The sequence below is a fragment of the Alligator mississippiensis genome, chromosome 9 (assembly GCF_030867095.1).
Source record: "Alligator mississippiensis isolate rAllMis1 chromosome 9, rAllMis1, whole genome shotgun sequence".
NCBI lineage: Eukaryota > Metazoa > Chordata > Crocodylia > Alligatoridae > Alligator > Alligator mississippiensis.
In genome coordinates, this window is record NC_081832.1 from 24,938,547 (window position 1) to 25,461,151 (window position 522,605).

Here is a 522,605-nt window from a genome sequence, read left to right on the forward strand (position 1 = left end):
GTACATAAAGACTACAACAAAGCAAGTTCAGTTTTTATGCAATCTGAGTGCCAGGAATGCCTGCTTGGGTGCTGCTGTGCACTCAAATCATTCAAACTTTTAAATTAAGCGTAACAAAATAAACAGATGTGAGGAATTCATGATTGAGCAGGAAAAATGAGTAAGAGGAGGATTCGGAAGGACTTCCTGCTAGACTCAGTTGTCACAGACCTTTGCTTAGTTGGCTTTAGAGTGTACACGGGCGTACACATTGTGAAATTCCCCTGGATAAGGGATAAACTTAGTATGAACATTCCTAGGGTAGTCAGGCTTCCCCTTTTACCCATTTACTTGTTTGAGTTTAGGATGCTTTAGAAGTTTAGCTTTAGCCTCCTTTCCTGCTGTACACCATTTTTGGGAGGGGATTGGAAGCTGCCATACTAACAGCTAGTGAAATTACTATGCAACATTGCAGTGGCAGAAGCATTCTTGCTAACAAGTGGTGTTTGGGAAGTGGCAGTTAGGCCTTACATGCGATACGGAGTAGGTCTGTGCAAAGCTTCGGATCGTGATTCTGATTCGGAGGTGATTTGGACGATTCGAAGGCGAAATCTATGAATCTGAATCGAATCACTAGACGTTTTAGGCTTTCTGAATAGAGTCGGAGCTCTCAAACCAATTCGGAAAAGATTTGGAGATTCGACCATGGGGTATAGTGGGGAATCAATGAAATATCTATAACTTTGTTGCTTTTTGGCTGATTCAGATGAAACTTGCAGGGAGGGTAGCCGCTGCTGAGGGCATGAAGCCTGCCAAGTTTCAAGGTGCAGGGGTTTCTGGGAAACTGCACCTCAAATCCTGAAAGCAAACCTCATGGGGGGGGGGTGTGAAGCCACTGGGGGATACAAACTACAGGGGCAGTAGCTCTTGCTGAGGCCACAAAGCCTGAGAAGGTTAAAGGAGATAAGTGGAGGGGGTTTTGGAAAACTGCACCTCAAAACTGACAAGCAAAACTCATGACATAGGTGACAGTGTGTGTGTGTGTGTGTGTGTGTGTGTGTGTTAAGGCACAGCAGGGTGAAAACTGCAGGGGTGGTAGCCCCTGCTGCGGCCACAAAGCCTGCTGGCTGTCAAGGAGATGGGTGCAGGGAGAGCCTGGGTTCTGGGGCCCTGCACCTCTGGCCACAGGCAGGCAAAACTCATGACATGGGTGCTTGTGGGACTGTATGTATTCAAGTGTGCCTTTCCTGGTGCTGGGGCCACTGCACAACATGGCAGTGTGCCCCTGTGAGGTCTCCTCCTCCCCAACAACTTCAGTCTGCTCCACCACTGTAAATGACGGCAGGTCAAAATAACTTAGCTGGCTCAACACCAATAGCACCAGCAGCATCAAAGGTAACCAGATGGAATAGTCACAGAGCCTTTCCTTTTAAAAAGGAATTGACAGCAAGGAGTAAAAATGTGTTGGATATATGTTACTTGTGGTGTGTGATGGCTTATCTTGTGTTTTTATGTTTATATGTTATGAAAAAACCCAAAATAGGAAAGTATATCTTAGAAAGCTTTTCAGTTGAAAAAACCCTTTGTCAGGCTGAGGAAGTACCTGCAGTTGGTGCATCTCCTGATCCTGGGTGGAAGGAATAGTAAAGAAGCCAGGGGCTGGCCTGGCACGCAATGCAGGCAAGAAAGCCAGTCAGTGAAAATGGAAATGGAGGCGTCATGTGGTGAGGGACAGGCTGGGAGGGCAGAGTAGGGGATGTAGCAGCGTAGGTAAAAGTGCAGAAGTACCTGGGGAGTCAGATGTCTGAGTCTTGCCTGCCTGTGGCCAGAGGTGCAGGGCCCCAGAACGCAGACTCCCCCTGCAGTTTTCACTCCCCTGTGCCTTAACACACACACAGTCACCTATGTCATGAGTTTTGCTTGTCAGCAGCTTGAGGTGCAGTTTCCCAGAAACCCCTGCACCTATCATCTTGAAACTTGGCAGGCTTCGTGCCCTCAGCAGTGGCTACCACCTCTGCAAGCGTCAACTGAATCAGCCAAAAAACAACAAAGTTATTGCTATTTCATTGATTTCCCCATTATACCCTATGGCTGAATCGCTGAATCTTTTCTGAATTGATTTGGCTGAATCAAATCGGAGATTCAAATCGCTTTTCCTATTTCGATTTGGCCAAATCTGAATCATCTGAATCCGAATCGAATAGTTGCCTATTCGCACAGGCCTAATACAGCGCAGTCTATTCCTGCACGGTATTTGTTGAATCCAATATGATAGTGGTGAGGCTGGGACCTAAAAAAAAAAAAAGGAAAAAAAAAGGATATATGAAGATCAAATTAATCCTTAAACTATTCTACATGTTCTGCTCCTTTGTAAAAGGAAATAGTTAACTCTGTTAAAGTGAAGTGGGCAGAAGGCAAGGCGGGATGGAACTCTTTTAGATTTGTTGAGAGGCTTGAGCTTTTGTGGGCTACATCCTACTCTGGGCCACTTACAGCTCTTTAAAGGTTATGTTCAGTTTGAATAACTGAAGCACCTCAGAGCAGTGAAGCAGTGGCTCAATGTCCTGAGGGGCTGGTAACTGCCTCAGGCCAAACCCTGCCAAGGTTAAACTAACAAGAGGCAGCTGTAAGCATATATTTTTATTGTGGGAGGATCTGTACAGAGTGACTCTTGGATCTAGGAGAGAGACATGTATCCAAGTGGGAACCTCAAAAGGTTGTGGCAGGTGTCCTTCAGTCCATGTATTCTTATTCCAATCTTGGGCCCTCAACTGTGTAAATTAAGGGCCTGATTGACAAGACCCACGCATACTTTGTGCTGTATTACAGAGGCAACAGATAAACAAATCCTTACATCTACTACTGCTGCTATTGGAGTCAGGAACACTAGAGCAATCTCATAGAGGGATTGCTGGGCTAAACTCTGCCTGTCAGCCAAAAATGCAATTGATACGGTTCCTTGTGACAACAGGAATGACAGGACATAGCAGCAGGAAGTTTTAAATGCGTCTTGTGGGTGGGTAGGAGGTTTCTTTTCCAGATGACTATTCCAAACTCTTCATGTTAAACGTTGTAATCCAGCAGAGAATGAAAAGCAAAACTCTGGGTAAATTCAAACCATATCCTGCTACTCATGTGTACTGCAGATTTTCTATGGGAAGACTCTTAATAGCCAAAGAAGCAGGCAAAAATTACTTCTGCATGCAGTGTGGCTCTGGCCTCATGTTTGAACAAAGAGAGCAGAGTTGAATTGATGTGTGTGCTGTCTGCAGGTCTGTTGAATATTTGCCTTCCAATTGATTCCCTCTGAAAGCCAGGTTCTTCTCTTCCCTCCCCACCCCCTTTGCATTCTGCTCTCTGAGGCTGTTCAGCTGGAGGAAGTCTCTTGAAGATGAATAACTTGGAGAATTATTCCAGCATGGCAGAGCAGAGCCTTGCCCTGTAGTACATGCGGGAAAAGTGTTCCATGAGCACTGGACTGTAATGTCCCATGGCAAATTATAGAGAGTGGACAGGTGCTTGTTTTGTTTTTTGTTTTTTTAACAGTAGCTCTAAAGAGAAAAGCAAGCTCTTTGACTTCTAAAGGTATCAGTGCAAAGGGAGTGAAGGGGAAAAAGTGAGTGTCATTGTTCTTAATGATGTATAAATTTTATGGACCTCCTCTTTTTTTTTTTTTAAATGGGGTAGGAGGTTTCTTTGTGTGAAAGGTCAGAAAACAGGAACCGTTAGTATATCAACTGTTACTCCCACATCTCTATAATGGGATTAAGATGGTTTCATGTTCCTCACCTGCCAGGCTTTAAGGATTTCACCAATCTTTTTCCTTCTCCTCATCTGAAAATATTCTGTCCCTTTTGCTCTGTAAAAGACTCATCCAAACAGAGGGGAGACGAGTTATGATGGGTACTCCAGTGAAACAGATTACATGGTAAGCTCAACCCTACCATGTGTCACTTGTAATGCTGCAGCCTGTGCAAGGTTCCTATAGCAGAGGGAGGGGCCTGGCTTTCCAGTACCTAGCCCAAGAATGGAGGTGTTTAGACATAGAGAGCGATGCATCTTCCAGCTGGGCTATGGTTGACCAGGAGCTGTTCCTTCTAAGGTTTAGTCAGAGCTGTCTGAAGCTGCTCAAATGAACCTATGACTAAATTGGCTGTTGATCAGCCATAGAATTATGTGGCATAGAAGGTGACATAATACCATTCATGTGCCTTCCCTGCAGGTGCATTGAGCTTAGCTTAGGAGTGAGTCCAATCTACTGTCAAAAGCAGAAAACCAATACAGAATAAATGCTTTGTTTTCTTTTATGGTCAGCTTAAAGTTGCTTGTAACATTGACAGGGAATACAAGATGCTCAAAAGGCATGCGACTGAAGTTGTCAGTGTCGTTTCACAGTAACGGATTCCCAGAGCTCCTGGTTACCTACAAAATACTTGAGCTTCTCCGCAAAAATCATTTTGCCTGTAGCTATCACCACGAACTTAAAGAAGCTATCACTCTGCCTTTTGCCGGGACAGGAATTGAAGCAGGCATCAACCTCTACACACTCATTTCTTGTCACTCTTGGACCACCATGTGGGTTTGGGGTAACTGTTCTCTTACTGAATCTCAACATTGCCAGCATTTTCCATCTTCTGTTGATGACAATGCCAAGCTCTTGGATGCGCCTGCACAAAGGCTCAAGTTGCTCTCTTTGGTGAATGCATGGTTAACTTGCCTACTAGCAGTAATTTGTGTTAATAAGTGGTGAAATAATCAACACAAAATTGTCCCAGCAGAAGCATGCAGGTGACTTGCTCATTCCAGGTGTTGTGGGGTTCCCCAATAGCATCCCTAATAGCTTTTTAAAGTGAGCCAATTAATTATTTTTATTTGCTTTTCTTGCATTTATTAGCATAAAAAGCAACATTGAAAGTTCTGTGCTGCTGAAAACTAAAGGAAAAGGCCATAAGGATTTTGAGTAAAACCATGGATGATTTGACTTGGTGTCTATGGTGTGAGAATATATATGACCCTCCTGTGCATCTGAGCTTGTATTCATGTGATGCCTGATACAGGGATCACACATTCTGTGCATTCATCTTTCCAGTGCAATTAGCATTTGGTAAGAAATTATTACACGTTAGAAGCACCTCTCAGCTTTTGCAGTGAGAACATAAAAGTATTAAAAGCCATACCGGGTCAGATAAGTGGTGCATCTAGCCCAGCATTCTGTCTTTGATGGTGGCAATAATAGATCTTTTAGAGCAGGATGTGGGCAAAATATGACCCATGGGTCACATCCGACCTGCCAACAGATTTGATCTGTCCTGTGGGTGAATGGCTACCAACCCACTGAATCTAGCCTGTGAGTGGCTGGCAGCTCTGGTCCCCATGTGGTACTAGGCAGGTAGAACTGCTTCTGCCCAGCAACATCAATCCTTGATGCAATGACAGTGCTGATTCAGTGGGGGGTGATGAGTGGCCAGACACTCTGGATTTGGCAGTAGCGGGGGGGGGGGTGCTGAGCAGCCAGATGTGAAGCCAGTGGCAGTGTGGAGTCACCATGCCACTCTGCCCAGCTCTGCAGGGCCCCCCAAAGTGTGGGGCCTGGTGCGGTCACCCCAATTTGCCCGCACCCCCACCCCCCGGGACTGCCATGGCTGTGACACTGCTAGCCGGTTCCACACTGGGGCTCTGGAGCCTTCTGGCTGTGCCCATAGCTGATACTGCCATCTGCCCACCTGCCACTTGGATCCATAGCTGAGTGTCAGGGCTTCTGGCAAACTACTGCTCCAGCCAGGTTCTGGAGGGAGAGGGGGAAAGGGAGAGAGATGAGATGGAGGAGAGAGACAGAGGAGAGACAAAGAGACAGAGATGGATGTGGCCCTTGGCAGGTCTCTAGAACTTAAGTGACCCTCCAGTTGAAATAATTGCCCACTCCTGCTTTAGAGGAGAGTATATGAATATGGTATATGTAGAGTGATCTTTCTTCCCAGTCATATCCATCCTGGCATCCACCATCATTGGTTTAGAAATGCCTTGATTGTTCTGTTTAATAGTTATTAATAAACCTATTGTCCATGAATTTGGATAGTTCCTTTTTGAACTTGGTTATACCATCTGCCTCTACAACTTCTGGTAACAATGAGTTCCACAAGTTAACTACACACGGTATAAAATGTACTTTCCCTTACTACTTTTAAATCTGTCTCTTGCTAATTTCACTGGGTGTCCTCTAGTTCTAGTTTCCTGGGACTTGGTGAATAATAGCTCCCTGTTCACTTTTTCCACACCTTCATGAAATTATAGACTTCTATCATATCCTCCTCCCCCCTCCTGCCTCTGCAGCTTTCTCTTTTCCAAACTGAGGAATCCTAGCCTTTTTAGTCTCTCCTGGTATGACAGCTGCTCCATTCCTCTGATCGTCTTGGTTGCCCATTTCTGTACCTTTTCTAATGCTACTACACCTGTTTTTTGAGAGATGGATACTAGAACTGCACACATTATTTGAGATGGGGGCGCACCATGGATTTTTGTATAGTGGCATAATGATGTTTTTGGTTTTGTTTTCAGTCCCTTTCTTAATGATGCCCAACATTTTATTGGCTTTTTTTGGTTGCTGCCATATGTTGAACTGCTGTTTTTAGAGAACAGTCTACAATGACTCCAAGATTTCTTTCCTGAGTTGCAATGGCTAGTTCAGAACTCAGCATTGTGTACATATAATTGAAGGTATGTTTCCCCACCCATATGCATTAACTTGTACTTGTCAACACTGGAGTTCATCTGCCACTTTTTTGCCTATTTATTTAGCTTGGTGAGATGTTTTGGAAGCTCTTCTCTGTCAGCTTGGGATTTGACTACCCAGAATACCATAGCATTATCTGTAAACTTGGAGAGGTCACTATTCATCTCTATTTCCAGGTCATCGATGAAAATGTTGAACAGAACTGGGTCTATCAGGGAGCACAGATCCCTACAAGACCCCAGTTTTGGCCTCCCTCCATCCTGAAAAGTGATCATTTAGCTATACTGTTGGCTTCCTATCTTTTAACCAGCTCCCAAGCCAACTTTCCCTACAGTGATTGTGGCGGGCCAATAGGGAGTGCTCCTGCGTTGAGCCACCTACCTCACTGCGCCCGACAACCTTGCAAGCTCCGAGTACCTCCCTGGGGGCACTTCACGTCTGGCCAATCCCCTTCCTGGAGCACAACCACTACCCTGGGGTAAAAACTACTACAACCCAGGGCTGGGCTTGATTCTGGCTCTGCATCTCCTAGGTAACACAGGCCTAGTAGCCCTCAAGGTTACTTGACTCACTTCAAGCATTTGAGGGTGCTTCCCTCAGTCAGAAGCACAAGTAGTGGTCTCCGTTAGTCAGCTGAACCAAGGGGACCCCAAGGCATAATCTAGACCCACTCCCAATAAGTCTCCCATGCTAGGTACAAAGGAGAACTTTATTGGTTACAAGGGGTAGGGTTGGAATAGGGTACAGGGTAAAGCAATATCAGAGAAATCCCATAGAGCAAACTGGCATGGCTGGGTAGCCTTTGATCATGCATCTGAGGTCCTGAAGCTATATATCTAGTTAGATCTCAGGTAGCTTACCCGCAAGTATCATCCAGAGGCAGGTGAAGATTCCCTCTGGAGGCAGGCAGTTCCTTGATCATGAGTTTTAAGAGAGAGAGAGAGAGAGCAGGTTTCAGATGGTCCAGCTCTTCTCTCTCTCTCTCTCTCTCTCATAGCCCTTATGACCTCATTTACCTGGCCCAATGGAGGCCAGCACCTGGTGGCTGTCAGCCAACCAATTTGAAATTCATCACTAGTTGCTAGGCAGACTGACAGTCTCTAGCTCCCCAGGGAGCCCAAGCCCCTCACCTAGGTATGTGATGCCAGTCACGTAGGCAGAGAGAGTGGAAACCCCCCCTCCCTCAGGAATGTATCCAGCTGAGGTTACCTAAAAAGATAGGGTAAGGTGTGTATCCTCTGCTGAGCCCATCCTAACCAAATTGTCACAGAGCAGAGTTTTTGGGGAGAAACAGAGTTGGCCTTCTGCCATAGTGATGCTGTGACAAAAAATAAAAAACAGCCTGCATTATTGTTTGAAGCACTGTGTTGGGAAATAGGCAATGCTATGACATCCTCGAAATTAGTCCATTCAGACAGTACTATAAAATTCATATATTACAATAGCTCCTAATCAAGCACCTGAAATTATGATAGTTAACAGCCACGCTCTCCTGGCTATTACATTAGCTTTCTATTTTGCTTGAGTGATACAGCAGTAAAATAGAGACCCGGACTCTGATTACTTGGGCACTGGTTTGGATCTCAAGTATGGAAAAGTTAAGGCTGCTAAGGGCAGTTTCATAATTTTTAAACAGCTATATAGGGGCCAAAGTTTCATCTAATGCTATATGTCACAAGTTTAGTTCCTCTGGGCAAATAGAACAAACCTTCCTCTTGTTTTACGTATATCTACCACCCTCGCACCATGCTGTCTTCTCCACCAGCTTTATCTTTCTGGATACTGCTGAATATGACTAATGTATGGTGAGGAAGTCAGCTACAACTGGAATTAGTGGGAGGACCTTGGAATATTTTCTTAGGTTGGTGGAGAAGATCAGCAACATAGCATAGGGAAGGGAAAGGGACAAACTGGGCTGAGCTGCTTGCTGCTGAGCTCCCATGCCAGATCCAGCCTGTAGGCTGTAGGTTGCCAACCTCTGCACTAAGGAGTTTAAAAATAAATATTTAAGATGTCAGTGGGCACCTCTACATGTACAATTAATTCAAAACTCCAGGGTTAATTGCTCCAAAGTTTATTGCTCCCAGGCATGCTGTTTGAACATGTGCCCAAGAGCAATAAGTTCTGGTGCAATAAACCTTGGAATTTATTGCCGTTTGAATGTGTGCCTGTGACTGCAGCACACTGAGCTGGGTGGGAGCAGCCCTGGCTGGCAGAGGCCCTGGGGCTGAGCCTGCCAGCCTGGGGCTGCTTCCCCCTGCTCAACATGCTATGGAGAGGTTGGCTGGGGCACAAGGGTATCTCAGTGCTGTTGTGGTTTTGAGCCATCGCATGTATGTTCCGTCTCCACTTTTCTGGTTGAGTGGGCTGCTGTTTTTGTTGGTGGTCATAGAGATCAGTGAATCCCTTAGGTAGCTTGGGAAGTAAGTAGAAGTTTCTGAGCTTGCTGTTTTCCCTCAATTAATGAACATGGTGCTTCAGTTCAAGCAGTAGAGTTACAGGACTTAGAGTACCTGTAGATGTTCAGGGAGGTTGCCCTGACATTGCTGGAGCATGCTAATTAACACACACTAGCCAACCTCCATGTCTGGTGTATCAGTATCCCCGCACTTCAAAATGGTGGTGGGAGCATTTTAACTAAAGCTTGTTCGACGAGCCTTAGTTAAAACACCCCCGCCACCATTTTGAAGTGCAGGGATGCAGATACATGAGACACTGAGGGCACTTTAATTAGAGTGGCTTTTGGAGCTACTTTAATTAAAGCACCCTTCCACCCTCTACCCCTGGAGCATATGTAAAAATGCCCTTAGGGTGTATCCACATATGCAATCACATGCACTTGCAGTAGCTCAAATTGAAGCAGCGCAAATTTGAGCCAGGGCTTTTCGCCTCAGTGCACGTGCCCGAACATGCACTTTGTGGGGCAAATTTTGCCACTTGGGGCAAAACAACCCTGCTCGGCTCCTCCCAGATCTGCAGCCTGGGGGAGCTAGAGGCTGGGGCCAGCACCTGGGGGAGGAGCCTCTGGGAGGAAGTTGGCCACACCCATTCCTGTCCCAGGCTGCTGCTGTTACTGTTGCTTGATCTCAGAACCTTCTAGGGGAAGTAGACCATGCACCTACCTACTGTAGGCTATTGCTGCTGCTAGCCTACTCTCAGGAGCTTCTGGGGGTTCTGGGACCTCCTGGTCAACCTCCTCCTGGCCCTGGCCAAGGGAACTCTGTACTTGAGTAGGAAGGAGGCTCTGGCCGGGAAGGTGCCTGGAGACTGCACGGCCGCTTTTCTCTCCCTTGTCTGTTCAACTTTATGAGTAGAGCACAGTGGGTGGCATCCACCAGCTCCTTTGATGCTGTGGGTCCAGCCTGGGGGGGGTCTGTTCAGTGTCCCCCTCAGGTGCACTTATTTTCATGTTTTGACCCTTTGACTCACACAACACTCCTATCCTGAGTTTTTTTTCCACTAGTTGTCCCACGAATTTAGTTGTTCCATTCATCCATTAGCCCCCATAAAAAGGGGCTACTAGTTAGCCAGGTGGGCCTTGCCCATGGTAATTGGATGGATATATAGGAGCTTCTGGGGAAAGCTGGCCATAACCCTTCCTGCTTCAGGCTGCTATTGCTGTTGCTAGCCCTCTCAGAAGCTTCTGGAAGGATGCTGGCCACTCCCCTTCCTGCATCAGGCGGCTGCTGCTGTTGCCACCCCCCCATGGGGGGCTCCTCTGTTGCACACCTCTGCCCCTGCTTTGGGGGGGCCCACCGCATTGCACCGCACACCAGCATTGCACCCCAGCTTCTACACATGTTCCAGCCTGCTGCCCAGCCCACTGCCAAGCTGTGGGTGGGAGACAGCCCGAGAAAGGAACCTGAGGTGTCTATGGGCCCCTCCCCCACCATCAATGCTGGAGCCTAAAGGTGCCTTGCCTGCCTCAGCTGCCTTGGCAGTCCACCCCCACCTTCACCTCCACTTTCACCTGAAGCACATGCTGAGTGGCTGAACTGGATAGCTGCTACCTGTTCTGCTGCTGTCCCCTCTCAGGAGATGGAGATGCCCTACTACATCACCTTGCACCACTCAACACCACACCAGCACTGGATTACTCCCTAATTGACTAATTACTTCTGCACTCCCCTACAGCTGGCCCACTGCATCTAATTCTGCTTTGTTTTCTTGCATATTGTCCTGCTGCTGAGTGCCTGGCTAGAGGCCAGAGGGGCTCCTGGACCAAGATCCAACAAACAAAGCCTGTCCACCCATCTTTTATATCTGCCTCAGCAGCCTTCCCTGTGTGTTGTTGCCCTTGTGTGGTAAGTCCTATGGTCCACTCCCCCTGCCCTGGTGTTTGTTGTGTGGCTTAGTAAGCCAGCTTGAGTCTCCCCAGCCCTTGTGTGTTCCCCCTGCCCCACCTTCCCCAGGCATAGCCCGCCTAATTTCCTGTAGGGCTCTAGCTCAGTAAGCTTCAGCCCCCTTTCCCCTTCCTCCACAGCCCCACCCTGTCCCAATTGGTTTCACTAGCCCCACTTTTTTTTTGTTTGTTTTGTTTTTCTCATTAGTTTCCTCTCCCTTATGTAAACCCATGGCAGGAAAGGAACCTTTTGGAGGGGCAGATGCCCCCACATAACTTCCTGCAGCCCCCACTATGGGGGCAGATCCCAGCTAAGACCCCCAAGAGGATGCATGCCCCTGCAGTACTCACCCTGGTGGCAGAGTCTAACTGACCTCCTCCAGGAGTAGTGAAGCCTGACACCTCTGTTGCAGGGCCAGGGCCCCACCCCCCATCATCAGGGGCCCATGGGAAGGGCTCCTTTTCAGCCTCCTCCACAGCTCGGGGTGGGAAGGGCAAGGGCCCTTCCCCCAAGGCTAAACCACCAGCACCTGAGGGGACCAGGTGTGCTGCACCAGCCAGCACACCCACTTAACCTGTCCCTGGCCCTAGCTCTGGCCCCACCAAGGTGACCCTCCAACAGGAGAACTGCAGTTACACACAAGCAGCTGTGGGGTGACCCTCCACCACTGGCCCTTTCAGCTTGGGCAGCGGGGCTCCCTTTCTGGTACTCACCTGCAGGCATGGGGTGAAGTGCCAACTGCCCAAGTAGGAGAACCTGAACTTTGAGACCTGGGTGCAGGCCTTAGTTCAGGTAGAGGGGGCCCCCAAGATCATGGCAGCCTTCCATTTTCATGGCAAGGGGGGGGTCTTTTTCCTTGCCTTGGAAGCTGCTGCACAGAAGGTGGTGGAAAGGAGGCTCATGTTGGAGGGTGAGTACATTCCCCTTGAGCCCCTAGAAGAGCTGGGGACCCACATGGTCCTCAGCTCCATCCCTCCCTATATCCCTAATTGGGCCCTGCTTCCCCAGCTCCAAACCCTGAGGAGGGTTATCTCCCTGGTAGTGGCCTTCTCGATGGGGTTATGATTCAGCTGGTGGCAGGACTGTGGCTGGAGGCTGAGGGGTGCCTTGTGATTCCTTTTCAGGGGGCCCTGGTGAGGGTTTTCTATATGCTGGGGGACCTGCGGTACTTCCAGTGCCACGCCCTGGGGCACTTGCATCACAAGTGCTTCATGGGCCAAGAGGAGAGGGTATCTGTGGGTCCCAATGGCAAGAGGGATGCTCCTGCCAGGGGTGCCCCTCCCGCCTCAGGCCCCCCTGGCACCCTAGCCACATCATCCAGCCCCCCTTTGAGCTCAGGCGACACCACTCCCAAACCAAGTTTGGCAGGGTCCCAGGGAGGGCAGCAGCAGCCAAGGGGAGAGAGGGAGCAGGGACCCCCTGCCCCTAGTCATGCCCGCACTGTAGCTGCCCATCCCCCAACCCTTACCCTCTCCTACTGAAGCCTGTTCAGCTGAAGACCACCCTATGGCTGAGTTGGTGCAGGTCCTCTCAGGGCAAAAAGCCAAGAGGAAGGCTCAGGCACAGCTGGAGCCCTCTGATGTGGAGGATTCCTCCCCCCACACCCAAGGCCATCACATGGGGAGAAGGAGCGGCCCAGATTCTGGGGGCCTCCCCAACTGTGCCCAACACCCCACCTCAGGGAAAGATAAAAATGGGTTATCCCAGTGGAGAAGGCTACAGGGCTGCTGAACAGTTCTGAACAGGAACCCATGGAGAAAACCCCACACTCCGCTGGCCAGGGCCTACCCCCTGCAACCACGGGCCCTGAGGCTGATGCCATCCCAAAGGAAAGTCTGGCATTGGAGCCCTCCCCTGTAACACCTGGATCTATAGGCAGCCTTGCAGTTTTGTAGATATCCTCTATACTTATGGGAGGGTGCTGCATGACCCGGCGGACCCTACACTGGGTGTCGAGATGCACAAGGCCCGTACTGAACTGTCTACACCCCCCAACCATGAGTTCGTTTAAGATCATGACCCTCGATGGGTTCTACTGGAGTGTGGGCTCGTTGCTGTACTTGGGTGTCTACCTGTCCCCCACAGACCCTCCCTGGAGGCAAGGGTAGTGGAGCAGCTACAGGCATAGGCAGGGCTCCTGAGGTGTCTCTCCCTGTGTGGGAGAGTGCTGGTGCTGGACCAGCTGGTCCTGTCCATGCACCACTTACATAACTTGTCTGTGCCCCCTGAGGTCCAGGCAGGGCTCCAGAGATGGGTGCTGGAGTTTTTCTGGCCAGGACAACACTGGGTTGCTGCGGAGGTTTTGAGCCTCCCCTTGCGGGAGGGCAGTCAGGGCCTGGTTTGCCTGTGCAGCCAGGTCCTGATGTTCTACCTTCAGGCCCTGCAGCAACTGCTATACAGTGTTGGTAGCCATGCGGCATGGGGCCACCTGGGGCACACCTTCCTTGACCACTTGTGGGGGCTCTGATATGACTGGCAGCTCCTTGGCCTGCAAGGCTTCTCCTTACAGGATCTGTAAGGACTGACAGAGTTCTACCAGGACCTCCTCTGGGGTTGGAGGCTGGTCTCTTCTTCCAGGTCCCCTGTGATAGTTGCCCAGGGCATTGACCTGCTTGTCAAGCCCCTTCTCCAGAACCCCCAGCTGGAGATGCTGACAGCAGAGGTGCCCCGGTTGTGACAGAGGTTGATCCTGGCTGGTGTCACCCATATTGGAGACCTCCTGGACTATGATAGGCATGAGTGGGTGAACCCTGCTGCGTTGGCCCAGTGCATGGGTCTACCCATAACACATGTCACCTGCCATCTGGTCCAGGAGGTGAAATCTGCCCTACCTCCCAATACCCTTGCTTTTGTTGACCAGGTCCTGCACAGTGGTGATCCCCACCTTCCCATCTCCTTCATCCCACTGGAGTTTGTCACCGGGCCAGTGCCTCGCCCAGCCTCACGGCACTCCTTGCTTCACCACCTGAACTGGCTGAAGGACACCAGACCCATCTGCTTTTCCACTGTCCATTGCTGCCACCTCTACATGTTCATGTGCCTCACAATCTATCATGCCGCCCTTGTGTCCCACCCAGATACAAACTAGCGGAACCTGCCCAGCAAGGGCGTGGCTGTGGCACCCCAGTGGCTGGGTCTGTACTATACCTTCATCCCATGAGCCTCAAGTTCTTGGACCTCCTGGTCAACTTCCTCCTGGCCCTGGCCAAGTGGGCCCTGTACTTGACCAGGAAGGAGGCTCTGGCCGGGAAGGTTCCCAGAAACTGTGAGGCTGCTTTCCTCTCACTTGTCCATTCATGTTTCTGGGCAGAGCACCAGTGAGTGGCATCACTGGCTCCTTGGATTCCTTTGAGGACCAGTGGGTGCGGCCCAGGGGGTTCTGCTCAGTGTTCCCCCTCTGGAGAACTTTTTACATTTTGAACCTTTGACCCTTTTCTTCCCTAGTTGTCCCACCAAAAAAAAAAAAAGTTATATCTTTCAACCTTTGGCCCCACACAGTGGGGCCATTAGTTAACTAGGTGGGCCTTAAGGCCCATGATCTCTGGACAATACAAATAGACAGGGGTTTCTGGGGCCTGGGCAATTAGTATCTGGGGACACTATCCCTTGTGTCAAATGGACTGCTAAAGCAGCATCCCAAATTCACTTTTTAAAATATCCCAAAATCCATGTTCTTCCTCAATTAGAACAAAAGAGGAGGGGTAGGGGGGGACTGATCATAGAATCATAGAAGTAGGGTCAGAAGGGACCTTGTAGATCTTCAGGTCCGACCTCCTGCCTGGGCAGGAAGAAAACTGGACTCAAATGACCCCAGCCAGGTAGGCATCAAGCTGCTTCTTAAAGACCCCCAGGGTAGGAGCCAGCACCACTTCCCTTGGAAGTTGATTCCAGATCCTAGCCACCCTAACTGTGAAGTAGTTCCTACGGATGTCTAATCTAAACCTACTCTCCAACAGCTTGTGGCTGTTATTCCTTGTTATCCCGGGGGGCGCTAGGGGAAACAAGGTCTCCCGCAAACCCTTCTGGTCCCCCCTGATCAGCTGGGCAATGTTTTATTGCTATATTTACAATGTTAAAGCAATTTGGAAGCCTACCAGTGTCTCTATCATCATAATGCAATAAATCCTAAATATCTATATGTTTTGATATTTGCTTTTGGTTTCCTTTTCACATGGTGGGTGCGTGATGGGGGGATGTGGGATTTGCAGGAGTGGGTGGGGGGATTTGGGTGAGTGTGTGGGTGGGTGAGGGGGGATGCGGGTCAGTGTGTGGGTCGGTGAGGGGGTACTGTGTGGGGGGGGGCTGCTTAGTAGGGGAACAAGCAGGGGGCTGGAGAAGAGCAAGGAAACGAGCAGGGGAATGGAGACGAGTTGGGGAATGAACAGGGGGCAGAAGCTGAACGGGGGGATGAGCAGTTGGCCCCCAGCCTCGCAATCACTCCCCTGCTCAGCTCCTGCCCTCCCCGATTGCTCCCCTGCTGGGCTTCAGCCTCCAGCACCATCCACAGCTTACTGGCAGCAGCAATTGGGGTGCCCAGGGCCTCGTGGCACACTTGCACCTGTGCGGCGCGGGGCAGCGGGACTTGGCCCCAGCTGCCTGGTACCCACGCTGCTGCTGCTGCATCGTGCGGGTGTGGCCCAGCTTGGCAGGCCACCACGCACTGTCGGGCAGCTTGGGGGTGCTGCAGCTGTCACCTGGGGCTTGGCACCACTCAGCCCAAGTGGCCCCAAGCGGCCCCAAGCTGCCAGACAGCACGCGCTGCCCTGCCGAGCCAGGCCCCACCTGCACAATGTGGCAGCGGTAGTGCGGGTGGCAGGTAGCCAGGGCCAAGCCTCACTGCCCCATGCTCCTTGCAGGGGCTGTGTCATGTGTCTCTGAGTGGCCCTCACGGCCGCTGCTCCGGCTGATGAGTGTGGGTCAGGTGGGGGAACGAGAAGGGGCTTTGGGCAGTGAGATGGACTAGATGATCTTCCGAGGTCCCTTCCAGCCCTGATGTCTATGAAATCTATAAGAATGAGCGGGAAGTGAGGGACTCCAGCTATCTGGCCTACGCCAGGGCTAACCTGAGTAGCCTTGAGCTGCTCCCAGGACTGGCTCTCCATGTGCTGGTCTCCACACTGCTCTGTCTGGCCCCTTGCTATGAATGCAAGCTCAAGCTGCCTTGATGCGGCTCCCAAAGCCTGAGCCCTGTGTGCCGATCTGCACACCACTAGGGCGAAGAAGGGATCTGGGTGGAGGCTGTCTTCGGGCTCTTCCCTCTTCACTGTTCCTTGCCACATATCCTTGTGCGGCTCACACTGCTCCTTTTATACCCTCAGGGGTCTCCATCCCCTGAAGTCCAGCTGCCTCAGCATGCTGGAGCAAATAGGAGAGGGGCAAGGCTGCAGCAGTGGATCAGACCCAGGCTCTGTCCCTGGTAAGTAGGGACGTGGGGGTGGGGGGAACTGTGTAGGGGTAAGGAAACTGTGGGAGTGGTGGGGGCCCTCTCCCTCCCCCCCTTGCCTCCCCTACATGGTGCACAGCCCCCCTGCAGCAGCAGTGGCTATCAGGGTGCTCATGGCCTCTCCTGGAAGGGACTCCCAGCTGTGTGGTGCTTCCTGAGACTGGGGCCTGCACGTGGCACAGGGCACTGGCCCAGCCCCCTGGCACGTGCTCTCAGGCAGGACCGGGCCACTCATGCTGTCATATGGGGCTCTTGGCACCACAGGCAGAAGTCACACACCCTTGGGCCAGGTTGGGTCCTGCCTTCATGTGCCTCGTGTGCTGCTGGGCCAGGTCAGCTTCATGCAGGCAGAACCAGGCCCAGCCCAATAGCGTGCAGCTTCTGCTTGTGGTCCCGGAAGCCCTCAGTGACAGCAAGAGGAGCCCAGATCAGTTCAAGGGCACATGCCAGTGGCTGGGCCAGTGCCATGTGCAGCCTCCAGTCTCAGGCAGTGCTGCACGCTGCCAGGGGGCTGTGCCTGCAGTGGGCCATGAGCTCCCCAATGGCTCAGCTGCTGCAGAATGGGGGCTGTGGACTGTGCAGGGAGGCAGGCAGGGTAGGCTTCCAAATTTTGTTAGAATTATAAATATATCAATGAAACATTGCCCAACTGATTTTTCTATATACAGTGCCATTTCATTTTAATTGCAGAAGAACATGGATTTTGGGTATTTTAATGAGAGAATTTGGGGGGTTTTTATCAGAGAATTTGCAATTTTTAAGCAGGGAACACCAGGATCTCTGCTAGTGAGGCAAGTGGCGGGACCTGGCCAAAGAAGCCTGCCCATGGCCAGCATTGGGGACCTCTGCTGGAGAGCAGATGGGATGGCTGACCTCCTGGGCATTTGGGGCCAAGAGGACACACTTTGACAGTTCAAAGTGGGCCACCAAAAGAAGAAGATCTTCAGGATGATAGCTGCCCAGAAGACAGAATGGGGACACCAGAAGACATGATAGCAGTGCCACCTGAAGGCCAACTGTGCAGCCACAGCCCACTGGCAGCTGGCCTAGAGGTGCAGGAGGCTCTGCTGCAGTGCCCGTGCCACAGCCCAGACACCTGTGCAGTCCCCATCTGGATGTGGCAGGCATGCAGCCATGGGGCCACACGTCCAAGGGGACAGATGCTGTCACAGGTAGCAGCAGGTCACAGCCAGGCAGCAGCCCCCACTGCCAGACTACTGCAGTGAGTAGAGGGTGTGGGGCCCACTCTAGGTTAGGGCTACTAAAGCAGTCCAGCTGGCTCAAGGGCTAGTGTCCCCAGATACCAGCTGGCTGGGCCTCAGAAGCTCCTGAGGGCAAGTAGCCCTGAGCTGCTTGCCAGGCTGAAGATCTGGGAGGAGATGGACAGGGTCAGTTTGCCCCAAGTGGCACAATTTGCCCCGCACCAAAGTGCATGTGCAGGCATGTATGCTGAGGCACAAATCTCCGGCACAAATTTATGCTGCTGCTATTTGAGCTGCTGCTAGCGTATATGCCTGCATGTGTGGACATACCCCATCCTGACTCCCAGATGAGTGCCCTATTCAGAAATCCAGTAGCTTGCCTAATGGGAAATCTTATTAGCATATTATCTTTCCAGGGCCATGCTTAGCTATTAGACGTGACTAATTCCATGAGTAGCTGGGGAAACGGGCTGTTGCAGCCACTTGCATAGTTGAGGAAGATGAATAATCATGTTCAAGCACTGTGTGACCAGTTTGTGTGGGCTAAAGTCATGTTATCCCCAAGCTTTAATGCCATGTTTGTGACTTAGTTTGGTTTTTTTTCAAACTGATTTTTGGTGCTACTGAAGTTGACCCATGTTTGAGACATGGGACTAGAGATTAGTCCATCTATCAGGTGCCTAAGTGGACTTTATCACTCAAGTGTGATCCTACTCCTGCTCAAGTACTGTGCCTACTTTTGTAACATATCAACACCTCAGCCTTGAGATTAAGTCAAAAAAGCCAATGAGTAGGAGTGTGCTGCATCCACTGAAGGCCCAATTCTGCTGGAGCTAAACAGCCTGTTGTCTCTTCTTGAGCCCTCTGCTGATTCAGTGGGTACCACTTGGCTTGAGAAAAAGGGCTGGGCTACATGGCTTCCCCATAATTGCATCCTCTGCTCTCTGCATTCCTTTGTTTAAGACACACATCCTAATTTCCAGTAGCCAAATATGGTATTATTCCTCCAGCTTTAGTTTTCTTTCTGAACAGAAGATTTGTTTTTAAGCTTTCAGGAGCTTGTTTGGACAGTTTCCAGCATAATAACTCCTAAACATAATCATCATTATTACAGCATGTAGTAAAATACCAAAAAAATGTGCTAATGTCTTTTGAGGGGCTAAAAATGCACCAACCTGTGGTTTCTTCTGTTTGGTAAATCCTTCTTCCAAAGACATTGAGAAGTCCTGTTCTTGGCATATCACAAACTGACTCCTTTTTAACAACATTTGATTACCAAGAGGCAAGTGAGTTTGAAGAGTCTCATAGGTATTATACAAGACAGATTAAGGACAGAAGCTATTTTCATCGATGTCTCAGTAATTCTTGCTACTCTTTGCCTGAAAAGATTACTCATTTCACCATGTAAGTCACACTTGTCAGAGCTCATCTTTTTGACTGGACTTACCTACGGGGCAAAGCAAGATTAATAGCAGTGTTCCACATTCCATTCTATTCTGTGTGATTGCTTCTCCTCCAAATTCAGGTCATGGGTACTGGACATCTGGGGCCTTTGTAAGCACCAGTAGACATATGATGGCTAGTTCAACAGGCCATGGGCCTGGTTCATCATTGTACAGTATTACTCTGTCAGGTTGCTCTAGTCTCTCTTAGGATGCAGCCAAGTGGAGAATCAGGGAATTCCATGGTGTTTTCCCACTTGTGCTGCTCTCAGTGGATGTGTTATGAAGTGTGTAGGGAACGTTGTACATTTTGCATTCACTTTGCATAGGTATAAATTATAGCAAAAGGTGTGAAAGAGGCCCTTTGACTTCTAATTCAACAAAGAGAATGTCATCCTCTTCAAATGCGATGGGAGACTACAGGGTATTGTTGCAGTACAAAAAGAAAATCCCCATGAATCACATACCGTTAGTTATGACACACCATCCTTCCCTGGAACCTAGACAGAAAATCCTCAAACAATTGCAACCCATACTAGAAGAAAACTCAATTCTAAAAAAGATCTTTCCAGAACCACTCATCCTAGCCCGTAAACAAGCACTGAACCTTGATAACTTCACCACCAGAAGCAAACTACCTATGACCCAAACCACACCAAATGGATCCAGAGCATGCCACGACAAGAAATGTAAAACTTGCCAACACATCTCCACCAATCGCACAGTAACTACACCCCACAGCAGAACCATCACCATTCCTAGATCTTACACCTGCACCTCCAGAAATGTAATATATCTCATCCAGTGTACCAAATGCCCTGATGGAAAATATGTAGGAGAAACCAAACAACAACTACCTACCAGAATGAACACACACCAAAAATCCAACAAAGACAAAAATACTGAATTACCTGTGGGTACCCACTTCTCACAAGACAATTACTCCCTTTCTGATCTCTCCATCCTAATCCTCAAAGAGAACTTACAAAATACCTTTTGTAGATGAGCCTATGAACTTCACTTCCTAAATCTTCTGGATACAAAAAATCATGGACTTAATATAGACATTGATTTATGACACATTACACTGTGCCTGACATCTAACACACCAGGTAACCTGCCACTGACCACTAGCATTCCTTCACATTTTTCCCTCCCTTCTTTCCCTCCCCCCATCTCTATCCCTTGTCTTCCAAATTTCCACGCATTTGCATTTTCACAGAGTACTTGTTTACTTTAGCTTCTTTTCTACCATGGAGAACTCATACAGCAGCAGAGTCTCCCAATGCCTGAAGAAAGGTGTTTGTGCCTAAAAGCTTGCAAAGAACTTTTTTCCAACTATTTAGTTGGTCTAATAAAAGATATCACATCTACACAAAGAACCTTGTGTGTGGGAGACTACAAATACTGCAGAGCAGTATGGATTAGCAGCTCTGTCTCATTCTGGAAACACTTTAATAAAATTCAATTTTTGTGGGCCTGAAGCAGAAAGTAGAATACTAAAATCAGGATCACAACCAAAGTAGTTTTCCAATTTCTGAGATGGACATTGGATGTATGTTCAATGTGAGCTGCTCAATTTACAGCAGTTGCTTTCCTGCTAATTTTTCACATACTGAATTAAATGTTCTCTCAGAGGAAATGCAGAGAGAACAGATGGACATAATAGCCACATGACAGGCTGTTAGTAAAGAGAGAGGGATAAATCACAGGAAAGTGAAAAGAAGACTGAGCATGCAGAAGGTAGTCAAAAAGAAGGTCAATACCCAAATGTATTTATCGAAAAGCTAATTATTAGGGATGCACTGATAAAGATTTTTGGGGCCAATGCCGATTTTTATGGAGGCATATCGGCTGACACCAATCCAATTTCCGATATGCAGCCCAGCAACTTGAAGAGCAGTGTCCAGCTGGTAAGTCTGTTGTGGTGGAAGGGGAGGGGGAAGGATAGGGGTGGTGAGGGAGTGGGACTGGGGCAGCGGCTGCCCAGCTGGCGCAGAGTGGGGCATGGGATGGAGCCAGGACTGGTTGGGGGGGGGGGCGGGGAGGGGGAGGTGGCTTCTGCTGCTGTGCACACCCTAGGAGGGTATGGGGGGCATATGCTCTCAGATCTGCATGGGGCGAGGCAGGCTGCCACTGCAGGCTGGGGCTGTGCCGGGCTCTTCCTAGTGGAGGCTGGCCTGGGTTGCGCTTGGGGCAGGCAGTGGCAGTGCTGGGAGTAGGGCTATGGGGTGGGGGGCCTGCAGCCACCCCAAAATTCACTGTGGTCCCCCCCAGCCCTCTCTCCCAGCGCTGCCACCACCCACCACGAGCACAGATGCCCCACTCCCTTCCGCACCGTGGGGACCTTGATCTGCCCCCCCACACCCCTTTCCTCCCCCAATCCCTTCTATCACGACAGACCTACCAGCTGCATGTAGCTCTCCATGCTGCCAGGCTGTGCTCCTCACTGCTTATGTGCTGCGTTGCAGCTGCACGCATGCACGGGGCACTTATCAACCACATTATCAGCCACATCAGGCCGATTTCTGATACAGTCAATTTTATTTATATCAGTGCCAATCCGATATTGGACCAATGTATTGGTGCACCTCTACTAATTATTGATTGTATTTTTGAGTCATGAGCATTGACAGGAGGTCAGGAATCTTAATATGGACTGAAACAAACTAAGTCAATGTATGCATTGCTGCTCTCTATAATCTATAGCCTGGTACAGAAAGAGGGCTTTAAAAAGTATTACAGCAGAGGGTTGTAGGTAGAGTTCTGCACTACCACCTCTATAGGAGAAATGGGTACAAACCTCTTTAAGCCCTGTTCTTTCAGTGCTGTAAGTACTGTGGCACCAGCAGGCTGATTCCTCACAGGGAAGGAACACTTGGCTCCATTCTTTGACTAACAAGGAGTAGTGTTCACCTAGCTTCTGTAAACTCTAAACTAAACCAACAAAAAAGATGAAGAAGGGTTGGTTGTGACCAACCAACACACTTTAAAACACTGTTGGCTTTGTCAACACTAGATACTAAGAAGGTTTCTAAAGCATGTTCATTAAACATATTAGCTGAGGCATTTGTCACATTCACCTCATTTTTCCAGCCTAGGTGAGTCAAAAGGACATTCTTTGTCTTCTCTCTCTCAACCACCAAAACTAATTGTGAAGGGGCGTTAAGGAGAAGGCAAGTCCATGGGGGAAATGTGCTCACATGCCTAGATAAAAAAAAGATGCTAGGAAATGTGTCTCCACTTTTTGAATTCAGTACCATGGAGTGCTTCCTCCTATCGTTTATTCCAGTTTTAAACTCCATACAGTAGTACTAACCCTAAATGTTCAAAAGCCTGAATGAGGCCCTGAAAATCAGGAAGTATCAGGCAGAACTGCTCACCATTGAGGCTTCCACCCAGGTCCAGGTTTGGTGATGTTGGGACTTCGGGTTGCAAATTCCTTTCAGTAATGGCTAGGTTGGGGGGTGCCTGCAGTGTGAGTGGTGCCTCCTGGTGGTGTCTTTCAGGGAAGAGGGAAGGAAGCTAAAGGAGGAGGCTGGTGAGGCTCTGAAGCATCCTCCACCATGTGGAGTTCATTGATTCAGTGCTGTAGGAGACCTCCAGGACTATGAAGGAAGAACTGGCAGATGCAGGCCTAGAGAAGGAAGAGGACATGGACTCCCAGGATGGTGGAAGCTGGAAGCTTGTGACCTCTGGCAGCAAGCAGAAATCTTCCCTTCCATCTGCAGAAATTAATCTGGAGAACAGATATGTAGCCTTGGCAACAGAGAGGGAGGGCACATTCCATTGGTGGAGGAAGACAAGCCAGGCCTCAACCAAGATGGGAAGGATCCACCACCAAGAAGAAGTGATGGGTGGTGGTGGTTGGAGATTCCCTTCTGCAGGGGACAGAGGAAGCCATCTGCTGACCTGACCTGTTGTCCCGGGAAGTCTGCTGCTTGCCCAGAGCCCAGATCTGAAATGTCACAGAGGGATTACCAAGTTTTGTCTGGCCCTCTGACTACTACTCTATGCTGCTTATCCATGTTGGCATCAATTATACTGTCAGGGGAGACCCTAAGCAGATCAAAAGTGACTATAGGGCTCTGGGTGTAAGGGTGAAGGGGTCTGGGGCTCAGGTCATGTTCTGTTTGATCTTTCCGGTCAAAGGAAAGGGCCTGGGCAGGAACAGGTGCATCCTGTGGATCACTACTTGGCTGTGCATGTTGTGTTGCCAGCAGGGATTAGACTTCTTTGACTATGGGATGTTGTTCCATGGAGAAGAATTGCTGGGAAGAGATGGGATCCACCTAACAAAGAGAGGGAAGAGCATCTTCATAGACAGGCTTGCTAATGTAGTGAGAAGGGCTTTAAACTAAGTTGGCTAGGGGATGGAGACCAAAGCCCTGAGATAAGTGAGGAAACAGGAGACCTGGAGGAAAAGCAAGCAGGAGGGGGCAACAGGGAAGTGTTCTCATACTTCCTGAGAAATCAGGGCAATTGACTAGTTACCTCAGGTGCCTGTACACAAATGCACAGACCCTGGGAAACAAGCAGGAAGAATTGGAAGTCCTTGTACATTCACGGAAGTATGATATGATTGGAATAACAGAGACTTGGTGGGAGCTCACATAACTGGAGCACTGTCATGGATGGGTACTAACTGTTCCAGAAGGACAGGCGGGGAAGAAGAGGAGGAGGAGTTGCACTTTATGTAAAAGAGCTGTATGATTGCTCAGAGCTGCAGTATGAAACTGTTGAAAGTCTCTGGGTTAAGGTTAGAAGGGAGAGCAACAAGGGTGATGTATTGGGTGTCTGCTATAGACTACCAGACTAGGAGGAAATAGTGAATGAGGCTTTCTTGAAACAGCTAGTGAAAGTTTCCCAATCACAGGCCCTGGTTCTCATGGTTCTTCAATCACCCTGACATCTGCTGGGACAGCAATGCAGGAGTGTGCAGGTAATCTAGGAAGTTTTTGGAGACTGCTGGGGACAGCTTGTTGGTGCAAGTGCTGGGGCAGCCAACTAGAAGCCATGCTTTTCTTGACCTGCTGCTCACAAACAGGGAAGAATTGGTGGGGATCATAGTGGTGAATCGCAACTTGGGCAGCAGTGACCACAAGATGATTGAGTTCAGGATCCTGAGGAGAGGAAAGGAAGGATGGAGAGCAGCAGAGTAAGGATCCTGGGCACTGGAAAAACAGACTTCAACTTGTTCAGGGAACTCATGGGCAGGATCCTCTGGGAAGCCAGTCTGAGGGGGAGAGGAGTCTAGGAGAGCTGGCTGTACTTTAAAGAAGTCTTACTGAGGGTGCAGGAACAAACCATCCCAATGCACAGAAAGACTAGCACATATGGTTGAAAACCAGCTTTGCTTAACAGGGAACTCTTCAGTAAACTAAGTCACAAAAAGGAAGCTTATAAGAAATGGAAACTTAAACAAATAAATAGGAAGGAATATAAGAGCATCGCTTGGGCGCTCAGGGATGAAGTCAGGAAGGCCAAAGTGCAATTGGAGTTGCAGCTAGCAAGGGATGTGAAAGGTAACAAAAAGGGTTTCTACAAGTATGTCAGTAACAAGAGGAAGATGAGGGAAAGTGTGGGTCCCTTACTGAATGGAGAGGCAACCTTGTGACAGAGGATGCAGAAAAGGCTGAAGTGCTCAATGCTTTTTTGCCTCAATCTTCACAGGCAAGGTCAGCTCCCAGACTACTGCACTAGACAGCACAGTTGGGGGAGGAGGTGTGCAGTCAACAGTGGCAAAAGAACAGGTTAGGGACTATATAGAAAAGCTGGATATATACAAGTCCATGGGGCCAGGTGGGATGCACCCAAGGGTGCTGAGGGAGTTGGCTGATAATATTGCAGAGCCACTGGCCATCATCTTTGAAAACTCATGGTGCTCAGGAGAGGTCCTGGATGATTGGAAAAGGACAAACACAGTGCCCATATTAAAGGGAAAAAGGAGGATCCAGGGATCTACAGACTAGTCAGCCTCACTTCAGTTCTTGGAAAAATCATGAAGCAGATCCCCAAGGAATCTATTCCTAAGCACTTGGAGGAGAAGAAGGTGATTAGGAGCTGTCAGCATGGATTCACCAAGCACAAGTTATGCCTGACCAACCTGATTGCCTTCTATGAGGAGGTGATTGGCTCTGTGGATGTTGGAAGACTAGTGGATGTGATGTACCTTAATTTTAGCAAAGCTTTTGATACAGCCTCCCACAACATTCTTGCAAGCAAGCTAAGGAAGTATGGGTTGGATGAATGGACTGTAAGATGGACAGAAAACTGGCTGGAGCATTGGGCTCAGACAGTAGTAATCAATGGCTTGATGTCTAGTTGGCAGCCAGTATTAAGCAGAGTGCCTCAGAGGTCAGTCCTGGAGCCGGTTTTGTTCAATGTCTTCATCAATGACCTGGAAGAAGGCATAGAGTGCATTTTCGGCAAGTTGGCAGATGACACCAAGCTGCGGGGAATAGTAGATATGCTGGAGGGCAGGGCTAGGATTGACAGTGACTTAGACAAATTGGAGGATTGGACCAAAAGAAATCGCATGAGGTTGAACAAGGACAAGTGCAAAGTCCTGCACTTAGGACAGAACAATCCCATGCACCAGTACAGATTGTGGGTTGACTGGCTGGGAAGCAGCTCTGCAGAAAAGGACCTGGGAGTTATAGTGGACAATAAGCTCAATGTGAGCCAACAGCATGCCTTTGTTGCAACTATAGGGCAATCAAAGCTTTGTTGCGTGCCTTTGGGCCCGACTACATAAAGGATGTGGACAAATTGGAGAGAGTCCAGTGGAGGGCAACAAAAATGGTGAGGGATCTGGGGGACATGACTTATGAGGAGAGGCTGAGGGAACTGGACTTGTTTAGTTTAGATAAGAGGATACTTAGGGGATTTGATAGCAGCTTTTGACTACCTGAAGTGGGGTTTGAAAGAGGATGGAGCTAGATCAGGGATGACAATTATTTTGGGCACAGGGCCGCTTATTGAGTTTTGGCAAGCCATTGAGGGCTGCATGACAGGCAGCCCAGAGCAGATTAATTTTAATTTTCAAATTGTTTAGGGGCCCCACAGGCCAGATAGAATGGCTTGGTGGGCCGCATCTGGCCTGTGGGCTGCATTTTGCCCACCCCTGAGCTAGACTGTTCTCAGTGGTAGCAGATAACAGAACAAGGAGCTATGGTCTCAAGTTGCAGAAAGGTAAGTTTAGGTTAGATATTAGGAAAAAAATTCTCACTAGGAGGATAGTAAAACACTGGAATGGGCTACCCAAAGAGGTGGTGGAATCTCTATCCTTGGAGGTTTTTAAGACCTGGCTAGACAAACCTTTGGCTGGTTCTGCTTGGAGCAGGAGGTTGGATTAGATGACTTCCTGAGGTCCTTTACAACCCTAATTTTCTATGATTCCATAATTCAAAGTATGTTATGGATCATGAGGGTTTTTGTTTTAAATATATAATAAATATTTGCCTATCTGCACTTACCTGCTGAGTTCTGAGGCTCTAGTTTGTACTTTAGTCATACCTTCAAGCATTTTTCTGGAAGCCGAAGGGCAGAAACTGACTTTGTAAAGAAATGAAAGTTGAGATTCTTACCTAATCACATGCTTGCTGCAGCTTTAAAAGAAACACCAACTATCAAAAGGCTCAGTACAGCACAATCCCGATACAATGGACTCTACCAAACCTGCTTGATTTATTCTGATATAAGTGACTGAAGAATCAGGCCCAAAATTTATGCGCATAAGTAGTCATTGTGCATTATTAAATGCCCCGTCTTGTTCTGTTCCATTGCATAGCTCTTATTAGGTTCCACTGTCCACCCAGTTGCCATAGCACTAGTTACAAAGGCATCCAGAGTGCAGGTACCTTGAAAGAAAAGAAACCTGGAGTGTGTATTTATTTAGGCCTTGTGAAGCTTTTCTTAATGAGATGGTGATTGTGATGGACTGTCTGGTAGGGGTGTGTGAAGTGGGCCCTATTTGATTCAGATTCGGCCCGAATCAGGGAGAGTGATTCGACTCGTTGATTCAGATCACTGTCCCTGATTTGATTCAGCTGAATCCGAATCTAAAAATTTGATGCTAATTTGGAGAATCAGTGATTCGGCCATAGACACAGCATTAAATGTTTTTCCTATATACCTCGAGGTACCAGGAGTAGCTTGTGAATGCTGTGATGCTAGGGTGCACGGAGCATCCCACAGGAGTGCCGGGGGCCCCCCGCTTGCTCAGTGGCAAATGCAGAAGTGGAACAGAAGTACTTCCAGTCCACTTCCAGGTTCAACAGGGAGCATGCTGGGGGTCCACACTTCCCTGTCTCAGCGATTGGCTGTGGGAGGACCCTGAGTCCCCCCCGCCCCCCCAAACCAGCAGGCACCAGTTGCCAAGCCAGGGACATGCAGGGGGCACCCCCCTGCATGCTCCCCGGTGGACCTGGAAGTGGACCAGAAGTGCTGCCAAGCATGCTGGGGAGCCCCCCATGCTTCTGTGGGACACTCCGTGCATCCCAGCATCGCAGCGTTCACAAACTGTGCCTGGTACCTAGAGGTAAGTAGAAAAAACAATTAAAGCTGTCTCTATGTCTCAATCTCTGAATCTTTCCGAATCTCTCCAAATTGATTTGGAGGGTTCCAATTCGATTCAAAGAGATTAAAGGGTCCTCTGATTCGATTCAGATTCGGAGATTTGGCCACTGAATTGGGCTGTATCTCCACTGAATTGAATCAGGGAACGAAGCTTCACACAGCCCTACTGTCTGGTCGGTCATCAAAGGGTAAAACATGTGGCTGAGACTCTTTCAAGCAAAGCAAAACATCAGCCTTTTTGCCACATTACATCCATCTCTACTGTGGCTTGCTGAACACTTGGGTCCCGCTTTGCTACTAAGATATCTCCAGTTTTAATCACTGCTTTTTTTCCAGGCTGTGTCCTGGTAATCTGCTTTGCCTATGTAGAAACAAAGTATATCTCCAGAAGTACATTCTACTTTGCCTTGCAGGGGCGCACAGGACCTCCATTCATTTCAATAGGCAGAGATGGATCCTCTGTTGCCCAGGAAGAATTAAGCTCTTAAAGACATCTGCTTAGTTTGAATTTCACTCCCTTCTGATCAGTTAAGACATCTTAGCAGAACTTATGACCAGAGCAGGGAGACATCTGCAGGAGTGATGAACACATCTATCTAAAAGCCAGCACTGACTTAAGTAACAAGGTCTTTCTCTATAAACAGTGTATTAGTTAGAGAATGTGTCCAGGTCATGCAAGACTTGAACCCACATCTCCTTTGTCCTAAGTACTATACTATGGGGCAATCAAAGCTGCAAGCTCTCTCCCTCCTTTTCCCTTGGAGCTGGACAAGACCCTTCCTTCATGCCAGAGGGTCTTTTTCACTCGCATGAACTTTCTGTCCATGATCCTCCATTTCCTTCCTCCCCCCATGCATAGCCAGGAACCGTTCCTTCCCTGACCCCATACTCTATGCTTTGCCCTTAACCCACCCCAGCATATCCCCCTAATCTGCTGTCAAAGACAGAATACTAGGATAGACAGACAAGGAGTACAAAATTTTGAGTAGTGATTTTGGTTGCTTCTGGAAGTTGGTCACTTAACTTCCTGACTAGATGTGTATCTTTGTAGTATTTCAATATCTAAACTCTTGTTCTCCTAAATGTTTAAACTCAGGAAACCATGAGCAAAATATAAAAATGATGCAATCCTTGCTTTTCTAATGATATTATCATCATTGAGGAACTGAAATGCACACAGAAAAGACAGGCTCTTGTGTTGCTTGGATTATAACCAGTAGCCTAGATATTGGGGCTGTGCAAGGCTTCAGACCATGCTTCAGATCTGGAGAAGCTTCAGACGCTGAAGTGTCTGAAGCAGCATGTCCAGATCAAAGCACTGGCTTCTTTAGGCTTTCCGAAGTGGTTCAGAACTTCCAAACTGTTTCGGAAAAGCTTCAGAGCAACCTTGGAGATCTGGCCATAGGGTATAGTTGGGGAATCAATGAAATATCTATAACTTTGTTGTTTTTTGTCTGATTTGGATGAAACCTGAAGGGGTGGTAGCCTCTGCTGAGAGCATAAAGCCTGCCAAGTTTCAAGAAGATCGGTGCAGGGGTTCAGGGGGAACTGCACCCTAAATTCTTGAAAGCGAAACTCATGTCATGTGTATGTTACACCACAGGGGGTGAAAACTGCAGGGGTGGTAGCAGTGACAAGTTAATTAGCAAGGATTAACACCTACAAAACCACAGACTAAGGAGAGGAAATAATCAATACAGACAATCAACTGCCCCAAGACAGACAGTCAGTTGCACAAGCACCCATGTCACGAGTTTTTCCTGTCAGCAGCTAGAGGTGCAGGGCCCCAGAACCCCCCTGCACCGATCTTCTTGAAAGCTGGCAGGCTTTGTGGCCGCAGCAGGGGCTAGCAGGGCTGCAGCTTTCACCCTGCTGCACCTTAACACACACAGTCACCCATGTCACGAGTTATGCTTGTCTGCAGCTTGAGGTGCAGTTCCCCCCAAATCCCTGCACCTATCTCCTTGAAAATTGGCAGGCTTCGTGGCCTCATCAGGGGCTACCACCCCTACAGTTTTCACCCCCCTGTGGTGTAACACATACACATGACATGAGTTTTACTTTCAAGAATTTGGGGTGCAGTTCCCCCTGAATCCCTGCACCGATCTTCTTGAAACATCATGCTCTCAGCAGAGGCTACCATCCCTGCAAGTTTCATCCCAATCAGACAAAAAAACAACAAAATTATAGATATTTAATTGATTCCCCAATATACCCTATGGCTGGATCTCCAAGCCAAATTGAAGCGGGAACCCAGTCCAGAGCTCCGGATTGGATCGCTGGCATCCGAAGTGGTCGGATCCAAAACTGGATGGAATAACTGCTGGGTTGCATGCCTAATAAATATACAGTTGCTGGATCCATTGGGCCCCCTAGTGTTGTATAGTGTAACTACAAAGACTTGTCTGACTAGGAAATTAAAAATTCAAAGGTCACTTGCCAGTCTTTACAGACTGGACTCTACTGCATTTTGTATGCTTTGTCCTGTTCTGTGAAGAGCCTGAAAATAATCAGTGTTGGCCATCTCAGAATTCCTTTGGGGAAAGCAAGTTGTCTGTTGGTGTGGAGTCAGCATGTTTTGCTCTGGTGAGGAGGGAATGGGGGATGTGGCCAGAGAGCACTGTGCTTAGGCTTTATTTGTGACCACTGTAGATTGGTGTATGTTGGAACAGCTGTTTGGCTCTTCCAATCTCTTGGGGCTGGGGCGGGTACATTTGTGCCTTGAGATTCAGGGAGGTCCAGATGGCTTGGGGATAGGACCTTTCAGCTCTGTTGCATCAATGGATCTTCACATAGAATAGAAAATAGGCTTATGGATGAAACATGCTTATATCCTGCTTAAATCCACAACGGTTTTATGCAACCCAATAGAATGCCTTGTTCCAACTAACATGCACCTTACTGGCAAAGATGAAACTGTGAAGGGAAAAAAATTGAGAAACACTGGTTGGTGATCCTGAAAGGGTGAGAGAAAACACCAGAGTCTGAGTAGATTTCCCTCTTTTATTTTACAGGATTTTTATGTACAAGGCTACCTTCCTCCAAAACCTCAGCATCATGATCAGTTCATAGCAAAAACTGCAGCTCATCTCTCAAAGCCTAGAAAAAAACTCTACAACAGCTCAGTACAACACAATGTACAAACTGTACAGGAACTAAAGAGGGGAAGGAAGGAAGAAAGGACAGAAGGATGGAAGGAAAGCTGAAAGGAAGACAAAAAAAGAAAATAAGAAAAAGAAAAGAACAGCTGCCCCCTTTATCTCTTCTGAATTATTTTCAACTAAGAAATGCAAGTCAAATGTTGTGCTTCAAGAGTCATGATCACTACAAAATGGGTTCTTTTGAAGGGGGAAACACTTGCCCTTGACTTGCTTTCCCTTTCCCCTTAACACCCCCATGTAAAAACTGTATAAGAAGTCAGGTTTTGAGTGTTGCAGTAGAAACCAGGAGGCCTGCCGGACACTGGTCTAGCAGATCTCTATGATTCTGTTGGTTTCATCCTTCTGTTTTGGAGCTTTATCAGGGAGAAGGCTTGGGCAGTTCTCTGGGGGCAAAGCACCAGATACATATGAAAGGGTGTCCAGTTTGAGTGGTTGAGATTCTTGGCTCCACCAGCCTCGGAAACTAGAAACTAGGAACAAGCCCATGAAAGAGGGAAGCTGTGAAATCACAATAGCTGGACATGCGAGAGGTCTGCTTAGACCTTGTATTACAGAATGTTTCCCTTGAGAAAACTGCACTATGTCTGCTGCTATCTTTTGTTCTTAGGGTTGTGAGTAGGTCAAGAGTAGTTTGAATGTGGAGATCGGGTAGGGACAGAATATTCCAGTTTCCTCATGCCCAGCACTCTTGGCACTAATCTTTACAAATCTTTTACATATAGGTGAGTTACAGCATCACTTGGACCCATCACAATACACTGCGATGTTGGATGCAGCCTTTGGTATAAGGAACAATTTCCTCCTTCCCCCACTCCCTGACATGACCAAGGAAAACCAGAGTGAGGCTGAAGCAAGGGGACATGTGTGAACATTTTTCTATAGAGTATGGAGTTGTCCACTGAACACGGTATAGGTGTTGTGGTAGAGAGTAAGAGTTTGATCACATCCCTGAACTGTTTGACTTGTTGGTCCAGTAAAGGCTTTCACATTACCCACCTCACAAAGACTGTTTGCTTGCCTCGTCTTTTTTAATCTATAGTCAGTCACATGTCTAGGAGACCAGATGTCTAGGATACCTGAAGATTGAAGGTGCTTTGTTTCTCTTGCTCAAAATCACTTGTTCTTCTGTACATGGCTTCCTTTCTGTCTCTTTTCATGCAGTTTCTAAGAGCCCAGCACACAGCAAGGGGCACGCTACACATTCCCTTACACATGGAAGTGACTGTGCACCCAAGGTGACTGTGACAGGATGAAAACCAAACAAGGAATGGGGAGCTCCTTGCATGCCCCATTCATGAACGTGACCATAAGTTTGAAACCATAGATTGTTCAGAGCAGGAGAGTCTTTTCCCACAGTTAATAAACATGCTGGTCCTGTGTATCACAGGAGCAAACATCTTTGCTCTCTTATTTTTCTTTCTCCCACCCCTAAGAAAAGCTCTAAAATGTCCCTGATTTGTTTGTCAATGCAGCCTCTGTCAGCATCTTGGCCAGTGAGGATCATGGTGTGTGTGGGGTTTGTCTGCTATCCGTGCTGGCAGTAGGGCTCTGAATCCATTGGCGAGGGGAGTGGGGATCCATTTGGATGACTGGTTTTCTTTGTCTTTGCTTTACAGGTGGGTTGAAGATGTCAGTCTGTTTCTCCTTTTGAATGTCAGGCAGAGATGACAGCAGCACTGCATTTTATGCTCATCTGGCTCAACATACCATTACAGGGTTTAGCCTCATCCTTCCCTCACACCACTGCTCACTCCTGTTCTGAATAGGCTACTAGGAGAGAGGAAGGAAAGAAAAAGTGTCACTTTCCTTGAACCTCAAGCAGGTGGCTTAGGAGATGGTACTAAGGGTAAACCCAAGGCCCAGCTGAAAAGTCAGGTGTAGTGTTGGGAAAATTCACAAGGCTTGTAGAAAAGAGCCTCTCCCAGAGCAGTTAAAAGCATGTAGAACCTGGGAACTTTTGCACAGAATCCATCAGGCAACTGTTTGGGACTTGAGTGGCATGTGAGCTGTGCTAGTTGTACCTGGTTACTGTAGGCTGGCATCCTCGACATCTGTGTAGTGACTGTTCTCCTGGAGGGGAAAAGAAACAAACAAGCAAAAAATCAATATTTCCTTCTCTTGAGCTGCTGCAACATGATGAGTTCAAAGATCTGCTTGAATACTGGTGTAGGGAAGAGCTGTTCTAGTGAGTTCAGTTACATTGATATCTAATGCCATGCTGTTCAGGATCAGCAAGAGTTAGGGTTCTTAGCATGGACAGTCATGAAAGAAAGCCAGAAGCAAACAGGGACAAACAAAGGCCAAATTTTATAAGGGCTTCCACAGCTAAAACTCCCATTGACTTTTCAGCTGGAGTTTGTCTGAGCAAAGGGCTATGAGAGAACCAAATAAAGACCTCAGAGTTGGTCTAAACATATTTGCATTTTAGAGACTTGGCCTGGGTTCCTCTTTCAACCTTTATGTCTCTCCATTGAAGTCAACAGAGATGCATTAGAAGTGGTCTTGGCTCATTCTGTACACTAATGATGCTGTATCAATAAATAACAGGATTCTTTATTCACGTGGATCACAGAGCTCTGCCTTAAAAGCAGACATGCTTTGAAGTATACATTATACACTCAACATTTTCCTGAAGAAAGAATTTGGAAGTGATGTCACTTCACTGAGACCAGACTGGCCAAGAAAACCTCCTACTTTTCCATAATATATAATGTAGCATTAAATCCATTCAGCTTCTCACCCCAACAACAGGGCAGCATTCCAGCAAAGCCCTAGTGCTCATTATCTGTGCATTTTCTCAGCTGCCTGGGAAAGGATGGGGCTTGCTAAATATCAGACCAAAAATGTTCTTGCAATATTGTTGTTTCCTTCAGCAATACACAGGCTATAGTTGTCCTGCTTGCTGAGGCCTAAAAGCTCATCAGTAACATGCATCATATTTGCCACAATGTTTGGGACCTATTGCCATGTCCAGAAGAGTGTGGACATTTAGTTTCCCGGGGACAACTAGTAGCAGCACACTTCGATTCGTTGATTCGGATCACTGTCCCAATTCAATTTGGCTGAATCCGAATCTGAAGATTTGATGTTGATTCAGAGAACCAGCAATTTGGCCATAGATACAGTGTTAAATGTTTTTTTCTACATACCTCAAGGTACCAGGTGCAGCTCATGAATGCTAAGATGGTAGGATGGATGGAGAGTCCCACAAGAGCGTGGTGGGGCCCCCTGCATGTTCGGCAGTGGCCCCAATAGTGGACCGGAGGTACTGGACGTGGGATGCTCCATCTACCCTGGCATCTCAGCATTCAGAAACTGCCTGGTACCTTGAGGCATGTAGAAAATACATATAAAGCTGTGTCTATGTCTGAATTGTTGAATCTCTCTGAATCTCTCCAAATCAATTCGGAGAGATGAAAGGGCCTCCTGATTCAATTTGTATTCAGAGAGTCAGTTGCCGAATCGAGCCAAATCTGCACTGAATCAAATCAGCGATTGAAGCTTCGCACAGCCCTTCAAATTAGATACTTTATCCCAGGAGGATGATTCAAATGAAGAGTCAGGCACCTACTGGCCCTCTATGTTCAGTGGACAAAACTAGACACCTAAGTGCTGAACAGAGAAGTTCCTAGACTAACTTAATTGGAAATGCCAGGCACAATGATGGTAGGGTATCTCCTGGGAGGGGAGGGGTTTAGAGTCACTTGTGATTTCCAGTCCCGGATGCCAAGATTGTTTATGCATTTTTCATTAGACAATTCTTGGTTAAAAGACAGCAATAACCCTGGCAGCAGTGAGCAGAATCCTAGTCCCCCCCCTCCCCTTCCCAGAGAGTGCAAGATTCATGGGGCTAGAAGGAAAGCAAGCAAGATGGCATCTGTTTCTGTAGTCCAACCTACAACATACAACAGCAAGATAGCATCTGTTTCTGTAGTCCAACCTATTTGGTGGCCCAGCTTCAGCAAAAGGGGCAAAGGTTATTCAATAGTCTGGTGATTATGGTACTCTCCTGGGATGTTGGAGATGTGTGTTTGAACCCTTCCCTAGCTGAAGAGGATGAAGAACCCAGGTGTCTCTCTTCCTGGGCTTGTGCTGAAACCCTGGGAATATTGTGTGAAAGATTAGCATTACTTTACTCTTAAATGAAAGTGGCTGTAGACCTGTTCTGTGGGTGCCTAGTGAAGTTTAGGGGCTTCCCAACTGGACCGCAATGGAGCTCAGTTGGGTGGCAAGTCCCTAGCTGCTTGAATTTTTGTGGCTTCTGAACTGCTATTTGTGACTTTGCTGCATAAATTCTGCCTAAGACCCATTTAGGTGCTTACAAGAATGATTTCAATATGGTCTTCAGTGTTTAACCCAGAATGTTCATGTTACAGACACGTATATTTACATGCAGGCTATTCCCTTCTTAACTCTTCAGCAATCCATACTTTAACTGGCACTTGGGAATATCAAACGTAAGTGGAATACAGAGCAGACTTAGAACTGTCCAGGCAGGAAAAGATGAAGCTGACCTAGAGGTGATGTTTGAACACTGAGCACCCACAGGCTGTACTCAGATAAGTACTCCAGTTTTATCAGCATGATTTCAGCCCCCTGAAGAAATACATTTAAGCATAGTTGGAACCATTTAGTATAGCTATGTGAGCAAGCAGGCAGATGTGAGCTAAGAATATGTATGTGTGCATGTGTGCACACAGAAGCATGCACAGCCAGAAGGCAGAATTCTACTTCTGGTGTTCAGAGAGCTTTGAGATAGTCATGGGACTGGCAAAGGGCTGTGTTTTACCAGGATGTGATTAGCTACAGATAGCTATAAGCAGCGAAGTCTTTGCAGTGAACACTGCTGTGCAGAAAAAAAGAAATGTAACTTCTTGCTTTTACCCAGCAGCTCCAGGCAGGCCCTGAAGCAAAGACTGTAATGGGATCATCTTTACCATGCCTTTTTTTCAGCAGGACATTTTGCTGTGTTCTACACAAACTCTGGTACCAGCTCTTGATCCCTTACAGCACTTGGTGTGCAATCACACCAAGAAAGTGAGAGCTTTGGCATTTACAACTCAAGGATCCAGAGAGAGGTATGACAATTCATGGATCCCATCTCCTATGGGGAGATCTAGTCTCCATGCACATCTCCTTGTCCCTCTGCTTTACCTGTGGCAGGTTAGGGCCAGAGCCAACCTGTCCATGCCTGTGAAACCTGCCCACAGCCAAGGGGCCCCGTGCAGCCAACTGCTTGCCTCCCCTCCCCACCCCGCCAGCTTTGTTGGCCCTGGCCCATATTAATGCATGGGCAAACATGCCCAGGGCCCCCTTCCAACTCAGGGTCCTGGGATCCTCACCAGCAGTAAAGTGAAAGCTGCAGTTTTAAACTTGGTGTCCATTTTTGGCGCCAAGTTTAAAACTGCAGCCCTCACATTTGCTTCCTTGGCAGCTGGAAGCAGGGCTCCTCCACCAATGGGGCTGAGGGAGTGGGGGCAGGGCTGGCATGTTGCCTGAAGAGCCACACCATGCTGTGCCTGTGGGCCGGGTGGTGCCACGCCTGTGGGGAAGGGGGCTAAGCCAGACTGGGAGAGCCCTGCCTTACCTGGAAGGCAGTAAGGGCTGGGCTAGCTGGGCCAGAAGCACTGCACCATGCTGCGCCTTTGTGGGCTGTGGCATTACAGCCCCCCAAAATTCATGTTAGCTCCCCCCTCCAGCTGAGCTACCCCTTCCAGGGCCTCCGCCTGCTCACAGAGACATGGTGTAGCGCTCCCTGTTGGACCCAGCCCAGCCCAGCCCTCTACATCTGCAGCATTGCTCAGGATGGCCAAGCAAAAGTTCCCTGCACATGACTGGCTGCAGGGGGGTGGGGAGGGAGAGGGCGGATGGCTGCTTGTGTGTGGGGGGGGGAGGGGTCTGTGTAATATCTTTTATTAGACCAACTAAATAGTTAGAAACATTTTTCTTAGCAAGCTTTCGGGTTTAAAAACCCTTGGACAAGCTGGGGAAGCATCTGCAGTTGGTGTGTGTGCTCTTCCTGGATGGAATGAAATAGTAAAGAAGTCAGAGGCTGGGCTGCAGGCAAGAAAGTCAGTCAGTGAAAATGTAAATTGAGGAGTCAATGGGTGAGAGACAGGCTGGGGGGGGTGAGGGGAAGGGGGATGTAGCAGGTAAAAGTGGAGAGGTACCTGGGGAGTCAGATGTCAGGCAGGTTATAGCGTGTCATAAATCCAATGTCTATGCTTAGTCCAGGGATGTACTTGGTAGCCATGTTGGTCTGAGACAAGAAGAAACATAAAAATCTAGAACTCTTGGTTCCAAAATAATACCTTTTATTAAACCAAAGGGGAAATCACAAGAACATTGTCCTTTTCTGCAAGCTTTTGTGCTCAAAAGCCCTTCTTCAGGCTCTGGGAAAAGTATAGCTGGTAAAAAGTCCCCATAGATAGGAAATAAACTTCATTTTTGCACAGAGGGAGCTGGAGATAAAAAGCTGTCCCTTTGGGTCCGTGGGAGTGTCTTTGAGAGTTGTGCTGAGTTGCTCTTTGGTATGTAAATTAGTTTAAATTCCTTCCCTGGAGGTGTCAGATGGCAGGCAGGGAGGTAAAAAATATTTCTTGTTTTTCTGAAATGAAGTTTAAAATCCAAAATCAGCTAAAATTTGGCTGCTTCTGTGTTTCAGGGACGCACTTGGTAGTTGTGTTGGTCTGAGACCAGAAGAAATACAAAAATCTAGAACTCTTCGTTCCAAAATGATACCTTTTATTAAACCAACTGGGAAATCACAAGAAAAAGCTGGACCCAGAGAGACAGCTTTCCATCTGCAGCTTCCTCTGTGCAAAAATGTTTATTTCCAACCTATGGGGACTTTTTACCATTGATACTTTTCCCAGAGCCTGATGAAGGGGGTTTGTGCCCAAAAGCTTGCAGAAAAGTGCAGTTTTCTTATGATTTCCCAGTTGGTCTAATAAAAGGTATCATTTTGGAACCAAGAGTTTTAGATTTTTGTATTTCTTCTATGTTTAGTCCATGATTTTTTTTTTATCCAGAAGGTTGATGAAGTGAAGTTCATAGGCTTATCTGTGAAAAGTAATTTGTGAATTCCCTTTGAGGATTAATACTGAGACACTGGAGAGAAAGTGGTTTTCTTGTGAGAAATATACCCGTACAGGTAGTTGGGTATTCTTGTCTTTGATAGATTTCTGGTGTGCGTTCATTCTGGTGAGCAATTGTTGTTTGGTGTCTCCTACATATTTTCCATCAAGTCATTTGGTGCATTGGATGAGATATATTACATTTCTGGAGGTGCAGCTGTAAGATCCAGGAATTCTGATGGTTCTGTTGTAGGGTGTAGTAATTGTGGGGGTGGTGGAGATATGTTGGCAGGTTTTGTACTTCTTTTCATGGCATGGCCTGGATCCATTTGGTGTGTTTTGGGCCGTAGGAAGTTTGCTTCTAGTGATTAGGTTAGCAAGGTTCAAGGCTTGCTTGAAGACTAGGATGGGTGGATCTGGGAAAATCTCTTTAAGAACTGGGTCTCCTTCTAGTATGGGTTGCAGTTGTTTGAGGATTTCCCATATAGGTTTGAAGGAGGAGTGATATGTCATAATCAGCAGTGCGCAATTCGTAGGGGTTTTCCTTCTGCACTGCAGCAATTCTTCACGTGGTATCCAGGTGGCTCTTTCAGATGTGTATCTATCTCTCTAGAGGACTGTGTGAAAGTCTTTTTAAGATTTGTGAAGTGGCAATTCCGGGTGTTCTCTTCAGTACAAATTTGGTGGCATCTGAGGGCTTGGCTGTATATCACAGGTTTCTTGGTGTGTTTAGGGTGATTGTTAGTTCTGTGCAGATATGTATGCTGGTCTGCAGGTTTCTTCTATAACATGGTCTATATTTTACCATTCGGGATGCTGAACATTGTGTCTAAATAGGAGATGTTGGTGCTGGAGTGTTCAAGAAATTGTCGGATGGAGGGGTGATGATTGCTGAATTTCTGATGGAACTCAATCAGAGATTGCAGGTTTTCAGTCCAAATGATGAAGATGTCATCGATATATCTTAAGTATAGCAATGGTTTGACAGTGCAGTCTTTGAGGAATTCTTCTTCCAGGTGGCTTATAAAAAGGTTGGCATCCTGTGGGGCCATTTTGGTGCCTGTAGCTGTGCCCATTGTCTGGAGGAAGTGTTGGTTATTAAAAGTGAAATTGTTGTGTGTGAGGATGAAGCGTATTGGGTCAGTAATATCTTTGGGTCTGTACTTGGAGTTGTCATCTTGCTCTTGTAGATATGTAAGGCAGGCTTGGATGCCGTCCTGGTGTGGGATGTTTGTACATAAGCTGGCATCCACGGTGGCTAGGAGGGTGTTGCTGGGAAGCTGGTCTATGTTTTTAAGTTTTCATAGAAAGTCTGTAGCGTCTTGGACAAAACTCGCTCTTTGGGTAAACAAGCACCTTAAGGATTGATTCCATGAAACCCACTGACTCTCACCCACTGATTCTCTCACCCACTCAATTTACATTTTCACTGACTGGCTTGCATGCAGACCAGCCTCTGGCTTCTTTACTATTCATTCTATCCAGGAAGAGCACACAGCAACTGCAGATGTTTCCTCAGCTTGACCAAGGGTTTTTAAACCAGAAAGTTTGCTAGAAAAATGTTTCTAACTATTTAGTTGGTCTAATAAAAGGTATCAGATTTACCCAAAGAACCTTGTCTGCTGTGTGTGTGTGTACATTTGCCTGTAGCAGGGGGCAGGGAGAAGAGGTGGGCATGTGCCCCCGAGCCCAGGAGGGTCCACCCAGTGTTCCCTGCCAGTACTAGGAAGGGGAGGGGAAGGGGCCTCTCCCCCATGAAGCCCAGCTCCCATGGGGGAAGAGAGCCTTCAATTTTGTGCTTGCCCAGGGCTCCAGTACACCTTAATCTGCCTCTGCGCTCACCCCCCCCCCCCCCACCACTGCCACCAATGCCTTCTTCTTGTCAGGGCCCCAAAGCAAGGGGCCTCAAAAAATTGTGGGCCGGCCTTGGTTAGGGGACTATGCTTTGTGCCTGTGTGGCAGGGTTGCCTGTGTAGTTTTAGTAATAGGTTAACAAGGATTTGTTTGGGATGATTTGCCTAGGTATGACCCTGCCACAGGGGATTGGACTAAATGATCACCAGAGGTCTCTTCCAGCCCTTAACTGTTCACCCCCAGAGCATGTATAAAGATGCCCAAGAAAACTGTGATCATGTACCAAGGGGTGGAAGAACCAATACCTAACATCAATCTGAGGGGTAGATTTCTTTGTGTCATCAGGGGCTTTTGTTACTTGTATTCTATGATCAGCAGGAATCTTGACCTTCAGACTGAACTGACTAACAGAATTGGAAAAGCAGCTAAGAATTTTGGGCTATTACAGAAATGTGCATGGAATAACAGCAAATTATCAATTAAGGTGAAGATGTGAATCTACAAGCTGTTATCTGGGGGCTGGTGATCTCGTGAGGTCTCGTGAGGTCCCTTCCAAAGCCCCAATGATCTTGTGAGGTTCCTTCCAGCCCATAACATCTATGAATCCCTGCTTTATGGTTCAGAAATGCAGACTACATATGCTAGGCACATCAAGAGAGTGAACAGCTTCCACATAAGATGCCTGCATAAGATCCTGAAAATCAAGTGGGAAGACAAAATACCAAACACAGAGGTGCTGGAGCATGCAGGACTGACACACTTAGAAACTACTTTCAAGAAGAGGCAGTTGTGATGGCTTGGCAATGCCATGAGAATGGGAAGAGACCATATCTCCAAAAATATTTTGTATAGTGAGATTCAAGATGGCTCAAAAATGGGGTCACCCTTTATGGAGTTACCATGATATATGTAAAAATGATATGAAGTCATTCAAAATCAATGTAGAAAGCTGGGAGGAGTACACAGCATCCTATCTGATCTGGAAGGAACATCTGGTACTGGGTGAACCCAACTTGAACCTGCTTTGATCCAGAGGATGGAAGCAAAGTGAGAAAGACGAAAGTGGCACGCTGTAAATTTGGACTCCAACTCAGACAACACATGGATCTGTAACAAGCTTGTGCTGCTCTCGAATTGGGCACCTGACTAGACCTCTTATGTGTACACCATGATCCAGAGGAACGACAGTTGCCTACTCTGAAGAAACAACAACTTAGTGTAACAAGAACTTTGGCAGCAGGATTTGAATTTGTTCTGTATCAAATCAGGTAACTGGAACTTAGACTAGACATTAGGAAGAACTTCTTCACAGTTAGAGTGGCCAAGGTCTGGAATGGGCTCCCAAGGGAGGTGGTGCTCTCCCCTACCCTGGGGGTCTTCAAGAGGAGGTTAGATAGGCAACTAGCTGGGGTCATCTAAACCCAGCACTCTTTCCTGCCTATGCAGGGGGTCGGACTCTATGATCTATTGAGGTCCCTTCCGACCCTAACATCTATGAATCTATGAAACTCTACTGAACTTGTGATGTTCTTTGGGGGAGGAGGTAAAGCTTTATATGGGAGATGCAGCTCTGAATTCCCTGATGTCTCTGTGATTAGAAATGTCAGCCATAGGACTGTGTTAGCAAAGAGACAAATCCTGAGCAGGCCTGTTTGTTAACTTGGGGGAGGCACTTTCCAATTATGGCCCAGTGTTTTCCTTTGGTTTTTCATTCATATAGGCCCAGCCCTTCAAAGTATGTATGTGCTGAACTGCCCCTGGAAAAGGTTTGTAAATGAAAGGAAATCAGGCTTGTGGCCTGCCAATAATGATGAGGTTTTCTCCAAACAAATTCGTCTCCCGGGTTCAGAGCCTGTATAGCATGTTTTGACCCCATGGATAATTGCTTCAGAAAATTAAAGGCCACTAAAAGCAAAGGCTGAGAATGAAGATGGTGGATCAGTTACAGCTATAGTCAAAATTTCAAACAGAAAAGTGCATTCTGGACAAAAAAATGCCAACTGCAAAGCCTAGTGTGCACAATACTAAAAAGGACCAGCTTTCCAAGAGAATAAACATCAAATGAAAGATCATTCTTATTTGTAATAAGTATTTTACAGAAAGAAATGGAACCAGTGGATCTCTGTAGGGACTAACAGCTAAGCTAAAGGGAAATGAGTGCTATTCTAGAGTCCAGTCTACACAGTGTAAACAACAGTTGGGTGCTCAAGGTACATAGGCCAGATTCTGATTTCACTTCTGGGGTCAGATCCTCCTGCCATGGAACTGCTGAAGAAACTGTCCCCTTAACTCCCTTTCACATCACTGGAGCTATACCTGTTTTACAGTGATGTAATGAGATCAGAATTAGGGCCCCACATGCTCAAGATGCCAGGCTGAGGATCAACCAAACCTAGCTCTGCTTTGTTTTTAAAAGGAAGGGAAATTAGGTATCATGAGCTCACCCAAAATCTTCTAAGGGTCCAGCAACTGCAGTAATGGGTTTTCCAGGACTTGAACAGGGTGGAATAGAATCATACTTATGTACCTTAGATCTACTCCAATGCCTAATAGGTTGAAATACGGTCTGGCATGAATAGGACACAAGCAAAGCACATCAGCTGAACTAAAGAGCCTCAGACAATATTATGTAATCGTTATTACCATAGTGAAGAAGGCCCTAATCAGGTCAGGCCTCCTATCTGTACTGGCATTTTACAAAGACATAGGAAGATCTCATCCCTATCTTGCCAGAGCTGGCAGATTGAGGTATCCTTGGGCATATTTACACATGCCCCTACAGTGCGGTTGTTACTGCGCCTTTTGGAAGTACTAAATGATGGTGCATTTACAGCCTGTACTGAGCCATGCCAGCGACACATGGTTATTTTTAGCCCTTACGTCACTGTAGTGGCATGCTATACTGAGACAGCATGTCACTACAGCGAAGGAGCTGCAGATCACAGTTTGTGCCTGCCAATGCTATGTTGCACTGGCACATTGCTGTGGCAATGTAGTGTCACATGTAGATGTGCCCCCTGATATGTGTCCCAGTTACCACCTGTTTTGCTTGTGCCCAGTCAGTAAAGATGCAAAGGGGTAGAGTAAAGGGAAGATGAATCAACACATGAGGTAAGAATCCTATGGAAAAAATATGAGATCAGGTCAGCAAAGACTATTTCAGACACACAAGGATAGGACTTGCCTAAGTATCTGCTTGACCTTAAGCATGTGTTTATATGCTACTGAAGTCAACGGGAGTTCAGCATATACGGAAAGTTCAGTGCAAGCTTTAGTGCCTTTCTGAATCAGGTTGTACATGCTTCAGTGTTTTGCTGGATCAAGGCCCAAGCACTACTCTATATTATCTGCTATAAAATGGTGTCATTATTCCCCCAGAGGTGACTGGTCACATCTCAGTTGTTGGTGAAGCAAATGCTAATATAGACTTTGCGATCTGCTTTGGAAACTTGGTGTTTATCCAGATGAAAGGCACTCTGCAAATACAAGTCATTATTAAAGTGGTGCTAACATAATATCTCTCTGCCACGTTTCAGCCCATCTGAGAAACATTTGTTTTGGAGCAAAGCAACTTGTATTAACCATTGAGTAATTATTCTGGAAGCATTTATAAATGAAATGTCAAGGACTAGATTTGTTTCTTCAGCATCTCTATACAGCAGTTACCAAAAAGTTTTTTTCATAATGGATGGTGGTCTGGAAGAAGGGAATATAGCTGTGAAAAATCATAATATTAAAACCAGTGGTTTATACTTAAGACAGAAAAATCACTTTTCCCCTGGGGTTTTACTGAATTCCAGCAAAGCTGTGGTTGGTTGATTGACTCCCTGAGGTGGGAGAAGGCATATTGCCTATTGCCTTTTACCAGTTCATCTTCACAGTCATCTCGCGTGAGTCCTTCCTCTTCTCCCTCTTCCCCATTCAGTGGCTCCTCTGTGTTGATTTCTGTCTCTGATGCTGTGTCTTCCTGGGAGATCTCACTTTTGTTTCCATCTGCTTTCTTTCGTACCTCTGCAAGATCAAGAGCCAGGTCACCAAGATCAGGGAGAGGCAAAGAAAATGGAGGGAAAGGGACACTGTGATTTTTATTTAAATAGTCCAACAGGCCTCACCTGTGTCATCCCCAAAAGGAATTAGTAATTGGTCTGATTCTTTCCCTGTTCTGGGGCAGCTCCATTACTGACTCTGATGGAGCCAACTGATGATAACATGAAGACCTGAGACCCAGGCCCATTGCTTCCAATAGAGCCACGCCTAGCCTTTTTTGGTTTGAAAGGAAGAGAGAGTCAGGACCAGTGACTCCAGTGGAACCACTCCTAACCCATTGAGGTGTGAAGGGAAGAAAACCAGAACCTAGACATTTGCATTTTGTTACAGTGAATGCAATGCTGGTGAATGCTGATAACTGGCCAGTTCTGCAGTCATGAGTCCTCTGCTCAGATAACCTGTACAGCACCAGTGAAACTTTCTTCCTATAGTACAATGCCAATGTGTCTCCTTCCTGAGCCTCAGCAACCTCTTACAGAAGCAAGGATGAAGTCCTTTTTAGACCTTGGTGGTGAAGTGGGAGGATGTTTTTTTGCTCACTATGACACACACTGAGGGCCTGTTGTTCAGCTATCTACCTAGAGGGAAGTGCAAGTGTAAAAGGTCCCAGAGTAAAACAACTGCCAGTCACTACACTATCAGCTGGGGCTAGATTTGAACCAGGAAAATTACAGATGGCAGGATCCCTCAGGTAGTCACCTTCTCTGCTGTGAGCATTTTAAAACATTCTTCCCAGTTTTCCACGCTCCAATATCCATTTCTATGGGAATCAGAGCAGGAGAGATTACTCTGTTGAACTTCAGTGGCTCAAGCCATATCACCTGAGTTGCAGCAATTTTTGCTACACTAATACACAGTATAGATTCTGTTCCCATCTGTAGCAGAACAGGATTTCCCTGCATATATGCCTGCCAGGAAGAGGGCCCATCTGCCTTTTAGCCCCAACCCTGTATGGTTACAGCACTGAGCCAGCAACAGGGAGAGCTATGTTTAGGTTTAAGAAAGTGAATTTTCCCAGCCAAAAGCTCTAACCACTAGGATATAGGCTAGGCATTGCCTGGTCATGAATCCTACTCACTGGGTTATTGGACCAAAAGGTGGGAAGAATCTTTCTCATGAGGTATAAATGAGCCTAACTTCTAAAGTAAAAGATCACTGCCCTGTGCTGGGACCATCATGTCCTCTGAACAAGGACCATGATTTTTGCAGTCTCATGTATATGCTTAGTGCAGCACCTATCATATTTTCAAAGTCAGCAGGGCTATCTGCAATATGTCAGACTGAAATTGTGCATTAGCTTTTGCAGGACTGGGTCTAAATTGTTAGGAAAAGCAAGTGAGGCCTGTGAGTGCTCTGAAGCATATTGGTTCTGCCTCAAAAATAAGCCAACTCAGTACAGCCATGTCTAACTTACCAAGGTGTGGATGCCCAAATCTTTGCTAAACAACCAGGAGGGTTCAGCAGGCACTATATGCAAAAAACCTTAGGCATATTTAGTATGGACGTTGGGAAAGGTAACTTAGTGTTGCCAACGCTCACAGTTTTATCATGAGTCTTCTGGTATTTGGCGTACTATTCCAAAGTCTAATTCCAGGAATCACTAGTTATGCAATTGGGAGCTAGGTGCATCCACCCAGTTGCCTGCTGGTATTATCAGGTTCTTAAATGCTTTGAAAACATCTGGCCTTGAAGCCAGAAAGCACATTAAAAAGTATGCGTGTGTGTGCATTTAACAAAAATGTCATAGTTTTAAAGGCAATCTCATTATTTCATGGACTTGCCATATACTTTTGAAAGCCTGAGGATCAGCAACACTGAAGATTTCAAAATCAAGATGTTTCATGTTTTGTCATTTTTTGAAGATGGTCCAGTTTCGTGTGTGAGAAAAGCCTGGTGGTTCATTTTTTTTTCTGTTTCATAGTTTCGTAGTTGTTAGGGGCTCTTAAAATAGAACAACTTTGAAATGAATATGGATTGAGTTGTAACACACACAGTCCAATTCTGAAGCACAAAACCCCTAATGAGCTTATCTTTATTTTTATACCCAGCAAGAACTAAGTGCTACATAGATGCATGGTAAAAGCAGCATGGAAGGTTGCTCCCCCATGTTGCTCAATGGGACTTTTGTCTGATACCTTAAAGTAACAGCCAGTTCTAGAATACAGTCCCCAGATGCTTAAAGTGAGCCCTACAAGGTCTGTGTGACTGTTTTTGAGATTGACTTTTCTGTACCTGAACTCCTTGCCCTCCCTCAGGGCCATCAGCAAGGCATTTGTATGTAGCCCACTGACCTGTGGATGCTTTCTGTTCTTCAGCAATCTGCTCCAATCTGCCCAGGAGAGCATCAATGTTGGATTTGATCTGTGTCAGCTCAGTTTTGATTGTCTGCAGTTCACTGCATTTCACTTGGATTTGTGTGCATCAGAGAGAGACAGAGAGAGAGGGAGGGAGGGATAAGCCTTAGTCCAAACAAACATCTTACATATTAGGGACTGATTATATTCAATAATCTAGGAGTAATTGTGCTCACCATAAAACCTTTGATTGGGGAAGTGCTGTAGAAATGCGGGATAGGGACTGAGGAAATGTGGATAATCTGGATTTTTAATATGGAGTCAGTTCTGAAGAGACAGGATTGAAGAGTCAAGCACTGCTCATATAAGATTTCCTGGGAGATAGCTCAACAGTTTCCTTGCCTACTGAGAGGGTCACAGACTGCAAGCCCCATGAGGTTTCTGGGCTACAACTGGGCTGGATTATTGAGACGAGCCCATTTCCCCTTCACACCCCTGGAAGAACCCTCCAACATCTGGCCTTCCTCCCTGACATGATTCAATTTCTGCTGCCGCTTACTGACCAATCCCATTGTCCACGCAGTACAGATAGGGGAACGCTCAGGGAGATGGTTAGTAGGGCTGTGCGAGGCTTTGGGCAGAGCTTCGGATCCGGAGAAGCTTCAGACACTTTGGAGTCCGAAGCAGCACATCCGAGGCGAAGCGCTGCCTCGTTCGGCTTCCCGAAGAGCTTTGGAGCCGCCTCGGAGCCACCTTGGAGATCCGGCCATGGGGAAACAATAAAATATCTATAACTTTTTTGTTTTTTGTCCGATTTGCATGAAATTTTCAGGAGTGATAGACTCTGCAGAGATAATGAAGTCTACCAATCTTAAAGAAGATCAGTGGAGGGGTGTGGGGGGAACTGCACCCCAAATTCGTGAAAGCAAAACTCATGTCACATCTAGGTATTACAACATAGCAGGGTGAAAACTGCAGGGTTGGTGGCTCTTACTGAGGCCACAAAGCCTGCCAAGTTTCGAGAAGATCAGTGCAGGGGTTTGGGGGCAACTGTACCCCAAATTATTGAAAGCAAAACTCCTGTCATGTCTACGTTACAACACAGAGGGATCAAAACTGCAAGGGTGGTGGCTCTTACTGAGGCCACAAAGCCTGCCAAGTTCCAAGGAGATCAGTGCAGGGGTTTGGGGGGGAACTGCCCCTCAAGCTGCGGACAAGCAAAACTCGTGCCATGGGTGCTTGTGGGACTGACTGTCTGTCTTCGGGGTGGGGGGGAGACTGCTGCAGGCCTGGCTGCTAAGCTGCCTGTTACCAGTTACCAATCAATCACTCATGATTCACTCAGGGACCAGGGAGGCAGGGACCAGCTCAATACATAGGACCTAGCTACTACATAACGACTTAACGAGCATCGATTAGCACCTACAAAACCAGGCTAAGGAGAGGAAAGACTCAATACAGACAATCAACTGCCCCAAGACAGACACAGTCTTGGCACCAGTTTTGTGTGTCAGCAGCTAGGGGTGCAGGGCCCCAGAACCCCCCTGTACCGGTCTCCTCCACAGCTGGCAGGCATCATGGCCTTAGCAGGGGCCACCACCCCTGCAGCTGTCACCCCACTGCGCCTTAACACACGCAGTGTCACCCATGGCATGAGTTTTGCTTGTCCGCAGTTTGAGGGGCAGTTCCCCCCAAACCCCTGCACCAGTCTCCTTGAAACTTGGCAGGCTTTGTGGCCTCACTAAGAGCTACCATCCCTGCAGTTTTAACCCCGCTGTGTTGTAACACAGCTGTGACAGGAGTTTGGCTGTCAAGAATTTGGGGTACAGTTCCCACAAAACCCCCCCATCGATCTTCTTGAAACTTGGCAGGTTTCATGCTCTCAACAGAGGCTACCATTCCTGTAAGTTTAATCCAAATTGGACAAAAAACAACAAAGTTATAGATATTTCATTGATTCCCCATTATACCCTATGGCCGGATCGCAGAGGCGGCTCTGAAGCTTCAGAACTGCTTCAGCCGGATGGAGTCGGAAACCCTTTCTGGAGCTCCGGATCAGATCGTGGCCATCTGAAGCGGCCAGATCTGAAGCTGGATCAGATCACTGCCGACTTGCACTGGCCTAATGGTTAGGAATAGCTGGAGTTGGCCTGAAGCTGACATGCTGAGAAACCCTGACAGAAGGCTCAACTACTTCCCCATTCCCAGCAAGTGAGGAGCAGCAGCACTGTCATGCCTCTAGGAACAAATTAACTCCTGTTCCTAAGTATTCTTGGGCTGCTTTGACTGCTTGGGCCAACTGGAGAGGGGAATGTAGCTGGTGTTGCCCATACCCAAGTTTTCAGGAACCTTCTAAAAGTCAAATCTTAGGCCTGCAGGTCTAGAGCCCTGGAAATTACCAGGGCTATAACTAAAATTGGATAGGATAGGCTGCTCATCAGACTGGAACCAGTCACAGACTCTGCACAGAGAACTGAGAGAGAAAACCAGGTACTGGTGACATCAGTGGGAAAAGGGAACAGCTACCTTGCCCATAATTTGACTGTTGCCAATTACTGCATTTTGTAAATTGGCAAATAAACAGAAATTATATAATTTAAAATAATGTCAGGTCAATGCACCCCCACATGGTGTGTCTGGAAGATTAGCTTAACTTTAAGACTGTAAAAGAACTTATGAGTCAATGTTGCCATGTATAGTGTATAAAGGTAACAAAGTCCTAGAAGAATGAGGTTTCATTCAGGAAGCTGGACTGGGAAGTGAGGAGAGACCAAACCTGAGCATGAATGATAGGAGCAGCCAAGGTTGAATTAGAATGGCTCCACTATCAACCCACTCTATTTCATCTAGAGTTCAGATGACACAGGTTTAGCTAGTGGCTTTATCGTCATTTGACAGATGGGGCAGCTGACACCCATAGTAGGTGATGACTTATATAAGCTCAGCAGGCCAAGGGTAGAATAAGGAACAGAACTTCTCTCTCTTGTATTCTAGTGCTGTTCTCTCTCAGCCCCTGGTAACCACTTCTTATTACTGCAGGTATTTATATAAGCAAGCAGTGGCAAGTTCATACTAGTGGTGAACCAACTAAAGACCCACCCTGTTACTCTGGCCAGGGAAGTTTAAATACAAGCAAATCTTTGGCATAGGTTTATTTGTTGTTGGTTTTAACTATTAAAAATGCTTTCCATTAAGTATTCAGAACCCCTGAGCACCTTAAAGGTTGCTGATATAGTCCTTGGTAGCCCAGCAGAGGAATATCTCTGCTCTATACTCTTTTGATATATTACCTTAAATTATATGTCAACTTCAGGTATAGTGTATTTAAGGGGGAAGCACGATCTCATGGATAGAATATGGGAGTAGGAAACCTCAGTCCTATTCCTAGTTCTAATAGTGACTTTTTCAATGGTCTTGGGCAATTACTTCTTTTTTTGCCCCTTGGTTTTCCCCTTCTCTAACATGGCAGTAAAGACCTTCATCTCCCACCTGATGGGGCTCTGAGACCTTTGGTCAATCTGAGACCACAGGACAATCAGTCAATGCTCAGCAAGCACTTTGAAATTCTTGGTGGATGGATGGTCTATCTCTCTCATCCTCATAGTGACTGGGGCATAACAGGAAAGTGATGGTGCTTTTGCAAGCTACACATTGCATGTGGCATTCCTGTGCATACAGATACTCACATTTTAATTTGGCAGAGCTGTTTGCAATGACGGCCGACCTGGCAAAAAGTTTGACAGGCAGTGTTGCTTTTACACGCCGCACTAAAGGAATGGTCACTCGTGGACGCTTCACAGGAACCACCCTGGGGACAGGAGAGACCCGGCCTCGATACTCGAAAAGCCTGTATGTCAAAACAGGTTACAGACTGCAAACAGTACAGTGAAGGATGCACTTTCAGTATGAAAGAAAATTTAGGCAACAAACACATTAGGAATAGCCATGAAGGGGAATGATTTACAGGTTATGCCACTAGAGGTTGCTGCTGCTACATAGAAACAGCTGCTGCTGCCACATAATGCCATTTGCAGTAGAAGAGAGGGAAGAGGCCTCTGAAATGAAGTTTGAGTGTAAAAGTTTCAGCTATTCTAGTAGGCAGTCCTTGTACAGGGCAACATTATGCAACAGTCTTTCATTCTCAATGATCCACAATGATCCCTTATTGAGCATGCTTTTTAAACATCCCCCCTAAGAGCTTGCTGTCAGAAGAGACTGAGGACCTTGGAATATGTTCCTAGAAGAAGAGGTTTGGTTTTCCCATCCTTTCCAACACCTCCTCTTGCATGTCCTCTCGCTGTTCCATTTTCCCACCTGCCCTATTTATACTCCAAGTCATACAGCTGATTTACTGGAGCTGGCAGCACAGAAAGGACATGTGTCCTGTGAGATCTTTTGTGGACTGGCCTGTCTGCTGCCATTATAAGATCTGATGTAAGCAGAGGGATGTAGCATGACATTTATCTAGGCTGCATCCAGCCATGGACCCCTTCACCCTTCTGTCTGCCTCCAAACCATTGCCCTTCAGCCAAATGGAACCTTTTCAACACTAATGGCCATTAGCTTCAGCAAAATTGAGCAAGCCAGGAATGACAAGTGTCCCCCCAGGGCTCTTGGGGAAATACAAGGTGAGAGGGAGTTTGAAGAGAAAGCAAGGGTGGAATAGAAGGCAGGTGGCAGAGCAAGGGGAGTGAGACCAGACTTTACAGCACAGACACAGCTAAGAAACCTGCTCTGTAAAAGCAGTGTACTCAACAGGTATATGTCTGTGAGGTCTTGCTGCTTGTCTTTGCTGGCAAAACAATTTTTTTTCCCTTGGTCCCCTGCAAAATAACCTCAGCTCCAGGAAAATGAGCTGGAGTCTGAGCTACTGTCTGCAGCTTTGGTCAAAAGAGGGCATGTCTACAGTAACAGCCCGTACGGTGCCATGCTCATAGCACATGGTTAGTTTTAGCTGCTACTTTGCTGTAGCAGTGTGCTAAAATGGGGAAGCACGCCACTACAGTGAGGTAGCTGCCAGTCACATGTAGACTCACATGATCACTACGTCACTGTTGTGCATTGTATGACGGCAATGTAGGGTGATATATAGATATGTCCAGAGACCACTAATGCCCAAACTCAGTATTATCCTCTCTGGGGGTGGTAAGTTTTTAGCTTAACAAGTGAGGGTGAAATTCCCACCTTCTGCTGGGAGGTAGGAGAAAGATGGGGTGGTAGTTACTTCCAACTGAAGCCCCATGAGTGAATATTACACACACTTTGGGGGAATCAGTGAGAGGGGGACAAACAGATTGAGAAAAAAGCTCCTATCCCAGATCTGCTGCTTTTAAAGAGCTACTTAAGGGTGCTTGTACATGTGACAATTTGCCATGTAAACGTGACCAAAAAATTGCCATTTGGCTAGCATAATGGCTTCATTATGTACACATGCATGAAGTTTTGTTGTGGCAAACTGTCCTGGAGCATGGCAACTTAGACTACCTCTGATGTATTTTAGTCTGATTGTGGCAATTTGTCTCATTGTGGACAAAAAATCTGTCACCTGTACATGTCACATACATATCAACTCACCAAATGACATGTCCTGAGCCCGCTTGCCCACCAGGTGTAGCTACAATTCACTGATACTTTCAGGTAATTTGCAGTGTCATTCACAGGTTTTTTTGGGTAATGAATGTTTTAGCACACCAGGTGTAGCTGCAGAGCCTGACATAGATCAATCTTCTGCTGACCTCCTTTTTAAAATTCATTAATTAAATTAAATAAATATTTAAAAGAAATCTTTTTGTGTTAGTCATCTCCAAATTCACTCTACTGACAACTAGAGTGTGTTGGTGTGTTGAAGACTGGCACCCAGGAGCACAGTTGCATTCCTGAAAAACAGTACTTTCATTATGACAGTAACGAAAGTACTGAAATTGCACTTAACTAAAATATGTCAATTAATAAAACTAAATAACTATCACTGATCTGCACATATCACATTGTAAGAGCTGTAGTTTAGTACCCTCTGCTGTAATTTAGTACTAAGAGGTCAGCAGGGTTGAATTGTTATGTGGGGCCCCCTACCATATTTAATTTTAAATAGAGCATGGAGAAATTTGGAGGTTTTTGACCTGTCATCTGTAACAGAGTGACGGTATTAATTGTGTCACTTTAAGGGAGACAGCTTGAGACAGTGTAGAAAGCCCTGTCACACATACAAGAATTCTAAGCTTCTAAGGGCTTGTATAAAACATAGTCAGTGCCTAGGCCTTGCCTTGGCTCTCTGTGCAGGAGAATGTCACCATGAGTTCACAGAACCGTCAGTTATAAAAAAAGGTGCCCTCAGAGTCATATGCTGAGCAGCTGTGCTCTGGAAGTCACAGAGGTCTGGACCCATAATTTGCTGAGGAAATGAAGTCAATGGAAGTTAAAGGCACTTGGTAGGGCTCTGGGAATAATCAGTCTTCCAGTTCAACAGCCAAATTGAAAAACAAAACAAAAATTTCTTGGATGATACAAAACCAATTTTTCTGCTGTTTTTTTCTTGCCAGAATGAAAGAATTGAAACATTTTGTTTCAGGTCCTGAATTCAATGCCTGATACTTTGAATAAAATCAAAGAAAGCAAAGGGTTAGAATGATGAAGGAAACTCAGAGAAGGAAAAGCTTCCTGTTCTGCTCAGCAGCTCAGTGACTCAGGTACTCATCCAGATTTCAAGACCTAAATTTAATTCCTTCTCCTTCCTAAGGGGATTTGAACTTCCACCAGGATATCTGATATCCTATTAATCATGCTACAGTATATTCTAGGGTACTGCCCCTAGTTTTTCTTTGTAAAGTTGTTGCACCTTGTATAAGGTGTTTAAAAATTCTTTGGGCTAAAGTGACTTTGTAGCTTGTGGGTTAGGATGCTAACACAGGAGGTGGGGCATCTGGGTTCAAGAATATTTAAACATTTTATTTAATCAGAATCACCATCAGGAGTGAGACCTATCCTTCCCAGAATACCCAATAGCATGATGATTTGACAATTTGAGAGGAGAGTGATATGGGTTCAAAGCCCCTCAGGCAGGAGGCAAAACTAAATTTAGGTGAGTATCCAAGGTGTGGGGCTGTTGTGAAATAGGGGATCCTTCCCCTCCTGTTCTTTGAATCCAGGCTTCCATAAACTTCACTTTTACTACAAGTGCCCCTAATTGAAATATTTAGAGAATATCAATGTAGTTTACTTCAATATTTCCAACGTATTATTTTTCACTGCTGCCCAAAACTATTCATGAATAATTTGTGAATAGTTTTAGTTACCCAGAGTTACATTTTTGGCAAATAAATACTTTGTTGGTCTGCTTGTTGTTCCCTAAGGCTCCCTCTACTAATTACAGGTATGCAATTAACTGGTTAATCGCACAATTAATTTAGATTGGCTACACATATCACACCATACAGAAGTCCATTCAACAATAAAGTTAGAGCTTAAAAATGTGTAACAGCTTTATAGCTGTTTTCTATCCAGCTTTCATTTAAGCATACAGCAAGGAATACATTGAATGATAGATATGCCCCCATGGCTGGGAGCCCCATCAGTTGACAGGAATCCTGCAGTTCATGGGGCTTGCAGCCATGGGAGCTTGCTAGTTGGTTCAGGGGGAGTCTGGGATCAGCATGATTAGATCTAATGCTGGATCCCACAATTATGCCTCCTGCCATGCATATGTGGCATGGCATAAGGGAGATCCTATCATGACTTTACCGAAACATCTAGAGAGGCTGTTAGAGAGGTAATACTCTATTTCTTCAGTCTTTCCATGCCAGTGTCCCTCTTGTGTGACATTCATATGGAGAGAGCTCCTTGTTTCACCCATTCCCTGCTTCTTTGCTTATCTATCATAGCTGCCTCTAGCTCATCTCAGTCTCTTCCCTCACTAATGCAAAGGCCTCCCCCATAACTCTCCATGTCTTCCTAGACCTCAGCTATACACCCCACTTCTCCCCCAGTGCCTTATTTTCATAGCGTCTCTTGTGGGGTTGTAATTCGTGTGAAGCAGCATGCACAGAATAAAGCTCTGTTAACCATTATCTCCTCTGCTTACCTGTCATAGAAGTCATCTCTGTAGTATTCATAGTCAAAGTCATAACCACTGTAGAGACAAAACAGGGGAAACTGATAAATTATCATTATTAGTTTATTGCTATCATTATTGCTATTCATCTTCTCTGGCTGTCCAGTGGTCATTCCTGAGACAATGATTAGCTAATACTGTATGTAGTTAAATAAACTAGTTCTTTATTGTTGCTAAAGCATTGTCTGACCAATGTGATTATAATCCATCACCTGTCAGATCAAGCCAGTTCTCAAGGACAGAAAGGCAGGAAACACTAGATCTGTTTAATTCGATGTCCTGTTTTCAACAGCATCTGACAGCAGCTGCTTGAGAGGAAGATTTAAGAACTTGTGGCAGGTAGATGTAGGAAAACCCACCCTGGCCACGTCTAAACGAGACTCTGACTGCACAGTAGCATGAGGCTATTGTGCAGTATTGTCACGTGGCAGAAAACGTGACGTGACGCTAGTGCACAGTAATCTCAGGATACTGTACAGGCAGTGATATGAAAAAGCTATTAATCAGCTCTACTGGCCACGTCTATACATTGTTGTTACTGCACAGTCATTTAGTCATTTAGTACTTGCTTATGCATAAGCTTGTGAGCTTATGCATAAGCAATGAACTACTGCACAGTAGTGCTTCGAGAAGCTTCGGGCGCTGATTTGATTCGGAGGAGATTCGGCCCAATTTGGTGGCTGAATCTCCAAATCCAAATTGAATCAGGAGACCAATTAAAATATCTAAATCAATTTGAAGCTCTCCGAATAGATTCGGAAAAGATTTGGAGAGCTTCGGCGATTCAGGCAGTCCCTGCTTGCTGCTGCAGGTAGCTGGACCTGGACTCCATGCTGGTAAGTAGGGGAGGGGAAAGGGGGGCTGGAGGAGGGGAGAGGGCACCATAAGGGGACCCCTGCCAGGCCCCATCCCCTGCCTGCTCCCCCAGCTTCCCTTAGTACCCTTTCCCCCCCCCCCTCCCCCCCCCCCCCCCCTGTGGCTGCCCTGCTTGGCCCCAGCTCCTGGCTCTTTAAAAAAAGCCCCTAGTCACCAGCTGCTGCCAGGCAGGGGGGTGATTCCCACTGTCCCTCACTGCCCCATGCCATGTTGGGGGCTCTGTGCAGTAACTTGTTGCTACTGCTCCATAGCATCTTGTGCAGATGCACCCACTGCACAGTAACTTGGGTAACTGCGTAGTCATTTAGTACTTCTTTATACAAGAGTAACAACTGCACAGTCAGCTTCTCATGTTCTGAATAGGTGTCATCTGGGCCTCTAACAGTGATTGGCTGATGCCTTGGCACATAAAGGCTAGGTACAAACATTCAGAAAGCCCGAGATGGAATTGATATGACTTATAAAGTTTTCTATAAGTAGTGTAGTTGTGATTGGTAGCAAATAGAACACACATTCACACTTTGTGGGGCAGGAGGGTGGAAGGGGGCAAATCTTAGACTGAGTTCTGTCATTTTTAAGCCAGTCTGTGTGTGTGTCTGTTCTGTTACGAGTATAGATTGGTTTTCTATCACTTATACCGGTAAAGTGTAATGTCTGTACATGGCCAACATGTTTATTCCTCCTAGTATCCTTTGATTGCAATTAACTATTATGGCTCTTCTTAAGATTCTTGTTATCTCTATGAATATCCAAAATCTTTTTGAAGCTTACTAAATTCTTGACCTGTGCAGCAGTGAGTTCCACAGACTATTTATTCACTGAGGGAAAAAAAAATCATCAGGTTTTAATTCTCTACCTTTTATTATCATCAAATGTCCTCTTGTTCTTGGAGAAAACGGAGACAGACACCTACCTGCCTTCTCTGAGCCATTCATCATTTCATGTAGTGTCATCATGGTGCCTTTAAATAATTTCTTGTCAGGCAAACAATCCAAATCTTTCCCATCACTCTTGGTATGAGCTATGAGAGGCAGCTGCTGCTCTCACTCTGGGATAGGCCAAGGCAACTCTTTGAAACTCAATGGAATTACATCCATGTAAAAATTGGTGCAAGTGTGATCTACTTCAAACTTCCATTCAGATTGGGTTGACTTTCCTCACACCAGGAGCTGGGTTAGCATAGCATGGTGCAAAGGAGAAACATAATAATTACCTTTCTTTGATATTCTGTGTGGCCACTGCCCTGCCTCCTTCTCTCAATCTCTCTCTGACAGTTTCAAGGGGCTCTTCCTTCTTTTAGGGCCAGCTCTGAGTAAACATCTCTAGATAGCTGAAGACAGTTTTCCAGTGCCCTTTAATCCATTCTCCTTTCACTGCCCTGTACAGGTTTTCATGTTCTTCTGTACATTCTCAAATCATTATTTTAAGGGAACTGGTAAATATCATCTCAACAAAGAGATGTGTAATAAGAGAAGAGGACTATAGGCCTGGCTTTCCCATCTAAGCAGATACACTCTGGCTCCTGGTTTATACTGCTGGTTTATTCCTTTAGTGAAACCCTTGAATTTCTAAATGCTTATCCAAACCAAACCTACTTTCTTCTGAAATTCACTGGTCCCTGAGGCAACAAGACAGTGTGGTTTAAACTCATTGGGCGCATCCACACATGCAAGCATGTGCGCTTGCAGCAGCTCAAGTAAAAGCGGTACAAATTTGAGCCAGGACTTTTTGCCTCAGCACACGTGCTTGGACATGCACTTTATTGAGAAGCAAATTGTGCCACTTGGGGCAAAATGCCCTGCCTGGCTCCTCCTGGATCTGCAGCCAAGGGGAGCTAGAGCCTGGGGCCTGCACCTGTGCTGTCCCCAGCAGTATGAAAAGCTGCCCTGTCCTGGCCCCATCAGTACAAAAATCTGCCCTGGCAAGTAGCTCAGGGCTACTCACTCTTAGGAGCTTCTAGGGCCTAGCCAATTGGTACCTGGGGACACTACCCCTTGTGCCAGCTGGACTGCTGAAGGAGCCCTGAGAGTTCCCTGCACCCTTTACAAGAAATAATGGCCACAAGCTAGCAGAGAGCAGATTTAGACTGGACATTAGGAAGAACTTCTTCACAGTTCGAGTGGCCAAGGTCTGGAATGGGCTCCAAAGGGAGGTGGTGCTCTCCCCTACCCTGGGGGTCTTCAAGAGGAGGTTGGATATGCATCTAGCTGGGGTCATCTAGACCCAGCACTCTTTCCTGCCTATGCAGGGGGTCGGACTCGATGATCTATTGAGGTCCCTTCTGACCCTAACATCTATGAATCTATGAATCTATGAATATGAATTTACCCACTGCAGCAGTCTGGCAGTGGGGGCTGGTGAGCACCTGCCAGACCTGGATGTGGACTGCACAGCCAGTAGAGGCATCTGCCCTTCTGGGTCAGCTGTCAGTGGGCTGTGGCTGCAGAGTTGGCCTCAGTGCGGCACTACTGCCATGTGTGCCCCCTGCCTGGGCATCTGGGCAGATATCGCTCAGAAGATGTTCCAGGTGTGGTGGCCTGCTTTGAACTGTCAAAGTATGTTCTCCTGGCCTCATTTGGCCAGGAGGTCAGCCACAGCCAGCTGAGTCCAAGGTGCCAGCTCTGAGCAGCCAGGGTCCTGCCACTGGCCTCCCTAGCAGGAATTCTGATGTTCTGTATTGGAAAACTGAAAAATCCCCAATAAAAAAATCCCAAAGTCATTCTGTAAAATACCCCAAAATTCATGTTCCTCCATAATTAAAACAAAAGACCACTATAAAGAAAGAGAGAGAGTGAGACAGAGAAAGTGATCAGTTGGGCACTATTTTATTGATATATCTACAGTGTTAAAGCAATGTGGAATCCTACCAGTGTCTCTATCATAATAATAAAGTGAAGCCTAAATACATGTTTCATGAATTCATGAAACATGAATATATATTTTGCTGCCCTCCCACAGGGGCTATGGCCCCCACACAGGGGCTATGGCCCCCCCAACAGAGGCTATGGCCCCACAAAGGGCTTACAGCCCCCACACAAGGGCTATGGCCCCCCAACAGAGGTTGTGGCCCCCCCAATAGGGGCTACGGCCCCCACACAAGGCTACAACCCCCCAACAGGGGTTATGGCCCTCACACAGGGGCTATGGCCCACTAACAGGGGTCAAATGGCCCCCGCAGGGGCCACCACCCCCCCTGCAAGGCCCACATGCCCCACCCCAGCCCCCCCATTGCTGCCCCACATAGCCCCATCCCCTGCCAGCTGCTGCAGGCCCCCCGATGGCTGCCCCACCTAGCCCCACTCCCTGCCCCTCCAGACCCCACTAATGGCTGCCCCACCCGGCCCCATCCCCCACTTACACCCCCAGACCCCCATGGCTGCTCCCCCAACCCCAGGCACCATCACTTTAAAAAGAAAAAAAAAAAGAAAAAATACCTGAAAAAAAAGCCTCTACTTACCCTAGAAGCAGGGGCTGGGGGGGCTCTGGGGCCTCCTGGCAGAGCCCCCCTGGGCAGCACAGGGTATCAGGGGGCAGCAGGGACTGGGCTGGGGCATCTGGGGCTGTCCCTCTGCCCCGTGCTGGGCAGGCGGGGCCCCAGTGATAGCTACAACTGCTGGTAAGTGCCAGGGTGTTCCCCCCCCCATGGTGATGCTGGGGTGAGGGGCAGGAATCGGGGGCCTCAGGGGGGCAGGTGGAGTGTGGGTGGGCAGACCAGGGATCAGCGGGGCTTGGGGGGAGGCAGGGGTAGGGACAGGCAGAGCAGGAATCAGGGGCCTCAGCGGGGCAGGCAGGGGGTGGGGCCAGGCAGGGCAAGGCTGGGGGGTGGGGGAGTGGGCAGGGCTGGTGGGGGGTGTCCCCCCATAGTCCTCTCCCCCCTCCTCCAGCCCCTCAACCCCTTACTTACTGGCACTGGAGCAGTGGTGCTGCAGCACACTGCCTGGCAGGTGTGTGATTCAGCACCAGGGCGAGGGGCCAACCATAAAAATGGTCTGGCAGCCAGAGCATCTCTGTGGAGGACCCAGTCTCCGGTTGCCTCAGAGCACGGTCCCAAACTGTGCCCTGCTCTGCTTTCTTAAATTCCGTTTTTTAAGACCCCTATCCAGGGGTCTAATTTTCTCCCTGCACTACAAGTTTGCAGTGCGGGGAACAGTTTTTCATTCCCACACATGCCTCTTGCCCCATCTCAAAGGGGTTTGAGATGGGGCAAGAGGCACGTGCACACTCGTCTGGATGCACCCACTGTTAGTCAGAATCTGGTTAAGCTTCTGCATACACATACTTTGGCATCTTTCCCTAGCAGCTATATCCCCTTTTTTTCCCCATGTTGTCTGATCCTTGTGCAGTTCTCAAGGAAGTAAATAACCTTCGGGTTCATGAAACAGGAAAATAACAGGATTCAACTGTTTTGCATGCTGGACCCATATGATATAGGACAGGATTTTTAAAATAGCCCAAGGGAATTAGGCTCCCAAATCCAACTTCTAATGGGATTTGGGCACCTCCCTGCCTATTTATATAAAGAGTATTTAGAAAAGAACAACCCAGATTCTAAGCTAGTATAAATTAGCCTGATTCCTTTAACCTCAACAGAGCTGCTGTGATTTATACCAGCTGGCTTTTTGTCAGAGAGGGTAAGCCTTGGGAGATGGGTAAGAATGAAGAGGACATTCATGAACATCTTGGTTAGAGCTGCCAAGATGTTTTAACACATTTTCTCTCTCACTAGGACACAGGCCATGTTTATGAGAACTAAGTTGGTTCTGTTTTTTTAGATTTGAATTGAATTTCAACCAGGATGTGGTGGTTTGCTTGTCTAGTGTGCTTAGCTAGCTGGACAGTGAGCAAGTGAGTATGTGCATACATGCATGCATGTACTACATTGTAAATAGCACATTTCTTTCCTGTGATACATCCTGGAAATTTGGTAATATTCTCTTCACACTGCAGGGGCTTTTCACAAGGCAGGGCAAGACACATATGGAAAGCAGAAGGTTTTCAAAGCACTGCTTGGTTAATGTCTGATGTCCTGGCACACAACCATCCATGGTACCACAAGGAAGAATGAGACTGCTGAATGTCTCAGGTACACCCTATTAAAGTGCAGCTATTGCACAGCTGATTGAGAGCATGCTCCCTGTAATAAGACAGGTAAACCAGCCTGGATAAAATAAGAAGAGATTCCAAGATTCACTTCTCTCCAAGTCCAACAAAGGATGGACAGGAAATGTTTTTTCTTTCTCATGAAAAACAGGAATATTTTTCTATTTTGCATCAGGCTGAAACTAAGACCCTTCAAAATAGTTAAAACAATAAGAAAGAAAGTAAGAGAATCAGTCTTTAGACCATTAGACCATCCAATACCCTCATGATTGGGACACTCACTGAGAAGGTGAGGTTCACATCTTTGATATGAATTAAGTAAAGGAATTGCATGAACCTGGGTTTCCTTTATCTTAGGCAAGTACCAGTATAGGCATTTCTGGGCTGCATGAGCATCTTGGGAGGACTAGAAATTCCATCTTTGGCCAAAGAAATCTGTCTACTGCCAAAACTGATGCTAAGTCCCAGGAAACTTTACAATTCATCGAGTCACCATTTTCTGATAAAAACTTTTTTCCATCAGGATTTCCCAACCAGCTCTCAGTCCTCTGTTCTCTGGGATTCTACAGCACTATGCTGTGCAGACAAGCAGGAAGCCTGACTTCTTCTCTGTGGTATCAGAAGCACTTACTGGTGTGTGGCTGGGGCACAATGGGTTTAGTTTAAAGGTTTGGGCAACAGGCAGCAGTTTATGGGGAAGCACATATTGGGGTTTCTGAGTAAATCCATTCTGCAAGTTGGAAAGTTTGGTGTAGCAGCCCATGATCATAATGGAAAGGGCAGAGGTAATTACAAACAAGGAAGTAACTTACAAAGCTAGGCTCTGTCCAGGTAGCAACTGCTCACCATGCCACTAACTCTTGCACAGCAAGGTAAAATCATATACTTTCCCTAGTCTGGAAAGAGATGGGTTAAAAGCAGAATGGTCACAACTTGACCACATCCTTTCTGGGGGGGGGGAGGGAGGGAGGCAAAACTGAACATAGTACTCCAGATGTGGTCTCACCAGTACAGAACAGAAAGGAATAATTACTTCCCTCAATCTGCTGGCAACACTCCTATTAATCCAGCCCAGTATACTGTTAGTCTTCTTTGCAACAATGGCACACTGTTGATTCATATCCTTCTTATTGTCCATGTAACCCCCAGGTCCTTTTCTGCAGAGCTGCTGCTTAGCCAGTAGCCATGCTCAGTAGCCATGCAGATGCTTGGGCATCTGCACTACACATAAGTAAGGAACTACCAAAACTGAGGTGTCAGGAGGCAAATTTCTTGGGCCAATTATGGGTTTATCACAGCAGGTTGCCAGGCCAGGCCACAGCAGCCATGAGGACTGCTTAATCCCACTGGGGAGCCAGCATTTTATTTTTAGTAATTTTTTTTGGGGGGGGGGGGGTTGGGGGGGGGTTGCAGATTTCATGACAATGCCCAATTTAATTGTTTCCACAAAATCTGCAAAATCACAAATTGAGTGGGTCCCTATGCATAGGTTAGAGTAATTGCCATTTGGGCAAATAATTGAAATTGGATTCTATCCCTAGTGTCCACGTTTTAAAAGACATTGAAAAACTGGAGGGGGTGCACAAAAGGGACAGAGAAACAATTCAGGGGCAGGTGAAAATGCCTTACAGTGAGAGTCCTATTAGAGAACTCCATCTGTTTAGATTATCATAAAGAAACTAGAGAGGGGACTTGATTATAGTGTCTAAGTACCTTCCTGGGGAGAATATATTGGATAGTAAAGGTCTCTAATCCAGTAGAGAAAAGCAGGACAAGAACTGATGGCTGGAGGCTGAAGCCAGACAAATTCAAATGAGAAATAAGGCACAAATTTCTGACAATGAAGGCTATTAACCATTTGAACAAATGACCTAGGGAAGCACTGGACTCTCCATCTTTTGAAGATATCACTTCAAATAATGACTGGATGCCAAGGCAAAATGATTAAATGGTTCCTTCTTGTCTTAACCCCTGTGACTCCATGAATACGTGCCAGTGAGAAGGCAGGCAAAAAGGAGCCCTCCCCTTGTTAAATGGCTATCATTCAATCTTAGTTTTTCACTCAGACTGCATAAAATACCTGTAATTCCTCTTTAGATAGGAAGTGCCCCACTCTTGATGGATCAGTGGGCCTGATTAATGGCTCATAATACTACACAATTTACTCTGTTAATGCATTGTATAAGGGAAGTAATCAGTGTAACATAGAGGGCCAGGATGGGGAGGCAGGATCTGACCAAACAACTCCATTCTCCTCCATAAGGAAGGGGAGGGCTTTCTCTTTGTTCACTGTTATTAGTGTTACATTAATCCACTACAGCAAAACTCTGTTTGCTCACCACCTAATGTGTTGTTTTGCCCCTGACAGTCAGGGAGCAGAATTAGAAACAAAACCAGGTTCTCAGATGTTCTCATGGTGAGATGATGGTATTTGCCAATTCAAGATCATACCTTCCATTTGTCAATCCATCCAGCAAACCAAATTCATCCCTGGGGCAGCTCAGCATCTGTGACTCATTCTGAGGAAGCTAGCTAGCTTTGTTAGGAATAAATTGAATAAATGTTGTGTATTTGTCAAATAACTCCTGTCTAAAGCGTTTACAGATCTGTTCTAGCATAGCAGTAACAATAAAGAAAATTGGTTAGTGATGTAAGAGGAGGTGTCTGTGCCCCCAGGGTCATCTGCCATCATATACGCTGCCAGTAGGTACTTCCCTGGTGCTCCTAAGTCCCTGCCTAATGGTGTACAGGCTTTATGATGGACCTAAGGACTGGGAACAATTCATCCTTAGTATGTCTGTGATATTAATGAGGAATTAGGTAGAACAGCCACTATTGTTACTTGCCTATCACCCTTCATTTTAATGAAGGGAAGTTGACTTGATCTGGAGGGAGGGAGCTTGGAGCTTGATTCTGTAAGGCATCTGGCATCGGACAGCAACAGGCCTTACGCAGTGATGTTAGATCAGTGGTTAAAGGGTTCCAAAATCTCCTCTACTGATGTACAGTGGTACCTGTGAGCCCTTTGGTAGCATATTAAGCAATGCTTGCAAGGGGCTGTTAAAGTGAGCCCTAACCAGCATTGCTGAAAACCAGGCTCAGTGCATTAAACACATTTTCAAATCTAACTGAAAACTGCTGATAAAAAAGAGTGTCTTAGACTCAGCCATAGACTCAGCTATTTATCTGTGCCTGATAATTTCACAGCAGGGACAATACATCTCTGTGAGACAGACATATCATTTTTCAGTGATCCAGCAGGGCTCCCTTTGTGTACGGGAAAAAATTCTGCAATTTTCCAATCAGCAGGCAACACTGAGGACTACATCTCCTTAAAAAATAAACACATGCAATTAGTGAGCAGGCTCTGTTCTGCAATGCTCTAAGGGTGTAGCCTGAGAGCCAGTTCCTTTTTTTTCATCTTATTTTTGATAAAAAACCTTATTTCTTTACGATCCCTGAGAGTTCAGGATGGTCAGACTGAAAGCCACTGAATGGCAATTTTCAAAGCTTTGTGGGGTCATGTTACACCTGGGAAACTTGCAATGCTGTTTTCTTGTGTGCGTACACTTGTAAATTTGTGTGGTTGCTAAGAGTTATGATAAGCTCTTTTAGTTTTGCACATATGACATAAGAGTTGCTTCTCCTGCATAAAATCTGAGTCTGTGGGAGATGCAAGGGAAGTAAAGTGAATCCTCTTCAATAGACAGAACTGTACTATGGTTGATACTCCAAAACATGGGCAGGCATAGTTGCCCCAGTCCCTACTTGCCACAAATGTACAGTGTTGGGCCCACTGAATTTGCATACGTGCAGATCTTTTCAGCCATCTCCTGTGCTTCCCAATAATCACCATGCATACCTGTCACAGGTAGCTTAATGATGGCATGTAGGGGGTACAGATGAACTGCAGCATGTCTACATGACCTGCAGAACAGCCCACATGGGAGGGAGGGTCTGGATGGCTTAGTACTGACCTTTTGCACCAATTTTTTGGGTCAATTTAATGATAGGACACAACAGAGGAGGAAATACCTATCTTTCCAGCCCACCTGAGAGGAAAGCCTTACTCAGCTGATAATAAAAATGAGCCTGGTCCCTGTTTGTGTGAATCACAATTTGTCATTACATTTTAAGACTTTTGCAATCTCTTAGGTCCTGTGCACTTGGGTAAACTCACTTGCCTATTCTGAGATAAACAAACACCCCATTAAATACATCCTTTTTAATAATTCAAGTTAGAATAATGCCACTGGGGACAGAAGTTTCCTGCTAAAAGGTCAGAGAAAGTGCTATCTGGCTTCATGTGGTTGCTGACTTTTCATTTACCTCTGGTCACTTGTACATTAGTCCTTGCCATGGGCAACTGGTGCTGCTTTAGTCGGGGGGGTACATGCCCCCCACCATGTGACCAGTCCTGCCGACTGGGAAGGGGGCCCCCCATGGGTGATCCTGTGGACTGGAAGGAGGGGGGCGCTGTGATCATTGTAGCCGCTTCTGGGAGCAAGTGCCGGTCCATCGATGCAGCTGCTCCCAGAAGCAGCGATTTGCAGGTGCTTGCGGGGGGGCACCAGCGCTCCCGCCTGCCCCCCGGCCCATCACCTAAGCAGTGAGCACAGCCATCAAAGGGTGCACCAGTGCTCTCAGGTGTGCATGTGAACCCCCGTGCACCCCCTACGTGTTTCCACTGGTCCTTGCCCATTTTGCAATACACAGTATCAAGCAGCATACTAGCAGAGACAGGTTAATCAGGAATGACAGGAATAGGTCCCAAACATAAACGATGCATGCCCCCGGCAGCTGGGCAGGCACAGTGGCGGTGGGAGCATGCTGGTGGTGGCAGGAGCACAGCACTGGTAAGCAGGGGAGTTCCCACAGACGCTGCTGGAACTGCTGGCAGTGGGGGGGTGGTGAGTGTCGACCAAGGGTTGGCGACCACCTGCAGATGCCACCGGCAGCGTTGGCAGCAGCCAGTGGGGATTGCAGACCGCCTGCAGATGCTGCTGCCAGTGTTGGCGGTGGGGTGGCTAGTGGAGACCACCTGCAGACACCACTGACAGTGTCAGCGGTGCCTTTTTGTAGGGGGTGCACCACCACGCCCAGCAGGTACACGTGCACTGGTGTGCACCCCCTACGTGTTGCCCCGGTCCCAAAAATGCCCAGGTAAATTTTGTTTAGATATTCATTGCTTATGCTAAACATTTTTACTGAGAGACAAAAGATTTGAGATCTAGTATGTGAAAAATAGAAGGTATGGTCAAGATATGGATCACATTTTAAATTAGAGTCATTGCCTGGGGCTTTCAAGAAATCATATTGCAGGATCAATCCTGTCCAAACTATCCCAGACAAATGTTTGTCTAAGCTGCGCTTAAAAACTTGTAGTGACAGAAGTTCCACAACCTCTTTCAGTGATTTGTTCCAGTGCTTAACCACCCTCAGAGTTTGAAAATTATCCAGAATAATCTAAAACTTCTTTGTTACAATTGAAGCCCATTACTTTTTGTCCTACCCTAGGGACACGAGAGACAATCCATCACCATCCTTTTTATAACAACCCTTTTTGTATTTGAAGACTGTTATCAACTCCTCCATCAGCCTTCTCTTCTCTAAACTAAATAATCCCAGTTCTTCCAACCTTTCCTCATACATCATGTTTTCTAGACCTCTAATCTTTTTGTTGCTCTTTCCTATTTGCTCCCATCTTTCTTGAAGTGCTGTGCCTCAAACCAGACACAGTACTTCAGCTGAAGCCATACTAGTGCTAAATACGGTGAACGGATCACTTCCCACTACTTGTACTAGTGGGGCTTTTTTGCCACTGTATAAAACTGTTATATCATATTCAGCTTGCAGACCACTATAATCCAATAGGTCCTTTTCTGCAGTAAGGAAGCCTAGCTAGTCATTCCCCATTTTGTGCACGTGATTGTTCTATCCTAAGTGTAGGACTTTGAACTTACTAAATTTCATTTATTTTCAGATCTTCATTCTGTTCTCCAAAGTGTTTGTTACCCCAGCCAGTTTGGTATTACCAACAGATTTATTAAGTGTACACTCAATACCATCCTTCAAATCCTTACTGAAAATATTGAAGAGCACTGCCTTTAATACTATTTATCCTGGACTTTAGATCAGTATACTTTTTAGACCTATCTTTTATCTGATCCATATTTGGGAAGAGGCAAACATTTTTATAGAAAGGTATTTCCCCTGCCCATTGGTGACGTGAAATTGGCCATGCAGCCCCTAGAAACCCAGCTGCAAAATGGGAAGTGCCAGCAGAAGTGCATTTCTGGGTTCACTGCTGGCTTGGCAATCAGCTGCAGGGTACCCCCTACCTCCCCATTGGCAATCTGGTGTCCCCCCAGACTTGGGAGAGACCAGTCACACCCCTGCCCCTTCTTTTTGTTTTTAAATGTTTAAAAGGTTCCATAAAAATCTGGTATGTTTCTAATTTGAGAGGAAACAGATTGGTAGTCAGAATGCAAGTGATAAGTAAAGGATGCAGAATAAATGCACTTAAATCCATATCTGTATGGAATGAATTTATATATGGATACCAGGGCCCCAAATATATTAAAAAAACCCATATAATCTCTGTCTCTTGTATATCAATATAAATATATACAGTTGGCCAAATTTGCCTCGATCTGCATTCCCTGCATTCCCAAGCCCTCTTAAATCTGGACTCAATCCTTTTCAGTAACTGCAATTTACACAAGCAAAAATGAGATCTGGCTCATAGAATTCAGTGGAATGTAAATCTGACCAGGCTTAGACTTAGAGTATGGACACCAATTTTCATATAGACCCTTCCATTTATTTATAGGTACAGTATATAAGCCTCTTGTGCACAGGTATATTACACATACTGTACTGATATATCCATTACTTTATACATATGTATGGAACCTATACAGAGATAAGGGCTGAGCTATAAATTGTTCCTTGGTAGTTAAGGAATGTTTCTCCATCACTCAGGGCCATAATCTTTCCTTTCAGGCTGAGTTTTATGGCTGTAAAATCAATGTGCTATAACTCCAAAATGCCAGCTGCCCTCATACCCACTCCTTTCCTCCCAGTCTGGCTTGCTGGATTTTCATTTCCTATCTGTTTGGGGGGACAAAGATTTAGAACAGACAGCAGACGTTAACAGCTTCCACCCCACAACTGTATGCAACAGTTTGTAAGCCTGTAGCAAACAATGTGATGCCATCATAAATCATATTTACAATGAATGCCCTGTGGGCAATGGAATGGTATGTTAAACACAGAACATTATTATAATGGGCTTGCTTTGCAGATATTAGATTTCAGATAGTGTTCTCTGAACTTGGAAAGGGCATGGAAGTCAATATTTTAAGTGAGAGGCATAAGACACATCTAATAGTTGGAATGGGTGTGTCTTTTTTTTAGGGTATATAGCCAGGGGTGGATCCAAGGTGGGTGCATTGGTGTAGTCACACCCACTTTGATTCATGGTCTACCCAGAGTTCAAAACTAATTTCCTGGTAGTAGCATCAGCATTTCCATTTTGGCAGCAGTGAAGGAGGCAATTGAGCTCACTGATCATTAAAATCTACCTGATTCCTGCTGAATTCTTCATTCCATAGGTGGTAACTATCTCCACTTTTTAAAATAGTTTTGATGTTCCACTAATCAAGCTAACTTTTCTTTTGCAATTCTGCTCTCTGTTAGCTACTTCTGATAATGTAGCCCCTATTTCATAGCTCTGCAGACTGTTTAACTCATTCCAATAAAGTTATATTAGTTTTGCTTTAATCTTATACTAAATACTAGCAAAATACTCACTATGAATGACTGGGGGAGGGGGAGGGGGCTGGGGACAGACACCAGCAGCTGGCCCTGAGCCCTCCCCCCACCGCTCTGGGTCCAGCCCCGCTTCTCCCGCTGCTGCTCCGTGTCCTGCCCCACTCTCCCAACCTCCTGCTGCTGCTCTGGGTCCAGCCCTGCTTCACCCCTCCCCACCCCAATGGGGAGTGCCCGGCAGCTGCAGGCCATGTGGGGGAGAGCATGGTTCACAGCCACAGGTTGCTGTATAGGAAGCAGGCATGGGGGCGTGCCCTGCCCCGTGGCCACCTGCTACAGGTGGTGGGCCCTGCCTGTGCCGTGAATGCCCCTACCCCTCGTGGCACCCTGGGGCTGTGCACCCTGTCCCCCTGCACACCCTGCACACCCCACCGCCCACAGCTGGCGGGTGACCCCGGCTTGGAGGAAGGCATGGGGCACGCGGACGGGGACATGTCCCACCCCGTGGCCACGTGCTGTAGCGGGCAGAACCTGCCCATGCCCCCCTGCCTGCTGCCTTTGCGGCACCCTCTGGCCATGCACCACGCCTCTCCCCGCCCACACGGGGCACACCCTCCTCCCCCATGCCGGCTTCTCGGGCAGCACCCTGTGGCTGCACATCCATGATCCACGCTCCACTGCGGCCACAGCCAGTGAGTGCTCCCCGCGCAGGGGGGGCATGGCTTGTGGCTATACTGGGGGTGGGGGTGGGCAGGGTACACAAGTTGGGTGTGGCTCATGGCCGCAGGGTGCTGCGAGGGTAGTGGGCAGGGGGGCATGCTGTGTGATGAAGCCAGAGGGTGCCGTCCACGCCCCCATGCTGGCTCTTCTCATACCACTCTGTGGCCAGGTGCCCTGCTCCACCCTGCACGGTCGTGCATCCCGCCCCACCCTGCACAGCCATGCACCATGTCCCCCTGCACAGCTGCAAGCCACGCCCCTGAACCGCCAGTCCCCTGCAGCAGGGAGTACACCTTGGCCCCGACCGCCTGCACCCCAACCTCTGCCTCCGCCTGTCTCTCTCTCTGTTGTAAGGCTTCGGGTGGCACATTCCCAGTGGGCCCAGAGCATTATGGACAGACAGACACACAGCTGGAAGTGGTAAGGCTTTTATTATATTAGAATTAGTATATTAGCATATTAGTAAAGCTTCTACTTAATTTTTAACAGGAGAAAAATACACGCTGTTTTATGTGCATCTCACCAGCGGCACTCCCACCTTTCAAAATTCTAGATCGGCCCATGTATATAGTACTCAGGAATCCTGAATAGACAGTCCTACAGCCTAAAGTCTTCCATCCAAAGTAACAAAGGAAAAGGCAGTCTGAACATCCTCCACCATGACCTTCTAGCCTGGTTCAGCTTTGACTTGGAAATACCACCCCCAGGCCATGACTTTCCTGTATCTTGGCTGGCTGAAACTTGCAGGGGTATAAAGGCAGCACCTATAGGAGCCTGATACAACTGTGGGTCAGTGCAAAATTGTCTGTTGGGGATAGAAGGGGCTGGAAGGGTTAGATCTAGGAGCTCATCAAGCAGAAGCAGGAAGAGGAAACCGAGTGGAAGATGGAAAAAGGGAGAAGGTATTCATTTGGTGGAAGTTGTGGAATGAAGAATCCAAGGACTAGAAGGGGAAAGATTTTTTTGATGCGCATGTACCTATGGAATGATAGGGATCCTGAGGTTTTGGTCAGTTTTGGCCACTGTGAGAGCAGATTAATACAAAAGAGTTTTCCTGTTTATGGACACAATGTTTTTAACTGCAAGGATGTGTGTCTAGCTACTGTGCCAGGTGGTGAGCTCAGATGTACTCATGGAGGTGCAAGAGCTTGGATGTGAATGTATACCTGAAATGTGGTTTTCTGAAAGTTTGATTCAAACCATCAATAGATATGTCAACATTTTCCTGAGGAGATGAACAACAGGTGAGGCTGACCTACCAGTCATATTCAGCATTTTTACACATGTAAGTGCTGCAGCACTGGGCGCTTTGAAAAGAGCCTGGCACTGCATTGCTTGCAGTTGTATAAGTGGCAAAATGCACGTCAGCACTCAGAAAATGGCAGCAGTGTGCTTTTGAACTACAACACTTAGAAGGTGTTTTAGTTCAAAAGCACACCATTGCCATTTTCTGTGTGCTGATGTGCATTTCACTGCTCAAACAACTGCACATGGTGCAGCGCAGTTCGCATCAGCTCGTGGGAGGTGCTCAACCGCAGTAGGATGCTCAACAGCAGTGGGGTGCTGGAGATCCATTGCTTTGGAACGGATTCGATTAATCAAGTCTGCTTCAAAGCAGTGGATCTCCAGTGGATCTCCAGTACCTGCAGAAATTGAGGAGCTGTAATCTCCCAGCCTCTTGCAGAAATTGAGGTGCTGAAGGGAATCCCAGTATGTTTCATGCCACCACTTTTGATATTTCTGTCTTCAGCCTCCCTGAGACTCAGGATATGAGACTTCCTTCCTGCAGTGGCTTTACAACCTCATTTCTGAGTTTGTTCTGTGTAAACAGGAGTGCATGGACAGGACATGCTTGAAAGTTATGATCCCCTTGGAGCACTGGAGATGAGGAATAGATATACCCTTAATCTCACTGGCCAGAACACACTGCTAGCAATATCCATACAACTTAGCGTATGTATAAATGCACATTTTAGTTTCTTTAAAATAGTGGTTGTCTTGGTGATTGCAGAAACCATCTATTCCTCTATGAGCTGTCATCTACTGGAAAACTGGCTTTAATCCTACCCACTTTTTTTCCCTCTTGGGAGAGCCTCTTAATTTTTTTCTCTTAATTATTTCAGAAAACTTTTTTCTGTCCTAAACTGGGGACTCTAAGCTCAGAGGAAATCTATCACCCAACACTGTAATTAAAAATAATAAATAAATGCCTGCTCTCCACTAATCGCTACCATGTAATAAAACTCCCATCCCCCAAGCCACATTTTTCTGCAACAACAAAGCAGTGGGTTGCCTGCCAAGGACATGCCAATGAAGTACAGGGAAAGGGAGAAAAGGAAGCTTGTTTCCTTGGGGTGACACATTCCCTCTGCAGAGTGCCAGCAAAGCTGATGAAGTTCCAGTGCCTGGCATTAGCTCCCCATTACAGCATCATGGTTTTGTTTTGTTTTGTTTTTTTGTTTCCCTTGTTCTTAGCTCTTTTTCTCTGCCCATCTCCCTCTTTTATCCTCCTCTGTCTTCATGTCCTTCCTTTTCCCCTTTTCCCTCTAGAAGTTGCTCTGTTCCTTTTAAGCATCTTCTTGTGTTCACCTTTTTCTTTCTTGCAAGGAAAAAACCCCACTGTAGATACAGGTAGTAGAAATCAGTGCATTAAACTAATGTGCTGAAGCACATGTGTAGATGCTGACTGGGAGCAAATTGTTCCCAGTCAGCCTAGGCAGCAGGGGACCACAGTGGGTAGGGAGAGTTGTCCCAGCTCAGGGGGATGCTGCCTGCCAGCCATGTGGAGATCAGGGCCCATCCGTTTTCCATTCTTGGAGAAGAAAAAGAAGTCTAGGGATATCTTGTCTGGATGGCCAAAGTCAAAACAAGAAATGGGTCAACCAAAATAAGAACATTTAGCTTGGGAAAAGAGGAACAAGCAGCAGCAAATCTGACCCCATCGAAGAACAAAATAAATATTGAAAATTGGGAAATTCTAGGATTAATTGTATATGAGAAGCAGAAATAGGTTTATAAGTATGCATTGTAGGGAATGGCTTAAGCTAATTATATAAGAAATGTGGTATACAAGTTAGAGACAAAGGTTCCTGAAGAGATCCTGACAGTGATCTGAAGAAAATCTGATCTTACACAGAGACCAAACATAGAAGCTGGGAGCCCCCAAATGAGACTTCATGGCCTGGTGTTGTCGAGGTTGTTGCACTTTGGGGTGGTGGACATGTATTGCTTTTAACTAACCATAGCACTAAAAACTGTAACTGCTAGAGCAATGGTCACCAACCAGTGGATCTCAATCCACCGGTAGATCTTGGAGCTTCTTGGAGTTGATCTGAGGCTGGGGTGGAGGGTTGAGTGCCTGCGTGAATGCATGCATGTGACCTAGCCCAGCAGGTCAGTCTGTGGGGGAGGGAAAGGGTGGAGGCTAGATCGAGGCCCCCATGGTGAGGGACAGTGCTGCAGAGGCAGGAGCAGGGCTAAATTGAGTGAGGCCCTGGCCAGGTGGGACTTACCTGCTGGTGAGGTGTGCCCCTAAATAATTTTTTATCCCTCTGCCTTGATCTGCCCTCTCCCCTTCTCTCCCCACAGACTTACCTGGTGGCTGGGGGCAGGGTGGGGGCGGTGGGTAGCAGCGGCGCATGGTAGATCTTGGGTTGCTTTTAAATGCCAAAGGTGATCTCCTACTTAGAAAGGTTGGAGACCAATATGTTAGAGGCTTAATAAATGTGTTATTGGTTAGAGGAACTGTGTTTTAGTTTTGGAATTAATACCTGGTACGAGGCCTGAATTGATGTTACTGGATTTAACAATAGGTACTAGAAAATGGCATATTAGATTAGTCTATTGCACAGGAGGGGCGTGCGAAATGGGCCGTATATGATTTGGATTTGGATTCAACCCAAATCAGGGACAGTGATTCAATTTGTTGATTTAGATCACTGTCCTGATTTGATTCAGCCAAATCTGAATCTGAAGATTTGATGCTGATTCAGAGAATCAGTGATTTGGCCATAGACACAGCTCTAAATACCACAGCTTCTACATACCTTGAGGTACCAGGCGCGGCTCATGAATGCTGCAATGCTGGGGCGGATGGAGCGTCCCACAGGAGCGTGGGGGGCCCTTTCTGGGTCCACTTCCAGTTCCACCACTGAGCATGCTGGGGGCCCCCCCGCACTCTCCTGGCTCAGAGATCAGCCACGGGGGGACCCCAGGTGCCCCCCAAGACCCAGAAGGCACCAGTCGCCAAGCCAGGGAGGCATGGGGGAGCTCCCCATATACTCCCCGGTGGACCTGGAATTGGACCGGAAGTGCTTCTGGTTCTCTTCCAGGTCTGCTGCCGAGCGCACTGGGGACCCCTCCACACTCCTGTGGGATGCTCCATCCACCCCACCATCTCAGCATTCATGAGCTGCCCGCTACCTTGAAGTATGTAGAAAAAACATTTAAAGCTGTATCTATGTCTGAATCATTGAATCTTCCCAAATCTCTCGGAATCGATTCAGAGGGTTCTGATTCAATTTGGAGAGATTAAAGGGTCTCCCGATTTGATTCAGATTGAGAGATTCAGCCACCAAATTGAGCAGAATCTCCACCGAATCGAATCAGCGACCAAAGCTTTGCACAGCCCTACTGCACAGTAATTGCTGCACACATGTAGACAGTGATGCTTGACTGTGCATTAGATGAGTTTAATGCAATATTTCCCAACCTTTTTCATCCCACAGCACACTTACACAGGCTTTTCCATCCCATGGCACACCAGCCAGATGTGGAGTTGGGGGCAATGTGGCATGTGGCCAGATGCAGAGTGGAGGGGGGTGGGTGGTGGCATGGGGCTGGCTGGGGCGCAGTGCCCCCCCACCCCCCACCCCCAAGGCTCTGCGGCACACCTGGTAATGTCTGAAAGCACACCAGTGTGCTGCGGCACACTGGTTGGGAAACACTGGTCTAATGTGCAGTACAGTAAAGCATCTTGTGCAGATGCACCCACGAAGAGGGACAGACAGGAGAGAACTAAGATGACTCCAGTTAGGACACCTCACTGTGTTCTCTTGCCTATCCAGCAGGAGCACAGAACAGTCTTTATGGGCAGGAAATTGCATGATGATTGCTTCCTTTTTGCTTCCATGTTTGGATTCACTTCGCTGAAATTACTCTGAAGTTGGAGGCTGAGATATTCAAGGTAGCCTAAAGAGATTTTGGCACATAAACACCATTCAAAGGCCTCAAAAGCTGGGATCCTAATTCCCTTGGTCTTCCTTTTTCTTTAATTTTACCTGCATGGCCACCTGAAGAACTTCTGACTGGTGGCAAGCACTCTCACAATGACAATACCAGGTGACTGATCTCGGCAACAACAAGAGGCCTTAGGGCATTTGTAGATGATACTTTAAAGTGGGTTTAAAGTGGGTTTAAAGCAGGTTAAATGCTTTTTGTATCGCTTTAATGGCACTGCTGTTTGCACATTTGGTGGCGTATTGCACATTAATTCCAGCCGCTGTAGCACATTCAGCGGCATAATGTGCCTTAAATGACTTTGGGACTCAGCAAATGACTTTGGGGCACTGCAAAGTAAAACACCTCCAGAGAGTTTTAGTTTCCTACCCTACAGCCACAGAGGGAAGCATTGGGTTCCATGCGGCTCAGGGGCTGTGCAGGCAGACCATGCAGGCAGCCTGGCAGCAGGCAGGGAAGGCAGACTCTACAGAAGAGGAAAAAAAAAAGTGGCAAGCCTGATCTCCTCCTCCCAGAGTCTGTCTACCTGCCTGAGCTGTGCAGGGGCCCGATGCTTCCCTCCATGGCTGCGGTGCTCCCTGGGACTGCCCGAGCCTGGTGCCTGCAGACGGGTACCACCTGGTGGGGGGAGATGGGGGAAGTGGCACTGCTGTGGAGGGAAGCACCAGCCCCTCCCCCACAGCTCAGGGACCACTCTGCTTGCCAGCAGCTTGCTCTCCCCTCCCTGCTCCTGGAGAGGCAGGTAAGGATCAGGCTCTGACATGGGTGTACATGACATGGGGGTTTACTTCACCCTAAATTGAAGCAATGTTTTTAAAAAAACACCATTTCAATTTAGAGAGAATTAAACCCCTGTGTTGTATACAAATGACCTAGGATAATAACTTAGGAGAACAATGGCTTGTTTCCCTCCAGATGGGGCTTTTCAGGGTGTGGGAACTGAGCTAAAGAGCAGCAAGTGAAAAGAACATTAAGATTTGCTTAAAGTAATTATGTGAATGAAAAGGGATATGAAGGGGGAGGCTGTGGAAAGGAAGGTTTCATCAGCAGCAGAGGCCTGGTGACGCTGCAGAAATCTTTCAATACACATGAAAATTTCTGAATTTGCCAACTCTTTTCTTTTGAGGTGCACCTTCTCCCAGCATCTATGTCCCATAGATCCCTTTGATGTGCATCTATGTCCTATAGACCATTCACTCCTCCTTTCTGATGGCCCAGTGTGGAATCCCACAACACCACAGCTTCCTCTCTGGTGTCATCTGGTCAAATCTTGCTCTGATAGCTAGTGTCATATCCTTTCAACCCAGTTGTACTCATTATAGCCTACAATAGAGACTGTGGGCAGCTTATGAAAACAGTTTGGGTAGCCCAACTCTAACACAGGTTACATCAGGAAGAAGTGAATACACAGTGGACAGCACTGGGTTTATGGCACAGAGGTTTCATGGAGCATACAGCATCAATCCCAGGAGTATGAATTATCAACCAAGGGAGAAAAATCTATGGTTCAGACCCACTGTTGAAAATATCCTGGTATTTTCCTCAGGGGAGATGAAGCATTGAAGACCTACCTGTACAAGGTGGAAGGTGCTCTCTTCAGTCCTTTGGGTCTGTTTGGTTTAGGTTCCCCAGCCATATTGATATCTAGGATGAATAAATATGCATAAATAAAGTTATTGTATTAAAACATATCACATGCCCACACAGAGCTGTCTTGGAGAGTATCTTGCCACACTCATTCAAACAGCAGTCCCACACAGCATATGGCTCAGCTACCTACACATAAGAACTCCCTGGCTGGCCTAGCAGGGAGTTGCATATTGTACTAATCAAACAGCTTTGCTGAACTTCCTTGTCTGTTAGCACCTTAGGAGTCCAGCTGGGACTCAGATGCATGTGGAATACAATCATGATCCCTGCAAGCCTCTGCTTCGTTATGTAGGCCAGTCAGCAAACCACTAGCTTCAAAGTTGAAAACCCACTGCACACACATTAACCTAGAGTCCTAAAAACAGCCCAACTCATCTCTTTCTAGGACTGGTTTCCAAAGAAAATTCAATGCTTTCATTATGAAGTCTGGATAATACATAACCTTCTGGATGTTGCTTCCTGGTAGTTAAAAATCTTTCTCTCTTCTTTCTAGTATAATATTAATTGAAAACATAGGAAACATCTGAAGTCTCCTTTGTAGTCTTCTCTGATTAGTCCACTGTATAAGCTGCATGGGGTGCAGAAGCATGCTTGCAGTCACCCCAATTAATCTTAGAGGCAGATTTCATTCCAGGGAGGGTAAGAATGAGAGTTTTTGATCTGCCAAGGAAATTTCTGTTCTGAACCACTGTGCTGAATGTATGCAGTCAATGTGACAAGTCCACACTATAGTAGATTTTATGATATCTCCACCGAACTCAGGCAATTGAAAGCTGGGCATAGACACACAACTGCAGAGAGGTGACATAAGAGAGGTGACATATTGTATGTATATTACTCATCGTCCCAATGTCTCTGCCTGGGAGTGAACAATTCTGTTCATTAGAACCTCTAAGAATCAGATGTCACAGTGACAGTCACTATATTAAAACCTATTTTACCCCAAGGTCAGTTTGGTATGGTCTGTGGGGCATTTTGTGTTACTCTGGAGCAGGGGGCATGGCCCTCTTCCTAGGATCTCTTAAGTATTTTAATAATACTTGCAGGGACAGGACAGGTCTGGTCCTCCTCCTTTTCCTGTAGCAGGATTGAGTGCTTTCAGTGTTTCTAACAGGGCTGATTGTATGATTTTAGGAATAGGTTACAGAAGTACTCGCATAGGATGACTTGGATATGGATGATCCTACATTAGACAGGGGCTCAGACTAGATGACCTCCCAAGGTCCCTTCTAGACCTACTTTTTATAGTGCCTCAGTTGCATTCTCAGGAGGGCTCTCTTTAGCCTGCTGGGCATGGTTCACATTGGATTTATATTAAAGACAGTTTGGGGGCACAAAGGAAAGTGTGGATCTGAACTTCCTATATGTTTGGGGTGGCAGCTAGCCCTGCTGTGTTGGTCTGTATGGATTTTACCACTGGTTTGGGTTTCTGTGCTTTCACCCTCCCCTCAAGTTTCATTTTCAGTTTCTGGTTCCTAAGAACTCAGCATGGTAGCAGTGAAGTTGGCAGGGTTACCAGTTCAGCTAAACCCCTTGGACTACCTTGAACACTGCCCCCTTTATCTCCTGGCTCTTTACACATTCTGTTATAATGCACATTTTTCATGTCACCTCTATGCCACATTTTTCTATACTGCCAGTGAAATTGCCATGTTTTGTTTTGCCCTCTGTGTTGCATATGGAAGTTGCTAGCATACTTAAAAGGCAACTATTGGCTTCTTGAAACTTCCTGTGAGTGGTTGTTGAGATTCATGGGCTACATGGGTTGGCGATTTGTGATGAGGAGGGCTGACACAGCTTCATTGTGCTGCTGTCTCCTCCTACCCACTCTTTCCTGCAGTCATTCAGCAGACGGAATAAGAGAGAAGAGTTGAGGAGCACATTTTCTGTTCAAGTGCTTTTCATGTGTATTGTCGTTTCATCAGATGGTGGGTGCTTTTTAAAGTTGCCAAGTGGCAATCTAATGACAGTGGCACACCTAACAGAGGTTCACTAAAAGTTCAGAGCTGGATAATTACAACAATTAACTCCAGTGCTGGTGGATACAAAGTCTTCATCATCATTCAATCCACATGGTCAAAGTACAGTTAGATCCCCTAGCACTGATCTACTACCATTAGGAGAAACTGGAGGCTCAGCAGGGAGGTAAAATTAACTTTATTGCCTCCCTACCCTGCTGCTGTGGAGATGCAGAGTATCTAAAGTAGAACTCTAGATGCAGGATTTCAAGACTTGCTGTAGATCTGTCTCCAAAACCTACTTTTCCCCTTGACCCACCTACAAAGGGCACTCTGAGAAGGCACCAGGTGCTAAAAGGACCATGGCAGTTGGCAAAAAGCACTAGAGGCAGCAGGAGCCTTATTCCATTGTAGTAATTTGCTGGCAGTGTGAAGGGTCCTGCCCCATCCTAACAAAAAGGTATAGATTAGGTCTCACTTTTTAGCAAAAACACTTCTCATCTTCTTTTTGTTACCTGGATTTTTGTTCACAAGTGGTCAGGACCTCTGTTTCACAGTTAATCCATGAGATGGCAGTTCCAAGTCATTGATTTGGTACTGAATGTGTTGACCAGTATGTATGCAGTCAGTCTTAATGATTCTTGCTAAATCAAGATTTTAGGAGAGTGGAAGCCAAGGTCAAAGCCAGGTATCTGTCCAAGCCAAGGGTCAAGACAGGGTCAAAGCAAGCAGTCAATCTAGGCCAGAAGATCCAAGGCAGATTTAACTGGAGTCAGGACAGGCAAGGTCGGAAGGCCTTGTTCCACATTAATTTTAGGTGGCTCCTGGAGCTCTTAACCCCTGGATTGTTCATACATTAACACCTGAAACTAGTTTTAAGCATACTTTAGGTAGCTTAAAGTTACACCACTCCAGGGCAGGATCCTCTCCCTCACCCTTCTGTTCTTTGTGGATTAACTTTCCACTCTGTGGGGGCAGGAGGGGAGGTTCTGGCACCAAGCTAATTCCCTTTTCCAGCCCTGGGGGTGTGACCTTCCTACCCCCAGGGGTGTAACCCATGCAAACAGCCTGCAGCCCTCATGCCAGATAGCCAGGTTTTAAGTCACAGATGAGTCTGGGAGTGGGGTCTAGAGGGGTTGGGTGGGGGGGGAACGACGAGGTAGGGGGCCAAATTGGCTCCCCATGAACTAGGGCTTCCTTTCCAGGGCAGGGGCAGTAGCTCCCTCAAAAGTGCCTTTCCTCACTGTTCCCAGCCACCCCAGGAAGCAGGACCAGCATTTCCCACACCCCAATCCCAATCCCAATGTATTAAAACATGAGACCTTTTTTAATTTACTTCCTCTTTATTTCTTTTTAAATGCCTTCCCCCCTCCCCTCCCCACTTTTTTTAAACTTCTTTTTATTTTATCCTTCAGTGGCTGACTTCCTTCATTTCACCAACCTTTCCCCATCCCCATTTGCCTTCTTCCTCCCGTTTCATTATCCACCCCATCCCATTAACTCTCTGCCTCCCAGCTTCATGTTCCTGCCCCCCACCCATCTTGCATACACCCCACCTACAGCAGAGATAGAAGTGTGTCCTGCATCAGCAGCTCTCAAATGGCAACTCATAGCCCTAGCTCCTAGTTCTGCCTCTGCTTGCCAGCCCTCTAATGATAAATCACAGCTGTGCAGGTCAGGGACAGTCAGAAAATGTTTTAGCCTTGAGGTGTGACTGCTCTAAATTCAAGCTGGCACTAAGTGTCTTGTTACATGGTAATTTTGGGCGGCTCCTGGGTCTTAACCCCTGGACTGTCTGCACATTAACACCTTAAGGTTGTTTAATCACTTGTTATGTGGTTTAAAGTTATGCCATTCCAGGGAAGGATTATCTCTGATCTGTACTACCCAGCTCCTGTTCCATTAAAGTGTGGCCACGCCCCACAGATGTGCCACCCAAGTTGAAATCCTCCTGTATCCCAGGATCTCTCACACCCCTGCTCATAGAGCAGGGAGAGAAGCCTGTCCTGGCTCACCAGCTCTCTAGTAGCAATTCACACAGCTACAGCTCGTAGTTCTGCCCCTGCTCACCAGGCCTCTAGTGGCATGTAATCACCGTGCAGGTGTGGGACAGTCAGAGAAGGTTTCTAGCCTAAGGGTGTGACTGCTCCAAACTAGCATTAACGTTGATCAACATTTGTGCAGCTCACAGCATAAAATGTAACAAGGTCCTAATGCTGAACAATGTTTGAGCAGTTCAAAGTGCATTGTATAAGAATGCCTGAAGCAGCTACAGTAGTGCTGCTGCTGGAACAAGGCCAGGCACTTGTGGTTCTCACTGGTCCTCCCACACTACCTGTTCCATCATAAGGGAACTTATGGGAGAGGCCAGGCTGAGCTGGGGCTGACATCTGGTGATGCTGCAGCCTGAGCTTCTACTTCCGAGTTAGAAAGTTACAGGTTCAAACCCCAGGAGTCCTACCTTCGAAAGTACACTACTGCCTATTGAATTACTAACACTACTTCGTGAAAACCTACCTAGTGTCCTGGAGGTCTTCAACCTAAACTGGGGGCATACAGAGCGTCACTGTGCTAGATGGTTTGACTATGGCTTATGGTGCCTCTTCTCCCTACACATTCTGAGCCTTACTAAACAGTTAAAATCAAGTTGAGTGCTTGCCCATTTGATAAAAAAGGAGCACCTAACTTAAGAGCTGATCTTGGTTGAAGATACTGTCTAGATATATGAGTCACTGCTTTGCTTATTTGTTCATATATGTATTACAAAATGCCTCCTGCAAATCGTCGTTTACTCTCAGAGACCAACAGAAGGCCAAATTATTTTGTCACAGTGATGTTGGCATAACCCTCTATCACTACAGCACAGCCAGTTGTATTGTGGTAGTGATCAAGTACCACTGAGATCTGGAATTATTTAGATAAGGGTTTCAAAAAGGCGTGGCTTCTCTGAAATATGCAAGGGGCTTGTGAGGGCCTTGAAGGATGCTGTGGGAGATAAGCACTTCTCAAATTATAGTAGAAGCTCACAAAAGAGTGGCAGACCCCAAACTACTGACATTCCACGTAGAACTTTGTGGCTTTTCAACAGCTTTTAATAAATACTTTGGAGTTCATTCCCATTCTTGTATGAACAATTGCAGCGCCAAAGAACCTGCTGCCCAGAGAGGGCATTTCATTCACAGAGGGCTTTTAGTGTCTGCTACAAAGCTACTATGGTTGGAACTGGAAACGGAGTAGACAGTTCAGAATCTGGTACATGGAGGAGCTACATCTGATCTAATGCAAGAACAGCTCTGAATCTTCACATTGGACATAAACCCCAACCTTGCAAATGTTTGTTCTAATGAAAGATTCCTGGTATCAGACCCTCAGCTGAAGCAATTGATATAGCTGGTGTAACTGGAGCTGGCTCAATGAAAACTGCTATTATTCCTGGACATTTTAGAGCAGGGAATATGAAAAACACAATTTTGCCAACTCCCATGAGTTGTAAATTTTGCAACACATACTGTTTTTCATAAAGTCCCAGAATTGAAATCATGTGATGAGATGAAATCTCAGATTTCACTGGGAAAAGAGGAAGTTTTTAGCACTCTTACTTGAAGAAAAGAGCTTAAAAACATGACCAACGCATTCTCTAAACACTCCAGCATGTGAAGGCTGATGAAAAGGATCTCAGAATTATTACTTCCTTTATAGTCTCTTGTTTTCTGAGCAAGTCTCATTATTCTGGAGGCTTTTCCAGATTTCTGAATGCCTGAGATTGGTTATAATAGAAAACACCTAAAAATGATGACTCTCACCTTGACCTCTGGACTTATTTCTGAATCACATAGGTTGGATGATGAAATCAGAGATCCTAATCTCTCATTTCTTTGAGATTCACTTTCACAGATGGTTCAGACAATTCCCTGTCACTGCTCAACATTCTACCCAGGGGTGACAGTGTCATGTGATACATGGAGGTGCATCTTCCTCTTCAAGGGGTCCTGTGCTGTGACAGGTGATTGGTGGATGGCAATCATCTTCCCATGGAACCATCTCCTGTACCTTGGTTGGATTTCCACTGCATCAAGCCTCCCTCTGCTCACAGGTCTGAGCTACAAATATCGAAGGACCTTATTTCAACTTTCTTTTGATCATTATTAATACCTTGTGCCCTCTGCCCCTTGCTGTCCACGTGGAAGTCCATATTGGAGAGAGAAAGGGTCTATTTATCTGAAAACAGACAGGAGGAATGAAGGGGCAATCCTTCAACATAGGAACCAAGGCATGCTAAGTTTGCTTGTGGTGTGCCCATCACAACTCTTCTTTATTTTGCCATATCTCTTTAGTTAGTTTCTTTCTGTGGTCATTTCGATAATAGAAGTGGGCACAGACACACAGGTAAGGGGCTGGATTTCACCAGCAAGTAGCCTGATGGCTGTACACAGTTAGGTCAAGGCAACCACTCACATCTGGGGTTAAGGCAGGTGGTGTTATCACTGTGGTGTCTGCTTAGGGAGATAAGTTTTACCCGCTAGCTGGTGCTCCAGGTGGAAAGACAGGCTCACGTGTAACACATCTACTACATGCCCTTGCCATCTGGGTCAGATCACTTTATGTAATGGCCAGGTGCGGGCCCTCTGTTATGCTTGGATATTGGGCCAGCTTGAGCAGCTGTAACTTTCCCTTTTAGGATTTTCTACCCCCATCTCCCTAACAGGATCTAGGGCCTCTTAAGGGCGAGTATATTTCCTGTGCATACTGAATAGCATTTTCATTTCTTCCTCTCTGCTGGATTCCCATACTTCACCTACAAGGAGAGTGAACTGGAGTCCTGCAGCAGTATCTGAGCTCTGCTTGCCAGTGGTGGGGAGGAAAGAGGAAGTCAGAGCTGAGCTGAATTCATGATCCTTAGATGGAGTCTGCAGTTCTGGCAGTTACAAAAATACTCCCTTGGTTTGTAGGCTAAATCTGGGGGAACTCACTGTCCAAGAAGGGTGGCTAGAGAACCCCAGAATGCCACACTCTGGGAGTTGCTTCTCTGCTCTAACCTCTCTGCAGTAAGCAGGGCTAGGCATGTTTTGCCTATTTTCAGTACATGTGATGGAACATTTTCTTCCATTGGCTTCATGACCTCTCTTCCTCAAAAAGGTCCTGTCCATTGTAACTTGGAGCTCCACTGAACACATAGGCAACATTAAATGACCCTACAAATTACATTTAACCTCTAGCTTTCAACTCTGCTTTTAGTTTGAAGGGGAGAGAAAGTAGAAGCAGTTTCTTTTAACTGGCCAAGGCTGCCAGTTTGAGTCAAGCAGGGATGAACTTTGACTGGGTAAATAACACAATTTCTTTAAAATATATCCAGCATTCACATTCTTAATGCAGACTGTTGCACCAGAATCAGGGTGCAAATGGGTTTTAGATCCCTTGAACTGGATGTCTAGCAACTACTGCTTACTGGGGGTCTCAAAATGCCAATTATTTTATTTAAAAAAACTGTCTCCAACTCCAATTCTCAGTTTATAGCTGGTGACAAGAGCTTCTCAGCATGTGATATTTCAGAGCAATCTGCAAAATAAGATTGCAGCTGGGAACTGTTTGTTTCAACAGGCAATTGGTAATGGGTTGGAGACTCACATTTTTCTGTTGCTAGTGGGAGTGCAGATGACTGGCTGCTAGTGATCAGAACAGGTTAGCATGATAGGGTGGTTAAAGCACCAATGGCTACCAGTATGCATAATATTTTAGAGCAGGGGTGGGCAAACTACAGCTTGCAGGCCATACCTGGCCCACCATGCACTTTCATCTGGCCAACAGCACCCTCCAACAAATTGTGCCCCGCCCAGCCTTTCTGTCCATGAGGGTGGGAGCAAGGCACCTACACCAGGCCCCAACATATCCTATTATGGTCACTGCCTGGCGCTGGTACTTGGCTCCTGGCTCTGAACAGCGCTGTGAAGAGCACAGCCCCCTGCAGGCCGTTTGTTTCCCCGGCCATCCCCACACTCGAGGGGCACAAGAGGGAAGCCCCAGGCACTGGAGCAGGTTGGGGTGTGGAAAGCAGCCGGCTCTAGTGCCTGGGGCTGCCTTCTTGTGCCCTGTGAGCGTGAGGAGCACCGGGGAGACAAACAGCTCAGCAGGGCTCCTTGCTGTGCCATGGAGCACTGGCCAGAGCCAGGAACCAGCACCCCTGCCTGCTGCTGTGCCATGGGGGGAGTGTGTGTGGGGGGTCCCCACACCTCTCCCACCCTCCCTAACACCCACAAACCACACACATGGACACACACACATAGACATAAACAGATACACCCTCCCTCCTCCCCAGAGTTGACTGCAAGAGAGGGCAGTGTGTTCCAGAAACCAATGTGCTCCAGAACCACACCCCCACACCCCACAAATGCCATACAACCCCCCAGCATCCCTATGTCCCCCCACACAGCCACACCCTCTCAGAAACTCCCTCCCACCCCCCACCCCCCCACCATACACTCCCCCGTACCACATACACACACAACCACACCCCCTCACACAATATAAAAGACTAAGAATTTATTTTTGAATTATGCAATCACCTGTATATACACTACACAAACACAGATAATGACAAAAATAGTTTTTGTAGTAAAATTAAAATATGTTATAGTAGGTGTTTGACTTTTAGGGTATGGGGTGTTTTTTTCTGGTTCTAAGGTGGCAATCCCCACTCCCAAAAGGAGTCTTTTTGGGGGGCAAGAGAAAGGACTTCTGGTGGCAAAGGCTAGGGGTTAGGGGTGGGACTTCTGGTCCCAAGCTGGTGACCAGGGAGTGGGGCACCTGTCAAGGGGTGGGGCTACCCATGCGGCCCTCAAAAGCTTACCAAACCTCATTAAATGGCCCTCTGCTTGAAATAATTGCCTACTCCTGTGCTAGAGCACACCTTGCTGCCACTGGAGCTCAACAGCAGGTAAGGCTCCAGGGAAAAAAATTAAGAAAATAACATCTCATCTCTACAAGAGGCAGCTCAGTCCAGCATTGGCCTGGCTCCATCAGTGATTTGCTGCAAGACCTTGGACAAGTCACTTTACCAACCTGTGCCTCTGTTTAGAGTCTTTGGGTGAATCTACATCTGAATTTGCCCTGTGGCTCCTCTCTGTGCACACTGCCACCAATATTGCCTCTGGGCCACCTGGTGGGGCGACAGCAGCAGCAGAGAGGATTTGCAGGGCAGTCGCAGCACGTGCTCTGGGCAGCTGCAGAAAGAAGGTCCTCACAGCAGCGAGGAGGAGGCAGCCTCTTTTCCCCCACACCTACAGAAGGTTCTCCCTGGCTGTTGCTGTCACTGCCACTCATCGTGGGCAGGTGGGTCCAGAGCAGGTCCTGCAGGGCCCCCGAGCCCTCATGCAGGGTGGGCTGGGGGCTGGAGTAGGAGCCAGGCAGAACCTGCTGCTGGGTGCTGGTGGCAGCAGCAGTGGTGGGGAGAACCCATAGGGCAGCCTCCACGTGGGCTCCAGGTTTGGTGAGCTGTTGCATGGGGCGAGGAAAAGAGGGGAGTGCTGACCGGCCTGTAACAGCTCCCCAAAACTGTTTTATGTGGCCTGTGGGCCCAAATAATTGCCCACCCCTGTCTTAGATCATGCTTAAAACATGAGCATCTGCATGTTAAAGCTCATTAACTAATACTAAGTGCCCTCTGAGTGTCTCAAAGTTATGCCACTTCAGCCAAGGTTTAGCTCTGGGTTGTGCTACCTAGCTTATGTTAAGATAGCTTAAGTCTGCTCCATGGAGATAAAACAAACAATTTGCAGTCCTCTAGCATCCCAGGATGCACTGTTCCCAGCCTTCCCTTCCCCAGAGTAGAGCGGGAACAGAGCCCAGGTGTCCTGGCTCCTAACCATGCCCCTGGCTCAACAGCCGTCTAGTTGCAACTCAGAGCTGTGCAAGCAAGAAGCAGTATTAACCCTTAATGTGCAACTGCTCATATCACATTTTAATTTTAACACCACTTATATTTATAAAGGCCTAGTTGTGACTGCTCAGTCATCTTTTTTACCTGATGGACTGTGTGTGAATTGCACATGCTGTGCAGAAGCTACAGTACAACAGCTGCAATATTAAAGTGAACTGTATGATACAGTTCAAATTCTATTGGACTGCCTTGCAAAGCAGAGCACGCTTCCCTCAGAAGCAAAGGAAGCAACTTCCAGCCACCAACAAGCATCCTTTGAATCTCATGGCCCCATCCCACTCCTGCCCAGCCACTGGACCAGACTGATGGCTTCTTTCACGTAGGATGGCAAGAGAGACCTCTGGGAACAATTAGAGCATGTGAATGTTTATAGGCCTCTGTTTTGGCCTTCCCTCCAACAGTATCTGCAGCTGTGACACATGGTATGGTTTGCCTGACTCTACAAAGACTAGAGAGGGGACATCAGAATTCCTTACCCAGAGTCTGCCCGGCGAGTACTCTCCCATTCTCCCCCAGGACAGCAGCCCTTGCATGCCTTTCATTTGAGTACTGAACAAATGCGTAGCCTTTGTGAACAGAGCAGCCAACCACTCTGCCGTACTTGGAGAAAATGGTCTCCACGTCTGACTTCTTGACCACCGCTGTGTTGAGATTGCCAATGAAGACTCTGGAGTTGATGGATTTGGGGTCGTTCTTGTTTGTGATGTTACTTGTCTGTACCTTCAATGACATCTTGAACACCTGAATAACCAAATCAGGACAGTCAGGAAGGGTGACACATGCCAAAGAAAATAGGCTGAACATGATAAAATAGGTAGAGAGAGAAAGCTTCTTGGGAATTTTCGGTTACAGGAAAATGACCCCTTAACTAACTGCAAACAAATTAATAACACTGTTGCTTACATGCAAGGACTACAGGTGTCCTCTGGGCTACAGACTAGAACAATAGCTGCACCCCAGCATTGAGTTTAGGACAGTTTCGTGTCACTGCTCACTCACCTGACCCCCACCCACATAAGTTTTGATTACTCAAGTTTCCTGCAGTTGAAGTGGATTTCCATACAACTCAGACAGCCCTGAAACATTCAATAGAATCTCCTGCCTTCTCTGCACTCCATATTTTGTTGAACTCCTGTAGGACTTTGCTATTCAGCCATATGCATTTGTCTGTCATTTTGATAGTACATGAACAGTCATAGATGTACCACGAGCTATTTTCAATATGCAGTGCAGTGCTAGCCTTGGAATACCACTGAACATGTGCAACCTACCTTTCCCACTCACTCTCATGGTTCATACATTATTCACCCCCTCAAACTAAATAGATTGGTACTTTGTATTAGAGAACCACACAGCCAGGTAGCTAGGCTATACCTTTCATTTCCTTTTCAACCACACAGTATTGGCATAGCCAGGATCAGCTCAGTGCCCAGTCAGTGTCCCTAAAATGCCAGGTTTTTGCTAAGTTTTCGTCCTATGTACTATGGTCTCCTGACTTCCCAAGGGTGAAGCCTGTGCCAGGCTAGTGCAGGGGATGCAGTAAACAATCTTACACCTGCTGTTGGTTATATTTCTGCAAGCTTTACACAAGCCTGAAGAATTCTGTGTGCGTCTAGAAAGGCACTGATGGCTTGATCCTGGGAGTGCCGAACTCCAACAGCTCGCATCGAAGTTGAAGGGCGTTATCGTGGCTAAACATTTCTCAGGATCAGGGAGTAAAAGTCAGCTGTCCAGGCCAGTGCCAGAAATATTTCAATTTGCTTCAAAGTGAGATTGCTTTGAGTGAAAGATCCCACAATCCTCTGTTCTGAGCCTCATGGTCTGTACCAGTTATCTAAACTTCCAGCTCTAATCTGGACATTTTAGATAAAATGTATCCATCTTCTCACTCTCTTTTTCCTGTAACAACTGTGCAGAATCATCAGGGGGTTCTCATGGCTTCTGGTAACCAAAGGAATGGGGGTCTGTGATGTTGTGAATACCTCAAGTGTATGTGTCCAGATTTATTTTCTGTTTTAGAGTGTTTTGCATTTCTGATAGTTTGGAAATTATTTTAATTCTTATTTTTAATTTACAACAATTGAGGATAACAGTGGCAGAGAAGACGATATTTTCCTGTTCTTTAAATTTTGATTTCAAGTTACCTTAGAGAAAAATCAACTTCAGTTTTTCCACAACATGCAATGAATCTCCAGGGATAAAGCACACAATGTTCTCCAGTGGCTGTCATGGAGTGGAGGTTGGAATGCCCTTATGTTGTTACCACAGCCACTTATTTAGGTCCCCACATGTACATTTTGCAGCCTGATTCAGGTTTTCATTTCACATGGCCTTATTTATTTGTGTTATGAGCCCCCTGCCTAGCCCGATGCCTTGTGTACTGACTAGAATGAAGTGCTCCATGCTTGTTGAAATCTTGTAGCTTGAAAGACTCCCTGCCCTGTCTTCAACAGAATGCCTGAGACTCCCTAACAGAGCTGGACTAGCTCACCAGTGCTAGTCATGAGACATGAGCCCTAGGGCTCTTTGAAGCTTCAGTCCTTGATTTGACTCGGTGGAGATTTGGCCTAATTTGGTGGTCAAATCTCTGAATCTGAATTGAATCAGAGGACCCTTTAATCTCTCCAAAATGAATCAGAACCCTCCAAATTGATTTGGAAAGATTCAGTGATTCTGACATAGACACAGCTTTAAATGTTTTTTCTACATACCCCTAGGTAGCAGGTGGCTCGTGAACGCTGCAATGCTAGGGCGCATGGAGTGTCCCACAAGAGTGTGGGGGGTTCCCCAGCGTGCTCAGCAGCAGACCCGGAAGTGGACCAGATGCACTTCCAGTCCACTTCCGGGTCTGCCGGAGAGCACGCAGGGGGCCCACCCCACACCCTCCCTGGCTCAGTGACTGGTGCCTCCCGGGTTTGGGGTGGCACCAGGGGTCCCCCTGGAGCTGATTGCCAAGCCACAGGGGTGCAGGTGGGGGCCCCCAGTGTGCTCGCTGGTGGACCCGGAAGTGGATCGGAAGTACTTCTGGTCCACTTCTGGGTTCACTGCTGAGCCTGTGTGGCCCTCCCCCCCGCAACCCCATCTCCTGTGGGATGCTCCATCCGCCCCAGCGTTGCAGCATTCATGAGCCGTGCTGGTACCTCAAGGTATATAGAAAAAACATTTAAAGCTGTGTCTGTGTCTGAATCGCTGATTCTCCAAATCAGCATTGAGTCTTCAGATTCGGATTTGGCCAAATTGAATCAGGGACAGTGATCCAAGTCAACAAATTGAATTTCTGTCCCCAAGTTAGGCTGAATCCAAATCGAATAGGGCCTGCTTTGCACACCCCTAATGACCACGCATGCTGAAATCTTGTCAGATACCCTTAATCAACGCAGCTAGTAGAAGGCCTGCCATAAAGTCTTGAATCCAATCTGGTCTCACATAAAATTCAGTCTAGATTGTACACGATATTTAAGTGTCTCCAGAACCATAATTAGGGCTTGACTAATCTTTTGTAGACAAGGGCTACAATGAGCACAGCTCCTCCTATATTGAATGTTGCAGCCTGCTCTCCAGGGTTTTCCCAGCCTGGTCTATAGGGTAACATGAAAGGATGGGGACAGAGCCAATGGCTCTCATGTGAAGGGTGTGCACACACTTCTCCTATAAAAAGACTAGGATTGTGAGAACCCTGTGAATGAGGCTGGCAACAGAGAGGAGATTCAGACCTGCCCAAGGGTCATAGTATGACCATTAGTAATCAGATCCTACTTAGAACTCAGTGAATTTAATGTCCATTGATGAGCTTAATTGCTTACCATAGTACAGCTCTTTGTTTAGCTATGAGTCTCAGGAACATAAAACTGTCTTGGACCTGAGTTCCAGTCATGTGACATGTTAGAAATACCTTGGATTCCTGTTGTCCATATATTAGTTAGGGTAGTCCACACATTACCATTATACCAAATGATGGTTTATTCACGGCTTGCTCATGCTGCTGTAAGGTGGTCACATATCAAAATGATGATCACAATATAAATACTGTATTCATTTCATACAGCATACCCTGGAATATAATACAAACTTTTTTTTTTGAAAGGCAAAATGAAAAAAAAAGATTTTTCCAGAGGTATGGCTGCATAAAAAAGGGACAGAGCCTAATCTTCAGATGCCTTAATTAACTTTTCTACTTAACTAAAGCTAACCCCCCTGCTGTTTTTTAACATTAGTTTCCATGAGTGGATATATGATTTTCAAAAGAGCTAAAGTGTTTCTAGAGCTGTGAAATAGGAGACTAGAGACCAGGAGCAGCTAGCAGACAGCAAAATTGCCCTTAGAAAGGTTAGCTTGAGTAGTGGACTATCAAGACCATTAAAAGAAAAGAAAATAGTTAACACCTGGGGAGTGAAGAACAATGAGACATTAAATTGACTCCCTTAGCTGCTTGAATAGTAATATCAAATCTCCTGCACCATGAACGACTGGTGCCTCCCATGACTGGGGGGCACCATGGCATTAGCCATGAGGTCATTGTGGGTCCCCTGGCACAGCTTTATGAGCACTCGTGGTGCTCTGGCGAGGTGCCAGAGGACTGGAAGGGGGCCAATGTGGTCCCTATTTTCAAAAAAGGGAGGAGGGAGGACCCAGGAAACTATAGGCCTGTTAGTCTTACCTTGGTCCTGGGGAAGCTCTTTGAGAAAATTATCCAGGAGCACATCTGCAAGGGACCAGCAGGGGAATGTATGCTTAGGGGCAACCAACATGGGTTCATCAGAGTCAGGTCCTGTCAGACCAATCTGGTGGCCTTCTATGATCAGGTCACTAAATTTTTGGACACAGGCATCACGGTGGATGTAGTCTTTCTGGACTTTAGAAAAGCCTTCAACACCGTCTCTCACCCTATTCTCATTAAAAAATTAGGCAACTGTGGTGTCGATCCCTACACGGTTAGATGGGTCGCCAATTGGCTGGAGGGCTGTACCCAGAGAGTGGTGGCGGATGGGTCTTTTTCAACCTGGAAGGATGTGGGCAGTGGGGTTCTGCAGGGCTCAGTCTTTGGGCCTGCACTGTTCAACATCTTCCTCAGCAACTTCAATGAGGGGGTGAATAGCACCTTGTTCAAATTCGCAGATGACACTAAGATGTGGGGGGAGGTGGGCACACTAGAGGGGAGGGACAAGTTGCAATCAGATCTGGACAGGTTACAGAGGTGGGTGGATGAGAACAGGATAGGTTTCAACACTGACAAATGCAACGTACTGCACCTGAGGAGGAAGAACCAGCAGCATACCCACAGGCTGGGGAACTCCCTTCTTGTCAGTGCAGAGGCAGAAAAGGATCTTGGAGTCATTATTGACTCAAAGATGAACATGGGCCGCCAATGTGGGGATGCAGTCAGAAAGGCTAACCGCATCTTGACATGCATCCACAGATGCATCACGAGCAGGTCCAAGGAGGTGATCCTCCCCTTCTATGTGACCTTGGTCAGGCCCCAGTTGGAGTACTGCGTCCAGTTCTGGGTGCCACACTTCAGGAGGGATGTGGACAACATTGAGAGGGTCCAGAGGAGGGCCACTCACATGATCAGGGGCAGCAGGGCAGGTCCTATGAGGATAGGCTATGGGATCTGAACCTGTTCAGCCTCCACAAGAGGAGGCTGAGGGGATCTGGTGGCCATCTATAAACTGGCCAAGGGAGACCAGCAGGCAATGGGAGAGTCCCTGTTCCCCTGAGCACTACTGGGAATAACAAGGAACAATGGCCATAAGCTGACTGAGAGTAGATTCAGGCTAGATATCAGGAGGCACTACTTCACAGTCAGGGCGGCTAGGATCTGGAACCAACTTCCAAGGGAAGTGGTGCTGGCTCCTACCTTGGGGGTCTTTAAAAGGAGGCTAGATAGACACCTCGCTGGGGTCATCTGACCCCAGCATTCTTTCCTGCCTGTGGCAGGGGGTCAGACTTGATGATCTGCTCAGGTCCCTTCCGACCCTACCAACTATGAAACTATGAAAATACCTATTTACATTCTCACTGACATCCTGACACACTTTTAGCTTCTCTCATTCCTTGGAGTCTCAGACCAGCAGAGACTCCCTCTATCTGAAGAAGAGTGACTGTGCCCAAAAGTTTGCTAAGAACTTTTTTCCAACTACTCAGCTGGTCTAATAAAAGATATCACATCCATGAATGACTGGTACCTCCTGAGACTGGGGGGGGGGGCACCATGGCGGTGAATGGCAAGCGGCGACTGCTTGCAGATGCCAGCAGTGGTGTTAGCGGTGGAGGACGAGGGGGTGTTGAGTGGCAAGCTGGGGACTGCTTACTGACGCTGGCAGCAGTGTTGGCGGTGGGGGGGAGGGTGGCAAGTAGTTACCGCTCGCAGAAGCCAGCAGCGGCCAATCCAGCTGGGGGGAAGAGGCATTTACCTGGCTAAAATAGGAATCATAACATAGTTTGCTGAATTTGCCGAGGATATTAGCAAATAGTACTGAAGTTTCTCTGAGTTTGTAACAAAAACAGATGTTTGCCTTGGGTTGGGAGGAACTGTCACACGTTTTTTTTCCAAAGATGGATTCTAAGCTTTCTGTAGGCTGGAATAAAAGCCCTTCTCATACATCCAGATAGCCAACTGTCCTCACATGCAGGCCAGGTGCAGAAGCTACAACTGTCTGTGATACTTCTTTATATTTTGGGTGGCCATTTCATTGATTCATCTGTGGCTTTCACAGCACGTCTGCATTGGGTGCAATGTTCTCATAATAATCTCTGTCCAGACTATGAGTTATGGCTGAGTTTCAACATCTGATATGATTTCATTCTGTCTTGTCATCCTTATTCCCATGACAATTTGAAATAGAGGACAGGAAGGAGCTGAGCCATTTCTCACTCCATGAGCTCTTGTTTTCATTAGGCTCTGACCTGATTGATTGCAAACCCCTTCTGGTCACTAGTAAAAAGCCTGGGTGAATTTGTCGTCTCCACTCAGTTCCCTGTGAATTATAGTTTGCACCACAAAACATCAGCTTGTTTCTTGTGTATCCAGACAAGTAGCAATCTCAGCTACATAAAGTCAGATGGAATAAAAACAATATACAACATTGCTTTGCTGGATAATGGCTTTGGTTCCCCAAGGGCGAAATTCACTGCTGTAAAAGACATAGGCACTATGTAAGCCCCAAAAATGTGGTGGTTTAGGGGGCTAAATTGCTCAAAGGCCTCATACAGACCATCTGCTCTGGGCTGACTTTCATCACAAAGAAGTACTCGGGGTTGTACTAGCAAAGAGCACTTCCCTTCCTTTGTGCTACCTGTCTGAAATTGCAAGCAGGGATTGAAAGAAAGTGGCTGTCACACTGTGCAGCTGTTCACTTCCCACCCAGAATGATTTCATAACCTAAGCCCATTTCCCAAGGGACAGGTGTTAACATCAATTATCACAACTTGATCTATATTGCCTGTCTCGGTCAGCAGAAAACTCAGGGGCTTAATGGTGGTAATCCTCTCCTGATCCTGGCAAGTCAGGGCTCAAGTACTTTGGTAGGATGGAGTGTGGGAAGTTACATACCAGCAGCCTGGGCTGTACTTGCCCTATACTTTGGGTGTTAGTCCTCAAATAGGTCAACTTTGCACCTGGCAAAGTTTTGCCAATGCTATGTTCACTTAGAAAAAAATGCTTAAAAAAGCAATGGTGCCAAGTTCCAACAAGCACAGATAACAGAAACCTTCTGCACGCTTTCATTGTCACTCAGGACCATGCTCCATCCATTGGCAGGGTGCAATTAGTTCTGCCTGTGGTGGAAGGGACTCTGCCTTTTCCAGGACTGACTAACTGCCGATATACTGTGCTTATCACGATTCTCTGGCACTCAGGGTTTAGGTGAGCTGCTCTTGAGGGGAATTTCTTTCAGTATTAAAATCCATTTTATTCATAAAGTGAAGCTTTAAAAATAATATAGAAAAGCTTTTATCAGCTGGTACTTCATTAAAGCTTTAAGGCTACATTTTTAAAGTAGTCTCGATCCAGTTCCTGCATTTATGCTCATTTTCAATGTATGGCAAAGACCTTTTAAAAATGTTTTTCTAGCTCTAAGTAAATAAAAATAATTGACACCACATATCTGCAGCCAAGGGCTGTTTTCCAGATGCAAATGAGGGCACATGAGTGGCAAACTCCTTGTTGTGCAGACAATCCTGTCTTTGCTCTGTGTACATTTTCAGTTCTGGAACTGAATGCAGTCTCCTAAATGCCCAGTGCTGCAGCCAGCCGAACTTCTTATGAACAGCAGGTGTCACTGTTACCCTGGGAACACACAGATTTCAGCCCCTGGGTGACTTGGCTTTTAAGCAACTCCAATCCATTTTCCATAACCCCAAGTCATAATGCTCTGCTTACCTTGCCCATGGTATTCCAGACAGCAGTTGAGAAAAGGATTCATTTTTCAAAACAAGGGGAGGATGCTGGACTAATAGCTCTGCAAAATTAAATCTCTAGCCTAGCTCTCTGTCAACCTTGCTATCTGACATCATGTCTGCTGCTGGGGTAGCTGTGCCCATTACAAAAATGTTAGCAATTCAGTGAGATAATCCTGCCTCTCCCTCTCTCCAGAAGCAAGTGGGAACCATGCAAATATGCTACTTACAAGTTGCAACTGTAGCACATGAAGCTTGTGTCAGGAAAACCAGTTCAGGGAAGTGGAATATGAAGCCTGCTTCTCAGCTCCATCTGGGGCAAGGTGCACAGAAAATGGATGCCTGGCTGCATATACCACCTGGATGAACTTCCAGACACATAGCACTTTTCCTTTCTTCCTCTCCAGGGTAAGCAAAATGACTGTAAGAAGCAGTAAGATTATGATCGCCTGAAGGGGGAGTGTCTCATGCGGAGTGCTGCAAAAGCGGGATGTTTGTCTCGGTGAAGGCACCATAGTATGGACGGAAGAAGCCTGCCTGGGGGGACCCATTCTGGGAGGAAAAAAAGGCACAGGGGGCCATTGTGGAAGCCTCCAGAAGAAATCCCTGTGGGGGATTGGCTAGGGGGGTCCTTCATAACAAGGTTCCCCTCCCCCCCAAGAGAGAGAAATGTCTCACCCCGCCACCTGAAGGCTGGAGGGAGCCTGGCTGCGGTGGTGCTCTTCTGGAACCTGCAGAGCCACAGAGAGAGTTGCTGCAGGCTCGGGGAGATGTCTGAGCCAAGAGTCCTTCTTGGGATGAGGAGGAGAGCTGTGCTGCGCCCTAACAGAAAAGGAGCCCACAAGCCCTGCACAGGAGGAGTGTGCACAGAGCAGGAGGGAGATGGACCCGGTCTGCCTGTGTGAGGGGTTGAAGGAGGTGGAACACAGGCTGCAGGGAGCCAGAGTGGCCACCTGGTCGGTGGTGGGGAAAGGCGGGGTTAAGGGGACGCTAGACCCTACTTACCTGGGAGGAGGCGTCCTGTAGAAAGCCAGGACAAGGAGGTGACAAAGCCCTCTCTCAAGTGCCTGGCAGGGTATGTGTACTGGCCAGGTTGACTGCCCAAGCCAGCAGCTGAGACCCTGTGGCCTGCTGTGTCAGGGGAGCAGATCAGTGGAGAGAAGTGTACTGCAGAGACGCCAGGAGGGAGCGACGGCCGGCACCATGTGATGCCTGATGCAATCACAGAAGGACCTAAGGCAAAGAGGACCTGCCCATGCTCAGTGAGAGGGGCAAAGATGTGGCTATCCCTCTTCAGGCATTGCCTCAGGTTGTTAAATGTGCAGAGAGCCATCATTCATCCTTGTGTATAAAACTTATTGATTGGATGCATACATAAGTAGGGGCAAGCCTATAAGTCTGTAACTCAATTGGTTCAGTATTGGTGCCTTAATATCTATCTGTGATTAGTATTCTCCTTTTAGGTTATGGGTACTCAAAGGAAAGGTTATATGTTGTGACTGTCATTACTGGGGTTGTGGGTGTGTATTGTATGTTCTCTTCAATAGCCTTTATGAGTTAAACCTGTTTGATTATTTGTAATTGATATTGTATATAATTAAATCCTGTATATAGTTAACCCCATTTGCAAGGCTCATCCTCTGTACAGGGAGACCCTTTTCTTGAGGAACCTGCTGCAGCCAGTAGAAGGGTTGGGCAAGGTCACTGGCTACCGGGCACCCTAGGATCCCACTATTCGGTGGTGGCCACAGGCAGCACTGTGCACCTGGGTTACACGATAGACACACAATGGCTTTAACAATCACATCTCAGCTAAAATGCAGTGCCTTTCTAACAGTGTACAACAACCCTACTCTATCACTGATGGTAGCTCTTCTGTTAAACATTCCTAACACAGTGTCACAGCACTAATAAACCTCCTCCTGCTGGATATTCAGCAAGCTGTTGTTCTGGCTCCAGAGGCTGGGCCTGTGTCCAGGGTTTCTGCAGAGCTGAGGGCCTGCCCTGATTCTGAGTCTCTAGACACACACCCAAGCTATAGATTCTTTCTCTAGCATCTTCTTCTGAGGATTGGCACCCATGGTCCAACTGCCTAGGCCAGTGATTATCAACTTTTTTAGACCGCAGGCTGAAATGACACAGTTTGGGTCAGCAGCAGGCGGGCAGGAGCCAGGGCCCAGCCTCTGCCATGGATTTGTCCCATGGGGGCCTGGGGAAAGTGACTGTTGCCACCACCTCTTCCTACAGTGGTGACCACAGCTGAAGCTCCAAGTCCATGGGCCATAGGCTGCTGGCCCCTGGCCTATGCCATTTGAGTACTGCCCCTAGTCTCCCTCATTGTCTGATCCTTTCCCAGAGCTTCAGCCTGGTGGGAGAGATGATCCCAGATAGGAGAATGGTGGCCTTTATCTCTAATAGAATATCAAGCATCCTTCATCCTTGCCACCAGTGGAGGAGATAGAAGCAGATACAAGCATCTGCGTAATGAGGTACTGCAAGGATCAGTTCTAGCACCAACCAATTTTAACATCTATGTATCTGACATCCTACCCACCACAGCTAAAAAGTATGCCTATGCAGATGACGTGGCCCTGTCCACCTTTGTTGTGTCCATCCTAAAAATAGAATCTGCCTTGTCTCAGGATATGAATATAGTAGCTTCTGACCTGCATCAGTGGAGACTCAAGCTCAGTCAAACAAAAACCACTGCATCTGTTCCACCTCTGTAACGCTATGGCACATAAGAGGATCAAGATTGACCTGAATGGTAATGAACTTCCCTTCACAGATAACCCAGTGTACCTGGGAGTAACTCTGGATCTACATCTACTGAAAACATCTAAGAAAGTCAACTCTCTCATTAGTGCTACAAGATGATTGGCAGGAACAACCTGAGGAGCGAATTTCACCATTCTAAGGACATCAACATTTACACTAGTATACAGACCTGCTGAATATTGCTGTCAAGTATGGGAGTGCAGTAGCCACACCAGCAAAGTTGATGTTGTTTTGAACTCAGCAATGAGAATAGAAATGAGGTGGGTAACATATACACCTGTCAATATGTTGCCAGTACTATCAGGGACACTACCTCCCCAACTAAGAAGACAGAAATCAACTCCTGGCCTTCCTCAGTGTGCCCAATAAAACCAGGAGCATGGGCTTCACAAGGTCTTAGAGTAACCAGTATCAGTACATAAGTGACTAAAGTTGAGAAAGGAATCAGACTCGTCAGCTGAGAAACTCATTCAGATGGGAGGTGCAGGTACTGTTGCAACACTGTGGAGGTGGGAGCAGTGCCCTGTGGGCATTTGAACAACACCGCAAAAAGTGGGATGAGACTGGTCTCATCTCATGTGCTTCATAAGCAACCCAACACCCTATCCACCCAGGTATGAGCTCCTCTGCAACTTATGGACTAAACTAAATAGGATTGGCTCTGGAGCTGGATGTTTCAATGTCACACACTATAATATTGGCTTAGAGGACAGTCCAATATGTGAATGTGGTGATACATCAATATGTGAATGTGGTGATGCATCACAGACTGCTGACCACATACTCATGTATTCAGTACACCCGTGTACCCAGGATGAGGACCCGGCAAGTGTCAGTGATAAAGCAGTTGTGTGGCTCTGCCACATTAATATTATGTAGAGGGGGAAGGAAAAGAAGTATATGAGAGAAGAAGAAGCTTGGTGGGCACTCTAATTTATCTCTCTGGAAACATGTGAGAGGCAAAACACATGGCATACTGGCTTTACAAAAGTTTGTAACACTATTAGTTTTTATATTAGCAAGTGCCTGTCTCCTCATCATTATGGAGTGTTTATTGGTCTTAGGTAAGAATCTTTAAGGTAGTCTGTAGTGATAGAAGTTGTAATTTGGAAAAGCTCCAATCAGAGGTGGGGAGTTGGGAGATGGTCCCTCATGTCACTGAGTCAGAGAGACTAAAGGACTGCAGAAGACTGTTTATTGCTTTACAATTAAAACTTCCTTTTATTTCTTCTCATTTGCTTATGCCTGAGTATACAGAACCCAGTGATCACTACAGAGTCCAGGTTCCTTCCTCTCCTCAAGCCTTCCTGCATATGGCTTTTCCTCTGCCACATAGCATCTCTCTTGCCAATTTGTTCCTCTCTGAAAAGGTCAGTAAGAGATGCATTCTTTAAAACTTCCAGCCACCAGGTGACCCCTTCATCAACCTCTTCAGGTTATGAAAGTCTCTCACCAGGAGATGTGTTGCTTAGTTACCCACCCACCTGGGAAGACCTGTTGTTCTGGAAGGTAGCCAAATCTTTCTCCAAAAAGTGCTTCCATACAAATAGAAGATCATCAAAGTTTAACAAACCTCCACCATTAGCCCCTAGTCAGTGCTTGGAATTTTGATCCAACATGGAAATAAACAGGCAAGAAAGAAGACAAGTCCAATACTCAAAATGGAGTTGGTAGTTTGACACAGACAAACATACATAGTCTCCAGGATCCAACTTAATTCATAATTGTATATAGACAAATTTCAGCCTGCCATTTTAATTTTGAAAGTACAAAGGACAGGGAGCTCTATTCTTTTCATAATTTAAAACCAGACTACACACAGCACTTGGGAATATGTAGTAGGGAACAAGTCTTCAAGGATGTGTGTGTGTGGAGGGGGAGGGGAGACATTCAATAGGCTAATAAATCTTTTCCATCTCCAACCTCTATGATTCTATTAACTTACCATTGAAACTGGAAATGATATTCCTTCTAAACTCAATTGCAAAGAAGTTAGACTTTGTCTGAGGACAGTATCATTACGTTTTTCTTTTCACTCCTACAGATTAAAATAGCCAGAGATATTTTTTAAAGTGGTTCTTGGCTGAGACATAATATCTGAAACCCCCTGGAAAAAAAATGGTGGGATTTTCACAGGAACCAAAGAGGGTCAGTCATCCACATCCTGGGGACCTGGGGACCAGACTTCCTTAAGTCCTTTGAAATCCCAGCCCCAAAGAATAACAACAATAAAAACTTACCACACTGACTCTTTCTGTGTTATATATTTGTACAGTGCTTAGCACAGTGGGGCCTGAGGTGGTACTGTAATACAAATAATAAATAATAAGTAGCTCCCAAAGTACTTTGTAAAGATAAGTACGATTATCATTGTTGCAGAGATGCAGACACTAAGGAACAGACACATGACAGCCAAACATTTTCAAGTGCTTTCTAAGTTTGGATGTCCAATGTGAGACATCTTGGGCATGTTTTACAGAAAGTGCTGAGCATCCATTTAGACCACTTTTGAAAATTTGGGCCTATTCATATTTCTGCTAATCTCAAAAGCAAGGACAAACCTGCCTGTAAGTTGATTAGGGAACAGAAATGTCTTCTAACAGACCCCAGTGGAGAAGAGCATGAGAAAGAAATCAGGAGACCAAGTCAATGGAGAACAAATGCTGATCTCCCCCAAAAGCTTCCTAAAGCACTTGTGAAAGAAACTTTCACAAGGGCTTTCTGAAGCTAATTTTTGATAGACAGGTATGCATGATAAAGCAAAACAAGAAGAAAGCCTGTCACTTATTAGGACCCATGCTGATAATGTCAGAAGATCCCAGAGCAGGGTGGGAGTACACTGGTAGCATGGTGCAAAGGAAGCTTACATGGCTGCTGCTCTGAGTATGCATGTCCTGATACTGAATAGCAACTCTCAGTCTCTGAGCTGCCAAAATCAGTTAAAAAATAAACTGACCTTGTTCCCACTAAAGCTAATAGCAGAACTCCTTGCTGACTTTAGTGAGTGCTGGCTTGGGCCAAATCTGAGCATACTACATCCGACAAACAAGAGTCCAGATTCTGACCTTGTTTAAACCAATAGCTCTGAACTAACTACATTGTCATCAGGGGAGCTATTCCAAATTCACACCACTGTTACTGAGATCAGAATCTCAGTGTTAGCACATCATGTTGCTATTGCAAATGCCACAACAGCTGTTTTGTCCAATAACCCTAGATCCTGGAGCCTGTGGGGTTTTAAATGCTTGGGATTAACATTCTTGGGAACTTTCCCATCTCATTTCTTACTTGCAGGCTTCTGATTTCCCTCAAACTAGCATACAAATGGTATAAGTCTACTGGACCCTCTAGTTACTTTTGATTTAACCCTGTATGTTAGAGGAGAATCAAGGTGTGGGCAAACAAATTATACTGAGTTAAAAGGCGGGGGGGCTCTATAGTGCCGGGTTACAGTTAGTGTGTCAGCTCTCATCCTACAGTAAGTGAAAGTTAAACTTCAATTAATTAATTCAGGAATACATTATTGAAATTTAGCTTTTCCTTATTGCAGAAGAGAGCAGACACATGACACAGTTAGTACAGATCACCTGATTTGTGGCAAATCTCCCCCACCCTTTTAACTTAGTAAATTTGTTTGTCTGTCCCCAGCTCCTAGGTCAGTTTACCAGAAAGCTATTACATTCATTTAGTTTTCAATTATTGGCTGACACCCTCACTGTAAATTGTACGTTGGGTTATTTTGCCAAAGGAAGTACTTGGCTATCAGCCATTCTCTAGGATCTCTGGAGAATTAAAAGGAAGATACTGGTATATTCTTAAATGATTTGAACCAGGCGATCGATCAACCTTTTGTCTCTGTCCCTGATGAAAAGTTATTGCTATAAGGGAAATGCCACTCACAGCAGCAAAGAGAGAAAGTATTTTCCTCACACGTGAGCAGTCCCAGGGATTGTTGATCAATAGGACTTCCTCAGCTATCAACTGGGGAGAATAATGGGTCGCTGGGAATAGTATATGAGGAACTGTGACCTTCACAGTGTCTCATGCATTGTAGCGTGACATGCTTAGGCACTCTCCAACATTGTATTAAAACAGCTATAGTGACAGTCTGAACTCCTTTTCTCCCTCTGTGGCAGTATTTTCAGGAAACTTTATTTGCCATAAAACCCTTCCTTATAGTTTGGCAGCTGCTCAGTGGCCTGGATGAACTGAAGGGGTGGTGAATGAACTTAATCTGATCCTTCTAGAACATGCATGCGTGAGTGCATGCTTGCATGTGTGTGTCACAGCATTTCCTCTGGCATTAATTAGAAACATAGGAGTTGCCAGACTAGATCAGATGATCCAATTAGTTTAGTATTTTGCCTATGACAGTGGATAACTCCAGATGCTTCAAAGGGAGGTGTGTGAATCCCTGTTCTACATGGTTGTTACAGTTAATTGATCCCAAGGGAAAGATTCTTCTTAAACCCCAATAATTAGAGGGGTTTTGTATTTATTATCCATGTACTTTTCTGACTACTTTTGAATCCTACTATTCTTTTGGTTTCAATGATAGCTGGTTGCAGTGAGTTCCATGATCTAACTGCACATTGTAAAGAGAAGTGTTTTCTTTTATCCACTTTCAATTGTTCCACTGAATGCTCTTTTGTCCTTGTGTTGCAAAGTAGGATGAACAGAAATGCCCCGCTGTACCTCCTCTAGGCAAGAAGGAAGCTCCCTCCAGACCTAACAGCCTGGCCAATGTGATTAAGATGCACCAGTTTCTGTAGGCCACAGCACAGAAGAGAGTGATGTAACTAGCATCATGTCTGGCTCACTTTGACTTCCCAGGCTGAATAACCAGGGATGATTTATAACTGGGTCAGTTGATGGATTAAGAGAAGCAGCCTTCAGCAGAAGTTCAAAACAGGACTGGAACTCAGACCACCAGAACACTCCACATCCCTCTTCTCTAGCCAGTTCATTATTAATTAATATTAACTTATATGCTATCCCCTCTTATCTATCACCTTCTTAGGATGAACAATGACATCTTTTCAATCTCTTACACATAAGCATTTATTGAGCCCCAATCATTTTTATTGTTCACCTTTGAATGTGCACCAATTCTGCGAGGATAGGGAAAGATGCTTCTGAGCACTTCATACCTAACGTGAATGGGAAGAGTGGAGAGCCCATTTCTATAAAGGGGTGTACCATCCTTCAGGAATGAGGGTGGTGGGACTCACCAAGGTTTTTATGAAACAGATCCTTTGGAGTTAATTTAAAAAAGCACAAATGCCCAACCTAGCCTCAGTGTGTCCATACACATTGTGCTCTGTACATACAAATAGCTAAGCACAATTAAAAACCCAAGCTGACCTGGTTGGCCTGGTGTTTGCTCCACTCCCTACCCCATTCCTCTTTGCATTGCAGCATCTCCTGATTCCAGCAGGTGAGTTGACATTTCTCCGGTCTTCCAGTTCTGCAGAGCAGTGAGGCCCTTAGCACCCAGATTGCTGGGAACCTGGGATCCCTGAGCACCCAGAGTGCTGGAAGCAGTGGTACAGGAGAGGGAACAGAGCAGCCTGGATGCTGGGAGACTGTGAGGGGTGGATAGCACTGCATTGTGGGTTGCTGGAGGACCAACTTGCCATACAGACGTAGGGTAGAACAAATTAATGCAAAATAATACCTGTTTTGTCCAGGTATGTTGTTGTCATTTTACCCCACCTGTATGTCAGCCTTAGGTCTTGGGTATGACTGTAAACTGCATCTTACTGGAGGGCCTGGTGGCAACATAGTGGGGCTAATCATGGCAAGGTAGCTCCTATGGAATACCACAATATTGCAATTCCTGAGTAAGGAGAGTATAGGTCATCTCAAAACCCTAGCCCCCACTGCCTTGTGGGTACTCCTTGGTTGGAGTAAGGCTAGGGGACATTACCCTGACAGAAACATGCCCTCACTGAGGCATTAGGCAGTCAGCAGCAGCTATAATCTGTTGCCCTCTTGGCAGAAGCTACAGCCTTTGAGGCGCTGCACATCTGGACTCAGTCTGGCATTTGGATTCTGTCTCAATAGTCTAAAGTGGGGATGGTAGGTTTAGGAAGCCTCCACTCCTCCATACTCCTGCATAGGCGTATGTGTCAAAGGCAGGGCCATCCCGGGGGGTGTGGGGTGTGAATCAAGGCGACTGCCCCAGACCCCACGCTTTGGGGGGGTCCCGCAGAGCTGGGTTGGAGCAGTGGCTCTGTGTCCAGCTGCTCACTACCCCCGCGCCCCCCCCGCTTCTTCAGGGCTGGGATCAGGGTGAGGCCGGGCCCCACATGGGCTGATTTGCCCTGGGCTCTGCACCCCGCTCAGGTCGCCTCTGGTCAGAAGTCTTGGGCTGATGGTCACACGACTCCACAAGGAACCTGAGGCAGCTACCAAGATGTCCAAGCAGCCCTATTCAGAGAAGACCTGGTTGCCTCTCTTGAGGAAGACCCTAGAAAAGGTGGGCCAAGAAAGTCATGCCCCAACCGAATCTATCCTGGCCAAATGAATAGGCATTTCAAAGGCATTTCGAAACATTTCAACATTGTGTCTGTCCGCACTCTCTTAGGCCTTATTTGCTTTGTACAAAAGGTACGGCAAGATCAGTGCCATTAGCCACCTCACATCAGCGAGGTGCATGCCAGGGCTGGCTGTGGGTTTTGCATGTAGGTAGGAATCTCATTGCGTTGTGCAGCCACTGGGTAGAATGGGCAGAAAATGACTAGCTCATTTGGTGACTGTTATTTGTACATGCTTCTGTCCTTATTCTCATACGTCAAAGTAACCCTCATGGGGCCTTTAGAATCAACTGTTTAACATGTGGTTAGTGCTGGATCCTGGTTAATTATCACTTCCATCCTGCTCAGATAATGCCTCTTCAGATTTCCTGGTCAAGGCTCATTTCTCTTAGGGAGCCTGGGATCCATGACCAGAGCCTCACTGCCAACCTGAAACTGAATAGCATGAAATAAAATAAAATCTTGCCTATAACCCCCAGCCCTGTCTCTGGAAAATGTGTAATGCCAGTATCTCAAGTGTCGGTTTAGGAAACTTGAGGTAACTATTAGTCTAAGTGCTTTCTAAATTCAAATGAGCCCAAAACATGATATTTACAAATGTATGAATCTCTGACCAGCTGTTTGCATGGTAAACACTAATAACATCAGCAAGCTGAGCTCTTCAAGATAGTGTGGGAGGAATGTGGGCTAAGCTGCCTCAGTACAAAGAATATCTGGCAAAAAGAGTACTATACTAATTATAGCAGGCCTACAGAAATAGTGCACCACAACTCCAGCCAGGGTAAACCAGTACACTTCCATTGAAATGGAATGGGTGCAACTCCACTTCAACCGATGGGCCAGGGTCTTTACTGGTGCAAATCAATGCCGCTTCATTGAAGGTAACGAGTCAGAACTGCAGATGGTACAAGCTAGTGCAGCTCCCCTGAAGTCGATGAATCTGGCCCAAAGTGCGTGTGTGTTTCAAAACAGGAGTCTATTGGAGACAAGATATCTTATTTCAGGAATGCTGCTACTGGATGAAGCCATTGCTCTCTTCAGGGAGTTCATATCAACCCCCTTACTCTTTGTCGATTAAATTACCTTATAATACATAAGGTAGTGATAAATTACTACTTATTTTGCATGTGACAGAGACAGAGCTGTGAAACGCTGGCCAAATCCTCCAAGGGTAGCATTCTATTTATTTGTCATCTACAAGCCACTTTGGGTACTTACACATTCAGAGCTGTTCTTGGAAAAGTAGCTTTTGTGTGTGAATTATTACATAACTGCACAGACTGGAGGCAACAAAAAGATGGAGAGAGAGCGTACTTTCATCTTTTCCCCCAACCAGCTCAGTGGTACTTACCTAGGAAGTCCCTAGTCCTAAGGGCCCCTCACCCAGAGAAGTTTTAAACCTGAATCTCAGATTTCACAGCATGGCTCACCACAAGTCAGCCATTATCCAGGCTGCTGCTCTTTAATCTAACCCCCTGGGCAGCTGCGATAGGGAAGACAGTAATCCAGTCAGTGTGTGGCTCAGTAATGTGGCTCTTGCCCTAGAAAGGAAGGGGCTCTATTTTAGCTGGAGCTCTTGCTCCTAGCAGGCATCTATCTGTCTTGCAAAACAAGAGAATTCTTCTTCTTCCTAGTGGGTGCATCTACACATGCACTTAACTGTACAGTAGACTAATTTGCTGGGGTGTAAAGCGTCACACTCTACACATGCAATGCTACAATGCTACTAGACCTCAGCAAACTATTTTTTGCCACTGTAGGATAGTATTGTCAGGGACAGTACTAAATTGCAGCAGCAAAAATAACAGCACCTAAACACATGCGTAAATGCTGTCTTGACCTGGGCATAAACTGCCTGGGCTGATCGGGCATAAATTACACCTGGTCAGCAATGGCAGCAGGACCCCAGACCCCTGGCTGCTGCCTAGTCACACAGCTCTGTTCCTTGAGCACTCTTCTGCCCCATCCAGTCCCTCTGCCACCTGATGCCATGACCTGGAGCCCAGGCCTGACCCTCCCCAAGCCTGTTGCCAGCCTGGGGTTGCTCTGCCCTGGCTCAAACTGCTGCACTCTTGGGTACACATGTAGATGCTGTACCCAGGAGTTAACTTTGGTGCGAACTATGCCAGAATTTGTTGCATCACAAGCCACTAATGGCACATGTAGACACACCCAGTGAGGCAGAAAATCCTCTCTGCCCTACCCTCCATCCATTTTTTTCCCAATGACATATTAGTGGCTCAGGCTCAAAAGAAGCACTGGAAAAAGCAGTGAGTAAGGCCTGACCTGTGGGTTGGTGGTTTGTGTGCTGTGCTAGGAAGCAAATAAAAGATTCCCTTGTTCAAACCCCCTCTGGTGAGGGGAGCTCAGCGTCTCCAGAATCTCAGGTGAGTGCCTTAGCCACTGAGCTATGCAGCAGAAGAGGAACACAGCCCTTTCTACTCCTGAGGATAAGTCTAAGTCTAGTGGTCATGGACTCTGGATGACTCCAGGAATCAAAGTCTACTACATGTCCACCAGGGGCCTGTATATGGGCTATGGCTGCTACTGCACATCTTCAGTCAGTGTGACCACATAGTTGTCCAGGTGTGACCATGCAGGGATATGAGTCCAGGAACAGAAGATGCCTGGACATGTATAGGCCAAAAATGCTCTGTAGATGTCCAAAAATGGCCACTTAGATGACCAGGAAAGAGTAGCATGCCACTCCAGATAGATGGATCCCTGGAGTTTGCTCCCTCTTCCCTGTCTGAGTCTTTATCTATCCATCCCCTCTCTCAGCAGCCTGACTGTTGTAACTCTTAGTGTGAAACTGCCAACCATAACAAAGCTGTGATTCACAGAGAATTCAGCAAGCCCATGTATTCAGGACCCATTGATTGCTCTTTTCATTGATCTACTGCCCCTTATTTCCAAATCCTTTCATTCTATTGGCCTGATTTTCCTGTAGGGCTTCATCATACTATCTCCCCTCTAGTCCCCATCTAGCTTCTTTGACCTCATGGCACATCATTCCCTCTGCCAGCTCACTCTTCAGGCAGTTGCCATTTCACCTTCTGCTCAGCAACCCACAGCAACTCTCACCGGTCCAGATGTCTGGGTTGTCTCCATCACCACTGTAGCAGGGAATCTGAAGTCTCCATTTCAAGTTGGCTCCATAACTAGTTGTTCTAATCCTTAGCACTTCAACGTGCTTCACAGAACTCAGAGATTCTCACTCCCTTGCAGCTCTCACCCCACTTAACTTCTGGGCCTTTATAACTGTTTCTCCCTTACCTGCCTGTATTGCTCCTCCACTTTTCACTGCACTCTGCTGAGTTCAGTCTCTCAGCTGGTCACACCTTGCTCCCACATCATTAACCCATTCTCATGAATTTACATGATACTTTACATACACTGATTGTGACACAGGTTCCTCCTCCCCCGCCCCCCACAAAAAACTATGTTCTAACCCAGGGGTGGGCAATTATTTCAGGCAGAGGGCTGCTAACCCAGTTTTGGCAGGCTGTTGAGGGCTGCATGGGTAGCCCTGCCCCTTGACAGGTGCCCCACCCCCTGGTCACCATCTTGGGACCAATGTCCCAGGGCCAGCACTGGTGGGGCCCAAAGCTGGGCACAGGCTGGCAGGGGTCATAGTTTCATAGTAGTTTGGGGTCAGAAGGGACCTGAACAGATCATCTAGTCTGACCCCCCGCCACTGGCAGGAGCACACGCTGGGATCACATGACCCCAGACAGGTGTTCGTCCGACTTCTTTTTGAATTTACCCAAGGTAGAAGCAAGGACCACTTCCCTAGGAAGTTGGTTCCAGATCCTAGCCACCCTAACAGTGAAATAGTGCCTCCTAATCTCTAACCTGAACCTATTCTCCGGCAGCTTCTGGCCATTGTTCCTCATCACCCCAGGTGCTGCTGGGGGAAATAGGGCTCTTCCTATTTGCTGCTGATCTTCCCTAACGAGTTTGTAGGCAGCCACCAAATTCCCCCTCAGTCTCCGCTTGCTGAGGCTGAACAGGTTCAGGTCCCTCAGCCTCTCCTCGTAAGGCCTCCCCTGGTGCCCTCCAACCAAGCGGGTGGCCCTCCTCTGAACCCTCTCAAAGCAGGCCATATCCTTCTTAAAGTGCGGTGCCCAGAACTGGACACAGTACTCCAATTGTGGCCTGACCAATGCCGCATAGAGGGGGAGTATCACCTCTCTGGACTGGCTTGAAATGCATCTTTGGATGCATGACAAGGTGCGGTTGGCTTTGCTGGCTGCGGTCTGGCATTGGCAGCTCATGTTCATCTTGGAGTCAATAATGACTCCAAGATCTCTTTCCGCCTCTTTGCTCGCAAGGGGGGAGCTCCCCAGCTTGTAAGTATGCTGTGGATTCCTTCTCCCCAGGTGCAGCACCCTGCATTTATCTATGCTGAACCCCATCCTATTGCCATCCGCCCACTTCTGTAGTCTGTCTAAATCTAATTGCAGCCTCTCTCCCTTCGAGCATGCCTACCTCTCCCCACATCTTGGTGTCGTCAGCAAACTTGGAAGTGTTTTCCACCCCCTCGTCCAAGTCGCTGATGAAGATGTTGAACAGTGTAGGCCCCAGGACCGAGCCCTGGGGGACCCCACTATTCACATCCCGCCAGGTCAAGTACAACCCGTCCACCACCACTCTCTGGGTGCACCCCATCAGCCAATTTTTGACCCATACAGCTGTGTAGGCATCAATGCCACAGTCGCTCAATTTATTAATGAGAATGGGGTGAGAGACAGTGTTAAAGGCCTTCTTAAAGTCCAGAAAGACTATGTCCACGGTGATACCATCATCCAGGGATTTAGTTACCTGGTCATAAAAGGCCATCAGGTTGGTCTGGCAGGACCTGCCTTTGATGAACCTATGTTGATTTCCCCTGGGCATGATCTCCCCTGCTGGACCCTCACAGATGTGATCCTTGATAATTATTTCCAGGATTTTCCCCAAGACCTATGTGAGGCTTATGGGCCTATAGTGTCCTGGGTCCTCCTTTCTCCCTTTCTTATAAATGAGGATCTGTGGAGCCAGGCTGGGCTGCACCACCAGGGAAAGGGGGGAGCTGGCCTGACTCCATAGAGCCCCTGCCAGCTGGGACCCCATGCTCCTGATGCCCTGCTCTGGGCCCCACCGGCACTGGCCCTGGTACACCGGTGTGGGCCCCGTGTTCCCGATGGTTCCTGCACCTGCTCATTCCCAGTGTCCTCCAGCCCCGTGGTACAGGTGGGGGGCAACACACAGCCCTGACCCCACATTTGCTGGCAGGGAAGGAGCTGGTGCTGAGCATGAGGAAAAGTGGCCCCTCACCTGCCCCATGGCCTGGCGCTCACAGCCCACATGGGGCTGTCTGGAGCAGGCACAGGCAGCCCCACATGGGCTGCAAGTGGCTACAATGCAGGGCGCTGGCTATGGGGCAAGAGAGGGGCCGCTTTTCCTGCGCTCAGCTCCAGCTTGTAACCCACACCGCTGCCAGCCTGGGCCCCACTTGCTGCACTGGGCAGCGTTGGCTGCTGCTGCCTGCCTGGCATGGCAAGTGGGGGGGCTGCAGCTGCTGTTGCCATGTGCAGTCCCTATGGGTGAGCCTGGAGCTGGCGTGGGGCCCAGGCTGGCAGTGGGGCCAGGTTACAAGGTGGTGCTGAGTGAGTGTGTGGAGGGAAAGCGGCCCCTCGCCCACACCGTAGCCAGCGCTCTGCACTGCAGCCACTCGCAGCCCGCCTGGGGCTGCCTGTGCCTGCTCCGGACAGCCCTGTGAGGGCTGTAAGTGGCTGCAGCAGGGAGTGTTGGCCACGGGGCAGGTGAGGGGATGCTTTCCTCTGCACTGGGAAGGAGCCTGGGGAAAAGCTGAACACAGGAGGGGAAAAGCAGCCCCTCGCCTGCCCAGTGGCCACCTCTCCTTGCTGCAGCCACTTGCAGCCCACACAGGGCTGTCTGGAACAGGCACATGGAGCCCCAGGCAGGCTGCGAGCGGCTGTAGTGTGGGGTGCTGGCCATGGGGTGAGCGAGGGGCCACTTTTCCCCCCCCATGCTCAGCTTTTCCCCGGGCTCCTTCCCTGCCTGGGATCCCCCCCTGCCCTTCCTCCCCCCACCTATCTGTGGTTCTGGTGCAGGGCAGCAGTGCTGCCAGGCCAGAAGCCCCTCCTGGGGCTTCCAGCTGGGGGGGCATGGCTGGGCGGCCCTGCTGTTGTGGGAGCCTGCCAGGCTTCCCCTGGGTCCTACTGTCCTTGGTTCCTGTCATTTTTGACAGGAACCAAGGGCAGATAAATATTAATTTTCTAAATTTTTTAGGGGCCTCATGGGCCAGATAGAATGGCCTTGTGGGCTGGATCTGGCCCGTGGGCCGTATTTTGCTAATCCTTGTTCTAACCCATGCCCTTGTGAACTTCGTAAGACTCTCTGTAGCTGAGGCGGGGTGTGCTATCCCACCTGTCTCCCTTCTTCCTTCAGTGACACCATCAGAACCATCCCTTAAATCCAGTAGTCAAAGTTAACTTGTCGAGGAAGCTCTCCCTAGTTAGAAACAGCCAGAGAGTGGGAGGGGAGGAGATGTGCTCACTCTGCTTATCCCTCAGGAACCCCGTTCTGTCTAAACTTTTCTTTCTACCTTGTGACTAGCTCTCTCTCCTAGGTTTTCTGGGCCCCAGGTATTAAGGTTGCTGCAATGTATCATAGCTTCTTGCAGCTGAAGAAGATACTGCCCCAGTCAGATTCCCCTGTGATTGCTCCTCTTTGCAGAGGCTGTTCAGGAGTTAAAATTTCACAGAAGAATAAGATATAGCTTGAGAAACATCTGGATGGCAAGCAAATGCTCTTGCTCAGGCACTAGATGGTGAATTCAAGGGCAGGCTGCAGCATGGTCAAGCCACTGATTAGGACTTGGGAGGGAGCCACCAAGGATCTCGAATCTCTATTGGTGTCTCAAGTGAGGTACTACATGAGTGTAATCTGCCTATCAATGCATTCCTGTCAAAGTAGATATGGAAGAATAGCCTCAGATCTTGGTTCAAACCTGTAAAAAGCAAGCATACTTCTGGGTTCTGTTCCTAGCTTAGGAAGCTGTGTCTAATGGTTAGAGCAGGTGGTGGCAGGGAGTCAGGACTCCTGGGTTCTAGCACTGACTTGCTGTGAGATTTAGGGTAAGTCTTTTTCTTCTGAGTTAATAATACCAGTCCGGATAGGTCTTAACTAACAATTTATAAGATGTTTTGGGATGATCCCTGCACAAAAAAAGCCTATGGAATACATTTGGCTGTTGTGAAGGTGGCCCATACTAGCTTGTCATAGTCAGAGACAACACATTCTTTTCCCCTTTTCAGACGTGTCACTGACAGCTTTTTTACACATAATATTCATTTCATACCACTCAGTGCCCCTTTACTGTAACAACTGGAAAAATAAATTTTAATCATCACATATTAATATTTCATGCATCACCTAATTGCATTCTAGCAATGTGAGCCTTATACACTGTATGCAGACTAAATTCAGCTCTGTGTCAACCATGTTGACTTACTGCTTCTTCCATTCAAAAAAATACAACTCTCCAGAAAGTCTGTCCATTGTGCAGCATCTTATCAAACTATTCACTCTTTGATATGCTGAGTAAAAAGCCAGTGGGAATCCTGGCTTGAAAAAGAACAGGGAATCTTTGTGATAGGTCTGATTAGAAAGGTGTATGCTGCAGACATGCTTACCAGTGGTTCTATATTAGTATTATAATGAATACAAGTGTATTCATGTGATGATGCATTTTCATAACCATTATGCCTTTCTGAACTAGACATTGGGCTGAAGCATATAAGACTTGATTTTTTTAGAAAGGAAAAAGAAACAGAAAGGCGGAATATACACATGATAATCCTACTTGGCACTTATACTGGCATTGTTCAACAACTTCTCAAAGAGCTGTATAAAGACAGACAAGTACTTCATACTGATTTTATGGACAGGAAATTGAAGCACAGAAGGAGAAGGAAGGACTTGCCTGGTGACAGATGGAAATCTGTGGCAGAACCAGGAATAGATGCTATGCCTCTTAGCATAAGTCTGGCTTGATTACTTCAGCATGCTTTGTCTTATTTGACTAGAGTTTATGAAACCAGCTCTGCTGATTTTACACATTGAACATAATGAGCCTCCCTAGCCCCATGAATTATGAAATTGGCTTATAAATCATGAGAACTTTTTCCCTAATAATAAATACCAGGTCTTTTTTCTTTGCTTTGGGGGTTCATATGATGAGGGTGGGGGGCAGCGGGGGCAGGTGGGACAGAAATAGGGGATATTTTCAGGCTTTTCCTTTCCATCTGTGAGATCTACAAACAGACTTCTTGGCCTTCTTCTGCACAGTCTACACATGACACAACGCTACTGCACAGTAGTCCCAAGCTACTGCGCAGTCAGCATCACAAAAAAAGCTGCTCATTGATGCAACTGTGTAGTAACTCAGATTACTGCACAGTAATGACTGCACAGTCAGCATTGTGTAGACATGGCCCTTGAGAATGAAAAAAGATTCATGTGATTCAAGGAACTGGGACTTTAAGAAAAGTATTAAGTATCATTAGACTTGGAATAAAACTGCAACAGTTGACAACAAGAAATTACACATTATATTTGGACCATACTAACAGTAATTAAACTCCGAATGTCCAAACTTTAAAGCTCATTAACTCATGCTAAGTACCTCTGAGCTACTCAAAGTTATGCCACTTCAGGCAAGGGTTAACATTGAGCCATGCTACCTAGTTCATATTTGGGTAACTTCAGTCTGCTTTTCTGAGATAAAATGAGCAATCTGCAGTCCTCCGGCATCCCAGGATGCTCTGCTCCAAGCATTCTGTCCTCCCCCCAACCAAAACAGGGATCAAGCCCAAGTGTCCTGACTCCTAGCTACACCCTTGCTTACCAGCCATCTAATAGCAAGTCAGAGCTGTGCAGGCAAAAAATGGTATTAACTGTTAACCTGGGGCTGCTTACAGCACGTTCTAACTTTAACATCACTTGCCTTTCCACAGATTTAGTCTGGTCTAAGTGTAATGTGTCTCTGAGAAACTGTTCATTATCTCAAGGTAGCTAATATGTCCAGACCAGTATACCATTAATTCCTGGTCAAGAAAAGTGTGTGTGTGTGTGTGTGTGTGTGTGCCTGCATGTGTGTATGTGTTCCTCCCTGAACTGTAAACACTGCAATCAGGTTAAAATAGATCTTGCCTGGTAGACAGTTAATAAAAGGTAATATTTACTTTTGTTGAGCAATTATCCTGAAGCTTCTGTTGGAAGCACCTGCAGAGTGTTTAGTCACTTGAGTGAAGATTTTTTAAAATTCCCAGCTGAAAAGCTAATTTAAAAAAAATCTTTAAAGCCTTTTTAAACACCTGTTTGCTAACATGCCAGTTGACATGTTGCTCAATGTGGATAACTGATGTAAAATATTTTCATAATGAGTTCAGGTTACAGTATGACTAAACTCAGTGCTCAGTTCTATTTGCACCAATAAAGGAAAGCTCAGCTGACATTGGGGGGCTAGTCTGGAATTACACTGGTGTACTGGACAACAGAGTCTGGTCCCATGTGAGGGATATTTCATTCCATTGTGAAGAACAGTTGTAGGAACAGCAATATCAAGAGGCAGAGAACCACACCGAGCTATTTTGCTTAGTGAAAAAAAAGGTTTATCAGCTCGCATGGCTGTATTATGACTCTCACCAGATTTGGTATTTCTCTTAAAGCACCAGCTCTGGGTGTCATGTGATTATGTGAGAATCCCAGTTTTCCCACTTAAAGAAAACCCTCAAAAGTAAATGTCTAGCTTTTGTGGTTGCAGAGGAAAGCTTGAGGATATAACCCACCAAAATGCTCCAAGGACATCAAATTAATAAAATTACATGCTCTCAATCCCATTCTCATGATCTGAGCTTGCTTGGGATTTGTAGGATTAAGTAAATGAGGAGTTGACAATACCTGGGCACTGGCTATGGCTTAACATGAGCATTGCCACAATAACAGAAAAAGTCTAAGGAATGGCTGTGTATAGCTGCTTCTGAGCTGTGGCTGCTAGCAACACGAGGACAAATAGACTGCTTACCAGCAAACCTATGGCAGCTGGTAGCAATGAGGAAATATACTGTGTTATTTTTACATATTTCCTAAAAGCTGTTGCCATTTTGTAATTGCCATGAATTAGTTTCCTGCAAAAGGCTGATTTAGTTTTACACTCCCTGTTCACTGATGTAAATGGTGAAGGTGCGGCACTGTGATCAACTGGGCCTCATTAGTTCTCACTTCAACTGTGGCTGACCTGCTTTGCTGGAAATCCTGTCCCAGAAAGTTAACCTCCTCCCTGTCAGCCATTGACCAGACTGCCTTTCCTCCTGATGCCTGAATTTATTTAATCTACATTAATGTTTACCTCCTGGATTCTAGAAAAGTCATGCTGTTCTTGTGGCAGACAGCACTGGAATAGCAGGGAAAGTGAGGGTGGGGGTAGTTAGGAGCCCACAACTTCATAAAATAAAAGCCTTCTCCTGCTTGTGCTGTAATCCTGGACCTGGGACTGAAACTCCCCATAGATTTCATGCCCAATTAAACATGTCAGGAAGAAGCTTGTTTGCCAAGGCAGGGACTGAAGAAATTAACATGAGATTAATTTAGCTTTGTATCCCCTAAAGGTCAAAGAGCCCTGGTATCAGTTCTTGCTTTCCAAGCTTGGGGAAGCCACCAAGGTGATTATTAGCAATGAGCAGTCACTCTGAGCTCTCTCATTAAGTTCTCTGCCAGGGGAAAAGCAGTGTTACCTGGCTGAACACACCTCTGGCTCAATGGGGCCATATACAGCTCTCAGAAGCATGCAGACTTCCCTTGACAGAGTCACTCCACCAGCAGCATTTTCCCTCTCCTCCAGATTAGAATATCACTGCATGAAACAATGTCATGGTCACTGCTGTCACTAATGTGCAAGAATCCCTTAAAAATATTGATATTCAATTCAGTAACAGCCTAAGGTTAGAGCTGGTTTACTTGATAAGCTATTTTTCCTTCCCTCTGTAAATGCTTTGCTTCACAGATTAGCTATTTAATTGAGAGCCAGGTGTCCAAAGCCCTCAGAGGCCTCAGTTTTAGTGATGAACTGTCAAGGAAGAAGGCAAAAAAATCCACCTCTCCCTCTTTGCAGAAGGTTCTTTTTATTTCAGTGCAAAGACAACACACAGCCTGACTGTTATTTCCTTCTTATCATGGTTGTTCACAAGTGGGAAACATGATTTTTCATCTTGTACCTGGCTTGGTTCAATAGCAAGTTTCTCACAACTTAGTTTTCCAGAGAATTTATACACAGAGATGAATTAAAAAATAAAAGCTCCTCACAGAGGACTCTGAGATTGATAGGTTCCATAGTCATCAAATTCTTTCACTGACTGTAGATAGCTCATGCTCTAGAAGGGAGACCTAATTCTGCTTCAGCGTGCTATTTCTGTAGACACCTCAGGCAGACTTTGGCCTGAAATGTGTTGTAGTTAGAATAAAAGCATCTGAATGCCTGGGGAAAGTCTGTTGCAGTGGTATCTCCAGTCTATCCTGAAGCAGCCATCTCTATGTGTCAATTTAGTGTAAGAGTCCAGGAAGTCAGGGTTCCTGAGTTCTACACTTGACATGGCCACTGACTCACTGTGTGACCTTACTCAAGTCACTTAATTTTTCCTTGTCTGGGTGAGCTGTCTGTAAGCTGGGAACACTGGAACATACCCACCACAAAGAGATATTGTGATATGGCTACTGTGCTTTGAGATCCATTAGTGAAAGGTCCTACTGGAGTTCAAGAAAGCCTGCTATGGTCAGAACTCTAATCCAGTTTCACAGATGTAGGAGATCTAGGCAGTTCTGATCAATATCTACATTTTTCCTACCAATCTAGACTGAGCTTCTATACCTTAACTCAGAGCTTTTCAGACCTTGACCCCTTTGAACTGCAACTTGACATAAAGGATCCTTAACAACATCCTCTTTTTCCTCACGAATAATCAACAAAAACCAACCCTGGCTTCTTTTTAATAGGTTATCCATCATTGCAGCATTGTCTATTTGATGAAGTATTTGTCCACTAAGATAAAGTCAGGTCTCAGGTACCTTTCAAAAGTTTACAAACATATGATTGGTAAAATTTTCTAATTGATCAGCATTGCAGAATGTGAGTTGCTACATGGTGATTTCCAACTGGCTTATCAGAGCTTTTTAAAGCTACAGTTCTTCACAGAGAGACGAGGAAGCTTTTTGAACTTCTGCCTCTGAGTGACACTTTTTGACCAACAATTTTGAAGATCTACAAGGACTTTGCCTTGACTGACCCACAATTTCTTTCTTCTGATACCACTTTCCCTTGCATTACACAGAAAATGGTACTTCCAGAGTGCCAGCACCTCAGAGGCCAGTCAGCATGGCCAAAGTATCAATGATAATATCAGTCCTGGAAGTTTGGTTTTCAGGATCAGTATTTATGAAAAATGACATTAGAGACCATTGCACCATTTGGGTTTGCTGCACAGTTGCTATGCCTTTGGCTTGAGGTATCATCCAAGTGCTTCAGTACTAGAACTACTCTTCATTATGCTGATTACATGATCTAAGGACCAAGATTAAACATGGATGACAAAGCCTGGCACTGTACTCTCATGCGTTCCATCATTTAGGATAAATTAAACCATGCAGCATAGTATATTTTTACTTTAACTGCCCTGTTTACTCTTGTATGAGATAAAACACACTTTCAGTGCTGCCCCATACATAAGCCATATCCCTTCTTGTCCCATTGCTCAGCTTTTGCAGATCTGGCTATTTTCTTGTGTCAGGTTAACACATCATGGCATTCTTTTCTACTGTGGTCTCTGTGTACAATTGCACCTTTAAGAGGTTCTGACATGAGCAAGTTGTAACTGGTTGTCACAAGAAGGGGTACGTTATGGGATCAGACACTGAATGAAGCAGACCACTCACAAATTCCTGCGCTCAATCATTAGTGAACAATACATGGGGTCAGGTATAAGGTGAACTAAGTGAACTCTTCCCTGAGTGGAAGAGTGGAGCAATAATAAATCTCATTAAAGCTGAAACTCTCCAGAAATATGGAGGACAATTGGAGAAGGTTTAAACAGTAATTCCCTGTATCTACAAGCAATGGGTGCCTGCAAAAGGGAAGGCAGTCAGAAGGGAGTCTTATGTCAGACAGTAGCTGTTTCTGAAGCACTTGATGCTTTTACTAGTTTCCAGTTAGCTCAGGCAGAGGAGGACGGCTATAAAACTGTAATACAGAAATATGAAGAGTGCTGCACTCATTGAAATCAAAGATGTGTTTTTATCAGAGAGTGCACCAACCAGAAAAGGGACACTACAGAATCTGAGGATCTAAAGTGGAGGAGCCACACTAGCAATTTGGGGTCGGGAGAGAGAGGCAACTTAGTTCCTGATAAAAGACCAGATGGTGATTAGATACAACAGAGAATCCAAAATTGTTCCAAAAAATCCTGAGGAAGAAACATACAAGGAGCTCCACCTTGGTGTCACTCAAACAAACAGTATACGCTATGGCAAACACCACAAGCCAAGAGAATGCTTGAAGTTTGGACAAAGATATAAGAAATGCAATCAATGATGTCACTTTGCAAGAGTTTCCAAATGCAAACTGAGCATGCCATGCCTGGATGAAGATGACAACAATAGCATAAGGAGAGAGGAATTTGTAAGAGCAATGCTTAAGCAATACACAACAAATGAATGCACTAAGCCATATGAAAGCAAAGGCAACATGTATTAATTGCAGTTTTTACATGGGTGTACAGGCCAAGATAATAACAGAAACAGTAACATTAGCAATGAAAGAAAAGACATAGGTAAATAAATAGGTGGATATTGCAGATAGGTGAAACTCAGTGTTGACCTAATCCTCACTAAGGGTGACTATACATGAGTGTAGAGGCTCCTCCAATGTCCTGGACTTCTAGCCCATTTGAGCAGATTCAATGAATCAAGTTTGCTGCAGCATAGCAATTACTGTGCTCCAGCAGCCTCCTGCATCTCATGTATCAGTCTCCCCATGCTTAAAAATGGTGGCGAGGGCATTTGAGCTAAAAATCATTGAACAAGCTTTAGTTCAAATGCCTCTACTGCCATTTTTAAGCTCAGGGACGTTGATACATGAGATGTGGTGGCACTCAGAGCCATTCTAACTAAAGCACTGCCCCCCGTCCCCACTCCCTCACCCCTGGAGCATGTGTAAAAGTGCCCTAAGGGAATATGTCAACAAGGGGCCGAATCCTATTTCACCTTCATCAGCCTTAAATGGCACCTAGCCATATAACTGCATATTTTGGCACTTATTTGAAGCCCACAGAGCCACACTCCCTCTGCATGTCCTTACTGAGCACATTCGCTGGACTATATTATGATTGCATAGACTTCTGGGTAGAATAGAAATACCCAGGTGTCCAGTTTCCTAAGTGAGTCACTTGGCCACTCAGCCCCTGGGCAAAATACTTCCAGGTCCACTGGGAAGCATTCTGGCCTCCCCCCCCCCCCGCACCCTCTGGCTCAGTGACTGGTGCCTCCTGGGTCTGGGGTGGGGGGGCATCTGGAGTCCCCCTGTGGCCAATCACCAAGTTGGGGGGTCAGGGGGCATGCGCTCCCTGGCGGACCCGGAAGTGGACCAGAAGTACTTTTGATTCACTTCCAGGTTCACTGCTGAGCACATGGAGGGCCACCTCGCACTCCTGTGGGATGCTCCATGTGCCCCAGCATTGCAGCGTTCACAAGCCACACCTGCTACCTCAAGATATGTAGAAAAAACATTTTGAGCTGTGTCTGTCCGAATCGCTGATTCTCTGAGTCAACATCAAATCTTCAGATTCGGATTCGGCTGAATCGAATCAGGGACAGTGATCCGAATCAACGAACTGAATCACTGTCCCTGATTTGGGCTGAATCCAAATCGAATAGGGCCCGCTTCGCGCACCCCTAATGGCCAGAGGTTCCAAGCAGTTTTAAACAAATTAAAATATAAATTATAGTCAACAAAAACAATCTATCTGGATAGAAGCCAATGCAGCAAGGGTATGGGTAGATCACAGTAACCCCAGGAAACATGCCTGGCCCAACAGAAAAGGAAGAGGTCCAAAGATTCCTTGGACTGGTGAACTATACACAGAAATTTCTGTCTAATCTTGATGCCTGAATAAGGAATCTGTGAGCACTCTTCGTACGAAGAGTCTAAGATGCCCAATGATGGATGTGGGAAGAATAGTGTAACTGAGGGGAGCACAAAAATAGTCACCATTGCAGTTGGTGGCTGCTGTTCCACCAGTGGGAGCCATATGACAGTTAGCACTGCCCCATGTGTTGCTGCTTCCCAGGGTATAGAATTGCCCTGTTATGCCTCTGTGTGGCATGCCAGTCTTTCTAAAATATCTGAGAAACTGAACAACACCAAAAAAAAATTAAAAAGTCCCAGTCCTGAGGAAGTATGACAACAAACTCAAAACTTCTTGGTCCAGTGATGCTTCCAGGGAGGTGTTGGTACAGTATTAACAGAATGACAAAAGCAGGACAGACACCTCAGAAGAGATTTACGGGTCCACATAATACAGGGCATAATAGAGAATATTTCAATGAATGGATTTAAAGCACCAGCTACTAGTACTTGTAATTCTGTACTATGTTAATGTTGTTTATCAGCTGTTATTATTGTTATGCTTCACTGGTAAGAGAAAATGAAGGGAATTGTACCTGTAAGGGGTTTTAGCATGATTCACTAGGAACTGGTTGTTATACTCAGCAGTCTTCATAGGTTAGAGCACAGACACTGAAAGGAGCACACATCTGTCAGACCACTTAGCTTTGAGTGATTACTGGACAATACAATCTTTGAGTAGAAAAGCAGTAGGTAGAGGTTTTAGAAAAAAAGAAACTACACAGCAGAGGGGCTTTCTGATTACACAGCCACAATATTCGTAGTAATAGAGAAATATACACAGCAAGCAGACAAACACATGTGCACTCAAACACACACTTCAAAAAAATCCAAAAAAATACCTCTGGTGCCAATCATACTTCCTGAAAGAGCTCAAAGCGATTTGCAGAGCAATTCCCCAAGTAACAGAGCCAAGTTCCAAAGCATTAGTTTAATAACTAAAACAAGCACTGCAATCTTTTTAATAACTTCTTAGTTTCCAACAATTCCTTCCCAGAAAGCTAGAGGGTCTCAGCTTCTCTCCCAGAGGATGAAAAGACCCTTCTCACTCTTGTGCAGTTCAATAACTAGAGCAAATCAGAAATACAGAAGAGCATAAAACAGTCCTTTGGTCTTTTGGGAAAGCAGATCTGATGCACTCAAGCTTCCTGGGGAGAGGTTGTCAGGGGACCAAGAAGTTATTAAAAAAAAGGAAGACAGGAAAACAAAGATATAAGAGTTATTAAACTGATTCTGTGAGACTGGCACTGCCTTTTGGGGAATTTCAAATACACCAAACAAGCTGGAAATAACAGAAACTAAAGTCTAAGTTAAAAGACCCCATTTGCTGTGTCCATTTCCTAGCTGGCTGCAAATTGGGCCTCTGAAAGGCATTAGAACAGAGGCAGGCAAAGTCCATCCCACAGTCCAGATTGGGCCCATGGCAGACTCCATTTCCCAGCAGCCCCTGCCCACATTGCTGTGGCGAGTTTCCATGGAGACCGCAGCAGTGGGACAGCAAGGGGTTTCCATTAAGACCAGCCCCAGCAGCACTGTCAGGGTGCATGACTGGACAGGGAGCTGCTCTGGGGCTGGGATCTTGCAGGGGTAGTCTGGAGCTGGGACAGAGCTGCAATCTGCTGCCCACACATGGAGGCAGGGGCATGCAGGCAGCGGATCGTGGCTCTGCCCTGGCTCTAGACCATGTTGTCACCATTGCAAGATTCCAGTCTCAGCCCTGGAGGAGCACTCCAGCCAGCCGTGTGCCCTGCCTGTGCTGCTGGGGCCGGTCTCCATGGAAACTCTGGCCCCTGCTGTCTGGCACCACCACTGCTGGGGTTTCCATGGAAACTGGCCACAATAACATGGGCACGGACTGCTGGGAAATGGAGTCCAGCCACCAGCATTAGAATGTTCCTATTGTAGGCCCCTGCAGAGCTTATGGTCTGGCCAGTTTGGAAGGCAAAGTTTAATATTGCAAAGAAAGGCACTAATGCGTTGCCTTCAGAATCCATGCAGTTCTACAATAAGTTTTGTGGTTGCCATCACTTTCAATGTAGAGTTGCAGCCGGCTGAGACAAGAGGCATCTTTAAAAGGGTGACAGATTCTACTGAATAATTATGATGGGCTCCCTCTATCATGGAAGTAAACAGTGCATTGGTAACTTACTCCTGCATATGGTGGCTCTTCATTGACCTGACCTGAAACCAGTCAATTTGAGTGGAGTGGGGTGCTGCATGGAACTCTAGCCAGGACTTACATTGTTACTGAAAGAAACTAGGAAGACAGGCAAATATCTACATTATGTGGTAGCGTGAGCAGTCACAGACTGCCTGTAGGTTGGAGACAGCACTGAGTGACTTGACTAGAGCTGCATGGCAGCTGCTGAAGAAAGGTTTCCTGTGTGAGGATTTCATTTCTCCTCCATACTGAGGTTCTGAGGACTTTGCTCCAGGATGAATGGAGAACACAGGTCAGGATTTGGCCCAGAATGTTCACTGTGAGTATTTGTTAGCCTGTCAGCAGGACTGTCTTCTATGACATGGCTAAGTGCATACCAGGTATTGTGTAGGATTGTGTCTCTGCTCTGTAGCTACATGATGATGTAATAACATAAGAACAGACACTAACTAGAGTGGAACTGTATTCACTGTAAAAGACCCTTCATGTAGAATGCCTTTCAGAGGCCCAATCCACTCTCCTTCTGGACATGTTGCAATACCCTTCTTTTCTTGGGAGTCTGGACAAGTGGAGGACTGAAAATTGTTGGATGGCTCAGGATTAGGAGGAGGCAAGGATTCCACATTCAGGGGGACTCTGGTGGTTGGTGGTAAGCAAGGTTCCCTCTAAGGTGCACATGTGCGCGGCCACGCACAACTAAAAGTGTGGCCGCGCACAGCCTTTTCAAGGCTGTGCACCAGGAGAGGTGGCGGTGGGAGCCTTGTGCGTGCTCTGCTGGCTCTGGGGAAGTGCTCCGCTCCCCTGCATCAGGGCTGGGGAGTGGAGCACTTCCCCGGAGCCAGCGGAGCATGCGCCAGCCCCCTGCTTCAGCCTCCATCCCTGCCTTGCCTCACCTCAGGGAGGAGCCGCTGCCTGCCCCAGTGAGGCTCTGCTGGCACTGGGACACTGCTTTGCTCCTCCCCATGGCCTTGGGGTGTGTGTCCTGCAGTGTCCTGGAGCCAGCGGAGCCTCACTCGGGGCAGGCAGCGGCTCCAGCCTCCAGCCCCAAGCCTGTAGCCCCTGGCTCCAGCCTCTGGCCCCTGGCCCCAGCCTGCAGCCCCCAGCTCCAGCCTGCAGCCCCCAGCTCCAGTCTCTGCCCTCAGCCTGCAGCCCCCAGCTCCAGCCTATGGCCCCCAGCCCCTGTCCCCCAGCCCCAGCCTTTGGCCCCCAGCCTCCGGCCCCCAGCTCCAGCCGCCGGCCTCTCAGCTCTAGCCCCTGGCCCCCAGTCCCTGGCCTTCAGGCCCCAGGCCCCAGCTCCTGGCCTCCAGCCCACAGCTCCCTTCAATAAGTGTCCCACGCCAGACAAAGGCGGTGTGCTCATGGACCACTACTCCTTAGAGGGAACATTGGTAGTAAGTGCTTGAGAACTGTGACCAGTCTACTTTACTGCTCTCTTTCTTCTGCTGTAGTGCGTGTTATATATATTGGAAAAGAAACCAGTGAATGTAAGTTTTTGTAACAGCCATGAACTGATATAAGTAAATGCCCTGTAGAAGACAGCATTACTGCTGCTGGGGGAGTACTCAAGGGTAAGCACAAATAACACAAGACTAATGCCCCACTTTCTTTTAGAGATTAAGGTACAGATGCAAACCCCAGCACCACTTGTTGCTTCTCTGGTTATGTAGGAAGCAGAGCAGCATCTCTGCCATGCTGAAACCATCATGTCTCTCCTTTTTTACAAAACAAAGACCTTTGCCAGTAGAGGGCTAGTATTCCTTCACCTCAGAATGCCATACCTCAGATTGGCAAAGACTGTGGGGTTTTTGCCTTCCTCTGTAGTATGGGGGTATGCCCTTCTTTTTAGGATCATCAGAGCATAGATTATTTTAATGAATTAAAATAATTAACTATTATTACTTATTATTATGTATTTGCCTGTGCAATGGCAGGGCAGTGGCAGTACCCTTACCTCCCCATGCTCTCTACTTGTTGCAAGTTATTTTTGTCAAAGGTTGGTTTGTGTTGTGCATGAGGGGTCAAAGTGCATGAACTTGAGGATCCTTTGGACAAGTGCTTGCCTGAGAATGCAAGGGAGGCACCACCTAGTCTTACATTTTTGTCACTGCCATGCCCAAAACATTGTGGCTAAGTACAGACATTCAAAAAGCCCAAGGCAGAATCAATACAATCTATGTGGGTTTTTCTAAGCTGCATAGATTGGATTGGGAGCAAATGGAACATACATTCACCCTTCAGTGGGAGGAGGCAGGCAGATGTCTGAACTGGTGGGGGCTAGAAGGTGGTGGGTGCTCCCACATGCCTCCCAGTGTGCTGGGCATTGCTGAGGGCAGCTGAACGCAGCCAAGCTGGGGCCATCCCTAATTCTGTGCCCAGCACATGATCCCAGTCCCCTGCTGTCAGCTTCAGGGAGGGGGGAGCCAGCACAGAATCTCTTCCCAGCCCCACTGCCATCAGGGGGGCAAGGGAGGGAGGAAGGGCAGGAGGAAACAAGAGGCCCTCACCATGTGGACCCATCCCCACAGACCCAGCAAGAACAGTGGGGGGGGGGCACACAGTGGGGGCTTCCCCCCTGCTGCCCAGGTACTGCGCTCGGCTGGCTAGCTGGGCTGTTTGCACAGCTCCCCCCGCCCCCCGCAAGCCACTGCCTCTCACCAGTGGGGAAAGTGGGGCAGGTGAGGACAGCTCCCCTTGCCCCAGTTCTGCCCCTCCACCCTGAGCTGAAGTCTGCACAGCTGGGGGAGGCCAGTGCAGCAGGGTATTCCCCTCACACCCCAGGCAGCAGGGGGGAAAGCCCCCACTGTGCAGGTACCCCCCCCAGCTATGCAGATCCCAGCTTGTGGGGGGCAGCCAGGGCCAGGGTGGGGAGCTCCATTCCACCCCTTACCCGCATCCCTCCCCTGCTGGTGAGATGCAGCAGCTCATGGTGGTGGGGGAGGCAGGGCTACAGAGCAGAGGCTTTGGTGTCTCAGCTCTGTGACAGCCAGATAGCGGTTTGCAGGGGAATTGCAAAGCAACCTGGGATGTCAGGGGACTGCAACCTAACGAGTCAGGAGGGGATTTGGTACAGAAGTTTGATAGACTGTTCTAACCCAAAAAGATTAAATCTGATATTGCATCCATCCAGGTCTATCTTAGACTAGGTTCTACCATTTTTAAACCAGTCTATGTATACTGAACTTCTGTTCTGTTACAGGCTTAGACGGGTTTCCAATTACTTGTACAATTATGTGTAATTTCTGTACCTAGCACATAAGATCATGTATATCCCTCCTCACAAACCAGAAACCTCTGCTGGTGTGACTACTAAGTATTTCTTTGCTTTCTTGTCTGAGTGAGGCCTTTTTTTTATAGGAGTTAGGACTCAGTTTGCCAGGTATAAAGATGCTTGAACTCAGGAGCTAGAGAGCAGAGGTGAAGAATGCAGTTAAATGTGCTGAAATCAGAGGATGAGAATCAGCTGTTAATAGGAGCCCTCCAGTTGGGATTTGAAGAAACCATGAGTGGCCCACGTGGGTCCAAGATGGTATGAATATCTCTGTGAAGTGGAACGCATTCCCTTTTCCTCTGGGCTGTGGAGGCATTAGACAAACAATGCATCACACTCATCCTAGCTCTTCAGCTGACGAGATGTGAATTAACCAGCCTGACTGATAAGTTCCCTGGAGGCACTTTTCACAATTTATGAGGTTTCTCCAACATGCATGATTTTCCAGCTCTGGTGGACAATAAACATTCCCTCAATTCTGTTTAACAAGTGCCTTTGCTTGTTCCCTGCTCTGTGAAGACAGTGACTGCATTTCTTAGGCTAAGTGCAGATGTTCAAAAAGCCCCTGGCAGGAGTGCTCTAACTATTGCACTTTACTGAAAGTGCTATAAATCGGAGCGTGAGTGAGCTGAACTGTTTGGTGGGGGTGGCTCAGGGCCTGCCCACATTGGCCACTGGGGGTGTTCCCACATGCCTCCCAGGACTGCTGGAGTGGACCATCTCCCAGTCCCACCCCCAGGGCAGCCAAGGGGGTGTGGCTGGCTTGGCATTCAGGCAAAGCAAATGAGCTCTGCCTGAGACTAGAGTACAGCCCTGCACAACACTGACTTGGATGGCAATGACAGCACTCTAATTTAACTCTCGATATCTGGCACAGATGTTCAATAAAGCACTCTAACAGAAATTCTAATACCTCATCCATCAAGGGATAACTTGGAGTCTGATCTGCTATTTTTAAAGCACTCTAAGAGCCATGAATGTCTGTTCAGTTATGGCTTTAGAACACTTTCTGTGGGCTTAAAGCACAATAGGTATAAGGTCTGTAGCTAGCCAGAGGGCGCCTATACATGCACAGTGAGGCTGCTCCAACCCCCTGTAATTATAGTGCGTTGAAGCAGACAAGATTAATCAAGTTTGCTGGAGTGTGGTAATTACCGTGCTCCAGCAGACTCCAACATCATGTGTATCAGCATCCCTACATTGAAAAATGGCAACGAGCTTTAGTTAATGTGCCCCCACTGCCATGTTTCAGTGTGGGGACACTGATACACATGACACTCTGGGTGCTTTAATTAGAGTGGCTCTTGGAGCCACTCTAATTAAAATGTCCATTCCCCCCCCAGCCTTCCCTCTGAGCATGTATATAAATATGCTTAGAGTCTATAAGCTGTCTTTACAATGCACATCACAGCAGAGGCTATGGATGTTTTCTTGGAGTGTTTACAAGGTGCTGAGTGGCTTCAAAATTATTCAAATAGCTGACATGTGACTGGAGAGGACAGCAACCCAGAGCAGATGACATGAATATTAAATCTGAATGACTTATCCTGGAAGCCAAGTCATTCCATCAATATGGTCTTGTAGCTAGACTAATTTGCTTGGGCTAATTGTTTCCGTCACCCATCAGAAGCAGAACATGCAGCGCCATGTGGGGGACATATTGACATGGGCAGGGTAATTGATACTGCCACTTAACAGTGCTAAATATTCCCGTGATGCCTTATATGAACATGATGATACTGCTTCCAAAAGACAAGTCAGTATATGGAACAATGTGAAATCTGGGACACCCTCTATCTCCCCCTTTTAAATCAGGGGTGCAGCTGCAGGCAGGGGCAGGGTAGTATGGTGCAGCTCTGGTATTACTATTCAGGCAGCTATTAAGGGAGTCAATGTCCTGTTAAAGGCCCATTGTTCTTTACTTCACCAGTGTTAACAATCATCTCCCCTTTTTAATGGTAATTCCACTAATCAAGCTAACCTCTTTTTGGGTAATTTTGCTGGCTGTTAGGGCTTCCTATTTCACAGCTCATGGGATCTCCTGCACCCGAGATGCTCGTTTTAATTTTCACCAGGATGTATGGTCACCCTACCCATATAGAGCAATGTGGCACACTGGAAGGCTCTGGTACTGGGAACTTTTACGTTTACCATTTAGACATTCCTCAGGTTCCAATCTGCAAAATAGGAAAACAAAACTGACCTCCTTTGTAAAGTGCTTTGAGATCTAGTGATGTGAGTCCTCATACTAAAGCAAGGTATTGTCATTACCTGCAAAACCCAGGGACTTGTATTTAAAAAAGCAGGCCAGATGTTCACAGTATTCGCATGGACCTCCAAAGACTCAGGTTTAACCCTCTGGTTTGTCCAACTGATGCTGGGCAAGTCACTTAGGACATGTTTATACTGCAATCCAGAGGTAGGATTTCAGCTCCTGTAGACAAGCCTATGCTAGCTTTACTCTAACCAGCTTGGGTACTGATAGCTGTGGAGACAGGACTGCCAGGGCTTCAGCCACCACATTTAATCACCCAGGACCTGGGTTGCCACAGCTGCATTTATATTAGAACCATGGTGATACAGTTTCACACTAACACAGGTGTGTTTACAGAAGTTGCAAAAACAGCTTGTGGGCCATCAATAAAATGGAGACAATAGCAGTTCACCATGTTGTAGGGGCATTGTGATAGATACAAGGTACTCACATTTGTAGGAGTCTAGTGGGTAATATAATGCTAATGGGCAACCAGCATGGGTTCACATCCTGCCTGACTAACCTTGTTTCTTTCTATGACCAGGTCACTAAATGCTTAGACGCAGGAGTCAACGCAGATGTCATCTACTTGAACTTTAAGAAGGCCTTCGATCAGACATCCCATCCTATTCTTATAAGCAAACTGAATGGCTGTGCTATAGACGATTACTCAATCATGTAGGTGGCAAATTGGCTTAGGGTCATACCCAGAGAGTGGTGGTGGACGGGTCAGTATTGACCTGGAAAGATGTGGGCAGTGGGGTCCCCCAAGACTCGGTCCTTGGGCCGGTGCTGTTCAATAGCTTTATCAGCGACCTGGATGAAGGCATGGGAAGCACTCTGTCCAAATTTGCAGATGACACCAAACTATGGGGTGAAGTAAACACACTGATGGGAAGAAACTGAATCCAGGTGGCCCTGGACAGGTTAGATAAGTGGGCAGAGAACAATAGGATGCAGTTCAACAAGGACAAGTGCAAGGTGCTGCACCTAGGGAGAGGAAATCACCAGCACACCTACAGGCTGGGGGGATGACCTTTGCAGCAGCTCAGCGGCGGAAAGAGATCTTGGAGTTGTTGTTTACTCCAAGATGGATATGAGTCACCGATGTGATGAAGTAATTAGCAGAGCTAACTGCACTTTGTCATGCATTAGTAGGTGCATCACGAACAGATCCAGGGAGGTGATGCTTCCCCTCTATGCAGCACTGGTCAGGCCGCAGCTGGAGTACTGCATCCAATTCTGGGCACCGCAATTCAAGAGGGATGTGGACAACTTTGAGAGGGTCCAGAGGAGGGCCACATGTATGGTTAGAGTTCTGCAGGGAAGGCCCTATGAGGAAAGGCAGATGGACTCGGACCTTTTCAGCCTCCACAAGAGAAGGTTGAGGGGGGATCTTGTGACAGTATACAAATTCACTGGGGCAGGGGGAGCACAGCAGGGAATAGGAGATGCTCTGTTTACCAGAGCACCCCTTGGAATAACCAGGAACAATGACCACAAGCTGATAGAAAGTAGATTTAGGTTGGACATCCGATAGAACTTCTTCACAGTAAGGATTGCCAAAATCTGGAACAGGCTTCCAAGGGAGGTGGTGGTCTCCACTACCCTGGGGGTCTTCAAGAAGAGACTGGACAAGCACCTGGCTGGGGTCACATGACCTCAGCACTTTTTCCTGCCTCTGATGCAGGGTTGGACTCAATGATCCATTGAGGTCCCTTCTGACTCTAGCATCTAGGAATATGTGAAAATAAGTGAGGCCTTTCAAAGGCCTTAATAGGTCTACGGGTCCCAACTGAGATCAAGGCCTCATTATGTTAAACTTTGTACAGACCAACACACTGTGAGGGACAGTATGTCTCATAGGCTTTCAGCTCACATGGATCCAGAAAGAGGGGGAGTGAATTTTCCACAGTCCCAGAGTGGGACTGGAAGCTGAGACCTACTCCTGGATTCTGCCTATAACACTTTTCAGAACGTAAGTCTTCACAACAGTGTCAGTGTTCCAGCAGGGACATTCCTGAGTGAAACCTGACCCTGCATCCCACCCATACACTTGCATTCTCTAAACCTGAAAATATATCCTATGGAGTTGTCCTCAAAAGTTTGCTTTCAAGCAAGCTGAAAACCAATGTCCTGAGAGTGGTCTCAGAGGGGCCATCCAGAGTGGCTTCACTAGTGTATTTCTGAGTTTGGAGACCAAAAATGGAGTGGACAGGATATGTGCTTGGGAAGTGAAGCTGCTGCTTGGGAGCATGCATCTACTGTTACAATGTAACTGTTATGTCTAAATGATGCTGTAGCCATAGGAGTTAGCTAAATCCTAAATGACCCTAAATGAAACAGGCTTAAAGTTGTTGCTGCACTTGTAGCACTGCAGACTAGTACAGGCATAACAGCTGCATCACAACAGCTTCTACTGATTGTCTTTGATATTGATGCAGTTGTTTTCTCTGTCTGTATCCTTAAAGATCTATACATTAGGGAGATAGTGAGGTGTGATGCAAAGGCATTTTCCACTTGGGTTTGGAAAGGCAGACTTATTTATTGTGTCCTCATTTTTTATAGCTTCTCTACACACAATAAGTGGCAGAACTGTACAGTCTCAGGACCTTCTAAAGCAGAAGCCTGTGCTGTGCATCCCACTGGGAAGTTGAGAAATGCACCTTTCCATGGGATAAATCTTGAATTACTAGTCTTAAAGGCCATGAGGTATTAGCTTTGAAAGTTGTCATTGACCTTGGTCTGAATATTGCTCATTTCAAGTGATGAAACAGTGTAATTTTTCAAGAAGGAGGTAAGGAATGGCACCACTGAAAGGGGGAGAATTAAATATTTCTCTGTTGATTTTTCTTTTAAAATGGCAGATGCTTCAAGCTGTGAAGAGGGTAGGAAGTAGTCCCAGAGGAAAGGGATTAGTGGTGAGAGCCATGGGAAGGCTATCAAGGGTGCATAAAAATGAAATTTATCACATGGATAGCATTACTGCATGCATATGTGTGCTTGATTCATTTGGATCCTTTGGTTGGGCTGCGTGTACACTGTCTAGGCAATTTTAATCTTGTTCTTCAATACTGCACCTGAACGAAAAACTAATGGCTGGTGGCGACTTGCCATTCTTTGCCTTCTGAATCTCAGCAGAACTCACAAAAAACTTGCACTGAATTCATTGTTTAAATGTTTCATTAAGGATGCTTCCCTCTGTCTGAAGATTTTAACAGATAATTTACTAATATGTCCCAACAGCACTATATGGTTAAGGTAAACTTCTCAACCATTTTAACCAGGGCTGGGTTAAAAGCATAAGAAGTCTGAACTCCATGGAGATTTAGAAAGTGAAAAAATGGAAGCTTGAGTAGCTTTTACTACATTCTAAAGGTGCAAACAGAAATGACAATTTTTGCCCAATCTGGCCCCTGAAAGCTCTCTTCAGCTGTGACCAAACACAAGGGCATGGCTGCAGAGTACTTTAAAAGAGCAAGAGACTGATCCTGCAACAATCTGAAACCTTGTTACATGACGGGTTCAGATGAAGGCCCTCCAAAGCGAAGCACCTTCATTAGCTTCTGTCTACTCATGTCAGGAGCAGGCTTGATGCAGCCCAGCACTGCTCCCAGCACTGTTTTCAGAACTGGGGGAGTAAGGAAGCAGAGGGAGCTCATGTTGGGGATTGCCCAGCTGGTGTTGGAGGGTGAGGTGGGTGGATTGGAAACCCCAAAGGTGGGGGGCTTCAACCCACCCCCACTACAGCATTGCTGCAGAAACTCCAGAATGGATCTCTCTCTCCTGCCTCTCCCCTTCCCATCCTGAGACAGAATGGGAGCTGGGGGAGAGTGAAGGTAGGAGAAGAGGTTGCAGAGTTGCAGCCTCTCTCCTTGGATGGATCCAAATTGAAGCTCCATCTCCCACCCTCTCAACCTAACAGCTAATAGCAGCTAATGTCTGTTTGGTCAGGAGGATCAGGAGGTGGGGCTCCTGCCCATGTAGAGTGTTGTGAGGGTGGCCACAGGCCAGGTAGGGGGAGAGGTGTGAACCGCACCTGGACTGCATTGCCCCGGCAAACTCTGCTGCATGTGCCTCCTGCCCCCCCCCACCACACTCCCTTCTGCCTCCCAGGACCTAGTGCATAGGCAGACCCCCCTACATGAACACCCACCCTCTACCCCATACCCCCCTCACACATACCCAAACACCTATTCCCCACATACACCCCCCACCCCCCAAGTCCAGCCCCCCTATTCCCCACTCCATACTCCACCCCTTGCACAATATAAAAGTGTAGGACTATTTTTGACCTGTTGTGCAATTGCCTCTACATATGCTGCTCAAAAAACATAAATCAGGACAAACAATATATTTTTAAATAAAATTAAAATATGTTATAGTAGATGTTTGATTTTCAGTATATGATTTGTTTTTTATCTATAATTTGTTAAATTAATATCTTCTAGGAGATTTTATGTGTGTGGCCCTCGATGGCTCACCAAAACTTTTTAAGTGGCTCCAGCTGAAATAATTGCCCACCCTTGAATCTGAGGTGAAGGAATATTAGCCCTCCTATTGGCAGAATTGTAATGAAAAATAGACATGATGGTTTGGGTATGGCAACAATGCCACTCTGCTTCCCACATAGCTAGAGAAGCTGGGGTTTGTCTCAGTAAAAGTGGGGGGCTATAACCTTCAGCTGATTTTTTTGTGGCATAGTCTTGTATTTAACCCAACCTTGTTGCATTCCATTCACCAAGGCACTTGTAAAATCCAGAGAAAGAAGAAGTAAAGTTATTAGGTAGCAAAGAAAGAAAATATTGGTCATTAAAGCAGTTGCTGCAGGGTATGTAAAACTAATCAACACGGGCATCATTAGCTTGATGAAGATCTGGTGCCCCATATTAGTTAGAACTGAATAGGGCAGGTAGAAATGTGGCAGGAGAATCTGATTTTGTCCCACTGATCAGTAATACTTTCTGGTACGTCTGATGCATTATAAATTTTCACATTATTTCATCCCCTCATGCAGCCATTTCTTTCTTGTCACACTATAATAATTACATATTTTCTCATGTCAATTGTTGCTGAAATATCAAGGCCTATCACTGTATATATATCTATGGCTTACTGAGACAGACGCCTCCATCCATCTCCAGCTCTTGATAAACTTGCTGAAGGTTTTTCTTCTTTTGGTGTTATTGTTATTAAAGAATATTGGATGTTGTAAGTATGCTGAAAAGGAGGCAATGTTTGTTTTTCTCCTCTGGGATTTGAGAAGGGAAGAAGGAAACATCTCAGAGTGAAGACTAAGGGAAAGACTGGAGAAATATTGAAAGATTTAACAGAGAACCAACAGTTCTGAGGAAGCCTATTTTTCAAGCAGCATCTCTGGGCCTCAGTCTAGCTGTTAATGCTCCTGGGTTTACAGCTGGCTATTTTATATAATGAAGTCAGCTCTGCCAAGAGAGGAGAACCATTAAGAACTAGATTGTGTTTATTATGACAATGCTAATATCAGGGCAGGGTAGAGCCACATTTTCCAGGCTAGGGGATAGCCTCAAGACAGTCTTAGCCGAAGATGGGAAGCATGTGTTCTGCTGTATCACTAAGCAGTGTTAGCCATTTGGGTGCAGACAGAAGTGCAGCTCCCAGCTGTAACTTAGAACAATTTTTGCAAAGCACTCTGAGTTACAATGTTACCCCAGACCTAAGGGAAGTTCACTCTTGGTTCTAGAGGGGAGGAAAATCTAGCTGCCAGCTGGGAGCCTATAGGCAGTGCTTGCTGTTATCAGAATGGAAGGGGGGAAAGGAAGCAGAGGGAGCTTGTTCTTGGGGCTCCCCAGCTGGTGCTGAAGGGTGGGGTGGGTGAATTGGAGCCCCTCCACCTCAGGAGAGGTGCAATAAACCCTCCCCACCCTCCATGGGGGGCTGAAACCCCCCCAGACTGAACTGCCTCTACTCCCTTTCCCTTCTCCTATTCTGAAAACAGGACAGGGTGGTCACTCAGCGGACTTAAGTTACAAAAGATGCTACATTTTGACATGTCTTTATTTGATACCTCATGCAGTGAGGGGTCAGATATTCACCCAATCAGCTATTTTTAAGCTGTTTGCTGCTGTGCACTTGTGTTTGGTCACAGCTATAAGCTGCTTTCTGTGACTAGATTGTGTGAAAATTGTTACTTCTTTCTACACATACAAAAGAACATAAAAGGAACTGTACACTGCAGAGCAGACTTTTGAAGTACCAAGTGAATGTTCAATGGACTGGGAGTTCAGCTGGGTGAAATTTTTGGCCTAAAACTTCTTCTTCTTGTAAAAAAATGTAGATTTGTGTACAATTATTTTTGTCTGAAAAAAATCTGAAAAGTCTGAAAAAAATCAAAGCTACTTTTTAATGGAAACATTTTGATTTTTCAGTTTGAAAGACCTTTTCCTTTCACCACACCCTTTTTATTTTAATTAAAAAAAAGTTTTAAAAAGTTCAAAATCAAAATGAAACAGTATGTTTCAATTGACACAAATTATTTTTCAAATATTTTCTTTGACCAAAATTTGCCTGTTTTAATTACCATTTTAAACCAAAATGACTGCACCTCCTTCAACATTTCAAAGCTACTAAAGAACTGAAAAAAACACTTTTCACCCAGCTCTAGCAGGAAGCATGTCTTTCCCTTTTCCTCTCTAATGTGTCAGTTTCCCCCAATGGCTGTGAAATTCTCTCCTTGAGATCAAAAGGGAGTACAGCATTTAAGATCACTGACTAAGGCCACTAAACAGACAAAGCTATGATTGTTTTGCCAGGGAATTTGCTTCAGTGGTGCATAGATAAGTCTCATGAGGAGCCTCCACCAAGGAATGAATTACACCCATAATCCTCTTAATTTCACCTCACCTTGGAGGCCTGATAATTGAAATCAGTAGTAAAAATACCCTGGCAACAATAGCAGCAGGCTTTAGCTCTGGATCTTAAGATGGTCATTGTCAGTCAAAAGGGCTAAACCCTCATGATGCACAAGCTTGGCTACGCAGGGAGTTATTCAGACATAGCTATTTCTGATTAAATCCCTATATACCGGTAGATATTTTTCTACCAAACAAACAAGGAAATCTATTTGATTTTTCATTTCCACCAGGCCATCAATTTAGGATAATTTAATTTGTATAGATTCTTTCTCATTTAAAAAAAAACAAAACAAAACTACAGGTACTCCTCACTTAACGACCTACCTGTTTAACGACCGCGCGGACTTACGACCAGGTCTCCGAGCAGTCGGTATTGTACGAAACGTATTGTGGAAACGGCAGCGCGGCGTCTCAAGCCAAGGCACGCAGTATCAAGGGGCGGCTCCTCGCTTATTGACCAATTAGCTTAACGACCTAGTCGCAGGAACGGAACTCGGTCATTAAGTGAGGAGTGCCTGTATAGCAAATTTAACAAAAATGCTCCATATAATGAAAAATCAGTTAGCTGTATGTGAAATCAAAGTTACATGTTATAAACTTTAAACTGAAATAAATGTCCATTTCCTTTTAGAAAGAGTCATTTTGTTTTCCCCTTTCTCATCTCTTCCTAAAATACTGAAAAGATTTTCCTTGAATTCAAAATGAACTGATAACTTGCTTCATTTCAAATCTCTAATGTGAAAAAATTGTGAAAAAATTCAAATGAAATGAGAAAACATTACCTCTTTCAAATTATTTGTGTAAATTAATATTAATATTTTAACCAGCCCCAAATAAAATATATGGCATTGTACATGCCAAGAACAATCAATAGAGGTCTTAGCTTTTTGTACAGGTCCAACACTTACTGCTTTGAGTCAACTGCTAACTTCCTGCCTATGCTTGCTTGATATTTTCACATAATAGACATTATAGACATTAGGGCTGGAAGGGACCTCGGAAGATCATCGAGTCCAGCCCCCTGCCCAGGGGCAGGAAGTCAGCTGGGGTCATAGGATCCCAGCAAGATAAGCATCCAGTTTGCTCTTGAAGGTATTCAATGTAAGCGCTTGAACAACCTCCGGTGGCAGGCTGTTCCAGACCTTGGGGGCTCGGACAGGAAAGAAATTCTTCTTTATGTCCAGCCTGAAATGGTCTTGTAGTAGTTTATGACCATTCAACTTAGTCGTCATCCCTTGGGGCGCTCTGGTGAACAAACGTTCCCCCGGATACTGGTGGTCACCCCGATAAACTTATAGGTGGCCATCAGATCACCCCTGAGCCTGCGCTTTTCCAGGCTAAAGAGCCCCAGGGCTCTCAGCCTGTCATCGTAGGGTCTGCTTCCCTGACCTCTGATCATGCACGTGGCTCTTCTCTGGACTCTCTCAAGCTTCTCCACATCCTTTTTGAATTGTGGAGCCCAAAACTGGATGCAGTACTCCAGCTGCGGCCTCACTAAGGCCGAGTACAAGGGGAGAATGACGTCCCGGGATTTGCTTGAGAAGCATCTATGGATGCAAGCCAGCGTTTTGGTCGCTTTACTAGCCGCAGCATTGCACTGCAGGCTCATGTTCATCTTGTGGTCAATGATGACCCCCAAGTCTCTTTCTTCCATAGTGCTAGCCAACACAGCACCCTATAATAGGGGCCTGACGGAGCACTTGCAGTCTAACTTGGTCAGTTTAGTTGTGACAGCATGTCTATGCAATCATTAATGCGCAGTGGTTACTGCACATCTAATTTAACACTTGTATAATTACATACTAAATAAATGTGCACTAACTGGAGTTACTGTGCAGTAGTGCCAGTGAACACCTTTTTAGTGACACTACTGTGCAGTAGCTTAACAAAATACTGTGCAGTAGCACTGTTTGTGTTATGATACACTACTGCACAGTATTATTAGGCTACGAAGCAGTTAGTGTCTCATGTAGACACACTCAGTGGCCAGTACCTCTGTAGGCTCAGATCTCTTGCATTCTTTACCACTCTCCATCTTATAATGTAAATGGCCAGACAAGTTTAGTTTTCATTTTAAATTAAAATATAAGTATTTCAATATGAAAAGAGTAGCCAAACATTTAAAAACTTAGTCACACTTTATATTAAAGTTACATTGATAAATAGCTTGTAAAGATTTAATACATTATTTTATTATGAGCTATTTTAATAAAATGCAGTTGTTATAGATTGTTGCAGAGTCCCATAGTTCAGTAGCTGGCTAAGAACAGAATCATATAACTATAGCAGACAGATGAAGTCCATGTCTATAGTGTGTTTAAATATCTACTGATTATTATTTAATAACCTTATTATAAAGTGTTATAAGAAAGTTCTATATTAACACAAACTGAGGCTTGGTGAAAGTGGCATTTCAGCATTAGCCTTACTAATGATCCTACATGTCTGCTAATTAGGGGGTGAAATTCTTCCATGCTTCTTTCCAATGAGTTGTGCTTCAGTCACTGCTCTAAAGTTAACAGGGCTTTTTGTAGAGTAGGTTACTACCTGGACCATGAATTTGCCCCAAAATATGCATGCTGTGTTCATCACTGCAGTATCCACCTACACCTAAAGTAGCTGACAGCTGGTGATCTAGACACGCTTTTGGGGATTGCTGTATAGTACTGCTTCAGTTCCTCCATTCCACTTAATAGCACCTCAGCCTTTGCACAGGCCAGGGGTATTCCTGCTCTCCAAGTGAGATGGAAGCTGTTACAGGCTCCTGTCAGCTGTACAATACTTAAGTAGGAGAATCATATGTCTTCCTGACTGTCACTCTGATCTCCCTTTCCCATTAGCTACCATTTACTTTCCATATACTATTAGAACAGGATTACTTAACACCAAGGTACCATTTGGTATCTTTCTCTGGATAATGGCTGCTACATCCTGGTGCTGCGTGGAATCCCAACAGAGCCCACATTTCAATAGGTCCAGGGTTTCACCAAAATTGCAGCAGATTCTGGTGTCAAGTATTCTGATGAAATTCAAAACTTTTGCTCCTCTGACATTCCATAGATTTTCATAAATTTTCAAAAGGTTCAGTTATCAAACTTGGAAAACTAAATTAAGGCTTCCAAACCTGTATCTTTATTTTACAATCATTATTCTGAGACTTAAAATAGAAATTTCAAATGCCCTGGTAGTGTAGAGATGCAGCTTCTGATGGTAGTGCTATAAAACCCAACTTCAAATCTTATAAAAACATAAGAATGTAAGAATTGCCATTTTCTTGGTCAGACCATAGGGTCATCTTGCCCTGTATCTTGTTTCACAGTGGCAGAAAGTAGAGGCTGAAAGGAGAATAAAACTGGCTATGACCATGGCTTTTTTCTCCTGTTCCTCTCTCACCTGCAGCCTCCAGCATTTATGGTCTAGGATGTTCTGAATCAGATCCTGTATCCCTAACTCCTGTGCTCAATATCTATTGATGCCCTTTTCCTCCAAGAATTTGTCCAATCCTTTTTTATCTGGCTAAACTGTCAGTTTCCACAACATCTGGTGGCAGTGAGTTCCACACTTCAATTACATGCTACATGAACAAGAACTTCTTTTTGTTAGTTTTAATGTTACTACCTCTTAGTTTCATTTTGTGACCTCTAGTTTTTGTACTGTGTGAGAGAATAAATAAGAAATTCCAATTTACTTTTGTGCGGGCCGGGAGCAGTCCGAGGCCCTTTTTCCGCGCAGTGGGCTGTGGCCAGCAGCCCAGACACGCCGGGTTGGGGAAGGCAGGCGGCACGCTAGAATTAGGCATGGACGCTTAATGGTTGATTTAAAATTATTTACTTACACCGTAGATGGTCGCGGTGCAGGCTGGAAAACTTCCAGGAAAATTTCGCTTAAGTCCCAGTTTAAGGACTCGGACAGAGCTCTGGATTCACTCACACGAAATTTGTTAGGCTCCGAGGAACTTGTGCACAGGGAAGGGTACGTTGAGGGATTAGGCGGCGACGGGGAGAGGCGAGAGGCTGATCAGACCCCTGTAGCCTTCTTGATATACACGCTGGGTCCAATAGGCTCCGCAGCGCTTAGCGATCTTCACGAGACGTGAAGTCTCCTCCTCCTGATGTTCGTGGAGTCCTCCAACTTGGGCGGAAACCACTCAAGCCTCTTATATGGCTAGCAAGCCAATCGCTAGCCACCACGTAGGAATAATTTAGAACTGGTCAATAGTGGGGCACAAATTTAAATACAAATGGCGGGAACTCCTTGCAGCGTGCCTCTCCTTTCTGCAGCTCAGAAATGCACCCTGCAAAGAAAGCTACAAGTGGTGGGAAATAATTCAGCAGTGCCGAAGCACACACAAACAAAAATCACACCCTTGGGTTGTGACATCCCCCCCTTGCTGAAGGCATAGCTGAATTATGCTGCACGCTCGTCACTCGAGTAATCAAGAGCTCTTATCACGGGTTGTCGAACAAAACGGGTAAACACAAAATCCACTAACATAAGAAATTCGTCCTCTAGGGATCAAAACAAATAATAACCAACACAAATACATATACACATAATCAGATTCATAACAAAAAACTGCACAATCAGGGCTTCAGTGGGAGTCATGGTGAAGTCGCGCGTCAGGCCCTCACTTCTTCCGATGATGTTATCCTTCTCGGGGCTTCTCTTCACCACGCACTCTGAATTCCGGATCTGTAAACAAAACTCTCAAAAAATAAGTTAACGTATCTCAAAATATTTACAAAATTTCCACACAACAAGGCGGTTAGTCAAGCTCAAACTCCATGGACATGAGTTCCAGCCATGAGACTATAGCCTCGTCAGATTCCATTTCAGATTCTTTGTACAGCTGCTGTAACTCCATCCAAGCACGAATGCGACTGGTGGCGGCATCTTGTGCATCAGTCACTGGGTTGATCATTGTTACAGGACGAGCTGCTCTTTCGAGAGTCGATGTTGTTACAGGCTGAACTACTGCTTCAGGAGCCATTGCTGCTGTTATTTTTTCAGGCAGGAGGGGCAGATGCACTCCTCCGCTCGATTCTCCCTTCCGTCGGCATGAAGGCATGGTCACCGGAAGCGACGCTGCGTCGGTGGGCAGGGTCGCTGGAAACGACGCTGCGTCGGTGGGCGGAGTCGCTGACCAAACTCGCGGGTTCCTCCGAAGCTCCACCCTTCTCTTCCGGTTCTTCCACGCGGTCTCCCTCTTGCTCGGTGCCATCTTGGCGTGGCATTTCAGGATTCTCTTTTGCAGCCGCTTCTTTGACTACTCGAATGGCCATATGCAGCTGGGCTTTTAAACTTAAATTCTTCTGCATTAGATCGTTTACTGTACGAAAAGTTGCAGTTAACACTCCCCCCTTGTCGTATTGTGGGGCCACCCTCTCATCCGCGGCGTGTTCCTCCGTCTCCAGATCTTTGCGGAGCTCGGATGGAAGCTCGCGACCCCTTAATCTAGACCCCAGCATAAAGGGGGCGAACTGGTTGATCGGAACCGGTTCTTCACTCTCCCGAGCACATCTTAGGCAACGGGCACACTCCCGGGTGAGGGTCAGGTTTACTTCGCCCACTGGGGTGACTCTGGCGAGGGACACAGTGTCGAGGGGCCTGAACAGGACCCGCTCATCGCTCATTATACACCCGAATGCCGCGGGGTGCAAATACACTTCCCTTTCTTTCTGGGCTCCGTCTTCGGAAGCTCCCTCTTCTCCCTTCAGCGAAAGACGTCCTCTGATAAATCTCTCACCCGTTCCGCCCGCCTGGTGGTAAGCGATATGCGCCTCCAGTTCCATAAAGCTTTCTACTTGGCGTTTTCCATTGTGCCAAGGGCAGTTCTTAACTAATTCTAGCTCCAGCGTGCTTTCCCCTGATCCCATCCTTGTCGCCATGTGCGGGCCGGGCGCAGTCCGAGGCCCATTTTCCATGTGGCGGGCTGTGGGCAGCAGCCCGGACACGCCGGCTTGGGGAAGGCAGGCGGCACGCTAGAATTAGGCATGGATGCTTAATGGTTGATTTAAGATTATTTACTTACACCGTAGATGGTCACGGTGCAGGCTGGAAAACTTCCAGGAAAACTTCGCTTAAGTCCCAGTTTAAGGACTCGGACAGAGCTCTGGATTCACTCACACGAAGTTTGTTAGGCTCCGTGGAACTTGCGTGCAGGGAAGGGTACGTTGAGGGATTAGGCGGTAACGGGGAGAGGTGAGAGGCTGATCAGACCCCTGTAGCCTTCTTGATATACACGCTGGGTCCAATAGGCTCCGCAGCGCTTAGCGATCTTCACGAGACGTGAAGTCTCCTCCTCCTGATGTTCGTGGAGTCCTCCAACTTGGGCGGAAACCACTCAAGCCTCTTATACGGCTAGCAAGCCAATCGCTAGCCACCACGTAGGAATAATTTAGAACTGGCCAATAGTGGGGCACAAATTTAAATACAAATGACAGGAACTCCTTGCAGTGTGCATCTCCTTTCTGCAGCTCAGAAATGCACCCTGCAAAGAAAGCTACAAGTGGCGGGAAATAATTCAGCAGTGCCGAAGCACACACAAACAAAAATCACACCCTTGGGTTGTGACAACTTTCTCTTTGCTATTTAGTATTTTGTAAACTCTTACCATGTACCCCCTCAAGCATCTCTTTTCTTAACTGAACAGGCCTAACCTCTTTAATCTTTCCTCATATGGAAGGCCCTCGTAACAGGGAACCTTTGACCTGTTACTGGGGGAAGGCTGCAGAGCCAGCAGAACTGGCAAGGGCCCTTTAAGTGAAGGGTTTATGTGGCTCAGGCAAAGGCAGCTGGCTGGGCTGGGTCTAACAAGTAGCCCCTGTGCTCAGGCCAGGGTAGCCAAAAGGGGCAGAGCCCAGAGAATAAATAGGCTTGCCCTCAGGCCAGGGGGATAGTAGAGCCCTGACAATGGAGAGGGCAGAAAGGTCACTACTGGAGGATGAAAGGGACTTAAACTACACTGGGAGCCTCCGAAGGAGAGTGAGTTTACTTCTTGTTTTCCTCTTTTGTTTTGTAACAGACTACCGGTGGACTGGATGTGGCTGGAAGGGGAGATGTGGAGTCACTTTTTGTGCCAGAGGGGCACGTGCAGTTTTTAAGCCCTGCCAGGGGCTGGGCTCAAGTGACCAACAAGCAGAGGCTCAGAGGGGCTCAAACCTGAACCTAGAAAGGCAATGGAGGTGGTCCAAGGCCAGGAAGGCTAGGACCAGTACACAAAAGGGGTGAGACCAGGGCCAGGGACCCAGTGCCTGGAGAGGGATGAAGATAGGGCCAAAGGTACAGATCCTAAGAGGGGCAGGAGACAGGGCCAGGGGCCCAAAGCCTGAGAAGGGGTCATACAGGGGCTGGAGCCTGGAAACCAGGTCCAATGCAGTGGGCCTAAGGTAAAGGAGCCAACTAAAGAAAAGGGGCAGAGATCAGGAAGACTGAAGCCCCAACAAGGGTGTGGAGGCCTGAATAGGCTTGACACTGTATTTGGGGCATGGTGCCTGCTGGAATGACTAATCATTAACATCTGTGAGGTGTGGGTGTGACTGTAGGGGTGGAAGGAATCCATAAATAGCCTTATGGTGATAGGTGCTCTAGGGGTAGGATGGGCCAGGAGGGCCCACTTAGCATGAGGAACAGGACTGTGTGCAACAGGGTTCAGAAAGGACCCACTGGTCAAGCATAAGAAAAAAGCTCACTCAGGGAACCAGGGGCAGCCTCCCTTTTTCACATTCAAATTACTCCACCAAAGATGTGGCCGGTGAGGGAAGAGGGAGGGTAACCTAGGATAAAGAGAAGGGTAGGAGCTGTGCAGTGACTAGAGGGTATCACGGTCACTCCTGGAACCTGAGTACTGCTACACACCTCCATACCACTCATCAGCCTTGTTGTCCTTCTCTGTCTCTTCTCTAATTCTTCTATATCCTTTTTGAGATGTGGGGACTAGAACTGAGCACAGTATTCAAAGTGTGGACACACCATGGATTTATAAAATGACACAAGGAGAGTCCAGAGGAGAGCCACTCGTATGATCCAAGGCCTGGAGGGAAGGCCATACGAGGAGACACCGAGTGACATGGGACTCTTCAGTCTAGAGAAGAGAAGGCTCAGGAGGGACTTGGTGGCAGTCTACAATTATATAAGAGCAGTACATCAGGACCTGGGAGAACAGCTGCTCACCAGAACTCCCCAAGGTATAACAAGGTCTAAAGGCCATAAACTCCAGGAAGGCCGGTTTAGACTAGACATAAGAAAAAAGTTCTTTATGGTGCATGTGTCCAGGGTCTGGAACAAACTCCCCCCAGAGGTGGTGCAAGCACCTACTCTGGACTCCTTAAAAAAACAGGTGGATATATTTCTTGCTGGGGTCACTTGATCCGAGCTGACTTTACAGGTATGGTGGGGGCACTGGACCCAATGATCTCATGAGGTACCTTCCAGCCCCTAATGTCTATGAAATAATAATGCTTAATGTTTTGTTTACAAATCTCCTCTTAATAATTCCTAACATTTTGTTTGCCTTTTTGATGGTTGCTGAGCACTGGGTTTATGTTTTTAGTGAACTGTCCAAGTCTCCCAGATCTTTCCTTTGTGTTAACAGTTAATGTAGAGCCCATCATAGTGTAGGTATAATTTGGGTTATTTTTGTCCATCTGCATCACTTTACATTTATTTATATTGAATTTCATTGATCATTTAGTTTCCTGTTCACTCAGTAGAACCAGAACCTGCTGTAGTTCCTCACAGTCCACCTTGGTCTTTACCACTTCGAATAATTTTGTGTCATCTGCAAATTTGGCCACTTGCTGTTCACCCCATTTTATAGATTGTTTATGAATATGTTAAATAGCACTGGTCCTAACACAGATCCCTGGGGGAACCTGGTGTTTACTTTTTTCCATCCTGAAAAGTGACCATTTATACTCACTCGTTGCTTTCTTAGAAACCAAACTGGTAGGATGTTTAGAAGGCATAGATTAATGTATGGTCTTAAAATCTATAAAAATGAACCCCTAAGCATTATTTTGGGTGTCTGACCGAAGAACCATGGTGTGTATTGGACCTTCAGAAGTGCTGCTTTTCAATTCCATATTAAAATTCTTGTAGACATTTTTCTCTTAAAAATACAAAATTGCAGTCATCCTTTGATTGCAAAGAATGCAACAAATAGACTTTTCAATAGTCTCTGCTCCTAATCGCCTTGGAAATCTCCTGTGAATGTACTAACATTCTTTTTGACAGAGGCAAAATAAATTTTAAAGGTCAATTGAATCAGATAAGCCTGTTTTGGCAGCATTTTCATACTCAGAATTTCACCAGTAACATTCAGGTTATGTTAGTGAGCAGAAAAATCCTATGGAGAAAAGGATCTTTAAAAGAAAAAAAGAAAATGAAAAAGAAACAGCAATTAAACAGAATGTCATCCATAATCCCACTGGTGCAAAACTTGATGATTACTTACTGGGCGATGGACAATGGTACATGTATTAATCTAATTAAAATCCTTTGGTACAGCAGCTTGTAGCTAGCTCATTAGAGTACTACCAAGATGATCATTAACAGCTAGCCATGACTAATTTCTTGAGAATTACTCCTTAATTCTTTATCATTCACAACCTAATAGGAAAGCATGATTCCATCCCCCACTCTCCCACTCACATACACAGGGGAGACAGCTTCTCATCAGCTGCCTATTGACTTGATGTTAGTTAACGAACAAATCCTCCAGAAGCTCTAATGCTGTTTTAACTACAAATGATTTATTTATGAGGAAAACAAAATCCTCAACAAGTGAACTTTCTGAGATATTTATTGGCTGTGTAACGAACAGGCAACTTTCTTGAGGCTTTCAAATGAATTAGGGCTGGTAGATAGGGCTGTTGTATTGGCTCTAGAGAATGAACTCCTGTTTTATCCACAGAATAGATAGGCAAGAACTGAATGAAAGGAAGCTTCATCATGCTTCCTGCTCCCCAATCTGCTTTAGCTCTGTCCTGGAGGAATAACACCTAGAAGAGGTTGAACTCCTCATTTAGTTTGCTCTGTTCAATCCTTGGTGTCTCTTCTGCAATTGCCAAAGAGAGCTGTTTATTACTGGCTGTGATGACGGCTTGCCTAGTGTAAATATCCCACAGCTGTGGCCTAGTAACTTCCAGCTCATTTTACACAGCCCACTGAACAAATGACAACTCTTCCCATAATGCCTTGGTCTGTATTTGAAGCAGTCACTGATGGGGCTCTTCGTGTGTTCTGGATCTCTTCCCTAGCTAGGACAAAGCATTCTGGTGAGGAGATTCCATGCAGGCCAGGAAATGTGCCTGCCTCCCTTCCATTAAAAATAACCCAACTCTGTCACAAGAAGTGGCCTGCAGTAGCCAACAGCTGGGCATAGTAGCTTGCTGATGGCCAGCTCCCTGCTGACACTGCTTTACAGAGCACTGGACTGAGCTGAAAAAAGAACATCAGCTTCTCCAGGTGAACCCTGGCCACCCAGCCTTCTCTCACCATGTTTCCTATTTGACCCTCTGACATTTTACCTTTCCATCCCTGCCATTGGCTTATATCTCCTTTGTGCAGTGCACTGACATATACAGGGGAAGGATGGTCCAATGGTTAGTCCTAGATCTGGGACCCTTGGGTTTAATTCTTTGGTCTATTGAAGATTTTCTATGTGACCTCAGGCAAATCACTTTAAAAAGTGGAAAGTAGCTCTGCCCTCCCTCACAGGGGTATTGGGAAGACACAAGACTTGAAGATTCTGCGGTGCTGTTATGAGACAGAAATATCTGATCTTGCACACACATATTGTCTCACTCACCCACTGCAGGGCATGAGGCAGTCAGGGGATGTCTTCCTCATAGTGCCTTCCACTTGGTTTTCCCTTACCCACTCATCTGTGCCACAGCCTAGCTCCTTTGTTGTGGGACTATCACTCTCAACCCCTGCCAGGAATACATCCCTTATAAGCTTCCCTGCATAGGTGGAGGGAGGAGAAGAGGGGGTTATCTTCTTCTGGGGATTTTTGCCCAGTTTAACTCTGCCTCCCAATGGTTTGCATGCTTCATTACGTTTTCTTTGGCTGTACCTGCTTCATGGCAGCATCACAGGCCCTTTTAAGGTCCTGTTGAAGCAGAAAAATAGATCATTACTGTGAGCCCCTGCTTTGCAAATGCAGCCTCTTACCAATTTATAAAGAACAGTGTCTGAGGTCTGGAAGCAGGCCTACCCAGCTGTGGTGAAAAGATCACTAAAGAGGTGCTTTCCCAAGTGGTAGTATTCAGTGCCGTATCTAGACTCTTTGTGGCCCTGGGCAAAAATTTTAGTATTGGGGTCCCCTTCACCACTTTGCATCATTTTTTTGTTGCAAAAGTCTTTATCACATCTGTGGCATCAATGTTTTTAAATAGTTTGTTCTCAATTGATAACATTGCCAGTTTCGTATATGTGCAATATTAAAACTTTTTTTTGCAACTGCAATTTTTTTTTCTTTTTTTCATTTTTTTTATTTTTGGGCTCCCTGTCTGTCTGGGCCCTGGGAGGCTGTCTGGTTCACACATGTTTGTGTCCTGATTTGGTTGTATTGAAACAACAGGACACTGATAAGTATTGCTGTCCAGATCCACAGAGTCTGGTGGGAAAAAGGTTTCTTGCCTCTCTTCTTTGCTTCCATAATGACCAGCACAGTCAAATCCAGAACCTGGGCTTGCAAAGCTTGGGAACATAAGGAAAGAAGAAAGGTTTGCCAGAATTTAGGGCACTTATTCTGGAGCTTGCTCTTCTATCTGCACTGGCCTCTGTGGTCACACTGCCTTTAGCAGCTGTAGGCAAAGTTGATCCTTCTGCCTGAGAAGTAAAGGCAGAGGGATAGTATGTAAGGGTTCTTATACATGGGGAAAATTGTCATATGTACACGTGACAAAAATAGCCATTTGTGTAGCTTAATGGTGTCACAATATACACATGCATGAGGTTTGGATGTCTCAATATGTCCCACATCATGACAAACTAAACTACATCCTGATGTATCTCCTTGTGGCTAAAAATCTGTCCAGTACATGGCAACTTACTAAATTACATGTCCTAAGCCTCTTTGCCTGAGGTGCTGCTACAATTGGCAGGTAATTTGCAGTGTAATTTGTAGGTATTCTGTGTAGTGAATATTTTAACACATAGTTTCATAGATTCATAGTTGTTAGGGGCTGGAAGAGACTTTACAGATCATCGGGTCCAGCCCCCCTGCACTTGGGCAGGAAAGACTGCTGGGGTCAGATGACCCCAGCAAGATGGGCGTCAACACACTTTTTAAAGCTTGCCAGGGTGGACAATTGTACCACCTCTGGGGGGAGCCTCTTCCAAACCCTTCCAAAATCTTCTGCTGACCTCTTTTTTTGTCAGTTCATTAAATAAATATGTCAAGTAAACCGTTTTGTGTTCATTGTCTCCAATTTCACTGTACTGACAGCTAGGGTGTGTTGGAGGGGTGGAAGATGGGGGTGCTTGAACTATGCCAGGCATCCAGTAACACAGGAACACAGTAGCATTCAATAAAATCATGTTACTGCCCCTCCCCCCCCCTTTTTTTACATGAGACATCCTCAGTAGTAAAACTGTGCAAAGCTTCAGTTGCTGATTTGATTCAGAGATTAGGCCTGATTCAGTGGCCAAATTTCTGAATCCGAATTGAATCAGGAGACCCATTAATCTCTCCAAATTGAATCAGAAGCCTCCAGTTTAATTTGGAGAGATTCAACGATTCAGCCATATACACAGTTTTATACATTTTTTCTATGTATCTCGAGGTACCAGGCATGGCTCATGAATGCTGAGATGGTGGGGTGGATGGAGTGTCCCACAGGAGCACTCAGCGGTGGACCCAGAAGCGGACCAGAATTACTTCTGGTCCATTTTCGGGTCTGCCATGGAGTATGCGGGGGACCCCCTGCCCCCTAACTCAGCGACTGGTGCCTCTGGGGTTTGGGGGGGCACCCAGGGTTCCCCCCGCAGCTGATCGCTAAGCTGGGGGAGGTAGGGGGGTTTCCCTGAACTTCTGGGTCCCATGCTCCTGTGGGATGTTCCATCTGCCCCACCATCTCAGTGTTCATGAGCCATAGAAAAAACATATGAAGCTCTGTCTGTGGCTGAATCGCTGATTCTCCAAATCAGAACCGAATCTTCAGATTAGGACATATTGAATCGGGACACGTCCAAATCAGAAAATCGAATCACTGTTCACTGAATTGGGCTGAATCTGAATTGAATATTGCCCGCTTCGCATACCCCTAAAAACTATGTGGGCACTCAGCTGAAAACTTCAATGACTAAGCCCTTAATTCAGACTTGGGTGGATACTGTGTGTGTCAGGTTCCACGCACTGCATTTCTTAACCCATCCCATTATCACAGCCACAGCTAGGCACCAGCACACAAAAAGCAAAATCCCCTGCCCTGGCTCGACCCAGCCTGGCCCCAAAATGACCCAGGTGAACCCCTCTGTCTGGTGCCAAAAATTGCAACAGCTGTGGAGTATTTCTGCTCTTCAAACTTGGCACAGGCACTATAGGGTTGGGTTGCGGGGGGGGAAGTGGGGGAGAGGGCACATTGCCTGCAGGCACTTTGGTAACTACACCTGACACTCATGGGCAGTCCAGCCACACAAGTGCAGAGGAAAGTGGAAGGGATCCAGGTATGTCACCAGCCACTTCTTCAGAGAAGGAGAGACCAGGGACCTCTACCTCCACACACAGTATGTTAAGCCCTGGGGATTAGTCAGTCACCTAAAGTGCCAGCTGCGATTAGAGTTGGCTGAGAGTTGAAGAGGGGGAGGGAACTTTTATTTCAGCCACAGTTTTGCATGAGGATTGTAATTCTTTACAGTCAGTCAGAGCCTACTACCCCCGCTTGGCCAGACACGTTCTTCGGCATTTTGGGCTGAACAATTTTTTTCTGCTCACAGGATTCACTTAGTGCATCAGTTTTGTGTGGCAAGCATCCAGAATTGAGTTTTATAACTGCATTTTTTTATAATTTTTTGGTGTTTATTTCTAGGTCTGATTGCAATGCCGCCACCAAGGATGCAGAGGCAGCCCAGCCAGGCAACAGCGGATGCTAGAACTGACAGGCTGGTGAATGCTCTAAGGGTATGTGAACTGTGGCTAAGAGAGTTGGTCAGACAGGTCTGTTGATCTGCAGTAAGCATCTTGGGGTGTCTATCGCGAAAGCCACTGCACTGAGTCAAGGATGCATAAACAGACCTGGCAGAACCGGCAAGTACTGACAGGTGTACTGCTCACCATTTTGGTACTGATGGTCATCAGACCTGGTCCTGCAGCACCCCCTGAACCATCTTGTGCCAGTCAGCAGCAATGTTGGACATGTTCTTTGTCCAGCTCAGAATAACCACTGAATTTCTGTTCTTTAGATTTTTTAAAGTGATTCCTTTGTTCTTATTTTAGTAATTAGGTACTTATTGTCATAGTATAGTAATAGTGTATTAATAGCATACTATAGTTATAGAATAGCATAGTGTTAATAGTACAGTACAATTATAGAATAGTGATTCATAGTTATTTATAGTCTTTTTTTTCATTTTATATCTCTGTTTGTAAATAAAGTTTGCTCTTTGCTTTGTTGGATTTTTTTACTTCATGTTCTCTTTAAGAGGTGGACTTTGTAGGAGGGTGTGGAGTGTTGCTCTTGCTGTGGTTCCTAGTATTAAATGCCCATGGCTCATCTTGCCCCCCATTTGGGTAGGCAGCCTGGGGAATCATGTAAAACTGCATACTGATATTTAATGTTATTGGTGCAGTGCATCAGACCCTATTATAGAGGATATCACAGGCTGTCCATGTCTTGGAACCTGCTGCTGGAGCAGGGTCCAATCCCTGGTGCATGCCCACGGGATATCGGCAGGTACCCCTGAAGCTGCACTCGCACAAGGCCCTGGTCCCTCACCCCTGTATCCAGATGTTGCCCCTGAACAAGGAAGAGACAGAGGCCTTTGTGTGAGTTTGCAACATTGCAAAGATAAGATGCTCTGCACTGGGGGCCCAGTGGTGCCTGGCGTCAGATCAGAGGTTACCAGTGAAAGGGGGGTGCCCAGGGAACATGGCAAACTTTAAAGGCTGGCAGGACTGTCCCCAGGTGGCCGTTGACTGGCCAAGCCACCTGCCGCCTGCTAGATCCTGTGTGGCTGCCAGCACGCTTTGTGCTGGCCGCAGTCAGCTTGGCTGCCTGCCCATCCCCTGGCCACTTGCCATAGCAGCCGAGCCCACTACCCCTCCCCCCCCCCCAAGTCTCCCTCCAGGCTGGCTGATCTCAAGCAGCCATGCTGCCGCACAGCCCATGATGTCTGGGCTTGGGTTGCGTGGGGCTCCTGGACAACTGGGGCAAAGGGCTATTTGTTCCCCTGCCCTTCCCACAGGGGCCCTCTCTGGGGAGGCACCAGGGGGAGATACCCTGGGACAAGTTGTTGACACATGACACTTACACTAGTATGGGTTTACATCTGTTTCTTTCAGGCATCATTCTAAACTGGATTGGATGAAGCTACCTTAGTGTAGGTACTTATACTATCTGCTCCTTGTTTGCATACATGTAAAGGTCAATCACACCAGCAAATGTGGTGTGCCCATGTTCTGTTTCCACCTTCTTCATGCAAAGCTTTTCTTTTTTTAAATTTTCCACTGATTCACCCTCTAGAGTGATAGAACATTGGAGGTCTGCTAATGGTGCCAGCTCTGAGCAATATTAAATGACCTGATACTTAAAATGCTGACAGGCCATTTATAGCAGAACGAAGCTGAACTGACATGTTCAGCAGAGGCAAAATTTGGGCAAAATCTCAAGCTCAGGAACCCCCAAGTGAATCTCCCTCTTAAGGCTCTTTACAGCATGACAGGCCATTGCTAGATAATTTAATCACCTGTCACCACCATACAGTTCCAAATGAGAATCTGTTGTGGGTACTGAGTCTACTGATGTAATTGTCATTATTCATGCCTGTTGTTGTTGCCTAAACAAAAGCACTGCATCTTAATGTTATGGATTCTTTAATATGCAAATGCTGCCTGCTGTTCAGACCTAATTTTGTCCAACTCTCACTCTAGGTCTGTGTTTTGTTCATAGTAGCAGTGCCTGACAGCATTTACTGCAGTTTGGGGCCATTATTATTATATTATAACACAGTTTTTGCTTTGTTGTTATTCTCACTCTATTTTTCTAACTCCACATTTCTGAATGGAGGTAGAAGATTATATTTTGCTTGTGACCAATTTCTGGTCCAGAAGGGAAATTTGGTGATACCAATGAGAGGCACCAGGCAACTTCCCTGGCAATACCTCCATGAAACATAAATAATGTTGTGCAGTCTCAGGCTCAGATTGCTACAATGCCTGCTAGCAGATTCAGTCCACAGGCTCAGGATTCTTCCACAAGCATATGGCCTTCAACCATAGGATGTTGTTCCAGGATTGCTAGGAAGAGACAGGATCCACCTGATGAAGAAAGGGAAGAGCATCTTCACAGACAGGCATGCTAACCTAGTGAGGAGGGCTTTAAAATAGGTTCACTGGGAGGTGAAGACCAAAGTCCTGAAGTAAGTGGGGAAGCAGGAGACTTGGAGGTTGCATAAATAAGAGAGGGCAACAGGGGCATTCTTCTCATTCTTAGTGAGAAGGTAGAGCAATCAACTAGTTAACTCAGGTGTCTATAGATGAATGCACGGACCCTGAGAAACAAGCAGAAAGACTGGGAAGTCCTTGCAGTAAAGAAACTATGATGTGATTGAAATAACAGAGACTTGGTGGGATAGCTCACATGACTGGAGTACTGTCATGGATGGGTACAAACTGTTCAGGAAAGACAGGCAGGGGAGAAGAGAAGACGGAACTGTGCTATATGTAAAAGAGTTGTATGATTGCTCAGAACTCCAGTATGAAACTGGAGACAGGCCTGTTTAAAGTCTCTGGGTTAAGGTTATAGGGGAGAGTAAACAAGGCAATGTTATGGTGGGGGTCTTAACAGGCAAATTCAGCTCCGAGACCACTGCACTGGTAAGCACAGTTTGGGGAGGTGAGAAGAAGGTGATTAGGAACAATCAGCATGGATTCACCAAGGTCAAGTCATGTCTGAGCAACCTCATTGCCTTCTATGATGAGTTGGCTGTGGATGTATGAAGAGCAGTGGATGTGATTATACCTTGATTTTAGCAAGGCTTTTGATATCACCTCCCACAACATTTTTGCAAGCAACTTAAGGAAGCATGGGTTGGATGAAGGGATTGTAAGGTGGACAGAAAACTTGCTGGATTGTTGGGCTTAAAGGGGTAGTAATCAATGGCTCAATGTCTCGTTGGCAGCAGGTATCGAGTAGAGTGCCCAAGGGGTCAGTTCTGGAGCTGGTTTTGTTCAGCATCTTCACCAACAACCTGGAAAATGGGATGGAGTACAGCCTCAGCAAGTTTATGGATGACATCAAGCTGGGGTGAAGTACTACAGATGTTGGAGCATAGAGCTAGGATTCAGAGTGGCATCAACAAATTGGAGGATTGGGTCAAAAAAATCTCATGAGGTTCAACAAGGACAAGTCCAAAGTTCTGCACTTAGGACGGAACAAGCCCATGCACCAGTGTAGGCTTGGGACCGACTGGCTAAGCAGCAGCTCTGCAGAAAAGGTCCTGGGGGTTACAGCAGACAATAAGCTGAATATGAGCCAACAGTGTGCCCTTGTTACCAAGAAGGATAACAGCCTACTGGGCTGTATTAGTAGCAGCATTGCTAGCAGATTGAGGGAAGTATTTATCCCTCTCTATCCTGCACTGGTGAGGCCACATGTGGAGTATTGTGTCCAATTTTAGGGCCCCCACTACAGAAAGAATGTAGACAATTTGGAGAGAGTCCAGCAGAGGGAAACAAAATTGGTTCAGGTGCCTGGGTACATGACTTCTGTGGAGAGGCTGAGGGAACTGTGTGTATTTAGTCTGCAGAAGAGAAGACTGAGAGGGGATTTGATAGCAGCTTTTAACTACCTGAAGGGTGGTTCCAAAGAGAATGAAGCTAGATCAAGTGTGGGCAATTATTTCTGGTGAAGCACTGCTTAACAAGTTTTGGTGAGATGTCGAGGGCCACAAGGGCATACCCCTTGTCAAACTACTAAGTCCTGCCTCTTGACAGATGCTCCACATCCTGGTCACCATCCTGGGACTTGAAGTCCCTCCCCTAGCCCCTGACTTTTGCCACCAGAAGTCCCTCCCCTTGCTCTGGAACTACTCTTTTTGGGAAGGGAGTGGGTGCTGTCTTGGAACCAGAAGTCCCGCCCTGTCACATAGTCCATGACATAAGAAGGCCCACCCACCTATCATCAAACCTTGCTCCACTTACTGCCCTGTTGGTTCCAGAATGTTATGCCCCTATCACATGGTTCCTCACAACAGAAGGTCCATCCCTTGACTGGGAAACACTGCCCCCACACAGGGCGCACCTTCATGGTACATGGCCTGTCCCTAGGGCCTAAGAAGTTCTGCTCTCTAGGCCATGTGGCACAGTCATGACCTGTCAGGTACTGACCCCTCTAACAACCTGTCCCACTGCCATCAACCAATTGGTGGGGATTTCAGGGGCATAGGGCTTCCCAGAGAACTGCACAAAAGTGATTGAGTCAAGGGCTGCCCACATAAAATCTTTCAGAAGAAATCATTTTAACAAACTATAGATAAAAAAAAAAAATTAATCATATACTAAAAATCAAACATCTACTATAACAGATTTAAATTTTATTTAAAAAAAAATATTTGCCCTGTGAGTAGTGTATATAGAGGTGATTGCATAATAGCTCAAAATAAAGTCATACTCTTGTATACTGTGTGTGTGTTGGGGATGTGTGGTTGGGTGTGTGTGTGGGGGGGTGGGTATGTAGGGGGTGGGTGTGTGTATGTTGGGATGTGTGGAGAGGTGTGGGTGTTTGTGGGACAGATTGGGTGTGGGGGGAGCGGGGAGGCTGCCAGGGGCTGCCTGAGTGTTAGAACCTGCGAACTGGCCAGGGGTGGTTATGGGGAAGGAAGGGCAGGGGGTGCATGCAGCAGAGTTTGCCTATGTGGTACAGGTGCAGTCCACACTACTCCATCCCCTTTGGCCTGTGGCTGCTCCCTGGTGCTCCATATGGGGCTGAGCCCTGCCTACTCCTACCTGCAACCACCTTGTGCTCCCTCCTGCAACTGCTTCATACTCCTGCCTGCAACTGTCCTAACACCTGGTCTCAGCCAGTGCACACAGCTTCCTGGTGGGGCCGCCTCCCACCCACTTGGCAGCACACAGATGGCTGCCGATCATGCCGGGTGGGCAAAGTGGGTGGAAGGTGGTCACAAGCAAGAGCCTTGTGCACTGGGACAGGTGCCCCCGGCTGCAGCTTCCTCCCTGCCTGCTGCCACTTCTCCTCTGCCCACTACCACTTCCACTTCCTATCTGCTGTTCAAAGCACTGCAGCAGGGACATAAGGAAGAGCCACTGGAGGTGGGAGGAGCCAAGCAGTTCCCTTGCTGTCAGCAGCAGCAGCAGCAGCCATGCAGCAAAGCTTTATGTGCTCTCTGGGACCACGGCCCTCTGGGAGGTGACAACAGGAGCACAGTGTGCGATGGCCCAGGCAGAAGCAGGCAGGGTTCAGCCCCATGCACAGCACAGCACAGCACAGCACAGCAGGAGGAACCATGGCCGGGCTGGATACAATTATTAGGTAGGCACCTGCCTGTAGACTGGGTCCAATCAGCTGGTGGGCTGGATCTGGCCCATGAGTTGTATTTTGCCCACCCCCGTCTAGATTTTTTTCAGTGGTGGAAACAGATAGAACCAGGATCAATGATCTTAAGATGCAATAAGGGAAATTTAGGTAGGATATTAGGAAAGTCTTTCTCATTAGGAGGGTGGTGAAGCAATGGAATGGGTTACCTAGAGAGGTGGTGAAATATCCATCCTTGGAGGTTTATCAGGACTTGCTCAACAAAGCCGTAGCTGGGATGATCTAGTTGGGGATGGTCCTGCTTTGAGCAGGGGGTTAAACTAGATGACCTCCTAAGGTCCCTTCCAACCCTCATTTTCTATGATTCTATGATTGCTAGCCCCACGTGTTGAAAACCACCCAGAAAGCAGGTTTCCCCATAAAATTAGGCGGTTGGTTCAAAACTTATGATTTTTTTCAGACTCTATTTTCAGTTCCTTTTCTTTGTCATTGGTTTTTGAATACACTCAGATCACATTTCCAAGTGTTTTCAACTTTAAACAAAGAAAATGGATAGAAGGGTATAAACTATTTTTTTATTTAAAGGAAAGGTTAAGCTTTTTATATAATCCTAAGCCTCCAGCAACTAGTGACTTAAATAAACCCCCAAAAACAAATATAACGGTAAGTGAAATTGCTCCAAATTGTGGGGCAAGATCTGATCCAATCCCCACTAAAGTCAATGAAAGTCTTTCAGTTTCCACAATGAGCTTTAGATTGAGTTTTAGAATATTCAAATCAGCTATTAGTTGGGTTTCCTAGCATTAAAACACTACAGTTGGTGAGCTCCAGCCTTTATAAAAGGATGTCTTTGACTCACAGTTTAGGACTTGACAGTTCCCCTAAACACTCAGGATGTACTCTCTGCCTGGTTATTGTAAGTTCTTTGAATTCTTCCACCTCTCTTTGTTGAGTATAGCAAGCACAGTTCTTTTTGGAGTGCTATAATTCAGTATGAAGGGTTAAAGACACATGGCCCCTTTTTTAATAATATGGAAAGATTAGTAACCCATCATTGTTTGTTGATTATGGTCATTCTTTTCTGTAAATGAAGTTTAAAAGTCATTAAAAGATTTGTCAGCTGTGACTTATGAGCCCTTCTTGCTGTAGGGAAGTAAAGCAATGACAAATTCCCTCCACCGCTGTATAATCTGTTATGTGTTAAAAGTTGCAGTGTTCCAATTACCGGGGACCCACAGAGTCTGTAAATGAAAAGCAACTCAAATATCCTACACAGTTGCTGCAAACATTAGTCAGAGTTGGCGGGTTTCACTGGCGCACAGTGTCAGACTGAGAATGACTTGGTAATAAATAACTCTTTGCATTCATACAGTGTAAAGCTGACTGTCCGACAATTGCTAATCTTGTTATTTATTTATTAAGCCTCAGCTTCACCCCTGGAAGAGGGAGGTCAATAAAATTATCTCTATTTTACAAACTGAGAAACAGAGACAGACAGAGGTGAAGGTCAAGATCCTGTGCAGATGGTGTCTCCAGCAGGGCTTTGGTCTCTTTGACCATGGGATATTGTTCCAGACAGGATTACTAGGAAGAGATGGGATCCACCTGACAAAGAGAGAGAAAAGCATTTTTGCAGGCAGACTTGTTAACCTATTGAGGAGGGCTTTAAACTAGGTTCACTGGGGGATGGAGACAAAGCACTGAGGTAAGTGGGGAGGTGGGTGACTTGGAGGAAGAACAGGCAGGAAGGAGCAACAGTGGAGGCCTTCTCATTCTTCCTGAGAAAGTAGGGCAATTGGCTAGTTAACTGAAGTGTCTGTACATGAATGCATGGAGCCTGGGAAACAAGCAGGAAGAACTGGAAGTCCTTACACAGTCACGGATGTATAGTGTGGAATATCAGAGACTTGCTGGGATAGTTCTAACAAATGAAGTTAGACATGGATACTCATGTCGTGGATGTCATAAACTGTTCAGGATGGACAGGAAGGGGAGAAGAAGAGGAGGAGTTGTGCTGTATGTACAAGAACTGTATGATTGCTCGAACCTCTACTATTAAATTGGAGAGAGGCCTGTTGAAAGTCTCTGGGTTAGGGTCAGAGGGGAGAGCAACAGGGGTGATGTTGTGGTGGGTGTCTACTATAGACCACCAGACCAGGAGGAAGAGGTAAATGAGGCTTTCTTGAAACACCTAGCAGAAGTTTACTGACCACAGGCCCTGGTTGGGACTTCATTTACCCTGACACCTGTTTGGAGGGCAATACAGCAGTGCACAGGCAATCAAGGAAGTTTTTGAAGCATGCTGGGGATAACTTCCTGGTGCAAGTATTGGAGAGGCCAACCAGGGACCATGCTCTTCTTGGCTGAACCACTGGGCTCAAAGGGTAGTAATCAATAGCTTAATGTCTAGTTGGCACCAGGTATCAAGTACAGTGCCCCAGGGGTCAGTCCTGGAGCTGGTTTTGTTCAGTATCTTCATCAAAAACCTGGAAAATGGGATGGGGTACAGGCTCAGTCAGTTCATGGATGACACCAAGCTGTGTGAAGTAGTAGATACTCAGGAGAGGAGGGCTTCAGGAGAGTAGGATTCAGATAGACCTTGAGAAATTGGAGGATTGGGCCAACAGAAATCTCATGAGGTACAATAAGGACAAGTGCAAAGTCCTATACATAGGACAGAACAATCCCATGCACTGGCACAGGCTGAGGACCAACTGGATAAGTAGCAGCTCTGCAGAAAAGGACCTGGGGTTTATAGTGGACAATAAGCTGAATATGAGCCAACAATATGCCCTTGTTGCAGAGAAGGCTAATAGCATACTGGGCTGCATCAGTAGGAACATTGTTAGCTTGTTAGCAGATTGAAAGAAGTGATCTTTCCCCTCTATTCAGTATTGGTAAGGCCACACGTGGAACACTGTGTCCAGTTTTGGGCCTCCCACTACAGAAATAATGTTGACAAATTGGAGAATTCATTGGAGGGCAATGAAAATGGTTATGGGGTGCATGACATATTAGGAGAGACTGAGAGAACTGGGCTTATTTAGTCTGGAGAAGAGAAGACTGAGAGGGGTTTTAATAACAGCCTTTAACTACCTGAAGGGTGGTTCCAAAGACGATGGAGCCAAATTATTCTCACTGGTGGCAGATGACAGAACAAGGAGCAATGGTCTCAGGTTGCAGCAAGGAACATTTAGGTTAGAAATTAGAAAGGACTTTCTCACTAGGAGGGTAGTAAAGCATTAGAACAGGCTACCCAGAGAGGCTGTGGAATCTCCATCCTTGGAAATCCGGTTAGATAAAACTATGGCTGGGATGATTTAGCTGGGAATAGTGCTGCTTTGAACAGGGGGGTGGACTAGATGACCTCCTGAGGTCCCTTCCAACCCTAATTTTCTATTATTCTATGAAAGGTGTATAGGTGTATAAGCCTCACTGACATCAAATTGGTTAAACTTCTTAAAGGATACCATCTAAAATCACAAAGTCAAAATGAAAAGCCTTAACGTTTAATTTTGGGTCGGACTACATGTTCCATTTGATCCCCACAAAATAGTATTTGAAACTGCTAGTCATTAAACTGAAGAAATGAACTGATGGATATATACAACAGATGGGTGCCTTTACCTCCCCTTTTCCAAGATTAGGCACTTACATAAAGTTTTTGAGACCCAGGTTCAATTTCCTTCCTTTGCTAAAGGGGATTTGAACCCACATCAACAGAGTCCCCTACCCAGCACCCTATTGGGCATTTTGAGTTGGTGTTCATAGAATCATAGAATCATAGAATCATAGAAGTAGGGTCGGAAGGGACCTTGTAGATCTTCAAGTCCGACCCCCTGTCTGGGCAGGAAGAAAACTGGGCTCAAGTGACCCCAGCCAGGTAGGCATCAAGCCATTTCTTAAAGACTCCCAGGGTAGGAGCCAGCACCACTTCCCTTGGAAGTTGGTTCCAGATCCTAGGCGCCCTAACTGTGAAGTAGTTCTTATGGATGTCTAATCTAAACCTACTCTCCAACAACTTGTGACTGTTATTCCTTGTTATCCCGGGGGGCACTAGGGGAAACAAGGTCTCGCCTAAACCATTTTGGTCCCCCCTAGTGAGTTTATAGACAGTCACCAGGTCCCCCCTCAGCCTTCTCTTGTGAAGGCTGAACAGGTTCAGATCCCGTAGACTCTCATTGTAGGGTCTCCCCTGCTGTCCCCGGATCATGCGGGTGGCCCTTCTCTGGACCCTCTCAATGTTGTCCACATCCCTCTTGAAGTGGGGTACCCAGAACTGGACACAGTATTCCAGCTGTGGCCTGACCAGTGTTGCGTAGAGGGGGAGGATCACCTCCTTGGCCCTACTTGAGATGCACTTGTGGATGCACGATAGCCCTGCCGACCGTGACCTCGCATTGTCGGCCCATGTTCATCTTGGAGTCAATGATGACTCCAAGATCCCTTTCTGCCTCCGTGCTCTCAAGAAAGGAGTTTCCCATCTTATAAGTGTGCTGCTGGTTACTACTGCCCAAGTGCAGCACCCTGCACTTGTCAGTATTGAAACGCATCCTGTTTTTGTTAGCCCACCCTTGCAACCTATCCAGGTCTTTCTGCAGTCTTTCCCTCCCTACTAGTTTGCCCACCTCACCCCAAATTTTGGTATCATCAGCAAATTTGAGCAGGTTGCTTTTCATCCCATCGTCCAAATTGCTGATAAAGAAATTGAACAGTGCGGGCCCAAGGACCGAGCCCTGGGGAACTCCGCTGCCCACTTCCCCCCAGGTCGAATATGACCCGTCCACCACCACCCTCTGAGTATGACCCTTCAGCCAATTAGCAATCCATCTGACTGTGTAGGCATCAATGCCACAGTCACCTAGTTTTTTTTAATGAGGATGGCATAGTAGACAGTGTTAAAGGCCTTACTGAAGTCCAGAAAGACTACATCCACAGCAACATGTGCATCCAATGCTTTTGTGATCTGATCGTAAAAGACAATCAGGTTGGTCTGACATGACCTGCCCCTAATGAAACCGTGCTGGTTGCCCTTAAACATCATCCCCGATGCCAGCCCATCACAGATGTTCTCCTTGATGATCTTCTCAAAGAGTTTCCCCAGGATTGAGGTAAGACTGATGGGCGTATAGTTGCCCAGGTCCTCCCTCCTCCCTTTCTTAAAGATGGGGACCACATTGGCTATCTTCTAATCATCTGGCACCTGGCCCGAGCAACACAAACGCTCGTAAAGCCGTGCCAAGGGCCCAGCAATAACCCCTGCTAGCTGAGTGTTGTGCTCTCAGCCTCTTTTGTCAGCTCTTTTGTATAGCAGGGATGCTCAACCTCTGGCCCACAGTGTGGAGGGCTCAATCTGGCCCATAGACAGTCCCCTCCCCACTCATCTGGCCTGCAGGGCCAAAAGATTGAGCAAACCACTGCTTTATAATATATTAAAGCTTTCCTGGACCATGAACTGGTATGTATCTGTCTCATTTTCCTGGTCAGTTTCTTAACACAAGGCTATAGAACACTTGTCCTCAACCTCGTTAGACTTAAGGAACCTGTCAGAAAATACCAACACTTAGCTTTCACTTATTTTCTGACATTGGAAAAATAACAGACTCATTTTTATGTTGTAAAGAACTCAGAAAGGCTACAATAGGTTGAATGTTTTGACATTCTATATTCCTATTTGAAATCTCTGGGTTTATCTTGTGAATCATGGGTAGCTGTTTGTACACCTAACAGTGCTAACAGTGCCACAGCACCCTGAATGAGAGTCATTGCTATAGAATCATACTCATAAACTTCCTCTGTGACTCAGTGATCATTTAAATGTTTTATGCAAAGTGGAAAAGCTTGTGCACTAGGAACTGAGGAAGCCCTACCCAAAAATACCTTATTCCTTGCTGGTTAGGGAGCGATCCTGGAAGGTGGGGGATGTATATTTAAATCCTTTCAGTAAGGGAAGGTACTTGAACCTTCTCACTTGGAAGAACTGGATGCCTTCAAGTTGGCAGGCCCGGATGAGCTCCATCCGAAGGTGCTGAAGGCACTGGCCGACATCATTGCAGAGCCACTGGCGGGAATATTTGAACGCTTGTGGCGCATGGGCCAAGTCCCGGAGGACTGGAAGAGGGCCAGTGTGGTCCCCATTTTCAAGAAGGGGAGGAAGGAGGACCCAGGCAACTATAGGCCAGTCAGTCTCACCTCCATCCTTGGCAAAATCTTTGAAAAAATTATCAAGGCTCACATTTGCGAGAGCCCGGCAGGACAAATTATGCTGAGGGGAAACCAGCATGGGTTCATAGCAGGTGGATCGTGCCTGACTAATCTGGTCTCTTTTTATGACCAGGTTATGAAATGCCTAGACACAGGAAGAGGGGTGGATGTTGTATACTTAGACTTCAGGAAGGTCTTCGATACGGTATCCCACCTCATACTGGTGAACAAGCTAAGAGGCTGTGACTTGGATGACTACACAGTCCGGTGGGTGGTGAATTGGCTAGAGGGTTGCACCCAGAGAGTCGTGGTGGTTGGGTCGGTTTCGACCTGGAAGGGTGTGGGCAGTGGGGTCCCGCAGGGCTCAGTCCTTGGACCAATACTCTTCAATGTCTTCATCAGCGACTTGGACGAGGGAGTGAAGTGTACTCTGTCCAAGTTTGCAGATGACACAAAGCTATGGGGAGATGTGGACACGCCGGAGGGCAGGGAACAGCTGCAGGCAGACCTGGAGAGGTTGGACAAGTGGGCAGAAAACAACAGAATGCAGTTCAACAAGGAAAAATGCAAAGTGCTGCACCTAGGGAGGAAAAATGTCCAGCTCACCTACTGCCTAAGGAATGACCTGCTGGGTGGCACGGAAGTGGAAAGGGATCTTGGAGTCCTAGTGGACTCCAAGATGAACATGAGTCGGCAGTGTGACAAAGCCATCAGAAAAGCCAATGGCACTTTATCGTGCATCAGCAGATGCATGACAAATAGATCCAAGGAGGTGATACTTCCCCTCTATCGGGCACTGGTCAGACCGCAGTTGGAGTACTGCGTGCAATTCTGGGCGCCGCACTTCAAGAGGGGTGCGGATAACCTGGAGAGAGTCCAGAGAAGGGCCACTCGCATGGTTAAGGGCCTGCAGACCAAGCCCTACGAGGAGAGACTAGAGAAACTGGACCTTTTCAGCCTCCACAAGAGAAGGTTGAGAGGCGTCCTTGTGGCTGCCTATAAGTTCATCACGGGGGCACAGAAGGGAATTGGTGAGGTTTTATTCACCAAGGCGCCCCCGGGGGTTACAAGAAATAATGGCCATAAGCTAGCAGAGAGCAGATTTAGATTGGACATTAGGAAGCACTTCTTCACAGTTCGAGTGGCCAAGGTCTGGAACGGGCTCCCAAGGGAGGTGGTGCTCTCCCCTACCCTGGGGGTCTTCAAGAGGAGGTTAGATAGGCAACTAGCTGGGGTCATCTAGACCCAGCACTCTTTCCTGCCTATGCAGGGGGTCGGACTCGATGATCTATTGAGGTCCCTTCTGACCCTAACATCTATGAATCTATGAATCTATGAATCTGTCTTCCATGTCTGGATTAACTGCTCTAAATGCAGGACTACTGGATAAAAGAGAAATTATGTCTCTGACACTTCTCGTTCCCCTTTTGTGAATCGCATCTGAAAAAAAGGTCAGCTAAACTACAAGACAAATTCATGTTGAATTTGCAAATAGTTTCAGGACAGTAAAAATTGAATATTTTGGTTAATAAACTATGTCTTCTTCCCTAAAATTGCTTTCTTGCTCCATGGAGAAACTGTTCTATATTATTCATTTACACTTCCTTAACCACTGAAACAAAATTTCAAGGGAATTTGTGTATTCTTTCTATCTAATCAGATCAAAATTGGGTGTGTTCTGGAAGATTTTTAGCAAAATATAAAGCTGCTGAGTACAATATAAGAGTAAATGAGGTGGCTTGTGTCATGTGGGAAGTGAAACTCAATCATCTAATGCTCTCTTCTGTTCCACTATGAAAGATTCTATAAAATCACTGAATCTTACTGGACTCAGGCACCAGAAACAATGGTGACTTACATTCACTTTGGTGTCACATGTGTCACCTTTATTACATATATTTTTTTTGGCCAGGAAGGGACCTTTTTCATCATCTAGTCTGAACTCCACATCTCAAGCCATGAGATGTGTATAGTTTTATCTTAACCCATGTATAATTTCATGGGTGGTGAGCTGCCAGCTTCTGTAGGAGATAGGAAACTGAATTCTTGTGATAGTTCTTATATGGCCTTGAATGCTAGATAGGTGGTCAACGGAAAATAAGTAATGGAAATAAATAACACTGATCATGTTGCAACTACACTGAAATGCATGGAACTCCTATGCAGAGCGCCATTCTATATTGCAATATGTCACACAGCAGCTCAGAAATTGATTCACAACACTGTATCTCCTGAGAAACCATGAAGCAGAAAGGTGCAGTCTAACTAAATATCAGATCCATTTGTATCTCACACCAGTGAACATGTCTTGCCAGCCTTGGTATGTTTGTTGTGTAGCTACTATGTGTGCACAGAAGGGCATGGGTAGCTTGTTAGATCTGATAGAATACAGCAGGAGGGCTCCATAACTAGCTGCAGAGAGATACCTCTTTTCTGTCAGCTATTGTATGGCACATGTAAGACATCACATTAGTCTAGCTCTTGCAGATAACACTCACAAGAAAAAGGTAAAAGACTCAGATGCTTTTTCACAGAGCACTCTTTTCCCAAGGAAGGTGGAATCCATGCTCCAAGTTACATAAAATAGATAAATTACCATGGCCTACTTTTCCAGAGAAAATACACATATTTGCATACACAGGTTCAGTGAGTGAACAGTCAAATGAGCAGACAGACATGTAATTGGCATAGAGGTCTCCATGGCTCATTACCATAATTACACATGTAGATGAAATGCATGCATGCATTCATATGGATGTTTCACAAGAAGGCAGGCTCAAAGGTTTTGTTTTAGTTCTTTTGACAAGGTCTCACAGCAAGAATTCAGAAGCAAACTGCTTTTCCATAGGAGTTCAGTTCATCCTCATGTAAGTGTGGGAATGAATTCTGCCCCCACAACAGTCAAGATGCTCAAGGATTTGGAATGCTGGAGGGGGAGAGAAACAAAGAGCAGCTTGCAGCTGCAGGAAGGGGAGCCACCGTATTCCCCACAGCTTAGGAGTTCTGATTCAAGTTATACTCTCCTGCAAGAGAAACCTTCTGCTGTCTGACAATTCAGACACTTTGGCAAACATCTGAGCTACTAAAAAAATCTGCTTCCAGCAAGGCTTCTGTATCTCAGTGATTCTGCCCCGCTTCCACACACGGCCCATGAGATGCTCCCTTTTTTTCTAATTGGAACGACTCTACCCTGCTACTCTGTCTTTCTTTCTGTTCCTTGTCTATCCATCCAGTCTGCCCCTTCTCGCAAACCCTTTCCTGCTCAGTTCCAAGGTATTGTGCTTGGGGATACATCCATGTATGTCATTTACATGCAGAAATGCCAACTGAATATATTTTTTTTTACTGGCAATCTGCAAACATTACTGACAACCAAACTTTTTCACTTGCTTATGTTTTACATAACTTAAAAATTATCCTTCTGCCAGGCCCTGGACAAGGGCTGGGTTCAAATTTATGGGTTTAACACTAACTATAGTAAAAAAAGTTTGGTAGTCAGAAAAAAAAAAAATGGAGATTGTCAGTTAAAACAAATGTTCTTGGGTTGACAACCTTGCTTGACTTCAGCAATTGTTTTACATAGTGCTGTCCACACCCCAAGGGTCCACTACTTATCTTAACAATCTGGTACCCCTGACCATTCCACACATTGTGCTGCCCCTACCCAGCCCACCCCCCCCGCCTTACCTCAACCAGCCCCATGTTACCCCCCCATCCCATCATGGACCCCCCACAAAGAAGGTCTACTGCTTGCCTACCTATGACCCAGTAGTATTACAGACAAGCAATGGGATGAAGCAGCAGCACATGGCTGGGGGGAGGGGCTATGAGCTACAAAGCCCTGAGAGAATGCTCCCTAGGGGATGCTACACTCCTGAGATAGCAGGTGGCACTGCTCTACTCTGTCTATGCATCAAGGCTTGCCTCCAGTCTCATTCTGATGAGCTTCAATCAAGCTCAGGGCTTCTGCATTTTTATCAATGGCTCCATTTTCTTACAGATGTTATGGACAGGTGTTTTTAAGTTTGTTTTTTATGGAACGTCTGTAAATTTTAGGACAGTTGGCAACTCTGTGCACCAAATACCAAAATGCCAGACAGAGTCAGTGCCTGCCCTGCATTCGCCCAGCTAATCATGGAGCAAAAGTATTGGATATTCCAAAAGCATACCGGTATCATGGGGGGGGGGGAGGGGCGGGGGAAGAGAGGGGGAATAAAGCTCCTGTTACCACACTGGTTTACTGAACCAATCAAATCACATTAAATGTCAACTTAGCCATCATCTTACTTAACCTCCTATATGAGAGTGTTAATGGCCCATGAAAGTTTACTGCCTATTTGGCTTTAATTTGCTGGGCATGATGACACCAGCATTAATTATGGAAAATCTTGGTTTCCCAAACAGAAAAATGTCTCACAGGCCTTAAAAAGAGAGAAAACTCATTTGAGACATCTCTGCATTCCAGCAGGTATTGACTGTAGCTCTGCACATTGATAAGGAGTTGCACGCTTTATTGATAGTTCTATTCATGATTTTTAGAGTGATGAGGGGTAGGGTGGGGGCTTGATTCATCCTTGGTTTAAGGGAATTCATCCTTGGCTCAGTGGATTTTAATGGATCTGTGCCCCTAATTATCCGTACTGCATGCAACCCTCAATGTGTGAGTGTCAAAGCCAAAATCAAACAACCTTAATCATAACAGAAGTTATCAACATTTAGACCCAATTCTGCTCTTACAAACACAATGGTAAATCAAGAGACGCGCCCCTGAAGACAGCAGCTAAATGGATGCAAAACTGGTATGAGATAAAAAACAGTGCCTTTATAAACAGACCCCCAGTGACAGATTGTGCATATATAATACACCTTGGTAGCTATGGCCATGTTACTGGCAGTCCATAGATAGTGACTATTTTCAGATATATGTCTACATCTACATTTATCTATGAGCAAGGATAAGAACATTGGGCATGAGTCACTTCTGAGTGATACCATTTTTACATCACTGGAAATTTAACTTTCTTTAAAGTAGTAAGGCCAGATTCTCATTGAATGTAAATCAATATAGCTTTTTTCAGAGCTAATGGAGCTATTCTGATTTCCATCATCTGGGGATTTGTCTCAGTAAAGTTATACCAGTGCAGTGATGGAATAATGCAGTGTTGAACCAAGTCTGTGTGGTTCATTAAGACATTGTGACTCATGATATCTTGTACCCTCTCTCTGGCACTGGCAAATACCAGCTGCTCCTAATAAAGACAAGAAAAAGCTCTACCACACCCAACCAGTGTGTGAAGTGATTAGCAACCACCCTACAGCTGGAAGTTTGATTACCTTTCTCCTACCCTCTACAACCAGAAATAGTAGTAGATATTCATTGATCCTGTCTTTTGTAAAAATCTGGTCACAGAATTGGACCTTATCTTTTATGAGCAAACATGTTTGCTACCAGCTGTGTTTCATGGGGTGCAGGCATTATTAATCTATGACACTTCTACTTTGGAGATCCACTCAGGATAATGGGGCATTCAGCTTCTGTTCATTTTCGCTGCTGCAAACAGCATATTTTACCATTGCCAAGAACTCTGAGCAGAAGTAGGTCTGTCTGGACATAGTTGCTCGGCAATTATTCATTTTAACAGTTGCAGTCATTGCAAAAGCTAAAGAAGAATTATTTCAGTTTTTTAACCTTGAGATCTCTTTGCCCTGCCTGGAACAGTTGGGTTGCTTTATTTTCACTTTACACAAATGCCCACAGTCATCACATTGATCACTCCTCAGTATGTACCAAAGAACTCCTATGTGGACTGTGAATCTGGTCATGGCGCTATTAGACCCCCTGAGAGGCAGAGGGTCAGCATTCACAACAGACTACTCCTAAAAATTCCCTGAAGGGCAATTATTGACTTTGGTAGATTTATGCCAGGAAAGATTTTGGCCTACTCATTCTTCTGCTAGGAGTGTTATGTTGAAACTGCTAAATAAGAACGTTGAAGATTGCCCTGCTCTGCTCTACTGGGCAACTTGTAATAACAACATCCGTACTGCTATCAGTCAACCTGTAATCTACTGTAGAAGTACCAGAGTCAAATATTTGCTGTTTGATGAACTGAATCCTACAAATCTAAAATGGGGAATTCTAGCTGGTTTATGAAACCTTCATGATACAGTGTGGCAGTGTTTCAATCATTCACTTGGCACAATACATAGTTTCTCTACTCTGTAAGTGTGTTGTCTGTTCTTACTCCCTCTCCTTATGCAAACACGCACTTTACAGATGGACAGACTTACACACATACAAATACATCTTTTGCTTAGAGTCTGAAGCTGGAAATACTGTATGTTACTAGAGTCCCTATAATGAACCTGAGAGACATATCACTTTCTTTATAATAATATAGAATTTATCTTACTGCTACAAGAAGCTATCAGTTTATTTCGTAGTAGATGGGGAAAGCCAGGGAAATCCTTGCCTTCTAAACACTTCCCAGCCTCTTAAATGATCAGTGATTGACTTTCAGAATACCAATAGCCCACAAATGCATGTTAAATTGTGTGTCGAATGTGTGTGACAAGTAACCACAAATGAGATGTTTTTCATGCAAATAGCTAATTATGCCTTTACCTGAATTAGCATCTATTTGCACATGCAATGCTCTAAGTACATGTGCTAACTAGATGTGCACATGGGAAGGGCCACTGAGAAACTGTGGGAAATGGCCCAGAGTTCTTTCAGCCCTGAATGAACTACAGGAAGAACCAGTCACTCTGGCTATGTCCGTACTGGCTCCTTTCTAAGTCTGGAACCACTACTGAAAAATAAACCCAGTTGCTCCTGCTCTGTTGAGTCTCCCAGTGTGACAATTAGGCAGCACAAATGGCTTAGTAATGTTCAACCTATGGCCTATGGGTTGGATCTGGCCTGCAGATCTGTATCATCTGGCCAGTAGGGCTCCCTATATCTAGGGACAGACATTACACATAAACCGGTCTAAGTGATCAGAAACTGGTTTAAACCTATAACAGAATAGATGTTCAGTGCACATAGACCAGTTTGAAAATGGCTGAAACCGGTTTGAGATAAACCTGTTTGAATGTAGTATCAGACTTAACTGATTTGGGTCAAACTGGTTTATGCAATGTCTGTCTCAGACTCCTTCCTGGTTTAAGTTAAACCAGACTCCCTCAACATCTCAGCATGCTCTCTGGGCTGGGCTCTATGCTCCACAGCAGAGCTGCCCCCGCCCCCTCTGCCCCCTGGCTGGAGTTCTGACAGAGACTGCAGGCATCTGCCTGACTTCCCCCTGCTCCCTACCCGCCCCCATATCAGTCCCTGCTAAGCAGGGATTCCCCCCTCCCCTCTACCTTACACAGTCACCTCTCAGCATTAGGTAGGACACCACATGCTGGGTACGGTCCGTGCTGTGGGAGACTGGACAAAGGCAGACAGGACTGTGTCCACTTAGGGCTTTTTGGAGATAATCAACAGCTCAGCTGGTAATGTCCCTGCATTCCTTCCTTGGAAAAAGTTGTTTAAGAAAAGCTTGAACTAATGGAGAGAACCTTTTGTTTTCTTTGTTTTCTTAATGGGCTGATAAACACTGAGTTAGGGGTGATAAACACCATGTTATCAAATGCCTGCTAGGGTTCTCAGGAAGGGAGGAGGACCCCTCCCTAATCAGAGCATCCTGCCGGACCTGACCACACCCTGCCAGCTCAGCACTTTGGAAGGGAAGGGAGGGCTCCTCTAGCACACTCCAGCTTCTAGCCCAAGGCACTGCAGGCATGTGCCTGCATTTCTGGGACATCTGTGTGGTTACAAACAGGTTTAGCTTAGCCAGGTTAGATTAACCTGAAAAGATTGAATGAGTTCAGGCTCAGGATTTTTGAATGTCTGTCCCTAGCCTGTTGGTCCAGAAATCTAGCAGCAATGGACTAGTGGCACCATGAATTCCCGGGTCTCTGGGGTTGAATATCTGGCATGAGGTTGTATGAGCACACCAGATTGCACTGACAAACCAAGTCTACATGCCAGTCCTGTGCTAGATCAGGTCTGTGGACTAAGTGCACAGGATCCAGCCTGCAGGCAAACCCTGCACCATGCATCTGGCCTGCAGGACCAAAGATGTTGAAGACCACTGCTGTGAAGACATTAGAGAGCTCCTGCCCCACCCCTCCAGCTCTCTTTCTGTGCTCCCTAATTGCTGACCTTGGGGAGGAGTAGTGTGGGGAGATGTGTGTTTCAATGGCAGTCATGGGTTTGTCAGGGTGGTTGTTTGGAAACGGCCTTAGGGGAGCCACGTGGACTATTCCCCTGCTCCCCCACCCTTTGTTGTGCCTTGTGGGAAATAACTTACTGAAGCCCTGCAAAGAAGACATCTTGTTTCTCCACTTGTGCCCAAAGTGGTGAGCAAGGGGTGCAGATGCAGGCCAGGTCCCAGAGCTGGGTGAGAGGCTTGGGGTGGGGGTGGGGGGGAACAACTGAAGTGGCAGGAGCCAGGGTGGGGGGAGCATCCCCCATTCTCCCCTGTGCTAGTTTGGCCCTGCCCCCTTCAGGCCTGACCCTGTCCTCCCTGGCAGTCTGGGTTCAGGGCTGGGGCCTCTCCCACTCCGTTCCCCCATCTGCAGGGCCCAACCCTGTTGCCCACCCTGCTGCAGAGGACCTGTCCCTGCTTTAGGGCCAGCTACGCTCCCCCCATGTTTGCCGCTGCCGCTTCATCCATTCCCCCCCACCCCTGGTCTCTTGCCTTGCTCTGGGGCCAGGCCCATGTCCACCCCCCTGACTGCCACTTTGGGCCCGGGACTTTTCCCTCCTCCCCACTCCAGGCAGCTTTGGGTCCGGGCCTGCTCCCCCCTGTGGCCACCACCTCATCCATGCCACCGCTGCCCCGCACGTGTGGGCCTGGCCATGGCCGTGGGCCTGGGCCTGGTGGTGGCTGTAGGCCCAGGAGCAGTGGCGGGCACAGGCCTGGCAGTGGTGACAGTGGGCCCGGGCCCAGGCCTGGTGGTGGGTGTGGGCTCAGTGGTGTCTGCAGGCACAGGCCCAGCAGGGCGGCTGCAGGTGTGGGCCCAGTGTGGCGGCTGTGGGCACAGGGTGACGGCTGCGGGGTGATGGCTGTGGCTACCAGTAACCACCCCCTCCTCTCCCCTCTGCCTCCCTTCTCTGTTGGCTCTTGTTGGGGAGTGGGTTGGGGGGTGGTGCTCTGCTCCTGGCTCCAAGGAGCAGATTGGGGGGGTGAGGACAATGCTGCTGGCCTCACCCCCCAGCTCCATCCCCAGTGTTATGGCAGGCCTCCGGTCTCTGCCATCCCCGCCCTTTGCTTGCTTGTTTGCTGGGAGACAGGAGGAATGGTCTCAAGGTAAGGTTGCTTGCCTTGGACTTCTGAGACTTGGGTTTAACTCCCTGAACCATAACCAACTTCTTGGCCAACCTTGGGTAAGGCACTTGAAATTCAAACTGTGCTTAAGTACCCCAGACTGCAGATACGCAGCTACAAAAGCACCACTTGGGCACATAAAAATGAAATAGGATTAACCCTTAATCTATCAGTATCACAGTTCTCTAACTGCATGCTGGGAAGAATAGCCCTGCCTTGACTTATGGAGCTGATGTGTGCCCTCTAGAGACCATGGTAGTGAGAGTCATGCAAGTGCCTACAGTAGAGAGGGAGAGTATCTAGGGAGAGGGAGAATGCTCTGTATCTGATACAGATTTGAGTGAGGGGATCTCTGATCCTCTGCTTGGCCAAGTAAGGCATGGGCACAATTCAGTCCTTATTATAGAACTGATACCACATAAACTGATAAATGCCCTATCCTCCTAAGCTTGCTGTGTTACTGCAGTATTGTGAGCAATCTCATAGAAAGCTTTGCAAAGCCTCCTCATTCTTCTAGCAAGCTCCTCAGAACCTTTATCTACACACTTATCTATGGGACCCTGAGCTGCCACTTCTTTGAGTTTTGCATATTTTAGAGTGTATTGTGTAATAAAGGGCATATTCTGTAGTCACTTGGTGCACAAAAACTCTTGATGCTAACAGGTGGAGAGAGCACTGCGTGGAATAAACAGAGTATTTCTCACACTGCAGGAGTGTGGCGTATGGTGCAATATAGGGGTTTTCAACCTTTTTTAATAAGTGTACTCCCGACAGCCAGGCACAACGCGGGGCAGGGGTGGCGTGCAACCAGATGCAGACTGGCAGCAGCGTGGGATGGTGGATGGTGGTGGCAGCTGCTGCTGTGTGTAAGCTTCCCCCTCCATGCATCCAATCAGCTGGGCTTCACCTTGTAGCCTGCAGATGGATGCCGCTGCCCTCGCCCCCCTCCAGTCCTGCTTCTGGGAGGTGGTGGAGTGGGGTGGTGGGTGGTGGTGTTCCAACCCCACCCACCTATACGTTCCCCCTAGGGCCTTCCCAAGTACCCCTGGGAGTATGCATACTTCCAGTTGACAACCCCTGGTGTAATATACCTGAAAATTTGTTTTTCTGGGAGTCAGGCTTTTAAAGGCAGAGGCTTCTCCCTGCTTGCTGCAGGTAGGACTGTGAGGAAGCTACTAGTTTATGTATCAGTTTAGATGCCAAAGGCAAATATGGACAAACAAACATGTTACTGTGAAACTACAGATTTTCCCATTAGTTGGCATTTCCCAAATGTAAGCTGCTCTTCAGCAACATTATGTGGGTATCCCCTTACCCTGTGGTGTGAGGGCTAAACCTGGACAATTTACCTCTCAGTGAAAAAGGTCTAAATTATATTATGATTAAGTTCTCACTTAATGCAGGATAAGAGCAGGCACACAGACAATTCAATTAACTGAGAGCTCACTGATCTGTCCCCTTTTCATTGTAATTTTTTCATTTGTTCATATCTTGTGACAAACAAATTCACTTCGTATTTGCACTCTCTCTCAGATTTTATATTTTTTCTTTTTTTGTTTTTATCATGACTGAATGATAGCTACTTTGATCTTTGTGAAACAAAATCATCATGGGGAAGGTGCTGGCTGCCTAAAAACTGGAAGGAGTTCATATTTTACACACAGATGTATAGATCATACATGCAGAACAGATGTCTTGCTTTCAGATTCCTCTAATTCACTGGACTTCCAGTCTGTTTTTATACCATAACTAGCAAATTGCCCATCAAAAATGATTGGGGGAGGGGGGGGAAGGATGGCGGACACAGAGCCCAGTGTTCAGCCCTGCACCCCTGTTCCCCCTGGCCATGTTAGTCCGGCCCTGCCCCCTTCAGCCCTGACCCTGTTCCCTCCTGGCAGTTTGGGTTCAGGGCCAGGGACGCTCCCCCTTATCCCTCCCTGCTCCACTGCGCCCCCCCCCCCGCTGTGGCAGACCTGCCCCTGCTTTGAGGCTGGGTCTGTTCTCCCCACCCTCGCCCACCCACCTATACATTGGGCTGTCCCCCCACCATGGTCTCTCACCCTGCTCTGGGGCCGGACCCGCATCCACCTCCCCTGCCCATCGCTTTGGGCCTGGGCTTGTTCCCTCCCCCCACTCCAGGCAGCTTTGGGTCTGGGCCTGCTCAGCTGTGGGGCGACCACCACTCTTGTGCCACCGCTGCCCCATCCCTGCAGGGTTGGCCATGGCCATGGGTCTGGTGCAGCAGCAGCTGCAGGCCCAGCAACAGCGGCAGGCACAGGCCCGGTGGTGGTGGTGGTGGGCCTGGGCCTGGCGGCAGGTGCAGGCTCATTGGCAGCCGTGAGCATTGGCCCAGCGGGGCGGCTCTGGGCATGGGGTGGCAGCTGCAGGGTGGTGGCTGTGGCTACCAGTAACCACTCCCTCCCCTCCCCTCTGCCTCCCCTCCCTTCCGGCTCTTGTTGTGGGGTGAGAAGGGGTGGTGCTCCAGCCCCTGGCTCTAAGGAACAGATATTGGGGGGCAAGGCCAGTGCTGATGGCCTCACCCCCCAGCTTCATCCCCTCTGTTATGGTGGGGCTCTGGTCCCCACCATCCCCCTCTGCCTCCAAGGAGTCGGGGGGAGGGCTGGCTTGCTAAGCCCCTCCAGCCCCTCAGTCCCCAGTATCACGGCAGCGCTCCGCCATTTGTCCTTTCTGTCTAGAGCACTCTAGACAGACAACCAGAGCATGAATAAAGTGCTATAGACAGACAGATAGGCAGACAGACAGACAGACAGACAGACAAAGGCTTTTATAATATTAGAATGCTATTAGCATTTTTTCCAAAGGAAAACTTTGTAAGCAGCAGCACTTATTTTGCTAGTTTTGTTAAATACTGCAAGGACATCTGACCTTCCCTTCCTAGACAATGAGGAGTAAATATCATTGCAGTTACTTCCCCTGAAGATATTAATTTCTAAATTTGTCCATATGGTTCATATGTTTTTCCACTTCTCCATTACTGAGTGACTGAATGGCCTATTGAAATTCTGAGGGTATGCAGCATTCTGCATTAGAGGCAAAGGTTGCTGTGATGTTGTCAAAGAAAGGTGTAAAATGTCCAGGACAAAAAACAAAAAAGTTATGGGCATGTCATAACCACCACAGAGAGGGAATTTTGCTCTCATCCATATTCTAGGTAGGTTGGTACATTGCCTAATAATTTCTAGTCACATACAATAAAAATCTCAGCACTTTGCTCTTCAGCAGGATTCTGATTGCAGGCCAGATTCTAAAAATAGCCAAATAGAGGTGAAAATTATACTTCTTTCCATATGGGAGGATGGAGAGGGATAATAGGGAGGGATAATATTTCTGTCACTGACACTGGGCAAATCACTTAACTTCCCTGTGCCTCAGTTTCCTCACTTTTATAAAGGAAATGCTTCTGCGGTACATTGAGGACTGGGAAGAATCTTTGTATCTGCAAAGCACCTTGATGAAGCATATTAAATGCAAAAGATGATCATATACAATCATAGAAAATTAGGGCTGGACAGGACCTCAGGAGGTCATGTAGTCCAGCCCTCAGCTTGAGGCAGGATCATCCCTGCCCCAACCATCCTAGAAAAGTGTTTGTTTAACCTGATAGTGATGCTTAACATATAGTTGTGGTATAATTCATGCTAATCAATATGGGTGTATGAAAAACAGATCATATTAAACCTAACTTGAGCTCTTTTAAGGCTAAGATAACAAGTTTGGTTGATGAAGATGTTAATAGTATTGATGTAATAGACTTAGACTTCCGTAAGACATTTGATTTTTGCAGTATATAACATTTTGATTGGGACAAGAGGATGCCAGAAAATCAACACCAATACTTCAAATAGATTAAAAACTAGTTAACTGATAAGTTTCAAAATTCAATTTTATATGCAGAATCAGCATCAAGCAGACATTTTTTTAAAAGGATCAGCATTTGGTCCTTGGTCCTACAGCACTTAACATTTTTATCAGTGATCTAGAAGAAAACATAAAATCATTACACAAAGTTTGCAGATGACATGAAGATTGTGGAAGTGGTAAACAAAGAAGAGAGCAGGTTGCTATTACAAAATTATCTTTATTTTTTGGTAAGCTAGGGGCAAGCAAATAACTGGAGCAAATGTACAGTTAGATATCCAGGAACAAAATTTATCAGATAAGTTATCCTGGGAAGCAGTGGCCCTGAAAAATCCTGGTGGATAATTACCTGAACACGAGCTCCAAGTATAGCACTATGCCCAAAAGGGCCAATGAAAGGGGAATCCTGAATAGGAGAAGAAATAGCTCTATATTTCACACCCATGTGACCACTTCTGATATCCTCTGTTGACTTTTTATGTCAATGCTTTGAGGATTTCGAAAAAAATGGAAAAAGTTCAGAGATGGGACACAAGAAAAAAAGACCTTATTCTGAAAGTCTCAAGGAACATTAGAGAAGGTTAAGGGATGATTTGATCACAGTCTATAAGTACCTACATAGAAGTAGAAATCAGATGAGAGGGGGCTCTTTAGTCTAGCAGACAAAGGTATAAAAAAGCTAGTGGCTAAAAGTTAAACCTCGACATATTCAATTAAGGTGATTTTTTTTGACAATGAGGGTAAGTAGCCATTAGAACAATTTACAAAGTACTATGGTACAGTCTCTGTCAGTGGGAATTTTAAAAATCCAGATAGCATTTTTTCCAGTAAAAGCTGTGCTCTAGTTCAAGAATTAATGCAGGGAAGTTCGGTGGTCAGTGCTCCACAGGAGGCTAGACCAGATGATTCCCTTTTGACCTCATAATCATTCTAATAATGTATTTGTCACCAAGCTGTGTATAACACCTTCTAGCATTTTATTGCTGAATTATCAAGTCTGTCAGAAGTCTTAACGTTTTGCAACAAAGTGGAGACTTCTTTTTCAATAATGTCAGTTTGGGTGGCTCAGAAACAGAAGATGCCCTCCTATGTGAATCCAGTTCAGAGGACTAAATTAAAAAATGCTGGGGGGCAGAAAAGTTTCAGCCCATGGGCTGCATATGGATCCTTGAATGCCCTCCCTCTCCTTCTCCACCTAAAGCTGGGAGGCCCCCAGGAAAATAACTAAATACCTCAGGCAGACCTCTGACTGAATGAAGAACACAAATTTGGATTCCCAGCAAAGCCTTTTGTTTCCCTAGATTGCCCCTGACCTTCCAAGCACTGCTGGTGCTCTACATGCATATGGCATGTGAAATGCCATGATACAATACAACAAAATACAGCAGCATGGATGTATGGAAGATAACTAAATGCTGTGACAACGACTTGGGCATTCATCACTGTAAAATATCATTCAGGCTATGAATTGCAGACTTTTCTTGAGATTTCCATAGGCTCTGAGCCATCCTTTTTGTCATGCCTGCAGCATAAATCAGCTAAACACAAGGTGCACATGTGCCTGCTGCATGGTACTTGGTCTCCAATATTTCCAGCTAATGCTCACATGAATTTGTGTGTGTATGTGTGTGTGTGTGTGGGGGGGTGTCAGGTAGCTAAACAGAAATCTTTTAAAAACCATAATTTCCACTGAGAGGAAACTTAACTTTCGGGGTGGGGGAGGGCGGGGGTGGGGAGGGGTGAGAGAGCACACTGTGTCCAACAATGATGAAGCCAGGAGTCAGGGCTGCCCCAACCTGAGATGTTGTCACTTGTTCAGGATGTGCTACAACAAACTTTCGAGATCAGGGCTCTCTGTCTAATCTCCCCTGCGTAAGTTTGCTGACCCAGATAGCCAGCATCTGCAGCAGCTATTCCCAATATAACACCCACACACACTTGGGGTTCATAGATTAATAGAACGTAGGCTGGAAGGGACCTCAGAAGATCATCAGGTCCAGCCCCCTGCACCAAGAAGGAAAGACAATTGGGGTTAAGTGACCCCAGCAAGGTGACCATCAATTTCCTTCTGAAGATTTCCAGGGTAGGCAATTGTACCACTTCTGGAGGAAGCTTATTCCACAGTCTGGACACCCTAGCTGTGAAGAAGTTTTTCCTAATGTTGAGCCTGAAATGGTCTTCCAGGAGTTTGTGGCCATTACTCCTGGTTTTCCCTAAGGGTGCCCTGGTGAACAGTTATTCACTGAGCCCTTGATGTAAGCTCCTGATGTAGCAGTAAGCTGCTACCAGGTCCCCTCTCAGTCTTCTCTTTTTCAGGCTGAAGACCCCAGGTCCTTCCACCTTCTCTCATATGGTTTGCTGTGCAAGTTTCTGATCGTATGGGTGACCCTTCTCTGGACTCTCTCAAGCTTTTCCACGTCCTTGTTGAAGTGTGGCACCCAGAACTGGATGCAATACTCTATCTGTGGTCTCACCAATGCCAAGTAGAGTGGAAGAATCACTTCCTTGGTTTTGCTGGAGATGCACTGATTGATGCACGCCAGAGTATTATTTTCCCTGCTGGCTATAGTGTCGCACTGCCAGCTCATGTTCATACTACGGTCAATTATTACTCTCAGGTCTCTTTCATTCAGTGTGCTGGTCAGATTGGTGTTGCCAAGCCTGTAGGTGTGCAGAGGATTGTTCGTCCTCAGGTGGAGCACTTTACATTTCTCGATGTTAAACCTCTTCTGGTTCCCATGCACCCAACTTGCCAGCCTGTCTAGGTCCACCTGTATCTGCAGCCTATCTTCAAGTGTGATCATGCTTCCCCGTAACTTGGCATTGTCCAAGAATTTGGCCAGTGAACTCTTGACCCCCACATCCAAATCATTGATGAAGATGTTAAAAAGCACTGGACCAAGCACTGACCCCTGAGGGACACCACTGGCCACTTCTTGCCAAGATGACACAGATCCGTTCAGTAGAACTCTCTGGTTCTACCCTGAGCTATCTTCCTACCCACCTAACTGTCTCGGAGTTAAGCCCACGATCTTCCAATTTTCTCATGAGAACATTGTGGGATACCAGATCAAAAGCTTTTTTTACAATGTCAACCTGCTCTCATGTCCAGGTGGCAAGTTACCTGGTCATAGAAGGAGATGAGGTTGGGAAGGCAAGACCTTCCTACGATGAAGCCATACTGGCTGTCATTCAGAACCCTACCTTCTGCAAGCCTATCGCATATAGACTCCTTGATGAATTTTTCCAGGATTTTCCCTGGGATAGAAGTTGGGCTAGTTGGCTTATAATTACCTGGGTTCTCCCTCCTCCCCTTCTTGAAGATGGCAACAACATTGGTCCTCTTCTAGTCTTCAGGGAACTCTCTGGAGTGCCACGAGTTTTGGAAGAGCTTTGCCAGGGGTTCCGCTATGATTTTGGGCAACTCCTTCAGTTTAGTTTTCTCCTGAGTGCCTTTAACCAGCTGTCCTGAGTTGTTGAGCAGTGACCCCATGATCCCATTCGTTTTCTTCCTGTTCCCTATATACCTAAAGAAGGACTTCTTGTTGTCTTTGATCCCTGATGCTAGTTTTAGTTTAGTTGCCACCTTAGCCCTTCTAATCTGTTTCCTAAAAGTGCAGGCCATTGTTGTATAGTCCTCCTTGGGGCATGCCCCAAGTTTCCATTGCTTGTACGCCTCTTTCTTCTTTCTTAAGAGGACCACGATTTCCCTGTTTAGCCAAGATGGCTTCCCAGCCCTTTTGCTACCTTTCCTCTGCATGGGAATAGACTTCCTTTGTGCTTCAAGGATTGTTTCCTTAAGGAATGACCACTCTTCATGTACTCCTTTTGCCTTTGGTCTTTGGTCCTGCAGCACTTCCCCTACTAGTGGCCTGAGCTTGAAGAAATCTGCATTTCTGAAGTCCAAAACTTCAATCCTGCTATCTGGTTTGTCTGCCTTGTGATGGACAGTGAATGTGATGGCTTCATGGTTGCTGTCGCTTAGGCTGCCCCCTGTATTTAAGTCAGTCACCAGGTTGTCACCTTTGGCCAGGACCAAGTCTAGAAGAGCGCTACCTCTCATTGGCCCTCACACCTCCTGAGTCAAAAAAAGCTCTTCGGTGCAGTTCAGAAAGGAATATGACCTATCTGACTTTGCCGAGTGTTCCTCTCAAGAGATGTCTGGGTAATTGAAATTGCCCGTGATGAACACGTCCCATGCATGTGCAGCCTCTGTCAGTTCTCGGGTGAACTCAAAATCGAGTTCCTCCCCTTGGTTTGGTGGTCTGTAGTACACATCTACAGTTAGGTCTCTCTCTCTCACTCCTCCCTCCCCCCCACCCCCAGTTTGACCAAGAGTTGTTCTTTTTTGGAGCCTATGTCACCTTCCAAGGAGGTGTACTGCTCCTTTACATCGAGAGCCACACCCACACCTTTCTTCCCTACTTGGCCTCTTCTACGCACGGTGTAGGTATCTATGGCTATGCTCTAATCATGTGAGGAGTCCCACCAGCTCTCCATAATCCCTACTAGATCATAATGCCCCCTGGAAAGTAGGAAGGCTAGCTCCTCCTGCTTGTTCCCCATGCTCCTGGCATTAGTGTACAGGCACTTGAGTCCTCCTTCTGAGGCCCTCAACTTCCCGTCTCACTGATGGAAAACTACTCCCTCAGCTCCCATAAGAGTGGCTCTTCTAGTGTCCCTATCTATGGAGCTTTCCCAAAATGTGGGCCGCAGGCCAAATTTGGCCTGCCAGGCCATTCCATCTGACCTGTGGAGCCCCTAAAAAATGTAGAAAATAAATATGTATCTGCCCGTGGCTGCCTGTCATGCAGTCCTCGACAGCTTACCAAAACTCAGTAAGTGGCCCTTCACCTGAAATATTTGCCCACCCCTGCTCTAGACCCACAGCCCCTTGCACCCCTCCCAGCCCTGCCAGTGGCCCTTACTCCCGACCCACAGATCCCTGCCCCCCAAGCCCTGCTGCCCAAGCAGCTCCCACATTCTCTCTCTTTCTCCCCCTCCCCCCCCTACTTTGCAGTGGGGAGCACATGATCCCCAACAACCAATCACCTTTTCCACTGCTCCCACCCCAAGCAGCTAACCGGGAAGAATGGAAAACTCGGACATTTGCTCTTATTTTAAAAACATGCCCAGACATAGCACAGGGGTCCAAAAAATGTCCAGGGAAACCTGGATGTATGGTAACCCTAGTTGTGTATCTTGTTTGTGCTGTATATCTTGCTTCCTGTAGGACTGGAGAGAACCATCCTCCCATCCCCCCTTATTGTGTCCAGACCCTTTGTCTTAAGCTTCCTTCCAAGGAACCTGTGGAACCAGTTTGGTGACTCTGGCCACTTCACCAGGGGTTGCTGACCATCTTTGAATTGATTGGTCTGCGTTAACAGTGTTCCAATGAGGCTGCTTCTGACTGAGGGGTCCTGTGATGAGGTCAGAAAAGTTATTTAAGGTTGAGGCCACCTGGTCTGGTCTCTTTTTCTTCCTCCTGAGGCTGCTGAAGCCTGAACACTGATTTGGGAGCCAGAGGGGCCTGCTTCCTATGGCGGTGGAGTCATCCCCAGCTCTTCACTGATGAAGCGGACTGAAGCTATGTGAAGGGAAAGCCTCAGGTACAGGGAGAGAAAGTCTGTCTCAGAGCTTGAGACCTCTGTTCTCTCCCTCTCCTTTCCCCTTTTTTTTGTTTGGGTTTTGAATGGGATGATGCCGTACAGGGGGGCATCAATCCCTGCAGCAACTGGCCAAGGTTGGAGCCTGGCAGTTGTGCTGGCACGCTCTGGGCCAGGGCTGAGAGCCTGGCATGTTTTAGTTGCTGTTGCAACTTATTTTGGGTTCAGCATAGCTGTGTTGCTGAACCCCAGCTATGTGTTTTCCTGGCTGTTTTGGCTACATAGGCCTTGAGTAGGAGGATGCCATGAGTGTATCCTCCCCTAGTGCAGACTGCCCAGGAACAGGGTACTAGCAGCTAGTGTCTCAGTATGGTTGTATAGCTGAGACTACATGTCCAGGCTGCAGCCATAAGCCTGGGCCCTTTTTGCTGTTTATCAGCTTCTGCATTTCAGCCCACTATTATGGGGCTGAACCCCAGCCATATGTTGGCTGGCAGATTTGGATCAGGATGAAGCCTTGACACTTTTTGTTGCTTATTCAGGCCTCAGTGGTGTATTGTTGGGCTGTGCAAAGCTTTGGTCCTTGATTCGATTCAGTGGAGATTTGCCCCAATTCAGTGGCCAAATCTCTGAATCCAAACCAAATCAGAGGACTCTTTAACCTCTCCAAATCAAATCGGACATGGGGGGGCTCCCCAATGCGTTTGGCAGCAGACCTGGAAATGGACCAAAAGCACTTCCGGTCCACTTCTGGGTCTGCCGGGGATCACGCTGGGGGCCTCCTGTGTCCCCCTAGCTTGGTGACTGGTGCCTCCTGGGCTCAGGGGGGTTGCACCCAGGGTCCCCCTGCAGCCGACTGCCAAGTTGGGAGGGCGTGGGGGGCCCCCCGTGTACTGCCCAGTGGACCCAGAAATGGACCGGAAGTACTTCTGCTCCACTTCCGGGTTCGCCATCGAGCATGTGGGGGGCCCCCCCACACTCCTGTGGGATGCTCCATTCGTGCCAGCATCACAGTGTTCATGAGCAGCGCTGGTACCTCGAGGTATGTAGAAAAACCTTTTAAAGCTGTATCTATGTCTGATTCGGTCTCGGCCAAATTGAACCAGGCATAGTGATCCAAATCAACAAATCAAATCACTGCTCCTGATTTGGGCTGAATCTGAATTGAATAGGGCCCGCTTTGCACATCCCTAGTGTATAGACCTGGTTGGCTTTCTGCTGCCTGGTTCAGGCCCAGTGAAATAGGCCTGGGCCTTCTTTTATCCCTTTTGCAGTTTGTGCCCTAACCAAGTGGAGTGGTTGGGTGTTAGTTCTAGTTCAGGCTCAAGCCAAAATAGGCCTGGCCCCCTGTTTTGTTATTTCCTAGCTCTTAGGTCTCAGCTTAGCAGTGTGGCTGAGGCTATGTGTCCAGGCCACAGCCAGGTAGGCCTGGCATTCAGGCCTGGGTGCAGGACAAGCCTGAGTCCCCCTTTTTTTGTTTTACAGTGGTTGTGTCTCAGCATAGCTGTATTGATGAGCCCTACTGCACGTTTGTTTGCTGTGTATCTGGGCCTGGCATGGTCTGGATCTAGCACATGTTGCTTTTGTGGCTCTGTGTCCTGACCAATGCAGTGCAGTTGGTGCTGGTTGCTGGTCAGGCTCTTTTGCTGTTAGGCTGGGTTTTCTCTGAGTTCTTTTGCAGTTTCCTGCCCCAGCAGACCTGGGATTAGGACTAAAAACTTTGGGTGCAATGTGCTGAGGAAAACTGCTGTTCACCCCTCAAATCTACCATGTGCAAATGAGGATCAGTGCAACAGCTTTTCAAGGAACAACAGGGGGCCCTTTGCAGCGCAGAAGGACCTATGTCCTCTAGCAGCTCCCTGCAGCTTAGTGGACCCTTGGAGCAGCTCATTGGACTCTCCAGTGTGGGCCCCACTTTCCAGCCCATTGCTGAAGAGCTGGTATAGGGGTGCAAACCCCCAGAACTACCCTTAGGGGAGTCCTAAATCCCAGACTGCCTGAGTATGGGTAAACACCCCCCCCCATGGAGGGTGCCACCTATAGACTTTGTTTTGTAGTTTGTAGTGTTTTAAAATTATAGTAAGTGTTTACTTTTGTCTTTTCTTTATGCTTTGTAATAAATTTGGTTTTCGTGTTTACGCTGCTTGTGAGAGAAGAGTGACAGAAGGGTGGTTGGTTTTACTGGACACCCTAGTGTTTTATCTAGTGTTTCCCAGGTAGACTGGGTTGGGGCTCAAGCCAAGGTAAAATAGATTTAGTATCCCTGAAATTGAACCCGACCCTAGTTGCTGCTGACAGGTGGTCAGCAGAAAGGTTACACCTATATAGCCATATATCTCCACTTCCTCATGGTTTGAAATACTTAAGCAAGACTGTTAATAAAATTATAAGTTCTTCCCAGATAATGATCTGCTAGTGGAAAATAAATGCCAGGGTGAACTGGTGGCAAAGAGATGTTTATCTGTAGAGCAGCAGGTCTACAGATGGTCCAGAGGGGTCACCCTGTTGCTATTAAGCTGGAAGATTAAAAAATGTTAGAATTTAAGTCAGTTCTGGTGGCAGTGTACACAGGGAGTCATTATAAAGTGACTCAGGCATCTCCACTGTATTGCAGGATTAGGAATCAGAATGCAGTGTTAGAGGGTTCAAGCACCAGACTGTGAAAGTCAGCCCTGTATGGATGGCAGCGGTTGAAGGGCAGCAATGGCTCATTGACTAATATGTAACAGGACCTCTACTAGTATAAACTGATATATTTTTGCCTTGGTGTTTGTATGGCACTAGTGCCCTCTCCCTGTGTGATTTGTCAGTCTATGTTTCTCTTTGGAACAGGATACAAGAGACCCTGTGGACTGTTCATTACATCCCTTTCAAATCATACCCCACAATATGTGCAGAGGGATTTCTGAGAATGAGCACCAGTCCCTTCTGTCTTCACCCCATTTGTGCTCATAATTTTACACAGTCCCTTGTTATTCAGACTGATAACACAACTATACACCTAGATAAAGCAAATACTAAATGCTACTGAAGCACACTCACACCAGTGATAGCATTTCACTCTTAAAGTACACTGAAGTACATGCCAACATGCAAGTGCAAGGGAGTGAAGATGCAGGCTCTCAGAATGAAGTCTGATCTTGCTGCACTGAACTTAAGTTTTGCCATTAATCTTGCTGGAACAACATCAGACCCCCCCAGAAAATTAGGGATGTCCAAATTACAACAGTTGATAGTTTAAACAGTTAAAAAAGTTAATAGTTTATAAAAACCTGAACTCACCTTTCAAACCACCTGTCTCCATATGCCCAGGTGGCCACCTGAACCATACAAATTTTGCACTGCAAGGCACAATTCAATCCTCTCTTTGAAAATGATGCTTTCTTTGATCAGTAAAAATGAACTGATTGAGAAGAGTGGAGGTACCTAACAACACAGGGCTACACTGAACCACTACACTCAGTCTCATTCAGCACCTCTTCCCCTAGTCCATGACATTTTTTCCTGCTATAGTCTTTTAGTGATAACACCAGCAGTTTGGGACTAAACTGGCTAGAAACAGGTACTGATTAACAATTAATAACAATGTTTTTTTTAATTTTGCAGATGACTGAAAGCTGGATCTAAATACCTTTTTATCAGGAAAAGTCTGGCCCTTGGTTCTAACTGAACAGCCCAAAGCCCATCCCTATAGCTTCCAGGTGTGTGTGTAAAGCAGGAGTGAAGAAAATATGGCTTGTGGGCCAAAGCTGGCCTACCACTTGATTGGATCTGGCCCAAGGTAGGGATCCCTTCCATTGATTGGATCTGGCCTGTGGCTACCCCTATGTTAGTCTGCATGGGGTTGAGCTTGGCCCAGGGCAGCCATCACTGCACTCTTGTCTGTGCCTGCTGGCACCAGCCCTGACCCTAGTCCCAGCCCCGGCCAGTGCATATAGCCTGTGGTGGGGTTGCTCCCAGTGTGGCTGCAGCTGCCTGGGTGCTGCTTAGCAACCCTCACCTCCAGCAGCAGCTTCTCCTCCTGGTCCTGCCCCTGCTGCACCACTCCAGGTGGGAGGGAAGTTGCAGCTGGGCAGCTGGTGCCCCAGATGTAACAATTATAGTTACAAACCATTGAGGATTTGACTTCTACTTTCTTAGCAATGTGGGGTTCAATATCCTTTATGCCTTGTTCTCATTACCAGAGATTTATTATATACTATTTGTAAGAGAGCAGCAACTAAAGGCTGTAAGTCATCTGGAGTTCCACTGTGCTTGGCTCTGTACCTACATACTGCTGTGAAAAATCCCTAAAAGCTACCAGGTAGCACAGAAGAGGATAGCATTACTGAGGCATTTGGTGAGCTTACCACACCTTTACCAAGCTTACTGCAGCTTGGACATCTTCTGCCTAGAAAGATTAAAGGAATTAGAGGCTTACATAATGCATTTACAAATGATGAGAGATGTGAAGAGAAGGGTTTTTAAAAAAATACCAGAGTCTTAATTTACAAGAGCTATTAAAAATGAATGGACCAAGATTTCCCACCCAGGAAAGCTGAAGGATTTATTCTGGGGCTGGGCTTTCTGCATCGAAATAATTCACCTGTCTGAGTTATGATACCACAGTATATTTTTATGGTGCAGATCCAAAAGGCAGCCCTCATTTACTTCAGCCAACACAGGGTGTGTCCTCCCTGAAGTGAACAAAGCCAGACAGAGGAGATGAGACTCAGGCTTTAACGATACAACTGAATAAAGTACTGCCTGGGTAGGGCTGGGTAGTGTTTTTCAGAGGACCACAGTGGTCCTGTCTGCACAAAGGTCCCTGGCTCTGAATTTGATTCAGGATTCATTATATGCCACAGTTAGGCCTATATACCTCTTGTTCAAACTGCACAATGGGAACCAGCTACTGAATGGTTCCCAAAGGGAGCTACTTAAGTCAATAGATGCATGCCTTTTTCCAAGTTTCTACCCAGCCATGGAGCCACCAGGGAGGTGGGGAAGAGGGAAACAAAGTCTGAACACATTTCAGACTGGAGCCTGGAGAACTGTAGGACCCCCTCTCCCCACTTCCTCTTATGGATTTCTGGGTCCTTACGGACCCTGTGAGCTTCTACTTTCTCCCTGTACAGGGGTAAAGTGAGACGCTGCTGTGAAGTATGGGGTGGGGGTGGGGGGCTGTACCTGAGAAGTCTGTTCAGCCTTTCTCTCCAATGACAATAACATTCCAATTAATTCCTTTGTGCCACAGACATCTGACCTCCAAAACTTCACTTCAGTCTTGTGGAATAATCTCTTCTACACCCTGGCTTCTGCTGTTCTCAGCCATACACAACTGAGGAACAATGAGTGATTTGGCGTTTGCTCTGTTCATGATAGCTCATTAATAGGATGCCAAGGAGACCAGGGCTTGCTATACATTTGCCAAGAAAATCTAGGAGTGAAAGAGGTTGTTCTTTATAAAAAGTGACATTCAATAAAAGTGAGTCACATCTGCCCTCCTGCAACCCAGCAAGAGCTGGAAGGTATGTAGGGTTGATATTTGCTATGGGCCAAAACAGTGGCTTGTCATATTCAAAGCAGCTAGAAAAGGATCCAGCAGGATAGTGGGGGTTCCTTGGTTTCTGAATAATCCGTAGATGGCATACACTCTTCATAGCTGCCTCCGAACTAGCTGTGCTTGTCCCCTGTGCTGCACAGAATGCACGGGGGGCAGAGACAGAGTGCAGTGTGTTCCATCTATCCTGGGCTGGTGAAATGGCTCCAGAGGTCTGCTGCAGAGGTATGACCCTGCGCAGTACATGTGTGGGGAGGGTCCACACATGTCCACACAAGCCCTTACCTCCTTACACAAGGGCCACTGCTGCTGTGGCAGTAACAGTGGCATGAGCTGCTGCTGCCTCAGTGCAAGCTCCCTGAACATGGGCTGCTGGCGCGGTGGCACTGACTCCCTGTGGGCTGCTATTCATGTGCCCCCTCTGAATCAGCGCCCTGGGCTTGTGCCTCACTCAACCTTCCTCGCTCCCCAAATTACACTACTGGTTTGCTGCAAGTCACTGCTCTGAAGGCTGCTTCATTCTTTCCACTGAAGGGGTGGAATGACCCTCCCCTCCCTGATTGGAGGAGAAGGGAAGGCACTTATTCACCAGAACTAATCTTCATGGACAAGTTTCTGCAACTGCCCAGCTTCAGTTTTCAACCAGCAAAAATATAAAGTGAAGATAGTTGTAATCCCATTTCTTCCACTTCCAACAGGGCCAAATAAGAACATCCAGCAATTCAGAAACAGAGCCCTGCTCACTGTTGGGGGCAGGTGCAGGGACCATGCAGGAGCACAGAAGTCCCAGGGAAGGGCGAGACAGAAGTTTAACAGGCAGTAAGGGTCTGTCACTTTCTAATTATCCTTATGTTACTTACCAAATAGCTAGCAGCCTGAGATTTCCAGAGGCCTTTTTAAACCAATTCAGGCATTTTTTTTTAATGCAGATGCAGTTAGGGTTTGGTCAGAAAGCCTCCTGATCTGACCCCAGCCCCATCTCATTGGCTCATATCACTAAGACAGTTTTTATTAAAGTGATGATGTAAAATAACTCTCCTCTTGGAGGAAATGGTGCGTATCTCTCATGAAATTCCACCAAGGAATATATCAGGCTGTGCTGGCTGAGGCCCAACGGATAGTTACAGACAGCAGTAAGAGCAGAAACAGCAGCAGGGCTAACCATTCTTAACCATTTCAAAGGCTGACGTGACAGGAAATGTTACTCAGCTTCCAGAATTAAAGGGACATGATCAATTTGTTCCAGACATAGAATTTGGATTTTGTTTTAAAAAATAATGAGAAGGTAGGGAGATATAAAACTGGACATAAAAAGAAATGCCTCTATGATTTTTTGGTTTTAGTTAATAAGTTTTTTAATGGTGTTCAGCCTTTCCCTGCAGTGTTGTAAACCCCTAATGACAATAGACCCATAGTAGGGAATGTGAACTGGAAAATTAAACTGATGAGGGAGATTAAAGGAAACTGAGTAACCTAGTTTCCTTTTCCATACTGTTTAATGGTAATACATCAAGCAGGATGGGAGGTACAAAGGAACCTAAGTGAGTTAGGTGCCCTATACCTACTTGTTTGAAAATCCCAGCGACAAGAATCATAGAAGTTTCAAGCACGATCCAGTTCAGATTGTTATGTACTTTCTAGTAATTGTGCTTAGGTTGTAAACTTCTTGGGGTAGGATGGTCTTTTTGTTCTGTATTTGAACAGCTCCTGGCAAAAAGAATCCCAGTTCATAACTGTGGCTCCTAGGTGGGGCCACAATACAAATAAGTTACAACAATGAATAACTTTGTCATCACCTTGCCTCTGGGCCTGGTTCCCTTCTCACTTATTTCAGTTTTATGTAGGATGCAACGTCACTGACTTCAGTGGAATTACTCCTACATTACTCCTACATTTACATTAGGAAAAGTGAGATCACAATGAGGGCATATGTTCCTCTTAGACTTTTAATTGCTGGTCAATGAATATGTAGGACCTATTTTGTGAAAAGCCAGTTTCCCTTTTGCACACACAAAAGCCAAACGTTAGAGGCTTGTTTCTGCACTTTGCAGATGGATTGAGCTACCTCCTGAATGCATTTGCTATACAGATGTTGAAGGTGTGTCTACACTGAAGTGATTACAGAATAATATAAACATACCCAAGTAAGCTCCAAACTAGCTAGGTTGGGTACCAGCAATAATTTAGCTGTGGCAGAAAAGTGCTTAATACAGGCTAACCACACAAGAATTATGCACCATAGATGGGGTTTGCAGCCTGTGGTGAGCTCCATGTTGCCATGGTTTGACAACTGCCACTACCTGAACTGGCTGGTTTAAGAGTAATTTAAGAATGCCTGTTGTATACTTCAGTCACAACAGTGTAGATGTATTCCTAGTCTTGTAGTTTACCTACAGGAATACCCTGTTGTTCATACTAGTACTCTGAATTTTACATCCATAATTTGGCCATGGCAACGTCATGCTGTAGCATCATGGTCTTTTCCACACATTTGCTAAAATTATGTAAAGAGCTCAAATATACAACCCAGAGCATCATCTCAGGTACTACTGCATCAGCTACAGATGTGAAGTTGAAAGAAAATGCATGAATTGACAGAGCTCCTTTAAAGCTTGCAGTTCTTTGGGTTAGATTTACAGAGCATGGTGCCTGCAAAAGTATTTATTGTGGAGCTAAGGCTACAGTAAACCCAGAGAGCAAATATGATGCAAAAAGGAAGGCAGGATGATTCATCTGAGGAGAAGAACGAGAGAACTTATCTGTTTTCTGCAATTCCATTTACCACTAAGAAAAATGAGCCATCTTAACAGAAATTACGTGTGACAGGAAAGGACAAACCAGCTCAATTCAAACAAAAGCAGTTAAGAAAACTCCGAAATGGATCCAAACACTCAAGCTTGATTCCACTAGAAGGGTGATAGTGGGTGGGGAAGCACCTTGCAGGGTGTTTATAAACAGTACCACACAAGCAAGCCTGATTTTTAATAGAAAAAGCAATGAGACAAATGAAATCCAGGCTGGAGAACTCTGGAATACTGATTCCCTGTGGTAATATTTTATCAGCTCCCTGCTGCAAAAGAAAGACAACTGGATTTAAACCAAAGCAAATAAATAAATAAATGAAAAATACCTGATTCCAGAGCAGGGTGAGGGGAGGGAGAAAGAGGAAAGCAGTGAAAGTGTAAAATAATAATGCAAACCACGGAGACTGAGTGGCTCCCAGAAATGCTTGAAATCGCTCCCAAAGGCAAAGCTTTCGTTGGCTTCTCCAATTCATTGTTTACTTTGCTCAAGTAAAATGTGAACCTCGAGGTCAAGAGCATTACATTCAAACTCTTCTCAAGTGAGCTGGTTCCTAAGCAGCAAGCGACAGCTGTCTGTTGTCATGTTAGCAACAATCAAACCCCAAACCCAGAGACATTCTTATCTCCTTTTGAAGGAGGAAAGCATCTCATGGGTAAAGGCACTTCAGGAGACGCTGCCAGCCTGAATTTGCTTTGCAGCTGAGTAGTGGAGCTATTTATATTTAAGTTAATAATAATCAGTCATGGGTACAAGCAGGGAAATGAGGATGTATGGGCAGACGTAATATTTATGGAGCTGTAAGTGCCTTAAAAGTAACATAAAATATGAGTGAACAGAAAATATGCAATGCTATAAAGCTACAAATTGGCGCAAACTGTATCAAGTATGATCTTGGATGAAATCGGAATAACCCTGACACTTCACAATGACATTTACCCCCCTGGGGAGTTAGTCAACCCCACCAGCATCCCACAGGCTTTGCTTCTAACCTCCTGCCTCCCTGATGTGACCTCTCTGTGAATCTCTCTCAGTTCTACCTCCTTGAGGTCCCAGGGGCTATGTGAGGCCTGAAATATTAAAAGCTAGGTACAAGGCAAGCTGCTGCCAATATCTGATGAACACTTCTTCTCCCTGCCCCTCCCCCTCCCTCTCCCTCCCCCCCTCCCAGCAAATTTGGCTTCTTGAGAGCAGCACAAAACCCTTGAGTACCGACTCACCCACCAAGTAAATGACAAAAATGTCTGGATCCATGAAATACTCCACTAGTTGGAAGTGTCTGGAGGGAAGACGGTTCCCAGAGGTCCCGCAGAAAGAACCAATTAAATCAGGCCATTTATAAATGGATCACAGTGGAGATACCTCTTGTGGGCGCTACCAGGACTGATATCAGTGCTAGGCCAAAACAGAGGTACTGAGGGCTGGTAGAAGAGAATCCAGGATGCCAAGGGGGTCTTGGAGGGCAACATGGTCAACAGGAGTGACATGGACCAGGAGGACTATGAGTAGGCTCATAACAGAATGGCTCCTGCACTAAAATTCAGGCCTTGCCATCTTTGGAAGGCCAGTGATGCACTCATCGAAGAAAAGATCCTGGAGCAGATGGGTTTTCCAGTTTTAAGAACAAATGGGTTAACTGATAATGTATTCATCCATCTGCTCTCTGTGTTGCTGTTAGGATTTTTTGGTGGCAGGGGAAAAGCAGACTACCTGAGTTTTAAGTCCTGATAGACCTGGGTTTAGTCGACTACATTTGCAGGAATCTAAGGCCACTATGCATCCACAGGGAGCTTATACACATGACCATCAAGGTATATGGCCAGTACAGAGCCTACTGCATATGCCCAGTCTGCCTGCAACCACAGGTGCCTATACATGCAGGATTGTGCATCCAGGAAATAATTCCAGTAGTGTGTAAATGCCAGAAGTGCCATATAGGTGACCAAATCTGGACACACAGATGACTAGGAAGAGAAGCAAATGTACCCTCAGGACATATCTATGCTGCCTCAAGAATGCATGAGTGACTGACGCAGTGAAGCAGCCAAGTTGTACCTGTGCCATATGCTCTCTACCTGGATAGATGTAACAAAGCTAACAACGTGGCATCGGGTACATGCTGGTAAGCTTGCTGTCTCAGGAGCACTTGCTTGCACACACCTGGTGTAGTTCTATGGCATATATATTATGTCCATTTTGGGGCACAGCATGTGGAGAGCAGGGATGACATGCTTCATTGGGTGCTCACTAGCATAGGCCCGAGGTGGTGCAGAATGTTAGTATTCTCACAAATCAATTATTCCAAGAATGGAGCCTCTAAGAAAAACTCCAAATATTGGAATAATATCATAAGAGTTGACAGCATGGTTTAAATTTACAGGTTGGCACAGTTCTTCCCTTTAAGCAAATCATATATACCAGAACCAACTAATTTATTCATAGAAAAAAATCTTTCCTTCAGTGAAACTGTACTGTTATTAAAGAATCTACTGCACTCATTACTGTCATGAACCCAGTTCTAATGAAACACATGAAGATATTAACGATGAATCTTGAAATGGGATTTAATACCAGAGAAGGTTGTTTTAAACAGTAAAATCTTGAGGCCAGTTCCTTAGGACGTATAATCAACCAGACTCTGATGATCTTCATAGTGTTGGCCAAGCTAAACTAGCTAAAGATTTGGGCCTTGGTATGAAGGTTAAATACAGATTTGTAGGTATGGAGTGAGAGGGAGATCCTGAATTTTGGAGAGGGCAGAAGAGTAACCTTGACACATCTGAACCTGATACTTGTTGCTGCTGACAGTGCCAGGAAGAACAGTTACAAATGTATTAACATGGAACAGTTCTTTCTACCCATGGTTCTCAGGTAGGGAGACTGGTGTTCAAGAAACCCAATACTATAATTGTGTGTCAAATCCACTAGGCTTGAACTGATGCTTGTGTCCCTCCTGTCCCTCTGTAATCCTTGCTCCTTTTTCAGTATAAAGCAATCTCCTTAATGGATACAGGTAGTCAGTTTCTAATCTCAGTGATGTTGGTGTAACTTCACTGGAATTCCAAGAGTTACACTGGATTGATACTGGTGTACCTGAGGTTAGATTATGGCCTGTGGACATGCAGAGTTTAAACATCAGCTGATGTCCACTAGGTCTGAGTGGCTACAAGTTTACTTTATATTATATAAAATATGGTGAGCCACAACATTACTTAGTATAAATTGGCATAGCTTAATTGGAGTCAGTGGAATGGTACTGATTCGTATCAGCTGTGGATCTCACCCATACACTGGAAATATTTACCACTAGAATAACCAAGAAAAGGGCAATGAAGTTTTGTCTATTTTTTCCATATCTCTTCATATTTCAAAGATACTCTTAAGAAAGAGGAGAAATCAACCATCTGTTTTGGAGTTACTGAAGTCCTTTTAATTAAAGAAATCAGCATTTGCTGCCTCTATTTAAGTTTTGGTGTTCTTCCTTCCTCACAGTAGAAAAAAAGCCTAATGGATTCCCACTTCGGCCATCTGCCCTTCACACAATTAGAATTTTATTTATATAGTGATCGCACACTGGCTGGCCAAATGGTGCTATTATTATCATAAATACCTTTGAACAGGAAGCTTCAAGGACTTGAGTTATTGTCTTAGCTATCATGTTACACTTTTATAGTGCCTTTCTGCTGGAGATTAGAAGGTAACAGCCCCAATCCTTGTGTCTACAACTTACAACTCTATGGACTTCTATGGAGTTCTTCCTGATTTACAGTGAGGGGGAGGGAATACAGAATTTTGTTCACTGGACTAGGTTCACATAGGTCCAAGCTGCATTCCTCTCCAGCTCTAAGACTCACTGCCTTCCAGAGGAGACTGGCAATACTGCTTCTATTGTCACCCTTCTAAGAGTATTTTCTTTTTAAGAGTGGAGCCAGTGCTTCCTAGGAGCTACAAGGGAAGAAGATACCATGAAGAAGCATTGAGGCAGCAGCAAGCTCCTGGCTGCCCTTTCAGTGGACAGTGACTCTCTGTAGAAGGGGGGGTGGGGTATGTCTACTTTCTACCACTGAAGCTTTCTCTTATTTATGTTACTGGTTTGATTTGTCTACGAGCTAGAATAAGGCAAGTGTGTATTATGTCCATTAACTAAACCTGAGAATACACTGGTGAGGGAGCAAGGGGTAAGATTCTAGTCTACACTCCAGGAAAACTTCCATTGACTTTCAGAGGGAAGGGGTCTGATCCTGAAAGCTGGAAAGGATGAAGCTTAGGCAAGTATTGTTATTTTAATGATGAAGTCATTAAACATTTGACCATAGCCTACTGAGGCAATGCAGGTATTTCCATTGACTTGTGTTGGCCTGTAGGCACAAAGCAAGAAAGTAATGATTTCAAGGTCACTCAGTTAATTAGTTACCCAAAAGGCAACTGCTCCAAGGAGCCCTGCGTCCTTCCCCACCCCATCTAATCAATAGACCATGTGACATTAATTTTCTGCCTGTGGTGTTTTCTATCCTAATGTGTTATCACACTATTCTTTTTAACAGGTGACATTTTGCTGGGCAACAGATTCATCCCTACAAAAGGACCTGAGGTAAAAATTTGACCTCTACAGCAGGGGGGCATGACTCTGAACAGTACGCCTGTGTGAAGCAGCAAGTATTTGATTAGGATTTGGCCAATTCAGAGGGACAGTGATTCAGTTTGGTGATTCAAATCACTGTCTTGATTCGATTCAGTCGATTTGGATTCGGAGATTTGGCACCAATTCAGAGATTTGGCCATAGACTATAATGGGGAATCACTAAAATACCTATAACTTTGTCATTTTTTTGCAGATTCAGATGAAAACAGCAGGGATGGTATCCCTGTCTAAGGGCATGAAGCCTGCCAAGTTTCAAGGAGATAGGTGCAGGGGTTTCTGTGAAAGTGCCCCTCAAACTGTTGAAAGCAAAACTCATATTACTTGTGTGTGTTAAGGTAGAGCAAGATGAATGCAGCAGGGATGGTAGCCCCTTGTGCAGGTATGAGGCCTGCCAGGTTTCAGGCAGAGTGGTTCAGGGGTTTCTGTGAAAGTGCACCTCAAGTTTCTGAAAGCAAATAAAAAAAATGAAATAGGTGTAGAGTGAGGAAGGTGGCACTCCTTCTGCAGGTGGAGCTTGGGGAACCCCAGCAGTGGGAGGTTCACCTTCAGGAACACCAGCTGCACCACCAAACTAGGATCCAAGGAGGTGTGGTGGGGTGTCACAACATCACCAGCAGTGCTGAACACCCTCTCGCTTGGAACACTGGCTGGTGGACAGGACAGGTGTTCCTGGGCAACTGTGGTCAGATCCTGCCACATCTGGCTGTGAGTTGCCCAATAGGCTAGGGGTCGCAGTGCAGTAGCTCCACATTCTCGGCGAGATACCTATCCACCAAGACCTCCACGCTACCTGCTTGATGGTGGGGTCTGGTGATTCTGGACCCCAACATTGAAGCCATGTCTTTGGCCCACATTGGCAGTGGCTGTGGTAGAGGAGGGTGGCTTGCGGTTGGAGTGCTGGAACTGGAAAATGGATCCCCCTCTTCCATGTCCCCCTGCCTCTGCCCTTCTGCCACCCTGACTCTGTTCACCAGCACCTCTGTCCAGTGATCGTGGGTTTTGCTGCTGCAGATGCTCCCCTTCACCCTTGGGTTGCACATGCCTGCCAGCATGTGGACCATACTGGTCTGCAAGGGATACAGCTGTTTTTTTATGTCCTCCTTCAGCTGCTTCACCAGTGCCTGCACCTCTGGTGAAAGCAGCTTGCCCCAGCCAGGAACACTGATCCCCTGGAACTTCTCCATTTCATTCTCAAGCTCCTTTACTTTGGGAATCACCTGACTAAGGAGGGCATCACCAGTGTTGAGGCTCTTGGTGGCCTTAGGGAATGGCTTGAGGACCACCAAGATTGAGGGAGAGTATCCCACTCAGTTTTGTTAAGGGGGCTGCTGATCCTAGTCTCCCCCAAACAAGGTCGTCTCATGGATGGCCTTCTGTTGCTCAACCAGCCTTTCCAGCATCAGGTATATGGAGTTCCACCGAGTCTCCACATCCTTCATGATTTTGTGCTGCGAGATGCTCAGCTCTGCCTGTTTGTCCTGCAGCATCTTGCCCCGCTTGATGCTCTGGTGGAAGTAGCCCGCCACCTTCCTGCATTTTGAAATAAGCTGACTGGTAGTGACAGTGCCAGCACTGGGAGCCCTGCCCCCCTCCAAGGCATCCTTGACTACGAGGTGGAACTTGTGTGCCACACAGCAGATGCCAACAAAGTTGGCATCATGCACCACCTTGACTATATTGGCTCTATTGTCGGTGACTCTGAACCCATGGGTGAGCTCGCCCTGCCCAATAAGCCACCTCTGCACCATGCGGTTCATGGCCACCATGATCTCCCTTTCCATGTGGGACCTATCTATCACCTCCACTTGAAGGAGAGCCCACTGATACCCTGATTGATTGCATCAGTGCCCTGTGAGGGAGAGGTAGGCATGATCTCCACCCCGGCTGCTCCAGATGTCCAAGGTGAAATACAAGGCTACCTGTGGCCCTGCCTTCCACAGCTCCTCCCTCAAATACTCCCTGCATGGCTCATAGAGGGAGGGCACCACTGTCCTGCTAAAGGTGGTGCGTGCGGGCACTTGGTATGATGGGGCCAAAAGCGCTGTGAGCTGCCTGAACCCTGGAAGCTGAACAAAGGAAAAGGGCTGGCCATCCAGAGTAAGCATTTTCCCAATGGCCTGGGTGACCTCGCTCACCTTCGGAACAGGCCCCCCTTGTCTCTGCCTTTCTCTCACTGGTCCAGGGTGGCCTGCCTCTGTTTCTTGGGGACAGGGGCTTTGGAGTGAGAGGGGGACTTGTTTTTGGGTACACTCCCACTGGTGCCAGGCTGAGGAGGAACAAGGACAAGGCAGTGCTGCCCCCAGAGATGCAGCAGCATTGCTGTGGTGGTGAAGTGTTTCACGTCCTTGACCTGGCTGATTTGCCTTTGGCAGTGCTGGCAGGTAGCATACCTGGGATCATCTGCCACCTCAAAATGATCCCACATTATACTACCCGCCCGCTTCTGGGTTGAGGGCAGGGATCCTGCATTAGTCCCCTCCTCACCAAGCAGAGGCACAACAACAGGAGAAGATGAGCCACCTGCCCCCACAACTTCTTCCAAAGTGCCTTCCAGAGAAGGAGACCTGCCTCTATGGGAACTTTCAGGGGTGTGAAGCACAAACTCTGATTCCCCCTCCTTCCCCAGAATTTCCTTTGCTATGGCCCTCAGCTCCTCTGCTTCCAGATCCAGCTCCTTCTCTGGCCCTGGAAGACTCATGCTTGGAACTGAAATTGGGGTGGAGAATGTCATGCTGCTGCTGGTTAGTGGTGGTGGTGCATGTGCAGGTACCGGTACCACTTCCTTGCTCCCACTAGCAGCAGAAAACTCATCACTGCCAGGAACGAATGAAATTTCCCCCACCCCTATATTTGGGGTGGGGGGAACTTGCAGCTCTCCCTTTGCCCCATCTCTCTCCACTGCCAAAAGACCTGGCACCTGCCTTTCCACCACACATCATAATGTCTGGTGTGCTGCAAAATGTGTGTGTGTGTGTGTGTAAAATATATGTTGTGCTTTCCTGCACAGTGATGACACACTGTCAGGGAAAACACAGATTTGTTTTTGTGGGGGGAAAGAATCAAGACAGACTAACAAGAAGAAATAAGAGGTTTGGGGGAAGAATAAGTTCAAAGGAATGGATAGGGATAACAATAGGGATTGTAGGCAAGGGTAAGTAGGAAAGGACTGGATACAATTTACAAGAAGAGAGACTAGCTAGCAAGAGCCTAGATAGCAAGCCAGAGCCTTTCAGATGCTGCTGGTCCAAGAGAGAGACAGCTCACAAAAGGCACAGATTACTTGACAGCTTGATATGTTGTTTCTATGTCCCTCCCCCAGAGCACTGTGATTGAAAGGGAACCCAGAGAAAGCTCACACTTGCTGGCCAGCTATAGATGTCAATATCAGACCAGACTTCCCCCCGCCCCCTCCAGCATTTCCATATATGGAACATCACCCCATTCACCTCCCTCTTCTCAGTTTCTGTTTCCTGGAAGCCTTAAAAATCTCCAAATCTCTCCAAATTAATTTGAAGGCTTTGGAATTGATTCAGACCTTTTAATAGGTCTCCCTATTCAATTTGGATGCAGGGATTCAGCCACCGAATCAGGCCGAATCTCCTCCAAATCAAGTTGGCTACCACAGCACTGTGCTGTAGAAGCACAGGAAGTCACTGGTGGGGAAGGGCAGTAGTGATGTGTAGGGGCATACAGGGGTGCACGTGCACCCCCTGAGAATGTAGGTGCACCCCCTGACCAGCCGTGCTTGCTGCTTAGGCGATGGGTGGGGGGGCAGGTGGGTGCGCCAGTGCCCCCCCTGCAGGTGCTGGCTGATCACTGCAGCTGTTTCCTGAAGTGGCTGCAGCTACTCCCAGATGCAGCTGTAGCGATTGGCCACAGTGATCAGCAATCGGCTGTCGCGGGGGTCCCCCCAGGCAGCACAATTGGCCATGGGGGGACCCGTCCTCCCGGGCAGCGGGACTGGTCACGGGGGGTGGGGGGGAAACACGTGCACCCCTGACTAAGGCAGCACCAGTCACCCATGGCGAAGGGAGCATACTAATGCTTCTTTTTCTTTAATGTGGTTAACTTGGAACAATAACTTAAGTCCAGTTTAAGGTTAGTTAACTAGTCTAATGCTTTAGGAAGCATTAGGAAAGGAACTGTATCTCTACAATATCACTGTTAAATTTGTATAGAAGACAGAGTGCTGTTATGTGGTCCATAGTTTGATCAGGATTGCCAGAGTCACATTTTACAGAACTCCTAATACACCATTTGTGCATAAAGTGACTGCAGCAGCCATGCCTGATTGGGATCCAATTTAGAACCGTCCATGTTTTTTATGGAAGGTGAAAACCAGGAGGCTTTATTGCTGGGTCAGAAATTAGATGTTTATTCTGAATGGTGGTTTCATTTCACACTTTCCTCCAAACTGCTACACTGTTGTATGCTACAAGGGCTTGTACATATGTCCACAAAGGTTTCTGGAAGACCAAGCGGTGAGCTAACAGGTTCTTTAAATCTCTTTAGATAGTGAGGTCTGGGTTGTCATTCATGTGAACACCCTCTCTATGTAGCTTCACTGTGGTGAATGTCTGGAGAAGCAATATTGGCCAGCACCAGTAACTATTGAATTGGTGTAGATTTCAGGGTTCTGGAGATAGTACACACTGCAGAATTTAATTGGACATCCATGCATTAGGTATGAGTGCTCGCAGCCCAGATAGGTGCACAGTACTCAGCCACTGAGAAGGCCAGTGCCATAGCAGAGGTGTGGAGTACTCCAGCGGTGGCACCCCAGCTTGTTCTGCTGAGTTTTCACACTATGTTCACCCAACTGGGGTGGAAGATGACAGCCTGCTCATGGCCTACCCTGCTATGTAGAAGTCTAAAACAGGAAAATCCAAAATTAATGTAATCACAACAGCGACGGAACGCCTGATGGTCTCCTGGTGAATGGAGCAGCAACGATAGAAATCATACGAATGATATATTGCCATTTCTCAAGGTCAAGGAGGATTTCTTTGGATCATGGTTACCTACTGTGATTAGTCTCTGGAAACTAAGAAGAGTTTTTCCGATGGTATAATTACCTTACGAAGAGGACTATTTGTCTGAATCTTCTCTTTCTTCCTCTCTATTTTTTAAATTGGGTATTTTGTTTCTTGTTTTCTAACCCTCATTCAAGGTTCATCTTCTGCCTGAAGCACAAAGGACAAGTTGGCTTCTCCTTTCTGAATATAGGTAACATCGTGGTAAAGCACAAGCTTCCTGTTTAGCAACCTAGGAAAGGTTCCAAATGAATCTGGAGAAGGGGGAACAGAGAGGGCCAACTTCACGCACGCAACCGACAAAAAGAGAGTGAAATAGATCCAGGAACCCCATTGCTAACCCTCTTTGAGTCATCAAAGACTTGTTGGTTTATATTGTGACATAAACAATTCACGAGGCAAATTAAAGGTAACAATCCTTTCTTTGATCTGGATGATAGAGCTTTTTGCCTCTTCATGCAACTACCTCAGCCCTAAGGCCTTTACAGAGCTGTACTCAAGAGTTCGTGAATCATGTGACCACAGACATACGGCTTCCACTGTGCAGGGAAAATTAAGAGCAAAGCGGAGCATGTGTAGTGCCAAGCTTCTCTGTTTATATGATATTCTCTTCATAATGGGAGACCCAGCCTACCCAAGTTAAGCCAGCTGATACATGGCAAGGAAAGAAAACCATCTTATAATGCTTGAGGAAAAACTGGAAAATCACAAGGAAGAAAATCACAGAGCAAGTTCCTTCCTGACAGCCTTACTCGGGCTGCAGTACCTGTCACAAGGAAAAACAAGGCTTGCTTTTGCACAGGCTCATAGTAGTATTGGTTGTTCCATTCCCTACCAAGATACCAGCGACTTTCTTATTTCCAGTGATGTATGACATTTAGGTGTGCTCATATATCCAGTGGGCAGGCTCATTTATACAGTGTTTGAAAAATAGATGGTATATGAAGTGCAATTTGGTGTTGTAGCAGAGCGCTGTCCCCCTTAGGGCGTCAGGGCATTTGATTAAAGCCCTTTTATGGAAAATCAATATTTTACTCATTACAACTTTCATTCTCCCACCTAAAAAACACCAAGATGGACTTGTAAGATGCTGCACTATATACACACACTTCACAGGCCTATTCATTAGGAGGAAGAATCCCCTCAGCATTTATTTTTATTTCATAAGCACTTACACAAGTAAATGAATTGTGAAAGGGTTCTCTGGTAATGGGCTGCAGTAGGGATGCACTAGCCTGTTTATGATAAAAGTGTATAATCCCCATCAGAAATAACGCCCTAGATTCTCAGCAGGATCCTAGGCAAGGAAAGTCCACTGCTGTTCAGGAGGTAGGGTGCAAAAGTGGCCAGTACATTCCTTCTACAACTGGCCCTGCTGTGTGCCAGGCTGCTTCCCAGTGTTAACTACATGAGCCTGAGGGATGCTTTGCATTACATCAGTGGGCAATGGTTTCTAGAGGATGATATGGAAGCTGTGCTTCACAGGAAACTACAAAAGTCCTGTGTGCAACAGACTGAAAAAAAAAAAAAAAATCATTGCATTGGAACTCAGAAGACCTGGATCCTCTTTAGGTTTTGCTACTGCCTTGCTGTGTAAGCTTAGATGAGTGCTCACATCTTGGAGGTCTTTATGGGCCTCAGTTTCCCCATCTGTAAAATGGGGATAATGAATTAACTTTCTTTGCAAAGTACCTTGAGATCTACTACAGAAAAAAAAAAAAGTGTAAAAGAGTGAGATATTGCTATTATGGCACAACAGAGATGAGAAATTGCAGAGAATCAGGGGAACCCTTCTTGTGCTCATTGCTTTGTGTCTTTATGGATAGAATCTGCTGGCAGAGTGGCACAAAACAACAGCACTGAACTCCAGGGCCTGGGCTATTATTATCATCATTATTGTTATTATTATTAATCCCTTCCAAACATAATTATGCTATTTTTCCTCCAAGGAGTCACTTTGCTTCCCACACCATGATCAGTTAGTGCTGAAACTATAGCAACAGAGTGGATTGTACCATTAAAAATAAGGTTGAAGTAACAACCATAATATGTGCATACACCTGTAAATTAACTGTTTTACAAGAACTGAGACAAATGTCTAGGTTTGACAAGTATGTGTGTTTGAGAGAAAGAGAGGGAGAAGTCTGGTGGACTGAACACTAGGGGTGCACAGATAGAGATTTTTGGGGCTGATACTGATAGCTGATTTTTAAGGAGGCACATCGGCCAATACTGATCCAATTTCTGATACAGCTGCATCCTGGTGGTAAGCCTGTTGTGCTGGAAAAGGAGGGGGGAGGGAGGGGGTGTGGGTGGGGCAGATCAATGCCCGCTGTGGTGAGGGAGGGAGTGGGGCAGGGGCAGGCGCTGCCGAGCCAGGGTGGAATGGGGCATGGGATGGAGTCACAGCTTGTCCAGGGACACTTGGGGTGGGGTGGGGAGGGGCAGCTCCTGCTGCTGTGCACAACCCAGGAGGGCACGGGGGAGTGTGTGCCCCCTAGATATACGCAGAGTGGGGTGGGTGAGCTGCAGCTGTGGGCTGGAGCTGGGGCTGCACTGGGCTCTTCTTGGTGGGGGCTGGGCTCAGGGTAGGTGGTGGCAGCACTGGGAGGGGGCTGCAGTCACCCCAAATTTTGCTGTAGCCCCCCCAACCCACCCTCCCAGTGCCACTGTCGCCCACCTGGTGCATCTCTGACTCTTCTGGGGGGTGTGGGTGGAAGCAGGGGTTGAGCCAGGTCTGTGCCAGGCAGGCAGTGGCAGCACTGGGAGAGGGTGTTGTGGGGGCTTACGGTGAAATTTGAAGTGGCTGCAGCCCCTCCCCCCCAGTAGCCCTCTCCCAGCATTGCTACCACCTGCCCTGAGCCCAGCCCCCACCAAGAGGAGCCTGGCACAGCCCCAGCTCCGGCCCACAGCTGCAGCCCTCCCACCCTACCCCATGAAGATCTGGGGGGGCACACACCCTCCCCTCTGCACTCCCTGGATGAGCCGTGGCTCTGTCCCACACCCTGCCTCTACCATTGGGCAATGCCTGCCCCAGCCCCTGCCCCACTCTCTCCCTCATTGTGGGGGGCACCGATTTGCTCCCCCACATCTCTTCCCTTCCCCCTCCCCTTCTTTTACAACAGGCTTACCAGATGCAAACAGCTCTCCAAGCTGCCAGATTATTCTTCGCTGCCTGCATGTTGTGCTGTGGCTGCATGTATGCACAGGCATTTGTTGGCCAAATTTTCAGATGCATCAGGACGATTTCCGATACAGCCAATTTTCTTTATATTGATGCCGATCCAATATAGGGCCTATGTATCAGTGCACTTCTATTGAGCACTATATTGGGAGCAGGTACACTCAGCCTTTGCAAATCTGGACAAGAAGCTTACAGCATGTCTCTACTGCCTCCAGAGTTTCCTGGCAGACAGGGGTCCTGCCAAGCACACCCTGCCTGCTTGCTTCCCTTTAACAAGTGGGCCATCTCAGGGCCAGTCTGAAGGTTGGCCTGCCCACTTGTCTAGGGCAGTCTGCCCACCTGCCTCACCTTTGATATGACTTCAGGTATTCCAAGGCAGGAGGCTGCCCTTTTAATTGCCCTGATGCCAAGGGTGAATACACGGCTCTGAACCTTCCCTAATATTATATCCCATGCCTCACAGATGGCATCCATATCCACAAATTCCCTCAGCCCCTTAGCTGGGCTGTATTCAGTCTTACCCAGCTCAAGTTTAGTCTCAGGCATCCTAAGACCTACATGGGCCCCTGTGCCCCTATACTGTGGCTTCTTCCCATGCCCCCACACTGGGGCTTCACTAGGGCCTCAACACTCAAGTCTGAAAGCCAAGTGAGGGAGCTAATATCCCTTGGGCCTCATGCCTCACTCTGTGGGCCTTGGTCCTGTGCTTTTTTTTCAGGGTGTGCTCCCCTAGCCTTTCACCTCCATGGGGTACCCACAAGGCAGCAGGGGCTGAGGCTTCCAGAGCCCTATACTTTCCCTTCACTGGGGAGGAACAGGTATAGCATTTCCTAGATCCTGCCTTGCCACAAGCAGCCCCACCATACCACCCAGCCCCAGCAGGGTGTAGTTTAAGGTCATGCCCCAGGACCAGGAACCTCCAAGCTGATCTGGGAGCAGCAGCCAGCTAGGTGATGTTGTTCCTTCAGCCCCCTGCAGCAACTACCAGCTCTGCTCTTGGGGCCTAGCCTTATATGCAGGCTCCCAGCCTCTCACCAATCAGGTGGTCTCCTGTCTAACATGTGACAACCTAATTGGGCCTGCTCTCACCTGCAGGCTGCTTACTGCCTGCCCAGACCCCTTAAAGTGGCAAGCTCTGTGCTCTGCCAAATCCCCCTTACATACTCCAAACTCAGAAATGTGGCAGTGAAAGCATTTTGGTGCATCCCCCCCTTTAGTCATTCTCAAAACCTCAATCTCTAGCATATATGAGAATGAATGCTGTGAATATCCCTGGAATGGCTTTCCTGGTGCATTTCTGGGTTTAGAGTACATGAATAGGAATGGGTGCCTGGGACCTGCTCAAGAATATCCTTGCTGGGACATGCTGAGGACCTAGTTTAGATGTTGAATGTATTGTAAAATTGGCACTGGTCCAAATTCTTCAGCTATGCTTTAGGCAAAACTGCAGACTTCCTGTTTGCTAGGGAAATGTTCTAGTCCAGTGATTCTCAACTAGGGTGCCACGGAATTGTTCTATTACTTTTCTCTGTATGAAAAATAAGAGCTGACCTTTTCCAAGGGGTTCCTTGAGTCTAAAAAGTTGTGATTCACTGCCCTAACTACTCAGCTATGGGTGCTAAAACACAACAGAGGCCACTGCTGCCATCTCCTCATGCCCATTACCTAGTGGTTTTGTCCAGCTACATTTTCATGACATGAATGCACTTACATGTCCATAGTGGGTACATGTATATGGCTGGGTATGTACATGGCCAGTACAAAGCCAACTGCAAATACTCAACCTACTGGTACATACTTACATATTGACAACGCAGGGGTAGTGGAATCACAACCGATGTCTGAGTGCCAAAAGGCTACTCACATTGTTGGAATTGCTATTGAGGTGCCCAAAGGGTAATTGAATTCTTCCTGTTATGGTGTGGGTGTATAAACAACTTTCATCTCCATTTTTTTTTTTTTTTTTTAAAGAAAAAATAAAAAAAGTAACATATGCCACTGGATTATTATTTGTATCCTGGTATATTATTTGTATATTGGTACAGCCTCCGAGTCACAGTCATGGGCCAGGACTGCAGTGAGCTAGGTGCAATACAAACACAGAAAAGAAAGTCATCTTTGTCCTAAAGTGCTCTTATAATTTAAAACTGTAATGATTCATAGGGTCACTTGACCAATTAGTCCCCAAAATAGCCGATAGCCGAGTATTAATTCATGAATACAGTTGTTGCCCTTCTGTTTAAACCACTGCAATCATTAAATCAAAGCACAGAAATCATGACAGAAGTCACCAATTACAAAAAACAGAGTGGAAATTTCATGAGCATCTAGAATAGTCAAAACAGAATAGGGATCTAGCAGGTTAACATTCCCTTAGGCAGACTCAGGATCTAGTTTCTTCATAGAAGTCAGTTCATGTATTCTATATAGGGATAGCTTTTCACCACAGCAAACAGAACCAGCATAGGTGCAAACACAAAAAGAAAACCTTGAACCTTTTTCCTCAGACCAGGAAAAAAAAACACAAACCCTATACTTCTCCCTAAGCACCATCCTTCCCTCTACCCCCACCCCCAGCTTCCTTTCCTGGGAGCTTTTAAATTCCTCTGAGCCCAGCCTATTATCTCTGTAGGTAGGCTATTATCCCCTACTTCCCTGCAGCTGGGCTCCAGCTTCTAAGCCATGCACCTCGTTACAGGGGAAGATTGCAACATTTGTTTAGATTTTTCCTTAATTTCTTACCAATTCTGGAATGTTAATAACATTTCAAAACTTACAACATGTCAATGTTATCTCTAGTAGTTTGAAAAAGGGGAAATGTTTGTTTACATTTTTAAAAAATCTGCTGGTTTTTAATTCCAAATTTCAGCAACATTTCAGAATTTGAAGAGTTCCTATCAGCTTTGTGAACAACCCAATATTTGAAAAACTAAATTTTCATGTAACTGCTTGATGAATGTTTATGATCAACCTATCCATTCAGATGCAAATCAGATGGGTCAGTGCAGGAGAGACTACTTTCTGCAAGATAAGATCAGAAAAAGGGATCTCTGGAAACAAATGTGCACCTATTTAGTTATTTTGAGGCAATCAGCTTCAGAGAAAAAGTAGGCTGACAAAACAGATTGGAATAACCAGCTAAAGATAGCTAACTCTGACCTACATATGATCAGATGTTTATCTATGCTGTGCTAACTTCCTACTGCTCATAGATTGAATCAGTCTTACTACTGCAAAGCAATATCTTTAAAAAGCTTCCATAAATGTGATTTGGTAAAGACATCTGTGAAAGAAATCAGAACAAAACAATATGTCCCGTTTCCAATGGAAAGGAAGACTGGCCAAAAATAAATGGCTCCTCACAGGATATTCCTCAGGCAAAGTCTATCTTAATATCTATACACCAGAAAAAATATCATCCTGTCATTGCAATATTGAGACAGCCACTCTTCCTTTCATCAGTTATCACACTCATAATGGAAAGCACAGATTTATGAACTACCTAGTGGGTTTCAGGATCAACAGAGAATCTGGCCCATAAGCTATCTTGGACTCCAGGGTCAACTCATCACATTATCCTTTCAAGGAAAACTGGGTTCTACTCTAATGAATCACAGGCATTGCTGGGGGCCAGTGTTGTTTCATAGTTCATGACCAGACTGGAAAGGAGCAGATCAGAGAGGATATTAGTGGAAGGGGTCATGGTTGGGGATAATGGATGGAAGAGGCTATTCCCACTAGAGGGCACACTCTCCTCTTAAGCCTGGAGTGAAACTCAAGATCCTCAAGTCTTACCACTCCTCTGCTCTCAGTAAATATCTATGAAAACCACTGGGAGAGTGCATGCCTCATCTCTCTTTTGTACCTGACAGACACTATCATTTCTTTCATTAGTTCCAGTGGCAAAGGTCTGTGTAGAGAAGCAAGAGGTTCCAGCCCTGCTTGTGAACCACAGAGGTGTCCATGATGCCATATGCTGTGGTTTGTTAGTTTGTTTTTTTAAAACTGAGGCACTTATACACACAGACTACATAAAATACTCCATTATGTTCTAGACACATGTAATAATTCTATCTTCATTTCCTAAATTAAAACATTTTTTTTCCACAGTTAGCTCTTTGGTTGTATTCTTTCATGAGTCCTGTCTGCTCTGTGTGGCCTCTCTGAAATGTTGTTGTAATAATAAGTGTATGTCATAGCCAACTTTTACCCTTTTGCCCCATGCTTGTGCAACAAATTGTGTGTACCTAGCTGTCAATCTCCATCCCAGAGGTGTCTGCATTTCAGTAGTGAGAGGTAAGGAATTTTGTGAATTATATCTTTTATTGGACCAACTGCATATTTGGGATAAATTTAGACAAATTTTTGAGTGCAAGACAGTAGTGACAGTATTCCCACTTAGTGTGCACACAGTTTAGGGATGATGACAAATGGTATACATGCAGAATATCAGTTTATTAACCAGTAACCAGAGAAATTATTTGCTGCATTCAATGATGTCAATCTTTTCCCTCAGCATGCCTCCACCCACCCTAACTTCTGTCCAGGTCCTTCAGGATGCAGCTGTATAGGGAGCTAAATGCCACTGCCTCCCATAATGTGATTCACTTTTCAGGAGAGATGCATGTGTTTGCTCCACAGGGATTCACAGAGCACTTGGGGTGGAGAGAGGCAGCTCTCCCAGAGATCAAGGAAGATGAGCTTTCTTTGCCAAGGCAAACTCTTCTTTGAGCAGAGGTAATGGATTGGGATAAAACACAGTAAATTCAAGAACCCTCTCAAAGGCTGGGATAATTTCATGTTCAATTACCCTAGTTGGTAAAATGAGAGGAGACAAGATCTTCAAACAGGTGCTTGAAAGTGGCAAAGATCCCACAGGTGCAGGCAAGTGTTTTTCTACCCACCTTCAGCTCTGATCAAATAATATGTCAAAGGGCAAACAAACCCAAGGAAGCCTTGCAGTGCTTCCCTCAACCCCCTCATTCCAAATCCATTGCTTGAATCCCAGCTGGTAATTATGGCAGCAAGAGACCATCGGCACCTGCTTCTGAAATATTAAGTTATTTAAATCAGCTGCAAGTGTTCCCCTGGGAAGAGGGGGTGGGATTTCACTGTTTTCATTTCAGCCACTTAACAGTGACTGAAACTGCACAGGCATATTAGGGTTCAGACAATTTATTGTCTACTCAGCTTTCAGAACCTGGCTAATTACTTGCCCTCTTGCCTTTCTGTTGTTTGGAAACGTTCAATAGCAATTAAGTCCATCTACCTAATTTCCCCCAGTTTTCTGGGATAAACAGGTGTGTTCAAATATAACAATGTCCATTTGATTAGCAGTTCACCCCCCCTCCTCTGCAATTTTAGGATTTGCTGCTGAGGGACTTCATCCTGTTTAGAGAGAAGCTTATGAGGCTGAGTGGAGCCCTGCTGGTTTCCAGCACAGCCAGGATTTGGAAGGAAGGGAAAAAAAACCCTTAAGACATTGATATATTTTTATTTAAAATTGCCCATTTTCTATTTATAGACTTGGGTTCCAGTTTTACACACAGTCTTGTGATTTAATATTAAGCAGATGATGTGTTTTTTCTGTGTTAAACACACACAATAGGTCTTTCTTTTGTACACTCCAATAGAGCACAACTGTCAGAGTCCCTTGGTATTCTCAAGCTAGATGGATCATTATGACTTACTTGCATGTGCACTGAGGAACGGTAGCTCTTTGTGCTTGGCTGTTAATGAGTGCACACACACAAAATAGAAATTGTCTTTCCTGATGTGGCAGATCTAGCAAGTGACAGCAAGAGACCCAGTGAAATCATGCAAAGGTATCCAACGTATGGCTGGTAGCTATTGTCCATCTGACTTTATCCTTTCTAAGGTGCTTTCCCCCCTCATAATATATATGCTCATGACTCCTGTTCATGTCAATGAGAAAGTGCATCAATAGTTGTGGTTGTGCCCAAGTGGTGAATCAGAATTCTTTGGTATAAGAACAAGGGTTTTTCTTCTTTTCCATGCTAAGTGTTATATTGTTAATTGAGAGTGTGAATCACAGGGCCAACTTTATTTTACCTTGACATGCCTAAAATATATTTATATAGCTGCATAAGTGCAATTTCTGGCACTTATGTACAGTTTGGATTCTATTTGCAATTCTGTAGCTATATTTGCTATACTTCTGTAGCTACACAGAAGTCTGCACAGGCTCTGAGGCAGAGTAGCATGCATGTAATGCCTGGTAAATTGCAAATGTTTACTTGCAGGGAGACTAAGTCTAGCAAGGGTTGGATGGTGGACCTTTATACCTGTTAGCTCATTACCTTAGTGGTGAGGGCACCTGCCCATATTCTAGACCATGGCGGGCAAGATATGGCCTGTGGGCTGGATCTGGCCTGCCAGGTGATTTCATCCAGCTCATGGGTAAGTACCTACCAATTCACTTTATCCAGCAGCCCCAGGTTGCCCCTGCTGTACTTGCATGGGGCTGAGCCCCGCTCAGTCCTGTGGGAGCAGCATGCGCTGCGTTCCCACCCTTGCCCATGGGACGGCCCTGACCTCGGCCCCACAAGTAGCAAAGCGGCAGTGGCAGGCAGGGGAAGGGTAGCAGTGATGGCAGTGGGTGGGAGGGAAGTACTGGCTGCAGCGGATGGGGGACGGTGGAAGTGGTGATGGCAGCAGTGGGTGGGGGAAGCAGCAGGGGTGGGCAGGGGGGAAGCGGTAGTGGGCGGCAGCAAAGCAGCAGCTGTATGTAACTCTAAGGCAAATACAAAGTCCCGTTAACTTCAACAGGAATTACTCATGTCCCTAAAATTAAGCACATAGCTTAAATGCTTTCTTGGATAGGGACTGCTTTCCCAGATCAAGGCTGTACTTAAGGGCTTTGTTAAACCAGGTTTGGTATCTGTCCAAGCAAACAAATATGCAATTTGTACTCAGAGCTCTGGAATTTGAGCTGTTTTCCAGTAGAATGTCTTTTTCCTACCAAAGCATGAAAAATCTTCTGTTTAAAATTTGCTCTTCATATGCAGTTTTTTCCTCTGGGATTTTCTTTAATATAAAAACCACAATAAGCTTTGATTTTTAAAAAATCAACATAATTGCTCCTGAGGAGAGAGTCGTTGTAAATTCATGAGATGTGTTTAGTGAGTAAGACAGACAGACAAAGACATTAGGTAACAAACACCTTCCACTTTCCTATTCAGCACTTTGTACTTTTTAGTATATACATCCCAAGCAACATTAAATTAAGTTAGCTAGATAGATAATTTAATTTCTTTTGATTAAGTGCCAGGACTAAACTGTAGGTGAATGACAGAGTGTTTTAATGAGTTCAAAGTCTACAGAATCATTTTCTTTCTTGTGTCAATTATAATTTCAAAGCAGAATTCCTATGAGACCAATTTATTGGGAGCGCATGGAGTTTTTTGTTCTAAGGCTCCTAGACTGCTGTGTGCACTAACTGACCCTGCATCTGTTTGCTTAGTAGCTATTCTGCTTACTTAGATAAGATACTGGATGCTACAGCAAAAAGCTCGGGGGAGCAGCTCTCTTTCTCTTTTTCATAATACATATTTTGATATGATTACTTACAAAAAAGATAAATATCCTGCACAATGAACAGTTTTCACCCATTTGTGAAATGATCTAGGGAGTTTTATAATAAAACATAGACAGACCTGTTCAATGAAGCCTGGAAAAAAAATCTCTCCTGAACAATGGAAACACCGAATCATTTACAGATTATCCAAACAGGGAAACTTGACTGACTACAACAACTAGAGAGAAATCATACTACTCTGCTATATGTCAAGTCTTTTGCAGGATGACACTACAGAGAGTGAGAGGGGCAGAGAATGCAGAGTTTAGAGGGGGAAAACATGGATACAAACCCAGAAAATTCAGGGTAGGACAGATTCATAGATTGTAGAGTTGGAAGGAACCACAATGGATCATCGTGTCCAACCACCTGCCCCTGGCAGGAAAGAGGACTGAGGTCAGATGACCCCAGCCAGGTGACTATCTAGCCTCCTCTTGAAGACCTCCAAGCTAGGTGACAGCACCACCTCTCTTGGAAGCCCATTCCAGATCCTGGCCACCCTTACTGTGAAAAATTTCTTCCTAATATCCAACCTAAATCCACTCTCAACTAGTTTACACCTGTTATTCCTAGTCACTCCCTGGGGCACCTTAGTAAACAGCACTTCCCCTATTCCCTGTTGACCTCCCCTAATAAATTTATAGGTGGCCGCAAGATCTTCCCTCAGCCGTCTCTTGTGAAGGCTGAAGAGATTCAGCTCTCTCAACCTCCCCCCGTAGGGTCTATCACAAAGGCCAGTAATCATGCGAGTGGCCCTCCTCTGAACCCTCTCGAGATTTCCCGCGTCCGTCTTGAAGTGTGGCGCCCAAAACTGGACACAGTACTCCAACTGCGGCCTGACCAGTGCCGCATAGAGGGGGAGCATCACCTCCTTTGTTCTATTAGTCATGCACCTGCTAATGCACGACAAGGTGCGATTGGCCTTGTTGATGGCCTCATTACACTGCCGGCTCATGTTCATCTTGGAGTCAATTATGACTCCAAGATCTCTCTCTGCCTCCAAGCTGCTGAGAAGGACACTCCCCAACCTATAGGTGTGCTGGGGGTTCCTCCTTCCCAGGTGGAGTACCTTACATTTATCTTTATTAAATTGCATCCTATTTCTCTCTGCCCATGGATCCAATCTGTCCAGGTCAGCCTGAATCTGCTCCCTGCCCTCCGGTGTACTAACTTTGCCCCATAACTTGGTATCATCAGCGAACTTGGAGAGGGTGCTCTCCACGCCCTCATCCAAATTGTTGATGAAGATATTAAATAATATCGGTCCAAGGACCAAACCTTGTGGGGTCCCACTGCCCATCTCCCTCCAGGCTGAGAAGGAACCATCCACTACCACTCTCTGGGTGCGGTCCCTAAGCCAGTTGGCCACCCACCTGACCATTTGGCATCCACGCCAGAGTCTGCTAGCTTCCCAATGAGGATAGGGTGCAAAACTGTGTCAAAGGCCTTCCTAAAGACCAGGAAGATGACATCAGCCTCAGCTCCCACGTCCAGGCAGTGTGTGACCTGGCCATAGAAGGCTACAAGGTTTGTCAGGCAGGATCTACCTGTGACAAACCCGTGCTGGTTTCCCCTCAGCATCATTTCCCCTGCTGGGCCTGCACAAATGTGTTCTTTGATTATTTTCTCTAGCATTTTCCCAGGGATAGAGGTAAGACTGACTGGTCTAAAGTTAACTGGTTCATCCCTTCTCCCTTTCTTGAAAATGGGCACCACATTGGCCCTTCTCCAGTCCTCAGCGACCTGGCCAGAGCACCACGAGTGCTCGAACAGCTGTTCCAACGGCTCAGCTATGACACTGACCAATTCTTTCAGCAGCCGTGGATGGAGGTCATCCAGGCCTGCTCACTTGTACCCATCCAGCTCCTTCAGGAGCTCCTTAACTATATCAGAACTAACCGTAGGCGGACTGGTGCCATGTGGACATCCGGCAATGATTGAGGTGGAGGAATTGGCTTGGTCGGTACATAGAAATACTGAAGCGAAGAACTCATTGAAGAGCTCTGCTTTTTTCCCCATGTCGACCACCAACTGTCCTGATTTGTCCTGCAGGGGCCCTATGTTGCTCTGAGCTTTCCTTTTGCCTGCTATATACCAGAAGAAGGATTTTTTATTGTCCTTGATTGTTGAAGCCAGCCTGAGCTCAAGCACCGCCTTGGCCTATCTAACTGATTCCCTGCAATAGTGTGCCAGGGAGATATATTCCTCCTTGGTGGCTGCTCCCTGTTTCCATTGCCTATATATGTCTTTCTTTGCCCCCAGACTTTCCTGGAGTTCCCTGTTCAGCCAAGGGGGATTTTTTGCCCCCTTACCTCCCTTCCTACCTAATGGGATAGACTCCTTTTGAGCCCCAAGAATCACTCCCTTGAGATACCTCCAACCCTCCTGGACCCCCATTTGCTGTATGTTTTTGAGTTGCACCCCTCACTAACTAGTCTCCTAAGCTTGCTAATGTTGGCCCTTCTGAAGTCCAAAACCTTACCCCCACTAGTTACTTTACCCACCCTTCGCTGGATAGTGAACTCGACCAAGTGATGGTCACTATCTCCTAGGCTACCATGAACTTGCATGTTCCCCACGAGATCATCCCCTGTTGCTAAGACCAGGTCAAGCAAGGCACTGCCTCTGGTGGGACTAGACACCACCTGGGTTCGGTGGAGGTCCTGCACACAGTGTAAGAACTTCCATGAGCGGCTTCTTTTGGCTGTCTGCTCCCCACAGCAGATATCTGGGTAGTTTAGATCTCCCATGACCACCGCCTCCCTCGCCTGTGTGGCGTCCGCTAGCTGCCCAGAGAATACATCGTCTAGCTCTTGATCCTGATGAGGAAGCCTGTAGTAGACCCCCACAACCAAGTCCTTTTCCCCTGGCCCCCCCTGGATCCTGACCCACAGTGCCTCGGTGTTCCCCTCCTCCACCCCCGGCTTAATGGTGGAAGATGTATACTGCTCCTTAACATAGAGTGCTGTCCCCCCACCTTTTTTCCCCACTCTGTCACACCTATACAACCTATACCCCTCAATGCCTACCACCCAGTCATGTGTAGAATCCCACCATGTCTCGGTTAGTCCAACTAGGTCATACTGGGTGCTAGCAAGCAAGAGTGTGAGCTCCTCTTGCTTGTTCCCCATACTCCTGGCATTTTTATAAAGGCATTTTAGTCCCCCAAAGGAGGCTCTTGGTGCCCTTCACACTAACGACTATCACAGAAGAATGAACAAAATGACAAGTCCCTCTCATCTACAATTTCAGTGACTTCAACAGGCTCTGAACTGCCTGAACAAACCTATGTTGCAGGACGTCCGTCAGTCCTACAAAATACCTATAAACAGATGTTGTCATCATCATCAAGGTCATATACAGGAAGGTGAAGTGCTGTGCCAGGGTGAACCAAATGGATAACAGAGTGGTTTAATGTGGAGACTGGAATGAAAAAGGGCTACATTCACTCCTTGTTGCTACTTGTCATTGCCATAGGCTGGAAAACAAAGAAGCATACAAAGAATGCAAGGACTGGCATAGCATGGGTAGATGGCAAATGCCCACAAGACCAAGATTTTGCTGCCAACATTGCATTACTGAGAGATATATCCAAAAAGCTACAAAGATAGATAACCTATCAAAAAGGCCAAGCCAAATTTGGCTCCAGATAAGTTATGATGAAACAAACCAAGTAACTATGACCAAGTAACTAAATCCTTGGATGATGGTGTCTCTGTGGACATAGTCTTTCTAGACTGGTGGGCAGGGATGGAACACAGCAGCAGCATCTCCCTCAGTGCGTTTGCCTCTTACCTGGGAGAGGGGGAGGGATGCTCTGAGCACCGTCGGCCCCACACAACACACTGCACCAACACCCCAGCTCACTCTCCTGATTGGCTGCTACCCCCTTATAGCAGAGCTGTGAGGGTCTGAATGGCATCAGGGAGATGGGAAGAGTGTGTTTTGTACCCAGCTCTGGTGGCGTGCGATTGGCTGGACGCAAGGCCTGTAGCAGCCTGTGGAGCTGAGACCAGCTATGGGAAAGTGATACGGCATGAGCCAAGCAGGGCACACCCCTCCCCCCCCCCCACTGCTACACGAACCCCTGGGAGGGCATGGGGGGAGTGTACCCCTGGATCAGCATGTGGGGCAGGGTGGGCTGTGGGCCACTGCAGGCCGGGGCTGGGACAGTGCTCTGCTGTTCCTGGTGGGGTTATTGGGCCAGGCTGTGCTGGAAGGGGGTTCGGGGGGCTGTGGTGAAATTTGGGGTGGCTGCAGCCCCTCCCATACCCCACTCCCAGTGCCACTGTTGCCTGCCCCAAGTGCAGCCCGGCCCTGCTGTTTCTGGGAAGAGCCCAGCACAGCCCTGACCCCAGCCCACAGCCACAGCCTGCCCTGCCCCCCGTGCAGATCTAAGGACACATGCCCCCATGCCCTCCTGGGGGTGTACGTCATGGCAGGAGCTGTCACCCCACTGCACAGCTCAGTCCTGCACCCCACTCTGGTTGTGCAGCACCTTTCCCAGCCACCCTCCCTCCCTCACCTCATCACTCCCTCCCTCACTGTATTTGTGACTGGGCTTGGGGGTGGGGGGCACATTGAGACCCCCACAGTGCAGGAGGGAATGGGGCAGGGGCAGGGGTGAATCATTCACCCCTGGCCCACTCCCTCCTGCACTGTGGGGACTGTCCCATGACCCAGCTCAACCGGGTCCCCATTCACCATGAATGGGGATCTGGCCAGTCGGGTAGTGTCCAGGGGAGCAGGGTGGCCTCCCCTGCGCCATGGCCCTGGACGAGCCGCCAGGCTCCAATTGTCCCACAACCTGGCCCGGCTAGGTCATGGTACAATCCCCACAGTGCAGAAGGGAGTGGGGCAGGGGCAGGGGTGAATGATTCACCCCTTCTCCACTTCATACTGTTCTGTGGGGGTCTTGATCCCCAGCCCCAGCCTTACTCCCTCCCTCACTGTTGTGGGGCGGGGGGCGGCAGATCGAGGCCCCCATGGTGAGGGAAGGAGTGGGGCACAGGCAGGAGCAGGGGCTGGGGTGAGTGGCGTGAGTGGCATCTTGGGCCTCCACTTGTCCCACCACCCAGCCTGGCCAGGGGCCCACTTACCTTGGCCCCTGCTCCTGCCTGTGCTCTGCTGCCTCCCTCACTGCGAAAGTCTCAATGTGCACCCCGCCCCCCCCCCCCACAGCCCTTTCCCCTCCCCCTGCCCCTTCCCCCACAGACATACTTACTGGGGAGGGGGTGCGCATGCATGCATGTGCTCAGACCCCCCCCAATAATTTTTTCTCCCTCCACCTATGTAGCATCTGCCCCTGCCCTGGCCCCTGCCCCGGCCTTGGCCTTGGCCCCAGCCCTACTCCCTCCCTCACCATGGAGGCCTCAATCTCCACCCCCGCCCCCTTAAAAAACAAGAAAAAATATAAAGGGGTACATGAGCTAAAACTTTGAGACCGAAGGGGTACACTTGTTAAAAAAGGTTGAAAACCTCTGCTCCAGAGATGTTAACATACAGACTCCCATATGAAGCTGTGAAGTGGAAATAAATTGCTATGAAGAAATGAGAGTGCGAATGAGAAACCCTAAATAGAATCTTTAACAGTTAATCTCAGCACCATTGAGATGAGATTGTATCTAGTGCTCCCTATCCATGCAAGTCTGTTCTTACTCTTATTCTTCCTCCTATGTAAACTATTTTATGCTTGTCTTCAATACAATGATTTCAGCCACAATGTTTTTCCAATTAGAACAGAAAATGCTATATTTTAATTCTGTCCTCTAAAATATCTGTGACTAAGTATCTTCTCAGGTTTACTGTAGTCAAGTGAGTTTTACCTTAAACCAGTATTGAATTTGACCCACTATATTCAGTTTTCCTTTAGCTACGTGGGAGTACAATTTCTAGTGGTTCTCTCTAATCCACCTGTATCCTAATGTCCAATGAAATTGTCATGAGAAACAGAAACAAGTGATGTATTAAAGTCTGAAGAACAGGTGAGCAATGCAAAATATGATCTCTGGATATGCTCAAAAAAACATATGGAACAAAGAAACTGTTGGCTTAAACCAGTCCTCTTTCTGAGAATGGCCAACACCAGATGCTTCAGTGAGCAGATACACGGTAATCTGCCCTTTTTCCTCATTAAGTCTCCTGAAAATTCTTAGTAGTTAAAAACTGCCATACAGCTTCAACAATGAAGTTTAATATCTCTTCCAAAATCTTTGATTACAATAACTAGTACAATTGGATATTCTTGTTATCTGTAAAAATGTCCAATCTTTTTTCAGTCTATTTTATTCATTCCATTATCTTACATACTTTTGTCATATCCTCACTTATCTATCTTCTTTCTAAGGTAAACAGGCCAGTCTTTTAAATCTTTTTTCATTTAATTTTTTTTCCAGGCTTTTAATCATTCTAATTTCCTTTCTCTCAACTTTCGCTAATTGTGCAATACCCTTTTTGAGGAGGGATGACCAATACCATGTACCCTATTCCAGATGAGCCCACATAATTGAATAATACTGGAGTGTTAAAGATACAGCCTGGGAGCTGGATCCAGCCCTTGGAGCCCTATCATTCAGCCCCTGGTGTTGCCCATGAGTCTCAGAGTTGACTCCCAAGAAACATGCCTTCACTCAGCAAGTGCTAGAAGAGCAGGTCTGGCAGTTGTTGGCAGAGATTCAGTCCCTCCACTCCCAGGTCTAACAACTCTACAGGGAGGTTTGCATATGTGAGCCTCCCTGCCTGAAGCCCCACTTACTCACCCCTTTATCCAAGAGGTATGATGGTAATGAGCTGTATTTCCATGGATTCCTTATGCAATACCATATACTATTTGTAGCTCAACTTGAACTCTACTCCTGAGATTCAGCAAGCGTAAGCCTCATGTAGCAGGTTCACCTTTCAGAGTTTGGGTTCAGTCCCAGGCTTGAGATCCTGCTGTTTTGATTGGTGGAGCCCATCCACCAATCAGGAGGCAGTAGGAGAAATAAAGTCATGCGTCTTTCCTGAGGGGTGGGGGAGAAGAGCTCCCCTGGACCTGGTTGATGACTGTAAACTGTCAGGTCCAGAAGACTTCAGGGGCGGAGCTTTGGAGCATATAAAAGTAGCTGCATGCCCAGCACGAGGGGCAGATGCAGTGAGGGACTCAAGAAGAGCGGAGCCAAGAAAAGCTGGGGAGCTCTCCCCCAGTGGACAATAGGCCCAAGGCTCCTGAAGCTGCCACTGGAGAAGCAGCCATGGGAGTGGCGCGAGACCGCTTGGGCTGTTAACGGTGCACAGAGACCTGGCCCTGGGAGCAGTGTAAGACTTCTTGGGCCCATCACGGTGCCTGGTTCAGTGCACAGAGCCCAGGCTTTGGGAGCTGGAAGTGGCAGCTTGAGCCCGCAACCCCAGTAGGGCATTGGGGGCCACAGTGAGGTGGCTCAGGCCCTATTTCCCAGTGAGTGACCAGGTCCCAGGACCCCCTTGGAGCATTGTAGTGTCCACTATACCCCCTGATTATGCCTGTTATGTTCCCAGTATTGTTCCCTCATTAAAAGGTATATGGTTAAGTCCCCAGTGGTGGTCTGGCTCTGCTCTATAGGGGGAGGAGAGTCTTTAAACCTCCCACAGTGCTTGTGCACCTGCTTTGATCCCTTCAATTGGAAAGGGGGTACCTTTTGGAGTACCGCCTGGGTTACATCAACAATGTGCTATGGGACTTACTGGACCAATACATAATTGCCTACCTGGATGACATAGTTTCATAGTAGCTAGGGTTAGGAGGGACCTGAACAGATCATCTAGCCTGACCCCCTGCCACAGGCAGCAATAAATGCTGGGTTCACAAGACCCCAGACAGGTGATCATCTAACCTCTTTTTGAATTTGCCCAAGGTAGGAGCGAGGACTGCTTCCCTAGGAAGTTGGTTCCAGATTCTGGCCACCCTAAATGTACAATATTGCCTTCTGATCTCTAACCTAAACCTATTCTTTATCAGCTTATTACCATTGTTCCTTGTCACCCCAGGTGGTGCTGGGGAGAAAAGGGCTCTTCCTATTTCTTGATGATCTCCCCTGATGAGTTTGTAGGCAGGCACCAGGTCCCCCCTCAGCCTCCTCTTGCCGAGGCGGAATAGGTTCAGGTCCCTCAATCTCTCCTTGTAGGGTCTGTCCTGCTGCCCTCTCACCAAGCGGGTGGCCCTCCTCTGCACTCTCTCCAGGCTGGCCACATCCTTTTTGAAGTGCGGTGCCCAGTACTGGACGCAGTACTCCAACTGCGGCCTGACCAAAGTCGCATAGAGGGGGAGTATCACCTCTCTGGACCAGCTTGAGATGCATCTTTGGATGCATGACAAGGTATGGCTGACCTTGCTGGCTCCAGTCTGGCATTGGCGGCTCATGTTCATTTTGGAGTCAATAATGACTCTGAGATCCCTTTCCGCCTCTGTGCTTTCAAGAGGGGAAATCCCCATCCTGTATGTATGCTGTGGATTCCTTCTCCCAAGGTGCAGCACCCTGCATTTGTCTATGTTGAATCCCATCCTATTCTCATCTTCCCACTTTTGTAGTCTGTCTAAATCTAGTTGCAGCCTCTCTTTCCCTTCACGTGTGTCCACCTCACCCCACATCTTAGTGCCATCAGCAAACTTGGACAACGTGCTTTCAACCCCCTTGTCCAAGTCACTGATGAAGATGTTAAACAGTGCAGGCCCGAGGACTGAGCCCTGGGGTACCCCACTGCTCACATCTCACCAGGTTGAGTACAACCCGTCCACCACTACTCTCTGGGTGCACCCCATCAGCCAATTTTTTACCCATCCAACTGTGTAGGCATCAATGCCACAGTTGCCTAATTTATTGATGAGAATGGGGTGACTTCCCTTTCTTAAAAATTGGGACCACATTAGCTAGTTTCCAACCCTTCGGCACCTGGCCAGATGACCATGAATGCTCATACAGCCAAGCCAAGGGCTCCATGATGACCCCTGCCAGCTCCCTCAACACCCTTGGGTGGAGGGCATCTGGACCTGCAGATTTAAATATGTTCAGCCCTTCCAGAAGATCCCTAACTACATCTGCGCTGACTGAAGTCCTGACAGAGCTATCCCTGAGATTGTCCCTACCTCTGGTAGGAGGGATGTCCTGGTTCAAGAGAACAGAGGCAAAGAAACTGTTAAAAATATCTGCTTTCTCATCTGGCGTAGCCACAACATTACCATTTGAGTCTTGCAGGGGCCCTACATTGCGTGGTGCCCTCTTCTTGCTCCCAATGTACTTGAAAAAGGACTTTTTGTTGTCCTTAATCCTAGATGCTAACCTGAGTTCCATCTCTACCTTGGTCTTCCTAATAGCCCTGCTATACTCCCGGGCAGAGGAGGAGTACTCCTCCTTGGTGATAGCTCCTCCCTTCCACTGGTTGTACACCACCCTTTTAGTCCTCAGGCATTCCTGAATGTCCTTGCTGAGCCAAGGGGGTTTCTGAGCACTCTTACCCACCTTGCTTCTCTCAGGGACTGTTACCCTTTGGGCTTGGAGAATCGCCCTCTTAAGGTACAACTCATGGACTCCCATCTCCTCTACCTTCTGGGCCCTCAGTGCCTCCCCCACTAATCTCCAAAGCTCATTGAAGTTGGCCCTTCTTAAGTCAGGACTTTAATATTGCTGTAAGCCCTTGACACCCTGCACTGGATAGTGAATTCCAGTAGGTGATGATCGCTATTGCCCAGGTGGTCCAGGACCTGCAGTCCCTTCACCAGTCCACCTCACATCATGATTTCTTCAGAAGATTCAGAGATTCAGCCACAACCGACTCTCTGAATCAGTCCCATCCCACCCTTTCTCCCAGTCCCTCCTAGCCCCAACTCCCGGCTCTTTGGAAAAAAAAAAGCCCACACTCATTGGTTGCTGCCAGGTGGGGGGGGGAATCCCTGCTGCCCCCCACTGCCCCCCCGCTGTATGGGGGGCTCTGCCATGAGCCCCCCCATCTCCCAGTGCTTCCCCAGCCCTCCCACCCCATAGTTGCCCCACCTGCTTTCCCTGCTCCTGGACCTTAAAAAAAAAGGGAAAAAAAGCCCAAACTCACCAGCTCCTGCCAGGCAGGGGGCGATCCCCACTGCCCTCCACAGCCCCGTGCTGTGTGGGGGGCTCTGCCATGAGCCTCCAGAAGCCCTGAGGCTGCTGCAGCAGTTGGTGAGTTCAGGGTTTTTTGTTTGTTTTTTTTAAAGGCCGGGAGCTGGGGCACAGCGGGACTGGGAGAGCAGGCGGGGGATGGGGCTGATTCAGAGATTTGGGACAGACATGGGGGCACTGGAAAAGCAGGCAGGGATCAGGAGGCTCATAGCAGAGCCCCCCACATGGCATGGGGAAGTGGGGGGTAGCAGGGATTGCCCCTCTGCCTGACAGCAGCCAGTGAGCAGGGGCTTTTTTTAAAAAGCTGGGAGCTGGGGCAGGCAGCCATAGAGGGGCTGGGAGAGCAGCTGGCGATCAGGGTGTGGTCAGGGGTGCTGGGGAAGCAGACAGGGGATGGGGCCTGGCAGGGGTCCCCCATGGTTCCCTCCCCCCTCCTCCAGCCCACCCCCCCTCCTACCTACCAGCATGGAGTCTGGGCCCAACTCCCTGCTGCAGCCAGCAGGGATTGCCCGAATCACCAAAGCACTCTGAATCTTTTCCAAATCAACTCAGCTTTAAATCAATTTGGACCTTTTAATTGGTCCCCTGATTTGATTCAGATTCAGAGATTCAGCCACCAAATCAGGGCAAATCTCCTCCAAATTGAATCAGCTCCTGAAGCTTCGCACAGCCCTAGTGCCTAGCTATAGGCCAGTTCACTTCCTTCCCTACAAAGCAGAGCAGAGCAGACGGAGTCACAATGATTCTTAAATATATACAAGTTTAATGTTATACATTAATAACTAACTTACAGCCATAAACTTACATGCATAAATATATATAAAGGTAAATGCTATTTACAGATATAAACTCACCTAGTCAAAAGCTCTAATTAACCCTTAACTCAAGCACAGGTCTATCCTTTTGATTAGTCTGCAGCCCCTGCCCCTCAACATGGCCCTTTAAGCAGTAGGAGAATGAATACTTAATGATAAAACATCAGGTTAATCAACAGACCAATGACAAAAATAACAGGTAGTGATGGGTCAATAATTAGGCATATACAATAAGGTTACATTCCAATGGAAACCTGTCTACCTGAAGATAGTCAATATAGCCCAATGACAATAAAAGGACAATATATAAATAAGATTACATCAAACAGAACATATGTACATAAAATACCCAATATGCTAAATACAAATATAGAACAGCTAATAACCCTCTTCTAATACAACAGACACAAGATAACAACAAGATCCCAGCAATATGGGACAAGAAACAGAACCAAACAGTTGCACAGCAGTTGTGCCCAAGGAAGAAATGACAACGCAGGCAGGGGACCCTGTCACCAAACAGGACACCCTTACCCTCGCTGGGGATAGTCAGCTGCAGGGACCCTTAACCCAGGAACACCCTTAACAAATTGACGTCCTGGATCCTTTGCTATGCCGCAGGGAGAATAGTCCCCTCCCATCAGGGGCTTCCTTTCAGTGGCTGGTAGTGTGGAGGGGGCCCTCCTCCCCTGTGGGAATCCCCTTCCCCTGGCGACTCATGATTTCCCAGCTTGATGAGGTTGGCTTGTCTCCAGTGGCGTATCGTTGGCTCATCTCCAGCAGCATCCCCCGCTTCGCTGCAGTGCTTGACCTGTGCCACCACTGCAGGAGGGCCTGAGCTGCCTTGTGTGGCTGTCCCTGCCTGTCAGCCTGCTCACCACTCCATGCACCACCTGGTGCAGGTGATGGGTGGAACAAAAAGATCTGAGTTGCCTACGGCAGTCCCTGGTGTCTCATCCACATTATGGCCCTGTGCACTGCTCTGTGGACCGATGGCCCCTTTTCCTGCCACATGCAGAGTTGGAGACCTGCACTGCCTTGTATAGCTGCCACAGTCTTCATAGATTCATAGATGCTAGGGTCGGAAGGAACCTCAATAGATCATCGAGTCCGACCCCCTGCATAGGCAGGAAAGAGTGCTGGGTTCAGATGACCCTAGTTAGATGCTTATCTAACCTCCTCTTGAAGACCCCCAGGGTAGGGGAGAGCACCACCTCCCTTGGGAGCCCGTTCCAGACCTTGGCCACTCGAACTGTGAAGAAGTTCTTCCTGATGTCTAGTCTAAAGCTGCTCTCCGCTAGCTTGTGGCCATTATTTCTTGTAACCCCCGGGGGCGCCTTGGTGAATAAAACCTCACCAATTCCCTTCTGTGCCCCCGTGATGAACTTATAGGCAGCCACAAGGTCGCCTCTCAACCTTCTCTTGCAGAGGCTGAAGAGGTCCAGGTGCCCCAGTCTCTCCTCATAGGGCTTGGCCTGCAAGCCCTTAACTATACAAGTGGCCCTTCTCTGGACCCTCTCTAGGTTATCCACATTTCTCTTGAAGTGCGGCGCCCAAAATTGCATGCAGTATTCCAACTGCGGTCTGACCAGTGCCCGATAGAAGGGCAGTATCACCTCCTTGGATCTGTTCGTCATGCATCTGCTGATGCACGATAAAGTGCCATTGGCTTTTCTGATGGCTTCGTCACACTGCCTACTCATGTTCATCTTGGAGTCCACTAGGACTCCAAGATCCCTTTCCACTTCCGTGACACTCAGCAGGTCATTCCCTAGGCAGTAGGTGTGCTGGACATTTTTCCTCCCTAGGTGCAGCACTTTGCATTTCTCCTTGTTAAACTGCATTCTGTTGTTTTCTGCCCATATGTCCAACCTGTCCAGGTCTGCTTGTAGTTGTTCCCTGCCCTCCAGTGTGTCCACTTCTCCCCACAGTTTTGTGTCATCCACAAACTTGAACAGAGTACACTTCACTCCCTCGTCCAAGTCGCTGATGAAGATATTGAAGAGTATCAGTCCAAGGATGGAGCCCTGTGGGACCCCACTGCCCACACCCTTCCAGGTCGATACCGACCCATCCACTATGACTTTCTGGGTGCGACCCTCTAGCCAATTCGCCACCCACCGGACTGTGTAGTCATCCAAGTCACAGCCTCTTAACTTGTTTACCAGTATGGTGTGGGATACCATATCGAAGGCCTTCCTGAAGTCTAAGTATATGACATCAACCCCTACTCCTGCGTTTAGGCGTTTTGTAACCTGGTCATAAAAAGAGACTAGATTAGTCAGGCATGATCTGCCCGCTATGAACCCGTGCTGGTTTCCCCTCAGCATAATCTTGTCAGCTCTTGGACCCTCTGTGCACTGTCTTGTGGACCAGGATCTCCAGCCCCTATGCACCAGTCCCTGTACCAAATGGGGGCTTGGCTTCTGCTTCATGTAGGGTGGAGACCCACGCTGCCTTGTGCAGCTGCAAAGGTCCTGTCCACTCCCGGACCCTCCATGCACTGACCCGTGCACCATCACCCCTGCCTCATGCAGGGGGGTTGGAGATCTGCACTGCGTCACGCAGTGACTGTGATCCCGTCCGGTCCCAGACCCTCTGTGCACCGACCTGTGCACCATCACCACAGCTCCCTCTTAGGTGGGGCAGGGACACAGCTGCTTGCTGCTCCCCATTCAGCAATGGCATCTTTGGGGTACTTCTGGGGCAACTGCTCAGCCTTACTGGTCAGCTCAACCCACTCTTCACAGCCCATCTTCTTCATTTATCATCAAAGCCGCCCGTGTGCTGGGTATGCTGGCTATTTATTCCTTTTGAAGACTCTGCCCCCCAGATTGAGAATGGACCAATCAGGAAGCTTGAGGGGTTAGTTCCCTTTTAGGTCCTCTTTCTCACCTCGTCCCTGGGTTAGGGTGGGGCTGCTTTCTTCCTGCCGTTCCCTGATTGGTGGGGAAGGGAAGGCCAGCCAGCCTGCCACACAACTATGCAATTTATTTGACATAGGTCAGCAAACATCTACCAGATGAGAATAATGAGATTCAGACCCCACTAACCTGGGCGAGATGCAAGCTGAGAGCTTTTACTTAATATGCTGTGCTTAGGTAAAGTAGAGATATCTTAGCTGCAATCTTTAATATATATTCTGCAGTGTAATTGGTTGAGTTAAAAAGGATGTGAGTGAACAAAGCAAAACATTTCCTGTGAATGTGGGAACAAATTCAGTTTGTCTATATGCATCCCCCTTTAGCTTTTCCCAAGAATGATTTTTACTAGCGAGTCTGTTTCCAGAAAATGGATTTCAAAGTGAATTTCAAACATACACCCCATGTTTGGAAAAATCAAATTGAAGGGCATCTCCTTTAGACCTGAATATTCCTGTAACCAATCAGAGGATAAAACTGACACCATGTAGCTAATCTACTAAACCACACATTTTAATATGATAGGTCCAAAGAGAAAGGACTTTGAATAGATATTTACCAAATGTATATGTATAATGAATGAAAATGAAGAAACCACAATCTGTTTGTGGTTCTTCTATAAGCATAAAAAGAGTCAATAGATGCTGAATGGATTCTTTGATGTGAAATATTTGTTCACACTGCGGAATAGGCAGCCCCTGCCTCAGACCTTTAAAAGCCTGCAGGCATTTTGAGCCCTGGGGCACACCAGCAGGGAGCCTGAAGGCATTCCAGGACCCTGAGTCCCCTTGGGTGGGTCACAGGCCAGCTGCCCCAGCCTGCCTGACTATACCCCAGGGCTGCTGGCTGGCACTGTAGTGCTGTGCAGCTGCCAGACCCGTACTGTCCAAGTCTGCAGGTTGTTCCAGCCTGCTTCAGGCTGCTACTGGCTCCTTACAGGCCTGCCAGCCCCCAGGCCCAGATGCAGACAGCTTCTGGCTCTTGGGTCCAGCCTCACCTGCCCGCAGTCCACCCACAGCAGCCTACCCTGAGCCTGCACGTGCTGCAGGGCATTGCCTCTGGTACACAGCTGCCAGTCGCACACTGGGTCCCTGTGCTAGGTGCTGCAGGCAGCTGCCCAGGCCTAGCAACACAGGGACAGCTGCATGGAGGCCCAGAGAACTGGTGTGGGATCCCTGATGGCAACATCCTCGCCAATGCCCATGCCCATGCCCACCACCTGGTCCCAACTGGTCCCAGAAGGAGACTGGCAACCTCATGCTGCTGCGGGATGAGGTGGATGTACAGCACCAGTTTGAGGGGGGAAGTGCACTAATGCCCATGTCAATGAGGGGCTGTCAAGCCGGATGCAGGAGGGCAGGCAAAATCAATCAGTGCGGCAGAGCCACATAAAGGTCAAGACCTTGTGGGCACAGTGGGTGGCTATCACTGCCTGCTGTGCCAGCTCCACAGTCCCAGCCCCTGCCACAAGGCATGGCAGCCATGGCACCTCTGGCCACTGGCAGTGCCAGGTCCTCCCTTAGTGGGGGCTGCCAGCTAGGCACATGTCCACCACACCCTGCCATCTGAGGACACTGTTCAGAGTGGCTCGCCATCGCCAACAGCTGGGACTGAGTGGAGCTGCTGGCCATGTCAGCCCCAGCCATGTGGCAAGTCCTGCACTGCCCCTGCCCCTGTCCCTGGCCTCCCTCCCCTCCCAGCTTGCCCGCATTCCCCTGGCTCCAGGTTTCCTCCCACAGTATGGAGGGAGACAGTGCAAAAGTTTACTGAGCAGCCCATGCCCCCACAGCTAGGCAGCCATGGGCCTCTCACTTGCTGTCCCTGCACTGGGCACACTGCTCCTGGCCAAGGAAGTGGCTGGCCAGAGAGCTGTGAGCAGGGCTAGCTTTTGAAGAGGGCTGCTGGCTGCTGGCAGCTGCAAGCAGAGCCTGGAGCTCCCCTTGGTGGTGGCAGGGACCCATTGTAGGGCCCTGGGATGCAGGAGCAGATTGGCAGCAAATCTGCTCCCACTTCCCTGCACATGTAAATGCTTGCCCGGCACCATTACTCACGACTAATTCACTCATGAGTAAACTGGTCCTTCAGGAAATGCATGTGTAGATGCACCCTTAATCATGCATTTAAATCTGCAGATAGAAGTAAAATACAAGAATCTGTAGCCTAGTGGCTAAGACACTCTACTGGGAGGAGAAAAATTTGTATTGTGGTTCCTGGATGTGTCTATACATGCAAATACTCAGGGAGCAGTTTACTCTAGAGTAAACTCTCCCAGGCATGTGTCTACTAGTGTGGCCATCATAGAGGACAGTCTGGTTGTCCTCTGTCCTCTATTGATATGAAATCTGGCTCCTTTATGTCCTCTATTTTCCTCTTGAAGACAGCCCCTGTCTGGGTGGGGATTTTCCCAGGCAGCCCCAACCCAGCCCAGAACTGCCTGGGAGTTGCTCCAGAATCAGGATACCTCCTGACCAGCACTGGGCTGCTCAGGGAAATCCCTGCCTAGCTGGGGGCTGGATGGGAGCTGCACCAGAAGTGAGACAGCTCCTAGTCAGCCTTCAGCTGGGTAGGGAAGCAGAGAGGTCCCTAGTCCCAGTGCTGCTCAGCTCCTGGCTCCTGTGGGGAGGTGAGCAGTCCTGGGACCCGAGGGGAACAGAGAGCTAGGAGAGCCAGCAGAGAGCCAGGAACTGAGCAGCACCAGGACCATGGGAGTTCCTCATCCCCTTTAGACCCCTATTGTTGGGGCTGAGTGGGAGCAAATTTGCCCCCAGTCAGCATCTATACATGCAATGCTGTGCAGTATCTGCTGCACAGTACCTGTATTTACAGGTACTAGCTAACCGCACAGTAATTTACTAATTTACTGCACAGTAAATGGTGCATGCATATAAACAGTCACACTTTACTGCACAGTAAAGAGCCTCATGTAGACACACCTACAGAAACCTTAATTTAGTGCCTGGGGATCAGTACTATCTAAAGTACAAGTGTTGAAGCAATTTAGGTATCTAATGGATTTTGTGGTTCTTGAAGCAGGGGTTTTCTGGACTTTCCATTTTTGAACATAGACATCTAAATTTTATCAAAGTCCTGTTTTAAGAGCCACTATATTTTTCTGAATTTTTCCGTGTCCAGCTTGGTTTAATGTCATCCCCACAATGCTGTATACTGTACTAACTACAGAAAAAGAAAACTTCATTTCCCCCCCACGTAGACCTGAAATCTACAGAGGAATCATATTGCCTCATATATTTGGTTTAGAACTGTATCAGAGGAAAAGAGCAATTATGTGACTGAGACTTCCTCATGATTCCATAGATGCCAGAAGTATATACTGTACGCATGCCAGCAGAGCGCTTATGCTGGGGCGGTGGGTATCAGAAGCATCCCCTGCAAATAGCTAAGAGCTATATCATAGTGAGCAATAACCATTTTAAAATCCATTGGAAGCTTCACTGAGAGATAAGCAAAGCACAAGGAAAGGATTCTATAGACTTAATTAGAAGATGAGGGGAATTTCTGCATAATTTGAAGTAGCTGAATTTACCCAGCAGGATGGATGATAAAAAGGAAATTATTCTAATCTACCAGCAAACTCACACAGATCCATGCCTTAGAATCATAGGCAGATACTAGTGACTTCAATCTTTCTGTATGCCTCCAAAGAAGAAAAAAATGATTAACATTCACTTGATCCACGGAGCTGGCCAGGAGAAAAGTCTTTAGCCACAGGGAACACCAAGCAACCACCAGCTTTAATGTGACCAGAGTGCTGATCAAACAGGAGATAAGGTCATATCCAGTGAAGTTTCATCTTTTCTACATTTAGCTCTAGGGTATGTTCTGGCCTTCCTATTTGATGTACCACTCAAATACAGTGGCAATTTGAAATATACCAGTGTGATTGCTGTTGAAGTGAGGAGATAAATTTGCATGTCACCTGCATATGTGTGGTGGGGCAGGGCAAAATGTGTCAACATTAATGGTGCTCTTTATATTGAGAAAATTATTCAGGGCCTAGTTGAGACTCCAGCTAGTCCTTGTACCAAACAGAAACCAAATCAAATAAATATCAGTCTACAGAGGCTGAACCTTGATTGTGAGATGAAGCAAATTACCCCATCCAGTTTCTGAAACAGTTCCCCAAGAGCAAACTGTTAAGCTGCTTGCTATATATATCCTTTGCATCAAAGAACACAGGGTGGCATTTTTACAACCTGACTGTATTGGCCTAGATCTGTTCCTGATGAAATCAGTGGGAATTGACTTCGGTGAGAGCACAGTTAAGCCAATGCTGGGTGCTTTTGAACTTCCCATGTGGCAGCTATCATACATGCCCCAGTACCTACTACTGACTAGCCCCATGAAGTGGTCAAGGCAAGCCATTATTAACTCTCACCCAGGTACAGGCACTTGTGTACTATATTGTTTTGAACATTACAAGGGTCTCGTGAATTCACCAAAGGTAGGTCATACCTGACCAACCTGATTGCCTTCTATGATGAGATGACTGGCTGTGTGAGCATAGGGACACCAGTGGATGTGATATACCTTGATTTTAGCAAGGCTTTTGATATGGTCTCCCACAACATTCTCGCAAACAAGTTAAGGAAGTATGGGTTGGATGAATGGACTGTAAGGTAGATAGAAAACCTGCTGGAGCATTGGGCTCAGAGGGTAGAAATCAATGGTTGATGTTTAGTTGGCAGCTGTTATCAAGTGGAGTGCTCCAGGGGTTGGTCCTGGGGACAGTTTTATTCAATGTCTTCATCAGTGATCTGGAAGATGGGATGGAGTGCACCCTCAGCAAGTTTGCAGAAGATACCAAGCTGGGAGGAGTAGTAGATATGCTGGAGGGGAGGACTAGGATTCAGAGTGACTTAGACAAATTGGAGGATTGGGCCAAAAGAAATCTCATGAAGTTGAACAAGGACAAGTGCAAAGTCCCGCACTTAGGATGGAACAATCCTATGTACTAATACAGGCTGGGGACCAATTGTCAGGGTAGCAGCTCTGCAGAAAAGGGCCTGGGGGTTACAGTGGACACTAAGCTGAATATGAGCCAGCAGTGCTCCCTTGTTGCAAAGAAGGCTAACATCATACTGGGCTGCATTAGTAGGAGTGTTCCCACTAGGTCAAGGGAAATGATTATTCCACTGTATTCAGCACTGGTGAGGCCACACCTGGAGTACTGTGTTCAGTTTTGGGCCCCCCACTACAGAAAGGATGTGGACAAATTGGAGAAAGTCCAGTGGAGGGCAACAAAAATGGTGAGGGGGTCAGGACACATGACTTATGAGGAAAGGCTGAGGGAACTGGGCTTATATAGTTTGGAGAAGAGAAGACAGAGGGATTTAATAGCAGCCTTCAACTACCTGAAGTGGGGTTCAACAGAGAATGGAGCTAAACTGTTCTCAGTGTTGGCAGATGACAGAACAAGGAACAATGGTCTCAAGCATGAATGTCACGTGCCTCCTGAGGCTGGGGGGAGGCATGGCGACCACCCGCAGGTGGTGGCAGTGGTGGTTGGCGGTGGTTGGCAGGTGGTGGTGAGGGGTGGTGTGGCCAGAGCTAACTGGTGATTGGTGACCACCCACAAATGCCCCTGGCAGCTTTGTTAGTGGCCAGCAGCGATCGGCGACCTCCCACAGGCACTGCTGGTGGTGTCGGCGGCAAGGGGGGCGGGGTGGCAAGCTGCAACCGTCCGCAGGTATCTCTGGTAGCATTGGCAGTGGCCAATCTCAGGGGGTGCACCATCAATCTCAGGCAGTGTATGTGTACCCTCATGCACCCCCTACGCATTGCCAATGATCTCAAGTTGCAGCAAGGGAAGCTTAGGTTAGATAGTAGGAAGAATTTTCTCACTAGGAGGGTGGTGAAGCACTGGAACAGGTTACCCAGAGGGGTGGTGGAAGCCCCATTTTTGGAAGCTTTCAAGACCCAGCTAGACAAAGCTTCAGTTGGGATGATCTAGTTGGCAATGGTCCTGCTTTGAGCAGGGGGTTGGACTAGATGACCTCCAGAGGTCCCTTCCAGCCCTAAATTTCTGTGATTCTGATTTTAAGATAGCATGCATTAGTGTTTGTATGACTTATTGTATGATGGTACAAGGTAGAGAATGACATAGAAAGCAGTAGCATTAAGTAGCCTTTATCAGTATCAAAAAGAGGAAAACTTTTATAAAGCATGTTTGGAAGTTGTCATTCTTTCTTGTGTTAAATTGGTGGACCTGATTTTGCACTGCCACATGCATTGTGCCATCCTTTGCACAATTCTGATTGGGGAATTTTACACTTACTTTGTATTAGTGCAAATAACTTCACTGGGTATAGGCAAGGAAGTGGAAATTAAGGCCTGCCCAAGGCAAAACATGGAATATCAGGCCTACTGTTCACAGGGTGGATCTACCAGGAAGTAGCTATGTTTGAAATAAGTCAGTTCAAAGATTTTCAAATTGAGAGTGGCCCTTTAAAAATGTTTTAAAATCATGGGTTTGCCCAAGGAGGAAAGCAGAATTTTCTCATTTTCATCATGAAAAAAGAAACTTTGCTTGCCTGCAGGAATGGTAACAAATTTGTGAATACTGATGAAAATTCATAGAGACAACTGTGTTGTTTCAGCCATCACTGCTTGAGAACTGATTTCAAATATTTATCAAAAGTCAAGACAGATTAAACAATGAGAGGGGGAAGAGTAGACCAAGAAATTAAGAAGACCTTTCTGCAAGTGACCAAGCCCAAAGACTGAGATTTGCAGGGGTCAGATTAAGCTTCAAGTTGAGCCCAATAAAATCCTGAAGATAAAATTAAATTAAGCTGAGGAATATCTTGATTGCCACCTCTGTCAGGACTAAATGGGTATGCAAAGAAAAGGACAGCTCAAGATACATTATTAAAGTAAAAGGGAAGGAAAAGATATGCTCTGAGTGCTTGTACATGTGACAGATTTAGTCCTCAGGGTGTTATTCTATGCCCCCTAAATTGAAATGGTGGGTTTTTTAATTGAAACCCACCATTTCCATTTTTTTTGTCATATTGGCAACACATAGGGGGTGCATGTGCACCCCCTGAGATTGGCCATGCCCCCCCTGAGATTTGCCGCTGCTGCTGCAGTCGGCGGCACCTGCGGGTGGTCGCTGCTTGCCACCCCCTGCTCCCCACATTGCTGACACCACTGAGGCCACCTGGGGATGGCTCTGCTCGGCCCACCCTTGCTGCCAATGTCACCGCGGCTGCCTGTGGGCGGTCCCCACTTGCTGCCTCCACACCCCTGCTGCCGACATTGCTGCCGCCAGCTACAGGCAGTCACTGTGCCCCCCCAGCCTCAGGAGGCATGAGGTGTTCATGTTCTGTCACATGACAGCGAAGGGCCTGATCCTTTTTTTTGGAGTTGGAGCCTGCCTGCAGCTGGGGAGTGAGCTGCCGGTGGGCCAAGTGGCCCCTGAGCTAGGGGGCAGCTGGGGCAGGGGAGGGGCGGGCAGCACCCAGCAGACTTTCAGCAGGTGAGCTCAGGGAACACTGGGATTGGGCTGGGTGCTGCCTCCAAGGTAGGGCAGCACCCAGACCTCTAGCAGCCCACCTGGGCAGCTCGGGGGGGGGGTGCCGCCACCACAGAGGGAAGGACCAGGGTTGCCTGCAGCTCAGGGGCCACTCAGCCTGCCAGCAGCTCATCCCCTGGATGAGGGAGAGGCAGGCTTCACCAAAAATAAAAAAAATTAAAAAAAGAATTGGGACCCTTGCTGCTTCTGCCTTCAGCAGAACCTGCTGAAACCAGAAGCAGCGAGGGGCCCAATCTTTTTTTTCTGCAGAGGCTGCTCGCCTCTCCCACAGCCGGGGGACAAGCTGACATCTGCATCAGTGAGATTTGCAATGTTGCAAACTAAACTACATCCAGATGTAGTTTATTTTGCAATGATGAAAAGTCATCTAAAACCGCCCAAACTGGTGCATGTGTAATGTGTGATGCTATTAAGCCACACAAATGACACTTTCATCACATGTATATTGTGATGACTGTCACATATACAAGTGCCCTGAGATCTTGTGAAGTCTACCAAGTAGGGCATGGACTGTTGGCAGTGTTGCTGGGCTGCATCAAATGCAGAGGGCGCCTTAATACAAAGGATTATGAGAAGGAGAAAGAGCGTCTTGAACAGAGACACAGTGATTCATTTATTTCAAGCTTGAGAAAGACCTTTTTTACACAGTAAGACCTAGCACAGCATTTGTGGGGGATAATAGCCTGCTTTGAGTGGCTTTGGTAAGTAGAAAGCTGAAGAGTAAATGACTTTAACCTCTCCTGAGGAGTAAATTGCCCTGAGATTAAACTTTCTTAAATGGTTTATTGCTAATATGAAATGGAATTTGAATATTAACTTTGGGTAACAATCTCAGCAGGGTTGACAGGGCTCAGCAGACTTTGATGTTCAAACAGAACCCCACAACTGAAAGACTTTGTATACCGAGTTGCATCCCTGTCCCTGGGAAGCTTCTCTCATCACTCAATACCTCTGTATCTCTAGGGGCCTCTATTACCAGAGTAAAGAGCTGCAAATCAGAATAGACATGAAGTCTCTCCCTTTCCAAAATGGTACTAACATGAAAACTACTTTTATGAAAGGAGTTGAAATGTGCATGTTTTATTTTGGTGCTTTTGATTCAGGTGCATTTTTTCACCTAAAAAACTTCAACTTTCAGGGAAAACATTTCTGAAAATATTATAGAGAATTTCCATTTACTAAACACCAATGTTCTGGGTGAATGAAAAACATTACTAACCTTACTCATAACATTTTAGGCAAAACATTTATATAAAAAAAAAAAAAAGGCAGGGCATTTTGGAGCAAAAAAGAGAAGTTTTGGCAAAGCCGACATTTTCCCCCAGAAACTTCATTGAAATTAAAAAATTACTTTTAAATGAAAATCCTTTGAAAAAGACTAGTTTGAAAAATGTTGATCATTTCTGTCACTGGATCCTATAAACAGAGTAATTTGAGCCTGGGATCTAGAAAGAGCAGAGCAGGCTCTAGCTGCCCACTAATGGAATCACTATAAATGACTATTGGTGAACCTCAGTGGGTGGGGAACTGGCAGATGTTTAGGAGAGTAATTCAGAAATGGAATCAAAGTTTATTTCTATGAAATTCTGGTCTCAGAATCAATGAGAAGGTATTTTGGAACTTTCATGTTCAATCAACCTGGAAATCAAGAGTAAGGGGACTGAGAGGATTAAGGGGAATCTTGCCTCAAAGTTACAGAATTTTACAAAAATTGTTGGCTCAGATTTGCTTTGCAGGTGCAGCTGAAAGGTCCTATTCCATTCTACTGTCACTACAGCTACATAGGATTTATTTTTGATGGGGTGCTTTCCCATTGAAAAAAAAGGATTTACTGAGATCAAAGTTTTTGCCAGTATAATATAGTTTCAACATCTATACCTCCAAATTTTGAAAAAAATTGAAAATAAATGTTTTTTTCAGTTTAGAGTGACTTTTTATGTTGTAGGAAAATCAACTTTATAGTTTAAAATATTAAAACATAAAAATATTGAAAGTAAATGTTTTAACTGACTTAAATATAATTTTTTTCAGCTATCTATTTAAAACAAAAATTGAGTTTTTGACTTTTCAGCTCATTTTCAGAGGGAAAAAAATTTTGTAATCTCAAAAATATTCCCCGGATGGAAAAACTGCTTTTTTATGAACTGTCAGTATGCCAGCAATGAGAGCTAGTCTGAGTTCAAGGGCTCCGTGATCTGAACCACTGAATATAAATAAGCCTCTTTCTTTCATCCATCAGAGCTTGGAATGGATCAGTCAGGCATCATTTGGCTCTTCTTTTCATGCTCAGCCATTCCATGTACCACAATACCTTTCCAAAGTGTGACAAATTAATTCATGAGACAAACTATTTATGAAAGTTAATTAGAACAATATTCATCTTGAAGGGCAGTGCAATGAAAACAAAGGTGAGAAAGTTGCTATCAAAGATACATTTTTTACTTGAAATCTGCCTTCTCTAAACAGTATACAGAAGTACAAATCTGTATGTTGGTGCTGAAAAGGGAATATTGAACATTCATGAAAAGTTGTTCAAAATTAGCTAATGACAAAGACACAGTATTGCAATGGGACCTATTTTCTATCCTGTTAATGGGAGTAGAGATAACTGTGTAATTGGTGTGAGTCAACTGTGTCTCATAAATTGACTGGAGAAATTCAACATTATTATTATTCACTTAGTAGATGTTCCCTTGCAAAAATATTAGAAGTCTGTGCTTCAAGGAGCTTGCAACCTCACCCAGACTGACACAACCTGCATGATAAATGGCCAGGAAGAAAATCAGAGAGCACCACAGAGAAAATCAGTGCTGAAATGCTGAATTCTGTGGAGGAGCGGAAAAGCTTTCCATGGGAAAAAGAGAGGAGTAGATGTGTGTTCTTTTTCTTCAGTACCCTCTTTCTTTGGAGCTGCAGGGTGATTTACAGAGCATATAGAAGGAGATCATTTCACCTGCCTCTGAGCTGAACTAGTAGCTGCACCACTAACAGAGCCATGCTGTGGGAGCAGAAGGAGGGTGATTGATACTTAACCAGGATATTAGATGTGATATTTTGTACTGAGATAGCAAATAATGTCCTTCGCCCATTTTACTTTACATGCCTGAATGTAAAGCAGTTTGTAGTTCCTGGTATTTACTTGCAGTTTGGAATTCAGTGTGCTTAGGAGGACTGTAGTCTGGCCAGGTAGATGTGCAGCCTCATATGCTTGCCTAGGTATGTGTGTACAACTAGGTAAGCCCCCAAACAGCAGCCTGGCAAAATCTGACTAGCAGACGTCAGATAGAAGAGGAGGTAGTGGAGGGTTCTACCTTCTGTTAGATCGCTATCCTAGTGGTAAAAGCACTCATCCAAGAAAGTGAAGATCAAGGTTTTAGGCTTCCTTCACCCAGAAGAGGTTTGGGCCTGCATATCAGCAAAGTATCCTAACATCACGCCACAGGTTAAGTATTACCTAACCCCCTCCTCAGTCCTCTTGTTGAAGCTAAGTAACTGGACAGCCAAGAGAGGATATATGTGGGGCCACAAAGAAGAAAGTTGTTCAATTAAATGGATGCTGCCCTGACTGGGAGGGGGCTGTTAGTTTTAACCTGGACCCTTACACCAAATGGGACAGAAACTTCTCTAGTCAATGAGAGCATTTGTACACGTGACAAACACACTGGCTGTTTCTGCGGTTTGTGTCATGCTGTGTGTGTTTGGGTTTTTTTATGATTTAAATTAGTTTGCTACGTTGCAAATAAAACCACATCCGCATGTAGTTTAGTTTGCAACTTAGCTATTTGTAACTTTCCAGCCTTTGACAGCTTGCACTCCCCACCGCAGGAGAGGCAGGCTGAAAGCAAAAGTGGTGAGGGGCCCAGTCCTTTTTTTTTTAACAGAGTCTGCTCGTGTCTATCATGGCCCGGGGCTGAGCTGCCAGGGAACTGAGCAGCCCGAGCTGCAGAGGGCCCCAGTCCTTCCTCCGGTGGTATTGGAGCCCTCTGGAGCCACCTGGGCAGGCTGCTAGTGGGCAGATGCTGCCCCAGCTCAGGCCCGGGAAACAGTTATAGATAATAGATGTTAGGGTCGGAAGCGACCTAAACAGATCATCGAGTCCAACCCCCTGCATAGGCAGGAAAGTGTGCTGGGTTCAGATGACCCCAGCCATATGCCTATCTAACCTCCTCTTGAAGACCCCCAGGGTAGGGGAGAGCACCACCTCCCTTGGGAGCCCGTTCCAGACCCTGGCCACTCGAACTGTGAAGAAGTTCTTCCTAATGTCCAGTCTAAATCTGCTCTCTGCTAGATTATGGCCATTATATCTTGTAACTCCCAGGGGCGCCTTGGTGAGTACAGCCTCTCCAATTCCCTTCTGCGCCCCCATTATGAATTTATAGGCAGTCACAAGGTCGCCTCTCAACCTTCTCTTGCGGAGGTTGAAGAGGTCCAGGTGCCCTAGTCTCTCCTCATAGGGCTTGGCCTGCAAAACTGGAGTAGCACCCACCTGCTAGATGCTCACCCAGGTAGCCCTAGGGGGTGCTGCTGCCATGGCCTGGTGTTTAGAACACTTTGAAAGCAGGAGATGAAGGTTCAAGCCTCTTCTGGGTGAAGAGGGCCTAAAAGGTGGGTTTCCTGCTCCCTGGGAAAGTGCCTTCGTAGCAGAAAGCCCTGTTTTCCTCTTGCCTGAAGTTGCTCTCCCCTCCTTGGATATGTTTTTCCTCTTCTACCTTTTTTTCCAATAAGGAATCGTGTTTTAAAATTTGTGTATGTGCATTTTGTATCTCCCCTTGTATTTTGGTATTTTTATTTATTTCTGTGCCATGGCATTACTTTTGTAGCTTATATTTTATACTCCTCACCTTTCAACTTTCAACTAGATGTGTTTAGTTTCAGAAGTAAGCTATACATTGTAACAATGTTAACAAGAGCAGGAGTCAAACTGCCGCTTCCCTGTATCAGGTGGGCCCCTTAAAGAGTGAGTGAATCAGTGATTGAATGAGTAACACAGTAGCAGGCAGCAATTAACACCTAGGAAAACCACAGATCAACCAACGGAAGAAATCAATAGAAGACAATGTAGCAACTGGGAAATCTCTAAACGTCACTGTTCAAGGGCTAGATGCCCTGGTCTGAGTTAATCAATGCCGGGGACCAACTTTTGGGATGAATATCTCCAGATCGACTGCTCCCAGAGCCCTATTCAAAATTCATCAATGGATTCCCAAACCTGCACGTACATGTGGACGGCCCCTGGGGCTGACAGATGCCATTCAGTAGCCACCAAGGGGGAAGTCCCATGAGGGTCAACGACCCCTGGATTGGGCAAACCTGAAAACTGGGCAGTCACCAAAGTCTGCCAAGGACAGATAATAAAGCAGTGAAAAGTGACCCTCAGTGGCACCCTCTTGATTTCCAACTTGACCAGCACCCGACCTGTCCAGCCAGAAGGACCAGCCGGCAACCCCCTTCTGGAGGATAACACCACACTGGAAGAAGCCTCGATGGCAGACTCTAGCGCCTGGGAGATAGGTATACCTGACTCTTGTAGCTCGCTACTGTATGTGTGCGTGGGGGGGGAACCAGCCCCAAGGTTTATGATGTAACTTCATTACAGTGTTTCAATCCGCGTAATAAACCAGAATTTTAAGGATCCCGAGTTGGACATTTGTAGCCAACAACTTAACTATTGGGATAAAACATGGGAGGGTCCTCTCATTTATCCATGTTACAGCAGGCATACACCACAATGCAAAACAAAACCCAAACCATACATAATTGCCAAAAACTGCAGCTGCACATATGCTATTTAGTCACCTACAGTAAAATGGGGTTCTGCCCAATGGGTCCTGCTACAGACAGCTGACCTTTCTTTTTGTTACCCTAGCTTCCTTATTTACCTGAGTGAAAAAAAGCTTGGCACTATTATCCCAGGCACCAGGCACCAGGCACCATTTCTCGCCTACCTGTCTCTGCCTTGTTCTCCTCATTTGCATTCTCTTTCTTCAGTTTCTTCCTGTCTTTGGCTAAAAAACAACTCAATATGGAGTAGGGTCCACACAATAGTCTCCTCTCCAGGAAAGGTATATGGCACAACTTCAAGGCCATTCTTTTGGTAAAAGTCACTCGTGTCACCTGATTTAGGTCACTTATATATTGGATGTTGGTACATAACTTGCAGCTTTAGTCAGGTAATTAAATGTCTACATTTCAGATCAATATTTGTGGGTGCTAAACTGTAACTGCAGTTGGCAAATATAAAATTAGATACTGGCATATGACAAGTCAGCTCTGTGTTTGCAAAAAAAGAAAACGAGACTATTTTGCACTGAAAACACTGGCTATGGGAGCATTAAAGACAATATACTTTCTTCTCACTGGTTGCTGGATACAGCTACATGAGACTAATTAGCTCCTCAGTAAAGTCTCAGCATCTATACACAAGGCCCTGTCAGGCTGCAGAAGACTAATTAATTCTGCCACTGGTTAGTACTTGTAAATACAAGTGCTATCCTGTGGTAGAGTTATTTAGTGTGCAGCAACGCATATATAGATGCTATCGGGGCTGGCTGGGGCACGAGAGCTCTTCAGTGCGGGGTCTGCCTGTTGGCAAGCTCCGCACTGGAGCAGCTGGGTGCCCCAGCCAGCCCCTCTGTGGCACATTGAGCCAGGTTGGAGCAGACCACAGCTGGCAGGCTGGCCCCCTTGGCCCTCTGCCAGCCGGGGCTGCTCTAACCTGCCTCCATGTGCTGCAGTCCTAGGAGCACATTTAAACCTGGCACATGGGAGCAATAAACTCTGGTGCGATATATGCCAAAATTTATTGCTCCATGCTAATAGCATGTGTAGATACACCTGCTGTGTATGCAGTGAACAGAAGCTCAATATTAAGCAAAAACTTTAGCAGAAGTCTCAAGATATAAGAAAACCCAAGAGCTGCAATAAACCACACAGATTCTTTTTAACCAATATAATGGAAACATGAGAGGTTTCCAGCAGTTTGTGATACCACTTTAATATTATAGCAAGGGATGTTAACAAAAAAAAATTGGCAGAACAAGCTTTCACTATGCTAAATGTATCACCATCAGTTGGCAAAATTTTAGTCAATGCCCAAGCTTCAGATTTAGACTTTCAATCAAGTGCCTAATTAGCAGAGCTTTGGAGAGCAGAGTTCTGAAATTTAATGAGACACTCAACATGGAGCTAAGTATTTCAGATATCTAAACTTACTAAAATCAAGAAGGGTGATAAAAAAGGATAGATTATGCAAATGTAACTGCTCCTTGGGGCCACTGAAGGTTTGCTTAAAAGAAACTAGAATGCACTATCTCTGGAACTGCTTTGAGGTTGTGCTATGAATATTTATTCTTAGGGTGAAGAACCTCAGCTGCAGCAGTCTGGTAAAGCTTTATTGTCTTCAATGAACCTATATGGTTTTACAACAGCTAAGGATCTGGTTCCATGATTTACGGTACAATAGTTGTGGTCACTTGGGCTTCTCTTCCTTTTTGTATATTACAAAAGGAACCAGTCCAGATAAGGCAGGAAATGACCCAACCATCATTGATTGCACAAACTGGATTGGTACCAAAAATGTATAAGATCTAAGAAAAGATTGCATCATTTTGATTTTCCTTCCTTCATTTTCTTAATTCAGGATCAAAAGCAAAAATGCCAAAATACTGTGAGAAATGGGGTTAGATCCTATTCTATTATTCTATTCTATCCTATTCTATTCCTATTAAGCACCTAAATGGACTTTAGTGCCAAAGTGCAATTTTATCCCACCCCTGCATGAGACCCTGAAAAACTATTAACATGTCTGGTTTTTAACACACTGTCACTTCAGGCTTTGCTCTAAGTCACAAGTAGTATTAAAGAGGAGAAGGGCTCATCTACATTTTATGTTAATGAACTTGCAGGGACTTCAGTAGTGTAAATAGGATCCCAATAAGACACCTAAATCCACTTAGGCATCTATGGGGGCATCTACAAGAGATGCTAAAGGTGTAGTACACTAATTCTACTGCTCATTAGTGCAGTTGGTAAAAACCATGCTAATATGCTAATGTGCAGTAGAATTAGTCACGAACGAGCATGTGCCAATTACAGTGCATTAGTGAACATGTAGATGCACCTTATATGTAGAAAAGGTTTGGGCTCATGGTCTCTCCCCACAGTGCTAGCAAGAATTTCCCCAGAGAGCCTCTTATAAGATCTCCAGCCAAATGTTGGTGATTTCAGTTGTTGAGATGGGGTTTTGAAAAGCACTTTATCTCTGAAGTGTTCTTCTTAATCAAACCTCTTCTGCCTTTCAGATGCTTGACTAGAATAATATGAGTGCCTCCTACTGTTTAATAAATAGGAAAGCTAAAAGGGACCACTGTGAACATCAAGGGCATGTTTACACAATGGTAGTGGTATGCTCTGGCCAAACCATTCCCAAGCATACTCCACCCACTTATTCCAACTCACGTGCTTCAAACCTGGAAATGCATCAATGAAGACGCTTTGCTTTGCTTTTCAGCCATTCTGAAGCATGTGAATGCACAAGCTCTATAGCAGACTGGCATAACTGGGCTAGAATCTGTTGCCACCCACAAGTTCCATTAAATGCTTGTAACAAGATTTAACTGTGCGGGTGGGTGGGGCAAAACTGTTTTCAAGGCAGCAGTACGGAAAGGCAATACCTGCATTAGCTTTAAAAATTACCATTGTGCCTGCAATAAGTGTATTTCCAACTGTGGTAAAAAGCCATAGGGTCAAAGGAAAGTAGGTCTGGAACGGACCTTATAACTTCATCTGATCCAGCCTCCTGTTCAAGGCAGGATCATCCCTGACCAAATCATTTTAGCCAAGTGTCTGTCTAATCCATTTTGAAAGCTTCCAAGCATGGAGAACATACAACTTCTATAGGTAGGTTGTTTCAATGCCTGACCATCCTCATAGTAAAAAATGCACCATGGAAGCTTTAAGCCAGTCTGCATTAGAGGCCTGCAGTAGCTTAACTTGTGATTTTACAGGTATGAGCGACAAAAAAGTTACAGAGAGTCAAAAGAGACTGTAATCCGGCTTAACAACAGCTATTCCATTATCTGCGTGCCTGAACTGAAGCAAGGAAAGCTTAATGTCAAGGAGGGTATGGCAAGGGATGGATCACTCTGGACATGTCCCATTCATATACTGTCCTGCTAACGCCAGTGGGTTAGAACTAGCTCATGGAGCCACTGAATTTGCACCACGGAACCAGTGGGCTTTGGTGGCATTTTGGAAGCAGTTTCAGAAGTGGGGGGTTTTGCCCATGCTGCAGCTAGGAGCAGGGAGCTTCTCTTATGACATGGCCAAGGTGGCAGGGACACAGCAGCAGATGAGTCCCAGAATTCTCAGACCCAGGTTGGGTCATTCTGGCCTGCTGCTAGAAAAAGTTGCCAACTGTTACTCTACTTGCCGTGATATAATTAAACATGGGTAAAACCTCTTATTCAGTTCATGAATGACTGACTTTTGTTTAACTTGAATTGAACAGAGCCCAAGGGGTGACCATCCCAATGAGAATCAAAGGGGACAAGACTGCTCAAAAGCCCCCCTGGCTCACCAAGGGCATTTGGGAATGCCTGATTGCCAAAAAGGAGGTGTACACCCAGTGGAAGGGAGAGGCTATCACCAAAGAGGAGTATACCTCCACCGCTCGGGTCTGTAGGGGGGCTGTTAGGAAAGCTAAGGCAGATACGGAACTAGGGCTAGCATCAAAGATCAAGGACAATAAAAAGTGCCAGGCAACTATAGGCCTGTTAGTCTTACTTTGATCCCAGGGAAGCTCTTTGAGAAGATTATCAAGGAGCACATCTGTGAAGGGCCAGCAGCAGGGATGATGCTCAAGGGCAACCAGCATGGTTTCATTAGGGGCAGGTCCTGTCAAACCACCCTGATTACCTTCTACGATCAGGTCACAAAATTATTGGACGCAGGTGTCGTGGTGGATGTAGTCTTTCTGGACTTCAGAAAGGCCTTTGACACTGTCTCCCACTCCATTCTTATTAAAAAGCTAGGCGATTGTGGCATTGATGCCTACACAGTCAGATAGATAGTAAATTGGCTGAGGGGCAGCACTCAGAGAGTGGTGGTGGATGGGTCATATTCGACCTGGAGGGGTGTGAACAGTGAAGTCCCCCAGGGATCAGTCCTTTGGCCCGCACTTTTCAATTTCTTTATTAGTGACTTGGATGAGGCGGTGAAAAGCACCCTGTTTAAATTCGCAGATGACATCAAGATTTTGGGTGAGGTGGGCATGCCAGAAGGGAGGGACAGGATACAGCTGGACCTGGACAGGTTAAAGGGGTGGGCAAATGAGAATAGGATGGGATTCAATACTGACAAGTGCAGGGTACTGCACTTTGGCAGTAAGAACCAGCAGCATACCTATAGGCTGGGGAACTCCCTTCTTGAAAGCACAGTGGCAGAAAGAGATCTTGGAGTCTTTATCGATTCCAAGGTGAACATGGGCCGCCAATGTGAGGACATGGTCAGCAGGGCTAACCGCACCTTGTTGTGCATCCACTGATGCATCACAAGCAGGGCAAGGAGGTGGTCCTCCCCCTCTATACGACACTGGTCAAACCACAGTTGGAGTACTGCGTCCAGTTCTGGATGCCACACTTCAGGAGGGATGTGGACAGCATTGAGAGGGTCCAGAGGAGGGTCACTCCCATGATCCGGGGACAGCAGGGCAGACCCTATGAGGAGAGGCTATGGGACCTTAACCTGTTCAGCCTTCACAAGAGAAGGCTGAAAGGGGACCTGGTGGCCATCTATAAACTTACTAGGGTGGACCAGCGTTGAATGAGAGAGACCTTGTTCCCCAAGTGCCTCCTGGACTAACAAGGAATAATGGCCGTAAGTTGTTAGAGAGTAGGTTCAGACTAGACATTAGAAGGCACTACTTCACAGTTAAGGCTGCTAGGATCTGGAACCAACTTCCATAGGAAGTAGTGCTGTCTCCTACCCTGGGGGTCTATAAGAGGAGGCTTGATGATTACCTAGCTGGGGTCATTTGAGCCCAGTTTCCTCTCCTGCCCAGGGCAGGGGGGTGGACTAAAAGATCTGCAAGGTCCCTTCCAACCCTATATCTATGAATCTATGAAACTATGAAAGCCAGTTGATTAAAATTACATTAAAATAAGATCCATTTAAACTGGAATATGCCTTTCCACATGAACTTTTTCAAATGTTACCATTGACTTCAATGGGAACAGGCTTAGCACTAAGGAAAAGAAGGCTGAGAGGGGACCTGGTAGCAGCTTACCTCTACACTAGGGGAGTACATCAAGGGCTCGGTGAGCAACTGTTCATCAGGACACCCGAGGGGAAAACCAAGAGTAATGGCCCCAAACTCCTGGAAGATTGACTGAGGCTCAACATTAGGAAAAAATTCTTTACAGTTAGGATGTTCAGACTGTGGAATAAGCTCCCTTCAGATGTGGTGCAATCACCTATCCTGGAAATCTTCAAGAGGAGACTAGAGTCACCTTGCTGGGGTCACCTGACCCTACTTATCTTTCCTGCTTTGTGCAGGGGGCTGGACCCAATAATCTTCCAAGGTCCCTTTTGGCCTTAAAATCTATGAACCTATTAAACAGAGCCGCACCATTGCTGAGCACTTCTGAAAATGGACACCTTCAATCTAGATTGTAACTCTTTAGGGGAAAGAATTATTTTCACTGGGTGCGTCTATGTGAAACGCTGACTGCGAAGTAAACAAAATATACTGTGCAGTAGCGCGTCAGAGCAAGGACAGTGCTAATATGCTATTGCACAGTATAATTGCACAGTAGTGTCACCTAAAAACATTTGCTGGTGCTACTGCACAGTAACTCTGATTACTGTGTATTTACATAGTACTTGCTAATACAAGTACTAAATAAATGCACAGGAACAACTGCACAGTAGTGTCTCATGCAGACGTGCCCAGTGTGTTTGTGCAGAATCTTACCTAGTGGGCCTGGATCTGATTGAAGTCTCTGGGTGTGACTAAAACACAAATAAAAAACTCTTATGCTCACTACTCTTATACTGATTTATACTGACACAGGATCTGATTCTATACCCAGATCAACAGATGTTAATCCAGATCAATACTAGTATTAGATGCTGGGTGAAGTACTAGTGTTCATATTTCAATGGTTTTTGAAAAACTGGAGCGCAGAAAATAGCCACAAAAAATGATTAAAGGGATGAAAAGTGTGCCTAACTAATCATGAATTTAAGAGCTCAGTTCCCCAAGTTTATCAGAAAGAAGATTGAGAGGTGACTTGATTACAGGGTCTAAGAATCTTTATGAAAAAGAAATACCAGATACTAAAGGGCTCTTTAATCAAAAGGATAAAGGCAGAACAAGACCAAAGGCTTGAAGCTGAGGATAGGACATTCAAATCAGAAATAAGGCACATTTTTTAACAGTGAGATGATTAACCACTCGAACTGACTATAAGAGAAGTGGTAAATTCTTTGTCTCTTGATGTCTTCAGTTAAGACCAGATGCCTTTCTGGCAAATGTGCTTTAACCAAAAATAAATTACAGGGTTCAAAATAGGGGTAACCAGGTGGAATTATTGCCCTGTGATATAGAGGAGGCTGAACTATATGATTTGGACTTGAATGCTATGAATGACGTCAGTTCATTGAGACATGCTGTGGCAAACTTTTTTTCATAAGAGGTTGATTTCTCTTCCATGGAAAGAATCACTCTGTTTTATGATGCTGTTTAAGAGCAGAGTAAGTTTGGGTAGAGAAGGGAACACCAGAACAGTGACGATCCATTTTATCTGGCTTGGTTTGAACCAGTGACATGCTTGGCTGGTTTGGGAATCCCATGTGCAAAATGAAGCATCTTCTTTACTATCCTAACTACAGCAGTGCTCTGTTTACGGTGCTCTTAAAAAGGAGACAAAGTCCCTCAGCTTCATTATTTTTAGAACTTCAGAGAGTTCAGTTCACAGTGCATATGCAGGAATTTTTCTAGATTATATAGGATATTTTAAAAAAAAATTTAAATACAGAAAGCAATTATGCTTTACTGGTTCATAATCTATCCCAAACAGTGTATACTAGAATCCTTGAACAAGAGTGGCTGCTATCTATCACACTATTGACTTATGGATTACAGGGACCTCATGCATTCTTTCACTGAAATACAGATTTGCTTTGTTAAGATTATGCATTTACAGACTGAAATGAGTGTTAGCCTTTGCCATCTGTACCTCCTTTAATCTATACTAGGCCTTTTCATCTGTGGCTCAGAGGAGGCTGTATGGTTTACATCAAGGGTAGCTAGTAACACATACTGCTTTCTGCTGATAGTTATTATTTCTATTGCAGTATTGCCTCAACACCCCAATCAAGAACTACAACACTGTACAAACAAATAACTCTCTTCCCTAGTGAGTTCACAATGGAGGATTCAGACAATATGCATTAGGGAAATAAACACACAAGGCATGAAGAGACAAAATAATCATACTCCTTTGTGAACAGCAGAGACTTCCTATGCCTGAAGAAGGGTGATTGCACCTGAAAGCTTGCAAAGAACTTTTTTCCAACTATTCAGCTGATCTAATAAAAGATATCACAGCTACCCAAAGAACCTTGCCTGCCTATGTCCTTAGACCAATATGGCTACAACCAGTGCTAGGTGGACTCAGTAAGATTGTGCTTCCTGCAATTCAAATGATTCCTGGTCTAATTTCTAATTCAAATCATTCAGTTCAAACTATCCAATGACTAGAAGCATGCTCCTTCCCGGGAGAAAGGGGAGGGGAGACAGCAATAGCTTTCAAGCTCACAAGTGACTCCTGCTGTCAGTTTTTGGAGTATCATTAGACATGATCATTCTCTAAGACATCAGACTCTTTAAAGTCTGTTATCTTACTTTCCCTTAGATAGGCTGTGTACCTGTTACTCTCACTGGATGTGTCTACATGTGAATATTAATGTGACACAATAACCTCTGGTGCAGTTCACACTGGAGTTTATTGCTCCTGGTTGCAGCATTCACACCAATGCCTGGGATCACAGTATGTTGAGCCAAGGCAGTGCAGATCCAACTGGCAGGGTATCCTGGGGGTGAGCCTGCCAGCCTGGGGTTGCTCCAACTTGGCTCAATGTGCTATGAAATGTGTGGCTGGGGCATGAAGGTGCATCATTATAAGGCTAGCCAGCAGGCAGCCCCTGTACCGAAGCACCCTTGTGCAGCCCTGTCAGCGTCTACATGTGCACTGCAGTAGAGTAAATAACTCCTTCATAGGAGTACTTATATCTGGCAGTACTAACCTACCATGGAGTTAATTATTTTACTCTGGCCTAATAGTTCCCCACATGCAGAGTGGTGATGTTTTACTGTGGAGCTAATTAGGCATCTTGTGTAGATACACCCACTGTGACCAAATCAGGAATGTTAGTTTCTAGTTACTTTAACACATGACAGATTTTTCCAGTGTACAGTATCTGATGTGTACCATGGGTGTCTGGTGCCTCTTGAGTCAGTGACTGGGGGCAGGGGGGATCCCCCACAGCCAATCTCACTCACCATAAAAGTCATTGTTGGTGGCTCTGCTCCCCAGACAGCGCTCGCAGGGTGGGCAATGGTGCTCCCGCCTGCACCCCTGCCCACCGGCTAAATAGGGAGTGTGGCCTGACAGGGGGTGCACTGGCGCTCCCCTACACGTTGCCCTGATGTTGCCTGAGAAAAATCACAGACTTTTAAGGACAGAAGGAATCATTTAATCTGACCACATTTGTATCTCCAGCAGCACAAAGTCCCCCAAAGCCATGGTATGGCTCTGCAATCCAGTACTTATTGAGCAACAGCCTGAATAATTAACAGGTCTTCATGTTCCTTGTTCTTCCATCCAAATATTGACTATGTTAGTTCCTGTTTAACTGGTGGCCTACTTAAGTCACTTCTCATGGCCATTGTGAAACAGCCTTTGGTAGCAAAAAGAGAATTCTTATGCTAAAATGTTACTGACTGAGCTGTTACTAGGTGATGCCAGTATTTTGTCCTATACTGATCCTGTAATATTTCTGTAGTACTGGTAGCCTGTTGTGATTTAGTGATATTCTAACGCTGATCTAATCAGCCACAGGGGGATCAGCCTTGCACACTACAGTATCAGGAACCATGTAGCATTAGATCAATGCATTAGATCACAAGAGCAGAATGGCACCATCAGCGAGCTCTTCTGCGCATGCGCGTAGTTTAAAAAGGGCCCACCAGTGGCAAAGCCACAGTTTGTCCCTGGCTCCAGCGTGAGACACTTGGGCAGAAGCCCGTTGTGCCCCTGTTGAGCCACGGGGCCCCCAGGACCCCCCAGCAGGACCCCTGCAGACCCCAAGACCTCCAGTGCAGCCAGAGGTAGGTAGAGCCCATGGTGAGGGAGGCATCTAGTCAACTGTGGGGCAGCTGAGAGTAGCCAAGGAGGATCATGTCCCCCCGGGCTCCTACTTCACCCAGCCCCCCAGGGAGCCATGCGACTGGAGCCTCGTGAACAGGATGTGCAAACAGGTGCACTTCTAGGCCTGGCATGCAAGTTAATGTGGGAGGGTGGTTAGCCCCAAGGGAAGGTTTTCACACCGGTGCAATGTGAATGGGCACATGCCAAGCCCCGAGGATCCCCTCAGAGTCTGAGACCTCCCCCTCTGATACTTTTGAGGTTTCCATCCAGACGGACCCTCTGGCTCTCAGCTGTGGGGGCTGCCTGTCACAATTCCAGGCACATGGGACTGGGAGCACGGCCACCTCCCCTTGTGAGGTTTGCTCCACTTTGGAGTCTCTGAGGCACCATATAGCGGAGCTCCAGACCGCAGTTCAGAGACTGCGTGCCATCAGGGATGGTGCGCAGGAGATCAATACCTACTATCAGGCCCTTCACTCCATGAAGGCCGAGGGTAGATCAAGGTCACTTTCCAGGACAAGGGAGGACTTGAGGATCTTCCACACTGTCCAGACAGAGGGTTGTACCAACACAGTCAATAGCCCCAAGGCTCACTTCACCAGGGTTCCCTCCCCTCTGGAGCTCTGCAACAGGTATGAACCTCTTGCAGCCTCAGTAGAGCCTGCAGAGCTTCTAGCTCCTGCAGGCAAGGGGGGAATACTAAGAGCTACCATTCCTATTCTCCCTAAGATAAAACACAGAGTGGTCATTGTGGGAGACTTCCTCCTGAGGGGGACTGAGGGAGCAATCTGCTGTCCTGATCCCTTATCTCAAGAGGTTTTCTGCCTCCTGGGGGCCCCTATCTGGGATGTAGTTGAGAGGATCCCCAAGCTTATCCAGCCCTCTGATCACTACCCTATGATCCTTATCCATGTGGGCATAAATGACACGGCTCAGAGCAATCCCAGCCAGGTCATGCATGGCCACAGGGCTCTGGGAGTGGGGCTTAGGGGGTTGGGGGTGTAGGTGGTCTTTTCCTCAATCCTCTCAGTTATGGGTCATGGCCTGCGGAGGGAGAGATGGATTGAAGTAGTCAACTGAAGACTGCAGCACTGGTGTCATCATGAAGGCTTCAGCTTCCATAATCACAGTCCATTCTTTGGTGAGAGAAGCAGTGGTCTGCTGAGAAGAGATGGCCTTCACTTCACTTCACTGGGGAGGAAGCTCTTCTTAGCCAGAATGGCTGACCTGCTCAACTGGGCTTTAAACTAAGCCTGCCAGGGCCTGGGTGGACTACCTGCAAAGCAAGCCCAGTAAGCAACTACTGCAAAACCAGCAGGTTAGGGCACTCAGGGGAATCCACTCCTACTCCAGCCCTGGAGCGGTGTCCTCCTAGGACTGCAAGTGTCTGTAAATCAATGCCAGGAGCTTGGGAAAAAAAAAACCAGGAGGAATCGGTCCCTCTGCTAAACAAGAATGACTATGATCTCATAGGGATAAGGGAGACCTGGTGGGACTCCACTTATGACTGGGCCACAGGTATAGATGGCTATACCCTGTACAGGAGAGATCATGTGGAAAAAAGGGGTGGGGGTGTAGCTGTCTATGTCAAGGAAAGCTACATGTCCCTGTAAGCTGACATTGGCACTCATGGAGGACTACTAAAGACCTTCTGGGTTAAAATACATGGGGAATGTGGCACAGGGGACATAATGGTAGGAGTCTACTATAGACCTCCTAATCAGAAACAAGAGCTTGACCAGGAATTCACCAGGGAACTGGCTGAGGCTGCATGCTCTCAGTGCATGGTTGTCATGGGAGACTTCAACTACCCGGACATCTCATGGGATGAGCACTCGACCAAATTTGAATGGTTACAAAGCTTCCTCACATGCATGGATAACCTCTACCTGACTCAAGAAGTCTATGGACTGACAAGAGGAAAAGCACTGCTGGACCTGGTACTGGCCAAAGGGGATGATCTAGTCAGTGACCTAAGAACTGAAGGAAAGCTGGGAGACAGTGACCACAAGCTGATCACTTTTACTATCCATTGCAAAGCTGGCAAGTCAGTTAGCAATGCAGAAGTCCTCGACTTTACGAAAACTGACTTTGATAAGCTCAAGAGGCTTGTTGTCGAGGCCCTATGGGGCCATGACTCAACAGGGAAGGGAGTCCAAGATGAGTGGTTGCTCCTTAAGGGAGAGATGCTAAAAGCACAAGGGGTGTCTATCCCATCTCGGAGGTAAGGTAGCAAAAGGGCACAGCAACCCCCTTGGCTCAGTAGGGAACTTGTAGACCTCCTACATCTAAAAAGAGAGACTTATAAAGGATGGAAGACAGGAATCACCACTAAGGAGGAGAATTCTGTACTGGCCCGTACCTGTAGAGAGCAAACCCAGAGAGCCAAGGCTGCAACCGAACTCCAACTGGCTACATGTATCAAGGACAATAAAAAGTCCTTTTTCAGATATGTGGGGAGTCAGAAGAAAAGTAAGGGTAACATTGGACCCCTGCTAAACCAAATGGGACAACTGACACCCAGGAAAAAGCCAGCCTGCTTAATGGGTACTTTACATTGGTTTTTCACTAGCCCAAAGGGGCTGCCATGCCTAACATGATGCAGGATGGCCAGGGTGAGGGTGAATTTATACCCAGCATCAGTGTAGACCTTGTAAAGGAACACCTCGAGAGGCTGGACACCTTCTAGTTACCTGGTCCTGACAGTTTGCACCCCAGAGTACTTAAGGAGCTGTCAGGCATCATAGCCCAGCCACTGGCAAGGATATTCGAGAATTCATGGCACTCAGGTGAAGTACCCAAAGATTGGAAGAAGGCCAATGTAATGCCTATCTTCAAGAAAGGGAGGAACATAGATCCGGGGAACTACAGGCCAATCAGCTTGACCCCAATCCCTGGAAAGATTTTGGAAAAAAATTATTAAAGATACCATTCTAGACAAGCTGGCTGATAGTAACATCCTGAGGGACAGCCAACACAGATTTGTTGCACGTAGTTCTTGCTTGACCAATCTCATTTCCTTCTATGGCCAGGTGACATATCACCTGGACAAGGTAGAAGAGATTCATGCCATATATCTGGACTTTAAAAAAGCCTTTGATCTGGTGTCCCACAATCTCCTCATGAAAAAAATGGCCAACTGCAGCCTCAGCTATGACACAGTCCGATGGCTGGGGAATTGGCTCTGAGGTCTAACCCAGAGAGTGGTAACTGACGGAAGTGAATCATCATGGCGATCCGTGACCAGTGGTATCCCCCAAGGCTCTGTCCTTGGACCTGTTCTCTTTAACGTCTTTATTAATGATGTGGACACTGGTGTCAGGGGCAGACTGGCCAAATTTGCTGATGACACCAAACTTTGTGGTAGAGTGTCCACACCCGAGGATAGGCTGGTGATCCAGGCTGACCTTGATAGGCTTAGAAAGTGGGTAGATAAAAACTTGATGACATTCAAAACGGAAAAATGCAAGGTACTCCACCTGAGGAAAAAAATCCCACATCACGCTTATAGGCTTGGCAGTGCTATGCTTGCTAGCTCCATAGCCAAAAGGGACTTGAGGGTCATGATTGACCACAAGATGAACCACCAATGTGATGTTGCAGCTGGTAAAAAGAACAAAACTCTGGCTTGCATCCATAGATGCTTCTCAAGCAAATTTCAGGATCTCATCATCCCACTGTACTCGGCCTTGGTAAGGCTGCAGCTGGAGTAATGCATCCAAATCTGGGCTCCACAAGTCAAGAAGGATGTGGAGAAGCTTGAGAGAGTCAAGAGGAGAGCCATATGCATGACCAGAGGGCAAGAGAACAGGCCTTATGAAGAGAGGTTGAGAGCCATGGGACTCATCAGCCTGGAAAAGCGCAAGCTTAGGGGTGACTTGGTGGCAGCCTATAAGTATATAAGGGGTGTGCATCAGGATCTGGGAGATCGCCTGTTCACCAAAGCACTCCATGGGATGACAAGGTCAAATGGTCACAAACTTCTCCTAGACCCTTTTAGGTTGGACATAAGGAAAAACTTCTTTACTGTCTGAGCCCCCAAGGCCTGGAATAGACTCCCTCCAGAGGTGGTGTAAACGCCTGCTCTGGACTCTTTTAAGAAACATTTGGATGCTTGTCTTGCTGGGATCTTTTGACCCTAGCTGACTTCCTGCCCCTGGGGCAGGAGGCTGGACTCGATCTTCTTAGGTCCCTTCCAGTCCTAATGTCTATGAATCTATGAATGTTCAACTGGACTTAATTTTAGCAGATCCTCAATTATTGTAAATCAATGTAGCTCCACTGACACCAGCTGATATACCCCAGCTGAGGATCTGTCCTATTTATGAAGCCAGTGGCATTTATTGCTCTAGTAATATTTATGTTGAATGTTATCTGATGGGGCAAATATTTACACACATCTTTGCTGACAGTCTGATGAAGTGTGAACAGCATTACCTTAGGAATAATCAACAGTCAGCTGACACTATAGAGTCCCAACAGCTGATCCTAAACTATATAGGTGGGTGAAACAGAAGTACATAGTGGTGACCAAGGTCTCTGTTTCCATATGTGTTTGTTTATTCTCAGAAATCCACTGATCTGCCCTTTGGGTAATGTGGCTTCAGAATAGATGCTTAGTGGGTTTGAATGAAGGCCCTGGGGGAATAGGGTAGCTGAAAATCCTTCTGGGGGCCCAGGATACAGGGTACATAAAGTTGGCAGGTTTGTCTCTCCATATATCCTTCAAATCCAGCACAGGATGGAGTATAATTGATTTTCAGCTCTGTGGACTTTCCATTTAATGTGATCACTGCTTTCTGGAAAAGTCTAATCAAATGTGGGGTTGAGAACCCTTCCTTAGGATTTTACATGTCTGTGTAGGATTCAATAGAGAATTCCACCACTGTTCTAAAATGACCAGGGTTGGGAGTGGGGGACTACAGGAAGATTCTCATTTGCTGTTATAATTAAGAGAATTGTTGAATTAGCTCTATGGAACCCAAATGTTCTCACCCCTGCTAACTACTGTAGAGCTTTTCCATAAAGAATAGAGCTATGGCTAGTGTTGAGACCCTGATCCTCTTCTCCATTGGTTCAGAACTGCTTGGTGCTGGTCGGCCCTCTGAAAGGAAGGCAGACTGTATCAAGGAGGATACAGCTTGGGAGTATCTTACAGCAACCTGAAGACAGATTTCTTGGGCATGGGATGGACTGTATGAAGAAATGAGGCAAATTTCTTCAAGGAAAGTATTTAAGAAGCTGATATCTGTGAACTTACTGTGCCCATGGTTGTGTTTGATCTGGGAAATGTGTGTGTGAAGGAAAAGTTCAAGTATCAAAGTGAATACCTAATCTGCTGATGTTTTACTGTTATCTTACACAGCTGGCATTGCTCTTGCTGGGTTTGTAAGATGGATTTCTGCCTTGAAAATGTGTGTGTGCTGTGAAAAGAGAACCCATGGAACAAGATGCACAGGTGTTTGCTGGAGGAAAGTGGCAATCTGCTTAGACAAGGAAACATGCTGATGGCTGAAAATAGATAGCCATAACAAACATCCAGGCCCTGTAGAAAAGTCGAATTAAATCTAATAGGCAATAACAACATGTTTACAGCTTAGCAGGAGTATTTGTCAGAAAAAGACATTTTCCTTAAAAAAAAATTCAAAACTTTTCAATGGATGTTTTCTGTATTTTGTATAATAATCCCAATCTATTTTGGATTTAGCAAACATTTTATTTTAATTTTTTCCATCAATGAAATCAATATTTTGAAGGAAACAAAAATCTTTCTTAAATATGTCCCTAAGGAAACAAAAGGCTATTTTCATTGAAATAAAAAAATAAGAAATTAAAGCTGTTTTTGTATGTTTATTAGGATCAACCCATAGCATTTCAGAGGAAAATGACATAACTAGTATAGGATCAAACAGAGAAGAAAACAAAGCATTTAAATTCTTAAAAGTCAAACATTTCTAAAGAAGCTTGGTTATATCAGTAATATATTTTACAGAACAGTGGTTATGTGCTATGTGGGTGATGAAATTATGAGGTGATAGACTGTTTGCCAAGCTACTCTAATAATAAATAAATAATAGTTTGCCCTTTATAACATTTATTAAACTCTGGTTAAAACAAATAGAAACATATCCCCCAGAATACTCACAGAAGGAATTTATAGATATTAGTCAACAAAAGCTCAGTCTCTGGGCAGCAAATATAATTATCAATCAGATCATTTCAGAGAGAGTTATTAGGGGATATAGAGCATCAGATATTCACATTCCCAACAGAGGCTTGATCACTGAAGTTAACAGTAAAGTTGCAGGATTGCTGTTCAGCCATTCCTGAATGTACTCCTGTCTAGCCCAAAGGCATCAAGTTACATGTATGAAATGTAGGTAGACACATATGTGACTTGATAACCATGGAAATGAGACTCACAAAGCTTGCCTGAGGTCACAAAGTGAGTCACTGGCAGAAAAAAAAATCCAGGAGGCCTGACTCACAGAGTACCCTGGTTTAGTATTAGAACATCCAACAATAACAGCTTACATTTTTTGGGTGAGACCAAGAATCCCTATTACTGCTGACATGCTTCAGAAATAATTGGAGCGCTATGGTTCTCAGTTTTCCATGGTTTTGCCAATAATGAACAGGTTCATTTTGAAGTGATCTATAACTAATAGGTTCACTTATACTCAGCTGCTGTATGCTGGTGGTCAGATCCCAGTAAATTCACAGGAGCTACACTGATTCCCAGCAGATGGAGACTGCTATCTCTGATCCATACCAGCTCTACTCTAGTCTCATGCCAAGGAATTATGGTCGTAGTCCTGATTTTAGGTGCTATCCTGTCTCAGATCTGGGATTTGGCATGCATGGAGCAGGAGTTAATGGGCAGGGGGTACTTCTCAGGGGTAGACCTAGGCATGACAAAGAACTGGTGTTTAATCTCATCCAAAAACATGTAACACTATTTCTAGCCCCATGCTTGAATATGTGTTTAGTCCTGTTTCAGACAGAAGATCACTACTTGCTGAATCATTTGCATGACTTTCCTTTGTGCTGGGTGCAGGTTACTCTTCTGAGTTCTGTCCCATCCATCCTGACCAGTGGGTTCTGATGTTTGATGAGATCACAGCTGGAACTATTTTGGCTGAAGATGGGTTAGAAAGGGCATTTGCTCAGGGTATCCAGATAATTCTCTTTATGGTTTATCCTGGGGTAACTTAGGTAGATGCTGTTTGATAGTGTTCTTGGGAATCCTTACAGAGTGATTCCAAAAGTACCAGTACCAGTCCAAAACTATCTCTGCAATTCAGCATGACAATAAATAAAGCAAGATGTTTGGGAAACTGTTAGCTTGGGTAAATCATCACCCAACCAACTCTATAGTTAATATACATTCTTGACATGCACCATGATAGATCTGCTGGCGTGTAGCTGTGAGAATATTAGACTGAACAGCTTCTGGGTTATGGATCCCTGTCACAGACTGGGTACTTTTAATGTATACCCGATGGATGCAACAGACTGCTGTAGCTCAGCTGAAGCCCTGCTGGTCTGCCCTCTGACTACCTGGTTCTGGTAGTCAGAACCATTTAATGCAGCCATTTAATCATGGTTTGGAACCCTAAGGATGATGAGGTTGGTTTGTTTGTTTGTTCAAACGATTACATTGTGATTTTGGTCTGTCTTCAGAATTTTGAACTATCCCTGCCAAACATTTGTTCTCTAGCTTTCAGGATGCTGGTGTCACACAAAACAAGGTCCCTTCTGAAATCTGACTTTCTTTTTCTACTCGCATTCAACTTAGTGCAACCATAAGTAATCAATCAAGCATGCATTTTCTGATTTGTATATGCACTCATAGTCATTTTAAGTGCAGTTATTTTTTAAACCATACTTTAGAACTTTTGTATTTATCCTATGTGATCCAAGAATGACCTGTGTTTCACTGAAATAGAATTTGTAATTTTCTCCAAGATGAGAAATATATGTTATACTGCAGACTGATACCAGGATGGAAGGTGAAAATGCAAACTCTGATTCAAGCTTTCTCCATAGGTTTTCACCTTTGGAGCAAATCCCAGGATGTTATCATCCCGCTTTACTTGGCCTTGGTAGGGCCACAGCTGGAGTACTGCATCCAATTCTGGGCTCCACAATTCAAGAAGGATGTGGAAAAGCTTGAGAGAGTCCAGAGGAGAGCCATACGCATGATCAGAGGTCAGGAAAACAGGCTTTATGATGAAAAGCTGAGAGCTATGGGACTCTTCAGCCTGGAAAGGCACAGGCTCAGTGGGGACCTGGTGGCTGCCTATAAGTATATAATGGGTGCACATCAGGATCTGGGGGAACGCCTGTTCACCAGAGCACCCCGTGGGATGACAAGGTCAAGCAGTCACAAACTTCTCCAAGACCATTTCAGGCTGGACATAAGGAAGAACTTCTTTACAGTCCGAGCTCCCAAGACCTGGAACAGACTGCTATCAGAGGTGGTGCAAGCACCTACTCTGGATTCCTTTAAGAGTCAATTGGACATTTATCTTGCTGGGATCCTGTGACCCCAGCTGACTTCCTGCCCCTGAGGCAGGGGGCTGGACTTGACAATCTTCCGAGATCCCTTCCAGCCCTAATGTCTATGAAATCTAGTCCAACCCCCTGCTCAAGCAGGACCATCTCCAGCTAGATCATCCCAGCCAAAGCTTTGTCTAGCTGAATCTTAAAAACCTCCAAGGATGGAGATTCTACAACCTCTCTGGGTAACCTATTTCAGTATTTTACTGCCCTCCTCCTGATACAGTTTTTCTTAATGTTTAACTTAAACTTTCCTTGCTGCAATTTGAGACTGTTGCTCCTTGATCTGTCATCTGTCACCACTGAGAACAGACTAGCTCCATCCTCTTTGGAACCACCGTTCAGATAGCTGAAGGCTGCTATTAAATCCCTTCAATCTTCTCTTCTCCAGACTAAATAGCCTAGCTCCCTCAGGCTCTCCACAGAAGCCATTTGCCCCATCCCCCTAATCATTTTCATTGCCCTCCACTGGATTATCTCCAACTTGTCCACATCCTTGCTCCACATTGGAGACCCTGGAGTACCAGATAGGGGAGCTCCAGACTGTGGTGCAGAGGCTATGTGCCATCAGGGATGGTGAAGAGATCAACTCCTACTGCCAGGCCCTTCACCAGAAGACAGAAGAGCCAGGGGTCGCCTGGATTAAGGCTGTCTCCAGCCCCAAGGCACACTACACCATGGTTACCACTCCCCTGGGCCTTTGCAATGGGTATGAAACCCTCACAGCGCCAAATGAGCCAGCAGAACCACCAGCTCCTATACCTGAAGAAGAAAGGCATCCTGCAACCATCCCTAGGTAGAAACAGAGTGGTTGTTCTGGGAGACTCCCTCTTGCAGGGGACTGAGGGAGCTATCTGCTGCCCTGACCCCTCAGCCCGTGAGGTCTGCTACCTCCCAGGGGCCCATATCTGGGATGTAGCTGAGAGGATCCCAAAACATATCCTGCCCTCTGACCACTACCCCATGCTCCTTATCCATGTGGGCACAAATGACATGGCTTGGAGCAATCCCAGCCGGGTCGTGACTGACTACAGGACTTTAGGAACAGGGCTCAAAGGGTTGGGGGTGCAGGTGGTTTTATCCTCGATCCTTCCCATTACGGGTCACGGGCATAGGAGGTGTTGGCTTAGAAATGGTATTTAAGGCCTGTTTTGGGGGGAATTGGCTTATAGGTATAGATATATGCATCATAAGGGGTCAAGATGGGCAGCAGGGGTTAATTGGATTTCTAAAGACCTTGGGAGACACACACACAGCTTCTCATGGCTCTGGAGGTAGATGGACTGTCTAGCACAACAAGGCCAACAGATGGACACAGCCTGAGAATTGAAGGGGAGCATGCCCTAACACAAGATCACAGTCTTCAAGGCAGATGGGTTGTCTAGCACAACAAGGACAACAAGAACACATAGTCTAGGAAACAGCCTGGGAACCAAAGGAAGTATGTACCATAGTTTGCTCCCTGAGAGGGGTCCCCATCCCCATCCCTGTCCTCTGCGAAGGGTCCCCAAGGCCACCATGAACTGAGGGTATAGCAGTAGCTCGTCTCATGCACCCCACTGGAAGGGGTCTGTGGGCCTCGGCATCCCACCTCCAGGCTGCTGGTACCTAAGAGAGAGAGCCTCAGAGTGGAACCTACATCCTGACCAGATGTACTTTTAAATTTGATGACAGCCCTAGGATCGGTAGATATAGAATTGTTTAATTGTCTGTATTGTTGTTTATTCTTACTCTGTACCAATAAATACACCTATTATTGACTAGCAGGTGTTGTGGTCCATCTGAGGGTTGTGCCCACCTGGAACAAAGGTATAGGTGCTGGGTCCAAATCCAGTCTAATAGGAGGGTGAGAAAAATTCAGAAAGTAAACAGAAGACTGTGGTGCTGGTGCCATCAAGAATGCTTTGGCTTCTACAACCATGGCCCACACTTCAGAGAGAGAGAGACAGCAAGTTATTGGGAAGGGACATCCTCCACCTCACTCGCATGGGGAAGAAGCTCTTCTCAGCCAGAATGGCTGACCTCTTGGTTATCTCAAACAAGACCTGGGAAGTCATCCTCCCACTTTACTCGGTGTTGGTGAGACCACAGTTGGAATACTGGGTCCAGTTCTGGGCTCCGCAATTCAGAAAGGATGTGGAGAAACTCATGAGAGTCCAGAGGAGAGTCACATGAATGATTAGAGGACAAGAAGGCAGGCCTTATGAGGAGAGGCTGAGAGACATGGCACTCTTCCGCCTGGAGAAGCGTTGGCACAGGGGTGACTTGGTGGCAGCCTATAAGTATATAAGGGGTGTGCACTGGAAACTGGGAGAATGACTGTTCACCACAGCACCGCATGGGAAGACTAGGTCCAGTGGTCACAAGCTCTTGGAAGACCATCTTAGACTGGATGTAAGGAAAAACTTCTTTACTGTCTGAGTCCCCAGGGCCTGGAATAAACTCCCCCAGAGGTGGTGCAGGCCCCTACTCTGGATTCGTTTAAGAAGCACTTGGATGCCCATTTTGCTGGGATCATTCAACCCCTGCTGACTGCCTGCCCTTTGGGCAGGGGGCTGGACCCAATGAATCCCTAATGTCTATGAAATGTCTATGAAATCTATGAAATCTATTCAATCCTTTCTGTAGTGGGGGGTCCAGAACTGGACACAGTGCTCCAGACATGGGCTCACCATGCTGAATAGAGTGGAACAATCACATTCCATAATCTGCTAGTAATGCTGCTACTTACGAAGCCCAGTATGCAATTAGCCTCAGCAACAAGAGCACACTGTTGGCTCATATTCATTGTACAGTCTATTGTAATCCCTTCTGCAGAGCTGCTGCTTAGACATTCGGTCCTCAGCCTGTACTGGTACATGGGATTCTTGAGTCCTAAAAGCAGGACTTTGCACTTGTTCTTCCTGAAACTCATGAGATTTCTTTTGGTCCAATCATCCAATTTGTCTAGGTCACTGAATCCTATCCCTACTCTCCAGTGTACCTATTACTCCCCACAACTTAGTGTCATCTGCAAAGTTGCTGAGGCTGAACTCTTTGCCATCTTCCAGGTTGCTGATGAAGACATTGAACCATTGATGATGACTCTGTGCCACTGTCCCTGCCCCCGCTGCTGCCAGGCACTGGTCCAGCTGGGCTGCAGCCCCACACCCCACCATCAGCACACAAATCTGAGAGGGCACATGCCCCCATGCCCTCTCCATGGGTTGCCTTTGCATTGAAAAAAAACAGCCCCAGGAGTGTCCCCTCGGTCACTTCACTTGATAACTGACTGCCAATTAGACATCAGGCGGTTTGAGCCTGATGATCCAGCTGATTGTCTATTAGGCCTGTGAGAAGCGTCTAGTATTTGCTTTGGATTAGGCTGATTTGTGGGACAGTGATTCGATTCAGTGATTCAAATCACTGTCCCGAATCGATTCGGCCAAATTCAATTCAGAGATTTGGCTGCTGCCAAATCTCCCAGTTGCACAGACCCATCCCATGCCTGCTCTCCCAGCCCCAGTAATGGCTGTCCCAGCTCCTGGCACTTTGAAAAAAAAAGCCCCAACTCACTGGGTGCTGCCCGGTGGGGGGTGATCCCCGCTGCCCCCCACTGCCCCATGCTGTATGGATAGCTCTGCACAAGCCCCACAACCTCCCCCCTGCTGTCCCAGCCCCACATGGCTGCCCCACCTGCCCCAGCTCCAGCCCTTTAAGGAAAAAAAAACAAAACCCAAACCCCCCACATTCACTTCCTATGCAGCGGGGGGCGATCCCCTCTTTCCCCTGCTGCACCATGCCACATGGTGGGCTCTTCCACAAGCCCCCCAAAGCCCTGAGGCCACTGCAGGAGCTGGTGAGTCCGAGGGGGGTGTCGTTTTTTTTTTCTTAAAGGGCTGGAGCTGGGGCGGGTGGGGCAGCCATGGGGAGGGGGGCTGGGTCAGTGGGAGTGGGTCAGGGAGAGCTGGGGGAGCAGGAAGGGGATAGGGCCTGGCAGGGGTCCCCCCATGGTCTCCTCCCTCCCCCTCCAGCCCCCACTTCCCCGCCCCCTACTTACCAGCTCCAAGCCTGGGTTCAGCTCCCTGCTGCAGCAGTCAGGGACTGAAGATCCGGACAGCTTCAAATCAATTTGGACCTTTTTATTGGTCCCCTGATTTGATTCGGATTTGGAGATTTGGCCACCGAATCAGGCTGAGCCTCCTCTGAATTGAATCAGCACCTGAAGCTTCACACAGCCCTACTGTCTATCTACCTTACAGTGCATTCATCAAACCCTTGCTTCCTTAGCTTGCATGTGAAAATGTTATGGGAGACTGTATCAAAAGCCTTGCTAAAGTCAAGGCATATAATCTCATAGATTCATAGATTGTGAGGCTGGAAGGGACCTCAGAAGATAATCCAGCCTCCATGGCACCAAGCAGGAAAGACAACTGGGGTCAGGTGACCCCAGCAAGGTGACTGTCTAGTCTCCTCTTGAGGATTTCCAGGGTAGGTGATTACACCACCTCTGGAAGGAGCTTATTCCACAGTCTGGACACCCTAGCTGTGAGGAATTTTTTCCTCATGTTGAGCCTCAATTGGTCTTCCAGGAGTTTGTAGCCATTACTCCTGGTTTTCCCTAAAGGTGCCCTGGGTGAACAATTGTTCACCAAGCCCTTGATGTATGCCCCGATGTAGCAGTAAGCTGCTACCAAGTAACCTCTCAGCCATCTCTTTTTCAGGCTGAAGAGGCCGAAGTCCCTCAGCCTTTCCTTGTATGGCTTGCTGTGCAAGTCTCTGATCATACAGGTTGCCCTTCTCTGGACTCTCTCAAGCTTTACCATGTCCTTTTTAAAGTGTGGCGCCCAGAACTGGATGCAGTACTTCAGCTGTGGTATCACCAAAGCTAAGTAGGTTGGAAGAATCACTTCCCTGGTTTTGCTGGAGATGTATCGATTGATGCATGCCAGAGTATTATTTGCCCCTTTGGCTACAGCATTGCACTGTCGGCTCAAGTTCATACTGTGGTAAATTATTACCCCCAGGTCCTTTTCATTTGTAGTGCTGGCCAGATTGGTATTGCCAATCCTATAGGTGTATAGGGGGACTGTTTGTCCCCAGCTGGAGTACTTTACATTTCTCAACATTGAACTTCATCTGGTTCTGATCACCCAACTTGCCAGGCTGTCTCGGTCCGCCTGTATCTGCTGCCTACCCACCTAGCTGTCTCATAGTTAAGCCCACAGTCTTCCAATTTTATCATGAGAACATCGTGGGATACCAGATCAAAAACTTTTTGGAAGTCAAAGTGTACAATATCAAGCTCCTCTTTCTTTTTGATGTGGTGAGTTACCTGATCATAATAGGAGATGAGGTTGGTAAGATAAAACCTGCCTACAATTAAAGCATGCTGGCTGTTGTTCAGAATCCTACCTTCTGCAAGCCTATCGCACATAGACTCCTTAATGAATTTTTCTAGGATATTCCCTGGGATAGAAGTTAGGCTATTGGCCTATAGTTACCCGGGCCCTCCCTTCTCCCCTTCTTGAAGATGGGAACAACACTGGCCCTCTTCCAGTCCTCAGGGACGTCTCCAGTGCCACAAGTTCTGGAAGAGTTTTGCCAAGGGTTCTGTGATGACTTCAGCCAGCTCATTCAGCACTCTCAGATGAAGTTCATCTGGTCCTGCTGACTTTATGTCTAATTTTTTTAATTGATCACACACCAGTTCTATGCTTACCACCACCACACTCCCACCACCAACAATGCCGCTGCTGCCTGTGGGAGGTCGCTGTGCCCTCCCAGCCTCCAGAGGCACGCGGTGTTCATGTTCTGTACCCTATCTGCTGTGATTTTTGCCTTGGCCTGGTGAAAGATCAAAGCAAACTAGTCATTCAGGAGTTCAGTTTTCTCCTGAGTGCTGGTAACCAGCTGTCCTGAGTTGATGAGCAGTGGCCCCACACTCCCAATTTTTTTCTTCCTGTTCCCTATGTAAGTAAAGAAGGACTTCTTGTTGTACCTGATTCCTGTTGTTAATCTTAGTTCAGTTTGCCGCTTAGCCTTTCTAATCTGTTCCCTACAAGTGCAGGCCATTGTTGTACACTTCTTGGGACATATATCCCTAGCTTTCATTGTCCCTGAATCCTCCTTCTTCCCTTTCTTAAAGATGGGCACTAAATTTCCCCTTTTCCAGTCAACTGGGACCTCCCCCAATTGCCAAAAGTTTTCAGTGATAATGGCCACCAGCTCTGCAGTCACATCAACCAACTCCTTCAGCACCCACAGGTGTATTGTGTCCAGCCCTATTGACTTGTACATGTCCAGCTTTTCTAAAGAGTCCCTAACCTGTTCTTTTGCTACTGTCAGCTGCTCACCTCCTCCCCAAACTGTGCTGCCAGGTGCAGTAGTTTGGGAGCTGACCTTGCCTGTGAAGACTGTGGTCAAAAAGGCATTCAGTACTTCAGCCTTTTCCATGTCATCTGTCACTAGGTTGCCTCCTCCATTTAGTAAGGGACCCTCACTTTTCCTGATCTTCCTCTTGTTGCTGACATGCTTGTAGAAACCCTTATTGTTAGCCTTCATGTCCCTTGCTAGCTGCAACTCCAGTTGCACTTTGGCCTTCCTGATTTCATCCCTGCATGCCCAAGCAATACTCTTATACTCCTCCCTAGGTGTTTGTCCATGGTTCCACTTTTTGTAAGCTTATTTTTTTTGTTTTATTTAACAGAAGCTTTCTGGGCTAAGTCAAGCTGGTCTTCTGCCATACTTGCTAATCTTCCTGTGCATCAGGATGTTTCATTCCTCTGCCCTCAGTAAAGTTTCTTTAAAATACAACCAGCTCTCCTGGATTCCTTAACCCCTAAGACTGGCTTCCCAGGGGAACCTGCTCATCAGTTCCCTGAGGGGATCAAAGTCTGATTTTCTGAAGGCCAGGGTCCTTACTTTGCTGCTCTCTTTCCTTCCTTTTCTCAGGATCCTGAACTCAAATCATTCTGTGCTTGCTGCTGCCCAAGTTGCCATCTACTACTACATTCCTCACCAATTGTCCCCTGTTTGTGAGCAGAAGGTCAGAAATGGCATAGCCCCTAGTTGGCCTCCCCAACGCTTGCATGAGGAAGTTGTCCTAAATGCTATCCCAAAACTTCCTGGATTTCCTGGGCACTGTTGCCCTCCAAGCAGACATCAGGGTGATTGAAGTTCCCCATGAGAACCAGGGCCTGTGATCGGGAAACTTCTGTTAGCTGTTTGAAGAAAGCATCATCCACCTCATCCTCCTGGTCTGGTGGTCTATAGCAGACACCCACCACAACATCACTCTCAATGTGCTCCCCTCTGACCGCAACACAGAGACTTTCAACAGGTCTATCTCCAGTTTCATACCAGAGCTCTGAGCAATCATACAGCTCTTTTACATAAAGCACAACTCCCCCTCCTCTTTTCCCCTGCCTGTCCTTCCTGAACAGTTTATATGTATCCATGACAAGTACTTGAGTCATGTGAGCTATCCCATTAAGTCTCTGTTATTCCAATCACATCATAGTTCTGTGACTGTGCAAGGACTTCCAATTCTTCCTGCTTGTTTCCCAGGCTCTGTGTACAGACACTTGAGGTAACTAGCCAATTGCCCCACTTTCTCAGGTAGAATAAGAAGGCCTCACCTGTGGCCCCCTCATGCTTGTACTTCCTCCAGGTCACAAGCTTTCCCACTTACCTCAGAGCTTTGGTCTCTATCCCCCAGTGAACCTAGGTTAAAGCCCTACTCACTAGGTTAGCAAGTTTGTCTGTGAAGGGGCTTCCCACTCTTTTTCAGATGGACCCTGCCTCTTCCTAGCAATCCTTTTTTTTGTCGAAGAAGGCAGGGCCCTGCTGGCCACACCATCTATGGAGCCGTGCATTGATCTGCATTATGAACTGCTTAAAGGAGTCATGGAAATCAGATAAAGTACAAGCACATGCTTCTGAAATCTGTTTGCTAAACCATCACTTAGGCACTTCATAATGTTCCACATGCTCAGAGGGTGCCAGTAGCTATGATTGCAGTGGGGTACTACTCTTGTTGTAGGAAGTGGTATCTAGAGAAAGCATAGCATATCATTCCCGGTGACTTTCAGACTCCAAGAATAGGGAATTACTGCAAAACATGAAGGTCCTTGGTTGTTTGAAATCACCTTTTTAATATATAATAGAAGAAAATAACCTAATCTCTACTATAACTTGTGCTAATTGGCAGGTTCCTCAGAACCATCACATCAGAGATGGGAACTAAGTTGCATATGCAAAGGTATCCATATGTGGACATAGGCAGGTAACTGCATGCACACATTATGCAGCTGCATATACACCTGTGGACTCACACAAATGTCTGTAAGGGCCTTTATTCATTGGCAAACACATTTCCTTTCTTTGATAAATATGTAGCCTGTTTCCATGCCTGGAACAATACATTATGCATGCATAATGGGTAGTTTAGGTGCTGACCTTGACACTGGCCCTTTTTTCTTTAAAACCCCATCTTCTGGTTCCTTAAATGGTCAGTTTGCTTTGCATGCTGAGAATATCAGTGATTCCACCTACTTTTCAGCATCTTGGGAGTTTTAGGCATAAAAAAGTTTTAGACTTTTCTCCATTGAAGAAAAAACAATGGAACTTAGTCATTTTCCAGGATAATTTATTTAGAACTTGCTAAACAATATATTGCTTCCCATCTGCTTCTTGTGCACTCAGAGAAGTAGCAATTACATAAAATGACTTTGTCAGACAGAATAAGGTTATCACCCCATTGTAAACCTGAGGTCCAGAGCTGCACAACCCTGAAGTTGCTGTTGGGTTCAATTGTTACATGCCATTCCAGAAGCTGACACGTGGAAAGGAAGGGTGGTTTTGATCTTTGGAGCTAAATATATGAAAATGTTATGCTAAGAATCCCCCTGCAATCTAATAAATAGATCTTCTGACCATACTCTTCTCAGTGCTATGGAAGAGATAGCCTGCTTATCTGATAGCTGCTAAGACAGCATGAAGGGCCAGCTTCCATTCTGCCTATTATGTACACAGGTGAACTTCAGCACCCAAGTGCATAACCTGCTTGAGTCCCTGAAAGACTGCTAATACAAAAGGCAGGTGGGTCCTCTTCCTCTGTTTTTGTGTCTTAGGCTGATGCTGTGTTACAAAATCCATTAATGGATTTTCAGGGAGTTGAACATGGAAGGCTATATTTGTACTTGGATGCCTAAGACCATTTAGATGCTGGATAGATGGAACAAAAGATGGCCCAAAGTATTTAAGGGAAATTGGTGCTGTGAACTAAACTGGAGGGGTGCTAGTTTTCATTTCATGTGCAGGGGAGGAATAGCTGGAAGCCAAAACAAGTTTGCTTAGGTTCTGATGGAGAAACTGTATGCAGTGAGGAGGAACGACACAAGGAGCATGTCAGAGTGCGGCAGGACTGTTCTCATAATGCTGGGAGAGCAGGGAGAATTACCTTTGTACTCCACTGCAAGTGCAAAGCACCCAAAATGAACATGGATGAGTGGAAGGGAGGCTAGGCTACAATTCAATCCCCATCTCTGCAATGGCCAGCTCTGTGGAGAGGGTGAAATGTATGTAGGCCATCACATCTGTCCCATGGGGCCCCTAAAAAATTTAGAAAATTAATATTTATCTGCTCCTGGCTGCCAGCCACACAGCCCGCGATGGCTTGCCAAAACTCAGTAAGCGGCCCTCTGCCCAAAATAATTGCCCACCCCTGATGTAGACTGTGCAACCAGAAGTTGCAGGAGGTAGAATACCTCCTGGTCCTCCTTCTGGGATGGAGCAGCTACATTCAGTATTACTCACTGAAGACATAATGAAGCTCAGAATATCTTTGATGAGAAAGGAACCCCAGTGGCTAAATGAATATATTCTCTGGTCAACTCCACCATCATGCCAGGACGATCCAACCCCAGTGAATGGAAGGATCATGTCTTCCAGCCTCCCTGGCTACCTGTTTCCATTGCTAGTGTTCTTAGAGTCATAGGGCCTAACTCTCCCAAGACTCAAATTCCATCTGGCCCCACAGAAGCCTGTTTGGACAGTGAAGGTTTAGCCAGGCTACAGATCAACTTATAAACTTTTTTTCTACCATTATGTCTAAAGCTTTCCTGTTGCATTATTCTGCTTTGTCTCTGGCAGCTAGTGAGAGTCACTGTTCACAGCCTTCTCAACATCTTTTGATATAGTAGCTCTACAATATGTCTCCTCATTTGTTTCTCTCTCTCACATGCACTCAAAGGATAATTAATTAAAATGACTTCTAAATCCCAGATTTCTCTGTCCCAAATTCTGTAATTCATCCAATTAGTAAGACCAGAGGCCTTTCTTAGATTTGATGTTGATCTTTAGTCTCTAGAGGCTGCTGCTACCTTGAATATTAGCTTTGCTAGGCATTCGTTGTGCTTATGAAACAATGTTTGTCTTCTAATTGAACTGTACCAGTGTTTTTCCAAGAGCATCTTCCAAGAGAATCGCAGGTCACCTTCATTTCCATATGCCACATTCCACTAGGAGGTCCTGGCCACCTGCAGTATTAAGAGGCCCTTTGAGTTAAGAGTAGTGGAACTAGCCCCTGTGACTTGCTGAAATTCAGGGACAGTCCTCCCTTTGGAAAATTCCCATTTTTTTGCATCAATTGGACACAGTGGGCATTTATACACATGCTCCAGAAGTGTGTGGGGAGGGTGCACTTTAATTAGAGTGGGTCCAAGAGCTGCTCTCATTATAGTGCCCAGAGTGTCTTGTGTATCAGCATCTGCACACTGCAAAATGGTGGCAGGGGTCCTTTAACTAAAGCTTGTTGAACAAGCTTCAGTTAAAGTGCCTCCGCTGCCATTTTTCAGTGCAGGAACATTAATACACAAGATGCTGGAGTCTTCTGGAGCACAGTAATTACCCTGCTCCAGTAGACTCGATTAATTGAGTCTGTTCTGACGCGCTATAATTCCAGCGTGTCGGAGCAGACTTGCTGCATGTGTATAGGTGCCTAGTAGTCTTGACTGCTGTCTTTGGCATCATCTTTCTCTTGCAAACTCTCTCTTCACTGGGTTTTTTGGTGAAGGTATTTCATGTCTCCCTTACTGTGTTGAATTTGGGTTGCTGTCTCTTAAGCCAAGAGTGTATTTTACCTGCTGACCAATGGCAAAACTCTAGAATGAACATGACCCAGAAGTTGAGTTCACAATGAACGAGTGTATTTTATACTTTGCCAAGACTCAAGCCAGAATCCACTTGGATTATGAGCAGCAGTTCTATCAGGTGAGCACCTCATTACCATTATTTGTTACAGGTAGAGGTTAAGGCTTCATTATACTAAGTGCTGTACAAACATATATGGGATACTGTACTTGCCTGAAGCAATTACTGTCTAAGCAAGCAATCTAATCACAATCCACAACCAAGTATTTACAATCTCTTTCAGTCTAGGGAGACCTTCCTGCATCAAGCAAAGAGATACAAACTGACCTAAGCTTATCTCAGCTGGAAATTGCTCTTTGCATCCTTTTTTAACATTTTAAATCCAAAATGTTTCATCCATTCTCTGTCAGTTCCATTGCTATTCTGACTCTGTACATTTATTTCTGGAGAGCAATACTTTGGACTGAACTACTTGTTAGTTTGAGGTTTTATAGAATATAGATCTGTTTCCCTCCCAGCTATGAACTTGGCTGACTCAAAGGAAAGTGATCTTTAACAATCCCCTAGACAGCTGTATTTTTCCTACCTAAGTGCACACAAATTGCAACCTACAACCAATTAAACAGACAGTTTCTCATTTTTCAAAACAAATATAATTTGTAATTCCAAAATGTCAATAAAGAATCCTTCACTTTTATATTCCAAAACATTTGCAGCTTGGCTTGGTAATTTTGGAGTCAATAAAAGAAGGCAACTGGGATGTTAATTGAGAATCATCAAGTTATTTCATATAATGTTGCATATTTATTCACCTGCATGTGTTTCTCTAAACAATAATGTCATACCAAATGTCTTTTCAGTATTACAATTCTACCTGCTAAAATAGGACACCCTTTCTCATAAGATCCTGCCTTTAATAGCTCCGGGGCAATTTGTGGCAGCACAGATTGGGCATGTCTACACATGCATTTGATTCAGGCTCAATTTACTTGGATGTAAATTTCTGCTGAGTAAGCACTTCCAGACTGCTGCCTACTAGGGCGGTGTGAAACTTTGGTCCCTGATTCGATTCAGCAGAGATTCAGCCTGATTCAGTGACCAAATCTCTGAATCTGAATTGAATCAGGAGACCTTTTAATCTCTCTGAATTGAATCAGAATGCTTTGAACTGATTGAGAGATTTGGAAAAATTCGTCAATTCAAACATAGAATTAAATGTTTTTTCTACATATCTTAAGGTAGCAGGCAGCTCGTGAATGCTGTGATAGTGGGGAGGATGGAGTGTCCCAGAGGAGTGCAGGGGGCTCCCCAGTGCACTCAGCAGCAGACCCGGAAGTGGACCAGAAGCACTTCCAAGCCACTTTCGGGTTGACCGGGGAGTGTGCTGGGGGGCCTCCCCCTTCCCCCGGCTCAGTGACTGGTGCCTCCTGGGTCAGGAGAGGCACCTGGGGTCCCCCTGTGGCCATTCGCCGGGCCGGGGGAAGCATGCCCCCCCATGCTCCCCTGCGGACCCGTAAATAGATCAGAAGTACTTCCAGTCCACTTCTGGGTTCACCGCTGAGCACGCAGGGGGCCCTCCTGTGGGATGCTCCATCCACCCCACCACTGCAGCATTCACAGACTGCACCTGGTACCTCAAGGTATGAAGAAAAAACATTTAAAGCTGTATCTATGTCTATGGCCAAATTGTTGATTCTCTGAATCAGCATTGAATCTTCAGATTCGGCCGAATTCGAATCGGGACAGTGATCCAAATCAACGAATTGAATCACTATCCCCAATTTGAGCCCAATCCAAATCTGAACTGAATACAGCCTGTTTCGCACAGCCCTACTGCCTTGCCTACACATGAGGGAATAGGGAGCAGATTTGCTGCTTTTAGCACCAGACTTGTGTAGCCCTGAAATGGGCCCCTACGCCACTGGGGGGAGCTCCAGGCTACAGCTGCAGCTGCCAGCAGCCAGCAGCCCTCTTCAAAATCCAGCCTGACTTGCTGCTTTCTGGCCAGCCACTTCCCTGCCCAGGAGCAGCATGCCCAGCACAGGGGCAGCAGGTGGCAGCTCTGTCCTTCCCACTCTGCCTCCCTGTGCTATGGCTGCTCCATCCCTTGCTCCTGGCAGTGATGACCAATGCCCTGGGCTCATGCTGGCTGCTGCATTGGCCCTGCTGGCCTGCCATGCTGACCGACAGCTAGCTCATGGCTGGCTCACTCCACCCAGCTCCCCCCATGCAGTGACCACCTGCCTGGCCATTGCATGCTGTTCCAGGGCCACTGCCCCACTGCACAGCTGCTGCCAGCTGGGACACCGACGAGGGCCTTCTGGACACCACTACCAAGGCCAACATCACCATCCTGGGCCTCTAGCCCAGCCACCTCTGGGCCCAACAAGCCAGCCAAGACTGGTGGTGGAACACCAGACAGCACACCTGGGATGATAAGCAGTGGCTAGAGGCCTTCAGGATGACCCAGGCCATCCAGGACCTTGTGGAGCAGCTCTGGCCCCACTTGGAGCAGCATGTGGCATGCGGCTGATTTTCCCCATGGACATCTGTCTGACCTTCACCCTGCGGTACGTCAGTCACCTGCTTGGAGTGGACAAGGGGAGGCCATCTAGAGGTGTGCAGCACCCTCCAGAATAGGCTAGGGGACACCGTGCTCCATGTACACGATCCTCTGGGCATGGTGGCGGGGTTCCATGCCCTGGGATTGCCCCAGTGCACTGGGGCCCTGGATGGGACCCACATCCTGCATGGAGACTACCTCTATTACAGCCAGAGGGGCTTTTGCTCTCTGGTGCTCCAGGCTGTCATGGACCACCGTGGGGCTTTCACGCATGTGAGCACTGGTAAGGCGGGCAGTGCCCATGACTCCCACATCTTCAAAAGCTCTGGCCTGCTGGGCCTGGTGGAAAGTGACCACTTCATGCTGGAAGTGCAGGACCTGCAGCTGGGCACATCCCGCCCCTCCTCATCAGGGATCTTGCCTACCCACTCCTGCCCTAGCTTATGCAGCCCTACACCAGCCACCAGAACCCCTTCCAGGTCCACTTCAACCGCTGTCTGATGCCCTGATGGAGTGCACCTTCTGCAGTCTCAAGGGCCACTGATACTGTCACACCACCTGCCTCGAGGTCACCAAGCACATCCTCCCCCGGGTCATCATCACAGCCTGTGCTGTGCTGTGTTGCATAACATCTGAAAGACCTGGGGGAAGCTCTTTTGAGAGGCCTGGGAGGCAGAGGCACAGTGCATGGAGGACACCTAGCAGTGGGAGCACTACCCGACTGCAGCAGTGGCAGGCCCTCCCCATCGAGGCCCTAGGAGAGCTGAGAACCCACAATTGGAGGCTAGGGCACCAGGTGTGGGAGGCCCTGTATGACCACCTTCTCCAGAACTCCCTGCTCTAGCTTGCCTGCACTGTCACCCATGGACTCCCATCCCCAGCACAATGATCATTGCATACACATTTCACATGAACAAGTTTTTACTTCCCTCACATCAACCAGAGCATCCCTCCCCACCCCCTCCCCAACAAACAGAGCGCCCTTGCCTCCTCAGCAAACAGAGACACTCCACCACCCACTCCACTCCCCAAGAATAAAAAAACTACTTCCCCATGAAAACTATTTACAATGTCCTTTGTGGGCCATCCCAGAGTGGGGGTCCAGGGGGTGAGGGCACCTAGAGGGCACAGCCCAGGGGCAGATAGCCAGCACCCCAGCCTCTGGCTGTTCCCTCATGGCTGTGCACACCATGGCGAGTGTGATGGGCGAGGAGTTTACCCAGGGGCAATGGCAGCCACTGGTCCCCTGATGAGGGTGGCTTCCCCTCTGGCAGCTGGTGTCCAAGACCAACAGGACTGGTGTGTGGTCCTGGCTTCACTACAGGCAGCTCTGGCTCCGCATCCACATGGAGCTGGGGTGAGCATTGGGGCAGGGCCCAGATAGTGGGGCTGGGTGGCGTGGGACCCAGGGTGAGGTCCAGGGCAGGGGCTCCTGGCTGCTGGAGGCAGTGAAGGTCCTCCTCCCAGGCCCAGGCTGGGCCCTGCTGCCGGGCAGCGGCCAGCTGCCAGGGGCCAGGCAGGGTCCAGGACTGGGCAGTGGGTGACATAAACACAACCACCAGGGTCAAAAGTGTGTCCAGCACCCAGCGGTCATTATCCATTGCCTGCCCTGGCCAGGATGGCATTCTGCTGCCACAGGAGGTCCAGCCACTCATGCTCCAGGGCCAGGAGATGGGCCTGGAACTCAAGGTCCACCTGGTCCTGTACATCCTTGTGGGCAAAGTCCTCCACCCACCAGGCCCAGGATTCTTCTAGCTGGGCCTGTGATGCCACCAATAGCTGCTGCAGAAAGCTGGTGCAGTCCTACATTTGTCTGTGGCAGAGTCGGCGCATCTTCAGGGCCCTAGCTGTGGGTGGTAGCAACCCTGAGGCTTCATCCCAGCTACCAAGGGCAGCATCTCCCCCACATGTAGCTCCAGCATCTGCAGAACCATGAGATAGAAACTGTCTGAAAGAGTTTGCAACAGTTCTCTGATAAGATGCTCAGTACCAGAAGTGATGCACTCAGATCACCCTGGCCTCAGATCAGGGGTTGGGTGTGCACAGGTGCCATGGGACCCTGGTAAGTTAGCTGGGTAGGCCCAGGCCCAGGCAGCTGCCAGCTGAGTCCGCTGTCCCTGCTTGCTCCCTTGGGGCCGCTGGGCCGCTGGACTGCTGGGCCGCTGGGTGCTGGCTGCAGGCAGCCTGCCTCCCCTGCCCCAATCCCAGGATGAGACAGGCCAAGTCCCTGGCAGCACCTGCTGCTGCAGCTCAAACCTCACTCCCTCCCCCCTGCCCCCATATGCCAGCTGCTGTCCTGTGCTGCCATCCAGCCCACGGCATCTAGGCTCAGGGGTCGTGAGGCTCCTGGATGACTGAGACAAGGAGCTTTCCACACTCCTCCACTCCCAGCAGGGGGCCTCTCCAAGGAGACATGCCAGAGCCAGGCCCCTGGCAAATCAGCGCTGCACCCCAAGTGTGCCCCTGCTGTACATGCCATGCACAGTGCATGAGGAGCTGTTTGCATGGACTGAGGGGTGCCAGACCTGCTAGGCCCTGCTGCTACTGATTGCCATAGTGCCCTGGGCACACCTGCACACCTGGTATGGGACCCTAAGTTATGACAGCACAGGGAGCAAGGCTGAGCTGCCCTGCAACCTCTGCCACTGCCTACAGGGCCACCTGTGGCTGTGCTACATGTCCCTGCACCCCGCAGCTGAGGAGGCCATCACTGCCAGCATCAAAACATTCCTCGGCATGTGAGAAGCCCATATCCACTTTGCTGTGGGGCCATGGGCTCCTCAATAAAGTTCTGCACTATCTCCCACCTCCCCGAATGCTGAGGAGGACGAACCTGGGGCTAGGGGAGTACGGGCAGGCTGGGCAGGGGCAGAGGCAGGGGCCAGGGTGGAGGCAGGGGCCAGAGGCAGGGGTAGGGGCAGGGAGAGCCCTCTCCCCCACCAGTGCAGGCCTTACCACGTAGCTGGGGCTGGCATGGACGGTGGCTCCATTCCATCCTGGCTGCCAGTGATGGCGTGTGGCTCTGGCCAGTGTCCTTGAATGGTTGGGCATGCCGTGCAGGTGCCTGGCTGGGGCCCCCTCTAGGGAGGAGCTGGTGCTGCTGGTAGCCGGTGGTGTCATGGCCAGCCACACCTCATCTCTAGGCCTGGGCTGTGAAGTTGGCAAGGCAGGTGCTGGCCAGGGCTCCCCAAGCTGCTGGTGGAGACTGCAGCTGGCATGCTCAGCAGGACAGGCTGCTGGATACCCATGGGGTCCTCCTATGGTGACATGTCACCGGACATGTCAGGCCATATCAGGGGCTTGGGCAGGCTGCCTGTGCTGTTGTAGACAGTGTGGCTGCAGCCTTGGTCCTGGGGTGCATAAGTTGCCACATAAAGGGCATGGACTTATGGGCACTGCCAGACCAACTGTGGTCAGTCATGGTGACTCACTGTGCCCACAAGGCCTTGACCTTTATGTGGCACTGCTGTGCTGACCAGTTGTGCCCACACTCCCGCATCCAACCTGATAGAGCCTCATTGATGTGGGCATTGGAACACCTGCCCCGCTCAAACTGGCTCTGTACCTCCACATCACCCCACAGCACCCTGAAGTCACCAGTCTCCTCCTTGGACCAGTTGAGGCCCTGGGTGGAGGGCACAGGCATGGGCGTGAGGAGGATGCCATCTGGGACCTTGTGCCAGCTCTCTGGGCCCCCATGTGGCTGTCCCCATGCTGCCAGGCTTGAGGAGCTGCCTGTAGTGCCTAGTGCAGGAGCACAGCATGGGACTGGCAGCTGCATGGCAGAGGCAATGCCCCACAGCACCTGCAGGCTCAGGGCAGGCTGCTGGGGGTGCACTGCAGGCCAGTGGAGCTGTCCCTGCTGGCCAAAAGCTGCCTACAGCTGGGCCTGGAGCCTGACAGGACTGGCCAGAGGCTGCAGCGGCTTGCAACACCCTGCTGGTCTGGATGGCACGGTCCTGACAGCTGTGTGGCACTGTAGTGCCAGGCAGCGGTGCTGGACTGCAGGCAGGCTGGCACAGCTAGGCTGCAGCTTGCCCAGGGTCTGAAGTGCCCTCAGGCTCCATGGTGGTGTGCCCCAGGGCTCAAAATGTCTGCGCAATGAAGTAGGCTACTGAGCATTTAGGCATCTCATGTAGACATGCCCATTATAATGTGAGGAAAGGGGCACCAGGATGGCATTGGGGACCATATGCATTGGCCAAGGGTAGGGCTGCTAAAGCAGGAAACAGGCCAAAAATTCACTTTCATCTATATTTTGCAAAAACCTTAAGATTTTTGGTGGAACAAAACTATACTCAAACAATTTGGCTAAAAAACAACATCTTTCACATTCAATAACAAAATACTTCAATCTGGAAAGGATGTTGATTTGTCTCATGGGAGTGATGGTTTAGATGCCTCAAGTTCACATTCTCCACAGGTCTGGCTTCCTGGTTAGATTAAATGTCCCATGATGTACCCTAGGCTCCTCTCTGAGAGAGTGTGAATGTGGTTCAAATGAAAATAATGTACAGTCCATCCTCAACTTACATTTCAAGTTACGTTTCGCACTTAAAATTATTTATAAATTGACACCCTGTTTCAACTTTATGACGTCTGTTTCAACTTACAATACTTGATCCGATGCGATGCCACGCCAGTGAACAAGTTTGCTGCGTCGCTTATCTCCCTGGAGAACATCTGTCCAAACTTCCTTGGACACTTTCTTTAAAAAAGCAGACAAGACTCCAGAAAAACCTGCAGCCAGGACTCCTGAGAAGACTCCAGCCAAGAAGCCTTCAAAAAATCCAGCAAAGTCACCTCAAAGAAGTCCTTCCAAATCAATATGATTGCTACTTACAATATAAATACATTAATGTAGCTATATCACTCATCTATAATTGATCAAGTACAAAATTCTGGGCTATTTTTGGTGAAAATAGGGTATCGGGCCTTGGTTCAGGAATGAATCCCCCATTTATAACATTGTTTCTTACGTGAAAACTGGTTCCAAGTTATGTTTTGACTTAAGACATGGTTTTCGGGAACCAATTGTGCCGTAAGTCCAAGGACTGCCTGTATTCTGGGAGATGTAATCTGCCTGAGGAGCCTGGCATGTGGAGGCAGATAATCCACAACTAGTATGAGCCACTATAGAAGCATTTCCAAATCAAAATTTCTGCAGAAAGACTAAAAATGTCATTTAGTGAAAAACACAATGTTCCATTAAAAATGGTTTTGACAGAAAATGCTTGACTCACTCTATGGTTAACCACTCTACAGGTCATGCCCCTTCCTCATTATTCCTAGCCAGCAAAAATAAGCTGTCCCTGGGTGCATCTACATGTGAAATTATCCTGGCTGAATAAACTCTGGCTCAGAGAACTCATTACTGGCGTAAGGCTGAAGAAAGTGGCTCCTGTGCTGGCTGCACCCTTGTACTCAAGGGTCACATGAGGATAGAGAGACATAGGGTGTATCTAAAGCAGGTAGAACTCCATAATGATTCTCCTCCACTGGTACAGGGTCCATTAGACACTTCTGTGCCACTGGCAACAATTAGAGGGGACTTCCAACTGCTCTTAGAATCAAGGCTGATGCATCTGGTTTCCCAAGACCCTTCACCTTTTGAGCAGAGTAGATTTTAGTCAGAGGATCCCATAATCTAGCCCTATTTACTTCAAAGAAAAGGTAATAATCATTGTGAAGATAAATGGAGACTGCATAGAAAGGCAAAAGTAAGGTAAATAGAAGTGGCTACTTAAAGTGTCCCAAGAGCCTGCAAAAAATATTTATGAAAGCAGAGCTTTGAATTACACCTTGACATACACTTCCTCCTGGGATTCCTCCCCCTTCCACCTACACAGCTGTCTTACAATCTGACATTTTCAGAGCTGGGTTTTTATTTGAGGGATTTTTTTTTCACACTAATATCAAAATTCATAGGGGGCTTTATTGATGTGACAGATTCTTTCTAATTTCAAACATGAAGCCAAAAAGCAACGTGCATGCACATGCCCAGAAATAAAAGCAGTGCACTCAGCTTTCTAAAGCTCTCTGTGGGAAGCATATTTCTGATATCAGAGTGCTAATACAGTTCAGCATTATATGGATTGGCAGCATACCACCTGCAGTATGAAGACTTCCATCAGCCCTCTCATTGCTCAGACAAAGAGTGGTGTCTCTCTACCTAATACTGTGCCACTTTACAAGTTTGATATTAATATAGAGGCTTAGGAAGAAAGCAAAAGCCAGCTGTCTATTCTTTTAATTTGGTAATGCCATCACTAGTGTAGAAAGAACTACAGCACTAGTGAGATGGTATTGATATTACAGTAGCAAGTGTGGAATTTAAAGGAAACAGACAAAGCCAGAGAAGTCCAAAAAGTGTCCTCAGTTTCTTATTCTTAAATATTGCTGTCATCGGTGCCTTAGAAATACTGCAGTAAAAGGAATAGATCAGGAAAGGAATAGATTAGACAGAGATTAGACAAAGAGGAGTGGAAAAGGGAGGCTAGATGAGACATGAAAGCATAGTTGGATAAAAGCAGGGATGGGATAGATGAGGCAGGAAGATGCAGTCTTACAATGGGATATGCAGCATACTGCTTCTTTAGAATACAGGTGGCATCCTGTGGGAATCATTTGACACATCATGAGCTGCTTTGCTTGAGTCAGAGTGCAGTGCCACTCCCCAAGTGCTGCTGTGGTGCAAGTTCCAGTTGCAGCACCCAGTGGGGAAAGACTCCCTGGTTGAGACTGAAGTAGTTCTCACTGGCATGCTCTGTTCCACCTATAGGCCCACAGATGTGCTTGCACTAGCACCAGACACAGTGGGAGGTAAATCTATTAGGCCTGTGTGAATAGGGAAGTATTCAATTTGGATTTGGATTTGGCCAATTTGGAGGACAGTGATTCTATTTGGTGATTCGAATCACTGTCCCCATTTGATTTGGCTGAATCGGAATCGGAATAATTTGCTGATTTGGTGCTGATTCAGAGATTCAGATTGGCTGGGGAGAGGCATGCACAGCTGTCTAGGAGATGGGGTAGCTCCAGAAGTCAGCTGGAGCCCGGCAATGCTCAGCCCCAGCTGCCCCAGATCCTGGACAGCGTGCAGTGCTCTGCCAAGCCATGCTGCACCCATGCCATGGGGCAGCTGCTGTGCGGGTGTCAAGTGGGGGGGGGATCCCCGCTGCCCCGCACTGTTCCCCACTGCCCAGCACTGCATGGGGGGGCTCTGCCATGAGTGTTCAGAGGCCCTGATTGCCGCTGCTACAGCCGTTGAGTGTGGGGCTTTTTTTTTTTAAGTGCCAGGAGGCTGGGCAGGGGCTGGGGACAGGCCAGGTAGGCATGGGGCTTCTCCCATGGCTCCCCCTACCCAGGGAGAGGCAGGCACAGTTGGAGGAGCTGTGGGAGAACCTGCAGCTGCCCAGCTGTGCCTGCCTCTCTCCTGACAATCTGAATCTCCCCAAATCTTTTCCAAATCGATTCAGAGGCTTCAGATTTGATTCAGACCTTTTAACGGGTTTCCCAATTCAATTCAAATTTGGAGATTTTCAGCTGCCAAATTGGGCCGAATCTCCTCTGAATTGAATCAGTGACCGAAGCTTCTCACAGACCTAAAATCTAGTTTCCTGACTCTGTGCTTCACTGGGAATGGAGAAAATAGCCACCTCCATTCTATTCCCTTGCTTTCTGTTAGGAGCGTAATGCACCCTATGCCCTAACCTCCTCTTGGGGATTCTATGAAGAAATATCCTTTGATTTTGCAATGGGAAGGAAACAGAAGGGATATGCTTCTGATAACCCCTGTTATGGAGGAGGAGAGAAACGGGCTCACTGCCAGCTCATAGTTGGATGGTCCTGAATATGAAAAAAGCAAATACCAGAAGGCCCCAAGCCTATGAATTAAGATCTATGTCTAACAACACTGAATTGTGCCACCTGCAGGGACTGAAACCAGAATCTCTCACTCCAAAAACATGTGAGCCTCTATTGTTTGTAATCCAGGTATCTGGGTCATTATTGCCAGTGTTGGCCTGGAGTGGGGGCTGCCTTGGACCTATGAAGGATGAGCTTTCCCCATTCAATAACTGTGGAATCATGGCTAATACCTTATACCTTTGCCTCTCTGTAATGGATAGATCCTATTATAGAGGTACCATATCTGAGCTAAAGAAACTGTTCCTTCAGTTCATTTCCCACAAATGACCGTGGATCAGATGCAGAAGAGTACCAGCTCTAGGGAACCCTTTGTACTTATGTGTGTATAAGATGTGTTTCTCTTTCTGCCATTTTTACCCTGCATTACACTGCTGCATTGTCTCTCCCAAAAAACTGCTATTAGAGTGGGAAGGAAAGGACAGATAAAAGGTAAATAGGACAGTGATGATCTGATGGCTAAAGTCTGTATTATAGCTTTGTTCACTAGAGCAACTGAATTAGCTTCTGATAAGAGATGGTGATGGATTTTCTGGCTACATGCTGCACTGAGAATGGAGTAGCTGATCTATGGATCACTTACAGCTTACCAAGAAAGCTACTCTGCCAAGGACAGAATGGTTTTATGGAATAAGAATGTAATTATTTAGAAAATACAAAGTTGGTCAACCAAACATTGCTAACCACTACTCTGAACAGTCATCCTTGTTGGAAGACTAGAGCATAGGACCTGATCCAAAGTCTCCCATTACCTTCAGAGGACTTCAGGTATATAGAGAGGATGGAGTAGGACAGTTCAAAGGTACTTTTTCAGGGGGCCACCATCATGATGCAGCAACCCTGAGTTTTTATATATAGTCCTTACATCTTCAGATACACTCACCATAAGCTAATCAGACTCAGGGCTCTTTTTACAATTAGTTCTCCATAAGGAAAAACAATTACTGAGCAGTTTCACCTCCCAGGTGTAGTAAGAGCTGCAGGACCTCATTCACTTTGCCTTATGCTGCCTATTATCTAAATGCCTCTTTATCATCCATTCATTTTTCTAACCTACTGTGTTGAAATGAATTTAAAGAAACACTTTTCTGGAATAAAAAATGGAGTTCTTGGTGGCCAACCCTGTTGGGTATTAGCCTCCCCCTGTGATTAAATGCTCATGATGGGCATCATGTATATTCACATGGCTTAGGTATCTTATATGTTCAAACTCTGTAGCAGTTAGAGCTCAGAAATAATCTTTAAATGCCAAGCCCTGCCATTTACCCAAGCAGGGCTATAGAATGCCCCGTTTTGGAAAGCATCTAGTTGATGGTTCTGTCAGAGTTTATTATTAAAACAAAAATGAAGAAATCCAAAGAAAATATTATAGGCTCAGTGTTTAAGGGGGCTCCTTTTGACATTTTGCATACTCAGTACCTGATGCAAATCCCATTCAAGTCAATGAGGATGTAACAGGGAACCCTATCCCTGTTACTAGAAAGCAGGTTTAAGACCAGAACTTTTTGGGCACAGCCTGCCGGTAGGGTAGGAATTAAAAGCTGAGCCTGGCCAGCTAGTCAGGTGATCAAAAGAGGGCAGGCCAGACCTATAAAAACCCTGGGCTTGGCGGTAGTTGGGGGCAGCAGCCAAAGGGGAAGGGGGTTGTACTCAAGAGCTCCACAGAGAGGCTTGGCTGCCTGTCTGGCTGCTGTGAGAGGGGAACTCCTGAGGACTCTCAGAGAAGCGGTGGTAGCCACAAGGAGGAACATAACCAATGATGAGAAGCAGAAGCACAGAGCCATGAAATAATGTAAGCTGGCATGCTGCCTTCTTTAATTTTTATTTGTTTGTGGTTACAGCCCGTAGACTTACTGTTTATATATTTTTGATGGATAAACCAGTGGTTTGTGGTTGAGGCTGTAGGACAGGAGGAGGCTTCATTAGTACTTTGGGTGTAGTCCTAAAAGCCCAAGGGGCCTAGTGCGTGAGGGTGTGTAGCTGTATAGGACCAGCATCTCAGAGCTGGGTGCAGGACTTTTAAGTCAGGTCCCAGTGGGGAAATCTTGGCTAGTAGTCCAGGCTGAAAGAAAGGGTGACTGTAGGCAGTGGAAGTTCTGAGCCATTGTCCAGCCTTGAACTTATGGCCTTCTGGTTCTGTGCCTAGCAGATATGCCTCTGGGCCAGAAAGCCTGGACTTCATCTCAAAAGCAAAAAGAGAGCCACGGGTTCAGAGAGGATTAAGGAGCTAGAACCTCAGAGTCAAACCGTATCTGGTGGGTTTAGACTGGTAGGTCTGGCTACAGAAAGACGGGGGGGGGGGAGGCATGTGGGGGCAGGCAAGGCCTGTGGTGGCTGAGAATTCCAACAAAGAAGTACAATAGGCAGTCTTTCGCTTGTAAGAACATCTAATTAATATTGATATCAAGACGTGGCAGAAGAGTAAAAGCAGGGTGCAAGACAAAAGATAGAAGGGAGGCATTAAGGGACTGCAAGGGCGCCCCTCATAGGCAGCAGATAGCAAATAAGGAAAAAATGCTGCTGGGGAGGGCAACCTGTTACATTGGTGCATTGGCCATGAAGTTTCCCATGGTAGCGTGTACCCTGAGACACTGGTTTGTCTGAATGAAAGAAAGAACCCTTGGGTCCAAAGAGAAGTCAGGAAAGCTGGTGCAGATCCTAACCTCAGATTTAGGGGCACAGCAACAGATACTGGGACTGTTGTGTCAAGTAGTCCAAGGTCCGCAGGAACCAACAGAAAGACAACAGGCATTGTCAGTAAGGATGGTGAGAGGCATACAAACCAGATGAGCACCTCAGGAGGGAGTTTGTGGTTATGGGGACAGAGTTTATCCTGAGCCAGGAGAAGAACAGCCTGCACTGATGGTAGATGTGAGGCTTGAGGGACAGAAGATATGTGCTATGTTGGATTCAGGCTCATTGTAAACACTAGCACGGAAAGATGTGTTACCAGGAAGACAGAAGGAAATGGCAGATCTGATAATCATTCAACGCTGGTGCGGGGAGACCCAAAGACATGACCGAGTATGGGTTAGTCCGCAAGTAGGAAAGAATACACGCCGGATGCTAGTCAGAGTAGCTGAGCACTATCCCGATGATGCTGGGATTCAACTGGCCAGAGCTATTGATGGTGGAAGCCCATGAGAAAAGGAAAGAGAAAGCTGTAACACATAATTTGAGATGGGTGAGAAAAACTAGAGAGACCCCCCAGCACCGCCTCATTTGGACAGGAGGGAAAGCCTCTGAAGAGGAGTCAGAGGCAGGAGAAGGCCTCAGCTGGAGGCCGCTGGAAGTAGGAATAAGAGGATGGAAGACAGTAAAGTCTGAGGTGGTACACGAGGATGATCTTATGGCTGAGGTATTTGCTGGCGAGGCTGAATGACCTCCGTCCGACGAAGAGGTGGAACAGGAGGTGAATGTTGTGCACTTGTGGGAGGATGAGCATTTTCGATTGGAACAGAGCTGAGAGGAAGGTTTTCAGTAGGCATTCCAGGAACATCTAGCTCGACGCAAGGGGGAGGTGCTACAACCAGAACTAATGAAGACAACTCTGAAATTTTAAGTGAGGAACAATCTCCTATATAGAGTCAAGCGTGGAAAACCTGGAAGAGAAGAAGTAGTACAATTGTTGGTACCTCAGTGATACCGAAGGGCCCTACTGAAGGTATCTCATGAACTACATATGGGCAGATATTTGGGGTGGGAGAAAACAGAAGCTTGCATTCGGGAAAGGTTTTTTTGGCTGGGGTTAATATGGGAAGTAGCAAAGTACTGCGCATTGTGTCCTGTGTGTCAAAAAGTAAACCCTAGTCATCCTCCAAAAGCTCCGTTAGTGCCACTGCCTTTGGTGGAAGTTCCCTTTGAATGTGTGGCAGTGGATATTGTGGGGCTGCTGCCAAGAAGCAGTACTGGACACCAATATATTTTGGTCCTCCTGAACAATGCGACGAAATATCCGGAGGCTATGCCTATGTGGACAGTGTCTGCCCCAAAGGTGGCAGAGGAGTTATTGAAAATATTCTCATGAGTGGGACTTCCTAAAGAATTGCTGACCAATCAAGGAACACATTTTTCATCTCGCATGTTCAAGGGAGTGAGTAAAACACTGGGAATTAAACACGTCAAGACAACAGTATATCATCCTCAAACTGATGGGTTAGTGGAGCGATTTAACCAGACTTTGAAACAGATATTGAAGAAGTTTGTGGTACCCCAACATAGAAGTATAATAGGCAGTCTTCTGCTTGTAAGAACATCTAAATAATATTGCCATCAAGACAAGGCAGGTGAGTAAAAGTGGGGTGCGAGACAAAAGAGAAGGGACGCATTAAGGGACTGCAAGGGCATGCCTCATAGGTGGCAGATAGCAAATAAGGACAAAAAAAGCCACTGGGGAGGGGAACCTGTTACAGGGAGGTTTTTTTCATTGTGTTCAGTAAGCTTTGAATTAGATTTTACCTGAATCTGGGCATCCAGAGAAGATGAGAGGAGGGTACTCAGTGAAGCCAGTTCTATGCCCTACATATAAGCACAAACTGCATTGCCAAAGGAAAGAAATTCTCCAGGTATCAATGCCAGGAGTTGGAAAGGCACCAACATTCAAGTTGCTTGCACCACAAGATTTTAGGCACGTTCCATACAGGCAGCATTTTCTAATAAACATGTTCACATTATCTATGGTAACTCCCTAGTCCCTTATTACATACAATAAAATACGCAGTATGTACAACATAGCAGAGTTAACACAGCCTTTACCTTTACCTCACAATTAGAAGTCTGTTGCTTACACTCTTCGTCAAAAGGGAATGATAACTTTGGGACTTCCACAGTGAGTCAGTAAAGGAAGCAGCATGCTGTTTCCAGGATAGTAGCAACCAAAATAGAAAGCCAGACATGAACTGTGTAGATTTTTTACACTTTATTCATGGTACAGCTTATGATGTCAGCTAAAGCCAAAGATGCCTTGTTTCTCTGGAACAGGGGTGGCCAACCTGTGGCACACATGCTACAAGGGGCACAGGCAGCCTCTGTACGTGGCACAGAACAGACCAAGAAGGCAGCAGGCAGCACACTGACAGATAGGGCAGGGGCAGAAAGCAGGCGAGTAGATCAAGAATGGAGCACAGGGCAGGAAGCAGAGGAACAGATTAGGCAGGGAGCAAAAGGGCAGGAAGCAGAACGCAGAGGAGCAAATCAGGCAGGGGAGGAGGAATGGAGTGGCACTTTGGGAGGCTGTGGGGCTAGTTTGTGGCATGCCTGCCAAAAAGCTTGGCCCCCCACTGCTCTAGAACATGCATTCTGTCTTATATCATCTGTTTGCTAGGGAGAGGAACGCAAGCAGCTGAGCAGTATGGACATTATTTTTACTGGTATAAAGTTCCTGCAACAAGATCCACCCTGCTATGAAAATACCAGCTAATATAATGTGTTTTGTCAATGCTACAGTTATGTGTGCCATAAAACTGACAATTTTGTACCTTCTGAATAAGAAAACCTCCAGATGGAATTGACTCAGTCTCTTAATTGTCCAGTTTGCTTGCAACAGGTTAAAGAAACGATCAAATTTAGCCTTCTCTCCCCTGGAAATACAGATATTGTTTATGTATAACCCCTTTCTTCCACAGGGCCTATAAAAATGAGCGGCAGAACCATTTGCTGTAAAAGGCAGATGGATTGTGTCAGTCACTACAGAGAGAGGAGAGAGGTATTTCACAAAAAAACTTCAGAACTACGATACACAAAAGAAGATAAATGATCCAATATCTTATACAACCTCTCCTGTATCTTACTGTCTCTAAACAAAGTAGGCAACAAATAAAAGAAAAGTCTTTAGTCTGGTTCTAACAGAAAGGTACACATCTCTTATTCAGCTTGCAATTTAGTCCAAACATGAGTTCCTTTGAAATATAATCAGATTTTCCTTTAACTTTTTAGAGTATTAAAAAGGAAGAGAGCGAGAAGTGTATAATTTTATACTAAATCCAAAGCAGGCAAGGTTCTTTGGGTAGATGTATATCCTTCATTAGACATACTGAGTGTTTGGAAAAAATGTTTTTTGCATGTTTTCAGGTGAAATCGCCCTTCTTCAGGCATAGGAAGTCTCTGATGTTCTGAGACTCCAAGGAATGAAAGAAGCTAAAATTGTGACAGGATGACAGTGAGAATGTAAATAGGTGGAAGTTAGGAAAACCAAAGGCGGAGCAAGGGGAGAGTGGGGAATGGGGGGAGAAAAAGCCAAAGGTGAGTAAGGGAGACTCTATGGTAGTAGATTTTCAAGGTAGAAAAGAGGCTATTTTGTGAAAAGGCAAATAGCTGGAAATTAGGAAGATAAAGGGCAGAAAAGGAGGGGAGGAGGAAGGGGGAAAAGAAAAGTGTAAGAGGTTAGATCTGATGTTAGGAAGGTTGTAATGTGTCATAAATCCAATGTCTATATTGAATCCATTATTTTTGTATCTCGTAGATTTATAAAATGAAGTTCATAGGCTCATCTACAAAAGCTTTGCGCCCAAAAGCTTGCAAAAAACTTTTTTTCCCCAACTACTCAGTTGGTCCAATGAAAGATATCGCATCTACCCAAAGAATCTTGCCTGCCTATGTCCTTAGATCAACACGGCTACAACCAAAAACCCATACTAAATCCAATGCACTTTACATTCCTCAATAATCTTACTATAAGTCTCCTCTGACTACGGAATCTGGAGCAAACCAGGTAAAACTGTTCCTTTCATTTCCAGTTTTCCTGAAGTTGACTTAAATTTGTTTGAAGCTTTCCTATGTATTCTGTGAACACAGGGAAAACACCCATCAGCCTGAGATGAATGTAAGCTGTTGTCTGTAGCTGGTTGGTGAGATATCTGTGAGCTAAGGGCCCTGCCTACAGACTACCTAAAAGGAAGGCTTATTCAGGTCTCTGTGGAGAGAGGCTTCTGAGGTAGCAAAAAGTCTCCATCCTCCTCTTCTGATACAATACTTAACGGTGGTATATAAGCAAATAGCTCTATATATAAAACATGGGGAGAAGATCCCCAGCTGATTAAAACCATTATAGCTGCAGTGGAATCCATCTACAATGCCAGAGGATTTGCCATTCTGTGCATAGGAGTAGATTATCATTTAGATGTGTGCCCTAATCCACTGGCAATGCATAGGGGGTGCACGTGGGTGCACGTGCACCCCCTGCGTGTAGTGGTGCACCCCCTGTGAAAAGGCACCGCTGACATGCTGGTGGTGCCTGAGGGCAGCCATTGCTCACTACCCCTCTCCCCCCTTGCTGCCGACACTGCCGGCGGCATCTGCGGGTGGTCTGTGATTGCCAGTGGCGTCTGTGGGTGGTTGCCGACCACTGGTCAGCACTTGCTGCCCCCCTCACCACCACCAGTGCTGTGGCTGCCTGCGGGAGCTCCCTGCTTGCTGACACCATGCTCCCACCGCCAACAGTGCCACACTGCCTGCAGGAGCTCCCTGTGCCCCCCCCAGCTTCTGGGGGCACGTGGTGTTCATGCCCTAATCAGTAAATTACAGTCTTGTGGGCATGGTGGCATCACCACTCTGATGTGATGAATCCAGTCCTGTCAGTGGGGGTTAGATTCTAAGCATGCCTACCTGATCAGCCCCCTTAAAGGATTTAGGGAGGGGGCACTCTATCTGGTTTCTGGATATCTAGCAAGTAAAGCAGGATCTAGGTGATGAGCTGCTTGGACTAAAGCAGTTTTCAGCCTGCACTGAAGCAGTATAGCAGGCACCTAAGGAACCTGCAAGTCAAACAAGGAAGAACTTAGCAAATTTAGCTACTGAGAAAGGTTTTACAGTTTTGGATTAAAATGTCTGGATTGCAGTTTTGGATTAAGATGCTTAAATTCCAGTTAAACCTCTTTTCAATCTCACCCTTACCACTAAGCACTGAGAAGTAAGAGCCAACAAGAGCACAGATATTTCTTAGATCCTGGTTGGAACTGACTAGCTCCTGCTGCTGAATTGAATGAGCATGGATTACTCAGCATCTTTACACAGTATGCCAGCACCTTTTAGGATGACTCGGCACAGAAGCAGCTCAACTCCTATCCAGGCTAATAGATCCCACTACAGGGTGTATGAAGATATTACAGGAAAAGCGCCATATCTTTCCCTTCTATGGGAATGCAGATGGAAATAATTCTTAAATTAATTCTAAAATGCTGGGAGGATATGATGTTCTAATGTTAAGGTGAGTGATGGGGGAACGTATCAAAGAGCTATGTCAGACCAGTAGGCCTAATTAGTACTAATACAAAACTCAAAATGAGGAGAAATAAATTCATCAAAACTATTTGGGGAAGATAATTTGGGGGAAGTGCAGGGTGAAATCAAATGGGAAAAATCAGTAAAGAAAAAGGACATGGAGAGGAGATGGGAAGGAGCAAGAGATAAATTAAAAGCTTGCCCCAGGGTTATGATGTCAAGTGAGCAATAAATTAAATAAAACAGGGCAACAGGGACAAGCAAGGTAGTTTGAAAAAATAATTAAAAGGAAGGGAGGCATATCCAAGGCATAAAACACAGGGGAGTGGCGGAAAGATTACAGAATGAATGCAGAGGGTATGAAAACAGTCACAGGACTTATGGCAAAGAATAGAAGGCTGTTACTGTACACAAGAGTCAGGTCAATAATACAGACATCTTTCTAAGAATAGGTAGAGTAAGAGGTCATTGATGCAACCAGTAGCTATATTTCTGACACAGGAGGCAGAGGCACTGTTGTACTAAGACAGAAACCCTCAGCTCTGCAGCCAGACTCCAAAGGGGCTTAGACCAGCATTTCTCAACCTGTGGGTTGCAACCCAGAAGTGGGTCACAAGAATATATGAACGGGTCACAAACAAACTTTAGAAATGGGTTCTCCTTTAAAGGAGAAAAATGTGGGAAACTGGCTTTCCCTTGGGGAACTGTGGGTTTTCCCTTGCAGGCTGGCAGAGTTTCAGCCTGCAAGGGGCTTCTTCCCCCCCTTCCACAGAATCACCCCATCCCACACACTGGTGGGACTGGGGCCTGGGGGGCAGCAGGTTGGGAGTGAGGGGCACTGGGTCGGGACTGGCCATTAATGTTTACAAATGAGTCCTGGCACAAAAAGGGTTGAGAACCATTGGTTTAGACCACTTCACACATGGACATAAGGAATCCTCCCTCACCTAGTACCAAGACTCACCTTCCTCAAATGTAGGTCTCCCCTTCAGTATGTTAAAGCGCAGGGAGAGCTCATGACTGAGCATCCTGAGCAGAGAAATGTGCCTTCTTCTAGCACAGAGTTAGGCCCAACTACCTTTGAGTGCCTTAAGCCTCTCTACTCATCATTTTTCATTAGCTGGCTAGGCAGCCCCCTGATCAGCAGGCTGGTTTCTTTAAATTACTTCCCAAGGCATGTGACTTTCTCATTCACAGAATTTACTGATGCCTTAGATCAGGAATTGTCAACTGGGGGTACTTTGAAAGGTCCCAGGGGGCATGCAGGGGCAGGAAGGGACAGAGTGCTGCCACCCCGTGCTGCTGCCTCACAGGAGCAGAGCCAGAGTGGGGTGAGAGCAGGGCTGCGCAGACACTGAGCTGCTGCCGCTCCGCCGTTCACCATGCCCCCATTCCACATCTGGTTGCTTGCCACCCCCACCCCCCACTCTGCATCTGGCCACTTGCTACTTCCCCCCCACCCCCCAGCTCAGTGTCCTCACCACCCCTCCTGGGTACACTTACTAAAAAGGGGGCTGCCGGGGTTACACTTACTTAAAAAGATGAAAACCCCTGCCCTAGATGCTTGAAGGCAAACTCTGCTTCCTTGCTGAATTTGCTTGGTGTGCTCAGGAGTACTGAGTATTACACACTGATAGGTTATCAGACCTGTGGACACTGCATACCTATGCCAGTTTGTTAGTTTTCAGTTGCTCATCAAGTGCTGGTTATGATCACTACACTGTATCTGCTTCTTTGCCATTGGAACACTGATCATGACCACTACTTGAGGGAAACATGGGATGTAACAATCATACATCACACTGTGTTTAAAAAAAAAAAAAAATTAGAGAAAATTGGAACCCATCAATCTTGAAAGCATCCCTCTCAAATCAATCACCTGTTATCCTGTTCCCTGAGAAGGGGGGTAAGAAGGTGCTAAAAGAGATGCATATATCAGGAAAGAGAAAGTAAAGGAATTCAGAGCCAAACTACAACAGGTGATAAAATGATTACCCTGGACCAACCAAATTAAATTAAATGGTATTTCTTTAACAGCAAATTAGTTGATGTTTGGACATACATTGACAGTAGTAACAAAAAAGCAGCTAAGAATTATTTTTGGAAGGCATTGTAGGTTTGAAACAATGCCTTCAGAAGACTATGAAAGGGCTGCTCTCCACAGTATTGGGCTGTGAATCAGACTTTGCCTGACTTCTTGCAAATCATACAGCGTGTGTCTACATGAGATGCTTTACTGTGCAGAAGAAGACCAACTTACTACTCAGTAAGTGTCACCATCTACATGTGCAGATGCTTACTGTGCAGTAAATTGGTTTACTTCACAGTTAACTTGTAGGGAAGTGCAAAATTTCACTGGCCGTTTCGTTCCAACACTGTTTTGACCTCAAAATTGGTTGAAACATCAAAATCAGAACAAAACAAAGGCTGCTGAAATAGCCTTGAAACCAAATTAGGCTGGTCAAAATGTTTCCAAAATCAAAACATTTCGACCATAGGCTGGTGATGGGAAGTCAGTCCAGCTAGTATATAATCAAGTACTAAATGAATGTGCAGTAACTGGAGTTACTGAGCCTTACCAGTGGTGAATGCCTTTTTACTAATGTTATTGCGCAGTAGCCTAATAATACTGCACAGTAGCATATTAGCACTGTTGGTGCTGTGACACACTACTGTGCAGTATTATTAAGCTACTGCACAGTTAGCATGTTATGTAGAAATGCCCAAAGGGATCTATATTTTCTTTTTGACATAGGTAGAGATCTCCCAGGAATATGCATACAGGTTATATACAAACATGCATGTTTGACATATTTGTCATAGTGGAAACAGATTCTCCCTCTAAAATACCACTTATACCTCCAAAAAAATTATTTCTATTATACTTGATATGAATTTACTAGAGGTCAAGAAGCAATTACTACTACTACTATTACTGCTACTACTATTACGACTATTATTACACCAACAAAAACATACAAAACTAAGATAGGAAGAGGTCTCAGGTGGTCATCTTGTCCAAGCCCCTACTCAAACTTGGCAGGTCATCCCAGTCTAAACCATGCCAGATTAATTTAGTCTATTCTGCATCCAAAAGTATGTAGGAACACCAAAGGAATCACGTCCCTTCCCAATGCTAGATGCTGGTTGGGTGTATAATAAAGAAGCTCCTGCTCTCAATCTGCATATAAAATAGGATGCAACAAATGGGAGATATAGGCAGGTGTGGTAGGGTGGATGAGATAATGCTAGACCCACTATATTAGCAAGAAAACAGAAGTCATAGGTCAACACTACACAGGTCACCTTTGGCCTAACCAGTACAAGACGGGAGTAATTCCTAAGCATCTTGGCAAATGTAAACTTTAAGGAGTGATTCAAAAGAGCAAGAAGTGGCATCTTTACCAATGTTGATGGAGATTTTTTCCCATGGGTGACTGGTGCCTCCTGAGCCGGGGGGGCACGTGCCTCCACCAGTGGCCAGTCAGTGACCAGATACAGAGGAGGCCCCCGTGGCCGATCACACCGAGCGGGGCGGGGCTCCCCTCACGGGGGGGGGGGAGGGGTCTCCCCGCAGCCAATTGCGCCAACTGGAAAGCATGAGTGGGGCACCTGGAAGTTCCAGCGGCACTCTTGGAAGTGACAAGTGCTTCTCCTGATGCCCCCCACTCCTTGGTTGGCACTCGCAGGGGGGCACCAGCGCTCCTGCCTGCCTCCCCTGCCCATCGCCTAAGCAGGGAGCACTAGCTGTCAGGGGATGCACCAGTGCACTCAGGGGGTGCGCTGTTTTTTCCCTTGCGGCATGGAAAAAATGTGTGTGCTGAATGGGAGAGAGGGTTGAAAGATAAATGGACATGTAGGTGATCAAGGCTGCCATCAGTAATGGCCCTTCTCTGTTTCTATTTCTCTCTCTTCAAAGAGGATTAGAATAGCCCATTGCCTCTAACAAAGGGTCTATATTTTCTTTCCTATTGAGCTTGCCTCGCACAGTAAAATAAAAAACCCAAAGCTGTCCTTCAAGCTTAGGTACATCTTGAACCTCACTGAATCTCTGACTTCGGGTACTAACATACCTTTCACTCTTGTAAAAAAACAAAAAGAAAAATTACATGGTTTGAGAAGAGAAAAAAAATGCATTCCTAACCTCATACTGCCCCCTCAAAAGCCCAGGGATATGTGAAACCAAACATACTGTTAACACTGAGATACATAGTGCAAAGACACTGCAACCTAGCAGTGTAGCTCTCTATGTTAAGGAAAGCTATGCGTCCCTGCAAGCCGATATTGGCGACCAGGGTGGACGGCTGGAGACCCTCTGGGTTAAAATCTGTGGGGAACACGGCACAGGCGACACAATGGTGGGAGTCTATTACAGACCTCCCACCCAAAGTCCTGAGCGTGACCAGGAGTTTGCCCAGGAACTGGCTGAGGCAGCTTGTTCCAGGACCATGGTTGTCATGGGTGACTTCAATTACCCAGACACCTCGTGGGAGGATCGCTCAGCAAAATCTGAGCGGTCGCAGAGCTTCCTCTCGTGCGTGGATGACCTCTACCTGACTCAAGAAGTCTATGGGCCAACGAGAGGCAAAGCGCTGCTCGACCTGGTGCTGGCTACTGGGGATGACCTAGTCGGCGACCTAGTGATTGATGGGAAGCTGGGTGACAGCAACCACGAGCTGATCACCTTCACCATCCGCCGAAAAGCTGGCAAGTCGGTCAGCAACACGGAAGTCCTTGACTTCAGGAAAGCCGACTTTGACAAGCTCGGGAGGCTTGTCAGTGAGGCCCTAAGGGACTGTGACCACAGGGAGAGGGGAGTTCAAGAAGAGTGGTTGCTCCTCAAGGGAGCGATCCTCAATGCCCAAACTAAGTCTATTCCATCTCGGAGGAAAGGCAGCAAGAGGGCACAGCAGCCCCCCTGGCTCTCCACGGACCTAGCAGACCTCCTGAGGCTAAAAAGAAAGGCCTACAAAGGATGGAGGATGGGAGTCACCTCCAAGGAGGATTATTCTGCACTGGTCCGGTCCTGTAGGGAGCTGACCAGGAAAGCCAAGGCTGCAACTGAACTCCAGCTAGCTTTGAGCATCAGGGACAATAAAAAGTCCTTTTTCAGATACGTGGGGAGCCGGAGGAAAAGCAGAGGCAACGTTGGACCCCTGCTGAACCAGATGGGGCAACTGACAACTGACGCCCAGGAAAAAGCCAACCTATTAAATAGGTACTTTGCGTCGGTCTTTCATCAGCCCCATGGGACGCCCATGCCCGCTACAGGGCTGGGAAGTCCAGGTGAGGGTGATCCCCTGCCCTCTGTTAATGCTGACTTCGTGAAGGAACATCTTAAGAAGCTGGATACCTTCAAGTCAGCTGGCCCTGACAATCTTCACCCCAGGGTACTCAAGGAGCTGGCGAGCATCATAGCCCAGCCTCTAGCGCGGATCTTTGAAAACTCTTGGCGCTCTGGTGAAGTGCCCGAAGACTGGAAGAAGGCCAATGTGGTGCCTATCTTCAAGAAAGGGAGGAAAGTGGATCCGGCTAACTATAGGCCCATCAGCCTGACTTCTATCCCGGGGAAGATCTTAGAAAAGTTTATTAAAGAGGCCATCCTTAATGGACTGGCCGATGCCAACATCTTAAGGGATAGCCAGCACGGGTTTGTTGCGGGTAGGTCTTGCTTGAACAATCTCATTTCCTTCTATGACCAGGTGACCTATCACCTGGACAAGGGAGATGAGATTGATGTCATATATCTTGACTTCAAAAAAGCCTTCGATCTGGTGTCCCATGATCGTCTCTTGGATAAACTGGCCAATTGTCGCCTTGGGTCCTCCACGATCCACTGGCTGGAAAATTGGCTCCGGGGTCGGACCCAGAGGGTAGTAATTAATGGAAGTCACTCATCATGGTGTGCTGTGACCAGTGGGGTCCCCCAGGGCTCTGTCCTTGGACCCATACTGTTCAACATCTTCATTAATGATGTGGACACTGGAGTCAGAAGCGGACTGGCCAAGTTCGCCGATGACACCAAACTTTGGGGCAAAGCATCCACACCAGAAGATAGGCGGATGATCCAGGATGACCTGGACAGGCTCAGCAAGTGGGCGGATGAGAATCTGATGGTGTTCAACGCCGATAAATGCAAGGTTCTCCGCCTTGGGAAGAAAAACCTGCAGCATCCTTATAGGCTCGGCAGTGCTAGGTTAGCTAGCACTATGGAAGAAAGAGACTTGGGGGTCATCATTGACCACAAGATGAACATGAGCCTGCAATGCGATGCTGCGGCTAGTAAAGCGACCAAAATGCTGGCTTGCATCCATAGATGTTTCTCAAGCATATCCCGGGACGTCATTCTCCCCCTGTACTTGGCCTTAGTGAGGCCGCAGCTGGAGTACTGCATCCGGTTTTGGGCTCCACAATTCAAAAAGGATGTGGAGAAGCTTGAGAGAGTCCAGAGAAGAGCCACGCGCATGATCAGAGGTCAGGGAAGCAGACCCTACGATGACAGGCTGAGAGCCCTGGGGCTCTTTAGCCTGGAAAAGCGCAGGCTCAGGGGTGATCTGATGGCCACCTACAAGTTTATCAGGGGTGACCACCAGTATCTGGGGGAACGTTTGTTCACCAGAGCGCCCCAAGGGATGACGAGGTTGAATGGTCACAAACTACTACAAGATCATTTCAGGCTGGACATAAGGAAGAATTTCTTTACTGTCCGAGTCCCCAAGGTCTGGAACAGCCTGCCACCAGAGGTCGTTTAAGCGCCTTCATTGAACACCTTCAAGATGAAACTGGATGCTTATCTTGCTGGGATCCTATGACCCCAGCTGACTTCCTGCCCTTTGGGTGGGGGGCTGGACTCGATGACCTTCCGAGGTCCCTTCCAGCCCTAATGTCTATGAAATCTATGAAATCTATGAAAACCTAGAATTTCCAGATAGCACAAGATCTCATATTCTAGTGTAATTTGTGTGCTGTCACATCACAGCATCTGAGAGGTGAATGCCTGAAGAAACAGTCATGTACAATGATGTGATACTGCAGAAAGAAGATGGCAAAATGAGCATCTTTTGGGCTAATTCTTCAAAATCCAAAATCCAAAGATTAGCCAGAAGCTAATGTCAGACCCAGATTTTTTCAGTGGTGAAACTGTGTCCATTTGTCTGTTCTCTTTCACTCATTCTTAGACTTTATTTTTCTCTTTACATTTACAGGCCCACATGTCATATTTGATGCATCAAATTGAGTGATGTCTGTCATATCCCATCATGCACACTATGAAAGACCCTTGCAACATGCGTAAAATATATATAAGATGGGATTTCTTTTACATTTAAAAATAAATTAAGTGACCTACCATCTTTTAATTTTCAAAGTGCTTTTCATCACCTTCTCTGAACTGCTGTAACTATTCAGCGCTCCAATTACAGTGTTCATTCTCCACATGGGAGGCTCACTGCTAATTGTAAGCACTCAAAATGCCCCATCAGCCTAAAGTCTTAGTACCTTCATTTTATTCACACGTGAATCCTGGTAAAAAGGCTAAGTGATGCACAAAGGAATTATGAGGAACTCAGGCATCTAATTCCCATTAATTTCAAGGCTATCTGAGCCTAAGTGACTTGCCCAAGGTGACAAAGGAAGTTCATGGCAGAGAAAGAACTTGAATTTAAATCTCTAGCTAACATTCTATCCGGTGTATAATCTTTGTTTCCTGTAGTGAACACTTGCTGTGAAGGCATCTACAAAGCTAATAGGAGAGGCTGAGATTGCTTGGTACACAATTCACTTTCATATATCTGGCCCAAATCCATCACATCAACCTTTGATTTGGTGTTCTAAATGATACCATGAGGTTACTGAATCCATTATTATCTTGTCCCTAACAGCGGTCAATACCTGCTACTGCAGAGCAATGTGAAATCAAAGGTGCACTGCTGTAAGTATCTTGGCTTCTTGGCAAACTGCTCTGGTTATTATCAGTATTGTTCTGGAGCAAAAGGTTTGTTTAAGTAGGTTTTGGCATGGACAGATACTAGAGCTGGGGAGGAAGGGGCTGTATACTGCAGAAAGATGGCTGTGAGTATTCACTGCCTGTACACGGATTCACTGCAAGCAGGTTCCCTTTCCATGAACATGTGTGTGATTGAAGTACTTACTTTCAGGAATGCACGCAGTAAAAGATTTATGAGGCTTGCATGTGTTCACGAGCAGAGAAAATCATTTTTCCACAACAAAGTGTACCTGAAGCTTAAGTACAAATGGGAATAGAACAATAACATGTGATGTGTCTGATCATCAGCTCTCACGTGATAGCTTGTCTACACATGGAGTTAATCAGGAATAGCTTTAAATTCAAACCCTACCTTAGCTTGAATTAATGTTCAAATAACACACAAGCCCTTAAAAGCATTGCTGATTTCTAAGACCAAGCAAGACATTAAAAATGAACTACAAAAGAAATGGCATTGGATCATTTTAATTCATGAGTTGTTGTGATATGATTGTGATTTACAAAAATTATATAGAAAAAGTAAGATCTAATTAATCAAATAAATTATTCCTTTTCAATTAATCACTCACCTTGGATAGCAACAAATGTTTTTGGTAAAATGCAGGTAAATTTAAGGAGCCTATTTAAAATTCTGCTACCGAATTACGCTGTGATTCAGCAAGGTATTTAAACACATGCCTAACTTTGAACATGTTAGCATTACCACAGAATTCATATACTTAAGAGGTTTGGCATGTGATTAATCTCAGTTAGGTCTCTAACTCTCAAACAGCATGTAGTGTATTCCATAGGATAACTACATGCGTTGTGAAAAAATATTTCCTTTTCTGTTCTAAGCTTATATTTTTCATTAATTGTATCAAGAAACCTTTTATTCACCTACACAAAGAAAGGACTGAACTATATACCTTTTGCTTTCCAGGTTAAATAATCCTCTGTAGGGCTGAGAATTTAAAGATTGTTTCCATCTAAGGATTCCAGCAAGGCATTGTTATTAAGTCTATTTCCAGACATTTGGAAATAATAGTTTTCTCAGTGTCTTAGCAGAATGGATGAGAATCTGAAGATATTAGTGTGCTTTGTTTAAAAGCATGACCAAGTAAGGTAATGAGCTTCTATCACTTAAACAAATTCAGAATGCAGTTTTGCTACTAAGATCCTTTTGTAACTGGTTGATTGGGCACTGAATTACCCATGTTTTCAATTGGGATGGAGCAGGGGAGATGCCTTGCCACTAGGGGAGATGCCTTGTCTTGGCCACTGGGGTGACAGTGATCATCGCCTGCTGGAATTCACCATCCAGCGCAGGGTGTTGAGGGCTTATACCAAGACTAAAGCCCCTGACTTCAGAAGGGCCAACTTCAACGAATTTAGGAGATTAGTGGGGGAGGCACTGAGGGCCCAGAAGGTAGAGGATATGGGAATCCATGAGGGAGGGCTGTTAGGAAGGCCAAGGGCTATTAGGAAGGCCAAGGCAGGGGTGGAGCTCAGGCTAGCGACCAGGATTAAGGACAACAACAAGTCCTTCTTCAAATACACTGGGAGTAAGAAGAGGGCACCGTGTAATGTAAGACCCCTGCTAGACTCAAATGGCAATCTTGTGGTTATGCCAGACGAGAAAGACGAAATTTTTAACAAGTTCTTTGTCTCTGTTTTCTTGGACAGGGACCAGGACAGCTCTCCTACCACAGGTAGGGGCAATCTTGGGGATAGCACTGTCAGGCCTCGGGTCTGCGCAGAAGTAGTTAGGGATCTTCTGGAAGGGCTGGATGTTTTTAAATCTGCAGGCCCTGATGCCCTCCACCCATGGGTGTTGAAAGAGCTGGTGGGGGTCATTGCTGTGCCCTTGGCCCGGCTGTACGAACAATCGTGGCCCACGGGCCAGGTGCCTGGAGATTGGAAACTAGCTAATGTGGTCCCCATTTATAACAAAGGGAGAAAGGAGGACCCAGGAAACTACAGGACCATAAGCCTCACATCAGTCTTGAAGCAAATCCTGGAAATAATTATCAAGGATCACATCTGTGAGGGGCCAGCAGGGGAGATCATGCCCAGGGGAAATCAACATGGGTTCATCAAAGGCAGGTCCTGCCAGACCAACCTGATGGCCTTTTATGACCAGGTAACTAAATCCCTGGATGATGGTGTCGTTGTGGAATAGTCTTTCTGAACTTTAAGAAGGCCTTTGACACTCTCTCTCACCCCATTCTCATTAATAAATTGAGCGACTGCGGCATTGATGCCTACACAGTTGGATGGGACAGAAATTGGCTGATGGGGCGCACCCAGAGAGTGGTGGTGGAGGGGTCATACTCGACCTGGTGGGATGTGAATAGTGGGGTCCCCCAGGGCTCGGTCCTGGGGCCCACACTGTTCAACATCTTCATCAGCGACTTGGATGAGGGGGTGGAAAACACGTTGTCCAAGTTTGCCAATGACACCAAGATGTGGGGAGAAGTAGACAAGTTCAAAGGGAGAGAGAGGCTGCAATTAGATTTAGACAGACTACAGAAGTGGGAGGACGGTAATAGGATGGGCTTCAATGTGGATAAGAGCAGGGTGCTGCACCTGGGGAAGGAATCCACAGCATACATACAAGCTGGGGAGCTACCCCCTTGTGAGCAAAGAGGTGGAAAGGGATCTTGGAGTCATTATTGACTGCAGGATGAACATGAGCTGCTAATGCCAGACCGCAGCCAGCAAAGCCAACTGCACCTTGTTGTGCATCCAAAGATGCATCTCAAGCTGGTCCAGATAGCTGATACTCCCCCTCTACACGACATTGGTCCAGCCTCAATTGGAGTACTGTGTCCAGTTCTAGGCACCGCACTTTAAGAAGGATGTGGCCTGCCTTGAAAGGGTTCAGAGGAGGGCAACCCGCTTGGTTGGAGGGCAACAGGGCAGGCCCTATGAGGAGAGGCTGAGGGACCTGAACCTGTTCAGCCTCAGCAAGTGGAGGCTGAGGGGGCATTTGGTGGCTGCCTACAAATTCGTTAGGAGAAATCAGCAGCAAATAGGAAGGGCCCTATTCCCCCCAGCACCACCTGGGCTGATGAGGAACAATGGCCAGAAGCTGCTGAAGAATAGGTTCAGGTTAGAGATTAGGAGGCACTATTTCACTGTTAGGGTGGCTAGGATCTGGAACCAACGTCCTAGGAAAGCGGTCCTCGCTCCTACCTTGGGTAAATTAAAAAAGAGGTTGGATGAACACCTGTCTGGGGTCATGTGATCCCAGTGTGTGCTCCAGCCAGTGGCAAGAGGTCAGACTAGATGATCTATTTAGGTCCCTTCTGACCCCTAACTACTATGAAACTATGAAACTAGGGAACCACAGTTTCAGAAATCTTTGAATTTCTGCCTGTTCAGGCTATTTATAACCATTTAAATCGGCATCTTTCTCCACTCATCGTCTACTAATTCACAATGATCACAGCAATGCAAGCTTGGCATCAACAAGAATGTAAGTGCTACCTCAACAGACACTTGGTTAAAGTCAAAGCGATAAGTCTATGAACTCAACTGTAATGACCCATGATAGTCCACCTATGCAAGGATCTGTCATGGAGAATAGAAGCTCATTGTGAGAGATTGGCTCTAGCTTGAAAATGTGATTCCACAGCAGCACTGTTGAGTTTTAAATCCAAAGCCAAGTAAGCACTGATGGAATAAACGTGGGAGGAAAGGAATATAGGGGCTTTTCCACCTGGGAGTTTCAGAGTTGCCTTGAAATCTGGGCATGAACTGAAAACAGCATTCCTGCAGTGGCATTCTATTTCTTGGTGGTCATCTAAGTGGCAGCTTTTTAGTTAACTAACTAGCATTTTTGGTTCTCATATTCAGGAAGGGATTCTGTTTCTTGGTTGCATAGACAAATGTGTATGTACATACCTGAGTGTTATTCCCAGAAACAAAATGGAGAAGTAAGGCCTATCCAAGTCTTAGCCCCAGTAGCTGAGTAATTAGGGCACTGTCCTGGAAGGCAGAGACCCAGGTTCTGGCACTGTTTCCCAGAAGAGGTATGAACCTGTTCTGACTTTCTAGTACAGTGCTCTAACCACCAGGCCCACCTCTAGTGCACCTTTTGAAGCTGAACCACTGCCCTCCTCAGGCCTTTCTCTTGTCTAGGCCAGAAGCTGCCTCAGTGAGCCATAGTCTTGCGCTTACTCTTTTCTTTCTGGCCCCACATATCCCCCTCTCTTGGCTGCCTAAGGGACCAGCTTCAAAAGGCATGCCACAGAAACTCTTGACTACTGCCTGACCTGTGATGGAGTGGTGAGAGTACTGTATTAGGAAGTCAGAGGGATGCAGGTTCAAACACCCTCTGGATAAAGGGGCCTATAACCTTGGTCTCTGACTTCACAAGCAAATGCTCAGCAAATGTTCCCAAATTTTCATACCGGGGCTGAAATATAAAAGGGCCCTCCTTATCTTCTAACGCATACTAGTTACAGTTTTGGGCTGCCTACATTTTCAGGCTTTTGACTTTGGTCTGTCCATAAGGGGCACATGCACATAGCTACCTATGCATCAGGGCAGTGTATTGTCTGGGCATATAGTGTGTGCATCCATTTAAGGGGTCACATTGCTGAGAAACAATCCCTACCTACATATAAATGCTTTAATCCCCACTTGGATGACTAAAAAGGAAACAGAATGATATCTCGTGTAATTCCAAAGGGCAAAACCATAACTGTATACCTTCTATTCAGACATATCTTTTATTTGGAATTGCCATGGCAAATGTGTCTGCTGTATACCCTTGCTCTAATCATACTCATGGCACAGGCCTTCTAAACCATTATTTTGTTTATCTTAATTTTCTCAGTTACATAGGGAGTTTTTACATGTGCTTGGGGGTCAGGGTGGGCAGGGGCACTTTAATTAAAGTGGCTCTGAGAGCTGCTGTAATTAAAGTGCCTGGAGCATCTCATGTATCAGCCCCCCTGCACTTCAGAATGGTGGTGGGGGTGCTTTATGTAAAGCTTGTCGAATGAGCTTTAGATAAAGCACTCCTGCCACCATTTGAAACACTAGGACGCTAATACACAAGATGCGGAGTCTAGCTGGAGCACAGTAATTACCATGCGCCAGCAGGCTCGATTAATAGAGTCTGCCCTGATGCACTGTAATTACAGTGCATCAGAGCAGCCTCCCCGCTCATGCATTGTTTTTAACTGGACAAACACAATTCTATTCTAAGTAAATTAGCAGACTAAGGAAATCATCCACTTCATTGTCTAAGAACAAAGCAGGTCTGGTGTGTCTTACTGTCTTTTCCTTGCACTGTCCCTTGAAGGCCAAAGCCCTCATGTTCAGCACTGCAGGGTTCAGTTTGCTTGCGGCAATTTTGCAGCACTGGGGACTCCATGTTCTCTGCCATGAGGAGCCAAAGGCATCCTTGGTTCCTCTCCCTCCACAGGACTGGACGGGGTCAAGTCAGAGGCAGAGCAAGTAAAAGTTCTGCATACATAGACTGAGGGCAACTGTTAAGATCCCCCTGGATATGATTCCAGAGAGTTAGAATAATAAATGACTGTTAGCTCAACACAGCAGTGTCCAGAGTGGTTGGTGCTGAACTCACAATATATCACCTTGTTTGTTGGCTGATTCTTTTTAGTTCAGGACTGTAGGCAATCCTTGGATGAGGACTCCCTGCAAAGGACAGTAATTGTGTCTTTGCATGTCCTTATTTTAGGTCAGGGGTGCTCAACACTCAGCCTGCGGGCAAGATCCAACCCATGGAGTCATATCATCAGGTCCACAGAGCTCCGTACAACTTGGAAAATTGGGTAGGGGGAAAGTGGTGGCAGTGTTAATTGCTGCTTCACAGCTGCCATATTTCTGAGGCCATGGGTGGACAGTGTGGCCCTGCACACAAGATTGGATGGCCAAGACACAGGGCCTGATCCTGGTGTGTGGGGCTAGGGCAGTGCATGGCCCAGTCCAGGAGGCACAAAGCAGGATCTGGTGGTGTGGGGCCCAATCTGGGCAGCACAGGGCAGGATATGGGTTGTACAGTTCTGGATCTGGGAGGTGGAAGGTGGGATCCAGGTGCATGGGGCTTGATCCAGGCAGGATAAGGCAGCATAAGGCTGAATTTAGGTGAACAGGGCATGATGCTGTGTGGGATCCAACCTGTAGACATGCCAAAATGTTGACCATTACTATTTAGATAATAGTTATGGGATTTTCAGCTTCTAAGTACAGTTTCTTATTCTTCACATTCTATAATGCGAAGTTCTATCAAGTGCCTTGTTAGAGGGACCCAAGTGGTTCAGTTATTCACAAACCTCTATCACCCACTCCCTACAAGTACAGTCTTCAGCGTACAGTGTGACTGCGTAGGGGGGCCATTTTAGTTTTGCAGGATGCAGCTAACTGAGATCTAACAGTAAATAAAGATGCATTCCTTAGAATGCTAAAGATACAAGCATCAGAATTAGGACTAAACCTTGAGGCATGGATAAGGGTATGGACAGACAGACAGACATCATTTACTCTGTACCCTCTGCCTCCTTGAGCTAGCTTGCTGACAGGCTTGCTGACAACTATGCATATCTACTCAGAGCTCTACCTAACAAGCCATGTTCTTTTGTAAAATACCTCAGCACCTGAAGCCCCACTTTAGTTTTTGCTTACACATTATTTGAAGTCAAAGGCCTACCTGAGCATAGATGGTCCTGGGTAAAGTATGTAGGGAGATAATGCAACTGGTATCACATTTGACTTCTAAGCCCAAATGATGATGTCTGTCTGTCTGTCTGTCTGTGGATAGATAGATAGATAGATAGATAGATAGATAGATAGATAGATAGATAGATAGATAGATAGAACAAAGCCTCCTCCCCTTGACCTGGCTGTGTGTGTATATCTATCTATCTATCTATCTATCTATCTATCTATCTATCTATCTATCTATCTATGTCTATGTCTATGTATATATAGGCTTTGTTCTATCATCGATCTATATGTATATATGTATGTGTTTGTATGTGTATATATGTATAGCTAGAACAAAGCCTATAAATAAATAAATATTTATTTATTTAAATATATATATAATATAATATATTATATATATTTATGTAAATATATATATATATATTTACAGCCAGGTCAAGGGGAGGAGGCTTTGTTCCAAGTCTAGAGCAAACTCGTACCTCTGCACCCACTCTAAGATGTCTAAAGCTCTCTGCCACCACACCCTAACTTATGAAGTAAATAAAGTTAAACAAAGAATGAATTTGGAACTCTGCAAGTGTGCATGTTCCTTATAAAAGCATGAACAGGCCAGGTTCTGAGTCTATGTTTAAAGTAGGATAATGTGCATGACAAGAAGTGAGTTTAAATGGCTAAACTTTTGACAAAGACTCTGTGGTTGCATCCGCACATGCTATTAAAATGCAAAAATAAAGTCCAGCACATGCCATGCCATGCCAATTTATTGGTCCTGGGCATGCTATTTGAATGTCCGTCCAGGATGTTGAGCCAGGTTGGAGCAGCCCCATCATTTACTGGAGGACATTACTGCAAAGCTAATTAAGTTACTCTGCAGTAAACCTCTCATGTAGACAACGCCCAATAAGAGTCAGTTTCACTCTTACAAAAATCAACTTTACTGACAAATGACTTTCAACAATCTTCACAACAGTCCTGAACTTCACCCAGTATTTTTCACTATGGCTATTTGCTTCTTCACTTTGATTTATATATTGTTATGCCTGATATTTTAAAGGATGAATGAAACAATTCCAATAAATAAAGCTAATATCTAACGATTCAATGGCATCTTCTGTTTGATTATTTCAAAGCTTTCTGCAAATGTGATTTAATTCTATCTCTCAGTGCCTCAATGTGCCTTCTCTTTCAACTTGATCTTGACAAATGCTTGTGCTTGAACACCACCTGCTGTTCAAGACTCTTACCATGATGACTTGAGTGGCTAGACAATTTCCTATCAGCTATGGTACAGTGAAGGGCACAGAGCAAATTTTACTTGATCCATCTAACTCCTCCTTCTCTACTTCAGAAAACATCACAACAGCAGGGAGGGCTTAAATCAACTTCTCACTCCTAGGTGATGAAATCTAGATCCGAATTTTACAAATTGCCCCTCTTGTCTTTAAAATGAATTAAGCCAAGAGCCAGGTGAAACCTATTCCAAATAATGGAGGTCTTCAAATTTGTATCCAAGTTGTGCTGGAAGAATCGACACATCTTTCTACGATGAAATAAAAACTTCCTTGGATCCCAAATCTTTCTAGATTTTTTTAGCTCTTTCTAGATCTTTCTTGATTTGGGATCTTTCTAAGTATGGTCAGAAATTGTTTATGTTTTCTTTTCCTATTGGAAAATCCAGCTAATCAAAACTTTGAAACTTTTTATACGAATGTATCAATTTGGGTAAAACTGTCATTGAGAGAGAATTTTCAGGTCCTTGCAGAATTTCTGGTCAAAGCCAAAAAGGGTTAAAAAGACTAGCACAGCCAGTAGGCCAGTGGTTACAGCACTCACCTGCAAAGTGTGAAATTGACATTTGAGTCCATATGCTGCCTGATTCAGAGCAAGTACTTAGGCCTAGTTCTCTAACATCTCATGTGAGTCCCCTAACCATTGGGTTGAGGAGTGCAAGGAAGTGCACCTATAAGAAAAACAACAGAGAAACAAACCTTGTCTTGAAATAGATGATCAGAGCTAGTTGTTGTATTGTGTAATGCTTATTGTTACATAACACTGACCTGTCAGAACAGAGAGGATGAAGGAAACAGACCCTGTCAGTCTTCATGACCCTGAGCAACCACCAAACACCAGACTGTACAAGGAATAAAATGAACTAAAAAAATGGCCTGACTGGAATGGAATAGTTCCCACTAGATGTGAAGCACTGGAAATATGCAGAACAGATGGAAACGATTTAAAGAGTACTTCACCCTGGATCTACAAACAAGGGGCACGAGCAAAAGGGAAGACAGGCAGAAAGCAGTTTTATTGCTTTCAACAGCTCTTTCCGAAGCACTAGATGTTTGTACTAGTTTTCAGTTAGCTCAGCCAGTGCAGGTGTAGTATAAATCTGAATTATGGAAATTTAAGGAATACTGCACTCCATGTAAAAACAAATTAAAATATCAGGAATGTGTTTTTAAACAGAAAGTACAAAAAGGTGAGAATACGGACAAGTTTATGAATGTTCTGAGGCTGAACAGCCCAATCTTGCAAGGTCTGGGAGAGAAGGGATGGGAGAGAGGGGCTACAAGATTAACTGAGTCCATGGTAAGAGTCCAGATCAGGATTGGGATCTGGGACAAAAGCACTCAGAGAGACTACCGGAAGGTCCAGTATTAACTTTTGGCTAAACAGTCAGAATTTCCAAACTAATTCACTCAGTCTAGAATGAAATCTGTAGAAGGTAGATAGTATCCTGGCACTATGGACATGATAGAAAATCTAAAATACTTTAAGAAAAGGCACCTTAGGCATATAGAAGACTGAAGCTGTAGTCCATAAAAAACAGCACAAGCCAAGAAAGTCCTTGGCTTTCTACAAAACAAAGCAACAGTTCATGTCACTTCAAAAGAGTAGCTGAGTACCAACAGAGCATGCCCAATGAGGACAATGAGGATAATAACACACATTCTTTCAGAGGACTTTTTCTGAGGAGCAATTGACTGCAATGGAGCATTAGGGGAATGGACTATCAACCTGAAACAGAAATAACCATTTAATTTTAAGTTGGGTATAAAAGTACAAGGAACTTGGGGACCAGAAACAGTGACATTGGTACTGAAAGTTAAAGGTAAAAGAGTTAAAGGGTAAAACTCAGGGCTCACAGTAGAATATGTGAACCAGATTTATAGCTAAATAATAAAGAGAAAAACATACAATTTGCATTACAGTCAGGTGGAAAAAAGTACCTGTAATTGAGTTAAAAACACATCAAACTTTTTGTCCTTTTGAACAGATACACTTACTGGAGGGGTAGGGAACCAATATAATTGAGAAAGGTTTTGAGGATGTTTTCCAGGGGTTAAGTTTTCATCAGAGGTTATAATAAAGCTAAAAGAGCCCAATTTCTAGGAAAGTTCCTTTCACTCTATAGCAGTGGCTAAAATAGGTGACAAAAAACAGAACCCTTTGCCTGTACACAGACAACAAAAAAACCCGAAATAAATATGTTGTATATTTTACAGCTTATAAATGTTGCAAACAATTGGCTTCCTGGTGCAAAGTAGGAATAGATTTATAAACATCCCTTGGGGGATTTTTTTTTTTTGCCTTAGATTACTACTTTTATTTTCCTGAGATAGCCTTACCAAGAGATGCTGCAGCTAAACAGGTGATCGGGTATATAAAATCCCATTTTTGCTAGTTCTGGTGATAATGGGCCATAGTTTAGTGGACAACAGTTTAAGTGGTTTGCAGTGAAGTAGAGATTTAGGCATATTTTTGCTAGTTCCTGTTATCCCCAATTCAACAAGCTGGTGGAAAACAATGTCAAAATAATAAAGCGCTAACTAAAAAGGCTGCGGGGTAAGACTCTGATCCATATTTAGCATTGTTAAATCACAGGACAGCACCAATGAAACATGGGTTGTCACCTGCTGACATTTTGTTCAGCAGAAAACTGAAAACATGTCTGCCTGAGCTGTGAGAAAATGATTTTAGTCACTGGGGACCTGTGGATGTATAAAGAGACAGATAAGGCAAAACAAAAGCACAGTGTGATCTGGGGTTCTGGGAGTTGCTAATACATTGTGATAATGACATTGCGTTTCTCTGTAAAAGAAAGCCATGGTCACAACAGGAGTGGTATCACAGGAGGTAGCCCTGCACTGTATCAGGCTGTCACTCCAGGAAGACATGTAGTACAGAGGAAGAACTGACACCTATTTCATATCCCTGAAAGAGGGGAAGTAAAGGGTACTGAGTCAGCCTTTTTGCCTTAGAAGGGCTTAGACAAGCAACAACCACAGCAGAGTGAGGTGGCTGAATCCCAGGATTTGACACAACCAGAAATAATGGACTGACCTGCTGCCTGACAACAGAGGTGCTGATGGCCCTGGAGAAATCCTTAGGTCCACACAACACCACAGGTCATCTCAGTGACTATCTAAGTATTGACTTAGTAGGTTGTTTATGTGTGTATGACTGGGGAAGAAAAATTAAAGGAACTGAGCTTTTAAAAATTTCCAGCAAGAGACAACTGAAACCAGTTGTTCTATTATAAGACTCATGCTAAGCAAAGCCTAACAGATCTTAGCCACTGAATGAAATAGATCTAAATCAGTCTTGTTGGCTCTGTCTGAGTGGTGAACCACAGACTCTCTCTGTGATCCAATGAATAGTTAATTCTGTATACAAGGTGGAACTGCTCCAATAGACTACACTGAGCATGCCCTACCTATGAAGTGACTGATGGTAAAGATCACTCCATCTGAGCAGGGAACTAAACCTCCGTTCCCAAAACAAAGGTGTGGGAAATGTTCCCTGAACACTGAATTGGTGGGGGTCTGGGATGGACAGTTTGTCTCTCATTTTCTCTCTTTCATGTTTTTTAATGTTTTTTATTCATCCCATTCAAGATGGAAAAATATTTTGAAAATTTAAAAAGTTTCAAGACAGGGAAACTATTTACTGTCTTCTCTAGTCCTACCCTTTCTAACTGCCAACAGCCTGTAGGTAGGTAGTCAGTGTCCTCTCAGTTTGTATGAACTGATACAAGTGTGGTCTTCCCCACATCAATGCTGTATGGTAATAGAAAAGGTTCAGAAATAATTTTGAACCAACTACAGGGCACGTAGATCTTGACCATGCACTCACTGATGTCAATGGTGAAGCTCATATTCACTTTAATGATGCAGGATCAGGGACCTAGAGCATTAAGTGCTCTATCATATATTTAAATTAAATGAAAGAAAGAAAAAAGAGCCAATGTCTGAATTCTAGCAAAGCACTGAATGTCAGGGGTTGTGGAAACTGCACTGCCCAGTGAGCAATTCTGGGAGACAGTGAGACTAGTAGAGACTAGTCCCTCTCTGCTTCCTCCCTGGTCCTGGAAGGGGTAGTAATTTACTACTGGACATACCAGTATTAGAGCATAATTTTGCTTGAGTTGACTAAGCTACTGCAGTCAACAATAAGGGATATGAGTGGAGACCTGCCTCCATTCCCAGCTCCCACTCATTGATTTTCTGTGGGGAAGAAACACAAAGTTGTTGCAGCCCCACTTAGGCCTGCACACCTAGACCCAAGACCTAAGTAGACGTCCTCAACTTTAGAGCTGTGTGAGAACCAGAATTCCCACTTCTGTCTTCACACACTTCTCTAAAAATGTCAAAACAGAATATTTTGATTTTTTTTGTTTTTCAGAATGAAATTTTGTTCCCAGAGAAAGGTTTGGTTTATTTGAAACAGCATTTTCTAGCAGAAAAAAACATCCCATTAGAAAACTTTTGGCAGTTCTACTAAGGTCATAAGAGGCGAGAAAAACACTTTTCTTTGCATGTGGATGTATCATACACATCACAATATAGGTCTAAACATTGTTGACAAATTTCCAATATTACTCCTGTTCTCCTTTCTCATGGTGTCAGGCCAGACAAAGGTAGGGAAAAGTAAAAAGAATTACTTGCTAGTTGTTCCACAACCTGAATCCATACTTCCTCAACTCCAAAAATATCTAAAGGAAATACTGGGCATGATGCGAGATGTTAAATGTGCAGTAGCCTAATAATACTGCACAGTAGCATGTCATGGTAGAAACAGTGCTAATATGCTACTGTTCAGTATTATTAAGCTGCTGCTGAACAGCATCACTAAAATGTATGCACCAGTGCTACTATGCAGTAACACTGGTTACTGCACATTGATTAAGTACTTGGTTATACAAGTACTAAACTGAATCAGCTGTAACTAAGGTGCATTAAGGAACACATAGACATACCCACTGAGAGATAAACATTCATTTTCACCATCTCTAAAGGCATGTTTGTGAGCTTTGGCAACAGCATCTCACCTTTGGACACTGGAAAATCAAAGATCCAGAAATCTCTCTGAGAGAGACTTTGACCTCAGTGACAAAACATGGATATGTACAGGATGTCATTTCCAAAAGCACTCATTGCCATTGAATTCAGTCTGCTTCCCTGACTGCCCTCAGAACTGATGTTATCCAGATTCAGATTTGCCATACCCTCTCACTTGACAGAATTATCTACACTTAGAATTATGTCTTTTGAATGCGTGTGGGAAGTTTGGGACTAGAAAATATAAATGATGAGAGATGACAGGGAAACAGAAGATGGGTCAGAAATATATTATTACCAGGAATATTTCTAAATACTACTCATGCTATTATTTCATACAAAATATTCCCACACTGATCCTGAGCCTAGCACCAAAACAACACTGCAAACCAGTCAGGTTTCCAAGTTAATCTATAAAAAGGATCAGAAATGTGGTCACTACTGCCCCAGTACACAAAGGGTGCTCATGTGCTAAATCTACTTATCCTCACAATCACCTTAGGCATGGAAGCATTAGTTGCTTTATTTTATAGATGGCAAGGCAGGGAGTTCATCCTTTATGCCAGTCCTCTCTAGGAGGGACTGTTGCCTCTGTGCTTGTACAGAATTCACCACAAAGGCTCCCTTTTGGACTGGAGTGTCTGCTCCTGACATAATATAAAAGTAGTGTTGCTGCCAAGTTTCTGCAGTGACTGCAGAATATTCCTGTGGACACAGCAGGACTTTATCATGTTTTCCCCTTTTGCCTTTAAGAAAATGTTGTAAGGGCTATTTTGATTTTTTTAATATGCTCTTGAATATACTGTGCAATATGTAAAAGTCACTTTATTGCCATGAATGTCCCCATTTCACAAATAGAAGTGCACAAGGAGATCAAATGTTTTGCCCAAAGCCATACAGTGAAAAAGATGGCTAAGCCAGTTACAGACCCTAGAACCTCTGACTCTCAGCATCCTTCTGTAACAACTTGACAGTTTCCTTTCATTTTGCTCAACTCCTCCCTACTAACCTAAGTACTCCAAGAACAATATCAGGCAATGTGAATTAATTACCATTAAATAGGAGGTAGATCCAAACACATTAATTAGGTTCCTTTTTAAGGTCTTGCAAAAACGTGTAAAATCAGTACCTCAAAATCTAGTTTCTACATTGCAAAATCACATGCGCCTATCAAAGCCACTTTAGGGGGAAATGGAAAATATGGCAGAAGCCAGTGCCCAACCTAGCTGTTGGTACATGGCATAGATGGAGAATGCCTGCAGGCAGCTAGATGGCCAGGGTATAAAGTACTTGTCCACTCCTGTTGAAAAGTTAAAGTTGTGCAGTGTATGTTATAAATAACACTGATGGCCCGGGAGTCAATACAAAGCTAAATTCACTCTCAAGGCTTTGTTCAGTGCTTCTATTCCTAAAGTGCTGAAGTTGTTTTCTCCTGGTTTATGACATCATTGGAGCCCCTAGAGTGAATTACAGCTTTGTAGTCACTCCAAATACATCTATTATCCTACTGCACATTCCTTTCCTTGACAAAGATCTCAGAGGCACAGAAGGGTAATTCAGCCATTCTGTTAAGCTTTTCTTGACTCCATCACACAAGTCTATTAACTCTCATTCTTAAATCATGTTACCTCAACCACCAGCCTTACTATGTTCATTAACTGAAACATCTCAATGTCAATTGCAGGCAGGAGTCTGCTCAGAAGCTTGACATAGGTAACTTTTTTTCTCGGTGTCTTTTTTAAATAAGGAAATGTGTTACATCCCTTCCTTCCTCTGCCTGTATGGCTGCTAAGAAGGTCACTGGCAGGCCACAGCTTAAGGTGCTATGGAGTGATGTACTAATCCTGGAAGGACAGGAAGAGCCCTGGCTGATAAATGACCTGAACAAGTGATTAAAGTCTGAATTAATTTGAGATTAGACACCGTGATTGAGCTCACAGATACTAGTGGCTTCTAAGAGGGCAAACATGCTGTTTTATTCATCCAGACTCAACTAAGAAATCTAAGTTCTTAACAGTGCCAATAGCCCTAACCAATGGGCACTGTCATGACCCTTCCTGGATTGTTAGGCTAATGGTCTCATCTAAATTACCAGAACGATTGGCATTCTTAGCTACCTTTCTGGATCACCAAAATGATAGGTATTTTCATCTGCTTTTGTGGGTTGCCCAAATTAAAAGCATTTTCATCGTGCTTTCTGTAATGCCAGAAAATTGGTATTTTCATTACCTTTTCACTATTACCAGAATAATCACATTTTCACAAGCCTCGACGGAATTAACTTTTATAAACTCTGAGTTCTTTTTTGGGGAGTGAGAAATAAAAAGAGAGGGATAGTGCTCTGCAGTAGAAGATGTGACATTCAGGCAGAAGAGTTCAGGAGCCAGGAGACCCCTGGGCACTAAGCACTTTCCTAGTTCCAAGCTCTGTTGTGTTCAGGTCCCTATAGTTTTGTTCACAGTCAATGAATGACAAAAGCCACCCATCTCAGTTATGACGCTCAGGAGTGCTGGGACATAGAAGGTACTAGATATTGTGTATGAAGATGATGTTCCAGAGATGAGGTTATTTAATGCACATTTAGACTAAAGTTAAATTCAAATCAAACAGTTGCTGATAGTATTATTCCATACTGCTGAATCCTTTTCCAATTGTTTAACTAAAGCCTAAAGTAGGGGCTTTGAACCTTTTTTGGTTGGTGTACCCCCACTAGCCAGTCAAGAAGCACGGAGTCCCCCTGCCAATTGACGAGCCGGGGGGGGGGGGGGGGGGGGGGGGGGGAAGGGCAGGGGCATCTTCCAGCAGCTGATCAATGAGTGTGGGGGGAGGGGGCTTCCTGTGTGCAGTGGCAAAACCAGAAGCACCAGAGACAAAACTGGAAGTGCCACCAGAGAAACTGGAAGTGTCTCCGCTTCTCCGCACTACTGCTGCGTACCTCCTGGGGCCTTCCCAAGTATTACCAGGGGTACACGTACCCTTGGTTGGCAACCCCTGGCCTAAAGTATGAGATTAAAGCACAGTACTTCTTTCATTCATTAAAAAGTGAGTCTTCTGTTATGTCATTTGCTTAATATAGCTACTTAATGGAACTTTTCAGTTTTACTTTGTGTCTCGTCATTTTCACTAATATGAAAAGTTTTATTAATTTAGTAGTAGAAACTGGATTTTTCTAAATTATAAACAGATCCAACATTTGCAATTAATTTCATTTAGTCTTTCAGGTTTGAAAAAAATTCCATGGCTTTCTCTCAGTTATTTTTCAGTTTCATAAGCCTTTGCACTTCTGGATAAATGCAAGAGCGTGCAATCCTTGAGACGCATCTGAAATGTTCTGTTCTTACCTGATGGAACATCTGGAGGTTTTGAGGTACATACATCAACAGTATAAGTCTTATCCATGCAATGAGAGGTTCATCTCTGTCTTCAGAGTTCAAAAGTGAAACCTCATGCACAATATATGACTAGAACAAATGCTTTATACCACTATTATAAACCTAATGGAATTTGAAAATGACTTGCTTCTACCCTTTTGTTAAGGAACTTATCACTGCTAGGGAAAGGCCATAGCTGCAAAAGTTACACTGCCTCCATACTAACATAATCACAGAATGATGATCTGAGTTAAATTCAGAAGCTATTCTTCAGTCAGGCACAGCTCCAAGTGGATGAAATCCTGGCGTCCCTTCTCAGTTTTCACTCTGCTTCTTGCTAAAGCAAAATTCCAACTGAAGGCAAAAACAGTTTGCCCAACACAGGATTGACCTGGATTGACCCAGGCCTAGGGCAGCTTTACTAACTAAGGTCTGAGTAAGTACTGAAGAAGCACTTGCACATTTTGCCTTTGTTTTCTCACAGTGATGAAGCCAGACCAGGCTTTTCTGACAGGTAAGATGCATCTTCCCTAGAGTGCTAGACTAAGGCCTTACTTAGGCACTGTCCCTAATCCTTCTTCTGTCCACTCATTAAATGTTCTCACTCTACTTACATGGTACTTTCATCTCAGGCTAGCTGTCGCAACTGTGGGATGGGTTTTATTTCCACTTGGCTGAAAACCTGTCCACTGTGCAGTGGGGATGCAAGCTAATCACTGAAATGCTAATTGTCCTCCACTGCTTTCCAACCGTTCCTGTCATGCTGAGAAGGACAGACAAATTCTTCTGAATTTCACTGGGAAAAAATTGTAGAGCAGATCAACTTATTCCAGCTCAAAGCACGATGGGATGTGGCCTAGAAGTCCTAGGGGCACACGCAAAATAGTGATCACCAGTGAGGATGCATTAACTCAGGGCTCTGTAGTGAGCTAGGTTCATCCCTGATTGCTAATCACCATGAAGGCATACCTTCATTACTGGCTTTACCTCAGTCATTGTCCTGAAAATGCCTTTTCTGGTGGCAATTATTGGTTACCTTCCTAACGCAAAGGACTCCACTGTGTCTTTAAGATGCTTCCTTACTAGGGAGCAAGGTGGAACAGTATTACAGCAATGTGAGCTCTAGGAGGCACAGTGTTTCTAGCTAGCATATACCTGCTAATGTTCCAGGAAATACCAGAGTAGCGCAGTCCTGCTACCACCATTTGAGAAGATGCATCTTTCCCCAGATGTGCCTTGCTCTACTAGACAGTGTGAAGAAAGCAGTAAGCCACAGATCAACCCCATGCACCCTTTTTTGGAACAATTCCAGCCCTACAGCACCCATGCATTCCCTGAACAAAAGCATTTCCATTGTGTCTATTCTTTGGACCCCCTCATTGTATTGTGCACTGTACACATCATAATAATGCCATAGTCCTAAAGTAAGCAAAAACCTTGGGGAAGTTTATGTATACATTTCAGAAATCTATAAACATAGTTTAAAACTCCCACTGTGTAATCCATTGCATTTCCCCAGAAATATGGCAACATGAGAATATATATATATTCCTGGACTCCATTCAATTTATTGAAACCTTACTTTAAGATATGATCAGGTACTTACCGAGAATGGTGTTTGGCACTGGGGTCTGTCAATCCTTCCTGTTACTGATCTGAGAGCAGGTACTCTGCTACTTGATGGACTTGGCTCCAACCTACCAAAACCAAAAGACAGAAATTGCTGCCAGTTACAGTAAGTAGATAAGACAATATATTCAAATCCTCAATTCATAGGAGTGGACATATTCTGCATAGGAAATAAATGTATTGATGTCTGCACCTTGTCAGGTTGTCTGCAGGAATCAAACACAGGAATCTGGGATCTAAAAATCATGAGGTGCTATAGTCTGAGAGATCAGCTTTATAGCAGAGGAGGATACAGATTCACTTTGGGCATGCCTACATCATTCAGCCATGACTTCAGGACTGAGGCACTATGGTTAGGTGTCTACCTAACTCAAGGAGGCAGCCAGCCAATTTCACAGGTAGATCCTGGGGCCAGCTACCATTTTCACAGGCTGAGTGTGGGGAGCCTCCCACATGCCTCTGATTGACTTAGGGGCACCACAGGCCCCTCCCCTTGCCACTGATTGGTTGTGAGGGCTGCCCACCACGCATCCCCGCCCATTGTCACCAATTGTTTTACTTTGGGGGGCGGGGCTACACAACAGTCTGTGCTCTCAGCCAGTAAGCAGCAAGGAGTGGGGCCAGAAGCCATCTTGCTGACAGCCCTTTGTTGTGGCAATCTTTCATGCTAGCAGCCTGCTCCTCCCTTGCCCCCCAGTGGGCTGCATGGCCAGGCCACAGTATCATGAAGATTGCTTCCTCCTTCTGGGGAACGAGCATTTTATTTCCAGTGAGGGGTTTATTTTTGTTTTATTTTTTCAGTGAGCCCACTGAAATCATGGAGAATGCCCAGTTTTGTGGTTTCCACAAAAAATCATGCAATCGTGAATTCCATAGTCCCAACTATGGTTGGTTTGTACATACCACATCCCCAAACAAAAAGTATTGTAGCCACTTCAGTGCCACATAAAGAGACATAACTTATTAGAAAGACAAGAATTCTTGTGGGTGATAGCTTTTATTGGACTGTATGATTAGTACAGACATAGGCAAGCTTCCAGTTACCGTAGTATCCTTCCTCAGGCTTCTGTGACAGAAGCAGACACAGCTGAGCAAAATACCAGATGGAACAAAAGCTTGTTAAGTTGGGTCCTTATTACCTGTGAATTGCAGGGGTTAGCAAGTATCAGGAAGATTATAATGTACCATGAAGTCATTGTCTATCTTAAGTCCCTGATGTTCAGTGTCTAATATGCCGATGAATATCTGTTCCTGTGCTTCTCTCGTAAAGGCATCAGGAGAATTCTTCTGAGCACTAGAACTGTGAGATCACAGAGGGAGTGATTTTTTGGTGAAAAATGTTTTACCTGTGTTATAGCGTGTCCGTGCTTTATCTTTTTACAGCCATTATTCATTCCCGGGCACAGTTGTTTTGTCTGATTTCACTCATGTAGTTTCCATGAGGGCATATAGTGCACTAGATGAGGTCTACCACATTTTGAGATAAATGCATGTATGATCTGTAGATTCTGATGGCTTTGCTGAGGGAAATTTTGATTGGACTCCTGGGAAGAGATGGCATCCACCTCGTACAGAGAGGTAAGCCCCTGTTCTCAGCCAGGGTATCTGATCTTCTAGATAGGACTTTAAATTAAGATTGCTGGGGGAAGGGGAAACACTGACTGGAGCTTGCCCAGGGACCGATGTACAAGAAAGCTCCATAGATAGGGACACTAGGAGAACCACTCTTGTGGGAGCTGAGGGAACAGTTCTCCTTCAGCATGACAAGAAGCCAAGGGTCTCAACAGGAGGCCTCAGGTGCCTGTACACTAATGCCAACAGCATGGGGAACAAGCAGGAGCAGCTAGTCCTCCTGCTTTCTGATGGGCATTATGACCTAGTAGGAATTATGGAGAACTGGTGGGACTCCTCACGTGATTGGAGCATAGCCATAGAGGACTACACACTGCATAGAAGGTACTGGGTAGGGAAGAAAGGTGGCGGTGTAGAGGTGTAGCTCTCTATGTGAAAGAGCAGTACACCTCCTTGAAGGCTGACATTGGCTCCAAAGAAAAGCGGCTTGAAACCCTCTGGGTCAAGCTGTCGAGGAGGTGGAGGGGGGAGGGGGACTGGGAGAGAGAGCTCTAACTGTAGGTGTATACTACAGGCCACTAAACCAGGGGAGGAACTCAATCTAGAGTTTGCCCAAGAACTAGCAGAGGCCGCACGTGCATAGGACATGGTCGTCATGGGCGACTTCAATTATCCAGACACCTCCTGGGAGCAACACTTGACCAAGTCAGACCAGTCACGTTCCTTCCTGATCTGCATTGAAGAGCTCTTCCTGGGTCAGGAGGTGCACAGGATAACCAGAGGTAGTGCTCTCCTAAACTTGTCCTGCCCAAAGGACCTGGTGACTGACTTAAATATAGAGGGTAGCCTGGGCGACAGCAACCAGAAGACCATCACATTCACTGTCTGTCACAAGGTAGACAAATCTGATAGCAGGGTTGAAGTCTTGGACTTCAAAAATGCAAATTTCAACAAGCTCAGGTCACTAGTAGGGGTAGCACTGAGAGACTTGGGACCGAAGGTGAAAGGAGTTCATGAAGAGTGGTTGTTCCTTAAGGACACGATCCTTGAAGCACAAAGGAAATCCATTCCCATTGGGAGGGAAGGTACTAGAAGGGCTGGGAAGCCTTCTTGGCTAAACAGGGAATTCATGGTCCTCCTAACAAAGAAGAAAGAGGTGTATAAACAATGGAAGCTGGGGACAGGCCCCAAGGAGGACTATACAACAACAGCCTACACTTGTAGGGAACAAATTAGAAAGGCTAAGGCGGTGACTGAACTTAGATTAGCAACAGGAATCAAGGACAACATGAAGTCCTTCTTCAGTTACATAGGGAACAGGGAGAAAACAAATGGGAGTGCGGGAACATTGCTCAACAACTCAGGACAGCTAGTTAATGGCACTCAGGAGAAAGCTAAACTTCTGAATGACTACTTGGCTTCGATATTTTACTGGGCCAAGGGGAAAATCATGCCACATAAGGTACAAAATGAGCAGGGCAGGAACGACTACCTCCCTACTATTGCTGTAGAACTGATGTATGATCAATTAAAGAAATTAGACATACATAAGTCAGTAGGACCAGACAAACTCCATCCGAGTGTGCTAATGGAGCTGGCCAAAGTCATTGTGGGGCCCCTGGAGAAACTCTTCTAAAACTTGTGGCACTCTGGAGTGGTGGACTGGAAGAGGGCCAATGTTGTGTCCATCTTCAAGAAGGGGAAGAGGGAGGACCTGGGTAACTATAGAGCAATTAGCCTAACTTCTATCCCAGAGAAAATCCTGGAAAAAACTCATTAAGGAGTCTTTGTGCAATAGGTTTGCAGAAGGTAGGATTATGAATAACAGCCAGCATGGCTTCATCGCAGTAGGTCTTGTCTTACCAACCTCATCTCCTGTTATGATCAGGTAGCTTGCCACCTGGATAAGATAGAGGAGTCTGACATTGTATACCTTGACTTCCAAAAAGTCTTTGATCTGGTATCCCACAATGCTCTCACAGGAAAACTGGAGGATTGTGGAATTAACTGCAAGACAGTTCGGTGGGTATGAAGCTAGCTGTGGGGAAGGACCCAGAGAGTCCACATGAATGGATCTGCGTTGTCTTGGTGAGAAGTGGCCAGTGGTGTACCACAGGGGTTGGTGCTTGGTTCAGTACTTTTCAACATCTTTATCAATGATTTGGATGCAGGGGTGAAGAGTTCACTGACCAAGTTTGCAGGCAACACCAAGTTATGGGGAAGCACGGTCATGCTTAAAGATAGGCTGCAGATACAGGCAGATGTAGACAGTGTGGCAAGTTGGGCAAGTTGGAACCAGATGAAGTTCTGTTACATCTCAGCTCTGTGTTCTTGGGCAACCCTGGCACAGGACACAGCTTGTCTGACTCACAAAGGACTCACCCTCCACCCACTCCCCTCCTCTACCTAAACGAAACTGATTAAGATGCAGTGAGAGACACACCTAAGACCCTCCAGATAAGGGTGACAACAGTGAAACAATTGCCCTAGGTCTCATTTGCATCCGAGATGGAACCAGATGACCATTCATTTACATGAGAGATGGAGAACAGAAAGCCTGAAGCAGAGACTGCAGTGAATTCTGGGACCAGAGAAGCAGGGGAGCACTGCATGATGGGGAATCTGTGCTCCAAATGCTAATCAACCCATGTTTACACACACCCACCTCAGCATTTATCAGACCAGTTCTAATCTGGATTTACAAAGGACTTTTCCCCCCCCCGACACACACACACAGCTCTAAGTTTAATAGGCATCTCGGGCCATACATTCCCCGGTCCCACTATGGGAGGCCAATTTAAACTTGATTGACTAAAACTCGGTTGCCTGGTTAGGCAATGCTGAGGCAAGAGACTGAGGCAGAGGGGGTATGGGCAACATTTGAACAATGGTAAAAGGGTTCATCACAGCGTCCAGCCCGTTGGAGCCCTTATCACAGGTGTTGTCATACTTTTCCCAGGATGACTGGTGGAAGTCCTCTTGCCCAAAGGTTATGAACACTCCAATAACTGCCTTAAGTCTGTTAAAAGACTATAGTAAGATCTGGAAAAGTCATGCTAAGCTGAGGCTTGTTCACAACAAGTGAAAATCCAAAATCCTGATGCTGCAAGCTATCTATTGTTCCTGAAGAAACCATGAGATATCCCATCAGTATATCTGCTATCCATAGGAATTTCAAACTGGCTCCCAAGTATCTGGTTACTCCCTAACCTTATGTGTTTCCTGATTATCAATCAGTTTCCTGAGATGTTCCAAACCAGATAATCCCTTGTCAATGAAAAGACAATGATTTACACAATTGAGGATGCTTCGAAGCAGCTGAACTGAGGGTATAAAAATCTGCAAAAAAACAGCAGTGTGTGCTAACACCATCCCCTGTCGTTCTTGGGACTCTGGAAGAACAGATCGTCTCCCTTCAAGGATTGTGCTACGAACTTTACCTGTCAGCTTTGCAACCCGAGTACCTTGGACTGGTGAGATCCCAGCGCTCTCTCTCTTTTTTCTCTCTAGGCATACATTTCTGAACCTGAACTGTATTATAGATGTTAGGGTCGGAAGGGACCTTAATAGATCATCAAGTCCAACCCCCTGCATAAGCAGGAAAGAGTGCTGGGTCTAGATGACCCCAGCTAGATACTCGTCTAACCTCCTCTTGAAGACCCCCAGGGTAGGGGAGAGCACCACCTCCCTTGGGAGCCCGTTCCAGACCTTGGCCACTCGAACTGTGAAGAAGTTCTTCCTAATGTCCAGTCTAAATCTGCTCTCTGCTAGCTTGTGGCCATTGTTTCTTGTAACCCCCGGGGGCGCCTTGGTGAATAAATCCTCACCAATTCCCTTCTGTGCCCCCGTGACGAACTTATAGGCAGCCACAAGGTCGCCTCTCAACCTTCTCTTGTGGAGGCTGAAAAGGTCCAGTTTCTCTAGTCTCTCCTCGTAGGGCTTGGTCTGCAGGCCCTTGACCATACAAGTTGCCCTTCTCTGGACCCTCTCCAGGTTATCCGCATCCTTCTTGAAGTGTGGCGCCCAGAATTGCACGCAGTACTCCAACTGCAGTCTGACCAACTCCCTATAGAGGGGAAGTATCACCTCCCTGGACCTATTTGTCATGCATCTGCTGATGCACGATAAAGTGCCATTGGCTTTTCTGATGGCTTTGTCACACTGCCGGCTCATGTTCAACTTGGAGTCCACTAGGACTCCAAGATCCCTTTCCACCTCTGTGCCACCCAGCAGGTCATTCCCTAGGCTGTAGGTGTGCTGGACATTTTTCCTCCCTAGGTGCAGCACTTTGCATTTCTCCTTGTTGAACTGCATCCTGTTGTTTTCTGCCCACTTGTCCAGCCTATCCAGGTCTGCCTGCAGCTGTTCCCTGCCCTCCAGCGTGTCCACTTCTCCCCATAGCTTTGTGTCATCTGCAAACTTGGACAGAGTACATTTCACTCCCACGTCCAAGTCGCTGATGAAGACATTAAAGAGTATCGGTCCAAGGACCGAACCCTGCGGGACCCCACTGCCCACACCCTTCCAGGTCGAGACCGACCCATCTACCACGACTCTTTGGGTGCGACCCTCTAGCCAATTCGCCACCCACTGGACTGTGCAGTCATCCACATCACAGCCTCTTAATTTGTTCACCAGTATGGGGTGGGATACCATATCGAAGGCCTTCCTGAAATCCAAGTATACGACATCCACCCCTCCTCCTGTGTCCAGGCGTTTCGTAACCTGGTCATAGAAAGAGACTAGGTTGGTCAGGCACGATCTGCCCGCCACAAACCCATGCTGGTTTCCCCTCAGCATAATTTGTCCTGCCGGGCTCTCACAAATGTGAGTCTTGATAATTTTTTCAAATACTTTACCAAGGATGGAGGTGAGACTGACCGGCCTATAGTTGCCCGGGTCCTCCTTCCTCCCCTTTTTGAAAATGGGGACCACGTTAGCCCTTTTCCAGTCCTCTGGGACTTGGCCTGTGCGCCACGAGCATTCGAATATTCCCGCCAGTGGCTCTGCAATGACGTCGGCCAGTGCCTTCAGCACCCTCGGATGGAGCCCATCTGGGCCTGCTGACTTAAAGGCATCCAGTTCTTCCAAGTGACTCTGCACCACCTCAGGATCTATGCATGGAAGTCTGGCGCCTTGCTGCTGCCTCTCTACAACCCCAGTGAGAGACTTGTCGTGCCCCTCGCTTAGGAACACTGAGGCAAAGAACTCGTTGAGGAGTTCAGCCTTGTCCCCCCTGTCTGTCACCAATTGCTTCTGCCCATTTAGCAGGGGTCCTATTCCTCCCTGGGCCTTCCTTTTACTCCCTATATATCTAAAAAACAATTTCTTGTTGTCCTTTACTTGGGTTGCCATCCTCAGCTCCATGGTAGCTTTGGCCCGCCTAACTGCCTCCCTACAAGCACGAGAAGAGGAGGTATATTCATCTTTAGTGATCTCACCCTGTTTCCACTTTTTATGTGCTCCCCTTTTGGCCCTTAGGCTGCCCTGGATTTCTCTGGTCAGCCATGGAAGCCTCCTGGCCCCTTTCCCTCTTTTGCCTCGCTCGGGGATCGTCTTGCTTTGTGCCCAAAGGATCGTTTCCTTTAGGCACAGCCACCCTTCTTGGGCACCCATCCCATCAAAACTCCTACTCTGCAGTGCTTCCTTGACTAATCGCCTGAGTGCCATGAGATCAGCTTTCCTAAAGTCTAGCACTTTTACCCTACTAGTTACCTTACCCACTTGCCGTCTTATGTTGAATTCTATTATAAGGTGATCACTGTCTCCCAGATAGCTACCGATCTGGAGGTCCCCTATCATGTCATCTCCCGTTGCCAATACCAGATCCAGTATGGCATTCCCCCTAGTGGGACCATACACCTCCTGTGTCAGGTGGAGGTCCTGTACACAAGTTAGAAACCTGCGTGAGCGATGGGACCTTGCTGTCTGCGTCTCCCAGCAGATGTCCGGGTAGTTTAGGTCCCCCATGACTACCGCCTCTTTAGCTTTTATGGTCTCCGAGAGTTGCCTCAGGAGCCCCGCATCTATTTCTTCCCCTTGGTGTGGGGGTCTGTAACAGACCCCTACCACCAAATCCTTTTCTCCTTGCCCCCCATGTAGCCTAACCCACAATCCTTCTACTTCCTCAGCCTCGGATTCTGTCTTGATGTGGGTTGATGTATATTGCTCACTGACATAAAGTGCAACCCCCCCCCCCTTTCTTCCCCAACCTGTCCTTTCTATACAATCTATAGCCCTCAATATGTACCGCCCAGTCATGGGATGAATCCCACCAGGTCTCTGTTAGCCCCACTAAGTCATAGGTGTTTAGTGCAAGCAGGAGCGCTAGTTCATCCTGCTTGTTCCCCATGCAGGGGATAGGGTATTAGTTAAGCTTGAGCTAAGTTTCCCCAAATATTTAGTGAAACCAGGGTAATACTGTAATTGTTTATTTTTCTTTTGCATGTCTATTACTACTAGTACCATTATATATTTCATATACTTAGCAATAAATAACTTTTATAGTCAAACTGGTAGTAACTGGGTATATTTTTCCTTCTCTACTTCTCCTTCCTCACGTGCTCTGCAGCAATGCTTCTTTTACCTATGCTAAAGATCCCTGTGAAGCCCAAAAATACTGTGGGGTCTGCTCCTCAAGAGGCCAAAGATTGGGATGTGCTGAGTTTGAAACACATAAGGGGATCAGCTTCTACAGGCTGATTGACCCAGTTTGACTCAGACGTGCCCTTGTGAACTGAATGCTGGCCCATGAGGGTGTCAGCTGCTCACCCAGCCGGATTCAGAGGGATTCTGTTTACCTGTGTGCTTGTGTCTGACTGCAGTGTATTGTTGCTCTGATGAACTGAGTCTTGGCATATGAGGGTGTCAGCCTGTCCATGCTGATCAACCCGGCTGGGTCAGGCGTGTCACGTTAATCTGTGTGTGTTTGTGTGTATGACTGATTTGGTGACTGGAGGAACCCAGCCCCATTGAAACCGAGTCCTACAAGATAGCTCCACTGGGGGTAAGGGCTTGCAGAAGGGAGATATACAGCTCCGTATAGAAACACAAGTAACACAAGCAGCAGCAGCAGCACATTGACAGAATTACCAAGACCCTAGAAACGTATCCCTAATAAATGAGCACACCCCAAAGTAATGGGCAAATCTAGTAACAGTTCAACATTAAGAAATGTAAAGTTTTCCACCTGGGAATGAGCAACCCCCTACACACCTACAGCCTTGGCGGTGGCAAACTGACCAACACCATGAACGAAAGAGACTTGGGGGTAATAATAGACCACTGTATAAATATGAGCTGGCAGTGCAATGCTGTTGCCAGCAGGTCAAATAATACTCTTGCATGCATTAATCGGTGCATTTCCAGCAAAACCAAGGAAGAGATTCTTCCACTCTACTCAGCATTGGTGAGACCCCAACTGTAGTACTGCGTCCAGTTCTGGATGCCACAGTTTAACAAAGATGTGGTAAAGCTTGAGAAAATCCAGAAAAGGGCTACCTGTATGATCAGAGACTTGCACAGCAAGCCATACAAGGAAAGACTGAAGGACCTGGGACTCTTCAGCCTGAGAAATGAGAAGGCTAAAAGGGGCCTTGGTAGCAGTTTACCGCTACATTAGGGTAGTACATCAAGGGCTCGGTGAACATCTGTTCACCAGGGCAGCCTTGGGGAAAACCAGGAGTAATGGCCACAAACTCCTGGAAGACCATTTCAGGCTCAACATTAGAAAAATGTCTTCACATTTATAGTGTCCAGACAATGATATAAGCTCCCTCCAGAGGCCGTGCAATTGCCTACCTTGGAAATCTTCAGGAGAAGACTGGACAGACACTTAGCTGGGGTCACCTGACCCCAGCTGTCTTTCCTGCCTAGTGCAGGGGGCTGGACCCGATGATCTTCCGAGGTCCCTTCCAGCCTTACAATCTATGAATCTATGGTGTGGCAGTAGGGATGTGGTGACAAGTCTTGCATTTGTTAAGGCAGTGCTGGGTCCTTTAGGTTCTTGTTGATCAGCTGGGAGTTTACTTCTGAAGATAAGTTGGACAAGGTTAGGGGGCTGTTTGCATGCCAGGGGCAGAGGTGCTGGGAATATTTTTCTATAAGTCTGATCCTTTTCAAGTATAAGCTATAGTTGTTTAATGTTTCTTCCTAGATTCAAATGTGGGATAGTAGGTGACAGTGAAGGATGTGTAATTAGTAGATTTTGTTTGTGTATTGTAGCTGCAGGGTATCTTGGTAGCTTTTTCAAAGATATGGTATATTTTTCTGCTGAAGAGTCCTTTCTGGGTAAAGGCAGTTTCAGTTTGGCAAGATGAGTATCACAAGTGTTCTCTTCAGACCAGATGCAAAGGTACATGAAGGCATGATTATGGATCAATATTTTTTGGTGAGTTGGTGGTAATTGCAGGTTTTGTGGATATAATTGTTGTAATCAGTGAGTTTTCTAAACATAGCAATTTGTGGGGTGAATTAACAGCTTAGTAGTGCATGTGTGCAACTGCATTGAGGTCGCTGCTCTATTTCTGGGTGTGAAATTCTGGGTGGGTGCGGTATGTCTCAATATGGTGTTGCCTGATCCTTTTGGCTGACATTTTCTGTTATCCTGATAGAAAATGTTTTTTTTCAGGTCAGGTTGACTCAAAATAAAACGTTTTGGTTCACAGTGATGAGGTGAAGTGTTTAATTCTAGGACAGTTAAACATTAATCTGTGTCTGTTTGTGTTGCAAAAGTGCCACATGCCCCCATCTTTTCCTATGAGCTGAACTCTGTAGCTAAACTACATATCCCAAAACGCAATCTATTAAGCATGGTCTGTGCTGACATGACAACAGGTTCCTTATCTGTGGAACTCCAATCTAAAACAGAACCTCAAGAATTCTACAGCAGAAAGATGCATCTACAGGAATTCTCATTCCCCCTTTCTTTTACCAAGACATCAGCATACCAACCAGACAGACCTTCAGCACAGAAACTTCAAACCTAGGAGCCTTACAAAGTGCCTTCCTCCAGGATCAAGTCTCCCTTTGACTAAGGCAAAGCATAGAGGGTGTTTATGAATCTTAAGGGAAAAAAAGGGCAAACCAGTTGCTAAATCATGAGACCACCTTCCACCAAAATCTCATTGACAGAGAACTAAACTCAAACCAAGTCCTTCCTGGGTATCAAGAAATTCTAAGCAAGAAACTTTAGCATTATTATTTGTATTTCAGGAGCATATGCAATCTACAACTGAGAAATGGTTCCCATTGAGTTACAAAGTGTGCAAGCACATGGTAAAAGCTATTCCATGCCCTTAAAGAGTTTACTATATAAATAGGAGAAAGGGAACACACAAAGATGGTTTTATCTCAGGTTAGACAGCAGATTACTAGTAAAATAAAAACAGAACCCAGATCTCCTTATTCACAGTTCAGTGCTATAGACATTAGATAAGAAGATGCAATAATTTATTTCCACCCATCATTCCTTTAAATCAACTTTGTCTTTGACCAGCAAAGAAATAGCTAACCAGCGACCCTCTCCTCCTTTCCTAAAACTGGCTATTTCTCAAATAAATTTTCCAGGCAACTAACTTTCTCACTTACAGCTTGATACAATGTTTAACATTTTACATTTAACATTCTTTTATAAAATATACAGGTAGCTGAGCTGCTTGAACTTGATGGAAAAAAGGAGTTGTAGACGGGGCCCTGTCAGTGATGATAAATGCTAAGGTGAAAGGTCAGTGCATCAGTCTAGTTTACCAGATGAAAACCTTACCTTGCTCCTTAGTAATTAAAGACTTGATCCACACTCAATTATGCTGCAGCATTTCAGAAGGTCAAATTGGAACCAAGCTTTTAATTGAACAGAGGAAATGTTAAAGGGAGACTGAGAAACAGATCACTGGGCTTTCAACAATGAAGACAATTGTTGCTTACATTTATGAGTTGATCAGAGATCACATACTGGCTTTCACAGTTCAAGTATTTGTAAATCCCACTGCATACTAAAAAAAAAAATTCTCCATACTCACAGTGGTTCAAAACTTCACATTCTGGGACCTCCACACTGAAAAAGGCTATAGATGGGGTAACTCTTTTCCATATATCAAGACTCCCTGCCATACAAGAGTTTTCTGATATTGCTTCCTTTGAATTCAATAGCCAAATTCCTGTTGATGTCAATGCAAATAGGATGGGGCCCATAATTTATATCTGCTAAACTTTCCAAAGATTTGTGAGTACCTTTCAAAGGCTTGTATGAATTTCTAAACCTGTAGAGGCAGCAGCATAGAAAATAGCACAAAAACCCCATCTGCGGCCCCACCAAGTCCCAGGTCAACCTCCTCCTGGCCCTGACCAAGTACTTGATCAGGAAGGAGGCTCTGGCTGGTAAAGTGCCCAGAGACTGTGGGGCCGCTTTCCTCTCACTTATCCATGCACGTTTCTAGGCAGAGCACCAGTGGGTGGTGTCCACCGGCTCCTTGGATGCTTTTGAGGACTGGTGGGTGCGGCCTGGGGACTCTGCTTGGTGTCCCCCTCAGGCACACTTATTTTCATGTTTTGACCATTTGACCCACACAACACTCTTATCCTGTTTTTTTCATTAGTTGCCCCAAGAATTCAATTGTACCACTCATTCATTAGCCCCACAAGTGGGTACTAGTTAGCCAGGTGGGCCTTAGGGCCCATGGTGTGTGTTACAAATAGACAGGAGCTTCTGGGACTTGGACAATTAGTATCTGGGGACACTACCCCTTGTGCCAAATGAACTGCTGAAGCAGCATCCCAAATTCACTTTTTTAAATACCCCAAAATCCACATTCTTCCACAACTAGAACAAAAGAGAGAGAAAGGGGGACTGATCAGCTGGGCAATGTTTTATTGCTATATTTACAATGTTAAAGCAATTTGGAAGCCTACCAGTGTCTCTAGCATCATAATAAAATAAATTCTAAATATCTATATCTTTTAATGTTTGCTTTTGGTTTCCTTATCACATGGTGGGTGTGTGATGGGGGGATGTGGGGTTTGCAGGAGGGGGGTAGAAAGGTGGGGGGATGTGGGTGGGTGTGGAGGGATGTGTGGGGATGCGGGTCAGTGTGTGGGTAGGTTGGGGGGACTGTGGGTGTGGGGGCTGCTTAGGAGGGGTGGGCCCCCTGACCCCCACAGGGCACAGCTGCCCCCCACACAGCACACGGACTGCCCTGTCTACAGGGTCCCATCCCCCTGCCCAGGGGCTACAGCCCCACCCCAAACAGCCCCTGTCCACAGCCCCCTGCTTGTTCTTCTGCTCATCTCCAGCCCCCTTGATAGTTCCCCCGTATATCTTCAGCCACCTGAGCAAGAGAACAAGCAGGAGGCTGGAGACAGCAGGGGAGTCTCCATCTCATTTCCAGGGGCTTGTCTCCAGCCCCCTGCTCATTCTCCTGCTCTGTCTCTAGTCCTCTGGAGGCTGGAGACAAGCAGGAGAATTGAGCAGGAGGCTGGAGATGAGCGGGGGAGCGATCAGGAGGCTGGAGACGATTCAGGGATTCCCCTGGTTGGCTCCAGGCTCCTGATCACTCCCCATCTCAGCTTCTGCCCCACCATCACTCCCTTGCCCAGCTCCAGCCTTCCACATTGCCCACAGCTTACCAGCAGCAGCAGCAGTGGTCAGGCCACTTGGGGCCTCATGGCACACCTCCCACACACACATGGTGCGGGGCATCATTGCTTGGCCCTGGCCACCTGGCACCTGCACAGCAGCTGGCACATCATGTGGGTGTGGCCCAGCTTGGCAGGGTGCTGTGTGCTGTCTGGCAGCTCGGGGGTGCTGCAGCTGTCACCCAGGGCTCAGCACCGCTCAGCTCGAGCAGCCCAGAACTCTGAGATGGTGTGCAGCACCCTGCCAAGCTGGCCACACCCATGTGATACAGCAGCAGGGGTGCCAGGCAGCTGGGGCTGAGCCCTGCTGCCCCTTGCACAGGGCAGTTGTGCCATGAAACCTTGAGTTACTGCTGGTTACTTGTGGTGAGTGTGGGGGGCTGGGGCCTGGCAGGAGAGTGAGCAGGGGCAGGGGAATGAACAGGGAATTGGGAGAATGAACAGGGGCTGGAGCAAGGCAGGCCCCGCTTCATGGTCCCTTCTGCCCCTCCCCCAGCCTCCCAACCCCCTACTAACCTGGCATGGAGCCAGGTCCAGGTCCCTGCAGCATGCTTCAGCGTCAGGGTGAGGGCCACTCATAGAGATGCTCTGGCTGGCTACCAGAGTGTCTCTGTGGAGGACAGAGATTTCGGTTGCCTCAGGACATGGTCCTGGACCATGCCCTGCCCTGATTTCCCACCCCTGCCAGAGTATTTTGTGCCCCCTGGATATCCAGGGGTCTAATTTTGCCCCCAGGCTGAAAATTTGCAGCATGGGGAATGCTTTTTTGTTCCTGCATGTGCCTCTTGCAGCACTTCAAAGGGGGTTAAGATGCTGCAAAAGACATGTGCACGCTCGTCTAGACGTGCCCGAAAAGGTTTTTATAAGAGATTTCAGATATTTCCTGTATCACTCTTGTAGGGAAAACAGAGGTGCAGAGAATTAAGGGAACACAATGGGAGTGCGAGAGGGAGGGGTCTTGGATAAAGGTTTGAATCTCTTTGTGCTTCCTCTCTAGATCATAAAGTTCTGCAAACAAACCCTTTGGTTCTCTTTATTGGAGGTAAATTGCCAACCTTGCTATGAAATCCACCCTTCATTAATGGATTAAGATTCAAAAGATGTGTGTGATGGAGGGGTGTGGGAAGGATGTATGAGAGACAGGGATCCTGGTTTTCTTTGATAAAAAAATCCCCAATTTTCAGATTTAAAAAAGTAACCCAAAATCCACATTTTTCCACGATCAAAATGAAATGCCACACACACACACACACACACACATACATATGTATTATCTATATATTTATATATATATGTGTGTGTATGTGTATATACATATATATGTATATATGTATGTATGTGTATGTGTGTGGCGTTTCAATTTGATCAGGGAAAAACATGGATTTTAGGTTACTTTTTTTTTTAAACTCTCTACAGGAGTGATAGCAGGAAATATCTCAAATCCCTTATAAAAACCTTTCTTGTACTATGTTTAGACCATACAGATCTGAAATTGGAAAAAACATTGGTGTTCTTCTATCACTGATGGTTAAGGGAAATAAACAGAAACAAGAAGTTCTTGTTATGGCATCTTCATCATTTTGTCCAGGTCACTTCACCTCTTTGTGCCTCTAATAACATGGAGTTACGTGGCAACTGTTGGTCCTCTTGATCATGATGTATGCACAAGAGGTCTAGCAGCATCACACCAAGACCTTTTGACACATATGCCTTGGCAAGAGTATGGAGGAGTGGAGACTGCCCAAAACATAACTTCCTCCCTTTAGACCACTGAGACAGAATCCAAAGGTCAGACTGAGTCCAGACACTCAGTACCTTGATGGCTGTAGCTTCTGCCAGAGAGCAACAGATAAGAACTTCTGCTGACTGACTAACTCCTTAGTGAGCAAGTGTTTTTGTTAGGGTGGCATCCCTTAGCTTTTCTCCAACCAAGCAATACCCACAAGACAGTGGTGCTAGGGTTTTGAGGAGCCCTGTACTTGCCTTATACTTGCCTTACTCTGGAGGTTGCAACATTATGGTATTTGATAGGAACTACCCCACCACAAATAGCCCCCGTGTGTTGCTACCCGGCCTTCCAGTCAGAAGCAGTTTACTGTCATACCCAGGACCAGGAGTTACATGAAGTAACATGAAAAAATGCAAGTGGCTCTAAGGTAACATGGGAGACAATTGGTTTTACCAAGTTCAAGAAAGACAAAGGAAAACCCTCCTGTATTGTTCTATGATTCCTAGTTTCCCAAACAGCTGCAATAAGGCCTAGGCCAGGGATGAGCAATTATTTGGGTTGGAGGGACACTTAACGAGTTTTGGTGAGCTGTTGAGGGCCTCTCTCTCTCTCTCTCTCTCTCTCTCTCACTCACTCACACACACACACACACACACACACACAGACACACACACACGGGGTAGGGCTGTGGTACTCACAACCCTGCGGAGCTGGGCTGCAGGTGGGGGAAAATGTCCCCCAATCTTGACCTCCCCCCTGATCTATGGTACAGACCCTGGCTGGGGGGGCTGGGGTGAGGGGGGACTAATTTTCCCCCCTTGCACACATCCCCTGCCATGTGATGCCAGGCAGGAGGGGATCCGGCTTCTACTGGCACAGTAGGGAACGCTGGATGGAAGCAACTCCACCCACCCACCCAGCTCTGTGGGTTAGGCTCCATCTCCCAGGCTGCCACGCAATGCCAGGCAGGTGGATGCAGCTGTTTCTGCCCAGCATCCCCTGCCACGCCAGCAGAGGCTGAAGCCAAAACCTCTGCCTGCCAATTGATTCTATCTGACCCATGGACAGGCAATGACTCTAACTCTGGCTCTGCTGGCACTGTGGGCTGGATAGAAACAGCTGGTGGGTCAGATACAACTCGTGGGCCATATTTTGCCTACCTCTGGCCTAGGCTGTCCTGCCCAATGAACTGAGTAGGATCTTGTTTGAAGAGGAATCCTAATATAATCAACAAAATTATTCAGTCAGGCAGCAGGAGAGTCTGATTCAAGCCTTTACAATACTGGAGTTAATCAGGGTGTAGTCTCTGGGAGTACTTACTGTAGTCTCTGGGAGTACTTACTGTAGTACTGTCCTAGGATTTTTCTGGAATCACTGCAGCCAGTTCTGAATGATGCTTGAAGGGGGACTGGGGGGAAGGGATAAAAAACCTTCCTAAATACAGGTAAAAAACCCCAAAATCTCTCAGACAAAGGAAATGCACTAAAATGCACTGTTTTATTCTTGCTCTGAGTCCTCAAAGCATTTCCCTTCCCTCCCTGAATGATAACGGACATAAAAATTAAATATAAATTCTCCAACAAAAAAAAAGAAAAGCACCGAAGGGCAGTAAATCACTGGGACTAGAAGGCATTCAGGGGAAGTTTGGAAAGGGAATAAAGGATGAAATAGCAAAGACACTGACTATGATATATCACAGACCCTTAAAAAACAGCAACTTGTCCTCAAGCCTGGAAACTCATTCTGACATTGCCTACATTTGAAAAAGGAGCCAAGGGAAATATCAGAGAGGGAGGATAGACTGGAGAGCAGCACCTTAGTAGTGCAGGATCAAAAACTTGCCAGCCTTTCCTCAGCAATGAGGAATGACAGAAGGCATCATTTACTCCCTCCACTGTTACGTCTCAGCTGTGTGTTCTTGGGCAACCGTGGCACAGGATGCAGTCTGTCTGACTCACCCCCCTCCCTCCCCTCCCCTACATAAATGAAACTGATTAAGATGCAATGAGAGACACACTTAAAACCCTCCAGATAAGGGTGACAAGAGTGAGCCAACTGCCCTAGGTCTCATTTGCATCCGAGATGGAACCAGATGACCATTCATTTACATGAGAGATGGAGAGCAGAAAGCCTGAAGCAGAGACTGCAGTGAATTCTGGGACCAGAGAAGCAGGGGAGCACTGCATGATGGGGAATCTGTGCTCCAAATGTTAATCAACCCATGTTAACACACACCCAGCTCAGAATTTATCAAACCAGTTCTAATCTGGATTAACTAAGGACTTTTCCCCCCCCAGACACACACACACCTCTAAGGTTAATAGGCATCTCAGGCCGTACATTCCCCGGTCCCACTATGGGAGGCCTATTTAAACTTGATTGACTAAAACTCGGTTGCTGGGTTAGGGAATGCTGAGGCAAGAGACTGAGTCAGAGGGGGTATGGGCAACATTTGAACCATGGTAAAGGGGTTCATCACAGCATCCAGTCCGTTGGAGCCCTAATCACAGGTGTTGTCATACTTTTCCCGAGACGACTGGTAGGAGTCCTCTCCACAAAAGGTTATGAGCACCCCAATAATTGTCTTAAGTCTGTTAAAAGACTATAGTAAGATCTGGAAAAGTCATGCTAAGCTGAGGCTTGTTCACAACAAGTGAAAATCCAAAATCCTGATGCTGCAAGCTATCTATTGTTTCTGAAGAAACCATGAGATATCCCATCAGTATATCTGCTATCCATAGGAATTTCAAGCTGGCTCCCAAGTATTTGGTTACTCCCTAATCTTATGTGTTTCCTGATTATCAATCAGTTTCCTGAGATGTTCCAAACCAGATAACCCCTTGTCAATAGAAAAGACAATGATTTACACAATTGAGGATGCTTTGAAGCAGCTGAACTGAGGGTATAACAATCTGTAAAAAGTGTGGGTGCTTCAAGAAGAAAACTCCTGTGCTGACACAATCCCCTGTTGTTCTTGGGACACTGGAAGAACAGATTGTCTCTCTCTTCAAGGATTGTGCTACGGACTGTGCCTGTCAGCTTTGCAGCCCAAGTACCTTGACTGGTGAGATCCCAGCGCTCTCTCTCTTTTCTCTCTAGGCATAAATTTCTGAACCTGAACTGTATTAGTTAAGCTTGAGCTAACTTTCCCCAAATACTTAGTGAAACCAGGGTAGTATTATAATTGTTTGTGTTTGTTTTTTTCTTTTGCATGTCTATTACTATTAGTACCATTATATATTTCATATGCTTAGCAATAAATAACTTTTATAGTCAAACTGGTAGTAACTGGTTATATTTTTCCTTCTCTGCTTCTCTTTCCTCCCATGCTCTGCAGCAACACTTCTTTTACTTAAGCTAAAGATCCCTGTGAAGCCCAAAAATACTGTGGGGTCTGCTCATCAAGAGGCCAAAGACTGGGACGTGCTGAGTTTGAAACACATAAGGGGATCGGCTTGTACAGGCTGATTGACCCAGTTTGACTCAGACGTGCCCTTATGAACTGAATGCTGGCCCATGAGGGTGTCAGCTGGACACCCAGCCAGATTCGGAGGGATTCTGTTTACCTGTGTGCTTGTGTCTGACTGCATTTTATTGTTGCTGTTATGAACTGATTCTTGGCATATGAGTATGTCAGCCTGTCCATGCTGATCAACCCAGCCAGGTCAGTCGTGTCATATTAATTTGTGTGTGTTTGTGTGTATGACTGATTTGGTGACTGGAGGAACCCAGCCCATTGAAACTGAGTCCTGCAAAATAGCTCCATTGGGGGTGAGGGCTTGCAGAAGGAAGAGATACAGCTCAGTATAATAACACAAGCAGCACATTGACAGAATTACCAAGACCCTAGAAACGTATCCCTAATAAATGAGCACACCCCAAAGTAATGGGCAAATCTGGTAACATCACACAGTAAGAATCGCTGCTCTCAAGGAAGGAGTCACCTCTGAGTAAAAGGGGGCCCCCTGTTTGCACATGGGATTTGACCAGCTTTATATACTGATGAAGACACCCTGTTTGATAAGCTGAATCAGAGTTCTCCTCTGATTTCTTGCCCTTCCTCTCTGTTTTGGGGTTATGCTGGCCAGCTGAAAACCTCTCTGCCTGAAGCACCTGTTTGAAAACTGAAAGACCAATCTTTGGCTTTGCTTGATGTAGCCAAGCCAACAGTGCTCCAATAAGGTCCAGTCAGGCTTCTACAGTTTGCTTGAATTTTTCAAAAATAAAATAAAATAAAAATGAAACAAAGATAACATGATTTGCCTAAATTTTAGAGGGTTTTGAATGGGAGCCTCATAATAGATGAATGCCCCTGGGACAACATCTGATTGTAGTTAAAATTTCCAAGTAATGGCCAGTAAACTTTCACACAGGACTGTGTACACCAGTTACTTTCTTTGAGATTTTAATGATTTTCACTGGAAGAATATTAATATAGGGTATGTCTCTGCTCCCTCTCACCTATATTTCTCACTGTTGCCTATACCAACTCTCCATTCTGCTGTAATGTTGACCAAACAGTTTAGTTAAGGTGGTGTGTGTCTACACAAACATTAATGTGCAGTGGTTACTGCATATTTAATTTAGTACTTGTATAATCAATTACTAAATAAATGCACGGTAACTGGAGTTACTGCATAGTAGTGCTGGTGAGCACCTTTTTAGTGATGCTGCTGTACAGTAGCCTAATATTACTGCGCAGTAGCATCCCAGCACAGTTTTTGCCAGGGCACACTACTGCACTGTATTAGGCTACTGTACAGTTAATGTCTTGTGTAGGTGTGCCCACTGAGGAATTAAAGCAAGCTCACAAAAATGAGGGAATTAAAATAAAACCATTACTTATTATGTAATAACTAAAGTATCAAAGGACTCCCTCACACACAGCAGGAATGGTAATATATATTATATGACCCCTGTACTTAGGCCAGCAGCTTCCAAACTGAGTTACGACCCCAAATGGGGTCACAACATCAGTGGTTGGGGTCATGAGATTTCTGTACCCACAGCGGGGTGCAGGACTGCAATGGGGCTGGACCAGCTCCAGGCAGGAGCCACTTCTGCAGCACAGCTGGTGGGATCCAGCACAGGAAGGAGCGCTGCACCATCATGGCTGCCAAGGTGAGGCGCAGCAGCAGCACAGAGTTGTGCTCCACTGCTGCCAGGCAGGCAGGGGGCACCTCAGCCTGGTGACTATGGCTGCACGGTGATCCCTCCCACACCAGGTCCTGACTGCTGGGTCGTAGAGCACATGGGGGGAGGGCAGCAGGGCATAGAGCCCCAACCCCGCAGCAGGCATGCTGCATCCTACTGCCCTGCAATGGTCTCTGTTCCAGGCATGCTGTCCAAAGGGGAGGGGATGGAGGGAGAGGGGTGGGAGCCGGTTTCCACCCTCTGCTCTGGCCGCAGCAGCTGCCGCCTCCTGTGGGCAGCAGGCAGAGCTTGGGTGATCCCAGGGAGGCAGAGCAGGGGGCTGCAGGCGCTGGCTTTACACTTGGGGAAAGTGGGGAGCTGCAGGTTGGGAGGGAGAGGCACCAGCAGGGCCAGGGGGCTGTGGGTCAGGAGTGAGGAGGGAAAGGCACCAGCAGGGCCAGGGGCCTACAGGTTGGGATTGAGAGGCACTGGCAGGGGGTCAGGAGTGAGGGGCATTTGAGGGGATGGGAGGCTACAGGTTGAGAGCGAGGGACCATGCTGAGAAAATGGGGTCAGAAATGGAGTCATGCTGAGGAAAAGTTTGGGAAGCATTGACCTAGGCAGAGCATAGTGAGATAGAGATGGAGCTTATGTTAGTTACTCTGAGTAGGTTTCCTAATAGAGATTAATGAAAATGGAATAGACAGAAACTAGTGTCAAGGAACCTGGACTCCACTGGGAACCTGGACAACCACTTGTCTATCATGTGGCTTTGGGAAAGTCACTTAGGCTAAGGCATCAAGAGTTGCCACTCCTTTCCATTTTTGGATGCCCAGTAGGAGAACCTTTGGTGACTTTTGTCAGGACCCTCACAAATGAGATGCCAGATATCAGTGGGTGTTTCTCAAAATCAAAGAAACTTCTTTCTGCCTCGCTATTTGCATCTGTGAAATGGGTGAATGGACATCTATACATATGCTCCGGGGTGGAAGGGGGACACTTAAATTACAACAACCTTTTCAAAGGAGAATTGCAGGGAGGGTATGCATTTTTTTCTTTTTTTTAGACATTTAGGGCACTTGTCCACATAATCAGTGTTTACCCGCTAAAAATTGCTCCTGGTTTAATCTTGCTTTCTTAGTTTTTGATGACTAATTAAGTAAAGTGGCTGTGATTTACCACGCAATGGCTTATTATGCTATAACTAGTAAAATGTGCTAGGGGGCACGTCAGAACATTTTACCCTCCTGCCCTTTCAGTACTACTTTAGTGCAAGGTAGTGTTTTAGGACAAAATTTGATATTTTGGTTGGTTTATTTTCTTGGGTTGTGCTGGGTTGCTTTGTGTGGGGGAATTGTTGCCAGTTTTGCTTGCGAGAGACGCATTTTTTGGGTGGGGGTTAAGTTCAATAAGCAGTGCTGCCTGCCTCCCCTGTAAAGCCTCCTGCCTTTTTCTGGGCACTTGTTGCATGGACTGCTGCTGGGTAGGGAGGGAAATCTTTGCATGCAAAGGTCTGCAAGAGTGAGCCTGCCTGCCTTCCCCTCACAAGTCTGGATTGGCACTGGGGGTCTGTACCACAGGCCTCCCAAAGGGGCTGCCCCCCTATCCAAGCCGGGTCCGAAAGCAGTTTGGCCCCCTACTTTTTCTGCATGCTTGTTTTACTGGGTGCTTGATGTGGGGTACACTTAGGGCTACACAAGTGTACACAAAGGATCTGGCAGACTCTTCTCCCCCTGCCCCCCCCCCCCACCGGCGCCCCCACCTCCCTGTTTGTTGGCATCTGGGTATCATGTACCCAGGCTACCCAGGCTACAGCCTGAATGGAAACATTACTACAGGAATGTTTATGTAAAACAGAAAGAATCCCATGTCTCCTGTCGCTTAATATCCTCATGTCAAAAAGCAGGATTTTTTCCAAAGCTGAGAACCAGCGTGGGGGTGGCCTGGTGTTGTTATTGAGGTTGATTAAGATTCCTTGGTTATCTCCGCACCCAGGATAGCTTCCCCCAAAGTAAGGTTGGGGGGGACCGCGACCAGTCTACTCCAACTCCCTCCCCCCACCCCCAATCACCACACAGTGCCCAGCATGAGCTAACACCCTCACCCCCGCACAGCAGGGGCATGGTGTGGGTTGAGGTGAAGAAAGAAAGAGCCCAGGCTCCATGAGAGGAATTTTGTTATCACTTAGTTTGCTTTCATGTCAATCTTTTAACTGCTGCATTGGCAGATCATCATCCCCTGCAGTCATATCCCCCCAGCCTACAACCAGATCCCTTCAATACTTTTCCCCCCTCCTGTCCTCTACCCCACAAGCTTGCTCCTCTTCTCTGGTACTCCTGTTCCTTCTAAGCCTATTTTTTTTCCCAGTAGCAAGTCCCTGTCCTCCTTTGACCACTCTGTTTGCCACTGCTCTGCCTGACAGTCATACTGCTGTCTCTTTCTGAGTGTGCAGGGTGCTGCGGGTCAGGAGTGAGGGGCACCAGCTGGGCTGAAGGGGCAAGGGGCTGCAGGAAGGGAGAGAAGTGCACCGGCAGGGTTTGCGGGGGGGGGGGGGGGGAGGGGGCTGGAAGGGCAGGGGGTTGCAGGTCAGGAGTGAGGGGCACCAGCTGGGCTGGGGTTGCTGCAGGTTAGCTAGGAGTGAGTGGCACTGGTAGGGCTGATGGGGCGGGGGGCTTCAGGTTCAGAGTGAGAGACACAGGCAGGGTTGGGGGGGCAGGGGGTGCCATCTGCACCAACCACCAGTCCCCACACATGCATGCCACAACCCCCAGGCCACTGCAGGGAGAGGAGAGTCATGCACACTTGGAGAGGCCTGGGTCCTGCGATGCACCCAGCTCTGGGTTGTAATGGCCACATATAACAGCATATAGTGCGGGCTGTGCTAAAGTGTTATATGTGGTCATTGTAACCAGCCCTGGGGTGTATCTCAGCCTTCCCCATACACTGTTATATGGAGCTGTTACACCTCAGAGCTGGGTGCATCTCTACCATCCCCATGCACTGTTATATGTGGCCATTACACCCCAGAGCTAGGACCACACCAGCAGGAGTGAGGGGAGTGAGGGGCACCAGCAGGGCTGGGAGGTATTGGCTTGGCTGTAAAGCATGATCATGTTTTCTGTGTGATTGTTGTATATTGTGTCTCCTGTAGGACTGGAGAGGAACATTTCCCATCTCTCCTCAGACCATTACCTTAAGATTCCTCAACAGAACCTGTAAAACTAGTTGAGGGACTCTGGCCAAATCCTGGAGTGCTGACCCTTTTTATATTTTCACTGACATCCTGCCACACTTTTAGCTTCTTTCATTTCTTGGAGTCTTCGAACAGCAGAGACTCCCCATGCCTGAAGAAGGGTGACTGCGCCCAAAAGCTTGCCAATAACTTTTTTCCAACTACTCAGTTGGTCTAATAAAAGATATCACATCTACTCAAAGAACCTTGGCTGCCTATGTCCTTAGACCAACATGGCTGCAACCAAAAACCCAGACTCCCTTTGAATTGCTTTGTCTGCATTAACAGTGCTCCAGTGTAGCTGCTTTTTGGCTGGGGCCCTGGGGCCCTGGATGCAGGCACCAGCAGGGCTGGGGGGCAGGGGCTGCGGGTTGGGAGTGAAGGGCAGTGGCAGTGCTGGGGGGGCTGAGGGCTGGAAGCAAGAGGCACCCCAAAGTGTGACAAGTCAGTGACCATGCGCTTTTTGATTGAGCAATTTTATTTATTTTTATTTTCATATAGTCAGACATGGTTTTGTCATGTTATGCTTCAGAGCCTAAGAACCCCAGGTCTGCTTTTTGAGGGGAGACTTGAAATCTGACAGTGCATTGTCCTATCAGCATTTCACAGTAACCCTATTTGCATATCAATTCTGGTTCCCCACCACAGCTAAGGTTACAGCTCTCATCTGTCTGTGCCTTGAGGCAGACCTCCGAATCTGGCTTTCCAGGAGTTTGAACAGACCCCAGCCCAGTTCAATAAACCATACAGTTTCCTATTCTAGAAGCAGACTTCTGTGATGCGACTCTTCTAGCGTTAGGAATATTGTTTTCTTGTCACTTACCCCGTTAGGAATAGAGGAAGCCATGCCCTAGCAAGCAATCCACAGAGACAAATCCCCATTCCTGCATTACCTTCTGGTATGCCACAGGCCTATTCCATGATTAATTACTCAGAGCTACCCAACCCGTACCACATGCACCCAGTGCTACATGTTAGGGTTCTCTCCCAGAATTGGCAAAAACCTGCTTAGCTGTGACTTGCACTTGGCAAGCCATGCACTTTATTTGCTCTGTTCATCAGTCAGCTACCCCCACATTTCTGGGGTCCCAGGAACATTTCACTTGCAAAATTCCCTGCCAGTTCCCCCTCCACTTGGGTCTGCGGCTGTGGGGGACCCCCTGCTTGCAGTGAGTGGCTTGTCCCACTGTCCCTGGGGTGGTGTGGGGCAGGGACCCCTGCCTGGCAGTGACTGGCCTTCTCACCATCCACTGTTTCAAGGAGGCCAATGTCAAGGCTACATGCTATGGTTCAAGAGGCTGCATTTTGTTCTTTTATGTCCCAGGTTCTTATTCCCGGTTCCTGGTTCCTTTTTCAAAGCTAATCTATATTCAATACAAGTTTCTTATTAATTAATTACACATTCTAAAGAGAGAATTTCATTAGTTATGCATATTTACCAAATAATATCCTCCATCCACCATGCCTGTAAACCACCAGGGGACTCTCCTGGACACCTCTGACCAGTCTTGTGCGGCCTAAAGCGTGGCCTGATTGACAGCCTCATGTACACTGTAATAAGTATATGGGCTCAAATAAGGAATTTCTTTTGGGCTGGGATTAGAGATGGAAATCCTTCTTCGGCCACCCCACATCGTGCCTCTATGGCACTGGAGGACTCTCCTGGACATATCTGACCAGAGACTTGCCCGGCCAAAAGCCCAATTTGTTCGTGCGATGCTGCCAACTGACAGCCTCCCCATGCCTGCTATACTAAGAATATGGGCTTGAATAAGGAACTGGCTTTTGCTCTGAGATTACAGACTGAAATCCTTTCTGGACCATCTGACACCATGCCTGTGTGCCACCGGGGGACTATCCTAGACATCTCTGGCCAGAGTCTTGCCCAGCCCAAAGCATGGTTTGTGCGTGCCAGGCTGCCAATTGACAGTCCCCCCATGCCCACTGTACTAAGTATACAGGGTCAAATAAGAATTTATTTTGGGCTGGGATTACAGCTGGAAATTCTTCCTGGTGCAGCCCATGTGGTCAGGGGGGTCCAAGAGAGTCCTCCAGTGCCACAGAGGCATGGGGTAGCCCTAGCTCTGGAGTGTAGTAGCCACATATAGCAGTGCATGGGAATGGCAGATATGTGCCCAGCTCTGGGGTATAAAAGCTGCATATAACAGTATATGGGGAGGGCTGAGATGCACCCCAGAGCCGGGTACAATGGCCACATATAACAGTTTAGCACAGCCCTCACCATACACTGCCAGGGTCCTTCACTCCTGATCCATAACCCCCCTCCCAGGAGCAGCGTGCAGTGGGTCCCAGAAGGATCAAAGCCCTGAGCTGCATGCAGCAGCTCAGGTTCTTTCTGACCCCCCTGTGGCATGAAGCCTGGCAGCTCAGTGTGCAGATGGCACATGGAGGATCCTAGAGACACCTAGGTGGTGTAATAGCTGCAAAGCAGGGAAAATCAAATTTTTGGGCGTAAGTCAGATCCATGTTGAAAATTTAAAAGAATAAAAACCCTCATGGAAGAAATTCAGAAACTAAAAATAAAACATGTCAGAGGTGTTTTAAATTACCATGATAAAAAAAAATCTAAAATGATAAAATCAGCTGACAACGTGGATCCACAGACGCTATTTAGCTAGCTTAATGGCTATTTTTGTCACATGGACACAGGAAAAGTGTAATGTGGTAACAGAAGAGGTGTAATGTGGACAAGTGCCCTTATTGTGAAAGAGTTATGGCATCACTGAAATTAGACCAAGAGAGGTTGATTCTTTGTGCTGTTTTAGGTACCATCCATAAATTCATAAATTTAAAACGTGCCCATTCTCTATACATTAAGATCAAGGGAAAGCAAGCTTCCTGATAAGAGAAAACTGCTTTTTAATTAATGTGTTTTAGATAGGTGGGGGAGGGAAGCTGCCATTTTTGAAGCCTCCTGTATATTCCAGGGCTAACAGTCTCAGAATATGCTGCTTCTTTGCTTTATAACACTTCAGTTTAGTTTTATTCCTCCAATGATAATTTAATGTCATATTTTCTCCTCAATGAATCAATATTCAGAGTCTCTAATTGGAGCTTATCTGTTCATTCAACCCTGGGCTAGGTTTGTTTAGTAGGTAAGAATATCAGACATTTACTTATTGAATCAGTGGAGCTGAACTTTGCAGTGACTTTTCATAGAGTGCAGCAGCACTGTGCTGTTGAATTATGTTTGTTGGGAACCAGCTCCCCTCCTTTCCCCTGTTTCTCACTCACCCATGCTGGCTTGCTTCCTGAGCCATATTGCTACTCAGCTGAAGGTGGTTATTAGCAAGAAGTGCCTGCTGTTCCTCTCTCCTGAGGCAGGAAAACCAAAGCATTCCTTGTAATGAAGATATGAAACTCTAATGCACATACTACCTCAGGATGGGATCAGGAACAGGTCAGTGTCCCTGTTCCATTACTACTTCTCATTTGAAATCCCAGCAATGTCTCCATCATGTGGTCGTTTCAGTTAAGGGGTCTTCAGTCCAGGTTGAACGCTATTTTTTACAAATTTGCTACTTCAAAGTCAACTCTCTTCTTATTTCTATTAGTAAAAATCACAACAACAAAGCTATCTGTGGCAGTAAAGCAAGGAAGTAAGCAAGACATTGCCTGACGTTTCAGACTCTAGGCTGGAAATCGCAACAAGCAGTTTCAGCTCCTGGCATTAAACAGACTCTTGTTGTGACCTTGGGCTCCAATTCTCTCTCTCTAGCTCATCCTCACATCTATTAATTGAGGTTAACAATACCTCCCAGGGATACATTCATTAATGTTTAGGAATAGTTCTGATATTAAGGGAATAGCAGTCACCAAAAAAATTAACTAGACAGGTTTTTCTTATTGTATGACCACTGACTTCAGTAGAATTACACCAAGGGTGAACATGACCCATTTTGTCTAAGTTCTCCCCACCTCCCCGCTTAACATTTAGGAATATTTTGAATCAATTCCTAAAGTCTGGGCAAAGCTAATTATACTTATAGCCTGTGCTTCAAGGTAACTGAGGCAACAAATATAACCTGAAAAGCATTGGGCTATTTTCTTGGATAGAAGGTCACAGTGATTTTACATGTGCTGACAAGACACCGTGCTTAGATAAGCTGCCAGGAAGGACTGGGCAGGAGTGCACTGTGCTGCAGTGATCTCTGAGAGTGTTCTTACAATAGGATGCAGTAAACTACAATAGGGGCTGTAGCAGCCAATATTAGAGGCTGGGGAAGTGACAAGAAATGAAAAGCCCCTATACCAGGTTCAGACAGAATTCAGTTGGTGCCACTGAGAACTAACTCTGATATTTTGAAAACAGGCAGAATTTTAGAAAGTGCCATCTCCGGACTTAATTACACAGAAGTTTCACTTCCACCCAGACACTGAACCCACAAAGAATGAATCATAATCTCTTACACTACTTAAGGAAGCTCCTCTCAGAAGAAGAGATGTTATGTCATCCTCTGTTTCAACCCTACATATTTTCTATGTAACTCATTGCTATTTCCTGGAAACACACATGAAAAGAACATAGCCATATTTATTGGACACTGACTTGTTCCCTTTGCAGCCATTTATTTGGTCAAGATTCATGTCAAGTCTGTTTTTGTGAATGCACTCACATAAAAGCACTTTCTGCTACAGCATGCTGCTAAGAACCAAGTCATCAATGAAACTACAGGTTGGGACTAATGGGACAGGAAAGTTCTCCTTTCTTTGACCTGGGCAAGGTTTAATAATGATGGAAATATGGATCACAAAAAAGGTGTTGCCAGCCCACTCCCTGGAGAAGGGGATAAATGCCATGGCTTTGCTAGGGAAGGAGAGGAATGCTGGTGTCCAGCTGCAGAGAGGGCATAAGGCCACAGAGCTTGGGAGAATCATCAAATAGCTAATAAGCATAAATTAACTAGTTTGCAGAGGAGAAAAACATTCTCTCTGGGAAGTTAAAGTTGCTCCTTGTACTAAATACCTGTGTGGCAGTACTGTTTCAAAAAGTTGTTGGTTGGATTCAGTACCAATATAAGGGAGTGGCTTCCCAGTCCTGGAATGTAAAGGGGCAGATACAAGGTTGCATCATAGTCCCTTGTGATAGCTCAATCTGTGTGACAAAACGGTATACCTGGTAAGGGAAATACCATGATACCAAGGTGGTTTTCCTACCGGCAGAGGAAGACCATGAACGAGGCAGGGGGTATTACCCTGAGCAAGGTAATGCATAGTTAGCCACCCCCTTTTACTTCCAGTCGGAAAAGATCTCATCTATACACCAACTTGGAAATGGGAGACTCTTCCCTAACTTGCTCCTGCAGCCATATGCCTGAGGGCAACTGAAACTGGGGGGCATCTGAACCCCAAGCCTCTGAGCTTGGGACTGCATATAGGATGCCAGTCAAAGGATTCGGAAGTATATGAAGCCCCAGGTGGGGGTGGAGGATGCTTGGTGGTAGCAGGGCCATATATGGTTCTTGAATGACTCACACAGATTTTGGAATTGATTTGGCTGATTTGACTTGCAACATGAAAAAATTTCCTTAAAAAAAAAGGCATAAACCATCTCCCCAGAAATATTGCCACTGAAGAAACTTTGGAGCACCCCATACATTGTGGTGAGTGGGATGGACTAAAATCAGACCCATATAAACAGAACTGCTTGGCTAATACCCAGACTGAAGAAAATACTTGGGAGCTGAGACCTTTTGAGAGACCAGCCTTAGGTGAATAAACAGCTATGGACACAGAGCCAGACTGTAGCAGGCCCTGGAGCTAACGCACAAAAAGGACAAGGCACAAAGAGCTTTTTGCCCACTTGCACTGCTTGGGCAGGTACAATTCTCTCTTGAGCACACTGACTGTGCCTGGATATTTCCTTGAGGAACCGGAAACTGGCTAAGCAAATTGGTCTTTGCTTGTATGCTTCTCCCAGCACTCCCCCTCTCTCCTCTCCCTCCCTCCTGCTTTCTCACTTATTGTCTTGTAAATCACTCACTCCACTTCATGCTTTGCTCTGTGCTGTCCTTTCATGGAATGTGATGAAGTGAACTTGGGTCCAGAAAAGCCTATGCTCTGTCTATATAGATCTTATTTAGTTAGCCTATAAAGATGCATATCTAATCCACTTTCTCAGAGAAGGAAACTCATGCTGCGCCCTTCAGGGTGGTGCAGCATCTGACAGCTACTGGAAACATAGAGCTATCCTAAAGTACACTGCAGACTGGAGATCTTGCTGGAATAGCCCAGCTCCATGTTGCCTCTGATGCAGATGATGGCCTTGCTTGTAAAACCCTTCAGGAGCCTTTGGTACAAGAGGTACTATGCAAACCTATTCTAATTGATACAGCCTGGTAAACATAGGACCCTGTTGCTTTCCTCAAATTAAAGCAAGGAATCCAGCCTGCTTGGGTTATTCTTTATGGAGAGAAACTAATTGCTCCCAAAGGTTTTTATAAAGAATTACAATCAACTTGAATTGTAATAGGGGCTACCATGCTGTTGCAATAAAACAAAGGTACTTACAGAACAGAGCAATGCACAAAGCAAAATTATTATGCAGGAGGAAGGGAGTATGGGAAGAAATGTAGTTGTTATGCAGGTTTTCTGTTGCTCCTCCCCAGCAACAGAAAACCTCCTACTTAACACAAATAATTATGATGTCATAGGGATAACGGAGACCTGGTGGGACTCCACCCATGACTAGGTCACAGGTATAGACAGCTATACCCTGTAAAGGAGGGATTGAATAGACAAAAGGGGCAGGGGTGTAGCTCTCTATGTCAAGGAAAGCTACGTGTCCCTGCAAGCTGACATTGGCACCCAGGGTGGATGACTAGAGACCCTCTGGGTTAAAATCCATGGGAAACACAGCACAGGGGAGACAATGGTGGGAGTCTACTACAGACCTCCGACCCAGGTTCAAGAGCTCGACCAGGAGTTCGTCAAGGAATTGGCTGAGGCTGCATGCTCCTGGTGCATGGCTGTTGTGGGAGACTTCAACTACCCGGACATCTCATGGGAAGAGTGCTCAGCCAAATCCGAGCAGTTGCAAAGCTTTCTTTCGTGCATGGATGAGCCCTATCTGACGCAAGAAGTCGATGGGCTGATGAGAGGTAAAGCACTGCTCAACCTGGTTCTGGCAATGTGGGACGACTTAATCAGTGACCTAATGATCTAAGGGAAGATGGGTGACAGTGACCATGAACTGATCACCTTCACCATCTGCCATAAAGTTGGCAAATCAGTCAGCAATCCAGAAGTCCTCAACTTCAGGAAAGCTTACTTTGACAAGCTCAGGAGGCTTTTCATGGAGGCCCTAAAGGGCCACAACCCAAAGGCGAGGGGAATTCAGGACGAGTGGTTGCTCCTTAAAGGAGCGATCCTGGATGCGCAAGCAAAGTCTATCCCATCTTGTAGGAAAGGCAGTAAAAGGGCACAGCAGCCCCCTTGGCTCTCCAGGGAACTAGCAGACCTCCTGCGTCTCAAAAGACAGACCTAGAAAGGATGGAGGACTGGATCCACTTGCAAGGAGGAATACTCTGCACTGCTCCAGACCTGCAGGGAGCAAACCAGGAAAGCTAAGGCTGCGACGGAACTCCAATTAGCTACAAGTATCAAGGACAATAAAAAGTCCTTTTTTAGATATGTGGGGAGCCGGAGGAAAAGCAAGGCCAACATTGGACCCCTGCTAAACCAGATGGGACAACTGACAACCAACGCCCAGGAAAAAGCCAACTTGCTAAATGGGTACTTTGCATTGGTCTTTCACCATTCCCATGGGACGCCCCTGCCCATTATGGGACAGGGAGGCCCGGGTGAGGGAGATTCCTTACCCCTCATCAATGCTGACCTCGTGAAGGAACACTTTGAGAGGCTGGACACCTTCAAATCAGCTGGCCCTGACAGTTTACACCCCAGGATACTCAAGGAGCTGGCAAGCATCATAGCTCAGCCCCTGGCATGGATCTTTGAGTGAAGTGCCTGATGATTGGAAGAAGGGTAATGTGGTGCCTACCTTTAAGAAAGGGAGGAAAGTGGATCCAGCAAACTATAGGCCCATCAGCCTGACCTCTATCCCAGAGAAGGTCTTAGAAAAGATTATCAAAGAGGCCATTCTTAACAGACTGGCCAATGGCAACATCCTGAGGGATAGCCAACATGGGTTTGTTGCGGGTAGGTCTTACTTGACCAATCTCATTTCCTTCTATGACCAGGTGACCTATCACTTGGACAAAGGAGAAGAGATTGATGTTGTATATCTTGACTTTAAAAAAGCTTTCGATCTGGTATCCCATGTTCACCTCTTAGTAAAACTGGCTAACTGCGGCCTTGGCCACACCACGATCCACTGGCTGGGGAATTGGCTCCATGGTAGGACCCAGAGGGTGGTGGTTGATGGAAGTCAATCGTCATGGTGCCCTGTGACCAGTGGGGTCCACCAAGGCTCTGTCCTTGGGCCTACACTATTTAACATCTTCATTAATGATGTGGACATTGATGTCAGAAGCGGACTGGCCAAGTTTGCCAATGACACCAAACTCTGGGGTAAAGCATCCACACTTGAGGACAGAAGGGTGATCCAGGCTAACCTTGATAGGCTCAGGAAATGGATGATGAGAACCTGATGGTGTTTAACACCGAAAAATGCAAGGTTCTCCACCTCGGGAAGAAAAACCTGCAGCATTCTTATAGGCTCGGCAGTGCTACGCTGGCTAGCACTACAGACGAAAGGGACTTGGGGGTCATGACTGACCACAGGATGAACGTGAGCCTGCAGTGTGATACTGCTGTTAGCAAAGCAAGCAAAACATTTGCTTGCATCCACAGATGCTTCTCAAGTAAATCCCACAATGTCATTCTCCCATTGTATTTGGCCTTGGTGAGGCCGCAGCTGGAGTACTGCATCCAAAACTGGGCTCCACGATTCAAAAAGGATGTGGAAAAGCTTGAGAGGGTGCAGAGGAGAGTTACGTGCATGATCAAGGTCAGGAAAGCAGACCTTATGAAGAGAGGCTGAGAGCCATGGGACTCTTCAGCCTGGAAAAGCGCAGGCTCGGGGGGATCTGGTGGCCACCTATAAGTTTATCAGGGGTGTTTACCAGGATCTGGGGGAATGTCTGTTCATCAGAGTGCCCCAAGGGATGACAAGGTCAAACGGTCACAAACTCCTTCAAGATCGTTTCAGGCTGGACATAAGGAAGAACTTCTTTACTGTCCAAGCCCCGAAGGTTTGGAATAGATTGCTGCCAGGGGTGGTTCAAGCACCTACTCTGAACGCCTTCAAAAGACATCTGAATGTTTATCTTACTGGGATCCTATGATCCCTGCTGACTTCCTGCCGCTGGGGCAGGAGGCTGGACTCAATGATCTTCCGAGGTCCCTTCCAGCCCTAATGTCTATGAAATCTATGAAGTCTATGAAATCTATGAAACAGCAGTCACCTGATTGTTAGAAGTTTTGAGCACTCTCAGTTCCTACTGGACACAAGAGGCCACAAGAGGTGTTTTGCTTTATTCCTGTTGTAGTCAGTTATACCACAGTACAGTGACTAGGATGTCCATGTCATGCCAAATGGGTAGCATTTTATACCCATTCTACACAGAGGTAAATGATTGTACGATGTGCAGGGCAATGGAAAATGGAAGCCAGTGCCCATAAGGTATATTGCCCATGAACAGTCCTCCCTCTAAAAGCACTAAGTACTCTCATCATTACAGTGAGGGAAGGGATGCTTTTCCCTCCAGATTGTAATGGCACAAGGCAGCTTCCTTCCCCAAGCTTCAGGCAGTCTTCAAAATCACTTAGCCTGCTGAATATTCCAAATACAGCACAGCAACTGCTCTGTCAAATGTACCAGGTGGGATTATGCCAGATGTGCCACTGAATGCTCCAGGTACAGTATACCTTCTGCAAGAGCTGTGAGCCTGACTATCCTGAGGCCTTGATTCTAAATTACTAGCTAGTTACAACATGCTGGGGCAGCAGGCCTCTAGCAAGGAAAGGGTTAAGTCATTTTTTACTGTTCATTTGAACTGATAAAACCTGCAGTAAGACAAGTCACTGATGAAAGGATGCACACTGCCTATAATTGTTTTTTAAATTAAATTAGGGACTTCAGACTCTCACTTAGTGTGCAGTATAAACTCAAACATCCCATTGGAGCCTGAACTGAGTGCTTCAAAACGTTTGCCCTGAGCAAACACTATATGCTGATGGAAAGAGGAGTCTTCTAAAAGAGAAACATGATTTCAGGGAACATTTACAGCATGGTGATTTACCGAGGTCTGTACCTTGGTGATTTACCGAGGTCTGTACCATGCCAAATCACACCACAGGCTTCTAACCAATCTCAGTAGCACCCTTGACCAATTCCTAGGAAAGAAAGGTGACAAGCCCATTCTGTAAGAAACGTTCACAAACCTACTTTGGATATTAATTTTTGCATCATATTAATTTTGCATAACTATCAAACCCCAACGCTTTGCCTTAAATGCAAAGAACTAGCTGCTAAATGTAGTGTACAAGGACCACTCAGAGTCAAGGAAAACACCCACCTCTCACAAGTTTAACGGTGGAGATAATTGGTTTATATGCATTTATCCCTGCATGTAATTTTCAGCTCCATTTAATGTTTGATTTTAAGCAAGTCTAAGTCCATTGTTCTGCTGATTTTCTCTCTCGTATGCATACATATATATACATGTACTTCCATACACAAACACACACATATGTGTGTATATTATATATACACATATATATTGTTATATACACCTAATCCATCTATTAAATCTTTTTAATAGCTCTTTCTCCCACCCCTTTCTAAATTCCAGAGGCATTGGCATAAGGCTAGGTGCAGCTACAAAGAGGCTGACATTTGTCTTTGAGTAATTTGTGGTGGAATTTTAGCCTGCTTGATGTAGTCATTTTGTTCCCTGTGCTGCTGTGACATTAATTACTGTTAAATATTCTTATCTGTTACATACAGTTCTGTTTAGATAAAGGTCAGTGTCTGAACCCATGACAGCGCCTGTTGTTGCTGTGAAGTGGAACCAATCCGTCACTCCCTACCTTTCAATACCCTTGTCTTACTTTGAGTCCATTTTTCATTAATTCAGACTCAGTAGATAGACATTAAAAATGCAAAAATGTCTTGGCTGCTCTGATCAGCGCTCAGATATGAAATTATTAGCTCAGTTCGTGCCAGCTGCACAGGAAGGTCAGATAATATCGCCCATGCACATCTAGCACCAGCAGCTCATTAAAGAGCCATGTGGCTGCCTGTGGTAAAAAAATATTTCCTTCTTTAATTAAAAGTCAGCTTTGTCTGGAACAGCAAAGGCTAAGATTTGTCACAGTCTTTGCACAGGAAGGCTTCTTCCTGGCTTATAGGTACTGGGATAAAAAGATAAATAGCTCCATCTTTTTTTTACCATAGTCCCAGGAACTGAAAGGGAAGAATCCCAGCTTTTGCAGCCATTTCTTCCTTCACTTGCTAGAGTCTACTGATCTACTGAGTGCACAACAGCGCTGTTCCACTGCCATAGCTACTTAGGTAATCGACGAGCAGCTGTGCTACAAATAAGGGTATTGTTACACATTACACTTACACCATGAGTACTGTACTTACAACACTAGTACTTCAGTATTCAGAGAGTGAAGCATGTACTATTGCAGCTTAGTAAAGTTAGGCCTTTTCTAGCAAGGAGTATCTCCAGATTGTACCTAACATGATTTAAGCTAACACTGGACTTCTCCACAGAGATAATAGGATTAGAGGATTCTGGTGCAGTAGGGAAGGTCAGAGCCCAACAAAGCATGCACCAGTATTGCTGGCAGTGACACTGGGAATGACACTGGCATGGCACGGGAGCTGGTCCTGGACCCTGCACTGCAAGGAGCCAGTTCAGGGTTCTGGTGTAGTGCAGAGGCTGGGACTGGCTCCCAAGTCATGCCTGTGTCAATCTCAGCCACCGCACCAAACAAAAATCTTGAATTAGCTCCAATGTGGTCCCAGGGCTGAGACTGAAAATCAGCTGATGTTTGGTCTCAGCTCTGGGATTGCACTGGAACCATTTTAAAATGCTGGTGCGGTACTACAGTCCATATTTAACATTATCATGCAATTACTCAGAAAATTTTCTAAGCCATATTAATGTTTAATATGACCTAAATATGACATGTGCTAAATGTAATGATACTATAGGACCCTTCTGGTTAGGCTACGAAGAAGGTCATTTGGATACATGCCCCCAGTGCTGTAGCAAGGGGGGAGGTGAATGGGGCGACTGTGGCAGGCAAGTAGGGGGCGCTCCTGTGCTGAGCCACCTGCCTCACTGTGCCCAGCCAAAAACCAAGCTTCGAGTGTCTCCCTTGGGGCGCCTATATATGGCTGGCCTCCTTCCTGAAGCACATCTGCAAGCCTGGGGTAGCATTGCCATCACCTGGACTCTGGCCTTTGTCTGGGCCCTGTGCCACCCGGGATACACAGGCCCTGTAGAACTTGGGATCTTAGAGTGCTTCTATTAGCCTGAAGTGTAGAAAGTAGCCTCCTTTAGTCAGCCAAGTGAAGGTAGCAAAAAGGCATACCCCAACCTTCTCAAGCACGTACCACAAAGCTGACTAACAGATAGCTTTATTGGGTAGCAAGGGCAGACTTGGGGATAGATACAAGTCAGAGAAGTATCAGAAGAAAATACCAGAGCAAACAGAAATGGTTTGGTAGCCTTTTGACAAGTGACTAAAACACTAGGTCCTGTTTCCTGCTACATTTCATGTAAGTTACTCACAATTCCATCCAGGGGCTGACTAAGCATGCTCTAGAGGCCTCATGGCTAGCTGGCTGTGTCCCCAAAACATGTCTTCCCCTCTTTCAGGAAGAAGGGACCTTATATATCTGTGTTGTGACCTCATCACTAAGTTTTCACCAGAAGCAGTCCCATTGGTGGCTGACCAGTGCTTCCAAATGACAAGACTGACCAGATGAGAGAACTAGTCACATGACCTGCAAGGGCAGGAAACTGAAACAAAGGGTGCAGGTCCCCCCTCCCGTAGGAATGTCTCCAGCCCAGGTCACAGATCAGTGGTAAATGAAACAAATGGGGGGGAGGTGCTGCCTGCTTACAACAGTGAGGCAGACTTGTGGGGATGATTCCTCCACAGCGATTGCTCCAGGTGCCAAAGCAAAAGGGGGCCAATAGGTGCTGCCCAGCTAGGGTAAGATGCAGGATGGAAGCGGGGGTGCAGGGACGGGGGGGAGTGTGGCTCCTGCTGTTGTGTCCACTCCCAGGCAAGCATGGGGGGGGGCGGCGCATGCCCCCCAGATCTGTGCATGTGATGAGGGTAGGCGGCTGCTGCAGGCTTTGCCCCGGGTGCTGAACTTCTTTGCCATGGTACTGCATGCCCCACCCCTTCACCCTACCACGTCCCATTAATTAGTCCCCTTCCTTATGCAGAGGAATCCTGCAGATGTTGAACAGGTGTAGACTTAGAGGATTATTTTCCAAATATAGTAGCATGAAACAGATCCCACCTGTAACAGACACCAGAGAGGCTGTGTTTTCTTTTTGCTGTGGCAACACTAATTTAACTTGTGCCATTTAAATTGGAATCGTGAGTTGTCCCGGGGATAGTGAGAAGCGGGACTGGGAACCCGGGAAGACACTAAGATGTGGGGTGAGGTGGACACACTTGAAGGGACAGAGAGGCTCCAAGTAGATTTAGACAGACTACAAAAGTGGGCAGATGAGACTAGGATGCAGTTTAACATAGACAAATGCAGGGTGCTGCACCTTGGGAGAAGGAATCCACAGCATACATACAGGCTGGGGAGTTCCCTTCTTGAAAGCACAGAGGCGGAAAGGGATCTTGGAGTCATTATTGACTCCAAGATGAACATGAGCCGCCAATGCCAGACAGCTACCAGCAAGGCCAGCCACACCTTGTCATGCATCCAAAGGTGCATCTCAAGCCGGTCCAGAGAGGTGATATTCCCCCTCTATGCGACTTTGGTCAGACCGCAGTTGGAGTACTGCATCCAGTACTGGGCACCGCACTTCAAAAGGAATGTGGCCAGCCTGGAGAGGGTTCAGAGGAGGGCCATCCACGTGGTGTGAGGGCAGCAGGACAGGCCCTATGAGGAGAGACTGAGGGACCTGAACCTGTTCAGCCTCAGCAAGAGGAGGCTGAGGGGGAACCTGGTGGCTGCCTGCAAACTCATCAGGGGAGATCAACAGCAAATAGGTATAGCCCTTTTCTCCCCAGCACCACCTGGGGTGATGAGGAACAATGGTAATAAGCTGATGGAGAATAGGTTTAGGTTAGAGATCAGAAGGCAATATTTTACAGTTAGGGTGGCCAGAATCTGGAACCAACTTCCCAGGGAAGTGGTCCTCACCCCTACCTTGGGCTAATTCAAGAGGAGGTTGGATGATCAACTGCCTGGGGTCTTGTGAACCCAGCATTCATTCCTGCCTGTGGCAGGGGGTCAGGCTAGATGATCTGTTCAGGTCCCTCCTCACCCTAGCTACTACTATGAAACTACTACTACTACTATGAAACTACTAAGCCCCGCTTTCAGGGCTCAGCGTGGTAAGAAACACCAAAATAGAGAAAGGAAGGCAAAACATTTACTTACCTGCAGAAGGAACAATGCCAGAATGCCAAAGGGAAAAGCCTGCACAGTTTACAAGCCATGCCTTTATGCAATTAAGGCCGGTGGGTGATGTCACAAGGACACACCAGCTGGCAAGAATAAAAGCGGCTGCCAGCAGTAGGGAGGGGATGGCGAGTAAGGAGGTGGAGTCTCTCCGTGCTGGCAACGGATGGAGCCAGAGTGATCAGGGATCGCCCGGATGGTGAGTGGCAGCAGACGCTGCAAAGGATCTCCCCACCCGGGGTACTGAGACTGAGCCCCAAAAGGGGAGGAGCACTTGGGGTGACTCACCCCTAAAACTGCCGGGGAAGCATGGCAGTGGAGTCGTTGAACAATGGCATGACAGGTGCAGTGACCCAGAGGGGGAGGCTGAAGCCGACCCCGAGAGAACAGGAGTTTCCCTGCATGGTCACTCCCAGGAATAGAGCTGACCCACTCAAGGGGGTTCCAGACCTAGGACCTGAGGTGACTGACTATCCTTCCCCAAGGAGCAAGGGGAATATCGCCTAAGGCAATAAGAAGCGATGATTCTACAGAGTGCATGTGAGGAATATCCACGCCAGAGCGGTGGCCATTTAAAGACCAGGCGCCCTGCCAGAGGCTGGTGTAAGGTTGGGGTGTAGGGGAGGTGGAACCCCACGAACATCCTGCAAGCGGAGTGGTCATCCCTGAGGGGAACTTATAGGCTGAACCCCACACTGACTTAACATTCAAAGACATGGCAGGCGAGTCCAGGGAAGGCCAGAGGGACAACCGAAGCCCATCTCGGGGAACCCATGAAGCCAGAGAGCATACATCCTCTACTGTCCGTACCAAGGTGGCGCGCAAGTGGGCTTTCAAAGCCAGGTGGGTGCATGAGTCTTCCTGCAGCCATGCACACACATAGTTCACTTGTACACACTGGCGATGTGTAGGGGGTGCACGCGGGTGCATGTGAGATTGGCGATGCACCCCCTGGATTGGCCACCGCCGCTGGTGGTGCCTGTGGGTGGTCGCCGCTTGCCATCACCCCCCCCCCCCGCCATCGACACTGCTGGTGGCATCTGCAGGTAGCCACTACTCACCGCCAGCTGCTCTCATTGCTGCTGGCAGTGTCTGCAGGTGGTTGTCAACTGCTGGTTGGCACTTGCCAACCCATCCCCACTTCGCCACCAACACTGATGCAGCCACCTGTGGGAGCTTCCCACTTGGCCTACCCCCGCCGCCAACACAGCTGCGACCACCTGTGGATGCTCCCTGCTCATCACCACCATGCCCCTGCTGCCTGCAGGTGGTCGCCATGCCCTCCTAGCCTCAGGAAGCACATGGCATTCATGCTTGTACGTCAAACAATACCAGATCCTTGGCTGACTACAGGCGTTGCTGGCTTGCTGGAAGTGAAGAAGCTAGCCTGTGAGAGATGCAACCTTATGTGGCTCTCTCTGGGGACAGGACAGTAATACAATCTTATAGCAACATATGTCAGTACAGTTTAAACACTAGAATGCAAGACATTTAATCTAAAATAGAAAACAACACTAAGCCTTCACAATTCTAGGGTCATCTTACACTAGCAGGTATTTAGTGGGCATGTGTATGTGGGGGGAGGGAGAGGTCACCAGGCTCAAAGTTCTGTATAACCTGTTTTACTGCTTGGTTGAGATAAATGTGCTTTCAGGCCTCAATCCAGCAAAGCACTTAAGTGCTTAACAAGAGCCTTACTGAAGTCAATGGAGCTTCCCTGAGTGTTTAAATTGAAGCATTTTCCTGAATCAGGATGCTATTGTAAGAAGACTTAGAGTATGGAACAAAGGATCTGAATTTACAAGATTTCAGATCTTACCTCACACAGGCACTGCAAGGACAGGCACATTAGCAAGTGGGAGATGTGCAAATAATTAATGGGCCACAGATGTAGGGTGGCATGACATTATTTTACATAGATTATTCTTTGAGAAATGCTACAGTAGGTTGACTGAAACTATTTGTAATTGTCTCAGGAACGCAGGATCGGGCAAGGGGGAAGCCACACTCATAGGCAGACCCCAGACAAAGGACAAAGGGAAAAACCTACCTGTTTCAGGGCTCTGAAGAAACGAAGAGGTGGTTTTTATCAGATGAGCTCATCTACAGCTGGAGCCGGGTGACGTCATCAAGAGACATTACCCGGTGGGGATAATAGCCAGCCCCAGGAGCACGGGATGAGGGATACCGGCGGCAACAAAGAGCACAGCAGAAAGCCGCTGCAGAGGAGGCTTCCAGTGCCAGCAGGGAGCCAAAGAGCTGGCAGGGGGTGGATCAGCAGCTGCAGCAGGGGTTGTGAGCCCGTCCCACCCTGGAAAGAAGCAGCACCGGCTGGGAGCTGGCGAGCTGGTGTGGAGACGATCGGTAGTGAGAGCTACTGCAGTGACTGCCAGGAGTGACCAGCTCAGGAGCGAGCTGGAGGGGCTGGATGAGAGATCGGCCGCAGTGGTAGCCGCTGAACGCAGTGGTAATGGGTGGAGCGGAGGCGCTGAGCTAGAGAGAGCTCCCTCACGAGCCAAAGGAGACCCTGATCAGGGTGGGAGTGCAGGTCCCAGCCTGGGGGATGCACCCACTGGGGGCACCGGGGAAGTGGAGTTGGTGAGCCCATGGCACTAGGGTGCCTTTCCTTCCCCCCCACAGTTCCGCCTTCTTTTTTTCCTTATTGTGTTTTCCCCTCGCTGTTTTGTTCCCTCTTGGTCTTCATTGGTGGGGCTTGGGGGTCCTCACCAGTGGGCTTGTGGCATGGTGGCGGTGTAGATTCTTTAGTTTTCTGGTTTTTTTCCTTGTTTTGTTTTCTTTCCCTGCCCAGCGGGGGTTTACCAGGTGCTTTCCACTGGACTTCGGGAGACCAGGGACCTTGACAGAGGATCACGAGGTGTTGTGATTGCGGCAGCAGTCAGTGGCGTCCTCTTGGGATGTCCAGAGAATATCATGGAGGACGGGACGCCTCGAATCTCCCAGACCCAGGTAGAGACTCAGACGTTCTTCTACAATGAAAGGGACAAAGGTGCCGAGAAGGACATCATCCGAGGGTCGGTCGCAAAGAGATCTGGTGGCCTGTCTCAAAGGGTGACGTACGGCCAGGGCGTAGGGAAGGTTGGCGTCCTGCAGACACTCACCAAGGTACGTGATGACTCTGGAAGCACCCTCAAAGGAGACCCCCTACACTGAAGATCCATCTGAAGTTGTAGCAGGAGAGTTTGGGGGCCACTCTGAAGGTGATCGAGGAACCCCCCCGGGGCCTACGCAAGGCTCCTTGGCGCGTAAGGCCAGCTGCCCGTGCAAAGGCAGTGCAGGAGAGGATCATTGAGCAGAGGGGGGCACAATGATTTTGGCTTGAATTCAAAGAAGGGTCTTGGCAACTATTTTAACGTTTTATTTCAAAATCATGTTTTATTTTGTATTTTTTTTAAGTTTTCATGAGAAAAACAAACAAATGCAATTATTTCAGGTCAACGTAAAATGAATGTTTTTCCCAATTTTTGGTTCAGCCACTGAACTGAAAAAATCAATTATTCACACTATCGAGGTACATCAACAGAACACACATTTAGGAATAAAGGGCAGCATGTTCCAGCTGAAATACTGCTCAATAAATATGGAATTGGAGTTCAAAAAGGAGCAAAGAAACAACAAAGGTAAGGGTTTTTGATTATTTCTATATTTGAACCTCATTCCTTCACCAATTGACAATAAAATAAAGGCAGGTATAATTTCTAGGGGGGTCTGTAAACACAAAAGGCCATATACCAGTTACTCCCCATGCATGTCAGTGTCATGTATTTAGGCACACAACTAGTTTTTTAGCACCTGTGCTCAAATTGGGATTCTGTGGGCATCTATACACATGACAGATCTCTGCTCTGATGTGTCCTAATTAGCATACGCCAGAGCAGACTTGATTAACCGAGACTGCTGTGAGTTTGCTGAAGTGTGCTAATCAGCATGCTCCAGCAGCCTCCATGTCATGTGTATTCAGCATCCCCACATTTCAAACTGGCAGCAGGGTCACTATAACTAAAGCTCATAGAATGAACTTTAATTAAAGCGCCCCACCGCCATTTTGAAGTGTGGGATGCTGAATAGATGCGACTCTGTGGACACTTTAAATTAAAGCAGCTTTCTCAACCACTCTAACTAAAGTGCCCCCCACCCCACCCCACCCCACCCCACCCCAGACCCCATGTATAGATACCCCATATCCCCACAAGGAAACATAATTACCCAGTGTGTATACCTGGTAGAGAACAGTCCTACCATCTTTTAGTCCAGTGGTTCGGACACTTGCTCAGCAAGCAAGATTCCAGTTCAAAGCTGTGCACCCCATGAGAGAGTTGGAATCTATACACCTTGCTTTCTAGCCACGAAGCCACCAGCTAGGCAATGTCCAGATGTCATCCCGACTCTCCTTGTTAAGCTGACATTCAGTGGATAAAATGGATTAACAACATTGGGAAAGTTTCTGCTCCATTGTGAGTGGGGGCCCAGGCTAAAACCCAGGGCCCCCTTTCTTCCAGGGAAGCACCTGTCCCACAAATCCTCTATCATTTCCCCCTAAGTCACACATAGGCCTCTCCTTGGCTGCGCAGCAAGTCAGTTTCAAGAGAAGGGCTACAGAGTACTAGTAGGTAAGAGAAACCCTCTCTGAGTCAGGAGGCCTAGAACCTGGGTCTTCTGCTTTATTAGTGAGTGTTACAACCATCAGGCTGTTGAGCTAAAAGACAGAAGCCTGCACTCAGTTGTGGTGTTTCTCTAGCTTCCATTTGCAGATTTACTTGGATGTACACATGTAGCTGGGCAATTCTGTTTCCCTTGGATGGCAGCCCCACTGGAGCACAGCCCTACTGAGTATGCTGAGTATATTAGCACAAGCAATTCTGAATCCCAAAAAATGCATTTAATTGTTACACAGCTCTATACCTGTCTTTTAAGTATGTGAACAGTGAATAGGACTTGGTCCAAAGAGCCTTATTCCATGTTCCTTTCAAAAACCAATGAAATTATGCTGTTGAAAATATGAGGGAGATGAATCTTAGAAAAATTCCCATTGGGCATTTGGGCATCTTGAACATATTGCATTTCATTTTGATGGTGTAAATGAGAGAGGACTTTACTGAACAGTGGGCCTGAAATTAACTTAAACCTGGTTTAGGTGAGATAGAAATCAGGGTACAGACAGTTTACTATGTGGTAAAAAGGGGCCAGGTTGTACTATGCATCAACTGTTCTGTGGTAAGTGCCCATGGCACTACTCTCATTCGACAGTAAATGGAACTCAGACCAGTGTAGCTTAGCCTGCAGTGAAACAGGGGTAAGTAACCATGTTTTAGCTTGGTAGCAATAACTGTGGAGCAACTGATATGTGATAAACCCCAGGTCTCTGACTGGCTAATAAAATGCTGAGCTGGCCTCGGGACAAGAAGTGCAACAAAATGGATTTTTTGGTTCACTGGAAATTCTGGAAAATAACAACAACAACAACAGGTATTGACCCAAAATGAACAATTTTCAAACTTTTTTGACAGAGAATTAAAAAAAAAAGTCATTTCAGGTTGAATGATTTCATTTTGAGCCCAAACAGACTCTAGCAGTCTCACATTTTTCATTTTTTAAAAATAAAAATTGATGGATATTTTTATTTTCAGACAGAAAATTCCATCCAGTTCTGCACAGGGCTCTATGGAAGGAAGAGAATAGACAGTGGTTTTCTGTAAGTCTGTTAGGCTACGTATGCATAAAGGGCTTAAAAAACTCCTTTGTTAAGGTCTATGGTCCTTGCTTCACTGCCATAGTAGTATGAATCTAGAGCAACTCTGGAGAAGTAGACTAGATTTTTATCAGATTATGATAAAGGGGGTGAAAATTGATCCCAAATGTTTAAAAATATAGTATTTTGAGCACTCACAATCAGTTGCTTAACCTAGGATGCCTCCAAGTTTGGGACAGGGTGTTATGTATAGGGGCAAGAAGAAATTCAAGGCTAGCAAGAGGTATTTGTAGAGTGACTGAAGACAAAAACAGAATCAGTTTATTTATTTAGCCAAAGACTTTCCAGTGAGTGAGACTGAAACCTTCTCACACATGCTGCTTACATGACTGACAGGCTCCTACCAGCTGCAGGAGTCAGATTTCCCAACTGAACACAGGGGCTTCCCTCTCTCCTTTCCCCATCTCAGGCTTGTATCTTTGGTTTTAATTATTTTTAGCTGCAGCACAAAATGGAATAATGTGTAGGAATGTGGTGAAATGGCAGGGGTGAAAGTGGATGCTTCTGCTGAAGATTGCATTGCTTTGACATCAGCTACCCACCATTTCGTTCTGAGGTGGGCTTACTGATTCCTCCCTGACTGGTCTTTCTTTGTTCTTCTGTTGCTGTTCATTATAGGTAGTAGTGGGATGTATTGACACTTAGCATAAACAGCACTTTCAAGGTGGTATATCAAGTATATGAAGTAGTACTGAAAAGTCTATATCCAGCTGCAGGATTTTGATACGCAAACTTATATGTTGTCAGGGGAACAAAGGGGTGGGAGGAGAGAGCGGGGATGAGTATCATATTTATATCTTCTTGGAGCAACACCCACGTGCCAATTCTGTTTAAAAGAAAAGTTTCAAAGCCAGAAGTCATAAGAATAGCCATGGAGTTTAATTAAGCACCAGTTGTAGTCAGCTCCCCTTCCTCTAGAGCAGCAGTGGCTAACCAGAGGCATGGGTGCCACAAGTAGCATAAGCAGCTTGTGTGTGGCCTACAGGAGACCAGGGAAAAGGCAGGCAGCACAGTGGCAGATAGGGAAGGAAATGAATGCAAAGCAGCAAGTCGGGCAGGGAACACAGGGGAGGAAAAAGAAAGCAAAATGGGCAGGAGAAGGGATCAAAGCAGTACTTGGAGAGGGTGCAGGGCTATTGCAGCATGCTTAGAAAGGCCCCATTGCTCTAGTGTGTTGTGCTACTTCACATCCCTCTGCTAGGGGGATAATTTCTTCACCACTTCTGTCCTTACTCGGTTTACAAGGATTAGCAAGATACAGGGACACTTGGTTCAAAAATGAGTTAGTCAAGCAGCAAGACCATGAAAAGAATCAGAGAGGCAACACTTGAACTGATTTTTGATCAATGTCTGAGCCCTACATTAGTATACATGATAACACCATTTCCAGCCTCTAACTCCTCAGCTGCCTCCTCCATCCAGAATCTTCCCTTTTACACTCCAACTGTATTATCTCTTTTTTCTCCATCAGCTCAGCTGCTTCTTTTCCACAGTTTTCCAATTCCCTATCATCTTTCTTCCCTGCTACTTCAAACTGAATGACACAGAGTTCTAAAACCTTCTCCTTTGATTTCCATGATGCCTCTCAGCCTTCATTTGCTTGATCAGACATATCTGGTTCTCCACTCATGTATACCAATGGAAATTTGGAGCAAGGGTGCTGAAGTCAGTGGAGTTAGACTGCATGAAGCTGTTGGAAAGTAAGCATTAATCCCTTTGATTTTCCCAAGAAAGTTCTAAAAAATTGGGGACAAATTCTGGAGTTCCTCACTAGATATTACTCAGTCCTAATTCAGAGAAGTCTGGCTGAAAAGGGCATGAGTAACACCTGAGTGAGGAAACCCGGATTAGGTCCAGGGGAGTGGAAATTGGCCAAGTATTTTTTTCCTGGAAATACCTGCTAAATTTTATTTAACGAAATTAAACAGTGCCATGCCAGAGGCCAGATGCCAGCAGGTGTCAGAATGTAGCAACTTCACAAAGAAAAGGAATACGCTAAGCCCAGACCCACAGTGTCAGCTTCATGTAAAAAGGCAAACCTTTTGTTAATACAAAAGATAACAGGCAAAAAATCCGTGTTGGATTCCTGTTGTCACTGAGAAGATGTACTGAATGAATTGCTCATTAACCTTCATGGTGAGATCTATTAGAAGTATGGAATAAGTGTCTCTAGGAAGGTCTTGAAGTTTATCACTTGAAGTCATTAAAAATAGACTGCAAAATGTATTTCAGAATTAACTGTAAGGAGGGACTATCGATGGCAAGGAGATGAGCACGATTTAATAGTATTATTTATACTAGACATTGGTGCTTTAACAAAACCAGGCATAACTAACTACAAGAACAAAAGACCTTCCATTTATAAGTGAGCACCTGGACTAAAAGTCTACCCCCAAGTTGACAGAGCTCTTAATGGGCACCTGGGCATTCAGGCTGGGAAGTTAGGTGCACGGATATGATGCTAGCCATATCACTGCATTGTGTGCTGTTAGTTACAAAAACTGATATGTCTTCACCATACTGGTCCAACGGGCCAACTACACTTGAGAAGGCCTTTGATTTTAATTTGACCACTCCACATAACTAGCTGTAAAACCAGGAGGGAAACTATTGAAATCAATGCTATAACATGGCAAAATGGTAAGATAACATATTCTTCTGATGGAGCTTGTACCAAGTGCCTGCTAACCCAAGCATGTTGCAACTCATATGGGGAAAAATTCCATTCTACTGAGTGCTGGACGCCCTCTAAACAACTTCATACAGTTAACATCCATCCCTATCATACTTGAGGCCACAGTGTGTATGGAACTTAATGATACTTCATCCCATGTAATTAGAGTGTGTGTAAACAGAGGGGTGAAATCAGCTATGATATGAGAGGGCACAGCTTCCATTTACTTCAGGGTTGGATTTGGTTTATAGTACCATAAATAGCTACTTCTTTCAAACAAACAATTCATTCTGTGAGAAGAAAAGCAGCATCAGAGCACTCCATCCACCTAAACTTTTTAAAGCCTGGAAAACAAAGCTGAGGCATATATCTCCTGCATGATTTGCCATGATTGTGTTGCCCACAAAATTTCCAATAATGTACTCTACTAATTTGTAGTACTCTCACTTCCAACAGATAACAAAAAGCAATCTATACCCTGTCTTTCATTTAACTTGCTTTCTAACACAAATCTTTAATGGTGATCTCTTGCAGTCTTGTCAAGAAGGGGGCACATGTGACTATCATGTATTTAGGAGGAGGCAGGGTAGATTTGCACCTTATAGACTAACCAAAGTATAACACATACTTTCATGTGTTAAAGTTTATTTAAGCAGATACTGTGAAGGGATGCTATTTTGCCTTAACACTGCCAGTGCTAGGTCACCCTTAAGACTTTACATCAAACATATATTTTGTAGGCCTGTGCAAAGTGGTAAGTATTCACTTTGGATTCGGCTGATTTGCAGGACAGTGATTCAATTCAGAGATTCAAATCACTCTCCTGATTCAATTCAGCCAAATCAAATCTGAAAGATTTGGCCATAGACTAAACAGGCAGCTAACACAGCTGCCTCGAGCTGGTAAGTCTGTTGGGGTTGGGGGTTGGAGGAGGGGGGAGGGTTAGAGGCGGGGGGGTGGGGAGGAATTGGGGCTGGGGCTGGGACAAGCTGCCCAGCTGGGGCGGGGGTGTGTGAGACTCGGCAGGAGAAGGGGGATGCAAGATGTGGCCATGGCAGTGCTGGGACTGGGGGCTCTGCCCTGCTGCCGCTTGTCTAGCCAGCACATGGTAGAGGGTGGTATGCGATACAGGTGCGGCCAAATCGGGCCAAATCTCTGAATTGAATTGGCTGCCGAAGCTTCCCTCAGCCCTAATATTTTGCCTCACCTTGTCCTCCTTTACTTACAAGGATCAGAGCAAGGTAGTTAGCCATGCTACTTTGATGTCAGGCAGAAGGTGGGGTAGGATGACATTGTAGGGTACCCATACACATGCAGCGAGTCTGCTCCAACACACTGCAATTACAGTGTGTCAGAGCAGACTCAATCAAGGCTGCTAAAGCATGGTAAGTACTGCGCTTCACCAGACTCTAGCATCATGTGTATCGGCATCCCTGCACTGAAAAATGGTGGCAGGGGTGCTTTAACTAAAGCTCATTTGACAAACTTTAGTTAAAGTGCCCCCACCACCATACAAGATACAAGAGACACTCTGGGCACTTTAATTAGAGTGGCTCTAGGAGCCTCCTAGAGCCACTCTAATTAAAGCGCCAATCCCCACCCCCCACTTCCTGGAACACATGTATACAAACCCTTAGAGACTAACTGGTTCAGTGATCCATAAGCTTTCATAGCTAACAGCCTACTTGATCAGATGCTGTGAACTGACTAGCAGATGAAAGAGCCTAAGCCTTGGAACTGATCATTATTCTAAAGGTGGCATACAAACGCTGTAGTTGGTAAGTACTGTAGTTCAATAGATAGGATATTGGACTGAGAGTCAGGGACCCTTGGTTTTACTCCTGGATTTCTCACTGCCTGCTATATGACATTGGGCAAGTCACTTCTTCCTCCACCCTTTGTTTTTCCTATTTAGAACAGGAGGGCAGATATTGTTTCTTCCTGTATATATACACCTACAACAATGCAGCCCTGCTTTTGACTGTTATAAAACAGATATGCAACCAAGACACTCTAGAATAAGTTGCAAATTTCAACTGTACAAATATCCTCCCTCATGAACAACTGAAAAATCATCTTTTATTCCAGAGCATTCTGATAAACTTTGTGGATAAATCAGTTACGTCCATTGCCATCATGAATATGCAGCAGCTATCAGCACACACCTGCCCTTCACCTGCCCAGGATGAGAAGTGAGATACAACATGTTGCCTTGTTTAACTCACAGGAAGGAGTGTAGGCAGAATTTAATTACCCACTTTAGAGTGTAATTCAGACAACAGATCTAACTAGTCAAAAATGCCATGACAACTTCAGTGATAAATACCTGACAAATCATCCAAAAAATATTTATTAGCAGCAAGTTGTAATGCCCCTGTGACAGAATCAGAGAAATGCAGAGCTAGGAAGGTTCCTGAGGAGATCTTTCAGTCTGACCCCGATACGGAGGCAAAATCATATGTGTCAAGAATATCCTTGATATATCTTTGTCTAATATATTCTGAAACAGCTTCAGTGAAGGAAATTTCACAAGGTCCGGAAGCAGCTGGGCAAATTTCACTACCTTTATCATTAAAATGTTGTTCCTAATAGCTAACAAAATCCTTGCTGCAAATTAAACTGATTTCTTCTTGTCCTACCCATTGGATATGGTGAACAATCTATCACCAGCTCTTCATAACATATTGACTTGTACTTAATTTTCAGACTCTTCAGTCTTTTTCTGCAGTAATGCCAACATACTGGTTCGGTATTGTTTGGACAAAAAATCACTACCTGCACAACATCAGCATTTGAATGGGAGAGACCATATATTGTGGGTTGGGTCTGAGTCTACTTATCTGGGTAAGAAATGCAGTGTGACAGAACAAGACTGCTACTACACAGGCTCAGACTCCGACTCAGACTCCAACTCATATTATGAAGCAGATTGTGTTTGCAATTTTGCTCACAGTTACATGGCTGGAAGCCAGGTAAATTCATGGTAAATGAATTCATTGGCTTCAGGCAATTAACCCCCATATCTTTGAGTTCAGAATCTGTCCATATTTGTACTGAAGAAATAAATTCCATAACTATTGAATCCCATTGCTCTGTTATTCTTCCTCATGTCTCTTATATTTGCTCTCTCACCTGGGTGCTTGCAGGCTGAGACCTGCAGACCTACTAGAAAATCTGGGCTTTGTGCCATAGGATAAACTTTTAGAGAAGTTTGCAAAGTTTAAAGCAATGATAGGAGAAAAATGATGCTGTTTTTGCAGGAGTGACTTCAGTGTAAACTGTGCTGCAGAAATATTAATAGAGAACTCTGTTCAGGCCTGCAAGTGCATCCGTTTCCTTCCCCAACTCACTCTATATATTGAATGGCTTTAGGTGTGTGCTTTGATGTAAAAAAAACTGTTTCATTTTGATATGAATGCTGCTGGAGCCCTTGTACAAGTGGATACTGTATCACAGCTGATAGGAAGAATCAATAGACCAGTGTATCAGTTAGCAAAAAGCTGACAAGCTATCTGGCACCTGGATGGCATGACTGGTATTAGTTTACTGGCTGTTGCCTGATGCGGCTCAAGTTGGTTATTCACTGTTATCTCCCTGCTTATGTCAGACACAACTCTCTAGAAAAAACTGAGCTGAGAAGTTTCACAAAATGTACTTTAATCAGACAGAGTCAATTTCTAGCTTTGCTTAGATAACTGAAAATCATAACTTGGAAGAAAAGATCTTTGGCCTGGGGTAAAAAAAAAAATGCTACATCTGTCTTTAAGAGCAAATGGGAGCTTCAAGCAGAATTGAAAACAAAGTTTCATAGAAACACATTTGCTGCTCTCCCATTCATGAAATTCAGAAACAAAAAATTGCAAGATTCACAGAGTTTGGGAGCCCAGTGCCCAAGCAGGGTGCATGAAGTATGATGTAATAGGTTTCAGTTTCTTAAAACAGGATGCCCTTTGACCAGGAAAAAGGACCTTTTCTAATCCCAAACCTTTGAGACACTGGCTGCATCTACACAAGATGCTGACTGCACAGTTGTTACTGTGCAGTCATTTAGTACTTGTGTATACACAGGAACTAAATGACTGCACAGTAACTGGAGTTACTGCACAGTAGCATCTCCACATGGCTTTTTGGTGATGCTGACTGAGCACTGTCACAACCCAAAGTTGTGATTTTTTGTTTGTGTGTGCTTCGGCACTGCTAAATTATTTTCTCGCTAAATTGCATCTTCTATGCACGGTGGAGTTTTCTGCTGCAGAAGAGAACCCCGGTGCGACGGAGAATTTCCCGCCAATTTGTAGCTTTCTTTGCATGGAGCATTTCTTTTTGCATCTAAGAAATGCTCGGTGCAAAGAGTTCCCGCCATTTGTATTCAAATTCGAGCCACATTACTGGTTCACATTAAATTATGCACACGTGGCGGCTAGCAATTGGCTTGCTAGCCGTATAAAGAGCTTGGGTGGTTTCCACCCAAGTTGGAGAGAAATTGGAGAACTCCGAGGAGACGCCCGCAAGGGAGGACTCCACGAACACCAGGAGGAGGAGACTTCACGCTGTGTGAAGATCTCTAAGCGCTGCGGATCCTCACGGACCCAACGCATTTCTTAAAAGGCAATAGAGGCCTGACCAGCCTCTGGCCTCTCCCCGTCGCCGATAGATTCCTAGACGTATCTCTTCCTGCACAAGAAACAGAGGAACCCACGGAGCTTCAACAACTCCGTTGGAGAGAGCGAATTCGTCGTACGAACCCACGGAGCTTCAACAACTCCGTGGGAAAGAACGAACTTGTCATAGTCCTCTAACAAGGATTTAAGCGGAGCTGTGCCTGGAAACTGTCCAGCCTACACCACGACCACCTTTGGTGTAAGTAAACAATCTTTAAATCAACCACTACGCATCCGTGACTAATTCTAGGTCGCCTCCGGTCTTCTCCGACCCCGCGTGCCCGGGCTACTGGCCACGGCCCGCGTGCACAAAAGGGCCCGGATCGCTCCCAGCCCTCACAAGCACTAGCTCATTACTACTGCACAGTAGCGTCATGTCATGCTTTGTGCCACGTGATGCTACTGCACAGTAGTAATGAGCTACCAAGCTGTCAGCATCTTGTGTAATCACAGCCTCTGTGTCATGAAAGAATCATCAGGTCATACTTTTAGCTATCTTTTCATAAACATTTTAGAATACACCTGGTTTAGATGGACCAGCTTGCAAATGAGGATGTGTTTATGCACAGCTACAACACACATATGTGTAAGTTACTAGATCCATATTAAGTCTGAGGGCTCATTATCATACTTTCTATTTTAATACTATGGGTGTAATATTATGATCAGGCATAGCAGTTATGTTAAGTCTAATTATATTTGTGTAATTAAATTGTTGAATGATCCTGATCAGTAGAAAAAGGATCACTGTTTACTTGGCCATATATATGCTATTGTGATAGGAATAGTAGAGAAACCTACAATAGAGCCTGTTGAATTGCTAGCATCTTTGGTATCTTTGATTTTGAAGACTCTGTGAGACTAATCTTACAGATATCTTTTAGGAATCTGCTGGCATGCAGGCGTTGGCAGATGTTATGTTAATTGCACAATAAATTGTAACATGGCACAGCTGGAGCTGTCAGAGAAACTTACAGGCTACCTTATCATGTTGCCACATGGCAGCAATGGTAACAGGGCTGCTAGGGCAGTCCTGCAAAGGTCCAGGTTCATGGGGAGTAAGGGATCATAAAGCGGGTCCCTGATGTCAAGGTTCCCACATGTCACCAAGTTGAAATGGTGCTGTGGGAAGTCTGGTACTGGGGTACCCCAGCACTGGCTGATATACATTGGGATCTGAGGAGTTTTATCCTCAGATTGTCGGGGACAACTTCCTGATGCAAGTGCTGGTGCAGCCAACTAGAGGCCATGCTCTTCTTGACCTGCTGCTCAAAAACAGGGATGAATTGGTGGGGAATGTAGTAGTGGGTGGAAACTTGGGCAGCAGTGACCACAAAATGACTGAGTTCAGGATCCTGTGGAAAGGCGGCAGGATGGAGAGCAGCAGAGTAAGGACCCTGGGCTTCAGAAAAGCAAACTTTGAGTTTCTCAGGGAACTCATGAGTAGGATCCCCTGGGAAGCCAGGCTGAGGGGGAGGGGAGTCCAGGAGAGCTGGCTGTACTTTAAAGAAACCTTACTGAGAGTACAGGAACAAACCATTAAGATGCACAGGAAGACTAGCAAGTATGGCAGAAGACCAGCTTGGCTTAGCAGGGAACACCTCAGTAAATTAAATCACAAAAAGGAAGTTTATAGGAAGTGGAAACTTGGACAAATAACTACGAAAGAATATAAGAACATTGCTCAGGCATGCAGGGATGCAGTCAGGAAGGCCAAAGTGCAATTAGAGTTGCAGCTAACAAGGGACGTGAAAGGTAACAAGAAGCATTTCTACAAGTATGTCAGTAGCAAGAGGAGAATCAGGGAAAGTGTGGGTCCTCTACTGAATGGGGAGGCAACCTTGTGACAGAGGATGCAGAAAAGTCTGCAGTGTTCAATGCCTTTTTTCCTCTGTCTTTACAGGCAAAGTTAGCTCCCACACCTGGCAGCACAGTTTGGGGAGGAGGTGAGCAGCCCTCAGTGGTGAAAGAACAGGTTAGGGACTACTTAGAAAAGTTGGATGTGTACAAGTCCATGAGGCAGGATGGAATGCACCCGCGGGTGCTGAGGAAGTTGGCTGATGTGATTGTAGAGCCACTGGCCATCATCTTTGAAAACTCATGGTGATTAGGAGAGATCCCGGGTAACTGAAAAAGGGCAAACATAGTGCCCATATTTAAAAAAGGGGAAAGGTGGATCTAGGGAACTAAAGAATGGTCAGCCTTACATCAGTCCCTGGAAAAATCATGAAGCAGATCCTCAAGGAATCCATTTCTAAGTACTTGGAGGAGAAAAACCTGATTAGGAACAGTCAGCATGGATTCACTGGGGCAAGTCATGCCTGACCAATCTGATTGCCTTCTACAATGAGGTGACTGGCTCTGTGGATGTGGGAAACTGGTGAATGAGGTATACCTTGATTTTAGCAATGATTTTGATACAATCTCCCACAACATTCTCACAGGCAAGCTAAGGAAGTATGGACTGGATAAATGAATGATAAGGTGGATAGATAACTGGATGGAGCATCGGAATCAGAGAGTAGTAATCGATGACTCAATGTCAAGTGGGCAGTCGGCATCAAGTGCATTGCTACAGGTTGTGGGTTCACTGGCTGGGCAGCAGCTGTGCAGAAAAGGGCCTGGGGGTTACAGTGGACAATAAGCTGAATATAAGCCAACAGTGTGCCCTTGTTGCCAAGAAGGCAAACAGCTGACTGGGCTGTATTGGCAGGTGTGTTGCCAGTAGGCCAAGGGAAGTGGTTATTTCCTTCTATGCAGCACTGGTAAGGCCACATCTAGAGTACTGTGTTCAGTTTTGGGCCCCCCATTGCAGAAAGGATGTGGACAAATTGGAGAAGGTCCAGTGAAGGGCAACAAAAATGGTGAGGGGGCTGGGGGACATGACTTATGAGGAGAGGCTGAGGGAACTAAGCTTATTTAGTCTTCAGAAGAGAAGACTGAGGGAGGATTTAGTAGCAGCCTTCAACTACCTGAAGTGGGGTTCAAAAGAGGATGGAGCTAGACTGTTCTCAGTGGTGACAGATGAAAGAATAAGGAGCAATGGTCTCAAGTTGCAGCAAGGGAATTTTAGGCTAGATATTAGGAAGAACTTCTCACTAAGAGGGTAGTAAAAAAATTGGAACAGGTTACCAGAGTGGTTGTGGGCTCTCCATCCTTAGAGGTTTTCAAGACCCGGCTAGGCAAAGTTTTGGCTGGGGTGATCTAGTTGGGGGTGGACCTGCTTTGAGCAGGGGGTTAGACTACATGACCTCCTCCATAATTTTGTATGATTTCTATCTCCAAAATTGTACATCTTACTATGCCAGATCATGAACAGCTGGCATAAAACAATGCACGATTTTAGGGATACAGGATAAAATTCCTCAGATGCCATCACACCTTTAAATTAATGTCTGCTAGGGGCCCAGCACATCTAAATGAGATGCTATTCCACCCTGCTAGAGACTCTGAAAACCCATTAATATAAAAGATAAGGTGGGGCCTCCTTTTCCTTATTGCTTGTTGTGATCTAGTTTTAACACTAATTTGAAAGTATATTCCAAATGTATTTACTTTAACAGTTTTTCAGGGAGTCAAGCATAAGGAATAGGGGCGCACTTAGATGCCTAATGGGTAGAAAAGGATCTGATTCTAAGTGTTTGCATTCAAGACTGGGGTTTTTGCAGCCTTTATATGAATAACATACATGAAAATGAGACAGTTATAGACCTAAAACATAGTAACCAGTTCCCACTGTTGACTTGATTTTGCTTTCTCAAAGGGCATGTTTCCCTTGCACAGTGCAGTGCTATCTAGAGGTACCTTAGCCAGCTCCCTACAAGCAGGTGCATTAGACAGAGGCTCCTTGGGCACATCTACATGTGCAATTAATACAAAGCAATAAACTCCAGAGATTATTGTTCCTGGATGTGCTGTTTGAATATGTACCCAGGACCACAGCACATTGAGTTGGCTTGGAGCAGCCCCAGCTGGTAGGATGCCTGAGGGATCAGCCTGCCAGTCTGGGGCTACTCTCCCCAACCCAACATGCTGTGGAAAGGCTGACTGGGGCACAAAGGTGCTTCAGTGCAGGGCTAGCTGGCAGGCAGCCACAGCAGCATCTACATGTGTGCGGCTGTGGAGTTTTTCTACTCCACAGTGGGATAGTACTTTTATTTACAAGTTAGTTTACTCCAGTCTAATACGGGCTCACATGTAGATGCTGAGATGTTTACTACGCAGTAGGGGTATGCGAAATGGGCCCTATTTGATTTGGATTAGGATTCGGCCCAAATCAGGGACAGTGATTCAATTAATTGATTTGGATCACTGTCCCCAATTTGATTTGGCCAAATCTGAATCTGAAGATTTGATGCTGATTTGGAGAATCAGCAATTCAGACATAGACACAGCTTTAAATATTTTTTCTATATACCTCCAGGTACCAGGCACACATGAACGCTGCGATGCTGGGGCAGATGGAGCATCACACTGGAGTGTGGGGCTCCCCCCCCAACGGCAAACACGGAAGTAGATCAGAAGTACTTCTGGTTCACTTCTGGGTCTGCTGGGGAGAGCACGGGGGAGCCCCTCTGTGCCCTCCCCAAGCTTGGCAATCAGCTGTGGTGGGACACTGGTGGCCCCCCCAGACCCAAAAGGCACCAGTCTCTGAGCCAGGGGCATCGGGGTGGGGGAGGGCAGCAGACCTGGAAATGGACAAGAAGTGCTTCTGGTCCACTTCCGGGTCTGCTGCTGAACACGCTGGAGACCCCACCCCGCACTCCTGTGAGACTCTCCATCTGCCTCAGCATCACAGCATTCATGAGCCACCTGGTACCTTGCAGTATGTAGAAAAAACATTTAAAGTTGTGTCTATGTCTGAATCTCTGAATCTTTCCGAATCTCTCTGAATTGATTAGGAGGGTTCCAATTCATTTTGGAGAGATTAAAGGGTTTCCTGATCAGTTCGGATGCGGAGATTTGGCCACCGAATCTGGCTGAATCTTCACCAAATTGAATCAGCGACCAAAGCTTCAGATAGTCCTACTATGCAGCTGTTTAATCTACTGTGCAGTAAATATCTCATGCAAATGCATCCTTTTTAGACTAATTTACCCTGCTTTCAATGGAATAAATCAGCCTGGGTGGGGCCTCATACCATTGTGGCTACACTTTTTCTCTACTGGGTATCTCTACATGGCACTATTTTGTCTGATAAAGCAATACACAAAGCTGCAGGCTCAAATGTTACAGCTGTGAATTACTTCTGCTAGAACTGGAGAAGAAAACAATTCCTCAACCTTAGAATTATTTGGGTTTAAATGCCACCTCATTTTTCTTGGCAATGCAACAGAATGTCTACTACTGATACACAATGCTGGCATTTCCCTTTCTCCCAGGAGACCTATAGTAAGATTAAGGGCATAGTTCTTGCTGTAAACCCACAAGTCTCTAAGGACCTTTCTTGAAAGTATACTTAGCCTGAGTAAAAAAGGCGAAAGGTCTCAAACAGTGACAAAAGTAGATAACAAGCAAGTAACCTTAAGTCACAGGATCACAAATGTAAGGTGCAAGTAACAGATAAGCACAATGCTAAGGCAGCTGATAGGCATGAAGCATGAAACTACATACACAAGTTACAGCTACTTTGAGATATTTTAAGAAGTGTATATAATTGAAGGGACACGTATTAATCGTAATAATATCACAGCAATCAGCTGATATAAATGTCAATGCTTAATAAGTAACATGGAAAATTAACCTATCAGAACTAGGGGATTCTAACAGAAATCTGGCTGTAGATGTTTAAATAAGATGAAGCAGAAATGTACCGAATATGATTATACACAGATCAAGGGGGATTAGTGTAACATATTACATATAATGCTTCCTAATATAGTCCCAGTGGGGGGAGAATAACAACTAAGATGATGACTAACTTGTTTCACCCACTTCGGGTCTCTCTGCAGAGGACAGAGCATGTGAGTAACATTAATATTGTTCATTCTTTTCTGCCTTTCTTCTTTTCTGCTGTCACAGGTATGCTGTTTTATTTGGGCTTGGTAAGAAAAATGTTTTCTCTCACCTGTGTGACTCAAGGAATTCCATCTATTGATGACTTCTCTACTGTAGCAATAACCCAGAGATTGAGCACTCCCAAAATACTTTATGCTGTCTGTATAAATGGCACAGTTAACAAATTAAGCTACAGAACAAAGCGGGGGCGGGGGGGGGGGGAGGAAGGCATACAACATGGGACATTTTAGGGATGGGAAGAAGAATGGCTGAAACTTTCCTATACATTAGCTAATGTCTGAACCATAGTTGCCTGGCAATTGGGATGCAAATCGCTCTGGTACACTGGCAGCCAAAATAGTATTCCACTGGTCACAGTTGCAGGTCCATCCTTTTGTACAAGCAAATGTACCATGGAAGACTGTGTACCTGAGCACCAGGCAAATGCAATTATTTATATATACAAATGAACGGTCATGAAATTGATGGATACATTTAAATAATAATAATAATAAAATAATAAATTCACTTTTCATTTCCAGTGCAGCCTCACCCTGGGGATCTTTATTAAGCAGTGCTCCAGTGATGTATTTGTGTTTTCATGGTACAGATGAGAACACCAAGAACAACAATTGTTGCAATTCTCAGCCCAGGTCAAACAAAAAGTCTGTAGTGGAGGCAGGAGCAGATCTTAACTGTCCTTTCTGTGATACAATAACGAGCTCATTGTCCCCTACTGTATCCATCATGAGATGCAGTCCCAGCCTTAAGTAGCACACAATCTAAGAAGGCAAGTAACAAAAAAAGTTATCCATGTTAGGAATCTGAAATAAATATAATATGGCTTTTTACATATTCAGAGCAAAGTAATTTATCTTTACAGTTCTCCTCTGGGTGAGTTAAGGTTGGGTCTTTCAGAGGAAAATAAGAGCACCCAACCCCCTTAGACTCCTTTGAAACATCCAGCCCATTTTTACTGACAGGAGAATTGAGGCAGAGAGAGACTAAGAAGCCAGGATCATTTAGAGAGTCAGCAACTGGGAATTGCCGGTTTTATGATCATTTAAACTAGTGATGCTCAACCTCTGGCCCATGGGTCAAAACTGGACCATGAGGCCATGTCATCCCTCCGATAGGTATTCCCACAGGTCCAACAATTTGGCAGCAGGGAAACAGTGCCAGAGTTAATTGCAGCTCTTACGTTGCCAAATTTATGGAACCATGGGGAACCCCCCAGGCTGGATGACATGGTCCACACACTAGATTACCTGGCACATGAGGTCACTCTGTGGCAGATCCAGTGTTTGGGGTCAGGCTGGCATGTGGAATTACACTGCTCGCTGGGTTGGTCCAGAGCATGGTTTCAAGAGGAGACTAAGCAGCTACTTGGCTAGGATGGTGTGGCAGGGCACTGTTGGTGCTGCCACTTTAAGGGCCAGAAGACAGCAGTGGGCAGGTGCCTGATGAGGGCAGCCATTTTAGGTTCAGGGCTGCCCATATAAACAGGGCATTTTTGCTGCCTAGGAGGCCAGGTAACAACATTACCTGGCTGGAGGACTGCTGGTATCATCCGGAGGTAAGGGAGGAGCTGTAGGGAATGGTCAGGAGGCTCCTGGTCCTGGGCAGGACCTAAAACTGCACCCTGTGGGGAGTGGGTGGCCTGGTGAGGCTCTCAGTGGTGTGGGAGCCCCCAGGAGATGCCAGGTCATTTACCACCCTGGTGAAAGGCAGGTCTGGGTGCCTTAACCCCTATCCCCCACAACTGGGTGGGTTACCTCCTTTGTAGGGTCTGGAAAGTGGACCCCAGAGAGAGAGTGGAGCCATAGACTCGCAGCGGTCTGGACATCCCCTGACTGATCAATGCTGGGGCTAGGACCGGAAGGGTCGAAGGGCCGGGGGCCCACCGCGAGAGACGCCCAAGAGCTGCGCGCCTGGAGTTCCAACTGGCCTGGAGGTGGGCCAGGGCTAGAGGAGCCAAAGGTCCAGGGGGCACCACATCTGTAAGGGGGAAGCAGTTCAGGGAGCTATGTTGCCCAGGATGAAGGCGGAATAGGCCGCCTGAGGAGAGGAATCCAGGTGGGGTTCAACTAGTAGTATTCTGGGGCCCAGAGTGGGGCTGGTGATATTGATAACATCTGGATGCCATCTGTGAGGCTTGCCCTGTGGCATAGGGGAGGAATAGAGCCACAGATAGTGCCCCCTGGCATCGGGGCAAGAAATAGGCAGCCTCCTGCTTTAAGATCAATTCATTAACAACAAGGCATGGTGGGTGAGAATGTGGGCGGTTAGCCCAGAAACAGGTGAGCGGGCCACAGTGAGATTGGCCCGGAGTAGGCCCCCTGTTACAGATGGTTGAGTCAGGCATGATTCTGCCTTGAGCAGGGGACTGGACTAGATGACCTCATGAGGTCCCTTTCAACTTTACTTGCCTATGCCACAATCCTCTGATCAGGCTGTGCACAGAATCAGGCTAGCATTGAGGCTGGATCTGATGTATGAAGTCAGGACATTGTGCTGGATTGCACTTGTCAGAAGTGGATCTAGAAGGGGTGCAGTAGTGCAACTACACCCCCACTTTCCAGACAATGGTGCTGTGGGAACCTCTGGATTGGACAGTGGGCTGTGCTGTCACTGTTCCCAGCTGGCCCCAGTCCCTGGGCAGCTTGTCTGGAGCTGGCAAGGAGCAGCTTTCAAGCTTCCTTCATGTTTAGGACAACAGGGAATGAAGAAGCAGAAGGCTGGTGAGGGGAAGGGGGAGAGCTGTGCCTTTGAACATGGAGGGGAGGGAGTATTCTTATATGCTTAGAGGACTTTAGAAAAAGTCTATAAAGGCTTCCACAGCATGGGCTGCCCATATCAGTGAGTGGAGATAGGGAGGGGGCTGGGAATAGGTGTGCAGCTACCTCTGCAGCATGGATGACAGCTCCTGCAGCCTGCTTGACAAATCCTAGATCCACCCCTGACACCTGTTGGCTGAACTCATGCTAGATCAAGTCCAAAGACCAACCCAGAGCCATTCATCCAGGCCACAGGACCAGAAGGTTGAACACTGCTGTTCTAGACTAAGGTGCTTTAGACCATGTTAAACAGTTGCCCTTAAATATGTGGCTTCCAATGTTTCACTTCCCTGCCTAAGCAGAACCTGCATGCCAGGGTACACTGCTCAGAAAGTTTTATTTTGTAACTCTGCATAATAGGATGGGATGCATCAAATTCCTTCTCACTTGGGACTGGGTATACATCTTAACTAGAAACTCAAAGCCAACTTGCCCTAAGTTTTGGAAGGGATGAAATATGAACTCTATAACTTGGGACCTAAGCCTATCCCTATTCTTGACTACAGGATTTGAAGAAAGGTTGGCAAATATGGGAGGTGTAAGGACTAATCTACTGTGATACTAAGCCCCTGCAACTGCAGCTTTCCAACTAAAGTTTTTGCATTTAATTGCCTGTCTCAGACAGGAACACAGAAAATAAGCAGCAATTATTTATACAGGCTAGTAACTTTGTGTTAAGAGTGTTTGATTAAAGAGCCCTCTAAAGAAACTCCTTAAAAGCATTTGAATCAGTCTTAATATATGTTTGCTGTAATATCTGAAATTAATTCAAACAAATGTTTATTTGAACAGGCAGGTGGGACTCAAGTTATGGATCAACATCTTGTTTTTTTTCCTCTTCACATCTTCCTAAGTACTGTAGATGCTGCTAAAGCCACTGGAAATCTTATTCACAAGAGTCGTTTTTTTTTTTTTTTTTTTTTTCTTCCCACCTGAAAGCAGTCAGGCCAGACATTTGTGTGCTTGTCCAAACATGAAACGGAAGCTGTAGGACTCAAAACTCAGAAATCCTTTAACTTATCAAACCAATCACAACTAAATGGCACAGACTGAAATTCAGATCCTACAACGCCAAGCTCTTTATCAAAATCATTTCAATAACAAATCTGAGGAATATATCACCACCTCATAGGGATTCTGGAGCAGAAAAAGCTACATATATTGGAAAATTAATCATGGAAGATTATCCACTCAGTTCCAGTCCCAGACCAAGGACTGTAGTTGCTCACTCCTGCTCTGTGCAGCTACCATGTAATGGGCAGAATTCCAACCTGATGAATGAGCAGCTGTAAGTGGTCTGATTAAAGTATAGGACTGATTGTATTACCTCTCTCTGGGTCCCTAAGTGCCGAAACTATAGGAATATAGAGAAATCAGTGCATCTCCAGAGGTGATTCTAGTCCTATAACTGGGGCACTTACATGCCCAGAGGGGTCATAGAATTGCTTCTACACTTTAGTTGGGTAATTCTGAATTGTCCCAAGCTGCATTTTGGTCAATTGCTAGGTGAAACAGAATTCTGCCCAATATCTACAAAAAAGGGGACAGGAGTGAAAAGAAGCCATGGCAGAACTAAAAAAACCCCCAATTATAAAATTGCTTTCTTAACGGCACCCAGGAGCCCTGGCCAACATCTGGTCAGCTTCCAAACGTGGTTTCAGCTAAATAATAATTGTATCCAGTTTCTATACAGCATATTTCATCAGTAGATCTAAATGCATTAAATAACCAAGCATCACTACCTCCATTTTTTTTTTTTTTTTTTTACAGAAAGGAAAATCCAGTCATGGGGAGGAGGGCAAACATGACTCGCATAAGGTTAAACAGTGACCAAGTGGGAAACAGAATCTGGACTGAACCCAGTCCAGTGCTTCATCCATTAGATCACTCTTTATTTATGCTGTCAATCTCAAATAAATACCTTACATAAATATATCACAGTCTTCTTAGTGACCAAAGACTGAACTGGTGACCAAGAGAGTTATAATTTTAAGCTTCTACAGCATGAATTAAAGGAACAAGTCTGGTAGCAGCTACTAGCTGTATTAGCCACTTCTCTGTTAACAGGGGTGAGAAAAAGACACATGGGTCATTCTGTGCTATGCATAGGCATAGATAACTGGTGACATTAGCCCTTCCATAAATAATACAATTGAACCTGATCATTCATATCCTTGTAGTTTACAACCCATTTAATTTGCAGACAGTTGCTGAATTTAGAACAAATTACTCAGTTCCCTGTTGCAGCTTCCACTTCAAAGTACAGCAGTTTTTCACCCACCTGGTCAGTGGTCAGCTCATCAATGGTCCTAGGCAGCTGATCAGAGGAGTGGTGCCCTTTGAAATAAAAGCTGCAGCAGCTCAGCAGTGTTTGCTGTGGCTCTGGATACTTTTAAAATCCTCATCTTTACGGGGGGCTGGGACCCTAGCCCTGAGAAGTATCCTGATTCTTTGGTATTACGTTAGTAAATAAAGGAAACATTTAGAATAGCCATTCCTTTATAACACTTTACTAAGTGAACAAGTTTAGTCATTGTACAAAGCTACTTATTAAAGCATTGCTTTCCAAATGTGTAAGTTAAATGCTATTTTAATTCTGAAATGTCCAGAAAATGATTTCAGCCCCAAGTTTCCTGAAATTATTTTTTCTGCAGGATCTGTAAACTGTAAGTCAAGCTTTGTCCTTTTGCACCTGGAAAATCAGGGCACAGTGGCAGAGCAGTTAAACCAGTTGACCTAGCCGTAAAAGAATACCTCTTTCTTTGTGTTGGGGAGTCAAAGGCAGCTGGATATGGTACTAGCTACCACACTTTCTTTTAGTTCATTGGTTGCAAAAACTGGTGTGCTTTAACTACCCTGATGGGCCACAAGGCTTGAGAGAATGTTGACCTGTAAAAGTATACCCCTTGTGGATCAAAGTCCTGTTTTAATGCAATTCAGTGCACAGAAACTGCATTCATTTGCAGTACTGACTGCTGGTGAGCACTGCATTTTTCTTAATGTCACCCCTTTGGAAAAAAACAGACATTCATTTTTTGCTAGATCTTATGTTAAGCTTGTAGTTTTGGTAATGACATCGTAGCATTACCGGATGGGAGTTGCTCTGGGGATGTAAATGTAATGATATAGCTTTAATTACTGAAACATTACATCCACCCACACACAGACAACATTGTATGTTCCAGTGAACTTTTCATGACATTTATGTCATCATGCACATATTGCAAGCATAAAGCCATCTGCTATTTACTGAAGAAATCTTTTGTTACATCTACCATTACCGTACAATACTTTCCAGACAAAATCTCAAAATATCCTAACAATTGGATAATTCTAATTATTGTGGCTTGATTAACTGGAATTTGTCTTGCCTCTTTTTAGTCATTCTGAAATATCAAGATCATATTCTGCTGGCAAACAAAACAGTTGAATAAAGTTGCAGGCACTAGAGCTAACCAAAACTTAGGTAGAGATACATTTCTGACATTTCAAAATTTGCCACAAAATGAAAATTCTAAAAAGATATGGTTTCAGAAAATGTAATTTTAGAATCCCAAATTTTTCTCTGAAAATCTAAAATATAGTTCATGAATAATATAATAATTAGGTAAGTAGGATAAAATTAAGAGTTCTAATGGGATAAAATAAAAATTGAAACAAAGTATCATAATTGTAAAGGGATTTTTGTTAATTTCCTAAAACAAGAAATTCCAGAATATGGTTTTCTTTTAAAAACATTCTGTTGGAACTTGCACTGATGTTTTTCCAAGCATTTCAGTTTTTATGAAACCAGCATTTTCATTGAAAAGTATTTTGACAAAGAGAATATTGACCAGCTCTAATCTTCTTTTAGAGGTCTATTTTTCCTTTATTCAGTATAATGGCCTTGCAGTACAAATCCTTGTCTGAAAAGATAATTTCTACCTGGGATTTTCATCAGGATCATGTTGGTTTCTTCTTTTGACTGGGAGTACTGAAAACAGTCTATTGCCAACATTTTTGTGGTTTTTGGACTAACATCAACTTCTCTGTGGTCATATTGAGATGACTGAGATAGATCTCAGATTTGTCCCCAGCCTCATTTCCAAATAGAGAATACAGCCTTTGTGAAAGCTTTGCCTATGTATTTGGTCAAAAATAGTTTGTGACTTCAATCTGTACAAAAGCAGAAATAGCACAGGGTACCACTAGCATCAGAGTAATGGAACAGTTGAAAAACTTCCAACCAGGATGAATGGGAGAGAACAGAGAAATACTGGAGTCATGGTTGATGAGGTACCTCAGCAATGTTAACAGCATCAAGCAACTGGCATTTGGTTACAGCCAATGGTGGAGATAACTGGCAGGAAACTGATCAACTTGTTAAACTTGTAGTTTTCACCTTTTCAAGCAGCCATGTTTTGAGTAATTTAATTTTAACACCCTGAAAATAAGTACTTTGTTATTCATTTCCCCTAGTCACAACTGAGTAACAATCATGTAAAACTTCGTATGTTAAAACTGAACAATGGGCTCTGAAAAAATGAAGCATTTAACTTGCCTCTTAGCTCTGTCTGATGTGGCAGGGATATGGCACATATATAATCTGTCACTTACAATGTAAAATAACTGTTTTTACATAAACATCTTGGGTTCCTCCTTCTCACAGGCTGTAACCTTGAAAAGATTACAAATAAAATAGCATCTGGATTATCATAAGATTACAAATAAGATGGCAGATGGATATTCTGAAGAGCATCCAGCTGCAGAAGATGGGGCCAGAAGAAAGGCTACAAAAGAACAGTTAGAGAATTATGAGCTCCATGTCTGGTGTTATCCATCCTTTTGTGAGAAGAGATCATGGAACTCATGCAGGAGGAGTGGCAAGTAAAGAAGAGAAGAGCCAATCAGGAGGCACTCACAAGTTAAGCCCAGGAGGGGTGGTAGATAGTAGGACTGCACGAAGCTTCGGTTGCTGATTTGATTTGGAAGAGATTCAGCCTGATTCAGTGGCTGAATCTCCACATCCAAATTGAATCAGGAGACCCTTTAATCTCTCTAAATCAAATCAGAACCCTCCTAATCAATTCAGAGAGATCCGGAAAGATTCGGCGATTCAGACATAGACACAGCTTTAAATGTTTTTTCTACACACCTCAAGGTAGCAGGTAGCTCATGAATGCTGTGATGCTGGAGTGGATGGAGCATCCCACAGGAGTGCAGGGGACTCTCCAGCACACTTGGCAGCAGACCTGGAAGTGGACCAGAAGCACTTCCAGTCCACTTCTGCATCCACCGGGGAGCACGCAGGGGGCCTCCCCTGCACCTCCCCAGCTCAATGACTCGTGCCTCCTGGGTCCGGGGGGCACCCAGGGTCACCCCTCAGCTGATTGCCAAGCTGGAAGGGCGCGCAGGGGCCCCCAGCATGCTCTCCAGAAGACCCGGAAGTGGACTGGAAGTACTTCCGGTCGACTTCCAGGCTTGCCACTGAGCACAAGGGTGGGGAAGGGGTGGCCCACGCTCCTGTGAGATGCTCTATCCACCCCAGCATCGCAACGTTCATGAGCTGTGCCTGGTACCTCAAGGTATGTAGAAAAAACATTTAAAGCTGTGTCTATGGCCAAATTGCTGATTCTTTGAATCAGCATCAAATCTTCAGATTTGGTTTTGGCCAAATTGAATCGGGGACAGCGATTCAAATCAATCGAATCGCTGTCCCTAATTTGGGTCGAATCTGAATCCGAATCGAATATGGCCCGTTTCTCACAACCCTAAGTAGCTAGTTGGATCAATCCTTGTTCCCATAGAGAGAGAGCAAATCAAGTTTTCACGCTCAAAGGAACAGAGAAAGGAGATCAGTAGCTTTCCTCATGCCTGAGACAAGGAAGGAAACCTCAGAGAGAGTGAGAGGAGTGCAGATGCATGAGCTTCACTCAAGCACAGTGTTCTGTTTTACAAAAAACCCCCTGTTTTCTGAGCCATTTTAAAGGCAAGGAAGAAAGGTACAAATACAATCGTTGTCTCTTGTTGAATCATTGTTCTGCCTCTCTACACCAGACCTGTCTTCTGTCTGAACTAAAAGCATGACCCATCTCTCTGACATCTCATCGGGGATGACTAATTGTTATTTCAAACTCAACATGGCTTTAAACAGAACCTTAACCTTCCCTGACAAGTCCTCCCTTCAACTTCCTTTCTTGTTTCCTGAAGACCTTACTTCTATCCTGGCTGTGTCTCAGACCTGTTACTGGGGCATCATCTCCAGTTCAAATCTCTGTATGTCTTCCCAATCAGGTACTACCTAAATCCTGCAAAATATCTCTATGATATGGGCTTTCTTATCTATCTACACACCTAAACATTTTATCCAGCTTCTCATCATCTCGTGTTCAGTTACTGCAGCTCTCTGTTCCCTACCCTTGATAAATACACTGTTTGCCACATGTATGAATCCAGAATGCTATTGTAAGGTCATTTCTAGACCATCACTTTGATTAGATCTTTTCTATTTTTCCATCCCTCCACTGGCTCCTCCTACCCTGTTGTATCAAATTACTTGTCTTCTTTCTCAAAACCCTTTGCTGGTAATTCCTACCCAACCTATCATTTCCTACAGTACTGAAAGGTTGGCGCCTACCACTTTTCAGGCCATGACAGAAGTCTTCATTGGCCACTTGGTAGTAGTAGTTTTTCAAGCAAGAACATTAGTGCTTTCCCTCGTACAGCCAGCCCCTCAAGCTTTGAAAGAGCTCCCTGAAAAATATTAAGAAAATTATGTCTCTCTTTTCATTCAAATCCTTCCAACTTCCCTTAGCCATGATGACTATAAAAACCAAAAACAAAATAACCAGTGTTGTGCTGAGACCACTGCTTATCCGACTGATTTATCTATATTTCTCAGCATATGGTTACTGATTTCTTATGCTGGTTCTTGCTTTCTATAACGAATCCTTGTTGTTATCTTTTTACAGACCACTTGTCAGCAATACTTGTGATTCCAGAGTATTTGATCATACAAGCTCACCTGTTCTATGGAAAACAGATTTCATCTTCTCTGATCTCATGGCTGGAAAAGGGTGTGATCCTTTTAGTTGGCAAACTCCCTTCTGCTAAAAGCTAGCAAGGCCTGAGGGAGACAGGTAGTAGTGCTGAGGCACCACAGGGCAAGGAGTTGGCCTCTGGTGCATCTCAGCTGGTTCTCAGTGGTCAAGCAGCAGACAGTAGTGAGGGGCTTAGAGCAGAAAGGAACTCCAAGGCTAGGGACAGCAGTTGCACATAAACTGGTTTAAACCTGTAACAGAACATAAGTTCAGTGCACATAAACCAGTTTCAAAATGCTGAAACTGCTTTAAGATAAACCTGGCTGAATGTAGTATTAGACTTAACTGATTTGGGTCAAAGTAGTTTATGAAACTTCTATCCCAGACCCCTTCCTGGTTCAAGTCAAATCACAGTCCCCAGCATTCTTTCCAGCCCTTGGCTGGGCTATGCTGTCTGCTCCAGAGAGCAGGACTGGCCCCATCCCTCTGCTCCCTAGCTGGAGCAGTGAAGGCTGGCTGACAAGGTGGTGAGAGGTGGGGCAAACCTGGCTAGGGATGCAGCCAGTCTATGGGGGGGATCGGGGGCTGCTCCCCCCCAGGCAAACCCCACCTAGGGTCTGGGGTCAGGGTGGGATGTTAAACACCCCTTCCCCTGCTCAAATTTACTGCTGGGTGCAACTGTGGATTACAAATCCCAGAGGCATCTGGAAGCAGGAAAAGGAGGGGATGAGCAACCCTGCAGAGTCCTGCTGCTGTAATTCTGGACTGCAAATCCTAGAGACCTCAGGGGAAGCAGGAAGAGGAAGTGAACACACAGCCAGAGATCCATGCACTAGTGCCCCCTGGCGTCTGGCCTGAGCCACTACAGGCATGTGGCTGCATTTCCTGAATCAAAGGTAAATGTCTGTTCACTTCTGTTTCAGTTTAATTATGTGCATCTAACTAACTTTTAAAGACTGAATTGATTCAGCCTCAGGCTTTTTGACTGTCTGTGCATAGCCCAAAGGCGAGGAAGCATCCCAACCATGTGTCTCAAATGTGCACTTGGGATGCATCTGGGGCCAGGGTGAGTCACAGTAGCATTTCCAGACATAATCTGGAAGAAGGACAAATATATCAAAAGGAATTCACCCCAGCCAGGTCCAAGTAGGAGAGGCTTGCTTCACCCCTTGAACTGCTGGTCTGGGCACCATCTAAAAGATATTAAATGAACTCTCTGTAGTCATACAGAAGGCAGGTGCATTAGAAAGTATTTTTATTTAAATATTTTCTTCAAATTAGGGTCTAAGTCCCTCAGGGCAAGAATTGTCCATGCATTTATAGAATATAAAATTGACTGTGGGCCCTTATCCTAACTGGGCACTATTGTGATATAAATAAGTATCAAACACAGGACAGGACATTAATGACACCTATACATGTGATGGACCTCTACTCCCATTTTTGCTAATTAGCACACATCTCAGAAGACTCTCTGCTGCAAGTCTGCCTCCCCACAACATGTATTCAGCATCTCTGCATTTCAGAATAGTTAAAGGGCCCCCACTGCCATTTTGAAGCATGGGACACTAAATACATGTGATGCTGTGGGCACTTTAATTAAAGCTGCTCTCAGAGTGGCTCTAATTAAAGTGCCTCCCCCTTCCCAGAGCACGTGTATAAAAGCCCTAAGATGGTAGTCTTGCCCTCAAAGGTTAGACAATGCCTGAATCAAGCCTCTTTGGTCTACTGAGCAAAAAACAAAAATTAAATAAAACAGATTGAAAGTGGGGATTTTCAACTGTTCATAGCCCAGCTAAGTCTGAAAGGATTTTCACAAAGAAAGCAAAAAGGCATCATACTGCCCCCAGGAATGTTAGAATTGTACCAGAAAAGGCAACTTAAAACAAAAAAAGGTAGAAAATGTTTCATGAGAGAAGGTGTTAGTCAACCTCTGCCCCCCAACCCTGAACTCTAGCTTTGTGCATTGTCTTCTCTTAAGAGTCCTAATAAGTATATGGCCATTCATGGCCGGGTGAGGGAACTGAGCAGCATGCAACAGGAACGTGCAGTCTAGGCCAGGAACTGATGTGTCTAAAAATGGCCCCTCCTTACTCAGCATTACATCCACTCATTTTATTGATGCAAAGAAACTTGGGGTCCCATTAGATTTGTAGAGACAAAGAGAGGCAGTGTAGGTGGGTACTCAATGTGCTTCCTCATGAAGGCTCATGCTTTGGTGGGGCATCTACTTCAACATTCAAGATGTGCCTCTTCCATAATAAATAGTCCTGTCACTATCCTGAAACATTTGGGGTGATTTCTGACCCCGTGGGAGTTAACAAAGTTCTCCTCAGTTCTATCCAGCACACACTTCCTTAATTAACAATGAATTTCAGGCAGCTCTTCTGCAAACCATAAAAATCCAAGTGTCCTTTTCATATTCGTTTTCTACATCCTTGCACCCCAGATCTACAGCATTATGGAAGTCAACTAAAAGTCCAAATGTTTTCTTTGATGGAGGCCCCTGCAAATCTTGAGACTGGCCCTGGAACTAATTCAGCAACAGCAGATCCCAGAGTCCTCAAATATTACTATCTCAGCTGCTGTCCAAATGCCAGTGGTGGAACCTTTATTATCAATGGTGAAGAGAATGACTAGATTTTCAGATCCCTAGGGGAGCTTGCAAAGCTGGCATCTGACAAGAAAAAAGCACCTATTTTACTTGCAAACTGGATATATTTGCTAAAACATCACAGAATGGGGTAAAGATGAATCCTTACAATGTCACTTTTACACAGCTTCTATTGTAGTGTACTTTAACTAAGGCAGAGGTGCTAAGAATTAATAGGAATGTGCCACCACCTGCTGATTTCTGTTACTGCAACCATCCAGCAGCAAAAGGCTTGCTTGTCAGGATTCTGTACAGATTCCCCTTCCATTTCTCACCATCTCTGATGGAGAGAAACACTGTCCATCAAAATATTCATTTCCAGGAATGTAAAGGGACAATAAGTATATGTCTAACATGGCAAAATGACAATGTAACCATAGTGGACTAAGACATTCCCATGGTAACTTTAATCTACCTAGTATGAGGCAGGCTAGAAGTGCACCTTTAATATAGACTAACAGAATCAAACATGCCTAAGCTGTCATGAACCACAGCTAGCTCCATCAGATGCCATGCTGATGAAATAAGCTATGGCTCATGAAAGTTTATGGTTCTCTGATTCCATTAGTTTATAAAGAGCACTTCAACCCTCCCTTCTGCTTGGTTTCTGACTAATATGGCTAACTACCTCTCTATAGCTAGCATGAACAAGAGAAGCTACAAAGATGTAGATGCATGGACTAGTATCCCAAGTATGTACCCAGGATGCCTGGTAGGGTTGCACTCTGATCATTCTTCTGCCTCAGGGTTACACCCATCAATGTGTGGGGCTCCTCTCATGAAATGCTGGTGCTCATAATTACTTCTCATCTCAGTGAGACTTGTGGGTGCTCAGCACCTCAAGAAGGAGCTCAGCATTATGCCAGGCCCGGCCCAAAATCACCATTTGACCATTCAGTTCTCTGTCTGTGACTGACGGGGCTAAGTGGGCTGAGGTCTAACTTGGAGTTCTGGTGAGGAACATTTTGGTGGGCTCAGCATGAGCACATTCTGCTTAAATAGTTTCACAAGTAGAACGTCTAGATGCCCCCTTCACCCCAGGGGAGGTGACTGCAGCGACTGCTCCCTAATTAGTTCCCCATAATATTATGTTTCATTTGAGTGGGTAAGACTTAGTCCCCAGGTTAATACTATAGTTTTGTAACAGTTTTGTTGGCATGGCTGACTGTGCCCAAGGAGAAAAAGTGAGGCTTTGAGACCGCGGGGGAGAGAAAGGGGAGTCCCAGGCAGGACAAAAAAGGGTCTGAGTGAGGAGAGGGTCTACTGTGGTGCGAAGTAAAGGCTGTTTGAAGGAGAGGAGTCTGCTGTGCTATTTGGGACATCAGCATTCCACTTTGAAAAGGAAAACACTTCTCTCTTCACAGGAGCTGACCAAAGAAGGAGCTCTCTAAGACAGAAGTGTTACAAACCTGTGAGAGAAGCCAGGGACAAAAAGAAGACAGGGTCTTAGGCCAGAGACTTGCCCCTTGAGAAGCCATGACAGGACTGGCTTCAAGGGGTTATATGCGAGAGGGTGATCAGACTAGATTTCTTTTGGGGAATCCCAAAACAGAGCTTCCTTTTGAAAGTGGCACAATCCATGACAATATCTTCATGAATCATCATCAGGCCTGGTCTAGGCTGGATGGTGGATAATGTTCTGCTGAGAGTTAGGATGGTCAAATACTTGTTTCTGTTTGTTCCATCCAGGAAGAGCACATACCAACTGCAGATGCTTCCTCAGCCTGACGAAGGGTATTTATACCTAAAAGCCTGCTAATAAGAATTTTTCCAACTATTTGAGTTGGTCTAATAAAAGATATCAGATTTACACAAAGAACCTTGTCTGCCTATGTCCTTAGACCAACACAACAACAACCTAAACCCCTGTTTCCATTTATACTTTTAAGAATGCAGCTGCACTATTACTGTCCGGTCATATCCCAGATCTTTCTAAACAGGCAATTAGCTGATGCAGAAGGAAAATGTGATGTGGATTAAAGCTTAACTGGGTGATAGGAAACAAGAACCTTGGACAATACCTACTGCTCAGAGTGGAGTGGGTAGACTCCAGGGATCAGTGCTCAATTTGGTGTTGCTGAATGCTGCTATTAATTGCCTTTATTTTGCAGACGTTTCTTGGCAAGGACTGATTGGATATTTTTTTTGTTGATAGTTCACCCCTGCTGTCTCCCTTGCATGTACAAGCAACATTATGTATGAGGTTGAAAAACATGTTTTCAGAATAATGAGGATAAGGAATCTGAGTTCACCCTTGATGCTCTTTTGTCTTTATACACTCTGGAGAGCTTGAAAAACACCAGGACTTAGATGCCTTGGGAGACAGGGGACCCCAGGTGAGTGGCACCATTTGAAAGGGATAAGTGTGAGGCAAGGTTTCTCAGGTTATGAGTTGCAACGCATGGTAGGGAAAGGATCACAAGTCATTGAATATGTCATCAGTCTAAAACAAAAAAAAATACTGTTTCCCCATTCATCCATTGCACTCTTTTCCTTTAAGGTCAAGTGCATTTTACTGGTCCTCAAAACATATGCATGCTCATAAGTTACATAGACTTAGCATTGTTTTAATTTATTCCGATTTAACTCATAGTTTTACAGTAAGAAGGCAATAATGATTTTTTTTTAACTTAAAAGAAGGCGCTGCCTATTTGAAAAGGTCAAGAATATTGGTGTAGGGTTACTCAGGAGGTGCACAGGCCAACTAGAGGCAATGCACTTCTTGACCTGATCCTGGCCAAAGGGAGATGACCTGGTGACCAACTTAAACATAGAAGGTAGCCTAGGCAATAGTGACCATGAAATCATTATGTTTACGGTCCATCACAAGGCCAACAAAACAGATACCAAGCTCAAAGACTTAGACTTAAAAAATGCAAATTTGAATAAGCTTAGATCACTAGTAGAGAATGCCCTGAGAGACCTAGGACCACAGGTAAAAGGAGCATGAGAAGAATGGTCATTCCTTAAGGACACAATCCTTAAGGCTTGGAGAAAACCCTTACAAAGAAAAGGTAGCAGAAGGGTTAAAAAACCCTCTTGGCTGAACAGGTAAGTTTCAGCCCTCCTTCAGAAAAAGAAAGAGGCATACAAACAATGGAAGCTTGGGACAGCCTCTAAGAAAGACTACTTAACAAAGGCCCGCACTTGTAGAAACCAGATTAGGCAAGCTAAGGCAGAAACTGAACTAAAACTAGCTACAAAAATCAAGGACAACAAGAAGTCCTTCTTTAGCTACATAGGGAGTAAAAGGAAAACTAATGGGAGTGTGGGGCTGTTGCTCAATGCCTCAGGATACCTGGTCACTACCACTCAGGAAAAAATGGAACTCCTAAATGACTGCTTTGCCTCGGTCTTTCACTGAGTTGGCTGAAGTAATCACAGAGCCCCTGGCAAAGGTCTTTCAGAAATCATGGGCCTCTGGAGAAATCCCAGAGGACTGAAAGAGGGCCAGTGTTGTGCCCATCTTCAAGAAGGGGAAGCATGAGGACCTGGGAAACTACAAGCCATTTAGCTTAACTTCTATTCCAGGGAAAATCCTAGAAACATTAATCAAAGAGGCTATATGTGAAAAACTTGCAGAAGGCATGATACTGAATGACTGCTTACTGCTATAACAGAGGTGTACATCAGGGGCTCAGTGAACAACTGTTCACCAGGGTGCCCTGGAGGAAAACTAGAAACAACAGCCACAAACTTCTGGAAGAGAGTTTCAGGCTGAACATTAGGAAAAACTTCTTCACAACTAGGATGTCCAGACTATGGAACAAGCTCCCCACAGAAGTGGTGTAATTACTTACCCTAGAGGTCTTCAAGAGAAGACTGGATGGTCATCTGGCTGGGGTCACCTGACCTCGGATGCCTTTCCTGCTCATGCCGGGAGCTGGACCCAATGATCCTTTGGGGTCTCTTCCAGCCCTATGATTCTTTGATTCTCACCCGTGTTGACAGGCTGAGAAGGGACATATGAAATGCTCCCGGGTCAAGGTAGGTAAAGAATGGTAAAGACTGAAGTAATATAGATGCGAAGAGTTAAAACTCCTTGAAGGACTTGTAAGAACAGTCACCTCACTCTCTATCAAGGGTGTTAAGGTAACTGTATTTGGATCTTGGGGAGCATTGGATTTGCAGCTGAATAAAACGCTATAGGCTGTGGCCCAGCAAAGCTGCTAACCACAAGGCAGAATAATATAAAAAGTAACACTGCAAGATGCTTAGGCAAGTATTTTTCTAACAATGTGTGTAGGACATATAGCTCATTGTGTAAGAAGAACAGGATGCAGACCACCGGCTATCATTAGGAGATAAAGCAGAAGCAAGACCTTGGAGATGGTGAAGAAATCAGGAAGAAACTGCAATTGACCAAAAGAAGCCAGGGTCAGGGTCTTACGCATGTGCTCATAGCAAAAAGATATGTAAATAAGTAAAATGCATAGGCAATTCTATGCTAATGAAGTAAACAGTAAACAGAGGCAGAGCTGGAGATAGGAGGGAACATGGGTGGAACAAAGGAGGGACAAAGGTGGAGTAAATGTTAATGAGTATGAACCAAGGTGTATAAATGTAGAAAGAACTAATGTTTGTGGCTGCTCCCCAGTTTTCTGCTCAAAACTGTCTCCATTTTGAATAAAGCTGTTGCTAGCAATGTGTGCTGGTGTTTGCTGTGTGAGCAATTGGATCATCGTCTCCCTAGTCGTTGGACGTTGCATGGAGTCGGGGTCTAAGAAAGGGTACCTATATTTTTGTTTTCAAGAAAGTATAAACTCTTAGAAATCTTGCTGGGTTCAGAATGGACCCTAGACACTAAAATTATGCTTTAAAAAAGAAAAATGATTTTTTTTCACACAAAACCCTCTAGTTTTCTGTTTGTGGCTGAAAAGCATTTGGGGTTAAGGCTGCAAGAATATGAAATAAAAACTTGAACATTTCTGTGGAAAGTAGTCATTTATAGTAAAAAAAAGAACATTCACTTGAAAAACCAAATTGTCATTAAAAATGGCTTTGATGCAGAACGTTCATTCAGTCCTAGTCACAAGAGTTTGGATGAGCTTGATAACTTCAGGCTGAATTGCTCCAATTCATGCCACATGGGTCCAACTGAAAAAAATGGTTGCATAATGCAGCAGCCCACTGCCAAAAAGCATCACTCAAGGAGTTATACAGTATTTGACAGTTATGATCGAGCTACATGCACCAATGTGGAGGATTCTCTCTGCAGGACCAAAGGCCTTCAGCACCAAAAGCAGCTGCTCTAATCAGTTAAGTTCAAATACCTAATGGCATGAGATTTTTGATCCATTCCATGTGTGGCATGTAGAAAGCAGCTGTAGCATATCCGATCCCTTGATTAAATTTTACTTCTAAATCTTGGAAAGAATGACAAGAAGCTTGCAAGGACAAGAACTTGGGGAATACTGATACCCATTAGGTACCTTAGCTAGAGAGACAGAAATGGGTATTTGGCCATGGATTTTTAACTGAATACTGTTGTAGTATTATAGCTGACTTCATTTTGCCCAGAAACATGACCTCACAAAAGACTAGCAAGGGCCAGTAATTTACATTAGGAAGATAAATGCCTATGTTCTGATTTGGAACAATGTTCCCTTTCTGTTTGATCTGATACTGGGCACATCTATATGAGACACTGCATGCACAGCAGCCAAAAAATACTGTGCAGTAGCACATCACAGCATGGACAGTGCTAATACCCTACTGAACATTATTATTAGGCTTTTGTGCAGTAGCATCACTGGCACTACTTCACAGTAACTCCAGTTACTGTGCATTTATTTAGTACTGAGCTGTCATGGGGTTGGTCATCACGCCCTTCCCATAGCTCATGAAAACTCCTTAAGTGCCCCTGCGCATGCGTGAGTGGGTGGGGAACAGCATCTGGGAGCAGGACAGGCAGTTGGGGCCAGGGCCACGGCTGGGATTGGGATTGTGGGGTAGTAACAGCATGGGGATGGTGCCAGGGCCAAGCTCCTATCCACTGTCCACATACCCCTGTGACAAGTGCTGGTTCCGTGTCAGGGGCTTGCAGAGAGAAGATTGCAGCTTTGCCTTGGGCCCTGGCCATGTGCTGTCACTGTTCCACAATCCCAATTCTGATCTCCATCCCTGCCTGCCGGTCCTGCTCCTGGACATGACTCCCCACCCACCCACAGATCATCCCAGTTATCCAGCTGCATGCCCTGCCATCACTGGTCCTACCTCCGATGCTGGGTGCAGGGCGGAGTGGCTGGGGTGCCCAGGCAGAAGGGCTGGGTCTGGTAGTAGAGTCCAGCCACAGTGCTGCGCCAGCCCCACTGTGTGCCTGGGGTGGAGGGACCAGCCACACACACCAGGGCCTAGGCTGCCCCCCCATGCCTGGACCAAGTGGCATGAAGCAACCCACTGCAGGCTAGACAAAAATGTCTTGGTGGGCTGGATCTGGTCCATAGGCTGTCTTTTGCCCACTCCTGGTCTAGCTTCATCCTCTTTGGAACCACCCTTCAGTTAATTGAAGGCTGCTATTAAATCCCTTCTCAGTCTTCTCTTCTCCAGACTAAATAAGATCAATTCCCTCAGCCTCTCTTCTTAAGTCACGAGCCCCCGCCCCCAAATCATTTTTGTTGCCCTCCATTGGACTCCCTCCAATTTGTATACATCCTTTCTTTAGTGGGGGTCCCAAAACTGGACACAGTACTCCACATGTGGCTTTACCAGTTCCAAATAGAGAGGAAGAATCACTTCCCTCAGTCAGCTGGCAGTGTTGCTACTAACATAGCCCAGTGTGCCATTAGGCCTTCTTCACAGGAAGGGCACACTGTTGGCTCATATTCAGCTTATTGTTCACTGTAAGCCCTAGGTCTTTTTCTGCAGAGTTGCTGCTTAGCCAGTCAGTCCCCAGCCTGTACTGGTACATGGGATTGTTCTGTCCTAAGTGCAGGACTTTGTACTTTTCCTTATTGAACGTCATGAGATATCTTTTGGTCTAATCCTCCACTTTGTTGAGGACTCTCTGAATCCTAGCCCTACCCTCCAGCATATCTGCTACCCCTTTCAGTTTGATGTCATCTGCAAACTTGCTGAGGATGCACTCGAGGTCTTCCAGGTCGTTGATGAAATATTGAACAAAATCAGCCCCAGGACTGACCCCTGGGGCATTCCACTTGATACTGGCTGCCAACTAGATATCAAGCCATTGCTTAGAACTCTCTGAGCCTAATGATCTAGACAGTTTTCTGTCCACCTTACAGTCCATTCTTCCAGCCCATACTTCTTTAGCTTGCTTGGAAGAATGCTGTGGGAGATAGTATCAAAAGCCTTGCTGAAGTCAAGATTAATATCACATTCATTGTTCTCCTTGCATCCACAGAGCCAGTCATCTCATCATAGAAGACAATCAAGTTGGTCAGGCATGACTTGCCCTTGGTGAATCCATGCTGACTATTCCTAATCATCATTATGTCCTCCAAGTGCTTAGAAATGGATTACTTGAGGACCTGCTCCATGATTTTTCTAGGGACTGTAGTGAAGCTGACTGGTCTGTAGTTCCCCAGATCCTCCTTCCTTTTCTTAAAGATGGTCATTATTTTTCCTTTTCCAATCATCTGGGACTTCTGCCAATCACCATGAGTTTTCAAAAATAATGGCCAACGGCTCTGCAGTCACATCGACCAACTCCCTCGGGACCCTCGGGTGCATTCCTTGTTGAAAAAGGTATGCTATAATTTGGGCTAACAACTTCATTGTACCTCTACTGCTGGAAAGCCTGATTAAAATATAAAACCTTGTCTCCATGATGATGAAAACTACATGGGGTCAACTCTAGGCTGCAATATAATGCTCACCCTTCTACTTTGTGGTACATACACCTAGGGTCTTGCTTTCATCAGGATTTTATAATGATATGACTACCAATATTAGTTGATTTCACTGTAAAAACCATCTTTCTTTCAGGCCCTGCATACCATGCAGACTGTGAAAAAAAAAGAAGTTGAATTGGTACTTGGAGAATGTTCCATTTTATTAGAACTGATTGCATCACCTCTGATTTCTATAATGCAAAAATTCAGTTGGGTGGTATTTAAAACAGCTAACTTTTGGCCTCAGTGTCCATACCCTGTGTGAGAATTTGGGAGTTTTCACATGTGGTTCCCTCTTCTTTCTTAATAGTTAAGAATACAATCTTTCCCTATTAAACATGACACCAGATAGTGGAAAGAGTCAAAATGTTTTAAAGATTTATATGTCCTCTGTTATTTCATAGATGCTGAATAGCAATATACATAAAAGATGAGCTTTACTAAATTAGGGTTTGCTGCATAGGTCTCCACACATAACTGACTGAACTCCCAAAGTACTGTTCTTGCTGGCATTGGATTTACTGTTTAGCCTGAGATAGATTCTTAAGAGGTGCTCTTCTGTTTGGTAACTACAAGGTCTTCCCTGGATGCTTGAGAGGGCTTCAGGATGATGTCTGCTCCACAGTACCACTATTAAGTTCCTGACAGTTGGACATCACTTTCTGTATTTGGTTCTATCTGTTTCCTACAGAAGTAATTCTTTATTTTGTTTCCTGTTGCTACAGGACAGAACAGATAAGCCTGCACCTGAACCACAAAAATCCTCCATCCAAACCCTAAACAATCTCACAATCACAGCATAGGGCTTGTTGTGAGGGATTTTTTGCCTGTCTAGTTCAGATCTTATTGTGATCTTTTTGTTCCTGTCTCTTCACTTAAGGCAGAAGCACTAGAGCCATGCCAAGCACATCAGCATCATTGTCACTATTCTGTTAGCTCAAAAGTCTCAAATGTGTACTTTTCCAGATATGGGAAATCAAGTAGCCCAAATGAGCAGTAACAAATATTTTTCCTATACCAAGACTCAGAAAATCTCCTATTATGGCATTGGAAATAGGTTTCCATGGTGTTGGGATTTTTTAAATCCAGATAATAAGGTGATGGTTTGCTAAGCAATGGAAGAATTTTTGCCTCAATTTTAAGCTAGATTCTTGTGATTGGCAGAGGCACATTTGCAGTTTTTGAACTATTAGGCATTCACTGTCCATTCTATTCCATTAAGTTATTTCCATCATAGAACAGCAGTAACAAAAGGAGGCCATCCTAATACAGGAAGAGAGAGGTTATTGCAACACCAAATCACTAACTGTCTGTCTGCTCTCTTAGCCTTGTCACAAGTGCTTCCTATTAAAGCAATCAAGTCATGATCCTTTGAAAGTGGAAAGAAGGTAAAATAGGGCATTTGGGGCAGGGAGCAAAGCAGAGATTTTTGGGTAGAGCTGCTCAAAAAGTTTTCAGCAAAACTGTTTTTCTGTCAAACTGTGTTTTGTCAAAAAGTAAATGTTTCCTGGTGATGTATAGGTTGCAGCCATGTTTTTTAGCAAAATTTCCAAGGTGCTAAGAGCTTGAGGAAACCAGATCCAAGCTTCTTCTCAGTCTAATTTGAGGTTTACAGAATCTCTCTGTCTGGTCTACTTAATACTTACATTATTTATAACACTGGAACAGAAAAAACTAATAGGAAAGTGGAAGAGAAACTGGCTTGCCAGCCTAGTGGTTAAAGAAGTTGTGTGGCATGTGAGAGACCCAGGTTCTGTTTCCCTCTCTGAATCAGGTGGAAGAAGTTTTTGAGCTTGTCCCTCCCTCCTTCCCCCACAAGCCCCAGGTGTGTTGATTCTTACTTTTTTGTCCATTTTTCACAAGTTATTTATATATTATTGTAGTGGGTTCAGGGTTAATTTGCTCAACAAACAGTCCTTTGGTGTCCTTTTATTGGCTCACAGCCTCTGTTTATTGTCTATAATCTCCTGGACAAGCTCTCTCCCAGCAGGAATCAATAAATATAAGCCATATACAGTATCTGATGCACTTATGGTCTCTCTACACCTCATGGTTGTCTTCATAATCATAGGCCAATGCTTGCCATAACAGCACTCCAGGCATGGTCCCCAGGCTCTACCATGAGCTGATCCACTAGTTCTCTCCCTCTCTATTCTCTGCTCACAGGCTCTCAGCTATCCAGATTTCAGGCTCTCTGCTGTGTGCCTGCCTCTAGCTCCTCTTCCTAGGAGCCTAACTGTCCACCTCTGAGTTCTCTGTGGATGCCTCTCCCTGGTTTCTTCCTTAGGAGCCCTCTTAACTTCCTGTGGGCCAGTTAATCATCTGGATCAGATGGCCCAGTCCTCCTAAACCACCTGTAATCTGGTTTCACTGACTGCAGCTTGCTCCCAGGCCCTTGGAGCTAGCAGACTGACAGCAGTAGCAGCCTGGGGCAGTCTGCTACACTGCTACAGTTATATATTTGAAAGGTTTCATTTTTCCTCCAATGAAGAATGAAACATTGTAAAGCCTCAGTTTTAAGTGGATTTTGCATTTGTTTGTTTTTTCTTGAAACGCAGGTGTTGATTCCTGGCCAACTTAAGGCACAAAGGCCTTTTTTCTCTACCATTGCCCCGGGGGTCCTTTCAGAACAGCCTCCATATAGTTTTGAGGTCAAAAAGGGATCAAACATTTCTAGGGATAAAAAGAAAAAAACCAGGATGATGAAATAAATCCTCTTGTTTGAGAGCATGAGACAGCCTATAGGGCATTACAGATAAATTTTCTGTGAGGATGGGTTATACAACTTGAACAAAGCATCTAGTACTGGTTGCTTTTGTTAATGGGATACTGGATTGGCTCAGACCAGTATTTTCATCGAGTCTGGATATGTAAATGTTCTATACATGAAATTCTTCTTGCTGGTTTACTCCACAACTGCCTCTACTTTATTTAAGGATTGATTTCAAATACACCCATCACCATGAAATCTGGAAAGACTGGCTTAAATAAAAGAGATCCCAGTTCAGAAACGCTAATCATTGCTTTAGACACTTAGTTGTAGCACAGAGTGGGGCATGTTCTCTCCATTTTAACCAGGATCTCCCACCACCATTAGGGTTGCAATGGGCATCACTGAGGGCAGATTTAGCCCAATATTTGGGCATGCTCCTTCTTTTACAGACACAGGAACAGCCACTGCAAAGAATAACTGGTAGAAAAACAAAAGGAGTGTCTGATCCAGCTACCCAGTTCCCCTACTCCATGTCATGTCCCTGTTTGTGTATTACAGACTGACTGCAAGTCTACTCAACAATCTCCGTGTTCTGCAAATGAAATGATAAAATAAAAGCATCCACCATAAAGCAAGACAACTGCATGTATTCACCAAAGCAGCATCTTTTCTTAGGCAGAAGAGCTTAGCGGGTAGGAGGGAAGAGTGGGAAATGGCAACAGGACAAAGTGAATACAAGTTCCCTATTTTCTGTGTGGTGGGCTTGCTGGCGGCATCCTAGTATGCCGGCTTTGGAAAAGTTTGAAATAATTGGTGGGGTATTTCTCCTTCCCCCACCAATCAGGTGAAGGCAAGGGAGAGGCTTGCCCCACCCCTACTCTGGGGCAAGGTGAAGAGCCAGATCTGAGAGGGGACTAACACCCCCCTCTATCTGATTGGTTCATTTCCATTTCAGCGGCTGAGCCCCCAAAGAGAACAAAAAGGCAGCATGCCCGGCACACAGATGGCTACATCAAGAATGGAGAAGAGGGCAAAGAAGAGCTGACAGAGTTGGTCAGTGGGGCAGAGCTGTTGTCCTGGAAGAGACCGAAGCCTCCTTGTTGGGTAGGGAGCAGTGAAGCGGCCATATCCCCCCAGCCCCACTACGAGGGAGCATGGCGAGCAGTGCATGGGTTGGTGCATGGAGGGTCCAAGACCCTGAGAGCTGTACAAGGTGTCTCGGGTCTCCAAGCCCTGGCACAAAGCCAAGCCATCAGTGCACGGGTCAGTGCACAGAGGGTCCAAGAGGGACCGAGACCCTGGAAGCTGCATGTGGCGGCTCAGGTCTCCAACCCCTGGCATGAAGCCAGGCACATCGTGTACAAGTTGGTGTATGGAGGGTCCGGGAGCAGACCGGGATTCTGGAGCTCCTTAAGACAGCTCAGTTCTCTAGTCCATGGCATGAGGCTGGGAACATGGTGCACAGGCAGTGCACAGAGGGTCTGGGAGCAGACTGAGACCCTGGCACCACACAAGGCAGCTTGGGACTCCAACCCCTGGTGCAAGGCAGGGCCATGGGTGCATGGAGTGGTGCCACTGGGTCGGAGGCCGGGAGGGACCCCCTGCTGAGGAAGGAAGTGTCTCACCCAGGGACGACAAGGTCGGCCTCAGCGGATCTCAGGACAGCTGTGTTACAGGGGAAGGGAATTCCCACAGGGGAGGGGGGAATCTCCTCCCCAACATTTGGGACTAGCAGCTGGAGGGGAAGCCCTGAAGGAGAAAGGCTCCCCAGGTTTATTGGAGCCTCTCTCTGTGGGCTATTCAAGCTGGGTTGCAGAGGGCTTGAAGAGCACTGAGGATCACTTCTCCCCTCTTCTGATCTTTGGGGTCCTACTATTGCTCTAGGGTAACCCAGGTTATTTTTTTGGGTTTTTTTGAGAATCTATGTTTGTGTATCCATTGCCCTGCATCTTATATTTTGTGAACTTGTGCCTCATGCTTTGTAGCTTAGTATTTCACTGGAGTACAAGATTGCATTGACATCTACTGAGACCTTTGTTTCCCAGATCCCTCAACTGCATCCAGAGTATTTACATAGAGTTGTATATATATTGCACATAGTTCCCATGTCTTTATTATATATGTTCCATTTTTAACTATATACAAATTTTTTAATATATAAGAAGAGTTAAGTCTTAAGACATGTCCCAGCTTTACTCTATAGGGGAAGGAGGGAACTGCGTGCAGTAGGCAGTTTCACTCCACAGCGCACTTGCTTTGCTACCATTCCCTTCAACTGGAGAAGGGAGTACATAATTAGCTACTATCCAGGATACATCTGTATGCGTCTAAGTCCCTGTGCTACAGAGTCAGAACACATACAAAGGAAATGAGTGGTTGGTTTCACTCCACTTGCAGGGCATGGTAAGATAGGACTCTAAGCAGAGAACTGTTGGCTCCGATTCTTCTCTGACCTTGTCTCATTGTCTGCAGCAAGCCAGGTTGTGGCCACTTGGTGTAAGTTCTAGGGAAGCTTGTCTCACTCTCCTACCTATACATGCAAACTGTTCAGGTTTGGCTGCATGAAGACCAGCCGAACATGGAAAAATCTACCTCTAATTGTTCAGCTTCTTTATTTTCCTTGTTGCAATCAATCTGAAAAAGGAGGTCAGCATTTCAGCTACTTTACAATTGCCAATAATTTTAGAGGCATATACATGTTTTTTTCCCACTCAAGTAGAAACATGGATGTACATTGCAAAGATTACGTTAAAGATGCATTCCAAGCAATATAATCTCTCCTTGCTGGATGTAGCAATGTCATGGAACTTTGAAAGGAGACCACACATTATACAAAGGAAGCATCTGTAGGAGACAGTGGGAAGTCAATCTGTGTGCACATGGCTAGAATACTAGGTGGTACAGCAGCTCTGTAAACCAGTGGTGTCAAATTCACTTGGGTCCCCTGGGCTGACTTTGGACCTGGCAATGGTCATGGGGCAAGCAGTGGCAGAGTTAATGCAGATGTCACTTGCTTCCCAATCCCCACACCAATATGCATCAGCAAAAGGGCTCCATAGCTTGGAATTTGATGGTGGACTCTACCCCCAAATGCTGGGTCCCTCAGGCCAGGTAAAATGGCTCCAAGGGCTGGGTCTGACCTGCAGGCCATATCTTTGACACCCCTTGTAAATAGTTCTCATAATAAAAAAGCAGGTTAATTTCACCAGCATGGAGTCTTCTTGTGTTATTACCCAGCACATGGTAAATGGAACATATAGCAGCAGTTACTCCAGTGGGACCTACAGCAAGGAAGAGCATGTGATTAACAGGCAAACAAAGCAGTAACTGGAGGTGAAATGATATAGGGAGCACAATGGGACCATTGGGAATGCTGCCAGACAAAAACCCTTGTACAAACTTGGAGTCAGTGCAAGGAAGAATAGTGTGCACACAGAGATGACCATGGGGGAGAAAGAGAACAATATGACAGCAAAGCTTTTCTATTATTTAATTGTGAGGAAAAAGGATGAGTAGTGAGTGAGACGCTGCTGCTAGGAATAATGCCCAAAACAACAGAACAGCTGATAAAAGGTGTTTAATGAGTACTGTGATCTCCAACCAAATGCGACTAGAAAGAGATACTATTCCTTTTTTTTTTTTTTTTTTTTTTACTCAACACCAAAAAGCAGAATAGGGAAAATATAGTTAATTTCAGAGCAGACAAGTCTGGAATTCACTTTTAACTTTAGGTACATTAAAGCTCCCATAATTAAAGACATATTTCAAGGAGATGGATACCTAGAGGGCAAGCTGAAGTACATATACTCCCTGATGTGCTGCCCTTGAGACTGCTGAAACAGAGTTCCATTAGCTCTACTGGAGCCTTTGAAGGAGAAACTGGCAAGTCTACAAAAAAGAAGAATCGCTGCACCCATTGAAACTAACAGTGGATCAGCTACCTTGTCACTATGAGAAAACCTTCAGATGATCTGACGATCTGCACTGAACCAAAGTCATTAAACAGAGCACTGGAAAGAAGTCACTATCTATTACCTATGACTGAGGACATACTATACAATTTATCCTGGGTAAAAAAAAAAAAGTGTTCACTGTTTGAGATATCAAAAATAGGTTCTGGCATACCAGGACAAAACTCTGACCCACTTTTTGGCAGGTACCACAAGATATGAACACTGTGGGTCTTTTCCCAGTCTCAGCATAAGACTGAGGCTCCAGCATAAAACTGAATGAAGCACTACTGTGGTTTCTAGGTATCAAGACTGTAGCTGATAATATTCTTATTGTTAGGAATTGAGATGTCAAGGAAGAAATGATCAAGGACCCTGATACTGACCTGCAGCAAATCCTAAATAGATGCCAAGAGTGGAATGTTAGGCTGAATACTGACAAGCTGAAGTTGGGAAAAATGGAGGTCTCCTACACACCTGACATCTGTTGACTTTTAAGGAATGGTGGCTCCACTCTGAGAAATCTAGTCATGAAGCAAATGCCCAGAACATGATCTGCTGGATATACAACAATTGATAGGGATGGACAATTCTTTTTTTCAGATTCAGCACACACCGGTCACAAGGTCATGAGCCCAAGAGACATTTCACACATAATGATGCAGCATGAGCATTTTCAAAGATCCAAGAACAGACCTTTGATAGGAAAGGAAAGCATTACTGCAGTGCAAGTTCTACAGCCAGAACTATTATGGGATGCCTCAGCAGTAGGTCTAGGAGTAGCACTGATGAAAAGCCAGCAGCCCATGGCACTTGCTAGAAACCTTTGATAAACACAGAGGGGGAATCTGCTCAGATAGAAAAGGAGTTCTTGGCTGCACTCTTTGGCATGGATGATTCCATCACTTTGCTTTCTGGGCATGTGGTGGACCTGCAATCTGATCACAAAATATTAAAAATCAACAGGAGGAAGCCACTACTGAGTGCACCCACACAGCAGCACAAGTTGAGACTGTGATGCTTTAAGAAGATAAAGGTACTGTCTGTAATGATAGAAGTTATAATATAGAAATACTCCCTAGCTAAGAAGACTACAGAAGTTAGGAATTGGGAGATGATCCCCAAGTCAGGTTAGTCAATGTGAAAGAGGCAGACAGAGGGTCTGCAGAACTCCTTAGACTTCAGGAAGGCCTTCGATACGGTATCCCACCCCATACTGGTGAACAAGTTAAGAGGCTGTGATGTGGATGACTGCACGGTCCGGTGGGTGGCAAATTGGCTAGAGGGTCGCACCCAAAGAGTCGTGGTAGATGGGTCGGTCTCGACCTGGAAGGGTGTGGGCAGTGGGGTCCCGCAGGGCTCGGTCCTTGGACCGATACTCTTTAATGTCTTCATCAGCGACTTGGACGAGGGAGTCAAGTGTACTCTGTCCAAGTTTGCAGACGACACAAAGCTATGGGGAGAAGTGGACATGCCGGAGGGCAGGGAACAGCTGCAGGCAGACCTGGATAGGTTGCACAAGTGGGCAGAAAACAACAGGATGCAGTTCAACAAGGAGAAATGCAAAGTGCTGCACCTAGGGAGGAAAAATGTCCAGCACACCTACAGCCTAGGGAATGACCTGCTGGGTGTCATGGAAGTGGAAAGGGATCTTGGAGTCCTAGTGGACTCCAAGATGAACATGAGCCGGCAGTGTGATGAAGCCATCAGAAAAGCCAATGGCACTTTATCGTGCATCAGCAGATGCATGACGAATAGGTCCAGGGAGGTGATACTTCCCCTCTATAGGACGTTGGTCAGACCGCAGTTGGAGTACTGCGTGCAATTCTGGGCGCCACACTTCAAGAAGGATGCGGATAACCTGGAGAGGGTCCAGAGAAGGGCAACTCGTATGGTCAAGGGCCTGCAGACCAAGCCCTACGAGGAGAGACTAGAGAAACTGGACCTTTTCAGCCTCCGCAAGAGAAGGTTGAGAGGCGACCTTGTGGCTGCCTATAAGTTCATCACGGGGGCACAGAAGGGAATTGTTGAGGATTTATTCACCAAGGCACCCCCGGGGGTTACAAGAAACAATGGCCCCAAGCTAGCAGAGAGCAGATTCAGATTGGACATTAGGAAGAACTTCTTCACAGTTCGAGTGGCCAAGGTCTGGAACGGGCTCCCAAGGGAGGTGGTGCTCTCCCCTACCCTGGGGGTCTTCAAGAGGAGGTTAGACGAGTATCTAGCTGGGGTCATCTAGACCCAGCACTCTTTCCTGCTTATGCAGGGGGTCGGACTTGATGATCTATTGAGGTCCCTTCCGACCCTAACATCTATGAATCTATGAATCTATAAGCTTGCCTGTTTTTCTACAAATTGAAGTATATTGTTTTTCTCATTCACATTTGCTTGTATTTATTGAAGCCTGTAATCATTATACCACCCAGGTAATTTGCTGCTGGCAACAGACATGCTGAACAGGGCAAGCATTACAGGCCACAACACAGACAGCTCCATAAACAGGAGACAGCAGCATAACTGACATGCTACAATACCTGGGAGGCTGCAGCCAATGCAATGATGACTCAAGAGGATGGGTGCTACAAGCAGTAGAAGGATTTACATTTCCAAGGCTGGTCAGCTGGCAATGAGCAAGGTCCACATGAGGTTACCCACTACCATTTGAGAAGGCATGATCTGCACATGTAAGATAGGAGTTTGAAGGATATTGAGCAGTAATCCTGACAGATACAGGAGCTGACATGAGATGGAAAAAAGGCCTGCCTGAACTGACTGTCTCTCCTGGCCAGAAATGAATGCTTAGGGAGCAATGTACCTAGGACAGTGTAAGGTGTGTTAAGGGCATAATGAGGCAACACAGGAGATTCTACAGCCTTGTAAAATCCCAAATTGAGCCTAGGAAGTGGTCGGATCAACCTGATCAGTTTTAATGACAAAAGCTGCATGGTCACAATAGATAACTATTGCAGTCTCTAGAAGGGGACTAATCTGGAGGACACTCAGTAAAAAAAAAAAAAATCGCAGTCAGAAAACTGAAGGCATGTTTCACAAGGTGTGGCAATGAGGATGCATTATCTTTAGCCAATGGCCCACAGCTCACTGCAATAGAATTCAAATGAATCACAAATAAGCACAAGATACCTGCAAGGCAATGGGAACGCAGCTGTCTAAAGAGAGCTAAGAAACCAATGCCAAAGACAAAAAAAGGAAGGAATCTTTATGTGCTGGACTATCACAATGTACCCTCCATTGACTAAATAACTGTCCATCACAGGTACCAATGGACTGGACAGGAAAGGCTCAGCTCCCAATGAAGGGTAGTCTGCAGCCTAATGAATGAACAATTGATGGTAGAGAAGCAGCTAAGAACACCAAACTGAGCAAGCAGTCAGGAACCTGAGAACATGGCACACAAGTAGGCAGGTCTGGTTACAACCATCAAGCAGATAATACAAAAAGCAACAGTTTAAGCAGGGGTACATCACAAGTTATAAGGTATCATTACACTCAGGACGTAGAGACAAAACCAAGGGTAGTCACAAGGTAGCAGTGGACAGCTGGCATACTTGGTTAGATGAGGCCAAGCCAGAATCAGAAAGATGTAGAAAACATAGCCATCAGCTGCATTATCAGGATACCACCAGGAAAAAAGGAAGACTACAACAGTAAAGTCCCTCACAGAGAGGAGAGAGACTGGTTTGAAGATCATCATGCCTGAAAGGCCACAAGGCCCGTGGCCACCATGGGATGGTGGCAAATACTGTGCTAGGCTGGGCTAATAACTAGTAAGCTTTGAACCCAGCAAGTCAGCAAATACTTTCACAAAAGACACAACAATTAGAATGTTAAAAGAGTAGATGCAACTAACTGCAGGGAATCAGAGAAGCATGAGTTGCAAGAGGGAGGAGTTTGGAGGTGACACTAGAAACCTGGTCTCTGCACCTGGCTAACATGCAGCTGCAACTACTCTGTCAAACCTTCCCTTAATTAGAAACCATTTTGGTTTTGCAAATATGGATCCTTTCATGCCATTACCCTGTCTGTGGTCTATGCAATGCTGTATGACCTTGGGCTAATCCCTTCCACTCTCTGTGCTTCTGTTTTGTTAATTATAAATTCAAGATAATTCAGGTGAATACTAGCTTCCTTTATAAAAGTACTCTCACAACGGTTGAAGGTATGTGGGGAGTAAATAATATACTATAATAATTTTTCCTTACCTGTAAAATATATTCTGAATTAATGACCTTATAATTGGATGTTGACATTTCTCATTGTACTTTTCATCTAAATGACAGCTTAACTAACTGCATTTATTGAACTGCTGCAAAATAGAATTTACAACAATTGACTAAGTCTTATTTCTGCACAATAGCCTGGCAACATAGGTGGACATCATTACCACAGTTTACAAGCATGAAACTTAGGCAAAACATAAAAACATTACTTGATTAAGCTAGAAGAGAGCAGATTTAGACTAGACATTAGGAAGAACTTCTTCACAGTTAGAGTGGCCAAAGTCTGGAATGGGCTCCCAAGGGAGGTGGTGCTCTCCCCTACCCTGGGGGTCTTCAAGAGAAGGTTAGATAGGCATCTAGCTGGGGTCATCTAAACCCAGCACTCTTTCCTGCCTATGGAGGGGGTCGGACTCGATGATCTGTTGAGGTCCCTTCCGACCCTAACATCTATGAATCTATGGTCTATCTAGTAAAAGGCAAGGACATTTTGGGCACAGATATCTTTATTGGACCATCTGCATAGTTGAGAGAGATTTTAGCCAAGATTTGGAGCATAAAATACTCTTCTTCAGGTCTGAAAAAGGAATAGATGCAGCCTGGCCTATCTGCATGAGGGATAGAAATAAAACCTGTCTTTTCTGACCCCATAAAAATGCCTTCGCTACAACAGCAAACCTTCCCCTCTCATTGTCATCACATTGTCAAAAACTCATGCCTTGTGGTAACCTCCTTTAGACTGAAGACTGTTAGCGCTAGATGGTATCAGGGAAACAGCCAGAGGACCTGCTTCCAAAGCAACAAGAGGCTCATGAGTCCTTGACAGAAGAATCTGAACTAAAGGAATTGAATTTGCATGGCAGTTTAGGCCACTTAAGGCAAAGACAGAAGTGCAGCTCCCCAGTCTAACTCATGGCACTTCATAGAACATACCATGAGTTAGACCATGGGTAGGCAAAATACAGCCTGTGGGCTGGATCTGGCCCACCAGCTTATTATATCCGGCCTGTGGGCCAGCAGTTGGAAAGTCATAGGATCCGGCCCTTAGGGGGCTGGCTGTTCTGACTGCTGCATCATGCCAGGCAGGTGGGTACATCCTGGCCTCATCTGCAGCTTACACCAGCTCCTGCCCCATATGTCAGAAAGAGCTGGATGCGTGCTGGCATCAGCTGTGGACGCTGCCTGCAGGTTCCTGCCAGGGATTGGAGCGACTGCCTGGGACTGCAGCTGATACACAGATGCAGTGGCATCACCTGTGAACCTGGGAGAACACTCTGATTCCCACCAGAAACCATCCACCTGTGTCTGCAGCTGATGCCAGCACCCAATCAAAACCAACCACATTGTGCCAGTACACAGGCTAGGAGCTGGTGTAAGCTGTGGGGCCATGCTAGAGATATGGGATGGCTGGGAGGGGGAGGGGGATACAGACAGAAAGAGGTAGCCCTGCCAATGATGAGTGGCAGTGGCCATGCTGAGCACTGGGCAAAAGCAGGACCCAGCAATAAGTGCGCTTGCTGCTTCCAGGGATCTTCTGGCTGTGGCTGCCCAAAAGTCATGCTGGGGCTGCTCTGAGGCTTCTCCCTGCTGCTGCTGCCCCGTGCCACCTCTCGGCCAACCTTTACCTGCAGGGAGGAGCTGCAGGGTAGCCCCAGCATGGTCTCTGAGCAGCCGCAGCCAGAAGAGCCCCAGAAGCAGTGAACTTATCCATTTCTGGGTCCTGCTTTTGCTCAGCACCCAGCAGCAGCTGGTGTTGCTCATCATGGGCAGGGTCTCTGTCTCCTCATTTCCTGCCCCACCTTCTCCCCCTCAACTGTGCCACATCCCCAACACAGCCCCGTAGCTTACCACAGCTCCCAGTCCATGTGCCAGGAGCATCAGCAGGCAGGGGCTGGCATCAGCTGTACACACAGGTGGCAACTTCCCCCAGGGGAATGGGGCATCTGCCCAACCCCTTCCTTGGGGTAGAGGGCAGGCTAGATGCTGAATCTGCTGCCTGTACTAACACCAACTCCCCCCTCACCCACAGCCCCATCCTACATAGGGAGATTTTGGTGAGCTGTTGTGGGGGTGAGAGGGTGCTGAACCAGCCTGCAACGTCTCCCGAAAACTCCCTTTGTGGCCCTTGGGCCCAAGTAATTGCTCACCTCTGAGTTAGACTGATCCTTCTCACCCAACCGATGTTAGCTGTTGGGTTTGGAGGGTGGGGGATTGAACTCCAATTTGGAGCTGATGCAGGGAGAAAGCTGCATCTCTGCAGCCTCTTCCCATAGCTCTACTTCTTCTCTCCCAGCCCCGAGTACTGTTTCAGGATGGGAAAGGGAGAAGAAGGCTCCATCTATTCCCTTCTGCCCCTCCCATTCTGAAAACAGCACCGGGAGCATGGCTGGGCTGAACACAGACACAAGGTAATGAAAATACTTTGGAGTGCTTTCATTTGAACCCTCATGTAATGAGGGTTCAGACTGTTGTGGGAATGGGCCCTTTAAATAGCTCTGCAGCTGTGTACTTGTGTGTGATCATGGGCCATGGCTACAGAGTGCTTTCAGGGGCCAGATTAGTAAAAATTGTCACTTTTGTCTGCACCTCTTCAGTTTGGGACCCTGCTTCTTAATTCATTGATCCATCAATGCTGCTAGAAAGAAACGTAGAGTTAACAGTGCAGAAGACAAGAGAATGGGAATACTAGTTTGTGGCTACTTTCAAGATGCTGAAATTAGGAATGATAACTGTTTGCAAAATGGAAGTGCATTGAAATTCTGTTTTCTGTTGTAAAAGATCAATTGCTCCATTCTAGTCTCTCTTGCTCTCACTTCACATTTGACCAAAGATTAAAATGTCCTCCTATCTAGTATTTCTCTGCAAAATTTCTTGGTTTTATTGAAACAAGACATATTTATTAAAATACATTTCACTGAAAATGTTCTGTCCAACCTTTGCTACCAGTGTAAGGACATTGCTGACTCTTTTTCCAAATGTTCGTGAGGTCCATCAGCTGTGATTTTTCTCTAGCCAGTTGCTGGATGTGCTGCTCCTTTCACTGTGACAGTGTACCCTTTCAAACTGGCCCTTTGTATATTTCTCATATTACACTGATTAATCAGGGAATTGATTCACTGAGGTTGGTTCTAATTAGTTTGGCTTGACCTGCATGATTCTAACAACATTTTTCTAATATACTGAAGCTTGTTATCGTACAAGTTCAATTTGGTCCCATGTAAAATATTATCTCAGAGTGGCTTTTGCACACATGCTTCCTTTACGCTTAGGGATGATCGTTCACCTGTTACCCAGGTGATTTGACTGTGGGCACAGATCTGATTAGCTAATACTATAAATACCTGATTGCAGCTTCAGGAAGGATAGCTTTGTTCTTAAGCACAAGACTGAGACTCAGATGACTTGACATTACTTCCCAAATTAGCCTCAGATTCACTTGCAGTCTTGGACAAATTATATAATCTCTCTTTGCCTCAATTTCCTGCTAGTTAAATAATAATAATGATGCTCATTCTTTCTTGTCATCTCTTTTTGGATTGTAAAACCTTTAAACTATCAACAGCCCCTCATTACGCGTTTTCAGAGCACAATTGGACCCTGATCTCAGATGAGGCCTTTACAGGCTACCACAGTGTAAATGCTATTCCTAACAGAAGATATATTTGAATTACATTCACAATTTCTATTATGAATATAAATTTAAATTGTAGACATGGAAACTCATCCAGATATGAGCTGTACCATCAATAAGAGCAGAAGAAAACGGAAAAGGAACATACAAGAAAAGAATGAGTTCTAGTAAAAATAACTGCATCTCACTATCGAGGGGTTCCAGATCTGGCTCATGAAGAGGCCTTGTAATGATACCTTCAGAGAGGGCAGCTGTCTTAGCTGCAGAGATACCAAAAGTATAAGTTTCCAGTATGAACTGAAAATAGGTAAAACTTGGCCAACTGAGAAACATACTTTGAAAAATGTTAACCCCTTCCCTGAAAGGAGAGAGACTTAAAATGATTAAGCTCAGCCTAGCTATAATAAACGAGTGGAGAATAGTATATGAGAAGCAAACTGCAGGGAGAAAAATGCTCGGTTTTTGAGAGTTAAGAAGTTTGTATACAACAAACACAGAAGCACTGAGTAATAGTATGGCAGAGCACCAGTGGGGTGCTCACCACTCAGGGACATTGCAAGCTCTGTGGGAGCTTGTTGGCTGAGCAGCAGGGAAAGCCTTCCCCAGGAACCATTAAGGGGGAAGGTGGGTGTCAGAGCACTCAGGGTGCTCTGCCACTTCATGAACTGGGCCAGGCAGGCACAGCCTAGTCCTGATGAGCAGCGATTTTAAGATTCAGGCCATCAGGGCTGGAGGCAGCAGTTGCTGCCTGGTGCTGAGGAAGGAGTATCTCCTGGTGGAGCTACTGCTCCGAAGACAATACAGAAGTAAGGGCAGGAGCTATGGGATGGTTTGGAGGCTCCTGGTCCTGGGCATGACCTAGAACTGCACTTTGCTGGGGTAGGGAGGCCTGGTGGTCCTGCCTATATTGGGGCAGGGCCAGTAAATGCCAGGTTTGAGGACCATCCTTGTGTAAGGTAGATTGGGGGAGAGTTGTGGGCCAGACATGCTGATTAGGGGCACCTGAGCCTGTGGGGGTGTTTGACACCAGAGAAAGGGCGGAGTATGTGCCTCAGAGGAGGTGAAGGTGCAGAGAGCCACCTGAAGGGCTGCATCTAAGTAATTGCACCAGTTGAGGCCCTGTGAGAAAGGGGGCTTGAGTTGAGGTCTGGTTAGCTTGGGGGAACAAAGTTGGTCCAGGTAAGCCTTCAGGTGCCTGAGGTCACAGGTAGGCCTGAGGCTAATTGGAGGGTGGCAGAGGAGCCACAGAGGAATAAGGGGGCAAGTCAACAGCCCTGTATGGAGAGCAGCTGTGGGGAGTTACCTTGTTACGAGACAGGGGCAGAGTCAGCGCAGTATTATGTGAACCACCCAGTACTCACTCGGATGAGGCCCAAAAGGTCACGCGCTTGCTGGCCACAGAGTGAAGGGAATCAAGCCTGAAGACCCTCCGAGTGAGGGCAGGGTGAGTGTGGCCCCGGGGAAAAGGAGAGGTGGTACAAATGAGACCCAGCACGGGCAGTATGAGAGAGACCATGTGAGAGGCCTCAGTGAGAGGGAGGCGAGTGTGGCCCATAACAGGGCAGGTTGGGAGAGGCCTAATACTGTAATGAGTGGGCCCAGCTTCTGGCTGGAGCTTTACACAGTTGTTAGAAACACCTGTGAGGCATGGGACACCTAAGGGAAGGTAGGAGTATGTATTCAAGACCCTAAGCACGAAGACCCAGAAAAGGTAGTTTTCTGCCTAACTGAGATCGTAATTACTTAACAGCAAGTTGTGGCTGGTGAGATAGGTAGGCGGTGTGCCCAGAGGCAGTGGCAGACCAGCACTGTAGCTGCCTGGTGAGCTCCTACCTCTTGCCATGGATAACACATTTTGTGCTAAGGAGGGGATAAACAAACACAGGTCAAAAAGTCAGTCAATCTGTATTAATTTGGCTCATGGCAGAACTACCACAGTTGGTTTTTAGAGCTGGTTTGGACTTTTTGAGTCTTTTCCTCTGCCCCTGCCCCTGACAACAAACAAAAATAAATTCCTTCCACCTGTAAGATCAGGGATTTTGCCACTGCTGACATCTTTTCACAGAAAAAATGCTCAATTCAAACACTTTTTCAATATGAGACATTTTGTTTTCTGTCAGCTTTCACTTCAAAGACATTATAAATGCCAACATTTTGAAATACCAAAAGGCTCCACAAAGTACACCAATCCATCCCAAATCCACACAACAAAACAATTTTTAGTTCTGAATAAACATGGTGAAATTGACTGTTTCTATATTTCCAAATCAGAATTATTCTAAACATTTTATTCCTTGGAAGTTCCTGCTATTTCAACTTCTCCTGCTATTTTGGCAAGATAATACATTCCCTTTTTCCAAACGGTTCTTTTGATTCTGGCACTTTGCTGCTCAAAACATGTTTGGGATGTAATAGCAAGCTGCATCTGCTTTTTGGCAACTGGATATAATATGTATACTGTTCCTGTAAACAGGTCAAAAGGAGAAAAACAGTTTTTTTATATCTGTAATAGAGAACCTTCATATAAATATCTAAACATCTAGCTGCGGTTACATGTGGAGATGGGTTTCTGTGCTGCTACAATACAGTGTCACTAGGAACAAGCTCTGTCTTGAAATATTCTCTTCCTGTGATAAACAGGTTTGTTACCTTATGGAGTTTAAGCCTAGTTGTATCTTGACTACTTGTGCCTATGGAAGACACCTCTTCGAGATGGCTAGTAGGTGGTGATAGGACCACCCCAGGGACCAGAACACTTTTTAATAAAAATAGATGATTACTGACACTGGTTCTTTAATGAAATTTCCAGTGACTGATAAGAAGTTGCTTCAAATTTATCCGAGGGTAATAAATGAGATTTTTGCCAGCTTATCTTTTTTTAGCCCAGTCCAAGCACTTTAGTTGTGAAAAGTGTCACTAAAGTTCAAATCCTATTTCACCTTTGTGCACTTTAAGGCTACTGTCACAAACTTTGCATGCGACTTTAGGCAAGTCATTTAAAATAAGTCTGCATTGATATTTAGGGCTGACTTTTAGGGTGTTCTCCACAAACCCATATAGACTGTCTTTCCCTAGCTATATTGTACCTTGTAGCTCACTACAAAAAACCAACCACATCGTGTTTCTTGATGATGGTAGTAAGGTCTTCTTATGTGCTGTAGGGAGAAGAAGTGCGGGGTGTGGGGGGGGAAGGAAGTCCAGAAATCAGGATCTGGAACGGTGGGATGGCTGCTGGCAGATTTCCTGTGGTCGAGACCTGCACTACCAGGTAAATCTGAAATGTATTTCAAGGAGAAGTGAGTTTGGAGGAGAAAGGGGGCAAGGTCAACCTCTTCTACAGAAGTTCATCAGAGTTTCAAACCCCATATGGACTGCTGCCAGGGATTGATCTTAAGGGTTTGCAAAACAGGTGGTTGCAAGTAGGGTCTGAAGTCAACCTTAGGGTTAACCTTAACTGTATCAAAACTATTTCTGTATCTCACTTCCCGATATTAAACATGGATCTTATATCACTTCCTTTGTCTATTTTGATTGTTCTCTTTAGGGGACTGGGCATCTCTTACTGTGTGTACAGGCTGCACCTCAGACACTGGCCCTATTCTTGATTTACAGCCTCTAAGTGCTGCCATATTATAGATAACTGTCAGAAAATGCAAAAATTGTAATAGCAAAAAACCACTACAAGTGAAACTATGCAACTCTGATATTAGTGGTTCCCAAAATCTGTTCCACAGATATCATTCTGTTCCACAGATATCATTCTGATATTTGTGGTTCACAAAATCAGGTCCACAGATATCATTAAGTGCACTTGTACAAATAAATGCTTGCTAATGTAAGTGTTACGTAACCCAGCCCTAGACCTGTACTCCCTCCCTTTGATTGAAACAATAGATTTTTTTTATTGATCATATCCTGATATTCTTTGATTAGAGTAATCAAACAATGAATACAATTAAAACTAAAAGCATAATTTATTTTCTCCATTTCAAACAGGTTCCATTATCTTAAAAAAAGACTAGAAAAGTATAGACAACTGAAGGCAAACTCTACCAAATGCAATTTGATGGGGAGAAGCAGAAAAAGCAGAACTGAATACCTTTCCCAATAGGATTCAAACATGTATGTCCTTAGAATTCAGAAGACAAAGCTCTTTGTATCCACAACCATACAATAGAAATTAAGAAGTATAGGAGCCAACAGGAAGAAAGCAAATGAATAAGGGGATATTTCTCTTCATACACACCAGTTTCAACTAGAAATAATAGTTTATGCATTCTGCTAATACAATGCAATTGGGAAGGGAGTCATACAGCATGGCAGTTGCTTAGCAAACTTTATCATTATTTTCCAATGGGTCCCAATTTTCTCTGCTGAGTTGGACTCACTGCATCTTTGTGGATTTTATTCTGCTGTGCTCTATTTTTCTCTCACATCGTGTTTTATTACCATTTACTGGACTAGATACCAACAAACCTTCAGCTGCCTATTATCATTGGACAGTAAAAGAGCCAACTGCCCTGCCCTCAGTACAGAGCAGAGACATTATACAACCAGCATCCTGGGACACACAGTGTGCCTGGTTTGTGGCATTCAGGAATCTGACGGGTTTTATTTTATTGCCCGTCAGCTGAAGTATTGCTAGGGGAACGCAGTAGCAACTGTTGAGTAGTTTTCCGATACAGTGATGCTGGGCTGCTTCCTATGCAATTTATATTATGATTAATTGTAAGTTAAAATCATACCAGTCAATCTGAATCTCTCCCTCTCCCTCTCTCAACATCTACGAGATTTTAAGTTTGAGCTGGAGTGATTCAAGAAATGATAGCATGTATTAAGAATACCTTCAGGTTGTAGCTAAGAATTAGATGATCTAAACTGGCAGAAAAGATAGACTTAAGACACGTAAAGCAAATTGTTAATCTTTAAAATGCCTAAGCTATAGCAGCCCCTGTGATTTTCCTCCCCTTTCCCATCCTAATATATTTTCAGGTCCATGAAATGCATGTGTGCTGATACAGGTTCACCCTAGCTGGTGAGCTGAGTTCAGAAAAGCACAGAAATCAAGTGCAGATATAAGGTCAATAGTACAAACATTGCACAGAACGACAAGCAGGAAACTGAATGCTGTTGAGTGCATCTACATGTATATTTTAAGCATGACCAAATTGAATGCACATTAAGCTAATACGCACTAAGTGATTTTTGGCAGGTGTCTACCTGCCAAAAATCAAGTCCCTGCAGTCCGGCAATGTGCCCCTGTGGCCACCAGGGGGAGCTCCAGGCTCCAGCCACATAGCAGCCAGCACTTGGCACCCATGCTGAAGCCAGAGCCAGCTGCCAACACCTGGCAGCCATCTGGGAAACTCTGATCCCTGGACAGACCCCTCCCTGCCTAGGAGCCATGTACCCAGTGCAGTGGCAGCACACAGCAGCTTCCTCCTTGCTCACCCTGCCTCCCTGTGGCAGGGTTGTTGAATCCCCTGCCAGTGATGCCCAGCACCCCGCTGCTCCAGCCTGGCCCCTGCCAATGACAACCAGTGCCCCATGCTCCTGCTGGACAAAGTGCTGGCCCCAGCAGGTCCCACCCCTACCCAGGCCCCAGGACTGGCTGTAGGAAGCCCTGCCTGACCCCTTCTTCTGTACTCCCCATTCCAACCCACCTGCCCCAACACCCACACACTCCTTACCCTCTGCCCATCCCCAGCACCACTATCAAATAAAAAAAACCAATAACTACTGGAATGTGAACTACTTTGCTAGATAATTATATATAAAGTTTAAACACGCACACGACAAGCTAGGGAAAAAATAGTCAAAATAATCGAACACTATTGTGCCATTGGTCCTGTAGTCATCATAGTTAAATATATGCCTTTCTCTGGTCTATAAGATACAATTGAGATTTCTTGAGTATCTTGACAGTACCTCCAATACTCTACTTCAGACATTTCTACACCCAAATTAATATTACTATACCTACATGTCTTCAGGGCTGTTAAATAGACAAGAGACATTACCAGGAATGGCTAGGAGATGGCGAAATTGCAGAAGAAAAGATAGTTTTATTAGTTGAATATTAAGACCGTTAAAAAGGAGAGAAGGTTGTTAACACCTGTGGAGTGGAGAGAGATTAGAAGTAGTCAGAGAGATGATGATTATGATGAGGCATGAAGTCAGTTGGCTCCATCAACCTGAAGAAAATAAAAATGCTGCTGCCTTTCCCAGGCAGTTGCTTTTAAAGGTTGGATGGAGCAGGAATGAAAGGGTTGTGGGGGGGGATGCAATGGTATCGCTGCCCCTGCCTCCCCCCCGCCTGGATCTGCCCCTGGTCCATGAGGTGGTATATTGAATTTGTATTGGATGCAAAGGAAATCAAGGAAGCTAGGATCTGGAACCAACTTCCAAGGGAAGTGGTAATGGCTCCTACCCTGGGGGTCTTTAAGAGAAGGCTCGATGTTTATCCGGCTGGGGTCATTTGAGCCCAGTTTTCTCTCCTGCCCAGGGCAGGGGGTCGAACTAGAAGATCTACAAGGTCCCTTCTGACCCTACATCTATGAATCTATGAACAAATCTTGTTTCACCTTTATGCAGTTACATAGCCATATAACTGTAATTTGGGGTATTTATGCACAGTTTACACCCCACAGAGCAAAAAATCACCCTATACTTCCCTACTGAGCTTACTCAGGAGGCACCTAAGCTAGCAAGAGTTTAATAGAGGTAAAAAAGAAGTGGGAAATGGGGGCCAGCCTTAAAAGGAGAAGTATCTATCCTGCAGTCCAGCAGTTAGCATACATAGCTAGTAATTGCTCTGCAAGAGTCACAGCTAGTCACAGCTACAAACCCACTCAAGTGAGGGTGAGCTAGAACTCGGGTCTCCTGCTTCTTGGACAAGTACACTTAGCACAAAACCATCAGATTAACAGAAGGACCCTCCTTTCCTGCTTGCTGACATAAAGCATACAGCCGCTGACATTAAGGTATGTAAAGGTGAAACAAGATTTAGCTCAAAGCATCTGGTTCAAACTCCTCATCAGAAACAAGTGTCAAAGAACTGGGATCACCATACTTCCTCTACACATGAAAGGGGGGGACCTACTGGGCTGATACACAGGGAACTGCATTTTCTTGTTTAGTTGAGTGAGCTCTGTATCACCCATAACAGCTGAGGATTTTGAAGGCTGCCTGAAGGGAAAAATGGGATCCTGCACTAGTGGTCCATGTCCAGACAGGACACAGTTTCTTCAGTAAAAGAATCTGTCAGTTCGCAGTTATGGTCCTACAGTAAATGCAAAGGAGGGACATAGGCTGACCCTGTAAAAGACATCCTCATATCATTCACATTGACATCCAGTGGACTATTCTTTTTAAAGGTCTACAGAACTTGGCAGCTGAGAGAAGAGCTTGCAGCTAATTCAGGTCCTCTCCTGGCAGCTGGATGATTTGGATGCCTTCACAGGTCTTTCCTATTCTCAAGTTCGAGCTGTCTTATTTTTGCAGAGGACAATATAATCCAAGCCTGTGGCCTTGGGGGTATGACATATACAGGGATGAAGAAAATAACTTGGTATGATTCACTGCCTAGAATAGGGGTGGACAAAATATGGCCCGCGGGCCAGATCCAGCTCACCAGGCAATTTCATCTAGCCTGTGGGTCCCCACCAAAAAATGGTACTCCACTAAGCCCTTCTGCCCATGAGGGTGGGAGCAGAGCGCCCGTATATATACACCCCTCCCCACCATATACCTTATTGCATCTCACTCCCACCCTTGTGTTTGGAAGGACCTGGCCCAGCCAGCACACAGCTTCCAGCCAGGGTTGCCGCTGCCACTGCTGCAGCTGCCGGGGGACCTGCTCAGCTTCCCCAGCATCCTGCTTGCTCCAAGCACCAGCTAGGAAAGTGATGGGGACATGGGGGTGGCAGGAGTGTGGATCTTGGGTGGGCAGGGTATAAGTGTGAGGGAGGGTTGGGGGGTGGGGACCCCTCACACACTACTCCCCGTGGCACACAGCCCCTTGCTGGCAGCCAGTTCCATCGTGTAGGGCTTCTCCCAGTAGCACGTGAGTGCAGGAGCTGCATATGCACCATGTGGAGCCCCACACAATGGAAGAGGGCTGGTCTGGCTGTGCTCCTTGCTCCCCTGTGCAGAGCTGGCCAGAACTGCACACTGCACCAGGCCCTAAATGCCCCTGCCTGCTGTTGCTGCTGCCACCTGTGGGGGCTCCGCACCATGGGGGAGTAGTGTGTCAGGGGTCCCTACATCCCCCACCCTCCCTCACATCCCACAAACTCCACACACCTGCTCCCACAACCCACCACATATATATCCCCCTACAACATACCCTATTGCCCCCCCACACACACAGCCACACCACCTCACAACCCCCACACCCTTCCATACATCCCCCACCCCAACCACACCCCACACATATAATACACAAGAGTAAGACTTTATTTTTGAGTTATTATGCAATCATCTCTATATACATGATGCAAACACAAATCATGACAAAGCATATTTTTTGTAATAAAATTAAAACATGTTATAGTAGATTTTTTACTTCTAGTATATGATCTGTTTTTTTTTGGTTCCAAGATGGCAACCCTCCCCTCCCAAAAGGGGTATTTCTTGGGGGGGCAAGGGGAGGGACTTCTGGTGGCAAAGATCAGGGATTAGGGGTGGGAATTCCAGTCCCAAGATGGTGACCAGGGGTGGAGCACCTGTTAAGAGGTAGGGCCACCCTTATGGCCCTCGACAGCTCACCACAACTCATTAAGCAGCCCTCCAGTTGAAATAATTGCCCGCCCCTGGTCTGGAATCACCCCTTCAAACACCTCCCTTGGAAAAAAAACCTTCTGCCAGCATAGCACTCATCCCAGAATATCTATAATATTAATTGTTTTGCTTGTTCCATCTTTGTGAAGGAGCCAGTCCTTCCCAATGGTCTACTACCTCCTGTGGCACCATCTACCCACATGGGAAATCTGACCTGTAAAACAGCCTTATTTGCCTTCTCCACACTCACCCCTTAGTACTGTAATACCACTTCTATTGTGCAGGAGGGTGGATAACAGATGATGGCTTTGTTGATATTTGGATCCAGACATCTTTCATACTTGTGGAGGTCTTTGCAATATGTACATTATTAGCATCCCTCTGTGTATGACAAAGGGGCAGGTGATAAGTAGCTGTGTGTTCTGCCTGTGCCCTATTCCAACACAGCCTGGCAAAAGTTCCATATTGATCATTTTCTAATTAAGCACTAAAATGCCTGACACTCCAACCATGAGGTCAATGGAAGACTATCTGTTGAGCAAATCCTTGCTGGCTGGTTGCCAGCCTTCATGTGCATCTAAGGACAGCTCTCAGGATTTATATAATTCATCTTCTGTCATTTTTACCCCAGAGGAAACAAGCTTCTAAATTGAATTATCACAAAGAAATCAATTGCAGATCAAACCTCTGTGAAATTATAATTGCTTTAATGATCTGCAGGCTGGAGCAAAGATGGGACTTAGACAAGACATCAGACAGTTTTATTCTTCAATTCTCAAAGCTTCTATAGGGATCAACCTCTGTTTGCAGGAAGTATTAACATTTTCTAATTGTGTATAATTTTCAGTTAGTGTTACTGTACAGGCACTTCCTATTTTCCTAATCTGACTGCATGGTAGGATGCTGAATTTGAAACAGCTCTGTGGCTAGCTGACAACCAGGCATCTTAGATTTGGTTTTATTTCAGTTTAGATATCTAATTTGATAAAGACATTCCAGTCGGAAAAATAAAAAACCAGAAAAAGAAGGAGAGACACATGAGCCTTTCTGACTCATCCAAAATGTTATCAGCAGCCTGTTTAGCCTAAAGGCTTAAACCACTTAGGTATAGCTTGTCCGTGGAGACTCTCATTAGAATTGACATTTTGACAACTCAAAAAAAAAAATACAGCTGAAACTCACAGCATCCTTGGTAATTTAAAAATAATCATCACCAACCAAAGGCAAATGGGGAGAAATGAAGTTTTACTAACCTCTTTTCTCCATAAAAATTATGGGTGAATATTGTAAAACAAATCAAAATATCTTCTTCCTTTAATTGCATCTGCACAAAAAGCTTAGGATTCCTTGCATTATGCATTAGGGTGAACAGAACTGACATGGCTGAGACCAAATCTGGCCTTATGGATGGAATACAGGTGCTTGTGCAAACGTGTGTGGATTTAATTTGTGAATTTCGCATTCCAGGGATCCTGCTCATCAGGATGCGGACGGCTCTAATGGTAAATCCTCTTTACTGTGGACAGAGTCCAAGATGTCATGGGGATAAGAGTCATCTGGATTCAAACATATTCAGCAGAGCTGCAGCAAGGAACATTACAAAAGCCAGTCTGGTTTTTTTTTGGGGGGGGGGGAGTTGAGGGGGGGGGTTCTAGCAGAGATAGTGGGAATGACTGGATAGGGGGCATATGAGAGCATTTACTTGTAGGTAGGTAAGTGTTTTGTTTGTATCTCTATGCAACTGCAAGCTTACTTTGCATGAGGATTTAGTAGAATCATTGAGCCTTGGGTAGGGTCGGGGGAGTGGTGGGGGGGCAGAGAGAGAGAGAGAGAGAGAGAGACTGTCCATTCCTCAAAAGGCTTTGGATCAGGCCCCTGGTCTGCTAGATTGATATGTTTCAAATATGTGCAGCTATATGGGGCACATTAATTTAGCAATACACTGACTACAATAAATTAAATGATATGGGGCTTAGTTACTGCTTTTGAATTCCATCTAGTATGATGGGGCCCAACCTGAATGTGGCCCATACATGCTATAACAATAAACCTACTGCACTAGTACTAGAGGCCAGTCAGATTGGGAGTCCATTGTGTTAGGCACTGTATAATTATATAGTCCTTACTATTAAGGACTTAAAGTCTAGAGACAGCCTACTGAGCCTTTGCACATCATCACTTAATCCCTGTCTTCAAGACACCTGCCCAGATGTGCAACCCATTCCAGATTTTAGAATCTGGTCCTCCTGTTTGAACAGATCTTCACTTTACAATTCACAGTGCAATTAAATGCCTGGGCAGCAGAATGCACTAGCAGCAGCAAGTAAAATGGAGTAGACACCCTGAATCCAGAGTGTGTAATCCCTTGAAATTCCAGGTTGCATTCTAGTGGGGCTAATTCATTATCTTTCTTTGGGCAAGATCATAAAAGGATGCCCTGTCTGTTTTGCATAGGTATGGCATAAGAAGCTATGGCACTTTCTGTCAAGGCCAGTGCCTTTATGCAGCATTCTCTGTGCCAGGTAGTTGCTGCTGTTGATATATTTCAGCAACCTAAAACAGCCTAATTCTGCTCTCTGTTATACAAAAGTAAACAGTAGCTCCAGTGAAATCAGATGACTTACTTCTGAATTATATCTATGTAATAGGGAATAGAATTTGCCCTACAGTTGTTGTAGTGATTGGGGATGAGAAAGTCTACACTACAATATTCCCGATAAAAGGAAACACTTTTTCACATAATGCATTGTTAGACTATGGAACTCGCTGCTGTAAGATATTATTGAGGCCAAGAATTGAGTAAATTTCAAAGAAAGGTTTAAAAGGTATTTAAAAGGATAACAAGAATAGAGTTATAGAAGACAAGCCTTTAAAGAGAGTGAATTTGTGGAGGGACATAAAACCTTGTGGATCAGGGTTTATGTCAATCTCTAAATATTATGGGTTGGCTGAGATATTTATGGAGGCAGATCATCTCATACAGAGCCACAGCAAGGTTTCTTGTTTCTTCTGAGGCACCTGGTGCTAACATCCCAGAGCAGTAGCATAACTGGGGGGGTTAACCAGGCCAGTAGCCCCAACCACAGCCTTTATGGCAGGGTGCAAAAACAGACACCACCATTGTGGTGGCTGATTGTGCTGGTACAATTGGCATGGCAGCAGCCAACGCTGCCCCATGTGTCTGGGCTGTCCCAGACAGAGCAATCAGGCTGTGTCTATGCCTCTGAGGCAGTACACTGACTGAGATGTATCTGGGGTCTGACCAAACATGGCACTTGCAGTGTCTCTATAGTATCTGCACTGATGTAACTTCATTAATGCAAATGTTCCAGGAAAAAAAACCCTGCTAATCTCCCAAACCACAGTGCGAGTGAGATGTAGGGGTAAAAACAGGGCCAAGGCCAAAACATTCTTGAGGAAGGACTAATATAACGGCTGTCAGGATGCCTAAATCAGGGTAGGGAAAAAAAGCATATCTGGGAAGGGGAGACAGATAGCTGGTTTCTAGGCCAGCTGAGGTTCTCTCTGCATCACAAGAATCCCCACTGGGTCACTCACTCCATCAGACTGGCTCTTGTACATCTTGGGAGTTATACAAAGCGGCTGGAGTGTAGACATATGTCTGGCCTACCACAGGGCTGATGCAAAGCCCACTGAAGTCAATGGACATATTTTCACCAATTTTAATATGCCTAGGATCAAACCCTGTGTTGCCATTATTGCAACATTCTCTGTCCAAATTCAGGAACTCTACTACCCCCTGACCCCCACACTTTTTTTTAAAATGAGGCTGGAGCACACAACTACTGTGGGGGACTTCGCAAAGATTAAACCAAAATCAGGAACAGAATGCAAATGTATGGTGAAAGGTCACAAAAGTCTTTGGCGTATGTTAATTTAACGATGTGATGGCATCTAATCCCTGATCCCAACAATCACACCTCCTGCCATGCCACACGTGCATGGCAGGATGCCTGATTTTGGGATCAGAGATCATATCCCAGTCATGTCATTGCTGTGTCAGTGAAGGAGAACCCAGAGCCATGCTTCTTGGCTCTGGCTGCACCAGCAAGTTGAAAGCCAGGTATCTGCAGCCCAGAATGAACCATCTCGTCTTGGGGTCAGTACCAACAATCACCCGATTGTTAGCGCCAACTCTGGGACCACACCGGAGCTCGTCCTAGAGGTCCGTGCACCAGGATGTCCTAAAGCATTATGTATATTCATGCTTTTTTTTTTTTAATGGTTCCAGGGCACCTAGGCCCCGGGATCCAGGAAAAGTTCCTTGATCTCAGGTTCCCCATATGCCAGGGATGTCAGAAGACTGCATGTGCAGCTGGGTTGAACACCTTATTTATTTATTTTTTTATTTTTTAAAGGTCCCAGTGCACCTCTTTCCAGTCCCTGTGGCTGAGATGTGTCAAGTGCCTTGCTCTGCGGCTCCCAAGGGGCTGTGGGGCAAGGCAGCAAACCTGACATATAAAACCAGCCTCAGAATGTACCTTGTTTCTCAGACATGCTGGAGCTGCAAGACAAGGCAAGCACCAAGCTTGGTTGGGGTTGGGGGGAAAGGGGAAGAATTAGGACTCCTCATGACTTGGCCCCCCAGCCCAACTGATGTGCTTCCTTCCACTTGGCACCCTGAAAGGAGCAGCATGCAGCCCCACATAGGGCTGCATCTCACACAGCTGTCAACCTGCCAACACAGCGAGTGCTGACAAGCAAGCCCCACAATGTAGCCAATACCAGGCTGCATGGTGGGACTACTCTGCCACACATTCAATTTAAGACATGATGGAAACCAGCCATAGAAGTATAACACATTTTGTGGAATATCTGTGTGGCTGGTTTCCCATTTTGTCATACCATTAATTTCCTGAACATGTGACCAGGTTACTATTTATGGTCTGATTAATAGATTAATTGCATCTTAAGTGTATCACTGGCCATGGGCCAAAAATTTCACAGCAGATAATTTACTTCCCCTCAGGAGTTTATAGGGATTCATGCAGAACTCCTAGGTAAATCTCTCTGTTCTGTACTGCACAAGGGGCCAAGAGCAGTTTATCATAACAGCTCTATCAGGTCACACAATGCAGTTTCTCCAAGCCAACATTGCCATGTAACTCTCATAGTTCTCGTGGGAAACAAACACCAAGTTTACTAGAGGATTCCCTAGTGCATTTGATGTTCCAAATGTTTACCCTCTTATTCTTCAACCAAAATTTTTCACCAAATTTGACTGATTGCACAATTTCCTATCCATAACCCCTAAAACTCCAGTGTTTGTTTTTGTTTTTTTAGAAAATATTGTTTAAAAAAAACAAGTTATGTCAAAGACTAGTACTCTCTTGTACTGTGGAGAAAGGGTATGTAAGACTACAGAGTATACTTTTTGATGGTTCTCACACCATAACTGTGAGAACTTGCTGTAAAATCAATTGTGTTTCTCACCATTTCATTGGCACTATGAACAGAGGCCCATCTACCCTGTTAAAGGTCATACAGAATCAAAGTCTCAGCACAGATTGCAACTAAATCACTCCCCAATTATTTGCTCTAACCACAAGACTATACAACTGCTATTTAGCTATTTAGCAAACTTAGAACCATGTTACTAATGTCACACTCCACTAGGAGGGCGACAGTAATACTATGGGCTGCTACTATGTTGGCTCTGTGCTCTGGGCCCTACCCAAAATCCTTTCAAGTGAATGACTTCCATTGGCATCAACAGACTTTGGGACCTACAGCACTTATGCCTTCCTCCTTATAAAATGTCCTCATTTTAGGACATCCACAGCTACAGTTTCACATCCACAGAGATGTTAGTGATTAGGGCAAAGGAGTGGGAATAAGGACATCAGCCTTCACTTTCCAGTCCTACCATTGCTTTGTTCTGGGGCAAGTCACTCTAGCCCAGATCCACAAAGTTATTTAAGTGCCATGAATGTAGGTAGTTAGCCACCTAATTATCTTTGTGGATCTGTACCTAACCTCTCTGTGCCTTGGAGTTCATCCACCACTGAATAAACTTCCTAATATCTATGTGGCTTTCTACACTGCACTAATATTTAAAAAAATGGGAGGCACTAAGCAATTAAATAGTATTTATCCTACCACACTCTACTTTTCTTCAGTTTGAATTTCAGCATACTTAGAGTAATGTGTAGTTGCAGTCAGTTGCCTCTTCATTGAGCATGTGCAACTCCCACTGAGCTAATAGGAGAGGGAAAGATAATGAATGTTGATTGTGCCCCTTGGACTAAGGAAAGATATCCAATCTTCAGTAAGAAGCATGCACTATTTGTATGGAGAACAGCACTGAAAGGCACTTCCCTCTCCCACCAAAGCTACCAACATTGTAGCTGCAAATCTTTTAAATAATATCCACTACAATCCACTTGCTGGCATTGCTATTATACCAGCAGTAAAATGGGAAACAGCTATGATCTTGCAAAAGCAAATGAGCATGCATACATCACCAAAATAAAAATTAAGACGCATGCATGTTCCATAAAGATAACCTGTTTACTGATTTAGCAGCCCAACAGCAAAGGGAGAAATGCAGTTTGGCAGGGGCAGCACAACTGACTTAAACCTAAACAGGATCACGGCAAAGCAGCCTGGCAAGAAACCTTTATCTTGGACTAGGAATTTGTTTAAACAAGGCCTTCCACTATGCTCTGGTTAATGATGAGCCACAGGGAACTTGCAGGGGCTGACATAAAACATAAGAAATGCCATACTGGCTCAAACCAGTGGTACATCTCACCCAGTATCCTATCCCTGACAGTGGCAGTAATAGATGCTTTAGAGGGAGGGCACTGAACAGGGCATCTCAAGTGACCTATTTACTCTAGATAAGTGGGTATGTGGTTCATTACCTTCCTTGGCATCCACCATCATTGGTTCAGAGACATCAGAGGATACATCCCTGACTGTTCTGTTTAATAACTATTAATGGATCCATCATCCATGAAGTTGTCTAGTCCCTTTTTGAATTTGGATACACTATCTGCCTCTACAGTCTCCTGTGGTAGTGAGGCTCACAAGTTAACTATACATTTTGTAAAAAGTACCTCCTCTTATGAATTTTAAAACAGTCTTCTATTAATTTCAGTGCACACACCATGGTGCCTCCCCTGTCCCCTACCTCTGGTCACTCTCTGTCTGTTCACAAGAGTAGGGCCTGGGGGGGTCAGGGCAGCAGTGCTCCTCTGTGAGCCTCACATGTACTGTCTGAACAGGGGGGAGGGGCGGGGATGCACGCAGCCACCACCACTACCACCACATAGCACCTTGTGCCACTTGCCCATGGCTGGTGGTGAGAAAGCCGCACAGGACACGGTGGTGCAGTGGTGGCTGCTGTGTGTGAGCCCCCGGTCTCTCCTGGTAGGGCAGGCATGTGCAGCTCATAGTGGGCACCACTGCCCTCACCCCCAGGCCCTGCTCTGGGGAAGCAGCACGGGGCATGGCAGGGGTAGTGCAGTGGTGGTGGCACGCAGTGTGTGCCACTGCCACTGCACTGCTGCTGCCTCTGGCAGCTGCCCCCACACTATACCTCTGCCAACACGAGGCGGTGGCCACCAGCATCACTGCTGCTGTGCCCCACAGTGCTTGCCCAGAGCAGGGGTGAGGGCAGCAGTGTCCCCCTGCGGGCTTCAAATGCCTGCTTGGCCAGGGGGGGAGGGGCTTGCACACGGCAGCTACCACCACACCACCGCGCCCCGCGTCCTGTGTGGCTTTCCCAGCACCAGCTACAGGCAAGCCACATGAGGTGCAATGACTGTGGTGCAGTGGTGGTGGCAACTGCCACGTGCAAGCTCCCCCTCCCCCCTGGCCAGGCAGTGTGTATGTGTACCACAGAGGGGCACTGCTGTCCTCTCCCCCCCAGCCCCTGCTCTTGGGAGTGGGCACAGAATGAGCTGAGGTGCGGGGCTGGCAGTGCCCCTTGCCCCTACGCTGCCACACCCCAGGACATGCTCCATTCCCCCCACCCCCCACCTGCCTGCCTGAACTGAGGGACAGAAAGGTGTTGGGGAAAGCCTCACCCAACACATCCTTGCTCCCTCAGCCCCGAGCCAGTTCCACCCCCAGCCCTGCCCCGCAACCCCAAAGCCCCACTTACTTCCAGGGATGAAGAAAACTGATCCTCCTGAGGCAGCCTCCGGTAAGTGAGAGCAGCGGGTTTTGCCCTTTCCCCCTCTCTGGGCAGGGTTGGGGCTTTTCCGCTTCTTTTGCAAACAGCTCTTGCAGGCTGGAACTCAGCCAGCCTGCAGAGAGTTCTTTGCAAAAGGGGGAAATCTGCGGGTTTCCCTGCAAAAAGGGAAAATCCACATTTTCTCCGATTAAACTGGGAAATCTGGTTTTCTCTGTTTTTCTGTGGGAAACGGAAAACCCTGATCTCAGATGGGAAAAAACCCTCAATAAAACACTGATTAGATGGAATTACGTGGGGAGAAGAACAGTGTAGAAGTATTGGGATCTTTTACTAGGGAGGGAATATTTTGCTAGGGGATGTCTTGGCTTGGAATAATATTTTTGGGGGAGCCCCTTCTCAAAGTATATCTAGTGCATGACTGCCCACTGCCTCTGAAAGCCAAGGGTCCCTCACCAATATTCAGACCTTCCTTTAGGACTTCTGTCATTCTGAAAGAGGAAGAAAAGATGCTATAGACCATGGAATTGAAAAATATTAGTCTGACCATTGTTGAACATTACATGTGCTTTGTATTGGGTCCAATCCTATAGTTTTTTTCAGGAAGACTAGGGAAGTTTTGACTGTACAACATCCTTTATTTAAAAAGGAAAAATAGGTGCACATTTTCTTTTTAAATTGGCACATGAAAGAGTTTGAGGGCCTTTGTACAAGCCAAGATTTTTGCCCTTTCTTGCGCTGGAACAGCATGACTGTTTACACGAGCGGTTTTCCCAGATGCTCTTAAAGCCTTTCTGGAGCATTAAAGTAAAACTCCTTGGACATATTTTAATTTGATGCTCAGTGAATTAAAGCATTGTGTCCATGGATTCATTGCCTGCAAACACAAGTGCACTCAAAGACGTATAATGAGCCTCTTAGTCCACCAGATGGTGCTGCAACTTTTTTGTACTTCACCCCTTCAAATTACTTCCACTTTAAATTTTTTTTTTTCTTGTGCCGTTTGCTATCTCTGTGCTCCCACAGCTGCATGGCAAGGCACAGGGTGGAGGGGCTGGGGCAGCGTTGGGGGGTGGGGCAGCAGTGGACCATCATGCTCTCCTGCGGCACTAGCCGGGGACCAGGCTTAAATCATTTGACAACCAAATGCATGCAAACACTGATGTAATACTCCAAAATAAACAAGTTTCAATTTTATAAACCTATGTAATGTAGATTAAACCCTGTGGTATGTACAGACACCCATGTAGTCAGGGCTGTCCAACCTTTAAGTCTCCAGGAACCACATGTCTAGGGACCACACCCCACAACAGGTGTGCCATGTGGATGCTTCCACCCTCCCCACCATCATTCATAGACTGTGAGGCTGGAAGGGACCTCAGAAGATCAAGTCCAGCCCCCCCTGAACCAAGCAGGAAAGACAACTGGAGTCAGGTGATGCCAGGAAGGCGACCATCCAGTCTCCTCTTGAAGATTTCCAGGGTAGGCAATTGCATCACCTCTGGAGGGAGCTTATTGCAGAGTCTGGACACCCTAGCTGTGAAGGTATTCTTCCTAATGTTGAGCCTGAAACTGTCTTCTAGGAGTTTGTGACCATTATTCCTATTTTTCCACAAGGGTGCCCTGGTGAACAATTGTTCACCGAGCCCTTGATTTACACCCCTGATGTAGTGGTAAGCTGCTTCCCAGTCCCCTCTCAGCCTTCTCTTTTTCAGGCTGAAGAGCCCCAGGTCACTCAGCCTTTCCTCATATGGCTTGCTGTGCAAGTCTCTGATCGTATGGGTGGCCCTTCTTTGGACTCTCTCAAGCTTTACCAAATCCTTGTTAAAGTGTAGCACCCAGAATGGGATGCAGTACTCCAGTTGTGGTCTCACCAAAGCTGAGTAGAGTGGAAGAATCACTTCCTTGGTTTTGCTGGAGATGGATTGATTGATGTATGCCAGAATATTATTTGCCCTGCTGGCTACAGTGTCACACTGCCAGCCCATGTTCATACTGTAGTCAATTATTACCCCCAGGTCCCTTTCATATGTAGTGGTGGTCAGATTGGTGTTGTCAAGCCTGTAGGTGTGTATGGGCATTTTACATTTCTTGACGTTGAATTTCATCTGGTTCTGATCCATCCAACTTGCCAGGCTGTCTAGGTCTACCTGTATCTGCAACCTATCTTCAAGAGTGACCACGCTTCCCCATAACTTGGTGTTGTCTGCAAATTTGGCCAGCGAGCTCTTCACCCCCACATCCAAATCACTGATGGAGATGTTGAATAGCACTGGACCAAGGACCAACCCCTGAGGGACACCACTGGCCACTTCTTGCCAAGATGACACAGATCCATTCATTAGGACTCTGGGTCTTACCCCACGGACAACTTCCTAACACTTAACTGTCTCACAGTTAAGCCCACAACCCTCCAATTTTATCGGGAGAACATCGTGGGATACCAGATCAAAAGTTTTTTGGAAATCAAGGTATACAATGCCAATCTCCTCTTATCCAGGTGGTGAGTTACCCAATCATGAAAGGAGATGTGGTTGATAAGACAAGACCTGCCCATGACAAAGCCATGCTGGCTGTTGTTCAGAATCCTACCTTCTGCAAGCCTATCGCACAGACTCCTTTTGAATTTTTCCTGGATTTTCCCCAGGATAGAAATTAGGCTAATTGGCCTATGGTTACCCAGGTCTTCCCTTCTCCCCTTCTTGAAGGGCACAACATTGGCACTCGTCCAGTCCTCAGGGACCGCTCCGGAGCACCACAAGTTTTGCAAGAGTTTTGCCAGGGGTTCTGCGATGACTTTGGCCAGCTCCTTCAGCACACTCGGATGAAGTTCATCTGGTCCTGATGACTTATACATGTCTAATTTTTTTAACTGATCACACACCAGTTTTAGGGCAATAATAGGAAGGTGGTCATTCTTACCCTGCTCATTCTGTACCCTATCTGGCATGATCTTCCCCTTGGCCTGGTGAGAGACCGAAGCAAAGTAGTCATTCAGTTCAGTTCTCCTGAGTGCCAGTAACAAGCTTTCCTGAGTTGTTTTGCAGTGGCCCCACACTCCCATTTGTTTTCCTCCTGTTCTCTATGTATCTGAAGAAGGATGTCTTGTAATCCTTGATTCCCGTTGCTAATTTTAGTTCAGTCACCACCTTAGCCTTTCTAATCTGCTCCTCTGTGTGGGAATGGACTTCCGTTGTCATTGCACCAACATAAGCACTCTCCCCCTTACCGGTGCACCTGGCATCCCCTCCACTGCTGCACCATTTCCACCCCACCCCTGAACTCACAGCCCTGATTCCCCCTCCCCAGTCTGGCCCCAGACTCATCCTCATCTCCCCACCCTAGGCCAATTTTTGGGATGAAGGTATGAAGCAGTGGACAGAGGAGAGAGGGGGGAGCCTAGAGACACTGGCTATTATTGCAGCCAGAGTGATGAGGGAAGCAGCATCTGAGTGAAAGCCTGAGGGCTGCAGATTAGCCCCTCATGGGCTGCATGCAGCCCTGAGGCCACCAGTTGGATAGCCCTGATGTAATTAAATCACTTGTCTGGGATTCAGGACACTGATGTTCAATTCCCTGATCCTCCATAGGTTTTTTGTGTGACCTCTGATAGGTCATTTAAACTTCTATACGCCTCACATCCACAAACGTAAAATGGGGACAATGGTTCTTACTTAGTCAATAGAAACAATATTGTCCTCAGGGCAGGGACTGTCCTGAAACAGTGGGGTTCCAATCATGTCTGGGTCTCTAAATGTTTAAATTATTTAAACTAAGGTAATAAACCCTTCAGTGAAGGAACACACGAGACTAGAAGAAAAGTACCTCACTTGTTTCGGATTCAACGCAGGAACTGCCCCCACATTCACAAAACCATAGCCTGTGTTTTAAAGAGCATACAACCTGAGTGGTCTCATGTTTATTGTTCTATTATGACTTAAGAATATTTTAGTCTACACAAAGAAATGCATTGAAAATAAATATGGTGAGGGATATCACAAGAGGGATCAAACTGAACACCAGACTATATGGGAACAAGGTATCTTTTGCAAAATCCATGTTTTATATGTAATGCAGTGCTGCTGAACATAGAGGCTAATTCTTTTCAAGAATAACTCTGCAAAGTTATCACTCTTACTTGAAGTAAACCAATCCATTCACCACTGAGATAGGATTTTTACTACACTTCTAGTGATGTGTATCACAGGGTATATACTCTGCCAGAGTGGACACTGTTCTCATCTGTCAATTCTGCATGAGGAAGAGTTTAATTTAGGCAGCCAGGGAGTCTTAATCAAAGATAGCACTAAGCAGGCACACTCTCACAGGCATCAATGAAGCTGAACCCATTAGCAGGCAATCCGACAATAGCCTTCCCCACTTATCACCATGATTCTCCTATAGAAATCTTTAATTCATGCCTAGTGATAGGCAAACATCCACATACTATAGCGATACAAATAATCACAAAGAGCAAGGTCACGTTCTTGGACACAGGCCTAAGGAATGGGGTATAAGCTGGACTTTCCCATGGGTAGCACCTAGCCTCACAGATGCCCTTAAATAATAATATCCACCTGCTTCCTCCTTGCTCCTAAGATGCTGCAATTCATTTCTGGTATGCATCCTCTCCTACACTGGCTCAGCCACTTCAGCTAATGAGTAGAAGGGAAGACCCAAAGATCCAGCCATTTCCTAGGCCAATCGTCTGTCTACTGAGGGTGGAGTAAGTAGAGAAATAGTTTCATTAAACCCTACACACCTGGACACAGTGTGGGGGAGCCTCTGTGTGCATGAAGAGAAATATGTTGTTCCTCTTAAGTGTGGATACAAACCCCACTTTCCAGCTGGATACAAACCCCACTTTCCAGTCTATCCCTTTTGGATTATAAACTATGACTGCTGGAAAAAAAAAAATCAAAAGGATCATAGGAAAGTAGGGTTGGAAGAGAACTCACAAGGTCATCTAGTCTAGCGCTTCAAGGCAGAATCCTCTCCAAACTAAACCATCCCAGCCAAGCATCTGTCCAATCTGTCCTTGAAAATTTCCAAGGTTAGAGATTCCATGATTTCTCTAGGTAGCTTGTTCCAATGTTTGATCACCCTCATAGTCAAAAAGTTCCTTCTAAATCTCCAACCTAAGTTTCCTCTGCTGCAACTTGAGGCCACTGCTCCTAGTCTTGTCCCCTATGGTCAGAGAGAAACCCATATCCATTCTCTCTCTAATGCTAATATCAAGAGCGTTCTACCTTCTGTAGGGTAGAATTGGTCCTTGGCTGGTCCCAAGATCATGGAAGATGTAAAAGAAACACAAAGCAAAACTGGGACAGAGTAGCACTGGAACTGGGTCTCAAGAATATACATGGCAAGAAATAGTTAAAGACACTGCAGTTTTTTTGACTGAAAATGAGGGCAATAGGATCTAAAATTATACAAGGGACTCAGATCATTAATAGACAAAAATACTGAAGCTTTCATGGGGTTCATGAAATATCAGGCAACTTGAATGGGAAATGGACAGAGAAACTAGAATTAAATGGAGAGTTTATGGAAAACTACTGTACTTTACTCCCCGGGTAACGAATATGGAGGGGATAAGATGCTGGAGGGAAACAAGTGAGGCAATATGTCTAAGCGGGTTCAAGAGGCAGATTCATTTCTGAAGGAGGTAGGGATTGAGGGAAAGGAGGACAAGGAAGGGAGATGGCATTAAAATGAATCCAGAGAGAGCAGACATGTTATGCTTGATGGCCTGTTTCTGTTTCCAGAACTTCTTAGCCTCTTTACTTGTGAAATCATGATTGGTTGTCATGGAAATTACTCTAATGGCATATGTACAGGATTGTGACTTCAGTGCAATTGAAAAGAATCAGAGAACAAGAGAGAACAGGCTGCTTGAAAAATGGCTTAGTCCTGAAGTCACATCCATGCAGTAATTACGATCATGTCTATACCATTTATTTGGTATAGAACTATCTGCCACCAATACAGGGGTTATCATTTCTAACATACAAACATTCCTTCATGGCAGCCACAGTATTGGGTTTTGAGAAGTGGTTGCCATTAGCCTTCCTCAGCCTTAAAAGCTATTTGCATGAGAATGGGTTCCCTAGTTCAACCTCACATTTAAAAATGCTGTTCTATAGTGAAAAGTGTAAAAATAGGTCTTCATTCAAAAACTGGCCTGTTTTTTAAAACAGTTCTAAGATGTAGTGAAGAATTATTTTTGAGGAAATGTTTCTTTGTAGGAATTTTTTCCTGGCAACAGCAGAATGGTCTCTTAGGAACAACAACAAAGAAGTATAATTTAGAGCAGCCTTAAGGCTACCCTAAGGTGCAAGTGTCTGGGGATCCCAACCAGCTCTGTGTAAACTCAATGGAAGGGGGGAAAACAATGGTAGAAAACTGCCTATGCTTCTGGCTTACAAAAAAAGCTGTCAGAACACCTAAGGACACATACAAAAACTCCAGTATCAAATCTAAAGAGGTAACAATTCCCAAACAGCTCTTGGAAATTTTTTGCTGTCTGTATACTTGAGAAATTAATAGGGATCCAATAATGATGATATTGTGTTTTGCCTCGAGACAAATTTGGTCCTATTTTATGATTGGTTATTTTTGCCTTATAAAACTTGTGGACCAGAGCCTCTAGTGGTTTAAATCAGTTTACCTGCATGAAAGTCAAAACAGCAAGGCCCATTTACAAAAGGCTAAGGGTTTAGGACTTCAGATAAACTAGAATATGTTCTCTCTTTCTGAGCATCTGTGTGTCTTTGGTATCAGCCCTGAAATAGTTATTTGTAATATGATTTTTGGCTATGGATATTTATTTTAAACAATCATTAGATAATACACAGAAACGGTTATAAGAGCAAGGACCAGAACCCCAGCTTTATTCCTCCAGGTGACTGCCTTCACCACTTGGCCACAGACTCTCACACCCTCTAGTACTCGTTTGTTCCGTCCACATGAGTCTTGCATTCTCTTCTCCCCAGTAGCCCAGCTTCAACAGGAGTATGGGCTGGGGATGGGCACTCTCCAATCTATAGCTTGGTGTTTCAGCTTCTGTCCTGGGAGTTGTAGATTTAAACTCCCTCAGACTGAGAAAGGCATGTCCCCCACTTCCCCGGCAAGTATCATCATCACTACAGTAGTACAGAAAAGGAGGGAAGTTGCAACACCACCAGCAACATAATTTTTAAAGAAAACTTCAGGCCTTGTTCAGCTCCTTCAGAAGTGACTCATTTGGGGAAGATTCATGATAATAGGCCATGGGCCTGTCTGTAGCCCTACCTTAGAAGCCTAAGCTTGTGAGAAGGGTGGGATTTCAGACACATGTATAGATGAAATGAGAAGGGGTACTCTTCATTCAGAGTTAGACCCATGGGTAAATATCTGTAGGCTCAAGTTATTGATTAGTGAAGTTACTATGAAAATATTGTGTAGGACAGTTTCAAGTATGGGCCCTAAATGGACTTTAGACAACAACATTCTAACCCTGGCTTTATGTCGACTTCATGGAGATGGTTCACATGAGCAGAGGGGGCAGATTATGGGTTCACCTTATATAAATTGGTCTCTATACTTAAAGTAAATTCACCTTACTGCTTCTTCTGTAAAAAAAGATTACAATATTGCAGTCATGGGAGTTGGACCAATGCACATTGCAACTTACACCTACTCAGTGTGGTGCTCTGTCTCCCTATAGTGGTGTGCAGACCACATAAAGGTTGAAGAGCCTCAGGTAACAAAGCTGGGTCTCCAGATTCAGGCAATAGATATTTCCCACATTTAAAGTCAAAGGTCATAGATTTCCATGCATCCTGGTTAGGTTTAGGCATTACAAGTCATGACCTGCATGCAAATACTTCTTTTAAACTGCAGTACGGTAACAAAAATGACACACCTACTTCAGCCCAAACTTAGGGTAGAAGAGATTCAAAATTATCTTTTGGAAATCAATTCTCAGACACATCCTCTGGTTTTGTCTCATTCCAAACTAGCTGTTCTTCAGCCAGTAGGCTGCTAACTTTTGGCACATGCAGGAACATCTGTACATAGGGTCTAAGAAGCACCCAGCTACCCAATTTACAGGTTTCTGCTGGCTCAAGATTGTATTAGCAAAATGGACATGAACCAATGAGCCACACAAAACAGGAAGCAGATCACAGTCTGGCTAAAGTTATGTGGTAGAAGTCATGACAAAAGGAAGGGTGATTGTGTGGCTAAAGCACAGCATTAATCTCTCACGAAACCTGGCTTTGACTTCTGACTCTATTCACAGGCTTCTTGTTTAAACTTTGGCAAATTACTTAATCCCTCTGAGCCTATGTACAGACAAAAATTTTACTCCCCTGCCCTCTTCCCCATCCTGTCTTGTGGTGCAAATTTAAGCCGGGGCTTTTTGCCTCAATGAACATGTTTGGACACACACTTTGTTGTGGAGCAAATTGTGCCGCTTGGCGCAAAATAACCCTGCCTGGCTCCTCCCAGATCTGCAGTCAGGGGGAGCTTTAGCCCGGGGCCAGCACCTGTGCTGTCCCCAGCAGTATAAAAAGCCGGCACTTGGCAAGTAGCTACCAAGTAGCTACTTGCCAAGTGCCTAGCTACTTACCAAGTAGCTAGTAGCTCAGGGCTACTAGCTCTCAAGAGCTTCTGAGGTCGAGCTGATTGGTACCTGGGGACATTACCCCTTGTGCCAGGTGGAATGCTGAAACAGCCCTGAAAGTTCCCTGAACCCTCTACCCACTGCAGTAGTCTGGCAGTGGGGGCTGCTGCCTGGCTGTGACCTGTTGTGCACCTGCCAGACCCAGATGGGAACTGCACAGCCAGTAGAGGCATCTGCTCCTCTGAGCCAGCTGCCAGTGGGCTGTGGCTGCAGAGTTGACCTTTGTGTGGCAGTACTGCCACGTGTGCCCCCTGCCTGGCCATCTGGGCAGCTATCGTCAGAAGATGTTCCAGGTGTGGTGGCCCGCTTTGAACTGTCAAAGCATGTCCTCCTGGCCCCATTTGGCCAGGAGGTCAGTCACAGCCAGCTGGGTCCAAGGTGCCAGCTCTGAGCAGGCAGGGTCCTGTCACTGGCCTCCCTAGCAGGAATTCTGGTGTTCTCTATTGGAAAACTGAAAAATCCCTGATAAAAAAAATCCCAAAAAGTCACTCTGTAAAATACCCCCAAAATCCATGTTCCTCCACAAGTAAAACAAAAGACCACTATGAAGAGAGAGAGGAGAGGGAGAGAGAGAGAGAGAGAGACACAGAGACAGCGATCAGTTGGACAATGTTTTATTGATATATCTACAACGTTAAAGCATGTCTCTTTTCATAATAATAAAAAGTGAACTCTAAATACATGTTTCACGAATACATTAATATATATTTTCCTGCCCTCCCACAGGGAGTTCAGCCTCCGATGCAGGGGGATTCAGCCCCCCCCACCCTGCAAGGCCCACATGCCCCACCCCAGCCCCAATGGCTAGCCCACCTGGCCCCATCCCCCACCAGCTGCTGCAGCCCCTGATGGCTGCCCCCCCCCAGCCCCATCCCCTACTCCCCCAGATCCCCCCCCCCATTGGCTGCCCCCTCAACCTAGGGGATCATGGCTGCAGAGGATGAAATTGACTTCGATTTCTGTTCACTGCAGGACCAGTTGTCCAGCGTACAGACCCCCTGAGAGACATGTTCAACAGGGGAGTGGCAGAAGGTATCCACCAGAACCAGGGCTGCTTGGGCTAGTGTGGTGAAGGCTCCAGGTACAACTGGGGAACAGATACGAGGCCCTGGCAGCCCTGGTGGAGAAGGATGAAGGGGATGCTTCCAATGGAACAGTGACACTCCACGCATGACGCAGACAGCGCAGAGGGGGTGCACCACGAGGAAGAAATGCTGGGTCCTCATCATTGGAAATTCCATCCTGAGGGGTATGGAGGGTCTCATCTGTTGGCCTGACCCCATGGCACAAGAGGTCTGCTACATGCCGGGGGCTAGGGTTCATATCACAGAGAGGATCCCAGCCTACATTCGACCCTCAGACCAGTACCCCATGGTTCTTATCCATGTGGGAACAAATGATGCAGCCAGTGGCAACCCAGACCACATCATGAAGGACTTCGAGGCCCTGGGGGCCAAGCTCAAGGAGACGGGGGCACAGGTGGTATTCTTCTTTATTCTCTCGTCGAGTAGACGCAGATGGCGACACGAGACCTGCATTGGTGAGGTCAACTGATGGTTATGGAGTTGGTGCCACCAGGCAGGCCTCAGGTTCCTGGATAATGACCCATACTTTTGCACAGGGGGCTTGCTTGGGTGTAATGGGCTACACCTCTCCCCTAAAGGCAAGCGTGTCTTCTCTTCCAGTTTGGCTGATCTCATGTGGTGTGCTTTAAACTAGCTTTGCTGGGGGATGGGGCCACAGGAGGACTTGAGGACACCTCCCAACCAAGACAGGTAATGTGCACAAGGAGTACCCAGGTAAGTGCCATGGGTTCAGATAGTCCTGGGAATTGGGGGGTGACATACACACCAATTCAAGACCTTAAATGCTTCTACACCAATGCTCACATGGGGAATAAGCAGGAAGAACTCACCCTCCGGATAGCTAGTTCAAACCAGGACATAGTAGGGCTCACAGAAACCTGGTGGGATTCATCCCATGACTGGGCAGTTAACATTAAGGGCTATAGACTATACAGGCAGGATAGAGTGGGGAGGAAGGGTGGGAGTGTGATGCTCTACATCAAAGAGCAATACACATCCTCAACTAGCAGGATGGGGTCAGAGGAGGGGCAGGCTGAAGTGCTCTGGGTCAGAATACAGGGGGTTCATGGGGAAAGGGACTTAACGGTGGTGGTCTACTAAAGGCCTCCCAACCAAGGGGAAGAGCTGGACCGTGAATTCTCAGGTCAGCTTGAGGAGGCACTTAAGGCAAGGGATATAGTTGTCATGGGTGATCTAAATCACCCGGACATCTGCTGGGAGGAGCAGTCAGTCAGGTCGGAATGCTTACAAAGGTTCCTTGCTGAGATACAGGACCTCCACTTAACCCAGGAGGTGCACAGTCCCACCAGGGGAAATGCCCTGCTGGACTTGGTCCTGGCCACAGGCGACGACCTGGTGAGGGGACTCCAAGTTCTTGACCACCTGGGCAACAGTGATCATCGCCTGCTGGAATTCACCATCCAGTGCAGGGTATCAAGGGCCTGCAGCAAGGTAGCAGCCTTGACTTCAAGAGAGCCAACTTCAGTGAGTTGAGATTGGTAGGAGAGGCACTGGGGTCCTGGAGAGTAGGGGAACTGGGTGCCCAAGATGAGTGGTTGGTCCTTAAGGAGATGATACTCAGAGCCCAAGGGGTGACAATCCCAATGAGAATCAAAGGGGGCAAGAGTGCTCAAAAGCCCCCCTGGCTCACCAAGGGCATTTGGGAATGCCTGATTGGCAAAAAGGAGATGTACACCCAGTGAAAGGGAGGGGCTATCACCGAAGAGGAGTATACCTCCATTGCTGGGGTCTGTAGGGGGGGCTGTTAGGAAAGCTAAGCCAGATATGGAACTAGAGCTAGCATCAAGGACAATAAAAAGTCCTTTTTTAAATACATAGGGAGTATGAAGAAGGCACCAGGTAATGTGGGTCCCCTGCAGGATACGCTAGGCAATCTGGTAGTTGCACCAGAGGAAAAAAAAACAGACCTTTTTAACAATTTCTTCACCTCTATTTTCTTGTGCAGGGACCAGGACTCCCCCACTGAGATTCAGGACGGACTCAGTAGAGACTCCGCCAGGCCAAGGGTCAGGGAGTACTGGGTTAGAAAACTTCTGGAGGGGCTGGACGTATTCAAATCATCAGGTCCAGATGCTCTCCACCCCAGGGTGTGGAGGGAATTGGTAGGGGTTATCGCAGGGCCCCTGGCACAGCTTTACGAGCACTTGTGGTGCTCTGGCCAGGTGCCGGATGACTGGAAGAGGGCCAATGTGGTCCCCATCTTCAAAGAAGAGGAGAGAGAGGACCCGGGCAGCTATAGGTCTGTTAGTCTTACTTTGATCCTTGGGAAGCTCTTTGAGAAGATTATCAAGGAGCACATTTGTGAAGTGGCAGTAGCAGGGATGATGCTCAGGGGCAACCAACATGATTTCTTTAGGGGCAGGCCCTGTCAGACCAGCCTGATTGCCTTCTACAGTCAGGTCACAAAATCATTGGACGCAGGTGTCGCAGTGGATGTAGTCTTTCTCAGCTTGAGGAAGGCCTTCGACACTGTCTCCCACCCCATTCTCATTAAAAAGCTAGGCAACTGTGGCATTGATGCCTACAGTCAGATGGATAGCAAATTGGCTGAGGGGCTGCACCCAGAGAGTGGTGGTGGATGGGTCATATTCAACCTGGAGGGATGCAAGAAGTGGAATCCCCCCAGGGCTCGGTCCTTGGGCCCGCACTGTTCAATTTTGTTTATTATCGACTTGGACGAGGGGGTGATAAGCACCCTGTTTAAATTCGTGGACAACACCAAGATTTGTGATGAGGTGGGTACACCAGAAGGGAGGGACAGGATACAGCTGGACCTGGACAGGTTACAGGGGTGGGCAGATGAGAATAAGATGGGATTCAATACTGACAAGTGCAAGGTGCTGGACTTAGGCAGTAAGAACCAGCAGCATACCTATAGGGTGGGGAACTCTTCTCAAAAGCACAGTGGCAGAAAGAGATCTTGGAGTCTTTATCAATTCCAAGGTGAACATGGGCCGCCAATGCGAGGACATGGTCAGTAGGGCTAACCGCACCTTGATGTGCATCCACAGATGCATCACAAGCAGGGCCAAGGAGGTGACTCTCCCCCTCTATGCGACACTGGTCAAGCTGCAGTTGGAGTACTGCGTCCAGTTCTGGGTGCTGCACTTCAGGAGGGATGTAGACAGCATTGAGAGGGTGCAGAAGAGGGCCACTCGCATGATCAGGGGGCAGCAGGGCAGACCGTATGAGGAGAGGCTATGGGACTGTAACCTGTTCAGCCTTCACAAGAGAAGGTTGAAAGGGGACCTGGTGGCCATCTATAAACTTACTAGGGGGGACCAGCGTTGAATGGGAGAGACCTTGTTCCCCCAAGTGCCTGATGGAGTAACAAAGAATAACAGCCATAAGTTGTGGGTTCAGACTAGACATTAGAAGGCACTACTTCACAGTCAGGGCAGCTAGGATCTAGAACCAACTTCCAAGGGAAGTGGTGCTGGCTCCTACCCTGGGGGTCTTTAAGAGGAGGCTTGACGATTACCTAGCTGGGGTCATTTGAGCCCAGTTCTCTCCTGCCCAGGGCAGGGGGTCAGACTAGAAGATCTGCAAGGTACCTTCCAACCCTATATCTATGAATCTATGAAAACGCCAGACACCATCACTTTAAAGAAAAAAACAAAACACAGAAAAAGCCTCTACTCACCCCAGGAGCAAGGGTGGTGGTGGCTCCGGGGCCTCCTGGCAGAGCCCCCCCACCAGACAGCACAGGGCAGCAGGGCCCAGGCTGGAGCTGTCTCTCTGCCCCGCACTGTGCAGGCGGGGCCCCAGTAAGCCAGATGGCAGCCAGACTGTTGGTAAGTGCTGGGGGTTTTGTTTGTTTTAAACTATGGGGATGCTGGGGAGGGGGGCAGGTGGCAGGTGTGGTTGGGCAAAGCAGGGATCAGGGAGCTTGGGGGAGTGGACAGGGCCAGTGGGGGTCCTCCCCCCCCCCATGGTTCCCTTTTCCCTCCTCCAGCCCCCCACCTTACTTACCGGCACTGGAGCCCTGGTGCTGAACATGTTGCCTGACAGGCCATGCCTTTCTATGGGGACACCAGGGCAAGGGGCCAACCATGGAGATGCTCAGGCAACCAGAGCGTCTCCATGGAGGACCCAGCCTCCGGTTGCCCCGCTCCGAGGCCCTGTAGGGGACCCTGAGCTTTTTTAAACTTCAGTTTTTTTAGATCCCTGGATATCCTAGTTTGCAGCATGAGGAACATTTTTTTGGTTCCCGCACTTGCCTCTTGCCCTGTTTCAAAGGGGCAAGAGGCATGTGCGTGCTCATTTGGACACACCCTCTCAGTCTCTAGTGCTTTTTTTTTTTTAAAGTGCATTTATACACTGCTACCATGGTTGTAACTGGGGGCTTTACAGGCTTGTTTACACCATTGCAGCAGCAGCAGGTCTTGACCCTTGGGTGGGGAAACCTTGAGTATGCCCTGCCCAGGCTCCACCCTCTTGAATCCACAGTTACTCTCCAAACTGGAAGCTCACTACTGAGGATGCTCCAGGCTCATCCTCAGCACTCACTCAGGCCTGCCAGAGCCTAAGGGCTTAAGAGCAGGTGCAGACAGAAGAGCCTTGAGTAGCCTCACTGACATATTTCTAATTTGGAAGGTGCTGCAGAATTGGGCAAGTAGGGGATAGGTGGAGCATATAGAAATCTGACATTACTAGGACCTGCCACTGCAACTGCGTAGACAACCCTAAATGGTACTGTGCAATTAATGTAGCGCTCCAGTGTTCAAATGCTCTCCCTCTGTTAGGGCCCCATTTTGAAAAGTGTGGATCAGAAAGCCATGTCCACTGTGACACTTGTGGGTTTTCTGAATATATCAGCACCCAGTATGTGAATTCTTTTTGCAAACCTGAGCTTTAGTATTTAGGCAGTTCTGTTTTCCCTTCATCCCAAAGGCCCTTGTTTTAAGGGAGGAAGGCAGCCCCAAATACTTGTAATTAAGTCAGAGTTGCCTTCCACATCAGATCAGAGAACAAAATAAATAAAATACAATAAAATCAGCAGTATTCTTGATTAGAAGTACTGGGAGAGAAAGAGACCATGTAAAATCCTTATTCTCCTCTAAAACTTTGAGACTATTAGCAGTGCTTGCCATTAGCCTATTATCTGCAGTTTAACTCTAACTTTACATAGAAGTAATAAAGTCTTTGTTGGGCTGCAAGAAGTCTCAGCCAGGCTGAATGCTCTCAAAGTGCTAACTTCATCCAAATAATTCTCACAGGGTGCTTATTGCCATAAAAATGTTCATGTTTGTTTTGATCAAACCAGAAGTCATTTCAGTTCTCTTATGTAGATGCAGGGCAGGGAATGCAGCATTTTTTCCCTTCTTATTCCCAGAAAATAAAGATATTACACCCTGTGTTTAACATCCAGTTAGAGTAAAATTGCTAAGTGCCTTAGCTTCTCTTAGTTGGTCTAATAAAAGATATCAAATTCACCCAAGGAACCTTGTTAGCTTCTCTTAGGCCATCAGCTGAGAGGAAAATGAAGCTTTGAAACTAGGTTCAGTTGACATGGCCCTGACAAACAGCCCTGGGGATGGCAGTCCTGTGGTTATATATGGATTGGGGACAGCAGCAGTTAGCATTCCTACACTGCCCTACATATTTAGCTCAGTATTTCAGACTGCCACCCACCACCACCACATCTGAGCATGTCACAAAATCAGTGGCAAAAGCAAAAGTCCCTTATGGATTCTATGGAGCCAGTGGTACATTTTCCCCTCTTCAAGTCAAAATGCTACTTGGAGTAGAGTAGAAGCCAGACAAGATTTTACTAAATGTTCTCTTTGTTCCACTTAAGCTTCAGTAAACTATGTGTAAGCTAATGAGCTGTTAACCTGAGAAGGACAGCACCTACATAAAAGAGAACAGGCCTCTGCCAAATCTGACAAAAGATAGCAATTTGCCTGGCATTTTTTTTAGTGCCTGTCCTCCAATTTCTTCTTGTATTAGTTTCACATTCTAAAGTCACCAAGAGACACGCTCTGTCTGGAACTCTTTACATAGGTATATGAAGAGGAGGGAGCTGTCTGTGGGTGATCTTTGTTCTATCTAGGCTTTAAAAAAAAAAAAAAAATCATGCCCATATTGTGTGCATCACTAGTGTTTGAGCACCTCTGTGGAAGCCCCTTGAGCATGCAACTCAAATCTCTCTTTGTCCTTGCCAAAAGCCAGGGCCAAAAATTCAAGATGACTGCCCAAAGTTAGTCTCTTAAGTCCATAAACAAGAACCTTCACAAGTAGCTTGGTTTTCAAAATGACTGCCTGCTAAAATTCCTTAGATGTCAGTGGGAGCTGTACGCTGTTGAGCTCTTTTAGGGGGAAGAAAAAAAAAAAAAAATCAGGCCATGCATACAGGTGCCTAAATATGGCTTTAGGAGCATAGAATTTGGGCTCCATTTCTCCAAATCTTGTTCAGATTTGCTAAAACATTTACTACACAGCAAAGGCTGTTTGTAGTCATTGGCATCTGCAGCTGTATTTGTATTCATTGGTGGAGGGTGCAGCTGTCCTGTCATTGCAAATTATTTTGGGGGGGGGTTTGGAATGCAGCCAGTTTGAATGCATTGAAAGGTACTTAAAGCATGGGGTGGGCACATCTTAACAGCTTAATAAACAGAAGTGAACAAATACATAGCTGAAATTGTCTCGACATTTGCTACTCATACACCAGTAGGCCATCAGCTGAGAGGAAAATCAGGAAGAAAAAAACCCCCAAAAAACCAAAACCAAACCAAACCAAACAAAACAAACAACCACTTTGGACAGTTTCGTCAACCTTCCCAAAATATTGAGTCTGATCTCAATTCATCTTACAGCCATGATATTTTGTTATCTTTGGGGAGGGTTTTTTTGTTTGACTTTTGTTGATTTCTGTACTTTTTAGGTTCACTTGGGAAACAATTTTCAAGCTTTTTTTCCTCCACACAAATGAAACAGTTGTCAATCACACAGTTCAAGGACCTGGGACTTAGGTCAATAGTGACATGAGATGGATTCAAATGAGTGAGCCAAAAGTAAAACCCATCTAGCGCATTATTTTTTGCCTGGCTTTTCATTTCCAACAGTTTTACCTTGGGGTAGTGCTGTTTGCAACAGCAGCTGAACAAGGGCCTGATCCAAAGCCCACACAGAGAAGTTGGGTCTTTTGATTGAGCTCCACGGGTACTGGAACAGACTACTAAAGCACTTTCAGGTGAGTAGAATATTCTCTTTCCCTACCAGTAAAACCAAACTATGTGAGGATACAAGCAACTATACAAACCCAGCCAATAAATAGTGGGGTAAGGAGGGCTTCACATTAAAAAGCCTAGCAACAGCCTCATAAGCTTCAGCTTATGAAAGGTGGTTATAAAGAGAAAAGCAAAAGAGACTTCTATTAGCATAGACATAGACCCATTTAATATTTTGAAATGTAAAGCTAATGTGATGTGTCATTGCATCAAACCTTGAACACCCAGTTCAGATAAATCTTTCATCAATAAAGCGCATAGTCACAACCTGAAATGCATGCCAATGCTAATGCATTTCACCTGCATGTGCTTCCCTTAAGGAATATTCCTAAGGAAAGAGCCCTAATGGAGTTAGCCTGATAATTTTGTAATTTTCTTTCAGCCCTTGCACAGAGGAAAGGCTGTCAAGTTTAGTCTCCATAAAAAATGAACACACATCTGACCTACATAGAGTGCACAGATGCGAGTAGCCCTTCCCAGCACTACACAAAAATTAAATGCTACCAACCTGCCTAGTAGAACTTGGGTGAACAGAGACAAATTCCATTTGTGAACACTTGAAGTAAATCAACCCTAGATCTCTCATTCCATTTCAATCTGAGGCTTTTCAAGTTCACTTTGCCAAAAAACAGATGTCTTGCCTTGCATAAATACTTGGGGTAGACATATTTCCTCCGAATACAAGTATTCATGTGCAACCATATATGGTTGTAAGCATGTTCACACTGCCTGAATGATGCATATACATTCAGTCATGTAGGAAGAAGTGTGGGACATGAGCAAACAAAAAGCAGTCTATATTATAGCTGTCACACCTGACAGATCTTCCTCCGTCTCATTCAGGCTGGAACCCAGCTAATTTTTATCTGGGTTTTACTTGTCTAGCCAAATAAAATGTGATTTCTTTTGCCACAGAAGAGAAGAAAAAGATTTAAGATACCTTTAAAAAGTACCAAAGCCTATTCATTTTATGGACCTCTGTCTCAAGAGCATAATTTCGCTAACAGATTCAAAACATTTCACTCCCTACTCCTGGTTATAAATGTTAAGTTATCCAAGCAGGGAATAAAAAGCATACGATGCGACTAAGGTGATCAGCTGCACAGGCTGATTACCAAATTTTGAATAAATTAGATTGTTCTAACCAAGTCTAAGACTGTTAAAAGCTATTTGTACAATTTAGACAAATTAACAAATTAGTAAGCATCATAAGAAGCAAGGGCTAGCTCCAACGGAATATTTGCTTTACTGTGAATATTTCAAGCAGCTCCAGGGACTATACAAATAACATCAAATTAGTAAGAATGCGGTAAAACAGCATCTAGAGTCCCCAGCTAAGATCAAGACCCTACACTCTGCTAGATGCTGCATTGATATACACTTTATGACAGTCCCCACCCAAAAGGGTTTAATCTAGATGGAGGAAAGAAACAGGGAAACACATTCAGAAAAAAAAAGTGATATGAGCTTTACCAGCAGGTCAATGGCAGAGCCCTGCCCACAAGACAACATTGCCTCTTTAGACCACAGGAATTTTTTTCCTGTCTTTTTCAGTTATCAGTGGGTTATCTCCTTGGAAGCCAAAAACACTACCACAGTAAGGGTCTTTTACAAGGTGCTAAGGTACAAGGTGCTAAGTTGAAGCAGGGGTGTAAGTTGTAGCCGTGTTGGTCTAAGGACATAGGCAGACAAGGTTCTTTGGGTGAATCTGATATCTTTTATTAGATCAACTTAAATAGTTGGAAAAAAAAAATTCTTAGCAAGCTTTTGGGTTTAAAAACCCTTCATCAGGCTGAGGAAGCCTTTGCAGTTGGTGATCCAGGACGAGGGGTTTTTAACCCTGAAAACTTGCCAAGAATTCCTCCCCCCCCCCCCCCCCAATTTAAGTTGGTCTAAAAAAAAAAAAAATAAAAAAAATATCAGATTCACCCCAAGAACCTTGTCTGCATATATTGAAGCATTCATTCCAGAGAGCCTGCCATCTTCCCTGTGAAGCATTTGTATGCGATTGCATGAATCTTTCTTGCTATCATTAGTAGGAAAAGAATTAGATTTGGAATGCAGTTTGAGGGGAATGCAGTTTTACCTTAGTATGCATTTAAATAAAATAAAAATAAAAAATGAGCAACTGCATCTACTTGTTATAATTCTTTTTTTTTTTAATGCTTTCAAATCATGCAGGGTGGTGGGGGACCGGGGGGGGGGGGGGGGGAGAAGGGAGTGAGGGAGAGGCAGTGTGGATTATTGGTTAAGGTGTTAAAGCGGGATTGGAGACCTGAGATCTAGTCTAACTCTCCTATTCACCTCACCTAACTCATCCACTCCCACCATTACCTACTGAGCGTGTCACTTTTGAGCTGGGGCTGCCTCACTGTGCATGGACGGTCCTTTTGCTACCCCCATACTGAAAAGAATGACAAGAGAAAGGATAGCTAGTAAGTATTGAAAAGCATCAGAGCAAATTAAAAAAAAGTCTTAATGAGGAAGGAATGAAACAAACAAGCTAATTAGTTTGCATATTTTATTAGTTGCTCTCAATTTCACCTGCCTATTCCCCCTTAGCAGCAGCAAAGATTCTGAGTTGGAATAAGAGGGTAACATTTGCATAGAAGAGATGCCACCACTTCTTTCCCCACCTGGATGAACCTTAGTTAAAACATCAGTAAGAAGCAAGTGCTTTCTTCTTCACCATCAGAGGCACAGGATCTCTTTTCATCAGGATTTGTTTGTTTACATGAAAATAAGAAGAGACAGAAGCCTCCATCAAATGAGCTCTAGCAGCAGCTCAGTGCATTTGGAGTGTTGGAATTCCAGAGCAAGTTTGTTTCAGCACATTTAGGCATACAAATAGTTTGCTGGATCTACACATTAGCTATCACCACACTAGAATTTCCCCATTCACATCACTGTCCCAGAGAAATATCAGATGTGTGTAGCAACATACTAAGATCCCCTAGAGTCACAACTAAGAAAATTCCTTCTTTATTTTTACCCTGTGCTCTGAGAATCCTGGACAAGTTCCACCCCAGAGAAGGCCTTTTGATACTGCATTTAGTGATCAGCATTCAACTCATTGTGAACCTCTTGTACAAAAAAGGCTAGGTGCAGACATTTAAAGAGCCCAAGGTAGAATCGATCTAAGTTAGGTGGTTTTCTGTAAACAGTATAGTTTAGATCGGTAAAGAACAGAACACATTCACCACCTCTTTTTTTTTTTGGGGGGGGGGGGGTGGAGGAATCTTAGACCAGGTTCCACTATTTTTAAGCCAGTCTCTGCACACCAAACTTCTGTTCTGAGTATAGGCTGGTTTCCAATCACTTATACTGGTTAAAGCGTAATGTCTGTACCTGGCGAAAGTATGGCAGCTGGGTGTTACAAGACCTGGATTCAAATTCTTGATTAGCTATAGATTTGCTAAGTGAACTTGAGCAAATCATTTTACCTACTCTGTGCCTCAGCACCCCACCTGTAAAACAGAGATAATGTTGTGAGTGTAATGTAGCTCAAATCTATTAATGATTATGGAGTGATAAGTACTGTGTTTTCATCTTAGCTATTGGTATTTTGACAGACAGGCAGGCCTGTTAGCTTTACATAAATTGGGACAGCAATCTACCATCTGAAAACCTGAACTGCAAAAGGAAGCGAAAAAAAAAAAAAAAAAAAGTATGAAATGGAGATGAAAGCATACATGATCAGTACACATTCTTAAAATAGCTTTTCCTTGCCATTTAGGCTGTTCACTCTGCCCATTTGCTTGGTGTCCTTCAACTAAGTAATCCCCTCTGCATTTTAAGTACAGTAGCTTGTCTCATACTTGCAAGACCTAGTATTCCGAGACACACGCTACACGGGAACAAGCACTAGCAAGCATCTGAACAACAAAACAATACCTTGTTTGAGCTCTGCATAGAAAAGTCAGATATAAAATTGATGGCATTTACATGTTAAAAAAAAAAAATCACATCTGCATATGCAAGATAGTCATCAGATATAGTGTCATATATTATTAGGGCTTGCTCAAAATTGCACTGCAGCTGGACTTTCCTCCCTTGAAGTAGACAGTCTTGCAGCTACTGAAAAGAAATGCCACTTCACTGTTGCTATAATTTTTTTCAGAAATAATAACTTGTTTTCATACACGTAGGGTGCTCTGGTGCATCTCAGCTCATGTTAAAAATCCATTAATGCCAAACCATTCACAAGTGGAGAAGAGGAACAGTGAGACGCTGAAGGTTCCCACTGGTCAACAGACTGCAACTAAGCTGCACTGCAAGCAGCTACCAGTGCCAGGCACAGCATGTAGCTGCTGCATTCCTTATACAGTGAGACATTACTCAACAGAACTTACTCTTTTGCCAGATGAGCACCGTTGCTTTAAGAGAAGAACATGGCTCATTGTTTGCATTTGGAAATGAGACCATTCACATCAAACCAGGGATTACTGGGATGTATGGTTATGAAAAGGAATTGCTTTGGTATCTGGGTTTTGTAGCACTCATCCTGTTTTAGGCTCTGTACAGTCACTCAACCCAGAAGGCACTGGAGAGATCCTCAAAATGAAAAACAGTAAGAGCAAAATCTCACCCAGTTTACACTCCAGCTGACAGAACCCTGCTGACCAGGAGCAGCAGCACTCACTCCTTTTGTCAAATAGGTAATTTAAGGTGCACTTGCAAGCATTTGTCAGCAGAAAAAAGGACTACAAGGATGATCAATGTTTAGTCCAGTCTTCAAAGTAACCTGCAAAAAATTGTCACAACCCAGTTAATCAGTGCCCATGCCACTAGCAAGAGACACACCATTCAGACCATCGTCATTTTGCACACAGTAGTCAACTAAGGGTTAAAAGAAATCCTTGCCAGAAACTCCTGAAACAAAATCCTGGCGGAGAGCTGTATATAATTTATGCCCACGTCACAACCAAGAAACAAAACTTATGACTGGTCAGGGTGAAAGGGGATAGCCCTGCCATAAATCCCTGCAATAAAATCCGGAGGGAAAACTGTATATAATTGGTCAAGAAACAAGCGTAAGCCCCTCATCGTAACCTCATACGTAACAGGCAGGAAACCTGACCCACTACCTTGTAACCTGATAAAACAAAGAACTGCTGCTTGCCAGAAAATTAAAGATTCCACTTAGCAGTTCATCAATGGATATCTCTGTTAATTACCTCTGTCTATAAATAGTTTAGCAACTTCCGCCCAAGCCGGAGACCTTTGGGGGGATTCTCTGAGGAGAAACCTGAGTCCATCACCAGAGCGGCTTGGCGGTTTGATCACCCGTCAATCACTCCTCGTCATCGTAAATCTTGACGTAGTAAAGCCCTGCAGGCATGATAGCTCGTTCTGGTGCCATGTTCGTCATTGATTGATTGGCTGTAACCCGAACCTGTACGTTTGACTGTAATCGATGCAACTGTAACGGAACAAAGGCTCAGCCTGCGTCGCACGTCACTATCTGGGCGACGTAAGTAAACAACCTCCTGTAACCAACACGCGTCTGTGCCTGGTTAATTTCACCCCATCCATTAATTACCTGCCTGTCAAGGTGAAAGTTTTACTGCTCCGGTGGGATTCAGAAAGCAGCTGCCGGCCAGCTGCTCTGATTCCCGACAAAAATAAGACAGCTATCTGGGCTCAGGAACCTGGATAAAAACTGAAAACCTGTGTTCTTCTTCAGCCAACATAGCTCAGCCAGCAGTTGAGCTCAGAGGTGTCACTTTCCCCCTCCCCCCCCCCCAACACCCGAGACCCGCCCCCTAGTCACATATGCAAGGTAAAAGACCAGCTTTAATGCCTTCTTTGGAACCATTGTAATTAAACTCATAAGCCCTCCAGGTCCCCCCTTCTATCTGTTTAGTGAGGAATATAAATATACCCCAATTGTAGGGATTATTTATAGCATATTAAAGTGACTGGAGAACATCTCTTCTCCCTAGAAGATAGTCCTCCATTTCTGTCAAATAAAACCAGAAAAAAAACCAAAAAACACTTTTGATGTTTTTCACAGTGGCAATGATTGTCCCTCATCTGCTTTTGATGTTGTGCAATGGAACATTAAATCCACACAGAATGCATTCAGGTGGATTTTTACCATAAGGTGCTCTTTTAGATTTTCTTGCATTCATCTGGTACAGAGTTACTGCAGGAAAATGAAGGGTGCCTGCTGTAGCATTTAACCTTCGTACGTTCCCATGGGGTAATGTCCTACCTCAGACACATATTTTATGTAGTATCTTATATTTAATTAATTCTAAAAATTTTTCTTTTAGGACATTGTCACTGGCACTGCACTGCACAATATTCCCAAAGAACAGCCAGCTTATATGAATGGTTTGCTCTCTGTGGATGAAAACTGCCCAGGGTAACATGTTACCCTGGGCGTGAATGTGTTTTTCCATATGGGGTAACAATTTACCCCAAGCCCATGTTAACGCATTGGGGTAACTTGTTAACGCATTGCAATTTCTGTATGTGACAGGCCTAGACCTATTTGGCCACTTTGGGTGGATGCATCTGAAAGGGCAGGTTTCATTCACACCTCATTCATGTCTACTTCAGGTACCCATGGCAACTAATGGATGGCCATCCTCCACTCTGCTTTTGCAGGAGATGTGGTAATCCCTTTTGCTAACCACTTTGTTTGCAGGCTGCAAGGTCATCAAAACACCCTGTCCTTTGCCAACCCCCTCCCCCTTTGTCTCACTTAAATCCACTCCTGCACTCTTTTCTCATGCCAAACTCTACCTTACCTGCCCCTTTCATAATATATAAGCTAGTTTGCCCTGCCTTTGTTGAAAGTGAGGACAAGGAACAAAGGGACAGCAGAGAAGAAATAAATCAACATCATGCTGCAATACAGCGTAAGCCATAGAGTCCCCTTCAACAGCAAGGGCTTGACACCCTCATGCCCCTTTGACCTGCTCTCAATAAGCCCTTGGATATGTGGTTTCCAAACAGTATCCACCCTCATTTGGCTTGCCTGCAAAGGGTGGATGCTGGTCTCTGGCTTCCATGCCCAGGAGGAAAGGGTGCTACTTGTGCTGCCATAGGGCAGGGTGGAATTGTTCTGTGACCGCATAGGTGGACTGGCTCATCTTTGTTATTTATGTGCATTCAGCAGTAATCATTTTTGTTCTTTTTTTTCCTCTGCAGTCCAGGATGAGAAGGCAGTGCATATTCAGTGGGATGTCAGTGACACATCCACTGATGAAATCTTATCCCAAGGCCGTGAGGATGCTGACTTTGTTCCAGACATGGGAGATTGTTCAGAGAAAGAAGACAATGCGTCTATGGAAGCTTCATCCAGCTCAGATGAGGAGTTGGTGCCACAAGCAGAAGTGATGCCAACACTTCTAGTGGGACAGGCAAGAGGACCAGCCCGGGGCTGCCATGGAAGACCGAGGAGAGCTACAGCAGGATGTGGAGCAGAACCACTGTCACCACCCCCAGAAAACACTGCAGATGGTGACACCTTTAGAGGAAGGAATGGCAGAGCGTAAGAAAAAAGTCCACTGCTAACACAACATTGGGGAACAGCCAAGGACATAGTCCATGGAAGTGCTGGGCCAACGACAGAAAGTAATAAAAACACAGTGGTGAAAACATTCTACCTGTTTCTCTTACAAGATATCCCAACTGTTACCATAAGAGAAACAAAGGGAGGCAGACAGAAGATTTAGGGAGTGTAAGGATAGCCATCCTGGAAATAGAAAGTAGTGCCAGGAAGTAGAAAGCTGGATGAAACAGAGCTGAAAGCCTACATTGGCCTCCTACTGCTAAGTGGTCTGTACCACGGTAGTCACGAGTCACTGGAGGAGTTATGAGAGTAACACACCGAGCGTCCTTGCTTCCACCCCACCATGAGTTTAAAATGATTCCATCAAATCACCAACTACCTGGTGATTCGACAACAAACTGACATGTGAGGAAGGACAGCTGGGGACAAGCTTGCTGCCTTCAGAGATATTTGGACACAATTTGTGGAACAGCTCAGGAAATGGTATATTCCAGGAATACACCTGATAGTTGACGAGCAGCTCATTGCATTCAGGGGTCACTGTCCCTTCAGTGAGTATATGCCCAACAAGCCTGCCAAATATGGCTTGAATATTTGGTGGTGCTGTGATATAGCAATGTCATTCCCCCCATCTGGAGACATTTACCTGGGCAAGCAACCAGAAGCTATATGCCAAGGTAACCCTGGTACCCAGGCTGTTGAAAAACCGGTTCATCCCTGGTACAAGATGGGAAGAAATTACTGTGGGTGACAATTTCTTCACAAGTACAGACCTGGCAGATAGACTGCTACAGCAGGTCTTGACCCAAGTTTGTACTATTCAGAAAAACAAGGCTGATACCCCAAATGAAATGCAAGCAAATTAAAGAAGAGAAACTTCTTCATCCATTTTTGCTTTTGATGGGAAACTCACCCTAGTTTCCTATGTTCCAAAGAAGTCCAAAGTTGTGCTGTTGCTGTCAAGCATGTGAAAGGTAGACACTGCCAAGTGTCCTGGACACTGACCACCTATGAGAAATTAAAGGGGCAGAGGGTTTTTAGGCCTCCTCAGACAGCCAGGGCCTTTCATGTGTTATCTCTGTTAAGTGTGGATTTGGGGGTCAAGGATATACATACAGCTACAGCCCACCCTCATATACCCTACAAATACACTGAGTCTCCAATAAAGTTCAAAAGTATATAAACTCACCAATCACAACAAAAACAAGATTAAGAGTAGGAACCGTACATAACATCAAGCATTAACTCTATACACTGGTTAACTGCAATACACTATAAACAGACCTGCTGGGGGGCAACAAAGGACAGCATCAGGGCCTCACTGAGCTGGAGTGACAGTTAGGCCCTCAGTCTTTTCTCTCAGAGGGTCTCAGACCAAGAGTGAAGGAAAGATGATAATTACCAAACCAATGGATGATTGAGGTCCTGATCCAATAACGCTTTTACAGGTAAGTATCCAATTACAATCCTATCCAATAGGTCATCCCTCTCTCTTTCACTGCTCACACGCCTCAGACACACAGGTATAAAACACCAACCCAGTAAGCTTACACACCATTTAAACCTCAAGTACTCTCAAGCATCCATATCCTATTCTATTTGCATGCTGAATCATGCCTCAGGATTCCTTAAACACTCAAAGTCGTACCATGTGTCCATCATTCTCCTTACTGATTATACTCATGTGCACATGACACCTTACTCTTGTGCTCTTGGCACTCAGATGTAGCACACCGCACTCTACTGGACCACACAAGCTACTGCGCAGGCTCCCCAGATAAGTGGGTCACTGACATCATCAAGGCGGAAAGTTCAGCTATTCTAGAACCATCCCATCTCTAATCACTGTGTGCATGCTCAGGAGGGATCTCATGTTATGGACCACATCCAACACATGCACCATGACCTGTCAGTAGGTGGAGAGCAAAAAAAGCTGGACATTATCCATGACTACGTTGAAAACAAGGGTGGGGTGGATAACTTTGACCACTTAGTCCATATGGCCACCTGCAGATGGAAAAAAATAAAAAAATTAAAATGGCACTATTTTTCAATATGCTAGATGTGGCTGCCGTTGCCAGCCTCATCATTTGGCTAGGCCACAACACAAACTGGAAGCAAAGATCATATTTAAGAAGATGGCATTTTTTTTTTGCAGGAGCTTGGAGACCAGCTGATTGATGGACAAATAAAATGAAGAATGATGGATACACATAACCTACCTACATCCGTCAAGTCTGGTATGACTGCCCTAGATTACAAATTGCCACAATGCACCCCAGGAGAACCTTCTGGGAGCATGAATGGATGTTGTGCTTTTTATCCAAGGGCAGATGACTGCAAAATCCAGAAATGATGCAAAGATAGTAAGCTATCTGTTTGTGTGCACCACAGTACATTACTGCTGCTTTGTGAGGAATGCAATAATTAGTTAAAATAGTTAGGAAACGTTTTTGGAAATAACTGTGAGTTTGAAAACAGTGTGAACTGCAGACTTAGCAAATTGTTTGAAAGAATATTTATGATGATTTGAACCCAAAATATTATTTAACTAGAATTATGAACAAAACTTAAATTATTTTTTAGAGTTTCAAAACATAAATGAACAACCTGTATGTTTAATAAAGTTTTTGGTATATTTATACTGTTGTCACTGGTTTCATTTTGTTCATGCGGGCAGAGTAAGAAGTTACCCCATGAGAACAATGGTTACAGTTTCATGAGAAAGAATGAGGGTTAATCAGAGGGCTTTAAAAAAAAAAGTAGCTCCAGGATCAATTCCTCAGCTTCAGCCACCAATCCTACCAGAACAACTATACAAACAAACCTCTGTGGCAGTGTGGAAACCTACTACCCGCAAAGGAGTTCCCACATGTCCGCAGGGAATATTCAGCAAGGTCTCTTAGCAGAACTGGATCTAAAGCTCCTATTAGAAACGGTATGGGCTAGTGATATCTTGTGCTAATGCTAACAGGTTCAAAACTTTAAGGGCCCGGTAAAACAACTGGGCTATTCATGAGAATAAGGGCTCAGCTTGTGAAGGAATTACACATTCAGATAATGAATAATAGTAGAGAAAGCCATTGCTTAAAAAAGAATATCTCGAAGTTATGAGAATCCAACGGATGTTTTGCAGTACTCGCTGCACTATTCTTTTTGCTGGGAAGCAAGTAGCTAGAGGCTCCTATTACGATATATATCTTGCCATGAGCCAACAGCCACAGATGAACACTCACCTTATAAAGAAAACCTCAAAAAAGACACACTAGCAGCTTCCTGATCATAGAACACCCATAAGACCATTCTTCCAGTAGCAACATCAGCATCTCCCAACTAAGCAGAATTTCTAGCTCTGGGCTGTCATTCTAGTGTTTTTTCTAGAATTCTTCACCACTGATGACACCAAAAAGCCACATCTATAGTGTGTGGAAGAAAGTTCTTACTAGGAAAAAAAAAAAAAAAAAAAAAAAAAATCACTTTACACACTAGCTTCCAGCAGGTTGCTCACCTTCCTGCAGTGTAGGTTATTGCTGTAGACTCAGTCACATGCATCTTCACATCCTCACCCTTGAATGTATGAAGGGCTGAGAGAATCACCTTGAAGCTCCTGCAAATCCAGGATCCTGCCAAGTGTGGGGGGGGGGGGGGGGGGGGGGAGCGGGAGGGGGCACATGTAACAAGCACCAACTATACTGGTTGCTGATGGACAGGGCAGGGGGACGGAATCTGTGGAAACAGTTATGCAGTCCCTGATAGCCAAGACCCAGATCTACATCTACTCTAACACATGGGAGAACTAAGCTTTAGGAATGTGCGAAGCAGGCTCTATTTGATTCGGATTTGGCCCAAATCAGAGACAGTGATTCAATTGATTCAGATCACTGTCCCCAATTCAATTCGGCCAAATCCAAATCTGAAGATTCGATGCCGATTTGGAGAATCAGCGATTTGGACACAGACACAGCTTTAGAAGTTCTCTACATACCTTGAGGCTCATGATCACTGCGATGCTGGGGTGCATGGAGCATCCCGCAGGAGTGTGTGTGTGTGGGGGGAGGCACCAAATGCTCAGCAGCAAACCCGAAAATACTTCCAGTCCATTTTCCAGGTTCTGGGGAGCACATGTGGAAGGGGTGGCACACGGGGGGTGCGCCCCTCTGGATCGGTGATTGGCCTCAAGGGGACTCCGGGTGTCCCCCCCAGACTCAGGAGACACCAGTCACTGAGCCAGGGTGGTTCCCCCTGCATGCTCCCCAGTGGACCCAGAAGTGCTTCTGGTCCACTTCCATGTCTGCTGCCGAGTGCGCCCCAGCATCGCAGCACTCACAAGCCACCTGCTACCTAGATGTATCTAGAAAAAATATTTAAAACCTGTCTCTATGTCTGAATCTCCCCAAACTGATTCAGAACGCTCCAATTAAATTTGGAGAGGTTAAAGGGTCATCCGATTTGATTCGGATTTGGAGATTTGGCCACCAAATCGGGTCGTATGTCCACTGAATCGAATTAGCGACTGGAGCTTTGCACAGCCCAACTAAGCCTCTTACGTCAAGCTCTATTGTTATGGAGAAGGGTAAAATTTGCCATCTTAACAGCAGATATGCATCTCCGAAATCCACCCTGAGCACAGAGCTGGCTGCTTCTATAATGATAGGAAGTGCACTTTTCTCACAAGAGCCTTCCAATTCCAGCTTTCCAGAAAGGCTAGCAAGCCTGAAGGCAGGGAATATAGCATCTGGGTTCTTTCAGTTTGATCTTGAGTAGATCATCGTAAGTCTAGCAAGACATTTAGAATCCCAGAACTATGAAAAAAGCAACTTACAGCTTTATGACCCATATTGGATGACAGCATAGGCCTGGTCCAGAGAAAAGTATAATCTAATTAATTCTTAAAAAACAAAAAAAGAAAGAATCCTGAATCTGTGTTTAGGTTCTAATATGGCTACTCATTACCATATAATCTATGAAAGCTGAAGTCTCATTTTTGGCAGGAAATGTCATCCTTCATCCATATTTAAATTACTTTACTGAAAGCCTGGGCCTCCGCTTTGGAGGATTTGATACGCCTGTCTTTTAAAGATGACTAGACAAAGTGCAAAGTCTTTTCATACCTATTGTTTGTATTTTGCCAGAGGAAGTGTTGGAATGGACAAGAACAGTGTTATTTCCTGACAGAGCTGAAATACAGAGCTTGCCCCAAACACATTTATCTTATATCAACCTTTAGCTGTGATGAGAAGACAGGTACATGCTTATCCTTTTTATAGCTTAGGCTTTCTACGACGCATCTACCTGCAAAAGCACCTGGATGATGAAGCAGTGGCACCTTGTCAATTTCTGATCTCCCATGGTACCAACATATACTGTTCAGCTGATGCTGCAGATTTCAGTGAGACTAGTTACACAGCCCAGAGGTGTCAATACCATTTAACTTATTCTTGTTTCCTGAAACCAAGTGGCGTTAATTTTATTTTGAAAAGATTCTTTGGGGCAAAGATGGGACTTTGTACAATGTCTCTGGTAAACTCTCCAGCTAGTGGAGCAGGTGATGTTCATTGAAAAAAACAGATTGCAGCACTGGGGGGACACATGGTTTTGGAGCATTTAGGTCAGTTTTACAGGTCTCAGCTACATCAAGTTCAAAGCAGAACTAAAGATACAGTCTTTTTTCCAGCACCAAAAATCCCATTAACAAGCTGAGAAGATAAGACTAAGTCTGGTATGTTTAGGGATAAATAAATAAGGCCTTTTTTAGACCATTATTTGGTTTCTGAATCTTACAAAGAGCAATTTTAAAATGTTTCTGATGTCTTTCCCTTCCTCCAAAAGACCGAGCTCACAATTCCTTTTCAGTGAGAATAGCAGTAGTCACTCGTTAGGTCCCTCTCCAGAAAAGTATTTTCAACACACAGATTCCAGACTGAAAGATGCAACTGGCCCAGTATAAACAACACAGAAGATTTTTTGTTTAGTTTGTGCCAAACAAGATAGTTACACAAGCAGACCAGATTCAACCTAAAGTGACTCATACTGCCCTAATGAATCATAGAAAATTAGGCATGGGAGGACCCTCAGGAGGTCATCTAGTCCAACCCCCTGCTCAAAAGAGGACTATCCCCAATTAGATCATCCCAGCCAAAGCTTTGTCTACCCATGTCTTAACAACCTTCAGGAATGGAGCTTCTACCACCTCTCAGGGTAACCTGCATCATTACTTTACTACCCTTCTCATAAGAGAGGTCTTCCTGATATCCAACTTAAACTTCCCTTGTTGCGACTTGAGACCATTGTCTCCTTGTTCCGTTATCTAATACCACTGAAAACAGTCTAGCTACATCCTCTTTGGAATCATGTTTCAGGTAGTTAAATTAAATCCTTCCCCTCCTTGGTCTTTTCACTAGATTAAATAAACCCAGCTCCCTCAGCCTCTCATCAGAAGTTGTGCGCCCCAGTCCCCTAACCATTTTGTTTCCCTGGACTCTCTCCAATTTGTCCACATCCTTTCTGTAGTGGGGCACCCAAAACTAGACAGTACAAGAGTGTCTTTACACGTTCCAGGGTGGGAAGGGGAGGCAGGGGAAAAGGGGGACGTTTCAAATTAGAGAGGTTCTTGGGAGCCTCTGTAATTACAAGTGCCAACAGCATGTCAAGTATCCAGCATCCCACACTGCAAAGTGATGGTGGGGTTGCTTTAAAGCTTGTCGAACAAGCTTTAGTTAAAAGAATCATTTCCCTTGACCTGCTGGCAATATTCCTACTAATGCAGCCCAGTATGCCATTAGCCTTTTTCACAACAAGGGCACACTGGTGGCTTATATTCAGCTTATTGCTAGTGTAACCCCCGCATCCTTTTCTAAAGAGCTGCTGCTTAACCAGTCAGCCTCCAGCCTGTACTGGTGCCTGGGACTGTTCCATCCTAAGTGTAGGACTTTGCACTTGTTCTTTTTGAGCCTCATATAAAAGATTTTGGTCCAATCCTCCAATTGTCTAGGTCACTCTGAAATCTAGCCCTACCCTCCAGCATATCTATTACTCCCTTAGCAAATTTGCAGATTACATCAATCTGGAGAAGGTACTCCACCCCATTTTCCAGGTTGTTAATGAACATATTGAAAAAAACCCAGCCCCAGGACCAACCCTTGAGGCACTCCACTTGATACTGGCTGCCAGTGAAACATTGAGTCATTGACTACTACCTTTTGAGCTCAAAGATCCAGCCAATTTCCAATCCACTTTACAGACCATTCATCCAACCAGTACTACTTTAACTTCTTGCAAGCAAGCTAAGCCACTCTAGTAGCCACCTTTCTATATTTAGTTGGATTTAGAATAAAAAAAAGCTATACACAAGAAGGGGAGAGCAGCTCTCTCAGAGGAGAGGGGCTTGTTTCAGAACTCTACCTCTACAGTATCAGAACCTCTTTCATTAATTCACTAATGAGGTGTCACTGAAGGACTATTTATGGTCTTTTAATGCTATCACTTCTTCTCAATATTGCTATTCTAACAAAAAAGTTTTTAGGGCTTTTAGTTGAGAACGAGTTCCTTCTTCTATCATCTCATTATTAAAGTGGACACAATTATCTCCAATTCTGCTAGCACTTTATTAGCTACAGCTACCTTCTCACACCCATCATTATGAAAGCCCAAGAAGTTCAGACTGCACTGTCAGTCATGCTTATGATGTTTACTTTTAGTACACCTGGTCTGTTACTAACTCCCATAGTCTGACCCAAAGCCAGTACAAGAAGTCCTATTCCCTTCAATGGCCTTTGCCTTCTGCCCACAGACTAGCAACAGGACACAGCAGAAGTTACATTTGGGGGGGGGGAAGGGGGGGAGGAGGAATCTTTTTGCAATTATGTGCAATTGCTTCCACTGGAATTGGAGATGACATAAAATACATATAGTACAGTTAGCTCTACTTTCATCCCAATTTATGTCATTAATAGTCCTCTGCTTAAAAATACTAGTGCCTTATCTTTAACAGTATAATCTTACATTCACGTGCTAATGCTATTGAATGCTAGAAGGCTGTTCTTAAATCACTCTCTGCACTCGTGTCACCTTAATTATACATACTTTACAACAGACAGGATTAAGTTTACATCAGAGACGCAGCTTGTCGAAATCTGACCTTCTAATTAAAGTACACACTTCTGAGTCAGAGGCACTAGATACTATTACTCACCTGAATTAACATCAGCAAAAACATTAAAAATAAAATAAACTGGTATTGGTAGAAAGAGAGAGAGTTCACACCATGCAAGAAATATTGACGTATTCTTGCATACAACAGCAAAATCGGCTTAATCACAAAAGACAACTTCCAAAAGCCTTTGCTTTAGATTCATCCATCACATTTTTTTTCTAGGCCACCTCAAAAACAAAAACTCTGTCTTCTTAAAATGCAATAGCCTCAGGCATCTTAAAAAAAAAAAAAAAAAAAAAAAAGACCTGACAACTCAGGTTTAAGAAAAATGTCTGTTGGGTTTCAGATCCTACTAAGAGCCCTACTTTACTATTCATCTTAATTCAGATTATCCAGATCAGCAAGAATTTTACAGATTAGCTTTCCACATTGAAGATAGGTATGAAAAGTGTAAATTTTGAATTATATTTTAGCAACCTCATTAAAAGATTTATAGTTGTACAAAAATAATTTGTTGTTGGCTGGAAACATTTTTCCTTTTTCTCTAGCAGGCTTTATGAATCTACAAACTGTTTGCCACAACACCATCTTTATGTTAGCTCAGCTCGGCTCATTATTTTAGATTTTTTTTGTAGCATGTATTTCTTGTATACTCAGCCTTTCCATCATTAAGCTTTTCCCGGTTTCAGATCAAATGACGTCTGAAGACTAACTTGCACAGGAACTAAAATCCGAACATATCGTTTATGCCATTTTATTTCTGAACTGGGGTCCTTTTCTCCAAACAGAATGGAATCCTGTACCACACAAGGAAGTGACTTCACAGGGGAAACAGGAAGAGACCTACTTATTTTCAAGTGAGCCTCAGCCACCTCCAATATACATACATACATAACATTTTGAAAAATTCTACAGTACCCTTTAGCGCATCAGGGAGCTCCTAAGATTTTATATCCACAGGCTACTTCCTTTGAATAAGTGTAGATTGCCTTCTAGGCCTGAAAGTTCTAGATACAAATAATCAATACAGAACACAAATCAGAAGGAAGTTCTGCTGATTTTATGGACTAATTTGGTGAAAAGCCCCAGTAAAAAAATCACTCTTGGTACTAAACTTATTTGTTTCAAAGAACCAAGTCACAACACGTTTACCAATTAAACAGTAAACTGATCACTGTCAGGAGCTTCAGGCCACTCCTTAAAACCTAGTAACACATTTTTGCAAAATTAACTGCTTATTACTTTTTTCTAAAGGAAGTAGTTCTTAAAGAGATACAATCTTCTTTGCTTTGTCATTCTCTTGTAATCCACCTGCAACATTATCTTAATGATCAGAGCTAACCTATGGACAATGTTTCATGAGCATCATAGTCTATGCACTTCATGAAGAAAGGTGCATCCAGCAAAGCCTAACTCCACCACTAGAAACAAGGTTATAAAAAACTTCCAGGAATACAAACAATAATGTTGCAACAAGTCATTGATGAAGTTAAGTATGCCATAAAAAATATGGGAAAGAGTCTTTTTCTTTTCATATATTAGGTCAGTGCACCAGGATTTAGATTTTGCTCACATAGGTCTTAACTTCCTGGCTGCCACTCACCCATAATTCTGGAGAAGGAAAAAAAGAAAGCCTCTTCCTCAAAAATCATCAGCAGATGATTACCATATTGCTTAGAACAGTAGTTTTCAACCTATGGTCTGCAGATACCCAGGGGTCTGCACGTTAAGCAAAAGATGGCCATGATCCATCAAAAGTATGTGAAGACCTACACTTACAGTTCAATGGGGTCTGCACCTCCATTCAATTTTTATTTATTTTTTTATTTTTTTAAGGAGTCCACAAATGAAAGAAGGCTGAGAACTACTGGCTTAGAAGCTTTTCTCCCATGTACTGTCTTTAGTATATGGACATGAAACTTTCCCAGAGGAGAGGAACATAAAAAGCCAAGTCATGGCAAACATCATGGTGGATTGATACACAAAGCCCAGTTGACACACCAGCCTTCCTTCCTCTTCTAGGTTGAAAGCAACTGCTGAAGCACTCTTGAGAAAAAGTCATCATCCCCCCACATCAGAAAAGGGCCTTTGGGAACATTTACAACATAGACAACTTACGCGGGGTTGGGGGGCAAAAATCTAGTTTGGCCTTGAATCCTTGCCTCTCAATTCTTGGATCATCATGACTACAACATCACTCTAACACTATCATTGATTCCAGGCAGCACTAGAAAAATTAAATGAATAAGTAAAAAATTATCTAGGGCAAGCGTAGATAAATGGAGACAGACCATGAAGTCTAGCCTCAAGTCGAGGTCTAAGTTCTTGTACATTCTCTCCTATTCAGTTTATTCCTGATAATATACAACTGGTGTCCCAAATCAGTTTCTTTCTAAATGCCACACTTAGAGCCATTGATATAAGCTATTGTTCAGCATGTGTGTGGCACCTATCCACAAGGGGCTAGTCTCTAATGACTTCGATACAAAATAAAATGCTTCATGCCTTGGGAGCTGCCAAATACAAGCTTAAAACCCCTTACTGTAATTTCTAGCAAAGTTCAAACTGAAGAGCGACTGAAAAAGGGCCATCTGTTGAGTTGTGGGACGAGCTCATTAGAATATGAAGCTCAGTATAACCTTCCAAGGAATTCTATCATTTTCCCCCACTGCTGCAAAGCACAATATTTGAATGTAGTCAGAGAAGACCAAGGCGTACTGATGGTGTCACAAATAGTCTGTAAAAAGCCATTTCTTAGGTTTTTTCTTTGGTTGTGGAATATGTTAGAGTTCAGAATACCTTCCAAATACATGCTGATAGCCAAATTGGGGGGGAGGGGGGAACAGGACACAAATCCTACTGTTCAACACAGATATCCAAGCCTTTAGGCTGTCAATTGGTCAGAAAAAAGTAGATTTCTGTTTCTGGTCTCAAAACAGCCATTCAAATTGTCAGTCTGCATGTACTACTTACTATCAACTTGAACTCCTGTCCATTAGAGAACTACATCTTTCAATAACACCCAAAAAACAAACAATAAACAAAAACACACATAACAACAACAGGTAAGGGTAATGTCTTTTGAGGCCCCATTTGCTACAAAAAAAGCATTTTTGTTCAGGTGCTGTTCAAGGTAGCACAGAGTTTGATTAGTGCATTCACAATCTATTTGGTTAGTACAAAGCACCTTAAATAAGTTCCAAAAGGCACAACAGCAACCTTCACCCAAGATGCTGAAGCTTAAATTTTACAAGAGCAGTAAGGTAAACTGTCATTTTTTCTACAAAGTCACTCTTTTTCTAAACAGAGATCTGGATTGCAATGATCAATAAAAGCTTCTTTTGGACACAGCATATACCCAGCCAACATACAATCTTTTCCCCACAAAAAGAATACACAAACACACCTGGGTTGATATAGTTCCATCAATACAGTGCTGAGACACAGGGAACAGTATGTTGTCCAATCAGAACTTGTTTATTGTTTCCTTTAGGGGAAGCTAAAACAGAAAAGGCTTTATTCCACGCCCAGGAGTTAAAAATCTTACTCTCTGTGAAGTCAATAGGGGCTATGCTAATGCCTTCAGTGGGGTCAGGATTTTACCAACTTGTTTTAAAAACCACAAAAGTTTCTCATCCTACAGCTGCTAGCACTTCTGTCCTCTTTTCTCCTTGCATTACTATACAGGTGGAAGACACCGAGTCAGGTCAAAACTTGCAAGAAAAAAAAAAAAAAATCAGTTGCAGACAATACAATTTAAGAAAAAGAAAAAACAAAAAAACAAAAAACCACACAACAAAAAGAGACTCATTTCCAGCAGCACATCCACATCTCTTTTTAAAATTTAAATCTTCAAGAAAATATGAATAATTGCAAGGCACAAGAACCCATGACTGTAATAACCAAGGGTGGGGCAGGGTGAAAGAATATATAGGGGAAAATGTAGAAGTTAAAAGAAAAACAAGAATAGATATCACATACATCAGTCAAACATTTGCACCTGTAACAAGAGGGGGACAAATGCTTTTGAAATCAGAGCAGAGAACTGCTTAGAGCCAGACACTTTCAAAATACAAATCAATATGTTTAAAAGCACCTTAGGTAAACATCTAAGAGAAGAATCACAGGAAGAAAAAATCTGGGAGGGGTGCAGCAGAACACAAGTTTAGTTGCCAAACCTCTATGGTTGGGGACAGAAATAAGACAACTAAAAAGGTCTTATTTAAAAGAAGAAAAAAAAAAAGATACAAAAGCCTTTTATTGGAAATATTTTTAAAAGTTAATAATTGCATCTAAGAAGTCAAAAGAAGGGGGGGGGGGGAAAAGCAGCTGAAGAAGAAGAAAGAAGGGGAAAAAAAATACTCACCAAGCAAGAAAAGGTCAGAGGTAAAAATTTCAAAGAAGAATTGACTGAGAAAGGGGAGGAGAAAATAGTGAGAGCCACCACACAGGGGTGGTGGTGGTGGTGGTGGTGGTGGTGGTAGCGGCAGCAGCAGCCCTAGCCACTGCCACTGCCCCCGCCGCGCCGCGCCCTCCTCTGCTCCGGGGAGCCGCCAACCCAGTGCGGGCGCGGAAACTCCGGCAGCCCCGAGTCTTTCCAGCGGACTGTACCACTGCGGCTGCTGGGGGGAGGGGGGCGGCCACCGCGCCAAGCCCCACGGCCCGCGCCCACCTGACCCGCTCGGCAGCAGCGAGGTACCCCCGCCGCGGCTGTAGGACCGCGTGACACGGGCAGCTCCTGCTAGTGAGGACCAGCAGTGCTGGGCCCGGGTCTGCGGCCGGGGAAAGCAGTTCTCTTCCTCGCCTCAGAGGGCGCGATGGGAGGGCCCAGCTCCTGGGGGCGGGGCGGGGCGGCGGGCGCTCGGGGCTGATCCCGGCGAGCCGTCGTGCAGGGCAGCTGAGCTGGGGGAAGCGCCGCAGGCCGCGGGTGGTATCTTCTTGCGGGCTTCAGGCAGAGCCGAGCCGAGCCGAGCCTGTGGGCCCGCCTGTCCCTTTAGCCCGGGCGTTTCTCTCCCGCGGATCGTCAGCCCGGGGCGCCTAGCATCTGCCAAGGGCCGCGGCTAGCGCTGCGGGGCGGCAGGATGGGCGGGGAAGCCCAAGCAGCAGTCCTGAAGCCCTTGCCCGAGCAGAGTCCCTTTTACTTCAAGAGCCTTTTTTATATGGGGGAGGGAAAGGGAAGTAGGCTTGGACCATGAGGCGAGAGGGTCTGGGGCTGAGGAGAGGTGACAAGGGTGGGAGAAAGCCTCTGGGCAGGTGGTGACCATGGCTGGAGTTCAAGGCCAAGGAACTCGATCCCAGCGTTACTGTTAACTCTAGCAGAGCTAAGGTTTCATTTCACCCCAACTCTTTGGCTTATGATTTGCTGTGGTATCATACAATATAATTCATACCATCACAGGCCTGAGCTCTACTTTGGACACTCACCAGACTCGAGTGGTGGGTCCCAATCCACTGGGTTTGTGAGTTTAAGTCTCAAGTAGGACCAAGGTCTGGGCATACCTGCTCTAGGCTGAGGTCTTTCCATGCATCCCAGCTATGAATCCACCAGCCTGAGCACTGGATCCTTTGCTTTGACTGTCTGAGCCCTTGAGCTATTACTGACCTCTCAGGCTCTACTGAAGCTTAAACATACTTTCTCCCAGATCTCCCCATGGAAGTTATAAGCCTTCTAGTTCAAAGTTTTAGCACTTCAAAAGAATATGATAAATGTGAACAGACGCATGGATAGGTTTTGACACAGGCTTCCTAAAAACACTGCTTGCTGGTATGAGAATTATACCACTAGTGATGAAAAATAAACCCCAAAAAGCCCCTGTCCAGATCTTCATGCCTCAATTCTGACCAGTCTAGAGCATTTTTTTGGTGCCACAGTCAAACATCCTTCTGTAAAGCAGGGTTGCTCTGCAAATCTACTTCTCCAAAGCAGCTATCATTACCATCATTATTTGTTCAGTGTTCAGTAACTTTGCACTTCAGCCCTCCCTCCAAAGAGGTAGGAGAGCACTGTTTTTCATGTGCTTCAGGAGAACTTCTTAACATCTTGTCTAGTTATAACATCATCATTAAATGCAACACCTCTTGCATCTCATCTGGGAAGCACATTCTAGAAACCTTGTCAGCCCAGGCATATACACACTCTTGTACGAACTCTAAATAAAGCTGTTTCAGGCCATCAGCCAGAATATGCAAGTTGCATGTGACGCAGATTCATATGGGTAATCCCACTGAAGCCACTAGGGCAGTTAATATGAACAGGACTTTCTAGTGTGCATAGTAGCTGTAGGATCAGCCTTGATCTATTACTTTGTTTTAACATATTAAGAAAAGATAAACATAAGAAGTCAGCTCTACATACAGAAAACCTCACCTTGGAGTGAAAATGTGTGTAGGGCTCTTGTGCACTGCAGCAACTTCCTCTAATGTCAGTGTTTACTCCACTCTTTGGCTCATTCTTATGAATAAATAACAGTTAACCCCTTTTTTGGGTACTCCCTGTGAGTTGTATCTAGTGTTCTGCATTCTGTTTTTCACTAATTTTCACTGATAAATTCCCTGATTTTTTTAAGTCATTCAGGTTTTACTGATTTATACCCATTTTTCAGTTCAAATCCCTGTTAGCCAGCACAAGTGGGGAATGGCCCATTCCCCACTTATCCTTGTCAACAGGGATTTGAACTGAAAAATGGGTGGTGCCAGTAAGTTAGAAGTGCTGCTGTGCTGGTTACCCAAGGCACAGGTTACTGACTGGACGGGGGTGGGAGGGCAGCGGCCACATGCAGGGCAGGGGGGGGTGGGGGGCGGTGGCTGTGTAGAGGCCAGGGGAGGGTGGCTGGAGCCGCTGCCTGGGGGTGCAGGGCTCCTGGCTCTGACCCTGGGCGGGGTGGGGTGGACCAGGCCGCAGAAATCACTCCCCGGGCAGGTGGGTCCGAGCTGCACCCCAGAGACTCCAGCTTTGCCCTGCCCGAGGCGGGGACCCAGTCTGTGTGGTGGGCACTGCACCCAGCTGCTCTGCATGGGCCTGTGGGGCTGGAGCCACTGCCTGGGGGTGCAGGGCTCCCGGCTCTGACCCCAGGTGGGGCAGGAGGTGCTGGGGTCGGGTCCTCTGCCTCCACATCCAGCCGCATGCCACTCCCCTATCCCCCCAAATGCCAGGGTTGTGGCAGCAGGCTGCTGCAGCAGGGGGAAGGGGCACCATGTGCTTCCTGCCACTGATCAAGGGCATGCACCCACAGCCCTCCCAGTGGGTGCATAGCAGCATGAGCTATGCCCCACACTGGCTGACAGCTCCTCCCACTTTGCTCCCTGCTGCAGCCCCTGGAGCAGCCAACGGACTGTGCTGTGCCCCTCCCCCCACCCCTTTCCTAGTCCCAGCCTTCCTCCCTCTGTCACTGCTGATTTCATCTGATATTTTCCCTTTTATACTGATTTTATCCCAGTTTTATTTCAAAGATAAACCTCGAAAAATTCCTGGATTTTTTGCTAATAAAAACTGAGAATGCAGAATACTAGTTGCATCTTACTTGTGTTGGCCTTCTATGGGCTCAGTAGACAAAGCTGCTTGCTCAGTAGTAAGGGTATTTAGCCTAAAACCTGGGAGACCCAAGCTCAGTTTCCTGCCCTACCATTGCCATCTTCTGTGACCTGAGCAAATCATTTATTCTCCTTTTGTGGGACCAAACAAGGAGGTGTGTTCAACAAAGTTTCATCCAGATCCCTTGTTATCTGCAGGTCTCCAAACACCCTTGACACCAATATTAGTTTGGTGTGATAGACGCCGAACAAAGGTCACAATCCTACAAGCATTTAGAACATATCAGAGTGCTTCCTGCTAATAAAGATGTGTTACCAGCTATCTTACTTTCTGTTACTAGAGCTAGACCAAGTAATTAGGCACATTTAAAATGTTTGCACAAGAGGATCATCCAATAGTAGCCCTTATTTTTGTGTCAAGTACAGTGCTAAAAGATCCAGCTGGCTTTCAAATGGAGGCAATGATCCCATGGAAGGAACATCAGGCTGTGAAGCAACAAACATTGGTAATGTTTCCAATTCTGCCTCTTGGACAAGTCATATGCCTCTTTAAGCCTTGGTTTCTCCATCTGCAAGATGGAGCTCATAAAACAGCTAGTAAAAAAAGGAATATTTCCCTGTAAATGCATGCCTGCATGTGTGTATGCACGCACACACACTTGCAGTTGACTTTTTAAATTAAGTATTTCCATTTTAAAATTGCCACTATTTCTCAGGCTCCTGTTCTCTTACGTAAGCTGGCTTCACTTGTTAGGCTTTTCCCATTTTGTTCCTTGGCCTCCCTCTTATAAGATGGAAGAAGAGTGAGCCATGGGGATCACATAAGCAGTCTCTTGATTCACAGTGGAGTATTATGAGGCAGTAACAATCCTCAAAGCTGTGCACCACTATTCAGAATAAGAATAACCTGGCTTTTTTACGAGTCCTTGAGATGGTTTGGGCATTTAATTTTTTTGACTAAAACTAAATTCTGCAGAAAGCAGTCACTCCTTACAAAAAGTATAACCTCAAACCCCATATTTTATCAAAGAGAGTAACAATATTTTTGTATCCTTTTTAAAAAGTGCTTTGAGATCTAGGGATGAAAAGCACTATAAAAGCATTTGTTATTCCTTATTAACAGCAAAAAAGGATGAATTGATTATTTAGAGAAGGACTTTGCTGCAGAAGAGAGAGTGTATTTAATTTTCAACACCTAGAACAATTATTTCTTATTAATAACCTTGCACAGAGGTACCCCACTGAGAGATACTGCTGGGATGCTTTGAAGTGAAGTCTCTTAATCACAAAAAAGAAACATCCTTTTCCCAGGACACAACAGAGCTAGGAAAGGGTTTTTGTTTTTTTTTTAATTTTTAATTTTAGATTTTCCCTTCAGGATAGAAAATATGATACAACATGATGCTAAGCAAAGGGATACAACAAAATGCCAAGCAATTTGCTACGCGTCACAAAGTGAGTCAGTGGCAAGAATCAGAATCAGTGGAGCTGCACTCTGTGTGTATCCTTGCTCAGGGGGAAAGGAGTAAAGGAGGAACGGGCACATTGGCCACATCCAGATGAGCACCCATGTGTGGTATGTAGTGCCACAGACCCATCTGCACCACCACGCACCATACGTGCAGACATTTCCCACACTGCTACCTTGCAGTGCAGGTGGGTTTTTTGACCCTGGGACATCCTGGGGTCCAACAAAAAAAAGTGTGGTGGCAGCGCTTGTCACTGAAAACCAGAGCTGACCAGGCTCCCAGCTGCAGGAGCGCTGTGGCTACAGCTCCCCAGTGCCCCCAGAACTCCAGGTAAACTGCTGGGGCCAGCACAGTTGCTGGTCCCAGCCTCCCCAACTCCACCCAGGGTAGCTTGCTGCATGCCAGAGTTTACAAAGTATGGGCAAAAGATGTGCCACTGCTACTTGTCCCCAGGTAAGCAAACATCAGTGCTTGCCTGAATGCAGCCATTATGGGAAAGATGAATCTGAAACAATATCCACTAGCCATTCTTCCCTGCAGAGGGAGGGTGCACTAGCTTTGAGGCTACAGGGTGAGGTATGAAGTAATTATACTGCCATTTCATAGCTTTCTGAAGGATCCTTTGCCTCTGACCCACGAGGAAGATGCCTAACAGGACAGCACCACATGCCATACTTTGGTTCCAGGATTTGGTCCTAACAAACTAAAAATATCTGCTGAAGAAGACTATCTATAAAGACTATCTATGAAGAAGACAGCTTCTGAGTTCTTAGTGGAAGTACAGCATAGCTCAAAAGAGCATGAAGGCAGAGCAGGAGAGAAGAGGACTCTATCCCTTGTGTGATATGGTGTTCTAGAAGCTAACAGTAGCCAATCATATATGATTGCTAATTCTCCTCGCTATCTTTTGTCTTTCACATACCTGCTCAACTGCGTTTGTTTCTCTCTCCCAAGACTTCTTTGATCCTGTCATCATTCCTCCAGGTAGTTTCTTGCCTTTAGCAGCTGGGTTAGAAAATTTAAAAAATCCTGGACAAACTTCAAATGTTTAACAATCGATGTTGAGCCCTGTGGTGGGGACACAAACCTCACATTGCTAAGAAGAGAGTGAAAAGTAGTTTTGAGCTCAATCCCTCCCTGATATACCTACACTAAAAATCAAGTTTGAAGGGAACAGCTGAAAGGGGAGAGCATAGCTCAGCTGGGGGCTCACTGGGAAAAATCAGACCTTTAGCACATTTGCTGAGGTAGAGGTGCCTAAAACCAAGAACTTGCTTACAAGATTGCTGCCTGCCATCACCTCTCCAAAGGGAGGCAGACCTAATGTGTGGCTATTGCTTGCTTGATCTCCAGTTGCTAAGCTGCTAGTGCTGAGTAAGCCGGCTGCTGGTGTTGCCCCACCTGACAGTTAAATAAAAGACTTTTCCTTTCACCTGAGTGCTGTGGTTTGTCCTGGAAACTTAACTGATGCATTCCCAGCCCCTTGAATTGTTTTAATTCTTCCCTTACCAATTTCTGATTTCTGTCTTTTTACTTTGATTTGTATGCTGGAGGACAGAGATATGGTGGTGGTTTTTTTCCTCTTTCCCTTTCTTTTTGTTTTTAATAATTCTTTTATTTTCTGTTATAGGTACAGAGAGAATAACAATGAAGCAAGCAATGTCAAAATGCTAAGAAATTGCTCTAAAGTTGCATGGTGGCAAATCTACAGCAACAATAACGTTTTTTAAAATTCCAGTAAAGAGAACTTTGGGTTTTCTCAGCACAATATGCCACAGTCATTTGTACATCTTGAACACTGAAGCTTGTCATAAGCAACCACTCAAAGGGCTGGCAAAAAGATTGCCACACAGAAGTAGTATTCTAATAAAAGTAAAACAAAAGTGTACTTGGTGTAGAATCAGGTGCTTTAAGACAGATTCAAGGGAAAAGATTTCTTAGTAAAAATGCGCTTATGGACCTTGCTTTCACAAGAAACATTTTAGGATGCTGCCAAGTACCATCCAAGTCCTGCTAGATTAAACAGCACTGAGCATGTTTTGGGTCTTTTCTGTGCTTGTAATCAATACTGTGCATAAGCTTTGATCAGCAATGGTGCCATTTTTAAGCACAAATGAGGGCTTGGTTGTTGCAGAAAGTGTGCGTTAATATGTGTACTGCAACTGAGCCCAGATATGGAAAGACAGAGGCCCATCTATGATGTCACTTGAATGAAAATTAGAAGGTGCTTATCTCTCTGCTGAGATCTTATCATTGTCTTATATTTTCTGCCTGATAATTTTAAAATTCTTTAAAACCAACAGAGGGACATGGATGAGTGTTTTGGATCCATGCTGTGAGGTTTTTTGGTTCCATTTCCAAACACGTGTCGGTTTTGCTTGATCCTGATTTATACACACAAAGAACTTAACAAATGCACACAATTTTAGTCATTTGCACACACACACACACACACACATATTTATATATATTTATTTATATATATCAGGTTTTGTGTGCCCTACTGCTTAAGCAAGTATATAAAAATCTACGTGGGATGTGAACTAAATATCTTTCTCATCTTTTCAGTTCAGTGACCCAATTCTGTTTGTATTGATGCCTTCCCTTACAGTGGATGTGTCTTAACTGTTGCTAAACTTGGTTGGTAAACAAAAACTTTCTTAAGTTTACCATGTTATTATATGGAAGCCTTTTACCTTTAAGGAAAAAAGAAAATCAACATGAATAATTTTTAAAGAAAAGAGAGAGAGAAAAAACCCTAAAAACTCAAAAATACTCAGATTTTTCCCCCTTTATCTTTTTGTGTTTCCAAAAGCCATAATATACCAATTAAAAACAGAGAAAGTATGCTTTATTTCCACAAATGATTTTAAATGGGCTTTTTTCCTTTTGATTTTTCCATCTGGAAAATAAGAACACTTTTCTAAAACCAGCATTTTCCTGGCAAAATCTGAGGAAACTAAATTCTCTTATGGATAGCTTTTTAGGCCAGAAAAAATGACCTGCCCTAATTGTGTGTATGCATGACAGCTAGGCTGTAAAATTGGCAAGTTTGATTCTATTCTCCAAACTCAGTTAAAAGGAAACCAGCCAACAAATTTAAGGGACATTTGCTCAGGGTGGTGCTCTGTCTCCCTCTGGTGGCAGTTGGGCCACAGAGAGGTTAACGAGGTTATCTTAGGTTTGGTTACCAAAGTCTTTCAGCTCAACCATTAATGTTTAAGGATTAAGATCATTATTTCATAAATTTTAATTCCTGCTGCTAAGTTTAGACAAAGGTAATATATTACACAAGTGGCAAGAATAGTGTATTATATTATTTCATGTTTAAATATTTCAGGATCAGTATTCCAGGGAAAGAGAAAGCACATCCAAGTCTCAATGCGTGCAAGCTGGTGAAGCCTGAGGCTTCAGAAGAACCATCCAGGTCAGCATTCTAATATAAAAGCTGTAGTCTGTCTGTCCATAACGCTTTATTTTTACTCTGCTTGGCTGTCTCGGCAGCCAATCAGAGTGTTCCAAGAGCGTTCGGACTGCAGGTGTTGGTGGTGCCACGGCAGACTGCCACCATGACAACAGAGATAGCAGGGACAGGAGGGGATAAGGGGTGGATCTGTGGAGGAGCCAGAGGTGGTGGCAGTGCAAGGGGTGTGGGGAACAGTGTTGGACCCATGGTGGTGGCGCAAGGGGGGGGAACGAGCCCAGGCCTGCCGCAGCGTGGGGAAAGAGCAAGCCCTGGTACTGCCATGACAGCAGACACAGAGGGGAAGGAGCAGGGGGTCAAGGCTAGCACAGCTGGGCCCGGCCCCAATATGGCAGCAGGGTGGGGTGCCAGGCCTGGCACGGCATAGCCCCACAATGCACCGGGGAGGGTGGGGGGGTGGGTGCAGACCTGCGGCAGAGGGGAGGAAGTAGGGAGCAGACCAGCCCCAAAGGTGAGGTGGGGAGGCAGGACTGGATGCAGGCCTCTGTCCCAGCCCACCTCCCTGCCCGTTATTCTTGATGGGTAGTCGGCTAGTATAGTCCTGAATTTTTAATATACATGTAACAGAACTGGGCCCCAGGGGTGGCCATGATTCCCCCTGGTGGCCATATAGCACCCATCCAGCTCAATCTTTTAAGATACCATTCCTTTACTTTTTTCCTGCCACATCTTGTTTCTATTAGAAGATTGAAAGAAGAGGATGTCCAAAGGTCTTAGAGCAAACCTTGGTTTATCTCTGCAAGCAGATCCCTTTTCTTTGTCCAACTCCACAGGTCACACCAGTCTCTCCAGTTAGGTAAGCTGTCTTAACACACATGTGTCCCAAGGCATCCATTGCCTTATGTGCTAATCATGGCCTCCAAGTGTCTCCTATAGTCATGTCCATGTATCATCACTCAGGTGGAACACTTGTCTCCAAGCCACAAAGGCACCTCAGGCCTTTAATCCCTTGTTGGGGCTCTGGCTTTCCTGGCTTCTGCTCCTCTACTTTTCTGCCCACTTTTCTGGACCAGGCTTCTGGGCTTCACCTTCTTATCTTGTCCTATGAAACCTCTGTCTGTGTCCACCTGGGCTCCAGGCCTTCTGGCCCTCAATCACTGGCCTTCTTTGGGCTTTCTCTTCCCTTCTCAAAAAAAGCTGGGCTCCCTGGACTTTGAACCTGACCTCTGGCAGAGCTCAAGGCAGAACATACCCCTTAGGCCACCCCTTTCTAGTTCTACCCAAATCACCAATGTAAGTCTCTAACCCAAAGTAAGCCCTCTGGCTATAACACACTTCCCCAACTGGGGTCTAAGCACAAACCCCAGCTTTTATGGTATATCCCTCAGCTCCTTGCTACTCGAGTCCTCTTCCCCTGCAAGTCAGAAAACTTCTACTTGCATTACTCCCAGGGTAATCCAAGCATTGGCCAGGAGCTCCTCTACAGCTGTCCTGCTCTGGAGCTCTTCCCACAACAGCTCCCAGAACCAGACTGACCACCCTGGCTCAGGCCCTGAGTTTATGTAGCTGGAAGCCAGGCCCTATTCTGGTCATATGCCTTACTGAGCTGTTGCAGGTGTTTCCTGATTTAGCCTACCAGCTGAACCCTAGGGAGATTTATTGTAATACTTAGGGTTGCCATATTTCAAGTTCCAAAAAAGAGGACACCTGATTGGGGGGGGGGGGGGGGGCAGGAAGAATATGATGGTGGGGGGGACCCTGCCTATTCTGTTGCCTGTCACTGACAAGCCACACCCCCAGCCCTGCTGCTGCCCCTCATTCCAGACCCACTGACCCCAGCCCTGCCAGTGCCCCTCACTCCCAAACCGCAGTACCCTGCCCCCCACCCCTTGCTGGTGCCCCACTCTCCCAACCTGCAGCCCCCTGGCACTTCTAGTGCCCTGTACACCCAACCCATAGTCACCTGCCCGTGCACCTCACTCCTGATCCGCAGCCCCCTGTGCCCCTCCCAGCCCTGCTGGTGCTCCTCACTCCTGACCCACAGATCCCTGCCCCCCAGCCCTGCTGCCCAAGCAGCTCCCGCATTGCACTCCTGCCGGCTTGCTCTCTCACCCACACAGACTGTCCCTCTTGCTCTCTCTCACGCTACCTGGTTGTCAGAGCCCGCATGGGGAGCATGTGACTTCCAGTAGCCAATCACCTTGCCTGCTGCTCCCAGCCCCAAGCAGCCAGCCCAGGAGAGCAGAAAACCTGGACATTTGCTCTTATTTTAAAAACCTGCCCAGACGCAGCACAGGGGTCCAGGAACAGGACATGTCTGGGAAAACCTAGATGTATGTTAACCCTAGAATACTAGTTTGTCTCTCATGCAGGGTACTAGCCAAGTGCACTACTCCCATGCAGCTAGCTTGGCAGGAAGTACTTGTAGCAGGTAAATCCCCAGGTACCTGTTCCATGGCAACTCATAATGGGCAGCTTTCCCTTCCTGAGGCTCTCCCCGCTGCTTCTTCTTCTGTAAAGTAACAGGAGTGTTTGGCTCTCTGTTACAATACACATTGAATATTGAGATGTTCTGGGTGTTGGCTGTTCTCTTTGGCTTCAGGGCCTTGACATCACAGCCCCTTTCTTTGACTCCCTCTGCTTGGGTCAGCATCCTAGATCAGAGAGAAGCAAGAGACATAGAAAGCAGCAGATATCAGCCCTCACCTTATGCCACTTTCCAAGCTATCCATGAGGCTTCTCTTTGGGCAGGGAAGGAGTACAGGGTCTGAGTGACAGCCCCTAGCACTGACAATAGAGTAAATAGCCATTGAATTAAAACTGAAAAGTGACACATATCCCCAGCTGCTGTTTATCTCCTGCTTTGCACTCTATCACCCAAAGGAAAGGAATTTGTGTGGAGTGGGGTTATGCTCATACTTGGCATGATAGCAGAACTGTGATTGCCCATCTATGCTATACCAGACTCCCACATGGGAGCACAGGCCTAGATCATTCAGACACAAAGAATTTCTTGGGCTACCTGGAGAAACTTGCTTCTATGTTCTCTTTACACAAGCCTCCTGCAGGTTTGTATTGATAAACATTTTTAGCAATCTGGGTGGTCACTGTGGTGATGGAGGAAGGAGTAAACTTGAACTTGAGGCAAATTAAGAGCCCTCCAGGAGAATCTTGAGATCTGAGAGCCTGCAGAGAGCTGGTACTGAGCCTGAGGGCAATGATCTTTATATTGGTTAGCTGCCAGAATTTCTGCTGAAGGCCTTGTAATCAGGGAGAAACAATGAACAAAACAATCAAGGCAGCAGGGAAAGACAGGTTCAGTAGCAAACCATGAAAATGTATGTAAAGCCAGAACTCTCAAACAGCCACTTGCACAAGATCTGTGGTCTTTTTATTATTTTGTTTCCTTCTAAGCATAGAATCATATTGCCATATATTAATGCTTACTTCCTATAGCAAGTAAGTGTGTGTGCGCGTGTGTGTCTGTCTATCTATATAAGGGACAGCCTCCATTACATGCCTGTGAGTCTCGTGCATCAGTGTTGCTTCTTGGGAAAGGCTGATTACAGCATTTCACAAGGACCCTCCAGTCCATTCATTAGGTGCACTGCTGCAATCTGATTTAAATGCTTTAATTAAAATGGACATTAAGAACTCACTTGTTCAAGCAGAAGAATGTTAACAGGAACATAAATGAGGAGGCTTTTATATTTGTGATATTTGTTTTAATGAGAAAATCTTTCCTAATACCCATCCCTCCAGTTCAAAATGAATGGAGATGACTGCAAGTGGTAGGTTAATTTTTCTTAATGTGCCTCTTATAATTAACACCTCTTTCTGCAACCCCCCCCCCTCCCCCCATCCCCTGGTCTTTCTCTGAGGTTCATGCATCAGCCTGGAACTATCCATTAAGAAGCTGTGTGTGCCTGAACACACATACACTCTTGCACACATAAACATACATACTTTCTATCAGAACTAATAATGGGACCCAAGAAAATTGCTAAAGCATCAATTCCCATATTGGGGAGAACCAGAGCATTATAAAAAGATATGGAGCATTTCCACTCTATGTAATGAAAGGCATATTACTGTTGTATTTTGAATCTTGAAGAGGAGCAGGGAAACAATCTGTTTGTAACTGAGAAAATAAGAAACACCTCCAGTAATTTATTGAAGTAGGAATATTTTCATTTGAAAACCCAGAGATAATGAAATGTAAAATGACAACAACAAAAAGCAGAAAGGAAAGCCTCAAATGCCTGCTTTTTGGTGATTGAACAAACTACTTCAGCAGTATTTTAGATAGATAGCTGGATGGATGAAAGACTGTGATGTTGCAATTCTTCTTTTCTTTTTTCCATCACCGTTTGTTTGTTTTATGCACCTGTGGTCTCATGTTAGACTGTGAGTTCTTTGTGGCAATGATGGTCTTCTGATGTGCTTGTACAGCAGCTAGTGGAACCAACTTAGGATGAAAGTACAATACACATAATAAACCATAATAGTAAATGGTTTCCTGGTAATCCAGCAAGTTGCAACATGAATACAGAAAGAATGATAGAAGTAATACAGACCAGCTATCCTATCACAACTGTTTGTTCCATACTTTGCTGTGCACTTTGCAAATGAATATTATTAGCAATGGAATCTAAGAGGACATGACTCTCCTGTGGTCTTTCTTTTATTTGAGTACATTAGCTTATATTATCCCATAAAATAGTAAGATGTAAAATTGCCTGGTACTCTCTAGTATATTGGAAATTCTAATCATCCATGACCCTTAAGGATTTTCTGCTTTGTTTTAGTTAAAAAAAAGAAAAACCACAAAGCAAAAAAGGCCCCGAAACATTAATAAACTAGATCTTTATTGTCTCTCTAGTTTGGGTGACTCAGATCATGCCAAAATGGTAATCATACCTTGCTCCAGACAGGATTCATCAAGTGTATGCCCAAGCTGCTCTGTCTGGGCTGCTTCCTCAACTAGAAGCACTTCAGATACTTCATAGAAGCATAGAAAATTAGGGTTGGAAGGAACCTCAAGACGTCTTCTAGCCCAAACCCCTGCTTAAAGTAGGATCATCCCCAAATATATCAACCCAGCCAAAAACATGGTCATTCCAGCCAGCTAATTAGGGATTCTAAGTGACAGGACTAATTACTCCCCATGCTATTTAGCCTTTCATGCAGATGTGGTTAAATTATTTCTGGTTTAGAAAGTAGCCTACCTGGAACTGTGCATTACACTTAAGGGTGCCACTCTAGAGCTCAGTGAGTTTACTGGCCAGGCAGAGCCTTGCTGTGCTGTTCACAGTCAGGGTGGCTAGGATCTGGAACCAACTTCCAAGGGAAGTGGTGCTGGCTCCTACCTTGGGGGTCTTTAAGAGGAGGCTTGATAATTATCTAGCTGGGGTCATATGAGCCCAGTATTCTCTCCTACCCAGGGCAGGGGGTCGGACTTGAAGATCTACTTAGGTCCCTTCCAACCCTACATCTATGAAGAGAGAAAAATCTTTCACTTGCTGTAGCCATTCTTTTCCTCTTCTCCCTATAAGGTAGAGCTGCATCTTCTGACTCTTTATTTTGAATTAAATTCAAGACATAAACAGACTTCAAACTTTCCAGACATTTTAGATCTGGATTTCAACTTTATCTTCAGCCCTAATTCTATAACAAGACAAATAAAAACCTTAATCTGAACAGCCGGAGTCTGGTGAAATTTGAATCAGATCTGAAGTTTGTGGCAGGAATCCATCTCCAGTCCAGTGCACAACATTGTCTTTAGTACAATGGAAAGCAGTTGCATATGACATTATTTTTAATTACCAGACTCTGCTGATTGTTACCGTTGTATGGAATATACTACAATTGATTGCAAATGGACTATATTTGAATCTTATTTCTCTGGCTTGCTGTGAGTAGTCTAACATGACTTTACTGGTGGTAATGTTCCTAGAACCACCCCATTTTAAGTGTGTTTTATCCTCTGCTTCAGGAAAAGGTTGTAGTCAGAGCACTAGCCGAAGAGGAGGAGAGCTAGGTTACAATCCCTCCTCTGCCTGAGGGGAATTTTAACCTCCCATGTGAATACTCTGACCACTTAGCTACTGGATGTTCTGGGATGGAAAGCTCTAAGGCCTCTGTTAAAACTGTTCTCCTTTCACTGAATAATGACTTATTCACTGGCTCAGAGAGAGAGAGAAAGAGAGTCTATAGCCTACAGCTTATGGTACTCAACTGGGAATGGGGAGATTTGGGCTCCAGTTACTGCTCCAAAGAACATTTAATATGAAATACATTCATTGGAGGACTAGAATCCATATCTCCCTCCAGTATGTGATAGAGAAGCTTATGATTTGGTTCTAGGTTGGACCTTTAGCACAGAAAGTCAGAAAGGAATTACCATTTATTCCTTCTGCAATAGAGCATACAACACATTACTTAAACAGTAATGTTCTTTGGCATCCACCAATCCCTCATTTCTGCTTCAAGCAGTGGAACACAGCTGAGATCTGTAAGCTAAAATCCTGGGCTTGCATTCCGCAGACATAGGTTGAAAGGCCAGAAGAACCATCTAGTTTGATCCCTTGTACATTACAAGTCAGAGAATTGTACTCGAGGCTGGTCTATACATTGTGCTACTCTCAGGAGCATCTCTGAGAAGCATATCTTGCCCTCTCACTTTTATTTTATGTGGAGCCAAATCCTGGGGATGAGTCAATGTAGTTCTGAGCACATGCCAAGAAACATGCCTGAGGCAGGGACCTGAAAGCAGCTTTTGGCACACATTCAGGGTTCACTGGCCTGATCTTTCTTTTCTAGGGATTGGCACATGTGGAATAGAAGCAAGTGAGTGGAGTGTACTTCTCAGCCATGCTCCTGCACCTTGCACATAGACAATGTAGACATGTTCTCAGTTTCCCCTCATTGAGCCTAGTATTTTGTGTTTGACTGAAGCACACTGTTCAAAGGCTTGAAGAAAGCAAGAGGTGGAGAATTCACTGTCTCCTTTGGGAGTTTGTCCAAACATTTTATTATCTTACTGTTGAAATATTGTGCCTTGTTTCTAATTTTATTTGTCTGGCTCTAACTTTCAGAAATTGTAATGCCTTTCTCTTCTTTGGTAAGGAGGTCCTTAATACCCAGCTCCCTTTGAAGGTACTTAACAAATAAAACTAATTACCTCATGATCTTCACTTTGATAATGTAAACAGATTAAGCTCTTCAAGTTTCTCAGTTTTCCCTAGCCCTTGATTCATTTTTGTGACTCTTCATATACTCTCTCCAGTTCTTTAGCACCATTTAAAAAATGAGGACACCAAAACTGTACACAAGATTCTAGTACTGTTCTCATCAATGCTGTGTAATCACCTCCTTGCTCCTAGACACTGTTCACCTGTTTGTACACCCCAGGATCTCATTAGCCATTGTTGCTACAGCATTACTATTTTGGGTATTGTGATCAGATTTTTAAATACATTGATTTCTTACTAGTCTAACTGCCAATTCTGCATCCTTGCTCCTGTCTAACATGTTACTTCAGAAGGGGTCTATTCAACTTAAGGAGGCAGCTGGCCAATTTCATAGGCAGATCTCAGGACCAGCTGCCATTTTTGAGGGCTTATCATGGTGCCCCCTTTCCCCTTCTCCCCCCTGCCTCTGGCCAAGGGACTCTGGTGGTCCTGCCCTCAACTGCTGATTGGTGGACAGGACTGTCCATTGTATGGCTCTACCCATTCAAAGATGAATATGAGTCATCAGTGTGATGAAATCATCAGCAAAGCTAACTGTACTTTATCATGGATTAGCAGATGCATGACAAATAGAACCAAGGAGGTGATACTTCCCCTCTATGCAACATTGGTCAGATCACAGTTGGAGTACTGTGTTCAGTTTTGGGTGCCGTACTTTAAGAAGGATGTGGATAACTTTGAGAGGGCCCAGAGGAGGGCCACTCGTATGGTTAAGCGTATGCAGACTAAGCCCTATGAAAAGAGACTAAGGGAACTCAGTCTCTTCAGCCTCCTCAAGAGAAGGCTGAGAGGGGATCTTGTGGCTACCTACAATTTCATTACGGTGGTGCAGCAAGGAATTAAAGATGCTCTGTTCACCAGGGCTCCTCTTGGGGTAACAAGGAACAATGGTCACAAACTGACAGAGAGAAGATTTAGGCTGGACATCAGGAAGAACTTCTTTACAGTAAGGGTGGCCAGAATTTGGAATAGGCTTCGAAGGGAGGTGGTGCTCTCCCCTACCTGGGGTGTCTTTAAGAGAAGGCTGGATAGGCATCTGGCTGGGGTCATTTGGTCCCAGCACTCTTTCCTGCCCAGGGCAGGGGGTCAGACTCGATGATCTGTTGTGGTCCCTTCCAACCCTGGCATTTATGAATCTATGAGGGATTGTTTTAATTGGGGTTGAGGCAAAGGAGCAGGGAAAGTAAAGACATTTATACTCAGGGACTGAAAGCATTTGAAAATCAGATTTACTGGGAACTTTATACCAGGAATTTCTATTATATGTACTAAATTATGAGTCATTGGCTTAGTGCCATTAGCTAGCACCTACACACTTTCAATTACCCTGAGATGTACTGCCTGCCTTCAATTCTTGTTTAATTATTCCCCGTGGAAAGTAAGGATTTGCTTACAGTCTGATTTCTAAGAATGCAGAAGAACACAGAAAATCCCCTAGCCTTCCCCAGACCCATCCACATCATCCTACCTCCCAAGTGAAGGCACCAGTGAAGGTCTAACTGTCATCGGGAAAAACATCACATTGTGAACTAAGGATAAGCATTTAGCTGCCCTTCTATTTTTCAGTAAGTTCTCAGGTCTTACACCAATAAAGTCACCAGCCATGTTTTGCACTATATCTTCCATCTCTCCTACAATAGCCAAGTAATCAGCGGGCATGTCTACATGAGACACTTTACTGTGCAGTTGACTAATTGACTGCATGGTAAAGGGTCACCGTCTACATATGCAGGTGCTTACTGTGCAGTAAATTAGTCTACTGCATGGTTAATTGGCTACCTGAAAATGCAGGTAGCTAATTAACTATGCCATAGTAGCTGTGCAGTAGTGCACATGTAGATGCCAACCAGGAGCAAATTTACTTCCAGTCAGCCCCACCCCCAGAGGGCTACCCCTTAGCCTAGCCCCAGGGCCAAGAGGCTTGCAGCTTCTCCAGCCCCAGAGCTGGGGCAACTCTTTGACTGCCCTAGCTTAGTCTTTAAAACTCTCTGGTGACCCCAGGGGCCTATAACACCAATTGCCTGCCTCTGGCCAATGGGTCCTGCAACAGAGGCCCTGGGCCAGCTGCAACAACCTTTCTGGACCCCAGAGCTGGCCCCAGGCCCAGCCCTACCACTTGCCTGCTTATCCCACATCATGCCCCTGTGCTGTGCACTGCAGGCACCTGCCCAGGCACGGACTCTTGCCCGCAGCCCCTGAGGGCCATTGAGGGAGCCATGCTAGCATCCTGGATGCCACACACTACCTCCTGAAGGCATTTCTAGTCCCAGAATGAGACTGCAGACCTTTTTGCACAGTGAGGGGAGGTTGAGGTCCAGAACCAGTTCGCCTAGGGCAGGCATTCCAAAGCTCATATCTATGAGGGCCTGGCAGACCCCATGTGAGAGTGTGGGCATGACTGTCGGTGTGCCAGTGCTGCATAAAGATCAAGGCCCTGCAGGCACAGTGGGTCCATATCATTGGCCACAACTGCCACTCGGGGGCTTTGTGCAGGACCATGCCCTTTATACAGCAGCTGGGTCACATCTTCACATCCAGTGACCCTGGGCAGATCCTTCCTACAGCGTAGCAATGGTGACAGGACATCAGCAGGGGAGGACTCCTCAGGGCCCCAGGATCCTGTCCTGCTGTGGTCTCTGCCTGTGGTATGATCCAGCAGCTCAGGGAACCCGGGCCAGCGCTTGGCCCACCAGGTCTGGGTGCACAGCCCCATTCAGGAGGCCACTTGGGGATGGCACCACCTACACTTATGAGCTCCAGCTCTTTTCTGGAGGGGACCACTGCCTGGCCAGCCAGGTGCCACACCCATATACCCAAAGACACCACCAGGAGCTGCATGTCATTGCTTCCAGGAGGGAACAGGCTTGGGCCACTGAACACACCTGCTATGCCTACTCGGTAAGCCCCACACTGGGAGGAGAGTCCTCCCCTTCCCTTCCTGTCTCTGTCCATGCCCTGCCCCTGCTCCTCCCCCCACATCTCCATCTGGCCTGGCTAAGCTCTCCCCTGGCCCCTAGAGTCCAGACCCCCTCCCCTCCCTAGCACACAGGGAACCAGGAAGGAGTACAAAACTTTATTGAGCAGCCAGTGCCCCCTCAGCTAGGCAGGCATGGGCCTGTCACATGTGGAGAAACACACTGATGCCAGCAGTGATGTCATCCTTGGCTGTGTGGGGCAGGGATATGTAGCATAGCCACAAGTACCCCTCCAGGCAGCAGCAAATGTTGCAGCAAAGCGTGGGCTTGCCTGCTACACTGTCTAAGCTCAGCGTCCCACATTGGGTTCTCAGGTATATCTGGGGCACCATGGCGATCAGCAGCAGCAGGGTATAGTGGGTTGGCCACCCCTCAGTCTGCACAAACAGCTTGTTGTGGCACATCTGGGACACTCTAACAAGGGGCACGCTTGGGGTGTAGGCCACTTGTGGTAGGGGACAAGTCTTCCCAGAAGCACCTCTCCGGAGAAGCCCCCTGTGGGGAGGGTGGGGGTGCCATGAGATCCACATCCCAGTTGGCCAGGAGGCCCTCATCCCCCAAGCCCAGGCACCATAGGCCTAGAAGCAATGGAGGAGATGGCCTGGCCTACAGGAGGAGATGGGAGGAGTGGGTCTGGAGCAGCCAGGTATGTCCTGGCCTGGGAAGCACATGGGGAAGGCAAGTTGCCTGCAGCAAGCACCCAGCAGCCCACCTGCTTCTATGGTGCAAGCAGGGCCAGGGGACTTGGCTGGCAGCCATCTATGCCTCTGGGCACCTGTGCATGCATGACCCCTGATCTGAGGCTGGGCGGCACATAGTTCCCTAGTATAGTACATGTTATCTCAGATATGTTGCAAACTCTCACAAACAGCCTCCTTCTCCTCACTCTGCAGGTCCAGAAGCTGCACACTAGGGAGAGGCACTAGCTGTTCACTGGGATGAGCCTTCAGGGTCACCGCCAGTCTCGGCTGGGGTCCTCCGTATGCACTGGCTCCAACAGCGGTAGACCCAGGACCAGACCTGGCTGCTGGATTGGCTGGTCACCATGGCCAAGGAGTGGCTGGAGGACTCATGGGCCTGGTTCATGCAGGATATTGTTCATGAGTGGGAGAGGGAGAGGGTTGCACATGAGTTGGAGAGGGACTGGGAGCACCAGGCATTCAGGGACAGGCTCCTGACCCTTGAGGAGCGGGACATCACCGTCCTTAAATGTATGGTAGAAGCCCAGGAGTGGTAGGCTGCCATGGTGGCCAGGGCAGTGGAGGCCAAGAAGGAGAACTGCCAGGTACTGGACATCATCCTGGCCCTGGCGGTCACCTTCATCCCACTTGCTGCCCTGCCCCTGGCTCTAGCTCCACCTGCCTCCTGGCAACCACTGTCACCCAGCCACAAGCCCTGCCTTGCTCCAGCACCTGCCTAGTGTTCCCCGCCAGCTGGGTCCACCACCTGGGCCCACCCCCGCACCATGTGGCCCCAAGGCAGGAGTTGATCACAGTGGGACCAGCACCATGTATAGGTCTTGCTGACTCTAGTCTCTGGCTACAGCGGGAAAGCCATCTGTGCCAACAGAGCAGTGGCTACCCTTACCTATGGGCAAGCCCCTCCACCCACTGGCCTCACTGAAGCATGTGCAACCATGGTGGTGTGGCCAGAGACCAGGGTGCTGGGTGCCTGTTCCTTGGCTTCACCACATAGATGCTCCCACGCCGTCGTTCCTCACTCCAGCAGGGTAGACATACCACTGTACATAGTCTGCACGGGGAACACGGTGCTTTATTGGTGGTGGGTGGGATGGTTGGTGATGAGGTTCTGTGGGAGAGGGGACAGGGACTGTTGTTTGGGAGAGAGGGGTAGATGGGGTCTATATTTGTGGAGGGGAATAAAGTGCTTTACAGAAAACTGCCTGCAGTGAACATGGTGCTCAGGGTGCACAGTGAGCCTGGGGTCTAGCTAGCTATCCAGGTGGCCTACAGCAGGGAGTACAGGATTTCATAGATTTCATAGACATTTGAGCTGGAAGGGACCCCGAAGGATCATTGAGTCCAGCCCTCTGTCCCAGGGGCAGGAAGTCAGCAGGGATCATATGATCCCAGCAAGATAAACATCCAAATGTGTCTTGAAGGTGTTCAAAGTGGTTGCTTGAACCACCTCCGGCAGCAGTCTATTCCAAATCTTGGGGTTCGGACAGTAAAGAAGTTCTTCCTTATGTCCAGCCTGAATCAGTTGTGGTGGAGTTTGTGACCATTTGATCTTGTCATCCCTTGGGGCGCTATGGTGAACAGACATTCCCCCAGATCCTGGTGAACACCCCTGATAAACTTATAGGTGGCCATCAGATCACCCCTGAGCCTGAGCTTTTCCAGGCTGAAGAGTCCCAGGGCTCTCAGCCTCTTTTCATAAGGTCTGTTCTCCTGACCTCTGAACATGCGTGTGGCTCTCCTCTGCACTCTCTCAAGCTTCTCCACATCCTTTTTGAATTGTGGAGCCCAAAACTGGATGCAGTACTCCAGCTGCAGCCTCACCAAGGCCGAGTACAATGGGAGAATGACGTCCTGGGATTTGTTTGAGAAGCATCTATGGATGGAAGCCAGCATTTTGCTCACTTTACTAGCCGCAGCATCACACTGAAGGCTCATGTTCATCTTGTGGTCAATCATGACCCCCAAGTCCCTTTCATCTGTAGTGCTAACCAGCGTAGCATTGCCTAACCTATAAGCATGACGCAGGTTTTTCCTCCCAAGGTAGAGAACCTTGCATTTTTCGGTGTTAAACACCATCAGGTTCTCATGTGCCCATTTCATGAGCCTGTCAAGATCTGCCTGGATCACACTCCTGTCCTCACATGTGGATGCTTTACCCCAGAGTTTGGTGTCATCAGCGAACTTGACTAGCCCGCTTCTTACACCAATGTCTACATCATTGATGAAGATGTTAAAGAGTATTGGCCCTAGGACAGAGCCTTGAGGGACCCCACTGCTCACCGCGCACCACGATGATTGACTTCCATCAACCACCACCCTCTGGGTCCTGCCACAGAGCCAATTCCCCAGCCAGTGGATCGTGGTGAAGTCGAGGCAGCAGTTAGCCAGTTTTGCCAAGAGGTGATCATGGGATACCAGATCAAAGGCTGTTTTAAAGTCAAAATATACAACATCAATCTCTTCCCCCTTGTCCAGGTGATAGGTCACCTGGTCATAGAATGAAATGAGATTGGTCATGCAAGACCTACCCGCAACAAAACTGTGCTGGGTATCCCTCAGGATATTTCTGAAAGCTAGTCTGTTAAGGATGGCTTCTTTGATAATCTTTTCCAAGACCTTCCCCAGGATAGAGGTCAGACTGATGGGCCTGTAGTTTACTGGATCTACTTTCCTCCCTTTTTTAAAGATAGGCATGACATTGGCCTTCTTCCAATATTTGGGCACTTCACCAGAGCACCAGGAGTTTTCAAAGATCCATGCCAGGGGCTGAGCTATGATGCTAGCCAGCTCCTTGAGTACCCTTGGGTGTAAACCATCAGGGCCGGTTGACTTGAAGGTATCCAGCCTGTCAAGGTGTTCCTTCATGAGGTCAGCTTCGATGGAAGGTAAGGAATCTCCCTCACCTGGGCATCCCTGACCCACAGTGGGCAAGGGTGTCCCATGGGACTGGTGAAAAACTGACACAAAGTACCCATTTAGAAAGTTTGCTTTTTCATGGGCATTGGTTGTCAGTTGTCCCATATGGTATAGGAGGGGTCCAATGTTGGCCTTGCTTTTCCTTTGGCTCCTCACATATCTAAAAAAGGACTTTTTATTGTCCTTGATATTTGTAGCTAGCTGGAGTTCCATCACAGCCCTGGCTTTTCTGGTTTGCTCTCTGCAGGTCCATACCAAAGCAGAGTATTCCTCCATGGTGATGGTTCCAGTCCTCCATCCTTTGTAGGTCTTCCCTTTAAAACACACAAGGTCTGCTAGTTCCTTGGAGAGTCAAGGGGGCTGCTGTGCCCTTTTGCTGCCTTTCTTTCGAGACGAGATAGATTTTGCTTGCGCATCCAGGATTGCTCCCTTGAGGAGCAACCACCCATCCTGAACTCCTCTCCCCTTTAGGTTGTGGCCCTTGAGGGCCTCACTGACAAGACTTCTTAGCTTGTCAAAGTCAGCTTTCCTGAAGTCGAGGACTTCTGTATTGCTGACTGACTTGCCAGCTTTATGGTGGATGGTGAAGGTGATCAGCTCGTGGTCACTGTCACCCAGCTTCCCTTCGATCATTAGGTCACTAATTAGGTCATCCCTGGTTGCCAGTACGAGGTCGAGCAGCCCTTTACCTCTCATTGGCCCGTAGACTTCCTACATCAGATAGAGGTCATCCACCCATGAGAGAAAGGTTTGCGACTGCTCGGATTTGGCTGAGTGTTCCTCCCACAAGATGGTAGTTGAAGTCTCCCATGACAACCATATACTGGGAGCGCCAATTCCCTGGAAAACTCCTGGTCAAGGTCTTGACCCTGGGTAGGAGGTCTATAGTAGACTCCCACCATAGTATCCCCTGTGCCAAGTTCCCCACGGATTTTAAACCAGAGGGTCTCAAGTCATTCACCCTGGGTGCCAATGTCAGCTTTCAGAGATGCATAGCTTTCCTTGACATGGAGAGCTACATCCCTGCCCCTTTTGTCTGATCAATCCCTACTGTACAGGGTATAGCCGTCTATACCTGTGGCCCAGTCATGGGTGGAGTCCCACCAGGTCTCCATTATCCCTATGACATCATAGTTATTTGCATTTAGCAGGAGGACAAGTAACATCTGGCTTTGCCTACAGTTCATTCCAGGGCTGGGGCAAGGGTGGGTTCCCTTAAGTGCCTTGGCCTGCTGTGTTTGCAAGTGTTGCTGAGCGGGCCAGCAGTAGCAGTATTTCCCCCGTCCCCTGGCGGGCTTAGTTTAAAGCCCAGTGGAGTAGGTCAGCCAGTCTGGCTGAGAAGAGTCTCCTCCCCAGTGTAGAGAGGTGGAGGCTGTCCCTTCCCAGCAGCTCACTGCCTCTCTCACCAAAGAGTGGACTGTGGTCATGGAAGCCAAAGCCTTCCCAACGACACCAACACTGCAGCCTTTGGTTCACTACCTGGATCCTCCTCTCCCTCATCAGCCCATAGCCCGAGACTGGGAGGATTGAAGAAAACACCACCTGCACCCCCAGACCCTTTAGCCTGGCTCCCAAATCCCTGTACCGCTTCATGAGCTGGCCGGGAGCACTCCGAGCCATGTCATTGGTGCCCACAAGGATAAGGAGCATAGGGTAGTGGTCAGTTGGCTGGACAAGTTTAGGGCAATGTCTCGGATATGGGCTCCTGGGAAGCAGTAGACTTCCTGGGCTAAGGGGTCGGGGCAGCAGATGACCCCCTCAGTCCCCATCAGGATGGAGTCTCCGACAAGGACTTTGTGTTTTGTCTTGGAGAGAGTGGGGGTGATAGCTACAGTAGAGCCTGTGTTGCCTGGTGCTGGCAACTCAGCAGGCCTGCTGGGGCTGCAAGAGGTCTGTACCTGTTGCAAAGCTCCAGCGGGGCAGGGGACTTGGTGCAGCGGGCCTCGGCTATCTTGGTCCAACCCCTGAGCTGGACAGTAAGGGAGGTCCTCAAGTCCTCCCTTGTCCTGTAGGGAAACTGTAGTCTACCCTCCGTCTCTTGGGGGAGAAGGGCCTGGCAGTAATAGTCGATCTCCTGCTCACAGTCCCTGATGGCATGCAGTCTCTGGACTGTGGCCTGGAGCTCCTTCAGCTGGCGCACCAGAGACCCCAGTAGGGAGCAAACCTCACAAGGGGAGGTGGCCATGGTCCCAGACCCCAGAGCCTGAAAAAATGACAGGCAGCCCCTGCAGCTGAGATCCAGAGGGGGACAGCCATTTGGGGGACAGTGATCACCTAATAATAGAATTCAACATAAGACGTTGAGTGGGTAAGGTAACTAGTAGGGTGAAAGTGCTAGACTTTAGGAAAGCTGATCTCAATGAACTCAGGGGATTAGTCAAGGACACACTGCAGAGTAGGAGTTTTGAAGGGATGGGAACCCAAGAAGGGTGGCTATGCCTTAAGGAAACGATCCTTCGGGCACAAAGCAAGACAATCCCCGAGCAAGGCAAAAGAGGGAAAGGGGCCAGGAAGCTTCCATGGCTGACCAGAGAAATCCAGGGCACCCTAAGGGCCAAAAGGGAAGCACATAAAAAGTGGAAACAAGGTGAGATCACTAAAGACGAATATACCTCCTCTGCTCGTGCTTGTAGGGAGGCAGTTAGGCGGGCCAAAGCTACCATGGAGCTGAGGATGGTAACCCAAGTAAAAGACAACAAGAAATTGTTTTTTAGATATATAGGGAGTAAAAGGAAGGCCTAGGGAGGAATAGGACCCCTGCTAAATGGGCAGAAACAATTGGTGACAGACAGGGGGGACAAGGCTGAACTCCTCAATGAGTTCTTTGCCTCAGTGTTCGTAAGTGAGGGATACGACAAGTCTCTCACTGGGGTTGTAGAGAGGCAGCAGCAAGGCGCCAGACTTCCATACATAGATCCTGAGGTGGTGCAGAGTCACTTGGAAGAACTGGATGCCTTTAAGTCGGCAGGTCCGGATGAGCTCCACCCGAGGGTGCTGAAGGCACTGGCCGACATCATTGCAGAGCCACTGGCGGGAATATTCGAACGCTTGTGGCGCATGGGCCAAGTCCCGGAGGACTGGAAAAGGGCTAACGTGGTCCCCATTTTCAAAAAGGGGAGGAAGGAGGACCCGGGCAACTATAGGCCAGTCAGTCTCACCTCCATCCTTGGTAAAGTCTTTGAAAAAATTATCAAGGCTCACATTTGTGAGAGCCCAGGAGGGCAAATTATACTGAGGGGAAACCAGCACGGGTTTGTGGCGGGCAGATCGTGCCTGACCAATCTAGTCTCTTTCTATGACCAGGCTATGAAACGCCTGGACACAGGAGGAGGGGTGGATGTCGTATACTTAGACTTCAGGAAGGCCTTCGATATGGTATCCCACCCCATACTGGTGAACAAGTTAAGAGGCTGTGACGTGGATGACTACACAGTTCGGTGGGTGGCGAATTGGCTAGAGGGTCGCACCCAGAGAGTCGTGGTGGATGGGTCGGTCTCGACCTGGAAGAGTGTGGGCAGTGGGGTCCCGCAGGGCTCGGTCCTTGGACCAATACTCTTTAATGTCTTCATCAGTGACTTGGACGAGGGAGTGAAATGTACTCTGTCCAAGTCTGCAGATGACACAAAGCTATGGGGAGATGTGGACACGCCGGAGGGCAGGGAACAGCTGCAGGCAGACCTGGATAGGTTGGACAGGTGGGCAGAAAACAACAGGATACAGTTCAACAAGGAGAAATGCAAAGTGCTGCACCTAGGGGGGAAAAATGTCCAGCACACCTACAGCCTAGGGAATGACCTGCTGGGTGGCACAGAGGTGGAAAGGGATCTTGGAGTCCTAGTGGACTCCAAGATGAACATGAGCCAGCAGTGTGACGAAGCCATCAGAAAAGCCAATGGCACTTTATCGTGCATCAGCAGATGCATGACGAATAGGTCTAAGGAGGTGATACTTCCCCTCTATCGGGCGCTGGTCAGACCACAGTTGGAGTACTACGTGCAATTCTGGGCGCCACACTTCAAGAAGGATGCGGATAACCTGGAGAGGGTCCAGAGAAGGGCAACTCATATGGTCAAGGGCCTGCAGACCAAGCCCTACGAGGAGAGACTAGAGAACCTGGACCTTTTCAGCCTTCGCAAGAGAAGGTTGAGAGGCGACCTTGTGGCTGCCTATAAGTTCATCACGGGGGCACAGAAGGGAATTGGTGAGTATTTATTCACCAAGGCGCCCCCGGGGGTTACAAGAAACAATGGCCACAAGCAAGCAGAGAGCAGAATTAGATTGGACATTAGGAAGAACTTCTTCACAGTTAGAGTGGCCAAGGTCTGGAACGGGCTCCCAAGGGAGGTGGTGCTCTCCCCTACCCTGGGGGCTTCAAGAGGAGGTTAGATGAGCATCTAGCTGCGGTCATCTAGACCCAGCACTCTTTCCTGCTTATTCAGGGGGTTGGACTCGATGATCTATTGAGGTCCCTTCCGACCCTAACTTCTATGAATCTATGAATCTGTGTGGAGCCCGGAACCTTGGGCTCCATCTGGGTGGAGGCCTCCGAGGAGCCAGAGTGGGGGGCTGCAGACCACGAGGGGACCCGAGGGGTGCAGCATGTGCCCATCAGCTTCATGCTGCTGGTAGGCCAGCTGCAGCTGGGACTGTCTACCCTGGGGGGCTATAAGTGGGGTCCTTCTCAGGGCTGATTTCCCTGTAGCCTGCCCACCTGTTTCTGAGCTAACCACCTGCCTTTCACCGGGGTGGTAACTGGCCTGGCATTTCCTGGGGGCTCCCATTCCACTGAGAGCCCTACCAGGCCACCCACTCATGTCAGCGTGCAGTTTTAGGTCATGCCCAGGATCAAGAGGGTCGGGGCTCCTTAACCCCTTGCCCCCACAACCGAGTGTGTTACCCCCTTTGTAGGGTCTAGAAGGTGGACCCCAGAGAGAGCGAGTTGGGCTATAGACTCAACCTGTCTTGACATCCCCTGCCTGGTCCAAGTTGGGGCCAGGACTGGGAGGGTTGAACAGCCAGGGGCTCACCACAAGGAACGCCCAAGAGCTGAGGGCCTGGGTTTCCGACTGGTCTAGAGGTTGGCCAGGTCCAGTGAGCCGCAGATCCTGAGGGACCACACCCATAAGGGGGAGCAGCTCAGGGAGCTATGTAGCCTGGAATGAGGGCAGAATAGGCTGCCTGAATGGAGGGATCCAGGTGGGGTTCAAAGAGCAGGATTCTGGGGCCCGGTGTGGGGCCAGTGCTACTGACAATAGCTGGATGCCATCTGCAAGGCTTGAGCTGTGGTGCAGGGGAGGAACGGAACCACAGACAGTGCCCCCTGGCATCGGGGCAAGAAATGGGAAGCCTCCTGCTTAATTAACATCAATTAATTAACTAACAACAAGGTGTGGTGGGTGTGTGGTGGGTGGGTAGCTCAGAAACAGGTGGGGGGGCCACAGGAAAATTGGCCCCGAGAAGGTCCCCCTGTTACATTGGTGCATTGGCCGGGAAACATCGATCCGATGGCCGTGCACAGTAGTAACCTTTACCCCCCCCCCCGGTAGTAGCAGTATAGAGAGCCTCAAGTTTACGGAAGAAGACCCTAGTGAGGGGGCGGTGATGAGATGCCACAGTGCGGGTGTGGAGCCCCAGTGAGGGGGCAGCGATGAGAAACCCCAGAGCAGGTTTAGAGCCCCAGTGAGGGGGCAGCAATGAGAAACCCCAGTGTGGGTGTGGGGCCCCAGTGAGGGGGTGGCCTCAGTGAGGAAGTGGTGATGACAAGCCCCAGTGAGGGGGAAGCCAGAGGACTGGGAGTCCAACTGTGTGTGAAGGGCACAGAAAAATGAGAAAGGCTGGAAAACACCAGAGCCAAGTGCTCAGAGAAGGGCCAGTGGCTGGTGTAGTAATGGGGGGCTGGAAGAACAGGCTGCTAGGCGCAGTGTAAACAGCTAAGGGGGGAGGTATGTGGCAAGGCACTGTTTGTGCCTGCCACTTTTAAGGGCCTGAAGCTAGCAGCTGGCAGGTGCCTGATGAGGGCAGTGATTTTGGATTTAGGGCTACCCATATAAACAGGGCATTTTGCTGCTGGAAGGCCAGACAACAATATTGCCTGACTGCAGAGCTGCTCGTGTCATCTGGAGGTAAGGGAGGAGCTGTAGGGGGAGGTCAGGAGGCTCCTGGTCTTGGGCATGACCTAAAACTGCATCCTGCCAGGAGTGGGTGGCCTGGTGGGGCGCTCAGTGATGAGGGAGCCCCCAGGAAATGCCCGGCCAGTTACCACCCCAGTGAAAGGCGGGTTGGGGCGCCTTAACCCCAGCTCCCACAACCAGGTGGATTACCCCCTTGTAGGGTCTGAAAGGTGGACCCCAGCGAGAGAGTGGGGCCATAGACCTGTCTTGACATCCCCCAACTGGTCCATGCTAGGGCCAGGACCGGAAGGGTCGAAGGGCCAGGAGCCCACCATGAGGGATGCCCAGAGCTGAGGGCCTGGGGTTCCGACTGACCTGGAGGTGGGCCAGGGACAGTAGAGCCAAAGGTCCTGGGGGGACAACACCCATAAGAGGGAAGCAGCTCAGGGAGCTATGCAGCCTGGAATAAAGGTGGAGTAGGCCACTGGAATGGAGGGATCCAGGTGGGGTTCAAATAGCAGGATTCTGTGGCCCAGTGTGGGGCCAGTGATACTGACAACAGCTGGATGCCATCTGCGAGGCTTGGGCTGTGGTGTTGGGGGGGAATGGAGCCGCAGATAGTGTCCCCTGGCATTGGGGCAAGAAATGGGCAGCCTCCTGCTTAATTATCATCAATTAATTAACTAACAAAAGGCTTGGCAGGCGAGAAGGTGGGCAGTTAGCCCAGAACAGGTGAGTGGGCCACAGGAAAATTGGCCCCGAGAAGGCCCCCTGTTACAGGGGTTCACAGGCCTCCGGCCCTCCTGTGCAACCTCTTGCACAAACTCCTGTGCTAACTTGCACGCCGGGCCCAGGAGCACGCCTGTTTGTGCAGCCTGTTCACGGGGCTCCGGTCATGCAGATCTCTGGGGGGCTGGACAAAGTAGGAGCTGGGAGGGGCGTGGCCCTCCCCGCCTCCGACTCAGCTGGCTCCCAGATGGCTAAGGTGGCTAGGTTCGTCCCTCCACGGGCCCCTGCTTTCCTGAGGGCAGGCCGGGCTTGTCGGAGGTCCTGGGGGCTCTTCTCGGGGTCCCTGGGCTTGTGGAGGCACAGCAGACTTACACCCATGCGTCTTGCACTGGAGCCAGGACCAGACAGTGCCAGGAGCCGGTCTGCCAGCGCGTCGTGCACCTGGTGCCCTGGCCCCCATTGCTGAGTGTATGGCTTGCCTGAGGCCTCAGTGAGGCGGCCTCTTGCTGTTGCTACCAACACAGCTGGTGCTCCCACTGCCAGTTGTGTTCCTCCTGCTGTTCCTCCTCTTTCCAAGCCTTGCAGAACAGCCTCCCCCAGACCTCACAGATATTATACCACACATAGGTTGTGACAATGACCTGGGGGATATTGGCCTCTGCAACATTGAGGTAGGTGGTGAGAGTGCACTAGCATCCATCCTTTCAGGCAGCTGAAGGCATGCTCCATCAGCACGCAGGTCCATACCAGGCACATATTGCAATGAGCTTGGTGGGGGTCCACCTGGCCAATGTAGGACCACATGATCCAGGGGTGGAGTTGGTAGGCAGGGTCCCTCATGAGGAGGGGTGAGACCATCATCTTGCTCAGCTGGTGGTCCAAGATGCCTGGCACAAAGTGCCTGCTTTACACAACACATCCCAGAGACGAGCCTATGAGCTCCATTTCATCAACCTGCTGGATACTAGAGATCAGGGACTAAACATAGACATTGGATTTTTGATACATTATAATCTGCCTGGCAACTGACTCCCCAGCCCAGCCCCTGGCTTGTTTACTTTTCATTCCATCCAGGAAGAGCACGCAGCAACTGCTGCAGCGTCCTTAGCATGACGAAGGGTTTTTGAACCCGAAAGCTTGCTATTCTCCAACCATTTGGGTTGGTCTAATAAAAGATATCAAATTCACCCAAGGAACCTTGTCTGCCTATATCCTTAGACCAACACGGCTACAACCTAAACCCCTGCTTTCCACCAGGGCTGGCAGGATGGAGTTCTGAAACACATGGTCATTGTGGCCACTGCCAGCCCAGCTAGCACTCACATTGGTGAAGGTGCCCTGGTGATTGACAATGGCCTGCAGCATGATGGAATGGAAGCCCCACCAGCTGTAGTAGGGGCAATTGCCATAGGGTGGGCAGGTGACAAGAATATGGGTCTTGTCCAGGGCCCTGATGCACTGGGGGAAGCCCAGGGCATGGATCCCTGCCACCACCTCTAGGGAGTCATGAACTTGGAGCATGGTGTGCCCCATCTGTGGGCAGAACTGATCAAGGAGCTCCTGGAAGGTGGCCTGGGTCATCTGAAAGGACTCCAACCACTGCTTGTTGTCCCAGGTGCTCTGGATAACACGCAGCCACTAATCCTGGCTGGCTGGGCAGGCCCACAGGTGGCAGGGCTGGAGCCCCAGGAGCTCATGGATGGCACTGGCTGGCATCCCTGCTGTGGTCTGGGTAGCAGCCCAGGGGGTGGGTGTCATCAGCACAGAGGCAGGGGGCCTCAGACACTGCTGTGAGCCTGGCCACATGGTTGCGCAGCATGGGGCAACAGGCAGGGCCAAGACTGACCTGAGTCAGGTAGCGGTCACTGCAGCAGTGAAGCATGGCAAGCAGGGTGGCAAGCAGGAGCCTGGGGCATGGCTCATCACTCCCAGGTCCTGGGGCACCGGCTCTAGCAACAGAGTCGGAGAGGGCTGTTCCAGCGCACTGCAGACTGCTCCAGGCCAGAAACAGGTGGCTAGGGAGTGTGGCACAGGGCTGGTTTTTAAAGAGGGACCCTTGCCACAGGCAGCTGTGGCTGGAGCCTCCTGCTCCCCCTTGGCTGGTGCAGGGGGGCAATGCAGAGCCGGAGGAGGCTGGGAGCAGTTTAGTGCTATGGGCTGCATGTAGATGAGATGAGGGGCGTGTGTGCACGACACTCTAAAGGGTGCTAAATGCTTTGCACTGCTTTAATGGTGTTGGTGTTTGTACACCTCGGCAGCATATTCCAGGTGCTGTAGGAAATTCGTCGGTGTAATGCACCTTAAATGACTTGGGCCACAGCAAACTAAAACTCCTCCAAGGAGTTTTAGTTTGCTCCCACTACAGCTGTGGAGCGAAGTACCGGGGTCCGTGCAGTTCCATGGCTCTGCAGGCAGTCTGGAAGCAGCCTGAGAAAGCAGGCTCCGCCTAAGAAAAGTGGTGAGCCTGACCCTTTTTTCCACCCACCCCTCTGGAGCCTGCTTGCCTGCTTAACTGCACAGGGGCCCGGTGCTTCCCTCTGTGGCTTCAGTGCCTCCCGGAACTCGCTGAGCCGGGTGCCACCTGATGTGGGGGTGCTGCTGCCATAGAGGGAAGCACCAGCCCTGCCCCGCAGTCCAGGGACTGCTCCACCTGCCGGCAGCTTGTTCTCCCCTCCCAGCCATCGGAAAGGCAGGTAAGTCAGCAAGGTGTGTGCATGACACAGGGGTTTAATCAGCCCTAAATTGAGGCAGTGTTTCTAAAAACCCACTGCTTCAATTTAGGGCCCCCATTTTGCAAATGCCCATGAGTTGCAAATCTGCTCCCAAATACCTGCGTGTATAGACGCTTGCCCAGGGCAGGTTTACCGAGCCATAAATTACTGCGCAGTAAACCCATATAGCAGTAATTGCATATCCAAAAGGTGGTACGGACTTCTTAAATTTATTCCAGCCTGAGAACTGATGAAAATGAGTATATCATTTATTTTGACACTCTTGTTTTAGGGGAACTGCAGTGAAACTCACACACATTTTGAGGTATGAAGCAGTTGAGGAGGGTCTGATGGCACGTGCATTTATGAGAGGAGTAGGCATTGAACACTGACTATCTTTTTCTTTATTAGCTAAGGAGGCTTCTGAACTGGAGATATGTAAAGGCTATCTAGCACATTTTGTTTAGAGTGCTTTCTTGCTAATTTATAATGGCAGAAAGGAAAAGACTGGAAGCTCTTAACATGCTGCCCACCATTATAAGTTACTGTTACCTTTCAGTATAGATAGATGCCAGGTCATGCTGCACCTGTGGGTCTCAATGTATCTGTAGAGAGATCATCGTGCTGACTGAAAGCAAACAATCAGACACTGTTGAGTGAGAGTCATAGTGGCTGTGTCTACATGAGACACTGACTGTGCAGTCATTACTCTGCAGTCATTTGCTACTTGTATAAACAAGTACTAAATGACTGCATAGTAACCAGAGTTACTGCACAGTAGCATTGCCGAATGGCTTTTTTGTGATGCTGACTGCAGTAGCTTGTTACTACTGTGTAGTAGCATTGCATCATGCTGCCTGCCACACAGCGCTACAGCGTAGCAGTCACGAACTACTGCACAATCAGTGTCTCATGTAGACATGGCCAGTTTCTTTGAAGTACTGTATGGATTAATCTACATTACTTATAGCTGGGAGGCTTGGAGTGGGGGGCAGGGGCAGGGGTATTGTAGTGTACCTAATGCTGCATATCATCTCTGAGGACTCAAGTGCTGGGTACAGTATGCTTGTGGTCTAGATATGGCCTAAGCCTAACTAAATTCCCCCATTAAAAGTGCTCACTTTATTCTGAAGCAAGTCACTCAACCAGTGGTTTAATGCCACACTTTTTCTTCCATTTTAAATGTATGTCTCATTATTTCTGTGGTTCAGAGTCCTGCAGCTATGTTATGTTAAAACAAGGATCCATTAACATTGTCTGCATACCCCACATTTGGGCACAAGACCTCGGTCCCCTCTGAATGTGTGCTGGGAGTTGCCTTGTAATGCAAATGGGCATTTATTGTATTTTTTACAAGCATGTGCTCTATCATGGTCCCTAATGGGACCTGGACAGAAATGCAGTGAAAGCAAAAGAATGCAAGACTACCATTTAAGCTAATTAACAAGAAATTAAATTAAAGTGACACACATATATACTGGGCTTCTCCATCTGAGGGAGAGAGTACTGCATAGATCTCATTATTCACTCTTGGCATCATCTGTTTTGTTCGCACATCTACCTCACCAATTACCTGGGAAGCGAAGGGAGAGAAAGACACTAAAGCCAATAAGATAATTCTCATTTACATAATAATTTCTCTGCAATGTGCTTAATAGCCTGTGAGTAACTGTAAAAATATATATAGTCCATTCTTTAAAAAGCTTCAATGCACTAATTGAAATTAAATTACATAGAACTCAGTCTCTGTCTTCTGCTAGTCAGGAGATAATACGCAAACCCCAGTTTTATGTGTTGTTATTAATATTGATAAATGAACCACTGTTAACACATCCAGAATCACTTCCCAGATGTGCTTCCCCTTCCACCAATTGTGCCTGAGTCCAGAATGATATTTTTCCACATGAAAATGCCTCATTTGATGCACATGGGAATGTCATCCTTTAGCACTGGAGACAGTCATTATTGTGGGTAACAGTGCCTACTGGAGGTGTTAACACAGGGTATTGCAACTGCATTATCTCTTTATATTTTCTTACATATGCTATAGCTCAATTAATCTGTCAGGGTGACATTTCCATTTCAAACACTATCTTTAAGTGAATTTCATGCTAGATTGGCAGCCCTGAAAAGCAAAGTCTAACACTTTATTCCCAGAAAGAAGTACAGCAATTGGACGAGCTTTCCTGACATACTGCCACCAACATGCTTGACCTGGAGGGGTATTTCTTGGTTGTAAGTAGATGGCTCAGTCTTTGTGGCTGTTGCACTCCATGGCTTCTCAGCTGAGCCTGCCAAAGAGGGAACCAATTAGTGCCAATTGTGATGTGAGCACCTTTCCACCAGGGGCTGGATGAAACCACTAATTCATTTCATACAGGCAGAGGCAGCTGAAATCTTCAAGTGTGGAAAATCCAGAAATTCTGAGGATTTAGGGTTTCCCCATGGATTTTGCTGTTTGCTACATATTTGAAACTTTCATTGAAAAAAAAAATCTCACAAACTTTCCCCTTCCCTGCTCTTCTGGTTGTGAAAGTTACTTTCAGAATCTAAATTAATACTTGAAGCTGAAATCAGAAGGTCTGAACCGCTCAAACAGAAATGGGCATGGGTTTTTTCTTCCTTGTTGAGGCAGAAATTTAAGAATGGCAATATCCTGATGTTGCTCACCATTCTTCTGTCAGGCTGTTGTACCAAAAACATCCTGCTAATGCTCTTGTCCAGTATGACAGAGGGTACCTGCTTCACCCTGGAATTTCTTTTTTAAAAGGATGCTTTTCAGCAATAATTATGCACATTTATAATGGACAAATTATCATGTATTATCTGATACACTCTATTTTATATATTACTATATCTTGTATTTATATGTATAATATATACATAGCACTTTAAACACACAGCATGAGTGTGTCAAGTCTCCCTGCATGCTAGACTTAAGTCCATGCTAAACTGCATACAGGATACAAGGCTACTAATTCAACTAGTTAACAGAATTATTCCTTTACCTTAAAGATTCGGGGGTGAGGGGTTTAAATAACCTAATGTGTTTTTAAAAATCAGTGTAGTCTAATCTGGGATCACAAACACTAAAATGTCTTAATAATAACATATAATAGTATGTTTGGATTCCCTATGTATTACCTACTTCAGTGTTTTGGATTTTGTTTCCATGTTAACTTAACTCTGAATTTCCTGGTTTTGTCAGTGTAAGAGTGATGTTGTAGTTGTGATAATCCAGAAATTATGAGAGGCAAGGGTTTCTTAGGATGATATATTTTACTGAACCAACTATGTAGCTGGGATGGAGTTAGACAAGCTTTTCTTGATTTATAATGCTTGCTTATGGGATAAGTTGAAACCTCCCTGTCATGCTTTTTATTCCCAAGTTACAAGCATGCACTGTTAAGCATACCTCCTTAACATAGCTTTATTAATTCCATGATACAAAACTATCTAACATGGCATTCAGCTATAGTAAATGCACCCCTATTCAACAGGCAAGGCATTGGCTAAAGGGAATTCTACATAGCAGATTCTCTGAATCTGCTCTCAGCTAGAAAATGTCACGTAGGATACACTGGGCTGAAGAAACTCTCCTCACTGTCGTGGGCAAGGGGTAAAAACTCTAAGTGGCAAGTTAGAGATGGGGGGTGCCCACCATAATAAGGCAGAAATTGCAAAGTGTTCAGAGAATCTTTGTGATAAGAGTTACTATAGAAATGCAAGTTATATTCCGCTGAATCTGTAATTGGTGTACATGAGCCAGGCCCCGTCGATTTCATTTATACATTGCTTTAAATCAACTGATGATTTGGTCCATTATTAATAAGTATAACAATGGGCATATCTGTACCATCTCTGTAGTGATATCAAGACTTCAGTTGAGAAAGAAGTCCCACACATTCAGTCTCATTCTTCATGGGTCACACATTGGTCCATACTATCAAGACTTGCATGAAGATGGTGCAAGCTTTCTGAACAGTGAATGTCTAAGCAAAGAAATGCTGGCAGTGTCAGTCCATTGAAAACAACTTGCACAGGTGATGAGCATGTGTCATTTTAAATCAAGGTAATCACATTAGAGACACAAACCTTCCCTTGTGCTTTAAATTAGTCACCAGCTTGGAACACCCAGAAAATGTTCCTGAAAATCCCTTGTCAAATAGATTTTACATTAAGGAGAGAATCAAAAAAGAGCAAAGTGTTTTTCTCAGGGTGTGTATTAAGTCCTGAAGTTAATTAATTCAGGCACTTACAAAGGGAAAGTTCCACAAAACACATGGTTCAGTTGAGTTCAGACAAAGGATTAGAAGTTTGAGAGAGACAGGAGGAGGGAAGGGATCCCATGGGTCTTCCTAGATCTTTGGCCTTTGAGATTTCTTCTTCAAGAGCCAAATCCCTACTGTCAATTTTTGCTTCTTCCTTGAGCAAAACTCCCACAAAACCAAACCTTGGCTTCTGTACGGACTGTTTTTGCAATCTTCGACTGACTTCAATAGGAATTTAGATAAGTATGAATGCCAGATAAAGACCCCAGGCTCTGGCCTGTTGACGTTAGTACCAATTTTGCCTGAGAAAGAGATGTAGAATGTGGCCTTTTTTCTATGATGCTGGGAGAAAGTGGGGAGATTGTGGGCCAAATATTGAGAGTTCAAAGTGGTAGAACTTTGGAGCATCAATTTATTTGCTCATACAAATAAGTATGTAGTGAACTGAAGCACAGCTGGAGCCAGTGTTATATGAAGTCACAATTACTATGGGTCCATATACTGGCCCTGGCTCATGGAGTCAGAAGAAGGCCAGAATCTTAGCTTTCAATTTTAAAGCAGTGTCTAAGGCCGATGGTAGTGGGGGAAAAATACCCCTTTAAAATGTGATCCAAATGCTGGAGGGATATCTTGGAAAGGGCTGTACTCCTCTTTTCATCTCTGTGGGGTGTTGGTTCACTAGGGGATTAACATACATAGCATCTAAACCACTTTAAATGCAGTTTAAACCTGAAGCAGACAAACATTCAAGGTGCAGACAGACTTGACAATTCTTGCTTGATCTGGTCCCAGAAAGGGACCAAACAGAAGAGCCCTGCTGCAGAACACTTATAAGGACCAGTGCTGCAATAATCTGAACCCTCATTACAAAAGGGTTCTGATGAAGGCTTCATTAATTTCTGTCTACACTTGCCAGAAGCAGGTCTTGGCTATGGCAGCCCACCTCTGCTCCCCATGCTGTTTCCAGAATGGGAAGGGGGGAAAGGGAATGGAGAAAAGTTGGCTGTATAGACTGGAGCCCCACTGAGGTGGGGGGGCTCTAGTCCACATGGCTTCCCAACTTCAGGCCTAGAATAAGCTTCTTCCCCTGCCTTCTCCCCCCTTCCATCCAGACACAGCACCAGAGCTGTGAGAGGGAGGATGGAGCTAGGGTAGAGAAACTGCAAAGACACACCCCCTTTCTCTGGATCAACTTCAAATTGGAGCTGATTCTCCACCCTCCACACACAAGAGCTAATGTATTTTGGCTTAGGAGGATTGACTTAATTTATGGCACTTTCTGCGAAGTGATATGTGTTAGACTGGGAAACTGCATTTGTCTGCAGCTTCAAACCTGTTAAACTGGTTTAAAGCTGTCTGGAAGAGTTCAAAGGTATAACTGGAAAATCAAGTACTATTTTGAACTGGTTCAATGTGAAATAGTTTGTTAGAAATGAATTCAGTGTTATGAATGGACACTAAGCATTCCATGACATGGATCTGCTTGGTCCTCCAGGCATCCCAGATTACCACTGAGATGAGTAGAGCCCTGCATGGCCCCAGGTGCAGCCCACCCTGCCCCATGTAGATCCAGGGGGCACACCCCACTGTGCCTGCCAGGGGTGCAAGCAGTGGTGGGAGCTTTCTCCCCACCATGAGCCGCAGCTCCACCCCCCTACCCCGCCTGGGCAGTGCTTTCTCCTGCCCCTGCCTCCTTCCTCACTGTGGGGGGCATTGATCTGACCCTCCCCCCATGCCCCTTCCCTCCCCCCTCCCCTTCCACCACACCGGATTTACCAGCTGGAGGCAGCTGTATTGGAAATTGGATCTGTATCAGCCAATATGCCTCCTTAAATATCAGCTATTGGTATCAACCCCAAAAATCTCTATTGGTACACCACTAGTTGCAACATAAAGGGCCTGGTCTTACAGGCACCGCTGACCTGACCATTGTGGTTGGTCATGGCCACCCACTGTGCCTGCAAGGCCTTGACCTTTATGCAGCACTGTCGTGTTCCTGCAGTTGGGTGGGCATGGGCCTCTCACATGTCGAGGAATGTGTTGATGTCAGCGGCAATGTCCCCCTCATCAGCTGGGAGCAGGGATGTGTAGCACTACCACAGGTAGCCCTCCAGGCAGCGTCAGAGGTTGCAGAGCAGCCTGGGCTTGCCCCCTGCACCATCATAACACTCAGTCCCATACCAGGAGTGCAGGTGATCCTGGGGCACCATGAGGATCATCATCAGCAGGGCATAGTGGGTTGTGCACCCCTGAGCCACAGCTCATTGTGCACCACCCTGGGAACATGCAGCAGGTGCATGCTAGGGGCATAGCAGTGGCATGGTGGGGGGCTGGCCCTGAAGCAACTTCCTTGAGAAGCCCCAAGTGGGGAGAGTGGGGCATAGCCAGCTCCTTGTGGCAATTTTCCAGGAGCCCCATGTGCCCCAAACTCAGGTGCCATGGACTGGGTGGTGGCACAGCAGAATGGGTGGCCTACAGGAGGAGAGAATGGGGTAGAGCTGTGGCAGCAGGTGCTGCCAGGAGCCTGGTCTGTCCTGCCCTGGGGATGGGGGCTTGGCAAGCAGCCACCTGGGCCTGAGCCTGTGCAGTCTGACTTACTCTGGTCCCTGGGCACCCATGCATGGCTGACCCCCTATCTGAGGCTGACCAGCACACAGACCCTGGAACAGAGCATCTTATCTCTGAAATGTTGCAAACTCTCACAAAAGCCTTCTGTCTCGTGGCTCTGTAGGCCCAGTATATGGATGTGGGGGAGAGGCCAGAGTGACCAGTGGAGATGCCAGCTCAGGGATGCCACTGCCCACTACCAGTGTCCTCTGGATGCACCATCTGTGCTAGAGGTGCACCATGGACAGGACCCTCCTCCTTTGGCAGGTGGTGGCAGTAGCTGAGAAGCAGAAAGAGATTACATGGGCCTGGTGGCAAGAGGACCTGGCCCAGGAGGAGAGGTGGTGGGAGGGGGATCTGGCCAGCTAGGAGAGGTGGTGGATAGAGGACATTGCCCAGAAGGATTGCCCAGGAAAGGCTCCAGGTCCTGTGGGGCCAAAATAATATCCTGGGCCAGGCCACATAGGCCACAGATGATGATTGCCAGACCATAGACACCATCCTGGGCATTGTGTGCACTGCCCGCCCAGTCATCGCTCACATGACTGCATGTGACCTGGTGGTCTACAACGGCTTGCAGGACCATGGAGTGGAATCCCATGTGGCTGTAATAGGGGCGGTCTCTGTGGGATGGAGAAGTAATGGTGATATGGGGCCCATCCAGGGCCCTGATACCCAGTGCATGGAACCCTGCCACCATCAAAGCACAGTGTTCCCCAACATGCCTGGAGGGCCCTGCACACCTCCAGAATGGCCTCCTCAGCAGTGGCCTTGCCCAAATGAACAGGTGTTCCACATACTGGAGGCTGGCAGTTGTAGCCAGTGTCAGCTGCACGGGTGCCAGCCAGGTGCCAGTGGAGATGGCTGGGCACATGCCAGTGTCCTGGCACCCCAGGTGGGGCTGGAGCAGGTCCCAGATGGTGGTCCAGGAAAACCGGAAGGCATTCAGCCACTGCTTGTCATCCCAGGTGTGCTGGACGAGGTGTAGCCACCAGTGTTGACTGGTGCAGCAGGCTCAGGGGCAGCAGAGGTGGAGGCCCAAGATGGTCACAGCAGCCCTGGTAGTGGCATCTTGGAGCCTCTCATCGTGTCCCTGGTGGCAGCAGCTGTGCAATGGTGGTAGCCCTGGGATGGTGCACTGCAGGTGGCAGGCAGTTGCTGGTTGTGGAGGAGATGGGTGGGCTAAAATGACCATGGGTCAGGCGACAGTCAGCACAGCAGGCCGGCAGAGTGATCAAGGCACCCAGCAGGAGCTTGGGGTGCTGTTCATTATGGCCAGGGCCCGGGACCTGCGGCAGTCATAGCTCAGGGAGGCAGAGTGGGCACAGCCAAAGCTACCATGTGCTGCCTCTGCACTTGCCACACTGCTCCTAAGCAAACAAAGAAGCTTCCCAGAGAGCAGAGAGCAGGGCTAGCCTTTAAAGATGGCTGCCAGGTGCTGGCAGCTGCAGCTAGAGCCTGGAGCTTCCCCCTCCCCCACACCCGGTGGCTGCAGGGGTGCACTGCAGGACTGCAGGGACCCAGCAGCAAATTTTCCACCTAATCTCTGCATGTGTAGACACCTATCCAAAAACCCTTCCTGTGCAGTAGCTTAATGCACAGTAAATCTAGGCTGGAGTAAATGCATGTGTAGATGTGCCCACTGTGAGATATTTCACTGTTATGAGATATTTGGTCCTTCTCTTAGATCTTCAACTATTGGAGTCATATGATTACAGAAGGAGATATAATTTGGGGAAAACAAACCTTTCTTGCTCTCAGAGACAGAGAAAGCTTGAAAATATAATCCTATCAAAACCCATGTGTAATTAAAAATAATCTAGCCTTTTTATGTCTTTTTAAAACCCCTGTTTTTCAAGCTATTCTCAAATTGTTTAATTTTTGAGGTTTGCAACAGTGAATTAACTCAAATAACCTATCCCCAAAATATATAACAAGGAATGTCTTCACATTTAAAGATGAAGAACATAAAAGACAGGATCATAACATCTGCCATTTCATATATCAAAGGACTGGAGTGGGAGGAGAACAGGAAGAGAAAAATGATCTGAGAGGCTTTAGGAATTGTTATGTTGCCTTTTACATGAAGATCTCCAACTCTGCAAGGAAATAGTTCTTGAGTTATTCCAGTCTTCTTAATTATTTCATAATAATGTCTTTAATGCATTTTAGGAGCTTGTAGGGACTGCTTTTATATCTAATTGCAAGCTTTTCTGAGAAAGCAATCACTGCTCAGAGGCATTTTCCAAGGATTTTGTAATAACAGTCAAGCAAGCTGATATTCAACATTCTCTCTGTAGTCTGGCTCTCTTTTCCAGCCTTTGCTGTAAAACACATGGATATTATTATCCTTTTTCTATTTGTTCATGTCTTACAGCTACAGATACTTATTTAGAGCTTGGATTAACAACCTCCCTAAACAAAGAAGAGACATGAAAGAGAGCAAAGAGAGCAGTTATGCTGAAAGTTCCCCAAAGTAACTTGGAAATTATTTGTTACCCAATGGGCACATCTACATGTGCTATTACTGTGCAAGGATAAACTGCAGAGCTTATTATTCTTCAGTTTATTCCTGTTGGGTTTGTTGCTTGACCATGCACCCAGGAGCAATTAGCTCCACCACTTTATTCAAGCGCAGCACATGGTGCTGGGTCAGAGTAGTTCTGGATGGCAGAAGGCCTTTCGGGTCATCCTGACAGCCCAGGGCTGCTCCCCCTGGCTCAATGTGCTACAATGGCTGGAGTACTAGGGAGCTTCAGTGTGGGGCTAGCCAGCAGGCAGCTCCTGCACTGAAGCACCCTTGTCCACCAACCAGCCTCTCCAGCATCTACACATGCACTGTTGCCAAGTTTTTTACTCCACAGCAGGATAATACTTGTATTTACAAGTACTATCTTGCTTCAGAGTAAATTAGTTACTCCAGCCTAATAAGGACATGTGTAGACACAGAAACACTTACTGCACTGCTATTTATCCAACTGCACAGTAAATGTTTTGTGCAGATGCGCCCAATGAGAAGTAATTTGTTTCATGTGCTTTCACCTGGCTGCATTACAATCCAATGGGGAGCTCAGCAGCAGGGAGGTTGTGTGAGGAGCCAGTCAGAGGCTAGAATCATCTGAGAGAGAAAGCAGTGCTAGTTTCAGCCAAGGAGAAAGCTCCTACGCACTTGGATGCCTAATCCCTATACTATGGTATTACATATGTTCACACTTAAGCACAGGCATTTATCCCGTGTAATTTTTGGAGTCACTCCACTTAGCTTCCAGCAGCAGTAAGAACAAGTTGATATTCCTGTTGTGTGTATGCATATACTGTGCCAGTAACAGCTGTGTGTTCAGGTTCCTGGGATTGATGGAATTCCTAGCCAGGCGCCTTCTATTGTAGGGATTGCCAACTTGTGCCACAAGCACCATAAGTAGCACAGGCAGCCTCCATATATGGAGGGAGTCTGTAGCACCTCAGCAGATAGGGCATGAAGCAGAAAGCAGAATAGGAGATTGGACAGGGAGCACACTGCAAGGAGCAGAAAGCAGAGCAGAAGACCAGACAGAGGAAGAGGATCAGAGTGGCACTCAGGGAGAGTGAGAGGCTAATTTGTGGCATGCCTGCCCAAAAGGTTGTTCCCCTGTGCTACTGCATCAACAAACCACTAGCCACAGAAACCAATTAGAGTGGAAAGACTGAGATGTAGTTCCCAGAGGACAAGAGCCTTTCTCTCATTGCTTCAGCCACAGAGAGTGTGAAGCACTCCATCTGCATGCACAGGGCTACTCGATTACTTGATTTGTAGCTGTATCAGGAAAATGATTGTTACAGGGAAGAGGGACAGAATATTTCCCTTTATGTCACTTGGGGATGGACAGGCCAACCTACATCACTACATAAGACCCAGAGGGCTGAATTAATCTCTGTGCTAACAACAGCACAGAGATGGCTTGTGTCTCCCTTGTTCAGGTGAAGGGTGAGGCAATAGACTGAAGTTGCAGAAGGGAAAATTTAAGATGGAGATTAGGAGGCACTTTCTGACTATAAGGGGACACATCTACATGAGATGTTTACTGAGCAGTTGAATAAATAGCTGCGTAGTAAATGTCTTGGTGTCTACATGTGCACCCCTATTAGGCTGAAGTAAACTAAGTTACTCTGCAGCAGGATAGTACTTGTAAATACAAGTACTATCCTGCTGTGGAATAAAAAAAACTCCACAGCAGTGCATGTGTGGATGCTGCCCCAGCTGGCTGGGGCACCAGGGTGCTTCAGTGCAGGGGCTGCCTGCCAGTTAGCCCCACGCTGAAGCACCCTTGTGCCCCAGCCAGCCTCTCCACAGCATGTTGAGCCAAGGGGAAGCCACCGTGGGCTAGCAGGCTGATCCCTGGAGCTCCCTGCCAGCTGGGGCTGCTCTGACCCTTCTCAACATGCTACGATTCCAGGAATACATGCAAATGGCAATAAACTCTGGATTTTCATCATCCCCACAAGCAATACACTTTGGAGCAATGAAGTCCAGAGTTTATTGCTTTACATTAATTGCATGTACTGATGCACCCAGGGTGACCAGTCATTGGAACAAGCTACCTAGGGAATTTGTGGAATCTCCATGGGTTAGGGGCAGACATTATACATCAGCTGGTATAAGTGATAGGAAACCAGTTCAAATATGTAGCAGAACAGATGCTCATTGCATGCAGACCAGTTTTAAAATGGCCCAAAACAATTTAAGATAGACCTGGATGGATGTAGTATCAAACTTAACTGATTTAGGCTAAACCCGTCTACCAAACTTCTGTTCCAGATTTGCATCTGACACCAGATAGGGATCGGTTTCTAGGCATCCCAGGATGCATTGCAGCCCCTGCAAACCGCCCCCCCTCCCTTGCAGGTCAGGTGGGCTAGCCTCTGCCTTAGCTCGTCTTCCTCAGCTGAGCCAGGCAGCCCCACCTGCTCTTATCATACTGCTGAGGCAGTCTCCCTAGGTCTGCCAGCAGTGGCCCTCCTTGAATTTGCCAAAGGCAACTTCCTCCAGGTCATCATCACAGACTGTGTGTTGCATAACATCTGCAAGTCCCAGGGGGAGTTCTATAAGGCCTGGGAGGAGGAGGTGTGGTGGTTGGCGAACATCTAACAGCAGAAGCACCACTTGTGGTGGTAGTGGTAGCAGTGGGCCACCCCCACCAAGGCACCAAGACAGCCACACACCTACCAGCAGGGGCCAGGTCACTAGGTGTGGGAGGTGGTGGCTGACCATCTTCCCCAGCACTCCCCACTCCAGCACGCCTTTACCACTGCTCATGGACCCCTCTACCTTCCCCACCCACCCCCAGCACCATGCTCACTGCAGACATGTCTCATAAGAACAAATTTTTATTTCCCTCACATCAACCACAGCCCCCCCCACCTCCCTCCCCAACAAACAGAGCCCCCTCACCCCTCAAAAAACAGAGCCCCTCCACCACCCACCCTACCCACCAACAATTAAACACCTTCTTCCCCATGAAAACTATGTACAATGTCCTTTGTGGGCTGTCCTGGGATGAGGGGCCATGGGATATGAGTGCCCAGGGAGCAGAACCTGGGGACAGGTGGCCAGCACCCTGTCCTCCGGCCATTCCCTCATGGGTGTGCACACCACAGTGAGTGCGGTGGTCAGTGGGAGGGGTCATCAAGGGGCAAAGGTGATATTCAGGGTCAGCAGGACCTGGCTTTGTTTCAGGCAGCCCTGGCTCCACACCCACATGGAGCTGGGGTGAGCAGTGGGACTGGGCCCAAATAGGGGGCTGGGTGGCACCAGATCCAGGGTGGGGGCTGGGCTAGGGGTTCCTGGCTGCTGGAGGTGGCACAAAACCTCCTTCCAGGCCCAGGCAGGGGTCTACTTCTGAGCAGTGGGTGGCTGCAAGGGGGCAGGCAGGACTAGGGTCAGAGGCTGGGCAGTGGGCAGCATGAAGGCAACCACCAGGACCAGAATGGTGTCCAGTACCCAGTCGTCATCATCTGCAACCTGCAGTGCCTGGGGCAGGATGGTCTGTTCCTTCCTGCAGTTTCATAGTTTCATAGTAGTTTGGGGTCAGAAGGGACCTGAACAGATCATCTAGTCTGACCCCCTGCCACTGGCAGGAGCACACGCTGGGATCACACGACCCCAGACAGGTGTTCGTCCAACTTCTTTCTGAATTTACCCAAGGTAGGAGTGAGGGCCACTTCCCTAGGAGGTTGGTTCCAGATCCTAGCCACCCTAACAGTGAAATAGTGCCTCCTAATCTCTAAACTGAGCCTATTCTCCAGCAGCTTTTGGCCATTGTTCCTCGTCACCCCAGGTGCTGCTGGGGGGAATAGGGCCCTTCCTACTTGTTGCTGATCTCCCCTAATGAGTTTGTAGGCAGCCACCAAATTCCCCCTCAGTCTCCACTTGCTGAGGCTGAACAGGTTCAGGTCCCTCAGCCTCTCTTCGTAGGGCCTCCCCTGGTGCCCTCTAACCAAGTGGGTGGCCCTCCTCTGAACCCTCTCAAAGCAGGCCACATCCTTCTTAAAGTGCGGTGCCCAGAACTGGATGCAGTACTCCAATTGTGGCCTGACCAATATCGTGTAGAGGGGGAGTATCACCTCTCTGGACCGGCTTGAGATGCATCTTTGGATGCACGACAAGGTGCGGTTGGCTTTGCTGGCTGCGGTCTGGCATTGGCGGCTCATGTTCATCTTGGAGTCAATAATGACTCCAAGATCCCTTTCCGCCTCTTTGCTCACAAGGGGGAAGCTCCCCAGCTTGTATGTATGCTGTGGATTCCTTCTCCCCAGGTGCAGCACCCTGCTCTTATCCACATTGAAGCCCATCCTATTACCATCCGCCCACTTCTGTAGTTTGTCTAAATCTAATTGCAGCCTCTCTCTCCCTTTGAGCATGTCTACCTCTCCCCACATCTTGGTGTCATCGGCAAACTTGGACAACATGTTTTCCACCCCCTCATCCAAGTTGCTGATGAAGCCCTGGACCGAGCCCTGGAGGATCCCACTATTCACATCCCACCAGGTTGAGTATGACCCGTCCACCACCACTCTCTGGGTGCGCCCCATCAGCCAATTTCTGTCCCATCCAACTGTGTAGGCATCAATGCCACAGTTGCTCAATTTATTAATGAGAATGGGGTGAGAGACAGTGTCAAAGGCCTTCTTAATGTACAGAAAGACTACGTCCATAGCGACACTATCATCCAGGGATTTAGTTACCCAGTCATAAAAGGCCATAAGGTTGGTCTGGCAGGACCTGCCTTTGATGAACCCACTGTTGATTTCCCCTGGGCATGATCTCCCCTGCTGGCCCCTCACAGATGTGATCCTTGATAATTATTTCCAGGATTTTCCCCAAGACCGATGTGAGGCTTATGGGCCTATAGTTTCCTGGGTCCTCCTTTCTCCCTTTCTTATACATGGGGACCATATTAGCTAGTTTCCAATCTCCGGGAACCTGGCCCGTGGACCACAATCGCTTGTACAGCCCGGCCAAGAGCACAGCAGTGACCCCCACCAGCTCTCTCAACACCCATGGGTGGAGGGCATCAGGGCCCGCAGAATTAAAAACATCCATCTTTTCCAGAAGATCCCTAACTACATCAGCGCAGACCCGAGGCCTGGCAGTGCTATCCCCAAGATTGCCCCTACCTGTGGTGGTAGAGCTGTCCTGCTCCCTGTCCAAGAAAACAGAGGCAAAGAACTTGTTAACAATTTCAGCTTTCTCATCTGGCATAGCCACAAGATTGCCATTTGAGTCTAGCAGGGGCCCTACATTACCCGGTGCCCTCTTCTTACTCCCAGTGTATTTGAAGAAGGACTTTTTGTTGTCCTTAATCCTGGTCGCTATCCTGAGCTCCACCCCCGCCTTGGGCTTCCTAATAGCCCTCCTACACTCATGGGCCAAGGAGGAGTATTCCTCCTTGGTGATAGCCCCTCCTTTCCACCGGGTGTATGCCTCCCTTTTGGCCCTCAGGCATTCTCGAATGCCTTTGCTGAGCCATGGGTGTTTCAGAGCACTCTTACCCCCCTTTCTTTCTCTCGGTTACTGTCACACTCTGAGCCTTGAGGATCGTTCCCTTAAGGTACGACCATCCATCATGGACTCCCATATCCTCTACCTTTTGAGCCCTCAGTGCCTCCTCCACTAATCTCCTAAGTTCATTGAAGTTGGCCCTTCTGAAATCAGGGGCTTTAGTCTTGGTATAAGCCCTGAACACCCTGCGCTGGATGGTGAATTCCAGCAGGCGATGATGACACCCCTAGACCTAACAGCCTCCATAAGCTGTACTGAGAAATCCTGGTCCAGCTCAACCCCTTGGCAGGGTGGTCTGTAGTAGACACCCAACATAAGATCCTTTTCACCTTGCCCCCCTTGAAGTTTGATCCAGAGTGCCTCTGCCTGACCTTCTTCTGCCCCAAAGCTAATTCTTGACAATGTGAGTTGCTCTTTGACATAGAGGGCAACCCCCCGCCGCCTTTCCACCCAGTCCTGTCCCTTCTATATAGTGTGTATCCCTGAATGCCCACTGCCCAGTCATGGGTAGGATCCCACCAGGTTTCTGTGAGCCCTACTAAGTCTGGATTCTTCTCTGCTATCAGAAGGCAAAGTTCCTCCTGCTTGCCCCCCGTACTACATGCATTAGTGTACAGACATGTGAGGCCTCCTGAGAGTGCACGTACCTCCCCGCTGCTCCCAGGACTGCTGTGCCCATTGTTGTTTACCTGGGTTTCTGTTTCTCTTGTCACCTTGCTAGTTGGCGAAACATCCCTTCCTCTTCAGGCGGCCCCTTCCCCCGACGAAGCTAGTTTAAAGCCTGCCAAATTAAATCAGCCAACCTAGAGGAAAAAAATGCATTTACCTTTGGGTGAGAGATGTAGTCCATCCTACCCTAGCATGCCCTCAACCCAGAAATATGGGTCATTGTCCAGAAATCCGAAGCCTGCCTCTAGCACCAGCTCTGAAGATGCCGGTTAACTAAACCGATACAGGCCTCATGGTGTCTACTCTGTCCACTTACCAGGAGGATGGAAGAAAATACCACCTGGGCTCCCATTTCAAGGAGCCCAGCACAGGGTGTTGAGGGCCCACCCATGGCCTTGTGGTCTTCCATGATGGAGTCAGTCTTACCCTTAGATGCATCATTAGTCCCCACATGGACCACAACTAGAGGGTTATAGTCCGAGGGATTAATGATCTTTGGGATGGTCTCTGTGACGTCCGGACAGACAAGGGGTCGGAGCGACTGATTGGGCCGTCAGTTCCCCTAAGGATGGAGTCTCTGATGACCAGAACTCTGCGTCTCTTCTTCCTCGGGGGCTGCCTCTTCACCACCTGTGATGTAGGTGGAGCAGCCTCAATGATTCTGGGGATATGTTCTTCTACCCTCTCCTCCCGGGTGGCCAGGGCCACATACCTGTTCACAAGATGGATCTGAGCAGGCACAGAGATAGTATGAGCCACCTTGGCCCTGGACTTGACAGGAACCTGCTGCCTTCATTCAGTTGGGCGTGTTGCGTGGGGGGTCTCTCCTATGGATTCCTGGCCCTGCAGAGAACGAAAATACATATCAATTTCATCCTCTGCTGCCCGAATCCCCTGCAGCCTGCTCACCTCAGCATGGAGCTCTGCCACCTGCCCCTCCAGAGCATGAAGATGGTCACAGGCAGGCAGGGGAGTCACCAGACCTCATCCCTACTGCCGGGGTCCCCACCCAGCTGCTCCCACATAATGGGGGGCAAGTGGACACCAGGCTCCCCACAGGCTCCATCTGGGTGGCAGCCTCAGAGAAGCCCCAGGAGGGTGGTGCCACCAAGGCAGAGACCCTGGTAGTACTGTGGGTCCTTACCATAGCTTCTAGGTAGTACTTGCCTCTCTCCTTCTTGGTGGAGCCTTCTTGCTTCCGAGGAAGACTCACTCTTGGTTCCACCTGCTTCCGCCCGTGCGAACGCCAGCGCAAACGCCGTCACGCCCTTACAGAGCGCACGGCTCAGGAGTGCAGCTCCCTGCCTGGCTCAGCCAAAGAGGGCTCTGGGAGGCTTCCCCTCCAGATCCTCTGCAGCTGTGCCGGCTCCTACCCCACTTACCTTAAGGGGATCAGCTGTTGCTGCCCCTGCTGATGGTACTTGGCTTCTGCCACCAGTAAGTTGAAAGGGGCACACTTGTGGTGAGAGTCCCACGTGTGCCTGGTCAGGCTTCTCCTGCTCCCTCAGCTCCCAGTGCTTCCACTTGCTCATGCTTCAAGGCCAGGAGCTGCACCTGGAAATCTCTGTCTGCCTGGTCCTGTGCCTCTTTACACCAGTTCCAGATGCCCTCGCAGGTGGTAGCCTTCCCTCTACTACCTGTCCTGGTGGGCCATATCCTCCATCTGCCACCTGTTCTGGCAGGCCACGTCCTCTGCCGCCAGGCCCAAGTGTCTGCCAGCTGGTCTTCCGCACCAGTGTCCAGGTGATCCAGTAGGAAGGCAGGATGAGGATCCTGTCTAGGGTCCTGCTCTGGCAGAGCTGGTGCATCCTCAGGTGCGTGACCCTGAGGCCACAACCCAGCTGCTAAGTGCATCCTCTTTCCTGCATGTGGCTGCAGGCTCTGTAGAGCCATGAGAAAGAAGCTGTTTTTGTGAGTTTGCAACAATTCAGAGATAAGATGCTCTGTGCACTGCCCAGCCATTGATTGGGTGTTGGGCATGCACAGGTGTCCAGGGACCAGGGTAAGCCAAGTCCCCTGTCCTTGTTCACTCTCCATAGGCTGGTAGGCCACTAGGTGCTGGCCACAAGCAACCTGCCTCCCCCACCCTGTTCCCAGGGCAGGACAGGCCAGGGTCCTGGTAGCACCTGCTGCCATGGCTCTAGACCACAATGCCCCCCTCCTCCTGCATGCCAGCCTGTCTCTTGTGCTGCTGCCCAGTCCACAGCACCTGGGCTCAGGAGGCATGGGGCTCCTGGGTGACTGGGTTGAGAAGCTGCCCGCACCCCTGCCCTCCCCACTGGGGGCTTCTCCAGGGAGGCACCCAAGGGCCAGCTCCCCTCCATGCTGTTGCTGCACCCTGAGTGTGCCCTTGCTATAAGTGTTGTGGGGGGTGCACAAGGAGGTGTTTGCATGGATGGATAGGTGCCTGACCTACAACACCATGCTGCTGCTGCTGGCCATGGTGCCTGAGGCACACCTGCACACCTGGTATGGGACCATGAGCTTTGATGGCATAGGGGGCAAGCCCAGGATGCCCCAAAACCTCTACCACCACCTGGAGGGCTACCTGTGGCAGTGCTACACATCCCTGCCCCTTGCAGCCAAGGATATTGCTGCTGGCATCAACACATTCCTCGGCATGTGAGAGGCACGTGCCCACCTAGCTGTAGGGGTGCTGGCTGCTTAATAAAGTTTTGCACTGTCTCCCACCTCCCGGCATGCTGTGTGGGTTTGTGGGTTTGTGTGTGTGTGGAGGTGGGCTGGGTGCGGAGGCAGGACAGGCAGGGGCAGGAGCCAGGGGCACAAGACGTTGCATTGGACTTCCTTACATAGATTTACAGTCAGTTCTTTTCCCAACATTGAAAACCCTTTAAGGTCTGCAGACAGTACTATCAATGCTGGCCCTAAGGAGGGGGTTACATCTACTTTGGTCACAAGGCATTATGACTGATTATACTTGATCAATTTGTAAGGTCAAAATTGTGGTTTGGAGTGTTACCAGAATACACAGATATTACCAGTTATTACCTCACATGAGTCATGATGTGAACACTTCTGCTATGGCCCCCAAGTGACCAGTAGAATTGGCTTAGGTGCTGGGCACATAAATAGCTCATTCTGAGCATCTGAGTGGAGAGGCAGATCTACATTTCTGTATGCCCCCCCACCCCACTATGCCATGTGCCTCTGGAGTGCAGTTCTCCCCTCCTCCTCAGGACTCCTATAGAGTGGCCAGGCTGCAGAGTTGTGGGTATCTGTTTAAAGTCAGTACTGGGAGAGTGGCTGCCACTTCAGTTCTTTCTGCACTGTCTATACCAGGCTTGTCCAACATACGACCCGTGGGCCACTATGTGGCCCACCAAGCCGTTTTTCTAAGGCCCAAGGTACTGTGATGGGAAATGAAAGTAACACTGTTTACTTTTGTTTCCACCCCTTGTCCCTCCCCCAGCCCCTCAGCAGCTTCCTAATGGCTGCTGAAGGGCTGGGGAAGGGACAAGGTTCCCACATGGGCCGTGTCAGCTTGACGTTGCCGACGCGGTGTGGCTCCTCCCCTCCCCCCTCATTTCATGGTGTCTCTTCCTAGCCCCGCCCCTCTCTTCCTCATTTGCATGCTGGCCCTGCTCTGTGCCGGTCCCCGCCGGCTGCGCAGGCTGGAGCAGGTTGCAGTGCAGTAGGCGGGCGGGCACGGATACTGGCTTGGAGGGATGCTGCGGCTGGGCCCGCAGGAGATGCTGCTGCCGCTGCTGCTGTGGCTGTGGCTGTTGGGGCGGGAAGCCGGCACTGCTCCTGCCTCCCCGCATCCCCTCGCGCCCGCAGGCATCATGCTGGGGGCAGCGAGTCACAGGCCCCAGGGAGGGAGGGAGCCCTGCTGGTCAGGCTTGGGTTCGGGCTGCCCTGGGGGAGAGGGAGCAGGGGGGTGTCCCTGCATGTCCCGTACCCCACTATAGGGTCCCCGCATGTCCCCCGTGGCTGCTGAGCTCAGGTGCGCAGGTGTGGAAGCATCCTTGAGACCACGCAGGTGGCAGGGAGGGCATGGTGGGGTCAGGTGGCACCCCTTAACCCCTGCGCCCCCAGGCTGCGGCCAGACTGGACAGGCCGCGCGAGCGTCTGCTCCTGCTGACCCACTAGGTGATAAAAAGTTCATGATCCGGTCCCACGTTCAAAAAGGTTGGACACCCCTGGTCTATACCCCTAGGCTGCAGGTCCTCCAACCCCAGTGCCAGCATGGCAGGGACTTCTGGGAGTGCCTACCTGAAAGTCAAGGGGTTATGAAATCAGCCTATCAAGGAGTATGCAGTGCCACAGGGCAATGAGAATAGGGAACAGTGTGGGAAGGCACCCATTAAGGTTCCAGCATGACTTGTAAAGAATCCTTCCCATTTTGGAAAAAGGACAATCTCTCGCTCTATATTCTGACCCTTCTGTTCTGCAGGATTTGTAGACTAAGCTTTTACCTCACACTTTCTTTCTTTTCCTGCTGAGTGTCTCTGGGGGCTTCATAGAGAGCCCTTTACAAGCCCTGATCTTACTGTCGTGTTCTGAGTAAACTCAGAGAGAGGGTAGTGTGCAATCTGAAGGATTTCCGTCATATACAAAGGCAAGGATTACAGAGAATATTTCTGTTGTAGTAACTTTACATGTCTTGCCTTACAGATGTTATACCTAAAGCCACTTCAGTATCAACATAGACAACTTCTTTCTTTTTTTCCAATTAAAGTAGTTCATTCAGAACTTGCTAACAAGACGCAGAAATCATTTACAGCCTACAAACTTAGAATGGCACAGAGTGGAACGAATGTGATTCTATCATCTACAATCTAACATTCATAACAAAATATTTCATGAAGTCTTTTTTTTCTGATGTAGAATGAAAACAAGTGTCAAAACCTTGACATTTTTTACAGCACAATTGTTGTTTTCTAGCTAGTCATGTCACATGCCACATTCCAGGATGAAATACATTTTTAAGGAAGAATTATCATGCTGGGCGCAGTCTGGCCTTCAGACTCTATCTCAGTGGTCTAAAGAGGGGGTTGTAAGTCTAAGATATCCTCCACACTCTTGGCCTAGGCTTGTGCGCTGAACGTCTTGGTGTGAACTATAGTGCCCAAAATGATGAAGCAACTTGCATGCTGGAATGTTTGGACTCTGAACCTTGGGTTCAATTCAGACTCTAATTTATAGAAAGAGGCACTACTAAAGTATAAATTAGCTAGACTTAGAATTGACATTGCTGCATTATGAGAAACTCAGCTCACAGATACAGGTTCTATCCAAGAGAATGTTTACACTATATTCTGGTATGGAAAGTCAGCAGGAGAAAGGAGAGAGCTGGGAGTAGACTTTGCTATTAGAAATAACTTTTTATCTTTCTGTGGAAGCCCAATTTGCTGTATTTGCTTGACTCATGCTCAGAGTGCATACATAGAATGACTTCATCATGTTTTTTATTGTCTATGTGCCTACCTTCAAGGTAGTGAGGAAGACAAGAATTTTCTAACAAATTTTTCTACAATTCTTCCATTCCTCAATTCTACAATTCTTCTTCCATTTCTACAATTTTTTCTACAAACAACTTGAAGAAGAGATTGAGAAAACTCACAGAAATTAAACCATTATAATACTTGGTGACTTCAATGCCAAAGATGGATTTAGTTTTAAGAATTGGAGGGCAGGGAGCAAATTCAGGCAGATGTGGACAGACTGGGGAAGTGGGCAGATCAGAATAGGATGCAATTTAATAAGGACAAATGCAAGGTGCTGCACCTGGGGAGAAAGGATCTCCAACACACCTATAAACAGGGGAGTACCATTCTGAGCACCACAACAGTGGATAGAGATCTTGGAGCCTGGTTGACGCAAAAATGAACATAAGCCGCCAGTGCGACAAGCTAATAAGCAAGGCTAACCACACTCTTTCTTGCATCAGCAGGTGCATCATGAGCAGGTCTAGGGAAGTGATAATTCCCCTCTGTGCAGCATTGGTGAGGCCAAAGATGGAGTACTGTGTCCAGTTTTGGGTGCCGCATTTCAAGAGGGACGTGGATAACCTTGAGAGGGTCCAAAGGAGGGCTACTCGTATGGTTGAGGGCCTGCAGGTAAGACCCTATGAAGACAGACTGAGAGACCTGAATCTCTTCAGCCTCTGCAAGAGAAGGCTGAGAGGCAATCTTGTGGCTGTCTACAAACTCATTAGAGTGGGCCAGCAATGAATAGGGGGCGCTCTGTTTACCAGGGCGCCCCTTGGGGTTACCAGAAATAATGGACACAAACTGAAGGAGAATAGATTTAGATTAGACATAAGGAAGACATTTTTTACGGCAAGGGTTGCCAAAATATGGAATGGGCTTCCAAGGGAGGTGGTGCTTTCCCCTACCTTGGAGGTGTTCAAGAAGAGATTGGATAGGCATCTGGCGGAGGTTACTTAACCCCAGCGCTCTTTCCTGCCTGGAGCAGGGGATCAGACCCAATGATCTGCCAGGTCCCTTCCAACCCTAGAAATCTATGAAATCTACAAATTGGCCTGGTACTCTGGGAAAACACAGAATTGGTAATATGAATGAAAATGGCCAACAAGTGTTAGAACTTTGTGCAAGTCAAAATGTATGTGTACCAAAATCTACTTTGCTGGCAAAATCACAAGAAAGATATTGTGGAAACATCCAAGACTGGGGCTCTGGCACCTATTAGATCTAGTACTGACCAGGCGTAACCACCTGAAAGAAATCCTGCATATGAGGTCTTATCACAGAGCTGACTGGGACACTGACCATGCCTTAGTCTGCTGCAAAGTCAGGATCGATGTAAAAAAGATCCACCATAACAAAACTACCAATTGTCCTCAGTCACATCAGCTAAACTAAAGACATAAATATGCAGAATATTCAATGGAAAAGTTGTGGAAGCAAGTTTACCTAACAACTCAGCCACATAGGCTTGAGAAAGCTTAAAAACCAATGTGCACAATGCTGATTTAACAGCTTTTGGCAAAAAATGCAAGAAAGGTGCAGGCTGATTTAAAGAGCATTCTGAACTCCTTCTTCCACTGGTTGAGAACAAAAGGGCAGTGCTAACCAATTATAAGAAATCTCCCAACAGCATAACCCTGGAAAATCTGCGAAAGGTTCAAAGAGAAATGCAAAAGGAGGTTAAGAGGTATACCCAAGATTTTTGAGTGAAACTCTGTGATGATATTCAGAAAACAGCTGATGCAGGTGATAGCCACAGAATGTACAAAGGCATCAAATGAGCAATTGGTCCAGTCAAGAAGAAAACAGCTCTGCTGAAAGACTTAAACAGAAATGTCATTACTGATAAACAAAAACAACTTGAGCATTGAATTGAACACTATACAATTCTATACTCCAGTGAGACTGAAATCAAACACGAAGAACTAAAAGGATTAGCACAGTTCGAAGTTATGATGGATTTGGACAATGATCCTACATTAGAAGATTTGCAGAAAGCTATTATATCTATTCCTGGGAACAAGGCATCTGGCAACAAGTGTTTGACTGTTAAAATCTACAATTGTGTCAATGATGAATTACTTCAAAAATGTCATGATATTATACTGCTCTGTTGGAAAGAGGAAGTGGTATTGTAATATTCCCAAGATGCTTGGTTTATACATTTATACAAAAACAAAGGAGATAGAAGTGACTGTGATAGCTATAATGGTTTCTCCTTGTTGAATATCATTGGAAAAAGTGTCACGCACATCACACTCCCTAAGTTGCAATCTCTAGGTGAGAGAATCTATTATGAATGTCAATGCAGTTTTCACTCCGGACATTTCACCATTGATATGTTATTTTCAGTCACGTAACTGCAAGAAAAGTGTAGAGAAAAATGCATCAATATGATGAAAGCCTGCAATAGTCAAAAAGCAGGGCCTTTTTACTGTTCGGAAGAAACTGGACTGATCCCTCAAACTGCTGAACATCATTCGCTCATTACATCAAGATATTTCATTCATTACAGGCAACTGTAGTGTATGAAAAGACAGGGCATTTATACACATACATTCATCTGCTCTGATGCGCTGAAAAGCCAGCACATCAGAGCAGCAGTGTTCCCTCTAAGCTGCACAGCATGCACCGCCAAGCAGATGTGCCTGGCAGTGTGGCATGGGCGCACCTGCGCTGCCGTGCACACCACACATCTTAGAGGGAAAGCTGCAGAGCGGACTTGATTAATCGAGTCTGTGGAACATGTGAACTGACATGCCTGGCTCTGCATCAAATGCATTTGTATAAATGGTGAAATGCGCATCAGCGCTAAGAAAATGGCAGCAGCGCACTTTGAAACTAAAAGACATTCATTGTGTTTTCGTTCAAAAGTGTATTGCCACCATTTTCTCAGTGCTGATGCACATTTCACCGTTTATATAAATGATGCAGCGCCAGGTGCTTTTAAAAGCGCCCAGTGCTGCATCACATACATGTGTGCATGTGCTCAAAGAGCCAAATATCTTTAACGGCAACAATGGGGTGAAAAAGGGGTATGTCTTAGATCCTTTTTAACATCTAATTAGGACATGTGCCCTCCCACCCCCAGGGTGAACCCAGGTGTCTGGGCTCTGTCCTGCAGCACAGAACGCAGGTGTCCATGACCCCAGATCAGTCCCGGGAACCCAGGCATCCTGTCACTGACACCCAGGAGGGAACCCTGATGACAGCACCCTGAGTGCTGTCAGGGGCCTTGGGGCTCATCAGTGCTTGAGGAGAGGGGCACAGAACCAAAGCATCTGGGGAACCCAGACCGTGGGAGAGCCCAGGCATCTGGATGCCCTCCAGAGAGAATCCAAGCATCTGGAGACCTGAAACCAAAAGGGAACCCAGGCATCCAGGCACCTCAGACCATGAGGAGACCCAGGCATCTGCCCCACCCCCCAGACCAGGAGAACCCAGCTGCATCTGGGACCTATTATACCCAGCCGTAATTTTTTGTTGACGAGCCTGTACCTCACTCTTGACTTCCAGCCCACTCAGGCCTCAGGCATTCGTCGATGTATCTGGACCTCACTCTCCTTCAGGCCTCCCACTAGGCCTCACTTCTCCTTCAGGCCTCTCACTAGGCCTCACTCATTCAGGGGTTGGGCCTCAGGCCCTCCTGGTCCCTCTGCTTTTGCCCAAGCCTCCCTCTCAGGCCTTGGGCCTCAGGCTCTCCTGGCCTCCATTCTGATGCCCCAGCCTGTTTCTTCGCTCTTAGGGTGTGCTCCCCTGGCCTTTCCCCTCAACAGAGTCATCCACAAGGCAGCAGGGGCTGAGGCTTTCTGGAGCCCAATTCTTGTCATTCACTAGTGAGGCACTGGTGTGGCATTTCCTGAGGACTGTCCCACCACTGGCCCCTACCACACCATCCTCCCCAGCAGGGTGTAGTTTTAGGTCATTTCCCAGGGCCAACTGTAGGTCTACCTGTCCTGGTTTTTCTTCCCCTCGCTGTGCTCCTGGATTCATACATTCATAGATTCATAGATGTTAGGGTTGGAAGGGACCTCAATAGATCATCGAGTCCGACCCCCTGCATAGGCAGGAAAGAGTGCTGGGTCTAGATGACCCCAGCTAGATACTCATCTAACCTCCTCTTGAAGCCCCCAGGGTAGGGGAGAGCACCACCTCCCTTGGGAGCCCGTTCCAGACCTTGGCCACTCGAACTGTGAAGAAGTTCTTCCTAATGTCCAATCTAAATCTGCTCTCTGCTAGCTTGTGGCCATTGTTTCTTGTAACCCCCGGGGGCGCCTTGGTGAATAAATACTCACCAATTCCCTTCTGTGCCCCCGTGATGAACTTATAGGCAGCCACAAGGTCGCCTCTCAACCTTCTCTTGCGGAGGCTGAAAAGGTCCAGGTTCTCTAGTCTCTCCTCGTAGGGCTTGGTCTGCAGGCCCTTGACCATAGGAGTGGCCCTTCTCTGGACCCTCTCCAGGTTATCCGCATCCTTCTTGAAGTGCGGCGCCCAGAATTGCATGCAGTACTCCAACTGTGGTCTGACCAGCGCCCGATAGAGGGGAAGTATCACCTCCTTGGACCTATTCGTCATGCATCTGCTGATGCACGATAAAGTGCCATTGGCTTTTTTGATGGCTTTGTCACACTGCCGGCTCATGTTCATCTTGGAGTCCACTAGGACTCCAAGATCCCTTTCCACTTCCATGACACCCAGCAGGTCATTCCCTAGGCTGTAGGTGTGCTGGACACTTTTCCTCCCTAGGTGCAGCACTTTGCATTTCTCCTTGTTGAACTGCATCCTGTTGTTTTCTGCCCACTTGTCTAACCTGTCCAGGTCTGCCTGCAGCTGCTCCCTGCCCTCCGGCATGTCCACATCTCCCCATAGCTTTGTGTCATCTGCAAACTTGGACAGAGTACATTTCACTCCCTCATCCAAGTCGCTGATGAAGACATTAAAGAGTATCGGTCCAAGGACCGAGCCCTGCGGGACCCCACTGCCCACGTCCTTCCAGGTCGAGACCGACCCATCCACCACGACTCTCTGGGTGCGGCCCTCTAGCCAATTCGCCACCCACCGGACTGTGTAGTCATCCACATCACAGCCTCTTAACTTGTTCACCAGTATGGGGTGGGATACTGTATTGAAGGCCTTCCTGAAGTCTAAGTATACGACATCCACCCCTCCTCCTGTGTCCAGGCGCTTCGTAACCTGGTCATAGAAAGAGACTAGGTTGGTCAGGCATGATCTGCCCACCACAAACCCGTGCTGGTTTCCCCTCAGCATAATTTGCCCTGCTGGGCTCTCACAAATGTGAGCCTTGATAATTTTTTCAAAGACTTTACCAAGGATGGAGGTGAGACTGATTGGCCTATAGTTGCCCGGGTCCTCCTTCCTCCCCTTTTTGAAAATGGGGACCACGTTAGCCCTTTTCCAGTCCTCCGGGACTTGGCCCGTGCGCCACGAGCATTCAAATATTCCTGCCAGTGGCTCTGCAATGATGTCGGCCAGTGCCTTCATCACCCTCGGATGGAGCTCATCCGGGCCTGCCGACTTAAAGGCATCCAGTTCTTCCAAGTGACTCTGCACCATCTCAGGATCTATGTATGGAAGTCTGGCGCCTTGCTGCTGCCTCTCTACAACCCCAGTGAGAGACTTGTTGTGCCCCTCGCTTAGGAACACTGAGGCAAGGAACTCATTGAGGAGTTCAGCCTTGTCCCCCCTGTCTGTCACCAATTGTTTCTGCCCATTTAGCAGGGGTCCTATTCCTCCCTGGGCCTTCCTTTTACTCCCTATATATCTAAAAGACAATTTCTTGTTGTCTTTTACTTGGGTTGCCATCCTCAGCTCCATGGTAGCTTTGGCCCGTCTAACTGCCTCCCTACAAGCACAAGCAGAGGAGGTATATTCATCTTTAGTGATCTCACCTTGTTTCCACTTTTTATGTGCTCCCCTTTTGGCCCTTAGGCTGCCCTGGATTTCTCTGGTCAGCCATGGAAGCCTCCTGGCCTCTTTCCCTCTTTTGCCTCACTCGGGAATCGTCTTGCTTTGTGCCCGAAGGATTGTTTCCTTAAGGCACAGCCACCCTTCTTGGGCTCCCATCCCTTCAAAACTCCTACTCTGCAGTGCGTCCTTGACTAATCGCCTGGATGTTCCTACTGAGCTGCTTGCTCCTGGGCACTCTGTTGCGGCCTCCATCTCATGGCTTCCTCTCACTGGCCCCAACTCATTCAGACACTGTAAATGATTCCTCCCCTCAGGAACCTGGGTTTCAGCCTCCATCATCTCAGTGTGCTGGCCAGCTGAGATTATCCTCCCTTTGGCAGTGATGTCCCCTCCATTGAAGGGACCTTCAGCTTGTTTCTGGCTCTGGCCCCACCTCCAGGCCAGTTGGGCTGCTAGAAGCTCTCCACAGCCCTGTCCTGCCCCTTGTGGTGGGCACACTTGCCCTTAGGCCATTCGGCCCTGGCCTCCTTGTTTTGACCAGTCAGAATTCCCTGGCATCAGTATAGCAGCAGATGACCTTCTTCCCCTCTGGGACCCACTATAAAGCCTTAATTGTTACTGGGCTGGCCTGGTGCCCCCAGAGATCTTCTATTCATCAGCCCTTTACTCCACCAGGATCACCTTAGTTCCTGGCTTCATTCACAGCCAGTTCTGATTAGGGGCTTGCCTAGCCCCTCAATAGGTCCACAAACTCCAAGCCCCTTTCTTAGGCTAGCCTTGCTCTTCCCTAGGCCCTTGCATGCACCGCCTCTCTTATAGGTCTATCCTGGCCCATTACTCAGGCCCCTGTAATTGCAGCAGGTAAAAATAATGTAGGTGGCTCAGCACCAATAGCACCAGCAGCATCTAAGGTAGCCAAACTGAACTGTCACAGAGACTTTCTTTTTATAAAGGAATTGAAAGCAAGAAGTAAAGATGTTGTGTTGGATATATGTTACTCACGGTGTGTGATGGCTTATCTTGTGTTTTTATGTTTATATGTTTTATTATGAAAAAACCCAGAATAGTTAGAGAAATATATCTTAGGAATTCTGACACATTGCAACCTGCTGGACATCTGACTCCCCAGGTACCTCTGCAGTTTTACCTGTGCTGCTACATCCCGCTTTCCCCGCAGGCCCCACCCCAGCCTGTCCCTCACCCCCTGACGTCTCCATTTCCATTTTCACTGACTGCCTTTCTTGCCTGCATTGCGTACCAGACCAGCCTCTGGCTTCTTTACTATTCCTTCCATCCAGGACCAGGAGACACACCAAAAGTTGGCATCCCAGGCAGCTAAGCTGAGCTCACCAGGAGCCTCACAGCTACAATGCAACCAGCAAGCCTCAGGTCTGTCAAAGATGTGACAGGTCTGGGCTTTTCCCGGCCAGGACTGTGTATGTGCGTGTGCTAGCTGGAGGTTATTCATAGATTCATAGATGTTAGGGTCGGAAGGGACCTCAATAGATCATCAAGTCCGACCCCCTGCATAAGCAGGAAAGAGTGCTGGGTCTAAATGACCCCAGCTAGATACTCGTCTAACCTCCTCTTGAAGACCCCCAGGGTAGGGGAGAGCACCACCTCCCTTGGGAGCCCGTTCCAGACCTTGGCCACTCGAACTGTGAAGAAGTTCTTCCTAATGTCCAGTCTAAATCTGCTCTCTGCTAGCTTGTGGCCATTGTTTCTTGTAACCCCCGGGGGCGCCTTGGTGAATAAATCCTCACCAATTCCCTTCTGTGCCCCCGTGATGAACTTATAGGCAGCCACAAGGTCGCCTCTCAACCTTCTCTTGCGGAGGCTGAAAAGGTCCAGTTTCTCCAGTCTCTCCTCGTAGTGCTTGGTCTGCAGGCCCTTGACCATACGAGTTGCCCTTCGCTGTACCCTCTCCAGGTTATCCGCATCCTTCTTGAAGTGTGGCGCCCAGAATTGCACGCAGTACTCCAACTGCGGTCTGACCAACGCCCTATAGAGGGGAAGTATCACCTCCCTGGACCTATTTGTCATGCATCTGCTGATGCACGATAAAGTGCCATTGGCTTTTCTGATGGCTTCGTCACACTGCCGGCTCATGTTCAACTTGGAGTCCACTAGGACTCCAAGATCCCTTTCCACCTCCGTGCCACCCAGCAGGTCATTCCCTAGGCTGTAGGTGTGCTGGACATTTTTCCTCCCTAGGTGCAGCACTTTGCATTTCTCCTTGTTGAACTGCATCCTGTTGTTTTCTGCCAACTTGTCCAGCCTATCCAGGTCTGCCTGCAGCTGTTCCCTGCCCTCCGGCGTGTCCACTTCTCCCCATAGCTTTGTGTCATCTGCAAACTTGGACAGAGTACATTTCACTCCCTCATCCAAGTCGCTGATGAAGACATTAAAGAGTATCGGTCCAAGGACCGAACCCTGCGGGACCCCACTGCCCACACCCTTCCAGGTCGAGACCGACCCATCTACCACGACTCTTTGGGTGCGACCCTCTAGCCAATTCGCCACCCACCGAACTGTGCAGTCATCCACATCACAGCCTCTTAATTTGTTCACCAGTATGGGGTGGGATACCGTATCGAAGGCCTTCCTGAAGTCCAGGTATACGACATCCACCCCTCCTCCTGTGTCCAGGCGTTTCGTAACCTGGTCATAGAAAGAGACTAGGTTGGTCAGGCACGATCTGCCCGCCACAAACCCATGCTGGTTTCCCCTCAGCATAATTTGCCCTGCCGGGCTCTCACAAATGTGAGCCTTGATAATTTTTTCAAATACTTTACCAAGGATGGAGGTGAGACTGACCGGCCTATAGTTGCCCGGGTCCTCCTTCCTCCCCTTTTTGAAAATGGGGACCACGTTAGCCCTTTTCCAGTCCTCCGGGACTTGGCTCGTGCGCCACGAGCATTCGAATATTCCCGCCAGTGGCTCTGCAATGACGTCGGCCAGTGCCTTCAGCACCCTCGGATGGAGCCCATCCGGGCCTGCCGACTTAAAGGCATCCAGTTCTTCCAAATGACTCTGCACCACCTCAGGATCTACGCATGGAAGTCTGGCGCCTTGCTGCTGCCTCTCTACAACCCCAGTGAGAGACTTGTCGTGCCCCTCGCTTAGGAACACTGAGGCAAAGAACTCGTTGAGGAGTTCAGCCTTGTCCCCTCTATCTGTCACCAATTGCTTCTGCCCATTTAGCAGGGGTCCTATTCCTCCCTGGGCCTTCCTTTTACTCCCTATATATCTAAAAACCAATTTCTTGTTGTCCTTTACTTGGGTTGCCATCCTCAGCTCCATGGTAGCTTTGGCCCGCCTAACTGCCTCCCTACAAGCACGAGCAGAGGAGGTATATTCATCTTTAGTGATCTCACCCTGTTTCCACTTTTTATGTGCTCCCCTTTTGGCCCTTAGGCTGCCCTGGATTTCTCTGGTCAGCCATGGAAGCCTCCTGGCCCCTTTCCCTCTTTTGCCTCGCTCGGGGATCGTCTTGCTTTGTGCCCAAAGGATCGTTTCCTTTAGGCACAGCCACCCTTCTTGGGCACCCATCCCATCAAAACTCCTACTCTGCAGTGCTTCCTTGACTAATCGCCTGAGTGCAATGAGATCAGCTTTCCTAAAGTCTAGCACTTTCACCCTACTAGTTACCTTACCCACTCGCCGTCTTATGTTGAATTCTATCATAAGGTGATCACTGTCTCCCAGATAGCTACCGATTTGGAGGTCCCCTATCATGTCATCTCCCGTTGCCAATACCAGATCCAGTATGGCATTCCCCCTAGTGGGACCATACACCTCCTGTGTCAGGTGGAGGTCCTGTACACAAGTTAGAAACCTGCGTGAGCGATGGGACCTTGCTGTCTGCGTCTCCCAGCAGATGTCCGGGTAGTTTAGGTCCCCCATGACTACCGCCTCTTTAGCTTTTATGGTCTCCGAGAGTTGCCTCAGGAGCCCCGCATCTATTTCTTCCCCTTGGTGTGGGGGTCTGTAACAGACCCCTACCACCAAATCCCTTTCTCCTTGCCCCCCATGTAGCCTAACCCACAATCCTTCTACTTCCTCAACCTCGGATTCTGTCTTGATGAGGGTTGATGTATATTGCTCACTGACATAGAGCGCAACCCCCCCCCCTTTCTTCCCCGACCTGTACTTTCTGTACAATTTATAGCCCTCAATATGTACCGCCCAGTCATGGGATGAATCCCACCAGGTCTCTGTTAGCCCCACTAAGTCATAGGTGTTTAGTGCAAGCAGGAGCGCTAGTTCATCCTGCTTGTTCCCCATGCTCCTAGCATTAGTATATAGGCACTTGAGCCCTGCGACTGGCGCCTTTGCTGCCCCCCCGCTCCCAGTCCCATGGGGCCCATTGTTTCTTACCTTCTTGTTCCTTACCTGTTCTGTTGTGCTGGCCTCCCCATGGCTTTCAGGTTCCCAATGTTCTCCTTCTTCAGGCTGGGCTGTCCTTGTGGGTGCCACATGGTTTGGTGGTCCACAGCTTCCCCTGCCCTCGTACTCCCCTCCCCCCGACGAGCCTAGTTTAAAGCCCGCCGGAGGAGATCCGCCAACCTAGAAGAAAACACACGCTTACCTTTGGGGGACAGGTGAAGCCCATCCCAGCTGAGCATGTCCCTCGTCGTGATGTGCGGGTCGTGGTCCAGGAAGCCGAAGCCTGCCTCGAGACACCACTGCCGAAGCCGCCAGTTGGTCTCTCGGATGCAGTTCTCCTGCCGTCTTCCTCGTCCGGTCACTGGTAGGATGGAAGAGAAAACCACCTGGGCACCGAACTCCTTCAGCACGCCGCCCAGAGCACAGTAGTCCGCCATCAAGTGATCGGGGGTTATGGTGCCTCCTACCTGCCTTTTACCAAGGGATCATTGGTCCTGGCATTTATGGTGTTGCCACGCCACCAGCAGTCCCACCAGTCCTCCCTACACTGGCAGGATGCAGTGGTCATGCCCAGGACTTGGGGCCTCCTCCTTCCTCATAGCCCCAGTCCATACCTCCAAATTCATCCTGGCAAGGGAGTGATCTCAGCAGGGACATGTTCTTCCCCTTCTGGCTGGTAATGCAGTGAGTGCCCCCTCCAGCTGAGAGTTGGGCATTAACTGTTTTTTAAAAAAATGAAAAAGGGAAATCAGTGCAGATGGAGTGAGGAGGGTGGCACTCAGTCTGTCCGCAAGTAGAGCTTGGGGAACCCCAGCAGCAGGAAGTTCACCTTCAAGAACACCAGCTGCTACATGAAACCAGGATCCAAGGAGGTGCGGTGGGGTGTCACAACATCCCCAGCAATGCTAAACACCTTCTCACTTGGAACACTGGTTGGTGGACAGGACAGGTGTTGCTGGGCAACTGTGGACAGATCCTCCCACATATGGCTGCAGCTTTCCCGTTAGGCCAAGTGGTCGCAGTCCAGTGGCTCCACATCGTCAGCAAGATAGGTAGCCACCAAAGCCTTGGTGCTATCTGCCCGAGGCTGGGGTCTGGTGCATTTGGATCGCAGCATTGAAGCCATGCCCTTGGCCCACATTGGCAGTGGCTCGCATGGAGGAGACTGGCTGGTGCTGGTGCCAGTGCTGGGAGTGCTGGCACGGGAAATTGGATCCCCCTCTTCCACATCCCCTCGCCTCTACCCTTTGGCCTCTCTGACTTTGTTGACCAGCACCTGTGTCCAGTGATCCAGGGTTTTGGTGCTGCCAGTGCATATGCTCCCCTTCACCTTCGAGTTGCACATACCTGACAGCATGTGGACTGTACTGGACCACAGAGATCCAGCCGTCTCCTGATGCCCTCCTTCAGCCGCCTCACCAGTGCCTACACATCTGGTGACTGCGGCCTGTCCCAGCCAGGAACATTGATCCCCTGGAAGCTCTCCATTTGGTTCTCAAGTTCCCTCACTATGGGGTCACTTGGCTGAGGAGGGCATTGCCAGCACTAAGGGTCTCAGTGGCCTTGAGGAAGAGCTTGAGGACCACCAAGATCTGGGAGATGGTACCCCACTCAGCTCAGTTCAGGGGGCCACTGATCCCAATCTCCCCAAGCAAGGCCATTTCATGGATGGCCTTCTGTTGCTCCACCAGCCTTTCGAGAATCAGGTATGTGGAGTTTCCACATCCTACATGATTTAGTGCTGTGGGATGTACAGCGCAGCCTGTTTCTCTTGCAGCATCTTGCTCCCCTTGATGCTGTGGTGGATGTAGCCTGCCACCTTTCTGCACTTTGATATCATCTGGCTTGTAGCAGTAGTGGAGCCAGTGCCATCACTGGCAGCCCTGTCCCCCTCCAAGGCATCCCTGACTATGAGGTGCAGCCTGCATGCCACACAGTGGATGCCAACAAAGTTGGTATCATGGACAGACTTGATTATATTGGCCCTGTTGTTGGTGACCATGTTGGTGAGTTTGGCCTGCCCAATGAGCCACCCCTGCACCATTCAGTTCAATGCCACCATGATCTCCCTTGCCGTGTGGGACTCATCCAGCACCTCTGCTTGGAGGAGAGCCCACTGATGGCCTGACTGATCTCACCAGTGCCCTGTGAGGGAGAGGCAGGCGTGACACCTGCTCCAGATGTCCAAGGTGAAGTGAAAGGCTACCTGTGGCCCTGCCTTGTGCAGCTCCTCCCTCAAGTACTCCCTCCATGCCTTATAGAGGGAGGGCACCACTGTCCTGCTAAAGGTGGTGCATGAAGGCACTTGGTAAGATAGGGCCACAAGCGCCATGAGCCACCTGAACCCTGGCTGCTCAACTAGGGAGAAGTGTTGGCTATCTAAAGCAAGCATCTCCCCAGTGCTCAGGGTTATCTTGCTCACCTTGGGAATGCGCCTCCCTTTGTCTGCACCTTTCCCCCACAGCTCCTTGGTGGCATGCTTCTTAGGGCTGTGTGAAATGGTACCGTTCCATTTCGACTTGCGTTTTGACATTTCAGTGGAAGAGCATTTCATTTCAGTTTTCCTTTCAATTCAAACCTGCTGTTCCATTTCGTTTTGTTGAAACAGCGAAACTGTTTTGACGCTGTTTCGATGTTTCGCCCATAAGCTATAATGGGGAAGCTCAAAACAGCCTATAACTTGGTCATTTATGGCCTTATTTGGATGAAACCAGCTGGAATAATAGAAAACAACAGTCATGGTAGCCCCTTCTGAGGGCATGAAGCCTGCCAAGTTTCAAGGAGATAGGTGCAGAGGTTTTGGGGAAACTGCACCTCAAGCTGTGGACAAGCAAAACTTGTGACATGGGTGACACTGTGTGTATGTTAAGGTGCAGCAGGGTGAAAGCTTCAGGGATGGTAACCCCTGATGAGGCCACAAAGCCTGCCAGCTTTCAAGGAGAGAGGTGCAGAGGTTTTGGGGAAACTGCACCTCAAAGTCTTGAAACCAAAACTCATGCCATGTGTGTGTGTTAAGTCACAGTGGGGTCAAAGCTGCAGGCTTGCTAGCCCCTCCTGAGGCCACGACTCCTGGCAGATTTCAAGGAGATAGGTGCAGGGGTTTGGGGAAAACTGCACCTCAAGCTGCGGACAAGCAAAACTCCTGACATGGGTGACTGTGTGTGTGTGTTAAGGCGCAGCAGGGCAAAAACTGCAGGCATGCTAGCTCCTGTTGAGGCCACAAAAATCTACCAGATTTCAAGGAGATAGGTGCAGGGCCTTCTGGGTTCTGCGGCCCTGCACCTCTGGCTGCTGACAGGCAAAACTCATGACATTGGTGCTTGTGGGACTGTGTCTATCTTGGGGCACAGAGGGGTGAAAACTGCAGGCCTGCTAGGCCCTGCTGTGGCTACAAAGCCTGCCAGCTGTCAAAGAGATCGGTGCAAGGGGAGTCTGTGATCTGAGCCCCTGCGCCTCTAGCTGCTGACAGGCAAAACTTGTGACATGGGTGGGTGATACTGTGAGTGTGTTAAAGTGTGCCCTCACTCAACTGACACCAAGGCAGAAAGCAGGGAAGTTCAAACAATGCTGGCTTTTATGCAGTTTTTCCATCCCTCCCCCAGAGCACTAGGATTGGAAGGGACCTCAGGAAAGGATGGCAGTCACTGGCCAGCTACACAGTCAATAATGAGAGCACTCCTTCCCACTCCCTTTCCCCCTCTATCCCCTCCCTCTCCTTACTTTAGTTTCTGTTTCCCTGAAAGCAAACCCAGCTTGAACTTTGAAAATCGAAAAGTTTTGAAAATTTCAAAACATTTTGACTTGCCTCATTTCGTTTTGAGGCTGTTTCGAAGCTCTCTGTTTCATTTCGATTTCACTGTTTTGAGCTTGAAACGAGTCGGAACAGTGTCAAAACGGAACTGCCGGTTAAATTTTGCACAGCCCTACTGCCTCTGCTTTGTGGGGACAGGGGCTTTGGAGCGAGTGGGGGACTACCCTTTGGGCACGCTCACAGTAGTGCCAGGCTGAGCAGGAAGAAGGGCAAGGGGGTGCTGCCTCCTGAGATGCAGCAGCATCGCCATGGTGGTGAAGATTTTCACTTCCTTGCTCCGGCTGATCTGCCTTTGGCAGTGATGGCAGGTCGCAAACCTGGGATCATCTGCCAGCTCAAAATGCTCCCACACTACTCACCCATTTCTGGGTTAAGGGTGGGGATGCTGCCTTATCCCCTTCCTCAGCAAGCTGAGGCACAACAGCAGGAGGAGCTGCCTCATCTGAGCCACTTGCCTGAGCCTCCATAACCTCAACCTCCTCAGAGGTTCTGCTTTCTCAAGAAGGAAACCTGGGTGTAGGGGAACTTTGAGGGGTGTGGAGCACAAACTCTGATTCCCCCTCAGTCCCCAGAATTGCTTGAGCCAGGGTGCTCAGGTCCCCTGGTTCCAGCTCCAGCTCCTCCTCTGGCAGTGGGATGCTCATGCTGGGAGATGACATTGGGGTGAAGGAGACAGTGATTCTGTTGCTGCTGCTTTTTTCTGGATTTAGGGGAGGTGGTGCAGGTGCAGGGACCTCAGGTACTGCACCCACCTCCTTGCTTCCACTGGCAGCAGAAGCCTCATGGCTGCTATGTTTGTGGGAGGGGGGGGACTTGCAGCTCTAGGTCTCTCCCTACCCGGTCTAGCCCCTCTCCATCCCCTACCAGAAGACCTGGCACCTGCCTTTCCAGCATACTTCATATTGTTTCCTGTGCTGGAAAAGGTGTGTGTGTCTTGTGTTTTTCTTCAATCTGGTCTTGTTCTGAATCTGAATGTGTGGTGGGCTGTCAGTGGCAAGTTCTTCTGTTTGTGAGTGCCGTGTGATTTGTTGAGTGGTCTGATTGATTATTAATACCCATCAATATATATGTGGTGTGTTTGTGTTACTGTTGTGTTCTTCGGCTGTCAGTGACAAGTTCTTTTGTTTGTAAGTGCTGTGTGATTTGTTGACTGTGGTCTGATTGATTATTGATATATATATATGTGTGTGTGTGTTGTGTTCTTCTTTGATCTGGTCTGAATCTGAATGTGTGGCTGGCTTACTAGTTCTTTTGTTCTTCTGTGTTTTCTCTAGTCTGTATGTAAACTATTAAAAACTAAATATAACTAATAATATTAATAACTAATGTAATAACTATACAATCTCTTCTATGAATATGTGGTTTTTCTTTTTCTATGTGTGTGAGTGTGTGTGTGTGCAATGCATGCTTCCCTGCACAGTAATGGATTACACTGACAGGGAAAATGCTGAGCTTTCTTTTTTTTAAAGTATTGCAAAAAAAGAAAAGAAATATAAATTGAAAGAAATGATTTGGATAGGGATAAGTAAAGTAGAGGGATTCTAGTTAGTAAACTAAGCTAAGCTAAGATATATCCTATCCAATCCTTTCTAAGAACAAAAAGGAGCAGGCAACTGACTAACTAGGAAGCAAGCCAGGCAGTCCCGTACCTTTCTGATGCTGTTGCTCACTCAGAACCAGCTCACAAAAAGCACAGCAAGCCTGCAGACAGAGGCTTTTGTGTTGTTTCTATGACCCTCCCCCAGACACTGTGATTGGAAGGGCAGTCAGAGACAAATCACACTCACTGGCCAGCTAGAGATGTCAGTCCTTCCCCCCCTGCTCCCCCTCCCCCCTGTGCTCCCCCTACCTCTTCTAAATTTCTGTTTCCCCACAAAGACTGCCCTCCGAATCTCTGAATCACCAAATCTTTTCTGAATCTTTTCTGAATTGATTTGGAGGCTCCGAATCCATGTGGAAAATGTTAAGCTTCTAGCGATTTGATTAGGATTCAGAGATTCGGCCTCCGAATTGGGCCAAATCTTCTCCAAATTGAATTACGAACTGAAGCTTTGCATGGCCCTAAAGCTAATAGAGAGAGGAAAATAGGGTCAAGATGGGATGGATATAATTCAGCTGGCTGAATGAGAGATGGGGAGCAAGGAGCAGGAATAGAATATGTGAGCACATCCAA

The 522,605-nt window shown here is 46.5% G+C and overlaps 1 protein-coding gene and 3 long non-coding RNA genes across 9 annotated transcripts; 3 read left to right on the plus strand and 1 right to left on the minus strand.

Annotated features, from left to right (window-relative positions):
• Positions 1 to 1,188: 1,188 nt before the first annotated feature.
• On the plus strand, positions 1,189 to 32,276 carry LOC132252434 (uncharacterized). 2 transcript variants are annotated; one of them, XR_009464349.1, is made up of 3 exons: positions 1,189 to 11,013; positions 16,371 to 16,468; positions 30,734 to 32,276. It is a non-coding gene; the product is annotated as an uncharacterized LOC132252434 (long non-coding RNA). The 2 variants fall into 2 exon arrangements; XR_009464348.1 differs by lacking the exon at positions 16,371 to 16,468.
• RALY (RALY heterogeneous nuclear ribonucleoprotein) lies at positions 30,709 to 454,226 on the minus strand. 2 transcript variants are annotated; one of them, XM_059733246.1, is made up of 10 exons: positions 453,818 to 454,226; positions 307,855 to 307,945; positions 85,983 to 86,247; positions 75,537 to 75,609; positions 54,229 to 54,276; positions 49,838 to 49,998; positions 46,149 to 46,262; positions 43,676 to 43,821; positions 32,902 to 32,950; positions 30,709 to 32,650 (listed from the first exon to the last, which is right to left on the minus strand). In XM_059733246.1, exons 3-9 carry the CDS (start codon positions 86,236 to 86,238, stop codon positions 32,906 to 32,908), a joined length of 843 nt encoding a protein of 280 aa, XP_059589229.1. In that variant the 5' UTR covers positions 86,239 to 86,247; positions 307,855 to 307,945; positions 453,818 to 454,226; the 3' UTR covers positions 30,709 to 32,650; positions 32,902 to 32,905. The 2 variants fall into 2 exon arrangements, with proteins under 2 accessions (XP_059589229.1, XP_014464978.1); XM_014609492.3 differs by having other exon boundaries at positions 30,709 to 32,950.
• Positions 177,704 to 196,063, plus strand: LOC109282507 (uncharacterized). Of its 3 annotated transcripts, none has more exons than XR_002089512.2 (4): positions 177,704 to 177,824; positions 181,428 to 181,602; positions 190,710 to 190,756; positions 195,978 to 196,063. It is a non-coding gene; the product is annotated as an uncharacterized LOC109282507 (long non-coding RNA). The 3 variants fall into 3 exon arrangements; XR_002089510.2 differs by having other exon boundaries at positions 181,428 to 181,522; XR_009464344.1 differs by lacking the exons at positions 190,710 to 190,756; positions 195,978 to 196,063 and adding an exon at positions 183,058 to 187,276.
• LOC132252432 (uncharacterized) lies at positions 366,240 to 373,043 on the plus strand. Of its 2 annotated transcripts, none has more exons than XR_009464346.1 (3): positions 366,240 to 366,511; positions 366,722 to 366,889; positions 369,543 to 373,043. It is a non-coding gene; the product is annotated as an uncharacterized LOC132252432 (long non-coding RNA). The 2 variants fall into 2 exon arrangements; XR_009464345.1 differs by lacking the exon at positions 369,543 to 373,043 and adding an exon at positions 368,565 to 368,699 and having other exon boundaries at positions 366,241 to 366,511.
• Positions 454,227 to 522,605: the final 68,379 nt, after the last annotated feature.

Excerpts from the sequence above, each read along its gene's own strand:
- RALY (XM_059733246.1), bottom strand. The coding sequence starts at position 86,238 with ATGTCATTGAAGGTACAGACAAGTAACATCACAAACAAGAACGACCCC. Across the intron at positions 54,277-75,536 it reads GCACCTTCCACCTTGTACAG|TGGTTATGACTTTGACTATG; the intron begins GTAGGTCTTCAA and ends TTGTCTCTACAG. Across the intron at positions 32,951-43,675 it reads ATGACTGTGAAGATGAACTG|GAGAACAGTCACTACACAGA; the intron begins GTAAAAGGCAAT and ends TTTCCCCTCCAG.